The sequence below is a fragment of the Hypanus sabinus genome, chromosome 15 (assembly GCF_030144855.1).
Source record: "Hypanus sabinus isolate sHypSab1 chromosome 15, sHypSab1.hap1, whole genome shotgun sequence".
NCBI lineage: Eukaryota > Metazoa > Chordata > Chondrichthyes > Myliobatiformes > Dasyatidae > Hypanus > Hypanus sabinus.
Window position 1 is genome coordinate 51094051 of NC_082720.1, and position 570480 is coordinate 51664530.

Genomic DNA, 570480 nt, shown 5'->3' on the forward strand with positions numbered 1-570480 from the left:
ACCTACCCAGCTCCAAGAACACTAAGGCAGACATCCTGTAATAACAGATCAACCCAGCAGATATGGAGATTGACTCTCAGCCCAAAATTTCATCCTCTCAGATCCTCACTCCAATCATCTGGGACCCTGGAGAACCAGATCCACCAGGTCCTACAGCATGACCCTGCTCCAGCTGACATGCCTGACCACTGCATGTATGTGCTGACAGCCATGCACTCTGAGGCACTCCTGTGAGCCTTCTCTGGTCATCAAAATGTATAACAGATGCAGAATTTTCTGCAGCTCTGTTCCTGGTGGCCCATCATGATCACAGACGTACGCAGTTCATTGCTGCCTGCCCTCCATGTGCCCTTTCCAATTCTTCTGGGCTCCTGCAGCCCCTTCTGGTCCCTCAACACCCATGGTGCCACATTGCCATGGATTTCATCATGGGTTTGCCAGTTTCTGATGGTGCCACAGCAATCATGACAGTGGTGGGCAGGTTCTCCAAGGTGCTCCACTTCATTGCCCTCCCCAAACTTCAGTCAGCTGCAGGGATGGCGGCCCTGGTTCTCCACCAGGTAGCTCACCTCCATGGCTTCCCTCAAGATATTGTGTCAGACTGGGACCCACAATTTGAGTCCCGCCTCTAGTGAGCTTTCTGATCCTTTCTGCACACCACAGTGAGTTAGTCCTCTGGCTATTATTCGCAGTCTAAGCTGTCAGTCAGAAGGAGACTATTAGCAAGTTTCTGCAATGCTTCACTGCATATAGCCCTTCCACGTGGTTGACATATCTGCTCTGGGCCAAGCTGTCCCACAGCCTACACACCTCCTCTGCCACAAGAATGTCACCCTTTGAAGGGCTTCATGGCTATCCATGGAGGGACCAACAGTGTAGGTCCCATCCACCAGGGTCCTGGTTTGCCACTGTCAGAATGCTTGGAAGAAGTCTTGGAGGGCCATCTTAACTGTCAGTTGTGTCAACTGCCATCACGCCAACCACCAGTGCTGTCAAGCCAGACAGCTGCAGGCTGGGGACCGTGTCTGGATGTCCAGCTGAGATCTGCCCCTGCACAACAACTCCTGTAAGCTCTCGACCTGCTTTATTGGTCCCTTCATGAGTTCCCATCACATCAGTGCACCAGCTGCCACCAACCTTCAATATCACACCTCTCTTCCACATATCCTGCCTGAAGCCCGTGGTCACTTGAGCCTGAATTTCCAGAACCTAGGAAGATGGAAGGTGGTCCAGTGTATACAGTTCACCGGTTGATGGATTCACATCATCATGGAGGAGGTGTGCAGCACCTGGATGCCTGGGAAAGGTATGGCCTGGGGGGAAGGTCTTGGATGTTGTCCAGATTCATCTTGTATCCATCACTCATTGAGGAGTTCCACTGAATCCATCCAGTTCATCCTGGGCTGATGGGTGCTGGCCTTAGGAGGAGGATTGGTGCTGTCAGGCCTGCAAAGGCAGACACCTCACAGTCTCCACCCAGCTAACAGGAGTCACCTGCCATTCATTTCCAACTCATCACCTGCTGCCTATTTAAACCCAAGTCTCATCCACAGTCCTTGTTCACCCACTGAACCAGCCAGTTGCTCCTTGCATTCAATTAGCTTGTTGCTTTTTCTGTTCAGTATCTGCTCTCCCTTGTTTTATGCCCCCTCATGGCTTGTTATTTTGAAGTTTATTAGTTAAGTGTCATTAGTTAAGTGTTTTTGGGTCAGACCTCCTCTACATTTCCTGACATTTATCACTTATGGACGTCTACCTTCAGGACACCTTTATTTTTATATGTTTATATACACACACATTTTTTATTGTAATGAATTAACAAATTAACTCATCAGATTTGAAAGCAACTTCAATGTTTGTTGTTATTTACCAAAATCAAATCGGAAGTAATTTGATCTCATTGTTTGAGATATTTCATAATGTCATTGTATTGAAATATTAAAATTCACTCTTTCATTTTCCAAGATTCAAGATTGTTTAATGTCATTTCCTTTACAACTCCTTTACAAAAGTGTAAAGGAGAATGAAGTAATTGTTACTCCAGACCTGACATAGCACAAAAAATCACAATAAGATAAAAAATACAAAAATAAAATAAAAAACACAATAAATATAAATATATAACATAGCTTGTATATGTAGATTGATTATATGATCATAAAGTGAGGCTAGGCTGTACATAAGGTGACTGACAGGAAATAATAAAGTAGTGGTGGAGTTAGTGGATGCAGTCTTCGTGCTTGGGGAAGTAACTGTTTTTGAGTCTGATGGTCCAGGCGTGGTGCTACATCCTTCCTGATGAAAATGGGACAAAAAGTCCATGAGCAAGGTGGGTGGGATTCTTCATGATGTATTGTGAACTCAGAGAAGTATTTTTCACATTCTCTCAGTGCAATGCAAATTGGAACATTTTATAATAAGAGTTGAAACACTTTTTAATGTTAAATGTAGTTTGTATAGCTGCTCATCTGGACAGAAGTAAAATATGTTATCTGTTCAAGATGTCTGTGGTACAAAATACTGCTGCTAAGTTGCATTAATTTTCTGTATCAGATGTCATATGGAATCCACATTAAATCAATTCAAATGAAATTCAATTTTATTTAAATGTCGAATGTTGTTTAAATTCGAACATATATTTGAATAGCACCTTTAACACCCTATGGTACTTCATTTCCGACAACACCATCCACAAAACAATTACAAAAGCCATAAAATCAACTCAGTATGGAGAGCACTGCATTAATAGAGGTCACCAATCAATTCTTGAAATGTCAGAATAGAAGAGACTGCAGCAATTTCCAAAACTCTTTTGAAATAGCAATTGCGTCAGAGTAGGATGCCTGAATGTCATTCCTACATTCAAAGAAGAAAAGGTTCAATAAGTGTAGTTCTAAAGCAAAATATGCGGGTAATGGAAATACTCAAACCACATCTGTGGAGGGAAAAACAAGAGTTAATACTTCAATTTAATGACCTTTTATCTGAGCTGTTGTATTTCATCATAGGAACTGGCTTTTCAACGCCATATTTATCTGGGTCTGTGTTTCAATGTTTGTCCTATTCACATTCATTGTAAAATCATCCTCATTTCGACTGATGATTTAATTATCGACTATTTACTCTTTTCTATAGATGCTGCCTGGCCTGCTGAGTTCCTCCAGCACTTTGTTTGTGTTGCTTGTACTTCCAGTATCTGCTGATTTTCTCCTTTTGTGTGTGTTAATGATTTAAACATTTCTTTTCCATCAACTTGTTTTAAAACATTTCATCTGTAATTCTGATGCAGACTACTTTGAGGTCATTAGTGACCTGGAAGGTCCAGCTTCAGTGAAAGTTTCAGCACATTCACAATGCTGCCTGCCAAACTTTATGGTAAGTTCTACTCTGACCTTAGCTTTTCTTTGTTACCTGTCTTTCTCTGATTCCTTCCATTTCAAGAAAACTTTTTATGTTAAATTCTTTGTAAACAATTTAAAGATTTACTGTTCCCTTCACAAAATGGACAGAAAAATGAACACAAATGGACAAATGTTTTACAATTGAATCATAAACATTGGCTTAGCAAGGCCTTCTCATTCTGTATTTTTCCCAGATGTCTTTTCAGATCCTTTTCATGCACAATTTCACATATAACTGCTTGGCTAATTTTGTTCCTCCTTTTCTTAAAGGCCCTGAAGTCAGGACATTGACATCCCTTGATAAATGTTAACAGATTATCTTTTGTCTGCTCCTTATGCAACTTCTCAACTTTCTTTTTCTGTATGTATGTATCAATAGCAAGGCTGATCGTTGACGTAAAAGCAATGTTTTAGTCCTTATGTTTTTTCACAAATCTTTTTATTCCCAATGCATACTTCCACTTAAAATATTTCTGTCTTTCACAAATAGCGAACTGAAACTATGCCACTAAGATGCATGCTCTGCTCAAAGGGTTTAAATATGCAATAACTTTAAGCAACTGTCATATTGCCAGATTTTTTCTGAGATGAAGTTGCACACCGCATAGGCACAATGGTTTCTCATGCTCACATTGGACATGACTGGCAGCAGTGAGCCATAAACCTGAAAAAACTGTAACGTTCAGCAACTCCAGACACTTTCTAATCTCTCTACTTGTTTTCAGATGGAAATTGGAAATACAAACATAGGTCACAAATGTTTGTGAAATTTTATAATCTTCACTCTTTCTGTCAGTTTTTTCTCATCTGTCCGTGATCCTAATCCTTTACTGTCAGAATACCAGTTAGACAAAAACAAATCACATTACCTAAATATAATCTGGATTTTCAACTGACAGAAAATCTATCATCTTGTTTGAAAAAAGCACCAGAGCATGGCTTAGGTTTTCTCTTATAGTGACAGAGAGGAATGTGATCTCTCCTTAGGAAGCAATTGGTGGAAAACTGAAGGAATTTAGCATATCAACATTGTTGGAAGACTACTTCTCTTAATTACAAAAATAAATTTAAACTTACTTGCTGGGCAATTCTTCAGCTACAATTTAGAAATTACTTACCCGGGATTTTTCCGTAGCTTCTACTACATATGTCCATTTGAGATTTTTGGATGACATAAGCTCCAGGGTACACATTTCAAGTGTTTGTTTCTGGATACCCACTAAGAGGTGCTTGGGAAGACAAAAACAGCTGCACCCTCTGTTTTAGTGGGCCTGCAATTCATAAACACAAGCGTTTCTTCAGATGAGGAAATTCCAGAGTAATGCACACAAAATGCTGCAGAGGACCTGTCCTGGGCCCAGCACATGGGTGCAATTGCAGGGAAGGTGTGGCAGCATGTCTACTTCCATAGATGTATAGTGGAGAGTATATTGATTGACTGCATCATAGCCTGGTATGGAAACACCAATGCCCTTGAATGGAAAATCCCACAAAAAGTGGTGGATGTGGCCCAGTAAAGCCCTCCACACCATTGAGCAAATCAACATGAAACGTCGTCGCTTCCATTATCAAGGACCCCCACCACCCAGCTGCTATCAGGAAAAGAGTACAGGAGCCTTAGGGCTCACATAACCAGGTTCAGGAACAGCTATCATCCCTCAGCTATCAGCTACCATGAACCAATGGGGGTAACTTCACTCAACTTCACTTGCCCCATTGTTTAAATGTTCCCACAACATATTGGCTCACTTTCAAGGACTATAATTTATTTATTATTATTATTTCTTTCTTTTTATATTTACATAGTTTGTTCTCTTTTGCACACTGGTTGAATGACCAAGTTGGTGCAGTCTTTCATTGATTCTATTATGCTTATTATTCTTTTATGGATTTATTGAGTATGTCCACAAGAAAATGTATCTCGTATATGGTGATAATATGGTGTACACTTTGATAATAAATTTACTTTGAACTTTGAACTCAGCAGGTCAGGCAGCATCTATGGAGAGGAATAAACAATCGAAGTTTCAGGCCACGACCCTTCACCAGGACTTGTTGTTATTTAAAAGCCATACCTTTTCATGTCACAGGATGAGTGGCTTCAGAATCTCCACTATCTCCTGGTTATCAGTACATGTTTGTTTGGTTTGATGACATGAATTCGTTTTAAAAGCCTCAATAAGCTGACAGTACGATTCATCGCTTAATTATAACTGAGAAGAGGGAATAAAAGTCTCAGTTCTCTATTCTTGACATTTGATAAAGGTCAAAAAGATTTCTATTGGTGATATTCTAATATCCTGTAGATAGGCACCAACAATGCATAGTGATCAGCACAGGGTGCATCTGGTAGAGCTGTTCTCTCAGAGCTCCAGTTATCTGAATTCACGGTCTATTTGAGTGGTACTTGTATGTTCTACTGAGACAGCTTGGGTGTCCCTGAGGGTCTAGTTTCCTCCCATATCCCAAAGCCTTGAGAATTTTAAGGTTAATTGCCTGCTCTAAATTGCCAAAGTTAAGAGTGGAGGGCATGAAGTGGGGATTGTGTAGGATTAATGTAAGCAGCTTGATACAGGCTTGGTGAGTCAAAGGGCCTGATTCCATGTGGGATGACTCCATGATTCTAATGCCAATTGCCCTGATATATGCACTGAATTAAATAAACCTGAAAAAAAAACAATTATAAAATGAAAAAGTTCTACTGAAACACGAAATGCTATATTGAAATCTGCTGTGTCATTTAAAAAAAGGAAGGTTTGAGTCCAATTTCAATTTTAAGCATTGAACAGGCAGATGGCAGCTTGATTTTACCATAAACCAGACAATGCAAGTGAGAGATCAGAGTCCACCAGACCCTTGATTATAATCAGCTAGTTTCCGTGTTTAAAGAATGTTGACTGGCAGCTTGCAAACTGGGAGAGTCGACACTCAAGTCTAAAGTCCAGTCCACAAAGAAAGGAGCTCAAAATACTGAGGAGGTGTTCCTGGATTGAGTCATTTATATTAAGTGTGACATTACAGAGCAATATTGCTGGTAACAAGCAAAAGAATATATTTATGGCCGAGGCTATGAGGTTTCTTCAAAAATGGCAAAATAATTCAGTAATGGGCAACATGATGCTACAGTGGATGGCTTGCGGGTGCGAGAGCTAGTGCTAAAAAACACATGGGTTCAGTCCCCATTTTGTCTGTATGGAGCTGGCTTTCTACTCGGTTTCCACAAGTTGCTCAGTTTTCCTTCAAAGTGCTGATTGGTTAATTAATTGCCGTAAGTTATACCTTACTGCAGGTTTGTGGCAAAAACAATCAAAGCAGCATTGCAAGAATGTAAGAATATTTCAGTTGCAGAGCTACAGGGACACAAAGGTATAGAGAATGGGTTAAATGGATAGTTTCTTTGGGATCTGGCATATATCCAATGGGCTGAAGGGCCTCTTTTTATTTTGTAGTAAGTAGAAGGCATGAGAACATTCCCTGAAGGATTACTGTTGGGGTATATGAATTCATGTGAACAGCCGTTTTCCTGTAACCTAAACTATTGTTTTTCTCTGCAGTTGCTACCTGACCTCTTGAGTGTTTCCCTATTTTCCTTTCTGAGCTCCAGTACCTGCAATATTTTGTTCTTGTACCATTACTGATTTGGATCTGCTGCATTCAATATGAATATATCAGTCTGCAGCCCACACTCTGCCCATTGGAATCTGGAAAATATGTTGAGGCCCCACAAAAGATGCAAGACTTCCAAGTTAAATATTGTCATTATGATGAATAACTTCATTAATTTCCATCTATGCTCAAAAATTAGAAATCAAGTTGGGTGATTTTTATTATAATTCAGATAAAATAGGAACTTTAACAGATGTTTTTCAGGTATAGGTCTGTGTAGAGAATACATGAAATTAGAGCAGGGAGCCTTGATCCTTAAACTGGAAAATTTACCATAAGCTCACCTCAAGTATGTGTGCTTAGAAAGCGCACTATTCTCTCTATACTTATGAATGCACAGCTAAGTTCAGCTCAAAAGGCATCTATAATTTTGCAGCTAATACCACTGTTGTTGGCAGAATCTCAGATTTTGACGAGGAGTGAAATAGAGTGGCAGGTTGAGTAGAGCCATAAAAGCTACCTCGCACTCAACTTCTGCAAGGTGAAGGAATTGATTGTGGACTTCAGAAAGGGTAAACTGGAAGAACATGCATCAGTACTCATTGAAGGGTCAGCAGTGGAAAGGGTTAGTAGCTTTAACATTGTGGTGTCAACATCTCAGAGGATCTATCCTGGGCCTGAAACATTAATGCAATAATGAAGATTTGGTACGTCACCCACAGCTCTTCGCAAATTTCTACAGAAGTATGGTGAAGAGCATTCTGACTGGTTGTATCATTGCTTAGCATGGAGAGTACAATGAACAGGATGGGGGATGCAGAAGGTTGAAGACTCAGCCAACTCTGACCCCTCAGTTCTGGTCGCCTCACTACAGGAAGGATGTGGAAGCCATAGAAAGGGTGCAGAGGCGATTTACAAGGATGTTACCTGAATTGGGGAGCATGCCTTATGAGAATTGGTTGAGTGAACTCTGCCATTTTTCCTTGGAGTGAAGGAGGATGAGAGGTGACCTGATAGAGGTGTACAAGATGATGAGAGACATTGATTGTGTGGATAGTCAGAGGCTTTTTCCCAGGGCTGAGATGGTTGCCACAAGAGGACACAGGTTTAAGGTGCTGGGGAGTAGGTACAGAGGAGATGTCAAGTATAAGTTTTTTACTCAGAGAGTGGTGAGTGCATGGAATGGGCTGCTGGCAACGGTGGTGGAGGCAGATATGAAAGGGTCTTTTAAGAAACCTTTGGATAGGTACATGGAGCTTAGAAAAATAGAGGGCTATGTGTAAGCCTAGTAATTTCTAAGGTAGGGACATGTTCGGCACAACTTTGTGGGCTGAAGGGCCTGTATTGTGCTGTAGGCTTTCTATGTTTCTATATGTAACTCCATCACAGGCACAGTGTTCCCCATCATTGAGAACATCTTCAGGAGTTGGTGCACAAAAAGGCAGCATCCATCATTAAGGACCCTCAACATCTGGACCATACACTCTTCTCATTACTACCATCAGGGAAAAGGTACTGGAGCCTGAAGACCCATTCCCAGTGGTTCAGAAGCAGCTTCTTCCCCTCTGTCATCATATTTCAGAATGGCCCACAGACCTATGAACAGTACCCTATTCTTCCTTTTTTTGCGCTATTTGCGCTCAGTGGCCAGTTTATGAGCTATACACCTGCTCTTTAATGCAAATATCTAATTCAGTCAATCATGTGGCAGCAAATCAAAACGTAAAAGCACACAGACATAGTCATGAGGTTCAGTTGTTGTTTAGACCAAATATCAGAATGAGGAAGAAATGTGATCTAAGTGACTTTGACAATGGAATGATTGTTGGTGCCAGACGGGGTGGTTCAAGTATCTGAGAAACTGCTGATCTCCTGGGATTTTCAATCACAATGGTCTCTAGAGCTTGCAGAGAATGGTGTAATAAACAAAAAAATCCTGTGAATGGTTGTTCTGTGGTTGAAAACACCTTGTTAATGAGAGAGGCTAGAGGAAAATGGCCAGGCTGGCTGAAGCTGTCAAGAAAGCAATAATAACTGGAATGACCAGACGTTACAAAAGTGGCGTGCAGAAGTGCATATCTGAAGGTACAACACATCAATCCTTGAGGTGGTTGGGCTCGGTATTTCTGCACCTAATAAAGTGACCGCTGAGTATATTCATTTTGTAATTTAAAGTAATTTTATCTCTGCACTGTACCACTACAACAAAACAACAAATTTAATGTCATATATGACAGTGATAATAAACCTGGTTCTGAAACAATTTCATAAATGTTTTGTAGAAAATAACCTCCATTTGCAGCTAATCTAATATGGTGTAGTTGCCTATTGAAGTCTTGCTGCGTTTTCTGATATGAGAGCTGAAAGTTTGCATCTATGAAGAGGAAATAGTTTTCTAATACAGAAGTGGAAGGAAACCAGTTATGTATCGATAATTTTTTTATCAATTACATCCTAAACACATAGAAACTACTGTTATTGATGTTTCCAGAATTTATTAATAATAGTAACTTATTTCTCAAGCATTTTTCATTCAGACAAAGTGCTTTATAATGGGATAAAGTGCAAACATGAAAATAAAGGACAAAAAGATTTCATTTAAAATCAAGCTTAAATAAATCGATTTTGAGCTGGTGTCAACTGAGTCTGCATCCCTTATAGTTTTAGGTATTGAGTTCCACAGTTTAGGAGCACAGTTCAAAAAAGCTGACATGCCAATTATCTTTTGAGTGAAATTGTTTAAATTTAAGAGACCAGCAGAAGAAGACCAGAGAACTTGAGCAGGATTGTCAAACAAAAGCAATTCTGTGATATACTCTTACCTCAGAGCTTTAAAACAAATAAGATAACTTTAAAATCAATTCTACAAGATACAGGAAGCCAATGAAGAGAAGCTATGACAGGAGTGATTTGCTCTGTCTTCCTGGTTTTAGTTAAAAGTCTAGCAGGGACATACTGAGTGAGCTGAAGTTTGTTATTAGATCACTTTAGAAGGCCAGTAAAAAGTACATTGCAGTAATCTAGTCTATTTGAGATAAAGGCATGAATTAGTTTTTCAGCATCGTTACATAACAGAATTCTGCTCTCAATTTGTTTTACAGAGGGCAGATACAGTATATGGCTTCCTGAATCTTGACTATTTGGAGTAGCTTTTTAAATACCATCAATTTAAGTGAGACAGTGAAGTTAAATAATATGAAGATAAGTTTTCTTCAGTTTTATTATAATTAACAAAGGGTTAATAAGATGTACTTTTTCCAGAGGGGAAGATCTTACAGTTCTACATTATACAAAATCAAATAAATTGAACACTAGCATTGTTGTGAAATAATCAGTCAGTTAAATATTTTAGAAGTTAGAACATGGAATAGAAAAACAGTAAATGGAATTTCAGCCAACTTGTCTCTGCTAGCCATAATGCCAACTTAAATGGTACATCTACCACAAGTTGCCTATATCCCTCAATTTCTATCTGCTCATGTGTCCATCCAAATGACTCAAAATTGTTGCCATCATTTCCCTTTGGCTTCACATTCCAGGCCCCAACAACTTTCTGTGTAAAAAAAAATCTTGCCACATAAATCCCCTTTAAGCATTCCCTCTCTCACTTTAAAGCTAAGTCCTCTAGTATTTGACATTTCCGTCCTGGGAGAAGGACTCAGGTGGCTACCTGTCTCTGTTGCTCATAATTTTATATATTTCATTCAGATTGCCCCTAAGCTATCATTTCATGTAAATCCCAAAAGCGACAAATTTAAGGTAATCTCATTTTCAACATTATTTATTCTAAACCAACAATTTGATGGTTTGAAATAACAACTGCATTGGTTTTGATCTTTGATGTTTCAGTTTTTATTATTTAAAATAGGTTAAAGTTTGTGGGAGAGGGAACTTCATTTTGTTAAAAACTATAAATTCATGCTGAATTATTTAATGTAATTTTCCACCTATTTTATCAACAAGGTAAATGATTGCCAGATCAAGCAGTGAACTACCCGGTAGTAGCAAGTAACCCCTTATACTGAGAGATAAGGTACAGACTAAAAACAGAAAAAAAATCCTTGAAAGCCTGATTTCTATGGGCAAGAGAGTTTAAAACAGGCCTCTGCTGGTTTGTTCTGGTTGTGTGTTCACAAAGGGGAGAGGGCTCCAAAGTTCTGCCAGAACTCCTTGACACTGTCATTGTAAGAGTGAAAATCTTGTATTTGATGTTATTTTCATTTAGAGAGACAGCACAGAACATGACCTTCGGGCCCACCGAGCCATGCTGCCCGGTAACACACCAATATAACCCCTAGCCAAATCACAGGACAATTTACAATGAGCAATTAACCTTCTAACTGGTACATCTTTGGACTGTGGGAGGAAACTGAAGCACCCTGAGGAAACCCACACATACACATAAAGAACGTATAAACTTTCTTACGGAGGATGCCAGTATTGAACACTGGCCTTTGATGCCCTGAGCTATAATAGTGTTGCACTAACCACTACATTAATGAGGTGCTTGGAAGAAGTGAATTATGGAGGGTCACAATGGGAGAAACACAGGCAAAGAGTCAAGTGCTTCTCTAGGGATTGAAATGGCTAATTCCTCTTCTAAGCCTATTACAGGTTAATTTATAATACATTAGTGTGAATGGCATTGACTAGTAACAGCTGAACATGTTGCATGTACTTCCATCTAAGGAGAGATCAGCACTTTTGCTCATTTCTGCCATACAATTATGCCAAGAACTTTTTATTTTCATTTGCCATCCTGAGGGAGATCTGAGCTAACTGTCCAAGTGGCATCAATGGTGCTCAGTATTCCACACAACTCAGCCCCAATCCAGCAATTCAAACTTCTATGTTAAGCGACTAAGCATACATAGTAGCTTCTGTCTCGCAACCCTCCGTTGCACATACGCATTAACTTGCTCTGTGCTTCTGGATAGGCTGCCATGCTCTTCCAGCATTTATTCACTGTTCTGTATGATTGGATAATAATCTATTTCACTCAACCTGACAGTTTAAGCGGTATGGAAAACACTACTCTGTTCAAATTTCTGGACAGAAAGTGGAGGCAAAAATCTAACAATCACTGGAGAAAAGATATGTAGCAATGGTAGGGCATTGTGTTCTTTTGAGTGGTGAATTAAATTCGACCTCAAAGTTCTCCTTATGTGTGTCCATCCAATTCTGACATCTTGAGCAGTCCTGAGGACTGAACATGAATTACTTTTACTCCAGCCTTGTGGGTTTTGAAATGTCTCACGGGGAAACACGGGCTGAAGCTGCTGAAATCTGGAGCAACTCAGTAGGTTGGGCAGCGTCTGTGGACCAAACCCAGCATCTGTTTGGATGACCCAGGGAAGTAGGCCATGGAATGGCAGATGATATTTAACTTGGATAAGTGCAAAGTGATGCATTTCAGTAAATTAAACCAGGGCAGGATTACACAATAAATGGTAGGGCCCAGGAAAGTGTTGTAGAACAGAGAGGATCAGGGGTACAGGTACATAGTTCCCTGCAAGTATGGTGAAGAAGACATTTGAGATGACTGCTTTCAACTAAATTTCTGGTCACCCAGCTATAGTAAAGATGTCCTTAAGCTGGAAAGGGTTCAGAAAAGACTTAAGAGGATATTAATGGGACTGGAAGGTTTCGATTATAAGAAGAAGTTGGATAGGTTTGGACTTTTTTCCCTGACGCATAGGAAGCTGAGGAGTGACATAAAATCAGGACCGGCATTTGGCTCACACATGAAATGGTGGTCAGGAGGCAGGTACAGAGGGGAATAAACAGTCAATCTTTTGGACCAAGAACCTTCATCAGGAAGGGCCTTTTCCCAGGGTAGGAGTGTCCAGAAGACATGAGAGGGGAATAGATTTAAAGGAACCTGAGGGGTATCTTTCTCACACAGATTGTTGTGAGTTTATGGAACGACCTGCCAGAAGAAGCAATGGACAATTACAGTGTTGGAAAGACATTTGGACAGGTACATGGATATGTGTTGTTATATGGGCCAAACACAGACAATGGGACAAGCTCAGATAGACATCTTGGAGTACATTGACATACTGGGAAAAAGGACTTCTCCGTGCTCCATCCCTCGATGACCCTATTCAAGACAAGCCAAACACTAATGTTTTATTGACATTTAGTAAAAAGCCATAAACCCTAATATGTTTACATTAACAAATCAATATTGATTTAGGGTTCAGTTTACAATCATGATCATATGCAAATATTAAAGAATAAAATCAAGTGACCTTGATTCTGATTCTGTTTCCCATTTAATCTGTAGATTAGTTTTGCCCCCGCAGGAATCTTGTTGAAGTGAAGCATTCTAGCACAAGGAATACTGAGAAAGTGTTTGATACCATCTGCCATTGGATTGGTTGTCTTGGATCTAGCGATTAAGATGTGTGATGGCACGGAGTGCATACCATCATATGCACTATGGGACTGAGATGAACTTCTGAGAGCAGCCTACCTTTAAAGGATATTCCACAGACCCTTTCAGTAAACTGAGACAAAGGCTTTAGTGAGACCAGTAAAGGGCACTGGTTGATATTTGTCCCTGAGTTACTGCTGGAGCAGTTGCATGATTTGATGTCTCTGGGCCTGAATTTGATGGAATACATAAGGATGAGGGGGGGATCTCATTGAAACCTATTGGTACTGAGAGGTACACACTCAAGCTATTGAAGAGACACAGCAGATCGAGTAGAATCTAAGTGGGAGGAATCTAGACAATGGCATTTTATGTGAGACCCTTCATCAGGACTGGAGAAGAAGGGGGCAGAAGCCAGAATGAGAAGATGGAGCAAGGGGAGGAACACAAGTTGGCAGATGATAGGTGAAACCAGATAAGGTGGAAGGGGATGGGTCGGGTAGGGAGAATGATCTGGGAGAGGATAGGTAAAAGAGTAAAGGGCTGAAGAAGAAGGAACCTGATAGGAGAGGAGAGTAGACTATGGAATAAAAGGAAGGAGGTGGTGATCTGTTAGGAGGTGAGGGGCTGGTGATAAGGGTTATGGAGGATAAGAGTGAGAAGGCCACCAGAATGAGTGAAAACAAAAAAGAAGAGGGGAGTGTTTACCAGAAGACAACTCTTTACCTTCTTGTAAGCACTCCCCTCTGTTTCCCCCATCCTCATAGATGCTGTCTGATATGCTGAGTTCCTTCAGTATTTTGTATGTGTGTTGCTCATGATTTCCAGAATCTGCAAAATCTTTTGTGTCTTGGATTCTGAGAGGCTTTGACAGAGTAGATGCAGAGAGGATGTTTCATTGAGTAAGAGAATCTAAAATCTCACAGCACAGCTTCCTCTAAATTTGAAATGAGAAGGAATTTCTTCAGCCAAAGGGTGGTGAATCTTTGGAGTTTTTTTGGAAAAGATGGCTGTGGAGGCCAAGCCATTGGGTGTATGTAAGGCAGAGATTGCTTGGTTCTTGATTGGCATGGGAGTTAAGGATTACAGGACGAAAACGGATGAATTGTGTTGAAAAAAAATCTGCCATGATTGAACGGCGGAACAGATTTGGTGGCCAAATGGCCTAATTCAGCTCTTACAAGTTATGGTCTCATCAAGACCTGTTCTTCATTCCTTTAAATGGATAGAATTCACAGTGTAACCCTGAAAGCAAATACTTGGCAGCCAGAGAGAGACCGGTGATGACTTTTCGCAATTAGACTTGCTTCATTTCTTGCAGAAAGTCAGAATTATGGCTTATATTGCTCTTCATAGATGTGGGAGTAAATATATGTTTTATTACCCCTCTGCTTATTCACCCAATATGATAGATACTCTTTTTCAGGTTAAACCACTTCAGAAAGGACTGATAGCTACAATTTATAAATGGTTATTGAATTTACGAATAATATCTAACGATAAAATTAAAGGTGCTCGGGAATTGGAATTTCAAGAGTTACTTTCAGATAATCAATAGAGTAAAATTTTTCTTTTGGTAAATACTTAATCTATCTGTGCCTGTCATTCCTTGATACAGTTCAAGGTAGTACATTGAGTACATAAGTCAAAGGACAAATTAGCCCGTATTTTTTGCAATATCAATCCTATTTGCGATAGATGTAATATTGAGGTGGCCACTTTAACTCACATGTTTTTGTCTTGCATAAAAGTGGACAATTTTTGGAAAGATATCATTAAAACTTTATCAAAATCATGGATCTGGACACAACCAAATTTACTTACAGCTGGCAATTTTTGGGATTATTCCATCGGAAGCAGGGTATAAGCAGGTTGTTATCATGGGCGATTTTAATTTCCCTAATATTGATTGGTACTTGATTAGTTCCAAGGGTTTAGATGGGGCAGAGTTTGTTAAGTGTGTCCAGGATGGATTCCTGTCACAGTATGTTGACAGGCTGATTAGGGGGATTGCCATACTAGATCTAGTATTAGGTAACGAGCCAGGTCAGGTCACAGATCTGTCAGTGGGTGAGCATCTGGGGGACAGTGATCACTGCTCCCTGACCTTTAGCATTATCATGGAAAAGGATAGAATCAGAGAGGACAGAAAAATGTTTAATTGGGGAAGGGTAAATTATGAGGCTATGAGGCTAGAACTTGCGGGTGTGAATTGGGATAATGTTTTTGCAAGGAAATGTACTATGGACATGTGGTCGATGTTTAGGGATCTCTTGCAGGATGTTAGGGATAAATTTGTCCCGGTGAGGAAGATAAAGAATGGTAGGGTGACGGAACCATGGGTGACAAGTGAGGTGGAAAATCTAGTCAGGTGGAAGAAGGCAGCATACACGAGGTTCAGGAAGCAAGGATCAGATGGGTCTATTGAGGAATATAGGGTAGCAAGAGAGGAGCTTAAGAAGGGGCTGAGAAGAGCAAGAAGGGGGCATGAGAAGGCCTTGGTGAGTAGGGTAAAGGAAAACCCCAAGACATTCTTTAATTATGTGAAGAACAAAAGGATGACAGGAGTAAAAGTAGGACCGATTAGAGATAAAAGTGGGAAGATGTGCCTGGAGGCTGTGGAAGTGAGCAAGGTCCTTAATGAATACTTCTCTTTGGTATTCACCAATGAGAGGGAACTTGATGACGGTGAGGACAATATGAGTGAGGTTGATGTTCTGGAGCATGTTGATATTAAGGGAGAGGAGCTGTTGGAGTTGTTAAAATACATTAGGACGGTTAAGTCCCCGGGGCCTGACGGAATATTCCCCAGGCTGCTCCATGAGGCAAGGGAAGAGATTGCTGAACCTCTGGCTAGGATCTTTATGTCCTCGTTGTCCACGGGAATGGTACCGGAGGATTGGAGGGAGGCGAATGTTGTCCCCTTGTTCAAGAAAGGTAGTAGGGATAGTCCAGGTAATTATAGACCAGTGAGCCTTACGTCTGTGGTGGGAAAGCTGTTGGAAAAGATTCTTAGAGATAGGATCTATGGACATTTAGAGAATCATGGTCTGATCAGGGACAGTCAGCATGGCTTTGTGAAGGGCAGATCGTGCCTAACAAGCCTAATAGAGTTCTTTGAGGAGGTGATCAGGCATATAGATGAGGGTAGTACAGTGGATGTGATCTACATGGATTTTAGTAAGGCATTTGACAAGGTTCCACACGGTAGGCTTATTCAGAAAGTCAGAAGGCATGGGATCCAGGGAAGTTTGGCCAGGTGGATTCAGAATTGGCTTGCCTGCAGAAGGCAGAGGGTCGTGGTGGAGGGAGTACATTCAGATTGGAGGGTTGTGACTGGTGGTGTCCCACAAGGATCTGTTCTGGGACCTCTACTTTTTGTGATTTTTATTAACGACCTGGATGTGGGAGTAGAAGGATGGGTTGGCCAGTTTGCAGACGACACAAAGGTTGGTGGTGTTGTGGATAGTGTAGAGGATTGTCGAAGATTGCAGAGAGACATTGATAGGATGCAGAAGTGGGCTGAGAAGTGACAGATGGAGTTCAACCCAGAGAAGTGTGAGGTGGTACACTTTGGAAGGACAAACTCCAAGGCAGAGTATGAAGTAAATGGCAGGATACTTGGTAGTGTGGAGGAGCAGAGGCATCTGGGGTACATGTCCACAGATCCCTGAAAGTTGCCTCACAGGTCGTTAAGAAAGCTTATAAGTTAGCTTTCATAAGTCGAGGGATAGAGTTTAAGAGACGTGATGTAATGATGCAGCTCTATAAAACTCTAGTTAGGCCACACTTGGAGTACTGTGTCCAGTTCTGGTCGCCTCAGTATAGGAAGGATGTGGAAGAATTGGAAAGGGTACAGAGGAGATTTACCAGGATGCTGCCTGGTTTAGAGAGTATGGATTATGATCAGAGATTAAGGGAGCTAGGGCTTTACTCTTTAGAGAGAAGGAGGATGAGAGGAGACATGATAGAGGTGTACAAGATATTAAGAGGAATAGACAGAGTGGACAGCCAGCACCTCTTCCCCAGGGCACCACTGCTCAGTACAAGAGGACATGGCTTTAAGGTAAGGGGAGGGAAGTTCAAGGGGGATATTAGAGGAAGGTTTTTCACTCGGAGAGTGGTTGGTGCGTGGAATGCATTGCCTGAGTCAGTGGTGGAGGCAGATACACTAGTGAAGTTTAAGAGACTACTAGACAGGTATATGGAGGAATTTAAGGTGGGGGGGGGGTTATATGGGAGGCAGGGTTTGAGGGTCGGCACAACATTGTGGGCCGAAGGGCCTGTAATGTGCTGTACTATTCTATGTTCTATATTCCTGTTTCCGCTCAGTTGATGATAGCCTTTTCAACCTTATTAGCTTGGAGAGCCATTTAACTTACATGGAAGGATCTTAATCCACCTACTGGTTTTTATTGGCTTTCCTCCATCATGTCCTGTTTAAGTTTGGAGAAAATAAGACATTCGATACGTCCTTTAAATTTGAAGAAATCTGGCAACCTTTTATTCAATATTTTTCATATGATTTGATTTATTGATTTTTGTACTGACTCTCTTCCAGTTATTTTTCCCAAGTTTTGGAATTGATCAGAAAGTCTTTCTTTTCTTGGGTTTACTCTCAGGATGGACTTTACAGTCCTTTTTTTCCGTTTTGTTTTTGTTTGTAGAGAATAGCGTTTTTTTCATATAAAAATTTCAAAATGTCTTTTTTTATGAATTGATAAGAGGAGAATTAATGATCTTTTTCCTTACTATACCTTCTATATCAGATGAATATTATGTATGATTTTGATAATGGTTATTTCACCTTCTGTATGTATTGCTATTGATATATATATATATATATATATGTGAGATAATTCTCTTCTTGCTTGTATATATGCTTTTTTTGAATCAATAAAAAGATTGAAGAAAGTAACTTTGTGTTTTAAGTTTCTTCCCACTAACTGAGCAGGATACTGTCTATCTTTGAGTATTTGTTGTTTGTCAAGTGGTATCTGTCAACTCTACAGACTTAATATCACTGTGTTGTCAAAGCTGAGATTCCCTGACATTAAATCATTACACGGAATGAGTCAAGACAGTTGGGAAAGGGCCTATTCAAAGCACAAGGTCGTGTTTAAACTTTCTGAGAAGACAAATGCAAGACTGAATGCAAAAATGCACGAATAAATTATTATGGGTCTTGGCGCATCATTTCCTTTAATTATACACCTCCCCATAAAACGCCTGGAAACATCTTTGATAAACTGAAGGCGCTACAAAATGTGGTTGTTATTTTACATCAGCCGATTGGTGGAAGTGAGCCCCCTATCGGATATTCAAACAAATGCACTACTGTAACGTTTAAAGTTAAACAAGGATGCGATAACCATGGTAAAATAATCCCTTTTGATTTAATGTCCGCGATTTCGCAACTGACAGTCATTATGGTATCTACACAAATGTAACTTTATTTATACACATATCGTTTTATGTTACTGTTTATGTTGAAAAATTTGCCGCTTGTTTATTTACAACCTATGAGTTGGTATTAAAACTTCCAAAGAATGAAGTTTTATCTCTGCCGGCAGCTAGACCTTCGGCATTCCAGAGAACCTTGCTGGTCTTCGCCTTGGCACGGCAACATTTAATGTACTCATTTTATTTAAATGTTGAGGGTCACCGCTCCCGTGGATTGTAGTTTGAAAGCAACTTCTGATACAAAACTCTTCCGGAGACTCGACTCGCCGCTTAAAGGACCGGTCGCTACTGCAAACTCTACATTTGAGAACGTGAGGTTAAACCTTTCCAGTCTGAAGATGCCATGTGTGGGTTAAATGTGACAGACAACAACCCGAAACCAGTCTCTGCCTGGAGTTCACTGACACTCGGAACCTCCTCTCACCGACCAGTTCTGGGGGGCCCAGCCCTCAACAACGTTGGTAAGCAGTCTGCCGCTGCTTTAAGGGGGAATGTGTTACATTGGATATTAAACGCTGAAATTAGATAAAAAGAATTTTAAACCCAGAAGAAAGGAGACGGCGACATTGTCGCAACAATGTTTCCTGTTTGACGCGTTTCCCCCCCTCCGAGGACGATGGTAGCAGTCGAGCGGAAGTCCCTGAATCAGTCAGTTGCTGCGAGGAGCTACAGGAAGAAAGTTGGGCACATTATTGCTGAGTGAAAAGTCTTGTTCATTTTAGGCATTGGGAGATGAGGCGAAGGCAAAAGAGGCTTCTTCAGGCGGCTGGCTTAATCATTCTCACTGTGGTGTTCGTGCCAAACATCGGGCTATGGTCTCTTTATAAAGCAAATCAGCTAACGAGCCCGGCTGAATCGGTACAGGTAAAACAACATGCTCACTGCTACCTGCTCTTTGCTTTGTAGTCGTGTTGGGCTGACTTACCTTCATGAATGGAGGCAAGGCTGAGTGTTAACTTTTTTTTACAGCGTTTAACTGTTTTACTGTTAGTCTTAACAGGCTAGCAAATATATTTTGCAACAAGAAGCCACCCACCAAAGTTATGGCTTTGTCTTCAGTGTGTTTTTAAAACGGCATTTTAGCTTATCGGTAAACAAAATTGGGGAAGTACTTAAACATTTTTGAAGTTTTGATCTTGAATTCAAAGGAAGGTGCTGTCAGCTGGCTTGTTCCCCGATTGATCTGTTGTGTCGATGCACCTAGGAGAAAAAAAATGTACCTGTATGATTCATTTCCCAGATCCTGTTAAGTGTTTAAATGGTAGGGCAGTGGCTTTTGAATGTTTGTCTATGACACCCTTTGTACAAGGGTGCTAATGTTCTTTTAGACATTAAAATAAACTTGATGGGATTGAAACTGAAGTGGCGTACCCTTCCTGGTTCCATCCTCTTGTCTTGTTCTGGAGTGAAATTTGCTTCAGTCTCCTGAGAATTGTAACGCTGACGATATCCGAAAACATTTAGATTTCTTCTGCTTGACCCATGAACTCAGAATATTTACCATGTGTTCTTTCTTATGCCAACACATCTCCATCTTAAGATGAAACACTTCCTCTTGCTTGAATAATTTTATCTGAGAGGCAGGCAAGAGCTGAGGTTGATTGATTAAAAAAACAGCATAAAATCGTTTGGAAAGCTTGTTTTGTAAAGGAGGATCAATCTTGGTTTTATATAATAGCTTACCAAACCTTGCTGCTTTTAGTCAATTAAAAACATTTGAACTGTGAAATAGCTATAAGCTTAATTAAATTTTATTTAATAACTAAAGATATTATGTGTGTCTATTCTATATAGTATTTTAATGTAATAAATTGGTAGTTTTTAACAGAAGTGTTAAAAAATTAAACCAAGCGATATCAATTATAAGGAGATTATAGGGCAGGTGACCAGAACCTTTTCAAGGATGTAAAGTTTAAAGGAATGTCTTTAAACAAAGAAGTGAATAACATTCCAAAAGGGATTCAGTGGTATGAATCTGATTATCAAGAATGTTGTGAATTTTGTTGGAGTAATTTTGAAATAGGGCAATAGGGAAGTTGCAAGAATGCGCATATTTCAGTTGCAGGAGTTGAGGAAATATCAATTTGTGGAAAAGTAACACTGGAAAGAATTTAAAATGTTTCAAAATGAAGAACAAGGAGGTGATGTTGATCAAAGAACATAAAGCAGATAGATGAGTAGGATATAGTATGAATGAGCATATGGATAGAAGAGAGAGAACAAAGGTAACAGGGATAAGATGGTGACAATTACCAAAACAGTGGTATCATTAAGCTAATTATTATATACATTCTAATATTGTGTCTCTAATATTAACACCTTAATTCATTATTACTACTGGACCACATCGACTGGCAGTTTTTACCATTCTCCACTATCTCCCTTTTATTACAGGCCAAGGTTGAAGCATTGAATCTGTGGTTATACTGATGAGACTGAGTTTCAAGTTTAAGTAAACATTGTGTGAAATTTTACCAGTTATGGTACATTGAAAATTTAATGGAAAGCCTAAGCTTAGTAAGAGCTGTCAGAAAATTTCACAACATCCAATTTATTAATTCCCAATTCATGGGTACGGGATGGATTGCAGAATTAGGATATTGCAAACAAGATTAACAGACTTTTTATGTCAATGAAAAGTCAATTTGAATTCACCTGTGTAAGTTTTTGTATTTCTGTATGAAAGGCAGATAGGCATAGAAGTGAGCTTATGGTGAGAGATCATCAAGGTAAAACTGATGACCGTGGAATTTAAGATGGATCTAACTTTAGTCGGTACAAAATTTTTTTGGGTGCAAATTTCTATTAACTGTTTTCTATTATTGTGCTGTATTGAAATTAAATCACAATAGAGGAATGGACTGCTGTCATTATTACATTTTACCTTATTATTCAGTATTTTACATTTTATCTGTTGGGGCCAATTAATTTATTATTACAAGTTCTGAAAAAGTAACAATGTGAAGCCTTGACAACAGTGTAAGATTCTCAATCAGAGTACATGTGAAGTTTGCCATCTACTAAGGAGCACAGTCATAGCATAAAGTAATCCTTACTCCATGGGCATAAATATAGTCAATCATTATTCGCTCTTCTTTCCAATTCCATGTACCGTAAGTTGAATATAGAATACTAGTTTTGATGCCAATGTAGGTAAAAGAAATCACAAACTATTGTCAAAGTATCTGGTCTTAGGAGCCCGGAGAAGAGACATTCTTCCATTTGTTCTTATTGCATGTTGATGTTTCATGATTGACCCTGCCTTAATGTTTGGTTTGGGTTAATGATTTCTCATTTGTGTATTTAACTGAAATAAGAACGTTGCCTCACCATCCTTAGCTGCGTGAGTCTGTGGCATAGATCGCCTTTGCCATTGGAGCGTAAATACCTTAGAAATAGTTCAGAGGTGTGAAAGAAAGAAACTTGGGATTCTTCAGTCTTGGTGTTTAATAGAATTCCACGTTGTACTTGGATAGAAAAAAATAGTATAGATCCAAAGGCACAGGTTAAAAGTGTGAAAGGGCAAATGTATGAAAATATCAGCAAGTGTTTCATTTCGTAGAGGAACAGCAGTAATTTAAATAACTTAAAGGCAACTCACTTTCCTCTTTAAATCAGAATTGGCTAGTTCTGCTGTAAATGAAAATGAAAAACTCTAGATGCTGGAAAATACCGACAGGTCAGGCGGCATATGTGGAAAGAAAAACAGTTGGCATTTCGTATCTGGCACACTTTGGGTGGCATGGTAGCATAGTGGTGTGCACAATGCTTTACAGTTCCAGCAACCCGGGTTCAATTCCTGCAGCTGCCTGCAAGGAGTTTGTATGTTCTCCCCATGAAACATGTGGGTTTCCTCTGGGTGCTTCTGTTTCCTCCCTCAGTCCAAAGACATTTCGGTTGGTAGGTTAATTGATTATTGTAAATCGTCCTGTGATTAGGCTAGGATTAAACTGGGGGTTACCGGGCGGTGAGGCTCAAAGGGCTGGAAGGGCCTTTTGTATCTCAATAAATGAATAAACTAATAATAAAAGAATTAAGAAAGGGACAGACAATTTAGTTTAGATATTACTAGTTGCCAGCAAGAATATTTATGGTCAGAATTCACAACTAATTTAATAAATAGCTACTTTATGGTTGAGTTGGAAGGATGAGGTAAAAATAATTAAGTTGCCCTTAATCTGAACCCACTGGCGATTTCTTAATTATGTATTGATTTTATTTTGTAATTCTGGTGGAACTGCTTATATATAAACAGTTATTATCTGCTTATGGATAATTATAGCTAACTCGGTCAGATTGGTAGTGGAAGCTGAGCCAATAGAGTGCACTGGATACTGCAGCCCACCACTGAAAAAACCCAGTCCACAATTCTGTGTCTTCGGCTACATAAATCTGCAAAGTAATTGTTACAGTTTTCTTAGTATATGTAAGTCTTCCAGATACCGGGGAGATTTGCTGCAGTTCATTGCACAGCATTCTTTTGTTAGATTAAAAATCATTAGAAGCACTTTTTGTAGAATCGGGGACCCAGTCATCTGTTTTACAACCTATTTTGTGCATTAAAATAGAATTGTGGAATATTAGAACTTTGAGCAGCTCACAAAAACTGTTTACAGAACAGTAGGGGCCTCACTTCTGTCTCCCTTCATCCACAACTCAGTGAGTTCCACACTTGCCACAATGTCGAGCACTTCCGTCGCTTCCGTCTCTCAGCCCACTTGTTTGGCAAGGATTTCACGCCCCGTCAACTGTTTTCAGCGCTCCTCCTCCTCTTGGATGCCCCTCTCTGGATCTTTTCATCTCGACTTCAGCATTCCTCTCTCCTCCTCCAGTCTTACTCCCTGTGAATGCATTGCTCCCTACTCTCTCTGCACCATCCCGACTTTGCCACCGAACCTGCAGACAAGGGTGGTGCGCAGACCTCTATCTTACTGGGGCCAGGCACCACTTGGACAACTTCTCATTCTTGCCTCTCAAGGACACCGTTCCAGACCAGCAGAACACTGTCTTTGACAACATCATTGACCACATCCATTCTGGAGAACTCCCATCCACTGCCCCCAAACTCATAATTCTCTTAGTTTGCTAACAACTGCTCACTTCCATCTTCTACCCAAAATTCACAAACCGGACTGTCTGGGTAGTTCTATTGTGTCTGCCTGCTCCTGCCCACTGAACTCGTGTCCTTGTATTTCAGTTCCATTTTATCCCCCTTGGTTCAGTCCCTTCCCATCTTCATTCACAATGCTTCTCATGCCCTTGATCTCCATAATTTTAATTTCCCTGACCCTGACTGCCTCATTTTCACCATAGATGTTCAGTCCCTATCAAGAAGGTCTCAAAGCTCTCTGCTTCTTTCTCGACAAAAGAACCAATCAATTTCCCTCCATCACCACCCTCCTCTGTCTGACAGAGCTTATCCACACCCTGAACAAATTTTCCTTTGGCTTCTCCCCCTTTCTCTAAACTTGAGGGGTGGCCATGGATACTCGCATGGGCCCCAGGCATGCCTGCCTCTTCGTTAGCTACACAGAAGAGTCCATGTTCAAAGCCTTCTCCGGTTATACACCGCAGCTCTTCCCCCATTATATTCATGACCACCTTGGTGCTGCTCCTTGCACCTGCACTCAGCTTGCCAATTTTATCAACTTTGTCTCCAACTTCCACCCTGTGTTTAAATTCCCTGACACCTCCCTCCACTTACTGGATTTCTCCCTGTCTGTATCTCTGGAAACAAACTGTCAAACCACCATCTTTTATAAATCTATTGATTTGCATGGTTATTTTGAGTATACCTCTTCCCATCCTAACTCCTGTAAAAATGCTATTCCCTTTACTCAGTCTCTTTGCCTCTGTCACATCTGTTTTTCCAGAACACAGCTTTCCATTCCATGATGTCATCCTCCTTTAAAGAACAGGGTTGCTTTCCCTTACTATTGATGCTGCCCTCACCCACACCTCCTCCATTTTCTACACATCCCCACTCACCTCATCTTCCCATGGCCTTAATGGAGATAGAGTTCCTTTCATCTTTACCTATCACCCCATCAACCTCCTCATCCAACTCGTTATCTTCTACAGCTCCTGCCATCTCCAAAGGGATCTTACCACTGAAAATTTCTTTAGGTCCATCTCTCCCCCCTCCCCCCGCTTTGCAAAGGGATTGCTCCCTCTGCGATTTCCTCGTCCATTTGTCTCTTCCCACTAATCTCCCACCTGGCACTTGCCTCTGCAAGTGGCCTAAGTGCAACACCTGCCCATACACCTCCTCCCTCACCTCCGTTCAGGGTCCCAGGCAGTCCTTCCAGGTGAGGCAACAGTTCACCTGCAAATCTGCTGGGGTTGTCTTTTGTGTCCGGTGCTCCCAATGTACTGTATTTGTCAAGGTGGAAGTGGATAGCAAGTTTGTAAATTGGTGGGGGCAAAGTATGTTTGGAATGCTGAGGGTGGAGTGCCATGGGAGGGGTATGGGACACGTTGCAGGCAAGCAGTGCCAGAAGTGGGGCTGGCACGGTACAGACACAGCCAGCCCTGAGACACCAGGCAGGCTCATCTGATTCCAAACAATGATTTATTGATCATTACAGTATGTCTCTCTGGTGCTTCCCACTCCCCTCTTCCACCCTTTCCTTTTTCCCAACCATAATTTCCCTCTCCCTACCACTTTCACACTCTCAGTCCACAATACAGACCCCTGTCAGAATCAGGTTTATCATCACTCACACGTGTCATTGATTATTTTTGTGGCAGTAGTACAGTGCAATACATAAAATTGCTATATACACCCCCCCCCCAAGACTTTTGCATAGTACTCTGCTTGTGCTCCTAGCAACACTCACAAAGCTGAAGGAACTCAGGTTTTCCAGGCAGCATCTGTGGTGTGAAATGGACATTTGACATCTCCGGTCAAGTTCCTTCATCAGGACTGATGAACGATTTGACCCAAAACATTGACTACCCAGTTCCCTTCATAGATTCTGCCTGACCTGCTGGATTCTTCCAGATTTTTGTGTGTTGCTTCAGATTTCCAGCATCTGCAGTCTCATCTGTCACCACTTGTACTCCTGGTTTCCTGTTCCATGACACTTCTGAGGGCTTTACCGTTCACTCTATAAGTGCTACCCTAGTTAGATTTCCCATAGTGCAGCATTTGGCACTTATCTGGATTGCAGGAATTGCCAGTCCTCAAAACATCTGCATTGTTGATCAGGATCCCCTGTAATTTCCGATACCTTCTTCCCTGTCTACAGTACCACCTATTTCAGTCTCATCTGCAATCTTACTAAACAAGCTTTGCACATTCTCATCTGAATCATTTGTATAAACAAAGAGCAACAAAGCCTCCAGTCTGAGAAATAACGTTTCACCATTGTACCTTCCTCTTAAAATCTTGCAGTTATCATCCCTGGAACCATGCCTTAAAGGACATTTAACAATATAAGCAACTCTTCCAGTTATCGCAAGGGAGTGAATGGATGGTACCATGATGGGAAGAAGGATGGTGGGAGACTGCCTCCAGGGATCAGAGAGACCAGAACAAGCTGTTGAAGAACTGTGTGCATTAATGATATGTTTGTGTGCATGGGAACCTTGGAGACTCTTCAAGGATACAGCTGGCTTTTACAAAGAAACCCTCTGAGGATGCTACTTGCCAAAGCACTTTTATTTAATCTATTTTAGCAGCCATGTCATAGCAAAGTTCAAAGTAAAATTTATTGTCAGAGTACATACAAACCTGAGATTCTTTTTCTGCAGGCCTGCTTAGCAAATCTATAGAACAGTAACAGTAAACATCAGGAATATAAACTGTAAACAAACTGTGCAAATACAGATAAATAGATAACAAATAACGAGCATGAAATAACAATACAAAAGAGTCCTTAAATGAGTGCAGTTATCTCCTGTTGTTCAAGAGCCTGATGGTTGAGGGGAGTAACTGTTCCTGAATTTGGTGGTGCAAGAAACAAGGTACTTGTACCTTCTGCCTGATGGCAGCAGCAAGAAAAGAGCCTAGCCTGGCTGGTGAGGATCTTTGATGATGGATGCTGCTTTTCTACTGCAATGTTTCATGTAGATGTGCTCAATGGTTGGGAGGGTTTTACCTGTGATGTACTGGGGTGAATCTACTACCTTTTGTAGGATTATCTGCTCAAAGACACTGTTGAAAAAATTAAAAACCACTGTAATCCATTTCATAAAAAAAGGCCCTTGTATATAATTTTAATTTAATGATACATGTACCACATCCCTGTAACAGTTAATTGCTGATGAGGGGATTTCTTTTCCCTTTTCTCTTAAAAATTATAGTTCTGTTTTCGTTTTTTATAATCTACCACCTATGGAACAATTGGATCCACTTAGAGTATTTTGAATGAAATGGGAAAACTATTTTATGCATGAGATAGTTTATGATAGTTAGTTTTATAATTAAAACGTTTGGGTTAAACATCTGAACACATTCAACTTCCTGGTTTAATGCTGGTGCAACTTTTTTTTCAACCCGGCGATGTCTCCAATAGGCAGCTGTGTATCAGGGAACTTAGGGGCATGTCTATTACTTTTAATCCTCCTAGTGATGTTGTCTTGTAGTTATTATTCCCCCTGGTGGTAACTTTGAGCTTTGTGTAGTTCTTTTATTGCCTTCATACCAATTCTGATCTTTATTCAGTATTCATTGTTGTATTGTAATGATTATAAACTGAAGAAATTTTACATTAAAGTATGGACATATCATATCATTAAATTATTCATTAAAGCATTAATTCAAATATGGGTATGAAATGAATACATTCCCCCACTTTCAATGCCTCAAAAAGGTAGGATCCATTATTAATGGTCACCCAGGAAACACACTCTTCTCATTGCTAACATAAGAAGGGAAGTCCAGGAGCCTGAAGACACACACTCAACGTTTTAGGAACAGCTTCTTTCCCTCCACCATCGGATGTCTAAACGGACAATAAACCCTTTTTGTGTGACTTATTTAATTTTTAAAATATATGCAGTGCCTTACGAAAGTATTCAGCCTATAACCCTTTCTTCACATAAAATGAGTATTATAACCAGGGATTTTGATCAATTTAACTGAGTACTTTTATTTGTGAGTTACATGCTCCGCTTTTCACAGTAGAGCACACAAAAAATGGAAAATTGTAAAGAATGAGGAATTAAAAATTCAAGAACTGGAATATCAGCATTTCAAAGGTATTGATTTCCCCTTTGCTCAGTGCTTAGTTGAACCACCTCTTGCAGCTATTACAGTCTGTAGTCTTTGGATTATTCTATATTAGCTTTGCACAACATGATGGAGCAAGGATCCTTTTGCAAAATGCTCAAGTTGTACGAGGTTAGTTGGGGAGTGGCAGTGGACAGCAGACAGCAATCTTGAGGTCTTGCCTGAAATGTTTGATTGGATTAAGGTCAGGGTTCTGATTGGGGCACTCAAGGACATTGATTTTCTTTATTTGAAGCCACTCCATGGGTGCTCTGGCAGTGTGCTTCGGGTCGTTGTCCTTCTGAAAGACAGATTTTTTCCCCAGTTTAGGCTTCCTGGAAGAAGCTAACAGGTTTTTTATCCGGAATCTCCCTGTATTTAGTAGAATTAATTTTCCCATCGATCTTGACCAGATTTCCAATGCCTGCTGCTGAAAAGCATCCCCACAGCATGATACTTTACAGTAGTGTTGGTGTTACCTGGCTGATGTGATCTACGCTACACGTACTGCTTAGTTTTGAATCCAAAAAGTTCCACTTCAGTCTCATCTGACCACAAGACCTTCTTCCGCATTTTTACAGCATCTTCTAATTGACTCTTTATAAATACCTTATGGGCAAATATACTTTTTTTTAGTCAGGGCTCCTTCCATAAATATCCTTCTTGTGCAATGCCATGGAGACTGTGGAGCCATGAGCTTCATCTCCAGTTGCAGCCACTGACTTCTGCAGCTCATCAGAGTGACTGTTGGTGTCACAGTAGCTTCTCTTACAAGAGCCATTCTTCTCTGGCGACTAAGTTTAGAGGGTTGACCTGACGTAGCAGTGTGGCTGTGGTTCATATTTTTTCCTACTTTTTCATGATGGATTGCTCAGTGCCTTTGAGATGATCTTGTTCCCCTCCCCAGATTTGTACTTCTCTGTTATCATTTCCCTGACTTGTCTTGAATGCTCTTTTGTCTTAATTTGGGATTTTGGTCTGTTGAAAATCTGCCATTCTCTCGGACGTTACAGAGAGGGAGGTTATTGACTCTTATGAATTCATTGAAAACAAGTGATCCTCCAAATTTCTAAATCAAGAAATTGGTTGAGTTGGTAAGATAATACTGTATAGAGAATTGCATCTGAGGTAAGTTCGCTTAGCAATTACAAAGGGGATGTATGCTTTTTCAGCCTCACAATTTTTAATTAACTGTAGACTGGTTTTGAAATTTTTATTTTGATTTGACATGATGCACAATCTACAAATCTACAAATGTTTTGTAGTTTAGCTCAAAAAATCCTACTTCAATATATTTTAAATTTGGAAACTGAGACAATAAAATGTGAAAATAGTTGGGGGCTAAATACTTTTTCCAAGGCAAATGTATTGTAATTTGTAGTGTATTTTATGCATTGCATTGTATTGTTGCCACAAAGCAACATATTTCACTGCATATATCAATGATAATAAACCTAATTCTGATTAATATCTAGATTTTATCATTCACCAATCATCAAACTAAATAGGAAATCTATTAGATTTTAACACATGTTAAGCAATTTCAAAATTAGCAACTCCATTACTTTTAAGAGAAAATCTGCAGATGCTGGAAATCCAAGCAACACACACAAAATGCTGGAGGAGCTCAGCAGGCCAGGCAGCATCTATGGAAAGAGTACAGTCAGCATTCAGGGCCCTTTAGCAGGACTTTTAAAAATAATTTAGTTTGAGACGCAGACATCACAGGCATAACATACATCCCTAATTGCCCTTGTGAAGATGATGGTAAGCTGCATCCTTGAACTCCTGCAGTATTTTTCGTGAAAGCTCAATTGCTTTGGGCATGTAATATATTTCCAAGACAGCATTGTGTACAATTTGGAGGATAACTTGCATATTTTGTTCTTCTTGATGGTAGGCATCATGGGAGATGCTAACTGCCAAGCTAAGTGGGTCATGCATCATTTGCTGAAGCTGCATCCACCCCAGTGAGTGGAGTGTATTCCAGCATACTGCAGCTTCATGTCTTAGATCTGGGATATTGGGAAGTGAAGCACTTAATACAGGAGATCCAGCTCTTAATCTGTAACCAGTTTACTTGAGTTGAATTGTTAATCATTGTTGATTGTTGTTGACTCAGCAATAGTAATTCCATTTAATGTTAAGGGTGGGTGGTTAGACTTTCATGTTGGAGATGGTTGTTGCCTTGGGATATTGCTGGCAAAATTTCGGATACTGACGAGAGGGTGTACAGGAGCGAGAGATATCAGCCGGTTGAGTGGTGTTGCAGCAACAACCTTGCACTCAGTGACAGTAAGGACAAAGAACTGGTTATGAACTTCAGAAAGGGTAAGACGAAGAAACATGCACCAGTCCTCATAGAGGGATCGAAGTGGAAAGAGTGAGCAAGGGGAGCATTCTAACTGGCTGCATCACTGTCTGGTGTGGGGGCGGGGGGGCTACTGCAGATGATCAAAATAAGCTGAAGAGAGTTGTAAACTTAGCCAGTTCTGTCATGGGGACTAGCCTCCATAGCATCCAGGATATCTTCAAGGAGTGAGGCCTCAAAAAGGCAGCATCCAACATTAAGGAACACCAACACCCAGGACCTGTTCTATTCTCATTGCCAGTAATGATCAGTGTCAACAATTCAGTACTTTCTAAAAGCACCTTCAAGGATTTGCAAACATCCATATATTCCTTAGAACTGTCATTTTAATCGAATGCCTCTTCATCTTTCTGCAATATTTATCTTCTTCCTGCAATATTTATCATCTTCTTTCTATGTATCTTCTTTCTACAGTATAGTTCTGTGTTAAGTTTCATTTACCATTTATCAAGCAGCCCAACTATGTCTTCTCACAGTCTTTTAATATCCTGCTCACTAAAAAGCTTAATGTGATCTGTAAATTAGCAAATGTCAGAATAGCAGTGATCTCAAATTTGCCCTTAGAGAACATCTGACTTTCCTTCTTAAACCTGAAAAACAACTGATTCACCCATCTTCTCAGATTTCTGCCTTTTAAAGACAATCTTTTATTCATGTTGCTGGGAAATCCTTTAATTCCATAGATCTCAATTTTGCTAATTAGCCTTCTGTTTCAGAATTTATCCAACACCTTCTGAAAAGTTGACATTAATTGTATTTCCATTATCAATTTTCCTGATCACTGCATTTAAAAAAAAATTGGATTAGTCAAACATGTGTCACCTTGTGTGACCCGTGCTGGTTCAACTTCATCTGTTCAATTTTCTTCAAGTAGTTTTAATGTCTTTCTGGATTTATTGTTTCTATAAGCTCCCACACTACCAGACTTAAATTATAGGGCTTATGCTTAGTTGATGTATGCTCACATCCCTTTTTAAATATAGATACTATATTTAATATATTTCAGTCTTCGGCGTCTCCTCTACATCTAGGGAAAAAAGAAGAATACTGTATAACTATCTCCAACCCACCTCCTGTCACGTAATATTCTATTTGGATCAGGTGACTTGCTTTCATTGCTACTTTTTTATTTAAAAAAAAAGTTTCTTTATGAATCTCCCCCTTACTGCCCCAATCTCTTAAACTTTATATATTCCCTTTTATTGGATTCTGGCAGCATCCTCTTCCTTGGTAGAGGAATATTCATTATTACTCCAGCTCAGTTTTTGCTCATTGTATAGATCTACATCTTCCTATAGATCTTTATCCATAATCTGCCTCACTCTTCCCTTGCTTTCCACATGCTGTCTACACACCTGTGGTGCTTCATGCCAACAGGTAAGAAGAACTCACTGAGTAAAAAAATAAGGTGCTGGCAAACTCAGTTCTTCCCCTTCAAAACAACTTAACTGTGCAAGTTGAGGACAATGACTGAATATTGTAGTCATGGATAGTAGACAATCAGGAAATGTGTCCTCCTTCCTAAATTAGGGATTGGGAAATGTTTTCCCTGTTGAGAAGAAAGCGTCAACAGTTTGCTTTTTCTAAAGGAAATAAACACTGGTGTGTTGCTTTTAGTGTTTGCCTCATTTAAGAGAGAACTAGCAACAAGTATTATCTGAGTTCAACCTGAATCCATCTGGGGGTCGGGAAAAGGGAGACAGAATAAACCCAGAACTCACCTGTGAAGGAGCTTGCTTTCGTCTGCACACCTTTAATTAAATCTTTATGATTGCATTAATACTGCTGTCATTGACACATTATGCTTTTGGCCAATGCAGTCCCCCAAACCAGATCCAGCATGCCTCCTTCTCTGTTGGATTAAAAACTTATTGATCAAGAAGTTCTCCTTAAGAATGCTTTGAACATTCCTTCAACATTTGCCCTTCTACACCAACATTAAATCATTCAACATGCAAGTTATTGAATTAATGCAGTCACCACATTTGCAGTTCTATGTCCTTTCCTGTAGACTTTTTCCTCTATTTTTCTCTTACTATTCAGTGCTGTAAGAAGTTTTGGTTGAGTGACAGCTCCGTCTTTGATTTTTGAGGTCAAGCAAATGGATTCTATACTTTTCAAGGATACCCTGTACTTTCAGCACTGGAATATTTCTCTTAATATTAATGCCTTATCTCTTTTTCCATTTCCCTATCTTTTCCGAACACCTTGTGTATCATCAGATATTATGTAACTATGTTTCCTCTTTTCTGTTTTAGCAATGACAATTACAACACAATTCCAGATAGAAATTTGAATTTTCAGCTGCCTGACCTTATCCACCACACTTCGCATTTATGTACCTGCATTCTGAATTGTATTTGTATTGTTTTTAGCGGTCTGCTTCCATCTTTTAACAGTCCCTCTCCGTGCATGTTAGTCCTTATTCCTTTTACTGCTGGTGATCACCTTCAACTCCAACCTCGCCAACTCTCACCACTCCTGCAGCAGCCACTCCCCCAGCTCCTGGTATAGCAATATATCAGCAGCTGAGTTGGGGGAAACCATATGACATGAACTGCAAGCAGTGATGTGATCTACACTGACCAAGACTGCAACATGAAAGTATCCTGCAGCTTCCCATCCTCACATTTTCCAAACAAATTACTAATAACATTTCTCGTTGTCAGTCTTTCTGCATACAAGTTCTCGATCCATTTTGAGCTAAAATTGCTTGATTTCACGTTTTGAATCTTCATTATTTTATTCTCACTTTCAGTGCATCGGGGTTATTTTGCTTTGGCGTGAAGGGTAGATAAATAACGAAATCATCCAAGAAATAGATTACAATTCTACACATAAACTGATAGATCATAAATTTTCTAAAATGACTGTGAAGACAAATTATGTATTTTCCAGGCTAAGAACATGCCACATTCCATAGGTCTGGACTTTTGTTGAAAAGTCCCCAAGAGGTGCGAAAGGGTTGATTTGGATGATTCGTTTTACTAAGATTCTGGGGAAATGTGCAAGTTTTACAGGAAGAATGAGTGAAACAAATTAAGATGCATGGAAGGTCTAATGAGACAGGACATGATGTTATAGATAGACCGTTGGCTTGAGCTCTGAGACTACTTTTATTATGAAGAGAAGAGATGTATATCAAAAGTGTTGTGATGTAAATCTTCAAAGTCATAAGTAATGAACTGGTGGAGATCTTGCAGGTAATAATTGGAAGCCCTCTCCTTTGAGCCTCCTTTGTATTTTTCATCAGCATCATCATTGATATATCTCAACATCACATCTTACCCTTCATTTGATTGCTTCAAAGTCCACTGCCAGTCCAGGGATTTCTGCTGTGATGCAGGTAATGGAGACAGTATCCCAAATAATGATTTGGCATACAGGAAGTAGATAGAGAGCCTCATGACATGGTGCCATGACAACAACCTTTCCCTCAATGTCAGCAAAACAAAGGCACTGGTAATTTACTTTATGGTGGGGCAAGGTGCACATGCTCTTGTTTACATCAATGGCACTGAGGTTGAGAGCGCCGAGCGATTCAAGTACCTGGGAATAAACGTCGCCAGTAGCCTGTCCTGGTAGAAACACATTGATGCCATGACCAAGAAAGCTCACCAGCACTTCTAGATCCTCAGGAGGCTAAAGAAATTTGGCCAGTTCCTTTTGACACTCAATTTTTATTGGTCCACATAGAAAGCATCCTTTCCAGATGCATCACAGCTTGGGATGGCAACTGCTTTGCACGCAACGGTAAGAAATTGTGGATACAGCAGAGCACATCACAAAAACCAGCCACCCCTCAATGGACTCTGTCTATATTTCTTGCTGCCTTGGGTAAAAAAAACAGTATAATAAGACTTGAGCAGAATTAGGCCACGTGGCTCATTGATTCTCTCCACCATTTCATCATGGCTGATCCAATTTTCCTCTCAGCCCTAATATTCTGCCTTCTCCCCATATCCCTTCATGCCCTGACCAATCAAGAACTTATCCATCTTAAACACACCCAATGTCCTGGCTTCCACAGCTGCCTGTAGCAATGAATTCCACAGATTCATCATACTCTGGCTAAAGAAATTCCCCCAATCTCTATTCGGAGGCTGTGTCCTCCAGTCCTAGACTCCCCCACCATAGGAAATATCCTCTCAACATCCAATCTATCTAGGCCTTTCAACATTTGATATGTTTCAATGAGATCACTTCTCATTCTTCTAAATTCCAACTAGTAAAGGCCCAGAGCCATCAATCATTCCTCACTCGACTAACCTTTCATTCCTGAATTTATTCTCATGACCCTCCTCTGAACCCCCTCCAATACTGGCACATCGTTTCTTGGATCAGGGGCCCAAAACTGCTTATAATTCTGTGTGAGGCCTCACCAGTGCCTTGTAAAGCCTCAGCATTACATCCTTGCTTTTGTATTCTAGTACTCTCAAAATTACTGCTAACATTTGCATTTACCTTCCTCACCACTGACTCAACCTTTATGAAATCCCACTTGAGGACTCTCAAGTTCATTTGCATCTCAAGTTTTCTCCCTGTTTAGAAAATGGTCTGTGCTTTTCAAAGTGCGTAACCATACCCTTCCTGACACTGGTTTCCACTTGCTGCTTCTACACTCGTTCTTCTTATCTGTCTAGATCATCCTGCAGCCTCCCTGTTTCCTCAACACTATCTGAGCCTCCACCTATCTTTGCATTATCTGCAAACCTAACCACAAAGTCATCCATTCCATCATCCAAATCTTTAACATGCAACATAAAAAGAAGCTGTCTCAACAACAAGCGTTGCTAAACACCACTAGTCACAGATGGTCAACTAGGAAAGGCTCCCTTTATTCCCACTCTGCCTCCTGCCAACCAGCTACTGCTTTCTCCATGTTATTATCTTTCCTGTAATACCAAGGGCTCTTATCTTGTTAAGCAGCCTCATGTGTGGCACCTTGTCAAAGGCCATTTGAAAATCCAAGTACACAACATCCACAGATTCTCCTTTGTCTGTCCTGCTTGTTATTTCAAAGAATTCTAGCAGATTTTTCAGACAAGATTTCCCCTTAATTTTCCCCTATTTCATCATGGCCTCCAAGTACCCTGAAACCACATAAGACCATAAGACATGGGAGCAGAAATATGGTTCATCAAGTCTGCTGCGCCATTCAATCATGGCTGATTCTTTATTGTAAAATCTACTCCTCAATCCCAGTTCCCTGCCTTCTCCCCATAACCTTTGATGCCATGTCCAGTCAAGAAACTATCAATCTCTACCTTAAATACACCCAACGATCTGGCCTCCACAGCTGCATGTAGCAACAAATTCCACAGATTCATCACCCTTTGGGTAAAGAAATTTCTCTGCATCTCTGTTTTGAAAGGGCGCCTCTCTATCCTGAGGCTATGCCTCTTGTCCTAGATTCTCCCACCATGGGAAACATCCATTCCACATCTACTCTGTCTAGGCCTTTCAACTTTCAAAAGGTTTCAATGAGATCCCTTCTCATCCTCCTGAATTCCAGTGAGTACAGAGCCAGAGCCACCATATGATCATATGGTTCATCATATGATAACCCTTTCATTCCCAGAATCATCCTAGTCAACATTAGTAGTTGATTCCCAACATCTTCCTAACCACTACAGTCAGTCTAACTGGCTTATAATTTCCTTTCTTCTGTCTTCCACCATTCCTGAAGAGCAGAGTGACCATTTACATTCACCAGAGGCATTCACTCTCCCTCCCCCCTCCCCATAAGCAGCAGATACAAAGCCTGAATGCTCATATCACCAGGCTGGTGAACTATGCTGCTGTTATGAGACTCTTGAATGGTCCCCTCCCAGTCAATACGAATGGATTTTTTGACCTCACAATCTACCTTTGCACCTTTTGTCCACCCGCACTGCTCTACACTTTGTACTGTAACTCTTTGTTTTGCACTCTATCATTGTTTTACTATGTGCTACCTCAATTGTAATGAATTGATTTGTGACAATAATACACTAATAACAATAAGGTGCAGGAAGTGGCCATGAGGCCATTCAGCCCACAATGTCTGCTCGGCCATTCAATGTAATGTAATGCAGTATGAAACCACTTCTTAACCCTTTTCTGCGTGTCCGAGTTATATAATATTCAACTGTGCTTTTCTAATTTTATTTTTGATATAATTGCCACAAATTTAATATTTTCCTAACACAATGCAAATATGATGGCCAGTTCTTGTTGCTTGACCAACTAGTTGCAATTTGTTGACAATGTAAAAACAACAAATATTTACAATCTGGAAAGAAGGGAAAACTGCAGACATTGTGCATCACCAGGGTGTTCATCTTGCAGCAGCTCATTGAATTATGTGTTTCATGCCAGAATTAGCTAGATTCCTTATGGGTTTTGTCATATATATTGGGTATCTGTAAACTGCTAACTGAGCACATTTAAACCTACCAGCTGAATGCATCTATCAATATTATATTGCCCTGAACTAACCTTTTTCTTTTACATTTTAATAAGGGGTTACCAATCAAGCCAAGACAAAAAGCCATTTTCATTGGTGAAGAGGTAAGGAAGAAAGACTGGCATGACAATGAAGCAATCATCGCAGATGCAGCAAGAATAGGTATGTACCAAGAAAATTATTCAGTTACAGTGCAACATTTGTGTTTAATTAAATGCGTTCTCGCAGCTTTGTTCACAGCGATTGGAAAAGGTAGCTGGGAATTAAGGAAAGAGGAATTGTAAGGTTACAAAGGACTAATAGTTGAAAGCAGATAGAATTTGGAGTTAAGGAGCAAGGCAGGGATGAAAGGAAATGAAAGTAATGTGATGGGAGGAAAACGGTATAGATTTAAAATACGACCTGCTGTTGGAGATTGAAGATTGAATGGTGAGGGAGCGAGGAATTCAAACAGATGGTTTTATAGTGATTAAACTTTCAAGGTTTATTGACTGTTGATCTTGAAAATAGAAAGGGCGATAGCATAGTGGTCAGCACAGTGCTTTACAGTACCAGCAACCCAGGTTCAATTCCCTCCGCTGCCTGTAAGGAGTTTGTATGTTCTCCCTGTGTCCAGGTGGATTGCTTCCCATTTCCTCCCAGTGTCCAAAGACGTACCGGTTGGTAGATTAATTGGGCGTTGTAAATTGTCCTGCGATTAGGAACTCAGCAGGCCAGGCAGCATTTATGGAAAACAGTAAGCAGTCGATGTTTCGGAGCTTCTTCAGGACTGGAAGGGAAGGGGGAAGATGTCTGAATAAAAAGGTGGAGGGGACCTTAAGAGTTGCCTCAGCTTGGCATAAGAGGAGACCACTGATCGACATGTCAAAATGGGAATGAAAATGGTTGGTGACCAGGAAGTCACACTTGAGGCAGATGTTGCAGAGGTGCTTGATGAAGCGGTCCCCCAATTCATGACAGGTCTCTCTAATGTAGAGGAGGCCATGTCAGGAGCACCAAACACAATACTCACCAATGTGGTAGAGGCCTCATTGGATCTCTGCCCAAAATGTCGACCACTTACTGTTTTCCATAAATACTACCTGACCTGCTGAGTTCCTGCAGCATTTTTTATGTGTTGCTTTGACTTTCCAGCATCTGCAGACTTTCTTGTGTTTGTCCTGTGATTGGGCTAGGATTAAATCATGAGATTGCTGGGCGTCACAGCTTGAAAGGAAGCAAGCTAGAAAAAGTAGAAGCACAACAGGTATTGGAAAAGGAATTCTAAAAGATGTCCTAAACTAGGACTAAAATCAGGTTTGGGGATTTGGACTAACAGTTTAAAAATCTAAACATGGCTACATGATAAACATGAAAGACCACACTTGCATGAAGGGAATATTGAAGGATTCAGATGCAGTCAGTACAGTGAATTCCAGTTAATTGGGACACCTCAGGACCAGTACATTTTGGCCCAATTAAGGAGCTGACCCAATTAGCCAAAGTTTCATGGAAATAGTTCAAATATATATAAAAAAAAACAAGTTACCATTTACCTGAATAACAATTTATGTATTTAAAAATGCAGAACAGATTTAAAACACTATTAATACTACTACAGTGCTATAAAACTGTGTATTAGTTCCTAATAGTTATTGACAGAGGATTTCATCCAGTGTGTGTTGGCACAATCTTTTGATTGATGGTAAATGAACAAAATCTGCGCAGACAATGGACTGCTTTCGTACAATGCTATCGACAATTGTGTTCTCCAAATCCCCGTTTTCATTATAACATTCAAAATGATTGTCGATACTTTCAAATTATTCCTAGTTCCTAACTTGTTCAAGTAGCGAAAACATTTCATTTTCACTCCTGGCTTTTTCTGGCATCTCCAAGCCTGAATGTTCGAAACTGCAATGAGCAAAACGGTTCTGAATTTAATTCCTGCTTATTTCTTGCCAACAATCAGTGACAAATATCCCTGCTTTTTAAATACAAGTACACATAGCTGATGTTAATTAAAAAATTTTCGCTCTAAGCATGATGCCATGTCTAACAGCCACACAAGTGCACATCTGACGCTATTCAGAAACTGTTCGGCAACAATCTCCTGCCCCATTAAGCGGCATAGTCCCTTAAATAACTAAAAGGAATACCGGCTATTTTCTCACTTAGTTTTTGTTCTTTAAGATTTGTCTCTCATAAGCAGCTACCCCTATTAGATGATGGCCCAATTAAGTGGAATTCACTGTATATTAAAATTAGTCACAATAGGTTCAAGTAATATTTCCAAAATTTGCTCAACTACATAAAGTTTAAAAAAAAATCATAGTAACTAATCCTAATTATCTGCTAACCTATTCATTACTGAAAAGTGATATGGTTGATGGCTTAATTTATCAAATAATAACTCATTGTTCATGGTTAAATTGGAAAGCTCCATATAAACCTTGATTTTAAATATTTGTGTTGAAATGTCAAAATTTTAAGTTAGTCTGAATTCTTAAGATAAAATAGCACATGCAAGCTATTTTTAAACCTACTTAAAATACACTATGTTGTTGCCAGTAATTAATAAATAAATGTCTGGTTGTGAATTTTTTAAACTTATAGAAAAAATGGAAAAGAGGGCTAGACCCAGTAATATTAATAAATCTATTTGCTGGTGTAAAAATGAATTTGGTTCACTGTTGCCCCTGAGAGAAGAAATTATATCCTGCCTACATCTGCCTCCAGAATCACCAAAGCTGACTTTTAACTGGCTCCTCAGTTTAGAAGTAATTATGTGTTTTAAATCTGTACGTCCAAGGAAAAACTAAAATGTTACTGACAAGATGGTTAAATGTGCTTTCTAGTAGCAGCTACTGGCCATTGCTTTCAGGTTTAATAATACAAGCAGCAATTTCTGTAAAAATATTTGCTTTCATTGTAAATGGTTCATTTCAAATTAAACATTTGTTAAGCTTTAATAGCCTCTGTTATTAAAGTAACGTTATAGGAGGCTTGCCAACTCATCTCACTATTAACTTTTAAAAGTTATGTCCTGCCTTGCTTGTTCATACAGACATTGCAGGATGGTTCTTTGGTCCAAGTGCAAATATAGAACACTCTTAATGACCTCAATGATTTTGTTGCTTCCTGAAACTTCTCTTCAGATGGTAATAGAATATACAATACAATACAATAGAATATGATGGAGGGGTGAAGCTCTTCTGGTCCCCCCCCCACCCCAAAAAGGCAAACAAAGAATTAAAGTTTAGTCTGTGATTCTGTTAGTATGTCCACTACAGATCAATATTATAGCCATTTAGATGGTGGGATGGAAAAGCACAGAGATGTGCAGCATTTGATGAGATGCTGCATCAAAAGTCCACGCAGAAAACAAAAGCTTGTGACAGAAGTGGTAACTTTTTAGCATGGTTAGAAAATTCCCTGGCCAGCAGGAGACAACATAGACAAAAATGAGTCCACACACAAGAAGATGGAGGAACTCAGCGGGTCAGGCGGCATCTGTGGAGGGAAATAGACAGTTAACATTTTGGGTTGAAACTCTTCAGCAGGATTTTGGAGGGAAAATCGACGACTTGGCGAGAATAAAAAGGTGGTGTGGGAGAGGGATGGAGCTAGAACTGGCTAATGATTGATGGATCCAGGTGAGAAGGATGATAGGCAGATGACAGAGGGGGAGAGTAGGAGTGATGTAATAAGGATAAATGGGACATCTGTTGCAGGTAATGGTGCTGGGTCCACAAATATTAAACATATATTATTAATGATTTAGATGAAGGTTTTGAAGATTTTTAAGATATCTATTATCACAAAAATGGGATGCAAAGCAAGTTGGGAGGTAGCCATAAGGAGACTTAGCAGTGTTATATGTGGATTAATGAGTGTGCAGAGATCTGAGAAATTGAGTGTAAAGTGGGGAAGGAAGTGAGGGGCACTAAGACTGCCAAGCTGCAGAAGGACCTGGTTGTCTCTGTACATGATTCACAAAAGGCCAGAATGCAGGTTCAGTTGGCAAGTAATTAAGAAATCTAATAAATCTATTTATTGTAGGGGAGTGGCATACAAAAGCAAGGAATGCTTCTGTTATATAGGCCACAAATCCAGTTACAGAGCATTCACTCTCTTTGCCATATGTACTTCAGCCACCAGTGACCTGTCATTACTGGATGAAAATACTGGTGACCCCTGTGTGAGTGGCTGTCAGCAAGGACTGTGCCGTCTGTGGCTCTTTGGCATGTGAGGAAGTTGTCTCACTGCCAGAACTACTCTGGAGGAGCCCTTCAGTCCCCAGTAGAGTGCATTGTTTGGTTCATCATGGACTTTTACTTCTTTTACAATATTGCTGTTGTAAATCATTCCAAAAGTAAAGCCTTCCAGAAAGGTATGTATACAACTAGTTGAAGATCGGTAACGTTTATGTCACTCACAATTTGCCATGCTAATGATAAAAGATGTGGAATGTTGATGCAGGCTGCTGAAGAATTTAAATTTAATTAAACCCAGAATAAGAACCCTAAAATCGGTTATGGTGACCACAACCAACGCAAGACTAAATCTGCTCTCGTAGTGTTTGTGATTTGCAGCTTTCACCTAGTTTGGCACGTATGTGATTTGATACCCATCAATACGATTAACTTTTAACAGTTTGAAATAGTCAAGCATGGCGCTTGTTTCTAGAGGGAGTTAGTGACATATCAGAAAGAGAATTACATAAGAGGACGTTGAAATATAATGGTTTTGGCTTTGTTAGTGGGATCTCCCTCAGAAATGGCTTCTTTGTAACAGCCAGCATCATCTTCATGTGCATTGGAAGATGCGTGTGAGTTGGTTTGTGTATTCTGTTTGTCCTGGTAAACAGAGGAATGTGTGACTGAGTGTTGTCATGTGTTTGGGTGTCATGAGATTACAGCTGAACTGTTGCCAGATACAGAACTGAGACACACAACTGTGCTGCTTGTATAATGAGGATGTGAACCATTTATGCCAGATAAAATTCTATATTGATGAGGTTTAGCTTAGTTACTGAGTGATGGGCTTGTGGCTGAGGCTTGTGCTGGACACACAGAATGCACTTATAAATATTTCTGGACATTGACCACATGCATAGACTCTTTGCAGTTCAGTGAATTTCTGATTCCACCATTATTAAATCACTGAGGTTACTGATATTAACCAGTGTTGATTTTTTAAAAACTTTTTTGCCCTTTCAAATCCTCTGCTGCAGCTGAGAGAAGCTCCTATGGTCAGCTATTTTCTCTTGGGACTGTTCCATATCTTTATGGCATCTGTTCCTGCCTCAGTACAACTCCCCTTTCACAAGTTGCAAGTTAGCTTTAAGCAGTGCAGACTGTACTTGTGTTGGTCACCTGCTGATGTGTGTTGCTAATAAATGATCCAGCAAATGCTGGCTGCAGGCAGGAGCGGTAGGCATGCTCAGTGTGTTTGGTCATGAATTATGCATTAATGTACTGCACTTGTATCTTTTAATTTAATTCCCTCTATCTAAGTATATCATTATCCCCAGTTGCTTCATTGACATATTGAGTCAGAAAACAGTCGTCATTTGAATCAATAGTTAATTTAGCAAAATATCTAGAGGGTACAGGTAAACTGCTGTGTCAGGGGTTGCACCTTAAAACCTCAATGTTCTGTGTTCTATGTAGAATGACTCAATAATCTTTTATTATTGTTTAAAATAAGTCAATAATTCGACAGCAAAATTCACCAATAACAAAGGAGAGACATCTTAACAATATGAGAAAAATGCCCGTACATCTCCTGGACATTAGCAAAACATGTTCCACTTCGAAGTGCATGTGGTGATTATAGAGTGGTGTTGTAGAAAAGTCTGTATGTCTATCTCCAGTACAAAAGTCTGTGAGGACAAGGCATTTTTAATGAATTGCAAGAAATATAATGCTATGTCTAAAGTATGATTTCTAGATGTATGGAAAAAACTTTTCAAATTTTAAATTGACTATTCAACAAATAGTTCTTTGAGCAGCAGGAGCAGGTAAGGAAATAAGTATTCCTTAGCAAACACGAGGAAATCTGCAGATGCTGGAAATTCAAACAACACACCCAAAATGCTGGTGGAACACAGCAGGCCAGGCAGCATCTATAAGGAGAAGCACTGTCGACGTTTCGGGCCGAGACCCTTCGTCAGGACTAGTCCTAGTCCTAGTCTAGTCCTGACGAAGGTCTCGGCCCGAAACGTCAACAGTGCTCCTTATAGATGCTGCCTGGCCTGCTGTGTTCTACCAGCATTTTGTGTGTGTTGTAAGTATTTCTTAGTCCTGAGTGAGCAGCTTTGGGAGTTGGTGGTATGGATTTACTTGGCTTTGGCTGGCAGCTTAACTACAAATTGCATTGTGAAGCTCCTTGCAGGCCAGTGTTTTGCTGATATTTGTGCTGGCATCTTACAGAATAGAAGTACAGAATGTATTGGAGACAGGATGCAGAGACATCTGGGTTGCTGGACTCTACTCTATCCCTGAACTTGCTACCCAATGTCCTAAGCTTAGTGGCCTGAAGCACTTCATATCTAGCCCCTCGATCTTATGGTGACAATGGTTGGCATGTGTAATTCAGCTGCCTATGTGGATGAAGAATATAAGTTTGTGATTTGTTTTAAATTGAATTAAAATTAACATTTTATTCTACATCAGCTAAATGCCCTAAATCTTTTTCAGCTGTTTAATTATCTCTGTTTGTCAGATTTAAAAGGTTAATATGAAGGTCTGGAGGAGATCCTTAGATTCTTTTGCCTGAGGCTATTCACCCCCTGCTTAACCTTGCAGATCCACAGGATCTCAAATTATTAGTCAGATTGTAGGGATCACAAAGCATGAGTGGTGACCAACATTAGATGCGATCTGTTTCAATCCAATAAATGATTGGTATTTTTGACACTTGTTCCTCAGATTGATTTGGTGAGGGAAAGTAGATTTTGAGATATAGGAAACAGAATTGGGATTGAGTATTGTGACTTGGGGTATGACAAGAATGTTCCACATGCATTAATTTTTGACCTTTTAATGAACTGTATGAATACATAGAGAAATAGAGGTGTAATGGGATGTGTAAATAGTATTAAGAAATTCTAAATGCATATAAATCTAATATCTGTTTAATGCTCTATAATACAACGCATTAGGCATGCTAAGGAATCTCTTTTGTTCAATAACCTTGTCATGGCAATTTGCCCAACAGGAATTAATGATAGCAACTACAATGACTGGATGAATCAACATTTCCTTTGGGAGACTACTGGAGCAAAAGTAAATAACAGTGCTGACCACATCCTGTTGTAGAAAATTAAAATAAACCAAATGATTTAGATACTGAAATTATATATTAGAAAAAAATAATGAAATTCAATATTACTTTAATTGCACATTTCTAATCAGTGTGCAACCTTTAGTATATTTACATTTGCTGATATCAAAGGGAAGAATGAAACCTCAAAAGTAATTTGTAGCACAATACAGAGTTTTGAGAGAATAAATAGAAAGAAGTAATGATCTTTAGTGCTGAAGTCATTTAAAGAATTGAAAATATTAAGTACAAGGATTTATCTGAGCCTTAAACCACATCTGCAGGATAGGGAACTGGGTTTAAAAAAAAACAAGCTAAAAAGCTTACCAAAGAGAGCATGTTTTTCTTTAAAATGCATGGTGTGATTAGGAAAGTGCTTTCCAGCTGTTGTGGTGGTAGTAAAATGTTTCAGGAGAGTGAGATGCTTTTGGTTGTATCATTCATTTTTGTTAAACTCTAAACAAGTGACATTCTTTCCAGGATGAAATTCTCTTCAATAGAGCCATGTCCTTGAGGGAAATCTGAATTGCGTCATTTTTACCTGTATCATCTCTGGAACTTCCTGTATTTGTGGTTCATCCATTAAATTAAACATTTTTTTTAAATTCCAGCAGGTTTTTTTTTGAAGCAATACCTATATGTTAAAACTGTAAGACCTTGGCAAATGTTTATCCCATGTATCTTGTGCACTAAATCTAGAATATCTCTGTTGAAGGGTTCCCAGCCTGGGGTTCATGACCCCTTGGTTAATGGTAAGGGTCCATTGCATAAAATATGTTTCGGAAACATGGCTCTATGGTAATTCTAAAGAATTTTGATTCATCTGATGACTTAATGAGTCTAGTCTTGTGAAAAAAGTATTCTAAAAAGTGAAAGGGATAAGAGAACAATGTCAAAATTTCTTTGTGTAATTTTTCATGGAGAGATTTTAAAACTAAATTTTTGAAATGTTTATCATTTACCCTGTATCCTTTGTATTTTTGAAGTTCTTAACATAAACTGAAAATGGGAAGACAGTAGCAAAAAATGTATGATAATTCCACATTTATCCCCATTAAAACTTGTCTGAGGAAATTAGAGGGATAGGTTTTCCATTAGTTTGCTGAATTTCTTATTCTTAGTGGGAGACAATGTAAGTTTGGGAGGTGTTATTGAACTAGCCAAGGTAAGTAATGACAGTAAACATGGGGATGTGTTCTACTGTTACAGTTGATGAAAGGATGTAGGTCATTCCCTTGTCTATGGTCTGTCTATTGATATTGCTATATTGTGACCAAAAGAACCTTTTCAAAAGTAAAATAAATTGGCTGTATATGAGTTGATGATGAACAACTTTTGGAGTACGTTAGACCTCAGTTAAATCGTAGACTATGCTTATTAAGCGGAAGCTTTAGTCCAGGCAAATTTAAATACTGAGTCATGTCATTGTATAGCACAGAAATGGGACCTTCAGCCCACTTCATCCATGCTGACCTTTTTGCCCATCTATACAAATCCCATTTGTCCACATCAGCATTATCCTTCAATGCCTTCCTTGGTTAAATGTCTCTCTAAATGCCTCTTAAACATAGTCATTGTATCTCATTCCATCACCACTTCTGGCAGCACATTCCAGATATCAAGCACTCTGTGCGTGAAGAAATTTTACCCCTCAGAGTCTCTTTAAAATCCCTTTTTGTCTTAACCCAATGCCTTTTTTCCAATACCCTTGCCACGAAAATAAAAGATTTTGACTATCTGTCCTTCTCATTATATACTTCTCTTATGTCACAATTCAGTCACCTTTGCTTCAGGGAAAGCAAGCCCAGCCCATCCAATCTCTCCTCATAACTGAAGTTCTCCAATCCAAGTAACAGCCTAGTTATTATGCCCTCTCCAGCACTGTCAAATCTTTCCTATCGTGTAATGCCCAGAATTGCATACAGTGCTCCAAGTATGGCCTAGCCATACTTGTAACAAAATGTCCCAGCTCTTACATTTTACGTTTAAACCAATGAAGACTAGCATCCTATATATCCTCACCACCCTATCTAGTTGTTTACCCATACTCAGAGAGATATGGACTTGAGAACTTTGTTCATTAACTTTCTTTAGTGTCCCACCTTTCCATTTAAGATTGTTTAATGTCATTTACTGTACAGAAATGTAAGTACTTACTGCCCATTACACCATTGGTGTTTAGGGCAGCAGCAAAGGTCACCTGGAGGAATGGTGGACCACTCTTAGTCTGACCTCTGCCCTTTGACATTTTTGGCATGGGTGACCTTACTATGAGCCAAAGCATAAAGCCCTGACTCCAGCCAACAACGGTGTCTGGATCATTGAGGCACACTAGCCTGCAATCCCAATGACAAGGTAGTGGTCCTCTTGAAGGACGAGTGCAAGGAGAACAAAATAAGTGTTGTTCTGATACAGCACAAATGAACCAAAAAAAAACTCAATTGTAATACTGAGAAAACACATATAAAGCATAAGATAGCTTATATACATTGATTTTAAAAAATGACGTTACTTTTTAAAGTCAATTTTAAGCCTAACCCTCTGACTGCCTTATTTGGTATTGTTGCAGGACAAGATATTAAGCTGAAGGCATCTGATTTACATATTTTGGCCTTTAGCTCTCTTATAGCTAGGAGGACATTTCAGTTTAAATGGAAAGATGTTTTTCCTCCTACTCATGCTCAGTGGTTATGTGATATTATGTCATGTTTAGATTTAGAGAAGATTCGTTGTTCAATTTCTGAATCTCGTCAAGACTTTCAAACATTGTGGGGACCTTTTCTGAATTATTTTCAAAACCTTCAATTTGTTGTTTAAACTCAGATGTTGCCTATTATTAATTTTTATTATATAATAATGTATTTACCTTCTTTTCTCCTTAATGAACAGCTTTGGTCTTGGTAGGGGTTAGACTTTTTTCTTTTGTATTAAATTAGTATAGTTCAATATAACTATTGCTTAACTTATATGAATATGGGGTAATGTAATTGTTATTATGAACAGATAAAAGGTAGCTGGTAGTTTTTATCTTTTTTTGACCTTTAATATGCACTTCCTTTTACTCTGTATTCTTCTATGTAGAACCTAATAAAAATATTGGAAAGAAAAAGTGACGTAGAGTGATTGACGGGGAAACATTTAGTGGTGGAGTTAGTGGGTGGAGGTGTTGATCAGTCTTGCTGCTTGGAGAATGTAACTGCTTTTGAGTCTGGTGATCCTGGCATGGATGCTACGTAGCTTCCTCCCTGATGGAAGAGTAACAAACAGTCATTGCACAAGGCGTATGGATTCCTTCATGATGTTACTGGCACTTTTCTGGCACCATTCTGAACATATGTTATTGATGGTGGGTAGGCTGGTGCCCGTGAATGCCTAGCCCTCTTTGACTTCAAAAAATGCATCACCAGGCACTTGATATTTAGTATTTTTCCTTTGCTCTATCCTATTAGGGTTTGGAGAACAAGGGAAACCTGTTCCATTGTCCGATGAAGATCAAACTGATAAAGCATATAGTGAAAATGGTTTCAATATCTATGTGAGTAATAAGATCTCCCTGAATCGGAGTCTCCCTGACATTCGCCATCCAAAGTAAGTAACCCAACTAGGCTGAAATAGGCTGGTTAATTGGCTGTCAGTTGTTTGTAATTTCATAACCTCATCCTTTTGCTGAGACCTTTGTACCATTGTAGTCCTGTTGCAACCCTTACCTTACCTGGCATGGATAGTCACTGATATTCTAGAATGGAGATAACCACTTGGTACTTCCATAGGAATAATTTACAAAGTGGTCTTGAACCTCTTGGATAAATGCTTTTGATGCTCTGGCCACAAAATATGGTTTAAAGTTTATTTTTAACTTGACTTTCTGTTTCAAACTCACTTGGACATTACTGAACCAGGAAATGTAACTTTTATATGGCATTTAAATAAAAATAGGTATATTTTATGTATCAATATTAATATACCTATTAAAATGGATTAATCACAAAAATAAGCATGTTTAACCTGTGTCCCGTTCACCATTTGAGCAAACCAGTTTTTAAATAACCATCTTTTATAAGTTTTTTAGTTATTTGGTCGATACAGTTGCTGTATAGTGTTTTAGTAAATGAAAAAAAAAAGTAACATTCTCTATTAAATGTCCACCAGTTTTAAGAGCCAAAATTAAGATGCAATTCGCGGAAACTTGCCATGTTGATTGATTTCCTTTGAGTATGCGACTAGTTTAATGGAGTCTCACTGACTTCCACTGTTTTTTTTAAAAATTAGCACAAAGGTTTGCGGAAAATTAATTTGCACAGAATATAATTAGTACTTAAGATTCCTCAATCATTATGCTAATTTGGCTATATTTTTGGACAATTTAAGCTGGAAGAACATTACAGTGTAGCAGAGACTGCTGATCATTATTGCAAGCTGTTCAAAATTACTGAACCTGCACTTTGCTGATTCAAAGACATAAAGCCAAAGCAGTTTCCAAAAAACTTGTTAACACCTTGTTAATCACTTAATTGTACTTATGCTTTTAAAAGACTCTTGTAATTTCAGGCAAATTATGTCCTCTAGTCTCAATGAGCTATTTGCATCTCATTTAATAGCCGTTATCTTAATAATATTCTTTTTGCAGTTGCGGGCAGTTAAGTGAAGAATCTGAGAGTAAGTGAGAAAGTGATGTTTCAATTGTACAGAACTCTTCTGTTATGACATCCAGCTTCATCCAAATTACTGTTTTTTGACATCATATTAGTATCACAGACAGAACATTGATCTAAAGGCTGACAGAGTAGAGAATTCATATAATCATACATAATATTTAATTGGTACTTAAATATTTTAAAACATACCAAAGTTTTTCATAAGAGCAAATTTTTTAATCTCATGTTAACTTAATTTTTTTTCTGTCCAACTCTTTCTTTTCAATCCCTTTTCCTTTTTTTAAAAAAAGAATTTCCTTTTTTATACATGATTAATGTCTAATTTCTGTTTCCCATCTGGTGGAAGCAGGAACAGATTGAGTGTATTTCTTGGCAGATGGAATCTTCTCCAGGGATCATACAGCCTGAAAGCGTTTGACCAATGAGTACGAATGAAGATGAAAAAGAAAGCCATCACATGCCTTAGACTCCTCGTGTGTTTTATGAATTGTGACTATTTGATGATAGAGGAGGCTTGATGTTTCTTTTTCCACTTGTTGAATCTGCTGATGGTCAAGTACAAAATCAGAACAAGCCTCCAATGAAGGGCCTGAAAACACTTGGCAGGCATCTCTCAGCTTTTTGGTCATTCCTGTGCAGTTTGCCACGGATTGGTCATTAGGCTTTAAGGACCATCTTCAAGGAAGAGAGAAGAGTAGATAAACACAAAGTGCACTGCAGATGCTGTGGTCAAATCAAGACGTACAAACAAGCTGGATGAACTCAGCAGGTTGGGCAGCATCCGTTGAAAGGAGCGGTCAATGTTTCGGGTCGAGACCCTTCGTCAGGACTAACGGTTTCCTGTTGTGGTGGGTGGAGCATAGGTGCTCGACAAGGAAACAGTCCTTACAGGTGAGGCAACACTTCACTTGTGAATCTGTTGGGGTCATCTATTGCATCCGGTGCTCCCGGTACAGCCTCCTCTACATCTACGAGACCCGACGCAGATTGGGGGACCGCTTCGTCGAGCACCTCCGCTCCGTCTGCCACAACAGACAGGATCTCCCGGTTGCCACTCACTTCAACTCTCCTCCACATTCCCATTCGGATATGTCCATACATGGCCTCCTCTACTGCCATGATGAGGCCAAACTTCAGTTGGAGGACAACATCTCATATACCGTCTGGGTGGTCTCCAGCCCCTTGGTTGAATTCTCCAACTTCCAGTAATTCCCTCCCTCTCCCTTCTCCCATGCCACCTTCACTCTGTCTCCTCTTCTGGCTGCCTATCACCTCTCATGACTCTGCCTTCTTCTACTACCCATAGTGCTTTCCCCTTAGATTCCTTCTTCACCTCTCCTGCCTATCACCTCCCTGTTTCCCCTCCCCCACCCCTTGATCTTTCCTCTGATTGGTTTTCCACCCTCCCCCCCACCTTCTTTATAGGGCCCCTGCCCCCTTCTTTAGTCCTGACGAAGGGTCTCGACCCGAAACGTTGACTGCTCCTTTCAACGTATGCTGCCTGACCTGCTGAGTTCATCCAGCTTGTTTGTTCATGTAGAGAAGACTAGATGTCTGGATCTTGGGGTCCAGACAGCATGGAACAGCAATGATGAGCAGTTAAAATTTTGGAAAGCAGCAGCTGTCAGACTTTAAGGAGTAGAATGATCTTTGAATCAAAATCAGGTTTAATATCACGGACATATCGGTGATATTTCTTGTTCTCTGGCAGCAGTTACAGTGCAAGTCATAAAAAATACTGTAAGTTACAAAAATAGAGAAATAGTGCAAGGCAGTGTTCATGAGTTCAGAAACCTGACGGTGGAGGGGAAGAAGCTATTCCTAGTAAGTTGAGAGTGGGTCTTCAAGCTCTTGTACCTCCTCCCAAATGGTAGCAGTGTGAAGAGGGCATGAAATAATGAGAAGATGGTTAGGGTCCTGAATAACAGATGTTGCCGCCTTAAGTACTGCCTTTTAATGATGCCTCTGTGGTGGTGATGGTTGTTTCTTGTGATAGAGCTGCCTGAGTCTGTGTCACTTTGCACCTTCTTTCAATCCTGGGCAATGGAGCATCCCTACCAGGGAACGTACCTCCATATCTGTATCATCTTTGCTTCCATGCACCATTTGTCTTCACACATAATTTTATGTCACAGTAAAAGTGGGAATTAGTATTATTGTTTTTTTTAACTAGGTATCAAGGTTGATTGTGAATAGTTAAGAATAAAGTATCAAATTTCAATCACAATATAATTTATTATTAAGTCATTCTATTGAAGGCTACTTGCTTAAGCTAAAGAGCCAATTTAATGTGTTTGGAGATAAAAATAACAAACTGCTTGCATCTCAGTTAAAAACGGCCAGAGCTAAAAGGCAAATTTTGAAAATCCGTAGGAAAGATAGCACCCTGGCTTGGGAATATGAGGAAATTAATAATGAGAATAAAGTACTAATTATGGGCTACCTCACTAGTTACTGTCTGCCAACCCGAGGAACTGCTTCTTCCCATTTTTTTTCTAACTATTAACCAACTCTCAACCATGTAGGTATATCACTCCCATATGTTCAAAACTAACTTCGAAGCCTGTTATGTGGGACCTTACTGAAAGTCAACAGAAAATGCAATTTCACCCCATCCACTAATTGCTCCTCACATACTCCACAAGATATCCCTCAAAGCACTCCATTAAATTAATCATACATGATTTTGTTTTTCTTAACCTAAGTTGATTTTGTTCAAAGGTCATTATTTTCAAAGTACTGTAAGAACTTCAGTAATTCTTCTGGTTATGGGATCTTCTGAAGAGATGTTATGGTGACTTGTAGAGGCACAGTGCAAAAGCAAGAAAGTTACAATATTTTGTAATTCACTGATTGGGTCTCAGTTGTGGAACTATCATGGGCCTAACACAGACTTACTTGTAAGAAGAAGCAGATAGGGAGGCAGTTTCTGAAGAGGTGCAATAATAAAGGGGTTTTTGTGATGGATGATTTTAACTTTCTTAATATTGACTGGCATTTCCTTAGAGCAAAGGGTTTAGATGGGGTGGAGTTTATTAGGTGTGTTCAGGAAGGTTTCCTGACGGAATATGTAGATATACCAACTCGAGGAGAGGCTTCACTTGATCTGGTATTGTGAAATGAACCTGGTCAGGTGTCAGATCTCCCAGTGGGAGAAAAATTTGGAGGTAGTGATCACAACTCTTTTGCCTTTACCGTGGTGCTAGAGAGGGAAAGGAGCAGACAATTTAGGAAAACATTTAATCGGGGTAGGGGAAAATGTGCTATTAGGCAAGAACTTGGGAACATAAATTGGAAGCAGATGTTCTCGGGGAAATGCACAGCAGAAATGTGGCAAATGTTCAGGGAAAATCTGCATAGCTTTCTGCATAGGTATGTTCCATTGAGGGAAAGTACGGTGGGGTAAAATAACCATGGTGTACGAAGGATGTAGAAAATCTAGTTAAGAAGAAAAGTAAATGAAAGGTTCAAGAAACTAGGTACTTTTAGAGTTCTAGAAAATTACAAGGGTGCAGGAAGGAGATCAAGAATGTAAATAGGAGAACTAGAAGGGGCCATAGGGCCTTGGCGAGCAGGATTAAGGAAAACCCCAAGGTATTCTACACATATGTGGAGCAAAAGGATGAGCCATGTGAGAATAGGCCCAATCAGGTGCAGTAGTGGAAATGTGTGCATAGAGCCAGAGGACTGTGCTTCTTCCTATAGATGCTGCCTGGCCTGCTGAGTTCCACCAGCATTTCGTTTGTGTTGCTTGAATTTCCAGCATCTGCAGATTTTCTCGTGTTTGCGTACTTAATGAATACTTTGCTCCATTATTTACCAGTGAAAGCGACCTTGGTAATTGTGGGGATGGCTTGCAGTGAACTGAAACACTTGAGTGTACAGACATTAAGAAAGAGGATGTGCGGGAGGTTTTGAGAAGTATTAAGCTGGATAAATTGCTGGGACTGGAGGAGATCTATCCCAGGCGACTGTGGGAAGTGAGGGAGGAGATTGCTGATGATGATGATCTTGATGATCTGATGATGATCTTTGCATCATCAATAGGGACAGAAGAAGTACCCAGAGGATTGGAAAGTTGCAGGTGTTGTTCTCTTGTTTAAGAAAGGGAGTAGAGATAACTCGGGAAATTATAAACCAGTGAGTCTTACTTCAGTAGTGGGGAAGTTGTTCGAGAAATCCTGAGAGGCAGGACTTATGAGCATTTGGAGAGACATAATCTGATTAGGGATAGTCAGCATGGCTTTGTCAAGGGCAGGTCATGTCTTACGAGCCTGATTGAATTCTTTGAGGATGTAACAAAACACAATGAAGGTAGAGCAGTGGATGTAGTATATATGGATTTCAGTAAAGCATTTGATAAGGTTCCGCATGTAAGGCTCCTTCAGAAAGTAAGGAGGCATGGGATCCAAGGAGACCTTGCTTTGTGGACCTAGAACTGGCTTGCCCACAGAAAGCAAAGGGTAGTTGTAGATGGTTCATATTCTGCATGGAGAACAGTTCTCAGTTGTGTTCCACAGGGATCTCTTCTGGAACCCTTCCTCTTTGTGATTTTTTTAATATATAAATGTCCTGGATGAAGAGGTTGAAGGGTGGGTTAGTAAGTTTGCTGATGACACAAAAGTTAGGAGTGTTGTGGATTGTTTGCAGGGTTGTCAGAGGTTATAGCACGACTTCGATAGGATGCAGAACAGGGCTGAGAAGTGGCAGATGGAGTTCAATCCAGATAAGTGTGGTGGTTCATTTCGGTAGGTCAAGTTTGAAGACAGAATATAATATTAATGGTAAGACTCTTGGCAGTGTGGGGGCTCAGTGAGATCTTGGGGTCTGTGTCCGTGGGACACTCAAAGCTGCTACACAGGTTGACAGTGTTGTTAAGAAGGCGTATGGTGTGTTGGCATTCATCAACCATGGGTTGAGTTCAAGAGCCGTGAAATAATGTTACAGCTATATAAAACTTTGGTTAGACCCTACTTGGAGAACTGTGTTCAGTTCTGGTCACCTCACTACAGGAAAGATGTGGATGTTATAGAGAGAGCGCGGAGGAGACTTACAATGGCTAATACAAGGGGGCATAGTTTTAAAGTGTTTGGAAATAGGTACAAGGGGGGATATCAGAGGTAAGTTTTTCCACACAGAGAGTGGTGGGTGCATGGAATGCATTGCCAATGAAGGTGTTTCTGGAGTAGATTACATAGTTGACACAACTTTGTGGGCCGAAGGGCCTGTAAAATGCTGTAGACTACTATATTCTAAGTGAGGATGGTGTTACAGGTGTCTTTATTGCAGTGTGTTAAAATGATAGGCTTGCATTTGTATAGCACTTTGATAGCTTTTATCCATTAGTGTGGCACTTTACCACAAATTAAATACTTCTGAAGTATAAGACCATAAGTCATAGGATCATAATTAGGTCATTCAGCCCATCGAGTCTGTTCTACCATTCCAACATTACTGATTTATTATCCCTCTCAAACCCATTCTCCTGCTTTCTTCCCATAACCTCTGATGCCCTTGCTAAGCAAGAACCCATCAATCTCTGCTTTAAATATACCAAATGACTTGGCCTCCACAGCCATCTGTGGTAATGAATTCCATAGATTCACCAACCCTCTAGCTAAAGAGATTCCCTTTCTTAGATGAGGGGCCCAAAATTGCTCTCAGTACTCCCAGTGAGGTCTGACCAATGCTTTATAAAGCTTCAGCATTACAAAGCCTTGTTTTTTGTCACTTGTAATCAGCAACATGCTAATGACAATATGTAATTTCATAATGTTGATTGAAAGGTAATTATAACCAAGGCAGTGAGGTTCTTCATTCAAGTGTTCAGTGTGATCTTTCACTTCCACTGGAGATGCAAGATGGAGTCTGGTTTAACACTCAAGCTAAAAATTGCATCTTCAGCAGTGAAGTTTTGTCTTTACGTTATACTGAAATGTCAGCCTTGATTTTATCTCATGCTTCTAGTGTGGTATTTGAATGCTCTGATTCATATTCAACAATCCAACCTAACTGAGCTTCAGCTGACCTATAATGCATTTGTAGCATTAAATATATTTGTTATTTCTAGTGCATTGTACTAGTTAGCATACATAGCTGCCTGTAGTTTTCAACAGCATTATAAGATGGTTTCATGTAATAGAAGCATATAATGTGAAACTTTATCAGTCCTTGATTTAGTTTTGACAGTGCTACCAAATTTCTCTGCCACAGGGAACTGTGGAAACAGCGCCATCTACTGTTTTCCAGATTGAGGAGGACAGATTCTTGGTCTATAGCAGGGTCAATTATTATGGGGATTGTGCAGAGAAGTGAAGGTCAGACTAGAAATGAGCTTATTGGACAGCGGAGCAGGTTGGATGGGCAGCTGGCATACTGCTACTCCTGTTCCTTGTGTTCTTCATCACTGATTCAAGCAATCTTTGGTCTGGCCATCTGGTTGCTGTAGGATGATTACTGACAAGAGACCAAATATTATACTAATTATTAAGAATTTCTTTTCTCTAATTATGTATGAGATATTTTCAAATTGGGCCACTTCTAGGTGGCCCTCCAGCAGGACTCTGCTTCTACCATTATTTATGTGCCATGCATCAACAGGAACTCAAACATGACTATCCAATATTGAATCCAAGTGGTTATAACAGTAACCCAATATATTAGTCAGAATAGTTGAAATGTTTATTTATAAACATGTTGAGGAAGTTGATAAAACTTCAAATCAAAGTTATGAAGATGGGAAAAAATAAGTTTTTAAACTGGCCTGTATTTTCAAACAATAATTTTTGGGCTTTTTTTTTGCAAATATTTTATTCATGGGTTGTTGGTGTCATTTGTCTGATAAGATTATTTCCCTGATCATTCTGAACTGGACTGGACTTGAGAAAATTATGATGAGCCAACTTAAGTTGCTGTAATTTGTGTGGTAAAGTTACCCTCTCAGAAACATGAGGTAGGATCACCTGGACTGTACTCACTAATAATGATAGAATGGCATATTTTTCAAATTAGCATTGTGTGAATTTGAGGAGATCTTGGAGCTGGTGGTGTTTCCGTGAGTCTGTTGTCACTGAGCTCAGTGGCAAGGTTCTACAGTAATTATGTGCCTTTTTAAATTAACAGCTGCAGGAAGAAGTTGTATATGGAGAAACTTCCAAATACCAGTGTCATTATACCAGTTCACAATGAAGGCTGGTCCTCGCTTCTTCGAACTGTGCACAGTGTCCTTAATCGCTCCCCACCTGAGCTTATTGGAGAAATCATACTTGTAGATGACTTCAGTGATAGAGGTAAAGTGTTTTTATTTAAACAATTATGAAGGACAGATTGTAACTTTTTAATTGTGTTTTGTGAAATAAACTAAAGCTTCTCATTTTGAGTTCATAGCTTCCTCTCACCACCACCGTTTCTTCTCAGTCTCTGGAGTAGTATTTGAACACTTTGTAGTGAGCCAATAAATACATAACTAAAATTAGCTCAGCATAAATACAGCTGGTTCCTGTTTCATATTATAAATAATGAAAAAGTAATTGAATAATATGAAGAGCTGTTACAGATTAGCTGATGTTTGTTATAGGACCTGCTTTGCTCAGACTGTTCTGCTGGCAGTTTTCTGCAATCTTTCCTGAGTAATACAGTTATCAAAACTCTAAGCAACAGATGATAACTGAGACTAATATTTTGGCAAGTTAAATCTGTTGAGAATTTTTTATTACAATGAACTTTAACATAATAAATTCCAGTGTACATTTGAAAACTACAGTATAAAACAAAATTGTTCTTGTTACACTGTACACAGACTAACTCATTTCTCTTTGTCATTCATGATCCTGATGTGTTTCATTACAACTCTCTTTAGCTTCGTAAATGAAAATATTAATCCTGACCTTGTCATTGTTCTTCAAGAACAAGATATAACAATGATGAAATTTACTTTTGGGTGTGCTAATATAAAAGGTAGATGTATGAGTTTGAGGTAATTGTCCAGCTTTTTACTGATGGACTGAGTGTAGTATGCATGATGGATTGCATACACCAGAACATCTCCAAGACCAGTGATAACTGTGTAAGCACATGGGTGCCAAAATTGGTTAACGTGATGCTATTACAGCTCGGGCTGTCAGAGTTCAGAGTTAAATTCTAGCATCCTCTCAAATAAAGTTCTTCTTTTGTGTGTATGGGTTTCCTTTGAGTGCTCTGATTTCCTCCCACGGTCCAAAGACGTACTGTATCGGTTAGAAAGTTAATTGTAAATTATCCTGGTTAAATTAATGGGTTTGATGGGCTGGAAGGGCCTGCTTCATGTTGTATCTCTAAATTATATATAAAAACATAAAGTTGAAGCACTTGAAACTGCTCCGAACCAGATGTGATCTATCTCAGATTTTTTTTTCCTTGGGATTGCTACAAGTAAACAAATTAGTCATAAGCCAATTCTATTCCCTTGTTTTATCAAAAAATAGCTAGGACCAACCACTGTATGCTTCAGAGGCTATGAGATCAGACCTCTTCCCAGCTGTAATGTTGAAGATTTGGGCTCCATATCTATTGTAACTATACTGTAAGAATCTTGTTCAATTCTTTCAGTACAGTTACAACACTGGCATCCACTGACAGTGTGAAAATTGTCCATGCACATCTTCTCCACAAGAATCATGATCAATCTGATTAGGGCTAATTAGTGTCACATTATTTAATTCTCAAGCATCAGCAAAATGGCATTGAGCATCATTAACAGTTCGGTTAAAGAGAACCTAACAGCAACTTGCTCACAGATGCAAAAGTCATATTTAGTCAAGACCACACACTTGTTTTAAATGTGGGTAAGAGAGCTAAATTCTGGAGGACAATGGGATTCACTGTCCTTGGCAGAAAGGCAAAATTTAACCCATTGTGGAGTCAATAAGCCTTGGTGAAGCCAAAATTCAGGAGAAAATACAACATTGATTTTGAACATAACTCACGCAAGTGATGGTTGCTATTGTTAAGATCAATCATTTAAGCCACTGGGGCCTTATTATGGGAATTCCTTAGGGCAATGTGCCCTGAACAATCATCTTTTGTTGCTTCATTAAGGACATTATTTCCACTAGAAGATAAACAAGGTCCTTTGCAGATCATTTAATGTTGTGTTCCCTTAATAATTCCACAAAAAAATTGAAGCAATGTACAGCTATGAGAAAGTAATATTTGCACTACACAAATCTATCTTCAACAGTGGAATGTCTGGCCATCTACCTTTTGACATTTAATAACATTACCATCATTGAGTCCACTTCCATTGATATCCAAGAGTTCATCATTGGCTAGATATCTAACTAGGCTACTGGTGCAGATCAGAGACTGCATATGCTCCAGTGAATGTGACCATGTGGCACCTCAGAGCCTCTCCAACATCTACAAGGTGCAGTTACCCAGAACAAAGCAGCTCACATGATCCAGCCTCAGAAACATCTTTTCCACCTACCATCACTGCTCAGTGGTTGAAGTGTATGGCATCTACAAAGTGCACTTTGACTATTCACCTTGGAAAGGCTAACAGTCTCTACAACCCCATGGTGTTTATCCCAAGAGCTAGGAAACACTGCAACTTTTGAATTCTCCTCTAACAACTTGACTTGGCACTGTTATTGTTTCTTCTTCTTCACTGGATTTAAATCGTGAAGTTTCCACTGTTACAACATAATGTGAATGCAGTAATTGAAGAAAACCACTCTCTTTGAGCACTACTAAGGATGACCATTAAGTGCTGTTCAATACTGTGGCACTCGCAATGAATTAAAATAACGTGCACAGTTACAAGGTGCTCTCTCTCTTCCCCCCCCCCCCCCATAATCTCAACCATGTATAAAGGAAATGCAATCGTTTGCTTAGCAGCCACCTTGGATTTCATTAAAGAATAAGGTTTGAGGCTGTGTGTCTGAGCATGGGAGTGTACATGTTACCAGCTTGTATATTAGTATCCTGTTTCTTTTTGATTTTTTTTTACTTTTCCTTCTTTTGCTATAGAAATTAAAATGGAAGAGGAGATAAAGACTGATAATAAAGACCAGGCACATAATAGAAAGGTTAACAAAAATGATGAAGAATGGATGTAAATTAAAGATTAGCTTTACTCGTTACATATACATTGAAACATGCATAGAAAGGCATTGTTTGTGTCAACGACCAACACAGTTTGAGGATTGTGCTGGGGACTGTCTGCAAATGTCACTACATGTCTGATGCCAACATGACATGCCCTAACACTAACACTAACGGTAGTCTAAATAATTTGCAGCTGAAGGAAGTAAGGATGGGGGAAAGCAAAGGCTCAGCCTATAACTTTTCAGTGTCTTCTTGGAAATAGAGAATTGCTAATTCTGTGTCCCAGTTCCAAAAATGGTGAGGGGGTGGGGAGAGGTGGAGGGGGAAGGAATATACCCAGCAATCACAGACCAGCCTGATGTTGGTGTTTGGAACCTGTAGAAATAAGAATCTGGCACAAAATTAATTATCATTTGGCAAAAATATGACTACAAATATGGATTTGCTAAAATCACAGTTTCATCATCTCTCTGTTTAAATTCATGTGATTAAGGAAGAAAAGATGGTCACTGGTTATTTAGGTGATGACCTATCTAAGCACATCCAAAAGCTGTTCAACTAGTATGGCGTAATTGATCAGTTTTAATTTTTAAATCTGAACCCAAATTAAAAGGACAGTGTGGAAAGGGACATGGAACTGAACAAGGATCTCACAACAATGAGCATCAGTGAACAGCTGGGTGTCAAAGTCTATGGAAGGAGGTTAGGAGACTGTGGTTGAGAGGCAACAATAAATCAGTCATGATTGAATTGTAGAGCAGACCTGATGGGCTGAGTGGCCCAATTCTGCTCCTATGTCTTGTGGCCTGAAGTCCTAGACTTCCCTTCCTGGCAAAATGTATGTCTCCCCACACCTCAAGAACAGCAGTGGTTTGGGAAGGAATCACAACCTTCTCAAGGGTAATTAGGGATGGATAATTAAATGCCAGCTCAGCCTGTGAATCCAACATCTCTAAAATGAGTAAGTGTTGCTTGAGAATTGGTACTGAGGTTCCTTTTGGTATATCTGCACGTGACCATATAGGCCATCACTGCAGATATGAAAATTTAAGCAATGTGGAGAATGAAGACCAATCTCTGAGGGCTAAGTGGAGACCGAGGTAGATGAATGGCAAAGAAAACTTGACACAAAAGAAGGTGGTTGCGCATTTTGATAGACAAAATATGGGGAAAAATGCATTGCATGCGAATGCAGAAAAGTGATGTTGATCATTTGCAAATCTCAGTATAGGACTGAGCTGGATTATTAGATGCTAATCAGAGAACTACCTTTCAGCAATGACATTGGGTCTTGTGGGGAACACAGAGAAAAATTACTGACAAAATAGAGTCTCCAATTACTTGGAGCAACAAGATGTTTTTGAAATGGGTAGTGTTGGGGGAGAGATTATGGGTGTGTTGAAAATCAAGAGGCATTTTCATAAAATAAATTGGGGGGGGTCAGTAGTTTCTGAAAAAAGATTGGTAATCAGTAGAGTTAACGTGATTGGCAAAAGAAGTAAAGACGAGATGAGGAAAACTTCTTAATCAGAAAGTTGATGTAGAATATACTGGCTCAAATGGTGGTGGAAGGTTGTTCAATAATAACATTCAAAGCATTGTGGAATAACACGAACATATGCAAGACATTAGGGAAACAAATCTAACGGGATCGTTTGAAAGCAGGCAAAACAGCCATAATGGGCTGAATAAACCATATTGTATGATCCTTGGGATATTTTTATTAGTATATATTTATCCTGGAATAACGATTTTGTAGTTTGCTGTTTTATCAATTTTCTTTTTGAAGCTTTTATGGTGTTCATGTACTTTTAAATGCCCTTTGATTTTAACTCTAGTCATCATACAGTGCATTTCTGAAGACTATTTGTGCCAGCCATATTATGATCAATTCTCTTTTTGCTTTATCTTTCAAGCAGACAATCAGTAAGTAGGTAGTCATCCATGTAATCTACAATTTAGTGACAATTCAGCTTGAATATTTGGCCTATTTAGAGAAAGTTTTTATGTTTGGATATATCTAAAATAGTTATGCAGTTTTTCATTGTTTTCTAATACAATTTTTTTTTGTTTAAGATGCTGAAAATCTGAAATAAAAACAGATTTGAAAGGTCATTTCTACTTTTGTCTTTGCAGAGGCTTCCTGATCTGCTAAGTATTATATTAAACATGCTTTTAACTTGGAAAACCTGTCTGTTTCTCAGTCTTTCCAAATGATTTTATTTTTATATGTACAGTACTGTGCAAAAGTCTTGGGTGTATAATATATAGCTAGGGTGCCTGAGACCTCTGTGCAGTACTGTAGCAATTTAATGTATTGCACTGTACTGCTGCAAAAAAAAAACAAATTTCATGACATATGTGAGTTATGATAAACCTGATTCTGATAGGGTCTGTATTGTGGACCCAGTGTGGGAAGGGGGCATGGAGGGGAATTGTGTTTGGGAAAAGGGGAAGGGAGACGGGAGGGAGCAGGAAGCACCTGAGGGTATTCTGTAATGATCAATAAATCAATTGTTTGGAATCAAGTGACCTTGCCTGGTGTTCCAGGGCAGGGCAGGGCATGTCTGCACCTACACCAACCACCACACCCCCCCACTCCTGGCACTCCTTCTGTTCCACCTGTCTCACATACCTCCTGCTTCCCAGCATCCTTTGCACTTGCCAACTTTACAAACTCACTGTCTGCTCCACCCTGAAAAACCCAAGTTTATATGTGCCTAAGACTTTTATGCAGTACCGTACATTAACTTTTAGTTCCATGTTAACATTTAATTTTAGTCCGTAATGTTCTAAACTACAAAGATCAAATGTAAAAATTATGGAAACTGCAAAAATATTTACAGTTATGATGCAGGATAGATATAGAATGAACAGCATAAGATGAAGAACCATTTATAATACAATGTATGTATTTTAAGTTCTAAAATTTCTTATGTTATGCTGTCATCAGAATTTACTTCTTGCCTGAATGAGAGTCAAAAGATTTTTGAAGCTGGAATTCTGAAATGGAAGTAGAAATTGCTGGGAGTACTCAGCAGGCTAGGCATGTTAGTTTCAATTTGTGAGAAAGTGGAGGAGACAGCGGGAGTATCTCTGAGAGGATGAGGTCAGGTTTGTTGTACGTTTTGCTATTTATGAAGCCTTCTGGTTGTAGCTCAATAAGAGCCGTTAGAGAGAAAATGACAGCAAAACAGGTCTGTTTATTCTCTCTCTTTGTTTGTATCAGATCTGACCAGTTGGTTATCCACGTGTGATATTAACTCAGCTTTTTTTCTCTGTGAGGACACTATTTGATCTGTTAGGAATTTCTAGCATTTTCCTTTTAGTTCCTGTTCTCTACAATGACTCTGACCTGCATTTAGTAGCTATTATATGCCCCTTTGTTTTTTTCCTTCTCTAATTTCCCTCCGTATTCTGCCAACCAAATTACTTCATGCAGTGTATCACCATGACAACACGGTCCACACCCTATCAGAGTCATTCCTCTTGACCTCTTTTCAATTTTAAATTAACATATTTTCATATTTCCAGTTCGACCAGAAATATTACATTTGTTTCCCTTTTTATTCTGTCCTGCTGAATATTTCAAGCCAATTTCATTATTATTGACTATCCATGACTGACTGAGATAGCTACAGATCTCTGGAGATATTAATGGACTGGATGTTTCAACTCTTGGGTGAATCAGCGTCATTGTTCAAAAAATTTGGATTCCTCATTTTATGCAGAAATGAGACATTCCTCTGAGGATCTTGAGTCTTTGGAACTAGTGGTAAAGTATTTGAAAGGAAAGGCAGAGAGAGTCTGACTTCATAAACAAGGAATGAAAAGTTACATGGGGTAGGCAACAACGTGGTGAGATTACAATCACATGAACCATGGCCTGATTGAATGGCAAAGCAGGCTCAAGGAGCTAAGCAACCGATTTCTGATCTTAATAGATCTGTTTTAAAAATGTTCACTTAATACTCTGTAGACTGTCCTTGAGCATTGCTATATAGAAACTACAGCTTGTTCTATACGTACTTTGTTTAAATTTCAGATAAACTGAACCAGCCATGCTCTGAATCCTGGAGCAACACACACAGTGCTGGAAGAACTCAGCAGGCCAGGCAGCATTTGAGTCTAGTTGAAGGATCTAGAAACATGTACTGTCTATTTCCTTCCATCGATGCTGCCTGACCTGCTGAATTTTTACCTGTATTTTGTATGTTGCTCCAGACTTCAGCAGCTGCAGTCTCCTGTCACTCTATGCTCCAAGAACAGGAAAACATGAGTGCCAGGAATGAGCGTCTAACTTTTTTTTTACTTGAAGCGAGGCATGTGCGCATCCTGTGGTGGAGTCATGACATATGCAATTCACATTATTATTACATATACCCCATAATGAGTTATTTCAATGAACAATAATGCAAAATCAAACAATATATTTACAGTATTATTCAAATATTACTATAATATAAAATACACAATGCTCTGGATCCTATACCAACTGGCAAGCGGTGCCGTCAGCTAAAGTAATACATCGTGAGTGTAAGTATCATTCAGTGAGTAGAGGAGTTTGAGTCAAGAGAAACTGAGAAAGAAGGTAGATTTCTTGAGCTTGGAGGATTTGGTACTTCAGTCTGTCAGGTTTAAGTGTGGTGGGAAAGGAACTGGAAACTCACTGGTGGGGTGGAACACTATAGGGGAGGGTAGGATCCTGATTCTGATTGGTAGTTGTGGTTGGGCCAATGAACAGTGTTCGTGGTGTATGCATTTGTGAGGTGGGCTTACCCATGGGCTAGGGAACATTTGTAGGGTTCAAATAACAAAGCTCATCAAGGACTAATATATAGAATCTAAGATGGACATTCATATAGATAGGTCCAAGTGTTAGATTTCATGTCCTCTTGATATGAGAGCCAGGTCCTCCAAACTCCATTGGAGCAGGCCTCCTGTTCATTATAGTCACATCATTCCAACAAAACTGAATTTTGTGCAAGCTGTGTCTAAAAATGTGTTGTACACTGTATAATCACTGCACTTGTCCAGCTTCCTGTGCATGAGGACTTAGATGTAATTTATCATTACAGAAATACATGATAGGCACACAATCACTTTGAAATGATACATCTTACCTTAAAATCTGTGCTTAGCTTGGACAAACTTTGTACCACACATTAAAATACGGACAATGGCTTTAATACCTTTCCGCATCTCTTGGGGTAATAAGTAAATATTAGACAAATATTTTGAAACAATCGTCTGTTAGGTTCAAGTATCATCTTACAAAGAAATTTCCACAAAGAATGACAGATTCCGTTAAAGTTTTTTGAAAGATTATGTTGCTATTTAACTGTATGTCTAAGAAGCAATATGTTTTATTAAATCATTTACCGCTAGTGAAGGACAAAGAATGGATAAAAGAACATGTGTCCATTATTTAGGACTCCCAGCACCCAGGGCATGCCCTTTTCTCACTGTTACCATCAGGGAGGAGGTACAGAAGCCTGAAGGCACACACTCAGCGATTCAGGAACAGATTCTTCCCCTCTGCCATCCAATTTCTAAATGGACGTTGAATCTTTGGACATTACCTCACTTTTCTTTAATATACAATATTTCTGCTTTTGCATGTTTAAAAAAATCTATTTACATAATATAAAAATAAAATAATAAAAAATATACATAATTGATTTACTTGTTTACTTATTATTTTTTTTCTCTCTGCTAATTATGTATTGCATTGAACTGCTGCTGCTAAGTTAACAAATTTAATGTCACTTGCTGGTGATAATAGTTCTGATTCTGATTTCATCCCTTTTGTCTTCATCGTCCAAAGAAAACAATATCAGCCCATCTGATCAATCCTGGACACTTTAGCCCTGCAATCCAGGCAACATTCTTGTTCATCTTTCCTGGACCCTCTCTAGTTTAATTGCATCCTTCATATAACATGAATCGCAGCCAAATTTTTCAAGTGCAATCCAACCAACATTTTGTACAATTGTAACATGACATCCCACCTCTAACATTTTGGTTGAAGATGGGTCATCAGCTAGACTACTTTTTTTAAAACTTGGCTGAATTGATGAGCCATTAGGCATTTTGAAAAATAAAGAAAATAGAGTTTAGGAGATCACATCATTGAAAGGGCAGTGGAAGGAAGGGTAAGCAACTTTAAAGTTCCTGGTTTCAACGTCTTGGAGGATCAATCTTGGGCCCAGCCCACAGATGCATTCATGAGGAAGTCCCATTAGTGACTTTACTTAAGGAGTTTGGGATTTTACATGTCATCGAAGGCTATTGCAAATTTCTACACATGTACAGGAGAGAGCATTCTGCCTGCAGCACAGCCTGATATGGAGCCTCCAATGCACAGGATCACAAGTGGTTGTGAGGGCTTGTAGATTCTGCCATTCCTATCATGGGCTCAGCCTTCCCCACCATTGCAGTAATCTTCAAGAGATGTGCCTTAGGATAGTGGCATTCATCATTACGGATCCTCAACATCAGGGACATGCCCTCTTCTCGTTACTGCCACCGGGGAGGAGCCATCTTCCCCTCTGCCATCAGATTTCCGAATGGACCATAAGCACTGCCTTATTATTCCTCTTTTGCAGTACGTATTTAAGATAAAGTGATAATAAGCCTGATTCTGAATGTGAGCATCATGAACACTTAATAAGCCTGATCACCCCAGACACTTTTGAGTGAAGGAATGAGCCTTGTCCAGTTGTCTGTGTGGTTCTTTGAATCCAGCTTACTGTCTGTTCTGAGGCAGCACTCCTGCTGAACCAAGCTAAATACTGGGAGCTAGGATCCTAGTGCAAGACTTGAGCCACACTGAAATAAATTAAAATGTATCCAATTGGCCAATGATCTGTGAATAACTAAACGTATGCTATAATTTGCAAATTCAATTATAAAGTTTCAGTAAATGAGATCAATGAGACACTTTTTAATGCTTTGATGGGAAGTAGTCATTGGCAGTGCTGTACTGTTCATCTCTGACTTCTCATGAACTGAGGAAGCAGTTAAGAATCAGTGGAATCAGGGATTGGAATTCCAGGAAGGACAGACAGAGAAATATGACAGATTTCTTTCACCAGAACTGATGGATTTTTAATGATAGCTCAGGTTTTATGATTATCATTATTTATTTTTGACTTTTAAGATAATTCCACTTTTTAAAAACTTTCAGTGATATTCAGTCATTGGCAGGAATTGAAGATGTATCTCTGGATCAATGGTTCAGGTTCCCAGATGGTATATCTGTAACAACAAGGCTGCAGCACTGACAAAGTAACTATAAGACAACTAAAACTCAATAGGTCACATAACCCTTTTCAACAATTGATATACTTTCTTGAGTTGTAATTATTCCACTTGATGTCAACAGTTAAACCGAATCCAAGGAAAGAAGATATGAGCATTAATTTTGTTATTCTATAATACATGCTGAGGAAAATCAATCGTAAAATGTGGCTTTGAAAATCATTTTTATACTGACAATTTTGACAACAGTACTTTGGCATTAATATTGGATTTAATATCTGTCAATATAAGTTTGAGGTTCATCCTTTAAAACGAGGTGATGGAATTTCAGAGACAGCTTGATAACATTGGTCTTCCATGTGGCTCCTTACACCCATAAATTTCCAGTTTTGGTGTGCAGCACAGTACAGAGATTCGCATTGCTGTCTTAGACCATAAGACGTAGGAGCAGAATCGAGCCATTTGACCCATCTCTACCATTCTATCATGGCTGACTTATTATGTCTCTCAACCCCATTCTCTTGCCTTCTCCCTGTAAACTTTGATGTCCCGACTAAACAAGAACCTATCAATCTTTGCTTTGAATATATTCAATGAACTTGGCCTTCACAGCTGTCCGTGGCAATGAATTCCAAAGATTCACTACCTTCTGGCTAAAGAAATTCCTCCCCATCTTTGTTCTAAATGGATGTCCCACTATTCTGAGGCTGTGCTGGACTCACCTGTTATAGGAAACATTCACCCCATCTCGGCTTTTCAATATTCAAAGTGTTTCAGTGAGATTTCCCCCCCTCCCCCCCATTCTTCTAAGCTCCAGTGAGTACAAGCACAGAGCCATCAAAAGCTACATATATATTAACCGTTTCTTTCCTGGAACCATTCTCATGAACCTCCTCTGGAATTGCTTTTCTTAGATAAGGGGCCCAAAACAGCTCACAATATTCCAAGCGTGGTCTGACCAATGCCTTATAAAGCCTCACAATTACATCCTTGCTCTTATATTCTAGTCCTCTCAAATTGAATGCATTGCATCGCATTGTGCTGCATTTGCCTTCCTACCATCAATTCAACCTGCAAGATAACCTTCAGGGAATCCTGCACAAGAATTCACAAGTTCCTTTGCACCTCATTTAAAAAAAAATTTTCTCTCCATTTAGAAAACAGTCTATGCCCTTATTTTTTCTACCAAAGTGCATGACCATACACTTCCTTACCTGATATTCTAGTTGCCACTTCTTTTTCTGCTCTCCTAATCTGACCAAATCCTTCCCTACTTCTTCAACACTACCTGCAACTCCACCTATCTTCATATCATCCACAAATTTGGCCACAAAGCTGTCAATGCTGTCATCCAAATCATTGACATATAATGTGAAAAGAAGTGGTCCCAACACCAACTCTGCAGAACACAGCTAGTCACTGACAGCCAATCAGTAAAGGCCTCATTCCCACTCTTTGCCTCCTGCCAGTCAGCCAATTTTCTATCCATGCTAGTATCTTCCCTGGAATTTCATGGGCTCTTATTTATATTAAGTAGCCTCACGTGTGGCAGTTCGTCAAAATCCAAGTAAACATCATCCACTGTATCTCTTTTGTCTATCTTGTCTGTTATTTTCTCAAAGATTTTCAACAGATTTGTCAAGCAAGATTTTCCCTTAAGGAAACCATGCTGACTTTGGCTATTTTTATCATGTGCCTCCAAGTACCGTGAAATCTCATCCTTAATAATGAACTTCCAAAATCTTCCCAAACCATTGAAAGAAGACTAACTAGCCTATAATTTTCTTTCTTCTCCCCCTCTCCCTTCTTGAAGAATGGATTGACATTTGCAGTTCTCCAGTCCTCTGGAACCATTCCAGAATCTAGTGATTCTTGAAAGATCATTACTAATGACTCCACAATCTCTTCAGCTACCTCTTTCAGAATCCTGGGGTGTAGTCCATCTGGTCCATGTGAGTAATGTACCTTCAGATCTCATCGCTTCCTTCTCCTTAGTAATGGCAACTATACTCCTGTCCCCTGACACTCTCGAATTGCAGATTCTGACACCAGGTTCTTGGGAGCCTGGGTAGCCTGTGGAATTTGCTTGTTCCCTTGTGATTATCTCCCTGTTTCCTTCCACATGCCAAAGACTTGCTGGGTGGCAGGTGCAATGGCCATTCTAAATTGCTCCTAGTATTGGTGGATGGTAAGAAAATTGGGGCTGGGATGAGAGATAAAATGTGATTAGTCAAACTGGATAACTGATAGTCATTGTAGATACATTTGGTTGATTCTAAATCAAACCCTTGTCTTTGAGGATAACTAACTTGACATTTAAGCTTATATTGTAAATTTTAGCGATTGTGATGATTTAAAAAATTAATGGAATCATTCTATTCTTTGTGGAAATTTAATTAATTTTGATATAACCATTGAAAAATTAACTACATTTTCAGTTCAAAATGCTTTGCAATCTTTAATTTATATTAAGAAAGTGAAGCAGTTTATCATCATCCATAGTGCGATTCATTGGTGCTTGGACAATGATTTAAAGTTTGAAAGGCCAGATCAACCAAAGGATACTAGCATTTACAACGGTAACTACCAGCACTTATGGGCCTGCCTTATGAGTAGATGGGTAAATGGGTGAGGTTACCTGCTTGTTTTCCAGTCACCTTCTCATCATTCCAACAGGGAACTCTGTGGCAGCACTGAATTCCCATTAAACTTCTGTGTCACAGTGGATGTCAGCAGTGCTTTTTGTCAATAAAATGATCCTAATAGTGATTATGTGCTCTTGTAGGGTGGAAAGTAAATAGTTATTGGAGATTGGAGGTGAATTCAGAATTTGGATACATTCTGGATTTTACTATTGAATAGTATATGTAAAAGAAAGGAAGTGCATTACTACTGAATCTGCCCAGTTTGACTTTGCATCAGTATACTCCAGTTATTTCAAAAGAATGCATACAGTTTCCTCTGCACTTATTTGCATTTTATGTTTCAAACAGAACATTTGAAAAAGCGGCTAGAGGAATATGTGGCACAGTTTCCGAAAGTCAGAATTATGCGAACGAAAAAACGAGAGGGTTTAATTCGCACACGACTACTGGGGGCCTCAGTGGCAACTGGAGACGTACTAACTTTCTTGGATTCTCACTGTGAAGCCAATGTTAATTGGCTGCCCCCATTGCTTGGTAAGAAGTTTATACATTCTGAGCAGGTAATTAATAAAGATTGGGTTTTGATGGCGATCTCATATTCATTAGTTGTAGCTCTAAATAGAGTCTAGTTTGTGCATTTTTTGAAGAAAAAGCTATTGTATAGCATGTGTGTCACTACTTTGTATAGCATGTGTTAAAGTGGGATCAATGCATTAACATAATATGACTATCTTTTAAAAAAAGGAAGGTCAATAATCATGGAGAATGGATTAGGAAAAAGTTCTAAAGCATTGATTCAAATTGCTAGCAACTTTAGTTTGATGCATACCTTCCTTCTCCTTGATGTTCTGCTGGAGAACAGAAAAGTTAACTGTTGAAATCACATCACAATTGTTGACCTTAATTATGTGAGAATCATGTTTGAAAAGTGTGATGGATTTATTCATTATATGGCCAATCAACACTGTTCATTGACTTCCTTCGATTATACTTAGAATAAACTTGTTTTTTTCATTGAATACTCTTGTTTAATCAGTTATTTTCTTTGAGAAATAAGCTTAATTTGATATTTTATTCTCTTCAATTTTCAGATAGAATTGCTCAGAACCGCAAAACAATTGTGTGTCCCATGATTGACGTTATTCACCATGACCATTTTGGATATAGTACTCAGGCTGGTGATGCCATGCGAGGAGCATTTGACTGGGAAATGTATTATAAACGTATTCCCATTCCACCAGAATTACGCAAACCTGATTCAAGTGACCCCTTTGAGTAAGTTTGAGATAATTGATCATCCACAAGGATAGGGAAATTGTGTAGTTAAATGAATAATTTTTGAGATCCTTTTAACTTATTTTACTTTTAATTAAAATCTAGTGTTTTCATTCTTCCTGCACATTTCTTTGTTATGTAGACTGTGCTAAAATATTACTTTATTTTATAACAGTAATTGCAAATTCAAGTAACTATTGTTCTTATTCTATTAATTCTGCATTCCATATGCATCCCAATCAGAGTTCTTTGGGAGAGCATGGATGCTTCCTCTGTCTCAAACTCTCTTGTGCAGTGTCACACCAGGTTGCCTTTGCCTCTTGCCTTACTGCAACCCACCGGTGGCAACTATCTTTCACTCTGCAACACAGCCCTCCATTCTAACATTATGTATTCTTTGTAGATTAAGTTTCTAAGATGCTGTAATGCCAAATCAAGCACAATGATGCATTGTGCTAATTTTCATCTTCGTCCCCTTATCCATTCATGGCTTCCTACTCCTGCTTCACCAACTCCTGTGACTTTGGTTGCAGGGGAGTAATGGGAGAGGGAAAAACAGGAATGAGAGCCTCCTCACCGCAACAGGTACAAACGTAAGCTGTAGACAAGCCACATTTGCAGGAATGGAACAGTATTCTTGCTAATCAAGGAGTTTATGTTTGAAGGGATTTGGGTTTGAGGGTAGGACATGCCCTCTTCTCACTGCTGCCATCAGGAAGGAGGTACAGGTGCCTGAAGTCACTCACTCAATGATTCAGGAACAGCTTCTTCCCCTTTGCCATCCAATTTCTGAACGGATATTGAACCCATGAATTTACTCACTACTTCTATTTGCATTTTTTTTGCTCTACTTATTTAACGCCGCAAGGAGATGTACCGGGGCTGAGGGAGCGAAACCTTAGTGAGAGGTGGTCCCAGACTGATAACCCTGCAGCTGACGCAAGGGCATTATTGTAGGTGTGGCAGGCAGCAACACCGTGCAGGAAATAACATCTTCCTGTAAATTTCATTGAAGTATATATATATTTTTACTGTATTTCATTTTTTTATCATCTATTATCATGTATTGTGTTGTACTGCTGCCTCATAGTTAACAAGTTTCATGGCAAATGCCGTGATTTTAAACCTGATTCTGATCCATGGAAAGGGCATGGATTTATGAGGTAGATACATTTCAAAATAGCAAAGCAAGCAGATTTCTTGGTGCTTCAGTGGTCCCTCTCCTCCAGTTTGTTATGAAAGGGATCTCTTCCAGCCTGGTGATCTTTCTGTGCTTGCTGTGCACTCTGTAGCACAGCATTACAGTGTCATTTAGGCAGTGATTTAGTGAGAGTGAGTGTGATTCAGCAGCAGTATAAATGACTAGTACTTTATAATAAGTACAGTAGAACTCAACATATTCAAGATAAATCTTTCATTGTTGTGGATGTTCCTTTTGGAGCAGAGGACATGAGCCTCGATTCTCCTCTTAGTGCTTACCCAAATGAGCTTACTGCAGATCCACCTTATCCTGTCGACATTAATATTGCATTCTTTTTCTTCTTCAAGTATTGTATATGCCTGTTCAACAACAATCTGTTTTATTTTGAATCTCCTTTGCAATTTCTGTCCCTCTCCATCTCATGTTTTCAAACCCTTGTTTGATTTCTTAGTTTCTAAATCTTTCTCTCCCAGAGAGAAGTGAATTTCTGGAAGCCTGTACCCAAGAGGGCTACTATGGCTTAGTTACTAAATACATTTAACACAGACATAGATTAGACTTGCAGGTATTAAGCAAAGAGGGGATATTGAGTTAATGTGGGAAACAGACACTAAGGTAAGATGTCAGCCATGACCTTCTTGAATGGCAGACAGGAAAAAATAAGTGGCCTATTCCTCTTTTTCCGTTTCTCTTCTTTCCCCTTCATGATTTGCATTCTTGTCTGAAATTGTATTACGTCTATTTACATATCTCTATAGAAATGATCTAAATTAAATGCATTAAATCTATTTTTACTCTTTCCAGATCACCTGTCATGGCTGGTGGTTTGTTTGCTGTTGACAGAAAATGGTTCTGGGAATTGGGTGGATATGACACAGGTTTGGATATTTGGGGCGGAGAACAGTATGAAATATCATTCAAGGTAAGCTGTGTACCATGGTTTATGAATGTACTTGTAGTGATTATGATGCCGTTCTATTCACAAAAGGTCTTGTTTTTTAGCATGGCTAGATTTCAATCTTTAATCCAAAAAGGTTTAGAACGTATTCAAAAATCATTAATTTTCCCCCAAATAGCGATATTTGTGCATTAAGCTACAATGTTAGTTTTATCCCTGAAATCATCTGTTTATTTTCATTTAAATTACACGGCACTCAAATGGAATTTGTATTATTGAAATATACAACTGTATATGGCACCAAAACTTAGCAAATTCCAAACCACTTCATGCACAACTGTTGGAGCTCAATTAACAAAGTCTTCTGGCCACCATTCGATCCCCTCAGACCTCCTCGACTCGTAGCTCAGGACCACCTGAAGTGATCAACCAAGCACCTCAGGCACACTGTCTCCGTCTCCTCTCCTCACCGAAAATCCTGGCCTCAGACCCCCGTTCGGGGTCCGTTCCATCGCCCAGCTTACAACATTGCGTTCTCCCTTTCCCTCCCCCTCTCTCCCTCTCCCTCCCTCCCTCCCCCTCGCGCCGACTCCCCACATGCCCGCCAACCATAGCTTACAGACCCAGAAGAGCGAATAACATCTATCCCAATTGGTTAACAAATTAACACAATTCCTGTTATCAGTAAATTTTAACCCAAACAAGCTGCAAGAGAAAGCACTTATCATAGCAAAGAAGCATTCCTACTTTTAACAAAACAAAGAAGCCATTTTTATTAACACACGCAGTAACAAAGAAAAAGAAGAAACCCCCTTACGTAATGGTTCAGAGAAACTTACCAGGTTTTATATTCATTGCTTCTATTGGTAAACCCCAAAATTGTGTGTACATTTTTTTTAATCAATCTGTATTGGCACTTAGAGGCACTTAGAATAACTTGAGTGCCAAGTTGAGTTCAGATCCCTCTGCTCCTGTGCTTCACTATCCACTTTAAATGTAATCTGACACATGCCAGCCCACTTTATCAAATCATCCTATATCTTGCTGCAATTTTTGCCATTCTCTTTGCAGTTCACAGTACTGCCACTTCCTATGTCAGCTGCAAATTCAGCAACTGTGGCTCGCACCTCCAAATATAGATAATTAATAAAGATGGAGGAAACAATGTCCCTAACATTAATCTCATGGAAGCATCACCATTCATCTTTGTTCATTCCAGAGAAACAACTATTCAGTTTATAGCTTGTTGCTCAGTCAACTTGGTATCATGCTATCTGTTGTGTTTTGTAACTCCAAAACTTAAAACTAATTGAAAGGAAATAACTCACGCCAGGAATAACTCATCTGCATTCTTAGTTTTAACTTTAAGCAAGCTGCACACGTATAACATGGTGTCATTATGACGTATGCTACTTAAGTATTTCCACATATAACCTGTAATGAATTATTTAAACAAAGAATGCTTAATCAACAACCTACTTACAATATTACTGAAATACTAAATTCACTACACTCCTTGCTTAGCTGTCTTTCCTCTCGGACAAGGAGGGTCACTCTGCTCGGCAGGTGAGACTTGTGGCTGTGAAATAATCTCAGGTGCTTGGGCCTCCTCTGTGGAGGTTGCAGAAGGTGTCTCTGGAACTGCGGGAAGTGATTCTGACAGTTCTGGAGTTAATCTTCTGGACGTGTTGGCATCCCAAGCATTGCATGGCAAGCTTCGCTAGACGATGTGGAGTAGAGTGTTTGATGTTACCATTTCCTTTATCTTTTGGAGAGCCACCTCACACTGCTTTGTCCATTGCCATTTCTACCCAATCTGTAGAAATGAGTCCAAGGGGAGGAGCACAGTAGCCAGGTTCGGCAGGAACCAGTTATAGTAATTTACATCCTCAAAAGCTCCACAACTATGACGTGTCCTTTGGCCTTGGGGCATCCACCACTGCTTGAATTTTCTTAGCATTCTTGCGTAATCTTTGTCAATGTGTGACCACAGTAAGTAGTGCTTGGTTTAAAGATTTCACATTTGTTGCGTCATGCTCTGAGCTCCCATTATTCTAATCTTTTGGAAATGTTCCTTGTTATCCTTACCGGTAACAATGATATCATCCAGGTAACACTGCATGCCTGGGCAGCCTTGCAGCACCTAGTAAGGACTCGCCTTCCTTTTGATTCTGCTTATGAAACCAAAAGTATTCATTCTGCAATCAACAATACAGAATCATAGAAGTGCAGTCAACAGTTCTAAATGTTCCTGCATTGCTTTCACAATATCAGCAGAACTCGTTTTGGCTGGTTTGGTTGGCACAGTCAAACCTCTAAACAAACTGTATGCCTTTAAATGCAATGCATTCAGCAGATTTGACACTCACTTCTCATTGGCTATTTCATTTGCTTAAAAATATTGTTCAATTTGCTCTGTATACATATTCCAGTTATATTTTGTGCAATCAAATGCGTCAGTCTGTCCGTGGTAGCCAGCCATTTCTACTCTTTCTTTATTTATGATTATTATGAACCAGTACACACTGACTCGCTGTTCATGAACTTGTGAATTAATCAGTTTCCTGCTTTTTTTTACCTCAAATGTTTTGCTGCGCTTTTTTTAATTGACTGTTAACATCTTGCTACACTTCAACAGGTGGGTAGTTCTGGGGTTTGTTTAAAACTCCTCATCGCCGTTGTTATATTTTATAATTCTAAAACATAAAACTAATTGAACAGAAATGCCAGAGTTGGAAATAACTCGTGTATGCTTTTAGTTTTGATTTTAAGCGAGGTACATGTATGACATGGTGATATGATGATACGTGCCATTTATGTACTTTCACCTATAACCCATAAATGAATTATGTAAACAAACTAAGAATGATTAATCCACAGATATCTACAATATTATTCAAATATTATTGAAATATTAAATACACTACCTGTGTTCCTTTGATAAATTGAGTCATTTTTCTATACAATAGCTGGTGGAGTCTTTAAAATTATCTAAGGATTGATAAGATAGTTATGATGAGGATATTTCTACTCAAATTGAAGGATTGCCAAGAAATTGGGCAAGGAATTTACATGGAAATTTATCTTTGCAGAAAGTTATTAGAACGTGAACCTTGCCAACACATGGAGCAGTTGGTGTACATAAGGGAGAGGACCTGAGAGAGAAAGAAACATGTTAACTTCCTTGCTCCTGGATGTGGGCATCATTGGCACTTATTGCCCATTCCTAATCATCTCAGAACTGAATATTAAGTTAGAAATCAATTATATTGTACATACCGGGAATTATACATAGGCCAAAATAGGTAAGAATATCAGGTTTCCCTCCCATAAGAACTTTTAGTAAACCAGATAGATTTCTGCTGTAATACTATGGGTTCATAGAAATTATTGTTTACTCTGGCTTTTAATTTTATATTTATTATACCCTGGTCAGATTTGAAGTTGTATTAGGATTAATGGTCTAATTCTCTAGATTCAAAATCAGTAGTTTAGCTCTTTTGCTACTGACTCCCAATAATTAGAAAAAGGCATGACATATGTATATACGATAGATTGCAAGAACTATTGTGGGGTGTGTCCAAAACAAGATGGTGTAAGTTTACGATGAGTAGGAGGTTTAGAAGGGAGCAGTGGGAGAAGTTTTTATTTACACAGAGTGGTTGATATCTAGAACGTGCTGCTGGAGGCTGATATAAGCACTTAAATAGCCAAGGCATATAAGGCTACAGACTCAATGCAGGCAAATGGGATTAGTGTAGGTAAATACCCTGGCCAATATTGACAAGGGGGGAGCAAAAGATCCATTTCTATACTGTGTTACTCTACCTCTGTAACAGACATGGAACTTAGATCTACTAGATGGTGACCTGTTTTTGGCCTGTAACATATATGCAACTATGTGATAACTCATTGCAATACATAGTTATAAAAAAGCTTTTAAGAGATTTACAAGATTTGAAGTATCGGCCGTGCATTTGGATTATTGTTAACATTTCCAAATTCTCTACAGGTGTGCGTTAGTTACACTGCTGATATTCATTTTCTGGTGTTTCTTTTACAAGTGTTTTCTCTGTGAGTTAGTAGGTGAGCCAAATGATGAAGCTGTATAATGTACACGCCAATAGGATGTGTCATTCATTTTATTATAATTGCACGGAACTCATTGACTGAGTGAATCAAGGGCAACCTTAGAGGCACAACAGTTTCAGTTAACACATTTCATACTCTCCATAGTAATCTTCCCATTGGGTTCTGCACAGATGCAACAACTGCTTCTGTAATCTTCAAGGCTTTCAAACTACTGACTTATGTGTAACAAGATATTTACCAATGTCAAATGTTCAAAGATTCATTTATTACCAAAGCGTGTATCCCTTTACGACTCTGAGATTTGTCTTCTCCAGATAGCCACGAAAAAAAGAAAGAACGTGAAAGTCATTCAGAGAAAAACATCAACCTTCCTCCCCCCTCCCCCAACCCTGTATAAAAAAGAATGGCATCCTGATCACAAATACACAAAACCCGACACAAACTCCCCAACTTTGGGAAACGTCCGCTCCACATCGAATCTATCTGTGTCCTCTGGTCCTAGACTCCCCCACTATAGGAAACATCCTCTCCACATTAATTCTATCTGAACACTAACAGAACACCAATTCCCAAACGTCCTCCCCTTGCACAACAAAACGGAACAGGAACATCAATCCCTAAACAAAACAGAACACTAACAGAACACCAATTCCCAAACGCCCTCCCCTTCCACAACAAAACGGAAAAGGAACAGTCAATTAAAAAAGCACTGAATATAAAAACAGTAAGTCTGAAAAAAAGTCCACTGTCTATAAACGCAATAATCCAATCCATATACGCTGAACCACAATCCCACCCTTCAATGGTGTTGTGATCCTCCTCGGTCTTTCTGCAGCCCTTTTCCCTTCGCCAAACAACGTGTTCTCCGACCTATTGCCTTTTGACTTTTCCCTGGCAGTGCCAAGTCCATGCAAAGCATAATTTCAAGTTTTAATCATATGTTCCCTTGGAATTTTCCTGATGCTTTACATCATCTTGCACATATTTTATGAATTCTTCTCTACCTCCTCCGCTCATCTTTTTTAATAATCAATTGCTAAAATAACATCAGAATATATAACTTATGTTAATTCTGTGAGTGCAAATGCAGTTAACCCTCACTTTTAAGTACATCATCATCTAAAGACTATATTTTACATTAATCCACTGTATAAATCGTCCTGGATGATGGGAAAAAATTAAAATATCTTAAGTTCTTGAAGTAGAATTCATCAATGAGATTATATTTGAAGTGCTGAAGGTCTGCATTATGCATTTGGTTTCATCTTGGCTAATGTTTAATTTACACATTTTAATCTTTTTAATGTGAATGGGGTTTTAGGTGTGGATGTGTGGTGGACGGATGGAGGACATTCCTTGCTCCAGAGTAGGGCACATCTACAGAAAGTACGTTCCCTACTCCTTTCCAGGTGGAGGTGGCTTGCCTAGAGTAAGTGATTTCTCTTTACATTACATTATTTTTGATTTTTAACATTCTTTCCTAAAGACAGCCCATATGTGTGATGGATTAACGTCAAATTGATATTTTGATTATCAATTGATTAAATATATTGGTAAGCTTGCTTAATATTTTGGAAGAAGATAGAAATCCAGTACAAAATAAAAGGTAATTTCCCAGTGTCAGAAGGTTCAAATAATTAAAGATTGAAGATAATTAAAGATAATTAAAATAATTAAAGTACCTTTCATCAGGTTGAAGGATCTCAACCCAAAATGTCAACTGTTTCCTTCCACAGTTGCTGCCTGACCTGCTAAATTCTTCCAAGCTATCCTTTATTTTCAGTCCAGTATTGTTGAATATCAGCATGAAGTATAACTAGGTCTGGCATAGGGAAGAGTATATATCTGTAAGACAGAATGTGATGAAAGTTAGGTAAAGTTAGGGATGTCAGCAAGGGAATTTTAAATTTGAAATGTGTGGCTTCATTAACAAAATTTGAAAAGCATGGGTTTAAGAGAAAATTTAGCAAAAGTTCTTAAAAGGACAAAACACAAGAGATTCTGCAGATGCTCGAAATCCAGAGTAACACACAAAGTGCTGGAAAAATCTAGCAGTAAGGTAGGAGAGGAATAAACAGCCAACATTTTGGGCTGAGACGCTTCATCAGAACTCAATCTGTTGAAGGACTCAGTCATAGGACTGCTTAATTTTCTCCATAGACGTTGCCTGACTGAGTTCCTCCAGCATTTTGTGTGGTGCTCTTAAAATAATAAATTTTTATGCAAAAGGTGGTATGCATGTGGACATTTTTTTCCATAAACAATCTGTTTTTTGTTAAATAATACATAGATCCTAGTATGAGATTATAACATAGGAAGTACACCAGGAGTTGATTCACAGCCCTTGAGTCGATTTTGCTTTGACTGATCTGGTATCTAATATCCTGCCTCATTCCTCTGTTAGTCAAATTTGAATCTTAGCCTTGACTATACAACCTCGAAAATTTTCAGCTGTTTTAATGAAAATGTTTATGGAATTTAAATAGGAGAGTGAAGTCAACTTGTTAAAATGAGAGGAATATTTAATGGACTTCATCTCCACTTCAGTGCTGAAACAAAATGATCCCATAATGTGAGTATATCATGCCAGGAATGTGGGGAAAATAGGATCTGAGAAAAGAAAAGCTGTTGGCTTTACTCGCATCAAAAACATTTATTGTTGCTGTTACACATTTCACTATCAGTTTTATTACCTTGCCTAACTTTATTACTTTATCTTATAATTTATAGTGAATTTACAGGTTGGAACATATTATTAAAACAGTAAAATGCACAGTCTTGCTATTGAAACAAAAGATGGGCATAAATTGCAGCCTCCTATTATTTGTCCTGAAAGCAAACTACTAATAACAAATCATTCTACTTTCTGCCAATACATAAAAAAATAGCAACTATAGATATTTTTTGTTTATCTTATTTTCAACCAGATCAGTAAGAGCACGTTGAATCAGAAGGAAGCATCCTACTTGTCATCAGAATCTTGTGGTTTAACACCGTAGATCACTGCTTTGCATGAAGGAGGTGTGGTAGAATAAGCCATGCAAAGCCATTGACTTATCCCCAGCGAGTCATACATAAGTCTTCATGGTAGCATAGCGGTTAGCACAGCACTTTACAGGTCAGGTGACCAGGGTTCAATTCCTGCTGCTGCCTGTAAGAGTTTTGTGTGTTCTCTCCATAACTGTGTGTGTTTCCTCCGGATGCCCTGGTTCCCAGGTGTACCGGTTGGTAGGATAACTGGTCATTGTAAATTGTCCCATGATTAGACGAGGATAAAATAGGGGGATTTCTGGGCAGCATAGCTTGAAGGGCCTATTCCGCAGCATATCTCAATAAATAAATAAACAAATAAATAAATAGTCCACTTGTATAAGTTTGGGGTGCAGTGGAAATATGGTTAAATGGGTGGTGTAGGCATCCTGTAACTGGGTTATTGACTATGGAAAATTTGTCTGAATGACACAATGGCTCTTGACAAATTTAAATTCAGTTGATTAAGTAAATTTAAAGTAAATTATAAAACCATTAGTTTATCTCTAAAAGCCCTTCAGATTTACTAATGATCACCTGATAAGGAATTTTCCATTGTTACTTAATATGGCTCGTGTGTGATTTCTGATTGCAAGAGTCCAGTAATCCATTTAAAGGAACAGTTTGCAAAAGACAGAAATTGCTGAGCTTTCCAGTAATATTGACATGATGTGATTGATTTAAATATGAAGTTGTGTTCTTGATGTGAACTGCAAAATCCAATTTCCCTTATCATGCCACTAGAATTATAGATCCTGTGAAAATGTGAAGTATTGAGTACATGCTGTGTAATTGAGAGAATTAAACAATGAATTTAACAGTGTACAAGTCTTCCTCCAAGGCATTTACAGTATTAAATGTTATCCAGTATAGTTGTGTAAAATGTACCCAATAGGAAAAAGAGGGCAATTGGATGTCTGCGACTAGTGTTGATCTCTTTGGTGCTGGGACCTAGAGCTGGTTTGTAATATTTTGTAACAAATGATTCGGCTGTGGGTGTCCAGAGACGTGATCAATAAGCTTGCAGGTGATATAAATATTGGTGGATTTGTGCCAGTGGGGAGGGTAGTCTTGGGACACAGGATGTCATCATTGAGTTGGTGAAATAACAAATGTTTTGCCCTGATAAATGTAAGGTAATACATTTTGGGAGCATTGATATAACTTAAAAATTTGGTACTAAAGCCGAATTTGTTGATTAACTTTAAAAACTATAGTGAGCCAAATGGCCTACTTCTGATTCAAAAGTTCCTTGGATTTTCTAAGCTGCCAATAAAATCAGGCAAATTTGAGAGTTTTTGGGATAAATCTGCAATATTTAGAAATAATAGTCCTTGAACTCCGAACATTTCCCAATTCAAAGCAATAAAAATTCTGGAACTGAAAAAGGTGCTGGAAATCCTTTCTTTTCTTTTTAAATCTTTTTATTAATTTTTAAACAAACATAAATGAAACATCAATACAGAGAGTTTGAGAGTACATAGTTAATAGTTTAAATAAACATTCAATTAGATGATAATCAATATATAATAACCTCCCAAACTCATAGTAATTACGAACAAAAGAAGTAAAAAAAAAACCCTAAAAAAAGAGAAAGAAAAACTAACCAACATGGGCCATTGCATTATGTCAAATATATACAGTAGTATATAATTCCGTACCTCCATCCAAATAATTAAGGATAATAAAAGTGAGGTTTAGGAAAAGAGAATTTAACTCGTATGAAAATGTTGAATAAATGGTCTCCAAGTTTCTCCAAATTTAACTGAAGGATCAGAGACAACACTTCTAATTTTTTCTAAGCTCAAACAGGAGATAGTTTGAGAAAACCGCTGAAATATAGTTGGAGGATTAATTTCTTTCCAATTCAATAGAATAGATCTTCTAGCCATTAATGTAACAAATGCAATCATCCATCGAGCTGAGGGGGATAAATGACTATTAGCCGCCATTGGTAAACCAAAAATTGCAGTGATAGGATGCGGTTGGAAATTGATATTCAGAACTGTTGAAATAATACCGAAAATTTCTTTCCAGTAATTTTGCAAACAAGGGCAAGACATGTGGGTCAATGAAGCAACTTCAGAATGACATCTGTCACAGGTTGGATTAACATAAGAATAAAATCGAGCAAGTTTATCCTTAGACATATGAGCTCGATGTACAACCTTAAATTGTATTAGGGCATGTTTAGCACAAATAGAAGAAGAATTGACTAACTGTAAAATTTTCTCCCACTGCTCAGTGGGTATAAGACAATGAAGTTCTTTTTCCCATTCCTTCTTAATTTTTTCTGATACTTCTGGCTGTATTCTCATGATCATATTATAAATGGTGGCTACTAAACCCTTCTGACAAGGATTCAGAGCTAAAATTTTTTCCATAATGTCTGATGGACATAATTTCAGAAAAGACTGAACTCATTATTCAAAAAATTTCTAACTTGCAAATATCAAAAAAAAATGAGTTTTAGGTAAATTATATTTATTAGATAGCTGTTCAAAGGACATAAAACTATTGTCTAAAAATAGATCACAAAAACATGTTATACCTTTTGTTTTCCATAAAACAAAGGCTTGATCCATAAAAGAGGGCCGAAAAAGAAAGTTAGATATTATAGGGCTTGATAAGATAAACTTATTCAAGCCAAAAAATTTACGAAATTGAAACCATATTCGCAATGTAAGTTTAACTATAGGATTAGTTATTTGTTTATTCAATTTAGATAAAGAAAAAGGAAGTGAAAACCTTAAACTTGAAAACAATGAAAAGTCTTGTACAGATTTACATTCCAAATTTACCCATTGTGGGCAAGCTGCTATAGTCGATTCTTGTGTCCAAAATATTAAATATCGTATATTAACTGCCCAATAGTAAAATCTCAGGTTTGGCAAAGCCAAACCACCCTCCTTCTTAGGCTTCTGTAAATATTTTTTGCTTAGTCTAGGATTTTTATTCTGCCACGGATAGGAAGATATTTTGGAGTCAATAATATCAAAAAAAGATTTAGGAAAAAAATTGGTAATGCTTGAAATAAATATAAGAATACCATCATCTTAATAGCATTAACTTGACCAACCAATGACAAAGATAATGGAGGCCACCTGGTAGCAAGTTGCTTAATTTGGTCAATTTAGGGTAAAAAATTAACTTTAAATAAATCTTTGTTTTTTGGTCATTTTAATACCCAAATAAGTAAAATAATCTGTAACAACTTTAAATGGTAAATGTTTATTAATTGGAACTTGCACGTTTAATGGAAATAATTCGCTCTTATTAAAATTCAATTTGTAACCGGAAAAGTTACTAAACTGAGCAAGCAAGGACGAAATAGCAGGAATAGATCTCTCAGGGTCAGATATGTATAGTAACAAATCATCAGCATATAATGATAACTTATACGTCCCTTCCCCATGAGTAATACCCAAAATATTAGGTGATTCACGAATGGCTATAGCTAAAGGTCCCAAAACAATGTCAAATAATAAAAGACTTAAAGGACAGCCTTGCCTTGTACCACGGAATAACTGAAAAAAAGGAGATCTTTGATTATTGGTAAAGACTGAAGCCAAGGGTTTATAGTATATTAATTTAATTCATGATATAAATTTTGAACTAAATTTAAAATGCTGCAACGTATTAAATAAATATGGCCATTCAACTCTATCAAGCTGGAAATCCTAAGGTAACAAAGAAAATGACCAGCAGGTCAGACAGTATCTCTGAAAAGAGAAACTGCTGACAGCCTCAGGCATGAAACATTAAATGCTTCTTTCTTTACAGATGCTGCCTGATCTGCTGAGTGTTTTCGTTTCAGAAGCTATGCAAAAATTTTTTTTTTAGCAAATAGACTTTTTGTTAAACAAGCAAATATTTCAGAAGCTGTGTTTGGATTACAGAATTTGAAAAGAGTTGCTGAAGTTTGGATGGATGAATATGCTGAGCACCTCTATCAGCGAAGACCAGAATTCAGACATATCGCTGCTGGTGATGTGAGTCAACAGAAAGAACTGCGGAATTCCCTTAACTGCAAAAGCTTTAAGTGGTTCATGACTGAAGTGGCATGGGATTTGCCAAAGTACTATCCACCCGTAGAACCTCCAGCAGGTGCATGGGGTGAGGTGAGTTAGCTGACATTTGTATATAAAAACAGATATATCTACATTTATCTGAGTGTGTTGGTGAGTAGTTGAAGTATTTGAAATTCCACATCGCCACTTCATTGGTACCTAGTATGTATTCCAATAAATGAAAACGCGACAACAATGACTTCAGCTTACAGTTCTATCGTGGAAACTTTTAGCCTGAACAGATGATAAAGTCAGCAACAACACATCAATATAGCATACTCAGGAAAGAGCAGCTGAGCTGAACTGAACGTGTACAGCTGAAGGGAATTCAAACCTTGGCAAGGAAAGCCACTATAAAACATGCGGTAGGCTGTGAAGTCCATTAGGCAGCAATTGTTAATAGACAAAAGAGAAAATCTGCAGATGCTGGAAATCCAAACAACACACACACAATGTTGGAGGAATTCAGCAGGCATGCAGTGCCTATGGAGAAAAGTACAGTCGATGTTTCGGGCTTCGACCCTTCGGCAGGACTGAAGAAAAAAAATGAGGAGTAGATTTAAGAGGTGAGGGAGGGGAGAGAGAAACACAAGCTGATAGGTGACTGGGAAGTTGATTGGTGAAAGAGATACAGGGCAGGAGAAGGGGGAGTCTGATAGGAGAGAACAGAAGGCCATGGAAGAAAGAAGAGGGAGGAGGAGCAGCAGAGCGAGGCAATGGGCAGACAAGGATATGGTGAGAGAGGGGAAAGGGGATGGGGAATACTGTGGGTGGGGGGGCATTACCAGAAGTTTGAGAAAGAGTGATTTTTCTGGTGGTTCAACTAGTTGGCAGCATGGAATGAGTTAAAACTATTAAGAATTGAAAATAGTTAAAAATAAATTTCAACAATCTTAAAGAGGCAAAATAAAAATAGAAAGCAACAATTAAAAGGAGGTTGGTTACACTGTCACATACCTATGTCAGCATATGACAACCCCAGTCTTGTGAAAAACTCAGACACCAGCAAAAAATACAAAATACAATTTTAACAAATTCTGCTGAAAATTACATCCTGTTTTGAAATTATTACAAAGGCAAATTTTGTAATTTACGTGAAACGTTTTTCGTCAGATTCGCAATGTTGGTACTGGACTGTGTGTGGATAGTAAACATGGGTCATCTGGCACACAGCTGAAACTAGATGTATGTGTCAAAGATAGTAAAGACAGATCATGGTCTCATGAACAGGCGAGTATTTCAACTACTGCTGTTTATAATTCTATTTCTTATTTTCCAATTCCCTTTGCTTCTGCCTGGTAAACCTTTTAATCTTTTGTTTCCTGTAATCTATCTTTCTATTGAAGCTTCACTGTCATTCTGTAGATGGGATTGAACTGCAGGCTGATACTGAGTATAATAGGAGCTACTAAGATTTGCAGGCTGCATTTTTAAATGACATTTTAATGGAAAATATGCCCGTCTCTTGTCTACTTCTGATTACTTGTGCCCTGCCATTTCCACATGGTCCCTTCCCCTTACTCATTCACTTTCACAGGGAATGTAGGTGAAAGCTTTGTATTCACATCAGAAATAATCTGTCATTTTTGGGTGTGCAAGTTACTATGCATCATCACTTTGCAGGCCATGCCATTCAGGGACTTTTGCTAGTATTATAATATTACCTTGTGACTCTACCTGCCATCATAATCTTGTGTTGTGACTGTATGTACTGTGTTTTGTACCTTGGCCTCGGAGGAATGCTGTTTTGTTTAGCTGTATACACATGTATGGTTGAATGTCAATAAAACTTGAACTAATTTTGTAACTATTTCTGAATACTGTATCAGATATTCACATTGGGTTGGCGAGAAGATATTCGTCCTGGAGATACCTTGCACACTACAAAATATTGTTTTGATGCAATTTCACATAACAGCCAAGTAACACTTTTTGATTGTCATGGAATGAAAGGAAACCAATTGTGGAAGTATAAAAAGGTGAGAGAGACAATTTAATAGTAATAGAGAAGGGTTAAACATTAAAATAATATGTATGAGGAAAGAATGCTTTTCCAAATATATCTATCTTCTTCATTTAATTTGATAACTGACACTTAGAGTTACAGTTTATAATTCTTTTCTATTATGTTAAGAATAATTAAGTTTAATGTAAATAAAAGCAGCTGAAAATCAAAAATATAACTGAAGAATTTCAGATGGTTATCTCTAGCCAATATTATATCCATCAAACCTAAATTCAGTACTATAATTCATTACTAGTATAATTCCAAGCAAACTCAACTCCAGACTCTTAGATCTGGGACTCAACACCTCCCTTTGCAAGTGGATCCTTTCCTTCTTGATCAACAGACCACAATCACTAAGGATAGGCAGCAATGATTATCCTCAGCGTTGATGCCCCATAAGGCTGTGCCCACAGCTCCCCACACACTCTTGACTGCATGGCCAGATGTAGCTGGAACTCCATCTACAAGTTTACAGTTGATACCACCATAGTAGCCAAATCTCAAAAAAGATTGGTTGGAATAAAGGAAGAGATTAGAGGGCATTGTGGCATGCTGTCGTGACAACCAACTTTTCTTCAATGTCAGCAAAAAAAAGCCCAAAAGATCTGGTCATCGACTCCAGGGACCATGTTTTATGCTGAGACTGAGATGATTGAAAGTTTCAAGTTCTGAGGAGTGAAGATTACCAATAGCCTATCATGGTCCAACCACATAGCTAGCATAGACGAGAAAACACAACAGCGCTTCTTCGGAGATGTAAGAAATTTGGCACATCTCCTTTGATCCTCCCCAGTTTTTTTTAATCGATGCACCATAGAAAGCACCATGGATCACAGCTCAGAATGGCAGCTACTCTGACCAAAACTGCAAGAAACCAAAGAGAGTTGTTGACACAGCTCAGCGAGCATGCAAAATGCAAATCAGTCTTCCCTCTGTGGACTCTGTCTACACTTAGAACCATAGAATATTACGGCACAGAAACAGGCCTTTTGGACCTTCTTGGCTGTGCCGAACCATTTTTCTGCCTAGTCCCACTGACCTGCACCTGGCCCATATCCCTCCATACACCTCTCATCCATGTACCTGTCCAAGTTTTTCTGAAATGTTAAAAGTGAGCCCGCATTTACCACTTCATCTGGCAACTCATTCCACACTCCCACCACTCTCTGTGTGAGAAGCCCCCCCCAATGTTCCCTTTAAACTTTTTCCCTTCACCCTTAACCCATTGTCCTCTGGTTTTTTTCTCCCCTAGCCTCAGTGGAAAAAGCCTGCTTGCATTCACTCTGTCTATACCCATCATAATTTTATATACTTCTATCAAATCTCCCCTCATTCTTCTACACTCCAGGGAATAAAGTCCTAACATATTCAACCTTTCTCTATAACTCAGTTTCTCAAGTCCTGGCAACATCCTTGTAAACCTTCTCTGCACTCTTTCAACCTTATTAATATCCTTCCTGTAATTCAGTGACCAAGACTGTATACAATACTCCAAATTCGGCCTCACCAATGCATTATACAACTTCACCATAACATTCCAACTCTTATACTCAGTACTTTGATTTATAAAGGCCAGCGTACAAAAAGCTTTCTCTACTACCGTATCTATCTGTGATGCCACTTTTAGGGAATTTTGTATGTGTATTCCCAGATCCCTTTGTTCTACTGCACTCGTCAGTGCCCTACCATTTACAATAGACAATAGGGGCAGAAGTAGACCATTCAGCCCTTCGAGCCTGCACCGCCATTCTATCATGGCTGAGCATCTACTGTCAATACCCAGTTCCTGCCTTGTCCCCATATCCCTTGATTCCCCTATCCATAAGATACCTATCTAGCTCCTTCTTGAAAGCATCCAGAGAATTGGCCTCCACTGCCTTCCGAGGCAGTGCATTCCAGACCCCCACAACTCTCTGGGAGAAGAAGTTTTTCCTTAACTCTGTCCTAAATGACCTACCCCTTATTCTCAAACCATGTCCTCTGGCACTGGACTCTCCCAGCATCTGGAACATATTTCCTGCCTCCAGCTTGTCCAATCCCTTAATAATCTAATAAGTTGCAATCAGATACCCCTCTCAATCTCCTTAATTCCAGTGTGTACAAGCCCAGTCTCTCTAACCTCTCTGCATAAGACAGTCCGGACATCCCAGGAATTAACCTCGTGAATCTACGCTGCACTTCCTCTACAGCCAGGATGTCCTTCCTTAACCCTGGAGACCAAAACTGTACTCAGTACTCCAGGTGTGGTCTCACCAGGGCCCTGTACAAATACAAAAGGATTTCCTTGCTCTTGTACTCAATTCCCTTTGTAATAAAGGCCAACATTCCATTAGCCTTCTTCACTGCCTGCTGCACTTGCTCATTCACCTTCAGTGCTGATGAACAAGGACTCCGAGATCTCTTTGTATTTCTCCCTTACCTAACTCTACACCATTCAGATAATAATCTGCCTTCCTGTTCTTACTCCCAAAGTGGATAACCTCTCACTTATTCACATTAAACGTCATCTGCCAAGTATTTGCCCTTTGTACCTTGTACAAGGTATTTTTATTTAAATCAACCACAATTATACATTTTCCTACATTACACATTTATACAATTATACATTTAGCTTGTATGTTCTACCTTGCTTTTTCCTTCCAAAGTGTAATACTTCTCGCTGGCTCAGTAAAGGAAACAACATAATCAGAGACTCCACCCATACTTGATATTCTTTCTTCTCCCTCCCCCCTACAAATACAAAAGCTTGAAAACACATCGGCAGGCTCAGGACAGTGACTATTGAACATTCTCCTGGCACAATGAAATAGACTCTTGACTTCAGAATTGCCTTGCATCTTTTGGTCTACCTGAACTGCACTTTTCCTGTGCTACCTCAATGCACAGTTGTATTGAAATATCTGTATGGGTGGTATACAATACAAAGTTTTTTCACTGTCCCTTGGTACATATGAAATAATAAAATGTTTTATTAATTTACTAAAGGGACCTGTGCCTGATCAACTCAAAAATTATTTTAAAAGACAGCAGCTCACTCCAGAAAATGTGTAATATATTTGAAGGCAAGACAGGTCAGGACTGTAGAATATTTATATGTTATTTGATGTGACATTTGAAAATTTGTTACACTATAGGAAAGCTTAGAGGTCTTTGGATTATGGAGTGTAATAAATAGATTGCCGCCAGGATCAGTACTTGGTTCTCAGCTGTGTACAAACTGATCCAGTAACTTAAATTTGGGTACCATTAAAGTAACTAAGTTTGGAATTATCATTATGGGTCTTAATATTTTAAGTCTCAAGCATTACATTATGAAGTGGAAGTTGTGTGTTTATAATTACACACAGTGGAGAAGGAGTATTCAGGATGGCACTGAGAACCTCAAGGACAAGGACATGTAACAGGAATACAGGGAGACCCTGAACAGATAGTAGAAGGAACATCCAGCTTATAAACTACCCATCCACAGTCCTTGTCAGCAGTGACCTCTGATGTAATCTGAAATATTGGATCTATATGACTATCCAGTCTTGTTTGCAACAACCTATTAGGTAGGAAAATGTATAGTTGTGGTTGATTTAAATAAAAATAAATTTGGTAAGAAACACTTCTAAAATTCAATTCCATGTAAATAGAGGTCAGGATTATACTAATGCATTTCTCTTTTCAGAAACTGGGAAGCCAGTCTTGCTAGCCCAGGTTTCTTGTAACTGAGCAAAGCCCTGAACAACAGGATTGCTTCAAGTATCTTCATAGAATGATCTGAATGAACCACTACAAACCCAACCCCCAAAATTGCGTAATGTTCAAAAAATCTTTGTCAGCCAGCAAACGACTCCCACAGCATTGCTTATTATTTAACACTTGCTAAGTTCATAAATTTTAAAAATGTAAATGCTTAAAGATGGCAATTTAGTGTCCCTTGCCCACTGCCCTTCTTCCCATTCGCACAATTGCTATATTACACAGGATCTAAACACAATCTGGCTTCTTCCCCCTTTCCTTCCAGTTCTGATGAAGGGTCTTGGTCCAAAACGTTGAACTTTCCATATTCCTTTCCATAGATGCAGCCTGCCCTGCTGAGTCTCTCCAGCATTTTGTCTGTGTTAATCTAAAAGCAATTTGACCATTCAAAATGCCAGGGAATTTTAGCAACATCCTGCTCTGTGTTGGATTCCATGGAGAGTATTGGAATGGAAATGAGAAATGGCCTTTAAGTGCAAGACTTTCACAGAATCCACAGAAAAATCATAGCCTTTCTCCTTCAGTGTTCCATTATTTGAGTTCTATTGAGTCACCTAAAACTGTTGTAATGCCAAACACTGGTTTAAAGGACTTTCTACACTATGTTGAATAGCTGTGCATTAATTATATCTCCTACTGACTCTTGATGGTCCATTTCCATTCTCAATTGTGACACTTCAGTAAGGCAGACATTCTGCCATGAACTGTTGCAAAGACTTTATTTTTTTTAATAAGTAATTTTATAGATTTAACTCTAAGGTTTAACCAAATGGGAATGGCAAAGTTGACTTTAAGAATTGTCTTATTTATAAATAAATTATATCAGCATTTAAATCAGGAGCAAAATCAAGCCTCTTTTCACATGAGCACAGTCCATCACCTAATAGTTTATATCTTACCCTGACTGTAACCTTAATTCCACATTCCACTTTATCCCTTATTTATCATGTTTATATCTACCTTTCACTTAAAAACATTTAATGATTATTCTTCCACCACCCTTTGAAGAAAGTTTCAAGAACACTGGAGTGGAAAATGTCTCATCAAATAGGTAATTTGTTAACATGGACAAATCCTGTATCAAACAGTAGTTTAAGGGATTTCATTAAAGCCTTTTTCATGTTTTGCTTTTGCTTATTGGAAAATTGCAATGTTACATTTTAAGTACATTCAGAATTTCAGATATTGGAGCCAATGTTCATGCATTGAGCACGTTCCAACATTCAGAAAGATCTTGGTTGCAGAACTTCAGCTGTAGTTTCTCTGTCCCATGATACTATCTTAAACAGGATAGAATCGTGAGTCTTTGGAATTGTTTGCCACAGGCTGCTGTGGAGGCCAAGTCTTTATCTATATTAAAGGCAGAGGTTGAAAGATTCTTGCTTAGTCAGGGCATGAAGGGATACAGGGAGAAGCAGGAGATTGGGGCTGAGAGGAAAATTGGATCAGCCATGATGAAATGGCAGAGCAGACTCGATGGGCCAAATGGCCTAATTTTGCACCTATATTAATGTTCTTATGGTCTAAATAAACTGATTAACCAAGAATTCAGAGTACTTAGGAATAGAAAATCCCAAGGGTTTGTACATGGAATGAAATTTCTAATCTGTCCTAATTGACCGGTCCTGAGACTGTGCCCCTTAGTTTTACAGTCTCCAAATCCTCAGAAGGATTTTAAACAGTAAGATTGTCTCTCAACCCTCCAAACTGGAAAATAAAGGCTAGTTTATTTAAATTTCTCCTCATAGGACAGTGCACTAATTTCAGCAATGAGTCTCCTGAGGATAAGTTACATTCTTCCCAAGGCAAGAATGTGCTTCCTTGGCAAATCAAGTTAAAAAAAACCAGCAGAATACCCCAGTACAGTCTCTTTAGAATACTATATAACTGCATTATGGCCTCCTTACCATCTTATTCCAACCCTTTTGCAATTAAGGCTAATTTGGATCCTTAATTACTTGCTGTACACATATTAATTTGTTTTGTGATGAGTACTTAAAAAGTAGCAAATATCCATATATAGTCACAGGAATTTAAATTTGGGAGAATCAACACACACAAAGTGCTGGTGGAACTTCAGCCCGAAACGTCGACAGTGCTTCTTCCTATAGATACTGCCTGGCCTGCTGTGTTCTAGCATTTTGTGTGTGTTGCTTGAATTTCCAGTGTCTGCAGATTTCCTCGTGTTCAATTTGGGAGAATACTGTTTTTTGTTCATTATCCTACCAAAACAAATGATTTCATATTCCTTAGTTTGTAATGCTTTACCAAAATCACTTAAAAGTCTTGATTCCTTTGCAGCCTCATTCCACCCTCTTCACAGCTTGCTTTCCAATACTGCTTTGTATCATCAAACTCGATTCTTTTTCGGCAGATCCTCTGGATGGAAGTGACTCACTTCCAGCATGGTTTTGTGGGTTCTTGGATATTTAATGTGGATACCTGTGGCTAGTCGCTGGGTATCTACTTTTAGCAAAGATTCATTTTTTGTTTATGCATGCTAATTTAAAGTTAATCAGGAAATAATATCATAGTTCCAATCTGCAGCACCACATAACCTGTATGCATAGCTTTGTATTTTACAGAATTGGGGCTCATTCCTTCAGGTGTAGAAAACTGCCCGGTGATTTCACTTTTCACCCTATGCTTTTTCATAATACTGAGATACTGAGAATCCATAATAGGAAAATATTTGCTTGCAAGTCCACAATTTAACACTAAGTGGTGCAGTTTGCTGATGTTTCAATTTTGTCTGTGGTAGGCCACTATCCCTGAACTTGCTTATTCGTTAATACCTTTTTAAAAATGATTTGGATAGCTGACTCTTAATAAGTCTTTCATATTTCAACTTGAAGTATGACTGAACTTCTGTTTTCAGGGAAAAAAACTTCCCTGTTATCTTGTACTTCATCAAAGAGAAACATGCTTCTTTTTCGAATGAATTCTGCTTGATTAAGACAGTTGAAATTCATTTCCCACACACTGTAACTTACCACAGAGAGAAAGTTTAGATTATTTTCTGTTAATATTTAGAATAAGGTTTAGATTACAAAATGTCGAGAGAAATAGCAGGCACCTTAATGCAAGCCAATTTTCCAAAACAAAATTCAGTTCACACACCACAAGTTAAAAAAAAATGTAATAAATGTACAAGTAGATCAGAGATAGCTTATAACAGCAATGTTAACCTTAGAAAATATGTGAAATTACAACTATAGTCACTCTTTGACTTAACAATCGCATTTCTTGCCCTTTTCTCCCTTTAGTTTTAGTGGTCCAGGCTTTCTTGAGAAAGTTTGGTAGGCACACTTATCTTTCAGGAACTCTGGTATTCCAAGACAACTATTCTCAAATGTAGATGTTCTATGCTTCCTGCAAAATTCTCTAAAATGTCAGTTTAGCAGTAGGGCATCCAGTTTCCTGCTATTTTCTAACAGTTCTCTTGGGAAATCAACCTGCTAAATACTTCTGAATTAAAAGGAAATCACTATTATCCTCATCATTATCCTCAAATTTAACTAGGTGCTTTTTGTATGTTTTCAGTGATTTTAAGTAGAGTATTTAAAATAGCTTAAACCAATTTATTTTGAAATTTAGTGACTCCTTTGCTTACTGAAGATCAATGACTAGAATTTCTTGCCAACTCTGAGAAGATTCAAAGGGAGTTCTCAACCCTGTGTAACTACTGGGGAATCTCTGTAAATTGGAATTCTGCTACAGGTCTTCCTACAGAATCTAGCAATGGAGAGATTTGATATTCAAACTTCTGGTTCTGCCAGTATGTTTGAGACACCCATTTTGACAACATTTGATTGAAGTTCTGATTAGACAGAAAGGAAACAGCGAAAACCAGATCTTTTGTATTCTGTGACAGGCAAAGGAGTGAACAGAACATTCAGGGGAAAATACTTTTCAAAACAAATATTGAAATGTCTGTTTCACCCACAGCAAAAACTCTTTGGTTTTTCTATACCTGACTTTACATATATATCTTTTTCTGCCATACCACCACAATCTTCCTCCAGACAACCATTTAGTAGATTGTTTAACTGTTAAGACAATTTGTGCTCAAACATATCCATATGAAACTGTAGTTTTATGAAGTTGTGGATGCAACTAAGTACATCATAGGTATATAAAGTGCCCCTCTGTTGGTTCTGACTGTACTTCTTGCTGCCTTAGTAAATTTTTTGTATGTCTTACCCATGATCACTAGGCTCTGGATTTTATTCTTCCATAGCTTAGAGAAGCTAATTTAAGAAAAAAAAAGTGTAAAGCAGTTTGGCAAGAACAAATCTTATAGATGTGTAATTGCTTTAATGTTGCTGGTACAAAAATAATTTATTCTTATCTTTTGTTTTTTCATCTATTTCCTAGGGCAAGATTTTGTACCATCCAGTCAGTAACAGCTGTATGGACTGCAGTGCAAAAGACAAAATTATTTTTATGAACATCTGTAATCCTTTGTCTCCCACACAACAATGGCTATTTGAAAATATAAATGCAACAGTCTTGGAAAAAGTGAACATCAAAGATTTGTAGTGAATAGAAAACTACTCTATATATAAATTATTCATTTTTTATTACTGATGTTTTTAAGGGTTTTGTAGTGAAATCCAGGTTTTTTTTATAATAATGGCTTTTTGGAAGGTTTAATCTCAGGAAAGAACTGGTACAAGTAGGTATTTATTAATGGTGATATCACATACACACCTGCAGTGAACCAGTGCTTGAATGCTGAAATATTAAAACTTGAGCCAATTTCTAGTGCCTTGCAAGTGAAAAGCAGAGCCTGTGAATTTGACAGTGGTTCAGATCATATTCTGGTAATTAGCTTTCTCATTATTTAGTGATTTAATTTCTGAATTGAGTAAAAACATGTTATTTGGTAAATTCATGCAAGTAGTTACGTAGATTAATTGATATTATTTAAAAGCAAACTATGGGGTGAAAACTAAACTTGATGGCAAATGTTTTCTAAATAGATAAAAAGGCTATTTAATTTTATCAATACAGCATGGTATGCTGTGATTTCAAAAGTCATTTGATAATATACCATAATAGTTTATCCACTATTTAATTTATTTACCCTAACTCCTTGATACTTTTGAAAGAACACTATTGAAATGATATTAAATGTTTTATGGTGCCTACTTGAATATATACTGGGAGAGGACATTCAAATCAAATTCACAATATTGATATCTACATGTAATTATATAATATCAGGACTTCAAATTTATTTAATTCTTTTTACTTCGCACTTTAGCAATTTTTTAACGTTACCAACCTTGATGGTAGAAATGACAATAATTAGAGTGTGTAAGAATCTTTTAAATGCCAGTAACAAAATTTCATTAATCCCAGAGAGATATTGCATAGATGATCTGTTTTAGCCTTTAATGGTTAAGCATGATTTTGCATTTAGTTCAAGATGATACCAATCAGTAATGTAGATAAACATATTGCAGAATGTCAGGGGAAGTGCCATTGGAATAACATATTCAATGAATTAGGGTTAATTATTATCGATAGGATTATGTATATTTTTTTTATTAATTTTTTTAAAAAATATTCCAATTGAGAGCATAAATAATTAATTAAATTATGATTGAATTCAGAACTTCATATACAATTTTTTTTTGTTTCTCCAAGGAAGAAGTACTCTTTTCATAATAAGCAAAAAACAAAGAAAAAATACCATAGAATCTGGAAACCTGAAACAAAAATGGAAAATGCTGGAAATACCCAGAAGATCAGGGTTCATCTGCAGGAAGAGAAACAGCGTCAGGTCTTCAGGCCAGAGACTCTTTGTTAGAACTGATAAAGTTGTGACACGGAGTCTCTAATCTGAAACTTTCTCTTCCAACAGTTGCAGCCTGACCTGTTGAGTAAATCCAACATTTTATGCTACTTGTATAATGTTTTCCCAAATGAAAAGAGTTAACATCAGGTGGTAAAAGATAATTTAAACTTATTATTTCTACTCATACTTGAACGGATGAACCACCTCCTATCATACTTCTCATTCTCCTAACAACGTGGTCTTTTATTTCATTATTCGACACATTTGTAGTCAGAAACGTTGCAATGTTTTCCTACCCCTGATACACTATAAGTAGTTCTTTTTTTATGGTTTGTGCACTGGCTGTTGCTTTTATTGTCAAGAGTTGCACTTATTATTTGCCCCCCAAAGCAACTGAGAAGGTGATGAACCACAGCCATTAATTGTCATAGTATTTTGTGAAGTTTTCCCTACATCACAGTTAGTTAAGGATTTTTGACTCTTAAATTCTGTTTGCTCTTCTAAACTGTTTTTTTGTATGGCACCTGGTTTTGGGGCTCCTTACCAGCAGAATCTGCTTTTTGCAACAGCTGAATCTGGGATAATGGTATTTTAAAAGTTAAATGGTAAACAATTGTGTTCTAATCTTGGCTTGGATAAGTATTTTTGATTTGTATATTGTTCATAAAGATCATTTTTTGTAAGCAGCATGTGAATAAGCTTTTAGTACATTGTGAGGTGGTGGAATGCTTTTCTGAGGAATCAGTCATTTTATGTAATAACGACATGTAAAATTACTGTTTTGTACATATGAAGACCAACTATCTTGTACAGCTATTGAGAGAAAATGTAAATATGGAAAATGTATATTTGATATATTCTGTTTATAAGGGCACTCATAATACATTGTATGGCAAAAAGTTGAAATGTATGTGACTTGACCATTTGCAGCCCAGGGTGACACCTGCACATCCTTCTGTATCTTGGAAATACATCACCTCTTCTATGCTGCGCCTTGTTCAGAAACCACTTGTACTCCTTTGAGAAGACACTTCACATTCAGGACAATGGCGCCATTGAACAAATGGCTTTTACACTTCAAGCTCTAAAGGCTGGACATCCTATTATAGCTACGATGATGGCAAAGAATGTTGGTAAAATCTCATCCTGAAATTTGGTTACTTAAGTGACTTTTGTACATGCCTACTTTAGAAATAATGTGATTATTTAAACAACTAATCAGTTGCAAGTAAATAGTCTGGGTCACGTACTTGGAAGAAATTCACCTGAATATGGAAGAGAAAGCAATGAAAATCATATTAATGTACAGCAATAAAATAATTTGGCAGTTCTTAAAATAAAGTAGAATTTATACTGGTTTACACTCTGGCTGACCTTTGATAATTTGATTATCTTGGGATGAAGTGTGAAGTAAGACAATGTTGGACCATTTCTTTGTTTTAGTTTTTAAAAACATTCTATGTTAAAAATGAAATACCCCATTATGAAAATGAATTGTTGGAAGATTACTGAGGAAATTTTGGTTTAAATTTATTTCTAGGTAAATACTGTAGTTGACAGAAAGGCTGGTGCTTTGTGTTGATCTTAAAATCTTATTGGATATGGATGCTGTGATCTTGACTATGAACATGTTCACAAACTTAAACGTACATTTCCATCAGCTCCAGTGCCTTTTTTTACTATACGATGATACATACCCTATTATCATTGGGAATATATTACCTAAAGCAATGTGGGCGTCCTTTATCACTACAAAGTTCATAAAGATGGCTCATCACCTCACAAAGGCATGAACAACACACACAAGGAAAGGCAGCAATCTCCATATTCCACAGAATTGAAAGAAAATCTTTTACATTAAATTTTATTTTCCTTCTGAAGCAATCTGTTCAAAGTATTTCCATCAGCATAGTTCAAGTTGATTCAGTTATGATAATTTAGAGTAATCTCAATTTATGGAAATTAAGCTCTGTTTTGCAATCCCTTTTTTCTGCCGTTTCCATTAACCTTCCAACACTGATATCGCCTTAGTCCCTAAATAATATTGGAGATTAACCTGAGCCAAACCTGCGATGAGTAATGCCAGATTTAAAAAGTGAGCAAGGCCCATCAGGACTTACTGCTGAGCTTGGGATAATTTGTGTTATTAGGCATTTGGCAAGGGCCAATTAAAAGAAGTATAGTTTACATGGAGCGGCAATTGTATGAGTAGGACAAGATTAGAGTAGGGAACTGAGGCTTTGGCAAGAAAGGGTGCAGACTCTTGAGGTTTCTGTCAAGTTTCCCATTCCAGACCTACCATTGACAAGCCACAATGACCAGTGGTACAGAGTCTGTCTACGTGGCTCAGAAAGGAAGGAAGGGAGAAAAGAGGACAGCAGTACTGATGGGGGAATAGACAGGAGATTCTGTGGACACAAAAGAGAAACCTGGATGACATTTGCCTCGCTGGTGCCAGGGTCTGGGTCATCTCAGATAAGGTCCATGGCATTCTTAAGAGGGAGGGAGAGTAGCCTGAAGTTGTGGTGCACATTGGAACCAATGCCATAGGTAGGAAAAGGAAAGAGGTCCTGAAAAGTGACTATAGGGATCTAGGTAGAAAGCTAAAAAGAAGACCTCAAGGAAAGTAATTTCTGGATTACTACCAGCGAGAGTAAGGAAAGGATAATATGGCAGATGAATATGTGGCTAAAAAATTGGTGTAGGGGGCAGGGTTTCAGATTTGTGAATCTCTTCTGGGGAAGATAAGACTGACACAAAAGGGATGTGTTACACTTGAACTTGAGGGGAACTGATATCCTTGTGGGCTGGTTTGCTCCAGCTGTTGGTAAGGGTTTAAGCTAGAGTGCCGGGGGATGGAACCAGCGTGATAGGCCAGAGGATGAAACCCTGTCCTCTGCACCAGTTCTTCAGCCACATTAATCTGCCATATTATCCTTTCCTTATTCTCACTGGTAATCCAGATGAGGAGAGCAGTAATGATAGGGGATTCAAAAGGCAGATGCAATGTATTGAGGAAGGAGAGGCAGTGGATCTGGCATAAATGCAGTCAGTGGATGCGTTGGAATGTACATGAATATGAGAAGTTTCGGGAATAAGGTCCACTTAGAACATGGATCAGTACATGGAGCTATGACATCATTGTAGCCATTACAAAGACACCCCCCCCCCCCCGTAGCAGCAGAGACACCCAAGGAGCAGACAAAAGCAGGGTTATTCTTATATTCTACTGTAAGCCTACAGACTCTCACAGCTACCTGGACTATTCCTCTTCCCACCCTGGCTCTTGCAAAAAGGCTATCCCCTTCTCACAATTCCTCTGTCTCCGCTGCATTTGCTCTCAGGATGAGGGTTTTCATTCCAGGACGAAGAAGATGTCTTCCTTTTTTAAACAAAGGGGCTTCCCTTCGTCCACCATCAACTCTGCTCTCAAACGCATCTCTCCCATTTCCCGCATATCTGCCCTCACCCCATCCACCCGCCACCCCACTCTGGATAGGGTTCCCCTTGTCCTCACCTATCACCCTGCCAGCCTCCAGGTCCAACATATAATTCTCCGTAACTTCCGCCACCTCCAACGGGATCCCACTACCAAGTTCATCTTTCCCTCCTCTCCCTTTCTGCTTTTCGCAGGGATCGCTCCCTACACAACTCCCTTGTCCACTCGTTTACCCCCCCCCCCCCATCCCTTCCCACCGATCTCCCTCCTGGCACTTATCCTTGTAAACGGAACAAGTGCTACACCTGCCCTTACACTTCCTCCCTCACCACCATTCAGGGCCCCAGACAGTCCTTCCAGGTGAGGCGACACTTCACATGTGAGTCAGCTGGTGTGGTATACTGCGTCCAGTGCTCCCGGTGTGGCCTTTTATTGGTGAGACCTGACACAGACTGGGAGACCATTTCGCTGAACATCTACGCTTGGTCCACCAGAAAAAGCAGGATCTTCCAGTGGCCACACATTTTAATTCCACGTCCCATTCCCATTCTGATATGTCTATCCATGGCCTCCTCTTGTCAAAATGAATCCAAACTCAGGTTGGAGGAACAACACCTTATATACCGGCTGGGTAGCCTCCAACCTGATGGTATGAACATTGACTTCTCTAACTTCCGTTAATGCCCCTCCTCCCCTTCTTACCCCATCCCTGACATAATCAGTTGTTTGCCTGTTCTCCATCTCCCTCTGGTGCTCCCCCTCCCCTTTCTTTCTCCCTAGGCCTCCCATCCCATGATCCTTTCCCTTCTCCAGCTCTGTATCACTTTCGCCAATCAGCTTTCCAGCTCTTAGCTTCATCCCATCCCCTCTGGTCTTCTATCATTTCACATTTCCGCCTGCCTCCCCCCCCCCCCCCCCCCACTACTTTCAAATCTCTTACTATCCTTCCTTTCGGTTAGTCCTAACAAAGGGTCTTGGCCCGAAACGTCGACAGCGCTTCTCCCTATAGATGCTGCCTGGCCTGCTGTGTTCCACCAGCATTTTGTGTGTATTGTTATGGGTAGCTCAAGTTTCCCTATAACAATGATTAGCATCTCCTTTAGATGGTTTAGATGGGACATAATTTGTTAGGTGTGTCCAGGAAAGATTCCTGACACAATATGTGGACAGGTCGATTAGAGGAGAGGTCACGTGACAGATCTCTAGCTGTGTGAGCATTTCGGAGACAGTGACCACAACTCCCTGACCCTTAGCATAGCCTTGGACAGGGAAAGGAACAGATAGTATGGAGAAGTATTTAATTGGGGTATGGAGAACTATGCCATTAAGTAGGGCCTTTATGTAAATTGAGAACAAATGTACACAGTGGAAATGTGGAAGTTGCTCAGGGAGCACTTGCATTTTATTATGGATAGGTTTGTCCCACTGAAGCAGGAAAAAAATGGTAGGGTGAAGGAACCATGTTGACAAGGGATGTGGAACATCTAGTCAAGAGGAAGAAGAAAGCATACTTAAAGTTTAGGAAACAAGGGTCAGATGGGATTCTAGAGTGTTACAAGGTGACCAAGAAGGAGCTTAAGAAGGGACTTATGAGGGTACATGAGAAGGCCCTTGCAAGTACGATTAAAGAAAATCTAAGGCATTTAACACATATGAAGAACAGGAGGATGACTGGAGTGAGGGTAGGGATGATCAGTGATAGAACAGGAACCATGCCTGGAGTCAGAGGAAGTAGAGGAGATATTTAATGAACAACTTGCTTAAGTATTCACTATGTTAGAAGGACCTCGACGAACATGATGACAGTGCAGAACAGACTAATATGCTGGAACATGTCAGTGCTATGAAATAGTCAAGTCAAGTCAACTCACTTTTATTGTTGTTTTGACCATAACTGCTGGTACAGTACATAGTAAAAATGAGACAATGTTATTCAGGACCATGGTTTACATGACACAGTACAAAAACTAGACTGAACTACGTAATAAAAAAAAACAGAGAAAGCTACACTAGACTACAGACCTACACTGGACTGCATAAAGTGCACAAAAATAGAATGTTTTGCAAATTTTGAAAAACACTAGGATAGATAGATTGCCTTTGTTAATGATCTTTGCATTCTCATTGGCCACAGGAACAGTACCAAAAGATTGGAAGGTGACAAATGTTATTCCTTCATTCGAGAAAGATAACAGAAGTATATAGACTGGTGTGTCTTACACTAAAGGTTGGCAAGCTATTGGAGAGGATTCTCGGATGCAATATTTACAAGTATTTGGAGAAGTGTCTTCTGATCATAGTCTTGTGAGGGGCACATTATGTCTCATGAGCCTGACTGAATTCTTTGAAGAAGTAACAAAACAAATTGGCAAAGGCAGAGCAGTGAATATGATGTATATGGATTTTAGTAAGGTGTTTGATAAGGTTCCCTATGGTTGGCTCAATCAAAAAAGTTAGGAGGCATGGGATACAGGGAAACAAGGGCTGCATGGATTCAGAATTGGCTTGTCTGCAGAAGGCATAGCGTGGTTGTAGATGGAGTGGATTCTGCCTGGAGGTTGGTGACCAGTGGTATTCTGCAGGGATCTGATTTGGGATCCCTGCTTTTTTGTGATGTTTATAAATCTTGGATGGGGAAGTGGAAGGATGGGTTAGTAGCTTTGCAGATGACACAAGGGTGGGTGGTGGTGTGGATAGTATAGAAGGTCATCATATATTACAATGGGACACTGACAGAACACAGAGGTGGGCTGGATTAATGGCAAGGTTCTCAACAGTGAGAAGGAACAGAGGAACCATGGGATCCACATTCTTAAAAACTTCAAAGCTGCTGTGCTACTTGATAGGGTGGTTAGCAACGCATATGATATGTTGGCTTTCATCAGTCAGGGGACTGAATTCAAGAGTTGCGAGGTAATGTTGCAGTTTGGAAAGGGAGAATAAAACTGCCTGTGCTAATCCCAGCAGCGTCTGGTGACCCTGTGATCTCTGTCTCAGAGGCTGATATCAAGTTATCTTTCAAGAGGATGAACCCTTGCAAGGCATCAGGCCCTGATGATAAGCTGAGTAGGGTTCTGAAAACCTGTGGCAACCAACTGACGGGAGTGTTCAAGGACACCTTCAATCTCTCACTGCTACAGTCGGAAGGTCTGACATGCTTCAGAAGGGTGGCAATCATAAAAGAGCAGGGTGAGCTGCCTTGACGACCATCGCCGAGTGGCACTCATATCTACTGCGATGATGGACTTTGATAGATTGGTCATCGAGAGAATCAACTCCTGCCTAAACAAGGACCTTGACCTGATGCAGTTTCCCAAATGCCACAATAGGTCGACAATGCTTGCAATCTCATTGACTTTCCACCTGGCCCTGAACAACAGTATATCTATGTTAGGCTGCTATTTAGTGACTACAGCTCAGTGTTCAACACAATTATACCTTCAATTCTAGTTAATCAGCTCCAAAACTTGGGCCTCTGTACACCGCCCTGCAACTGGATCATTGACTTCCTCACTGGGAGGCCACAAACTGTGTAGATCGAAAATAACATGTTGCTAACTATCAACACTGGCGCATCTCAAGGCTGTGTGCTTAGTTCACTGCTCTATGCTTCCTACACCCACGACTGTGTGGCTAGGCAGAGCTCAAATGCCATCTATAAATTTGTCGATGTCACAACTATTGTTGGCTGAATTTCAGATGGTGATGAGGAGGTGTACAGGAGTGAGATAGGAGTGGTCGGGTGGTGTTGCACTAACAACCTTGCACCCAAAGTATGACCAAGGAATTGACTGTGGATTTTAGGGAGGGGAAGTCTAGGGAACACTCCCCAGTCCTTATCGAGGGATCAGCGGTGAAAAGCTTGAGTAGTTTCAAGTTACTCAGTCCCCACATCTCTGAAGATTTATCCTGGGCCCAACAAATTAAAGCAATTACAAAGAAGGTACAACATCAGGAGTTTGAGGTACGTCTCCAAAGACACTCGCAAGTTTCTACAGATGTACCATGGGGAGCATTCTGACTTGTTGCGTTACCATCTGTTATGGAGTGGCCACAGCACAGGATCAGAAAATGCTGTAGAAAGTTCTTAAACTCACCCAGCTCCATCATGGGCACTAGCCTTCCTAGCAACAAGGCCTCCTCAAGAAGGTGGTATCTATCATTAAGGACCACCAGTGGCCAGGCCATGTTTTCTTTCCATTGCTACCATCAAGAAGGAAGTACAGGAACTGAAAGAAACACACTCAACGTTTCAGGAACAGCTTCTTCCTCCCTGCTATCAGACAATGAATCCATGAACACTACTTCACATTTTGTACTTGCTATTTTTATATATAGTAATTTATAGTTTATTATTACATATTGCAAAGTACTGCTGCCACAAAGGAACAAATTTCACAGCATATGGTAGCGATATTAAACCTGATTCTGATGTCTATAAATTCTGGTTAGAACACACTTGGAGTACTATGCTCAGTTCTGTTATAAGGATGTGGAAGCTTTAGAGAGGGCGCAGAGGAGATGTACCAGGATGTTGCATGGGTTGTAGAGCATGTGTTATGGGGAGAAGTTGAACGAGCTGGAGCTTTTCTGTTTGAATGAAAGAGAACAAGAGGTGACTTGATGGAGGTATACTAAGATGATGAGGTATTGATAGAGTAGACAGCCAGTGCTTCAGTCCCGGGGTGGTAATGTCTAATACAAGGGGGGATAATTTTAAATGGTTGGAGGAAAGTACAGGTTAAATGTCAGGGTTAGTTTTGTTTTATATACAGAACATGGTGTCTAAGTGGAATGCACTGCCAGGAGTGATGGTAGAGGCATAAAGGACATTAGAGGCACTTAGATATGCACGTGGATGAAAGAAAAATAGGTTCTGCAGCAGGGATTGATCTTGGAGTGCATTAAAAGGATGACACAACACTGTGGGTTGAAGCGCCTGTAATATTCATGTTCTAAACTGTAACCTTGTAAGAAATTGCAGTGAAGAGGAATAATGGCATTTTTAATTGAGTTGATTGCCTGCAAGAATGCAATTTATACTTTAAATGCCATAAGATGGCCCATTAAAATAACCTTCCATTCACCATGAAGTTATTTCAAATTTTCCGATCTGCTGAGTATTCTTCACTTGCACACAATGAAGATGAATGTCATTTGTGTCTAAACAGAGTAACTGGTATGTAAGGTAAATGCTTAAAAAAAAATCATTAAGCATATAATTGCGATGTGCCTGAGTTTCCATCGCCTTTGATGTCTGATCATTGATGCTAATCTCTGAATGGTTGGAGTTATGCTAAATAATCAAATGTTCTTATTCATAATTCTGGCACATTGTCATATTAAATTAACCCCAAAATTAGGCACAATAGGAAACAATTTGTTTCTTGATTAATCCTTTTCTTGAATCTTTCTTTGCGACCTGAATTGTTTTGCTTATTTACTTATTTAATTCCAAAGTGTGTTGGCACGTGGCCTACTGGATAAGGCATCAGTCTAGTGATCTGAAGGTCACTGGTTCGAGCCTCAGCTGAGGCAGCGTGTTTGTGTCCTTGAGCAAGGCACTTAACAACACATTGTTCTGCAATGACACCGGTGCCAAGCTGCTTGGGTCTTAGTGCCCTTCCCTTGGACAACATCGGTGGCATGGAGAGGGGAAAGCTTGCAGCTTGGGCAACTGCCAGTCTCCCATACAACCCTGCCCAGGCCTGCACCTTGGAAGGTTTCCAAGGAGCAAATCCATGGTCTCACGAGACTAACGGATGCCTATATATAATTCCAAAGTATGAGTGACTAGAATTTGAAAACCAAACTGGAAACAGTTTCAGATGTAATTTTCCTTTTAGTTCCTCCATGGGAATTCCACTCCAAGATAGGAAAAGAGATGTTGTTACACTAAGATTTAGTTACCCATCCTGTAATTTCAATTACTGAGTTTAAGTTCCTGATTGAGCAGAAAATAGAATGTATTTCCTGTTAAGATATGAGAAATATTCCACCAAAACCTTTTTTTTCTCCAGTTGTATTTTCAGTCTTAACATTTCTGAGAAAACTTTGACCTTGGAACAGGAATTACTGCTTGGAGTTTCACTGTGATGAAGCTGGGTTTGGTACTTCCCTCTTTGCATGTAATGTGGCTTCCCTGTGGTTCATGCTGAAATTCATAGCAAGCACTCTCCAGTCCTGTAAAGAGAGAGGAACCAAGAAACAAAATACTACCAAAGTGATTATCCACACTTTAGTTCATCTGCTTTCTATGAGTCATGATGTTCTATGTAGCAAATTGGACTGATATGTTTCATTCTGCTGACCTTTTCACCGCTATAACTTCGCAAGGTTAATGGTGTCTATACAAATGACTACTACTGTAAATCTTTGTAGTTTTGCATATATTAATGCTATGTGATTTAATAATAATGCTACTTATAGGAATATCAGGTGACATATGAAAAATTAACCTAAAATTTTCCTCTTCCATGCTAGTTAAGAAAGGCCGGTGTTTGAATGCATTTTTAAAGTCTCTGCAGCTGAAGGCGCTTAGTAATATTTTATCATCACCACTCCTGACACCGCCACTATCTCCAAAGTGGCAGACTATTTCCAACAGGAAATGTACTTGAAGTTTTCCTTCCTCTAAATATTGGAAAGGAAAAAGTTTCCAGATTCTACCACACTCTGTCCCCCAGGTGCTGATTCAATTAAGGTCTCTGTTACACCCTGAAACACTACATTGCTGTTCACAATTTAGGCAACACTGAGATGAGCTATTCCTATATAACCACGTCATTCTTTACAAAACCTAACATCACCTCCAAAACATTACTTTACATTTCATATGAGGCTGTTGTTCCTTGTTTTATCTTCTGCAAACCCAAAGTTATACCTAAGTTCAGTCCAGTTCATCATCTTCATGTTTGCTGGAATATAGTGGTTCCTGATTAAGCAAAAACTGAACTTTAAAATTCACATGGATTTTTAAAATCGTTCCATTGCACTTCCCACTTTGCAACTCACTCCCCTATCAAGCTCTAAGGTCCCTACATTCCCTCTAGTTTCTTGATCATTCCCAAGTGAAATTCCGTTCCACAACTTGTGGCTAACAAAAAAGATGCTGGAAATCTCAGTAGAAGTTGATGCAGACCCAGGGAAAATCAGGAATAAATGACCCTCCCTGAAATTCTGTGAAAATCAATGAGAGAAAATTGTTTTTCCATCAATGATGTTGCCTGTAAAACATACCTTGAGCCACAGCCACAGCTACAGCTAGTGTCTGGATAAAGTTAAACCTGCGGTCAAACACACTGAAGATGACCTTAACCATAAACCTACCTCTTGTGTTTTCATTTTAATTCACTCATTTTTCAGGATTTTTGTAACAATGTATCCTCTCCTAAAGGAAATAGATGAAGCTGACAGGCTTTATGACAATCTAATAGTGTTATGTTCATTAATTTATTGTTTCCAAGATATTAATTGAATATGAATTCCACCATTGCCATGATGGTATTTGAGATAAATGCAAAACTGTGGAAATAGATAACAATGGCAGGGAAGGATCAGGGAGCTGGATGGCCTACTCCTACTCCTACTATTTCTGATATTCTTCAGATAGATGTAAAACTGCATAAAGCTTCATCTAAGTTATGATGCTATGATCATTATAGAGGCTGGACTATAATCAAACATGGTTGAGAGCTAAGTATTAGAGGCCTTAAGATCTAGAGAGGTTGGTTGGCATCTGTCTGTCTCGGAGGACAATGGGTGAAATATGGAGATCCTGAGATGCCCAGTCATTAAGATCCCCCTCTTGGCCTCACCAGTGTAGTCCAAAGGAAAGCTCATGAAGCAATACATTTGGCACCAGCTTGGCTGCAGGAAGGATATTCGATGACATCCAGCCGCTGTCTGGGTTTACTCCCGTAGCCTTTGTCTCTTCTAAGGCTGCCCACAAGGTAGTGGGGCTATTTACCCAGAGCTGGGGATTTGGTTTACAAGCACCAGGGCGTGTCTGCACATCAATAGGCCTGTGTGCTATGGGTGCAGGGGCCAGACCTCCTCCCTGTCCTCTGTAGTTCAGCCTGAGTCTGAAAGAAGTTCAATTTCCGTGTGCTGCCAGCGAGGAGGCTCTACGTGAGGCTTGCCTTTGCAGAGGCTATGTACTGGCACGGAGAGTCTTACACATTCAGTTCTCCTTTTTGCAAGACTGCTAGGCAGTGGTGGAAGCTGAAAGTGAGAGTGACAAGCACTACCCACTGCACTATCACACAAGGCACGTCACAACAACCATTTGACACCAGAGAAAGGACAGAGGCATTAGGAAGGGGATAAGAGGGGCAAAGGATAGTGTGATTTACCAAAGCTTCCTGAAGTTTTATCTTTCAATTAGAAGAGTGGGACTCTCTCAGCATCACTGATGAAGATGGCAGTTTGTCATCAAAATGTTGGTTACAATTAATACCTGTACCTGGCTGGAAGCCCAAGTAGAGTTTACCCGTCACATTTGCCGGGAAAGCACTAGATCCTTTTTCTCTCATCATTGGTTTCTGAAAGAGAAAGCAAGTAACCAGGCCAGTTTATCATCAGCTGTGAACAGCTTACTGAAATCAATCACTATTAATAAAAGAACTGAACAGTCAGCATAAATTTGTGAAATATATATGACTATCATGTTTATGTTCCATCTAGTTTTGTGCCAACATACACGTCAATAAAAACAGTGCACTGCTAGGAAAGTAAACAAAATGGCTAATTATTTTGGAGCTTTTATCTCATGTTGGAACAGAAAAAATGAGGAAATGATGCTTTCAGTTTTAGGCACCACACCTCAGAAACATTCAGTCTGAATGATAACGAAGTTCAAAGGATTTGTTTATTAGGACTGTTGCTTAAACCTTATATTATAACTCGATTAAAATAACAAATTACCTCTCTATTTGCTTCATTCAAGGCAGCATTAAATACTTGGCTGTGACCAATCTTTTGCTTACTCTTTGACATAAAATTTATTTTTGCTTGGTAACAACTAGATAAAATCCTTTGGACGGTTTTTCTTGATTAAACTTACACGAATGGAATTTAGTGTTTTAGTCGTGGATAAAATAATTTTATAGGATGATTACAGAGTAAGAATGCAGAGTTTTTAGAAGTTGCGTTGGACTTTTACAGAAAGAAACCGGGTCAACACGTTTTCAAGGGGTGGGGTCTGGAATTGAGTCCACCAAAAGCGTGTGGATGTCGAAAGAAACGAACGTAGCAAAACTGACAGAGTGATTTTTGTTGGGTGAGGGTACAAAGTTCTCAACTCAGTTGAGTTAAATAGTCTGAAAGACTTATCCTGGTCAGGTACTCAAACGAACGCATACCTAATTTGCTGAAACCGAGATTTGAATAAGTAATGCGTTGGAAATTCGAATGAAGAATTATGTCACCCATCCCTTTAAGGTTTGGATATTTGCCCAGGCGTCGTCCCCTCAAGTCCCGCCCAATGCGAATACAGTTCAACCTAACTTGATCCGTGTGACAGGACGTATGATTGGTCGGATTTCCCATTGGCTGGCCCATCCGTCAATCGTTACCATAGGAATCGGGTTTGGTAGTCAAGCCGACGGAAGCGCGAGCGGAACCTTCATGAAGTTTTTCATCGAAAATGTGAAGCAATCGGAAACCAGCGGCCGACTCGAGTCGATCCCACGGCAACCCGACCAGCTCCTGAGGGCGACACCAGTTCGGAGTACCGGCTTAAGACAACGCGAACCCTCGGGAGACGCACCAGGGCGAGGGAAAGGAAGGGGAGAAAAAGGCGCACACACACACAGATACACACCAGAGTGGGCAGTGATAGTGTCTCAGCCATCAAAGGGGAAGGAGAGGGACACACGCAGAGGACTGGGCAGGAGTAGTGTTTGAGCCATCAGAGAGAGACACACACTCACATTGGGCAGAGCGTCTTGTCCAATAGAAGATCCCCGGGTAAAGGACATACACATACACTAGGGTGTGGGGAGATAATATACTTCAACCATCAGAAGGAGACAAGCTGAGGGGGGGGGGCAGGGAAAGATAAAATTTCACTTATCAGAAGGAAACAGGCACTAGGGTGGGGAGAAATATTGTCCATATTGGAGGGCACGATGCAGTAAATAGCGAAAGTGGGAACCGATCTCTGTCAGAGTAGGGGACACATGCAGGAAGACTTAGAGAGAAGGAAATATATACAAACGGATTGATCAGACAAAACTGACTGAGCCCAGAGACAGTCAGAGGAAGAAAAGTGCAGGGAAAAGCTCATCCAGAAGCATCAGAGGGAGGGAGAGGAAACAAGTGCTCAGGGATCGAGACAGAGGGCGAAGAAGCACAGTGGGAATTGTGAACTATTGTAATCGTCTGCATTGCAGCAGTTCGGCTGCAAAGGTGTTTGGAACTGTGATCTTGAACTTTGGACCCCGTGCTCTTGAACTGCTAATTGTTAGCCTTTCTGTTGTTGCTAATCATGGGCCTACCAGCACTGGAATTCAGCGATTGTTACCTGGACAGTCCGCAGTTCCGGGATAAAATCAAGTTTCACGAGGCAGAGCTGGAAAAAACAAATAAGTTCATTAAAGCTCTGATTAAAGATGGAAAAGCATTGATTCAGGCAATGAAAAGTAAGTTTTTAAGCACAGTCGCTTATTTGATGTCATGACGTGAGTTTCTGAAGATTAGATTTGTTGAAATAATGAAAAATCTCAAGTTTCTATAACAAAACCTTTTTATCAAGTGTTCATTTGCAGTGGCAAATTTTTGAAAACTGAATGAAAAAGAGGTGCCTCTTGATTAAAAGAAGTTCATTATAAGCACTGATTATGCAAAACTTTGTATTCCTATTTCGTTGGGTTAATATACCAAATAGTTGCAGGCATATTTTATATCATTGGTGAGAGTTGACGAGCCTATAAAATAAGAGGGAGAAGAACACATTAATATATTACATCTAATTTAAAACTTTTTTTCAAGCATTTAATTATAGGAATTAGAAATGCTTATTTAGCTCTGTACAATATCTCCAAAATGTTAGAAAAAAATTGTATATGTATAAATAAATAGCTTATATAAGTTAAAATATTTCTACTTAAAAGCATTTTATTTGTATTTGATGTTCTGTATGTTCCTGTATGATCAACATTTTTTGATTTTTGACTAACATCGGTTTATTACAGAGAATCTATTATGCAAAAAAAAACTAAGTTGACAGCAAAACTGTGATGCAAAACCCTGAGGTGCAACTTGTCACTTGGCAGAAGCAACAAATATTGAACATCACAAATGCAAGTTAGGGTATATGGCCATGTGAAAAGTAATCTTTTAATGTCAATCTGCGCAATTTAAATTAAAATAAATGTGAATTATCGCAGCATATGTTCATTCATTGAATTTCAGTTGATTGCAATCTTGAATATAATTATATTGCAGTTTAAATATGAGGATTTTGTATTCATTGAATCACACCCATCCTTGTGGCTGTTAATAGTACTATTAAACATTACTTTAAGAAGCTACACTGGCTTTCTGTGATTCACAGAGATGGCAGTTTTGCTTTTTGTCTTCTCTTTCAACACAAACTAAGCTTGGGGGCATTGTATTTACTTACACTGCCATACTGTACTTTAGTTGAAGTTCAGGCTGTTGAATTGACTTAAAAAATGGACTTGTTTTGCTATTTAACATTTGAAAGCAAAGAATTAAACTTTCTTAAACCTCATCACTTTACAGTCTCCAAAGCTTTTATTTCTCAAAGTTGCCTTTGCAATTAATCAAGGTTTTTGAAACATGTGTGAACCTTAGACTCAGAAAGATAATTTTAAAATTAATTATGATGTTTTCCTTATTTTGTGTTGTTTACCTTGAATTATATGTTAATTTGACAGAATGGAGAATACATACTACAGGATAATATTTTTTTAAAAGTAAAAATTAACTTTGTATTTGTAGAAGACTGTACCATGATGGCACTTCTGATAAGTTTGGGACTGTCAAAGTATTTTTGTGATGCCACTCAAGTATCATAAAACTACACTGACCGTGTCTTGGATATGTCTTGAAAATAGAAACTGTCAGCCTGTGGCAAGTTTAGTAATAGTGAAATTACACTCAAGGCTCTCTTATTGACAAAAAGAGAAAGCTCTGAGAGCTTCGCAAGCAGGTTAGTTAGCCTGTATCTGGTTTTCTGTTTCTCTCGAAGGTCAGTGTTTGGTCAGTTTCATCTGCACTTTAGTGAAGAGAACAGTGATTCCATCAAAAATTTGAAATCACTTGAAGGGATGAACTCTGGCTGAATGACAGCTTCTCTATGCAAACTAGATTAAAGATTTAATTCTCTAGAGAAAACTGCAGACAAGTTTTACTGGATTTGCAGCATGTTTAAGTAAGTGTCATTAATCCAGTAACCCAATTTATAATTGGAGACATGTCAAAATTGTTGAAGTTTTGGGTCAAGTCATGCATCGGTCCTGTTGCAGGGTCTCATATTGAAACGTTGACAGTACCTCTCATCCTCTTCGGTTGTCCATCGGAATCCAATGATGACATCCACTCCTTTAACGGTGAGATCTTTGATGACTATATGGTCCTATCCTGGACCCACAAGTTCTGTTGCAGGTGGGACATGTATATGTGGTAGTGGTGGTAGTGATGGCAACCATGGCTGCATTTCTCCTGGCTCTCTTCTGCTGTCTCCTGGTTGTTCTTTCCATCTCCAGAATACAAACCCCATCTCTACACAGCTGTCGCCATGTGTTACGGTCAGCAGCAACATCCTCCAAGTCCTCAGGTCTGATCTTGCACTTCCTTAAAGCATTCTTCATCTGATCCTTATAGGGCATCTTCGGCCCTCCAGCTGAGCGTTGACCATAATGTAGCTGGCTGTATAACACTCTGCAGGGTAGCTGACATGGGGGCATCCTTATCACGTGCCTCAGCCACTGTAACTGACGCTGGGTGATCATGGCCTCAATACTTCTGCAGTTGGTCTTTACAAGTATTTCAGTGTGATGTGCCCGCTCACACCAAGTAATTCCCAGGATGCGCTGGAGGCAGCTTATGTGGAAGTGCTCCAAGGACTTGATGTGACAGCTGTAGGTTACCCAAGCTTTATAGCCATGAAGGAGGATGGTGACACAGACCGCATGGTATACGGCGACCTTTGTGGAGGGACGAAGGCCCCTGTTCTGAAAGACTCTACGCCAATGCCTGTTTAATGTGGCTCTGGATGTCGTCAATGCTGCTATCCTCAGAGAGAATGTTCCCCAGATATTTGAAAGATGACACTATTGACAACTTTTCATCACCAACCGTGAAGGCAGGTAGGGTGGGTGGGACACTGGTACTCCATCGGCAAACCAATTCTGTCTTGGTGGTATCTCACCGCCACAGCAACAACAGTCTGAAGATCCTCCGGAGTATGGGCCACAAGAGCACAGTCATCTGCATACTGCAGCTCCAGGACCCCTTCTCTACAGAGCTTAGTGGTTGTGTGGAGCCTCCTGATGTTAAAGAGGTTCTCATCTAATTTGATGTCCACCGCCACACCGCTGCTGTCCTCAATCTCGTTGTGGAGAAGCTTGGTAACACCCAGGAGGAAGATGTTAAAGAGCACTGGCGCCAGCATCCACACTCTCACAGATATAGATGATCTACTGTGTTCCTCCAGCAGTTACATTTTTGTTCCACATTTCAGCATCTGCATTCTTGTGTTTCTATAAAATTTGGAGGTTTGCCATTGGTAGAGGAAAAGACAGGTATGACTATATATTTGGAGGAACAGTTAAGTTTATCACTGTAAAAGCAAGATTTAAAAAATGCATAATAGTTCAAAGCAATTCACTTTCCAGACATGCATTACCATGTTGGTGAGCTAGATGTCAAAAGTAGTTTAGTTTTGTTGCTGAATTTTAATATAAAGAAGTTTACTTTTCATTTTGCAGATTTTATTGCATGTTACTAGCATGTACAGACATGAAAACAATTTTCTAATTCCATTGTAGGGCGTGTCTGCAGGTAATTAACATTGTGTAGTTCTGAAAAATAATTTTACAAAGCTGTAACTTTTCTTTTAGCACTGCTGATGGTTTGAGTGCTTAGGTTGAATAAAATAAGTTTGCTTCTAGGTGCATTTTAGTTGTTATGGTAATGTTGATTTCCTTATTTTTTTGCATAGAAGGAGGCCATTTCTGCCTATGGACTTTAGGCCATACAGATTAATCCTATTTCCCCAAAACCTCTCCCTGTAAACTCTCCTGTTTCTATTGACTCCCCCAGATTCTGCCATTCACTCACAGTATAAACCAGTAAAACAAACAGTGTATATCAATCTGCATGTCCTCAGGATGTGGTTGGAAAACCTTGCAGTTCATGGAGTGTGCAAAGTCTACACAGGTAGCATGCAAGGTCAGGATTGAATCCTGATCACTACATTTGAGAGGCATGTTTCTGTTTCTGGTAGTTTTGTCTTTGAATCTAATTTTTATGACAAGTTAACTTGTGTATTAGAGTAAATATGGTTTTTATGATGAGCAACAACTACTTTTATTTACTCTAATTTTGGAGTTGATAGAGAAGACTTGATTAAATATACTTTCTGATAGTGTGAATTCTGGAAATTTGTTTTTTTTATTATTATTGTCATGAGGTACAATGAAAAACATGTCCATACAGATCAAATTATTTAAGCAGTGCATTGAGGTAGTACAGAATAACAGAAGGCCAAATAAAGTGTTACAGCTCAGAGAAAATGCACTTAATGTAGACATAGTTGATAACTAATTGTCCTTTCGAGGATTATAGAGAGTGTCTTCTTGACCAGTTAGATCAATTTATCAAAGACACATGCCTTTTAACTTTCAGATGGGTAGATTTTTTAAATCATTTTTTTCAAATGATTCTTCAATAATGAACTGGGGGTAACCTAGACTTAAGCAGCATTGTTAAGTATTTTGAGGGGCTTCACAAGAGGTCTGAAAGACAAAGGGGAATCAAAGCAGATCCAGGGATTGCTACAAATAGCTTAGTCAAAGAGGTGGATTTTAAGAGGTATCGAAAGGCGGATTCATGGAATTATTTAAATTTATGTTGCAAGAGGAGATTATTGCAAAGGAATATTAAAAGACTGATATCAGTTAACCAATTCTAAACAAGCATTTCACCAGCCTGCCGCAGTGTTCTTTTGTGAAGTTCTGATCTCATCTGACTGTGAAAGCATGTTACTTAAAAAGATATAGGTAGGCAATCTGATCCAGCAAATGTTGAGAAGTCAGTCAGGCTTTAAACAGAAAGCTGCAATGCTGAGCTTTGAGCAGATTCAGACACTCGACATGTAGGAGGGCAGGTAGAAATTACTTTGCACAAATCACTGATGTTGGCAAGATTTGAATTCATTATCCTGTATTACTGGGTAGAACTGTGATAAAGCTGATTAAGATAATAGTTATAATTGTCATCCTAAATAATTTGCACACGAATTTCTCCATAGTCTGTTTGCAAATTAGTTAAATAAGCACTCAGGACTAATAGAAGTATCCATTTCAGAACACAAGATGTACCTTTGCCTACACACAGTCAGCAGCTGGATAATACAGGCATATCCATTTTACATGAAGATTCCAATAATTGTGGATCTTTTTCTAAATAGATCTTTGACTTCCTGACCAACAGACTGTAATCAAAAAGGACAGGCAGCAACACCTCAGCCATGATTGTTCTCAACACTGGCGCTCCACAAGGCTGCATCCTCTGCTCCCTAGTCTATTCCCTGTACGCTCACAACCATGTAGATTCTGCAGCAACTCCATCTGCAAGTTTCCATATAATACTATTGTCTAATACTATTCTCTGACTCAATAATGAGTCAGAGAACAGGAAGAAGATAGCTGTGATACTTGCCAAAGGGGCTGTTACTAAGTACTGACCATGCAGGGTGCCCAAACTTTTGCTTCGGGCCCTTTTCCTTTTTTGTTACTTTGAAATTGTAAAAGATGGAAAAAAAAAGTAATCTTGCTTAAAATATTAAAGAAATGTGTCATCTTTAACTTATTGCCTTTTGGAAATTAGGTCATCTTTTATTCGCTTAGCTATTCACAGTAACAGAAATTTTGACCGGGGTGCCCAAACTTTTGCATGCCATTGTAGAAACATAGGAATTAGGAGTTCCACTGCTCTGCCATTTAAAATCATGGCTGATTTTCATTAGTTCAACTCTACGTATATTCCCAGGTATCTGGTGTAAACTTTCATTCACTCGTTAAGAAAACATCTATCTGCCTTTGCTTTATAATATTCAAAATCCCTGCTTTCATTGCCCTTCAGAAAAGGGATTTCCAAAGCCCATGATATTCCGGCATGTTTCATTGTCTCATCTTTGTCTTATATTACTGACCTTTTATTTTAAAGCAGAGACTTCCAGTTGTATATCAACCACAGCCTCCTTTTGAGGATCCCTTTGAAGTCGGTTTCTACAAGGATCTCCAAATGGTGCCACAGCAGAAACCTCTGCCCTGAATTTTGTTATTCATATTGCAATGTATGGATCTATTTCTTTTAGAGGAATTCCCCCCCCCCCCCCCCCCCCCGGTGCTATGTATTAATCTGTTGTCTGCGCATGCACATTGCTCTCTTGCTGCAATGTGAATACACCAGTTAAAGCCATCGCCCGCGTGCGTGCTTTTATTTAATCGAAATATAGATGTGTACAGCCACAACAAATTGGTGCTGAGTACAAACCTGAATCTCAGAAAGTATCACAACCTGCACCGACAGTTACAGGATGAAACAGAGTTAAATAGCATGAGAAAGTCATGGATGCTAGCAAAGGAACTCCTGAGTAACAGTGAAAGATGCACTGAATTTAAATTGAATATAACATGGTGATGGCTTCATTCGGGAAAGTTGATGAATTCAATAGCAATAATAAAGGCTGGGAGTTATGTACTGAGAGGATTGAACTGTATTGTGATGAAAGTAACATGAAGGAGCAAAAGAAAGCCCCGACAGTTCTTCCTTAATGGGTCCAAGAATGTACAGTCTCTTACACAACTTAGTAACCTGAAAAGCCAGCAAGCAAGATACTCGACAGAGTTGTTAAAATTTTAAAAAATCACTTGAACCCTAAACCACTGGTAATAGCTGAGAGATTTAGATTTTACAAAAGGAACCAATCAAAGACAAAAGCCTTTCTGAATACATTGCAGAACTGTGCAAAGTTTCCCAGTACTGTGATCTTAGAGGTGGACTTTCTGATGCATTAAAGGACAGGCTTGTATGTTTCATGCATAGTCAAAGCACTTAAAAGAGTCTACTGCCCAAAGAGACCTAACCTTAGAACGGGCATTGACCATTGCAATATCATTAGAGACTGCAGCAAAGAATGCAGCAGAATTACAGAAAAGCACGTTAGAATGTGAAAGGCACAAAATGTCCCTGAATGGTGCAAAAACCCAAAGATATTATTAATGTGGCAAATGGAGCTGGATATTGGGTCAGCTTTGCACATAATTCCAGAGGCAGACTACAACAGACTGTTTTCTAAGGTACCATTAGAGAAGATGCTAAAGACTTGCACAGGTGACAAACTGAAAATGAATGTCTCAAAGACAAACTGAAAATAAATGTGACGTATGGAGGTTAAACACAACAGTTAGAGCTTTATGTATTGAAGAGTGGAGGGCTAGCACTTTTCAGACATGAATGGTTGTGAAAAATCCTACTAGACTGTCACTCAGTCAAAGCTCTTAGTGTGACATTAGCAGACAATGGCAGGCCTAATAGTAGCACAAATCAGAGACTGGCACTCATTAATGCTAATGAGAAGTTGTTTGACAAGGGGATTGGTAAACTCAAAGGCATGCAGATCAGAATTGAACTGGTTGAAACAGCAACATCAAGATTCTATAAAGTGCATCCAGTGCCTTACACCCCATGTTCTAAAGTGGATACTGAACTGCAGAGTCTGGAAGTGCCTGAAATTCTCTGTGAGGTTGAGTGGAGCGATTGGGCCATGCTCATTTTCCTAGTGATCAAGAAAGAGAAGGCTAGAGACGTTTGCATGGAACAGTGAATACCAGCCTGGCCAGCTATGCTGACATTCCAAATATTAATTAAAAATACATGATCTCTTTTGAAAAAGTAACTTGGTTTTCAATATTTTCTTTGCTAAAATAACCCAGGAAGTCAAAAACTATGTGTAGTCCTTCAAGAGAAACATTAGAGATACAGAGGAGCAGAACTACATCAGGGAACACACAAATGATTTGGTACCTGTCTTAGTATTCCAAAATCTTAACTTTGTATCGTACTTTTTATATTACTAATACTAACAAATAATTTGGGAAGGCTATGATTGCTTAGACCAAAGTGCAGAGGTTAAACTGGAAAGTGGCAAACTGAGCTGCTGGCTCACAACTCGTGCAAGTTCCCTGCATTAGAATTTTTAATGAGAAAGAAGAGGTAAAGGAAGGAATGGTTTTGGTGACTGAAATGCCTTTTAGTTTTGAAATTTGTATGCATATTTTTAAAATCACAGAACAAATTTATGTGCATTTGTATATGTACTTGTATTTCTGACCTAGCTCTTTTACAACTTGTATTTGAAGAAATGAGACACGGTGTATTAGAATAGAAAGTCCTGACCTATCTTTAGTTTCTGTTGTGATTTATACTTGTATGTATTTAAACTAAAAGAAGTCTATGATAACTGTAACACACTGCTGAACATCTTGAGTTGTTAACATTTGTTGTAATCAAAATTGGATGATCTATTCATTCTGTAGTCCAGTGAAAACAACAGAAGCTTTCCATTTTTTTGAAACATCAAATGTATGCAGTCTTTTTCCCAACATTAAATAAGCATTTATTAGAAATTTCTAACAAGCTTGAAAAAAAAATCAATAGATCGTATCCACCAATAATTGACGTTCATGTAGTTTTAAGTACATACAATTTTGATGCAACTCGATCTACAAGTTCATCTCCATATGAGCTAAACAGCTTTACTGATGATAGTACAGTGTCATCTTTCAGAATAAAAATACCTGTTTAAAATTAGAACTTAAGTAATAGGAGTGAAAGGGACATCTGATTCAGGTACAGAAATAACCTGCAAGCGCAGAGCTTTCATAACTGTCTCACATGTGGAGAGTTCTATACTCCTTTGACGATAATGACTAGGGAGGAATTCTGGCAAATTTATTAGTATTACACTGATGTATACTTTAAAGTTCGTAACATTACATGTTTGTAGAATAAAAGATGTTTTAGTGTTTTAATGGTTTTGATATATTAGAATCGTATGGTATTGTTTTGGTTTATTTGATAATCCAAATTATTTTCAGTTTATTTTTGTAGCTATTTCAAGTTGAGATTCAAAATCTGTAAGCTGTAATCATAGTGTTGATCAAAATAATTCATTTTTCTACTTTAGATAAGTTAATTTTCACTTGTGGTCTAGAGTTCTGTTAATCACTTCATAAAGGACCCCTTAAACATTCTGGTATAATTATTACATTACACTGAATTTTGAAGACATGCCAGAATTGTAGCACGGTGTTTTGGAAATTCTTGTTATTTTATTTTACAATTCATCTTGAAAGGAAAACTGACTGTGTCACATGTACCTGATTGTATAAAAATTAAGTTAGAATTGATTTGAAAGTCTTTTCAAATTGGTTTCACCCTTCGTGAATTACAGACATTAACTGGATCCAAGTCCATTTTTTTAGCAGGTTTTCTTTGTTGTACTCTGCTTTGTCCTTGTGGAGATGAGCATGAGTGTTTGATTAATGAATTGCTTTCTAATCACATTCTTCTTGGTATTTGTACCATTGTATGCAATAGTAATAGCTCCCTGTTCATCTCAAACTTTATAATACTTATAAATGTTAGTTTTATTTAAATAGGTTTTTGGTCAAATCGTGCATATTGAATGTGATCCAGTAATGATATCTTTTCTTAACCTTGAAGCAATGTCAGGCTAGGTGTTCAAATTGTAGTTAAAGCAAGCTAAGCCAGGAATTCAATTTTATGAATCTTGTTAAGTTACATTCTTGCAATTTTGAAGGTCTCAGAATGATTGACTTGTACTTTTTTCAGATACTGTTAATTTGTATTGAGAACTGTGTTTATTCAGGTACTTTCTGAAATTAAATAATATGTCCATACTAATTTACAAATTAGAAAATGTGAGAAATTAGTTAATTTTGCTGCTCAAGCATTTGTTGCCCAAATTTTTATAAATGAAATAATTCTCCTCCAAATCATCATCATTAATAGGCCATAAAAACAAAAAAAAAAGAACTGTAGCATCTGGGAGATTATCAGCAGGTCAAACGGTATCTTTAGAGAGCAATATAGCATGAAGTACAATAAATGTAAGAATGCAGGTTGTTCTTTCCCCCCCCCCCTCCCGATACATCATATAAATTTGAGGTTGGTAATAATGGGTGGGTTTCCTTATCTTGGTATTGTTAATAAAATCATTGGCATGAAATTAAGGAGTGTTTCTCTGCATTAATACTTGTACCAACTCCCCTTATTAATGAATGGTGTATATTACGTTAGTGAAAACTCTTGTCTAATTGAATATGCAAATAGTTCATTTTTTACTTCCACTGTTCTTCAATGTGCCAAAACTTTTCTGAGTTTATTTTTGAATTCCTTTACACTGTGCAAATCCATAAATTAGGCAATTTACAGTTTATTTCTGAAATAAAATAGTCTATTTTTAAAAGTGAGCTGTGGATGTATTACATAGAAACAGCATTTTAAAAAGAAGTAATTTTGAGTAGAATATGTGGTGTTCTAGAAGATTGTACTCCCAGCACAATTCAGTCTTTCAGTACTGCTTTATAGGTATGTAAAAAGGTTCAAACTAATAAACAAGTAGACATTTACTACATTGCTAATCTTTGCCCTGTAGTTCTAAACTTGAATATAGCTTTGTTATTTCTAAGGAATAGATAGTTTGTTTTGACCTTGCTTTAGTGACTTGTGAAATAAATTGTTGCAAATGCATTTCTGTTCTGAGCATTACTTTTCTTAAGTTCAGTGGCATTATGGGCTGTTAACTACTGTTCAACCCCAATTAAAATGACTTGCCTATGACTTAGGTGAGATCTAGAAACTCTACGCAGGCAAGTGGTTACAGTTGATAACTTTATATCAGTACATCTGATGCTATATCGTGCTTTGTCACCAGCATTTGGAAAAACTTCTGAGGATTTTTAATTCTCAAATGCTAGCTTCATTAAAAGCCCTAAACAAGGGTAATTGATTCTGAGAGAAATGCAAGAGGCACTATAAATCATTTGTAACAGAAAAACAGCTCGGATGTCTGTGTTGTGCTATTGCTCTAGTACAGATTAGGGATAGATTTAATATGTTTGAGTACTGTATTAAACTAATTGGGGGAAACTAGGCAACTGCAATTTATATTTGATGAAAATAGGAGCTGGGAACCTGTGTTAAATGGAATTAAATGCTATCTGTAAACATTTATTAAAAGTGAATTGTGTGACTACTTCATTAGTTTTCCAAGTAATTAGTTAGCAAAGATTTAATGTCTCAAAACAACTGGTAATGCAGGATCTCTGCCTAGCATACTAATGTGTTAGTTGTAATTGAAATGCATTTAATTTCATTGTCCTCCACAGTACACACCTTCATGGTAATATTGCTAATTACTGGTGTACTTTTGGTGCATTAAGTCTTGCATTGGCTGATAAAATGGGTTCTAGTTGAGACATTGCCTACTGTTTCTGAGACTTACATGGATGATTGATGCAGCTAACCTTTTGTTTAACAGTTTAAGTTCATTTGTCTTTTGTCTAGCTAGTATATGTACACATTAGTCAATGTTGACCATTCAGTTGTTCCTTGATTTATTAATAATATATTTGAGTTGGGTGTTATGTTGTTAGCCAGACTCTTTAAGCTCCTCACCAGCCTATCTTCCCTCTCACTTGGCTTCACCAATCACCTAAACGTATTCCTGTCTCTGCTACAGCTTCTTATTCTGGCTTTTCCCTCTTCTTTCCCAGTTGTGATGAAGGACCTCAGCCCAAAACATCAACTATTTATTACTCTCCATAGATGCTGACTGACCTGATGAGTTCCTTCAGCATATCAAGAGGTGATAGGCGGGTGAGAATAGTTAAGAAGCTAGAGTGGGAATTAGAAGAAGAGGAGAGGGGGAGGGAATTTTTTTTTACCAGAAGGAGAAATTGATATTCATGCCATCAGGTTGGAGGCTATCCAGACGGAATACAAGGTGTTGCTATTCCACCCTGAGGGTGGCCTCATAGTAGCACAAGATGAAGTCATGGACCAAGCATGTTGGAACGGGAAAGGGAATTGGAATTAAAACATTGGGCTGTTGGGAAGTTAGACATTTGGTTCATGAAGTGGAGGTGTTTGACGAGGCAGTTCCAAATTTACAATGGGTCTCACCAATATGAATGAGGATCAATACAATAGATGACCCCAGCAGATTTGTTGAAATGTTACTTCACCTGGAAGGACCGTTTGGGGCTCTGAATGGAGGTGAGGGAGGAGGTAAAAAAAAAAATACTGCTTGCATATGGATTTCTAAAGGAAATGGAGTACAACACATTTTGTGCATTGACAAATTAATGTAATGATTAACCTAGATGTACACATGAATGTGCTGAGTATGGAGGGATATAATTTGGTCAAAGAGCCTGTTCCTGTGATGTACTGTTCTAAGTTCTAATTTAAAAAGTGAAAAGAGCTAACTGGGATGAAGTTGAGGATCAGTCTATGTTGACTCAGCTGGATATTGCATATGTAGCAGCAAGCTAGTGTGTGATAATGCCCCCATTAAAGAACCCTGCCGATTTTGCCTTATCTGCATGTCTTGCTTCTCTGAGCAAAGATTTTGGTTTTATGTGATTCTATGGAATATTCACACTGATGCCGTATCAAAAGTGGATTGACACAGTTTTCATCTAGAGTCTTACTTTAGACCAATCTTTACTATGGATATTTCAACCTATGTTGAGTTAGTGCCATTTGAAGATTTGGTAAAATGTGACCTGCAATCTAACTTATTTCATGTTAAAAGCCATCAGTTCTGAATAAATACCCTGTAAATGAGATTGGTTATATTTTGTCAGCAATTGATGTAGTTCTTTTCAGCAAAAGTGTTTCTAAAAATTCAATTTAACTTTTGTTAAGTTCAACTTCAAGTTTATTGTCATTCAACCATATACATGTACGCTGCCATATGAAACAATGTTCCTCCAGACCAATGTGCACAACACTAGAATATTGTTAATAGCTTTACTTGCCATTCACTGTCACTTCACCTGTGATGTTAATTTGTGATTTTGCAAAAACAACATCCATAGCTATTGCATGCCAATGAAGATGGTTAGAAACTATATTTGCCAGAGATATTCTTTTGGGAAATTAGGGTAATAGGTTTTATGAAATTGTTACAAAATTGAATCATTCTAACTTGAAATTTGGAAAAAATGCATGTTTTATTTTTGTTTCTAAGATTTTTAAAATAACTTCTCGTACTAGTCCTAACATATTGATGTAGCTATAAAGAAGGCAAGACAGTGGCTATGTTTCATTGGGAGTTTGAAGAGATTTGGTTTGTCATCTAAAAGACTTGAAAGCTTCTACAGATGTACTGTGAGGAGCATTCTGACAGGCTGCATCACTGTCTAGTAAGTGGAGGTTACTGCACAGGATTGAAAGAAGCTACAGAAGGCTGTAAAATTAGTTGGCTCCATCTTGGGTACTAGCCTCCGTAGTATCCAAGACATCTTCAAGGAGTAGTGCCTCAGAAAGGCGGTGTTCATTATTAAGGATCCCCATCACCCAGGACCTGCCCTCTTCTTATTGTTACCATCAGGAAGGAGGTATAGAAGCCTGAAGGCACATACTCAGCAATTTAGGAACAGCTTCTTTCCTCTGCCATCCAGTTCCTAAATGGACATTGAACACATGAACACTATCTCACTTGTTTTTAAAATACCTTTTTTGCATTATTAGATTTAAGCATTTAATATATATATATTTTTACTGTAATTCATTTACTTTTTCTCTGTATTATCATGTATTGCATTGTACTGCTGCTGCTAAGTTAATGAATTTCATGACATACGCCGGTGATATTAAACCCCATTCTGATACTGGATATATTATATGAGTCTCAAAGTTGTACACCAACTCTTCAGTAGTTGTATAGTAATTCTTCAACCCACTGGTTCAATATCAACAATCATGTTTGTCGATATTAATGTTACTTGTCTGCATTAATTTCACAGCATGCTATGCCTTGCTCATTGGCATGCTTGGTACAGAAGCCTCTTAAATGTTGTTACTATTCCTGCCTCTACCACCTTCTCTACCAACCTGTACGAATATCAACTGCCCTTTCCTCCTCAAATCCCTTTACCTCTGCTCTCTCTCATCTTAAGTCTATTCCCTTTAGTTTTTTCCACCCTACCGTGGGAAACTGACACTGGTTTTCTACCCTAGCTATCCATCTTATAATTTTACGTAACTCTATCATGTCACCTCTCAGCCTTCTTTGCTCTAAGGCAGGGGCTCATGGACCCCTTGCTTAATGGTAATGGTCCATGGCATAAAAAGGGTTGGGAACACCCCGCTCTAGGGAAATTACATCTAACCTATCGAATCTCTCTTTATAATTTAAATCCCTCCAATCCAGGCAACATTTACTTTTCACCTTTACATGTTGAGTAATGGATCAGGCATGATGAAATAGCAGAGTAGACTTGATGGACTAAAAGGCCTAATTTCTTATATTTTATGGTGTTATGGTGTTAAATCAAGTCCTTCCAGGAGTATGTGATGTTTTGTTCAACAGTAACATGATGTCCCAACTCTGGCTTTAGATGTCTTGATCAGTGAGGGCAAGCATGTCATTTGCCTTCTTAACCACCCTTAGATTTGGCCCCTTATCTAAGAAAAGATGAACTGGGATTAGAGAAGGCCCAGATGAGATTCACAAGAATGATCCTAGGAATGAAAGGGTTAACATATGAGGAGTTTTTGATGGCTCTGTGACAGTACTAGCTGGCAGACTTGATGGGCTGAGTGGACTAATGCTGTTCCTATGTCATGTCTAATGAACTTGAGGATAAGCTAAGGCAGTGTTATCACTTGTTGGGCATACTTCATTCTAGCATTTTGTGTATTTCATATAGAATACCTCTCCTGACATGGAAAGACCATAACTATTTTCTTATCCTTCAGTACCAGTGCACTTATGAAGTATTTGTGGAATGTTTGATATTGGTTAGTATTGATTTGCATTGATTAATGTGACTGAGCTTGTACCAAAATCTATTGGGCATGAAAAGCTACCTGATGGTGTAATGTTTTAAATTGCTTTGTAAACACATTTAATCATGCAATGTCTTAGGCTTCTGTGGGTATAGGTACTCAGTCTGATGGATGTACTACACTGATGTGAGTAAGCATGAAACATGCTATTGATGACATTGTTGTAAATTTATATTCCTTGTAGTTGGACATCAGCTATTACATTATTCCAGCATTAGGTAAGTGGCCTTGCCTACCTACTGCTGAGGCAGTGATTTGTTTTTATCTGCAATACATTTTTATCACTATTGGTGAACCTTTAGCCAGACATACTTTATTGATCCCGAGGGAAATTGGGTTTCATTACAGTCGCACCAACCAAGAATAGTGTAGAGATATAGCAATATAAAACCATAAATAATTAAAAAAAAATAATAAGTAAATTATGACAAGTGGAAATAAGTCCAGGACCAGCCTATTGACTCTGGGTGTCTGACACTCCGAGGGAGGAGTTGTAAAGTTTGATGGCAACAGGCAGGAATGACTTCCTATGACACTCAGTGTTGCATCTCGGTGGAATGAGTCTCTGGCTGAATGTACTCATGTGCCTAACCAGTACAATATGGAGTGGATGGGAGACATTGTCCAAGATGGCTTACAGCTCGGACAGCATCCTCTTTTCCGACACCACCGTCAGAGAGTCCAGTTCCACCCCCACAACATCACTGGCCTTTTGAATGAGTTTGTTGATTCTGTTGGTGTCTGCTACCCTCAGCCTGCTGCCCCAGCACACAACAGCAAACATGGTAGCACTAGCCACCATTCAGATGTATGGAACAAATAGAAACTTAAATTGTACTTTGACCTTTTTTAAAAGAGGATCTGAAATATAGAAGAGAGGATGTCATGCTACAGCTGAATTTTGTGTGCAGTTTTGTTCTCTGCATCTGAATGTTTTTTGCCATGCAGGGAGTAAAACAGAAGTTAACTAAACTGATTCCTGGGATGAAGGGATTAACATGTGCCAAGATATTGAGTTCATCAGGCCTATATTCATTTGCAGTTAAAAGATTGCAAGAGGATCTCATAGAAATCTGCAGAATTTTAGCAGGACCAGATAAACCAGATGTAATGACCATTCTCCCTATGATTGGGAAGACCAGAGTTTAAGGTCATAGTGTCAGGAACATGCTGAAATCAGGAGAAATATTTTCATCCAGATGGAATTATGAAGCCTGCTCATAAAACAGTGGAGGCCAAGTCACCAAACAAATTCAGCAGAGAAGTAGAGAAAAATGAATATGAAGAAAAAGCAGTGGATGATTGGCCATGATTGTGTTGATTTGTCCCAAATAGCATACTCCTATTTTCTGTATCACCATATTAATACTACATACTTTCCCAGAACAACAGCTATGTTTTATTTACTAGGAAAATGCTAATCAAAGTAGCATGTCTTGAGATTGTGGTTCCCAGTACTAGTGCTTTAGACTATTACTTCATAGTAGCCCAGTCCAAAATTGGTATGCCTCCAGTGCAGTGTCATTGCAATGTTCTTTTTATACACAGACTTTTTTCTGCTTCACTGTGTTCTAATAAAGACAAAACAAAATTAATTTGTAACATAATAACTAAAATGAAAGGTTATTTGCTAAACAAATTTACTGCTTCACTAATCTGAAATCCTTAATTCACTGAAAAGTTTTGAAAGTATGTTGTTCTCATCAGGGTAAATCGTATGCAAATCCTTTGGGATGCGTTTTGAGTTCAAAAATTGTATGGGGGAGAGGAGGATGTTTGTATCTCCCTCGGGCATAATTTAGATATATTTATGAAAGATTGTTGGCAAGGAGGCTGCATGGCATTTTAAATATCTCCCGTTCAGAGCAATCTAGTTTAACCTTGACAAGTGAAGGGCACATTTCCTTCAAATATCATTAATAATAATGATTTTGTTCCTGATGTTGTACTAGTAAATACCTTATTCAATTCTTTTATGTTTGAATGTTGGAACAATTGTAAGGAGTGATTGCTGGGTCTGCAGATTTGCACTACTGACAATGAAAGCATATTTGCAAGGGCAGTTGATCTGTGTGGCCATTACCTCAAACTCTGTCTATTGCAGTTTTCTTGTCCATTAAGTTGAACCTTGCTTAAGTATTTATTTTACATAGCATAATGTTGGACCCAACTGTGATGTTGCCTCTTATTTTCCAACTCTTTCTAGATCACCATATTAATATTACATAATTTGCCAGAACAACAGCTATGTTTTATTAATTGAACTAGGAAAATATGGATCAAGATAGCCAGTCATGGATACTTTCTACTAGTTTTGCCTCAATTTAACTACATGCATGGAAAACAAATAAAACTGTAAAATTTTCAATGTGAAATAAAAATCAGAAAGGCTGGAAGAACTCAGCTGATCAAGCAGCATCTGTCAAAATGTTTCTGCCCAGTGACTCTATATTGGAACCCTTCCGAGGAACAATCACTGACCTGAAACATTGGAGACATTGGCATCTGCAGTAACTGGAATCTGCAACAAAAAACAGAGCTGCTGGAGGAGCTTAGTGGGTCAGGCAACATCTGTAAAGGGAAAATGGATCATCAGTGTTTTGGGTTGAGCCCTGCATTGGGACCTGAAACATTGACTGATTTATCTTTTCATAATTTCTACTACTAGTTCTTCTTCTACTAGTTCTTCCAATAGTTTTGGCATTGACTACAATTATATTGCTTATTAGATTCTGTTCTTGCATTTTATTGTTCTCTTGTATATTTGTATGTTTTTATATACTGTATTTCTGCTCTAGACAAATTTGCCTCTATCTTAATGTGTGCAGTTTGCTTCTCTGTGATAAATACTAATGATTACTTACTTGATCTTTAACTGTATCCAACTGGATCCTTTCATTCTATTGCCAAGAAATTTATGCCTTTATTAAAACTAATATTGCTATTACTTGTTTCCTTCACCCAATTGTATTATGTTTTCATACCTTTCCAGATCATTGAGGCTGCAGTTTCAAAATTCAAAGTACATTTATTATCAATGTATGCTGTATACAATCCTTAAATTCATCTTCTCCACAGTCACGAAACAAAGAACCATGAAACCAACCTGTTCAATGAAAAGTATCAAACCTCAAACTCCCCTCCCCCACTCACAATAAAAATCACACTAACAGCAACAAAAAGAATGAGCAAAAACAGTGTATAAAACATGACATGAAAAGGCATGTTTCAGTTCAGTTTGAACATAGCTAAATTATAGTTACAAATTATCCATTAAGAAGAAGGTAATTCTTTGTGGTCCCCTTGAAAAACCAATTTAACAGCTTCCATGATGCATAATAATGTATTATATTTTCAAAATCATGAATGTGTATTTGCTGAGAAGGGAGGGGAATAGGAGAGGAGGAAGCAAAGTGCTTGCTTGTGCCTGTGTGTTCATTGTTTACTCTTTTTTTGTTTTCGGTTTATGTCTTTGTATATCACTTTAGAATATTTCCCTTCATTTCTAAATCAACAATTAGGATTTAGAATGGTCTACTGTGTTGATGCACTGTGCGAATCAGAATGTGGTAATGACTTAAAAATTGTAGTGAAGTAATTCTTGTTTGTATTTATAAATAAGATTTCGAAAAGTGTTTTTTTTCAAAAAGTACCAACGAATTGTTACACTGAACTTGAGTTAACCTTTTTTTGAGCGTGCAATGGAATTAATTCCATACTCTGGCTCTTGTAACCCCATTTTTTTCTACTTCGAGTCATAGAAAACTACAGCCAGAAACAGGCCCTTTGGCCCATCTAGTCTGTGCCAAACCATTTAAACTGCTTAGTCCCATCAACCTGGATCATAGCTTTCCATATCCCTCCCATTTGTTTTCCTATCCAAACTTCTCTTAAAAGTTGCAGTCAAAATTACATCCACCACTTGCACTGGCAGCTCATTTCATAGTCTCACCACCTCAGAGTGAAGAAATTTCCCCTCATGTTTCTCTTAAACCCATGACCTCTCGTTGTAGTCTCACACAACCTCAGTGGAAGAAGCCTGCTTCCATTTACCCTATCAATACCCCTTATCATTTTGTATACCTCTATCAAATCTCCCCTCAATCTAGGGAATTCTATTCTACGGAATGAAGTTCTAATTTATTTAATCTTTCCTTATAACTTGGGTCTTCCAGGCCTGGCAACATCCTTGTAAACTTACTCTGTACACTTTCAATCTTATTTACTTCTTTCATGTAGGTAGATGACCAAAACAGCACACAATACCCCAGATTAGGCCTCACCAATGTCTTATACAACTTCAACATAACAGCCAACTCCTGTACTCAGTACTTTGATCAATGAAGCCTTGTGTGCTAACAGTTTTCTTCAAGACCCTATCTGTGATAACACTTGCAATGAATTATGGACCTGCATTCCCAGATCCCATTGTTCTACCACACTCCTCAGTGCCCTACTGTAAAAGACCTACCCTGGTTGGTTCTTCCAAAGTGCAGCACCTAACACTTGTCTGCATTTAATTCTATCTGCCATTTTTTCAGCAGGTCCAAATACTGCTGCAAGCTTTAATAGTCTTCCTCGCTATCCACTACACCCCCAATCTTTGTGTCATCCACAAATTTGATGATCCAGTTAACTACATTATCGTCCAGATTGTTGTTATAGATGACAATCAATAACAGACCCTGCACCAATCCTTGTGTCACTCTACTAGTCACAAGCTTCTGGTCAGAGAGGAAACCTTCTTCTATTACTCTGACTTAACCCTCAAACCCACTGTCTAATCCAGTTTACTTCCTCATCTTGAATGCCGAGTGACTGAACCTTTTTGACCAACCTCCTATGCAGGACCTTGTAAAATGCCTTGCTGATGTCCATGTAGACAACATGCACAGGCTTGCCTTCATCAACTACCCTTGTAACTTCCTCAAAAAACTGTACAAGATACTACCTCCTATGCTCAAAACCCTACTGACTATCCCTAATTAGTACCTGTCTATCGAAATACTCACATATTCAGTCCCTTACAACACCTTCTCACTACTGACGTCAGGCATGCTGGCCCATATTTTCCTGGTTTATGTTTAGAGTCTTTCTTAAACAGTAGAACAACATTCTCTATCCTCCAATTCTCTGGTACACACCTATCACTAAGGATGATTTAATTTTCTCTTCTAGGGCCCCTGTAATTTGTGTACTTGCCTCCCACAGGGTCCAGAGAAAACCTTGTTAGTCCACCTGAATTTGCCTAAGACAGCAAACACCTCTTGCTCTGTAATCTTTATAGGGTCCATGAGCTCTGTGCTTGTTTGCCTCACTTCTATAGATTTTGTGTCTGTATTCCGAGTAAATACAGGTGCAAAAATCCATTTATGATCTCCCCCATTTCTTTTGGCTTCATGCATAGATTAGCAGTCTGATCTTCCAGGGGACCAATTTTGTCCCTTGCAATCTTTTTGCTCTCAACATATCTGTACAAGTCCTTAGAATTCTCCTTCACCTGGTCTGCTAATGCAACCTCATGTCTTCTTTTAGCCCTCCTGATTTCTTTCTTAAGCATTCTCTTCCATTTCTTATACTCCTCAAGAACATCATTTGTTCTCACCTGCCTATACCTGCTATGGACCTCCCTTTTCTTTCTTAACCAGGGCCTCAATATCTCTTGAAAACATAGATTCCCAATGCCTGTCATCTTTATCTTTTATTCTGACAGGCACATACAAGCTTTGTCCTCTCAAATTTTCACTTTTGAAGGCTTCCCACTTACCAAGCACACCTTTGCCAGAAAATAGCCTGTCCCAATCTACACTTACCAGGTCATTTCTGATGCTTTCAAAATTGGCCTTTTTCCAATTTGGAATCTCAACCCAAAGACCAGACCTGTCCTTTTCCATAATAAACTTAGAATTAATGGCATTATATTCATAGATGCAGAGTGTTCCCTTACACAAACTTCTGTCATCTGCTCCATCTTATTCCCTAATAGGAGATCAAGTATTTCACGCTTTCTCATTGGGACGTTGTACTGATTAACAAAACTTGCCTGATCACACTTGACATACTCTATCCCATCTAGTCCTTCTACAGTAAGAAATTCCAAATCAATATGTGGAAAGATAATTTCACCTGCTATCACAACCTTATGTTTCGTGCAACAGTCTGCAATCTTACAACAAATTTGTTCCTCTAAATCCTGCAGACTGTTGAGTGGTCTATAATATAGCTGCATTAATGTGGTCATACCTTGCTCAGTTCCACCCATAAAGCCTCACTAGATGAGTTCTCCAGTCTGTGCTGACTGAGCACTGCCTTGACATTTTCCCTGACTAGTGATGCCACTACTCCTCCTTTAATCCCTCCTATCCCATCTAAAGCAATGGAACCCCTGAATATTGAGCAGTACTAGCAAGCCTTCTCACTAGGATATTAGTCTCGCTTCAGTTTAGGTGCAAACCATCTTTTTTGTACAGGTCCCTGGAAGAGAGTCCAATAATTAAAAAATCTGAAGACCTCCAATCTACACCAACTCCTTAGCCATGTGTTAAACTGAATGATCTTCCCATTTCTGGCCTCACTAGCACATAGCTCCGATAGAAGTCCTGAGATCCTGTCCTTTAACAGCACCTAACTCACTGAATTCACTTTGCAGAACCTCGTCCCTCTTCTTATCTGTGTCGTTGGGACCTATATGGACCACTTCTGACTGCTCATCCTCTGACTTAAGAATACTGAGGATTTGATTGGAAATGTCCCAGACCCTGGCTGTTGGGAGGCTACACATTCAGGAGTCTTGTTCTTGTCCACAGTATCTCCTTTCTGTTCCCCTAAATAATGAAACCCACATCATCAAAGCTTGCCTTTTCTCCCCCACTTTTTGGGCGACAGAGTCAAAAGACCTGACCGCTGTGACTTTCCTCTGCTAGGCCATCCCCCAACAATATCCAAAGTGGTATACCCGTTGTTGAGGAAGATGGCCACAGGGGTACTCTACACTGACTGTTTAACCCCCCCTCACCCTCCTGACAGTCAGTTTCCTGTGTCCTGCATCTTGGGTCTAACTACCTCTGCATATGTCCTATTTATCACCCACTCAGCCTCCTGAATGATCCAGAGTTCATCTAGTTCAGCTCCGTCTCTTTAACACAGAGTGTCAGAAGCTGCATTTGGATGCACTTCTTGCAGGTGAGGTTGTGGTTTCCCTGCCTTCCCACATCCTGCAAGAGGAGCATTTATATATCCTGCCTGGAGTCCCTACTGCTCTAACTGTGCAATTATTAAGAAGGAAACAATAAATAAACTGAAAAAAATCTACCTACAATTTTTTTACCTTCTTTCACTCAAGCCTCTCTTTTGTTGAAGCCTTGAAGAGCTAAGGCCTCAAATTCCTACTCTAACACTATCCACTTCAACGATGGCTGCTCTTCTTGCCCCTGCCTTATTTTTATTTGCCCTTGCTAATGAATCCCGATCTCTGATTAGCCACTATTCAAATGCTGAAAGTCCCACGAAGCACTGCTTTTAATGCACACTCGCCGATCTGTGTGTGTGTGATCTCTCATACCCAGTCTCTGGCCAGTCCTTCAATATGGAATGTTGATTCCTTTCCGACAGTCAGGATTGATTCTGTTTCCATTGTTTTCAGGTGGCATTCAGGCACTTGTTGAATACATAACAGAATAACTACTTCTATACAAACCTTTTAATTCTTTGATCCAAGAATGACCCCAGTTTCCATTATATTGTTGTCTTAGTTCTAGTTAAATTATCTTTTCATCACCTTCTGTGAGGTGACCATTTTCTACTAAACTGCAGTTCCCAACTACAACAACAACTTTAGAGTTTAACATTTGATAACTTATTATTCATTTTAGTGGTAACATATTAGGCAGTTGTGAATGATACAGAACTGATGAAATCTCTCTTAAGCCTAAATGTATGTTCTACTCACATAATTTGTGCATGATACAATGTCAGTAAACAAGGAGGCTTAGGAGTTATTTTCCATCTTTAAGTCTGTCACATGATGGCACACAAGCCATGGTTTTAAACTAGGATATGAAACAGACTGAGTCGCATTGAAGACTGGTGCCAAGCAAGTCTGTGTCGTTGTCCCAACGACTCACCCAAAGAAATGGAGCCACTCTAGGTGACAAATAGGAAATTCCTCAAGTTATGTGGCTTCCATGCCACAGCTATTGAGCTTCATCTAGCAGACCGCAATTACAATGTACACATTTGGAGATGAGCCTCCAAGTTGTCCAAACCTATGAGGGAATGTGTCATACAATTAATGTCTGTAAATAATAACTCCTCTACAAGCTCTTGTATCAGCTCCTGTAAAAAAAAACAGCAATTGGACAAAAACATTATGAATAATATGGACTATTTTCTAATTAGCCTTTGATAGTCTGAGGAAAAAAGTATTTGAAAATCAGAACCTCAGCCTGATAATTCCTGTGGTCTTCTAGGCAGCAGTGATCCTTTACACCCGCATGCCTCTGCATTTGCACTGGATGTCCTAAAGAACCAAAATTAAATACCATTCTGCATAAAAGAAAGACTGACTATTGATTCATTGTTATACTATATAACAGTTTGTTTGCATGAGTATATTGTACAGTATTAATATGGGGCTGGCACTACATAATTTACTGCACCATTGTCCCAGAGACAGGATTTTCAATTGCTCAGTGGAGAAGTGATAAATTATTACTTCTCAACACAGGAACCCTGCAGGGCTGTAAATCCCCTCCTTTACTCCCTGTATACCCATGACTGTGTTGCCACCCGCAGCTCTAATCTGCTAATTCAGTGAATTTGCCAACAACACTACATTGATTAGCCTAATCTCAAACAATAACGAGGTGGCCTACAGGGAAGAAGTCCTCTCTCTGACACAATGGTGTCAAGAAAACAACCTCTCCCTCAATGTTGCAAAAACAAAAGAGCTGGTTGTGGATTACAGGAGGAATGGAGATGGGCTAACTCCTATTGACATCAATGGATCTGGGGTTAGATACATAGAAAATAGGTGCAGGACTAGGCCATTCGGCCTTTCAAGCCTGCACCGCCATTCAGTATGATCATGGCTGATCATCCAACTCAGAACCCTGTACCTGCTTTCTCTCCATACCCCCTGATCCCTTTAGCCACAAGGGCCATATCTAACTTCCTCTTAAATATAGCCAATGAACCGGCCTCAACTGTTTCCTGTGGCAGAGAATTCCAGGGTTGAGAGGGTAAGCAGCTTTAAGTTCTCGGCTTCCACATTACCAAGGACCTCAGGTAGTCTCTGCACACCAGCTGTGTGGTGCATAAAGGCACAACAGCGTCTCTTTCACCTCAGATGGTTGAGGAAGTTTGGTATGGGCCCCCAAATCCTAAGAACTTTCTAGAGGAGCACAATTGAGAGCATCCTGACTGGCTGCATCACTGCCTGGTATGGGAATTGTACTCTTAATCACAGGACGCTGCAGAGAGTGGTGCGGACAAACCAGCATACCTGTGGTTGTGAACTTCCCATGATTCAGGACATTTGCAAAGACAGGTGTGTAAAAAAAAAAGCCCAGAGGATCACTGGGGACCCGAGTCCCTCCAATCACAATCTATTCCAGCTGCTACCATCTGGGAAACGATACCGCAGCATAAAAGCCAGGACCAGCAGGCTCCGGGGCAGCTTCTTCCACCTGGCCATCAGACTGATTAACTCACGTTTATTTGAGTGTATTTCTATGTTACATTGACTGTTCTGTTTATTATAAATTACTATGATTGCACATTCAGACGGAGACAAAGATTTTTACTGCTCATGTATGTGAACGATGTAAGAAAGAATGTCAATTCAATTCATTCTCAGTTCAAAGCATTTTGGAATGGTCAATAGTGCCAATGTTGTTGGCAATGTCCACATCCCATGAGCGAGTAATAATTTTCTTCTATAACAGCCATTAAACAATGCCTTAGTGCTAAATATGGTCTGAAGTTTTGTTGAGCTGTGATCATCCATTTTGAAGTTGTTGTGGTTATGATGCAAGTATTGCTAACTATTGGCAAATGCAGAGGTGATTTACCAGGATGTCTGACATTAGAGTACTTTGGATCAGCTGGTTTTGTTTTGACGAGGATGAGGGAGGCTGAGGGGTGAACTGAGAGGAGATGCATAGATTATTAGATGGGCAAAACATTTCTCAACAGGTTTTAGGTTTAAGGTTGGTGAAATATGTTGTAAAGGGGCTTTGAGGGGTAGGTTTTGTTTATATAGAGTGGTTGACATTTGGAGCACATTGCTAGAGCAAGAAGTGAAATCAGATACAATTACAAATTTGAAGACAGATTTAGACATACACTTAAATAGGTCTTAATGCAGGCAAATTAGTTTGGTGTAGATGGGCAAGATGGTTGACAAGGATGTGTTGGGCTGAAGGGCTTCTTCTTTGATGTGTGACTCTTCAACTCTTCATTTTTGTATTGAACCAAGATTATTTGCTCTGTTGAAAAGCGTGCACCAAGAATCATTCTAATCCTAACATAGTAAAAGCCATTAATGCTGACTTAATAACTCCAAAGAATAGAAATCTTTAGTGACAGAAAGCTCTTGTAGCTCTTGACTATGTAGTCAGGCTTGTACCTAGCAACCAGAACAAAAATACACAGTGCACTACTTTGGAGAGTCGGCAAACTGAAGAAATCTGTGACCTTCACTGCATTCCGAAACAGTACTCTGGCAGCACAAGCATGCTTTCATGATAGATTTTGTAGAAGATTTTTATAGCATGTTTACAAAATATTACAGTCGAAAAAGATTAATGTAGAAGGATTTTCTTCATGTCTCTCAGTCTTCAAATTCTGTTGATCCATTAAATATTTTCAGCACAAGACCAATAAGGCCACAGACTAAGAATTTTGATTAACAAACGAGCTTCTTTTATGAACAGCTTAGTTCTTTTAATTATTTAACAGAACTCCAGGATTCTTTTCCTTTTATATTTATAGTAATTTTGTTACTAACTGAAACCAGATTGACTCTTTTGTGAAGTGATGACTAGAACATTTCCAAAGCTTGGTTTCATCGGTAATTTGCAGCTAATTTCTGAAGGAGTGTTCAATAGTTTAATAGAGAGGCTTCGTTAATAGTTCAGTGTCAGCTAAAAACTTTGAAAGAAAAAGACAATGTTACAGAGGAGATTAAATTGTTTATTTGATCTTTTAGCATGAGATTGAGAAAGAATATCTAGATGGTAAATAGTTTAGTCAGTGTGGGATCAAATATATAGGAACCGGGCCTCATAAGTTTGGAAGGGGTATGTATGAAGATTTGAGGTGTGCATTTGGAGTGTTAGAGCAATCTTGGAAGAAGCTTGACTTAATGGGTAAAGGGTAATTTCTTTCCCAGAGACAAAGGACATGTGTTCCTTGCACATGGTTTTTGACATGCTGATTGGTGGTCAAGGTGATATTTGGTAGATGGGTTTACAAAACAATTGAAAGCAGAGAAGTTATTTTGGGCTTTTTCTGTATTTCTCCTTAAATCTCTTTGTGTTTCCATCTTGTTAATTCTTTTTCCATTAAGTTCTTACATAACATCAGCCTTCTGTTTGTCTTCCTATGATTCTGTGCCTCTTTATTTTCAAAAGCATTACACTATTGCAAGTTGATATGAAAAGTATTTATCAGGAATTTGCATTTATAATGGAAACAATAGTGTCAGTATTCCAGCTAATTATAATATGCAACAGGATTGGAATCTCCACCCATAATTAAATATGGAATGTGGAAATTCTGCCTCTCCACAGATTACAGTTACAGTTTGTGCAGTTCCAATCAACACAGAATCATCTTTACATGATATGTATTTTGCTATTAAAAGCTGAGACCTCAAGATATAGGAGCAGAATTTGGCCATTTCGCCCATCAAGTCTGCTCCACCATTTCATTATGGCTGATCCATTTCCCTCTCAGCCCTAGTTTCCAACCTTGTCCCCATAACATCTTTGTGCCCCGACAAATCAAGAATCTTAGCAACTTCCACCTTAAGTATACCCTATGACGTGACCTCCACAGCTTCCTGTGACAACAAATTCCACAGATTTACCACTGTTTGGTTAAAGAAATGCCTCCTCATCTCAATTCTAAATGGACATCCCTCTGTTGTGAGGCAGTGCCCTCAGGTCCTAGACTCCCCCACCATTGGAAACATCCTTTCCACCTCCATTCTATTGAGGCCTTTCAACCATTATAGGTTTCATTGAGATTCCCCTCCCCCATTTATATGAATTCCACTGAGTACAGGTGCAGAGCCATCAACTGGTCCTCATGTGGTAATCCTTTTATTCCCAGAATCATTCTCGTGAACCTCCTCTGAACCTTCTCCAATATCTTTGATAAGAGGCCCAAAACTGCTCACAAAACTCCGGGAGTCCTTACCAATTCCTTATAAAGCATCAACATTAATCTTTGCTTTTATATTTTAGTCCTCTCAAAATGAATGCTAACATTGCTTTTGCCTTCCTCACTATCAACACAAACTGCAAATTAACCTTTAGAATATACAGCACAAGAACAGGCCCTTCAGCCAGCAATGTTGTCCAGAACCAGCTAAAAAGCAAATCAAAACACCCAAACACTAAGCCCTCCTGCCTACACAATGTCCATACCCTTCCATCTTCCTTATATCCACGTGCTTATCTAAACGTCTCTTAAAAGCCTCCAGTGTACTTGCTTCCACCAACATACCAGGCAGCACATTCCAGGCATCCACCTCTCTCTTGAGTAAAAAAATTACCCCTCACATCCCCTTTGAACTTATCCTTTTTTCTGCCCCTTTCCATTCTTGAAATTTGGAGTGACATTTGCAATACAGTATTCCAGTCCTCCACAACCATGTCAGAAACTATTGATTCTTGAAAGATCATTGCCTCCACAATCTCTTCAGCCACCTCCTTCAGAACCCTGGGGTGTAGACCATTTGGTCCAGGTGACTTGTCTACCTTCAGACGTTTCAGTTTCCAAAATACCTTCTCCCTAGTCATGACAACTTCATTCACTTCTGCTCCCTGACACTCTTGAATTTCTAGCATGTTGCTGGTATCTTCCACAGTGAAGACTGATGCAAAATACTTATTCAGATTGTCTGCCATTACCTTTCGCCCATTGCTACCTGTCCAGCATCATTTTCTAGCAGTCCGATATCTACTCTCACCTCTCACTTACTCTTCATATATCTGAAGAAAATTCAGTATAGTCTTTGATATTTTTGGCTAGCCTACTTTTGTGTTCCATCTTTTCCATATTTATAACTTTTTTAGTTCCGTTCTGTTGGTTTTTAAAAGCTTCTCACTTCCTACTAATTTTTGCTGTATTATATGCCCTCTCTTTGGCCTTTATGTTGGCTTTGACTTCCCTTGTCAGCCATGGTTGCATCATCCTGCCTTTAGAATACTACTTCCTCTTTGGGATGCATCTTTTCTACGCCTTCTGAATTGCTCTCAGAAATCCCAACCATTGCTGCTCTGTTAGTGTCTCCTTCCAATCAGCTTTCATCAGCTTCTCTCTCATGCATCTGTAATTACCTTTGTTCCACTGTAATACTGATACATCTGACTTCAGCTTCTCCCTCTCAAATTGCAAGCTGAATTCTAACATATTATGATCACTGACCCCTAGGGTTCCTTTACCTTAAGCTGTCTTATCAATTCCAGTTTTTTGCACAATATCTGCTCCAGAATAGCTGATCTAATGAGCTCCCCACGAGCTGCTCTAAAAAGACATCTTGCAGGCTTTGTACAAATTCCACCTATTGGGATCATGCATCAATCTGATTTTCCTAAACTACATGCATATTGAAATCCCCTATGACTATAGTAGCATTGCCCTTTTGACATGCCTTTTCTATCTCCTTTTGTAATTTCTAGCCCACATGTTTTGCTACTGTTTGGAGGCTTGTATATAATTCCTATCAGGGTCTTTTTACCCTTCACGAGGAAATCTGCAGATGCTGGAAATTCAAGCAAACACACACAAAATGCTGGTGGAACACAGCAGGCCAGGCAGCATCTATAGGAAGAAGCACTGTCGACGTTTTGGGCCGAGACTCATCGTCAGGACTAACTGAAAGAAAGGATAGAGATTTGAGTCTCTTTTCAAATCTCTTACTATCTTTTCTTTCAGTTAGTCCTGACGAAGGGTCTCGGCCCGAAACGTCAACGGTGTTTCTTTTCACCCTGGCAGTTTTTTAGCTCTACCCATGAAGATTCTACACCTTCTGATCCTATGTTACCTCTTTCTGGGGAATTTGATTTCATTTTTTTACCAGCAGAGCCTTGCCATCTCTGCCTACCTGCCTGTCCTTTCGATACAATGTGAATACTTGGATGTTAAGCTCCCAGCTATAACTTTCTTTTGAGCCACGACTCAGTGATGCCCACAATGTCATAACTGCCAATCTCTAACTGTGCTACAAGTTAATTTACCTTATTCCGTACACTGCATGCGTTCAAGTATAATACTTCATGTCCAGTATTCATCCTCCTTTTTCATTTGGTCCTCCCTTTACATTGCAACGCATCCAGTTGACTGCAATTTTGTCCCATCATCAGCCTGTCCTGGCTAGCAGTCTCACTGCACAGTGCCTCTGTTTGTAAAGCAACTGACCCCATCCTCAGCCCTATCAATCTTGTTCTCATTTCCCTGCCAAATTTGTTTAACCCCTCCAAAAAGCTCTAACAAACCTGCCCCGAAAGCTATTAGTCTCTCTCATGTTCAGGTGTAACTTGTACTTTTTGTACAGTTCATACCTTCCCCGGAAGAGATCTCAATGATCCAGAAATCCGAATCCCTGCTCCCTGTACCAATTCCTCATCAATACATTTATCTACCAAATGCTCCTATTCTTACCCTCACTCGAGCCTGGCAACGGCATCAATCCAGAGATTGCTACAATTGCGGTCCTGCTTTTCAGCTTTCTACCCAGTTCCCTAAAATCTCTCTTCAGGAGAGAGACTTTCCTACCTGTGTCATTGGTGTCAATATGTACCAAGATATCTGGCTGCTCACCTTCCCCTTTTAGAATCCTACTCGTGACATCCTTGACCCTGGCACCTGGGAGGCCACATATCGTCCGGGTACGTCTATCACGGCCTCAGAATCTTGTCTCTGTTCCTCTGACTCTCCTATCACTACTGCAGTCCTCTTCACCTCTCTTCTGTTCTGAGCCACAGTGCGAGACTCATTGCCAGCGATCTGGTCGCTGTGGCTCTGCCACTCCACCCGGTAAGTCTTTCCCCCTCAACAGTATCCAAAATGGTGTACTTATTATTGAGAGGAATGGCGATAGGGTCCTCTGCATATTTCCCTTATTTCTCCTGACAGTCACTCAGTGACTTGCCTCCTGTAATCTAGGGGTGACTACCTCCTACCTCTTATCTGTCACTTCTCCAGTCTCACATATGAGTTGACTGTCATCGAGCAGCAGCTCCTCCAATTCCTAAGCATTATTCTCTGAGGAATTGCGGCTCAGTGCACCTGGTGCAGATGTGGTTATCTGGAAGGCTGCTGATCTCCCCGAATTCCTACATCTTACACAAAGAATGTAAAACTGCCCCTGGAGTCTTTCTCACTGATCTAACTCTGCCCTAACAGATGAGGAATGTAGAATAAAGAAGAAGCCTTATCTCGCCTAAGCCTGATGAGTCAAAGTCAAAGCCAAAGCCTCCCCAGTCTTAACACTGGCCCAATCTTACAACGGTTGCTTCGCTTGCCCTTGCATCATTTTCCTTCACCCTTGCTAATGAATCCCATTCACTAATTGGCCACAGTTCAAACTCTGAAAACTGCTGCAAAGAGCTGCCTTTTTAATGTGAAGTTGCTGCTTCTCACACCCTCAAAGTGTATTGAAAATGCTAATATTTTCAAAGATGATATAACTGCCTCAAATCAGAAAGAAGAAATCCATGTTACAGTTGCAGTTAATTTTTTTGTGAACAACTTTCTTTTGAGGTCATTGAACATTATTCCCTTTGCTGCTGACCACAAAATTCCAGATCATTATTTGCAATCAACAACTTTTGTCAACAGCTAAAATTTGTGGGGTACAAAGGATAGTATTCAAAAGACCTGGATTTGAAATCATTGATAAATTTACTATAAATTTAAACTTCCATAGAAGTATCATTTTGACATTGCAACCAATGTCTTGAATATCCTTTACTGTGTAGTTTTATTGCCAACTTAATTTTCTAATAGGCCATCTAATATATGAGCATGTTATCTCTCTGAGAATCTAACAAACAGGGTGAATAAAGGAAAAAGAGTAGATATAGAGCATGTGAATTTCGAGAATTCTAATAATATAGTACTTCCTCTTCGATCTTTTTTTAAACCATTGAACGAAGCTTCTATACTTTTCTTGCCCTGCTATTCACTGAGTCATTGAATCGGAGAAGTGATGAAATTTGGCATGTTCTCAGCCTCTAGATTTCTTTGTGCAAATGTTGGGAGACTGCAGGAATATGGCAGTTCACCACAGATCTCTATGATAGTTTAATGATAGAAAATGTAATAATAAGTGGAGTGACAGTGTTTTAAATATATTTTTGGATATTCTTCCATGTTTGAATGTCAACCATTCGCAAACGTTCCACCTTTGACATTTTTGAACAGTTGGACTGGAGATATGATTTAACAGGGTCTGAAGATATTTTTGAGCATTGGTTTGCACTGTGTCTTGCCAATCAGGAGACGGTCTGGCAATTTGCCTCCAACTTTATGTGGGTAGTGGTGCTGTTGCTTCACAACTCAATTAAGCAGGCTAGATAGAATGTATGATGCATGTTGTGCACTATAACTTTATTAATATGATTGAAATTTTAAACTATGTCTACAAACAGTTTCTATTTCTGTCCTAATGATTTTGTATTCACTTTGTTTATTGCTGATTCAGTAAAGATGTGTTAATAGGGATTTCACAATCTGGAATGCTCTAATAGCTGGCAGTTTAGGTGGCAGCTGAGGCGATAGAGAAACAGCATCATGAGAGGATTGGAGCAATCCATTGGCAGCAGCACAAAATGGAGCTATTTGGCCTGCATCTTTTACCAACATTTTACCACCGTCTCACAAAAAATTAATATGCCCTAATTATGTAATCCTGATTTTTCTGTAGCCCCTTCTTAAAAATTGCTTCTATCTAGTTTGTCTACTGTAAGTGCGGTGAGCTGATGTGGATAGGAAGAGATTTGGTTTTATAAGTAATGTGATAACCAGATGTCCTTTGATAGTGCAGGAAGAAACTGCATTGCAGAATGCCTGCATCACGTATAACCTTGGTACTGTTGCACAGCACTAAGTGGACAGAAGTCATTATCAATATCGATGCATCTTCCTTCACCTTCATACTATAAATACATTACAACTGATGAGGTAAGCATTTAAAAATCTATCAAGTGACACTGCAGTGTTCACAAATGAAACCAGTCACAGGCAGGTTTTTACTGAAAAGGACAGGTCTTGTGGTTTTGCAATAATAGATGTTGATTAGTATCATCTTAAATATAACTGCACATGCATAGCTTTTAATGAATTTATTTTCAGTGCAAATTAGTGCAGTGCACTGCATGCATTTTGAGTTATATCTTATTGTTGTAATCTTTTGATTTATGTACGATATTGTGGGTGTACCATGGTCCAGAAGAATATGGTTTCATTTGGTTTTACATATATATGTACAGTCAGATGTCAATAAACTTGAACTTATTTATCAACTTTAAAATCTACCAGATAAGAAGATACAACAAAAACTCTTACATAGATTTGATGAAAAGTTCTGAATAATCCAGTGTTATAAATTGCAGCAAATTAATAGAATATGGTATTGTTTTCTTTTTATGGGATAGGATCAGAACGTTTTATTTTACACTATGCTCTTCAGTTGTTTTTTACTTTGATGGTTAAAGGCATTCCTGAATCAACTGTTCCCAGGTGACCTGAAAGTAATTTGCTTGGGGTTTGTTTTTATGTATAGCCTTTGTTTTTGTTACTCTCTAAAATAAATCTTGGTCTCTGCTTGCAACACAATTAAAACATGATGAAATTCTTGCAAGAATAAGCTCTTAACAATTTTCCAATATTTATTGTTATAGAAAACTCAAACTTTTATCATCTAGTTTGCTGCCCTTTTAACTGGTTTATTTTACTACCGGATGTAGCTTTAAAAAAAGTCAGTTGCATCAAGTATGCTCCAACTTCATCTAATCCTCCAGTCTGTGCTCTGTTGCCTTTTGCTTTCTGCTTATCTAGTTTCTTCTCCCCTTTATGAATATAAGAGTAGGGAGTTTAAGGCATGTTTGTGGGATATTGATTGGGCCAGAGCTGGAACGTTGTGTGTTCTTCTGGTTACCATTTTACACCAGAGATGGTACAGAGGAATGCACCAGATGTTGCCTGGGTGGGATCAGTTCAACTTTGGGAACAGATTAGATAAACTCTCTTTGCTTTACTTTGGAGTAGGGAAGGGTGAAGGGTGAACCTGCATGAGCTGTATTATGAGAGGCACAGACAGAGTACAAAGTGAGTTTTTTCCCCCTTTTGCAGATTTCTCTATAACCACAAGCCATAGGTTGAATATATACCTAAGGAGTAGGTACTCTGAGAACTAATTAGATGTGCACTTTGAACTGCCATGGTATGGAAGGCTATGGGCCTGGTGCTGTAAAATAGGATTTCTGTAGATAGATACCTGATGGCTGGCATGGACATACAGTACTATACCAAACAGCCCATTTGCTTGCTGTATGATTCTATGACTCTTTATCAATGGTATCCTCATTTCATCCTCAAATATTATTTGTGGTGAAACAATCTTATTAATGTAGAGATAATGTCAGACACAGTTTCCATCCTTGATCACTACCACACATTTGGGTGGGCATGCGAGATTAGCCAGCCGTTTTGTAGGACATACCCTGCGCATGAGGAGAGGAGCAATGGACCATGGAGTGGCATAGTGGTACAGCTACATTGAAGCTGCTCCAGTGGCTTGGGTTCAATCCTGGTGCTGTTAGTGTGTGAATGTGTGGATTTCCTCTGTGTGCTCCTTCCTGTGCAAGTAAAAATAATACTGAGAATGTGATGTCTTATAGATTGTCTTATGAATATGTTTACATACACATTCTGTTTTTATCGTTTTACAAATTTTGGAATTGCTCTCTTAATTCCTCCATCTGAATTACTAATGCAAGTTGTGTGGCATTGTAGAAAGTTGATCTGAATAATTACCTTCCACCTTCAACCTTTATTACTGTAAAGCAAAATAGTACACTTGCTAGACATCTAAAAAAAGAAGTGATGCAAATACTCAGACATCTGTGGAAAGTGAAATAGAGATGAAGGTCCAGCATTATCTATTTTTATTTCTAATAATTCTTTCTGTTCCATAACTAGTTGTTATCCTACTCCTTGTTCTGTCCAGAATCTGCTGGATTTGAGGGCCATGTGTCTGGTATGTTTGCCTACAAATTTCTCAGCCTCTGCAAAGGCACTTCATTCATGAGTTTATTTGAGCCACTAAGGTAAGGGCACTTATAAATTGATGTTAAATGACACTGTAGTTTCAGCCTCAAATAATACTTGTAGTGAGCAATAAAATTTCCATTCAAATGAACATGTCCAGAACAGTCAAAGTAGATTTGCTAGCTCAGTATGTTACCACTCTAGAAGTTAACTCCAAGAAGAGTCTAGAGGTGGAGCAGAGATTGGAATTTGCTGGTGGAGTGTGACCGGTAAGTTTGGGACTCCCAAAAGCTGCCTACACATACCCTGAAATATCTAGTAGTTCTTCATGGCACTTCATTGAGTTGCAGGCAAACTGCACTTTAATCTGAACTATCACCTACAGAGAGGATGTGTAAGTATGCTTCAAGTATATATTAAGAAAATGCACTTGCATGATGGCTGCATTTATAGCCATTTATAGCCAGTGTTTTATAGCCAACTAGATTATAATTGAAGTGATTTATAATCAATCAGGATGCTTTCATATTATGGGAAACAACATATTCCTGCTGTGCAAGCAAGATGCTATTGGTGCCCTTTTATTGGTGCTACAGTACTGTGTAAAAGTCTTATTCACATATATATGGCTAGGATGCCTAAGACTTTTGCACAGTGCCATAGTAATTTTATGTATTGCACTATAGTGCCGTCTGAAAAAAAAAGTACGGAATTTCATGACATATATGAATGAGGATAAACCTGATTCTGATATGGGGTTCTAATGGGGACTGAGAGGGGGAAGGGGGCAGGGTGAGTTGAATTGTGGTTGGGGAATGGAAAATACTAGAAGCTGGAGAAGCGTGTCAGGCTGCATCTATGGAGGGGAATAAACAGTTGATGTTTTGGACTGAGACCATTCATCAGAACATTCCTCTCCATTTATTCCCATTCATAGATGGTGCCTGACTTAAAGGGTTCCTAGAGCATTTTGTGCACATTGCTTAAGATGCAGCCTGACATGTTTCTCCAGCCTCTAGTGTTTCCATTCCCTTCCCCTTTACCCAACCACAATTCCACTCACCCTGCCCCTCCCCCCCTCAGTCCTCAATAGAGCCCCATATCAGAATCAGAAAAATGTCAGCGATGCAGAATATAGTGTTACATTTACAGAAAAAATACAGTGCAGGCAGTCAAAGTAAAAGGCCACGATGAGAAAGGTTGTGAGGTCAAGAGTTTATCTTTTAGCATATGAGCGGTATATTCAAGAGTCTGGTAACAGCAGGTTAGCTGTTGTCCTCAAGTCTAGTGGTATGCTCTCAAGCCATTATATCTTCTGCCTGACAAGGAGAAGAGAAGAAAGAATGGCTGTAGTGGGAAGGGTCCTTTATTATGTTGGCTGCTTTCTGAGAAGTGTAAATAGTGAGGAGGCTAGTTTGAGTGGAGAAAAAATGAGGTACGAACGCAAGCTAGCCAGGAATATAAAGGAAGATAGCAAAAGCTTTTTTAGGTATGTGAAGAGAAAGAAGATAGTTAAGAACAATGTTGGGCCCTTGAAGAATGGATTGGGTGAAATTGTTATGGGAAACAGAGAAATGGGAGAAGAATTTAATGAGTACTTTAGATCTGTTTTCACTAAGGAAGATACAAGCAATCTCCCGGATGTATGGATGGGCCAAGGACATAGGGTAACAGAGGAAATGAAACAGATTGACATTAGGAAGGAAACGGTGGTGAGTAGACTGATGGGACAGAAGGCTAACAAATCCCCAGGTCCAGATGCTCTGCACCCTAGGGTACTAACGGAGGTGGCCCTGGAAATTGCGGATGCATTGGTAATCATTTTCCAATGTTCCTTAGATTCAGGATCAGTTCCTGAGGATTGGAGAATGGCTAATGTTATCCGACTTTTTAAGAAAGGAGGGAGGGAGAAAACAGAACTATTGACCTGTCAGCCTGTCATTGGTGGTGGGAAAGATGCTAGAGTCCATTATTAAGGATAAAATAGTGGCATATCTAGATAGCAGTGATAGGATTGGGCCGAGCCAGCATGGATTTACCAAGGGTAAATCATGCTTGACTAATCTGTTGGAGTTTTTCGAGGATGTAACCAGGAAGTTAGACGGGGGAGATCCAGTGGATGTAGTGTACCTCAATTTTCAGAAGGCATTTGATAAGGTCCCACATAGAAGATTGGTGGGTAAAATCAAAGCTCAGGGCATCGGGGGGAAGGCATTGACATGGATAGAAAACTGGTTGGCAGATAGAAAGCAAAGGGTAGCAGTGAATGGGTGTTTCTTGGAATGGCAGGTGGTGACTAGTGGGGTGCCACAGGGCTCGGTATTGGGACCACAGCTGTTTACCATTTACGTTAACGATTTGGATGAAGGCATAGAAAATAACATCAGCAAATTTGCTGATGATACTAAGCTGGGTGGCAGTGTGACATGTGATGAGGATGTTAGGAGAATTCAGGGTGACTTGGATAGGCTGGATGAGTGGGCAGTTACTTGGCAGATGACATTTAATGTGAATAATTGTGAGGTTATCCACTTTGGGAGTAAGAACAGGAAGGCAGATTATTATCTGAACGGTGTAGAGTTAGGTAAGGGAGAAATACAAAGAGATCTAGGAGTCCTTGTTCATCAGTCACTGAAGGTGAATGAGCAAGTGCAGCAGTCAGTGAAGAAGGCTAATGGAATGTTGGCCTTTATTAAAAAGGGAATTGAGTACAAGAGCAAGGAAATCCTCTTGCATTTATACAGAGCCCTGGTGAGACCACACCTGGAGTATTGTGTACAGTTTTGGTCTCCAGGGTTAAGGAAGGACATCCTGGCTGTAGAGGAAGTGCAGCGTAGATTCACAAGGTTAATTCCTGGGATGTCTGGACTGTCTTACGCAGAGAGGTTAGAGAGACTGGGCTTGTACACACTGGAATTAAGGAGATTGAGAGGGGATCTGATTGCAACATACAAGATTATTAAGGGATTGGACAAGATAGAGGCAGGAAATATGTTCCAGATGCTGGGAGAGTCCAGTACCAGAGGACATGGTTTGAGAATAAGGGGTTGGTCATTTAGGACAGAGTTAAGGAAAAACTTCTTCTCCCAGAGAGTTGTGGGTGTCTGGAATGCACTGCCTCGGAAGGTAGTAGAGGCCAATTCTCTGGCTGCTTTCAAGAAGGAGCTAGATAGGTATCTTATGGATAGGGGAATCAAGGGATATGGGGACAAGGCAGGAACCGGGTATTGATAGGAATTGATCAGCCATGATCTCAGAATGGCGGTGCAGGCTTGAAGGGCCGAATGGTCTACTTCAGCACCTATTGTCTGTTGTCTGTTGAGTGATGGACTGGGCTGTGTTCACAACTTTCTGCAATTTCTTGCAGTCTTGGGGAGAGCATTTGCCATATCAAACTATAATGCATCTGGTTAGGATACTGGTGCATCTATAAATAAATGATATGAATCATTGGGGAAGTGCTGTATTTCCTTAGCATTCTGAAGAAGTGGAGGCATTTGTGAGCTTTCTTAGCCAAAGTGTCCATGTGATTGGAACAGGACAAATTGTTGGTGATATTTACATGAAGGGATTTGAAACTCTTAACCATCTCCATCTCAGTACAGTTAAATCGGATAAGACCATATACTCTGCTGCTTTGTTTTGTTGACATTGAGGGAAAGTTGTTGTCTTGCAACAGGCCACAATACTCTTCAGCTCCTTTCTGTACTCCATCTCATCATTGTTTGAGATCCTGCCCTCTATAGAATTTGGCCACACAGTTTTATATATAGGGAATATAGTAAGGGACTGAGGATGCAGCCTTGCAGGACACCGGTGTTGAGAATAATCATGGAGGAGGTGTTGTTACCTGTCTGTATTGGTTGTAATCTGTTGGTCAGGCAATCAAAGATCCATTTGCAGAGGTGGATGCAGATCCCTGGTTCTTGGAGTTTGGAGAGGAGTTTGTGTGAAATAATGGCGTTGAAGGTGGAGCTAGAGTCAAAGAAAATGATAGGAGTTTGACCAAGTATTATCCAGAAGTCCCAAAATAAGTGCAGGGCCGGAGAGATGACTTCTGCCATGGATCGCTTTTGGTGATCAGAGAATTGCAGTAGGATGAGGTTATGTGGGAGGCTGGAGTTGATATGTGCCATGACCAAACTCTCAACACAATATGATAATGGATGTCAGAGCAACTTGATAGTCATTAAGGCAGTTTATTTTTCTTTGGCACATATTGGAGTAAGGAAAAGCATGCTATGTTGGTACCAGAAGTGTGGCAACACTTGTAAGCTGCCCTAGAACCATCATCGGACTGTGTTGGTCACTGATGCAAAATGATGCATTTCACTGTATGTTTCAATGTTTGGATGTACATGTGACAAATAAAGCTAATCTCTAAAGAAAAGATATCTGCAAATACTCCTGCCATCTGTTTTGCATGGAGTCAGAAGACCCACTGGTGACTCCATCTGGGACAGCTGCTTTGCACTCTTTTCATTCTCAGGAATGCTAATTTGACACCTGTAATGATGACCATGGGTACAAATGCATCAGAGGTTGTTGGCACAGATGCTTTTATTTCACTGACCTTCTGTTTGAATTGATGATAGAATGCACTGAATTCATCGGGGAATATGTGTTGTTGCCATGACACTGGCCTACTGCTTTGTATCCTTTGAATAGTATGCCAGCCTTGCTTAAACTGATGACTAGTGTAGGAACGCTAGCTTAGCCTATAATCATCTCTTGCCATTCCTGAGCTGCCAGTGATAGCAATGGAGCAGGACACCAACAATTCTTAAGAGATATCAGGACAGGAGTTTGAACGAACAGTGCATAGAGAGATATGGAATTTTTGCTGGCAGGTGGAATGAGTATAGATAGATATGATAGGCATGGTGGGGTTAAGTGCCTGTTTCTTTGCAGAATGCCTGTCACTCTGTGTGAGCCTAAATTGTTGTGCACATGTTTATGGAGTGAGAATAGAACACACAATCTTTTGACTCATGAAGAGTACTTGAAACCGAGCCATCTCTGAAGTACCTGGAGCTGCCAAGCCCCTGGTACTTCAGCCATTTATACCTTGAATACTTTTATTAGCAGGATTGTTTGGGCTTGAAGTCTTTATTTACATTTCTTTTGGTTTGGTCAGATTTTTAAGTCATGATCCAAAATTTGTAGAAATGGAGTCTCATATGGTTTGTCCACAACTCTTCAGAATCAGAATTAAGTTTATTATCACCGGCATGTGACGTGAAATTCATTAACTTAGCAGCAGCAGTTCAATGCAATACATAATATAGAAGAAGCAGAAAAATTAATAATAGTATAATAAATCAATTACAGTAGATAAAAATTGAATAGATAAAAAATGTGCAAAAAACAGAAGTAGTGTATATTTAAAAAAGTGAGGTAGAGTCCAAGGGTTCTATGTCCATTTAGGAATCGGATGGCAGAGGGGAAGAAGATGTTCCTGAATTGCTGAGTGTGTGCCTTCAGGCTTCTGTACCTCCTACTTGATGGTAACAGTGAGAAAAGGGCATGCCCTGGGTGCTGGAGATCCTTAATAATGGATGCTGCCTTTCTGAGACACTGCTCTCTGAAGATGCCCTGGGTACTTTGTAGGCTAGTATCCAAGATGGAGTTGACTAGATTTACAACCCTCTGTATCTTCTTTCGGTCCTTCGCAGTAGCACCCCCTGCCATACCAGGCAGTGATGCAGCCTGTCAGAATGGTCTCCATGGTACATCTATAGAAGTTTTTGAGTGCATTTGTTGACATACCAAATCTCTTCAAAGTCCTAATGAAGTATAGCCGCTGTCTTGTCTTTTTTATAACTGCGTTGATATGTTGGGACCAGGTTAGATCCTCAGAGGTTGTGACACTCAGAAACTTTAAACTTCTCACTCTCTCCAGTTGTGATTCCTCTGTGAGGATTGGTACGTGTTCCTTTGTTTTACCCTTCTTGAAGTCTGCAATTAGCTCTTTCATCTTACTGACATTGAATGCCAGGTTGTTGCTGCAGCACCACTCCACTAGTTGGCATATCTCACTCCTGTATGCCCTCTTGTCAGCACCTGAGATTCTACCAACAATGGTTGTATCGTCAGCAAATTTGTAGATGGTATTTGAGCTATGCTTAGCCACACAGTCATGTGTATATAGATAGTAGAGCAGTGGGCTAAGCACACACCCCTGAGGTTCACTGGTGTTGATCCCTTTTTCAGCTCTAATAAATCCTGAAAGCATAAACTGAAGTTGCTGTCAGAGATCAATGGACTAACAATCTGTAAGCACAGGAAGGAAAGAACTATTTTTGGATTAATTAGTTTAGGTGCTGAAGAGTTTTACAGAACTGTACATATTCGAGAGTGCATGAGGGATTGAAGGAAAAAAGGATTAGCTGGAACGTTTTTAAAGAATCTATAACGACAAGTTTCTGCTAACTTGAAGGCAACATGTTTTGAGGCTGAAGACAGAGTGATAGTTTTGCGCTGATTTTTAAAAGAGTCCTTGTCCTTTTGTGGTTAATTATCATCCAAGTCATTCAGAGTCAGTAAGATTTTCTTTGTGGTATATGGGATTAGAATACAGTTGTATAGTCTTTTGTTTAATTGCTTGTAAGCTCAGGAGTTGATTCAAGAGGAGCTGAGACATAATGTCTTCTGAACCGATTCAGCAAATCATTCACATAAAAGTACATCTTGAGGTTGTCAATAAATAGAGTTTGGCAACTGTTCCCTGAAATCCTTAGTGTTGAAGCCAAATTCTGGAGTCCACATGGGAGCTATTTTGCAGAATTTTATGAAAATACTTAAAACTTCATCTCCACTAGATTAACTCTGTTTCTTATTTGGGAGCTAATTACAGTACTTAGTGAACATCATATACCTTCTATTCTGGTAATTTGCATTTATTGCTGCCAAGAAGAGTGAATGAATTTGATGTTATGTAAGAGAGACTAGCACAGATGTGCACTGATGGTATTGCATATTCTTGCCAGCATTTCTGACCCCCAGGCATCCTCTGGCCAGTTAAGTAGTTTGAAATGGATTCTTTCTTGCATTGTAGGAAACGTGGCAGTCATGCTCACAGCAAAGAATAGCTAGCAGAACTGTAATGATCAGAGTATGTGTTTTTTCATAAATATTTATAAAGGGGTAACTCTGTACTTTTCAGAATATTGTTTCGGAAATATTCTCCTCAGAGAACACTACCTGCCCCTCTTCCTATTTTTGTATTGTCAGCATACTTCTGGTGTCATTGTGATGCAAAATCAATTCATCTATCGTTTCTTTGTTCTCCATTACTACCTCTCCAATGTCACTTTCCAGTGGTCCAATGAGCACTCTTACCTTTCTTTTACTGTTTATATATCTGAAAAATCTTTCAGATTTAATATTATTGGTTAGCTTCTCTTCATATTTCATCTTTTCTCAGCAATTACTTTTAAGTTGTCTTTGACTTCCCTTGTCAGCCATGGTTGCCTTATCCTCCTTTTAGAATTCTTTTTTGGGATGAACCTCTTTGCATGTTCTTCATACATCAGTGTTATCACCACGTGGACATCTCATCCCCAACTGGATCTTACCCCCCCCACTCCAAATTCCTCTGCAGGTCTGATGAGATGTTCCAATCCCAGACACCAAACAGACAACACAGCCTTTGGGACTCTCAATCCTTGTGACAGAGATTATATTGTAGCTTTACTCAAATTGACAACAGTAGAGCTGACGGTGGGAAAGCCAGCAATAGAAAGTTGTAGGTGTGAACAACTGACACGTGCAAATTTCTGGCAAATCTGTTCCTAGAAAGATTGAGGGTTGGAATGGGTGTCAAATCAAGCAATCAGAAGGTGATGGCTCTGGATTGTAAACTGAACTATTTATCAAGGTAGCAGATATACTGGATGGACCAGAGGTGCAGTCCGGCTTCTCCAGATTAACATGTAGTTGTGTAAATAAAAAAAAACCGGCGAGATCCAAATCTTTGACTGTTAGGTGTATCAAACCCTGGACACTCGAAATCACTGCCAATGGAGTGTTATTTGAATATAATTACAGATTTGACTCACTGAATGGTTATTTGCATGCCCATCATGATTAACTAGAAATAAATGAAACAACAGTCCATTGAGGGTGGGTTATAAATTTGCCTATTTTTAATCACTCTTTTAAAATTACCTTGTAGTGTTGCAAAGGATCTTGAATGGAGATGAAAAAAAACTCTTCCCAAATGAAGGAAATAATAAGTGACAACACACACAAAATGCTGGTGGAACACAGCAGACCAGGCAGATTCTATAAGGAGAAGCACTGTCGACGTTGACAGTGCTTCTCCTTATGGATGCTGCCCGGCCTGCTGTGTTCCACCAGCATTTTGTGTGTGTTGTTTGAATTTCCAGCATCTGCAGATTTCCTCGTGTTTGCGAAATAATAAGTGAATCCACTTCAACCTAGATTTCATTCCAGATGTCTGTATTAATGAGAATTAAGTACAAATTTTAAAAAAATAATTTCATTCATATGACACCAAAGCACAATAAATATCTAAGCATTTCACATTGACAATAATTAGGATGACTAATCACTTTGCTCTGTGGGTCATGATAATTCAAAGAGAAAAATTAATTAACTCAAATTCTTCTTTGGATTTTTTAAAATATTGTGTTCTATTTTCTGAACTTAGATCTGTCTGTCGCAAAGAGGAAGTTTGCAGAATCGTTAAATGAATTTAAGTTTCAGTGCATTGGAGATGCAGAGACGGATGATGAGATCTGTATAGGTGAGTTTTACTTGTACTGTACCTGCTTAATGGAAAACTTCACGAAGTACCAAAGGGATAATTTGGTGCAGGGTCATCATATAAAGTGAACTCATGGCAAATTGGTGGTGCATTTTAAACTGGCCTTAATTTCCAATACCTTCAGTGTTTGCAATAGTTGACTAACTGGGGCCAATTGGTGCATAAATGGTGCATGATATAAGATGGATATAGCCTATTATGGTAAGATTTGAAGGATATTTGCTGAGGGAAGGTGAACTGCAGAATCATGATGAATTTGAATTGTACAAGATGCTTATGACTTGGAGTGACAACTTATGATTCCAGATAGGAACCAATATTGTTTAAACATGTCATTTTTAGATGGATTTTGAAGAAAATTATTTATGTCTCTGAGTTACATGTCCCTAGTCTCCATCTTACTTTGACCTAAAAACGAAATGAGTTATCAGTCTATTTCTCCTAGAGTAATTTTAGGAAGCAATTAAAATCTAAAGGACATTGGGGAAAATTTGCAGGCTCAAAAAACTGTATAGTTCTCCTTCATTGCTATAGTGAAGGCAGTATACTAAATTTTGTAGTCCTCTTTGTCCTTTTGAAGTTGCCTTTAATTGAAGAGATTTTCGGTAGGACATAATAAAAAATGGTTTTATTTTGGTTAGTTTACAATTGCTTCGCTGATTCTGGATAAATGTTTGGTAGTCACTGTTTCATCCCTGAAGTTTGTTTGCTTGTTTATTTATTTATTTAAAGATGTGGCGCAGAACAGGCCCTTCTGGTGCAATGAGCCACACTACTAAGCAACCAACCTGATTAGCAATATGTACAACAAGCTGGTGGAACTCAGCAAATGAGCAGTCATCTGTGGAAATGTTAGGATCTCAGCCTGAAACGTTGACCTCGTATCCACGGATGCTGCCCGACCTGCTGAGTTCCTCCATCTTGTTGCACGTGTTGCTTTGACCCTAGCATCTGCACTGTACTTTGTGTTTACCACCTGATTAGCGCTTGCCTAATAATAAGTTAATCTACAATGACCAATTAATGTACTGCTTGGTGAAATGCTAGATTTGATTGTTTTTTTTAGTCCAAGCTAGAGTTTTCTTCTGTTTGCCTAATTGAGACATATAGCACTGCAGCTCAAGCCAGGGATTAGCCAGGGTTGAGCTGCAGGTTCTACGCATGAGGCTTGACCGTATGTACATCTTGCTTGCTGTATATGTTGTGCACAGTTTCAAAACTTAAATATTGATTTATAAAGCATCTTCCATGTGGACCTCCGGTCACTAAATTTGTCACCTTTCCTTTACTTGGCGCATCCTCCACTAGGATGTATTGTTCACAAAGTTCTCCATACAGTTTGCTCTTGTATAACATTTTATTTCATTGCCTGTTAAAATTCCTCCTTATTTTGCACCATTACTCCCATTCTTCCTTTGAAATTTTGTTACCCCAAAGCACAATTCCCCAACAAAAACCAAAATACGATGTAGGTTTAGTTTCAATCTGGTTATAACTCTTCCTAAACAGAAGGACAGTCATAGTTTTAAGTTAATTTGCTGAACGATTGTTGCTCTCTTGATTTCTATGTTTCAGGACCTTAATTTTTTTTTTGAAATAGTTCAGAATTCAGTATTTCTCCACAAAATAGACATGATTGAGAAACTTTGGTTAATTAGCATGCAGGAATTCACGGAGTGTGAATGCCATGGTTAAACTTACAAGTTTCATTATGCTGAAGCATTTTGTATGACTTCCTCTTTGATCTAAATTGAGCTGCTTTCAAATGTCAAATTTTCCTTTGTTCTCATTATCTGTGATGTTTCTGGGTATTTTGAGTTATGACTTAAGTTGCTTGACCACCATATGCTGAACATTTTACTAAACCATCAAAATTATGGTTCTGCCGTGCTGGTGGTTAGTAGGGGTGTCTGAGATTTTGTTCTCAGAATTGTTTAAATTGTGTTCAGAATTGAGTGCAAATATCTGAAACAAAGTGAATTGGGCAATTTCAACATAGTTTCTAATTGACATTAACCTGGCTATAAAACTTGCTAATTTGCCAGTAATTGCCACAATATCATCAATTTTAGTCAGATCTGAAAAACAGGTGCAAGTTGTATGTGTGTATTTGTTGGAGGTGGTTGATTGCTTGGTGATAATAAAATTCTCAAACAAAAGGAAAGAAGATATGGAATAGAGTGGGGTGCAGAAATTATGGTTGAGAATTGGATTTATAGAGTAATACACCATGGAAACAGACCCTTCATCCCAATCGTACATGCTGACCAAGCTGATCAATTTGCACATGTTGATATATACCAGTTGTACTCACTTGTGTTGGACTATGTCCTTCTAATCCTTTCCTATCCATTATCTGCCCAAGTATCTTTAAAATATTGTAATTATACCTATCTATACCACCTCCTTGGCAGATTGTTCCCATACACCTATCACCCTTGCCCCTCAAGATCTCTTTAAGCCTCACTCCCTCATTTTAAACATATACCTTAGTTTTAGACTCCACTTCTCTGTGAAAAAGACCGTGACCACCTACCTTATCTATGTCTTGCATAGTTTTATAAAACAATGTAGTATCACCCTTTGGTCTTGTTTGATGCAGATAAAACAGTCCCAACCTTCTCATAACTCAATCCTGGGACAACATTCCTGTGAATCCATTCTCTATCTTAATTATATCCTTCCTCTGGTATGGTGACCAGAACTGCATGTATTATGGTCTAACCACTGATCTGTACACTGCAATATGAAGTCCCTGCTCTATCTTTAGTGCAACAGCTGATGAATGCAAACAAAACCATATGCCTTGACTTACCATCACCTATGTTGCTTTGTTAAATGAACTGTCCTCTTTTTGTTCAATAACACCTGAGGATTATGCCATTTAATATATACTGTATATCCTGAGCTACTTTAACTTCACAAAATGTATCACTGTACTTATCAAAGTTAAATTCCATCAACTATTCTCTTACCTACTTTGCTAGTTGTTTACTTCCTTTTGTAACCTTAGACAATTTTCTTCATTGTCCACTATATCATCCTTTTTGGTGCCATCTGCACACTTACTAATCATTACCACTAACATTCTCTTCCAATTCATTAATGTACATGATGAACAATAAAGGACTCAGCACTCATCAGACTATTCATTGCAGGTCTTCGACCTGAAAAAACAACTCTTTACAACTATTCTCTAACTCCTATCACCAAGCCAGTTTTGTATCCAATTTACTATCTCACCTTGAAAATGATGTACTCTAACCTTCTGGATCAGCCTCCCTTTTGTGGGAACTTGCTGAAGTCCATGTAGACAATGTCTCTTATACTGAACACAAAGTACACTGCAGATGCTGTGGTCAAATCTACACGTACAACCAAGCTGGAGGAACTCGGCAGGTTGGGCAGCATCTGTTGAAACGAGCAGTCAGCGTTTCAGGCTGAGACTCTTTGTCTATTATACTGCTCTTGTCAATCCTTTTGGTCATTTCTTCAAAATAAAGCTCAATGTTTCTCTTACATTATTTCCCATGAACAAAGATATACTGGCTATAAGACCATAAGACATAGAAGCATAATTAGGCCATTCAGCACATTGAGTCTGCTTGGCCATTTGATCATGGCTGATTTATTTTCCCTCTCAAACCCATTCTCTTGTCTTTCCCCCAAAATCTTTGGAACCTTTACTAATCAACAAATTATCCATCTGTGCTTTAAATATGCTCAATGATCTGGTCTCCACAGCCATCTGTGGCAATGAATTCCACAGATTTGCCACCCTCTGGCTAAAGAAGTTCTTCTTCCCTGTTTTAAAGGGATGCCCTTCTATTCTGAGGCTGTGCTCTCTGCTCCTAGACTCTTCCACTACTGAAAACATCCTCTCCATTTCCATACTATCCAGATCTTTCAATGTTTGCTAGGGTTCAATGAGATCCACTCTCATTGTTCTAAACTTCAGCAAGTACATTCTCAGAGCCATCAAACACTCTTCGTTCATAACCCTATTCAATGCCAAGAATACAGTTGTTTCAATTTATTTGTAGGATTATCAATCAAACCCTTTGTTGGTTTCGGGGGGAATCTTAGTCAGTTTTATTGACTAAATTACACTTTTTTTTAAAGCAAAATCACTTCAAGAATTTGCAGGAGTTCTAAAAAATCTAGAAGATGAGAGAGGACGTTTGGTGAGTGCCATTTCGATTATATTTTAGTACTGAGCCATTTTAGAAAAGATGTTTACTGAGAAAGCTAAAATGGGGTCTTGCAATACTGAAAGGCCAACATATAATGTACATTTTAATGTTAGGAGTAACAGGGAAATGGATATAATTGTGGAAATAAAGCATGCAGTTGAGTTGCAGGTGCAATTATGCCCTCTTCTGGATTACACTGAAAATGTATACTTGACTTTAGTGTTTGAATCATTAAAAATATAAAATTTAAGATCTCTACTGAACTTTTTGGTGTAAGATCAATTATGTGATTGAGTGAGTGCAGATGGTGCAAGGTTGCTGCAAGAATTATTATAAGGCTTTACAGAGCAATATTCTTATGTAACACAAAATGTTAGAGAAACTCTGCGAGTCAGGCAGCATCTCTGGAGGGGAATAAACAGTTGACATTTTGGGCCATGACCCTTTTTAAGGACTGGGAAGGAAGCTGCTAGAAGTCAGAATGAGAAAATGGGGGGAGGGGAAGGAGTGCAAGCTGGCAGGTGATAGGTGAGGCCAGGTGAGGAGAAAGGTTCAGGAGGGGGATGAAATAAGAAGCTGGGAGGTGATAGATGGAAGAGGTAAAAGGGTGAAGAAGAAGAATCTAATAGGAGGGGACAGTGGATCATGGAAGAAAAGGAAGGAGGAGGGGAAGTAAAGGGAGGTGATTGGCAAGTGAGGAGAAGAGAAGGTTTGAGGGGAGTAACCAGAGCGGGGAATGAAAGCAGAAAGGAAGAGTGATGGGGTAGAAATTATTGGAAATTAGAGACATCAATATTCATGCCTTCAGGTTGGAGGCTACGTAGATGGAATAAGAATGTTCTTCTCCAACCTGTTTTTGGACTCATCATTGCAGTAGAGGAGGCCGTGGGCAGACATATCAGAATGGGAATAGAAAATCATATTGAAATGGGTAGCAACTGGGAGATCCTGCCTTTTGCAGTGAACAGAACAAAAACGCTAAACAAAGTGGTCCCCCAACCTACATCAGCTTTCACTGATGCAGAGCAGGTTGCACTGGCTACATTCGATACAATTGTTGACAAACTCACAGGTAAAGTATTGCCTGGAATGACTGTTTGAGGTTCTGAATGGTGTGAGGGAGGTCGTGTAAGGGCAGGTGTATCACTTGTCACGCTTGCAGAACAGTGGGATGGGATGAATAGGCATTAGAGTCACATAGGGAGTAATCACCATGGAAAGGGGGGGAGTTGGAGGTGGAGGGAAATATGTGTTTTGAGGTAGGATCCTCTTGTAGATGGTGGAGGTTACAGAGAATGATGTGCTAAATGCAGAGATTCGTGATAATTGGTAAGGACAGGGGACCCCCTAGACTTTTTATGATGGCGGGAGGATGGTGTGAGGGCTAATGTGCAGGAAATTGAGAACCTGCAGGTAAGGGCAACATTGAAGGGAAACCCGATTCTTTGAAACATGCAGAAGGTGGGTGCTAATGGTTTTATCCCCAGAGTAGATGTTATGATACATGGTGGGAGTGGGGGGGCGTTGAACGAAGAAAAGATGGCTGGTGTCGTTCCCCCCCTACTCTCCCCCCAACTCTTCCCCCCAACTCTTCCCCCCAACTCTTCCCCCCAACTCTTCCCCCCAACTCTTCCCCCCAACTCTTCCCCCCCACTCTTCCCCCACATCCTCCCCCACTCTTTCCCCCTTGCCCCTCTTACCCCTCTCCCCTCTTATTGAGAACAATCCGCCCTGTTACAAAACAAACAGAAGTATCTGTCTTAAGGTCTTTGTACAAATAATCCTTATTACTGAAGAAGTGGAATATTCCAAAGTGTATGACAGGAAAAGCATTTTAAAGTCTTTAAGACCCATTATTAGAATATAGCGGGGGGGGGGGGGTGGGAAGACATTGAAGTGCTCACACTCAGTGCAAAGACAGAGACATGTGTATAAGAGAAAATGCACATATGTCCAAAGTGCGTTTACGAAAGGGGGAAGATTTTAAAGAGACTTGAGGGGCAACTTTTCCACATGGAGGGTTGTGAGTCTATGGAATGAGCTGCCAGAGGAAATGGTTGAGGCAGATACAGCAGTACCATTTAAAAAGTACTTGGATGGAGGGGTGGTGCCAAACACAGGAAATTGGGTCTAACTGAGTGGGCTTTGTGGTCAGCACGGACTATTGTTTCGAAGGGCCTGTATTAATACTGTATTGCTGTATGACTCCATATAACTTATCCCAATGCTAATGCAAGTAGAGCCCATGGTTTTATTCTTGAGAATCTTAGTTCTTCAGGAGAAGGCCGATAACTTCTGAGACAACCAAGGATGGGTGAGAATTCCAGACTGCAAGACTTAAATAAATTACTTACTCTTAATTCTGCTCCTTAAAGCTTTCAATAGAGATTTAACTAGAGATTTGTAACATGTGAAAGAGAAAGATTTCGACCTTGTGAAAATAAATTGAGAAGTACGCTACTATAGCAAACTTTGAAATAGCTTTGAGCCTTCAGAAAGCTGGAAAAGTTTTACTTTAATTTTTTGCTTTTAATCTCAGCTTAGTGCAAGGAACAATTGCTGTGAAATTACTTGCACCAGATTTATAAGAAAAAGAAAATCTTTTCAAATCTTCAAGTTAAGTTTCTTTTGAGTTCTCTTTATTTCCATTTCTCAATTTGGTTTGTTTTCATTATCAGATTGAGAATGCCGGAGATGTCCTCATCAGTCCATTGGAACGATTCCGGAAGGAACAAATTGGAGTTGCAAAAGTAATTTGCTCAATATTGTTGACTTTGTTTATTCCTTTTCTCCTATTTTGTTTTGTATTCCTTGTTCTTTCTCCTGATGACCTCTTCTGCAAACAAAATTTGAGACTGGCTGGTAAAGCATACTCTTATATTGTATTAACAACTTCTATTTAAGCAAATTGTTCACATTCTTGTCCAATTGGCATACACCATGTGTAGCTCAGCCTTTTAGAGCTCAAAGAGACTCTGATTTATATCAATAATTTGTCCTGAATCAAAATATTATGGTCCTGTATCTATTTAGGTAAGATAAATGTAATTTTATGATTGATTTCAGAAGCTACACTTAATATTTGCCTCAGTCAGTGCAATTTAAATAAATAAAATTGATTCCATGAGAAATAAATAGCTTTTGTATGGCTCAGGTTTTTACTGGAATAAAACTTCTTTGCTTGCCAGCCTTTCTTTCTACATGAGTACAGCATAGCATGCAATCTGTGGCAGCCATGGTGCCAAATTAAACTAAATCTATCAGTGTGCACTTGTTCCATATCCCTCCATTTCCTGCGAGTTCATATGCCTGTTTGAATGCTTCTTAAAAGGCGTTTATCATGGCTCCTTCCACACTATCCCAAGTAGTTTGTTCCAGGCTCCTATCTCTCTCTATGTTCAAAAATCTTGCCCCACATATCTCCTTTTCCTTTAAACTTCCCCTGTTGCACCTTAAGCTATGTCAGGTAGTATTTGTCCTTTCTACTCCGGCAAAAACTGAACTCTGGTCTATCGATCTATCTCATAGACCGGCTATCCTAATCATGCCTTTCATCATTCAATAAACCACCATCAGGTGTGTGTTCAGCATCCTCAGCTCCAGAGAAAACAACCAAACTTTGTCCAACTTCCTTTTCAGCTAATATTTCCTAATCCAAGAAGTATTCTAGTGAACCATTTCTGCGCTCTCTTCAAAGCGTCCACTTTCTTCTCATTATGGTGGCAACCAGAAATTAATACAATTTCTTTCAAATGTTATAGCTAGAAAGGAAGAATAGAAAATGAAAATCCAATATAATAAAGCCATCTGATTCATTAGAAATATGTTTATTAGAAAGATATTTTTTCATTTAATTTGTGAAATTACGCACGCCATTTGACAAAAATTTTAGGTTCCACCTAAACTTTCCACACTACCAATTGATCCCTTGCAAAAGTCATAATGAATCTTAAGAAATCCTCCTTCTAGAAACTTTCCCAAGTCAGTTAAAGCAGCACATTTTAACTAATGTTTGTGCTCAGGTTCCCTATTTACCATCATACCTCTGTGATTCTTTTGCCCAGCTGAACTTTCATACACCTCGTTTCTGGACTTCCTCTCGAAATGGCATCAATCATTGCTCCCTGAAATTAAAAGAGTGTAGACATAGTTAATGTATTCAAGCATTGAAATGGTTTCTGCTTCAGCAATGAATATTTTCTAAAATTTCTGGAATTACTGTGTAAATAAAATTATATAATTTAATGTGCTCTCTGTCTTGAATTTTACAGTAACATCCCCTGTTGTAATATTTATAATCACTGGGAGTAATCAATTTCTGAGTACAGTGGCCAATCCATTCAGAAGATTTTAAACTACTGTATCAATTCACCTAATAATCCCTTTCTATGATAAAAGGCATGATTGAACTATGCCTGAATATCTGAAAGAGCCATCTGGTAAATTGAAATGTTTTGGTTTTGCCCATCTTTCCTTTGTGTAGGAGGCAAAGAAGAAATATGATAAGGAAACAGAAAAGTACTGCAATATGCTGGAAAAGCATTTAAATCTGTCATCAAAAAAAAAGGATTCTCATCTTCAAGAGGTAATTACTTCCTCCTGCCGTCATGTACCTTTCACTAGGTCTTATAACAAAGAACCAATAAAAAAACAAAGTGTATCCATTCAAAGACATGTTTATTGCTAGCATGAGAAATACCTCCGGTCCTCATGGGTAAAGGCTGCTTCTGACTTGCATCCTACAAAGTTAGTTTTTTTTTAATACAAATTTTCAGGCTATGCTTTGACTGTTATCTGTTCTGTAGGTCAGCTCCTCTGCTTCAGTACAGCTGCAATTCTCAAGGCCAGCAACCTCTCCTTAGTTACACAATGGACAATGTTCAGGATATGCTTCTGCACACATGCACACTACGCTTATAGCAAAGCACTATGGAATTATACAGGTTCTATTTCTTGTCACATTACAAAATTAAATACATAAAAAACCTCAAAGTTTCAAATATATTTCCACATTGCATCTGCAGTGGATTTGGAAAGCTGATTTTTAAATCTATTATTTGTTCAATGTTGTGTTTTTCTTGGAGACTCAAGAGACTGCAGACGCTGGAATCTTGAGTGACAAACAATCTACTGGAGAAATTTAGCAGGAGGTTGAGCAGCACTTGTGGGATGGAGGGGAGGAAATGTCAAAATTTTGCATCAGGACTAAAAGAGGGAAGATAGTATAAAGAAGAAATGAGGATCGGCGAGACAGGCTAGTCAGTAATTGGTGGCCCAAGTAGGGGTGAGGAATGAAGGGCTGATAGAGTCAGGCAGGGGAGGAGGAGGAGTGATGAGAGATAGAGCCAGCTGGATGATAGATGGAGGCATCCAAAATAAGACTGATGGAACTGGATGATGGGAGGGCAGGCTGAATTTGCAATGGTGAAAAACAGGAACATTAAGGGTACTGGTGCAGGAGTCAAGGACATTTTAATCACTCACTGCTGTAGTTGGAGGTCCCCACCTGCTTCAGAAGGACAACAATCATACCAGTGCCCAAGAAGAGCATAGTGAGCTACCTCATCGACTATTGCCCAGTTGCAGTTATAATGTGCTTTGAGAGATTTGTCATGGCCAAAATAAACAAGGACGTGCACCCGCTGCAGTTTGCCTATCACCATAATAGGTCTACAGTGGTGGAATCTCACTGGCTCTCTGCTCGGCTTTGCATGACCTGGACAATAGCAATACCTATGTCAGGCTGCTGTTTATTGATCTCTGCTCAGCATTCAGCAGCATCATACCGTCAGTTCTAACTGACAGGCACAAAACCTGAGCCTCTGCATCTCCTTGTGCCAATGGATCTTTGACTTCCTCATTGGGAAACCAAAGTCTGTGCGGATCGGAAATAACATCTCCTCCTCACTAACATTCAATACAGGTGCACCTCAAGGATCATTCTTAGCTTACTGCTCGAGACCGATGACTGTGTGCCTAAGCATAGCTCAAACATCATCTATAAATTTACCAATAACACAAGTATTGTTGGCAGAATTTCAGGTGGTGATGAGGTGGCTTACAGAAGTAAGATAGATCAGCTGGTTGAGTGGTGTTGCAACAAGAACCTTGCATTGAATGTTAATAAGACCAAAGAATTGATTACAGAATTCAGGAAGGGGAAGCCAAGGGGATACACACCCGTCCTTATCGGGAGATCACAAATGGAAAGGGTTAGCACTTTCAAGTTCCTAGATATCAACAACTCTGAAGGTCTATCCCGGGCCCAACAAATTGATGCAATTACAAAGAAAACATAACAGTGGCTATATTTCATTAGGAGTACAAGGAGACTTGGTACAATACCAAAGACACTTGCAAATTTCTACCGATGTACTGTGGAGAGCATTCTAGCTGGTTGCATTACTGTTTGGTCCTATGTGCACTACCTCACTATATATTTTTTTGCTTATTTAATTTTTTATCTTTCTTATTATTAATTTATATTTTAAAATTATATTTTGTATTACAATGTACAGCTGCCACAAATCAGCAAATATCATGACATGTACTGGTGATACTAAGCCTGATTTTGATGTTATTGGATTCATTAGAATAAAGTAGGCAGATGGTGGAGGGTGGGTATAATGTCCTGCTGGATTGTACAGCATGATTGGCCTCACTCACATTAATTCTTTATCATCAGCTGATGCTTGTATCTGTGTTCATTCTGCTTCTGTTGGTTTGCAAAGGTTTTAAGTTGAGAAAGAGCTTAGTTTTTCTCTTCCTTTATTAACTGATGGATTGACCTATTTGGAAATTATTTTGTTTAGATTTTCCACTTTTTTGGAGCCATATATGTCTGTTTTTGATCCATGTCGATTGCTATTTTGGTTTCTGTAAAGTGTTTTTCTTATAGGCAGACAGCCAAGTAGATGTCGTTCGTCAACGTTTCTATGAAGTCTCACTGGAATATGTATTGAAAGTGCACGAGGTCCAAGAGCGAAAGATGTTTGAGTTTGTGGAACCAGTAGGTGAACATTTCAATCAAACTGCATCACAACGATTTTGTATATCTTAAATGTCTGTGCCACAAGCTGCTAACTCTCAAATTATTAGTCTATAATGAATGCTACACATTTGAATGCTAGCTAATGCCAGTATATAAGCTGTCATTAATTTGTACTTTGTTTATCCACATTTTTCGCATTTAAGTGTGTTGCTTGGGCAATGCAATTACTTAATTTTATTGTTTTGAGATCCTTAATTAGAATTTGTGCAAAAATTGAAGTTAACCTTTGAGAATCAAATTGAGAATCTAATGCTTTGTTCAATCTCAATTATTAAATGTAAGATTTTTCCAATTAAGCTTGCAGTCATGTATGGCCTAGTTTAATGTGTCAGCAAATTGGCAGCACACATTTATATGTTGCTAAATGGTTACTTTGACTGCCAGAGAAGAAATTGTAGATGATAAAGTAATGGTATTTTATGACTTTTTTTTGTCTTTTTTAATAGTTGCTTGCATTCTTACAAGGACTGTTTACATTTTATCACCATGGTTATGAACTGGCAAAAGACTTTGGACATTTTAAAACCCAGCTTCAGATCAGCATTCAGAATGTAAGTAAAGCAGATTTACATTTTCCCAAACCTAAGAAGTACTAGACAAAGTTGTTACATTTCTGCTTTTATATGTGGTTGTTTTAACTTTATAATAGTTATTTTTCCTCATTCATTTGACCCTTCAAATGATTAAGGAGCTTTGACAACAAGTAATGTCCCTTCTTAAACATCTGCATGTCTTTTGAGGTTGCTTAGTAAATAAACCGAGAAAAAAGTCAATAATTTTTCATACGTTCCAAACTTTTTTTCTGTGTACGTTTCAGAAAATATCAGGCTATTTCTTAAAATGCTCTTGAATGCCAGTTATAGGCAAAACAGTATGACTTCACCAAGTGGAAGGCAATTCTCAAGAAATTGAAAAACTCAGTAGCTAGCATTTCTTTTTATGCGTTACAACAAAGCAACCTACTATTACTGGAAAGTTGACAGTAGGATAAAGTTATTCCTTAAAACTTTTCAACACAGTTTAGCTATCTTATTCTTGTGAATGCTGCTTATAGGGTGCTATATGCCTGTGATGCTGTTGCAGGTGGGTTTTTATTACATTTGTGCAAATAATGAAAAATTTGATTTTGACTTCAGCTTTGATCTTAACACCATTAGTGACCATTTTCCCTTTCTGTTTATGTGAGATATTTTGTTTCATCAGTAATTTACTTATTAAAAAAATCTGTTACTGTAATTCTGCCCTTTCACCCTTGATTTTGTTGATCTGTTTAATATGGTTTTGTTGACAAACAAACAGTTTGATCTTAATTTAAATAATTGATGGAAATTTGAAATAGCATGGTTCCAATGCTACTATTCAGGATTGCAATTGCACTATCCTGCCATAACTTCTAATAAGCATCTTGTTCTCTTCCATAAATTCAATTGTAAGCCATATGATTTTGGATTCAAGGTCAGCAGAGACATCATAGACATGAAGAGCTTGTTCCTGTGCTGTATGTTTGAGCTTGGCAAACGCACTTCCAATTTAGAATTGGTTAAATGGCTTTTATAAGTTTAAATGTGCATTGCATTTCAGGACTTGTCCACATTCTCTATCGTTTTTTGGCCAAATGAAGCAAGGTACAAAGGCATGATGTTCTTTTCCAAAAGCTGTATTTACTCCTACCTTACCCATGGGTGAAACTGTTTAATTTCAAACCCTGCAATATCAGTTACATGGCCCAGATTTTAAAACCCACATGAGAATGCAGTAAGAGTATATTATGAATATCCTAACCTACCGTAAATTCCAGACTATAAGCCGCTACTTTTTTCCCATGCTTTGAACACTGCGGCCTATACTACGGTGCGGCTAATGCATGTTTTTTTCTCATGCCGCCAAAAACATTTTGCCTCATAACAGTAGACCAATAAAATTGATGAGTAGTTCACAGAGGTCCAATGAAATTGTACGATAAATCAAGCGCACTTTCACAATTAAATTATTGTAAATCAGTCATTTGTACTCACCCTCATCAACATGGAAAACACTCGAAGGAAAGCATATGATGCAGCTTTTAAGTTAAAGGCGATTAATCTGGCGGTTGAAGAAGGAAATCGAGCTGCTGCACATAATCTTGGCATAAATGAATCGATGGTGAGACGGTGGAGACGCCAGCGTGAAGAACTGAGTCAATGCAAAAAGACGACAAAAGCTTTCAGAGGTAATCATAGCAGATGGCCCGAACTTGAAAACTTTCTTGAAGACTGGGTTAACACACAGAGAGCAGGTGGCCGCGGTGTTTCCACCGTGCAGATCAGATTGAAGGCTAAAGCAATCGCCAGCAAAATGAAAATCGAAGATCTTAGAGGTGGGCCATCGTGGTGTTTTAGATTTATGAGACGAAAAGGCCTGTCCATCAGGGTACTCACGACTCTGTGTCAGCAGCTCCCTCCCGACCACGAGGAAAAGCTTGCTAACTTCTGCACATTCACTCAAACAAAGATAGCGGAGAATTCCATCGGGCCAGATGATATCATAAATATGGATGAAGTACCTTTGACGTTTGATCTGCCTCTCACTTGGACTGTTAATAAGAAAGGTGACTCGTCCATCACACTGAAAACAAGTGGCCATGAGAGAACGCATTTTACTTGTGTTCTGAGCTGCACAGCTTCTGGACTAAAGCTTCCACCGATGGTGATTTTTTAAGCGGCTGACAATGAAAGTTCAGTGAAAGATGCCATCAAGAGTACAAACTCAATTCCAGCTGTGATTCCTGGGGGCACCATGAAGTATTTGCAGCCACTGGACATCAGCGTGAACCTGGCATTTAAAGTGGCGCTGTGCGTTGAGTGGGAGGCTTGGATGACGAGCGGCGAGAAATCCTTTACCAAAACAGGATGCATGCGAAGAGCATCTTTAACTCAAGTCTGCCAGTGGATCCTAAATGCGTGGAGCCGTGTCACAACATCCACCATCACCAGCGGGTTTCGAAAGGCTGGACTGCTGCGTGATGAAGAGGACCGCGTGCGCTCAAGTGAGAGCGACAACGAAGAGACTGAAGTGAGTGACAAGATCCTGAGGTTTTATTCAATTTGGACACTGAAGAAGAGGACTTTGATGGTTTTAGTGCGCAGGAGGAAGATGAAGAAGGCGATTAATAACTTTTCCTGGTAGGCTGCAGTATATATATTTTTTTTTTACCAGTCGTTAGGAGATATTGGAATGTTGTTCGTGCACTGTTCAGTAAAAAAGTATACGCAACGTAATTTGTGTGTTACCGATACGTATGTATATTTAAAAGTAGTTGTGTTACAGGCACTGTTCGAAAAAAAGCATTTGCAATATATATTTGTTTATGTTACCATACGGATTTAATTAAAAGTTAAAAAATCCTCACGTGTAATATCTTTCTGTGTAAATATCTCATATTACAACGTGGGACACCTGCGGCTTAAAATCCGGTGCGGCCTGTACAAGTACAAAATTGATTTTCTTTCTAAAATTAGAGCGTGCGGCTTTTAATCAGGTGCGCTCTGTAGTCTGGAATCTACGGTAACTTTGTTTTCTTGGAAGATGCATTCATAGTCACAGTGAGTACATTAACCACAGTAAGGTTACCATAATAAACTATAAGCAAGAGTTAGAATGCAGGGTGGACAGATTAAAATGTTGCTAAATTTTCTAGGTTTTAGTCAAGCTATTTTACACAGCAGTTACATATCTTGATCCATATCTTCCATGTTTTGTAATTTCTATGGATACACTATTTTCCTATTATTCTAAATAATTTGAAGTTAGTGGCATAATTAAATATATGTTAATTTTAAAAAAATCAAACACCCCCCAGATGTAAATCAAATGTAATTGAAGAAAATATGTAGCATAACAGTGGTTTGAGTATCCTTATGGTTCAGTGGCATTACAGTACAAGAATTTTGTATGTCAGTCATTAAACAGTAAAATCTTATTGACATCACTGCTACATCTGTTTACAGACACGAGACCGGTTTGAGGGTACACGATCTGAAGTTGAATCATTAATGAAAAAAATGAAGGAGAACCCTCAAGAGCATCAGAGTATCAGCCGTTACACAATGGAAGGCTACCTTTTCATACAGAAAAAAAGTATGGGCAAAGTTATTTTAAATTTATTTAACTATTGCTTTTAAAATCCATAAGAAATAGTTTATCTGAAATAGCTTTACTTTTTCACAAATCTTGCAATTTTAATAATTGTCTTTCTAGGTCCTTTTGGATCCAGTTGGGTAAAGCACTACTGTACGTATCAAAAAGAATCAAAACAAGTTACCATGGTGCCATTTGACCAGAAAACTGGAGGAAAGATAGTAAGTTTTGTTTTCATCAGATTGCATGGTTTTGACAGTGAAAGGAATATTCTTATTTTATGCCAAATAATGCACTCATATTTAACCATCACAGCACGGAAACAGGCCATCTTGGCCCTCCTAGTCCGTGCCGAACTCTTAATCTCACCTAGTCCCACCTACCGGCACTCAGCCCATAACCCTCCACTCCTTTCTTGTCCATATACCTATCCAATTTTACCTTAAATGACACAACTGAACTAGCCTCTACTACTTCTACAGGAAGCTCATTCCTCACAGCTATCACTCACGGAGTAAAGAAATACCCCCTCGTGTTTCCCTTAAACTTCTGCCCCCTAACTCTCAAATCATGTCCTCTCATTTGAATCTCCCCTACTGTCAATGGAAACAGCCTATTCACGTCAACTCTATCTATCCCTCTCAAAATTTTAAATACCTCGATCAAATCCGCCCTTAACCTTCTACGCTCCAATGAATAGAGACCTAACTTGTTCAACCTTTCTCTGTAACTTAAGTGCTGAAACCCAGGTAACATCCTAGTAAATCGTCTCTGCACTCTCTCTAATTTATTGATATTTTTCCTATAATTCGGTGACCAGAACTGTACATAATATTCCAAATTTGGCCTTACCAACGCCTTGTACAATTTTAACATTACATCCCAACTTCTGTACTCAATGCTTTGATTTATAAAGGCCAGCGTTCCAAAAGCCTTCTTCACCACCCTATCTACATGAGACTCCACCTTCAGGGAACTATGCACTGTTACTCCTAGATCTGTCTGTTCCTCTGCATTCCTCAATGCCCTACCATTTACCCTGTATGTTCTATTTAGATTATTCCTGCCAAAATGTAGAACCTCACATTTCTCAGCATTAAACTCCATCTGCCAACGTTCAGCCCATTCTTCTAACCGGCATAAATCTCCCTGCAAGCTTTGAAAACCCACCTCATTATCCACAACACCTCCTACCTTAGTATCATCGGCATACTTACTAATCCAATTTACCACCCCATCATCCAGATCATTTATGCATATTAAAAACAACATTGGGCCCAAAACAGATCCCTGAGGCACCCCGCTAGTCACCGGCCTCCATCCCGATAAACAATTATCCACCACTACTCTCTGGCATCTCCCATCTAGCCACTGTTGAATCCATTTTATTACTCCAGCATTAATACCTAACGACTGAACCTTCTTAACTAACCTTCCATGTGGAACTTTGTCAAAGGCTTTGCTGAAGTCCATATAGACTACATCCACTGCCTTACCCTCATCAACATTCCTCGTAACTTCTTCAAAAAATTCAATAAGGTTTGTCAGACATGACCTTCCACGCACAAATCCATGCTGGCTACTCCTAATCAGATCCTGTCTATCCAGATAATTATTAATACTATCTCTAAGAATACTTTCCATTAATTTACCCACAACTGATGTCAAACTGACAGGTCTATAATTGCTAGGCTTACTTCTAGAACCCTTTTTAAACAATGGAACCACATGAGCAATACACCAATCCTCCGGCACAATCCCCGTTTCTAATGACATCTTAAAGATCTCCATCAGAGCTCCTGCTATTTCTGCACAAACTTCCCTCAAGGACCTGGGGAATATCCTGTCAGGACCCGGAGATTTATCCACTTTTATATTTCTTAAAAGCGCCAGTACTTCCATTGTCATAGGTTCCATAACTTCCTTACTTGTTTCCCACACCTTACACAATTCAATATCCTTCTCCTTAGTGAATACCGAAGAGAAGAAATCATTCAAAATCTCTCCCATCTCCCTCGGCTCCACACATAGCTGACCACTCTGATTCTCTAAGGGGACAATTTTATCCCTCACTATCCTCTTGCTTTTAATATAACTGTAGAAACCTTTCGGATTTACTTTCACCTTATTTGCCAAACCAACCTCGTATCTTCTTTTAGCTTTTCTAATTTCTTTCTTAAGATTCCTTTTACATTCTTTATATTCTTCGAGCAATTCCTTTACTTCATGCTGCCTATATCTATTGTAGACATCCCTCTTTTTCCAAACCAAATTTCTAATATCCCTTGAAAACCATGGTGCTTTCAAACCTTTAACCTTTCCTTTCAACCTAACAGGAACATAAAGATTCTGTACCCTCATAATTTCACCCTTAAATGACCTCCATTTCTCTATTACATCCTTCCCATAAAATAACTTGACCCAATCCACTCTCTCTAAATCCCTTCGCATCTCCTCAAAGTTAGCCTTTCTCCAATCAAAAATCTCAACTCTAGGTCCTGTCCTGTCCTTCTCCATAATTATATTGAAGCTAATGCTATTGTGATCACTGGACTCAAAGTGCTCCCCAACACATACATCTGTCAGCTGACCTAATGCATTCCCTAACAGGAGATCCAACACTGCCCCATCTCTAGTCGGTACTTCTATGTATTGTTGCATAAAACTATCCTGCACACATTTCACAAACTCTAAACCATCGAGCCCTTTTACAGAATGAGCTTCCCAGTCTACGTGTGGAAAATTAAAATCTCCCACAATCACCACCTTGTGTTTACTACAAATATCTGCTATCTCCTTACACATTTGCTCTTCCAACTCACGCTCCCCATTAGGTGGCTTATAATACACTCCTATCAGTGTTACTACACCAGGGGTCAGCAACCTTTACCACTGAAAGAACCACTTGGACCCGTTTCCCACAGAAAAGAAAACACTGGGAGCCGCAAAACCCGTTTGACATTTAAAATGAAATAACACTGCATACAACGTTTTTTTTGCCTTTATGCTATGTATAAACAAACTATAATGTGTTGCATTTATGAAATTGATGAACTCCTGCAGAGAAAACGAAATTACATTTCTGCATGCAACAAAAACATTTTGAACTCCGAAAAAAAGACGTTGGGTTGAAAGTTACTTTTAAGTAAAATATTCAATGTCTATTTGAGTCCTTCTTGTATTTATGAAAAACGCCGAACTTAAATTTTCCGCCAGCAGCAAACCAAAAATAACGTCAGCCAGCTGTCATCCTGAAAAATGAAAGGACTATTTCACTGAACAATGAAAAAATATGAATATAAGTAAAATAATAGGCAATTAAAATATTTATCATACTTGGTTAATGGGATTTCTGCTCCTGGACCTCAGCGCACAGCGTCTGCACATCAGGGCTGTATGATGTCACCTTCATCTTTACACAGGATCGCAAGCTGTCATCTGTGAGGTTTTCAATATCACTCCATTTGTGTTTCTGAGCAAGAACGGCCTTCTGACGGGCAACATCTTCAAGGTCTGCTGTCAAGCGTCTAAACTTGGACACCCATATGTCTTTGTCGGCTATGTCGGCCAGTTCCATCTCAAGATCAGGTTGACTCACACCTGCCAATGCAGTCGTATTCAGTAGGGAAGGATCGATGCTTAAGGGAGTGACCGGGAAGGATAATGTGTTTTTTTCCTCTCTGAACTCACAGAAGCGTTTCCCAAACGATGTTTGCATTGCGATGATTGCAGAATGTAAATACTCCGAAATTATCATGTCGTGACCTTGTTTGAACTCTCTCAAATTGGGGAAGTGAGACAAAGTGCCTTTCTGTAAATCTCTGGCAAGCACTGTCAACTTGCGCTCGAATGCCAAAACATCCTCCAACATGTGCAGGGCTGTACGTCCTTTCCCCTGAAGAGCTGTGTTCAGCGTGTTCAGGTGCGCTGTCATGTCTACCATGAAGTGTAGCTTTTCCAGCCACTCTGGCTGTTCCAGCTCAGAAAAGGTGAGCCCTTTGCTGCCCAGGAAAGTTTTCACTTCTTCCAGACACGCGACAAAGCGTTTCAGCACCTTCCGTCTGGACAGCCAGCGATAAAAACACGTTGTAGCGGTGTCAGTAAACTGCAGTCAAAGATAGCTTTATTCGAACTAAACAGCCTTGCTTTTAAGCCTCCCTCAACCCAGCCCCCATGGACGCAGATGCTGCAAAAGACGCGTACTCACAAACCCCCGTAGGCTATCTCCCTTAGCCGGAATGCTGGCTAATTGTGAGCCGTTTTGGATGTGGCAGGAAATGTGTCGCTACACTTAGGTTGTACAAGATCACCATAATTACATTTCAAAAGCTAACAAACTAACATAAAATACATTTTAATTAAATACTGACCAATTATTTCCCAAAGCCACAGGGAGCCGCAGCACAGAGGTGAAAGAGCCACAAATGGCTCGGGAGCCGCAGGTTGTCGACCCCCGTACTACACCTTTCCCATTCCTCAATTCCACCCAAATAACCTCCCTAGAGGAGCTCTCTAATCTATCCTTCCAAAGCACCGCCATAAGATTTTCTCAGACAAGCAATGCAACACCTCCTCCTCTGGCCCCTCCTACTCTATCACACCTGAAGCAACTAAATCCAGGAATATTTAGTTGCCAATCACACCCTTCCTGCAACCATGTTTCACTAATAGCTACAACATCATAATTCCAGGTATCAATCCACACTTTAAGCTCATCCACCTTTCTGACAATGCTCCGAGCATTAAAATAGATACATTTAAGATACTCTCCACCTCCTCCTCTCTTTTCATCCCTAACAATGCATTCAAATTTATTATCCTTTTCTTTCTTCTCCCCTACATCTTCGGGCTGAGCGCATCCCTTCTCAATCACCTATCTTTCCTCCCTCACACACTGTCTACTTACTTGCTCTACTGGTGAACTAACCTCCTCTCCCATAGTTTCCTCAAATTGATTCCCGCCCCCCCATCTTACTAGTTTACAGTCTGCCCTGTAGCCCTAGCAAACCTCCCCGCTAGGATGTTGGTCCCCCCAGGATTCAAGTGTAACCCATCCTTCTTGAACAGGTCACGCCTGCCCCAGAAGAGGTCCCAATGATCCAGAAACTTGAATCCCTGCCCCCTGCTCCAATCCCACAGCCATGCATTCATCCTCCACCTAATTCCATTCCTACTCTCACTGTCGCGTGGCACAGGCAGTAATCCCGAGATTACTACCTTTGCGGTCCTTCTTAACTGCCTTCCTAACTCCCTATACTCTTGTTTCAGGACCTCTTCCCCTTTCCTACCTATGTCATTGGTACCTACATGTACCATGACCTCTGGCTCCTCACCCTCCCACTTCAGGATATCTTGGACGCGATCAGAAATGTCCCGAACCCTGGCACCAGGGAGGCAAATTACCATCCGAGACTCCCGATCACCTCCACAGAACCGCCTGTCTGAACCCCTGACTATTGAGTCCTCTATTACTATTATTTCAAGAATTATTATTGAATAATTATTTCAATAATTAATATTGGCAGCAGCCATCATGCAGGCCCTTTTGTAATCAAATCTTATAAATTAAACTTGTTTTGTCAAGTTCTTTAACTACAACAATATCTTTCAAGCGCATTTCCTGCAATTTGGATGGAATTTTGAAAACGATTAGGTTGTAGGGGCATTGAATAATAGATAAATATTGTCTAAAATCAAGGTTAATTGTACTGCTCTTTTGCAAAATAGGTATTACCTCATAATAGATTGAACTCAAAATAGAAGAGTTTCAGAGTTGTATGTATTGAATCTTTGAACCTTCATTTTACATCTCAGCTGTAAGACAATACTTCAATACTGTAATTAAATGTATTTCTGATTACAAGTGTCTGGTGTATTTTAAACCTATAACCCTCTGACTTAGAAGCAGATGCTACCAGCTGAGCCACATCTGACAATTTAATATAGCCTGGAAAGTTTAAAATCCTGTTATAACTCTGTGTTGTAGTGAAAACTGTCCCTGGGTTTTTTGTCTTTCACTCTTGTATCCTTCTCATAACCTATTACTCTGCCTTGACTAGTTCCAATTCCTAAAATGGGGTATCCAATATTTCATGCAATACCTAATTAATTTGGTGCAGGTCCCCAACAAAGGAGGTGTAAAGCACTCCTTTACTCCACAAACCTGCAGGTCACCCTTTGGCAAGGTTTAGTACCTGCTTAGCCCCCAGATCAAGTTTACATGAAGCTATGGAAGCAGATGGTAGATGGTTGTATAAGCAGCTTGTGCATGTCACAAGCCCTGGTTATGCGACCCTGATATCGGGTAGACAATCGCTGAAGAGTATTGATAATGCCTGGGTCTCCTGTCTTGTAAAGACACAGCCCAGAAGAAGGCAATGGCAAACCACTTCTGCAGAAAAATTTGCCAAGTAGCATCATGGTCATATACCAAAACTGTTCACATCATACAACACAACACATAATGATGGTGATGATTTAATTAATGCAATCTGTAAATTCTAAATTAAATAGCTTCTAGCTCCACAAAGACCATTGCACAGTGACAGTCGTAAAATAAACAGAATCTAAACAATTGTACTCAAGGCAGGAAATTGTTATCAAGATGTTTAAAAATTTCCCAGTTAGATTCAGCATGAGTACCATTTCTGATCTGGTTGGAAGATGCTCAGAAAAAGTTCATTCACTGGAGTCATTGTAAAGAAATATGATCAGGTTGATCTTCAGTGTTAGAAGACTGAGTTGTGAGGGCAAATGAGAGAAATTGAATTTTCGCTTGAAAGGATATATCGATTTTTTGAAAGAGGCGAAGTAGATAATTTAAAGCTTGATATTTTAGCAGAGAATAAGTAACTCTTTGTTACTTCAATTTGTGACAATAAATACCATATGAGCAACATTTAAATATTGTCAATGTAGGAAATTTGAAATGGAAGCAGAAAATAGTGGAAGAACATGATAGATTGGGAAGATTCTGAAAGTTTACATTTTTGGGATGGGGACCTGAAACATCAATTCATTTCCTCTCGGAACTGATCCCAGGGCTGAAATGGTTGCCACAAGAGGGCACCAGTTTAAGATGCAGGGGAGTAGGTACAGAAGATATGTCAGGGTTAAGTTTTTTTACTCAGAGAGTGGTGAGTGTGTGGAATGGGCTGCCGGCAACGGTGGTGGAGGCGGATAAGATAGGGACTTTTAAGAGGCTTTTAGATAGGTACATGGGGCTTAGTAAAATAGAGGGCTATAGGTAAGCCTAGTAAGTTCTGAGGTAGGGACATGTTCGGCACAACTTGGTGGGCCGAAGGGCCTATATTGTGCTGTAGGTTTTCTATGATGCTAGCAGACATGTTGTATATTTCCAGCATTTCCTGTTTTTGTATCAGCAGGAACCATAATTTATTTTTATGATAAATGTGCTTCTCTCATTTTTTTCACCTTTGTTCCTTTCCATAAGTCTATTTGCTGATCCATGTTTTTAATGTTGTTATACCTCTTTACTCATTGTTTTCCAATACAGAATGGTATTGCCCGTAAAATAAAACTAAGTGGCTCCAGGAATAATTTTGCTCATTTCTACTGATGATTCAAACAGATATGGTCATGGAAAGATCACTAAAAGATTGGAATGAACGGGGAGGCAGAAAGTGCTGATTTCTTGTTGCTTTTTTCCGACCATATGCCGTAGGAGCAGGATTAGGCCATTCAGTCATCGAATCTGCTCTGCTATTCCATCATGGCTTATTTATTATCCCTCTCAACCCCTTTCTCCTGTGTTGTCCCCATAACCTTTGATGCCCTGATTGATCAATAACCCATCATCCTCTGCCTTAAGTATGCGGAATGACTTAGCACGCACAGCGGTGTTTGACAATGTTAAACACCATTTGGCTAAGGAAATATTTCCTCATCTTTGTTCTAAATGGATGTCCTTAAATTCTGAGGCTGTGCCTTCTAGTCTTAGACTCCCGCACTATAGGAAACATTCTCTCCACATCCACACTATCTAGGCTTTTCAATATTCAATAGGTTTCAATGAGATCCTCCCTCAAATGCTCTTGATATGTTTTATTCTCGGAATCTTTCACATAACCCTCCTCTGGACCCTAATTTGGCATGTGCCTCCAAATACCCCAAAACCCCATCCTTCATAATGGACTCCAGCATCTTCCAACCACTGAAGTCAGGCCAACTAGGCTATAATTTCCTTTCTTCGGTCCACCTCCTTTCTTAAAGAGTGGAGTGACATTTGCAATTTGCAGACTTCTGGAACCATTCCAGAATCTAGTGATTGTTGAAAGATCATTACAAATGCCTCCACAATCTCTTCAGCTACCATTTACAGAACCTTGCGGTGTAGTCCATCTGGTCCAGGTGAATTGCCTACCTTCAGACCTTTCAGCTTCCGAAGAAGCTTTTCTTTAGTAATATCAACTGCACTCAGTAATGCCTCCTGTCATTCTCTAATTTTTGGTATACTGTTAGTGTCTTCCACGGTGAAGACTGACACAAATTACTTCTTAAGTTTGTCCGCCATTTCTTTATGCTATTTCTTAAAGAAGATAACTACACTCATTTAAGGACTATTATATTGTTATTTCATGCTTGTTATTTATTGCTATTTACTTATATCTGCATTGGCACAGTTTGTTTATAGTTTATAGTTCCTGATTTTTACAGTTAATGTCCTATAGATTTGCTAAGTATCCCTGTAGAAAAAGAATCTCAAGGTTGTATATGTATGCATGATCATAAATTTTACTTTGAACGTGATGATATAATAACTAGCTCTATGAAAATGTGTGTGTGTGTGTGTGTGTGTGTGTGTGTGTGTGTGTGTGTGTGTGTGTGTGTGTGTGTGTGTGTGTGTGTGTGTGTGTGTGTGTGTGTGTGTGTGTATATATATATATATTCTAGGTTTGGACACAACAGTAATAGTAATATTCTTACTGAAGGCTCTCAGCCCAAAACGTCAACTGTTCTCTTTTCCATAGATACTGCCTGGCCTGCTGAGTTCCTCCATCCTTTTGTGTATGTGTTGCTTGGATTTCCAGCATCTGCAGATTTTCTCTTGTTAGTAATAGTTTAATGGAACTTTCCAGTTGTCTTACTCCCACTGACCCTTTTTCATATCTACTCTCTTCCAAATATTTCATCACAAACTGAAAGATTGTTTTACAATGATGATTGAGACCAGTGGTATGACATTTATTGCAGTCTTGTGCTGTTCTAGTTTATTTGTTGAAAGAAATTAATATGTTTTTCATTGACTGACAGGTACTTTTGCTTTTAACAGGGGGATGAAGAAGTATTTATCCTAAAATCATGCATTAGAAGAAAAACTGACTCCATTGAGAAGAGGTTTTGTTTTGATGTAGAAGGAGCAGACAGGTGAATTTATTGAAGAACATTGCGCCTTATTTATTTTTTTTATTTGGAGATGCATTGTAACCTGGCCCTTCGAGCTGCACTGCCCAGCCACCCCAACTTAACCCGAGCTTAATCATGGGACAATCTATAATGACCAATTAAGCTACTAGCTGGTAATTCTTTGGACTGTGGGAGGTAACTGGAGCATCTGGAGAAAACCCACTCATTTCACAGAGAAAGTGTACAGACTCCTTACAGATAATGTTGGAATTGAACTCTGAACTCTGACACCCCAAGCTGTCATAGTGTTGCACTAACTGCTACGCTTCCTTGACATCATATAATTTCATATGAAATTTCAACTGATCTAATACCAATGGAGATATAGATCTATTTTGTAACTATTTAGATCAAAAACTCTTTATTTGATTTCAAGTGTAAATATTTCTTGAAAATTATTGTTTTGAAGAGTATTGCATTTTATGTTCTGTATCTTTTGAAATAATCAGATTGTTCCCAGTTAGATTATGAGTGAGTAACAGTCTTAATTTTAATTACCTCATTATTCATAGTGTCAAAGAACATAGAAACAGGCCCTTCAGCCCAACATATCCATGCCAACCATAAATTACCAATATTAGTCTCACTTAACTCATTCAGCTGTTTATTCGGGGCACGACTGCGCAAGCGCGTGGACATCAGCCAGTGAGAACAGCAAGAAGAGTTTTGAGAGAGGGGGACAGAGTAGAGTGAGAGGAGAAAGGCTTTGGCTCAACAAGGCTTAGGCGATAATGGGTAGAGGCGAGGTAGGTTGCCTGTGTAAAATTAGAGATAGGAAGCGTGTGTGCTGGGTGTTGGATATTAGAAGTCCTGTTAACTCCCAGGCTCCCGGATGGCCACATCTATGCCAGGTGCATCGAGCTGCAGCTCCTTAGGGACTGAGTTAGGAAACTGGAGATGCAGCCCGATGACAGCCTACCTGGTGGAAGCAACAGTGGCCATACCTCCGGCACAGAGTCTGGCCCTGTGGCTCAGAAGGCTAGGGAAAGGAAGAGGATGGCAGCAGTGATAGGGAACTCTATAGTTAGGGGGTCAGACAGGCAATTCTGTGGACACAGGAAAGAAACATGAATGGTTGGTTTCCTCCCAGGTGCCAGGGTCTGGGACGTTTCCGATGGTGTCCACAATATCCCGAAGAGGGAAGAAAAGTCAGAGGTCGTGGTACATATTGGTACCAACGACATAGGGAGGAGGTCCTGAAAACAGATTACAGGGAGTTAGGAAGGAAGTTGAGAAGCAGGACCTCAAAGGTAGTCATCTCCAGATTATTGCCTGTGCCACGTGACAGTGAGTATAGGAATAGAATGAGGTGGAGGATAAATGTGTGGCTGAGGGATTGGAGCAGGACACAAGGATTCAGATTTCTGGATCATTGGGACCTCTTTTGGGGCAGGTGTGACCTGTACAAAAAGGGCGGGTTGCACTTGAATCCCAGGGGGACTAATATCCTGGCTGGGAGGTTTGCTAACACTATTGGGGAGAGTTTAAACTAGAATGGCTGGGGGGTGGGAACCAAAATGAAGAGATGGAAGAAGAGCCGGTTGGCTCACAAATAGAGAAAGCTTGTAGACAGTGTGAGAAGGAGGATAGGCAGGTGATAGAGAGGGGAAGCGATGATTTGAGATGTGTCTATTTATATGCAAGGAGTGCTGTGCACAATGCAGATGAGCTTAGAACGTGGATCAGTACTTGGAGAGATGATGTGGTGGCCATTACAGAAACTTGGATGGCTCAGGGACAAGGATGGTTACTTCAAGTGCCGGGTTTAAGATGTTTCAAAAAGGTTAGGAAAGGAGGCAAAAGAGCTGGGGGTGTGGCATTGTTGATCAACAGTAGGTGCAGGAGTAGGCCATTCAGCCCTTCTAGCCAGCACCACCATTCACTGTGATCATGGCTGATGATATACAATCAGTACCTCGTTCTTGCCCTCTCCCCATATCCCTTGACCCCGCTATCTATAAGAGCTCTATCTGACTCTCTCTTGAATGCATCCAGAGACTTAGCCTCCACTGCCTTCTGGGGCAGAGCATTCTACATATCCACCACTCTCTGGTTGAAAAAGCTTTTCCGCATCTCTGTTCTAAATGGCCTACCCCTTATTCTTAAACTGTGTCCTCTAGTTCTGTACTCACCCATCAGTGGAAACATGCTTCCTGCCTCCAGCATGTCCAATCCCTTAATAATCTTATCAATCAGATCCCCTCTCATCCTTCTAAATTCCAGTGTATACAAGCTCAGTCGCTCCAATCTTTCAACATATGACAGTCCCACCTTTCCGGGAATTAACCTTGTGAACCTACGCTGCACTCCCTCAATAGCAAGAATGTCCTTCCTCAAATTTGGAGACCAAAACTGCACACACTACTCCAGGTGGGGTCTCACCAGGGCCCTGTACAGCTGCAGAAGGACCTCTTTACTCCTATACTCAATTCCTCTTGTTATAAAGGCCAGTATGCCATTAGCTTTCTTCACTGCCTGCTGTACCTGCATGCTTGCTTTCATTGACTGATGTACAAGAACACCTAGATCTCATTGTACTTCCCCTTTTCCTAATGACTCCATTAGAAAATAGGTGCAGGAGTAGGCCATTCAGCCCTTTGAGCCTGCACCGCCATTCAGTATGATCATGGCTGATCCTCCAAATCAGAACCCTGTACCTGCTTTCTCTCCATTCTCCCTGATCCCTTTAGCCACAAGGGCCATATCTAACTTCCTCTTAAATATAGCCAATGAACCGGCCTCAACTGTTTCCTGTGGCAGAGAATTCCACAGATTCACCACGCTCTGTGTGAAGAAGTTTTTCCTCAACTTGGTCCTAAATGGCTTCCCCTTTATCCTTAAACTGTGACCCCCTCGTTCTGGACTTCCCCAACATCGGAAACAATCTTCGTGCACCTAGCCTGTCCAATCCCTTTAGAATTTTATACGTTTCAATAAGATCCCCCCTCAATCATCTAAATTCCAGTGAGTATCAGCCTAGTCGATCCAGTCTTTCTTCATATGAAAGTCCTGCCATCCCAGGAATCAATCTGGTGAACCTTCTCTGTACTCCCTCTATGGCAAGAATGTCTTTCCTCAGATTAGGGGACCAAAACAGCACACAATATTCTAGGTGCGGTCTCACCAAGGCCTTGTACAACTGCAGTAGAACCTCCCTGCTCCTGTACTCAAATCCTTTTGCTATGAATGCCAACATACCATTTGCCTTTTTCACCGCCTGCTGTACCTACCTGCATGCCCACCTTCAATGACTGATGTACAATGACACCCAGGTCTCGTTGCATCTCCCCTTTTCCTAATCGGCCACTGTTCAGATAATAATCTGTTTTCCTGTTCTTGGAACCAAAGTGGATAACCTCACATTTATCCACATTAAACTGCATCTGCCATGCATTTTCCCACTCACCCAACCTGTCCAAGTCACCCTGCATTCTCATAACATCCTCGTGACATTTCAAACTGCCACCCAGCTTTGTGTCATCAGTAAATTTGCTAATGTTACTTTTAATCCCTTCATCTATATCATTAATGTATATTGTAAACAGCTGCGGTCCCAGCACCGAACCTTGTGGTACCCCACTGGTCACAGCCTGCTATTCCGAAAGTTAATCGCTACTCTTTGTTTCCTGTCAGCCAGCCAATTTTCAATCCATGTCAGTACTCTGCCCCCAATACCATGTGCCCTAATTTTGCCCACTAATCTCCTATGTGGGACTTTATCAAAAGCTTTCTGGAAGTCCAGGTATACTACATCCACTGGCTCTCCCTTGTCCATTTTCATAGTTACATCAGAGCTAGCGTCACGGCTGCAGAAAAGGAGGAAGTCATGGAGGGATTGTCTGTGGAGTCTCTGTGGGTGAAGTTAGGACCAGGAAGGGGTCAATAACTCTACTGGGTGTTTTTTATAGACCACCCAATTGTAACAGGGACATCAAAGAACAGATGGGGAGACAGATTCTGGAAAGGTATAATAATAACAGGTTTGTTGTGATGGAAGATTTTAATTTCCCAAATATTGATTGTCATCTCCCTTGAGCAAAGGTTTATATGGCGTGGAGTTTGTTAGTTGTGTTCAGGAAGGATTCTTGGTACAATATTTAGATAAGCCTACAAGAGGAGAGACTGTACTTGATCTGGTAATTGGAAATGAACCTGGTCAGGTGTCACATCTCTCAGTGGGAGAGCATTTTGGAGATAGTGATCACAATTCTATCTCCTTTACCCATAGCATTGGAGAGGGATAGGAACAGACAAGTTAGGAAAGCATTTATTTGGAGTAAGGGGACATATGAGGCTATTAGGCAGGAACTTGGAAGCATAAATTAGGAACAGATGTTCTTGGGGAAATGTACAGAAGAACTGTGGCAAATGTTCCAGGGAGACTTGCATGGAGTTCTGCATAGGTACATTACAATGAGACAGGGAAAAGATGGTAGGGCACAGGAACCACGGTGTTGTAAATCTAGTCAAGAAGAAAAGAAAAGCTTACCAGCAGTTCAAAAACATTAGGTAATGATAAGAGATCTAGAAGATTATAAGGGGCCATGAGAAGCACTTGGCAGACAGGATTAAGGAGAACCCCAAGGCATTCTACAAGTATGTGAAGAGCCAGAGGATAAGACAAGAGAGAATAGGACTAATCAATTATGACAGTGGAAAAGTGTGTATGGAACCTGAGGAGATAGCAGAGGTACTTAATGAATACTTTGCTTTAGTATTCACTACAGAGAAGGATCTTAGTGATTGTAGGGATGACCTGCAGTGGGCTGAAAAGCTTGAGCATATAGATATTAAGGAAGAGGATGTACTGGAACTTTTGGAAAGCATCAAGTTGGATAAGTCACCGGGACCGAGTGAGATGTACCCCAGGCTACTGTGGGAAGCAAGGGTGGAGATTGCTGAGCTTCTGGTGATGATCTTTGCATCATCAATGGGGATGGGAGAGGTTCTGGAAGATTAGAGGGTTGTGGATGTTGTTCTCTTATTCAGGAAAGGGAGTAGAGATAGCCCAGGAAATTATAGACCATTGAATCTTACTTCAGTGGTTAGCAATTTGATGGAAAAGATCCCGAGAGGCAGGATTTATGAACATTTGGAGACGTATAATATGATTAGGAAAAGTCAGCATAGCTTTGTCAAAGGCAGGTCGTGCCTTATGAACCTGATTGTATTTTTTGAGGATGTGACTAAACATGTTGATGAAGGTGGGGCAGTAGATGTAGTGTATATGGATTTCAGCAAGACATTTAGTAAGGTACCTCATGCAAGGCTTATTGGAAAGTAAGGAGGCATGAGATCCAAGGGGACATTGCTTTGTGGATCTATAATTGGCTTGCCTACAGAAGGCAAAGAGAGGTTGTAGATGGGTTATGTTCTACATGGAGGCTGGTGACCAGTGATGTGCCTCAGGGATCTGTTCTGTGACCCCTACTTTTCATGATTTTTTATAAATGACCTGGATGAGGAAGTGGAGGGTTGGGTTAGTAAATTTACTGGGTTGGAGGTGTTGTGGATAGTGTGGGGGGCTGCCAGAGGTTATAGTGGGACTTTGATAGGATGCAAAACTGTGCTGAAAAATGTCAGACGGAGTCCAGATAAGTGTGAGTTGCTTCATTTTGGTAGGTCAAATAGGATGGCAGAATATCGTATTAATGGTAAGACTCTTGGCAGTGTGGAGAATCAGAGGGATCTTGGGGGTCTGCTGCGCAGGTTGACTCTGTAGTTAAGAAGGCATACAGTGCATTAGCCTTCATCAATCGTGATACTGAGTTTAGTGGCCGAGAGGTAATGTTGCAGCTACAGTATATAAGACGCTGGTTAGACCCCACTTGGAGAACTGTGCTCAGTTTTGATCGCCTCACTACAAGAAGGATGTGGAAACCATAGAAAGGGTGCAGAGGAAATTTACAAGGTTGTTACCTGGTTTAGAGGCATGCCTTATGAGAATAGGTTGAATGAACTCAGCCTTTTCTCCTTGGAGCAATAGAGGATGAGAGGTGACCTGATAGAGGTGTATAAGATGATGAGAGGCATTGATCGTATGGATACTCAGAGGCTTTTTCCCAGGGCTGAAATGTCTAACATGACGGCACAGTTTTAAGGTGCTTTGACGCAGGTATAAAGAAAATGTCACAGGTAAGTTTTTTACTTAGTGGTGTATACGTGGAATGGACTGCTGGCAACGGTGGTGGAGGCGGATACGATAGGGTTGTATATACCTATGGATAGGTATATGGAGCTTAGAAAAATAGCTATAGGTAACCCTAGGTCAGGGGTCGGCAACGTTTACCACTGAAAGAGCCAATATGGACCCATTTCCCACAGAAAAGAAAACACTGGGAGCCACAAAATGAAATAACACTGCATACAATGGGTTTTTTTTTGCCTTTATGCTATGTATAAACAAACTATAATGTGTTGCATTTATGAAATTGATGAACTCCTGCAGAGAAAACGAAATTACATTTCTGCATGCAACAAAAACATATTGAACTCCGAAAAAAAGACGTTGGGTTGAAGGTTACTCCATAGTTAGCCTACCTTGGATCGAAGAATTAAAAGAATGCGCGCACTGGCGGGTGTCAGGCATTGGCAGTTGTGATGTATATTAATAGCGATAAAAAAACACGTTGTAGCGGTGTGGCGCTACACGCAGTGCTAAAATAAAGATTGCAGTCAAAGGTAACTTTATTCGAACTAAACAGCCTTGCTTTAAAGCCTCCCTCAACCCGTCCCCGTGGGCGCGGATGCTCCAAAAGACATGTACTCACAAACCCCCGTAGGCTATCTCCCTTAGCCGGAACGGTGGCTAATTGTGAGCCGGTTCGGATGTGCCAGGAAACAGTGTCTCCACAAAGTTTTCAGATTGTACAAGATCACCATAATCTTCAAATTTCGAATTACATTTCAAAAACTAACAAACCACGGGGAGCCGCATCACAGAGATCAAAGAGCCGCATGTGGCTCCGGAGCCGCAGGTTGCCGACCTCTGCCCTAGGTAAAGTATAAGGTAGGGACATGTGCGGCACAGCTTTGTGGTCCAAAGGGCCTGTATTGTGTTCACTAATTCTAGGACTGTAGTCATATATGTGTTATCAGATTCCAATCTCCTGTCACTTATGTTTCAATCAAACAAAGCAAATCAAGTTTAATTCTCATTTAATCGTACATAGATATAGTCGAATGAAACAGCATTCCTTTGGAGCCAAGGTACAAAATATTTACGGCACATTCAAGATAGCAAGCAACTAAAACTGATGTGGCAGACCTAATGTATCCGAAGTACTTGGAGTCCAGTATAGTTTTGCAATAATAAAAAATACATTTAACAAAGAAAAAACACCTTTGCTTGGCCCCCAAGAGGCTACTGAGTCCAAATGTACTGCCACCTTACTGGAAGTGCAACTGAAGGTTTTCTTTTAAGAATCCCGAATAATCTGATTCTGGTAGCCTATAAATTGATGCCACCCACTCTCCCCCCCCCCCCCACTTAAAAGTCATTTCAAGATTGTTGCTTGGCACATCAATGATTATATAAATTGTGGGTCACTTCAGTGGTGCTAAATGAAAATACTGCGTATGGGGTTGAGACTGGATTCCTGTGGTGCTGGAGCTAGTGTTTTAGAGATTGGTCATTGATATGTGAAGGTGAGAAATTAATTAAGGAATCCCTCTTTATAAGGGTCTGGGGCATCAGCAGAAAAGCTAGAAATTTGACAATTGGACATTGGGACCAGGGTCAATTAGGATTTTGAGTCTTGAACATTTTCAGGGTGGGATCTGTCAGTATTGGTCACAGCCCTGATAAATTGTTGAGTGTGTGAGCAGTTTGAAGGTAAGTTATGGTGCCTACTTATAACCATATAACAATCACAGCATGGAAACAGGCCATCTCGGCCCTCCTAGTCCGTGCCAAACTCTTAATCTCACCTAGTCCCACCTACCCGCACAGCCCATAACCCTCCACTCCTTTCCTGTCCATATACCTATCCAATTTTACCTTAAATGACACAATTGAACTGGCCTCTACTACTTCTACAGGAAGCTCATTCCACACAGCTATCACTCTCTGAGTAAAGAAATACCCCCTCGTGTTTCCCTTAAACTTCTGCCCCCTAACTTTCAAATCATGTCCTCTCATTTGAATCTCCCCTACTCTCAATGGAAACAGCCTATTCACGTCAACTCTATCTATCCCTCTCAAAATTTTAAATACCTCGATCAAATCCCCCCTCAACCTTCTACGCTCCAATGAATTTATGACTTAAGTCGGACAGCCTGGATTAATATTAATAAGCCACTGTTAGAGTCTAATAATGGGTGCTCTTGGAATAACATTGACAAGTTCCCTCAATTTAAATATCACATAATTTTACTTATTGTCTAGAGAACTAGAGGCTTGTTGTAGATTCCTGTTTAAAGTCAGAATGAGAATAAGGTTTAATACCACTGACATATGTCATGAAATCTGCTATTTTGTGACAATAGTACAGTGCAATACATAAAATAGTATAAATTACAAAAGAAATATATATAATTAAAAAAGCAGTGCTAAAAGAGAGCAAGTATAGTGAAGTATTATTCATAGATTCATTGTCCCATGATGACGGAGGGGAGGCAGCTGTTCCTATAATGTATGTGTATCTTTAGGCTCCTGTATCTCCTTTCTGATGGTGGTAGTAATAAGAGAGCATGTCCTGGGTAATTAGTGTCCTTAATGATAGACATAATCTTTTTCAGGAATCAGTTTTTGAAGATTTTTTTAAGATTGAAAATTTTTTACACCTTTGAATGATTTGAACAAGGTTGAAGATTTGTAGAATGATAAAACTACTTTTTAACATGTTCTGCATTGTTTTAACAGGGTTTTCATTTTAGAATGTAGTATTCTCAATTGGTTAGATTTCCAGTAATATTTTCAGTAAAGTAATATTTCATTGACACATCCAATCTGAAAAAGCTTAACTGAAAAAGATTGTTCTATAATATTCTGAAATACAGTTATTAAAATAGATATCTAACTTGTATATAAAATTGTTACATTAGTTGCCTTTAATCTAAGATTCCTATCACAAAATATTATTGAGCCATAAGTTTTCTGTGCATTAAAATACTGTATATCCTGTGCCTAAGCAATGTTTTGATAATGTAGCACACATGGATTCCAGATAAGTGGAAATTAAGTTTGTTTAAATAAATATGTTGAATGGGTTATTAATGATTAGAATTTCTGATTCCATTGTGTTCTCTGAAGGGCAACCGTGATCACCATGCAAGCACTCTCTGAGGAAGACAGAAGGCTGTGGATGGAGGCCATGGATGGTAGAGAACCAGTAAGAATGTCCATCATTATCGTTGTTGAATGAGGTTTAGTATCCTAATCAGTTAATTTTCAAACATATTGGTCCAAATTAAATGACTGCTAGCCATTAGTTGGTAAAAGAGTGACATTTGGAACCAAATCTATGTACTCAAATTTTCAGGGTTTGTTGATCCAGTTTCAAACACTGGATTTCAGGCCTCTTTATGTCCACTTAACAATTTATTTTCCTATTTAGTGTTGTAAGAAAATTTAGCAATTATATCTCTTGGTCAGTTCATCCATGTAAGTTATAAAACTTAAACCCCCATCACCGATCTTTGTAGTGCACCACTTCTGAAATCTTGCCAGCAAGAGAAACACACATTTGTACCTTCTTTTTGATTTTTTTGTTACCTGCACCATGATCTTTCATTGCTTACAATAATTAAGGTGTCTTATCAGTTTCCTTCTGGGAGTCAGTAGGTATAATACATCTAATAGTTCACAATTTTTTTTAGAAGAAGCAAGTTTCTGCTAGATGAGTTATTGACTTGAAGGAAAAGTAAGGCCTTGCAAAGAACTATGGGATCTAATTGTATCTAGTTTGGAGGGGTATGTGGAGTCAGTAGCGCTTCCCTAAGGTTAGGTGTGTGTTTTAAGAAAGAAGGAATTTGGACAGGAGTGAGCACAGAAACCAGCATTAAAATTGGAGGTGGTCAAAACTCAGGTTGATAGTAAGTATTGTTGGTATAGAGAGAGAGAGAGTGTGACAGGAATAAACAGACGATAGATGATGTAAAGTGCTATTCCAAAAAACTGAGAACAAATTATAATAGACCCCTGTTATATTTTATCACTATTGGGTAGATTAATATTTGAGGAGAATGCTTTCAGTGAAATGCAGTCTGCAGTTCAAATACTGTCCTCCAAGTGACAGCAATGCTCCAGTATGTAATCTTATTCCAGTCTTATACAAAGTGATCACACTTATTTGTTAAGCATAGAGAGAGCAGTGGAAGATTTGCACATGCTAAATGGGAAGTAGTTCATCGTTTTAATACACATGTGAATTTTCATTATCATAGTAAAAATTCAAAAATTGCAGAGAATAGTCATCAAAAATAAAATCAAATGATCAAATGACTTGAATTCATTAGTAAGACCAGAAACGACAATTGATTACTGATAGTTTGGCTGCTTTAATAGGGTCTAAATGCCTGTGAAAGGCTCAGCAAAATTGCAGATGAAATGAGTGACTTTGTATGTTCATTTACAGAAAGGCTACTGCACATCAGAATTAAAAGCACAAATTGCATTGGGCTCTTCATTATAATCATGACATTCATGAATATTATTTGCAATTTTGTGCAGTTTATGCAATGCAAACTTAATTAGCTTAACTTGTTCTGTATAAATATTAAAAAGAGAAGCAATAAACATTGTGTCTAGAAATCATGCAGCTTAATAGTTTCATGTGTATTTAAGACCAAAAAATATTAGTTCATCAAATGCACGTGTCTGAAACAGGCTCTAAAAGCTTCACATTTGTATTTGGTATGTTTTCTTGTTTGAAGCCCTTGCAAGAAAATTTACTTTGACCTGGGGCAATAGACCTGGTTGGTTTTGAAGACTTGGTCATTATTTCCCAACCCCTTCCATCTGTATAAATGAGGGCTGCTGCAACATAAGCAACACTTTGATCTGATGGTGCTTCTTTGGATAGAACCTGTTACTCTGCATTTTACAAACTTAATGGGTTAAAGATGTCTCATGCCTTAGCATTCAGGTGCAGCCTTGTGTTTTCTCTGCAGCCTAATTTCTATTCCTCTGCCTCTGTTTGCTTTTGCATCAAAGCGTTATATTGATTTTACTAGATTATTTAATCCAAACTTTTTTTTTTCATTTTCCTCTACTTTAAAACTAGTCTTTCATTCAACAATAACCATTTTCAAAAAGAAATGAAAAGGTGATCAAGTCTCAGTGACTCATGCTGCCTTGTGACATTTAATTTGGTACATAATGTTCTCTACCAGCATACTGCCAATGAAACTAAGTGGATGTACTAATGAAAGAAAGAACCAGATATGTTTCTTAAGTGTCAATCTAGAGATTTCAGGTAATGCTGAATTCGATGGTTTTCTTGAACATCTCTTTTTGCATGTTTGGTGGGAATGAGAAGTATTCCATGAAGGCAGTCTGCAAATTTACCAGTATCTATGAAACAAATGCTGTAAAATATGTATTATAATCATCCAACCAGATTAAATTATTTCAAAGATTTTGAGGTGCTTATTTAATTATTGTGGGTTTGTTTGTAACAGTTTAAGGCTCTTGAACCAATGTTTGATTTAAATAAGGTTTTCTTTAACCTTTATGAGAAAAGTACTATATTTTCAGCAAGAGTAAAAATAAAAAAGAACAGAAGATGACTGTTTCCTCCATGTTATAAAATTTCATTTTCCATATTTTTTCTGTTAGGTTTTGTGCAGTATTTTTTATTTGAGTTTGTTTACTCAATACAAAAAATACTATTGTTTTGTTGAATTGATTTTTATAATAACATTATGACATTCTAATATAAAACCACAAATATTAAAGGCAGCATGTAATTGTTAAAGATATTCAAATATGGACAGGTAGCTATCTCAGTAAGGTTGAAGGAACTTAAATGCAAGTATAATCCAATTATAGCAATTGAGTTCATTTGTCTGACAACTGAAAACTCATCTTTTTTGTTGGACTTTAAGTCTCAGTGCACCAAGGAATTGATTCTATGTACAAAAATGTTTGCAATTATAGCTTACTTCATTGAGTAAATCAATTCAACTGTTTCAATCAATGCCAGTTTCTTGGACTATGAAAGTAAATAATTGTTATAAAGCTATTGTGCTTTGTTAGCATTTATTTCCAGTGGAATTAACATTTTCTTTATTTCTCTGTTTTTTCTCTGTTCTCTGTTTTTTTGCTGTGAGTAAGGGAGAGGGAATATAAAAGATCAATAGCGTGTGTGTGAAAAGGCAGGGAGATTAATTTTCAGCTACCTGTTAGAAGGTTGAAGGAGCCAGTTTAATAATTATGGTCAAAACAGATGACAATGGGAGATTTAAAATACAAGGAAAATTAAATATGAATTGCCAAACAACTGAGTAGATTGAAAATAATAAAAGCATTTTTAAGTTAATTGCATCAAGTTATCTTGTGCATTTTCAAGTATTTGGAGTCTCATATTGAGTGTTCTGGACTTCACAGTATTTTTTGGTTCTCAATTACCATAAGTTTCTTTCTGTTCATGAACAGTTTATGTTTGAATATTTTACCCAATAAATTAATGTTTTTTTTTATAGGTATACAATTTGAATAAGGACAATCCAATAAGTGAAGGTGGTAAGTATTTACTGTTGATTATTTCCAGTTCAAACATACAGTCTTTCAAAGTTCTTTTCTAATGCTTATTTACATAAATAGAATGGATTGTGTTAAACTTGATTTGAAAATTTATCAGGTGTTGACCAGTGAAAGCTAATTTTTTCCCCGTGGAATTTCTTGTGTCTACCCAATTTGCTTATTTATTTTGTATATCTATATCTGAAATAACCTCACACTTCACATTAAATCCTTGGAATTCAGTGTGCCTCCCTAATTGAATCTTCCATGTGGTTACTCATGAATATGCAAATTAGGAGTAGGAATAGGCCAGTCAGCCAGTTAAACCTCTTCTATCCTTTAATAAGTTCATGGCCAATCTCACATTCCTTTCTACTCATGGTAACCTTTTGTGACATTAATTTTCAACCATCTAATTTTGTAAATAAAAAGGTCTGCATCCTTTGTCCTTTGTGAAAGACTCATAACCAGCCAAGAGGGAGAAAAGTTCAAGACCCCGTGAATGTTATATGTTTAAATCAAGTTGCCTCTTGATCTAAACGTCTAAAATCTAATAGATAGAAACCAAAGCTGTCCAAGCTTTCCTCATAAGACAGGTTTTAGTCTACTAAGCTTTCTCTGACTGCTTCCAGAATTAAGGACACCTATACTGTACAAACGTTTGTACATGGTCCTTCATATGTAATCTTTCCTTTGCTGTGTAGAACTGAAACATAACCTTATTCTCTTATGTTTCATTTCTCTAATAATAAACAACAATATCTTGTTAGCTTAATACCTGTTTACTAGCCTTTTGTAAATCATGCAACGGGACAGAGATCCTTCTACACTTTCTAGCTCTGCAATCTCTTGTCATTTTGATAATTCACTTCATTTCTATGTCTTTTTCCTGCCAAAATGCACAGTGTCACATTTTCTCACTCCATTCTCCATTCCCAGATCTTTGGGCATACAGTTCAGGTATCTACATCCTTTGTGGCCCCCTTATGTCTTTTTCAAAACTTACTTTCCTTCCCATCTTCATGTCATCAGCAAATTTGGGAAAGAATGTTTAATACCTTTATCTGAATCATTAATATAAGTTATAAAGTAGAAGCTCAATCTCTGATCCCTGTAATAAACTACTTGTTTTATCTTACTGGTTAAAACAGAGACTCATTTATGTCTGTTAACAGCCATCTTCTTTCCATGCCAACATGTTACCTTCTAAGCAATGAGGTTTTACTTTGTGAAATGCAGCAACATATCAAATACCTTCTGAAAATCTAAATTTAATACATGCTCTGCTTCTCCATAACCCACACTGGATATTCTGTCTTTAAAAAAAAATAAATAATAAGCAATACACACAAAATGCTGATGGAATGCAGCAGGCGTTCAAATCTCTTACTATCTTTTCTTTTAGTTAGCCCTGACGAAAGGTCTCAGCCTGAAACGTCGACTGTGCTTCTTACTATAGATGCTGCCTGGCCTGCTGCATTCCACCAGCATTTTGTGTGTGTTGCTTGAATTTCCAGCATCTGCAGATTTCCTCGTGTTTGCCCAATAAATAATAATATGATTTCCTTTTTGCAAAACAATATTGGCTTTACCTGATTATCTTGAAAGATTTTCTTAGTGGCCTTATGGTAATAGTTTTAGTAATAGCTTCTAACATTTTCCCATGACAAATGTTCATTTTACTCACATGTAATTTTCTTTTTTAAGACTTGCACGTGCTACTTCCCAGCCTGATCAAAACTCTTAATAGTGTTTTGAAAAATTTAGACCAATGGATCAGCTTTCTTTCTAACTACATTCTTTCAAGATCATTGGATGAAGATGTAATCAAACAGCATTTCTAATTTATTCACTACCATTTCTCTAGTAATTGTGATTTACCTGAGTTCCTCTCTCCTTTCTAATTTCTATTTGCAACTACTTCTAGGATCTTTCTTTATCTTCTATAGAGAGCACAGTTGCAAAATTTAATTCATTTGCTATTTTTTGCTTTCCATTACATATTCCTTACTTTGTTCATAGCTCACTTTGTTAATAACTTTTCAAAAATAACTTGAGAAACTGTGTTTTCATATTTCTGACCAGCCTTCTTCTCTAGCTCTGTTTCTTTTTTTTAACCTTTTAGATGGTCTTCATTTGGCTTTGTATTCTGTCCAGTCTTTTGACTTGACATCTCCGTGCAATTACATGATTTTCTATTAAGTTTAATATAATTTAACTTTTTTTAAGTTAAATTCTGATGGCAGATGCTCACCATTGAATTTTTCTTTCTTTTCTGAATACTAACTACTCCATGTATTCTGCAAGATCCCCTTAAAGGCCATAGTATCTTTGAGAATTAATTCTCTTAATTTACCTGTTCACTTTGCTAGCACTCAGTTAAGTAAATGTACATTAAAATCCTCCATCATCACCACATCTTTCTGATAAAATCCCATTATTTCTTTCATATTACTATCCAGTTATCTAGTTTCTATTAAGCGACCTGGATAGTACCCTCAGCAAATAACTTGTTGCTTTCATTATTTCTTTCTTCTTTGACCAGTTTTTTTGTTCTTTGTTCATCTTTTCCTTTGCTCCAAAACTGCCCCTAATTAACATAACTATTCTTCATCTTTTCTAATCTTCTTGTCCCTCTAAAATATCATACATCCTTCAATGCTCAGGTCCCAGTTTGTGTTATTCCATAGCCATGTATCTCTGAAGGCTGTCAGATCATTTTTATTTGTTTTTGTTTTCAATCTGATCACCTGCTTTGCTGCAATTTCAAATGTTACACACATTCAGATATAGAGCTTGTAGTTTGTACTTCTATTATTTTTTCTAATCTCTAACCTTATAGACTCACTCTTGTCACTGGTCCCAGCACAATACAAGTGTGGTAAGTCTTGATACTGGTGCATCTTCCTCATGCACTGGAACACAATTAGCATGTCAGCTTCTTGACCATCCATTCATTTCATTTTCAACCTGTGCCAATGGGTCATGAAATAAGTTCCAACATTTCACTGAGGCATTTTCAATACTAGGGAAAGGTAAAAGGGTACAATTAATGTATTCAGTCTTTCTTGTGTATTGTAGCAATCGTGATTATAAGAATTTTATAATTCTGATCCTTATTCTGCATAGCCATATAGCAGACAAAACATGTCGTTTAGTCCACTGAGTCTGCACCAGCCATTAAGCATCCATTATTACTATCCGATTTTATTCTCCCCATATACATCATATTCTCAGAATCTACTACTTGCGGCAGTGGACAGTGACCAATTAACTTTCTACTCCACTCATCATTGGGATATTGAAGGAAACATCAAAATCTATGGATTTGAAGTGTTCAGGAGGGCCGTGATCACTGTTTCCTGGTAAACAATATGCTTGATGCCAAGTTTTGATTTTGACCTTCAAGTGCTTTTTGGTTTCCTCAGACATCCAAAGATTGTTCTGGTGATCTGGTGGTAGTAGTGAACTTAATCATTGCTGAGATGTAGCTTCTGAAATCCTTATTGTGTATCCTTATTTTTGGGGTTTTGCAGAAGACTTTTGTCTTCTAAATATTTATGTAAGGCTGATACTTTTTCAATTTCATTTGAACAGTTTCCTACTTATTCTTTCAAAGTTCAAAGTACATTTATTATCAAAGTTTGTATATTGTGTCCAACTTTCCAATTTGTCTTTTTGCAGTTGGGCACAAAACAAAGAAACACTATAGAATCCATTTAAAAAATAATACAATAAATATCATCAAACACTCAATGAATGAAAAATAAATCAAATCATGCAAACAATGAAAAAGTAAACAATGATCAAACAGAACATAAATCACGTAGACCCCAAAAGTGAGTCCACAGCCGCAGAGCAAATTCAGCACTAAAGCAAGTGCTGAAGGTTGTAGGCCACAAATAGTATCTTCTACATGGTGGTGTGCTGGGGCAATGGTATCAGTAAACTGATTACAAAAGCTAGCTCTGTTATCTCTCATCCATGCCAGGTATTTACCATTCCCTCCGACCTTCAGCTCTCTTAGGCAGAGCGCTCTGTCCTCAGTAAGGGCCTCAGCTTTGTCTCCCTTCGCCCACACCTCAGTGAGTTCCACGTAAGTCATGGCGCGGAACTCTTCTTCCGCCGGCTCCGTCTCCGAGCTTACTTCTTTGACAAGGACTCTCCTACCCCTACCGATGACCCCTTCTCCTGTCTTCAACCCTCCTCCTCTTTATGGACATCCTGCTCTGGTCTTCTGCCTGCACTGGATCTCTTTATTGCTAATTGCCGATGGGACATCAACCGTCTTGACTTCACCGCACCCTGTTCCAATTCCAACCTAACTCCTTCCGAATGCTCTGCTCTCCGCTCCCTTCACACCAATCCCAACCTCACTATAAAACCTGCTGATAAGGGGGGAACTGTTGGTGTCTGGCGTACTGACCTCTACCTGGCCGAGGCACAGCGACAACTCTCTGATGCCTCCTCTTATTTACCCCTTGATCATGACCCCACTAAGGAGCACCAGGCCATTGTCTCCTATACCATCACCAACCTTATCAGCTCTGGGGATCTCCCATCCACTGCCACCAACCTCATAGTTCCCACACCCCGCACTTCCCGTTTCTACCTCCTACGCAAGATCCACAAACCTGCCTGTCCAGGTAGACCTATTGTCTCAGCTTGCTCCTGCCCCACTGAACTCATTTCTGCATACCTTGACACTGTCTTATCCCCTCTTGTTCAATCTCTTCCCACCTATGTTCGTGACACTTCTCACGCTTTGAATTTTTTCAATGATTTTAAGTTCCCTGGCCCCCATCGCGTTATTTTCACCATGGATGTCCAGTCCCTATATACCTCCATCCCCCACCCAGACGGTCTCGAAGCTCTTCGCTTCTTTTTGGATTCCAGACCTAACCAATTCCCCTCTATCACCACTCTCCTCTGTCTAGCGGAATTAGTTCTTACTCTTAATAATTTCTCCTTTGGCTCCTCCCACTTCCTCCAAAGCAAGGGTGTAGCTATGGGCACCTGTATGGGTCCCAGTTATGCCTGCCTTTTTGTTGGCTTTGTGGAACAGTCCATGTTCCAAGTCTAAACCGGTATCCATCCCCCTCTTTTCCTTCGCTACATTGACGACAGCATTGGCGCTGCCTCCTGCATGCATGCTGAGCTCGTCGACTTCATTAACTTTGCCTCCAACTTTCATCCTGCCCTCAAATTTACCTTATCCATTTCCGACACCTCCCTCCCCTTTCTTGATCTTTCTGTCTCCATCTCTGGAGATGGCTTATCTACTGATATCTACTATAAGCCTACAGACTCTGACAGCTACCTGAACTATTCCTCTTCCCACCCTGTCTCTTGCAAAAATGCTATTCCCTTCTCACAATTCCTCCGTCTCCGCCGCATCTGCTCTCAGGATGAGGCTTTTCATTCCAGGACGAAGGAGATGTCTTCCTTTTTTTAAACAAAGGGGCTTCCCTTCTTCCACCATCAACTCTGCTCTCAAACGCATTTCTCCCATTTCCCGCACATCTGCCCTCACCCCATCCACCTGCCACCCCACTCAAGATAGAGTTCCCCTTGTCCTCACCTACCACCCCACCAGCCTCCGGGTCCAACGTATGATTCTCCATAATTTCCACCACCTCCAATGGGATCCCACTACCAAGCACATCTTTCCCTCTCCACCCCCCCCGCTTTCCGCAGAGATCGCTCCCTATGCAACTCCCTTGTCCATTCATCCCCCCCATCCCTTCCCATTGATCTCCCTCCTGGCACTTATTCTTGTAAGCGAAACAAGTGCTACACCTGCTCTTACACTTCCTCCCTCACCACCATTCAGGGCCCCAGGCAGTCCTTCCAGGTGAGGCGACACTTCACCTGTGAGTCGGCTGGTGTGGTATACTGCGTCCGGTGCTCCCATGTGGCCTTTTATATATTGGTGAGACCCGACGCAGACTGGGAGACCATTTCACTGAACACCTACGCTCGGTCCGCCAGAGAAAGCAGGATCTCCCAGTGGCCACACATTTTAATTTCACGTCCCATTCCCATTCTGATATGTCTATCCATGGCCTCTTCTACTGTCAAGATGAATCCAAACTCAGTTTGGTGGAACAACACCTTATATACTGGCTGGGTAGCCTCCAACCAGATGGCATGAACATTGACTTCTCTAACTTCCGTTAATGCCCCTCCTCCCCTTCTCACCCCATCCCTGACATATTTAGTTGTTTGCCTGTTCTTCATCTCCCTCTGGTGCTTTTACCCTCCCCCACTTCTTTCTCCCGAGGCCTCCCATCCCATGATCTTTTCCCTTCTCCAGCTCTGTATCACTTTCGCGAATCACCTTTCCAGCTCTTGGCTTCATCCCACCTCCTCCGGTCTTCTCCTATTATTTCGCATTTCCCCCTCCCTCCCCCCCCATTACTTTCAAATCTCTTATCATCTCTCCTTTCAGTTAGTCCTAACGAAGGGTCTCGGCCTGAAACGTTGACAGTGCTTCTCCTTATAGATGCTGCCTGGCCTGCTGTGTTCCACCAGCATTTTGTGTGTGTTGTTTGAATTTCCAGCATCTGCAGGTTTCCTCGTGTTTGCTCTGTTATAGGAGTCAAACTGCACATACTGGAGGCTGTGGTAAAGCAAAGGACCTTCAGGAAAGCCCTGGCAATTCTGGGCAATGTTTCTCACCCCCTGCATGGCACTATGGCTGAACAGAGGAGCAGTTTCCATTATAGACTACTTCAAAGAGTGCTATGTGAGGTTATTCTTACCCTTGGCCTTCAGGCTCTGTAGTGAGTCAACCTATTGCTGGAGATGTGATATTGTAACCTTTGACTTGTCTGCCTGTTTATTTCTTCCACCAAAGTGCACGACTATTCACTTTCCAACATTGTATTTCATTTGTAACCACTTTGCCCATTCCCCTAAACTGTATAAGTCTCTGCAGGCTCTTTGTTTCCTCAACACTATCCGCTCCTCCATCTATCTTTGTATCTTCGGCAAATTTAGCCACAGGTCCTGAAATCCCATAGTCCAAATTATTGACATACATTGTGAAAAGCAGCATTCCCAACACCGACCCACTGGTAACCGGCAGCCAGCCAGAATAAGATCCCTTTATTCCCACTCTGTTTTCTGCTGATTAGCCAATGCTGCACCCACGTTAGTAAGTACCCTGTAATTCCATAGGCTCTTACCTTGCTAAACAGCTTCATGTGCAGCACTTTGTCAAGGGCCTTCTGAAAATCCAAGTACACCACATCTACTTTGTCTACCCTGCTTGTAATTTCCTCAAAAAATTGCAGTAGGTTAGTCAGGCAGGATTTTCCTTTCAGGAAACCATGCTGGCTTTAGCCTATCTTGTCATATGCCTCCAGGTATTCCGTAATCTTATCCCTAACAATCGATTCCAACAACTTCTCAACCACTGATATCAGGCTAATAGATCTATAGTTTCCTTTAGACAATAGACAGTAGGTGCAGGAGTAGGCCATTTGGCCCTTCTAGCCAGCACCGCCATTCACTGTAATCATGGCTGATCATACGCATCCAGAGACTTGGCCTCCACTGCCTTCTGGGGCAGGGCATTCCACATATCCACCACTCTCTGGCTGAAAAGATTTTTCCGCATCTCTGTTCTAAATGGCCTACCTTTATTCTTAAACTGTGGCCTCTAGTTCTGCACTCACCCATCAACGGGAACATGCTTCCTGCCTCCAGCATGTCCAATCCCTTAATAATCTTATTTATTTCAATCAGATCCTCTCTCATCCTTCTAAATTTCAGTGTATACAGGCCCAGTAGCTCCAATCTTTCAACATATGACAGTCCCGCCATTCCGGGAATTAACCTTGTGAACCTACGCTGCACTCCCTCAATAGCAAGAATGTCCTTCCTCAAATTTGGAGACCAAAACTACATACAATACTCCAGGTGGGGTCTCACCAGGGCCCTGTACAGCTGCAGAAGGACCTCTTTACTCCTATACTCAATTCCTCTTGTTATAAAGGCCAGCATGCCATTAGCTTTCTTCACTGCCTGCTGTACCTGCCTGCTTGCTTTCATTGACAGATGTACAAGAACACCTAGATCTGGTTGTACTTCCCCTTTTCCTAACTTGACTTCATTTAGATAGTAATCTGCCTTCCTGTTCTTACCACCAAAGTGGATAACCTCATATTTATCCACATTAAACTGCATCTGCCATACATTTGCCCACTCACCTAGCCTGTCCAAGTCACCCTGCATTCTCATAACATCTTCCTGACATTTCTCACTGCCACCTAGCTTTGAGTCATCGGCAAATTTGCTAATGTTACTTTTAATCCCTTCATCTAAATCATTAATGTATATTGTAAACAGCTGCGGTCCCAGCACTGAACCTTGCGGTACCCCACTGGTCACTGCCTGCCATTCCAAAAAGGACCTGTTAATCGCTACTCTTTGTTTCCTGTCAGCTAACCAATTTTCAATCCATGTCAGTACTCTGCCCCCAATGCCATGTACTCTAATTTTGCCCACTAATCTCCTATGTGGGACCTTATCAAAAGCTTTCTGAAAGTTCAGGTGCATTACATCCACTGGCTCTCCCTTGTCCATTTTCATAGTTACGTCCTCAAAAAACTCCAGAAGATTAGTCAAGCATGATTTCCCCTTCGTAAATGCATGCTGACTCAGACTGATCCTTCTACTGCGATCCAAATGTGTCGTAATTTCCTCTTTTATAATTGACTCCAGCATCTTTCCCACCACTGACGTCAGGCTGCTTTCTGCTGCATCCCGCCCTTCTTAAATAGCGTAGTAACATTTGTAATTTTTCAGTCATCCAGTACAGTGCCAGAATCTATTGATTCTTGAAAGATCATTTTTAATGCCTTCACAATCTCTCCAGCTACTTCCTTCAGAATCTGAGGGTGCATTCCATCAGGTCCAGGAGATCCACCCTCAGACCATTAAGCTTCTTGTGCACCTTCTCAGTCTTAATTTTCAGTGCACATACATCACTTCCCTGATACTCTTGAATGTCCGGTACACTACAGATGTCTTCCACTGTGAAAACTGATGCAAAAATATGCATTGAGTTCCTCTGCCATATCCGCGTCTCTCATTACAATATCTCCAGCATCATTTTCTATTGGTCCTATATTTACTCACAACTCCCTTTTTGCCTTTATATACAGTACTTAAAAAAAGCTTTTTTTTATATTAGTTACCAGCTTCCTTTCATAATTCATCTTTTCCTTCCTAATGACCTTCTTAGTTTCCCTATGCAAGTTTTTAAAAACTTCCCAATCCTCTATCTTGCTACTACCTTTGGCTTCCTTGTATGCCCTCTCTTTTGCTTTTACTTTGGCTTTGACTTCACTTGTCAGCCACGGTTGCGTCCTTCCATTTGAAAATTTCTTCTTTGGAATATATCTGTCTTGCACTTCCCTCATTTTTTTTTTTAACAGGAACTGCAGCCATTGCTGTTCTGCTGTCCTTCCTGCTGGTGTCCCTTTCCAGTCAACTTTGGCCAGTTCCCCTCTCATGCCATTGTAATTTTCTTTATTCTCCTGAAATACCAACACATTGGAATTTCGAAGTGAACTCGATCATATTGCGATCACTGTTCCCAAAGGATTCCTTAACCTGAAGCTCTCTTATCACCTTCGGATCATTGCACAACACCTAATCCAGCACAGTTGATCCCCTAGTGGGCTCAACAACAAACTGTTCTAAAAAGCCATTCCTCTCTCTCTTGAGGTCCAATACTGGCTTGGTTTTCCCAATCCACTTTCATGTTAAAATCCCCAGTGATTATCATGACATTGCTCTTTTGACACACCTTTTCTATCTCCTACTGTAATTTGTAATCCACATCCTGGCTGCTGTTTGGAGGCCTGTATACAACTGTCATTAGGGTCCTTTTACCCTTGGCATTTCTTAACTCAACCCATAGAGACTCTATACCTTCCAATCCTATGTCATCCCTTTCTAATGATTTAATATTATTTCTTATACACAGGGCCACACCACCCCTTCTGCCTACTAACTTATCTTTCTGAATATCCTTGGACATTCAACTCCCAATGGCAGCCATCCTTTAGCCAATTTTCTGAGTTGGCCACAACATCAAACTTGCCAATCTCTAGCTGAATTTCAAGGTCATCCATTTTATTTGTTATGCTGCGAGCATTCAAGTACAACACTTTCAGTCCAGTATTTGTTGCTTTCTGTTTTCATTGTGCCATGCCTCTGTTGCCCTGTAACTCATCCCACTGACTGTGCTTTCTATCATCTCTGTTGTATGCTATCTTTGATTTATTTCTATTTTCCCCTTCCTCAGCCCTATCACTCTGGTTCCCATCCTCCTGTCAAATTAGTTTAAACCCTTCCTCACAGCTCTAGTAAACCTGCCTGCTAGGATATTGAACCTCATTGGGTTCAGGTGTAACCCATCCTTTTTGTACAGGTTGTACCTCCCCAGAAGAGCGCCCCAATGATCCAGGAATCCGAAGCCCTGCCCCAAACACCAGTCTCTTAGCCATGCATTAATATGCCTAATCATGTTATTCTTGTATTCGTTAGCACATGGCACAGGGAGCAATCCCAAGATTACTAACTTTTCAGCTTCCTACCCAACTCCCTGAATTCTCTCTTCAGGACCTCCTCCCTTTTTCTACCTATGTGATTGGTACCAACATGTACCAAGACTTCTGGCTGTTCACCCTCTCCCTTGAGAATGCTCTGCACCTGATCCAAGACATCCCATACCTTGGCACCTGGGAGGCAATACACTATGTGGGTATCTCTATCAGGCTGACAGAACCTCCTGTCTGTTCCCCTCACTATGAAATCCCCTATGACTACTGCATTCCTCATCATCTTCTCTCCCTTCTGCACCATGGAATGAGGGCCAATGCCAGATACCGGATTGTTGTGGTCATCCTCTGTCAGGTCACCACCCCGCCCAACAGCATCCAAAACAAGATAACGATTACTGAAGGAGATGGCCATAGGTGTTCTCTCTACTATCTATCCCTTCCTTGACAGTCACCCAATTATCTAATTCCTACAGCCTCGGGGTGACTAACTCCTTGTAGCTCCTATGTATCTCCTGCTCACTTTCCCTGATAAGCTGTAGCTCATCAAGCCACAGCTCCAGATCCCTAATACTGTCTCTTAGGAGCTGCATCTTGGTGCACCTGGCACAGATGTGGCCATCTGGGAGACTGGAAGATCCCCAAGATATCCACATCTGACACCCAGAGCAAAGTACTAACCCTACAAACATGCTCTTTATTCCTCTAAATGAAAGAAAAAAACATGAGTCCACTCACTTATTTAGGTTGCCGCAGCCTGAATGAGACAAAGCCCTACCACTCTGCTTCAGATCACTCCATCGATGACTGCTCCGCTAGGTAGTGTCTCCTTTTATGCCTGAACCTTCCTGCTATCTAACTCACGACTGGTGCTCTAGTTATAGCTACTGATAAGTCATGTACTGTACAATGGACAAACACTCTTGAAGCTCCCTTTTTAAATAACTGCCACCGACCCTCTTGGTAAGGCTCTGTTGATGCCGCTGATAGGCCATGTATTATCAATAAGACAGAAGAGCTGATTGTGGAGTTCAGGAAGGGTAAGACAAAGGAACATATACCAATCCTCATAGAGGGGTCAGAAGTGGAGAGAGTGAGCAGTTTCATGTTCCTGGGTGTCAAGATCTCTAAGGATCTAACCTGCTCCCAACATATCGATGCAGTTATAAAGAAGGCAAGACAGCAACTATACTTCATTAGGAGTTTGAAGAGATTTGGTATGTCAACAAATACACTCAAAAACTTATATAGTTGTACCATGGAGAGCATTCTGACAGGCTATATCACTGTCTGATAGTGGAGGTGGGGGGCTACTGCACAGGACCGAAAGAAGCTGCAGAGGGTTGTAAATATAGTCAGCTCCATCTTGGGTACTAACCTAGAAAGTACCCAGGACATCTTTAGGGAGCGTTGTCTCAGAAAGACAGTGTCCATTATTGAAGACTTCCAGCACCCAGGGCATGCCCTATTCACTCTGTTACCATTAGGTAGGAGGTACAGAAGCCTGAAGGCACATTCAGCAATTCAAGAATAGCTTCTTCCCCTCTGCCATCCGATTCCTAAATGGACATTGAACCTTTGAATATTACCTCACTTTTTTAATATATATATTATTTCTGTTTTTGCACAGTTTTTAATCTATTCAATATATATATACTGTAATTAATTCATCATTTTATATTTTTTCTTCTTTATTATATATTGCATTGAAATGCTGCTGCTAAGTTAACAAATTTCTTGACACATGCCAATGTGTCAATTATTTGGATTTGGGGTTAATGGATTCGTGGTTAAATTTGCCAATTATACAAAGATATGTACTGGAGCGGGTAGTGTTGAGGAAACAGAGAGCCTGTAGAAACTTAGATAGTTTAAGGGAATGAGCAAAGGAGTGGCAAATAAAATACAATGTTGGGATGTGTATAGTCATGCACTTTGGTGGAAGAAATAAACAGGCAGACTGTTATATAGATGGGGAGAGATTTTAAAATGCAGAGAAGCAAGGAGACTTGGGAGTCCTTGTGCAGGATACACTGAAGGTTTACCTCCAGCTTGAATTGGTGGTGAAGAACGCAAATGCACTGTTGGCATTCATTTCTAGAGGTATAGAGTATAAGAGCAGGAATCTGATGTTAAGGCTCTATAAGACACTCATGAGACCACACTTGGAGTATTGTATGCAGTTTTGGGCTCCTTATTTTAGAAAGGATATACTGACATTGGAGAGGGTTCAGAAAAGATTCACTATAATGATTCCAGGAATTTCATTCCAGGAATGAAAGGGATACTGTAAAAAGAACGTTTGGCAACTCTTGAGCTGATTTCCCTGGAGTTCAGGAGAATAAGGGGGGATCTCATAGAAACATTCTGAATGTTAAAAGGCCTGAACAGATTAGATATGGCAAAGTTATTTCCCATGGTAGGGGAGTCCAGGAGAAAAGGGCATGACATCAGGATTGAAGGACGTCCATTTGGAACGGATTTGCAGAGAAATTATTTTAGTCAGAGGGTGGTACATCTGTGGAATTTGTTGCCACGAGCGGCTGTGGAGGCCAAGTCACTGGTTGCATTTAAGACTGAGAAAGATAGTTTCTTGATTAGCCAAGGTATCAAGGGGTATGGGGAAAAGGAGTTGGGATGACTGAAAGAATTGGATCAACCCTTGATTGAATGGCGGAGCAGACTTGATGGGCCGAATGGCCTACTTCTGCTCCTATACTTTTATGGTCTTATGCCGGTGATAATAAATCTGATTCAGATTCTGAATTTCTTTGGCCAAACAGTAGTGAATCTGTGGAATTCTTTTCCACGGGCAGCTGTGGAGACCAAGTCCCTCTGTATAGTTAAGGCAGAGGTTTCTTATTGATTGATTCTTATTGGCCGGAGCATGAAGGATTATGGGGGAAGGCAAAAGATTGGGGCCGAGTGGAAAATTGGATCAGCCATGATGAAATGGCAGAGCAGATTTGATGGGCTAAATAGCCTGATTTTGCTTCTATATCTTATGGTTTGATGGTCTTGTATAGTAGTTGATGATTGGAGGAACTGCACCACATATTCTGTCTGCGTAGCCTCCAAGCTGAAGGAAAGAACATCAATTTCTTGAACATATGTTAATTACTCACCCCTTACCCTTTTACTCTTTTTGTATTCCTCATTCTGGTTCTTCTCTTACCACTTCTCTTTTCCTCATCTGCCCATCATCTCCTTCTCAATCCTCCTCAATCCCTTTCTCTCATGGTCCACTTTCCTAACAAATTCTTTCTTTTTCAGCCCTTTAACACTTCTTCCTATCACCTGCTAGCTTCTCTCTTCATCACCCTATCCCACCATCCACCTTCCCCCTCACCTGATTCTATCTACCACCTGCCAATTTATACTTCTTCCGCGCCCTCCACCACCTTATTCTGGCTTTTTCATCCATTCTTTCCAGTCCTGATGAAGGGCCTTGCCCTGAGACATCAACTGTCATTCCTTTCTATAGATGCTGCCTAATCTGCTGAGTTCCTCCAGCATTTTGTGTGTGTTGTTCTAGATGTCTAGTATCTACAGAATTTCTTGTATTCATGGATTTGTTTCTGTCTTTCAGCTGCTCAACTGGACAAGATTGGATTTGATTTAGTGAAGAAATGCATACATGCAGTTGAAGAAAGAGGTAACATTTTTATTTGTGTGTCTCTTATTGAAAAATGCTGATCCGTAATACACTGACTCGTAAAATACTGACTCCTGTCCATAAAGTTGTGGTATTAAACCTCGCATCACCAGTTTCAATTTGTTAAAATGAAACATATTTTGTAACTATAATGCTTGCTGAATGATATCTGCAATACCTGTAACTCCACAAATAAAATTTTTAAAACAACTGTGTCCAATTATATTTGGAGCCAGTAAAATCCAATCCAAGTTCTGGTTTTCATTACTTTGCATCTTAAAAAACATACATGTTTTAAATAATATTAGTAAACTTATAGAATTTTATTTTTGCTTTCTGAGAATTTCGGTTCTTTTTAACAATCACTTAACACATTGCAGTAAACATTTGAAATAATTTGCAGTACAGCTGTGGTTATGAACAATACGTGCAGACATTCACTTGCTATTTTCACCTAGGTACATTGGCACACAGTGTAGATTGATTTTTCCTAGAATGCTTTTAATGCATTAGTAGAAAGACATGCACGTACTCCACCATTTCACACAGAATTAAGAATATATAAATCTGTGATGAAAGGTTATCTTAATTTAACATGTCTATAGTGTACGTGCTTTGAAATGTTATTTAATATATTGTACCATAATAATAGAAAATATTACAATTCTTTTTAATAATTATAGGTTTCATAAACAAGAATCATAATTTAGTTTGACAATAACATTTTTTTTCTCCTTTAAAACAGGAATTAACGAACAGGGCCTGTACCGAATAGTTGGTGTTAATTCTCGAGTACAAAAATTGTTAGGTTTATTAATGGGTAAGTAGTGTTCTTTTCATTTGGTGGAAAGTTCAGACATCATTATATCAATATGGTCATATGGACTCAATATGCTTTTAATCCCCAATTTCTAATCCTGCTGGAGCACTTTTGGTAATTCTATTGAGTACAGTAATACTTATTTTAAGATGCAGCTGTTAATCCAGATGCAAGTTTGCATTTGTTCTTCTCGAGTGTGGTATTATGTTTCCATTCAACTTCATATGAATACCAGCAACCCCCATGTTATTTGGGTCAGGAAACTGCATTCCTAGAGAACCCTCGATATCATGACTTTTCAATAACGTAAGCCTTATTTTCCATCGAATTCCATGTTATCATTGGAGACGTGTTCTCCTAGGATGTTATTACTCTCAACAGTAATAATGGGATTACAGTTGTGGGTGCATGACAAAGATGGCTGTGGAGGTGGGTCGATGTATTCAAGAGAATGTCTTTTCGGTTTCTGAAGCAGTCTTTTAAGTGGCCAGCAGCTGCATTTAGAGAGATGAACAATTGTAGACGCTGCTGCAAGCCCCACAGTTTTAGCAACTGCACCAAGATTTGTTTCTCTCCAGCATCAGACCTTTGTAATATATTAAGTTTTACATTTGATGAAATTCCATTTGTAGTTGTTTAGGTTTACAGCTTAAACTTACTGGCTCTGTTTCAAACATCTTACAGGTAAATAATGTGAAAAATGTTTGGGATAAAAATTGCTAGACAACAAAATTTAACCTATCACACCAAAAGAAGCCACATTATCTGTGTACATGTCAAGAAATGAAAAGAATGAAAAAAATAGAGAATTTAATGTTCTTTTGCATCTTGTATTTAGTTTTTTACTTTTTTATTAATTAATCTTTTCCCCACATAGCTCAGATTTTTGGTAGTGACTTGTGAATTACATGAAGGATCAATTGCATAATCCATAGCTGTAATATAGGGGTTGTCTATAACCAAAAAAAAATTAAACAGAGTATCTATTCATAACCTGGGGCTGGCAATGAATTGAGGGTAGGGCATATTCATGGGCTTTGGGCAAACGAGTCAGTTTACTCAGAAAACAGACTGAATTATGACAACAAATTTTCTTGATAACAGGTGACTGTTTTTTCCAGAATGAGGTAGTTAGTTGAGGATAGTTGTATATGCAGGCATGAAATCAAATGCAGCAACTTAGAACAAAATTGGTCAATGGGGATTGTCATTGTATGCACTCCATTTAAAGTCTTTCTTAAAACAGCAAAATTTAATGATGATTTGGAGCATAATTTGTATTTGTTCTTTGCACTTAAATATATGTCTGGATATATTTAAGCAAAATGATGTAAATTTATTAATACATTTGGAAATTTGTTTATTAGAATAAATATAGATTATTAATGATTTTTATTGGAGTTAGAAATTCTGAACTACATGAAGTTGATCAGATTGGCAATTCGCAGGGGCCCCTCAGCAATATTCTGTTGTATGTGAGGCTCAAGATGCCTCGCACAAAAGATTCAGTCTTACAGCTGCACATGCTGTTTGTCTTCTGTCTCCACCATTCAAAGCTCAAACTATATTATAGTATGCCTACTTTATAACCTTGACATTCGTCTTCCTGCATGCAGCCACAAAACAAAGAAACATGATAAAACCCATTATAAATATCCATACAACAAACTCCCAGTGTATGAAAAAAAGAACAAATCGTTAAAACAATAATAAGGTAAACAAATAACACACGGAACATGAATGCAGAGTATCCAAAAGTGAGTCCACAGCCATGGAGCCAGTTCAGCACTGAGGTGTGTGCCAAGGGTTGTAGATCACAGCTGCAGAGCCCATTCAAATGAAGCCCACCCAGGAGCCCAATGACTGATTGCAGGGCAACAACTGCTCCCAAACCTGGTGGCATGGGGTCTGAGACTTCTGCACATTCCACCTGACAGTAGTAGCGAGAGGAGAGGGAGACTGCTCAAAAGTAGACAGATGGCACAGAACACCTGTTTGTTTTCCACTCTCGTCCTAGACGATTTAAATCTTGCTCAACACTGTAATCGGTGCGGAGTAATAGAGCTGACCATAGGTTCTTCGGCCATTAAGCCTCAATGCAGTGTCCACCTCCAGTGATGGCTGCCCCATTGTGTTTGCACTCTCGAGTCTAGTTCACTGAATCCCCCAGGAGATTGTCAAAGCGCTAGATCCTTCAGTCAGTTCAAAAGAATATCCTTAAAATTGAAATTACAGGCTACAGACTGTAGTGATCACAGTTCAGAAGAAGTGAATTTACTAGAGTAATAGTTTTGTGTGCTGTCTGCAAAAGGTCACTATTGGTCACTAACGCCATCTTGTATATATTTACAATTACACAGTGCAATTCATTGCTGAACCAATGAGAGAAATACTCTGACTAGTACAGTGTAATTTAGGTTCATAGCAAACAGATATAGTAAATATTTCAAATCTATTGGAAGCAACAAGCTTAATGGAAATAATAACCTTTTGCTTTTCTAACAATGTTGTTTCTTGTAAAGGAACAGCCGATATAGACCTTGAAAGCTCATCTGAATGGGAGATAAAAACAATTACCAGCACACTTAAACATTATCTGAGGTAAGAGCTTAAGTGGAGAAAGGAGTTCTAATGTTCTGCTTACAGAATAGCAAATGTACAATTGGACTTTTTTGAGATGTAGATTCTAGAAGAGGTTTTTACTATTCTATTTTCTTTATTAAGAATATAACAATTGTTACAATGGAGGCTTGAAATTAGACTTATGTAAGCATGTACAAATGTAGTACAAGGTAGGTAGCCAATGGTGTGTCTTGACCTGAATAGCAGGAGCTTGTCATATATTATACTAATAACAGTCCGCTGAATTAAATTGTAATACTTTTTTCTTCTGTCTAGATTTTAGCAGTTTTTAGCAGAAATTATTCTTGTTTTTTTTTCCTCTGGAATACACATTAAAATAGTCTGGAAAATTAGAGAAGTTTTGAATACTGCTCACGTAACCAAATTAAATATTGTTAGTTATTTCTGTACCTGGCTGGTTTAATAGCCGGTTGAACATGGACAAGAAAAGCTAAATTCCCAAACTTGGTCCAATATACAAATGGTTACTGGATGGATTTTGATTTGTGAGAAATTGCAATAAAATAATTTAAACAGAGACTTTATAAAGTACATGTTTTATAAACTGTATATTTTGCATGTATGTCTGTAAAAATTGAAAATATAGACTGTCTGCTGGATTGATGTTGTAAAAGGAACTTGCTCCTTTAACCTTTCTCCCTATTCGCCGTGTGGAATATGCTTTTGGAACTATGAATTATTTAAAATAATTTAAAAATTGCAATTCTTTCGTAGGATTTAAGCTACATTATAATAATCAGAGGATAAGTGTGCTTGATTGGATAAAAACAAACAACTAATATATTTGCTAGATTTTATGCTTTGATTATTAGTTTTCTGTCTAAGAACATTTAGCTATCTTACATGTTGGTTGATTTAATGGATTAACTTTCAGGTGTAGGAGATACACTATTTAAAAATGATTAGAAGTGCCAGAAACATTCATTAGGTCAAGCAACGTGTGGAAAACGAAGCAGAGGGTGGCAGGTTGTTACTGTCTCTCTTTCCACATTCTGTATACTGCCTGACCGGCAGAATAGTTTTTTCCCATTTTTTGAGTTTTATTTCATATTTCCACCATCTTCATTTAAAAAAAAATTATTGTAAAATCATGCAGTTTTGCAGTGCTATTTTACAGACTAATGGTCTCCAGTGTAATGAAATTTCATAGGTTCCAAAATCAGTGATTCACACTGAAATTTGAATTTTATACTGTGGCGACCCACTTTCTGAGCAGGCGAACCGACTCACAAATAGCTAGCGCGCGGGGGTGACTTTGGTGATGCACCTCTGATGTCATTTCCACCCAGATAGGGCGGGTGCTAGGGATTAAATGCCAGCGCCACGAAGTTTGAATAAACTAGTCTCGAAACGACTTACCGACTGCGTGTCGTTATTTCAGCGCTGTGTGCAGCACATCGCTACAATACTAATATCACAGGCTGAAGGGTATGTACTGTGCTGTACTGTTCTGTGTTCTTTGAGATACGAAAGACCATTCTCAAATTAAGTTTAACAGGGTTTGGTCAGCATCATTAAAACTTTCAACAAATTTGTGATGAGCGTGTTATTTCTAGGAAATAAAGGGAGATTTTCTGTTTGTGAGAATTTTATGCACTTTAGTTAGAAGGTTGCAATTGATTATCTCTATTTTAATGGCCTTGTTCCATATCACTAAGTATAGTCTTTTTAAAGAAGAGTGAAAATGTTAGAAATACTCGGCACGTGAGGAGAGATTTAATGTTTTAGATCAATGATTTTTTGAAAATATCATTTGTAAAGTTCATTTGGCTTAATATCAAAAGCTGTTAGTTGGAGATTAGAGTCGTTCAGCACCCTTTATATAAAGAAATGCTTCCTAGATGTGTCAGCTCTGATTTGAAGATTGTGCCCATTGTTAGGGATCATCTCACCAGTGAAAACAGCTTCTCTGCTTACAACATCAAAGTGTCATTTACCAGCTGAAATAGATCACCACTTCGTTTTCAACCATCAAGGTAATGCAAGACTAGTCTATGCCACACAACTTGTAATTTAATCTTTGCAATTTGGGGCTATGATGTTACTCATACCATTTAGCACAGATTATTAATTAATGGAATGAAAAATCCTCAGATTTCATAACCTATAGTTGAACATTTTCATCATATTCAAATGTCTCCCTGGGTTGTCCTCCTTTATTTGATTTTGACTCTCTTCATTACCATCTTGCCCCATTTTAAAATGAGTCAATTATATTGGCTTCTAGTTATTGAATCACTGCAGGAGGAGAAAAGTAACTCTATGACCCAAGTCCAGTTTGTTTTGCACTGCCACATCCACTGGGTGTTTGCTTCCAAACCAGAATGGTTTGAGGGTAAATTACAGGGGATAAGTTCATGTTATTTTAGTTAGGGATCCAGCAACACACATACAAAATGCTGAAGGAATTCAGCAGGTCTGGCATCATCTATGAAGGGGAATAACAGTACTGATGAGTCCTGATACAGGGTCTCAACCCAAAATGACTATTTATTCCCCTCCATAAATGTTACCTGAATTCCTCCAGCATTTTATGTGTGTTGCTCATGATTTCCAGCATCTTTCTGCGGAATCTCTTGTGTCCCACTTGTGCTTTAGACCAACATGAATTAGTTTCCACTGGTCCCTGAAGAACTGCACTAAAAAGATGCACTTTCCCTTTAAAGTATTGCTCATACTCTAATTCCCCTCCTGCGCACGTTCTCACCTGATCTTGATTTGCATGTACTCCCTTGCATCCCTCTTGACCACATTTTCCCCTAAACTCTCTCTTCATCTATCCACTTCCTCCAAACCCGACTCTTCTCCATGTCATTAAACCTCTCTTCATCCTGAGTTCCTTGTTTTTCACCAATTAGAAGATGGTCTGGTTCATCGTTTTTGGATCCAAAATGAATGATCTCATATTCTAACTCTACTCGATGCCATTTGTTTTATTATTGCATGCAAATCTAATTTATAACAGCTTGATTGCAACTTTTTGTCTTGGCACATCACCATTGTACTGAAAACCAGAGCCCCCAGTGCAAATCCCTGGGCATACTTCCAGTTACATTTTACTTGCAGAACATTTTCATTGTTCTGTTCCCAGTCCTCCTGCCACTAGCCAATTCCCAACCAATTCCCAATTCCAGTTGCATTCAACATATCTACACTTTACCATATGAGGAACATTTATTTGATTGCTCTGGGCCTGTACTCACTGGAATTTAGAAGAATGAAAGGGAGATCTCATTGAAACACATCAAATGTTGAAAATCTAGATAAAGTGGATGTGGAGAGGATGTTTCCAATATTGGGGGATTCCAGGACCAGAGGGCACAGCCTCAGAATGGGGGGGGGGGGGGGACACATCTGTTTAGAATGGAGACGAGGAAGAATTTCTTTAGCCAGAGGGTGGTGAATCTATGGATTCATTGCTACAGGCAGCAGTGAAAGCCAGGTCATTGGATGTATTCAAGGTTGATAGATACTTGCTTACTCAGGGCATGAAAGGTTAAGGCAGGAGAATGGAGTTGAGAGGGAAAATGGATCAGTCATGATGAATTGGCAGAGCAGGCTCAATGGACCAAATGGCCTAATTCTACTCCTATCTTTTATGGTCTTATGGTTTTGAATTTTGACATTTTTTTTGTTATGGGGCACACTGAGCAATATTCAATGATCTGATAGACTATGACAGAAAACGAAGCAGAAAAATATTACAACTTTTCTTATACGCTATGAACTAAATGCAGTGGGTTCCGGTTAACTGGGACACATCAGGATCAGTATGTTTTAGCCCAATAAAGCAGCTGCCTCAATTTACTGAATTTTCATGGGAATAGTAAAATATGTTTTACAATGCAAACTACAAACTACCATTTAACTGAATAACAAATTATGTACTTAACTGAAATACAGAACAAATTAGAACACTACTAATGTCACTATAGTACTATAAAACTGTGTATTAGTTATTGATGGAGGAATTAATCCTCTGTATGGAGTGCCCATGAGTTGGTAACATTTCTGGTGAAGAAGCTTGACACGTTCATTCTGGGGCAGCTCACTCACCTTTGGTCCCCACCGGACACTTAAGTCTTACCTGTGGCTCTAAGTAGTTGTTTGTATGCAACAATGGTCATAGTCCAGTACACCCCACTCGACATGTGGGCTGGACAAGGTAAGGGTAGCTGGTAGGCCTCATTTCCTATGAAATAGGGACATGAAGTCAGCTCTCGCTGACTGAGCAGATGAGAACAGTGAGATACAACTGCTAAAAGGCAGTTCTGCAAAGTTTCAAGGAGAGCGAAGGCATGATAAGGCACAGAAAAAGTTATAATTATCCTCTGTAACCAAGGAAGACCCCAGTTTGTGATGACTACTCATACCACTGGACCCTGAAGTCCGAGGTGGAGACAGTAGAATTGACCCAGTGAAACAGGTTTTTCACTTTTAAAAACTCTCCACAGATTTCACTGTCATCTTCGGATATGATAGAGAATCAATTGCAGACACCTAGTGCAGATAATGGATTGCATTCATAAAATTCTTTCATCGATTGCATCCTCCAAATCTTCATTTTCATTGTAACATTTAAGATGATTTCCTAACTTGTTGGAGTAATGCAATTGTTTCATTTCCACTCCTGGCTGTTTCTGGCACCTTCAAGCCTGAATGTTTGAAACCACAGTGAACAAAACAATTCTAAGTGGTCTTGCTGCTTATTTCTTGCCAACTATCAATGACAGAAATCATTGCTTTTTCAACACAAACACACATAAATGATGCTACTTAAAAGCTGTTCGCTCTAAGTATGGTGTAGTGTCTAACAGCCATGCGTTCATGTAACTAATGCTAGTGAGATACTGTTTGGCAGCAGTCTCCTGTTCCAATTAAAGCAGTATTGTATCCCAAATAAATGAAGGGGTTCACGGCTATTTTCTTGAGTTGTTTTTTTACAGTTGTCTCAAATAAATGGCTACCCAATTAATTGATGGTCCAATTAACGAATTCACTTTAGTATTTTTAATGCATTCTTAATTAAAAGCTCTGTTTAACTTCTTCTTTGTCCTGGTAACAACTGCAATTTGACATCTTCATTAATGCAAAACAGAAAAATAAACAATGATTATCACAAAATCATTGTATTCATAGTTAGCAACTTGGTTTGTATCAATACTATTTATCCTTTGCCAATAGGATGTGTGTTAATCTTCTGGTCCTGAGCATGTATTCAAAATTGACACAAGTCAATCAGATGCAGATATTTTTCTTTAACCAAGTTGCTACTTGTCCTTGCGGGTATAATGAATACCATAAAACAGTTTGTAAAAAGGTAAGGAAATTTTTCAGTTCTCACTTAACAGATGACAACAAAGGAGATAATTAAAAATGATGATCTGGATCCAGGATAAGAACACTTCACTTACAGACATCCATTTGACAAAGTACCACACATGAGGCTGATAAACATGATAAGAGCCCATGGTATAACAGGAAATATACCAGTGTGGATAGAAGGTCGGTTGACTGGCAGGAGGCAAAGCCTGGGAATAGATGGGGCCTTGCAACACACACAAAATACTGGAGGAACTCAGCAGGTCAGCAGCATCTATGGAAATGAGTACTCAGACAACATTTTGATCTGAGACTCTTCATCAGGACTGGAGAAAAAAAGATGATGAGTCAGAGTAAGGAGACGGGGGAGGGGAGGGAGGGGAGGAAGATACACAAGGTGATAGGTGAAACCAGGGGGGTGGCGGGAGGGGTGAAGTAAAGAGCTGGGGAGTTGATTAGTGAAAGAGATACAGGCCTGGAGAAGGGGGAATCTGATTGAAGAGCACTGAAGGCCATGGAAGAAAAAAAAGGAGGAGGAACACAGGAGGGAGTTCAATTCTGTTCAATTGTTTTCAGTTCTGGTCACCTCATTACAGGAAGGTTGTGGAAGCTATTCAGAGGATGCAGAAGAGACTTGCCAGGATGTTGCCTGGTTTGGAGAACAAGTCATATGAAGCAAGTTTAGCAGAGCTGGGACTTTTCTCTTTGGATTGTAGAAGAATGAGAGGGGACTTGATAGAGGTCTACAAGATTATGAGAGGCATAGATAGGGTAGATAGGGTGGATAGTTGGTACCTGTTTCCCAGGGCACAAGTAGCAAACACCAGAGAGCATATGTACAAAATTAAGGGAGGGAAGTTTAGGGGAAACATCAGGGGTAAGTTCTTTACACAGGGGGTTGTGAGTGCCTGGAAAGACTTGCCAGAGATGGTGGTGGAGGCTAAAACATTAGGGGTATTTAAGAGCCTGTTGGACAGGCACATGGATGAAAGAAAAATAGAGGGTTATGGGGTAGTATAGGTTTAGTACTTTTTCAAAGGATTATATGGGTCGGCACAACATGGAGTGCTGTAGGGCCTGTACTGTGCTGTAATGTTCTATGGTTCTATGGAGGTGGTGGGCTGGTAAGGAGATAAGGGGAGATAGGAGAAATGAGAATGGGGAATGGTGAAGGAGGAGGGGGGCATTACCAAAAGTTCAAGAAATTGATTTTCATGCCATCAGATTTAAGGCTACCCAGATGGTGGCCTCAGTGCGACAGTAGAGGAGGCTATGGACTGACATGTTGGAATCATAGAACCATAGAACATTACAGCACAGAAACAGGCCTTTTGGCCCTTCTTGGCTGTGCCAAAACCATTTTTCTGCCTAGTCCCACTGACCTGCACCTGGGCCATATCCCTCCAAACCCCTCTCATCCATATACCTATCCAAGTTTTTCTTAAATATCAAAAGTGAGCCTGCATTCACCACTTCATCTGGCAGCTCATTCCACACTCCTACCACTCTCTGCGTGAATAAGCCTCCCCGCTAATGTTCTGTTTAAACTTTTCCCCTTCACCCTTAACAAATGACCTCTAGTTTTTTTCTCCCCTAGCCTCAGTGGAAAAAGCCTGCTTGCATTCACTCTATCTATACCCATCATGATTTTATATACCTCTATCAAATCTCCCTTCATTCTCCTACGCTCCAGGGAATAAAGTCCTAACTTATTCAACCTTTCTCTGTAAGTTTCTCATGTCCGGGCAACATCCTTGTAAACCTTCTCTACACTCTTTCAACCTTATTAATATCCTTCCTGTAATTATGTGACCAGAACTGCACACAATACTCCAAATTTGGTCTCACCAATGTCTTACACAACCTCACCATTACATTCCAACTCTTATACTCAATACTTTGATTTATAAAGGTCAATGTACCAAAAGCTCTCTTTACGGCCCTATCCACCTGTGATGCTACTTTTAGGGAATTATGTATCTGAACCCCCGGATCCCTCTGCTGTACTGCACTCCTCAGTGTCCTACCATTTACCTTGTATGTTCTACCTTGGTTTGACCTTCCGAAATGCAATACCTCACACTTGCCCACATTAAACTCCATCTGCCATTTTTCAGCCCATTCCTCCAACTGGTCCAAATCCCTCTGCAAGCTTTGAAAACCTTCCTCACTGTCCACTACACCTCCAATCTTTGTATCATCAGCAAATTTGCTGATTCAATTTGCCACATTATCATCCAGATCATTGATATAGATGACAAATAACAATGGACCCAGCACTGATCCCCATGGCACACCACTTGTCACAGGCCTCCACTCAGAGAAGCAATCTTCCAGTACCACTCTCTGGCTTCTTCCATTCAGCCAATGTCTAAACCAGTTTACTATCTCTCCATGTATACCTAGTGACTGAATCTTCCTAACTAACGTCCCATGCGGGACCTTGTCAAAGGCCTTACTGAAGTCCATGTATACAACATCCACTTTCCTTCATCCACCTTCCTGGTAACTTGCTCGAAAAACTCTAAAAGATTGGTTAAACGTGACCTACCACGCACAAAGCCATGCTGACTTTTTCTAATAAGTCCCTGTCTATCCAAATACTTGTAGATCCTATCTCTTAGTATTCCTTCCAATAATTTACCTACTACCGATGTCAAACTTACTGACCTATAATTTCCTGGCTTACTTTTTGAGCCTTTTTTAAACAATGGAACTACATGAGCTATCCTCCAATCCTCCGGCATCTGACCCGTGGATATCAACATTTTACATATTTCTGCCAGGGCCCCTGCAATTTCAACACTAGTCTCCTTCAAGGTCCGAGGGAATACCCTGTCAGGTCCTGGGGATTCATCTACTCTGATTTGCCTCAAGACAGCAAGCACCTCCTCCTCTTTAATCTGTATAAGTTCCATGACCTCCCTACTTGTTAGCCTTGTTTCCCTAGACTCCATTCCAGTTTCATTAGTAAATACAGATGCAAAAAACCCATTTAATATCCCTCCCATTTCTTTTGGTTCCATACATAGCCGACCACTCTGATCTTCAAGAGGACCAATTTTATCTCTTACTATCCTTTTGCTTTTAACATACCTGTAGAAGCTCTTAGGATTATCCTTCACCCTGACTGCCAAAGCAAACTCATGTCTTCTTTTAGCCCTACTGATTTCTTTCTTAAGTATGTTCTTACTCTTTTTATACTGCTCAAGCATCTTATTTCCTCCCTGTTGCCTATACATGTTATACATCTCTCTCTTCTTCTTTATCAGAATTCCAATATCCCTCGAGAACCAAGGTTCCTTACTCTCATTCATTTTGCCTTTAACACTGACAGGAACATGCAAACTCTGCACTCTCAGAATTTCTCCTTTGAAGACCTCCCACTTACCAATCACATCCTTGCCAGAGAACAACCTGTCCCAATCTACGCTTTTTAGATCCTTTCTCATTTCTTCAAATTTGGCCTTTTTCCAGTTTAGAACTTAAACCCGAAGACCAGATCTATCTTTATCCATGATCAAGTTGAAACTAATGGCGTTATGATCACTGGAACCGAAGTGTTCCCCTACACACACTTCTGCACCTGCCCTAACAGGAATGGGAAGTGGAATTAAAATGGGTGGCCACTGGGAGATCCTGCTTTTTCTGGCTAACAGGGCTAACAGTTGAAAGGACTGTTTGGGGCCCTGAATGGTAGTGAGGGAGGAGGTGTAGGGCCAGGTACTTGTTTCACTTACAGGACAATCCTGATGAAGGGTCTCAGCCCTACTGTACTCTTTTCCATAGATGCTGCCTGGTATGCCGAGTTCCTCCAGCATTTTGTGTGTTTTGTTTGGATTTTCAGTCATTTTAGGAACAGCTTCTTCCCCTCTACCATCAGATTTCTGAATGGACAATTAACCCATATATACTACCTCAATTTTTTTTCTAGTTTTTGCTCTCATTTTGCACTACTCACTTAATTTTTAAAAAATGTATTTATTGTCATATATCATTTTTAATGTATTAAAAATGCTGCCACAAGGCAATAAATTTCACAACATGTCAGTGATATTAAACTTGATTCTGATTCTGCATTTTTAAAAACTCTTCAAACACCTCATTCATTCCTTGCCTTTTATTCTAAGAGGAGCATACAAATTCTGTACTTTAAACATTTCACTTTTGCCAAACATCTCTTTGCCAGAAGCCAGTCTATCCAACTCCACACTTAACATATCCTTTCAGATGCAATCAAAATTGGCCTTTCTCCAATTTAGAATATCAACCCGAGGACCAATCCTATCTTTCAAAGTCCGACTTAATCCCTTTGCCGTACAATAAATCTTTCTTCTAGTTATGTCTACTTTTGAATGGCAGCAGGTTTCCTGTAATCCATCCTTTTTCAGACATTGAAATACCCCATTCTATCTACATATGTGTTCCTTTATCTCCTGTTAACTTTTGGCAGGTTTCAAATACCCATGTCACGCATCCCCATCAATCAAAATGGGACATTCTTTTTGTACCTAATCCCTCTCCATGTAGTTCCAGGTAGTAAGGAAAGATAAACAGGAAAGCAAAGGAGGTGGGGTGGCACTCTTGTTTAGGGATGAAATCAGGGCAATTGCGAGAGATGATATAAGATCTACAGGAGCAGAATGTTGAGTCCATCTGGGTAGAGATTAAGAATAGTAAAGGGAAAAAATCACTGTTGAGTGTTGTCTAATAAAAAATATTGCAGTGGCAGAGGCGATTAACCAAGAAATAACTGAGGCTTGTCAGAACGGAACAGCAGTTGTCATGGGGGATTTTAACTTCCACATAGATTGGGTGAATCAGGTTGGTTAAGGAAGTCTTGAGGAAGTCTTCATAGAATGCATCTTGAGCAGCATGTTAGTGGACCTACAAGGGAAAATACGATCTTAGGTCTAGTCCTGTGCAATGAGACAGGTAAGATTAATGATCTTGTAGTCCGGGATCCTCATAGAAAGAGCGATCATTTCCCCAATCTTATTTCTTTCTTTCTGTATAGCAAAACCTTTTGAACTGGGCTGTTATTGATATTTTTCTCTGGGAAACAATTCCTGCCCCCAATCCCCATGTATCCCATCAGTAAACGCAATATGCTTGTTTGAGAGTGGAGTACACACACCTGCTTGCCTTTACTGCACTTCTGAGTGGTTACCTCTCTTTTCTTTGTGTATCTCACAGGTGACCAACTTGCAAAACTTACTGTCTGCCGTATTTTCCACATTCTGAATATTTCATAGTGAATGCACAGGTGTAGCCACCAGGAGCATTGGATATGTCCCTGATCTCCCACATTTCACAGGAGGTGTATACCACTGCCCTTCTTTCCCAGTAAGAAGGAAGAGAGAAAAATGGTCACTACTCAGTTGGTTCTCACTAAATCTTGTTGCTTAGCAAAGCCAATACTTCTTCCCAACAGCAGTACTATGACCTCATAGCCCTTCTCACTTTATGGATGCTCTTTTTCTAATGATCTAGTAAATACTGTCAACCCACTGCTACTTCTGGATTTACTTATCTGGTTGGCCGGAGAAGCAGGTGAAGGCCAGCTTCTTGTATTGATGAAGGCAGGTTGATGATGCTAGCACAGGTTCAACAGGATGAATAGATTCCTTTTGGGCTGCTTTGTTCAATGAACTAATTTCCTTTCTAGGGCCATTGAAAATGAACCACATTAGTCAAGATGGACAAATAACTCAGATATGAATAGTAGATTTCCTACCCAAAAAGTCACTGGTGATGTGATTAAATTCGTATTTTGGATAGGGTGGTGAAGAAAGCTTTTGGTATACTGGCCTTTATAAATCAGAGCATTGAGTATAGGAGTTGGGATATAATGTTAAAATTGTACAAGGCATTAGTAAGGCCAAATTTGGAGTATTGTGTACAGTTCTGGTCACCGAATTATTGGAAAGATGTCAACAAAATAGAGAGAGTACAGAGGAGATTTACTAGAATGTTACCTGGGTTTCAGCACCTAAGTTACAGAGAAAGGTTGAACAAATTAGGTCTTTATTCTTTGGAGAGTAGAAGGTTGAAGGGGGACTTGATAGAGGTATTTAAAATTATGAGGGGGATAGGTAGAGTTGATGTGGATAGGCTTTTTCCATTGCGAGTAGGGGCGATTTAAACAAGAGGACATGAGTTGAGACTTAGGGGGCAAAAGTTTAGGGGTAACACAAGGGGGAATTTCTTTACTCAGAGAGTGGTAGTTGTGTGGAACGAGCTTCCAGTAGAAGTGGTAGAGGCAGGTTCGATATTGTCATTTAAAGTAAAATTGGCTAGGTATATGGACAGGAAAGGAATGGAGGGTTATGGGCTGAGTGCAGGTCGGTGGGATTAGGTGAGAGTAAGCGTTCGGCACAGATTAGAAGGGCTGAGATGGCCTGTTTCCATGCTGTAATTATATGGTAAAGAAAAACAGAAAATGCTGGCCATACTTATTTTCAGCAGGGTTATCAACCATGAGTCTTTATTTTGACTTATGAACTATTTTTTATTTTTATTATATTTTTAAAACAAATTTAATTTCTAAAACTATCAAAGGTTTCTAAAGTACATTTAATGTAAGAGAAATATGTACGATATACATCCTGAAATGCTTTTTCTTTGCAAGTCCACGAAAACAGAGGAGAGCCCCAAAGAATGAATGACAGTTAGATGTTAGAACCACAAAGTCCCCCCCTCAGCTACCCCCTCCTGCATGTAAGCAGCAGCAAAATAACAAACCCCCTCCCACACCAGCAAAAAATGCATTGGCACCCACCACCGAGCACTCAAGCATGCAGCAAAGCAACAGCAAAGACACAGACTTGCAGTTACCCCAAAGGCTACTCATTCACCCAGTGTTTGACATACCACAGGCTCTCTCTCCCCCTAATAAGGGGGAAAGAGATTTCTCCATTTCACAGAGAAAGGAGAGACCTAACAACCACTCACTGGTTTACATCGCTTTTTCCAAGCTCTGTGCCCAAAGATCTCGGGTCTCTGGGCACACAGCCAGAGATCTTCCAACTCCCATGACGCACCGATCTCTTGGTGGCACACCGACCTTTGATCCACCCGTCTCCAGAGCCATGAGATCTTATACCTCCAAAGTCGAGCTTATCTCTTAGGCTCCATCCTTGGCATGTTGAATAACGGCTAGTCATGAAATCCTGAGAGCAGGTCCCATTCCTGCAAAGAGCTGAAGTCAGTGTGTAACTTCAGGTCAGGGTCTTCAAAAACACCCTGAAAGAGAAAATAGAGATATTGAAGATTGAAATGGAGCTGTTTCCGAAGATGCAAGCAAAGGAGTCGCTGTTTAACACCATCATAACTAAGCTCTGGCCTTTTATTTTATTTACTGGTTTGGGTAACTGAATGACAAATATTATAATGTAATATACTACATAATTTAGTATAATATACAGTGCCTGTACTTGCCAAATATGGTGATTTGGCATGCCATCAAAAACCTTGGCAAATTTCAATAGATGTGTGGTGTAAAGTGTACTGACTGGCTGATTCACAGCCTGGTATGGGAACAACAATGCCTTTAAGTGGAAAATCCAACAAAAAGTAATGGATTTGACCCAGTACATCACAGATAAAACTCTCCCAACCATGGAGCACATTTACATGAAACATTGCCATCCATCATCAAAGATCCTCACCATCCAGGTAGTGCTCTTTTCTCACTGCTGCCATCAAGTAGAAGGTACAAGTGCTTCAGGACTCACACCACCATGTTCAAGAACAGTTACTACCCCTCAACCATCAGGCTCTTGAACAAATCAGGATAACTACACTCATTCTACTTCTGGTGTTCCCACAACCAGTGGTCTCACTTTAAGGACTCTTTATCTTGTTGTTTATTGCTATTTATTTATATTTGCTTTTGTGCAGTTTGCTGTCCATTGATCCTATTTACAGTTGCTGTTCTATAAATTTGCTACGTATGCCCACAGAAAAAGAATCTCAGGGTTGGATATGGTGGCATGTATGTACTCTGAAAATAAATTTACTTTGACTGTGACTTTGACTTTGATAACTTATGATGTGGCACCTATTTAGGCTTCATTGATAGTAATTTTGATTATTTAATTTCCTTTCAGAGTGCTTCCAGCTCCATTGATGACATTCCAATTGCAACATAGCTTTATCAAAGCAGCGAGTAAGTGAAGAAATTTTATTTTCTTGTCTGCAAGAAATTATCATGAAGAAATGCAGCATTCTTTAGAACCATTAAACCTGCTGCTTCCAAAAGGCATATGTAGTTTGTAATGTTTTTCCTGGTAATTCAGTGTCATAATACTTTTTCTCAGCATTATGCAATTGGTACTATCAGAATACGGTTTTAATATGAATCCATACCTTTCAACACCATTAACACCTGTCCACCTCCCCAGGTCACCAACAAGTCCCAATTATCCTGACCCATGCCCCTGCTGCAACTGAATTAGATTTGGTGGGACCAAAACAGTTGTCTCATCACATGTACACCTTACTGGAATTTTAAGGCAAGAGTCTACATTCTCTTATTATTCAGAACACTTTTCCTAATTCACATACTGAAAGGTGAAGAAGGAGATGCTACGCAATTATTCCGATTAGGGAATTTCACATTACTAATATAGGATCATTCTAGAAAGTTGAGCTTCCTCAATTTTAAAGTTTCCAAAGTTCAAGTACATTTATTATCAAGGAATGTATAAATCATACAACCTTGAGATTTGCTTGTTTACAGGCAGCTACAAAGCAAGAAACCTGAAAGAACCCAATTAAAAAAAAACACCAACACCTGATGTGCAGAGAAGAGGGAAACAAGCACAAATCATGCAAACAGTAGAAGCGAGCAAGAACATTCCGAACCAAAATGAGTCCTTGGATCCAAACCCTGGAGCACCCTGGAGTAGGCCCAAAGCCTCGGTAACAGTTCATCATACTATTGTCTTCAGAGGCTCAGTGCCTTGGAGACAGTGATAGAGTTATTGAGGAGTACAACATAGAAGCAGACCTTTCGGACAATCTAGTCCTTGCTGAAACATTTTAGACTGCCTACTCTTATTGACCTGCACCGTGACAATAGTCCTCCACATCCCTACCATCCATGTACCTATCCAAACTTCTCTTAAAAGTTGAAATTGAGCTTGCATGGACCACTTATGCTGGTAGTTCATTCCACACTCTCATGACCCTTTGAATGAAGAAGTTTCCCCTGTGTTCCCTTTAATCTTTTTACCTTTCACCCTTAATGCATGACCTCTAGTAGTCTCACCAAACCTCAGTGGAAAAAGCCTGTTTGCATTTACCCTATCTATACCTCTCATAATTCTGTGTACCTCAATCAAATCTCTTCTCAGTCTTTTACATTCTCAAGAATACAGTCCTAACTTATTCAATCTTTCTATGTAACTCAGATCCTCCAGTCCTGGCAACATACTTGTAAATTTTCTCTGCACTCTTACAACCTTGTTTGTATTCTTCCTATGGGTACGTGACCAAAACTGTACAGAATATTCCAAATTAGGCCCCACCAACGCCTGATGCAGCTTCAGCAGAACATCTTCTGTATTTAATACATTGATTTATGGTGGCCAGTGTGCCAAAAGCTTTCTTTATGACCCTATCTACCTGTGATGCCACTTCCAACAATTTATGTACTTGTATTACCAGATCCCTTTGTTCTGCCACAGTCCTCGGTGTCCTACCATTCACTGAGTAAGGCTTGCCTTGGTTGGTCTTATCAAAGTGCAAAACCTCACACTTGTCTACTTTAAATTCAGACTGCCATTTTTCTGCCCATTTTTCCAGCTGATGCAGATCCCTTGCAAGACGTGATAGCCTTCCACACTGTCTCCTTCACCCCCAATAGTGGTGTCATCCACAAATTTGCTGATCCAATTAACTACATTATTGTCCAGATAATTGATATGCAGTCGATGACAAACAACAAAGGACGCAGCACTGATCCCTGCGGCACACCACTAGTCTCAGACTTCCTTTCAGAGAGGCAACTCTCTGGGATCACTTTCTAGCTTCTGCCATAAAGCTAATGTCTAATACAATTTACTGCTCATCCTGAAAGCCGAGTGACTGAACCTTCTTGACCAGCTTTCCATGGGATCTTGTCAAATGCCTTACTAAAGTTCATGTAGACAACATCCACTGTCTTGCCTTCATCCACTTTCTTGGTAACTTCCTAAAAAAACTCTTAAGATTGGTTAGGTATGACCTGCCATACTGACTATCCTTAACCAGTCCATGTCTATCCAAATACTTATATATCTAGTCCCTTAAAATACCTTCCAATGACTTTCCCACAACTAATGTCAGACTCATCAGCCTATAATTTCTGGTTTATATTTAGGGCCTTTTTTAAACAGCAGAACACCATTGGCCATTCTCAAATCTTATAGTATCTCTCCTGTTACTAAGGATGTTTTAAATCTCTCTATTAGGGCCTTGGCAATTTCTGTACTTACCTCCTGTACGGTCCAGGGAAACACCATGTCAGGCCCTAGGGATTTATCCACCTTTATTTGCCTCAGGGTAGCAAACACCTCCTCCTCGTAATCTGTACAGGGTCCATGAAGTTGATACTGCTTTGCCTCATCTCTGAAATGAACATTGCGGGACAGCGCGAGGAATTGGCTCTCATCTCTGATCTCATCTGTTTTGGCTAGCATTTAAATTGTCCAAACAACATATTGTACCTCACACTAAGACCCGGGAACAGTAACAGGCCTTCCTAGCCCCACAACCCTATGCCGCCCAGTTACACGCATATGACAAATTAAGCTAGTAACCTGTATGTCTTTGGAGTGTGGGAGGAAACCAGAACACCAGAGCAAAACCACACAGTCCACAGGGAGAATATACAAACTCCTTACAGACAGTGATGGGATTGAACCAGGGTCATGAACTCTTTAATAGCATTTTACCAACCACTATACTTGAAGATGGTCACAATCATAGCATCATTTATCGTTTATCAAGACACTGCACGGTAAAGGCCCTTCCGGACCCTGGAGCTGTGCCACCCAGCAAAGCCCCCAATTTAATCCTAGCCTAATCACGGGACAATGCCATTTAACCTATAAGACAATGTATCTTTGGACTGTGGGAGGAAACTGGTGCACCCAGAGGAACTCCATGCAGTCACGGGGAGAATGTACAAACTCCTTACAGGCAGCGATGGGACTTGAACCCGGATTGCTGGTACTGTAAAGCATTGTACTAGTCACAATGCTACCATTCATCTTTGAGGATCCCTGGTAAGTCTTCCAGTTCCCAGGTGTAGAAAATTAATTTACAAGTTTATGAATTAACTTTCTCTCTGGAAAGTTTTTGATCTGCCGGCTCCTGTACCCTTGCTTTATTTTTCAGTTGTCATGTAATTCATTATCTGTTGTTGGTCTAGTGTGGTGGTGAGGCTAAACCAGATGGTTTGCTATAAATGGGGGGTGAAAAACACGTGTCAAGGACATGGTCATGGTTGAGGGGTTCTTTGAAGTGCTTCTTACATCATTCATTGTCTGCCTCACTTTTACCTTGACAAATCCACTGCTGTTCTTGGCTTTCTATAGGATAGGTCTTGACAACACTGAAGAATCATCACTCAGTGACCATTTTATTAGGTATAGCTGTCCATCTGCTCTTTAATGGAAGTACCTAATTAGTCAATCATGTAGTGGCAACTGAATGCATAAATGCATGCAGACATGGTCAAGAGGTTTACTTGAAGCAGAATCAAGTTTAATATCACCAGCATATGTTGTGAAATTTTTGCAATACATAATAAAAATGCATTGTTAAAAATATAAATTTCAATAAGAAATACATCTGCAAAATTAAATTAAGTAGTGCAATAAGAGAACAGAAATATCTAGTGACGTACTGCTCATGGTTTCATTTCCCATTCTGAAATCTGATGGAAGAGGTGAAGAAGCTGTTCCTGAAACATTGAGTGACTGTCTTCAGCCTCCTGTACCACCTCCTTGATTGTTGAAATGATAAGAGGGCATGTCCTGGGTGATGGGGGTCCTTAATGAAGGCTGAAAACTTTTGAGGCATTGCCTTTTGAAAATGTCTTTGAAGTTGGAGTGGCTAGCTCCCCTGGTGGGGCTGATATGTTTACAACTTCCTGCAGCTTTTTCTAATACTGTGTAGTGGCCCCTCCAAACCAGATGGTGTTGCAACCATTTAGAATGCTCTCCATTATGTTGTTCAGACAAAGCATCAGAATGAGGAAGACATGAGAACTAAATGATTTTAACCATTGAATCAATGTTGGTGCCAGACCATATCTCAAAAAGAAATGATCTCCTAGGATTTTCACCTACAACAATCTCTAGAGTTTACAGAGAAATTGTGCAAGACAAAAAAAAAACAACAACCAGTGAGCAGCAGTTCTGTGGCGAAAATGCCTTGTTAATGAGGGAGGCTGAGGAGAATGGCCAAACTGGTTCAAGCGGACAGGGAGGCAGCAGTAACTCAAATAACCATGCAGTACAGCACGTCGACTCTTGAAGTGAATTGGCTACAGCAATTTGCTACAGCACAAGCATGCCTCAGTGGCCACTTTATTAAGCACAAGAGGTACTTAAAAAAGTGGCCACTGAATGTATGAATGTCATCAGCAAGTTAATGGACCACTTGTGATCTTTCCATCCACAATCTCTTCTTTAGAACTTTATTTTGAATCGTGGATGGCAGATTTAGCTATCCCCTGTAAAGATGGTGGAGCCACCGATCCAAGAACACCTTGCATTTACAGCTAGTTAGTATCTGGATTTCCTGGGTCATTTTTAACCATTCCTGGTGCTTTTAGAGAAGTTAAATGTTTTTGCAAGTGCAAATCTGGTTAAGAATTCGGGGGAATCCATGTATAGTGGACTATCTGCAGCCACTTTTTTTATTGCAGTCTACAGATAGTTTTAAAGCACAGTTTTGAAGAGCTACCTTCTAATCTCTTGCCTTGATGAAGCTTGGAGTTGTACATTTTGGGAGTATAGTTGTTTTATTCTACCATGACCCTGGGCCACTCACTGGAATCAGCTAAGTGTAAACAAGACCTCATTGATGAGGAGAGGACACTGATATTAGTTCACTTACCCTGTCAGTGCACTTCGAGGGCTTTATAGAGACAATATAGTTCTACTTATGGAAAATGGTTCAAGATATAGCAGTGTAGAGAAGTTCAGGGATTACTGATAGAATTCTGGTCCTTGACCTTGATGGTTGTGGCAGTGAGATAACTGGGAGAGCAATTTAAAAAGTTTCAAGGAAATTAAAGAGCTTTTTTCTAGACTGTTTGAGAGGAAAGAAAACATTAGAATATTTGTGCGGGCTTTCCAAAGAGTCTGTTCCTTATCATTTAAAACCTAATCTATCATAGGCTCAAACCTACCGAAATCTTATCTTGGGAGAGAGTTATCCATAAATAAATACTCTTCTAAATATAATTAAGACAAACTACTGTGCACTTGCTCCACTGACATCACCACTATATTGGCCTGGTGCTTGTAACAAATTTTAAGTCTTTGGGTTCCCTTGAATGTAGTGTAGTGCACAGAAGATTTGGATCAGTGGAATTGTGGCATTCAGTATTGATCCCTAGCAGATATTCTGCTTGAATATAAAATTAAAACTCCACCACAGCTAACCTGACCTTAGTGTGAATACATACTTAGTTTTTTTCAATGTATGAACCCCACCCCCCAACCCATCACATCCAACACAGAAGTATTTGCAGTAACATGGAATAATATAATTTTCCTGAGCCAAGCTATTCATTAAGAACAGAGAAGACCTGGATAAAGTACAATCATGACCTGAAAGCCTAAATTCAAATGTTTTAAAAATCCAAACCAACTTGAGTCTGACATGCTCAAGTTGGATAAAATGGCTTAGTTCTGTTGGAATATTGTTTTTATAAAGTAGTTTTATGGAATCAAGTTACTTGTAATTTGACAGTAAGTTCAGAAGTCATGGTATTTTATATTAACATAAAGTATATTTTCTTTTTGTGATGTCATGATTTAAACTACAAAACTAGATTTATTAAACAAATGCCTATTAATAGACCACTCGGTCATTGTGATCACCAAACTTACTAGAGGTAAATCATAAATATTGTATTTGTTTTTGATTCCCAATAGAGTTGGACAATCCAGAATCAAGACTGTCTGAGATACATAAATATGTTCATCGGCTACCGGAGAAAAACAAGGCAATGTTGGAAATAACTATAAAACATCTGGCAAAGTAAGACAATGCTTATTGCTTTAGTTTGTTTGAATAGTTACTGTTTCTTTGAAACTGTAACAAAATTTTATTTACTAAATATATATGTTAATTGTCATGTAATAAATGCTGAATACGATAATGTGACAGCAATTGGAAAGGTATTCACCAAATATTACTATGGAGTCTTAAGCAGCAGCTTACTTCTTCAGGCCTCAGGGTTTGTAATTTTTGTAGGCTAGTTGAAGGCAGCATCGCTAATGGTAGGAAATACAGCTGGATGTAAATTAACATGAACAATATGAGATTGTCTTCTGCTGTAGATCATATTATGGATAGCTACAAAATGTTTTGTAAGCATTAAGTCTTTGTTTCACTCATTCATGGGTGAAGCATTTTATCAAAATTCAATGTCTTCAGTACAGCTGAGTTGAAGCCTCCGTTGGTCAGGGTCAATTATGGATGTTGCATCCTAGCTGTCTAGAATGCAAGCCAGTGCATTAAAATATGGAGAGCAATCTGTTGCCCATGTATTAAGCTCCCCCTTTCCATGCATCTGATGAACCCCAAAGGAACAGCAGAGACCAATACAGTTTGGCACCAGCAGCATCACAGGAGTTGCCTGGACTGCTGGACTGCTTTAGGGACTTCAACTCCAGATTTTTCCCTGGGGGGGTTATTCCCATAGCCTTCCCCACGAGTGGGTATAGCCACAAGGCAGTTGAGGTTTGAGATTGGAGTTTTTCTTTTCCTAGATGAGCTGCCAACAACAGATGACAAGCCTGATCTGCCTGAAGTGATTGGTTTATAAGGGACCAGTAACCCGCCTTTGCCCCTTCTCTAGTACAATGGTCTGTAATATGTATGTCTTTGACATCATCATTATGAAAGGTCAAATCAAAACAAAAAATGTAGCTGAAACTCTTGAATATGAAAAAGTGTCTTTTTGTTGAAAAAATTAGATGATTTTAGCTACAGTGAAGGCACTAGGTTTAATCTTCATTTTACTGAATCAGCCCTATTTTAACCTTAAATAGCTAAATCTGATGTGTTTTAGACATGCATTTTGGAAATATATCTATTGTAAATTATCACTCAATCAAACATTTAAATATTTTTAATTTTAATATCCTTTCCTGGTCTTTGAGATTTTTTTCATAATCTTGCATCGATCATGATATTCCGTATTAAGGTAATATCATGACCAATGTCAGTCGATCATATTATGGCAATACAAGATATCATTGACATGTTATTCAATGTCAGTTGATGAATCTCATTTATTTTAAATTAGACAAATCTAACAGTTTACAGCAGAATTGTAATCAATAGTGATGTGCTATCTAGCTAGTTCATAGTAGTTCAATTATTTATTGAGTGGCTCAGTGAATACGTTTTGCTTTTTCTTGTAATATCTTTTGTGTAAGTGTTGGCTTATCTTAAGGTGTTTGTAATTGTACAGCTGTGCAGTATAGTAACCTACCATGTGATGTTGATACTAATGATGTGGTCATTCCCCTAGAATTAAATAAAAACACTTACCTTATTGAAGCCCTTGATCATGGCAGATGAGCTGATAGTTATTTCTTGGTTTGGACTAAAAGCAATATTCTGTAATAATTTTGTTAGTTGCCTTTTAATTGGTGAGCTATTTCTTGTCACTTAGGGTGTCCAGTAACCACAAACAAAATCTGATGACAGTGGCAAACCTAGGTGTGGTTTTTGGACCGACACTGTTCAGACCTCAGGAGGAGACTGTAGCAGCGATCATGGATATCAAGTTCCAGAATATAGTTGTTGAGATCTTAATAGAAAATTATGAAAAGGTAAGCATTTATAAAAGCTTGCTCAGGTGTTTTCTGGTGTCTGGGCATTTAATGAATCTTAAGATAATAATGTGGAACAAGGTTGTTCAGTTCACTGAATCTTGAGGAACAATCCATTAGGTCCCATTCATGTCTCTGCTATTTTTTTCTCCAAGTATGTATCCAGCTGTCTTGTGAAAATGGTTATTGATTCTTTTTAACACCCATCTGGTAATGTATTATAAATCTTGATTCAGATTCAGTTTATTGTCATTTAAAAACCACAAATGCAGTCCAGTTTAAAAAATGAGACATTCCTCCAGAATGATATCACAAAAGCACATGACAAAACAGACTACGCCAGAAAATCCAAATAACATTTGGAAATCCCCAATCCAGAGTCTGGAGAGGCTGCTGCGTATTAATATCGCGCTACCATCTTAGCGCGTTCCCCGGAAAAGAGCTCCAAATCCACTAGACTAAACAAGACCAAAAACTAAAGCTACAAGACCCGCACAAAGCCACATAGTTACAACAGTGCAAACAGTGCCATAATTGATTTTAAAAAAAAGACCATGGGCACGGTAAAAATAGTCCAAAGATGTTAAAAGACTGTAATTTCGAAAGAAACCACCACCCAGTTTCCACCAGTCCTCAGGGTCCCGATAGATTCGTCATCCCACACAGGCGGCAGAAGGGAATACCTACCCCCACTATGGACTTCCATGGTGCCGCTCGACTCAGCCTCGCAGACGCAGCACACAATGAAAGCTCCGTCGAACCTAGCCTCACAGACACAGCACACACTGAAAGTGACATGACCGCAGCGGACTCCGAATCCGTCGAACCTCTGAGCCTCCGACCATCCCCTCCAGTGCAGCTTTTCTGAGCACCATCCTCTGACGAGCGTATTAAGACGCCCCGGACAACGGCCACCGGCAATGCGACCCTGAGGACTGGGGGCCTGTTCTTCTCAGCAGAGACCCGGACCTCACGGCAGCAGCAGCAACAAAGAGGGCCTTCCTGAAGATTTCCAGATGGTGCTCCGTGCTCCCACATCCATTTTTCATCAGATTAGGATTGCGCACGGCACCCCCGCTTAACAAATAACATATCAGCTTCGGAGTGGCCGCTGCATGCTGTGTCGCACCGCCATCTTGGTCATGATCTTCATTCATGGCTTGATTTCAAGCATCGTCATGTTACTTATTAAGACTATTATTTTTAAAATTTGCCCACCCAGCTTTGAAGTCTTCATAATTTTGAATATCTATATCAAATAGTACTTTTAAAATTTTCCGTGGGAAACTACCAACACTACCCTTATTTATACCCACAACTGCAGTCCCTCTCTTCCTGTAACTATTTTAGAAAGTTTATTCTGTACCTTCCTAACATGTTCACAGAAGTGTATGCAGTTTGTCCACTATTCTTTCAAGAAAATTGAAGTCTTCAGATTGTTTATTAACAACTTTATTATCGTCTTCCGATTTAAGATGTTGCTATTGAAGATGTGCAACAACTTAATTGTAGTTCCAAAGCAAAGGAATATTATTAATAACACCTTTTTGGAAGTAAATTGTTGTAAACTATCGTCACAAACAATGAAGATGTGCCCTGCTGGTGCGGTGCAAAATTAAAGCACTTGGAGTTGGAGCCATACTGGTTGAAATGAATGATTCAAAGGGGAGAAAAAGGACAGAAGAGTTCTGATGCCCATCCAATTAACCTGGCTGCGAGGGTGGATTGATCCAAGCACTGGGCCCAGTTTGGAGAAGTTGAGAATGACTTCTTCAGCAGCAAAATCCAAGTCCGAAGCGAATTGCTGGGTGGTGCATTCTAGGTCCTGAACAAAACCAGGGTCCTAATGTGAGGTACAATAGGCAGTTTGGACAATCTAAATGCTGGCCCAAATAGACTGGAAAGGGAGTGTATCAAGAATTGGATGTCGAGAAGTGGATCGCTCTAAACATCGAGCTGATTTGGAGATGTTGAGAATGGCTTCTCGAACAGCGAAATCTAGGCCCGAATCGATTCATCATGGCAGGACCTGGGTCCTAGTATGAGGTTCAGACAACTTAAATGCCAGCCCAGATAATCTGGGGGATCCTCTTTCCACGATGCTAAGGCTGTGAGACTGCCCCTGGCTTCATGTCGGTGAACTTTGCAGCAAATTGCCCTGCTAATATAATGAACTGAATACACTGAAGAAGTCATTCTCAACTTCTCCAAATGGGCTCAGTGCTTTGGGCCTACTCCGAGCTGCTCCAGGGACTTGGATCAAAGGACTCAGTTTGGTTCAGAATGCTGCTACTGTTTGCTTCTGTTGTTTGCATGTTTTGATTTTTTTCCTCTCTCTGTGCATTGGGGTTTTGTATTTTTTTTAATTGACTTCTTTTGGGTTCCTTGATTTGTGACTGCCTGTTAACCAAACAAATCTCAAAACTGCATAATTTATACATTCTTTGATAATAAACACACTTTGAATCTGTGAATCCTATCTCCTTCAGGAATGGATACAGAAATAGTCCAAGTGTCTTTGCATTGTCTGTTGTTCTTAATCTATAAATCATTTCTTTATTTCAGTACTATGTTAAAGTTGATTTTACCTGGAATAACTTGTATTTCCAATAATTTCCTAGTCAAATTACAACATGAATTAAATTTGACTCTGCATTTCCTCTTAAGAGTCACCCTTTACATTCTTGAAGTAATTGATGTTGATCAAGATGGGTATAATGATATTGATCCCACGCAGTCTTCCCTCCTTCCCCAATCGCAGCCATGCGATCCCAACCACCTTTACTGTTGTTTTTCCACACCCCTTTCTCCCTCATTTCCACTTAGGTAACTTAGACATGCTGCTCAGATTATGCCAACCCACCTCCTCAATTAATCAGTACTCTTCAATTGCCCCTTCCCAAAACACCTGGATGATCTCTCTCTGACCCCTCTCCCCTTTCTCAAATGCTAGTTTGATTTGCTTCATACTATCCAAATGCCAGGCCATTTATCTTTATCTCCTCACTCTTTCTTGTCCTCAAACTTTTCATCACATTTACTCAATCCATTCCCATTTCTTATGCCTCCCTCCTTAGAACATATAGACTGTACTGCAGTACTGCCAATATTGGACCAAAAGTCTTGACTGACAGCCTGCCTTGAGTGAAGATAAGGTATTACATACTCTTCAAAGTGAAAGTATGTAATTCTTGCTCCTCATCATGGTTGAAACTTGAGTTTGATATGAAATACAGCATAATTCAGCTAAAGGTGATAGCATGATAGAGTGACGGTTAGCAGAATGCTTTTATGTTACAAGGAACCTGGGTTCACCTCACTTGCACCATCTTGGTGTTCTGTTTAGAGTGCACTGGAAACTTAAGGTAGTGTTGTGCTAATGAGACACTAGAGTCTGGAGCAAAAAGCAATCTGCTGAGGAACCTGCAAGTCAGCCAGCATCTGTGGGAAGGGATGTCATATCTTCCATAGCTTGGTGAAATGCAAAGAATTTGGCTTAAAAATTACTCACTTCCCCAAATTTAATTTGCAAATGTAATGTATCTACATAGTATCATGAATATTAAAATTTTTGCAAACTATGTTTGTTTCCTTGATATTATTGGGAAATATGGGATATACAATGACTACACATATTACATGTATTGGACATTTAGACAGACACTTGAATAGGCATGTCTTAGAAGGAAGCAACCTAATTAGTATGGCCAGACAAAAAGGATGGCATGAACATAAGCTGAAAAGTCTGTTTCCATGACTCTGGTCTGTAACTTAATATTGTTTGCACTTCTGTTAATATGTTCAGGTAATGTTTTTGTTTGGATATTATATACATGAATATGTTTCAGTTGTGTTAACAAAACTATGGAAGCTAGAATGCAAATTACTTTTTAAAAACACAACGTATAGTAAGTAGAAAGTTGAAATAGCCATAACCTTTGGGCATATATCCAGTATCTATACACAAGCATCCTATCTGTGCAGCTCCAGAGGAGTGTTTGGTGACCTTCAACTTCGGTTGTAAGAACCTGAATCCAATTGGATATGCACATTGTACTCTGGTGAAATTGTATAATGGTTGTAAGGACTTGACAGAGAGGTGCTGTGGTTTTGAATACATTGTTTTTGTTTGTTAATACCATAAAGCTCATCTTGGAAGGATAATATGCCTATATTTCATTAGCCGGTATATTTCATTAGGAGTTTGAGGAAGCCTTGAATACCACCAAAGATGCTAGCAAATTTTTATAGATGTACTGTGGAGAGTATTCTAAGAGGTTGCATCAGCATCTGGTGTGGAGGGGCCACTGCACAGGATCAGAACACCCAGCACAAAACCACAAACCCAGCCATCTCCATCATGGGCAGCAGCCTCCCCAGCATCGAGGACATCTTTAAAATGCAATGCCTCAAAAAAGGCTACATCCGTCCCACTGAATGGTTTCAGCCCGAAACAGCAACTGTACTCTTTCCTAGATGCTGCCTGGTCTGCAGAGTTCCTCCAGCATTTTGTGTGTTTTGCTTGGATTTCCAGCATCTGCAGATTTTCTCTTGTTTGTGATCGATCATTAAGGACCCCAATTGCCCAGGACATGCCCGCTTCTTGTTCCTACCATCAAGGAGGAGGTACAGGAGTATGAAGATGCACACTCAATGTTTCAGGAACAGCTTCTTCCCCTCTGCCAACTGATTTCTGAATTGAAAATGAACCAATTAACTCTTCCTCAGTATTTTTCTCTTTCTTTGATCTCTTTTTGCATTGCATATTTAATTTATTTTTTCTTTCTTATATATACAGTATCTTATAGTAATTTATATTTTTATTATTATGTACTACCATCGCAAAACAACAGATATCACAACATATGCCTGTGATATAACCTGATTCTGATTCTGATAGCCTTGCTATCAGTAGCCATGCTTCATAGCCATGCTTCAGTAGGGGAAGGTAAATCTTTAAATCTTTAAAGGTGCCAGCTCTAGAAGGTAGCTATTTGAGTATTATTTACATTGAAGTTATTATTACTCATAAGATTTCTTTCATTCATAGATTTTCAAAATGATTCCAGAAACTGCAACAGTTCAACCAAATCTATCATTAAATTCTGTGCAGAAGAAAAGTTCTGAGCCTAAAACTGCCTTGTGCAGCCAAAGACCTTTAATGTTGTTTCAGACAACATCAAATGAAAATGGTAAGTAGCAGGAAGCTGCAGTAAGTACTGTGATAATCTTAACCATAATGTATGTATTCATTCTAAACAATATATCCACTCATTATAGATGTATATTTTCACATAGATAAAATCAATATCTTTTTTTGCTGTAGATTTTGCGCCTTAGTTTTCTCAGTTTACAGCCAGTATTTTGGAAGAGCTGATACTTGTGATGACATTGTGATTTGTGATACTTGAATCACATTATAGAGTTTTTTCCAAATTCAATTACACAGCTGTTTTTTCTCTGCCTATATTTAACAAACAAGAATGACTTGCAGGAAAGTGTTTGAAGGTTGCATAGGACGCACACCACAAATATTTGAATATCACTCTATAAATTTTGGTGTTTGGCTTCTTTCCAGTTCTGCTTGTGCCATTTTCTTTCACAATTTTGGGGTTGAAAATCTGTACAAAAAGGATGGGTTGCACTTGAATCCCAGGGGGACCAATATCTTGTTGGGGAGGTTTGCTAAGGCTACAGGGGAGAGTTTAAACTAGAACTGTTGCGGGTGGGAACTGAACTGAAGAGACTGGGGAAGAGGAGGTTAGCTCACAAATAGAGAAAGCTTGTAGAGGGTGCAAGAGGGAGGATAGGCAGATGATAGAGAAGGGACAAGCTCAGACTGAAGGCTTGAGATGTGTCTGTTTTAATGCAAGGAGTGTTGTGAATAAAGCGGATGAGCTTAGAGCATGGATCAGTACTTGGAGATGTGATGTGGTGGTGTGGTAAACTATGTATGCCTGTCTGGACACGCCCCTCTGCTGACTGCACCTGTGGCTCCTCCCACAGACCCCTGTATAAAAGTGATTGGAGCACTGCTCCTCCCTCAGTCTCCGAGATGTCGTGCTCCCTTTTTGCTGCTAATAAAAGCCTATTGTTCACTTCCTGTCTCCGAGAGTTATTGATGGTGCATCAGGTGGCCATTACAGAGACTTGGATGGTTCAGGGACAGGATTGGTTACTTTAGGTGCCGGGTTTTAGATGCTTCAGAAAGGACAGGGAGGGAGGCAAAAGAGGTGGGGGCATGCCCAATAGTAACAGGGATATCGAGGAGCAGATAGGGAAACAGATCCTGGAAAGGTGTAATAATAACAGAGTTGTCGTGATGGGAGATTTTAATTTCCCAAATATTGATCCATAGCGAATATGGGAAATCAGTATTCACTATGGAAAAGATCTTGGTGATTGTAGTGATGACTTGCAGCAGACTGAAAAGCTTGAGCATGTAAATATTAAGAAAGAGGATGTGCTGGAGCTTTTGGAAAGCATCAAGTTGGATAAGTCGCTGGGACCAGACAAAATGGACTCCAGGCTACTGTGGGAGGCGAGGGAAGAGATTGCTGAGCCTCTGGCGATGATCTTTGCATCATCAGTGGGGACGGGAGAGGTTCTGGAGGATTGGAGGGTTGAGAATGTTGTACCTTTATTCAAGAAAGGGAGTAGAGATAGCCCAGGAAATTATAGACCTCAGTGGATGGTAAGTTGATGGAGAAGATCCTGAGAGGCAGGATTTATGAATATTTGGAGAGATATAATATGATTAGGAGTAGTCAGCATGGCTTTGTCAAGGGCAGGTCATGCCTTACAAGCCTGATTGAATTTTTTGAGGATGTGACTACACACATTGATGAAGGAAGAGCAGTAGATGTAGTGTATATGGATTTCAGCAAGGCATTTGATAAGGTACCCCATATAAGGCTGACTGAGAAAGTAAGGAGGCATGGGATCCAAGAGGACATTGCTTTGTGGATTAAAGAATGGCTGTAGACGGGTCATATTCTGTATGGAGGTCTGTCACCAGTGGAGTGCCTCATGGATCTGTTCTGGGACCCTTACTCTTCATGATTTTTATAAATTACCTGGATGAAGTGGAGAGATGGGTTAGTAAGTTTGCTGATGACACAAAGGTTGGAGGTGTTGTGGGTAGTGTGGAGGGCTGTCAGAGGTTACAGCGGGACATTGATAGGATGCAAAACTGGGTTGAGAAGTGGCAGATGGAGTTCAACCCAGATAAGTGTGGGGTGCTTCATTTTGGTAGGTCAAATATGGTGGCAGAATATAGTATTAATGGTAAGACTCTTGGCAGTGTGGAGGATCAGACGGATCATGGGGTCCAAGTCCATAGGACACTCAAAGCAGCTGCGCAGGTTGAATCTGTGGTTAAGAAGGTGTACGGTGTATTGGCCTTCATCAATCGTGGAATTGAATTTAGGTGCCGAGAGGTAATGTTGCAGCTATATAGGACCCTGGTCAGACCCCACTTGGAGTACTGTGCTCAGTTCTGGTAGCCTCACTACAGGAAGGATGTGGAAGCCATAGAAATGGTGCAGAGGAGATTTACAAGGATGTTGCCTGGATTGGGGAGCATGCCTTATGAGAATAGGTTGAGTGAACTCGGTCTTTTCTCCTTGGAGCGAAGGAGGATGAGAGGTGACCTGATAGAGGTGTATAAGATGATGAGAGGCATTGATCATGTGGATAGTCAAAGGCTTTTTCCCAGGACTGAAATGGTTGCCACAAGAGGACACAGGTTTCAGGTGCTGGGGAGTAGGTACAGAGGAGATTCAGGGGTAAGTTTTTTACTCAGAGGGTGGTGAGTGCATGGAATGGGCTGCTGGCAAAGTTGGTGGAGGCAGATTCGATAGGTCTTTTAAGAGGCTTTTAGATAGGTACATGGAGCTTAGAAAAATAGAGGGCTGTAGGTAAGCCTAGTAATTTCTGAGGTGGGGACATGTTCGGCACAACTTTGTGGGCTAAAGGGCCTGTATTGTGCTGTAGGTTTTCTATGTTTCTATATGGAAAAAGTCAGCCATGATTGAATGATGGAGCAGACTTGATGGGCTAAATGGCCTAAATCTGTTCCAGTATCTTATGTTCTGATATTAATACCTCAATGCATTTTTAATTCATTTTTAAAAATAGTACCTGGTATTCTTATAAATTTCCCAGTGAGTCAGTTGTTTAAAGTGAGTGCAATAACTCGGGTCCCAGAGAGTTGATAAGGAGCAGGGTACTGGGCCTTGGTGAGTCATGAGGGAGCATGACAGATGTTAACTAGTGATCCAGATGCCAAGCTATTGGGATTTCTCAATGAATGAATGGCAGACTGTTGGAGTTTTAAATGATTTGGTTTTGATTAGTTAGACTTTGTAGTTGAGAATTGTATTTAAACTGCAGTAGTCACCAAACAAATTCAATTCTGCTGAACAAATTTGATTCTGGTGAAGTTCTTCCATAATGCTTTTTGCTTTTTCATTACTTACCCAGGAAGGGTTTGAGGATTTTGCTTTATCAGAGCTCTACCTGTAAAGTTATTGTAGCATCATTTTTCATAAAATAAATCTTCAGGGTACATACTTAAATGTTGATGATATCACTTCCCTAATCTTTGGCATAGAAGAGTTTTATTCAGTAGTCTCAAAGCTGTCCTCTTTTTATCCTGTTCTACCTCATTGCTCTGCAGAGAAATGGTAAAACTTAGACAGAAGTGTATCTTTAATAAAGTACTTTTACAATATTTCACAGTGTCATTTCAATTTATTTCAATTTGAGCTTATAAATATCTCTGTACTTTTTGTCTGTCTCAAAAGGATTTCCTGTGTAGCTTGATTTTATCCTTTCTGCTGAATAAGAAGGCTCACTTTTGCAGTTAGAGTTAAACCATGCTGATAGCTACTTGAAGTAATATTATTATCTAGTAGATTACAAATTTCTCTTGGAATGAAGGCTGATCTGAGAAGCAAAAAATCTGCTAGAACTGAAGAACTGACTTAACTTGCAAGCTGAGTCTGTGGTAAGGAAGGCAAATGCAATGTTAACGTTTATTTCCAGCGGACTAGGATATAAAAGCAAGCATGTAATGCTGAGGCTTTATAAGGCATTGTTCAGACCACACTTGGAATACTTGAGCAGTTTTGGGCTCCTTATCTAAGAAAGGATGTGCTAGCATTTGGAGATGAGGAGGAATTTCTTTACCAGAGGATAATGAATCTATGGAATTCCTTGCCACAGGTGGCAGTGGAGGCCAGGTCATTAAGTGTGGTCAAGGTGGATGTTGATAGGTTCTTGATTAGCCAGGGAGTGAAAGGTTACGGGGAGAAGGCAGGAGAATGGGGTTGAGAGCGAAAATGAATCAGCCATGATGAAATGGCAGAGCAGCCTCGATGGGTGAAAGGCCTAATTCTACTCCTATCTCTCTTCTGGGTCCAGAGGTTCATAAGAATGATTGCGGCATTGACGGGGTTAACATTTGGGTTGTGTTTCATGGCTCTGGGCCTGTGCTTGCTAGAGTTTAGAAGAATGAAAGGTAAATTTCATTGAAACCTATTGAATATTGAAAGGCCTAGAGTAGACTCAATGGGCCAAATGGCCTAATTCTGCTCCTTTGTCTTATGGTTTTATGGTCTAACCGGAATCTTGCTAATTGTTAGTTCCGACACGAGGAAATCTACAGATATTGGAAATTCAAACAACACACACAAAAGGCTGGTGGAACACTGCAGGCCAGGCAGCATCTATAAGGAGAAGCACTGTCGATGTTTTGGGCCGAGACCCTTCGTCAGTTAGTCCTGACGAAGGGTCTCAGCCCGAAACGTTGACAGTGCTTCTCCTTATAGATGCTGCCTGGCCTGCTATGTTCCAGCAGCATTTTGTGTGTAATTGTTAGTTCCTGCTGTTTTATGAACATTTGAGCTGACACTGCTGCTGTTTAACTATCTTTTGAAACTGAAATAATTTGTTTATTATAGAATACAGGATTATCTATAAATTAGCTTTAAACGTACTTTAAGATAGCATTTGAAAGAGTGCAGAATAGATCAACTAGATTGTTGCCTGGAAATGGAAGGCTTTAGTTATAAGGAGAGATTAGATAGGCTGGGTTTCTTTACCCTGGAGTATAAGCGGCTGAGGGTGACATTATAGATGTTTATAACATTGAGGAGCACAGGTAGGGTTGGCAAAGTCTTTTTCCCCAGCGTAGGCAATATAAACCAGACAGCATGAGCTTAAGGTGAGAGGGGATAAAACTAAAGGAGATTTGAAATGCATGTTTTTCATACACTTGGTGATGGTTGTATGCAATGAGCTGCCAGAGACAGATGCAATTACATTTAAAAGGAGGTTTATTAGGTACTTGGATAGGAAAGGGGTAGATGGATACCTGCCTGTTGCAGCAAACAGGATTAACAAAGGTTCAGCATCATGATTAACATGAATGAGTTGAATCAAAGGGCTAGTTGCTATACTCTACAACTCTGACTCTATAATTGTGTTTTTAATAAATCATGAAGCACGAGTGTTTATGACTATTTATTGTATCAGAATTTCAGTAAGTTCTCTATTTACAATTTACATATTGGCCATGAAACATGAATTAGGAACACTTGCCTTGTTTCTTAAGAAAAATGTTGGTTTGGCTAGAATTTAGTTTTATTTTTGCACCAGAGAGGGATTGGTTTGCTAATTAAAGAATACTTGATTATCACTGTGCAGTTGGACTTCTGCTCACTCTCATAGAGTCATAGAACACTGCGGCAGAGAAACAGGCCCTTTGGCCCATGTAGTCCGTGCTGAACCATTAATCTGCCTTGTTCCATTGACCTGCATCAAGGCCATTGCCCTCCATACCCCTCCCATCCATATGCCTATCCAAATTTATCTGAAATGTTAAAATCTGCATCCACCACTTACATTGGCAGCCCATTCCATACACTTCACCACCCTCTGAGTAAAGAAGCTCCTCCTCATTTTCCCCCTAAGCATTTCACCTGTCACCTCTAACCCATTACTTTTAGTTTTAGTCTAACCCAATCTCTGTAGAAAAAGCCTGCTTGTATATACCGCTCATAATTTTATATACCTCTTAAATTTCCCCTGAATCTTCAACATTTTAGAGAATAAAGTCCTGACCTATTCAACCTTTCCCTATAATTCAGGTCTTCATGTCCTGGCAACAAGTTTACAAGTCCTTGTAAATTTTCTCTGTACTATTTCAATCTTATTTACATCTTTCCTGTAGGTGGGTGACCAAAACTGCATAGAATACTCCAAATCAGGCCTCACAAACATCTTGTACAACTTAACATCCCAACTTCTGTACTAAATACATTGGTTTACGGTCACTGTGCCAGAAGCTTTCTTTACGGCTCTACCTGTGTGATGGCACTTTCAAGGAATTATGGATCTTTATTCTGAGAGCCCTCTGTTGAACTGCACTGTTCTGTGCCTGAACACTCATAGTGTAGAACATACCCTGGTTGGCCCTCCTAAAGTGCAACAACTTGCCCTTGTCTGTATTAAGTTTCATCTGCCATTTTTCAGCCCATTTTTCTAGCTGGTTCAGATCCTCCTGCAAGCTTTAATAGCCATCTTCTCTGTTTTTGTGTTATCTGAAAATTTGCTGATCTACAAACGTAGTAAACCACATTATCATCCAGATTGTTGATATAGATGCCAGACAACAGACACTGCACCGATCCCTGCAGCACAACACAAGTGACAGGCCTCCAGTCAGAGAGGCACCCATCTATTACCACTGATTAGCTTCTCCTGCAAAGTCAGTGTCTAATCCAGTTCTAGCTGGTATCATCTTTAGTGACAAGCAACTGAACCTTCTTGACCACCCTTCCATGTGGGACCTTGTCAATGCAGACAATGTCTATGTAGACATCATCCATTGCCTTGCCTTCATCAGCTTTCTAGATAGTGTCCTCGAAAAACTCTTTAAATTGTTTAGACAAGACCTACCACGTACAAAGACATGTTGGTTAACCCTAATCAGTCCTTGTCTATCCAAATAATTATAATTCCAGTAGAATACCTTCCAGTAACTTTCCTAGTACTGACGTCAGGCTCACCATCCTATAATTTTTTGACTTATTTTTAGAGCCTTCTTAAACAATGAAACAATGTTAGCTATCTTCCAATCCTCTGGCACCATCCCCATGGTTAAAGATGTTTTAAATATCTCCACTATGGCTCCTGCAATTTCTGTATTTGCCTCCCACTGGGTCCATGGGAACACCTTTTCAGGCCCTGGGGATTTATCCACCCTAATTAGTCCCAAGACAGTAAACACCTACTCCTCTATAATCCTTATATGGTCCTTGACCTTGCTGCTGCTTTAACTCACTTCTATAAACTCTGTGTCTGTCTCCTGAGTAAAAATCCACTTGAGCTCCCCCAATCCTTTTGGCTCCACATCTAGATTACTACTCTGATACTTGGTATCCTTTTGCTCTTCATATATCTGTAGAAGCCTTTAGGATTCTCCTTCATCTTGTCTGCTCATGCCTTATTTTAGTTCTCATGATTTCCTTCTCTTGTATTTCTTATACTGAGGGACCTCATTTGTTCCTGCTTGCCTATACCTACTGTGCACCTCCTTTTTCTTAACGAGGACCTCAATATCTCTTGAAATCCAAGAGTCCCTAAACCTGCTCTCCTTGCCTTTTATTCTGACAGGAACATACAAACTCTGTACTTTCAAAATGTTACTTTTGAAGGCCTCCCGCTTACTAAGTGCGCCTTTGCTAGAAAACAACCTGTCCCAATACATGTTTGTCATATCCTTTCTGATACCATCAAAATTGGCGTTCCTCCATTTTGGAATCTCAGCCCAAGGACCAGACCTATCCTTTTTGATAATTACCTTGAAAGTGATAGCATTTGGATAACTAGATGCGAAGTGTTCTGCTACACAAACTTCTACCACCTGCCCCGTCTCATTCCCTAATAGGAGATCAAGTTTCATTCATGCTCTCATTGGGACTTCTACATACTGATTAAAGAAATTTTCTTGAATACATTTGACAAACTCCTTCCCAACCAGCCCTTTTACAGTATAGGAGTTCCAGTCAATATGTGAGAAGTTAAAGTCACTTGTTATCACAACCTATGTTTCCTACAAACAGACTGTGACTTCTGTACAAATTATCTTTGGAATTAAATCCATAACATATATAGATTTAAAAGTCATAAACATTCATCTGGTCCATTAATGTCCTGACCTGCTAATGTGCCCCAGAACTTGCTTGATATTTAATTGCTCCTTGGCTCATGCCCTTCCTTGTACATGTCTCATTCTCTAAGAAAAATCCATTTGTTATATCTATTCCTTCATGTAGCTTTTTTTTCTTAATCATGGTTCTCCCTCTACCACACTTAACATGGCAGTCAAGTGTATTTCTTCTACTTTCTACATTTCACTCACATGCTTTCCCTCCTCCCCTTCCACTCACTAGCCGCCATATTCCTAAAATCATTCACTGTATCTTTTGCCACCAGATATTCCTCTTCTCTTTCACTTCCATTTGTTTCTTTCTCTATTTGTTGTCACTAAAAGTTTCTCTCATCTACATAATCTTGATCTCCACATCATAGCCGTCCCCTTTTGTTTTCTACTTTTTAAAATGCAAGTATTCATACTTTTCTCATTCTGAAGAAAGGATCATTGACCTGATATATTAAATTTGTTTCTCCAGGGATGGTATCTGATGTGCTGAGTATTTCTAACATGGCTTGGTTGGGTATTTTGCACTTTGTAATGCTCTGCTCCTACCGAAGTGCAACTTTCTTGACTTTAGCATTCCACTGCAGTGCTAGTAATTAGATCTTGCACTTTTCTGTTATGCTCAGGAACTTACTAACTCTGCAAGTTCTCTGTGAGATAACGTGTAGATAAGGAGCTTACCAGTGTTGGTGAACCTATATTATATGCCAGCTTTCTCTCTCTAGTCAAGCCAAAACCTTAGTGACAAGTGCAGGAAATAATGCAGAGATCAGTTTCTCACTGCAAGTTTTACTTTGTTTACTTTGTTACATTTCACATGTTCCTTTGGGTAGAACGGCAGCATGTCATCAGTTTCTTCAGGCATCTGCCAATAATGCTTCTTATACGATGCCATGAAGGTGACAATTACATGGACATGTTTTCTTTTCCCTTTCCAGCCACACCTGATTTTCCTTTTCTCGGTACTATTTTCCTCCAGAGTGATAATTTATCTGGAGAATATGTAAAATCTTGTCTAAGTCACTGGCTTTTTGGTGAAGTATCTTTTTGAATTTTATTTTAATCTACTATTATGGATAACAATGTTAACTTCAGGGATATAGATATATCAGAATGAGTAAAAGGTTAACGTATGGTCAGTCATAGAGTTATACAACATAGAAACTGGCCCATCAATCCAACTTGTCCATCACAACCATGTTGCCCACTAGTCCATTTTGCTGGGCCAGACCCCTCTTATTGCTTTATATCCATGTACTTATTATTTCAATGTCTTTCCAATATTGTTATTGTGTTGGGATCATGACAATAATTTATTAAATCTGTTTAGCTTGTATAAACACAATTGTGCTGGTGAGTGATGATACCAATTTTTGAAAGCTTTTGAATATTCAACAAGTAAAACGGGTCATTCTGGTGCACTGCCTATATACTGAATGCATTGAGTAGTGCAAGAATATGACATGAAGATTTAAATGCTTAACACTGAATTCAAAATCAAAATAGTTTGGTTAAGTTTTGCAGAAAAAATGTTCATAATTTGTAATGAAGTGCTGTGTAATTGAATGGTAGTTGGATAATATGTCACATTTAAACAAAATTTATATTTAATTGACAGAGAAGCAGAACCCCATTGCAGTCTCCAGTAATGTATCTGTGTTTGTTCCAACTGTGAATGCCTCATCCAGTTCTAAAACCAATCGACAAAGCGTGCATAGTCTGGGATCTAGTGACACTGAGGTTGTTGCAATGAAACTGGACCGACCAAATTCTTTGTAAGTAAAGTAGATGTCGTATTTCCCCTCATCTTTTGATCAACGGTGTCTTTTTGTAAAGTGTAAGCATTATGACCTTTATTGCACTTTTTCACATTTACTGGACATCCAATTTACTTTTAATATAACTGTTATACCCGGCGTTGCAGGGCTATTATGCTGGCAATCATGATGTTTGCATTTATATTTGTGCTGTTAGGTTTTGTAAGATTCCTTGTAAATAGAAAAAATTTAACTTATATTACTTGTGGATAGTTACATATTTATTTACAGGTTTAGAACAATGTAGTTTAAGGTAAGTTACCAATGAAAATATACACGTATACAGAATTACATTAATGTAGAGTGACACTTGGGGAAACCACTTCTATCAAATCATGAAGTGATGTATCAGGTCAGCCCAAAGTTTTCATTCCTCCTGTCTTAATTGTTAATTTCCTCTTTTCCTAATTTGAATAAATCTGAAGCAAATTCACACACAGGTGGATTACCTGTCAAACAGGCTTGCATAACAGTTTTCAAGTATAATTATTTAACATTTTCCCAAATATTTGATGCTTTAATACAGGCTCTTAATTCACCTGATTTAGTACCTCATGAAATTATTAGTAGTGTTTGACAAAATCCTCTGGCTAGAACTAAAGGAACTGCTCCTGTTAAATTATTATTATTGAAAATCTTGCAGTGTTTGACTTGATGTTTAATGGCTGCTTTGTGAGTCATTGTCCATTCCTTCCAAACAATGTTTACAATCTTTTAGATTTTTTTTCCTTTTCAGTTCCTTGATCAGGTTTACATGTTGGACTCTCAACATTTGTCAAGCTTAAAAGGAATTTAAAAGGTGAATGTGAAGTTCTTCTGCACACCATTATCAAAAGTGTTGAAGCAATGCTTGATGATGCCTCAGCTGGGGCAATCAGGTTTTGTCTTTGACATTAATCAATATTAGATGAAGAAAATTCTTTCTATAAGGGCATCCAGAAAAACATTCCTAAGTCATTGTAAATGAACTCCGGAATAGTATTCAAGGTTTTCTTTGGAATCGCACTAAATTTGATTCTTTGTCTTGGATTATTCATTTGACTGGTCTAAATCATAATTATTCTCAACGGAAACTCAGGCACACATTTTCAGTTTCTTTTGGTTGGTCAGTTATACCAAAAGTACTTGGTTCAGGTCCACCCAAATATTTAGTATCTTAAAAACAGATCTGAAAAACAAATCTCATCAATTTTCAATGGGAAAATTAGGACCATGAGAACGTAAGATATGGATGCTGAATTAAGCTATTGGGCTTATCTGCTCCGCCACTTAATCATGGCTGATTTATTTTCCCACCGAACCCCATTCTTTTGCCTTCTCTTCATACCCCTTGAAGCCCTTACTAGTAAAGAACCTATCAACCTCCATGTAACGGTTACTTGAAAATGAACCAAAACTGCTCAGGGGCTAGGCACAGGGTTGACACTGTTTGGCACTCTACAAATAAGGAAGTTCCAAAGTTCAAAAGAGTATGTTCGATCCTTTATTAAGAAACCAGAAAAGACTAACAATCTTGTAATGATAAAAAAAAACTAATGAAACTAAAACTAGTGATATAATGAAATAAGCAGTATAATTATGATATAATAGGGTGGCACAGTAACATGGTGGTTAGCAGGCTTTTAGTATTAGCGACCCTGGTTCAGTTCCTGCCATTGCTTATAAGGAGTTTGTACATTCACCCCAGAATTCCTCCAGGTGCTCCGGTGTTCTCCTACATTCCAAAGCCGTACCAGTTGGTAGGTTAATTGGTCATGGTCAATTGTCCTGTGATTTGTTGAGGATTAAGTTGAGGAATTGCTGGGTGGCATGGCTTGAAGGGCCCACTCCATGCTGTATGTCAATAGATAAATAAATAATGGCGATCTAGCAAGAAATTAACAATGTCAACAAAAAAAATCACTCCAGTGGCTCATCCCTGATTCTAACTGGACTAAACTGAACTAAAGACAAAGCGTAGTACATAACTATACTCATTCGTCTTTACCACATCCCAACCCACATGACAGATTACTCATAATAAATGCACAACACAAAAAACAATACAGACAGACAGAAAATAGATACAGTGCATGGCTCCTACATTCATGCCCCTCCTAATTACAGTATAATAATTACATCTACATACTATTAAAATAGTAGCCATGAAATTGTCATTGATAAACATTCATACAGATATTCTTTCTTCTTTCAGACAAATCATGCATCATTTATCTAGGCCAGAGGTTAATAGCATGTAGCCCAATACAGAGTGATCTTTACCACCATTCTTTGTCAAGTTGGTAAGTCAAGTCAAAATCATGAAGCTTCCAGAGATGCAGCTCCTCAAACCACTGTCTTCTGTAGAAGACATATCTTGGTTATACCTGTCCAGCTAGCTGGTCTTGTTCTTGATGCACTCCTGTCACACAAATCCTCTTCTGTTTGGAAAAACTTGAATGATTCTTCCCATGATCTACGAGTTTCAAGGCACTGTGTTATCAACTATAAACACAATGTCTTCTTTGAGGAAATTGCTTTTTATACCTGACCAATTCCGACGTCCCTGCAGCTATGGTACACGCTCCTTGACTCACTGTTCCAAAACAAATTTGACATGTATTGGACCTGCTTCTATCTGTGACAAGTATAAACGTCTTTTGGAACTCTCCTGGTGGTAAGGATGGTATGGGCTTTAGAAGCAACAGATGGTTAGGTGTTAATGCTTCCCAATCATTAGGATCAGAGGATGCCTTAGCAATTGGACAACTATTGATAATAGCCTCTACTTCACAAAGGACAGTGTGGAAACCATCTTTGTCAAGATTTTGTACCTTTATGGTGGAATTGAGGACCTTTTGCAAAAATCTGATCAATCTCTTCCATGTTCCACTTAATTCCTTTCTAATGAAGGACATCCGTAAATGATTTCTCAATGGCTTCTCGCAACTCAGCCTCAGCTCCAACAAAGTTTGTTGCATTATCAGAGCACAGTTAATGAACATGTCCTTGTCTTGCTGTAAAGCAATGAAGTGCATTATAATCTGTGTCTGAAGAAGATGCCACTTCAATGTGAACAGCTCGTATAGCTAGACAGGTAAATATGACCCCATACCTCTTTATTGTACTGCTTTTCACCTCAAAAGTCCACTCCTACACATCATCTGGAAATAGCTCTTTGGCAAAACCCAATGTTCTCCAGTTCAGCCTTTCCAAGCTCCTCCACTGAGGGACAATCTTGACTGATATGACTTAGAGCCTTCTCAATCCCTCTCTTCAATGGATTCTTCATTCTTCATCCAAATCAGTCTGAGTAAGAGTAATGTTGACTTCCTCTTCTGACTAATAAACAAGAGCAGGTTTTTAAATCAGAATCAGGTTTAATATCACCAGCATATGTCAAGAAATATGTCAACTTCACAGCAGTAGTACAATGCATTGCATTGCATCGCATCTGTTGCACCGCTCCTTGAAGGCTAGTGCCCATGATGGAGCTGGCTAATCTTACGATTCTTTGCAACTTAATTTGATCCTATACAGTAGCCCCCCCCCCCACCCCCAGATGGTGATGCAGCCAGTCAGAATGCTTTCCACATCCTTAGACATTTGCAAGTGATTTTGGTTACTTACCAAATCTCCTCAAACTCCTAATGAAGTATAACCGCTGTCTTGTCTTCTTTATAGCTACATCGATATGCTGAGTCCAGGCTACGTCCTTGGAGACAGACACTTAGGCACTTGAAATTGCTCATTCTCTCCACTTCTGATCCCTCTTTGAGGATCTAAGAATCCAGGTTACTGTCTTCCTCCAACTGGTCCAAGATGAGAAGTGATGGATTGATTATATGTGTCATCACATCCACCGCCTCTTCAAAGTGCATGGCATTCATTGTAACACTCCTCTTTACTTCCAGATCATCTAGCAGAAATTTTCCAGAACAATCAGGATTCAGAGACCATTCATTTTCATGCTGAAGAAGATACTGAGGTCCTGCCACCTATGTCTCATTCTTCAGGAATGCTTTCACCTTCAGGCCTCTAGAAGCCACATCTGCTGCGTTGCTTGAAGTGTTTACATACCTTCATTGAGGTGCCTGTGGGATCTTAAGAATATCTGAAACTGTTTGCAATGAAATTTCAAAACCTGAAAGTTTCATTCTTTTTGTACTTCAGCACAGAAGTACTATCAGTCCAAAAATCGGAGTCCTGAAGCTGCATGTGCAACCCTTTACTCCAAAGTGTCTTGCCATCATAGCAGCAGTGAGTTCCATATGAGGAAAAGAAAGCAGCTTCAATGGAGCTATTGTAGATTTTCCCATGATAAAAACACTGTGCATCTGAGAGAATGTGTTGTGCAACAGTTTGCAACATTGTCCCAAAATCCAAGTTTTCAGACGTCTAACAACCTTGAAGTCTTCCAACTGGCAGAGTTTTTCCAACCAGCTTGGCTACTCATGAGCAACTGATGTAGGTATAGTGTCATCCCAGCCAAGCTCTTTCTTACATAGATCTGTAGGATCTTGTTAGCGGATAACACCAGCAGATTCAAGATTCCTAAAGGATCATAGATGGAGCTAATTGTGGAGAGGATCCCCCTTTTGGTGAGTGATCTTAAACTTGAAATTATCTGACGGAATACATTTTGCATGTCCAGTACTCTCTCCACCGAAGGTATATTTGCTCCAAATCCAAATCCTTCATGTCTTTTGCTCTTTGTTCTTCAGGTATCACAGATAGCACACTATACTCATTGCTTATCCACTTTGTGAGTTGAAAACTGCAGAAGTTGCTCCAAGAAGGTGTACTACCATTCTACAGTCTGCCATATCTTGGCTGAAGTTAGCATCAGACCACTAGAGAAAACTCAGCAGATCTGTATCTTCCACTTCTTACTTTAACCTGATGAAACTTTGATTCAATATCTGCCATGATCACCATTGATTCTTTTCTGAATCCAGTTATGACTCTAGTCAGTGAACTAGTAAGATCTGGTCCCTGTAAAAGCTGAGCATTAAGTGATTTTTCCTGGTAAGTTGCTCCACAGTCAAACACAACACAACGTTTCTCTTTTCTGGGGTGGTAGGCACCATGATGTGGAATACACCAACCTTCTCCAACACTGTGTTCCAGATCCTCTGCTGGCAATCTTTTGACGGAACTTTGGAGATGACATCCTTCATGAAACCTGTGTAGTCAGTGTGAAATGACAAAACCATAAACCTCTTCCTTAGATTTAGAGCATGCTGTTCAGCAGTCTTTCTATTATTTGGCACATTAACCTTTTTTTCTCAAAATCTGGTAGTGGCCATCCACCAGTCTTGCAGAATTTGCAATAAACTCCATGAAGTTGTGATCTTCTATTGACAAAACAGGTTGTTCACTGTGACTGCATTCAGGCAAGTCTGCATTGAACTATTGCTGGCAAAGCTCATCCAAGTTTAAAACTGAGATCCTGTGAACTGTTAGCTCAGGCTCAGCACAGTTTCTTCCATCACCAGTATCTCCATTCAGTGGTCCATTCACAGTCCAACCCAACATTGTTCTGATTGCAAAGGGTCCACTATTAACACTATGCATCATTTACAATGGCTCCAATGCTTTAGGCACATTCATCCTATCAGCAGCTCAACTTTTGTATCAATCTCTGGCAAATGGACCATCCCTGGAGATCTCTGCCATGGAACATTCCATTGTGGACAGGCATACTTTCCTATGTATAGGTGTTAGGTGGTTCACAAAAGTTTTTACGATCTAAGCCAGCCACTTCCAACCGTGAAACAATGTAACTGATTTTTTGACCCTTGGTGCGTAAGAGAATTTGTTTCCTTTTTCCTGTGAGGTCAAGTTTGATCATGAGGCCCACTGTGCAGAACAATGCTGTAATTCCTTGATCAAGGAAAGCATAAGTAACCATTGTCTTGTTACCCTTCCTAGACTTCACTTGTACTGGAACCGTGGAAGGTTTATAATCACGATTGCCAACCCCTGTAAGGCCAGTAAATACTAGAACACTACTCACTGCTTGTTTTGATTTTGCACCCTTTTTTGTTAGAGTGAATATATAAAGTTTGATGGGATGCTTACCACTGCATACCTTGCATGAAAGACTCTTCCTACAATTCTTGCTGGTGTGTCCTGTACATAAACAACCAAAAGTAGACACCATTTTTCTTTAGGAAAGCAATCTTCTCATTATGTTCCATTTTCTGCAGCTGAGGGCACAGATCAATTGTGTGCTTACCCTCGCAGAACAAGACAAACCATTTCCCTTCCATTAATTGCAGGTTCAAATTTAGCTTATTACAGTGGTCACAATAGTGACAAAGCTGCTTCCTTTAGCCTTAGAACAATATTGTGACTTAGTTTTGTTTACATCTTTACTTATTGCAGGTGATGTAGCATCCTGTATATTTCTGAACATTGGGTGTGGTGTGTAACAATCTTTATTTGCCTTTCAATAAAATCAACAATGTCAGTGAAAGTAGTCATACTGTTGTGCCTTTCTTGCAGTTCACAGCCCACCGTTTTCCACTTATTCCCAAGCATATAGGGCAATTTCTTCACGACAGTCGACATATTAGCAGGCCTGTCGAAATCTCGCCATGTATTGCATTTTTTCCATGACATTACAACAGCCTCTGAGAAGAAGACTGTAGGCTTGATGAACTTTCATGTCTTTAAATTTGATAGCTGCCCAAGAAAGAGCCTTTTGTATGTAGGCAGATGCTGTTTTCTGTTCATTACCTAAATGCTCCTGTAGTAAAGCATTAGCGTTAGGTATTCTTTCTCAGAGTCAAGTTCTCTATGGCGATCTCTAGCGTACTGGTCAAGGATATAGAGGCGGTCACCATAGCGGTCAATCTTGCTTTCAGCACTATTTTATGAATGCATGATACTGCAATGGTCAGCCATAACAGACTTGAATCTCTCTTTTAGGCAAAGATGTAATGTGTTGTAGTACCTATAAGGTTGCTATTTCATTTTGCTTCCTCGTTATATCAATAATACTATATTGATCTCTATCATCTAAAACAAGAGTTTTCCCATGCTGTTAATTAATGTCCCTATGAACCCTTCCAGCTGTTGGAGATGACATAGGTTCAGAGTGACTCCTTTGCGCAAGCTGAGAGTAAACTACCTCTTGAGGGTCTAACTCATGTTTCACAGACACTTGAAGAATAAATGAATCAACATTGACATTGAATGTGTTGGGTTTTCTCTGTGCCTTATCAATATAGGAACTCACACATAGGACTGTCCTGCTGGAGCACTTTTAGCACTTGCCACATTTGAAGCCCTTAGCATGTTAACATTGGCCCTTGAGTGGCAATTTATTCTTGCAACTTAAACGGTTCCTTCCTTCACTATAGCTGTTCCAAGAGCACCAGCTCTTGCTCTTCCAGTGCATGTGTATTCTTTAATAATTTTTGACATGTGATAAAAGCAGCTAAATCGGCTAAATCAGCCACTGTCTTAATGTGTGCAGAGGAGGTAATAAATTCAAAAGATGATTTGCTTGCAGAAGAACTTGAAGCATTGACAGTTGACGCATTTTTGCTCACTTTCACGTCAACCTGTGGGTCCTCTGCTACTTGCATAGTCAAAACATGACTCGGAATTTGAGAAACCTTTTCACTTGTTGCAGCAACATGACCTTCAGTAGAACATGTTTGAGTCAGCCATTGTTGAACATGCCCTTTGAATGCATTACTAAAGCTTCCAATGTTTGAAAATTACTGGATCTGTTTTTCCTGCTCGACCTTGGGAAGTAGTGACAATGTGTGATGTTGCTTAGCAGAGACCGGTCAAGTCCTTGAGACAAGATTGCACTTGAAATGCATTTTCTTTATTTCCCAGAAGATCCTTAATTGATGGAATTAAACCTTTAATTTTGTTCATATTTGTCTTGCATTCCTCTTGAAGACTGATTCTACTTTATAAAGCTTTTGAAGTAAGTTTAATTACTCTTTTACCAGCCTCAATACGAGAGTCAGTTCCATGCTTCAGTTTACTCATATTACATTCTCCTTATTGCGCCACTCACAATTAACTCTTTGTTTGCCTACAGCACCAGTGATATTTGGTTTATTAAACTCAGTCAACAAATGTCCACACTTAAACCAGATCAAGAAAACAGCGTTCAGTTTAAATGTTGACAATCTGGACAATATTTTAGCACCTGAGTAAAACAAAGGGTTGAGCCCTCAGGCAAACAGCTCATAATCGAGAAATGGTCCCGAATGGATAACAGCGCTGACCATTCAAAACTGTGTTCAAACCACAAACACAGCACAAATCAACAAAAGGTTGTTACTTGCTGCCAGCTGCTCTGGTTACTGAGTGTTGTGATTCCAATGCTGCCAACAGATCTGAGGCAATCTGTAGCCATAGACTGGTGTTTGGCGTAACTTTTTTTTTGTTGACAAAATGAAGCATCTACTTGAAAGTGGACCAAAACCACTCAGAGACAAAGCATGAGGTTGACACTGTATGACGTACTTCAAATAATGAAGTTCAGGAGTTCAAAAAACTACTTTTGATCCTTTAAGAAACCAGCAAAGACGAACAATCTTGTAGCAATTTTTGGAGCAAATTTTAAAAAAACTAATGAAACTCTTAACTGGCAATCTAACAAGATAAGCAGTGTGATAACAATACAAATAACAATCTAGTCAGAATTAAATAATCTTAATGTTCTAGGAGCATTCAACAATAAAAATTCCATGGTTCACCCCTTGCTCAAACTAGGCTAAAGACAAAGCATGAGTATATAACTATACTCATTTGCTTCTGCCATGTCCTAACTCACGTGATAGATTCCCCATAATAAGCAAGCGACACAAAATACAATACAAACAGATAGAAAATAGATACATGGCTTCTGCACCCATTGTCTTGGCCTCCCCAGCCATCTGTGGCAATAAATTCTAGATTCAGTATCCCCTGGCTAAAGAAATTCCTCCTCATCTCTGTTCTACAGGGCCATCCTTTGAGTCCGAGGTTGTGCTTTCTGGTCCTGGATTCTCACACTGTTGAAAACATCTTCTCCATGTCCATTCTGTCTAGGCCTTTGAATATTTGGTAGTTTTCAATGCGATCCCTCCCTTCCACCCCTATTCTCCTGCGAGTACAGGCACAGAACCATCAAGTGCTCCTCATATGTTAACCCTTAGATTTCTGGGACTTTTCTGAAACATCATCTAGATATTCTTCAATGCCAGCACACCCTTTCTTAGATATGGGGCCCAAACCTGTTCACAATACTCCAAATGTGTTAATACACCTTTTGTGCAATGGAGAGTTTTAGAAAACTAACAGTCTAGTGAACAGTCTTATGGAAAACCTAACCTATATTTAAAATATCTGACTTCCAGATTGTTTCGTTACTGAGCTATGAGCGGGACACACAGACATACCATTTTATTATATATTTTAAAATTATAAATATGATTCTGATCCATTTGAGATAAAAACATGTTTTAAAATACTTCAATAAAAGTAGTATATAAAGCAATAATGAGAAAATGTTTTGCTGAATTGATGGAGCAGATGTTTAGCATGGTTGCTTATGCAAATTTGTTTGATATTGCTTTGAACCGGTATTTAAATCTGTTTAAAGACAAAGAACTTAATATCAGACAGTGCATCCAACAGTCTGACTGTCTGCTTATTATTGCCATGTGGTATGGTGAAAAACTGTTTTGCATGACATCTAAATAGATCATTTTATTACATCAGTACATGGAAGTATCATAAGGGAAATGCAGTAACAATAGTACCCAAGACAAACTTGTACCCCAGTTGCATAATTTATGTCTGTTTCCATTTCAAATGTTCATATATGTATTGGCTAATAAAACATTCCAAAAGATCATGACGAAGATTTTATTTTACAGTTTATCACTTTCATCTATATTCACAGCTTAATGACATTTTAAAATGTTAGAAAAGTAACAAATTCTATCACCTAAAAGATTTAATTGTTTTGTGATTCAAGATGGCATAAACTGGCAGTAGTCCTCTGGAGTGCATTGGAAATCTCTCAGTAAAAAGAAATCATATGGTATTATTTACATGATCTGAAGTGAACACATTTGCATTGATTCCTATTAGTTGGTGAATCAGTATTTGTTCTTCTCAGGGCCATGTGGTCAGGTTATGCAACTTTGGCAGCAAGATTCAGAAAAAGGTGAAAAGAGAATGATGCATGGTGCAGGTTCCTTGCATAGTGTTGCATATACAAGACACTTTAAAAATGTGACTGCTATCCCTTTGGTGAGGGGGAGAATGAAAGCTGCTTGTTAATTTATAGCTGTTTCTTAAATAGCACTAATTTTGTGCAACCTGCTTGTGTTGGCAAAAGGGGAGAAGAACAATTGCACTGTGTTTTGCAATTCTTTGAATCATTGCTGTATCTAAATAATCTGGTCTGTATTAAACAGTTGAAACATAAATATATGATTTGCTTAATAGATTTATACCTCTATTATTACTAGTTTTTAATATTACTTTTCCAAGAAAGTCAGATTACTAACCATGCAAAACAAAAATGCACAAAGGCACCTTGGCATGGTCAAGATGAAATGCACAAGATACAATTGGCTTATGAAATCTTTGCAAGTAGACAAGTAATTAATCATTACTAACATTGATTATTCTACTATGACAAGTAATAAATGTATGTTTCTGTTACTAGAACTAATTACTATGTGAAAATCTGATATAATGGCCAAAAGTATTCTGTTCAGTGTTGAGTTGCCATTGTCACTAACTTCCATAGACATCATTTAGAAATTGCAGAGATCTAGAATGTTATATTTTAGTCTTGATCTTGCCATGAGTTCCACCTTGTACGACTGTGAGGTGGTAATATACATCTGCATGTTGCGATGAATAGTTTCTTCTGCATACCACCCGTATCCCTAAGTATTTGTACCTGCTGAGATTTTTTTTTGTTTTTATGTTGGCTGAGGCTATCTTAGAAAGGTGTATATTTTAATTCTGAATTAAATTGGAATTACTAGAATAAATCGTGAGATTAGAGACTTTAGTTAAGTGAACAGAATGGAGAATAAAATCAGAGTTGTATTAAAATCACAGTAGAGATAATAGAGAAAAGCTTCTCCCATTCATAGAAGTATCAATCAGAGGATGTAGAATGAAAATTTGTGGCAGAGGAGTTGAAATGACATGACAAAATTCTTTATTACACAGCAGGTGGTTAGGATCTGGACTTCACAGCTGAGGAATAGTGTGTCTTGTTGAACTATGGCATTGAGTAGAATACTGATTAAGTACTTGAAAGTGGGAAAATTGTATGATTATGAAGAAAGGCTGAAGGAGTGAGATTAGCTAGATTTTTATTTTCTAAGTGTTCTGTTGTCTTGCTTTTTTAAAAAGATGTTTCCATTTCCTACATGATTTTTCAGCAGTCAAGCACAATCTTGAGAGTGGGAATGAGTTGCTGTTATGGGTTGATAACCTTACTTCTGAGGTAAAAGCCTTCAAATCTACTCGTCTTCAACGTTAAATGGAAATAAGGCCTAGCCTATTGAATGATTTATCTGACCCAGCTTCATTGCTGGATCCTGCTATGAAAAGTCTGGCCATGCCTTTTGTCAAAATGGGATGTCGGTTTTCCATTGTTAAACTAGCTCACACTCTATACTTAGCTTTTCTTTCTGTCAAAGTCTGTTAAGTGCAGAACTTCGACTCGTCAAAGACTGTAATTGTTTTTTTATCAGTTTTAAACATTGCTACTACCATTTATGTAAATAATAAAAAGTGAATTAAAAAGCAGGTTGGAACAGAGCTATTCTGTGATGAGGCCTCTGGAGATGCAGTTACTGTAAAACCTTGGTGATCAATTCCTAGGAGCAGAGGGCCAGTTTGGCCTTTTTGTCTAGTCCAGATGGGTGCTCAGGGTGGTGGGGCACTTCCTCGAAATTGCCTGGTTGACTGAGCACTTTCTTCTTTTAATTCAGATTTCCACTATGTGCACTAATATGCTCTTGCAGTTCTAAATAATGTTATAGGCAAACCTTTTATAACCTTTCAACTGCCTTTTCAACTACTGACTTTTTATTTCAGAACTCTAATTGCCAAGTTACTCTGAACATTAAAAGGCATAGTAGAAAATTCATATTGTCTGTTATCTGGAATGTTTTTCCTGCTTGCAGGAGATTAATGTTTGTCAGCCAGTAATCACATACTCTGCTGGATAGTCTGTTTCAAATAACTCCATACTTAACAAATATTAAGTACATTACTTTCAGCAGAACACATTATAGATACATATTTATAACATATGCATGACATTTGTATTGATATTCTTTTCAATTTGCAAAAGCTAAATTCAACCCCGTAAGTGCTATGATTGGTATATGTACTGTATAAGAATTTAACAGGCAATCCTTTGTTACAATTAGAAATTAGGTAGTCATTCACATCAGAGAAAAGGTGGAGATGTGTGTTTCATAGTAAATTCTCAGTGATGCTCCAGTGTGGCAGTTTTGTTGAACTTCTGTTCCCCTGACTTTGAACACCTTACAGTCAAATGCCGTTCATTCTATTTACCTAGGGAGTTCTCATCCATGATACTCACTGGAGTTTACATACCACATGCTGCCAACTATGATCAAACGCTTGAGATATTCCATGATACCATCACCAAACAAGAAATAGTCCATCCTAACACATTTCAAATCATAGTTAGGGACTTTAACCAGTTTTGTTTGAAGAAACACCTGCCCAGTCTTGTTTGAAGAACTCTGTAGCACAGAAGTCCCAACACACTAGACCACTGTTATATAGTACGATGATAAGGAATGCCTACTGTCCCATGCTCAGTCCGCATTTTGGGAAATCTTGTCACTTGGCTGTACTTCTGTCTGCCTACAGCCAGAGGCTAAAGAGCAAGGCTCTAGAGATTAGGACAACAAAGAGGTGGTTGTGAGATGCAGAGGAGTGGCTAGGGGATTGTTTCATTTCGGTGGACTGGGCTGTGTTCAAGGACTCAACTGTGGATCTGGATGAAAACACCAGTTGTCACAGACTTTATTAAAACAGTTGTAGGCGAGTGTGTCCCCACAAAATCAATCAGTCTCCCCCAACCAGAAGTCCTAGATGAACCATGAGGTCCACTATCTGCTGAGGGTCATATCAGAGGCATTCAAGTCTGGTAACCAAGAAAGTTACAAGAGGTCCAGGTATGAAAGCCATCTCATGGGTGAAGTGGCAGTTCCAGACCAAACTTGAATCAATGAAGGATGCTTGACACTTGTGGTAGGGTTTGAATGCTGTCTCCTCTTAGAAAGTAAAATCAAGCAACATAGGAGACAAGGCTTTGCTTCCAAATGAGCTCAATGCCTTTTATGCTCAGTTTGACTGTCAAAATATGGATGGTCTCCTATTGTCTCCTATGTTGCTTGATTTTACTTTCTAAGAGGAACCATCGTGAACTCCCACAGCCCCTGATGATCCTGTGATTTCAGTCTCTGAGGTCAATGTGCGATCATCCTTCAGGAGGGTGAACCCACAGAAAGTGCCTGGCCCAGACAGGATGACCTGGTCAGGTGCTAAAGACCTGTGATGACCCACCGGCTGGAGTGTTCACTGAGATCTTTAACCTCTCGCTTTGGCAGTCTGAGATTCCCACCTGCTTCAAGCAAGCTTAAATTATACTGATGCCTGCAAAGAACATGGTAACCTGCTTCAATGACTGTCATCCAGTAGCACCTACATCCACAGTGAGGAAGTGTTTTAAGAGGTTGTTGATGAAACATAACAACTCCTAACTGAGAAGCAACTTGGAGCCACTTCATTTTGCCTACTGGTACAACAGGCCCACTGCAGATGACCTCTCATTGGTTCTTCACTCAACCCTGGAACATCTGGACAGCAAAGATGCATACATCAGGATGTTCTTTATTGACTACAGCTTGGCATTCAATACTGTCATCTCCTCAAAACTAATTTACAAACTTCAAGACCTTGGCCTCAATTCCTTCTTGTGCAATTGGGTTCTTGATTTCCTCACTTGTAGACCCAGTCAGTTCAATTTGGTAACAACATCTGTTCCACAATCTCCATCAGCACAGATGCACCATAAGGTTGTGTGCTTAGCCCCTGATCTACTTAATTTACACTTATGAATGAGGCTAAGCACTGCTCAAAAGCCATATTTAAGTTTGCTGACAATGCCACTGTTCCAGGCTGAATCAAAAGTGGTGAAGAATCAGCATATATGAGGGAGATTTAAAAATCTGACTGAGTGGTGCCTTAACAACAACCTCTTGCTCAATGTCAGAAAGACAAAAGGAGCTGATTATTGACTTCAGAAGGTGGAAAACTGAAGTCCATGAGTCTGTCTTCATTGGGTGAGAGGGTCAGCAACTTTAAATTCTTGTTATTATCATTTCAGAGGACTTGTCCTGAGCCCAGCATGCAAGTGAAATTATGATGTTTGTATAGCAGTGACCCTACTTCCTTATTGGTGTTTGTTGAGTACTGTTGAATTGTCATCAACTCATGGCGACCTATGGATAGTGTAGTTGTCTATAGGGTTTTCATGGCAAGATATGGAAGTAGATTGCCAGGCCCTTCTTCCATGCAGATGCCCAGGTTGGGACCCGTTGAATTCAAACTCAGGAGCACCCACCTCTAGGTCTAGTGCTGATGCAACTATACCATCAGCCAGCCCTATTTCTTTAGGGGTTTGCAAAGATTTGGCATGACATTTAAAACTTTGACAAACTTTTGTAGATATGGAGAGTATACTAACTGGTTGTGTTATGGACTGGTATGGAAGCGCCAATGTCCTTGAATGGAAAGTACTACAAAAAGTAGTGGATACAGCCCAGTCCATCATAGGTAAAGCCTTCTCCACCACTGAGCCCATCTACATGGAGTGCTGTCGCAGGAAAGTAGCATCCATCATCAGGGACCCCCACCACCCCCAGGTAATGCTCTCTTCTCGCTGTTGCCATCATGAAGAAGATACAGGAGCCTCAGGACTCAACCCACCAAAATCATGAACAGTTATTACCCCTCAACCATCAGGCTCTTGAACCAGAAAGGATAATTTCACTCAACTTCATTTACCCTATGATTGAAATAAATGTTCCCACAACCTATGGACTCACTTTCAAGGACTATTCATCTCATGTTCTCGATATTTATTGCTTATTCATTTATTAATAATATTTATTTTTCCATTTACACTATTTGTTATCTTTTGCCCACTGGTTGAATGCCATTGGTTGATGTGGTCTTTCATTGATTCTGCTATGGTTGTTATTCTGTTATTAAGTTATTGACTATGACCCCTAGAAAATGAATCTCAGGGTTGTATATGGCGTACTTTGATAATAAATTTACTTTGAACTTTCAAGTAATTACATATGTACTGTATGTTTTAAATCCTTGTATGGTCAAAAAGAAAATAAATCACTTTTTCTTGCATTGCATACTGTAATATTGCAATTTCTTAATAACATAATGAATTATTGTGACAAAATCAATTAAAGGAACTGGCAAGGATTAACACAGCATTTCTAACAGTCTCATTGTAGTTTTTGTTGTTTTGTGTAATGTGGTTTTTGTCTAGCTTAGTTCAAGCCCTCTGTAGCTACTTGATTTTGATCAATGCCAACACTTGGATTCAAAGTATGATTTGCTTTTGATGTCTGCTCACAACATTTGGCATTTGAAGGTCTTAGCCTGTTGCAAGCTCGAGAAGCACTAATAAGTAGCACCAGATGATATTGATAGAAGAAATGGTGACATTTTATACACAGTAAATTATTTGATGCTCAGAATTCTTTTTCTCTTGTTACATATGACAGAGTCTACTTTTTGTCTAGTATGTTACTGCATTAATGTTAGGTAACAAAAAGGTTTCAAGATACCAAAACAGAAATGGTGTAAATATTAGGATGTGCGGTGTCTTTAGAGCAGTAAAGAATGCTATAGTTTCACATTAAAGATTTGCAACATAATTAACTTTGGAGGATTTATGTGTGTCTTACCTGGAATCTGACTTTGTTTCTGCTCAATGCTTTTAGAAGTGTAGACTAGTAAATTAAAACAGTGGATTTCTGAGATGAGACTAAGAGTTGAGTTGTTATTTCTGATACTAGTAATAGAACTATAACAACAACTATTCAACATGATAATTAAAGTTTAAAAAAAGAAGCATCTACCATTTATTCGATAGATATTATGAAAATATGCTTGCCTATTTAAGATAGCTTGCCTACCAGTAGCTGCATTACAATGAATTTTCTATGCTTTGAGCTAACAGAGTGTGAATTTTGTTGGTGACATTTGAAAAATGGCTTGCCCAAGTGTTGTTTGTAATTGTTGCTTACTGTATGAATATGAAGAACCAAAATGTAAATCTAAACTTCATTTACCAAAACAAAACAGTGCTGTTGACTTACTATTTCTTTACATTGCAGATTAAATCCCAAACGAAAACCCAGTCTCACTAGGTACGTGCATTGTAATTCATTATGAATGTGATCTGTGATAGCATAAATACAGTAGCAAAGCATAACAGCCTAGGTGATATGTCATACTACGAAATTTGTTTCCTTTTCTGCAGCATATATCTCCAAATATGCAAGAAGGTTTTCCAATTAGAAGTCTGCTTGCATATTATAGCGCATTGTTGAGTCCAGTCACAGCGTCCTTTGTACCTCCTAGTGACTGAATGTAGAGCATGTTTTAAAAGATCTTGGTTCAAATTAATTTGTGCTGTAAGTTGGCTTCAGACAATGACAGGGACAAGAAGAATTATTAAATAAAAGTATTCTGATTTGATTAAATTAATTTAAGTTTATTCTTGTTGAGAATATAAATTTTCAGAGATGCCAATGCTTTAGATTCTGGTTCCAGAGATATTTTTCAAATCTCCTTAAACTCATTTAAATACTCATTATGATACTGTGAAACATCATTTAAAAAATGAAATAACTGTATTCAGTATCAGTCAAAAAATACATCCAATGGCCAGCAAAATCTGCCACGGTTGCAATAAAGTCCTGAGCATGCCAGATTGTCAGAGTTCGAATGAAAAGCCTCTTATCAATAATTACACATGGCGATATTGACTCTGACGGATGGAACCCATTTTGTCCTCCAGGCGTTATTGACCCTGAAAATCAAATACTGTTGAGTTTTATTAATACAGTTATCAGCAAAACTTTGTACTTGCAATGCTCATGATATCTTATGCAATAGAACTGTTAGGTAATGTACTACATATTCTGTTTCATTTCTTCTGCTGGCCAACCAGTCAGCTAAATGACCCCTCCCCCCCCACCCCCAGCATTTTCTGCTTTCTGCAGGGATCACTTCCTATGTGACTCCATTGTGCATTCTTCCCTCCCCACTGATCTCCCTGCTGGCACTTATCCTTGTGAGCAGAACAAGTGCTACACCTGCCCCTACACCTTCTCCCTCACCACCATTCAGGGCCCCAGACAGTGCTTCCAGATGAGGCAACACTTCATCTGTGAGTCTGTTAGGGTCATATACTGTGTCCGGTGCTCTCATTGTGGCCTCCTATATATCAGTGAGACCCAACGTAGATTGGGAAACCACTTCACCAAACACTTACAATCCATCCGCCAGAAAAAGCAGGATCTCCTAGTGACAACCCATTTTAATTCCACCTGCCATTCCCATTCCAATATGTCTATCCATGTTCTCATCTACTGTTGCAATGGGGTCACACTCAGGTTGGAGGAACAGCACCTTGTATTCTGTCTGGGTAGCCTCCTACCTGATGGTATGACCATTGATTTCTCAAACTTCTGGTAATGCCCCCCTCCACCCCCCCTTCACCATTCCTCATTCACTTTTCCCTCTCTCACCATATCTCCTTGCTTTCCCATTGCCTCGCTGGTACTCCTCCCTCCTTTTCTTTCTTTCTTCCTTGGCCTTCTGTTCTATTAGATTTCCACTTCTTCAGCCCTTTATCTCTTTCACCAATCAACTTTCCAGCTCTTTATGTCACCCCTGTCCTTCTGGTTTCACCTTTCACCTATCACCTTGTATTTCTCCCTCCCATACCCCCACCTTTTAACTCTACTCCTCACCTTTTTTTCTCCAGTCCTGCTAAAGGGTCTTGGCATGAAAGGTTGACTGTACTCTTTTCCAAAGATGATGCTAGGCCTGCTGAGTTCCTGCAGCAATTTGTGTGTGTTGCTTGGATTTCCAGCATCTGCAGATTTTCTCTTGTTTGTGAGCTAAATGACCCATTGTTTTTCCTGTGACATCCTGTGCTATTTCTTATTGCCCTGCCATTCCCATTCTCAAATAGTCTTTCAACATTTTCCCCTTTTATAAGTTGTCCATGTGTCCACATTAACCACTAAACTTACCTGTACAACTTTGGGACGCGAAAGGAAACAGGTGTCTGGCAGAATCCCACACAATCCTGGGAAGTAGGTGCAAACTATACATCAGTGGTACCCAAAATCAAGATCAAACCTGGGTCCTTGGAGCATTGAGGCAACAGCTGTAACTGCAGCACACTGATACTGTATCCATCTGATGGTGTCAGTGTATTGGTGATGTCCTCCCAGTTGACAGGAACATCCTTGTACAATGAGAATCAGAATCAGGTTTATTATCACTGGCATGTGACGTGAAATTTGTTAACAGCAGCAACAAACAGTTCAATGCAATACATATTCTGGAAGAGAAAAAAATAATAAACAGGTAAATCAATTACAGTATACATATATTGAATATATTTTTTAAAATCGTGCAAAAAACAGAAATACTGTATATTAAAAAAGTGAGGTAGTGTCCAAGGGTTCAATGTCCATTTAGGAATCGGATGACAGAGGGGAAAAAGCTATTTCTGAATCACTGAGTGTGTGCCTTCAGGCTTCTGTATCTCCTTCCTGATGGTAACAGTGAGAAAAGGGCATGCCCTGGGTGCTGGAGGTCCTTAATAATGGACGCTGCCTTTCTGAGACACAGCTCCCTGAAGACATTTTGGATACTTTGTAGGCTAGTACTCAAGATGAAGCTGACTCGATTTACAACCCTCTGCAGCTTCTTCCAGTTCTGTGCAGTAACCCCCCCCCCCCCCCATACCAGACAGTGATGCAGCCTGTCAGAATGCTCTCCACAGTACAACTATAGAAGCTTTTGAGTGTTTTTGTTGACATGCCAAATCTCTTCAAACTCCTAATAAAGTATAGCCACTGTCTGGCCTTCTTTATAACTACATCGATATGTTGGGACCAGGTTAGATCCTTAGTGATCTTGACACCCAGGAACTTGAAACTGCTCTCTCTCTCCACTTCTGATCCCTCTATGAGGGTTGGTATGTTTTCCTTTGTCTTACCCTTCCTGAAATCCACAATCAGCTCTTTCGTCTTACTGATGTTGAGTGTCAGGCTGTTGCTGTGGCACCACTCCATTAGTTGGCATATCTCACTCCTGTATACCCTCTCGTCACCACTCGAGAAACTGCCAATAATGATAGTATCAGCAAATTTATAGATGGTATTTGAGCTATGCCTAGCTACACAGTCATGTGTATATAGAGAGTAGCGCAGTGGGCTAATCACACACCCGAGGTACACCAGTATTGATTGTCAGCGAGGAGGAGATGTTATCACCAATCTGCACAGATTGTGGTCTTCCGGTTAGGAAGTTGAGGATCCAATTGCAGAGTGAGGTACAGAGGCCCAGGTTCTGCAACTTCTCAATCAGGATAGTGGGACTGATGGTATGAAATGCTGAGCTATAGTCGATGAACAGCATCCTGACATAGGTGTTTGTGTTGTCCAGGTGGTCGAAGGCTGTATGGAGAACCACTGAGATTGTGTTTGCCATTGGCTTATTGTGGCGATAGGCAAATTGCAATGGGTCCAGCTCATTGCTGAGGCAGGAGTTCAGTCTATTCATAACCAACCTCTCAAAGCATTTCATCACTGTCGATGTGAGTGCCACCGGCTAATAGTCATTAAGGCAGCCCACATTATTATTCTTAGGCACTGGTATAATTGTTGCCTTTTTGAAGCAAGTGGGAATTTCCACCCATAGCAGTGAGAGGTTGAAAAAGTCCTTTCTTTCTTTCTTTCTTTCTTTCTTTCTTTCTTTCTTTCTTTCTTTCTTTCTTTCTTTCTTTCTTTCTTTCTTTCTTTCTTTCTTTCTTTCTTTCTTTCTTTCTTTCTTTCTTTCTTTCTTTCTTTCTTTCTTTCTTTCTTTCTTTCTTTCTTTCTTTCTTTCTTTCTTTCTTTCTTTCTTTCTTTCTTTCTTTCTTTCTTTCTTTCTTTCTTTCTTTCTTTCTTTCTTTCTTTCTTTCTTTCTTTCTTTCTTTCTTTCTTTCTTTCTTTCTTTCTTTCTTTCTTTCTTTCTTTCTTTCTTTCTTTCTTTCTTTCTTTCTTTCTTTCTTTCTTTCTTTCTTTCTTTCTCTTTTTATTAATTAAAAAAGTACATATATAAACAAGAGGAGAATTATCTCAAATATCTATATCGATAGTTCATATAAAAGGTAAAATAAACATTATCAAGATAATACATAGTATTAATCTGATAGTATATAATAAAAAATAAGATAATCAATTCTCCTCTTATCATTCCATGAAAAGAAGAAAAAAGATAAAGAAACTTTTATAATTTTTATATGCATTAAAAAAAACTCCACTAGACAAAAAAAAAGAAAAAGAGATAAAAGGGACCGGGCAACCCATACTGAGAGTAAAAGCAAGAATAAAAAGAGAAACTGTCTGATCAAATTCAAAGTTTCAAGAAAGTAACTGGAAGAGCAATAAATCAAACCATATGAAAATATTGAATAAAAGGTCGCCAGCTTTCTTCAAATTTAAAGGACGTATTAAATGTCCGGCTTCTTATTTTCTCTAAACTTAGACAGGATATAATGGAGGTAAGCCAATAAAAATCAGTAGGTGAATTAGAGTCCTTCCAATTAAGCAAAATGGCTCTCCTAGCCAATAAAGTTGTAAAAGCTATCATCTGTTGAGCGGAACCAGGAACATATCCTGCTACTGGTGCAGTGATCCCAAAAATTGCTGTAAATAAATTTGGTTGTAGGTCCAAATTCAAGACTTTTGATTAAGTTTTAAAGACATCTTTCCAAAAGTTATCTATCTTGATACAAGACCGAAACATATGAGTTAAAGTAGCCACCTCAATTTTACATCTGTTACAAATAGGATTAATATTGGGAAAGGTACGGGCTAATTTAACCTTTGACATATGTACCCAATGTACTACCTTGAACTGTATCAAGGAACGATGGGGGACAAATAGATGAAGTATTTACCAAATGAAAAATTTTATCCCATTGATTAACTGAAAGTGACTCTCGAAATTCCAATTCCCATGCACCTTTAATTTTATCGTTAGATACCTTTCACAAATTCAATAACCATTCATAAATTATAACTATAGGTCCTTTTTGAAATGGTTTAACCTGAAAAAGAGTATCTATCATATTGGGTGAATAAGCAGAGGGAAAATTTGGAAGTAAACTATGTAAAAAAAAATTCCTGATTTGTAAATATCTAAAAATACGTGCATTAGATAAGTCATATTTGTTCTGTAACTGAAAATGTCCTTGAATACTCCCGCTAGTCGGTTGGCACAGGTTTTCAGAGCCTTACCAGGTACTCCATTGGGACCTTCTGCCTTGCAAGGGTTCACTTCCTTTAAAGACAGCCTAACATCAGCCTTTGCGATGGGGATCACAGGATTATCAGGTGCAGCAGGGATCTTCATAGCTGTACTTATATTCTCCCTATCAAAGTAGGCATAGAAGTCACTGAGTTCATCTGGTAGTGAAGCATTGCTGCCATTCATGCTATTGGGTTTCACTTTGTAGGAAGTAATGTCTTGCAGACCTTGCTAAAGCTGCTGTTCATCTGATATTGCCTCCAACCTTTCGAAATTGTCTCTTCCCCCTTGAAATAGCTGTCCGCAAATCATATCTGGTTTTCTGGTGCAGGCCTGGAAAGAGCTGCTAATAATTCAGATACAACATAAAACCCAAAAATGTTGACAGCAGAGTTTTTTTTTGTCTATGGTCTCTTTCTCTGTATTGGTGTTTTACCACAATATTAGCTTGTGTTTTCTCCATATACTTCACAAAACTTTATGCTTGTGTTTCAGGATTCTAGCATCTCAGATCTGTCCATGTTATTTCATTCATTGCTATTTCTCTTCTAGGAATGTATTGCCTTGAAATCCTGCTCGTTATTTTGTCATGGTCTCTGTTAGTCTATGTGCCTTCCGTGCCTTTCATTTTATGTGCTTTCTATTACGGCCATTCACAATCATCTCTACTCTTTCTAGCTGACTCATTTTGAACTAAATTCCCTTCGTACATCCTTTCTGTGTGTTTTCAGAACCTCCTTTCTACTTAGCTCTATCAGTCTCATAATTCTTATTTAATATTTTCTACAAGATAATGTTTGATATTTTGAGGCTTATTGGCATATGAAAAGCATTATATCCCTTTAAAAAAAATTCTGATTCACTCAGTGAAGACTTAAAATTTAGCATATTTACACATAAGTTCTCTCAGTAATAGCATCCTTTATTTCTTTCAATCATGTATAGATCACAGCAAAGCTGTCATTGAGCGGCAAGTTCCATCTCTGTTCATTCAGCATTCAGCTTCTGGGTTGCTATGACAAAAACAAAGAATATAAACATCCTTCACAAATTTCATCAGGATTACCGAGTCCTTATCTCCCTCTTAATGATATGAATCACTGATTCAGTATGTTACCGAAATGCATTATTCATAATTTGTCATAAAATTAGAGAATTCCAAGTACACCTTTGGTGTGGCCAGAGCTTTTCACTTTGGTTACCATTTACTAGAACTGCTGAAAAGTCAGCTCTGATGGCTATCTTTACATATGTACTACACCTGCTGAGTATTTCTAATATACTCTGAACTTACTCCAGATCTCCAGTTTCTGAACATATTAAAACAAAGTTCTGTGCTGCATCCCTGACACGATTCTTTCCTCATGTTCAATCATTCCAAATGATCTTTTTTGTTCCCTCATTCATGTTCTGTATTTGTCATTGAGTCATACAGCAAGGAAACAGGCTCTTCAGTCTAGTTCATCCATGGTGACTTTGTTGCCCTATGAGCAAGTTCCATCTGCCCTTGTTTGGCGCTTAGCCCTTCAAACCTCTCCTATCCATGCACTAAAACTTTCCTTTTAAACGTTCCTAATGTGCCTGTTCCAACCACTGTTTCTGGCAGCTCATCTATGAAAAAGCTGTCCTGATTTTCCCTTTTAAATTGCTCACCTGTGCTCTTGTATCTACCCCCTCTCTGGAAAAAGACTATGTGTTTTCTACACTGTGTGGCTCCTCATTATCTTGTCAGGTTACCCACCCTCAAATTAATGATAAATCTTTTCTGTGCTCTATGTGTTTACTAACATCTTTCCTTTAACAGCTTGATCAAAACTGTATGCAATACTCCAAGTATGGCCTCACTACTTCCTTAAGTAACTACAATGTTACCTCCCAATTCTTATACTTAATGTCCTGATTGATGAAGGCCAGTGTTCAAATGCTACCTTTACCCCCTCCCCCCGCCCCCCGGTCGCATGTCTATCTGTGACATCACTTTCAGTTAACATAACCTGGTTTGATATCCCAAAATGCATTACTTCACATTTATCTGAATTGAAGGTCATTTGCCAATCCACAGGCCACATACCTAACTTATCAAGATCCCCCTGTGATGTTTTATAACCTTCTACACTGTCTGCAACATCAGTTCTTTTGGGATCATTTGCAAACTTACCTAATATATCTATGTCCAAATCATTTATATAAATTACAAACAACAAAGGTCCCAGCACCAGCCTCTGTAGCCTACCATGAGACATAGGCTTCCAGTCCATGAAACAACCTCAACCATCAGTCTGTACCTCCTAGCATGAAGAAATCTGAATCCATTTGGCTATCTGTTCTAGGTCCCATGCAGTTTAAGCTCCCAGACTAGCTTGTCATGAGGAGCTGTGTCAAAGGCCTTGCAGAGTCAATTTAGACAAAATTCACTGCTTTACCTGCATCTATTCTCTTGGTTATCTCCTCGAAAAACTCTCAAGAGATTTGGCAGACAAAACTTCCCACCCACAAAGCTATGCTGACTGATTTGAATCAAACTTCCCTCTCCAATTGTTGGTATTCTGTCACACAGAACCCACTCCAGCAACTTACCCACCTCCGGTGTCAGTTTAGTTTAATGGCTTGTTTTTGCTATGCTTTTTTGAACAATGGTACCTCATTGGACTCTCTCTAGTCCTCCAGAACCTCACCTATAGCTATAAATAATGCAAAAAACTCTGTAAGGACCTCCACAATTTCTTCCAAAAATGCAACAGGGCAGGTCCTAGGGATTTAAGGCCTCAAATATCTCCTTCCTGCTAATTCTAATTTATATGTGGTCAAATACAACACTCATTTCCCCCAGTTCCTTAGTTCACGTAATTTTCTCCGAAGTAAAAACTGAAGAAAAATATTTATTAAAAATCTCTCCAATTGCTTTTGCTTCAATACACAGATGGCCATGTTGTGTTTGGAACCTAATGGGGGGTGCCTAGTCTGGTGCTACTCCATTATTTTCAAAGCCACTATCTATTGTAGGTCACAGTACTACATCAGATCCATATATATTTTTGCTTGTCATTGATTATTTGCCCCACTTGAAGACTGGCCATATTCTTTTGAAATTGTCCAAACTTCATTTCAATTTTGCTTTCACAAATCCTACACAGAAGCATCATAGTAAATGCCATTCCCAGCAGCAAAAAGACAGTTTGGAACTCATTAATCATTTCCAAGGCTTTCATATAAGGATTGAGTTTAATGTTTTCAAAATATTTTCTGTTGGGGAAAAGCTGAAAACCATGCAGCCTGTGGCAGAGGGGTGAATTATTGAATGTATATTTAAAATTCTTGTATTCACCGTGCAAGTGAAAAGCTGTCAATTTCACATTGTAGTCATGGTAAAAATTGTGAAGCCATAAGCTATAATTAGTGATTTGCAATTACTCTGATCCTAAATAAATTAATTTTAAGTGGAATTTAGCATATTTTTTGTTGCTGGTCTAAACACTGGAATTCCTTCCTTAACAGCACTGTGGGAGTACCTTCCCCTGAAGGTTCACTACCATTTTCTTGAACGATTATCAATGAATGTTAGCCTCGTTACAGACACCCAATTCTTTAAAAATAAATAAATAACCAAAGAAAATGTCAGTGGTTTCTTAGCCAATGCCACTACAAAGTCTGAAGCCATTTTGGTTGCGCCATGTTATTTATATCGCTGCTATGAGTGGGAGGCGCCCTCTCACTAGTTCTTTGTTCCTCTGTTTTGCCATTCACTAGCTCTGATACATACTTAAGTTCATATAGTATTTCGTTTTGGAAGACACCTGACTTTGAGGTGTCTTATTGTACTCTTGTGAAGAATCAGTATTCTAAGGCAATAATTGCTAAGGAGATGTATTGTTATGTGTACATTTCACAAGCCCATGGTGAATGTAATTGTAAAATTGAAGATTCCAAATCAGATTTTCCCCATGCATTCCACTTTGATATGTTAACTGTGAGAGCTGTGAATATTATATGTAATAGCAATAACTCTTTCTGGTATTGTTTGGATCAGGCATTCTAACCAATGAGCAGTTAAAATATCATTAATATACTGTAATTAAGTAGTTTTTAAACTAATTATCTTTGGAGCTCAGTGTCTTACAGTGAAAACTCTTATTCAAATGGGATGTAATAGACTTACTAACCTGAGACTTTTGCCTTGCCCCTAAAATTATATCCTGTGCTTTATGCCGTTATTTTAATTTGTTGATTTTTGTTTATTTTTTGTTTTTTTTAATACTCTTGCTTATTTTCTAGTCCTCATCCTCCCAGTCCCAGCTCACCACTCTCACCCACATGGCCCATGGTTTCTGCACCTTCAAGTCCAGTTCCTGTTTCCTCCAGTGACTCTTCCCCTCTCAGGTTTGGTACCAGTTTGCCTTCTTTTTATTTTAGTTAATTTTAGTGCTTTGGCGAAACTCAGCCTTCAAGTAGAAGTTTGTTTTTACAGTTTGCTTGGATTTTGTGCATATTTTAGCATTGATATTTTCTTTCCCAGTAAGTTACGCCTGTCACTTTACACCATATAGGGAAATATCTAAGCCATAGTGTAGTAAAATCTAGCTAATTTGTATATTCAAGATTGAGATCTTCTTTGAGCAAAAATATTTCAAAGTAAGCTGCCTAATTTTATGATGTATTTTTGTTATGGCTAAATATTCAGTCTAATATAAAAAGCTATAGAAGTAACTTAGAGTTAAATTCAAAATTGCTTTATTTGTTTATACATTATTACATGTTAGATGTATGAAAGCATCATCCTTTTTATTTGTTTCCCATACAGCAACATTTTTACTCTTGATACCTTTACACAGATGAGTGAATTAGGAATTCAGCTATGCAAGCATTATTTTAAGTGTAGTTGGCACTGTCCTGTGATGGTTAGTGTCAAATTTTTGAAAAGAAAGAGTTAACTCATTTAATTTAAAAATGAGATGGTAATGAATGGTGGACACAGAGTCTTTGAAAATGCTTTAATGCAGATATGAATAGATAAATATTTGATAAGCAAAGCAGGTGAAAGGTTACAATGGATAGATTGCAATGTAGATTTGAGGGTATATTCAATCTATAATTAACTCATTAAATGACAAAAAAGGTGAAGAAACCATATGACCTACTCTTGCTCCTAATTTGTAGTTGATAAGTACATTTGTTTCATATTTTGACCTATGTAACTTCAACTCAACAGCTTAGTCATTGAATGGAGATTCTTTTTGGACCATGGTATTCAAATTGCAGAATCCAGGAAATCCATGATTTAATAAATATAAACAGTGTCCTCCCTCCCCCACTTACTTCAGCAATAAAGGCATCAGCACTCTCCACTCACCATGCAATAGCAAAGCCCCCAAGAAAGACCATGATCTACAGTACAACAAAAACTAGTTGTTTACCCTGACAATCTGACATACCGTATGAAGCATGAAAAGCTAAAAATTCCGAACCAAATGTCAGCTGGTCAAATGTATTCATTCCACCCCCCCCCCCCCCCCCCGGGCTAGTTGAACCACCTCTTGCAATTATAGTCACTAGTCTTTTTGGATAAATCTGTATTACCTTTGCACAGCATGGTGCAGCAAAATTTGCCTATCCTTCCTTGCAAAATTGCTTAAGCTGTTCCAAATCAGTTGGGGACCAGTGGTGAACAACAATAGTGAGGTCTTGCCAGCAATGTTCATTTGGGTTAAGGTCAAGATTCTGACTGGGCTACTCAAGGACATCAGTTTTCTTAATTTGAAGCCACTCTGTGGTTGCTGTGGAAGTGTGCTTTGGTTCATTATCCTGCTGAAAGATGAATTTCCTCTCCAGTTTAAGCTTTCTGAAGAGGCTAGTAGGTTTTTATCCAAGGTCTCTCTGTATTTAGCAGCATTCATCTTCCCATCAGTCTTGACCATATTTTCAATCCCATATCATGGTGCTACCTCCACCATCTTTTACAATAGGTGTTACCTAGTTGATGTGCAGTATTAGATTTACATCACACTTACCGCTAAGTCTTGAGGGAAAAAATTTCCACTTTAGTCCTATCCGACCACAAGGCCTTCTTCCAGATCTTTACAGTATCTTCTAAGTTATGCCGTACAAAGTCTTCTCAGGTAAGGATTTTTTTTTTTTTTGCTAGGCCTTCTTATTTGTCACTCTTCCATAAAAATGCTTTTTGTGCTAGACCCTAGAGATTGTGGAGCCATGAACTTCACTCCAGTTGCAGCCACTGACTTCTTCAGCTCACTCAGAGTGACTATTGGTGTCACAGTACTTATACAAGTATCACTCCAGCAACTAAGTTTATAGGAGAGTCCTGGCCTAGGCAGTGTGGCTGCAGTTTTATATTTTTCTCCACTTTTTGTCAATGGATTGCACTGAGCTCCAGAGTATGTTCGGTGCCTTTGAGATGGCCTTGTACCCTTCCCCAGATTTGTGTTTCTCTATTATCATTCCCCTGACTTGCCTTGAATGCTTTTTTGTCTTCATTTTGGTTTGGTTTATTGAAAACCAACCATATTGTTGGATTTTACAGAGACAAGGTTATTATTCTTATGAATTCATTGAAAACAGGTGACCCTCCAATTTTCTGCATCAACAAATTGGGTAAATTGGTAAGGTAATGCTACTAAGGGAAGTTAGCATAGGGGATAAATACTTACAAAGGGGTTAAATACTTTTTCAGCCTCACAATTTTGGTTTTCAATTGTTAATTGTTGACAGGTTTTGGAATTTTTCTTTTGATTTGACATGATGCGCAATTTTTGTAGAATAGCTCAAAACTCCTACTTCATATTTTAAAATTAGAAAATGATAGAGTTTAAATATGAAAACAGCTGTGGGGGCTGAATACTTTTGAAAGCACTATATTGAGGAAATGTAGAACACAATAGCAGATTTCTGCATCTTCTCCACCTGAACAAAAGATAGAACCCTGGATTAATTTTCCATTGAAATCTGAAATCTGCAGCTGTATAGTATTCCTTTAGTATTGTAGTAAAGTATCAGGTCAATTTTAACTCTGACTTGAACTCTAGCCTTCCTCTTTGGGAGCTGGGAATGATTTAAAAAAAGTATCGTATTGATATCCATCAAAAGCAAGCACAATATTTATGTCTTGGCCTAGTTGACTTGCTTGCCTGGTGAAATGCCCATGTTCTCACATGGCAGTATTTAGCAGTAATAAGGACATTACTGCTGCTAAATGCCCCAACATAAAATTATGCTTACCAGAGCAAGGTATTTGGTGAATGACATACAAGTACCTATAAAAAGCATTCTCCACCACCCACGTGAAGTTTTCACGTTTTATTGTGTTACAACATTGAATCACAGTGGATTTAATTTGGCTTTTTTTGACATTGGTCAACATAAAAAGACTCTTTAGTGTCAAAGAGAAAACAGATTTCTATAAAGTGATCTAGGTTAATTGCAAATATAAAACACAAAATAACTAATTGCATAATTACTCACCCCCTTCAAATTAGTATGTAGTAGATGCACCTTTGGCAGCAATTACAGCCTTGAGTCTGTGTGGGTAGGCCTGTATCAGCTTTGTGCATCTTCACACTTCAATTCTCCCCCATTTTTCTTTACAAAACTGCTCAAGCTCTGTCAGATTGCATGGGGATCGTGAGTGAACAGCCCTTTAAAAGTCCAGTCACAAATTTTCAGTTGGATTGAGGTCTGGACTCTGACTTGGCCACTCCAGCACATAAACTTTATTGTTTTTAAGTCATTCCTATGTAGCTTTGGCTTTACGCTGGGGTCATTGTCTTGCTGGAAAACAAATCTTCTCCCAAATCTCAGTTCTCTTGCAGTCTTCATTAGGTTTTATTTGGCTTATGCCAAAGATAGCGTTTAATCTGATGGCCATAAAGCTCAATTTTGTTTTCATCAGACCATAGAACCTTCTTCCAGCTGACTTCAGAGTTTCCCACATGCCTTCTGGCAAACTCTAGCTGAGATTTCATGTGAGTTTTTTTCAACAGTGGCTTTCTCTTTGTCACTCTCCCATAAAGCTGCAACTGCTGAAGCCCCCAGGCAACAGTTGTTGTATGCACAGTCTCTCCCGACTCAGCCACTGAAGCTGGTAACTCCTCCAGAGTTGTCCTGGGTTTCTTGTGGCCTCCCTCACTAGACGCCTTCTTGTACAGTCACTTAGTTTTTGAGGATGGCCTACTTTAGGCAGATTTACAGCTGTGCCATATTCTTTCCATTTCTTGTCAATTGACTTAACTGTACTCCAAAGGATATTGAGTGACTTGGAAATTTTCTTGTATGCATCTCCTGACTTGAGCTTTTCAATAACCTTTTTGCAGAGTTGCTTGGAGTGTGCTTTTGTCTTTGTGGCGTAGTTTTTGCCAGGATGTTGACTCAGCAGCAGATGGACCTTCCAGATACAGGTGTACTTAAGCTACAATCAATTGAAACACCTTGACTGGACACAGGTCTCCAAAAACAGTTTCCATGAAACTAATTATGTGACTTCTAAAACCAGTTGGCTGCACCAGTGATGATTTGGTGCGTCATATTAAAGGGGGATGAATACTAATACAATCAATTATTTTGTGTTTTGTATTTGTAATTAATTTAGATCACTGTAGAGATCTGTTTTCACTTTAACATGAAAGAGTCTTTTTCGTTGATCAGTGTCAAAAAAGCCAAATTAAGTCTACCGTGATTCAATGTTGTAAAACAATAATGCATGAAAACTTCCGGGGGTGGGGGGGGGGTGAATACTTTTTATAGGCCCTGTAACTTTCAACTCTCAAAACATAACATCTATATAGCAAAAGTAGTACATTCAAACTAACTCCAGTATGAATAGATGATGATGGTGCCCATGTCACATGATTCCTATTTTAATCTTTCTGTCTTGAAACAGTTGGTTTAGCATCTAATTGATGAGAGAAATTGTATACATTATACAAGATATAAATACCTAAATCCTTCAGAAAACTGGATTAGCATAAGGCTACTTTTGTTCATGATCAATAATCAGAAATTAAAATAGGATACCAGATCTTATTAGAGAGATGAATGAATTAATTAAAAATGAACTGAACGCCAAAATAATGGTAATGCCGACTCCTGTTGATGAGATGGTATGCCTTTTGTTGATAGTGTTTCGTTTCTGAGCATTTGATAAAAGTTTTGCGAGTAATGCTGCAGAATCTGGCCACTCTGATTGAATTTTTTTTACCAGGTAACTGGGTGTCATTGAGGGCATTGCATTAGAGGTGATGTACATGGACCTCATTTATGTCTTTGATGAAATCCTTTGAGAGATTGAGCAATACCACATAGGCCATCAGGTCCAATTAAATTTGGCAAACTGGATCCATAACTGGCTTGGACAGAGGTCGTTTTAGTGATTGGATGCCTGCTACCATTGGTGTTCTTCATGAATCAGTGCAGGAACCTTTGCTGTTTATCAAACATATAAATAACTTGGATGTGGATGTAGGAGGCATGACCTTTTAAGTTCACAGATGACATGGAGATTGGCAGAGTCATGTATAGTGTATTGGACTGTGTATGCTATATGTTGGCAAAATAGGCAGATAGAGAACATTCCAGATGAATCTGAGATGTTGCATTTCGGGAGCACTGATGAAGCGAGGAGATACACCATCAGTGGTAGGTTTGAGAGGGCAACAATGGTAGAGGGACCTTGGCATAAGTCCACAGTTCCAGTTTCAGTACAAATACTGTGGATAACTTAGATAGGAAAGCATATGGGATACTGACCTTAATTATTTAGGGTTCTGCAGCTAAAATTGGAGGGGTAATGCTTCAACTTTTTAAAACTTTGAATCATGAACACAGGATGTTCAGGACTGTCCAGCTCAACAACACAACATAACACATTTATGGTAATCACCAATCATTGCTGGTTCTGCTGATAATTGAATATAGATCAGTGTGAAAATATTAGTCTACCATTAAAATGGAAATTTACCATCTCTATTATTTATTTAATAGTTCCCAAAATCGCAAAGCTCGAGCCCTGTATGCATGTAAAGCAGAACACGACTCAGAATTATCCTTCAGCGCTGGAACCATCTTTGAGAATGGTAAGTGAAGTAATCAAACTTTGACATAAACTTGGTTGTTTTAACAGCAATTAGACTTCACTGTAAAAAAAATGTGCACTACACTTTAGCTGAATATTTCTTTGTAATTGTGTTTCTGCTTATTTCTAGTACAGCACCATAATCCAGATAGAATCAGTCAAACTGACACAAAAGATTGGAAAAAAGATGGCTCCAAGTTTCCTCCGCTTACACTGCTTCTAGATTTTGTGTGAATAGGTCAGGACCTGCTCACAAAATTGTGGTATTCCACTAATTGGCCCCTCAAATTGAGTTCAACTTCAAATCAAAACATAAGCTAGTTAACATTAACTTATTAACATAAGTTAATAAATCCAGGTCACTAACCCTAAATCTATTAAAACATCTTTTAAAAAGAAAAATGGGTCAATTTAGATTACTGGAGCAGAAAACTACACAGATTGGAAATTCTAAAACCAATACAGAAAATCTGGAAACACTCAAGCAGCATCAATGGGATGAAAAAGAGCACTGATTTTATGGGTCTCGGAGGATCATCTGCACTGGAAAAGAGAGAAAAAAGTGTGTTAGGTTGTAGATGGGAGGAACTCAAGTGAACAGGGAATAGCTATAGCCATGTGCAGACTACAGTTATCAACAATTATCTTAAAATGTACAGAAATGTTGAACTATCTTTGGAGAGGCAGAAAGTGAAACGAAACAAAGTTCCTTGTTGCCAAGGACTTCAGCATTCCCTAACAAAAGATGAGGTATTGTTCTTAGAATTTACATTGGGCTTTGCTTGGGGAGCAGTGTTGGAACTGAAGGCAGAGAGAGAGGGCAGATTGGGTAGGAAAATTAAGGTTGTGGTAAGAGGAAACTTGGTCCACCTCTGTGGACTAAAGAGAGGTATTTGACAAAGCAGTCACTGATCTGTACTTGCTATAAAATAAACTGGAAGAAGTAAGTCTATGTGAATTGCTGCTTTCCTGCAAAAAGCTGTTGGGTCATTTGAGAAGGGCTGGTGTGTTGCGGTTTCTGCTGTTGTATATTAAAGTGTAGCAAGAGGAGAGAGTTTAGTGGAAGATGGAAGAGTTGACTCTAAGGGAAGGAAAAGATGTGTCTCATGTTGGAAGCCAATTGGAAGCAATAGACAGTAATCTGCAGAATGTGCAGGACAGTGGGTGAGGATAACGAGAAAGGTATTTATGTTGCGAGCAAGGACGGAGAGCATATGGATAGATTCATTTGAATTTTATCTGCTATAGTAGAAGTGTAGTGATAGTTAATGAAAAAGGAAACCATCTTACTCTGGTAGAAAGTTGCATTGGCAGGGCAGATATGACAAAGGTGGGAAAGCAGGAAGAATGGAATCAGGGTAGGAGGTGTAATCAAGATTTTTGTTGGATTTTCTGGGTTTACTATGGATTTTGGTTGTTAATCCATTCACTGAAATGTGAAAAGAGATGTCAAGAAAGGGAAGTTAAGAGTCAGATATGAACCATATGACAATGATAGCAGAAATGAATGAAACCACATTGTAAAGATAGTTTGGAATTCTGTAATCTTGCAGGAAGCATTACCAATACAGAAATATACTCAACTGGAAATGAGCCAAGGGAGTCTGAATAGGGCTAAATCCAAGACTGTTCCTCACATGCAATAGAGAGAGAGAGAGAGAGAGAGAGAGCACTGCTTTATTGCAAGTTACCACTGATACACTTTTGATTGGAAAAATTAAATGGAATTGAAGAATTTGTTCAATATAAGAATATGTTCAAAAAGATGAAAAAGAGGTGGTGAAAGGGCAGTTCTTGTGTCTTTGTTCAGAACAATGTTCAAGGAGGAAGTGAAGGACCATCCTAATGTTGAGATGAAGATGAGTAAGAAGGAAACTGTCAGTATGGCATAGGGATCAGAGGTTCCACGTACGTAAATGGGAAGGTCCTGGATAAGGGAAGAAAGAACAGTCATAGTAGGTGGAATTAAATTCTGTGGGGCAAGAGCAGTCTGAAATAATGGCCCTACCAGGATGGTCATGCTTGGTAGTGAGGTAGAAGCTATGAGGTGTGGGGGACTATATCCTAAGGAAATAGAGTCATTGACTGACTGGGAAACAATGGCCTTATGTTCAGTGGGGTGGGTTACAGGCTAGTGAGAGATATGAAGTGTTGAAGAGCTGATGTATAGTGTTTAGCATTCATTGTTCATACTACATTCTCTAATACCGAGAGGAACTCAATACATATGATGTTGTTGTTTTGCTGAATACCTTAATGGAAAGGATAACCCTGTGCTCTCAGTTGTAATTCCCCACCCTATTCCCATTCTGACATCCCTACCTTCAGCATCAGTGGTGAACAATGTAAGCATGAGGATCATCTACATTTATATGTTGAATTAACATTTAAGCAACCTTTCCTTTTTCTTTCATTTTTCTGTCTTATTCCACAAATATGGCACAATTCCCATTTAATTTTTTTCTGTTACATCCCCAACTGCTGGTTTATTAAAATTAGTTCATATTGTCTGACCATAGACATTCATTCTGTTCCCTCTATCTCTTTCCCTCTTTGTATCTTAAATGTGCTGTTTCCTTATTTTTGCAGTTCTTGACTAGAATTGTCTTGCGAATCTCTCCTAATTGATGTTGTTTGGCCTGCTTAGCGCTTTCATGATTTTTTGTTTCCACTTTTCATAATTACACTTGTTCATGGCCGATTTTACATTTATGGACAGTTTCAAACCCAACATAACTGGTATAATTTTGGGTTCAGTTTCCCAATCCTGAAAAAGGAAGAATTCTACTCTTATGTGAATACTTTTAAAAAAACAATGCTTTGATACTACAGATAGTTCTATGAAAAATTTATTAAAATATTTGATTTTAAATAACTTATATTTGCATTTACCTCCCAATTCTTAATTCAGGCATCCAACACAGAGGCTAAAGTTAGTCTAAAGCAAATTTATAGATACACTTTTGGGTGGGTAGATATGAAATAAATATGAAAATAGTAAAATTTTAAATGTACCGAGAAATTCAACAAGAACGTCATAATTCTGATCACTTATTATTGTACTTGCATATATTTTGCGACAGATTAAGTGGCTTTTTTAAAATCCAGTTACTTCCAACCTGGAGAATGTTTTCTGAGAATGGAAAAGCTTCAAATAGATTTCCTACCTTACACCTTCTATTCCTTGACTGTCAGAATAGGTTATTTTAGCATTATAATATAGAACAAAAAGTTTGTTGTTCTTGTTAAGTCATAATATACAGTGAAAATTACTGTGGATATAAAATCATCAGTAAATCAGTAATCATCTCATAGAATGTTTCATGGTAAGCTGAAACAAAGTACAAAAGAAGATTAAGTTTGATACAGAAAATAAAAGCATTAAACACTTTGGCCTAAATAATTCTGAGAAATGCCTGAGAAAAAGGTGGAAAAGAAGCAGGGAGTTTTTGAGTAGGACTTGGACAGATTAGGAGTCTGGGTAAAGTAGTGACAGATGGAATACTGTGTAGGGAAGTTGATGGTCATACATTTTGTTAGAAGGAAAGAAGGTGTAGGCTATTTTCTGAACAGAGAGCAAATTCAGAAATCGTAAGTGCAAAGGAAATTGGAAGTCTTATTGCAGGATACCCTAAAGGTTAACTTGCGTGTTCGGTTGGTATTAGGAAGGCAAATGCAATGTTAGCATTCATTTCAAGGAAACTAGTTGAGTATGGTGCAGCTAGTGTCTTTAGCTGCCTGTATTTCAATGCAAGAAGTATTGTAGGAAAGGAGGGTAATAGAGCTGTGTGTCAGACATGACTATAGGCAGCACTTGGGCCCCAAAGGGGACTGTATTGACTCCCTTCCCATTTACCCTGTACACCTCAGACTATAGATACAACACTGAGTCATATCATCAGCAGAAGTTCTCTGAAGACTCAGCAATAGTTGGGTGTGTAAAGGGAGGCTGAGAGGATGAACATAGGGCCCTGGTGGAGGACTTTGTCAAATGGTGCTAGTTGTATCATCTGCAACTCAACATCAGTAAGACAAAGGAGATGGTGATGGACTTTAGGAAGAGTTAGCCTGCTTTGCTCCCTATTACTATTGATGGTGAGGACGTGGATGTGGTGATGATGATCTACAACTATGTGGGGGTGGACCTGGATGACAGACTTGAGTGGAGTACCAACACAGAGGCTGTGTACAAGAAGGGCCAGCGTTGCCTCTACTTCCCGAAGAGATTGAGGACCTTTGGAGTATGCAGGGCTCTCCTTCATATGTTCTACCAGTTTGTTGTGAGCAGTACAATCTTCTATGTGGTGGTGTGCTGGGGCAATGGCATTGACATGGATGATACCAACAGGCTCAATAAACTGTTTAGAAAGGCTGGTTTTTTTAAAGAAGGTCAAACAGGACACACTGGAGGCTGTGGTTGAACAAAGGACCCTACAGAAAATCCTGGTAATTCTGGACAATGTTTCTCACCCTCTGCATGCACCTTGACTGAACAAAGGAGCACTTTTAGTCATAGACTAAGACAACTGTGCCACTTCAAAGAGCACTATATGAAGTTATTCTTACCATTGGCCATTAGGCTCTATAATGAGTCAACCTATAGCCAGGGAAGTAATGACCCCTCCTGTTAGACTGTTTGAGGTAATTTATTTTTTATTCTTTCTTTCTTCTCTTTTAATATTTGTATATGTGTGCTCTTGTAATGCTACTGTGACACTGTAATTTCCTTTCAGATCAATAAAGTATCTATTTATCTAATAGTGTTGAAGATGAGGTAGCTGGTTTACAAATAGGCAATGTATAGTCAGGAGAGTCTGTTGAGAGGGCAAAATTGCAGTTGACAAGATGAGTTGCAACATAAACGGCAGACAAAATTGAAAAGGGTGAATACAGGGCAGAAGGTGTTGTATCTGAATACACACAGTATATGGAATAAGGTAGATAAACTTGCAGTACAGTTACAGATTGGCAGGTATGATGTAGGTGTCACTGAATCATGGCTGAAAGATTATAGCTAGGAGCTGACTGTCCAAGGATACACATTATATCAAAAGGGTAGGTATGAAGGCAGAGGGGGTGGCATTGCTTTGTTGTTAAAAAAAATGAAATCAAATCATTAGAAAAAGGTGAAATAGGGTCAGAAGGTGTTGTACCATTACAGATAGAGCTGAGGAACTGCAAGGGTAAAAAGTCTGATGGGAGTTGTATACAGACCCCCAAACAGTAGTAAGACTGTGGCCTACAAATTACAATGGGAGATAGAAAATGCATGCTAAAAGGGCAATGTTACAATAGTTATGAGGAACTTCGATATGCAGGTAGATTGGGAAAATCAGGTTGATGCTTGATTACTGGAGGGGATTTCTAGAGTGTCTTACAAGATAGCTTTTCAGAGCAGCCCACTGGAGGATCAGCTATTCAGGATTAGGTGTTGTGGAATGAACCAGAATTGATGAGAGAACTTAAGTAAAAGAACCCTTAGAGGAAAGTGATCATAATATGATCGAATTCACCCTGAAATTTGAGAAGAAGATAAAGTCAGACATATCAGTATTAGAGTGGAATAAAGGAAGTTACAGAGGCATGACAGAGGATTTGGCCAGAATTGATTGGAAAAGAACACTGGCAGGGATGACGGCAGAGCAGCAATGGCTGGAATTTCTGGAAGCAATTCGGAAGACACGGGATTTATACATCCCAAAGAGGAAGAAGTATTCTAAAGGAAAGATGACACAACAGTGGCTAACAAGACAAGTCAAAGCCAACATGAAAGCAAAAGAGAGGGCATATGATAGAGCAAAAATTGGTGGGAAGTTAGATGATTTGAAGTTTTTAAAAACCAAAAGAAGACAGCTAATAAAGTCATTAAGAAGGTAAAGGTGGAATATAAGAATATGCTAGCTGATTATATTAAAGAGAATATTAAAAGTTTATATAGATACATAAAGTATAAAAGAGTGGATATCAGACTGCTAGAAAACGATGCTGGAAAGGTAGTAATGGGGGACAACAAAAGAGCGGATGAATTGAATAACTGTTTTGCATCAATCTTCACTGTGGAAGACTCTATCAGCATGGTGGAAGTTTTAGGTGTCAGGGGAGATGAAGTGTGTGAAGTTATCATAACTAGAGAGAGAGGTTCTTGGGAAACTGCAAGGTCTGAAGGTTTATAAATCACCTGGACCAGATGGTGTAAACCACAGAATTCTGAAGGAGGTGGCTGAAGAGATCATGAAGGCATTAATAATGATCTTTCAGGAATCACTAGATTCTGGAATGGTTCCAGAAGAATGGAAAAATGATATTCCATTCTTAAAGAAGGGAGAGAGGCAGAAGAAAGGAAACTATAAGCCAGTTAGTCTGACCTCAGTAGTTGGGAAGGTGTTGGAGTCGATTATTAAGGATGAGGTGTCAGAGTATTTGGAGGCACATGATAAAATAGGCCGTAGCAAGCATGGTTTCCTCAAGGGAAAATTTTGTCTGACAAAGCTGTTGGAATTCTTTGAAGATGTAACAAGCAAGATAGACAAAGGAGAATTGGTTGATGTTGTGTACTTGAATTTTCAGAGGCCTTTCACAAGGTGCCGCACAGGAGACTGCTTAACAGACTATGACCTAGCATGGATAAGGCAGTGGCTGATTAACAGGAGGCAAAGATTGGGAATAAAGGGAGACTGTTCTGAATGGCTGCCAGTGAATAGTAGTGTTCCACAAGGAACTGTGTTAGGACCAATTCTTTTTACGTTAAATGTCAATGATTTGGATGATGAAATTGATGGCTTTATTACAAAGTTTGTAGACGATATGATGATAGGTGGAGGGGCAGGTAGTTTTGAGGAATTAGGGAGGCTACAGAAAGACACAGATTAGGAGAATGGGCAAAGAAATGGTAGGTGGAATACAGTGTTGGGAAGTGTATGGTCATGCACTTTTGTAGAAGAAATGAAAGGGTTGACTATTTTCTAAATGGAGAGCTGCAAAGAATCTTGGGAGTCATTGTGCAGGATTCCCTAAATATTAATTAGTAGGTTGAGTCTGTAGTGAGGAAGGCAAATGCAATGTTGCTATTCATTTCAAGAAGGCTAGAATATAAAAACAAGGATGTAATGTTGAAACTTTATAAAGCACTGGTGAGGACTCACTTGGAGTATTTTTGAGCAGATTTGGGCCCCTTATTTGGATGTGGAAAGGGCTCAAAAAAGGTTCACAAAAATGATTCCAGGAATGAATGGCTTGTTGTATGAAGAACATTTGATAGCTCTGGGTCTGTATTTTCTAGACTTCAGAAGAGTGAGGGGTGACCTCATTGAAACCTATCAAATGGTGAAAAGCCTTGACAGACTGGATGTGGAGAGGATGTTTCCTATTGCGGCGTGTCTGAGACCAGAGGACACTGCCTCAGAATGGAGGGATGTCTTTTTAGAACAGAGATGAATAGGAAATTCTTTAGCCAGAGAGTGCTGAATCTGTGCAATTCTTTTCCACAGTCAGTTGTAGAGGCCAACCCTTTATGTACACGTAAGGCAGAGGTTAGTAGATTATTGATTGGTCGGGACATGAAAGAATACAGGGAGAAGACAGGAGATTGGGGCTGACAGGAAAATTGGATCAGCCATGATGAAATGGTGGAGCAGAATCGACAGGCCATATGGCCTAATTCTGCTCCTATATCTTATGATCTTATAAAAGTGAACATGTGATGCTGAGGTTTTATAAGGCATCGACCAGCCCACATTGGTAGTATTCTGAGCAGTTTTGTGACCCATATTGAAGAAAGGATGTGCTGGCATTGGAGAGGGTGCAGAGGAGGTTTGCAAAAATGATCCTGGGTTTGAAAGGGGTTGTAATCCAATTGTTCTGACCCAGTCAGCATTTACACCTGGAAGACTCTGAGCTGATTAGACCCCCACCACTGTGTACTGAAACTGCTTGATGACAAAAAAACATGCGCATATAAATTATCAGTGATGTTACCGATGGAAAAAGTGTTTTATCTTTGAAGGAAATGCTAAATATAATCTAATAATGCAAATGAAAGATCAAATTATTCTCACTATAACCAGTGGAAGAGATACTAGGATTCCAGCATGCCCTTTAAGGATATACTGGCAGGGGGAAGTGAGGGTTCAATAGTGGGACAGCAACTCATCTGGTAGTGGGCTCTCTGCAGAAAATTTCATTTACCCACACCCAAAAAGCACAGGCACAGGCATTAAAGCAGTTCATAATTTTCAAAGCCTTTTTTTGTTGAGTTCTAAATATTCTGCCTATTTATTCTTCGAGAGTTTGGCTGGGCATTTTCTTTGTTGAGTCTGTGCTATGGCCAGTGGTGGTAGTGTGGTTGAGCAGAGGTGGAATGTGTTAAAAAGGTGTGGGAATGTTGTGCAGGTGTATGTGGGAGGTGCGGGGTAGAGGTGGAGATCAGTACTGACACAATAGCGGTGCTTGAAAAGAGGGATAAGAAATTGGATAGTTTAGTTTGTGAGAGGAAGGGATTATAGCGAGCAGGTGCCAGTTGGTTTAGGGAGTCAGGGATCACAAATACAGAGGGAAAATAGTGGGGATGGGAAATTTGCGGACTTAGGGAATGGTTGGAGACCAGGGATAAGGAAAACAGTGAGTGGGATGAGTGGAGATTTGTAATTTTTTTTGCATTGGATGATTTCCAAGGATTTGGGCAAATAATTTATTTACCTCACTTAACAAGTCCAGCTTGGGCTTCTAATGAAGCTATGTTATCACAAGTGTGCCCAACTATACTTGGCCTCCAGGCCAATGTGCCAAGTTTTATTTAACTGTAAAAGGAATGTTACATAAGGAATGATATCACTTCATGCTTTCCATACTCAAAAGATTCAGAGATGTCTCAGTGCGGGGGACAGTGATGTTCAGTTTTAAGTTGCCAGATAAAAAATGTCACATGATTGAATTACTCACCAATGCTGTCAAAAGACATCACTGAAGGAGACAGTATATGCTTAGGTCCAGGTTAGGATATTTGTTAGAGTTCACAGCTTAATACAAGTGTAGTATCTTTTCACTCTATGAAGCTCAGATTCATTAAAAATAAGCTTGTTTGGTTGTTTTGTGAGCCTAACAGAACACTTCTGATCTATAAATAATTGATGTGTATTTTTCAGTTCATTCGTCTCGAGAACCTGGTTGGCTTGAAGGAATATTGGATGGGAAGACTGGACTAATTCCAGAAAATTATGTTGAGTTTCTATAGCCAAAGATGTGCAACATTATAGCTGAAATTTACATGGTATCCATGGCAATCAACGAAGATATGAACATTATTTCAGTTTTGGCATTTTATTCTATTGCAGAAATGCAGTGAGGATATTGAGTGAACTGGAGATTATTTTCAATTCAAGCATATAATGTCCTGTATGGATATGATACACCATTAATTTATCAAACCAGAGCCTGTAATTATTTCATAAGTATTTTGTTTTTACTTCAAATACTTACGTTTGTGAAAGTAGGATTTATTTTATCTGAATTAGATAGTAGAATGTATATAATGTATATATTCATTCTACTTAAATGTTGCAAATATCTATATGATGTATGTCGTATGAAATGGGGGTTTTAATTTGGAAAGTGGGTTTACCATTTCTTCAAGCTGAAGTATTGGATTCACATATTTTGATGATACAATCGAAATACGGCATTACAGAAATGCAAATGGCTAGGCAATGGTCACATTAATGGCCAAATAGGTATCATGAGGTGAAGGTGAATTATTTTCCATTTCATTATTTTTAAAGCATAATCATTTATATGGCAAACATTACTTAACTATTTTTCAAATTACACATTAATTTCATATTTTTTAAAAATATGTTTAACATAAAATTTAATACTTTCCATGTTGTAAAAGAAGAAATGAATTTTAAGGATGGAAATGTTAAAGTATAGATATGTTTAAATATAAGTGTTTTTAACATTTTAAAAAAAGACAATCAGCCAGCAAGTGGAAGACATTTCTATTGACTTTGGCATTCCACTTATGAATAAACTGCTTTGAGATGGTAACAGAAAAAAATTCTCTTAAGTTTACTATACTTGCTTGGCAGCTAATATTTTAATTGCTTAAGGTAACAACTGCACAGAACTGATCAAGTTTCGGATAAATTTAATGATTTCAACAAATCACCTTTGAATCCTGGAATTTCAAATCAAACACAGATTTGCATTTATAGAATATAATCTATTCCAGTATCAGATACATTGTACCAAAGGTTTTCCATCAGATTTTATAAAATAGAACCTCCTGCCTTGATTTGACAGTATGTATGAACTTGCATAAGGAACTATGAGGTGTGTGTGTGTGTGTGTGTATACACATGTCTGAGTGCGCCTTAAAACAAGCCTGATCTACTCATCTTGCAGATCTAACTTTTTCAGAGAATAGATTTTCAACTGCTAGTTAGAAGCAAGTTGAAAAGAAATAGGTAATGAAAATCTGAGGGAACAAACATCAGCCTTCATGGTCTTTATCTATTTTGTTTGTGGAAATTATTTGCTTGGAAACAAACAACCACTTCTTTCTGCTCTAAACAAAGTTTGACTTTTTAAAGATTTAAATCTATAGTAGTTTTCTTTGTTTTAGGAACTGTATCTACTTTTAAAGTCATTACTTCTAACTTAATCGTGCTAATACTGCTGAAGCCTGTGTTTTGTGATAATTAATGAATTTTGTTGCAACGGTTGAAATGGTTCTACGTTATTTCCACCCTAGTAGTTCTTCACTCAACTATCAGTTGCTAATAAAAACTTTTTTTATGTGATAATCACAGTTTGATTTATACAATAGAAGAGGATTGTATTTTCCTAATTAAGGCAGTAGCACAGACTTGCACTCTACTGTACTTTTACTTAGCCCCTTAAGTGACTTATACCATTGTTTAAACTTTGAATTCTCACTCATTTTTACACAATTGTTTACTATATATATATAGTTTTTGTTTAATCCCAATAACACCCCTGTAAAACAAAGGGAATTTTATAATAGGGTGATGTCTGTTAAATGCATTTTTAAAAGGAGAAAACGAGTGACAGAAGATTCAGGAGGGTACTTCAGAGTCCATATGATTAAAATCAAGTAGGCAATTTTGGGAGTCTATATAATTTGGACAATGTAGGTTCAGGCAGGTGTAACTCTTAGAAAAGAAGAGGAGATAGGCAAAGGCATGGTCAGACTATCATGTCATAAAACATTCTGTCAATAAATCAGTGCAATCAAAGGAAATCAAACTGATATTAATTTCAGATTTTTGTAAAATAGTACAGCTGAAAATACCCATAGAGTGATAGAAAACTACAACACAGAAACAGACCCTTCAGTCCATTTAGTCCATGCCAAACAATTTAACTGCCTAGTCCCATCAACCTGCACCTGGACCATAGCCTCTCCCATTTATGAACCTATCCAAACTTTTCTTACACATTGAAAATTAAATTGTATCCTCCTCTTGCGCTATAGCTGATTCCACATTCTCATCACCCTCTGAGTGAAGATGTTTCCCTTAAACATTTCACCTTTCACTCTTAACCCTTGACCTCTAGTTGCAGACTTACCAAACCTGAGGGTAAATGCAAGTTATCTGTACTCTCGTAATTTTGTATCCCTCTATCAAATCTCCTCTCAATCTTCTACATTGTAGGGATCCAATCTTTCCTTATAACTTAGGTCCTCCAGTCCCAGCAACATTCTTTATGATTTCCTCTGTACTTTTTCAATCCTGTTACATCTATCCTGTAGGTAGGTGTCCAAAACTGCACACAGTACCCCAAATTAGGCCTCACCAACATCTTATATAACTTCAACATGATATCCCAACTCTTGTACTCAATACTTTGATTATGAAGGCCAACCTCCCATGCTGGACTTGTAAATTGTCTTGCTGAGATCAAAAGAGGCAACATCCACTGCCTTGCCTTCATCAACTCTCCTGGTAACTTCCTCAAAAAACTGTAGGACTAGTTAGACACAACCTACCACACACCAAGCCATGCTAACTATCCCTAATCAGTCTCTGTCTATCCAAATACTCTTACCTGGTTCCTTAGAATACCTTAATGTAACTTTCCTACTGCTGATGTCAGGCTCACTGGCCTATAATCTCCTGGTTTAATTTTAGAGCATTTCTTAAACAGTGGAACAACATTAACCATACTCCAATCCTCTGGCACCTCATCTGTCACTAAGTATGAATTAAATATCTCTGCTAGGGCCCCTGCAATTTCTGGACTTCCCTCCCACAGGGTCTGAGGGAACACCTTGTCAGGCCCTAATTTGCCTCAAGACAACAAACACCTCTTCCTCTGTCATCTGTGCAGGGTCCTTGACCCTATAAAAGTGAGGGTGCTTTGCCTCACTTCTATAGACTGTGTTTATCTCCCAAGTAAATACAGATGCAAAAAATCTATTGAAGACCCCCCTCCCACCATCTCTTTTAGCTCCATGCATGGATTACCATTCTGATCTTCCAGAGGACCAAGTTTGTACCTTCCAATCCTTTTGCTCCAAAAAGTTCTGTAGAAACCCTTAAGGTTCTCTTTCACCATGGTTATTAGGGCAACCTCCTTTTTAGACCTCTTGATTTCCTCCTTAAGTGTTCTCTTGGATTTCTTATATTCTTTAAGTATCTCATTTGTTCCTACCTGCTTATAGCTGTTATGTATCTCTTTTTCCCTCAAAATCCAATGTTCCCTAAACCTATTAACCTTACCTTTTATTCATACAAGCACATACAAGCTACTGTATCTACTCTCAAAATTTCACTTTTGAAGGCTTCCCATTTACCAAGTATACCTTTGCCCAACAATAGCCTGTCCTAATCCACACTTGCCAGATCATTTCTGATACCATCAAAATTGACCTTTCTCCAATTCAGAATCTTAACCTGAGGACCAAACCTATCCTATTAAGTAATAACTTTGAAACTAATGGAAATGATGACTAGTTGCAAAATGATCTCCTACATGAACTTCTATCATCTGTCCTGTCTCATTCCCTCATAGGAGATTAAGTATTGCACACTGTCTCACTGGGACTTCTACATACTGATTAAGAAAACTTTCCTGAACACATTTGACAAACTCTTTCCCATCTAGCCCTATTACAGTATGGGAGTCCCAGTCAATATGTGGAAAGTTAAAATCACATGCTATCACAACCTTATGTTTCTTGCAACAGTCTGTGATCGCACTACAAATTTGTTCCTTTAAATCCTGAGAACTGTTGGATGGTGTGTAATAGAGCCCCATTAAAGTGGTCATACCTTTCCTATTCCTTAGTTCCAGCCATAAATCCACAGAAGATGAGTTTTCCAGTCTGTCCTGACTGAGCCAAGCTGTGACATTTTTCCTGACTAGTAATGCCACCCTGCCCCTTTTTAATCCCTCTGTTCTATCACATCAAAAACAACGGAACCCTGGAATATGGAGCTGACAGTCCTGCCTCTCCTGGAACCAAGTCTTACTGATTGCTACAATATCATAATATGTGTTGAGCTCATCTGCCTTTCCTACAAATACTTGCATTGAAATATATGTAACTAAGAACATTAATCCTACCAAGCTCAACCTTTTGATTCCTGACTTTGTCTGAGGTCTTAACAACATCTGTCACCACAACCACTCCACCATCTGTTCTGGCACTCTGGTTTCCAACCCCTTGCAACTTTGGTTTAAACTCCTCTGTGCAGTCATCACAGAACCTCACTTCTGTACCCCTAAATAATGATTCCCCTTTCACCATAGCTCACCTCTTCTCCCCTTTTCCTTCTGAACCAGAGTCAGTGCTAGAGAACTGACCACTGTGACTTTAGGTTATTTCTGCCCTGTAACAGTAGTATGTAGGCCTCCGTTAGTCTCAATAGACCATGGATTTGCAGGGTGCAAGCTAGGGCAAGGTTTTTTTTTAATGGAAGACCAGCAGTTGCCCAAGCTGCAAGTCTCCCCTCTCCATGCCACCGAAGTTGTCCAAGGGAAGGGCATTAGGACCCATACAGCTTGGCACCAGTGTCATCGCAGAGCAATGTGTGGTTAAGTGCCTTGCTCAAGGATGCACATGCAGCCCCAGCCAAGGCTTGAACTAGCGACCTTCAGATAACTAGACAAATGCCTTAACCACTTGGCCACATGCCAACCCCACAACAGTATCCAAATTTGGTATACCTGTTTTTGAGGGGGATCCCTTAACAATTCTTAAAGCCATAACCATAATGAGTGGTACAGCAGGCACTTATGGACATATGGCCCGCTTTTATGCTTTTAATTTTATAAGGTATGTTTATTTTTATTTCATAACTTAAGGAAATAATGGACATTAAATTTGTAACTTGCAATCTGCATAATGGTTAAAACAAAGTAAAAATTATGTAAGTGGTCTGATCAATTTGGACTACACCTGATGATCCAATTCCAGTCATACATTGTACATGTGAAGCAGATGAATTCCTTCAGAACTGCTGGCTAATTTGGGTGTGTGTGTGTGATTGGTTACATTGTTGAATGCCAGTGATCTCAGTGGGCTAATGCTCAATAGCAGGCATTGGAAGAAAATGTTATAGAGATTTCTCTGATATAGAGATGAGCTCAATGCCTTTTATGCTCACTTTGACAACAGAACACGAAGGCAGTTTTATGAACCCCCACAGAAACCGAAGACCTTGTGCTTTCAGTCTCTGAGGCCAATGTGAGAATATTCTTCTTGGCGTATCCACAGAAAGCATCTGGCCCAGATGATGTACTTGGTCAACTATTGAAGTCCAGTGCCAATCAACTAGCAGAAGTGCTTCTGGACATCTTTAACCTCTGGCCTTGACATTCTGAAGTACCCAGCTCAGACAGGTAGGCTTCAGCCATTCTAATAACCTTAGAAGAACATGGTAACCTGCCTGAATCACTGTTATTCAGTCGCACTTGCATCTACTGTGATGAAATGCTTTGAGAGATTGGTGATGAAACATACCAACTCCTTTCTGAGGAGTTACCTGGATCCACTCCAATTTGTTTACCATTACAACAGCAGATATCATTTTATTGACTCTTCACTTAGTTCTGGAATATCTGAACAATGAAGATGCATACATATATTCCTCGAAACTAATCAGTAAGCTCTAAGACATAGGTTATGGTACCTCCCTGTACAACTGGATACAGTGATTTCCTAACTTGCAGACCACCAGTCAGTATGGATTGGCAACAACATCATAATTACCATCAGCACAGGTGCACCACAAGGCTATGTGCTTAGCCCCTGCTCTACTCACTTTATATATTTGAATACGTGGTTAAATACAGCTCCAAATCAATATTTAAGGTTGCTGATTACATCATTTTTGTTGGCCATATCAAAAATGACAACGGATCGGCATTCAAGATGGAGAATGAAAATCTGGTTGAAAGGTGCCATGACAACAACCTCTTACTCAAAGTCAGCAAAATGAAAGGGCTTATTACAAACTAAAGGAGGAAGAAGTCACAGTCCATGAGCCATAAGTTGATAGGAGGTGGAGGAGGGCAGTAGGTTTCATATGTATTTATTTAGAGGTTCAGCACTGATCAGGCCCTTCCAGCACTTTGAACTGTGGCACCCCAGCAACCCCTGATTCAATTCTAGACTAATCATGGGACAATTCACAAAGACCAATCAACCGACCAAACATGATGTCTTCGGGCTGTGAGAGGAAATTGGAGCACCCGGAGAAAACACACACACTCCACTGGAAGGATGTACTGAGTCTTTATGGATGACAGGTGACTGATGTGACTGAGCTGTGGTAGTGTCATGCTAACCACTATGCTACTGTGATGCCCCATCAGAGAACCAGCACATAGTGCCTCTACTTTCTTAAAAGTCTGCATACATTTGGCAGGTCATAAGACTTCAACGTACTTCTATAGATACACAGTAGAGAGCACCCTTCCTGTTTGCACCATGGCCTGGTGTGCAATCAAGAATGGAAAAGCCTAAGAGTGATGGGTACAGTTCAGTCCATCCCAAGCCAAAGGCATTCCCACCACTGGGCACTTCTATAAGGAGCGCGGCCACAAGAAAGCAGCACCCATTATCAAGGACACCACCCCCCCCCCCCCCCCATCATCCAGGCCATGCTCTCTTCTCACTGCAGCCACCCAGAAGATGGTACAGGAGCATTAGATCCCACACCACCAGGTTCAAGAAATTATTACCCTAAATCGTCAGGCTCCTGAACCGATGTAGATAACCTCACTTATCACAACTCTGAACTGATTCCACAATCTATGGACTTATTTTCAAGGACTCAACAACTTGTGGTCTCAGTTTTATTAATTTATTGATTTATTTTTTATTTGCACAACTTTTGCACATTTGTTGTTTAGCAGTCTTCGTATATGTTTAGATTTTATAAATTATATTTTCCAGTAAATGCTTACAAGAAAGGCAGTATATGGTGACATCTATGTATGTTGAAAATAAAGTTAATCTGACTTTGATAAGGAGCTTTTGAGTTAAGGCTGAGTGCTGTTCTGGCAATAATAAAATCTGACCTAGAATTTGTGACCTTGACCTCCAGATAATTGTTGCTGCCCATATCCCCTAACACTAAAAGAAAATTAAACAATAACATGGAATTATCAGTACCATGTCATGCATTCTTAACTTTGGAGCTACAAAATCAAAGTGCTGCTATTTCAACACCTGCCTAAAGTAAGTAGCAACAATATTATTAGCTTTATTAAAGCAAAATCTACCTTTTCTGAAACATGATGAATTCTACAGCAGCTATACATGATACTAAAAGTAAATCTAATTTAAGAAAACTATTATACATAACAGGAGTAAAGCTCTGCAAGTTGCTGAAGGTGCAGATAGAAAATAAATGCAGAATAAAGTGACAAGGAACATTTCTTAGTCTTCTTGTGAGTGACATGGATAAATCTAAAATTACCTTGAGATACAGCTGTGTTTATTTTGATGTTTACTTCTAAAATCACCAATGAATCTCTGCAAGAATTGTTTGCCCAAAGCAGTATTTGGCCACAGTTCATGAGTGGATTTACAATTCCATGGGATTAGTGTTTCACTCAGAAATTTAAAAGGCCTGAGCTGAGAAAAATAGACAAAGAATCCATAGCTTGCACCTTCAAGAATGCAATGATTTCACTAGTAATGGGAGCAATTGGCCAAAGGGTCAGAAAATGATGAGTGAGTGTGTGTTTTTTAGTAATGCTCTCAAACAGGACCACAGATATTTTGGTGGAGCAAGTTGGGATCAGGAAGATTCCCTACCTCAAAAAGATCCAATGAACCCTTTGAGAAATTGTGGAATGGTATTTTTGTAGCTCACTAACCATGCTAGAACCAGTAGTTGTGGACTTGACCACATTATAGAAATTATCTGGAAAACCTTTTGGTTATGCCAGTTTATAGAATCTCCTAACACTTTTCAATCTTTAACATTGTTAGCTATGAAAAACGATCCAGTGCTTCCTCTGCATTTATGATGAAAAAATTGTTCTCTGTTTTCCAACTGGGTACAGGTAATGGATGTTTCGATGAGTTTGTCATCAAAATGTCGGTTAAAATCGATACCTGTACCCGTCTGGAAGCAAAGAAGTGTTTATTCATTGTTAGCTATGTTAATTGGAGAAGGGGTAATCTCACTTGCCTCAGTTGCTTCTCCTGCCCAAGTTATTTTCCATGATAAAACACACTCCCATCAGCAGGCTGAGACATAAAGGCAGAAACCCTCTTTGCTAATAGTTGTCCATTAAACAACATGGAAAGATCAACTTGCCTTTCAGTCATTCCTTTATTTATGTTTCCCTCTCCTTCCAATGCTCGTTGATCCTTACCAGAATGCAGGTCAGAACACAATAAGAACGGAAATCCTCTTTATAAAAGTCTTGGGTTTAAAAATGGATGTCAACAAGGGAGTCACTGAATAAGGATGGAAAACGGACAGGGCCTTAACACTCCAAATTTCCCTGAGGAATCTTGAAATATTGAGTGCTTATCACTGAAATTGGTCTATTTTGTCATTGCATCTGCACTTCACTCCTGTCTGATCTGGAAAATAGTGCTTCATACGCCAAGATGCTGTTCATTGACTTAAGCCTGGTGTCAATACAATCATCCTTCAGAACCTGGTGAGTTAACTGTCCTTGTCATATCCCAAGTCCTATTTCTGTAACAGGGTGTTGGACTGCTAGATAGAAAGACCAACATCTCTAGCTCTATCACAAACAGGAGAAAATCTGCAGATGCTGGAAATCCAAATAACACACACAAAATGCAGGAGGAACTCAGCAGGCCAGACAGCATCTATAGAAAAGAGTAGAGTCGATGTTTCAAGCCACGATCCTGCCAAAAGAGTCCAGGCCCGAAATGTCAACTGTAATCTTTCCATGCATGCTGCCTGGCCTGCTGAGTTCCTCCAGCATTTTGTGTGTACCTCTAGCTCCAGCACCCCCCCCCACCCCCCGGGCTGTATGTTCAACCCGTGCTGATGCACAAGTGTACTACTACATCCAGTTCAAATCCAATTATTTAATTCGCTGATGACATGAGAGTGGTTGACCACATCAACAATGCTAGCAAAATGGCATTCAGAGAGGAGGTAGAGTAGCAGTCTCCCCAGAGAGTGTTTGGAGAGTTAGAGCTAGTTTCTATGGAGTGCACATAATGGATTATCTCACCTGGTCCCTCAACACCATGTCTTTCGCTAAGAAAGCACAGCAGCGTCTCCACATCCTGAGGAGATTGAGGTGAGCAAGGGTCCCCCACCTTCTAGCCAATTTTTACAGGATCACCATTGAGACTGACCTGACCAGCTGCATCACTGTCTGGTATGGGAATTACAAGGCTTTTGACTGCAAGGCACTACGAAGGATTGAGAAGACTGTTGAGAGCATTATCAGGAGCGTTGTTTATGCAGAGGTCCAACAATCTCTTTGACCCTTTACTATCATTAGGATAAGGACTGTCAGGATGGGAAGCAGCTTCACCACCAGGCTGTGGGACCGCTGAACTCCCTGCCACCATCTAGGTCTCATCACGTATACTGCTTGCTTTTAACTTTTGTCTTATTATTTGTTAATTTGTTTATGATAATAGTACCTTATATATTGTGTGTGAGATATAGATATACTTTGTTGTACAGTACATCTTGGTCTAGGGTTTCGTTTGGCATATCAATATAATTGAATGACAATAAACTGAACTTGAAAATGGTTCCACCATCCCTAAACAGATAGGCAATTTCTCCGAAGTTTTTCCTCTTGCCCAATTCCTCCTCACACAAAACAGATGATTGTCTTATCACTAAGTGAATCACTTTGTCATCCAATCTACATTCTAATCCCCATGTTTTCTTCTTCAAATTATTACTGGAGCCTAAATAACAAGTTAATTCCTGACCAAGATTCACTTTTTCAACCCCTTCCAGCTGCCTTTTGCTTGGTCATGACTTTTTGCCAGAGGCAGGACTTAACTCCCCAAGCTGGCTTCCCATGTATTCCAGGCGGCCGGCTGGGAAACAAGATGTTTTTTTATTTTGCAATCAATAGTGACATCTCGGCTGTTGCAACTTCCCTGTGTTAATGCTGTAGGCAGAAGGCATGAGATGGGAAAATAGTGACCTTGGGAAACTAGTTTGCTTGAGAATAAAGTAGTCCCTTTCATTTAGGACACTTGGCTGAAAGCATACAGTAGGGATAGAAATAATTTATTGATAATCTAATCCAAACAATTTAAATTTGGATTATTTAAATGTGTGCATTGTTTCCTCCTCAATGCTACACTAGAGTGCTTAAAGCAAAAGGTGGAACAATGAACAAAGTCTCCTGATTCAGAGACAATAGTACAACAGAACAAGAGCTAAATGGATCCCTGGGAAATCCCACATTCCATTCTGAGACCAACATTCATGGTACATGTATAATTTTTATCAACATCCTTTAGTTAACATTTTTAATTATTTTAAACAAATCTATAAAATGAATTTAAAATAATTTTAAAAACAAAACCAGTCGAGTATCATATTGAAATGAGTGGACTTACGCAAAACACAAGCATGAGAAAACTGCTTCAAATTCCAAACAAAAGTGGATATGCTGTATTTTCAAGAGGGTAACTTATATGCATACATATTATGCATTACACACTGGGAAATTATGATTTATATCCCTGTACATAATGAAATGGTCCAGATTCTTCTGGTGTGAGGTGAGTGGGTGGTGTTTACTGTTGCGTACATTACTCCTCCACATCCAGGAGCCTGGTTTCACAGGCTCAGAGGTCCAAGAGCTATGAGCATCAGGTAGGTTTTCAATGTTAACAAAATTTTGTTTCAACAAAACATTCTTAAAGCCCACAACAGTCTGCAAAAAAACTACTTTCAACCATGCCATTAGTCAATATATAGAAATTAAAACAATCAAATGGGTTTACACAAGAAATGGCAGTAGAACTCTACCCGAGCTCTCAAGCTTCTCAATATAATTGTACAGCCACTCTGGTTTCTAATGTGCCATTCCTCTAAAACCCTCAATTGTTCATTCTTTCAAATATTTATCTATCTCTACCTTAAAGATATGTAGTAATCTAATCTCATCACCCGCAGGGACATAATTCCACAGATTTACTACTCTTTTAAAGAACAAGTTTTTACACGTCAGTTTTAAATGACTGTCCCCTTATTTATAGCTATGCTCACTTGTTCATGACTTTCCCAGTGGAGCAATCATCTCAGTCTGTTAAACCTCCTTTGGATTTCATGCTTAAATATGGACATCACTGATTCTTCTAAACTCCAAGAAATGCAGGTCTGAACTACTGAGTTTCCAATGGCAGTATAAACATCCACCCCATCCCTTGAATAATTTAAACATTTTCTTACAGTACTCCATTACAAAATGTAACATACAACAGTACAGCACTGGACAGATCATTTGGCTCACTATATTGTGCTTTTTGATGCCAATTTACACTAAATGCCTTCGTCCAGTGAATCGTTCATATCTCTCCAGCCCCTTCTTATTCATATGTTTTTCTAAGTCTCTTAAAATAAATTGCCTTACTCCAGGAAACCCATTCCAGGCACTAATCACTGTAAAAATATTGTTCATCACTTCACCTATAACTACTCCCCCCTTTAACCTTAAAAATATACTCCTTTGTGTTTGACATTTCCACCCTGGGGAACAAATTCTGACTCCACCTTATCTATGCTTCTCATCATTTAAAAAAAAAACATTAGGTCATTAGGCCTTCAACATTCTAGGAAGAATGACTGTTTGTTTAATCTATTTTTATACTGCATACCCTTCTGCACCTTCTTCACTACCTCCTAGACCTGCACATAACACTCTAAGTGTGATCCGACCCTTATACTCAACACCCCTACTATGGAGGGGTCAAATGCCTTGTCCATGATGATAATGTCCACTGCCTTATCTTCATTAAGCACCTTAATCACCTGCTGAAAAAATCCTATCAAGTTTGCAAGACAATGCTGACTATCCCTAAACAGGCTATGCCTTTTCAAATGTTCATAAATCCTATCTCTCATTGTTTGCTCAGATAGATCCCTTATAATTGCCAGGAGGCTCACTTGGCTACAATCCCTATTTACCTTTTTTGAACCAAGTGTCAACTTTGCTACTCTCCATTTCTCTTGAACCTCAACTGTTGCTATTGAGGGCACAAAGATTCTTGTCAAAGTAACAACAATCTACTCGCTTCTTTCAGTACTCTGAGATAGTTTATTGTGCTAATAATACATCTGAAGCTTTGTGTTAGTTTCACAAAAAGAATTTGTTCTAAGCAACAACGGGAGACAGTTAGTGGAAAAGCGAATTTATTATCCAATTTCTGTCCATTATCTGCATTATTGAGAGCTATTCACAATTATTGGACTTAAACACCTGCACAATTAAGCAAATTTCATCTGCAACACTATTAGTAAATGAGACACAACTGCACAAAGATCAGTTCAAAGCATAAAGAGAAGCAGGACCCTGGAAAAACAGTCTACAAAACACACGCCTGTTGGATTTACATAGTAAGTCAAATAAACTAATATTTTTAAGAAAGGTACACAGATGTTATCCTATTAATGGATCATCTTACATCAAGAAGATGAGAGACCATGGAGATTAGCAAGCTCTCCATATTACACTTATGAAACCGCTAACGTTTGTTCATTCTTTCCCCTATATTTCAAAATGGCACATTATGAATAAACTATTACACAATCCTGTATATAATCTACAAGAGCATTTTTCTTTTGAGGTAATAGAGCCACATTTGATTGTCTGGTCTTTACATTATCTCAGTGCACGGACATTAAAATATACAATCATTATTAGACAGTTCTGAAAAATATTTAAGAGATTATATCTCTACATTGAGGACACATGCTCATCTGTCCTTCTGTAAAAGGCACACCGTTAATTTTGAAATGTCAGTGTCCTTGTTTTATATTATGTTTAAGCAGTTTTTAGTCTTGCCAAAATTGGCACCATTTGTAAACCTGATTATGTGATTAGGCAAATTATAGAAAGGTTAATAAACTACACTGTCACCTTAACAACTTCTATTAATAATTTTCTTAAGATTCTTAATCTGAATTCATAAGCTCTATGAAATTTAAACACTGAGATGAATAAATCAGTTTAAGGTTTGATTAAAACATTTAATTCTTCATGATGCATGCAATCTGATTCTCATAATAATTTGGGCACTCATACTAGGTGTGTGTGAATACTGTATTCATAAACTCACTAGTCATTTTAAACCCTTTAGCTTCATCTATTTCCTATTGACAGAGATTAATGTACTGTGTTCTTGAAACACAATTTGTAGGACACCTAGTAGTAGGCCTTGTGCTGTTTTAAAAAAAAATCAGTAATTTGTAAGTACTTTCAGTATCGTGGCAAATAACTTTTCAACTCTTATCAGAAGTAAACAAAGTTTAACTAGCAATTTATACACCAAATTTAATCTTGCTGAGGCAAGTTATATTCAATACCATCTCCTCCCTCCATATATCCATCAGAAAAGCTTATAAAATTACTCCATATCTTTCTGTGGTCTTTCTTAATCACAAATCAATCTGATTTTAGTATATTTTTATAAACTGCTATATAATTTTTCATCTCATAAGCACATAATTTTTTCCAAATGTTGTTCCTCCCTGCCTGCTAGATAGAAACATTTATCACTCACTTTGCATTAAAGTTAAATCATTTAAAATCAGTCAGCTATTGCAAAACTGAAATACTCTGTTACCGAAGGTTTTTAAAGTATATCCTATGTATTGAAATAGTATCATAAGATTTTAGTTCCTCTGAGCAGCCAGAGGTACATTCAATTTTCTTTCATAATAACTGATGTAGGAGATCACAACTATCCTTGTTAAAAAGTGTGACGAACAAAGATATAGTTTCTAAACTGACAAAGGAACCAAAACCATCCTGTAATAATTCACCAGAAACAATATATTTAAAGAATCTGCTTAAAATTTGAAAAATATATATCTATGCATGTTACTTGGTTACCTATATATTATGCATAGCTAATTACAAAGGCAGAGATTTGGTTGTATTCATGAGATAACATCCAAAAAGAACTCTATTTGCAGCATTTATTCATCTCCTTATAATGGAGGGATGTAGTGGTGTGGTCCAGAATTGGCTGGTGTTAGAATTTATTTTTGCTTTTGCTGAACGATGGTTAAAATTGAGAAACCTGTTTGGTGCAGTACACATGGTTCCCTTGTTTTTCCTAAGGTGTGGAGGGCAGAAATCAAGAAAAATAAACTGTCCTCTCCTCAACGGGTCCAGCCCACACAATAGATTTTTTAAAAAATAAAGCACCTTTTGCAAAACAAAACTCTTGATAAAACCAACTGGGCTTTAAGTATTTTTCCCTGTTTATTCTGCATCCTGACTTGGATGCAGAGTACGTGTCAAATCTTTCAAGAAGAAAAATATGAACTATCAACAACTTATATACTATCACAGAAAAACTTAAAATCAGGCCTTGGCCTAGAGCATTGGTATAAATAGTCATTAGTCATAAACTATATTGAAGGAAAATTGTAGCCATATATTGAAGACATTTTCTTCTCACCCGGATAAGTAATTAGAATAGACAATTGAAGTAAATTCCATTTTTTGGCATAATTATTGAACCTGCTATCCATGTGGGATGCAATTTATCCATCTATCCAAAAAATAAAAAATCCTTAGAAAAAGACTGGCTAAGTAATAGCCATTAAAGTAATAGCTATTAAAGAATATTAAAGAATACTTCTCTCAAGGCAAACACGAGGAAAACTGCAGATGCTGGAAATTCAAGTAACACATAAGCAAAATGCTGGTGGAACACAGCAGGCCAGGCAGCATCTATAGGGAGAAGTGCTGTCAACATTTCGGGCCGAGACCCTTCATCGACACATCAGCAGTGCTTTCCCTATAGATGCTGCCTGGCCTGCTGCGTTCCACCAGTAATTTGTGTGTGATACTTCTCTCAATATGGGCTATAAATAATCTATACATTTTTACTGGGCTCAATGTTTAATTTCAAGTCACAGAAAAAAAGGTTATATGTGGGTCATTAGAAAAGAAACCAAAACAAACTTGCCTCTTTCCACTTGTTCAATAGCTATGGCTATTTACAACATGGGCCATCCACAGTACCAGTACTCATTGTTACACACAGAACAATTAGTGCAGCACTAATTTGGCTAATTAGGGATCAGAAACTGTAAAAGACCAATGATTCTGGAAAACAAAACATCTCAATTTTGATTAAAAGCTTAAATCTCTTAAGAATTCAGTGAAATACAAACTTTACTTTTAATTTACCTTTTGCTAAATATGCAGTTCTAATATGTAGGATTGCTTTATATTCTGACTCCCTCCCCCCTCCCAAATATACCACTTTGTTACACCACCAAAGAGAAATTTATATATAGGGCATATATGGATATACTGTGCAAAATAAATTGCAGCTGAATTAAGTGATGTGGTGAAATGATAAAGTTCCACTGCAGTTGTTGAAATACTGCCCAACTCCACACCTCAACACCCCCATTTCTCACATTCAATGTCACCATTCTTTTCATGCTCATTTTCAATCTGATCACCAGATAGCTGATATTACAAAAATCAAACAGCATTAAGAGTTGCTTTCATGGCTTGCTTTGATGCAATTATTTGATAACAAGAGATCCAAAGGGATTGAAACACATTATTTCAACATTCTGTCCCTGTTGAGTACAGTTTGAGTTCTTGGTGAAATCAAGCATTAGGACCAGTATACCAGTTTGTGATGGGAAATAGCAATAAACTTGATTAAATAATTTTGTCTAAACTACATATAATTTTAAACACCATTGCTCTTTGATGTCATAAGTTCAATGACACAGAATGGAGAAGGAAAAAATATTCAAACTATTTCAGTTTTTTCATTCCCTGATTTCTTTGAGGACAATTCTTCTTCCTTTCCCCAAGTATATTTCCAGTCTTACCTGCAATAATCATCTTAGCTTGAGTTACCATCCCATCTGTGCAACTATGATCATGAATGAAGTTCGTATTTCTCTACATTTCGATGGTATTGCCCTCCAATATATTCCAGACTGCATACCATCCAGAAGCATGAATATGGCTGACTGATCAACTAGAAATTTACTGATCACAATGTAATTGCAACTGACCTAACACCGGTTCCTTAAGGTTGTTATAGCTGGGGGTGGGAATGGGGATAAGCTTCCACTACCTATCAAATGCTCCTAATGGCGTGCACCTCAAATAGCCTCTGACAACCAAGTCCAGCTCCTGACCTTCATGTGTGGCTTAGCTACTAAGACCAGCAGAACCGTTTCTACTGACAGGAGTAAGGGCAAAGGCAAGTTACTGGCACCTTAAAACCACTCACTTCAGGCAGATGGGGCTCGTTAGTCATGGTTGGCAGCTCATCTACCAGAAGGAAATCTCTGACTCAAACCTCCATTGCCTTGTGGCTACACCCACTCATGGGGAAGGCTTCAGGAGTAAATCCTGAGGGAAATCCAGAGCTGGAGTCCCTAAAGCAGTCCTACATTGTGTTCAATGTTGACTGGCAACTCCTGTTACACTGCTGGTACAAAAATGTATTGGTCTCTGCCATTCCTTTGGGTTTATCAGATGTGTAGAGTGGGGGAGTTTGCTACACGGGCAACAGCTTGCTCTCTGTATTGTACTTCCCAGGCTTGTGTATCTAGACAGCAAGGACGCAATATCCATGGTCAACTCTGACCGACGGAGGCCCTCACAACATTTAAAAATAAGAACTTAAAATCACTAGCATCAGTCCTACTGTATACTGGACTACTGTCTCTTTAAATGCTATAAGATGCTTACATTAAGGAATGCATTATCCCCAGTGAAATCAGAGGAAAATTTTCCTAATTAATATTGTGGAGTCAATCACAGAAGCTGTGTGTGCTCCATTATGGAGCATGAGCATAAATCTACCAGCATTGGTGAACCAACAAACACTGGAACTGAATAAAATAAAGTTATAAAATTTCACATTACCAAAGGTAATTAATAAACACATCATCATATATGGCCACTGTCAATTCCTATGTAACCAAGGATGCATTTTTATACAGGATGGCATACATAATACACACTTGAAAATAAATGTAATTTCCAGAAATACGTTTGCCCCTCTCAAATCACACATTAAATGTTTTAAGGTAGTTCAAATACCAGTTTGTTGATCAGTATGTTACAAAATGATCAGTTTTTACACATTTACATTAAAGCAATAGGCAAGTTTACTTATACAACATAGAATTCCATGACTGTTATAAAGGAAAACTTTTATCAGGCTCAAATTCCACTTATATAAAAAAACATACATGTAAAGAAAATACTGAGTAAATTACCAGTTTTCCTACATTAACAATAGAGGAAACTGTCCAAATTGGCTACATTAGACTTAAAAAGCTTAAAAAAGGCACAATTTTCCCTTTTCCGATATACACTGTAAACTTCTCATTAGAATGCATGCATAAAATCAAACTGGTATCGCAGTACACAGAAATAAATTTCACAACAAACTACATGCAGATTTCTGTCTCTTATATTTTTTCAATGTACAGTCTCTAGGCTGTAAAACTGTTTCCTTTTTACCTCAGCCCAGGCCTAACCCTCTGTAAACCCTATGTAGTGCATATGACATAATTGCAAGCATTTGCAGGACAAACATTTCCAAAATCCGATCACTTTGCGAAAAGCAACGGGAGATAACTTTAAGGCATTTTTTCCTTTTTAAGGCAGTCACTTATGGTGGAACCGAAGCTGTTTAGCCATTCCCGCCATGACCTTTGGTAACTGGTTGCTAATAACTTCCACCAACATTTCCGGGAATTCCACTCTGAGAGTCTTTGATTCCACGAAGGTATAAAAACAAAACTGCAATAACCCTTCAACCAACTACAAGAAAAAAAATAACAAGTATATTAGCAAAACAATTGTTAAGTAATGCTACATTACTTTACAAGTACTAAATTTGTGAACGTGCAATATTTCAGAACATGCTAATAGAGGAGATATTTAATCACCGAATTCTAGAAACAACTCCTTAGATGACCAATTACTATTCTGATCTTACTTGCGATCATGGTTTTATTGTGTAGAAAAAGAATGACGAGCTTTCATGCCTGATTTTCAAGTTTTCTCTTTTCCCATGATTTGATGCCAAAATTAATCATCACAAGGCTGATAACTCTAGTAATATCCGTATCTATAGTTAGACAATTGCTTGTCTAATCCTTTTAAGCCAAGTGAACATTTAAATTCTTAAAGAATGATTTGAAGAGGAGAATGGCAATTTTCACCAGAAGAATTACCAGTCATTTTCCTCATGTGTTCTTAAAATTTTGTTGTCTGCACAGCATTCACTAAACTTGAAAACACTACACTGGATACTTTAATAATAGGATAAGAAATTAAGTGAATACATTATTTACAGTACAGCTCTGTAGCAATCAGTAAAATCTCTCCCCTATTTTCTGAATTATAGGTGACACGGCAGATGGAACACCTATAAATACATTTTCTGTCCATAATTCTTCAGTAATTTATGTTTGCCAGTTACAGAATGAGCAAACCACAGGATGTTTAAAAGACATGCAGAATGATGAGGACAGAGATCAGGAATGGCTCTTCCCAAAGAGTGGTGAATCTGTGAAATTCTCTGCCCAATGATGCAGTGGAGGCTACCTCGGTAAATACAAACCCCATTTCCAGAAAAGTTGGGAATAAAAACAAAAATCTGTGATATTTTAATTCACGTGAACCCTTATTTAACTGACAAAATAACAAAGAAAAGATTTTCAATAGTTTTACTGACCAACTTAATTGTATTTTGTAAATATACACAAATTTAGAATTCGATGGCTGCAACACACTCAACAAAAGTTGGAACAGAGTTAAAATAAGATTGAAAAGTGCACAGAATATTCAAGTAACATCTGTTTGGAAGACTCCACATTAAGCAGGCTAATTGGTAGCAGGTAGGGTATCATGACTGGGTATAAAAGTAGCGTCCATCAAAGGCTCAGTCTTTGCAGGTAAGGATTGGTCATGGCTCACCTCTTTGTGTCAAAATTCCTGAGAGAATTGTTAGTCAGTTCAAAAGGAACATTTTCCAACGCAAGATTGCAGAGAACTTAGGTCTTTCAACATCTACAGTACATAATATTGTGAAAAAATTCAGAGAATTCAGGAACATCTCAATGCGTAAAGGGCAAGGTCGGAAACCACTGTTGAATGCGTGTGATCTTCGAGCCCTCAGGCAGCACTACCTAAGAAACCGTCATGCTACTGTGACAATTATAGCCACCTGGGCTCGGGAGTACTTCGGAAAACCATTGTCACTTAACACAGTCCGTCACTGCATCCAGAAATGCAACTTGAAACTGTATTACGCAAGGAGGAAGCCATACGTCAACTCTATGCAGAAACGTGAGCAAGTTCTCTGGGCCTGAGCTCATCTCAGATGGACCAAGACTGTGGAACCGTGTGCTGTGGTCAGATCAAGTCCACATTTCAGCTAGTTTTCGGAAAAAACGGGTGTCGAGTTCTCTGTGCCAAAGATGAAAACGACCATCCTGATTGTTATCAGCGAAAGGTGCAAAAGCCAGCATCTGTGATGGTATGGGGGTGCATCAGTGCCCACGGCATGGGTGAGTTGCATGTATGTGAAGGTTCCATTGACTCTGAGGCATATATTAGGATTTTAGAGAGACATATGTTGCCATCAAGGCAACATCTCTTCCCAGGACGTCCATGCTTATTTCAGCAGGACAATGCCAGACCACATTCTGCTCGGGTTACAACAATGTGGCTTTGTAGACACAGAGTGCATGTGCTTGACTGGCCTGCTGCCAGTCCAGATCTATCTCCTATTGAAAATGTATGGCGCATCATGACGAGGAGAATCAGGCAAAGGAGACCATGGACTGTTGAGCAGCTGAAGTCTAATATCAAGCAAGAATGGACAAAATTTCCAATTACAAATCTACTACAATTAGTATCCTCAGTTCCAAAACGATTAAAAAGCGTTATTAAAAGGAAAGGTGATGTAACACAATGGTAAACATGCCTCTGTCCCAACTTTTGTTGAGTGTGTTGCAGCCATCAAATTCTAAATTTGTGTATATTTACAAAACACAATTAAGTTGGTCAGTAAAACTATTGGAAATCTTTTCTTTGTACTTTTGTCAGTTAAATAAGGGTTCACATGAATTAACATATCACAGATTTTTGTTTTGGAAAATATCCCAACTTTTCTGGAAATGGGGTTTTGTACATTTATGACAAGGTTGGATAGATTTTTGCATTGTAGGGGAATTAAGGGATATGGGGAAAAGGCAGGTAGGTGGAGATGAGTCCATGGCCAGATGGCCTACTCCTGCTCCTATTTCTTATGTTCTCATGATAAGGGTGGAATCATTTCACAGCAATAATACTTTGCCAAAGGTAAAAATATGACAAAGCTGTTGAAAGATTATAATCACTACCAGAAAACAGGAGGGTAAAGTAAGGCTGAAGAAGTGAAGGCACGCTAGGGGTGATGGCAAGACTGAGGCAGGTGTGAAGGATTGGCAATTACAGTCGGCCCTCCTTATCCCCGAGGGATTGGTTCCGGGACCCCTCGCGGATACCAAAATTCGCAGATGCTCGAGTCCCTTACTCAACCTGTCTCAATCCGGAGGACCTTAGGACCCAGCAGAACCCCAGACATTATTTAACCTGTCTCAGAGCGATGGACATTAGGACCCAGCACCAGAGCTCTGAATGCGCAATGTTTCTGTTCAGGGAAATAATCATGATCACGATTGAAAATAAAGTGGAAATAATAAAGCGATCGGAAACAGGTGAAACGCCATCAGTCATTGGAAAAACGTTAGGCTAGGTTGGTCAATGACTGGAACAATTTTAAAGGATAAAGTGAGAAAGGCTATGCCCCGATGAAAGCTACAATTATTACTAAGCAATGCAGCAGTTTAATTTTTAGGTTTTGGGGTTATGAGTTTTTGATCCTTCACATCAACCCAGCACAGTGGAGAGCGCACTAGGGAGCGATCTGTCCTGAGTCCCCAGAACTTCGGTTACCAAGCCTGGCGCTGAAACATATGTTCTTAAGTGTTTTATATGCATAAAAAGGTAAAATATATTCTATATACTAAGACAAACGTCTGACTAACTGACGCTAAATAATACCAGATGTACCTGTTCTGACTTATTAGTAAGAGAACTTCCGATTTTTTTTTCAATTCCGATGCACCATAACCCACTCACATCCTCCCATATACTTTAAATCATTTCTAGATTACTTATAATACCTAAAACAATGTAAATGATATGTGAAATGTTGTTATACTGCATTGTTCAGGGAATAATGATAAGAAAAAAATTTGTACATGCTCAACAGCAAGTGCTGGAAGAACACTTCCGGGTTTTCGCGATTCACGGTTGGTTGAATTCGCGCATGCGGAATCTGTGGATAAGGAGGGCCGACCGTACCTAGGTATGTTCAGGTTCAAAATCTCTGAAGAGATTCATCACCAATAAGGATAAAAGTATCCTGATTAATTGGTACCCGACTCCCTTCACCATCAGCTCACAGTGGTTGACCTATGATATGCATGCAGTTCCTAATCTGGGCTACTCTAGACACCATCTCTACCAGGACAAGGGAAGTACGTGTCTGGGAATACAACCACCTGCTACCTCCCCTCCAAGTTGCACACCATCCCAATGACAATCTCAAGGGCAATTAAAGCAATAATTGTTGGCCTTGCCTACAATAACCAGACCCCAAAATAAGAACAATTACATCTGTCATTTCTGTTTGGGGCTAAAAACCTTAAGTTCCAGCTATTTTTAAGCCTGCTGCTAGTTCAATAACTGAATAATAAGGACATCATTACTAGAAGATAGAGTTAAATTAACTATTTAGAAATATTTTTTGATATATGTAACCCATGCAGCAACTGGAACAGTTCATACTTTGGACAAACTTTTAAATATTTGTATTGTCTTTGTAAGGAATGTATACCAATAACTTGGGTTACTGGGATGCCTGCTAGTACCCTTAAAGTATCGGCTTTTACTGCAGGAATGAAGTTCCCAAGAATTTTACTCACATCGTGCATTGAATCCAGAAGTTTTGTCAGCTGATAAAAACGGTGCCAGTTTTGGCTTGAGCTTCCCTCTTTCTTTACGATAGCTCTTCCCAGCTCTTTTATGTATGAGGTTCGAATCTCATCAAATCCCACCTGGCTCTTCAAGCCATCTGTTGGTACTATAATAAACAGGGGACAAAGAAAAAGTTTTATGATTATATAAAACAGTTGATATAAAACTGTGACATTCTATGGAAAATGTATCTCCACTCCTACATTAGTTTCTTCTCAGGATATGATACCAAAGAGCTTCAATCTTTTCAAGAATCCACTTTTTAAGCAAGATAATTATTCATCTAAAATAATTAACTTCGATTTACTGTGTCATAGACCAGTACAGAAACATTGTTCAAGTCGTGTTTTCAAATGGACAAAAATATACATGAATCAAGATTTGTATCTGCTTTTGATATTAGTTAACAGATTTATATCACTCAATACATCAAAAAGACAGTGTCAAAGATAAGTAAAAATGCATGTTTCACCTGCAGACTTTCAGTCAGTTGGCACCATGGGGAGAAGCATTGTATTAATACCACATCCAAAAGGACAACGCAGGATTCTCTCAATAATGTTTTGATTTATTAATATTGCATTGGAACATGTCAATATTTCTTGAGAGGTGGTGTTTTCAGTCTTAAGGCATACTATATTAAATAAATTCCTAGGGCCCAACCAAGTGTATCCTAGGACATTGTGGAAAGCTGGGGAAGAAATTGCAGGGGTCCTGGCAGAGATATTAGAACTTTAGCCATGGGTGAGGTACCAGAAGATGGGAGGATGGGAAGGGTGCAACGACAAGCCAGTGAGTCTAACCAGTAGTGGTTAAAGATAATGGAGGGCATTCTGAGGGGTAGAATCCATCAGCATTTAGAAGTACCTGGATTCATAAAGGAAAGGCAGCATGGCTTTTTTTTGTGTAGGGAATAGTGCCTCACAAATTTGTTTTTTAAAAAAGAGATACCAAAGAGGGCTGATGAAAGTTGGACAGTAGGTAAGACCATAAGATGTAGGAAAAGAATTAGGCCATTCAACACCTTGAGTCTGTTCTGCTATACCAGCATGGCTGATTTATTATCTTTCTGAATCCCATTCTCCTGCCTTCTTCCCTGTGACCTTTGATGTTCCAACTAATCAAGAACCTATCAATCTCTGCTTTAAATATTCCCACAGTTGTTTATGACAATGAATTCTACAGATTCGCCACCTTCTGGCTAAAAAAAATTCCTCATCTCTGATCTAAATGGATGTACTTTTATCTGTGCCCTCTAGTCCTGGACTCCTCCTCTGCAGGAAACATCCTGGCCACAAAAACTCTATCTAGGCCTTTCAATATTTGATAGGATTCAATGAGATCACCCAACATTCTTCTAAGTTCCAGAAAGTACAGGCTCAGAGCCATCAAACAAGCCTCGTAAATTAACCCTTTCATTCCCAGAATGCTGTCTATATAGACTTCAGCAGGGCTTTTGACAAAGTCCACATAGAACCATAGAACATTACAGCACAGAAACAGGCCTTTTGGCCCTTCCTGGCTGTGCCGAACCATTTTTCTGCATAGTCCCACTGACCTGCACCCAGCCCATATCCCTCTATACCCCTCTCATCCATGTACCTGTCCAAGTTTTTCTTAAATGTGAAAAGTGAGCCCGCATTTACCACTTCATCTGGCAGCTCATTCCACATTCCCACCACTCTCTGTGTGAAGAAGACCCCCCAATATTCCCTTTAAACTTTTCCCCCTTCACCCTTAACTCATGTCCTCTCTTTTTTTTCTCCCCTAACCTCAGTGGAAAAAGCCTGCTTGCATTCACTCCATCTATACCCACCATAATTTTATATACCTCTATCAAATCTCCCTTCATTCTTCTATGCTCCAGGGAATAAAGTCCTAACCTATTCAACCTTTCTCTGTAACTCAGTTTCTCAAGTCCCAGCAACATCCTTGTAAACCTTCTCTGCATTCCTTCAACCTTATTAATATCCTTCCTGCAATTTGGTGACCAAAAACTACACACACAATATTCCAAATTCAGCCTCACCAATGCCTTATACAACCTCACCATAACATTCCAACTCTTATACACAGCACTTTGATTTATAAAGGCCAATGTACCAAAAGCTCTCCTTACTACCCTACCTACCTGTGATGCCACTTTTAGGGAATTTTGTGTCTGTATTCCCAGATCCCTCTGTTCTACTGCACTCCTCAGTGCCCTACCATTTACCTTGTATGTTCTACCTTGGTTTTTCCTTCCAAAGTGCAACACCTCACACTTGTCTGTATTAAACTCCATCTGCCATTTTTCAGCCCATTTTTCCAGCTGGTCTAAATCCCTCTGCTAGCTTTGAAAACCTTCCTCTCTGTCCACTACACTTCCAATCTTTGTATCATCAGCAAATTTGCTGATCCAATTTACCACATTATCATCCAGATCATTGATATAGATGACAAATAATAATGGACCCAGCAATGATCACTGTGGCACATGGAAGGCTAATCTGGTAGGTTAAATCACAGAATCCAGGGCAAGCTATCCAAATGGCTTGGTGGAAAGAGACAAAGGGTGGTAGTGGAGGGCTGTTATTCAGATTGAAGGCTTGTGACCAGTGGTGAAACACAGGCACTGGTGCCAGGTCCACTGTTGTTTGGTTTCTATGTTAGCGATTTAGATGGAAACATTGTCAGAAAAACTAGCAAGTTTGCAGATCATACCTGAAGTTGTGGTGTAGTGGACAGAATACAAAATCATTTAAGATTACTAAAAGGTCTAGATAAACTGGGGAAGTGGGCTAGCAATGGCAGGTGCAAATTAAATTGGAGAAGTGTGAAATGTTGGTTAGTTAAACAAGTATAGAACTTACAAAATAAATGGTAGGATCTTGGAGTCTTGCAGAAACCTAGGCTACCAATACATAGTTTCCTGAAAGTGTTGACTCCGAGTCATGAATACAGCATGTCTTCATTGGTCAGGACACTGAGTTCAATCATGTTACAATTACACAAGACCTTCCTGAGACCTTGAGGATACTCCTTGACACTCGTGGAATATTGTGCACAGTTCTGTGGCAAGGATGCTATTAAAATGGAATGGGTGCAGAAAAGGTTCACAGCGATGTTATTGGGTCTGGAGGGTTTGAGTTACAAGCTGAGGGTGGATAGACTGGGATTTTCTTCCTTGGAGCAGAAGAAGCTGAAGTGTAATTCTATAGAGGTGTAAAATATCATGAGGGGCAAAGAAAGGATGCATGGTCACAGTCTTTTGCTTAGGGTAGGAGAGTCTAAACTAGAGGACATAAATTTAAGGTGAGGAGTAAGATTTAAAAGGGACCTGAGGAGCAAAATTTTCCACAGACAATGGCGGGTAAATTTAATGATCTGCCAGAGAAACGTGTAGTAGCAGGTACAATTACAATTTTTAAATGACACTTAGGTACATGGATAGAAAATGTTTTGAGAGAATATCAGCCACATACAGGCAAATAGGACTCGCTTGGATGAACACCTTAATAGCATTGGATGAAATGTGTGGAAAGGGCCTTGTTTTATGACTCTTTAAGAAAGCACAGCAATCAATTCCATCAGCCCCTCCAAAGAAATCAATAAATTTCAAGACCTTGGCCCCAATTTCTCCTTGTGCAACTGGATCCTTCATTTCCTCACTTGCAGACATCAGTCAGTTCAGGTTGGCAACATCTCCCCCACAATCTCCCTCAACATAGGTGCACCACAAGGCTGTGTGGTTAGCTCCCTGCTCTACTCACTTTATATTTATGACTCTGAGTCAAAGCACAGCTCCAATGTCAAATTTAAGTGTTATAGGCAGAATCAAAGATGGTAACAAATCATCATATGGGAGGGAGATTGACAATCTGGCTGAGTGGTGCCACAACAATCTCACTAAATATCAGCAGGACAAAGGAGATGATGATTGACAGCAGGACAAGAAAACAGGAGGTCCATGAGTTAGTTCTCATCCAGGGATCAGAGGTGGAGAAGGTCAGCAACTTTAAATTCCTTAGTGTTATCATTTCAGAGGATCTATCCTACGTTCAGCATGTAAATGCCACAATGAAGAAAACACGGGACCACTTCTACTTTCTTAGAAGTTTGAGTTGATACAGCATGTCATTTAAAACTTTGACAAATTTCTGTAGATGTGTGGTAGAGATTATATAGATAGATATCTGATGAATAGGGGAATGCTAGATAGATATCTGATGGAATATGAAGGGATATGGGGACAAGGCAGGGACTGGGTATTGATAGTGAATGATCAGCCATGATCTCAGAATGGCGGTGCAGACTCGAGGGGCACCTATTGTCTATTATATTGACTGGTTGCATTATGGCATAGCTATGCTCTTGAACAGAAAATCCTATGAAAAATAAAGGATACAACATCCATCATGGTAAAGCCCTCCCCACATCTATATGCAGCGCTATTATAGGAAAGCAGCTTCCGTCGTCAAGGACCCCCACCATCCACGCCATACTCTTCTCGTTGCTGCCATCAGGAAGAAGGTACGGATGTCTCAAGTCCTGCACCACCAAGTTCAGGAACAGTTATTACTCAACCATCAAGCTCACGACACTTCAATGTCTCTTCATCTCATGGTCTCGATATTTATTGCTTATTTATTTATTATTTTCTTTTTTTTGCACTTGCAGAGTTTGTTTTTTTCTCGTATATTGGTTGTTTGTCCATCCTGTTGGGTCCAGTCTTTGATTGATTCTATTGTGCTTCTGGGATTTACTGCGACTGCCCGCAAGAAAATTCATTTCAACCGGTTGTAAATGGTGACATTTATACTTCAATTGACCAGATTAAATGGTAGGGTAGGGTGGACGGGCCAAGTGAACTACTCCAGCTATTTTGTTCTTGTGTTTTCTTTGGGATTCTTCTAGAATAGCATAAGATTAGAGATAAATCATATAAAAATTCAGATAATCATGTTGGTTCTTGTCATTTACTGCCCTGTGACCAACATAAAAATGAACAGAAAAAATTATACAATGCATCAAGTTTTTTCCTATTCCCAAGCAAAATACCTACTTGTACCAAGAAGCAATAATGCCTTCATGCATAGGTATTCTTCATAGACAACCTTAAGATTTTTGAAATCCAATGCGACGTTGCTCATTCCTTTACACAAGCTGTACATCGTTGACTGCTGCATCCGTTGCCTACGAAAAAGGAAATGTCAAACATGTTTATCATTCCTGTTGCATTCCTTTGCATTTGCTATTGAAAGGATTGTAAATTAAGTTTTTTTTCCAAAAGTGGAAATCTCTGAGAACTGCTTGTATTCAATATTCAGGTGAGTTATGCTCCGTGTAGTACTTTAATACAATGAAAATAGTCTGTTTGTTTTTCAAAACCATCATGGTATGAACACGTCTTATTCCAATGTCATTTGCCTGGTCATCCAGCTGGCTGAGCAGCTAAATTGATTAAAGGCAGTAAATCAGGAATTACAACTTTTAACTTCTGTTTTAATCATTTTACTGAGTGTGAAATGAACTCCAAAACATACACATTAAGGTCAAGTTCAAATCTGAAATATCATACGTCTTCATAAAAATTGCAAAACTCATACTAATCTGAAGTCTTATTCATAAACATTGTTGTTTTTAAGGTGTCAGATTTTGCTATATTGTTCTTTCAGCTTTATATTTTGCTAAAAACTCGTCTTGAAAACATATAACGTATGGCTGAGAGGGAACTGGATCAGCCATGATGAAATGGCAGAGTAGAGCTGATGGGCCGAATGGCCTAATTCTGTTCCCATATCCTGTTCTATCTGTTCGGAAGAATAGTTCGCAAGCACATTAAATTAATAATTAAATTGGAGAGGACCGTAAAATAGTAAGCACACTTTGTGTGTCAGATCAAGAAATAACAAATAACACACAAAATGCTGGAGGTACTCAGCAGGTCATGTAGTATCTATGGAAATGAATAAACTGTCAACGTTTCAGGTCAAGACCTGTCTACGTTTCAGGTCAAGACCTGTCTTTATGAAGAGTCTCGGCATAAATTGTCGACTTTCATTTCTAACCTGCTGATTTCCTCCAGTATTTTGCATGAGTTGCTCTGGATTTCCAGTATCTGCAGAATTTCTTATGTTTATAACAATCTGTAACTTTGATTTTCACATCTCATCAATAGCCTATCCTAGTCCAACCATGGCTAAGAGAGCTCAGTAACACCTGCACTTCTTCAGGAGGCTAAAGAAATTTGGGATGATCGCATTAATGTTTGCAATTTTTATCAATGTACCATCAAAAGCATCCTATCCAGATGCATAACAATTTTGCATAGTGATTGCTCTGCAAGAGACCGCAAGAAACTGCAGAAATGTGTACACAGCTCTGAACATCACGGAAACTAGCTTCCCCTCCATGGACTACCTATACTTCTCACTGACTCAGGAAAGCACCCAGCATAATCAAAGATCTCACCCACCCCAGACAATCTCTCTTCTGTTCTTTCAGAAAATACAAAACCCTGAAAGCAAGTACCACCGGGCTCTTCTGCCCTTCTGTTATAAAACTATCGAATGGTTCCCTAGTATAATAAAATGGACTTCTCACCTCACAATCTACAAACCCCATTTCCAGAAAAGTTGGGATATTTTCCAAAATGCAATAAAAACAAAAATCTGTGATATGTTAATTCACGTGAACCTTTATTTAACTGACAAAAGTACAAAGAAAAGATTTTCAATAGTTTTACTGACCAACTTAATTATATTTTGTAAATATACACAAATTTAGAATTTGATGGCTGCAACACACTCAACAAAATTTGGGACAGAGGCATGTTTACCATTGTGTTACATCACCTTTCCTTTTAATAACATTTTTTAATCATTTTGGAACTGAGGATACTAATTGTAGTAGATTTGCAACTGGAAATTTTGTCCATTCTTGCTTGATATAAGACTTCAGCTGCTCAAAAGTCCATGGTCTCCATTGTCTTGATTCTCCTCGTCATGATGTGCCATACATTTTCAATAGGAGATAGATCTGGACTGGCAGCAGGCCAGTCAAGCACACACACTCTCTGTCTACAAAGCCACATTGTTGTAGCCTGTGCAGAACGCGGTCTGGCATTGTCCTGCTGAAATAAGCATGGACGTCCCGGAAAGAGACGTCGCCTTGATGGCAACATATTTCTCTCTAAAATCCTAATATATGCCTCAGAGTCAATGGTACCTTCACATACATGCAACTCACCCATGCCGTGGGCACTGATGCACCCCCATACCATCACAGATGCTGGCTTTTGCACCTTTCGCTGATAACAATCAGGATGGTCGTTTTCATCTTTGGCACAGAGAACTCGACACCCGTTTTTTTTGAAAACTAGCTGAAATGTGGACTCATCTGACCACAGCACATGGTTCCACAGTCTTTCGGTCTATCTGAGATGAGCTTGGGCCCAGAGAGCTCACCGGCGTTTCTGCATAGAGTTGACGTATGGCTTCCTCCTTGCTTAATACAGTTTCAAGTTGCATTTCTGGATGCAGTGACGGACTGTGTTAAGTGACAATGGTTTTCCGAAGTACTCCCGAGCCCAGGTGGCTATAATTGTCACAGTAGCATGACAGTTTCTTAGGCAGTGCCGCCTGAGGGCTCGAAGATCACGCGCATTCAACAGTAGTTTCCGACCTTGCCCTTTACGCACTGAGATGTCTCTGAATTCTCTGAATATTTTCATAATATTATGTACTGTAGATGTTTAAAGACCTAAATTCTCTGCAATCTTGCGTTGGGAAATGTTCCTTTTGAACTGACTAACAATTCTCTCACGAACTTTGGCACAAAGGGGTGAGCCACGACCCATCCTTGCTTGCAAAGACTGAGCCTTTGATGGATGCTACTTTTTCTTTCTTTCTTTTTCAATCTTTTTATTGAATTTCATATATAAAAAAAAACATATCATAATATTGAATAGGTTATAAGTGCACTAGACTTGAAGTTGAATTAGTAATAAGATAACAATATCTTATTAAAATATCAGCAAAAAATAGTACATTAATCAATCAAACCTATATTAATTATACATGAAAAAGAGTAAGAATAATCATCAAAAGAAAAAAAAAATTAAAAATACAAGAAAAAAATATATATTGAAAAAAAATTAAACCTAAACTAAACTAACATGGGCAGTAATAACAGTTTATATGTATATGATAGTGTCAAAAACTCCGGAACTCCATACCAGAACAAGAATAAAAAGAGAAAAGGTCTGGAAGAGGCCAAATTAATTCATATGAAAGTGTCGAATGAACGGTCCCCAAGTTTCTTCAAATTTAATTGATGAGTCAAAAATAGTGCTTCTAATTTTTTCTAAGCTCAAATAAGAAATAGTTTGAGAGAACCACTGAAACGTGGTAGGAGGATTTACTTCTTTCCAATTTTGTAATATAGACCTTCTGGCCATTAATGTTACAAAGGCGATCATTCGTCTAATTGAAGGGGAAAACCGATTACCATCCTCATTTGGTATACCAAAAATTGCAGTAATAAAATGAGGTTGTAAATCAATATTCCAAATTGAGGAAATGGTAGCAAATATGTCCTTCCAATAGTTATGTAAAGTGGCACATGACCAAAACATGTGGGTCAATGAGGCCACATCTAAATGACATCTGTCACATTGAGGGTTAATATGAGAATAGAATCGAGCAAGCTTATCTTTAGACATATGGGCTCTATGTACAACCTTAAATTGTATTAAAGTGTTTAGCACATATAGAAGAAAAATTAACCATTTGTAAAATTTTTTCCCATTTATCTGTTGATATATTATATCGAAGTTCTTTTTCCCATTCTTGTTTAATTCTACCTGAAATTTCTGGTTGTATCTTCATAATCATATTATAAATAAGAGCCACTAATCCCTTCTGACAAGGATTCAAGGTAAAAATCATATCTGAAAAATCTATCAAAGTTGAATTGGGGAAGGATGGTAGAACTTTATGTAAAAAATTTCTGATTTGTAAATATCTAAAAAAATTAGATTTAGGTAACTTAAATTTGTTGGAAAGTTGGTCGAAAGACATCAAACTACCTTAAAAAAAAAGATCACGAAAACATATTATACCTTTCCTTTTCCATATGCTAAAAGCTTGATCTGTCAAAGAAGGTTTAAAAAAAGAAGTTATATCAAGAACAAAGTTTTTCAGAGTAAAAAACTTACAAAATTGAAACCAAATTTGTAATGTGTGTTTGACAATAGGGTTGGATATCTGTTTATTGAATTTAACTAAATCAGCAGGAAGAGAAGAACCAAGAACGGAGAATAAAGAATATCCCTGTGCATCATTGCATTCTAAATTAACCCACTGTGGGCACAATGGTGAATCCAAATCTAATTTCCAATATATTAAGTTTCGAATATTATTCGCCCAATAGTAAAATCTAAAGTTAGGTAAAGCTAAGCCACCATCTTTTTTAGATTTTTGTAACTGCCTTTTACTTAACCTGGGGTTTTTATTTTGCCACACAAATGAAGAAATTTTTGAATCAATGTTATCAAAAAAAGATTTAGGAATAAAAATTGGTAAGGCTTGAAATAAATATAAAAATTTCGGTAAAATCATCATTTTAATAGCATTAATCCGACCAACTAATGATAAGGATAAAGGAGACTATCTTGTAGTAAGTTGTTGAATTTGATGAAGCATAGGTAAAAAATTCAATCTGAATAAATCTTTATATTTCTTGGTAATTTTTATACCTAAATAGATAAAGTTATCAGTAACAACTTTAAATGGTATCCTGTCATTCAATAAAGTTTGCGCATTTAAAGGGAATAATTCACTCTTATCCAAGTTTAGTTTATAACCAGAAAAACTACCAAATTGAACCAACAAGGATAAAATAGCCGGAATAGACCTGTCAGGATCAGAAATATATAACAAGTCATCAGCATAAAGTGATAACTTGTATAACTTCTCATTACGGGTAATACCAAAAATATTAGGGGATTCACGAATAGCAATGGCTAGAGGTTCTAATGCGATATTAAATAATAAAGGACTTAAGGGACAACCTTGTCTTGAAAAAAGAGGATCTGTAATTATTTGTAAGAACAGAAGCAACAGGTTTATAATATATTAATTTAATCCATGATATAAAATTAGGACTAAAATTAAAATTTCTCAAGGCATTAAATAAGTATGTCCATTCAACTCTATCAAAAGCTTTTTCAGCATCTAATGAAATAACACATTCTGAGGTTGTGGGTGAAGAAGTATAAATTATATTAATCAATTTTCTAACATTAAAAAAGGAATACCGGTTACTAATAAAACCAGTTTGGTCTTCTGAAATAATCTCTGATAGTAACTTTTCTAATCTAATAGCTAAAATTTTTGTAAGAATCTTAGAGTCTACATTTAATAACGATATAGGGCGATAAGATGCACATAAAGAAGGATCCTTATCTTTTTTAAGAATTAGAGAGATAGTAGCTTCATAAAAAGACTGGGGTAATCTCTTCTTAGTAAATGCATCATTAAAGATTTCACATAACCAAGGGGAAAGCAAAGAAGAAAAAGTTTTTAAAAATTCTATAATATAACCATCAGGACCAGGAGCTTTCCCTGAATTCATTGATGAGATAGTCTCTCCTATTTCGGCCATAGAAATAGGAGCATCGAACAAACTCCGATCTTCATCTGTCAGTTTAGGAATATTCAAATTGTTAAAAAAAAATTATCCATCATGGACAGATCGCCATCAAATTCTGATTGATATAAAGATTTATAAAAATCTTGGAAAGTATTATTAATTTCTTTATGATCAGTAGTCAGATTACTGTCTTGTTTACGAATTTTAATAATTTGTCGCTTAGTCGAAATAGCTTTTAATTGGTTAGCTAACAATTTACCAGTTCGATCACTATGAATATAAAATTGAGCCCTGGTTTTAATTAATTGATTCTCAATTAAAGAAGATAATAATAAGCTATGTTCCATTTGAAGCTCAACTCTCTTCTTATAGAGTTCTTTGGTAGGAGTAACGGAATAAATTTTATCAATTTCTTTAATTTTATCCACTAATAAAGCAATATCTAAATATCTTTGTTTTCTTTTACCGACAGAATATGAAATAATTTGTCCACAGATAAAAGCCTTAAAAGAGTCCCAAAGTATTCCTCTGTCAATCTCTTCGGTATAGCTTGTTGAAAAAAGACAAGTCAATTTGCTGTTTTATGAAGGTGATAAATTCTGGATCTTGAAGCAAAGTAGCGTTAAGTCTCCAAGATCTAGTATTATTGAAAGAGTCCGAAATCTTCATAGATAACTTCAAAGGTGCATGATCCGAAATGGCAATATTTACAATATTAACAATATTTACAATCAGTAACATCTGCTAATAAACGATGATCAATAAGGAAATAATCAATTCTAGAATAACTGTGATATACATGTGAAAAAACAAAAATTCTTTATCTTTAGGGTTCAAAAACCGCCATATTTCAGTAATTCCCGAATCAACCATAAAGCAATTAATAAGTAAGGCTGATCTATTCGGAAGAATTCAAATAGGTTTAGATCTATCCATCAAAGGATTCAGACAACAATTGAAATCTCCACCCATTATCAACATATATTCATTTAGATTAGGGAGGGAAGTAAATAAACGTTTAAAAAATTCAGTGCAGTCAAAGTTTGGAGCATAAATATTAACTAGAGCCACTTTTCGATTAAAAAGTGAACCAGTTATCAACAAAAATCTGCCCTGTGGATCAGAAATAATTTCATGATGTGTAAACGAAATTGAGGGGTCTATAAAAATAGACACACCCCTAATTTTGGCGGTACAATCCAAGTGAAATTGTTGACCCTTCCAGAACCTAAAAAAGTGTTGATTATCCTCCCTCCTAATATGGGTCTCCTGTGCAAAGATAATATTAGCATTTAGTCTATGGAATACTTCAAATATTTTTTTACATTTAATCGGATGATTTAAACCATTAGTATTCCAAGAGATAAAGTTAATAGACTTATCCATCATGCCAATATTAATTGTATATATCATAAAAGGTTAAAAAGACACATAACCTATAATTCAGGAAGAAGGAGAAATGATTCAGGAGCAACCGGAGAACATGACACTTCAACAATATTAATAATTTAAAGTCGGCCCATAAACTAAAAGCAAAAAAATAAAAAGCAAAAGCGTGAAAAAAGATCCCTACCCACTCCCCTAACCCCACGAAAAAAAGCCAAGCGGCAGGCGCACAAACTAATACTAATATTACCCCCAGTTCAAGATGGCAACTCCATGAAAAGAAAAAAAAAGACTATATAACACCCAGATATAAATACAGGGTTGTAAAAAGAAAGAATATATATCAATCAAAATGAAAAAATAATATAATAAAGCAAAAGATCATTAATAAAAAAGGATAAACATTAAAGTTTAAAATAGTGTAATATGCCTTTAAAAAAAAGATTCCATATTCAAATACAAGAAAATGACGTTTCAGAAACAGAGACTTATGGGAAGAAGAAACGACATTTTGAAAAAACCATATTACAGAATATAAATGTAAATTCACCAATCTATTAAAATTTTTTTTTAAAAAAAAGGTAATCAAAATAGGATTAAAAAAGGATTCAATAATCACTACAATATATAAAAAAAAGGTCCAAAAATCCAAAACATTCGTCCCATTTTCAAGTACAAGCAAATAAATGCTTACGGAAAGCAAAGTCTAATGGGAAGAAGAAACGACATCTTAAAAAATAAATCATTATTACAAAGTATTAACGTGTATATCCAATTCAGAGGAAAAAAATTAAGAAAAAAGACATTATAGTAAAATTAGAAGAGCATCTATAAACCATGATAATAAAAAAAAACAGGTCTACAGACCAAAGTAAAAAGCTATACCGCAGCTTCATAAGTTAAAGCCCAAAACGAAATGGCATCTTCTCTCCAAAAATTCTTCAACACATAGTTCAACTTGTACTAGAAGACCGATATTCTTCGACGAATTTCTTCGCTTCTTCCGGAGTATTAAAGAAGCGCTGACTGTCGTCACTCAACGTAATTCTAAGATTCGCTGGGTATCTTAAAGCTTGTTTAAGTCCAATCGAATGAATCTCTGCCATCACTGGTTTAAAAGCGATTCTCGCCTTCATCACTTCAAATGAATAATCTTCAACAATACGAAACTTGTTGTTTCTGTGAGAAATCATACCTTTCTGACGAGCTAATCGGATTAAAAGCTCTTTCTCCCGAGGATAATGGAGGCGAACAATCACAGCTCGTGGCTTGTCTCTCGAGATCGAAAATCTCGAAACTCTGTAGGCACGATCAATAGTAGGTTTAGCCCGCAAAGCGTCCTCGCCAAAAATTTCCCACAATAAGTTAGAGAAATATTCAGTTAAGTCACCAGACTCAACATTTTCAGGAAATCCGATAATTCGCAAGTTCTGTCTGTGAGATCGGTGATTTTAAACTTATTCTGCTCCACTATTTTAGCTGTCGACAGTACCTTCTTCTCCAAAGTTTCAATAGTACGTATTTTTTCACAAATTAACTTGTCAAGAGCCGCAAACTTTTCTTCATGCCGTTCAATATCTGCTGCCTGCGATTGAAGCTTGGTATCAAACGATCTAACAACTTCTTCAAGCTCAGACATTTTCGCAGTAAGCTTATTTTCCAGACTTGCAAGTTTAGTATCCAGTTTAGTATCCAGAAGACTGGAAATTGTCTCAAGAGATGGAGGGTCTTTAGAGGATTTCTTAGATACAGACATTTTAAGTTTGAAAAGATTAAATCAAGTATTATTTTAGAAAAGAAGTAAATCGTAAATATCAACCCATGTAATTAAGTACGAAAAGATTTGATTAAAGGGTGATTATAGTTTAAAAAATGAAGAGCGCCTAAAAGGCAGATGTCTACGTCGCCATCTTGAAACTCCGCCCCCGGATGCTACTTTTATACCCAGTCATGATACCTCACCTGCTACCAATTAGCCTGCTTAATGTGGAGTCTTCCAAACAGGTGTTACTTGAATATTCTATGCACTTTTCAATCTTATTTTAACTCTGTCCCAACTTTTGCTGAGTGTGTTGCAGCCATCAAATTCTAAAATTTGTGTATATTTACAAAATACAATTAAGTTGGTCAGTAAAACTATTGAAAATCTTTTCTTTGTACTTTTGTCAGTTAAATAAAGGTTCACGTGAATTAACATATCACAGATTTTTGTTCTTATTGCATTTTGGAAAATATCCCAACTTTTCTGGAAATGGGGTTTGTACATTGTGATGATCTTGCACCCTGTTTACCTGTGCTGCACTTTCTCTGTAGTTGTTACTTTATTCTGCTATTGTTTTACCTTGCTCTACCTCAATGCACTGTAAGGATTCGATTTGTATGAACAGGTTGCAAGATAAGCTTTTCACTTGTATCTCAGTACACGCTGCAATAATAAACTGATTAAAACCAATAGTAATCATGTTATCACAACAGTGAATGCTAATAGTTTTGCTGTTGTTACAACTGAAAAATCTGGGCCAAAACATTGCTTTATTTTAAAATTGTTGTAATTAACTGTTTTGATGCACAATGTATAATAATGTCTCTAAAATAATGTTTTTAATCAAACACAAACTTATGACTCAAAATATTAGCATTTTGAACCATTAATTCAGATCACTTTAATTTACTGATTATGAACTGTAAATGTAGAAAGTGCTCTCCTTACCAATTCCTTTTAATTCATTACCAGTGAACAGAACTATTAACAAACATTCCCATGTCCGGAACTAAGCTGGCAATCATTGCAGACAAACATCAAGTTTAACAGCATTTGCACAATTAATGACAAGGACAAATCCAAGAGATCTGTGTTGTTATCAATCTCTCTACTGTTTTGGAGAAAGACTGAAGAGCACACAAAATTTGGGTGCAACTGATGACACAAATCCATTATTATGGAGAATTGAACATCTACTAATTTTTTGCAAATTTTACAACTATTGCAATGTAGTTTGCCACAATTTTTTCACAAAGTGCATTAATTATTTCATCATTATGCCTTAAATAGGCAAAACCTGTAAGAAAGTACTTTTGCTAGTAATCTGCAGCTTTTTGCTTATTATATCCAATGTTAGGCTCTGGGCTTACACATCTTTTGCCACCATTATTGAACAAGGTCAAAATGTAATGTTCTTCAAATCTTAGAAATCAATAGAAAATCACTGGTATACCTGATCCATAAATTAATGAACTTTCAGAAGATTTTACTCATTTTATCTCAATCTAAATGAACACTACAACCCCCATTAAACTATTTTGTTTTTGCTACATGCTTATTTATTTTGTGTACTTTGCCATTCCTGTTATACCAGAGCACAGTGCACAACTCCCCTTTTAGATTTAAATAATTTTCTATTTAAAAAAAAATCTATTCATAGAGCTTCCTGACTCTGCTTATCTCATTGTATCCTCTGTTTTTATTAAAGTAATTCTATGCTTTGTCACAAATCTTTGTCCTACATTCCACTATTCGCTTTAATCTTTTCTGTTAGAATAAAATGATTTGCTGGGTATTGAGCATTTTCTGTTTTTGTTTCAGATTTCCAACATTGTTTCTCCAGTCACAGAAATTCTACAAGCGTTTGTATCTTTTATACCCTCTGCACAGCAGGCTCCCCCACTTTCAAGATAAGAGTTAGCAAACCTTCCAACAAAGGATAATTTCTACATTTCCAAATGTTTCACCTTGCCTGCGCTCATTCATCACATAAATACTGTTCTGATCATCCTCCATTATACATGGACCCAGGATCAGATGGAATTGGGGTAAAAGAATGACACAGAATGCTTTATTTTCAAGTTTGGCAAGCTGTTACTGATGGAGAACCATAGACATTATGAATAGTTTAGGCTCAAGCACATATCCATATTAGCAATTTGCTGAGGGATCCAGTAATATTTTCAAGTTTGCTGGCAATGTTGAACTAGGTGAGATTGTGAATAGAGGATGACGATGCTTCCAGGAATAGAACTTAGCATAGAAACAAAGAAAATCTACAGCACATTACAGGCCCTTCGGCCCTCAAAGTTGTGCCAACCATGTAACTTACTCAAGAAGCTATCTAGAATTTCCCTACTGCATAACCCTCTATTTTTCCAAGCTCCATGTACTTAAGGGTCTCTTAAATTACTTTATTATATCCGCCTCTACCACCTTCGCTGGCAGTACATTCCATGCATCCACCACTCTCTGTGTGAAAAGATTACTCTGACAAAGATGGGCTAAATTCTCTAGTTTAACAGACAGCTAGATTTTGTTGAAACTTGAGGTATAGTTGGTTCTGCTGGCTAAGGAGTCTAGGACCAGGGATCACAGTTTCAGAATAAGGTGTTGGCCAATCAGAAGTGAAATAAAGAGAAATTCCTTTTCTCAGATTTACATTACTTTCTATCCAATTCCCTTTTAAACAAAAAGCAACCCATTGGTGAGAATAAAAATACCTCCAGAACATAGGAATGTACAGTTAAACTAAGCACAGTTGGATCAAACCTCAGTTCAGGGACTTGGCAATATTGTTTCATACCTCTACTTAATAATAATAGTTACAATGTTATCATTTTGCTCTTTAAAGACAACTTTTGAAATTGCAATACAGTACTTACTCATCAAAGACAAGATCTGGTGCAAAGAACAGCATGCGACTGTTGGTATGTTTATAAGATCTCCAAGCAAGACTGAACACCATGAGAGACATCCAAGAATACTGCAGCAGTGTCATTTGGTCATCCAGGTGTAAGGATCTGAATCCTGCAGAAAGAAACCAGTTTTCAACATGATCCCACCTGAACAATTAAATCATGAAAGGGCATTATCATACCATCTACCCCTAGCACAATCTTCTAACAGAAAGTTTAAATATTCCACCAAAATTAAAAATCTGTGGAAATGGCTCTTAGAAATCTATACTTTTTACTAAAGGAAGGGGACACCAGCATGGATGAAAACAGGACAACAACGGCTGGAGCTTCTAGCGGGAATTTGGAAGGCACAGGATCACAAAGATGAAGTATATCACAAAGATGAAGTAGTAGTATTCTAAAGGGAGGATGACACAACCATGGCTGACAAGGGAAGTCAATTACAGCATAAAATGAAAAGAGGGGGTATATAATACAGCAAAAAATTAGTGGGGTTATAGGATTGGGCATCTTTTAACCACCAACAGAAGGCAACTAACAAAGTCATAAGGAGAGAAAATATGAAATAAAAAGGTAACTAACCAATAATATAAAAGAGAATACAAAAAGTTTTTTCAGATATACTGTATAAACTAAGGAGAGCCAAGAGTGGATAACGGACCACTGGAAATTGCTGCTGGAGAGAAGCAATGGGGGTACAAAGAAACAGTGGACAAACTTAAGTGGACAACATTAACAGCATACCAGAAATTTGAAAATGTCGGGCAGAAGTGAGTGTACTTGCCATTATTAAGGAGAAGGTGCTTGGGAAGCTGAAGGTCTGAAGGTAGATAAGCCACCTGGACCAGATGGATTACACCTCAGGATTCTGAAGGAGGTAGCTGAACAGACTGTGGCGGCATTAGTAATGATCTTTCAAGAATCACTAGACTCTGGAATGGTTCTGGTGGACTGAAGAATTGCAAGTGTCACTTAGCTCTTTAAGAAGGGAGGGAGGCAGAAGAAAGAAAATTATAGAGCAGTTAACCTGACTTCAGTGGATGGGAAGATGTTGGGGTCCCATAATTAAGGGTGAGGTTTAGGGTACTCGAAGCACTTGATAAACTAAGCCAAAGTTGGCATTGTTTCTTTAAGGGAAAATCTTGCTGGACAAATATGTTAGAATTCCTTGAGAAAACAACAGGTAGGATAGTCAACGGATGGAGAGTCAGTGGATGTTGTTTACTTGAATTTTCAGAAGGCCTTTGACAAGGTGCCGCACATGAGCATGCTTAACAGAATAAGAGTCCACTGTATTACAGGAAAGATACTAGCATGGACAAAAGATTGGCTGACTGGCAGGTGGACAGAGTGGGAATAAAGGGGGTCTTTTCAGGTTATCTGCGGTGACCAGTGGTGTTCCGCAGGGGTGGGTAATGGGACTGTTACTTTTCACATTTTATGTCAATGATTTCGATGATGGAATTGATAGCTTTGTGGCCAAATCTGCTGATGAGACGAAAATAGGTGGAGGGGTAGTAGGTAGCGTTAAAGTAGCAGAGAAGGACTTGGTCAGAGAAGGAGAACGGGCAAAGAAGCGGCAGGTGCAAAATAGTGTAGGGAAGTGTATGGCCATACACTTTGGTAAAAGTAATAAAGGTGTAGAGTCTTTCCTAAATGGGGAGAAATTTCAGAAATCAGAAGTGAAAAGGCACTTGGAAGCTTTTGTGCAGGATTCCTTAAAGATTAACTTGCAGGATGAGTTGATGGTAAGGAATGCAAAGACAATGTTGGTATTCATTTTCCAAAGACTAGGATACAAGAGCAGGGATACAATGCTCAGGCTTTATAAGGCATTGGTCAGACTGCAGTTGGAGTATTGTGAACAGATTTTGGCCCCTTATCTAAGAAAGAATGTGCTGGCATTGGAGAGGGTTCCAGAGGAGGTTTATGAGAATGACTCTGGGAATGAAAGATTTTATGCGTGAGGAGCGCTTAATGGCTCTGGGCCTGTACGTGCTGGAGTTTAGAAGAATAAGAGGGTATTTCATTGAAACCTATCGAATATTGAAAGGCCTAGAGTGAATATGGAGAGGACTGTGTTATAGTAGAAGAGTCTAGGACCAAGGGGCACAGCCCCAGAACAGAGGGACGTCTATTTAGAACAGAGATGAGGAGGACTTTTTTTTTGCCAGAGGGTGGTGAATCTGTGGAAATCACTGCTATAAACGACTGTGGAGACATTGAGTATATTTAAAGCAGAGTTTGATAGATTCTTGATTACTCAGAACATCAAAGGTTACAGGGAGGAAGCAGCAGAGTAGGGCTAAAAGGGAGAATAAATCAGCTATGATGGCATAGCAGAGGAGATTCAATGGGTCAAATATTCTTATTCTACTCTTAATGTCTTATGGTCTTATGAAGGTTAACATGTTGGAAGTTTCTCTGAGTAGGTTCACTACAGTAATACATAGGGTGCCTTAACAAGAGATGATTGGACAGTCTAGGCTTGTCTCTGCTGAAGTTCAGGAGATTTGAATGAATCATCCCAAGGGATCTTGACAGGGTGGATATTGAGGTCACCTTCTCCTTTGGGAGAACCTACAATCAGGGAATAGTGTAAAAATAAGGTTTTCTATTAAGAAGGCAATGAGAAAACAACTTTTCTTTCAGAGGGTCATGAGCCTTTGGATCTACTTCTCAAAGGGCAATCTTTGGATTTATTTTAAAAGGAAAGGTGGGTAGACAATAGGCAAAGGAGAGAAAAAAAGGTTGATAGGCATGCTGATATGACCTTACAATCAGATCAGGAACGTGCTTGAAAAGCAAAGTGGCCATGCTTAACTCATATGCTTGATTCAGCTGAAATTACCAAGAATACATGTACCACAGAAGTACCAAGGAATGATCTTCAACAAGAAAGAATCAATGACATTATCACTGTGGAGACCCCATCAATGTCAAAAATCTGAACAGGACATGGCAAATAACTTGGCTATAAAAGCAACTCAGAGGCTGTCTTATTTGTAACAAATGATACCCCAAAGCTTTTCTATCACTTACAAGTAATAAGTTAGAAGCATAATGGAATGATCTCTTCCTACTTGATTCAGCATAGCAACAACAGTATTCAAGAAGCTCAATGCCATCCAGAACAAAAACAACCAACTGGCTGAGCACTACACTGACCGGCCAAAACGTGAATTCCCTATACCACTGATGCACCATTGCTGCAGGGAACACTACAAAAAATCTACTGCAAGTATTCAACTAGGCTTTTCCAACAGCATTTCACAATTATCCAATTTCCACTATGAATGAGGAAAAGCTCAGCAGGCACAAGGGAGCATCACCACCTGCAGGTCTCCTTTCAGATCTGACTATCTGACTCAAAATACATCAACATTCCTTCATTCACACTTGGTCTAAATCCTGTACCTCCATACCCAACAGCAATGGGTGGGGGGGGGGGGTATGACTCATTCACCATAAAAACTACACTGTGGTTCACCCAACTTCACAGAGGCAGTTAGAACATACGTTACAGCACAAATACATGCCCTTCATCCCACAATGTTGTGTCAACTTTAAGCAAAGAATATTCCTTTCCTCCTACATAGTTCTTCATTTTTCTATTATCCATGCACCTATGTAAAGTGTCTTAAATGTCCCTAATGTATCTGCCTCTACCACCAACCTGGCACCATATTCCACATACTTACCACTGTGTACAAAAATTACCTGTGACAAGCCCTCCCCCCATACTTTCTTTCAAACACCTTAAAATTATGCCCCCTTATATTAGCAGTTTCTGTCCTAGGAAATGGTCTCTGACTGTCCACATGATCTATGCCACTTACCATGTCACCTCTCTCCTCCTTCACTTCAAGGAGGAAAGTCCTAGAGATGCGAAAATGCTGGCCTTGGCAGTTATAATTACATTTGAGAAATGAATAATAAAAGAAACAGTAACAAAGACAAACTCCTTTTTCTTTAACAAGCTCTTTTAAAACGTTGTACACTAGATGCATTTCAAAGCAGAACTGTCACCTTAACTGCGATCAGTTATTGAACTTTTCATCTGCCACTTTCATCAGTAATTTTTTGTATTATTAAAATGTGTTTGTTTTACAGTTTTGAAAGACACACGCACTGATTTGGTGATTCTGTCAAATGACAATCTTGACCTTGTTTTGTTGCCAGTAGTTAATGTAGTTTATATTGGAATGAATCTGGCTGGTGAAGCTCAGCAGAACTCCTTCATTATAGAAATTCTTTAAAACTTGCTGAGGAGAAATTATCTCTTCGATCATACAGATTCTGTGACTTTAGGGTCTAAGGAAAATTGTGGGAATGAAGGTAATTTGTTTGCAAAATTATTTTGGTTTAATGTTTTCTTTTTTTTGTGATTTTAGTCAATTTTATTTCTTTTAATTCTTATATTTTTATTTTTACACATTTTAAATGGTTCTAACTGCCAGAGTTGATCGATTGAACTAACATTTCTCAGAGCTCTGTCAGCTAGGGAACGGATTTTGCAAGCTGCCAGTGGGCCACTGCCAGCAAGATCTGCTCAAGAGTCAGAATCAGGTATATTATCACTGACATATGTCATGGAACACACAGAACATGCTGGAGGAACTCAACAGGTCAGGCAGTATCTATGGAGAAGAATTAAGAATTAACATTTTGAGCTGACACTCTTCATCAGATCTTGGCCCAAAATGCTGACTCTTTATTCCTTTCCACAGATGCTGCCTGACCTGCTGAGTTCTTCCAGCATTTTGTGTCTGCAGCTGTGGATTTTCAGTATCTCAGAATCTCATGCAAATACTGCACTGTGAAATTTGTTTTTTTGTGGTCAGAAATCAGAAGGTGGAGGCAAAGAAGTTGTTCCTAAAATGTAAGGTACAAGTCTTCAGTAGGGATAGTGTTACCTGGTTGATGTGTGGTATTAAATTTACACCACAATGAGGCCAATAGATTCCACTTTAGACTCATCCAATCAGAAGACGTACTTACACTATCCTCTAAGTGACACTGCAAAATCTTGATGGACAAGGATATGCTACTGCTTGCTTTTTTTTAAGACAGGTCTTATTCCTTGTCACTCTTCTATGAATACCATTTTCATACAAGGCCCTAAGAGATTGTGTAGCCATAAACTTCATTTCCAGTTGCAGCCTCTGACTTCTGCAGTGACTGATAGCATCACAGCAGCCTCTCTCAAAAGTGCCATTCTTCTCCAGCAACTAAGTTTAGAAAGGCAACCTGACCTAGGCAGTGTGACTGTCTGTGATTTCGTATTTTTCCACTTTTTCTACAATGAACTACACTGAGCTCCAAGGTATGTTCAGTGCTTTTGAGATGGCCTTGTTCCCCTCCCCAGATTTGTGCTTCTCTATTATCATTTCCCTAACTTGTTTTGAACGTTCTTTTGTTACATTTTGATTTGGTCTGTTGAAAATCCACCATACTTTTGGACCTTACGGGGGGGGGGGGGGGGGTTGTATTTATCCTTATCAATTAAAGACAGGTGATCCTCTAATTTTCATGATCAAAAACTGGGTGAATCAGTAAGGTAATATACGGTGTTGTACCTGACAAAAAATAAGCATATAATTACAAAAGGATAAATATATTTTCAGCCTCTCAATTTTATTTTTTGATTTTTAGTCATTTGTGGTTAAGTTTTGGAATTTTTCTTTGGATTTGACACGATACACAATGTTTTGTAGATTAGTTTAAACACTCCATTTTAAATTTAGAAAATGAGTCAGTAAAATGTAAAACTAGCTGTAGGGACTGAATACTTTTTTAAAGCACTGTATATCACTAGACTGAACAATCTGAGGCACAGTATTGTTTCAATTTTATGTTATTCTTTTCCACCTACATGGAGCCAGTGTTCCCAACCTTAAAAAAAGTCATTTGTGTGCCAGTTCCATAATTCAATAATTCAAATATAATCCTTGTAATTAAATATTTCATCATTCCCTAACTGCCATAATCTTTTGATGGTGACATATTTATTCTTCTTAAATATAAATGTCTTTTTAAAGAATTATTTACCAACTTTCAAAACACAGTGGATGATCACTTACCTGGTAGAGATTTTGCCCATTTCACAACTGAGATCATCTGTTGCCCACCCAAGTTATTCAATCCTGACAGAAGCCGGTGAGGTGTATCAGGGAGACAGCTGTCATATCCTGCATACAAGAGTTCTGGCTCAATTACCTCAAGGATCGTTAATACAGCTGGATTCAAAACAGGGCGAACTAAAGAAACATCTTGTAAAACTGCTTTTGAAGTAGTTTCGGAGCTGTTGGTATGTGGTGCTTTCACCTTTTTCTTCATCTTCCGAGCTATAAACAAAAATTTGGATTTAGATTTACTGTGGATATCAAATCTGAGAGCTAAACTTATCGGAAAGACCAGTGTTATGATTGACAACATGGCATTTACAAATCATGATTTAATTAATAGATGTATTGCTAACTCTTAACCAACTCCTCTTTTCAACAACAATGTTGGGATAGTCAGTAAGTGCCAGCAACATCACAACTTCTGAACACAAAATTTCAAAAATATATTTAAAATGCTATGTAGACTATGCAGAGAGTGTTTATTCCAGTGAACCACAATGCAGTAAATTACTTAAAAATACCTGGAAATGGGAAATACAATTCTGGTTAATTGGGACAGGTACACTTTGGCCCAATTAAAGCATTTGCCGAAGTTTTATGCAAATAAAAATAAAGCATAAAAAAGACAAGCTGAGTAACGTGTTTACTCCCAGTCATTTATGGCATTTCCAAGCATAAATGTTTGAAACCTTGGTGAGGAAAATAGTTCTGAATTATCATATTGTTTATTAGTTTCTAACTACCAGTGACAAAAATCACTGCTTTTTGAACACAAACATGCAAGTGATGCTACTTAAAAACTGTTTGCTCCAAGCATGGTGTAGTGTCTAGCAGCCACATGACTGATACTGGTTAAAAAATGTTCAACAGTTGCCTGCCCAAATGAAACAACATAAAGTCCCAAATAAACAGCTGCCGCGATTAACCAATGGCCCTATTATCTAGAGTCCACTTATTGTATTTTATCAGGAAACAAGAATATAATTCAGGTCCTCAGTCACATCTGTTTAATTTTCCACATATCTACTGACAGAGAAAGAATAGGAAATGGCCTTATTCTCATTTCCACTTCACCAGTCTCCACATTCACAACTCATCTTCCTGAATTTCTGCCCTCTGGAATGAGATTCCACTGCCAGGCACATCTTCCCTACTTACCACTTTTAGACCATTCCTTCAGTGGCTCCCAGTTTTTCTCTATCTCTACTGTATGCACTGTGTTTTGCATATTGGCCTCAGAGGAAAAATGTTTCCTTTAGCTGTATACATGTGTATGGCTGAATGTCAATATACTTGAACTTGAACATTCAATTCCCACCCCACAACACCTTCACATTATAACTGCAGGGGATGCAACATTTGCCTTTTACCTCTTCCTGTCATGGAAGGATTAAAATAATCTATCCAAGTGAAACAGTAATTCCCTTGCTCATCATGAATTTCAAGGCATATTCCGGTGATATTAAACATGATTCTCAATGTCCTGATTTATGAAGGCTAACGTGCTAAAGCATCTCTTTATGTCCCCATCTACTTGTGATGCTACTTTCAAGGAATATTGGATGCTTTGACCTACCTCATATCTCAGTGCATTTTCTGGTTTCTCCCACTAAGATAATATTGAATCTAATTGACTACTTTTTCTTGAATACATAATGACTTTCCCTTCTTGACCAGTCTCCCATGCAGAACATTGTCAAAGGCTTTGCTAAAATTCATGTAGTCTAAGTTCACTGCATTTCCTTCATTAATCTTCTTGGTAACTTCCTCAAAAAATTCTCAAAGTTTTGTTGGACCTGACTTGCTACACCCAAAACCATGTTGATTTTCCAATACTCATCTATCCCGTCCCTTATAATAGCTTCCAATAATTGACTCAGAATTGACACCTGGCTTCAGCTTTTCTTGAACAGAGCAACGTTAGCTATCCTCTAGTTCTCTGGCCCCTCACCCTTTGCCTAAGAACATTTTAAATATCTCTGCCTGAGTCTCTAAATTTCTGCTCTAGCTTCTTACAAGGTCCAAAGAGACACCTGGTTAAGGCCTGGGTTATCTACCCTAATTTGCCTCAAAACACCAAACACTTCTTCTACAATCTGGATATGGCCAGTGAACTTATTACTCTGTTTCCTTATTTCTACAGACTGTCTGTCTTCTGAGTAAATACAGATGCAAAAATTTATTTTAGATTTCCCCTGTCTCTTTTGGCTCCTTGTATAGATGAACACACTGATCTTCAAGATTGTTTCTTGATATCCTTTTGCTCTTAACATAGCGATGGAAGCCATTGGGATTCTCCTTCACTTTGCCTGCCAGGGCATCCACAAGTCCTCCTTTTGCCCTCCTGACTTTTAAGACCATAAGATACAGGAGCAAAACTAAGCCATTTAGCCCACTGAGTCTGCTCCACCATTTCATCACGGTTGATCCAATTTTCCTCTCAGCAACAATCTCCTGCCTTCTCTCCGTATCCCTTCATGCCCTGACCAATCAAGAATCTATCAATCTCTGCCTTAAATATACTTAAAGACAGCCTCCACAGCTGTCTGTGGCAAAGCATTCCACAGATTCACCATTCACTGGCTAAAAAAAATCAACTCTGTTCTAGAAGGACGGCCCTCTATTCTGAGCCTGTGTCCTCTGCTCTTAGACTTTCCCACTATAAGAAATATCCTCTCTATCAAGGCCTTTCACCATTCGATAGCTTTCAATGAGGTCATCCCTCATTCTTTTGTATTCTATACTCTTCATTCAACAAGCCATTTAATCCTCGAGTCATTTTCATGAACCTCCTTTGAACCTTCTCCAGTTTCAGCACATCCTTTCTAAGATAAAGGGCCCAGAATTGCTCAAAATACTCCAAATGAGGCCTCGTCAGTGCTTTTTAAATACTTAATATTACATCCTTGCTTTTATATTCTAGTCCTCTTGATATGAATGCTAACATTGCATTTGCCTTCCTCGCCACACTCAACCTGCAAGTTAACCTTTGGGGAATTCTGCACAAGGATTCCATTTTCTGGTAAGTCTTCTCCTGCATTTCTTATACTTTTTCAGCACTCCAGTTGCTCCTAATTGCCTATAGCTGATCTGTCTCCTTTTTTAATCCCCCAGGGCTTCAATATCCTTCGATAATCAACAGTCAAGGTCTCCTAAATCTGTCAGCTTTACTTTTTTATTATCTTTGGAATGTACAGAAGAAAAAGAATTTCAGGATGTATATTGTATACGTTTCTCCAACATTAAATACCTATTGAAACCTATTGAGATTCTGTACTCTTAATATTTCACTTTTGAAGGTCTCACTTTGCCAAAACCCAGCCTATCCCAACCTATGCTTGCCAAATCACTTCCAATGTCATCAAAAGTGGCCTATCTCTAATTCAGAATCTTAATCTGTGGGCCAGTTATATCCTTCGCCAATATTTTGAAACTAATAAAGTTTTGATAGTCAACTGTAAAATACACAAAACATAGGATTAAAATTTATTTGAAGCCTGCAGAAATTGGGCAACAATGGGTTGGCAAAAAGAGAAAGCTAATACTTGTTTGACACAAGCATAAATAATTGTAGGGTAGAGGTGGCAAAGTGAAAAGAACAGGGCTGATCTGGATTTATACGGGCATTCCTTGAGATTTGGTGTAAAAGTAGTAGACAAACTCGAGCAGAACACAAGATAGATGAAGTACAAATAAGTAAATACAGAATCAGTTGCGCTATAGAAGCTGAAGAAACTACATCAGAAGCTTCACTCTTATCACTACGTTACGCAGAGGTTAATGCCATGTCAGGAGGTTTTGCTAGGAGGATTAAATACAAGAAAAGCAACAAAGGATCAAAGGTTGTTTATTTGATCTTCAGGTCTGTTCTACCATTCAATTACCTTATCAACCTAAACTACATCTTTCTGGACTATACAAATATTTGTACATAGCCTTGGAACCTACAAAACTGGCAGGTTCAGCAACAAATATACTTAATGACTTGTGTAATGACTATTCACAAGTATCTGCATTAGAGTTGAAAGGATCACAAGTCAAATGAACACATTTCTTAATATCAGCAGTCCTAAATGGTCATCTTTGTATTTCCAATCACCGATCTTCTAATTATATATTTGCTGGTCAGGGTAATAGTCTCCCAACATCTGTCTATTATTGACAGATTCTCATTCTTCTAAAATTTTAGAAATAGACTAATCCTTCAATTTCTTCTCACAAGCAATTATTTCAGTCCTGAATTCTATTGAATAAACTTATATAGCACAAAACTAACTATATTGTTCCTTGGAAAAGGAGCTAAAATTATGTACTTGGTGTATGCCATACAATTCCAAGTATGCTCCAAAATATCTTCAGGAAAACAGCTTTGTCGTTGTGCTCCAAACTATTCATTATAAAAATTACAAATGATCAGTTTTGCTAATCCCACAGCACATATTATATCTCTGATTTAGATGCAACGGTATTCAGATATTTCTGATTACCAACGTTCCCGTTACCTGAGCATTTAACCATTTGATCTTAATGGCTTGACTTTTACAAATTAACATTATTTCTTATACATTGGTGAACCACATTTACCATCAAGGTTCATCCCAGCCTGGAGGCACTTTCTAAAACGGCAAGCTGGGCAGTTCTTTCGACGGATCTTGTCAATGATGCAATCGTTCCTTCCAGCACAGAGGTAGTTATGCTGCCCTACAAGAAAAACAGTAAAATTAAATGCAGATATCACTACCAGTACTAACATTAGAACTTCCCATTGGTTCAGAGGCAATAAAGTGCAAAATGCAGGAAATTCTACAGATGCTGGAAACCTGGACAAGTACACAAATTACTGAAGGAACTCAGCAGGTCAGTCAACATCTATGAAAAGAAATGAAACATCAACTGTTTATTTCCCTCCATAGATGCTGCCTGTCCTGCTGTGCATTTGTTGCTCCAAAGGCACATACAACTAATTTGGGAATATTAAAGAGTGAACAATCTAAGCAGTCGGACCTTTGGAAGACCAGGAGATTGTGAAGGAAGCAGGAATGGCAACACAGTATTGCTGAATGAAGTAATTACATTTATAAGACAAAGGACTTTCCAATGTTTGATCATACAAAGTGGAAACAACATAAAGACCATGGAACACCTTAAGATAAAGAGTCATCCATAGCCTTAATTTTGAGGCAAATTGGGGCGGATAAATCCTCAGACCCTGACAAGGTATTCTCTCGCACCCTGTAGGAGGCAAGCGCAGTAATTGCAGGGGTCCTACCAGAGCAATTTTAATCATTCTTAACAACAGGTGAGGTACCGGCTGATTAATTTTTTTACTTATTGAGATACAGGCAGAATAGACCCTTCCGGCCTTTCAGCTGTGCTGTCAAGCAATCCCCCGATCTAAGCCTAGCCTAATCACAGGACAATTTACAATGACCAATTAATCTATGAACTGGTATGTTTAGACCTTGGGAGGAAACTGGAGCATCCATACGAAACCCACGCTGTCAAGGAGAGAACATACAAACTTCATACAGGCAGCAGTGAGCATTGAACATGGGTCTCCTGTACTGTAAAGTGTTGTGCTAATCACTATTTTACTGTGCCATGGATGAAGGCAAGGATGATGTTGTCTATTTGGACTTTAGCGAGGAATTTGGGGAGGGAATCCAGAATTGGATCAAACTGCTCCACACAGACATCTGTAGCGCAGTCCAAGTCAATGGGTGGGAAACAGACAGCTTCCCCATCAGGTCTGGAGTCAGGCAGGGCTAACCTCTCTCCATCTTATTCGTGTGCTGCAAAGAACCCTTTGCCAAAACCATCAGGAGGGATGAGGGCATAAGAGGGGAGAAGCTGCCAGGCAGTGGAGGGACCCAAGTCAAAACCTCCCTGTGCATGGACAATGTCACCATCTTCTGCTCTGATCTGAGGTCAGTTCGCAGGCTGATCAGCATCTGTGAACAGTTCGAGCAGGCGTTGGGGGCCAGGGTCAACCACACAAAGAACGAAGCCATGCTCTTTGGCAACTGGCCTGACCAATCCAGCATCCCCTTCACCATCAGGTCTGATCACGTGAAGGTGTTGGAGATCTGGTTCGGAGGGGCCGAGGCATGCGACAAGAACTGGCAGGAGCGGACTGCCAATGTCAAAAGAAACTGGGACTGTGGGGAGGGCGCTCCCTATCGATAGCGGGCAAGAACCTGGTCATCAGGTGTGAGGTGCTCTCAGGGCTGCTGTAATTGGCGCAGGTGTGGCCAGTCCCCAGCTCCTTCAGCTCAGAAATCACCCGGGCCGTCTTCAGATTCGTCTGGAGATCCAAGGTGAAGCGGGTCAGACGGACCACCATGAACAAGTCCCTGGACAATGGGGGCAAAAACATTCCCAATGTTGCACTCGCCCTGATGGCCAGCTTCGTGTGTGGCTGTGTCAGGTTGTGTTTGGATCCCAGGTACGTGGGCACCAAGTACCACTATGTGCCCAGGTTCTACCTGTTGCCCTGGCTACGAAGGATGGGTTTGGCCCCTTTACCATGCAACATCTCTGTCTGCTGGTCGTTGCTGCCATACCTGTCCTTTGTAGAGAAGTTCTTTCAGGTTAACGCCTTTGACCACAGGGCCATCAGGCAGTGGTCAGCATGTAAGGTCCTGCAGGCACTAAAGGAGAAGGACATGATGGACACAGTGGGGTGGTTCCCTGAGCACACCATACAGTTCATCCGGCAAAATGCCTCATCACCAGACCTCACCAACAGGCACCAAGACCTCGCCTGGCTGGCGGTGAGAGGGGCCCTCCCAGTCCGATCCCTCCTGTACGCCCGGAATGTTGTCTCCACACCCCTCTGCCCACGGGAGGACTGCAGTGAGGAGGAGTCGGTGACCCATCTCTTTGCACACTGTGGGTTCGCCGAGGTGTGGAGGAGGCTAGAAGGGACAGTGTCAAGGTTCATCCCCAGCAGCTGCGTAACAGAGGACTCTCTGATCTACGGGCTGTTCCAGGGGACGCACATGGAGACCAACATCCGGTGCTGCTGGCAGATCATCAAATCGGTGAAAGATGCTCCTTGGTCAGCCCAAAACTTGATGGTCTACCAGCACATGGAGATGTCCGTGGGGAATGCTGCCGACTGACACATTCTCGGCTGCAGGAGTACGTGCTGAGGGACACACTCAGACTTAGTTCAGCCACCGCAAGGGCCCGGTGGGGAAAGACCACAGTCTAGGGTTCTTCTCCCGCAGGAGTCGAGGGTTAAGGGAGCGGGGTGTATACCCCTCAACAAGTGTATGTAAATATGAAGTAACAGAGTGCCATGTGGGTGGCTGAAGTGTGGGAATGTAAAGACTGTAATGGAAACATTTGTAAAGGACTGAGAGTCACTGAATGGTTTACTGTACATAATTTTATTTTTGAATAAAGTTTATTTTGATTTTTAAAAATTTGACAAGGTCTCGCATGGGAGGTTGGTCAGGATATTTCAGTTGCTTTGCATTCAAGATAAGGTAGTAACCTAAATTAGATATTGGCTTTGTGGGAGAAGTCAGAGAGTGGTAGTAGATGGTTATCTCTCTGACTGAAGGCCTGTGACTAGTGGAGTGCTGCAGGGATTGGTGTTGGTTCCAGTGTTGTCTGTCATCTATATGATAGACCTGGATGATAATGTGGTTAAATGGATCAGCGCATTTGCAGATGGCGTCAACACTGCCAGTGTAGTGGACTGCGAGGAAGACTATCAGAGCTTGCAGTGAGATCTGGACCAGCTGGAAAATGGGCTGAAAATTGCCAGATGAAATTTAATGCAGACAAAAGTGAGGTGTTGTGCTTTGGTAGGACCTACTAGGTTAGGTCTTACACAGTGAATGATAGGGCATTGAGGTGTGTGGTAGAACAAGGGGTATTGGAATACAGGTCCATAATTCATTGAAAGAGGCGGCACAGGTAGTTTAGAAAGCTTTTGGCGCATTGGCCTTCATAAATTGAACTATTGAGTACAGGAGCTAGAATGTTATGTTGAGGTTGTACAAGATGTTGGTGAAGCCTAATTTAAAGTATTGGGTGCAGTTTTGGTCACACACGAACAGGAAAGATGTAAATAAGGTTGAAAAAGTACAGAAAATTTACAATGATGTTGCTTGTACTAGAGGACTTGGGCTAGAAGGAAATATTGAATAGATCTGCACTTCATTCCTTTGAATGTAGAAGACTGAGGAGAGATTTGATAGAGGTATACAGAATTATGAGGGATACAGATAGGGTAATTGCAAGCTGATTTTCCACTGAGGCTGGGTGGGACTATAACTGGATGTCGTGGGTTAAGGTTGAAAGGTAAAATGTTTAAGGGGAACATGAGGAAAAACTTCTTCAATCAGAGTGTTCAGAGAGTGTGGAAGTTGCTGCAAGTGCAATGGTGCATGCGAGTTCAATTTTAATGCTTAAGAGAAGTTTGGATAGGTACATGGACAGTACAGGATTGCTAAGGTCCAGTTGCAGATTGATGGGTGTATGCGGTTTAAATTGGTTGGCATTGAGTAGATGGGCCAAAGGGCCTGCTTCAATGCTGTAATATTCTATGACTCAATGTCTTTAAGTGATGTAATGATACTCATAAATATATGGAACTCGGAGAAACAGGTAGCAACAAGTAAGTTTTTCAAGAGAAACATTGATTTCAGTATAGGACTGGAAAAAAAATCAAACTATCTCTATTCTTGAAGGCAACAAAATATCAGAATGCAAAGAAAACTGCTAGAGAAACTCAGTAGGTTGACCAGTATCAGGGAAGGAAAAGAGATAGTTGATATTTTGTATCATGACCCAGCATTAGAACTTTTGCTGCTTGACCTGCTGTGTTCCTCAGGCAGTCTATGTTTTTAATGCTCCAGGTTACAGCACTTGCAGTCTGGTATCTTCAAAATGCCAGCATGCACTTCGAACAGATTTCAGAGTTGATATGTGATAACTGATAACACAGTAAACGGCATTGGATTTAGGTTTGAATAACAAATAACAATTAATCAGTAAAAAATACGATGACAGAATATCTTGTGGAATATTACATTAGAATAAAAAAGTAAAGATTCAAACCAGGGCATTAAATTTAACTACAGCAGACAAAGATGAACACTAAATGGGTAACTACACAGATGGACTTAACATAATAATTTAATCTTCCCATAAAATCAGTGTACACCAGAAAGGTAAAATGTCTACTTCTATATTTAAGCTATCAAAGGAACAAATGATCTGAATGACCAATATTTAACCAAAAGCAAACTCCTAAATATGAGGGGTGATTGATAAGTTTGTGGCCTAAGGTAGAAGGAGTCAATAGTCCACTCCTACATTTACACACTTAGTCCAGCTGTCGTGGAGCATACGGATCCTTTCTTTGCAGAAGTGGACCACAGCAGGGCTGATTGTTAAGTTTGTGGCCTAAGGTAGAAGGAGATGAGTTATATAGCTCTCATTACATGCACGTGCAGTTCAACTCTTTGAGTGAAAATGCATTAATGTTGAAGTTAATAACTCATCTCTTTCTACCTTAGGCCACAAACTTATCAGTCAACCCCCTTAAATGCAAAACACAAATCCACCAGTCAAGGAAAGCTACACAATAAAAAGAACTGCTAAGAAGGTACAAAAAGGGCAAAATGAAAAACAAAGATAAAAATTAGGAGTGCATAGTTTGTTGAAAGCAGTGTCACAGAAGAAAAAGGCTTTTACTATACTGGTCTTTGCAGTAAACAAAGGGGTTGGGACATGATGCTGCAAATGCTTTAAGATGACAAGCCCGTAGTGGAAATACTATTTATGGTTTTGGTCAGTCATCCTGTTACAGGAAAGATGTGGTTAAACTGGAAAGAATACAGAGGGTGTTGCCAGGACTAAAGGGCCCGAGTTATAGGGAGAGATTGGCTGACTAGATCGTTATTAACTAGAACATATGGAGTGGCAATTGAGGTGTGAACTAAACAAAATCTTTTAAATCTTAAAAAAGGACATGATAGTGTACATAAAGAGAAAAGAATCTGCTTGTAGGAAAGATTGCAAATAGAAGATATCCATACAAGGGAGCCACCAAGAAATCCAATAAGAAATTGAGAAGAATGGCCAGGCTATGGAACTTGCTGCCAAGGATGTAACAGCAGCAACTGCCTATACTTAATTACAAGAAGGCTGGCTGAGCATTTGGGAAAGGGGAATCAAAAGTTACAATGATAAGTTAACATGACAGAAGATTGGAGACTATTCAAGTGGAGCGTAAATGCTGGCTGGTATGGAATGGTAGTCCATTTTCATAATGCATGTTTTGCATAATCTTATTTAAGAACAAGCAAATTTCACCACATGGCTTCTTTTTCTTTTGTAGTATTTTGCTTTAATATTTTGGCCACATCAGCACTCATGGATTTATGGTAAGAATTTGATTTTGTTCATCTTATCTATGGCATATGGATAAATTATGATCCACTCCTTACCTTCTACTGCTCTTTTGAAAAACACTTTGCAACTGCCACAAGTAAGAACACCATAATGACATCCAGATGCTTCATCTGAGCAAACTAGACAAACTTTGGCAGGTGGCCCCGAGGAGACATTAGAGGTGGTGGCGGTTGATGAGCTTCTGTCAGATTTCAGAGCAGAGCTGGAGGAAAACAGATATAATTTACATTAAACAAACAATATAACAAAGTTTGGCACATATTCCATGGGTATTCACATTTCAACAGTTTCTTGTTAGATTTGTATTGCTTGTCAAAGCATTTCTCTGACACTGATGTAATCCAGCTCTCTGGAAGGACAAGCTCAAACAATAATGGATTGGGATAATGTCTCGACCCAATGAACTAAAAAAAGGGGTGTAATACAATTATAATCTTTAATTATAATTTGTAATATTAATTGCTAACTGAATCCATTAACTGCAGTGATCCAATCAAGACTTTCTTTAGAATGTGTCATTGTGTAACTTCCCTGCTTTTAGTATGTTAAATAAATGCTCACTCCAGGTTAAGTGGCTCAACCCAAATTTTTGACTATCCACTTCCCAGGATGCTGCCTGACCTAAACAATACTGCTCAAAGGCACACACCAAGATCATACCATGTAACAATCATGTGAAATTAAAAAATGAGCAATAATATTTCTATCTCATTGTAACGACAGCGACTATGTTTCCTAATGACTTATCACTTGGCAAGGTTAGCTCAGTTAAAAGTAATTTCTCCATCCTACCTACCAACCTGATATTGCTCTTTAATACAGAAGCCACTATATTACTTTATTTGTCCTTCAATATAGCTTGTGTTTTCTTAACATTTTCCACCTATAGCACTCGGCCCACTTTTTACCATTATGTTTCAAGCAGAAGCTTCATCTCCCAGTAAAGTCATGCAGGCCCAAGTGTGTACATACTAAACCATACAAATGTTGTTTGCTCAAGTACAATGACAGAGATCTGAGCAATTCTGGTACATAACTGGGATTTGATCCCAGGAATGTCATGCAGCCCAAATGTGGGATACTTAACATTATAATTGAAGTTTTCTCAAGTTCAATGACCTAGCACCAACCATTTCTGGTGCAGAAGAGAATTAGTCACATTTAGCATTTGCCAGTATCCTAGGATTATTCCAAAAAGCAAACTCATTTTCTCTACTACCAATCACATCCTCTGCCATTTCCAACAAAGAAGTCCAAAGAACTTCATTGTGACTAGTTTGAAATCATGTGCTCAATTGATTCTGCTGCATATCTAGTCTTCCCAGTCCACTCCACTGAACTTATGTCTGCTTCTCAGTACTCTGTCCATTCTCCTCACATTTGCTACAACATGTTCATACAATATTATGCTTATGGACGTCTTGCCCACTTGGCACGCTTCTTGGTTTGTTGACAACAAACTGCTGACTTCACAACTTCCTTTTTTAAAAGGTTACGTAATACCTTAAATAATTCTTTCATGTCTTCCTTCTTATAAAAACATGGAATTGTGAATCGCAATTGCAGCTTTCAGCCACACAGAACCATACAGAAAATGAACTAGAGTAGCCAATACCAAAAGTACAGGTCAGAGGCCATGAACCTTGCAGCATGCAACTCACCAGTTAACTCCCCTTAGCTTTGCTGAAGTGACAGAATATTCTGTTTGGATGACCACTGCTTTAGCAAAATGGTGCATGTGAAGCACAGTGGCATGTTGTGAGCTGCTTACAAAATTCCTAAATGTACCCCTTCTAAATTCCACTCACTGCAATCTGCAGCCTGTAATTTCCCTTTAAGCAACATACTTTTGAACTGCCTTAATGAACTAGATATTTCACAATCTTCTGAAGGAGACGGCAAGCTTAACTGTCCAACGTGCAGGTACAGTACACTTAAGCAGATGAAAAGGCATTGCCACGGTTGGAAGAGAGGGAAGAGGGAAGGATTCTAAGCCAGGTTGAGATGCAGAGGAATGAAACTCCCTTAACCCAGCATCTTGTTAGCAAACATACTGTTGTTGGAGAACAAGACTGAGGATCTACGGGCAAGATTGTTCTATCAGAGGAAAATAAAGAACTGCTGTGTTCTGTGTTTCAGAAATATGGCTCACTCTGAACATGCTAGATACGTCAGTAAGAGGCAAAAGCTTGTTGATACGGGACCTTTTCAGAATAGCAGGCAGTGACTAGTGGGTACCGCAAGGCTCAGTGCTGGGACCCCAGTTGTTTACAATTTATATTAATGATTTAGACAAGGGAATTAAATGCAGCATCTCCAAGTTTGCGGATGACACAAAGCTGGGCGGCGGTGTTAGTTGTGAGGAGGATGCTAAGTGGATGCAGGGTGACTTGGATAGGTTAGGCGAGTGGGCAAATTCACGGCAGATGCAATTTAATGTGGATAAATGTGAGGTAATCCACTTTGGTTGCAAGAACAGGAAACAGATTATTATCTGAATGGTGGCCCATTAGGAAAAGGGGAGATGCAACCGAGACCTGGGTGTCATTGTACACCAGTCATTGAAGGTGGGCATGCAGGTACAGCAGGCGGCGAAAAAGGCAAATGGTATGTTCGCATTCATAGCAAAAGGATTTGAGTACAAGAGCAGGGAGGTTCTACTGCAGTTGTACAAGGCCTTGGTGAGACCGCACCTAGAATATTATGTGCAGTTTTTGTCCCCTAATCTGAAGAAAGACTTTCTTGCCATAGAGGGAGTACAGAGAAGGTTCACCAGATTGATTCCTGGGATGGCAGGACTTTCATATGAAGAAAGACTGGATTGACTAGGCTGATACTCACTGGAATTTAGAAGATTGAGGGGGGATCTTATTGAAACGTATAAAATTCTAAAGGGATTGGACAGGCTAGGTGCACGAAGATTGTTTCCGATGTTGGGGAAGTCCAGAACGAGGGGTCACAGTTTAGGGATAAAGGGGAAGCCTTTTAGGACCGAGATGAGGAAAAACTTCTTCACACGGAGAGTGGTGAATCTGTGGAATTCTCTGCCACAGGAAACAGTTGAGGTCGGTTCATTGGCTATACTTAAGAGGAAGTCAGATATGGCCCTTGTGGCTAAAGGGATCGGGGGTATGGAGAGAAAGCAGGTACAGGGTTCTGAGTTGGATGATCAGCCATGATCATACTGAATGGCGGTGCAGGCTTGAAGGGCCGAATGGCCTACTCCTGCACCTATTTTCTATGTTTCTATGACACATAGAATGGACCAAACCGTTGATTAGGAGGCAAAAGGTAGGGGTATATGTTTCATGATAAGCTCTTTGTGGTGCTTGGACATTGAGGATTTTTATTCCTCTTGTTTCCCTGACTCGGAATATCTAATGATTAAATGCCAGCAAGACCAAAGAGCTGATTATTGACTTGAAGAGGAAACCGTTGGCCCATGAGCTAGTCCTCATCAGGAGATTAGAAGTGGAGAGTTTGTGCCACCTGCAGGATACATAATAGTAACTTAAAACACCCTTTATACATTATCTTTGAAACTCATAACCTTCATCAGCTGAAAAGATAAGTGCAGCAAAAGCATTGGAACACTAACACCTGGAAGTTGCCCTCCAAACCACACACCATCTTGACTTAGAAATGCAGTGGATTCTGCTGAAATGCGACACATCTGGACCAGTATATTTTGGCCCAATTAAGTGGCAGTCCCAATTGGACAAAGTTTCATGGAATAAAAGAAAAGACACTTTGTTTAACTGAGGAACAAACTATGCATTTAAAAATAAATACATAACAAATTAGAACACTACGAATGCCACTACAGTACTATAAATCTCCAACAGTACTATAAATTTCCAATTCGTTATCGACAGAGGACTTCATTCAGTGTTTGCTGCCATGTATGGTGTGTCCAGGAATGGACAGCACCTCTAGTGAAAAGGCTTGTGGTGTCCATTTGGTCCCCACTCAGCTCTCACCTGTGGCTCCAAGTAACTGCTTGCATATAACAGTATCCATACCATGGTAAATGACTTTGCCAGGCAAGCTAAACCAGGTGAGGGTGGCTGCCAGGCTTCATATCCCAGTCCTAGCTTGTGTAGTCAGCTCTGGCAGACTAGATGAATCAGATCAACAATGAAATCCATCAGCCAAGAAGGCAGTACTGCAACACTTTGAGGAGAGCAAAGGCATGATAAGGCACAGTATTAGCAATGGTTATCCATTGTAACCAAGAAGACCCCAGTTTGTGACAACTACTCATACCACTGGACCCAGAATTCTAAGGTCAAGAGTGGAACTGTCGCAGTACAACAGTTTTTCCACTTTAAAAACTCTCCCACACAGATTTCACTACCAGATATGATGGACAACTATCACACTGCTGTGCTCTTTTGATTGACTGTAAATGGAACATTAGTGTGCAAACACCGAGTGCAGATCATGGATTACCTTCATACAATATTCTTGACAAATGTATCCTTCAAATCCCCAGTTTCATTGTAATATTCAAGATGTTTACTGATACCCTAAAGTTCTTTGTACTTCCTTGCCTGAAAAAGTGAAGTAGTTTCATTTCACTAGTATCTTCAAGCCTGACTTTGAAGCCACAGTGAGCAAAGCAATTCTAAATAGTCCTACTGCTTATTGCCCGTAAACTATCATTGACAAAAATCACTGCTTTTTGAATGCAAGCACATGCAAATGACATTATTTAAAAACTGTCCAATGGCCACACAAGTTCATGTAGCTGATGCTAGTTAGAAACTGTTCGCCAACACTCTCCTGTCCCAATTAAACTGTATAGTGACCCAAATAAACATTTGGGTCTGTACTCACTGAAATATAGAATAATATCTGGAGATCTCATTGAAATCTACCAAATATTGAAAGGACTAGATAGGATGGATGTTTCCTATGATTGGGGGTATCCAGAACTAGAGGGCAGAGCCTCAAAACTAAGGAGCAACCTTTTAGAACAGAAGGAAGATTTTTTTTTTAGCCAGTGAGCAGCGAATCTGTGGAATACTCTGCCCCAGACTGTGGCAGAGGTCAAGACCGTGTGTATATTTAAGATGGAAGTTGATTGTTTCCTGATCGGTCATAGCATCAAACGATATGTCAAGAAGGCAGGTGTATGGGGTTGAGTGAAATCCAGGGTCAGCCATGATGCAATGACAGAGCAGATTCGATGGGATGGATGGCCTAATTCTGCCCTTATGTCTTATGGAATCCCGCTTATTTTCTTGAATAGTTTGTTGTTCTTTAAGAATTGTCCCCCAATAAGCAACTGCCCCAATTAACCAATGCACCAATTAATCAGAATCCACTGTATAACACCATTCCTTTATCATCAATGGGTCAAAATTATGGAACTCCCTCTCTAACAAGTGTGGGTATATTCCCAACTCAAAGTTCATGGAAGCTCATTAGCATCTTCTGAATGGCAATTATGCTAGCTCAGCCTGAGAAGCGCTCAACAACTGAATGAATAAAAAAGTAAGTGTATATTTCTAAGTACAATAATAATGAATCATGATGATTATTATCTCACCAATGTTCTGGAAGTTTTCTAGATATCTGTTCACTTTTCATTTTCAGGGAATAGTGCCAGATAATAGAGGATTTTTTTAAAGTGTACTCTATGCCTGTACAAATGATAAAGTGGGAGATGGTAGGAGCTATAATGCTGATATAAAGTATTCACCCCCTCCCCCTTGAAGTTTTCATGTTTTATTGTTTTACAGCATTGAATTACAGTGGATTTAATTTGGCTTTTTGACAATGATCAATAGAAAAGACCTTTGTGTTAAAGTGAAAACAAATTTCAATAAGTTGGTCTAAATTTATTAGAATTATTAAACACAACATAATTGACCGCATAACTGCTCACCCCCTTCAAGTTAGTATTTAATGGATGCATCTTTGGCAGCAATTATAGCCTTGAGTCTATATGGATAGGTCCATATCAGCATTACACATCTGGACATTGCAGTTTTTCCCATTCTTCTTTACAAAACTGCTCAAGCTTTGACACATTATATGGGGATTGTGAGTGAACAGCCCTTTTCAAATTCAGCTACAAATTCTCAATTGGATTGAAGTCTGGACTCTGACTTGGCCACTCCGGCACATTGACTTTTTGTTACTTTTAAACCATTCCTGTGTAGCTTTGGCTTTATGCTTGAGGTCAATGTCTTGCTGGAAAACAAATTTTCTCCCAAGTTGCAGTTCTCTTTCAGAATGCATCAGGTTTTCCTCCAGGATTTCCCTATATTTTGCTGATTTCATTTTACCCTCTATCTTTACAAGCCTTCCAGGGTCTGCTGCATTGAAGCATTCCCACAGCATGATGCACCCACCAGCATGCTTCATGGTAGGGATGGTGTGTTTTTGATTTGGAACAAGAAGGCAGCGGGAGAGCACCTAAGGATTTCCAGCTGGAAGACATTTTGAGTTCTCGGGGGAAGAGAGAGGCCAGACTGTGCAAGTGCATGATGTCAGCCAGTGGAGCGCCAACAGTTTAAAACAGCCATATCCAGCGGGCAGCGGAGTGAGAGGCAGCAGAGTGAACGGGCTTTGGCTCCACCGGCTTCAGCAGTAACGGGAAGAGGTGAGGAAGTTGTTGATTGCAAAAGGAAGTAGTATGTGTGTGAGGCCAGTTTTCTGTGGTCGGTGTCAGATATGGGAGGTCCTGGAGTCTCCCAGCGTCCCGGACGGCCACATCTGCACCCTGTTCATCGAGATGCAACTCCTAAGGGACCGTGTTAGGGAACTGGAGCTGCAACTCGATGACCTTCATCTGGTCAGGGAGAGTAAGGTGGTGATAAGAGAGGAGTTACAGACAGGTGGTCACTCTGGGGCCACAGCGGACAGAGAAATGGGTCACAGTCCGGAGAGGGAAGGGGAAGAGTCAGGTACTAGAGAGTACCCCTTGACAATGTACTCCCCTACTCCCCTGTTTGAGTACTGCTACTGCTGGGGGGGGGGGGGGGGTGGAAGAGACAGGCTACCTGGGAGAAGCAACAGTAGCTGTGCCTCTGGCACAGAGTCTGGCCCTGTGGCTCAGGAAGGCAGTAGTGATAGGGGTTCAGACAGATGATTCTGTGGACGCAGGAAAGAAACTCAGATGGTAGTTTGCCTCCCAGGTGTCAGGGTCCGGGATGTTTCTGATCACGTCCAAGATATCCTGCGGTGGGAGGGAGAACAGCCAGAGGTTGTGGTATATACTGGTACCAATAACATAGGGAGGAAAAGGGAAGAGGTCCTGAAAGAAGACTACAGGGAGTTAGGAAGGAAGTTGAAAAGCAAGACCTCAAAGGTAGCAATCTTGGGATTCCTGCCTGTGCCACACGCCAGTGAGAATAGGAATAGAATGAGGTGGAGGATAAATGTGTGGCTGAGGGATTGGAGCAGGGGGCAGGGATTCAGATTTCTGGATCATTGGAACCTGTGTGACCTGTACAAAAAGGACGGGTTGCACTTGAATCCCAGGGGGACCAATATTCTAGCAGGCAGGTTTGATTGAGCTGTTGGGGAGGGTTTAAACTAGTTTGGCAGGGGGGTGGGTGAATGTGAGTGCAGGGATTAAGGTAGAAGGACAAGGGCATGATGCTAAGACTTCTGAGTTGATGAGGAAGGACAGGCAGGGGACAGAACATAATTGTAGCCAGTTAAAGGGGTTGAAACGTGTCTATTTCAATGCTAGGAGTATTAGGAACAAGGAGGATGAACTTAGAGCATGGATTAGTACGTGGAACTACGATGTTGTGGCCGTTACTGAAACTTGGTTGGAGGAAGGGCAGGATTGGATCATGCAGGTCCCAGGATTCAGGTGTTTTATAAGGAATAGGATGGGAGTTAGAAAAGGCGAGTGGGGCAGTGGCATTGCTGGTCAGGGACAGTATCACGGCTATAGAAAGGGAGGACGCTGCAAAAGGAGTGTCCACAGAGTCAGTCTGGGTGGAAGTCAGAAATAGGAAGAGATCAATCACTGTGCTGGGAGTAGTCTATAGGCCCCCAAATAGCCCTTGGGACACCGAGGAGCAGATAAGCAGGCAGATTTTAGAATGGAGCAGGAAATACAAGGTAGTAGTTATGGGTGATTTCAACTTCTTTCATATTGACTGGCACTTCCCGAATGCAAGGGGGATATATGGGGCCGAATTTGTCAGGTGTGATCAAGAAAGATTCCTGACACAGTATGTGGACCGGCTGACAAGAGGAGAGGCTATACTGGATCTAGTTCTGGGTAATGAACCTGGCCAGGTGACAGACCTCTTGGTGGGGGAGCGTTTTGGTGAGAGTGACCATAACTCCCTTAACTTCAGCATAGTTATGGAAAGGGATAAAATCAGATGAAATGGTAAAGTGCTTAACTGGGGAAGAGCTAACATTGAAGGGATGAGACAGGAACTAGTCAGAGTAAATTGGAAACAGATGTTCAAAGGGGAAAGCACAGAAGTAATGTAGGAGAAGTTTAGGGACCACCTGAGCTGGGTTCAGGATAGGTTTGTCCCACTGAGGCAAGGAAAAAATGGTAGGAAAAGGGAACAGTGGCTGTCGAAACATGTGAGGCAACTCGTCAAGAGGAAAAAGGAAGCATATGTTAGATATAAGAAGCAGGAAGTAGGAGGGGCTTATGAGAAATATAGGGTAGCCAGGAAGGAGCTAAAGAAATTACTTAGGAGAGCTCGAAGGGGGCATGAGAAGGTTTTGGCATGTAGGATTAAGGAGAACCCCAAGGCGTTCTATGTGTATGTGAAGAATAGGAGGATGTCGAGAATGAAGGTGGGACCACTAAAGGATAAAGAAGGCAACATGTACCTGGAGGTGGAGGAGGTTAGGGAGGTCCTAAATGAATACTTTGTTTCAGTATTCACAAGTGAAAAGGATCTTGATCAAGATGAAGTCGAGGTAGAGCAGGCCTGTATGCTGGACAGTGTGGAGATTAAGGAAGATGTAGTGCTGGATCTTCTTAAAACATTAAGATTGATAAATCCCCAGGGCCGGATATGTTACACCCCCGGTTGTTGTGGGAATTGAGAGAAGAGATCGCAGGAGCATTGGCCATGATCTTTGTATCCCCTTTGGCTGCAGGGGAGGTGCCGGAGGACTGGAGAATGGCAAAATGTAGTTCTCTTGTTTAAAAAAGGTAATAGGGAGAAACCTGGGAACTATAGACCGGTGAGTCTTACGTCAATGGTATGCAAACTACTGGAAAGGATTTTTAAGGATAGGATCTATGAGCATTTGGAAAAGTACAGTCTACTCATGGATAGTTAACATGGCTTTGTGAAGGGAAGATCATGCCTCACGAGCCTGATTGAGTTTTTTGAAGAGGTAACAAAAGAAATTGAGCAAACACGAGGTAATCTGAAGATGCTGGAAATTCAAACAACTACACACACAAAATGCTGGTAGAACACAGCAGGCTAGGCAACATCTATAGGGAGAAGTGATGTTGAGGTTTTGAGCCAAGAACCTTTATCAGGACTCGCTTTGATGAAGGGTCTCGGCCCGAAACGTCGACATCGCTTCTCCCTACAGATGCTGCCTAGACTGCTGTGTTCTACCAGCATTTTGTGTGTGTTGTTAAAATAAATTGATGAGGGTAGGGCAGTGGATGTGGTTTACATGGACTTTAGCAAAGCATTTGACAAGGTTTCTGATGAGAGACTCATCCAGAAAGTCATGAGACATGGGATAAGTGGAACCTTGGCTGTTTGGATAAAAAATTGGCTTGAAGGAAAAAAGCAGAGGGTAGTTGTGGGAAAAAAGTGTTCTGCCTGGAGGTCAGTGACTAGAGGAGTGCCGCAGGGATCTGTCCTGGGACCCTTGCTATTTGTGATCTTTATAAACGACCTGGATGTAGAGGCGGAAGGATGGGCGAGTAAGTTTGCAGATGACACGAAGATTGGAGGAGTTGTGGATGGAGCTGTAGGTGGTCAAAGGTTACAAGAGGATACAGACAGGCTGCAGAGTTGGGCAGAAAAATGGCAGATGGAGTTCAATCCAGACAAGTGTGAGGTGATGCATCTTGGAAGGACAAACCAGAAGATTGAGTACAGGATTAACAAAGGGACCTTGGGGTTCAAATCCATACATCTCTCAATGTCGCTGCACAGGTTGATAGGGTAGTTAAGAAGGCCTATGGGATGCTAGGCTTCATTAACAGGGGGATTGAGTTCAAGAGTAGAGAGCATGTTGCAACTCTACAAATCACTGGTGAGACTGCACTTAAAAGAGTATTGTGTTCAATTCTGGTTACTTTATTTTAGGAAGGATGTGGAAGCTATGGAGATGGTGCAGAGGAGATTTACCAAGATGTTGCCTGGATTGGAGAACAAGTCATATGAAACAAGGTTAGCAGAGCTGGGACTTTTCTCTTTGGATCATAGAAGAATGAGAGGGGACTTGATAGAGATCTATAAGATTATGAGAGGCACAGATAGGGTGGATAGTCAGTACCTGTTTCCCAGGGCACCAATAGCAAACACCAGAGAGTATATGTACAAAATTAAGGGAGGGAAGTTTAGGGGAGACATCAGGGGTAAGTTTTTTTTTACACAGAGGGTTGTGAGTGCCTGGAATGACTTGCCAGGGATGGTGGTGGAGGCTAAAACATTAGGGGTATTTAAGAGCCTCTTGGACAGGCACATTGATGAAAGAAAAATTGAATGTTATGGGGTAGTGTGGGTTTAGTACCTTTTTAAAGGATTATATGGGTCGGCACAACATGGAGGGCTGAAGGGCCTGTAATGTGCTGTAGTGTTCTATGGTTCTATGATGTGCAGTGTTTGGCTTACAACAAAACATAGCCCTTAGTCTGATGGCCAAAAAGCTCAATTTTGGTTTCATCAGACTATAGTACCTACTTCGAGCTGACTTCAGTGTCTCCCACAGGCCTTCTGGCAAACTCTAGCTGAGTTTTCATGTGAAATTTTTTCAACAGTGGCTTTCTCTTTGCCACTCTCCCATAAAGCTGAAATTAGTGAAGCACTTGGGCAGCAGTTGTTGTATGCGCAGACTCTCCTATCTCAGCCACTGGAGCTTATAAGTCCTCCAGAGTTGTCATAGGTCTCTCAGGGGCGTTCCTCACTACTCCCCTTCTTGCAGGGTCACTTAGTTTTTGAGGATGGCCTGCTTTGAGCAGATTTACAGCTGTCACATATTCTTTCCATTTCTTGATGATTGTCTTAATTGTATTCCAAGGGATATTCAGTAATTTGGAAATTTTATTGTATGCTTCTCCTGACTTGTACTTCTCAATAAAATTTTTGCAGAGTTGCTTGGAGTGTTCTTTTGTCTTCATGCTGTAGTTTTTGCCAGGATACTGACTCACCAGCAGTCTGACCTTCCAGGTACAAGTGTATTTTTACTACAATCAATTGAAACATCTTGACTGCACAGGTGATTTGTTTTTAACTAATTATGTAACTTCTGAAACCAACTGGCTGTACCAGTGATGATTTTGTATATCATATTAAAGGGGGTGAATACTTATGCAATCAGTTATTTTGTGTTTTATATTTGTAATTAATTTAGATCACCTTGTAAAGATCTGTTTCCACCTTGACAGGAAAGTGTTTTTTTTTCTGATGAGTGTCAAAGAAAGCCAAATTCAATCCTGTTATTCAATGCTGTAAAACAATAAAACATGAAAACTTTGGGGGGGGAGGGGGTAGATGAACATTTTTATAGGCACATTAAGTAGTGCTAAAATAAAAATCCAATTGCTTGAATGGTAGAGATGTTAATTTTGTATGTGCAATATGATTTTAATATGCTTTTAATCAGAACAGAAGATTTAGCCATTAATTAGATATAGAAGGTTTTGCTGTTTTCACCGAGTTTATTTTTGGAAAATCTGAGCACAACTGACACATAAATGACCATCTGAAATGTTGGAAAATTATCATTTAATCTGAAATTGTGAAGAAAAATATCTGAATCAACATTAAAATTCTAAACATAAAAACAATCAAACCACTAACAAGACCCTTCAGGCAAGAGAAAGGTATCTTCCACCTAACTGAAAAATATTAAAACCTAGCAAAAGAAAGTAAAAGCCCAGTAACAAAATGAATTCCTTGCATAAAATGGTAGCTGCCACCATTTGGAGAAATCTGTGCATTTTTCTCACATACAAGCAGCTGAGCACAGTTCAGACTTGGAATTTTTCCAGTCTGAATAGCTTCAAGGACACAGGCAGTAGAGTTAAGAATACAGTAGAGCAAAATCTGTTCTATTACACAGATTCCCATATATATAACAAACTTTTGCATGCAAATGAAACACTGCTAGTATCTCAATGTTTAAATTGGCATTATTTAGAATGAAAGGACAACTCTCTTTCCTCTTTTACAACTTTGAACTTCAATAATGCATTGATAAAATGAAACCAATGAACTAATACAATCACAAAGCATTCTTCCACCATTATTGACAAAACCAGATATTTTCTCCAGACCTAGATAACCTCAGAATGTCTTTTTCTATTGATATCCATTAGTCACCCAGTGCTAAACAATTTTGAAATGAAGCGTTGCATTTCAAAAGCAGTATCACTATTCTTGCAGCTATCTGCCTTGAGCTGTCCTTCACAAAACTTCCCACATTTCAAAATGTCATCAAAATTATGCAATAAGTATATTCTATGGCATCAGAGCAGAAAAATCTCTGGTTTGTAGCTTCCACGAGACTATGTTGGAATGTGGCCAAATGAGCATAAATTTTTCAGAGGAAATCCAGTACTTTGCATGAGGAACGCAGCACTGAGTTCATTGATTGAATTGATCTTATTAAATTTTATCAATCCATCTTCATCTTAGTTTTAATATAATCCCCATTTCCTTTTTATGTGCCTTTTCCTCCTAACTGAACTGTGCTTGGTTTGAATTTAAACTCTCTCTCTCTTGGAATTTTGCTTCCAAAAAAAATGCTAGGTTCCTACTTAAGTTGAGTTGTAAGGGAAAAGGCAGACAAAATTGAAAAGGGTGAATAAGGAACTGAAGGTGTTATATTTGAATGTACACAGTTTATGGAATAAAGTAGATGAACGTAATAGTTACAGATTGACATGTATGATGTAGTCATCACTGAATCATGGCTGAAAGAAGATTATAGCTGGAAGCTTAACATCCAAGGACATACATTGCATTGAAAGGACACAGAGTGGTGGATGTGTGGAATGCAGTGCTAGTAAAGGTGGTAGAAGCGGCTACAATAAGGTTTTTTTAAGCAACTCTTAGACAGGTACATGGAGCTTGGAAAAATAGCAGGCAATGTGGTAGGGAAATTCTAGGCAGTTTCTAGAATGGGTTGTAAGGTCAGCACAGCATAGTGGGTTTAACGTGCTGCAGATTTCTACGTTTCTATGACAGGCAGGTAGGCAGAGGGGAAGGCATGGCTCTGTTGGTAAAAAATCAAATCATATCATTAGAAAGAGATGGCAGAGTCAGAAGATGTTGAATTGTTGCAGGTAATGCTAAGGAATTGCAAGGGCAGAAAAATCCTAATGAGAGTTATATATAAACCCCCAAACAATAGTAAGGATGTGGGCTACAAATTACAACAAGAGATAGAAAGTACTTGCATGCAGTAGTGATGGGAATTTCAATATGCAGAAAGTTGTATAATCATGTTGGTGCTAGATCTCAAGTGGGGGAATTTCTTGAAAGCCTATGAGATGGCTTTTTAGAGCAGCTCGTGGTTGAGCCACTAGGGCAGGGGTCGGCAACCCGTGGCTCTTTCATCTCTGTGCTGCGGCTCCCCGTGGTTTGTTAGTTTTTGAAATGTAATTCGAAATTTGAAGATTATGGTGATCTTGTACAATCTAAATAAAACGTTGTGGAGACCCCATTTCCTGGCACATCTGAACTGGCTCACAATTAGCCACCGTTCCAGCTAAGGGAGATAGCCTACGGGGGTTTGTGAGTACGTGTCTTTTGGAGCATCCGCACCCACGGGGACGGGTTAAGGGAGGCTTTAAATCAAGGCTGTTTAGTTCGAATAAAGTTACCTTTGACTGCAGTGTCTTTATTTTAGCGCTGCGTGTAGCGCTACACCGCTACAACGTGTTTTTTTTTATCGCTATTAATATACATCACCACTGCCAATGCCTGACACCTGCCAGTACGCGCTTTCTTTTAACTCTTCGATCCAAGGTAGGCTACCTATGGAGTAACCTTCAACCCAATGTCTTTTTTTCGGAGTTCAAAATGTTTTTGTTGCATGCAGAAATGTAATTTCATTTTCTCTGCAGGAGTTCATCAATTTCATAAATGCAACTCATTATAGTTTGTTTATACATAGCACAAAGGCAAAAAAAACCCGTTGTATGCAGTGTTATTTCATTTTAAATGTGAAACGGGTTTTGTGGCTCCCAGTGTTTTCTTTTCTGTGGGAAATGGGTCCATATTGGCTCTTTCAGTGGTAAACGTTGCCGACCCCTGCACTAGGGGATCAGCTATTCTGGATTGGGTATTGTGCAACGAACCGGAATTGATAAGAGACTTAAAAGGAAACCTTCGGGACCAGTGATCATAATATGATAGAATTCACCCTGAATTTGCAAAGGAGAAGCTAAAGTCAGATGTATCAATATTATAGTGGAGTGGGGGGACGTCACGTGATGACGTAGGATCGAGACGCTGGAACCCAGCCCTCCCGTAAAAAAGTTAATAAATTAATGTTTAAGTGAAGAAAAGTTAATTAATACTTTTTTAAGGTTACTTATAAACTACTCCAGATTGTTTTAAGCTATGCCTCATAAACAGAGGACGAAGAAAACTGCTACCGCGAAGACCGCTCAAGTTGGAACAGAATCAAGGCCTACTTCTACCGAAGAACCGCGGACTCAGGTACAACACACCACCGGTGAAACAGAAAAGGAGACTGCGGCAGCATCGGCCATTTCTAAAGGGAAAGATCAACGAGAACTGCGCAAGCGTAAAGGAACGAGCATGCGCAAAAGAGAACAACCAGAACTACAAATCCCAGCAACGACTGAAACCGACAGTGAAAGTGAGTCTGAGAGAGAGGCGGACTCTCTGGAAAAATCAGACGAAGATCGAGAAGATGAAAGTTCCTCTGAAAATACAAAAAAGACTTTGAGGCAAATAATGCTTAGATTTCTAAAATTAGAAAAAGTAATTAAAAGTAACCAAAAAGTAATTACAGAAAAAATAACAAATATGGAGGCTATGTTTGATAAAATGACAAAGAAACAAGAAAAAATGGAAAAGAAAATTATAGATTTGGACGTCAGAATGGAAGAAATGGAGGGAAGAATGAAGAGGATGGAAGATGATAATGATGCCTGGACATCAGAAAGAAAACAACTCGTGGGAAAAATTGATAAACTTGAAAATTTTAGTAGACGCAACAATATTAAAATTGTTGGACTTAAAGAAGGTACCGAAGGAGAAGACCCAATAAATTTTTTTCAAAAATGGATTCCTGAAAAATTGGAAATGGGAGAAGAAGCTTTAATTGAGATTGAAAGGGTGCACAGAGCTTTAAGACCAAGATCTCAAGATGATCAAAATCCGCGATCAATTTTGATAAGATGTTTAAGATACCAGGATAAAGAAAAGATTTTGAGGGCGGCTGCCCAGGGTGCTAAAAGAAGAAAAGGTCCGTTGATGATAGCTGAGAAACCAGTTCTTTTTTATCCTGATATAAGTTATAACCTTTTGAAGAGAAAGAAAGAATTTAACCCAGTTAAAAAGGTTTTGTGGGAAAAAGGTTATAAGTTTTCAATGCGTCACCCAGCAACACTGATAATTTTTTTGGAGGAAGGAAAAAGATTTTTTTCTGATTATCAAGATGCGGAGGTGTTTGCACAAAGACTTCCATCTCTTCGTTGAATAAAAGCAGAGATTTCTAAATGTAATGGTTAAAGACGAAGACAGAGAAAGTAAATGGAACTGATGGACATTTAAGGATGATATAAGGGAGAAAAGTAATATTTTAGAAATATTAATTGAGAATAGTATGTTTTTTTTTATATATATATTTTTCATGTTGCGGGGGGGCTGGGGAGCTTTGAATCGGTTGCTACGGGATTCACGTGTGTAATCATGGCGATTGCCATGACCCGTACAATAGAGGGGGGTAATGTTGTGTTTCTTTTCTTTCACAACATTAGTAGGGGGGTATTTTGTTTTTTTCTTTATTTTCTATTTTTCTTCTATTCTTTTGCCTGGATGATTGGTGGGGACACACATAGCAACATGGAGACTTCTAAAAAGATTTCCCAGGACATAATGAAAGTTGAAAGATTAGGTATTATTATAGATTGGAGTAACATAAATAAAAATAATGACTAATTTATTGAATTTTTTGAGTTTTAATGTTAATGGGCTTAATGGACCAATAAAAAGAAAAAGAATTTTAACATACATTAAAAAAATGAAAATAGATATAGCTTTCTTACAAGAAACTCATTTAACGGATATAGAACATCAGAAATTAAAAAGAGACTGGGTTGGAAATGTTATTGCAGCTTCATTTAACTCAAAGGCAAGAGGAGTTGCAATTTTGGTTAATAAAAATTTACCAATTAAAATACAAAATGTATTAATTGATTCGGCAGGAAGATATTTAATTATACATTGTCAAATTTTTTCAGAACTATGGACTCTTATGAATATTTATGCACCAAATGAAAATGATGTAAAATTTATACAGGAGGTCTTTTTGAATTTGGCTAATGCACATGATAAAATATTAATAGGTGGAGATTTTAATTTTTGTTTAGATCCAGTTTTAGATAGATCAACAAAGGCTATTACAAAATCAAAAGTAGCAAAATTAACTCTATCATTGATGAAAGATCTAAATTTGATTGATATATGGAGAAGAATCAATCCAAAAGAAAGGGATTATTCATTTTATTCAAATAGACATAAAACATATTCAAGGATAGATTTTTTCCTGTTATCAACAAATATTCAAGATAGAGTGAAAAACATGGAATATAAAGCAAGAATATTGTCTGATCACTCTCCTTTAATAATGACAATGATAATGACAGATAAAGAGGAATCAATTTATAGATGGAGATTTAATTCAATTTTACTAAAACGTCAAGATTTTTGTGATTTTATGAAAAAACAGATTCAGTTCTTTTTAGATACAAATTTACATTCAGTTGATGATAAATTTATATTGTGGGAAGCAATGAAAGCATATTTGAGAGGTCAGATAATAAGTTATACTTCTAAAATTAAGAAGGAATATATGATAGAAATAGATCAATTGGAAAAAGAGATTATAAAATTAGAAAAAGAATCTCAAAGAAATATGACAGAAGAAAAACGAAGACAACTTATTAATAAGAAGTTAAAATATAATACACTCCAGACATATCGAACAGAAAAAGCAATTATGAGAACTAAACAGAGATATTATGAATTAGGTGAAAGATCACATAAAGTTCTTGCATGGCAGTTAAAAACAGATCAGATTTCTAAAACAATAAATGCAATTCGAACAAAAGTGAATGAAATTACTTATAAACCTCTAGAAATTAATGAGGCTTTTAAGAATTTTTATTCTGAGTTGTATAAATCAGAATCAAAGAATGATGATGTTAAGATAGAAGAATTTTTATCACAAATAACTCTTCCAAAATTAAATACAGAAGAACAGAAGGGATTAGGTATGTCTTTTACATTGAAAGAAGTTGAAGAAGCTTTGGGATCACTTCAAAGTAATAAATCTCCAGGAGAAGATGGTTTTCCACCTGAATTTTATAAAAAGTTTAAAGATTTATTAATTCCTCCTTTTATGGAGTTAATATATCAGGCGGAAAGAACGCATAAACTTCCAGAATCTTTTTCAACAGCTATTTTAATAGTATTGCCAAAAAAAGACAGAGACCTTTTAAAACCAGCATCATATAGACCTATTTCTTTATTAAACACTGATTATAAAATAATAGCAAAAATCTTATCTAATAGATTATCTAAATGCTTACCAAAATTAGTGCATATGGATCAAACAGGATTTATCAAAAATAGACAATCGGCAGATAATGTAACTCGGTTATTTAGTATAATTCATTTAGCACAAAAGAGGGAGGAAATGAGTGTGGCGGTTGCTTTAGATGCAGAGAAAGCATTTGATAGATTGGAATGGGATTTTTTATTTAAGGTATTGGAAAAATATGGATTAGGAACATCATTTATAAAATGGATTAAAACCTTAAATACTAATCCCAAAGCTAAAGTAGTGACAAATGGTCAAATTTCAACATCATTTCAGTTAACAAGATCAACTCGGCAAGGTTGCCCACTATCACCTGCTTTGTTTGTGTTGGCAATAGAACCACTAGCTGAATTAATCAGAATGGACCCAGATATTAAGGGTTTCAGAGTTAATCAGGAAGAATACAAGATTAACTTATTTGCTGATGATGTTCTAATTTATTTAACAGATCCATTACATTCACTACGCAAATTATCTTATAGACTAGAAGAATATGGGAAAATATCGGGTTATAAAATAAATTGGGATAAAAGTGAAATTTTACCTCTTACTAAAGGAGATTATAATCAATGTCGATTAATAACTCAATTTAGATGGCCAGCAAATGGTATAAAATATTTAGGTATAAGAGTTGATAATGATATAAAAAACTTATACAAATTAAATTACTTACCACATTTGAAAAAAATTCAGGAAGATCTTGAAAAATGGATGGCATTACCAATAAAATTAGTAGGTAGAGTAAATACTATAAAAATGAATATATTCCCTAGATTACAATATTTATTTCAATCATTACCAATACAATTACCCCAGAAGTTTTTTCAAGAGTTAAACAAATATCTGAGGAAATTCCTCTGGAAAGGTAAGATGTCCAGAATATCGTTGGAAAAATTGACATGGAAATTTGATCTAGGAGGATTACAACTTCCAAATTTTAAAAATTATTATAAAGCAAATCAACTTAGATTTATTGCATCTTTTTTCGAGAAAGATAAACCGGCATGGATTAGAATAGAATTAGATAAAATAGGAGAATATGTACCAGAAGATTTTATATACAAATGGGAATCTAAATGGATACGGGAAAAGAAAGAATCTCCTATATTAAAACATTTGATTGATTTATGGAATAAGATAAATGTTGATGATGAGATAAAAAAATCTTTATTAGCAAAGAGATCTTTAATTCAAAATAGACTTATTCCTTTCACAATGGACAACCAACTTTTATATAATTGGATTCAAAATGGGATTAGATATATAGGGAATTGTTTTGAAGGAGGTATATTAATGTCATTTGAACAATTAAAGAATAAATATAAAATATCAAACAACACTTTATTTTGTTACTTTCAATTAAGGGCTTATTTAAGAGAAAAATTAGGTCAAACAATGTTATTGCCGAAATCTAATGAAATAGAAATTTTAATTCAAAAAGGAAATATCAAAAAATTTATATCTTGCATGTATAATTTGATTCAAAGACAGGTAATTAAGCAAGGAGTCCATAAGTCAAGACAAAAATGGGAAAGTGATTTGAATATTAAAATTGAAGAAACAAATTGGTCAAGACTATGTCTTGACAGTATGACAAATACAATAAATGTTCGGTTAAGATTAGTGCAGTATAATTTTCTACATCAATTATATATTACACCACAAAAAATAAAAAAATTTAATCCAAATTTATCGGATCAGTGTTTCCGATGTAACCAGGAAACTGGTACTTTTTTACATTCGACATGGTCTTGCTCTAAAATTCAACCTTTTTGGACAAATTTAAGACTTTTACTGGAACAAATTACAGGAACACAATTTCCTCATAATCCAATATTATTTTTACTAGGTGATATTGAAGGGATAAAACCGAAACTCAAACTAAATAAGTATCAGAAAGAATTTATAAAAATTGCACTGGCAGTAGCCAAAAAAGCTATTGCAGTTACTTGGAAATCGGATACACATTTAAGTATAGATTCTTGGAAGAAAGAAATCTATGGTTGTATTCCATTAGAAAAAATTACTTATAATTTAAGAGATAAATATGAAACATTTTTGAAAATTTGGAGCCCTTATTTACAAAAGACAGGATTAAATATATAGATGCTTTGAAGATGAAACAATTGGTTATTAGGGGAAAGAAATAAATATACATATTAAAATTATTACGAATTCCATGGAGCATGTGGAGATCTTCCAACCACCAGGCATTCTTTCTTTCTTTCTTTCTTTCTTTTTTTTTCTATAGGGCAGTTAGGGGGGAGGGGTTAAGGGGAGGGGGTATGGGTTATATACATTGTTTTTTCATACTTTGTAATCATTTAAAAATGCAATAAAAAATAAAAGAAAAAAAATATTATAGTGGAGTAAAGGGAATTCTAGAGGGATGAGAGAGGAGCTAGCTAAAATTAATTGGAACTAACACTGGCAGGGATGGTGGCAGAGCAGCAATGACTGGAATATCTGGAAGCAATTCGGAAGGCACAGGCTATATACATCCCAAAGAGGAAGAAGCATCTTTAAGGTATGATAACATAATTGTGGCTAGTATGAGAACTCAAAGCCAACATAAAAGCCAAAGAGAGGGCATACTATAAGAGCAAAAATTAGTGGGAAGTTAGAGGATTGGGAAGCTTTTAAAAACTTAACAGAAGGCAACTAAAAAGTCATTCAGAAGGAAAAGATGGAATATGAAGATAAGCTAGCCAATAATATTAGAGGATACCAAAAATTTCCTCAGATACATAAAGTGTAAAAGAAAGGTTAATGAGGATATTGGACCTCCAAACAATTATGCTGGAGAGATAGTTATGGAGGACAAGGAAATGGCAGACAAACACAGTCTTTTTGATTCAGTCTTCACTGTGGAAGACACTAGCAATACACAAGTTTGAGAGTGTCAGAAATGTGTGAAGTTGATATTACTAGGGAGAAGGTTCTTGGGAAACTGGAAGGTCTGAAGGTAAATAAGTCACCTGGGCCAGATGGTGTACATTCCAGGGTTCTGAAAGAGGTGGCTGAAGAGACTGTGAAGGCATCAGTAATGATCTTTCAAGAATCGACATTAGAACATGGTTCCGGAGGAATGGAAAATTGCAAATATCACTTCACTCTTCAAGAAGGGAGAGCGGTAGGAGAAAGGAAATCAGAATCAGATTTAATAACACTGGAATATGCTGTGAAATTTGTTAGCTTTGCAGCAGCAGTATAATACATGATAAATAGAGGAAAACTGAAATACAGTAAGTACATATATGTATATTAAATAGTTAAATTAAATAGGTAGTGAAAAAAACAGAAATATAAAGCAGTGAGGTAGTGCTCATGGGTTCACTGTCCATTTAGAAATTAGATGGCAGAGGGGAAGAAGCTGTTCCTGAATCACTGACTGTGTGCCTTCAGACTTCTGTATTTCCTTTTTAACTGTTACAATGAGAAGAGGGCAACTCCTGTGCAGTGGGGCCCTTAGATGATGGACACTGCTCCTTGAAGATGTATTGGATACTACAGAGACTAGTACCCATGAAGCTGATTTTACATCTTTCTGCAACTTACTTTGATTTGTGCAGTTGCTCCTGCCACAACCCAGATGGTGATGCAGCCATTCAGAATGTTCTCCACTGTACATTTGTAGAATGTTTCTGAGTGTTTTAGGTGACAATTCAAATCTCCTCAAACTCCTAATGAATTATAGCTGCCATCTTGCCTTCTTTATAGCTGCACCAATATATCATGACCAGATTAGGTCCTCAGGAATATTGATACCTGGGTACTTGAAATTGCACACTCTTTCCACTTCTGATCCCTCGATGAGGACTGGGTTCTGATCCTCGTCTGAACTTTTCTGAAATTATAGGCCAGTTAGTCTGACCTTAGTGATTGGGAAGATGATGGAGGCGATTGTCAAGGATATGGTTTCAGAGTACTTGTAGGCACTGGAGTCCACATGGTTTCCTCACGGAACATCTGTTGAAATTCTTTGAAGGAATAACAAGTAGGATAGGTGCATGTTGCATATTTAAATTTTAGGAATGCCTTTGACAAGATGCCACACACGGCTGCTTAACAAGTTACGAGTCCATGGTATTACAGGAAAGATACGAGCACGGACAAAGCAATAGCTGACTGGCAGGAGGCTAAGAATAGGAATAAAGGGAGCCTTTTCTGGTTGACTGTGGTGACTAGTGGTGTTCCACAGGGGTCTGTGTTGGAACTGCTTCTTTTTACTTATCTATCAATGACTTGAATAATGGAATTGATAGCGTTCTGGCCAAGTTTGTAGATAATATGAACATAAGTGGAGGGGCAGATAATTTTGAAGTAGAGAGGTTACAGAAGGATTTGGATTAGGAGAATGGGCAAAAAAGTGGGAGATGAAATACAATGCCGGGAAGTATATGGTCATGCACTTTGATAGAAGAAATGAAAGGGCTGCCTATTCTCTGAATCCAGAGAAAATTCAAAAATATGAGGTGAAAAGGGACTTGGGAGTCCTTGTGCAGGATCCTCTAAAGGTTAATTTGCAGGTTGAGTCAGTGGTACGGCAAATGCAATGTTAACATTCATTTCACAAGGCCTCATTTGAGAGTATTGAGAGCAGTGAGCATAGTTTTGTGCCTATTATCAAAGAAAGAATGTGCTGTAATTGAAGAGAGTTCAAAGGGGTTCACAAAAATGATTCCAGGGTTGAAAGATTTGTCATATGAAAAGCATTTACTGACTCTGGGCCACTACTTACTCAGAAGAATGAGCAGAGACCTCATTGAAACCTTTCAAATGTTGAAATGCCTTAATAAGGTGGATGTGGACAGAATGTTTTCTATGAGGGGGAGGACTAAGAATAATGGGCACAGCCTCAGAATAGAGGTGTCCTTTTAGAACAGATGAGGAATTTCTTTAGCCACGGAGCAGCAAATCTGTGAAATTTCTTACCACAAATAGCTGTAGAGGCTAAGTCTTTAAGTATACTTGAGGAGGTTGATAGATTGTTGATTAGTCAGAGGATGAAGTGATACAAGGAATAGGCAGGAGACAGGGGCTAAGAGGGAAACTGGATCAGCCATGACAAAATTGCAGAGCAGACTTGATGGACCAAATGGCCTAATTTTGCTCCAATACCTTATAGCCTTCTGGTCTTAAGTCATTGAAATAGTCACTTTTTCCACAAGGTTCTTTCATCTTTTACTTTGTCCCTCTCTATTACAAGTTTAAATATAACTACTGTATGTTATCATTTACGAATTATTCTTCCATACTTACCTCTTTTTCATTTTTCAATATTGCTTCGTTCTCTAATGAATTATTAACACCAAAACAGAAAGATCATTTTCTGATGGATCTATATTAAAGTATGTAAAAAATGATTCAAAATTTGAATATGCCGCTTTATTCATTTTGGGGAACATTCAGTTCCACAAAGCCTTAATAATACCCTTGATCAATATGACTACCTACTACTGCTTTTTTTGCCACTTTGTCTTCCTCAATACATTGAAACACAAAGGGTTGATATCATTTCCTTCTATCTTTCGCTCTATGTTGAAGCCACTTTATCATAACGCTTCTGAAAATTTTCCTACAAGACTCAGCTGGTGGTGTAGTGGAATTAGCACTGGACTTGAAGGCAGATGGTCCTGAGTAAGAATCCTGCCAAGTCCCAACCTGGGCAGCAGCAGTATCTGCGCAGAAGAAAGGCCTGGCAATCTACTTCCGTATCTTGCCATGAAAACCTAATGGTCCATGAGGTCACAAAGAGTCAGACTTGACTTTAATGACAGAACAACAACAAATGGTCTTCACTTTTCAAAATATTATTTACTAGTTATTCTTGAAGTGCTGGTGGAATATCTTGTTGAACAGCTGCCAACCTTTTGTTGAGCTCTTTATTGAAGCAAGACATTACTTATATGTCAGGATGTTACATTGCAAGGAGATATATTGACAGTTGGCAGTATTCCCAAATGACAATGATGTCCATATCCTGTAAACTAGTTGAAGTTCTATGCAAGGAGTCTGAACAGAAGGGTTAACCTTGACCTGCTCTCCACTCATGTTGCTTCATCACTGAGCATTTCCAAATATTTCGGTTGCATTATTATTGAGAAGTATTTCATAAGCACAAGAGTTCAAATTAAAGTTTAATTGTCACTCAATAATACACAAGTATGCAACTAATTAAACAATGTTCCTCCAGGGCCAAGGTGCAAAATACAGTTCATACAGTCACACACACACACACAACACATACAGTCATGAAATATTAGCAGCAAGTCTCTGTGTGGCATGGTCTAAAGATTGATGGTGCATGGGAAGTTAGCCTGGAGACATATTTCTGCAAGAACAAGCACACAGCAGTTCCTCATCTCATGCCGAGTCAGCCACTAATGAAAGCAGTTCAGTTTGTCTCGTGCTGGGTCAACTGCAGATGAAAGTAATCCAGCTTGTTTTCCAAGGAATTAACACTAGAGAGCAGCACCGACAGGGGAAACGGTCTGCAAAGACCAACTCACAACCCAGAATGGACAGCAATGCACCCGCCTCACTTCTGTTCTCTCTCATACAACCTCCTGTACCTCTTCCCTGGGTGGCTGTAACAGGCGACACTGCAGCATGAGGGCCTAGTTTGTGCAATAACTGAGGCCATACAGCTCCCTTGCCACTGGTCTTGCCAATGAAACAGACTTCGTGTTTTATATTATCAATGTCAATCAGGGTCTTACAATCACCAAAAAAATGTTTAAGACACACAATTGCATCATTTGCTGTACCCTGAGAGACTGCAGCGATCAAGCATGCTACATCTTACTGGAGATTCTGCAGATACTGGAACTTTTGAGTAATGCACATGTAACACTTAACCAACAGGCTGGTATATGTCTAGGGGAAAAGGAGATCCAGCCACACACCAATCCCACCTCCCGTACACGCAGGTGCTGTGCGAATCAAGTTTATGCCTCGCGCCCGCACACAGTATCAAATTCACACCAGATACTGTTATGAAATATACTTTAAAGAGTTTACTAAAACTAAAAGAGTACTAGGCAATACAATATATATGAAAGAAAAGAAAAAGCAAAAGGCGCCAACTTATCAAAGTTCAGTCAGTTTAGTGCACATCATTGGAGCTCAACCATCAAACCATTTGACACCTCGTCGCTTGCCTCCGACCTCCACGTCTTTGCACCCGGAACCACCCCTGGTGGTCAACCAAGCAGTGCAGTGCATGTCCACCTTCCTCGGCATCTTCCTCCCGACTCTCCTGAAAACCCACGAACCCCCCCCCCCCCCAAGTTCCCAGCCTCACAAGACAAAATAACATTCCCCATTGGTTAACAAATGAATACAATCCCCATATCAGCAAGTCTAAAGCTAAACAACTGCGAAAGAAACACTTATCAGACAAAGAAGCATTCCTACTCTTAACAAACCAAAGAAGCCATTTTGAGTCACATACACAAGACATTGTACATTCTCCCCCCCACCAGCAAATGTCATGCCCTCATGGCATTACCAGAGTTCCCCAAAGCTTCTTGCAACACACAACAGGTGCAGAAAGCAGTGACATAACTACCCAGAGCAGTAGAAATCACACTCGGTTCTCCTGGTACCGCATATGTCAACCGCTCCGGGGGGCGCCTACTTCTCTGAGATCTCCGTACCCCTTCTGCTGACCCTTCTGCCTCACTGGGCTCCCTCTTCACCTGCGGACTCACTGTCTCGGACACGCCAGGTCTACCTGACAGACCCTCACCCCCTCCCTCACGGGGTTCCCCCCTCACCTGAGAACCCACCGGCTCACGCTCGGGTTCTACCCTCTCTCCCCCCGCTGGCTGCCTCTCCATCTGACCCTCACTACCTTACCTCCTCTCACCCAACTCAGTATGGGAAGGGGCAGGAGCCTCCTCTTCTGGTACTGGAGCACCAGTGAATGGGAACGGACCACCCATCTGATTCGTCATCTTCCGAATCGGTATCCATTCCCGGGTTGAGGACCCTTCCCTGCTCTTCAGCAGCGGCCTCTTACCTCGCTCCGCGCCCTCACAGAATCCTTGCACTAGGCGCAACCTCCCACTCTGGCTCCTTGTCCACCTTGACCCGGGGCAGCAGGTGATTCCGATGGAGCACCTTGATAGGCCCATTCCCATCCTCAGGTTTCACCCGGTAAACTGGTAGATTCGGCATCTGGCTCTCTATTACATAGGGGCTGGCCGCCCATCGATCTGCCAACTTGTGCTTACCAGGGAGTCCCAAATTCTGAAAAAGGACCCAATCGCCTGGCAATAATTGGACAAACTTCACCTTTCGGTCATACCGCATCTTATTCCTCTGATTTTGTTTGGCAGCCGCCACCTCGGCCAACTCGTACGCCCGCTGTAACTCCCTCTTCATGTTGGACACATACTTTAGATAGGGTTTCCCGGGTAATTCACCACTTCAACCCCAAAACACAAGTCAGTGGGCAACCTCGCTTCCCGCCTGAACATCAGATAATAGGGCGAGTACCCTGTAGCATCATTGTGAGAACAATTGTAACAGTGAACCAATTGTCCAATATGACGACTCCACTTACTTTTCTGCCCAATCTCCAGTGTCCCTAGCATGTCCAATAGGGTCCTGTTGAACCTCTCTGGCTGAGGATCTCCCTGTGGGTGATAAGGGGTAGTCCTGGATTTCTCAACCCCAAGCATAGTCAGTAATTCATGGATAAAGTGGCTCTCAAAGTCCCGCCCCTGATCACTATGGAGTCGCTTGGGAAGGCCGTAATGAACAAAATACTTCTCCCATAACACCTTCGCCACTGTCGTCACCTTCTGATCCTTAGTGGAAAATGCCTGAGCGTAGCGAATGTAATGATCGGTGATGACTAAGACATTCGTGGTGTTGCTGGTGTCAGGCTCAATCGGCAGGAAATCCATACATACCAGGTCCAGAGGTCCCGCACTCTGCAAGTGCGACAGTGGAGCCGCCGACGCTGGCAGGGTCTTCCTCCAGATGCAACGACTGCATTTCCTACAGTATTCTTCGACTAAGTTTCATCCAGGGCCAATAGAACCAATCTTTGAGTAATCCATAGGTCTTTTCCACCCCCAAATGTCCGGAATCATCATGTAAGGCCTGGAGTACAGTCTGCTCAGGCAGGCCAACGTGTCCTCGACCCTCGGGACGGTATATTGATCAGGGGCAGTTTGCCGATTCAAAGTCCTGTAGTCAACACACATGCACACCCTCTCATTCTTCTTCCGTGCCACCACTATTGGGGACGCATAAGGACATTGAGACTCAGCTATGATTCTGGCCTCCTTCAACTGGCACAAGTGCTGCCGCACGTCTTCAACATCTGCCGGGGCCAGCCACCAGAATCTCTCTCTGAACGGGGTGTCTTCCGGCACCCGGATGGTGTGGCGAGTGCTTTTGGAGCAGCCAACATCAAACTGGCCCCGAGAAAAAACAGCTTCCATCTCCAGCATCTTCTCCACTAGCCTGTGTTTCCACTCCGGCGACACAGGGGAATCCCCGAAGTTAAAGGCTTCAGCAGTCTGCTCCCTTCGATACTCCAATCCCTCCCCGTTAGGGGTCCTCACTGGTGTGCTAGACATTACCGTCACCGGGAAGATGTGCCAGCGGCATTCCCCTCTTAAAGGTGATTTCTCTTGCCGTAGTGTTCCTGACACTTATAGCTATACGCCTCGCATGTACCACCCCTGATCTCTGCACTTTGGGCCTCACCAGCGCCCCTGCCGGAAATCGTGTCTCCCCTTCAAGATCGTCCGGGGCTTCTACTAACAGGGCTTCGCCTGTCGGCACTCCTGGGAATCTGGGGGTCCCCATCACGAATGCTACCTCCTCTGGTCGGATCACCTTGGGCCTTGCCTGCGTACACCACATCGTCCCTCATTTACACTCCGGGTCCAGCCTTGGGAGGCAACCCCTTCTTCGAACACCGCTCAAAACACTGGATGCACCGAGAGGGTCTCCAGAAAGTGTTCCCCCCCTTTCTCCTTACAAGCTCCCAGGAGCCATCGCACCACAGGGGAGTTAGTCCCCACCAGGAGGGCAGCACCACCGGTTTCCACAGGGTCAGGACACACCAACACCACCAACGTCTCAATAGCTTCAGATACTCCCACATTGCCCTCCGAGAACTCCAATCTCACCGATTGGTACCCATCGTACGGGTAATCACCCTCGCTCACACCCCAAATCTGCAGGGCGTTAAATGGGGTTACGGGCAAATGCTTTAGATATTGGTTGTAGAGAGACTGGTACAATAAGGTCACCTGCGATCCCGTATCAAGAACGGCTTTTGCGTAAACTCCCTCTATCCATAGACACACACTGGCACGGGGTCCTACCAGCCCATCTGGAATAGAGGCGTGGGCACCCGGTGGTACCCTGGCTGATCTCTGGGAACGTGTTCCTCCAGAGGCTCCAGTCCGTTCCCTCAATGAGCCTCTCCTAAGTTTCCCGACACCTCTCCCTTCTTAGTTGCGGGGGGCTTGCCCTCCGTGGGACTCGTCTCTCACATTCCCACCTAAAGTGTCCCTCTTCTCCACAGCTACAGCACACCCTTGGCTGCCCACAGTCCCACCTGAAATGCCCCACTTTCCCACAGTTAAAGCACACGCTGCCTGCCGCCCCTCCTCTCCCAGGACGGCTCCCGCTCCCAACCCACTGCACTGGTCGCCCCCGGGAGTGGGTACCTCCCCTGTCCTTCCCCTCCGGAGGTGGGTCCCTACTCCCCTGGGGGCTTGTCAGTCCTCCACCCAGCCACCACCTCCTGTATCGCTGAGGATCGCTCCCGTAGGCCCGCGCCCCTTTTCAGCCCCAATGCTCTCTCTTCCTCCCGCACCTCTCTAATCAGTTGCCCGAACGACGGAGGGGGGCCGTTCCTATAAGCCTGCCGGATAGTCCACGCCACCTTATCCTCCTCCAGAGAGCCACTGAATATCTGACTCATCCTCACGCTAGCCACGTCAGGCGTCTTCACAACCCCGTAAGCATCCCGTCAGTCCGAAATATGTACTCGGAGAGTTTTTCCCCTCTCCGTTGTTCCAGGCGTTGAAACACTGCTAAAAGCAGCCAGGGTTCCCCTGACAACCCAAACGCTCCCTCCAAAACTTCTATGCACTCCTCCACTGAAGCCCCAGGCTTTTCAGCTTTCAACTCCCTGACTATTTTGGCTGCCGAACCCCTCAAACTTCCCACCAATTGCTGCCTCTTCTCCTCCTCCGAGCCTGGCCACTCCTCTAACATCAAAGACGTATGCTCGATCCAGGTCTCATAGTCCACCTCCCCGTCCGGTGTAGGCTTGGCTCCGGAGAACAACCCAAGCTTCAGCCGTGGCCTCTCGGCCACTCCCACCAGGGAGTTAAGTGCGGCTGCCAGCTCCGAGGCTTCCCCCCTACCTGGGGGGCAGGGCCTAGTCACGCCTCCCTCCTCCAACCTCCCTTTACTAGTGCCAGGCACCTCTCTGGGGCCAACCTCTAGCTCCTCCAGTGTCTCCTCATCCTCATCCCCGGAGAGAGTGTGGAGCCCCCACGGAACACTGACCGTCGCTGGCAGTTCCAACATCATGACGTCAGCACTCGTACGAACCAACACCCAGCTAAACTCCACCTCTTTACCACACCGTCTAGCTACCAATTCTACCTGTCCAATACCTTTTACCAAACTTAAGCCCCACACTAACGTGTCCCCCGAAACGCGAAAATCCACCCCGCTCACTACACAGGCATACTGCACCAGTACATCTTCCAACTCGCACCAGCTAACAGTCTTATCTCTGTCCATCTCCACACTGCTGCCTGCGTGATTCCACAGCACCTGAGAATCCAATCCCGGTCGAGCCCCCACAAATGTAACACTTAACCAACAGGCTGGTATATGTCTAGGGGAAAAGGAGATCCAGCCACACACCAATCCCACCTCCCGTACATGCAGGTACTGTGAGAATCAAGTTTATGCCTCGCGCCCACACACAGTATCAAATTCACACCAGATACCGTTATGAAATACACTTTAAAGAGTTTACTAAAACTAAAAGAGTACTCGGCAATACAATATATATGAAAGAAAAGAAAAAGCAAAAGGCGCCAACTTATCAAAGTTCAGTCAGTTTAGTGCACATCGTTGGAGCTCAACCATCGAACCATTCGACCCCTTTTCGCTTGCCTCCGACCTCCACGGCTTCGCACCCGGGACCACCCCAGGTGGTCAACCAAGCAGTGCAGCGCACGCCCACCTTCCTCGGCGTCTTCCTCCCGACTCTCCCGAAAACCTGCGAAACCACCCCTCCCCCCAAGTTCCCAGCCTCACAAGACAAAATAACATTCCCCATTGGTTAACAAATGAATTCAATCCCCATATCGGCAAGTCTAAAGCTAAACAACTGCGAGAGAAACACTTATCAGCCAAAGAAGCATTCCTACTCTTAACAAACCAAAGAAGCCATTTTGAGTCACATACACAAGACATTGTACTGTTACGTACTCGTGACACATGACAGTGGTGCCCTTGTCATGTGACTGGGGTTGAAGCTGTACTGGTCTTGAGGTGATGGTCTTGTGATGGTGGAATGATGTCATTTTCCCGCCAGCAGAGATCATGTGACGGGTTTTTTTTTTACAGGTTATAAAAGGCAGACCCCACCCCGTGAGGAGGGGCAGTTTGTGGCTGGATTTGCCAGGTTGACTTCATGCCACTGCGTGTTTTAAGTGATGACGCAGTTTAGTTGAAGGATGAAGTTTTTATTTAATGCCTAAAGTTTAAAAGGTCATTGCCAGCAGGTTCTTTACGATCCTGTTAGTTCGAGACAGTGGAGAGTGAAGATTGGAAGTTGGAAGTTAAAGATCGAGGAGAATCGCTTTCTACGGTGAAACGGGGGCGACCTTTGTTTGATCCTTATTTGGAAGGATTTCGTTGACTATCTTCGTGTTAATCCCTAGGTTTAACTAGAAAGGATTGAAGGTAGTGGAGAAGGAAAGGTCAGTGCCTTTAAGCCGTTCTGTTTCGTAAATTCTTCGTGGGAAGTTCGACGTCGGGGATCGAAGCAAGCGACGTGAAAGAGAACCTAAATCGTCCTATAAAGTCTCTCCTTTTAAATGGACAGTGAGCATATCGAACTTTTGGCAATACCACTTTTAAGAACTGTTTTTGCAATATCACTTTAAAGAACTGTTTTTGCAATATCACTTTAAGAACTGCTTGGGCTACCGCTCAGCAGCTGTTTCCGGTTACGGTAGTGTTTGTTTACTTCTGGGGGGTTTGTTTTCGGTGTTTAATAAACGTGTTGTTTGTTATAAGAAACCCTTGCCGAACTCATATATTTATTGTTGCCTGAATACGTAACAGTACACACACAAAAAGCTGGAGAAACTCAGCAGGTTAGGCAGCATCTATGGAGGAATGATCAGTCAACACCCGGTGTATCCAGAGATACCGGCCACGTGAGGACACACCACACGCCAGTCAGCATTTGGTCCCTCCCAACTAATCAATGCACACCTAAATTATTGGTCACCTTAATTGGATTATCTTGCCCAGCTCCATGCTATAAAAGGTGAGACGTGCCTGGCTCATTCTGTCTTACAGACCACCTCATTGAAGGTAAGTGGATTGATTTATGTTTGGGAAGGTTTATCGTTGGTCCTGGTAAGGGAGCCGCAGCTATCCAAGGTCAAGGGGGATAGCTGTCGTAGTGCTTTTCCCTTGTTCTTTGTATGTGTAACTGTACCCTGTCCCCAAACCGCTCTCTGTGTATTGTATAGCTGACCCGACCTTCCCCACACATGTTAACCCCAAATGTTTTTTTGTTAGAATATTGTAGTTGCTTGTGTTGGCCTGACTTCTCCTTGTAAATAAATTCTTTATTATTAAAACAGTTGTGTCCAGGCCTCTACTGTTGAGACTCAAAGAACCAGTTATTTTCCATCACAACACCGGGCTGAAACCTTCAGGACTAGAAAAGGGGGCAGAAAACAGAATTGTATGATCGGCGGTGGGGAAGAGGAGGAGGAAAGCTGGCCCACATCAGTACCCTACCATTCACTGTGCAAGTCCTACCCTGGTTTGTCTTGCCAAAATGCAACAACCTCACATGAGACTGCATTAAATTCCATCTGACACTTTCCCAGCTGGTCCAGATCAATCTAATTTTCTTGGCCTGAAATGTCTACTGTTTATTTCTCTACATAGATGTTGCCTGATCTGCCGAGCTCCTTCAGCATTTTGTGTGTTGCTCAAGATTTTCAACATCTGCAGAATCTCTTGTGTGTCTGTGAATCTAATTTAATCATCCCTTCCTCTCAATTATTTGTGCAGTTGCTAATGTACTCATGAACGGAATCACTTTAATTTATAGCAATGAAGCTTGGACCAAAGCAACGAATAGACATTAAACCCAAACATGTAATTCACTGATGATTTACACTTATTACAGCAGACCTCTCAATGCACTCTAGGGTATCTACACTTATAATGTACAGCATTTGTGATGTCATTAGTAAATGCTAAAGCTGAGTCACAGGATTTGAGTAAAAGTTACTCTTAAAATCAGTCAACAGAAAAGCAATTTTCAAGACTGTTTCCTTTATATACCTTAACCTGCAAAACTTGACTCACTAATTTACCCATAAAGTTGTGAATTCTGAGCAATACACTTTGAAAACTGAAACTAATTTTCCATGTAATGCACAACCATGAAAGCCATACTTTTTAATTTAACTCATATTTCTAATTGTAAAACAGAGAAGACTGAATACATATAGTCCCCGAGTTACGAACGTCTGACTTACGAACCAAGGAAGGAGAACGTCGTCCGCCATTTTAAGTCGGATTGCGACGCTGTCCGCCATTTTAAGTCGTTGTCGTTAACACTGTGTTGAGTATGTAACTTTGTATTTGGCTTAAGTTTTTCTTAGCAAGATTCACCCTGACCACCCCCCCCCCCCCACCCATTCCAGTTGGCTGGTGGCGCAGTGAGATCAGTGCTGGGCTTGAGATTCGAGAACAGAGGTTCCCGAGTTCAATCCAGTGACAGACTGCTCCTGTGCTAGGCTGATGTCGATCCAGTGACTCCCGTACCATCCGTATCGGGTTGATGTCGAGCTTGCAACTCGACCTTGTAAAAGAAAACACTGCTACCTCCAGTTTAAACTCCCACGTGGAATATTGTGGAGCATCAAATATCCAAACCCAGCACAGTCCCCATTTGTCCCATTTAACCTATAAAGTGAGAATAATGGAGCATGTGAAAGGCCTGCCCTGATGAAAGCTACAATTATTATTAAGCAATGCAGTGGTTTAATTATTGGAATACATACGTTTCTTAAGTGTTTTATATGCATAGAAAGGTAAAATATATACTATATATTAATACAAACATTTGACTAACTGACGCTAAATAATACTGGATGTACTTGTTCCGACTTACGTACAAATCTGACTTAAAGACGGACTCAGAACAGAACTCGTTCATAACCCAGGGACTGCCTGTACTTTAAAGACCATTGTCAACTCTTATTTGTCATCTTTAGAAAATGTGATAAATTGAACCAGTGTCCTTCAAACATTTCCAACAAAAAAGAGACATTTCAGTTTCTGCAATTGCCATTATATGATTTTTAATAAAAAAAATAGCAAACTACAAACTTCAAATGTGAAAAAAGTAACAAATAAAGCAAAGCAGAAATTTAAATAAATAACTGGAAACTGATGAAATGTATTTCAAATGAATTCAAAAGATAGAACAAAAAGCAAACAGATTCATGGTAAATTAAATAACAGAAACTGCTGTAAACATTCAGCAAGTCTGACAATCTGAGGGAAGAAAAGCAGATAAAATTTGAGCTGTGCAAGATTGACAGCAAGATAGAAAGAACAAAGTTTCCCTTATATTACCATCAATATTGTCCTCAACTACAGAATTGAAGAGGGATTTGATTAAGAAATTCATTTATTTTTGCAGTGAATTGGCATAGCACAGTGATAACAGAAATAAGTAGTACCTACAGTGGGGCAATACAAGGTTAGCTGAGAGTTTAACAATTTATATAAAGTGGAGAGTTGAATACCAAAAGGAAACTGAAGGAGGTTGAATTACAGAATGGGAGCCAATGTAGAATTGACATACAAAGACTACACATGCCTGAACATACTCACAGGTAACAGATATGGAATGTGGTTTTAAAAAAACATACCAAATTGGCATGTCTACAGATGACTTACTGCCATGGCAGTGTAAATGAAGTGAATTTTTAAAACGCTACATCATGTTAAGATGCTTTTCAGAGTCTACCATAGATTTTTTTCATATTAAACAGAAGTTTATCCAATTCTATAATTCGATTGTGGTGAGAAGGATTTAAGAAAAGCAAATGTAGCATTTGACAAGATGTTAATGCTATATACATTTTGTTGGTTTTGGTTTTACCAAATAAATCTCAGATGACATTCCAGTTGTGTGGTACTACAATGTTGAAGATGTTTTTTCGCTGAGAGGTTGAACCATATACAACTGCTGCTGTCTAGAACCTGTAACCTCGTTCCTCACTTTGAAAACTCATTAAAACAATTTCTTCTCCAAATCTACTACCACAAATTATGCCTATTTTCCCTGCAATTTAAAGTATGAAATCTCTCCAATCAAGAATAATGGCTTTAGATTCATAAATGACACATATTCTCTCCTTATCTGTTCTACAACTAAGCTGTTTATAATGTAACTTACTGGCCAGATGATGGTCAGCCTGCATCTTCTTTTCCTGACAGTATCTTTGATCATAACCTGGTAACCTTGTAAAAACTTTAAAAACACAAGACGGAATTGAGATTAAACACCTAAATGTTTGGCTTAAATCTTGTGCTTGAAATTCAGCAAGGAAAAAAAATCAATAACTTTCAACTTAGATCAAGCATTTGAAACAAGCAAAGATATACAGACCAATCATTTATACATACTAACAAACTGAAAGGAGACTTCAGTATAATCCTATGGTGGCTACTAAGTGAACTCCTGTGGATAAAGAATGTGATATGCACCATCAGAAAGGAGAGGGAAAAGGACAGGAAACTACAACATTACTACTAATAGCTAAGAAAAAAAGCAATGGCATGCTAAGCATAAAAATGCAGTTACTGGAGAGCCTGACTATCACCCCTCAAATATTACTGTGGCATTTTTTGCAGACTAGACTGCTCCCACTTACAGGCCCTACAGATAAACTTAGGAAATCAGTTCTTTTAAGTGAATTTTGTACTCAAAACAAAATCATCAATGCTCCCAATATTTTCAATACTGAATAATTTGCCAATGTTGAACAATAAAAGCTTGTTAAATTTACTCAATGTAAATTCACAGGTCATAAAATGTATTAGAATAATGTTAAGCACTGACATCATTCCTCAAACCCAGCCACTTTCTCATTACTTCAAAAATATGGCATTTCCATTACATATGCCAATACTATGGCTTCCAGCTGAAATCGCCTCACACCCTAAAATATATCCAATGATACATTAAAATGCATAAAGACTTTATTGAAACTCTTAAGTTTCTGGTTATACAGTTGTATATTTGAGAGCAGTTTCTGCCAGTCAATAAGAAATACAAATTCACGAACTGCACTGATCTCTATCAAATGGATTTCCACATGGAATCAAGAATAAAATTCTTAAGTCAATGTTTTCTACATTGCAGCTTCCATAACACATCCCTGATGGTGTATATCATTAGCTATATTATGAAAAAAATCTACAGTGCAGTAATTACAATACAATGCACCAAAACTAAGGTTTACGGCAATACTTTTCTATACTCAAATTAAAACAAAAGATGCTGGAAAACCTTAGCATATTATGCAGTATTTTAGCAACCAGAAACAGTTAATATTTCAGGCCATTCAAAACTTGAAACATTAACTGTTTATCTTTTTTTGAATGATGAGCTGAGCTTTTAGAGTATTTTTTCTGTTTTTATTTCCAATATCTCTAGTTTTCTTAGTAAAAATTCACTTTTCTATACTTAGTTACTTAGAATTTTATCTCTTTGTTGTAGCTAGTTAAAATCTGGCAACCACATATGATGTTATTAAGCATGTAATTTGAAGATAAAAGCTTCAAGCATCATATACTGTAACTAAAATGGTAAACACAAAATATGTAATATTAAAATACCTTCATTCAAAACATTAAGATCACAAACATATAGTTAAAAGATGTTTTATTTCTGCAGTATTGTCCAATCTTTAAGCTTCTGCTGTCTCACATGAAATGCAATCCAGCTGAAGTACCTACCTTACCTATGCAAATTTTCTCATGACTATACATTATCTATACTCAACCACAGAGATAATTCTCCTTTTCATAAGCATTGTCAGAGAGAAACAGCTTGTAATCGTAAGTATATACTTATGCCATGGACTTTTGCAGCCCAGTAGACTGAAACAGCATGAAAGGACATAGCCAAAAATGCAATGAGGATCACTGAATCTGGAACAACTTAAAGCGAACATGCAGTAAATCAGCTTCAGATTTTTTTTTAAGTTTCTTTTTTTGCTTGTTTGGAGTAACCACAATAATATCAGCTTTCTATAAGTGTAAAACTACCACATTTTAATGCAGTAAATTTCCACATTAGCATGTAATTTCCTTTCCTCTGGATTTATCCACAAGCAAACAAGCTTCATCAGTGGCCAAGCAAAGTTATCAATACAAACTTAAACAGCAAAATTCAATCACATTTAGTTTTTTAAAAAAAAATCCCTTTTAACAAATGAAGTGTTACATAAAGGTAAACCCAGTGTTATTCCTGTTAAACTAACAAGACTTTGCCCTCTTGGATTTCACAAGTCACTGACTAAAATTTTGTGATACAGAAAAGAAACTTAATTTATGTAAAAAAAACATGCCATTTTTGTGAATGTACGGATGACACAGCTTCAAGTTATGGAAAATGATAGACATTTTCTAGGGATGTAACTACCCGCCACCACCAACCATAAAAGAGATACCACTCGCATTTGACTTGCTTAAACTTGTATGTTAAATGTAACTTGTCTACTACCTTCCTTCAGTGTTAAACTACACATCAATTTAAACCACACCTAAATTCAGATTCATTCTAAGTATCACCAAATTTTAAGCTGACTTACAAGAGTATGGTGAAGGTAGATTAAAATGCCAGACTAATAAAATGAAGACTCGTAATAACTCAATTCATATTTGTTTATCAGCTGCATAATTTGAAACCATAACCATAGATTACACATAACCATGTAACAATAACAGCACAGAAACAGGCCATCTCGGCCCTTCTAGTCTGTGCCGAACGCTTACTCTCACCTAGTCCCACTGACCTGCACTCAGCCCATAAACCTCCATTCCTTTCCTGTCCATATACCTATCCAATTTTTTTTTAAATGACAATATCGAACCTGCTTCTACCACTTCTACTGGAAGCTTGTTCCACACAGCTACCACTCTCTAAGTAAAGAAGTTCCCCCTCATGTTACCCCTAAACTTTTGCCCCTTAACTCTCAACTTATGTCCTCTTGTTTGAATCTCCCCTACTCTCAATGGAAAAATAACAGATATTAATAATATTGAGCAGCAAAGCCAAGTTATACAATAGACAATAGGTGCAGAAGTAGACCATTCGGCCCCTCGAGTCTGCACCGCCATTCTGAGATCATGGCTGATCATTCACTATCAATACCCAGTCCCTGCCTTGTCCCCATATCCCTTGATTCCCCTATCCATCAGATATCTATCTAGCTCCTTCTTGAAAGCATCCAGAGAATTGGCCTCCACCGTCTTCCGAGGCAGTGCATTCCACACCTCCACAACTCTATGGGAGAAGATAGTTGTTGCTGTTAAGTGAACAAAATGAATAGGAGTGCAATGAAATTCCAAGAAAGAGAAATTCACTCAGGCTTCTTCACCTGTTTTGAACTCTTCATTTTATTGTATGCTTTAAATTGTAAGTCTTAGTAATTGAGGAGATATGGAGGTTCCCTCAGAAGTTTTTGCATCAGTCTTCACCATAGAAGACATTAGCAGTGTGCCAGATGTTGTAGTGCGTAAAGGAAGAGAAGTGAAGTGCAGTTACTATTACAACAGATAGGTGCACAAAAAGCTGAAAGACCTAAAAGTACATAAGTCACCCTGACCAGATGATCTGCACCCTAAGGTTCTGAATGAGGAAGCATTAGAGATTACGGCAACATTAGCAATGATCTTTCAAAAATCACTGGACTCTGTCATCGTACCAGAAGACTGGAAAATTATCAATGTCACTCCACTCTTTAAGAAAGGAAATTAAACACTAGTTAGCCTGACTTCAGTGGCTGTGAAGATGTTACGAGTCAATCGTTAAGGATGAGGTGTGGAGTACTTGGTGACACAGGACAAGACAGGACAAAGTCAGCATGGTTTCCTTCGGGGAAAATCCTGCCTGATGACAGATTAGGAGAATGGGCAAGAAACTGACAAATGAAATACAATGTTGGAAAGTGTTGGAAATGATTATGCACTTTGGTAGTAGAAATAAATGTGCAGACTATTTTCTAAACAGGGAGAAAATCCAAAAATCTGAGTTGCAAAGGGACTTTGAAGTCATTCTGCAGAATACCCTGAATGTTAACTTGCAGGTTCAGTCGATGGTGAAGAAGGCATATATAATATTAGAATTCATTTCAAGGGGTCTAGAACACAAGAGCAGGGATGTCGGGAGGGAACGGGGGACGTCACGTGATGATGTAGGATCGAGACATGGAAATCCAGCTCTCCCGTAAAATAACAGTAAAATAATGTTTAAGTGAAGAAAAGTTAGTAAATATATTTTTAAATTACTTATAAACTACTCAGGATTGTCTTAAGATATGTCTCCTAAACAGAAGCAGAAGAAAACTACTCTGAAGACAACACAAGTTGGAAAAGAATCAAGGCCAGCTGCTATCAAAGAGCCTCGGGCTCAAGTGTATTTTACCACCGGCGATACAGAGCAGGAAACTGCAGCAACATCAACTGTCTCCCAAAAAAAAGAGCAACAGGAATTGCGCATGCATGAAGGAAGGGGCATGCGCAAACACGAGCAACCCAAACTACAAATCCCAGCTATGATCGGAACTGGAAGTGAAAGTGAATATGAGCTGGAATCAGATTCTCTGGATAAATTAGACGAAGATGAAAAGACAAATAAAGAAGGGCAACAGGAAAAGGTTGGAGGTGATATTGGAGACACAAAAAAATCTTTGGTGCAAATAATGCATGAATTAAAAGCATTAAAAGTAATTAAAAAATTAAAAATTTGAAGATTATGTTTGACAAAATGATGAAAAGACAGGACAAAATAGACAAGAAAATTAAAAACTTGGAAGAAACAATGGGAGATACCATTGATAGAATGAATAAAACGGAAGATAATATTTCTGCCTGGACATCAGAAAGAAAATGGTTGTTGGAAAAAGTGGGTGTACTTGAAAATTTTAGCAGATGAAATAATATTAAGATTGTTGGACTTAAAGAAGGTATAGAGGGAGAGGATCCAATAAATTTTTTTCAAAAATGGATTCCGGAAATTTTGGAAATGGAAGAAGGAACCCAGTTAATTGAAATTGAAAGGGCTCACGGAGCCTTGAGATCAAGACCGCAAGTTGATCAAAACCCACGATCAATCTTGATAAAATGCTTAAGATATCAAGATAAAGAAAAGATCCTGAAGGTGGCTGCTCAACGTGCCAGAAAGAGAATAGAAGGGAAAACAGTTCTTTTCTATCCTGATATAAGTTATGACCTTTTGAAGAGAAGGAAGGAATTTAACCCAGCGAAAAAAGTTTTATGGGAAAAGGGTTATAAATTCATATTGCGCCACCCGGCAACCCTGATAATTTTTTTGGATGACGGAAAAAGAAGATTTTTTTACTGATTATGGGGATGCGGAAGAATTTGCACAAGAACTCCCAAATATTCGCTAATCACAGCCAAAGATTTAAAAGTGAAATGGATTAAAGATGAAGACAGGGACAGTGAATGGAGTTGATGGATGTTTAAGGACAGAAGAATATTTAAATATATTCTTAATTATATGACACGGGGAGAAAGGTAAAAATCTGAGAAATATTAATCAAGAGTAGTGATATTTTTTTCTTCTCTTATATATACTTCTTTATGTTACGGGGGAGCTGCGGGAACTTCGGATTCACGTGTGTAATCCATACAACGGGGGGGGGGTAATGTGTTTTTTTAATTCACAACATTAGTAGGGGGGTATTTTGTTATTTTTTTCTTTATAATCTATTTTTCTTTAATCTTTCTTTCTTTGCCTGGACAATGGGGGGGGGGGGGGGAAGAGACACATAACAACACAGAGAATTTTAAAAAGATTCCCCAAGGTACTACGAAAGTTGAAAAGTTAGGTATTACTATAGACTGGAGTAACCCTGTTAAAAATAATGACTAATTTACTTAATTTTTTAAGTTTTAATGTTAATTGACTTAATGGACCGGTGAAAAGAAAAATACTTTTAACATACATTAAGAAGATGAAAATAGATATAGTTCTTTTTACAAGAAACACACTTAACAGAGATAGAACATCAGAAGTTAAGGAGAGATTGGGTTGGAAATGTTATTGCAGTTTCATTTAATTCAAGGGTGAGGGAAGTTGCAATTTTGGTTAATAAAACTTTACCAATTAAAATATAAAATGTATTAATTGATTCTGTGGGGAGATATATAATTATACATTGTCAAATTTTTTCAGAACTATAGACTCTTATGAATATTTATGCATCAAATGAAAATGATGTAAAATTTATACAAGAGGCCTTCTTGACGCACATGACAAAATATTAATAGGTAGAAATTTTAATTTTTGTCTAGACCCAGTTTTAGATAGATCAACAAAGGTTGTTACAAAATCAAAAGTAGCAAAATTAACTATCATTGATGAAAGATTTAAATTTGATTGATATATGAAGAATTAATCCAAAAGAAAGAGATTACTCATTTTATTCAAATAGACATAAAACTTATTCAAGGATAGATATTTTCCTATTATCAATGAATATTCAAGACAGAATGAAAAATATGGAATATAAAGCAAGAATAATGTCAGATTATTCCCCTTGACAATGACAATGATAATAATGGATAAAGAGGAATCGATTTACAGTTGGAGATTTAATTCAATATTATTAAAACGTCAAGATTTTTGTGATTTCATGAAAAAGCAGATTGTTTCTTTTGGATACAAATTTACATTCAGTTGATGATAAATTTATAGTATGGGAAGCAATGAAGGCATATTTGAGAGGCCAGATAATAAGTTATACTTTTAAAATTAACAAGGAATATATGGTAGAAATAGAACAATTGGAAAAAGAGATTACAAAATTAGAAAAAGAATCTCAAAGATATATGACAGAAGAAAAATGAAGACAACTTGTTAACAAGAAGTTACAATATAATACACTTCAGACATGCAGAACAGAAAAAGCAATTATGAGAACTAAACAGAGATTATTACGAACTAGGTGAAAGATCACACAAGATTCTTGCTTGGCAGTTAAAAACAGACCAGATTTCCAAAACGATAAATGCAATTAGAACAAGTGTAAATGAAATTACTTATAAACCTTTAGAAATTAATGAAACTTAAGAATTTTTATTCTGAATTGTATCAATCAGAATCACAAAATGATAATGTCGAGATAGAAAGGTTTTTATCACAAATAACTCTTCCAAAATTGAATTCTGAAGAACAGAAGGGTTTTAATGCCTTTTACATTAAAAGAGGTCGAAGAAGCTTTAGGATCACTTCAGAGTAATAAATCTCCAGGAGAGGATGGTTTTCTGCCCGAATTTTATAAAAAGTTTAAAGATTTACTAATTCCTCCTTTTATGGAGTTAATATACCAAGCGGAAAGAACGCATAAACTTCCAGAATCTTTTTCGACAGCTATTTTAATAGTATTGCCAAAAAAATATAGAGATCTTTTAAAGCCAACATCATATAGACCTATTTCTTTGTTGAATACCAACTATAAAATAATACCAAGAATTTTAACTAATAGATTATCTAAATACTTACCAAAATTAATACATATGGATCAAAGAGGATTTACCAAAAATAGACAATTGGCAGATAATGTAACTCAGTTACTTAGCATAATTCATTTGGCACAAAAGAGGGAGGAAATGAGTGTGGCAGTTGCCTTAGATGCAGACAAAGCATTTGACAGATGGGAATGGGATTTTTTATTTAAGGTATTGGAAAAATATGGATTAAGACTATCTTTTATAAAATGGATTAAAACCGTAAATACTAATCCCAAAGCTAAAGTAGTGACAAATGGTCAAATTTCAACATCATTTCAGTTAACAAGGTCAACTAGACAAGGTTGTCCATTATCACCTGCTTTATTTGTGTTGGCAACAGAACCATTAGCTGAATTAATTAGAACGGACCCAGATATTATGGGTTTCAGAGTTAACCAGGAGGAATATAAGATTAATTTATTTGCTGATGATGTTTTGCTTTATTTAACAAACCCATTGTATTCGCTGTGTAAATTATCTTCTAGACTGGAAGAATATGGGAAAATATCAGGCTGCAAAATAAATTGGGATAAAAGTGAAATTCTACCCCTTACTAAAGGAGATTATAGTCAATGTCGACTAATAACTCAATTTAGATGGCCGACAAATGGTATAAAATATTTATGTATAAGAGTTGATAATGATATAAAGAATTTATATAAATTATTTACCATTATTGAAAAAAATTCAAGAAGATCTTGATAAATGGATTACATTACCAATAACATTAGTAGGCAGAGTAAATGCTGTAAAAATGAATTTATTCCCTAGATTACAATATTTATTCCAAACACTACCAGTACAATTACCGCAGAAGGTTTTTCAAGAGTTAAATAAATGTGTGAGGAAGTTCCTTTGGAAAGGCAAGATGTCAAGAATATCGTTGGAAAAATTGACATGGAAATTTGACCTAGGAGGGTTACAACTTCCAAACTTTAAGAATTATTATAAAGCAAATCAACTTAGATTTATTGCATCTTTTTTTGATGAAGATAAACTGGCATGGATTAGAATAGAATTAGATAAAATAGAAGAAAATATACCAGAAGATTTTATATACAAGTGGAAATCTAAATGGATACGGGAAAAGAAAGAACCTCCTATATTAAAATATTTGATTGATTTATGGGATAAGATAAATGCTGATGATGAGATAAAGAAATCTTTATTAGCAAAGAGACCTTTAATTCAAAATAAATTTATTCCTTTTACAATGGATAACCAACTTTTATACAATTGGTCTCAAAAAGGGATTAGATATATAGGAGATTGTTTTGAAGGAGGTATATTAATGTCATTTTATGGCGACCCATTTCCTGGCACATCCGAACCGGCTCACAATTAGATAGCCTACGGGGGTTTGCGAGCACAGAGCTTTGGAGTCTCTGAGCCACGGGGGGCAGGTTGACGGAGGCTTAAAAGTGAGGCTGAGGATTTTGAATAAAGTTTTTTCCTTCGACTGCAGTTACCGACTCCGTGTCGTAATTTTAGCGCTGCGTGTAGCACACCGCTACAATTGGTGACCCCGACAGTCCAAACGATTTTTGGACCAGAAATGACCGACGCCGCCTCTGTTCATGCGGTTTCGTTGAAACTGCCGGGTTTCTGGACACAGCGACCGAACCTATGGTTCCAGCAAGCCAAAGCCCAATTCCACGTTCGCCAGATCACCTCAGAAGACACCCACTACTGCTACGTGGTGAGCTCCCTCGACCAGGACACAGCGGCCCAGGTCGCGGAGTTCGTACAGTCGCCCCCGGCAGACGGCAAGTACACGGAATTCAAAGCCCTGCTCCTCAGGACTTTCGGACTCTCACGGCGCGAGCGGGCTGCCCATTTACTGCACCTGGATGGCTTGAGCGACAGACCTCCATTGGCTTTAATGAATGAGAAGTTGTCTCTAGCCGACGGACACAAACCCTGCCTCATGTTTGAGCAGGCATTCCTGGAGCAGCTGCCTGAGGACATACGCCTGCTGCTGTCCGACGCGGATTTCAGTGACCCCCGGAAGGTGGCAGCCCGGGCGGACTTGCTCTGGAACGCCAAAAAGGTGAGCGGGGCGTCCACTGCACAGATCTCCCAGCCACGCTCCCAGCAGCAAACCAGTCCAGGCCCGGCAGCAGAGCCCGCCAACCCCTGGCCCAAAGAACACTGGTGCTTCTACCACCAATGGTGGGGCGCAGAAGCCCGCCGTTGTCGCCCGCCCTGCAAGTTCCCGGGAAACGCCAAGGCCAGCCGCCGCTGATGGCTACGGCGGCTGGCCATCGGGATAGCCTCCTGTATGTGTGGGATAGAAGGTCGGGATGCCAGTTTTTGGTCGATACTGGTGCCGAGATCAGCGTTTTACCTCCGACGAGTTACGACACCCGCAGCAGGGCACCGGGTCCCCCCCTGAGGGCCGTGAACAGCAGCACAGTAAGGACCTGTGGCACCCGTCAGGTGCAGCTACAGTTCAGCTCCAGCCAGTTCACGTGGGACTTTACACTGGCCGCCGTAGCCCAACCGCTTCTGGGTGCGGATTTTTTGCGGGCTTACAGCCTACAGGTCGACCTGCCCAGGAAGAGACTGGTACACGCCGAGACCTTTCAGACGTTCTCCCTGGGTGCAGCCCAGTTGCCAGCCCCTCACCTTGGCTCCATCACGCTGTCTGACAACGACTTCACCAGGGTCCTGGCGGATTTCCCATCGGTTCTGGCACCGCAGTTCACAGCGGTCGTGCCCCGACACGGCGTACAGCACCACATCCCGACCCAGGGACCACCCCTCCACGCCCGCGCTCGGCGGCTTGCCCCATACAAGCTCCGACTGGCGAAGGAGGAGTTCCAGAGGATGGAGGAATTGGGGATCATCCGGCGGTCCAACAGCCCATGGGCCTCCCCCCTGCACATGGTGCCCAAAGCGACGGGAGGCTGGAGACCGTGCGGCAACTACCGCAGGCTGAACGAGGCTACCACACCGAACCGCTACCCTGTGCCGCACATTCAGGACTTTGCAGCAAACCTGCACGGCGCACGGATCTTCTCCAAGGTAGACCTTGTCCGAGGGTACCATCAAATCCCGATGCATCCTGACGACGTCCCCAAAACGGCTCTCATCACCCCGTTTGGCCTTTTCGAGTTCCTCCGCATGCCGTTCGGCCTGAAGAATGCCGCACAGACGTTCCAGCGGTTAATGGACGCGGTGGGACGGGACCTGGACTTCGCGTTCATCTATTTGGATGACATCCTCATAGCCAGCAGCAGTCGTCAGGAGCATCTGTCTCACCTCCGTCAACTCTGCGCCCGACTGAGTGAGTACGGTCTTACAATCAACCCCGCCAAATGCCAGTTCGGACTCGATACCATTGACTTCCTGGGCCACAGGATTACTAAAGACGGGGCAACCCCTCTGCCCGCTAAGGTAGATGCGGTCCGCCACTTCCCCCGACCCACCACGATCAAAGGCCTTCAGGAATTCGTAGGTATGGTCAATTTCTACCGCCGCTTCCTCCCTTCAGCTGCCCGGATCATGCGCCCCCTGTTCGCCCTGATGTCGGGTCCGAGCAAGGACATTACCTGGGACGAGGAGTCCACCGCCGCTTTCATTCAAACGAAGGAAGCCTTGGCGAATGCCGCGATGCTAGTGCACCCCAGAATGGACGCCCCTACCGCCCTCACAGTGGACGCATCTAACACGGCAGTCGGTGGGGTGCTGGAGCAACTCATCGCAGGTCGCTGGCAACCCCTGGCGTTTTTCAGCAAACACCAGCGGCCACCTGAGCTCAAGTACAGTGCTTTCGACCGGGAACTGTTGGCGTTCTACCTGGCAATCCGGCATTTCAGGTACTTCCTAGAAGCTCGGCCCTTCACCGCGTTCATGGACCACAAACCGCTTACCTTTGCATTTATGAAAGCGTCCGACCCCTGGTCGTCCGCCAGCAACGCCACCTGTCCTACATTTCTGAATACACGACGGATGTCCGGCACGTCTCGGGTAAGGACAATGTCGTGGCGGATGCGTTCTCTCACCCTACCGTTCATGCCCTTTCCCAAGGGGTAGACTTTGAGGCACTGGCAGAGGCGCAGCAGGCAGATGAGGAGATTCCGAGTTACAGAACCGCAGTCTCCAGTTTGCAGCTCCAGGACCTCCCCGTAGGCCCGGGTGAGAGGACCCTACTCTGTGACGTCGCCACTGGCCAGCCCCGTCCTGTCGTCCCGACAGCCTGGCGGCGCCGTATTTTCGACTCCATTCATAACTTGGCGCATCCCTCCATCCGGACAACTGTCCGGATGGTTTCCAGCAGGTTCGTTTGGCACGGACTCCGCAAACAGGTCAGTGAATGGGCCAAAACGTGCATGCACTGCCAGACGGCCAAAGTACAGCGGCACACCAAAGCCCCACTGCAGCAGTTCCATCCCGCCCACTGGCGTTTCGACCACATTCATGTGGATATCGTGGGCCCCCTGCCAGTTTCGCGCGGAGCGCGTTACCTCCTGACTATCGTGGACCGGTTCACAAGATGGCCAGAGGCAGTCCCGCTCACCGACACCACCTCTGAATCTTGCGCCCGAGCCCTGATCACCACCTGGATATCTCGCTTTGGTGTACCAGCCCACATTACCTCCGACAGAGGCGCCCAGTTCACCTCCAGCCTGTGGTCAGCTATGGCCAGCCTTTTGGGGACTCAGCAGCACCACACAACTGCCTACCACCCACAGTCGAACGACCTAGTGGAGCGTTCCCACCGTCACCTGAAGTCGGCCCTCATGGCCCGCCTGCGAGGAGCCAACTGGGCGGCCGAGCTTCCCTGGGTCCTACTCGGCATCCGCACAGCGTCCAAGGACGACCTGCACGCCTCGTCGGCCAAGTTGGTATACGGCGCGCCCCTGGTCGTCCCCGGGTAGTTCCTACCAGCCCCACGGGGGCAAGAGGAAGATCCCGCAGCAGTCCTGGGCAGACTACGCGAGAAGCTCGGTAACCTGGCCCCCATACCCACTTCACAGCACGGGCGGAACCCGACCTGCGTACCCAAAGACCTGCAGAGCTGTAAGTTTGTGCTTGTACGAAGGGGCAGGCATCGGCCGCCGCTGCAGCGGCCATACGAGGGGCCGTTTATGGTGCTCCGGAACAACGGGTCCACATTCGTGCTGGACGTTGGGGGGAAAGAGGAGGTTTTCACGGTGGACCGCCTCAAACCGGTCCATGTGGACCTGGCACAACCGGCCGAGTTTCCGGCACCTCGGCGCAGAGGCCGACCTCCCAAGCAGGTTCTGGCCCAGACTGTGGACATTGGAGGGTGTATCGCCGGTTCTGGAGGGGGGGGGGGGTTATGTGGCGACCCATTTCCTGGCACATCCGAACCGGCTCACAATTAGATAGCCTACGGGGGTTTGCGAGCACAGAGCTTTGCAGCCTCTGCGCCACGGGGGGCAGTTTGAGGGAGGCTTAAAAGTGAGGCTGAGGATTTCGAATAAAGTTTTTTTCCTTCGACTGCAGTTATCGACTCTGTGTCGTAATTTTAGCGCTGCGTGTAGCACACCGCTACAATTTGATCAATTAAAGAATAAATACAAAATATCAAACAACACTCTTTTTTGTTATTTCCAATTAAGGGCTTATTTAAGAGATAAATTGGGTCAAACAATGTTATTGCCGAAACCTAATGAAATAGAAACTTTAATTCAAAAAGGAAAAATTAAAAGATTTATTTCTTGTATGCATCGTTTGATTCAAAAACAGGCAATTAAACAAGGAATTCATAAATCAAGACAAAAATGCGAAAGTGATTTGAATATTAAAATTGAAGAAACAAGTTGGTCAAGACTATGGCTTGACAGTATGACAAATATAACAAATGTCCGGTTAAGATTAGTGCAATATAATTTTTTACATCAATTATATATTACACCACAAAAAATAAATAAATTAAACCCAAATTTATCTGATCAATGTTTCCGATGTAATCAAGAAATTAGTACTTTTTTATACTCGGTCTTGTTTTAAAATTCAACCTTTTTGGACAAATTTAAGTTTTATTGGAACAAATTATTGGAACACAACTTCCACATAATCCAACATTATTTTTACTAGGTGATATTGAAGGGATAAAACTGAAATCCAAACTGAATAAATATCAGAAAGAATTCATAAAAATTGTATTGGCAGTAGCCAAAAAGGCTATTGCAGTTACTTGGAAATCGGATTCATACTTAAGTATAGATCGTTGGAAGAATGACATTTTCAGCTGCATTCCACTTGAAAAAAATTACTTGTAATTTAAGAGATAAATATGAAATATTTCTGAAAATTTGGCACCCTTATTTACAAAAGATAGGATTAAGTATATAGGTGCTCCAAAGATAAAATTATTGGTCATTTGGGGAAATAAATAAATATATATACTGAAGCTATTATGAACTTCATGGAGCAAGTGGGGATCTTCCGATATCCTGGCACTCTTTCTTTCTTTCTTCTTCTCCCTTTTTTTCTCTCTTTCTACAGGGATATGTTAGGGGGAAGGAGGGAAGGGTTGATTTTTTTTCCTTCTGCAACTATTTGAAAATTCAATTAAAAAAATTATTTAAAAAAGAGTAGGGATGTGATGCTGAGGTTTTATAAGGCACTGGTGTGGCCTCACCTTGAGTACTGTGAACAGTTTTGGGCTCCTCATCTCAGAAGATATGTGCTGGCATTGGAGAGAATCCAGAGGAGGTTCACAAGGATGATTACAGGAATGAAAGGGTTATCGTATGAGGAACATTTGATGGCTCTGGGTCTGTACTTACTGGAATTCAGAAGGATGACGGGAAGGATCTCATTTAAACCTTTTGAATGTTGAAAGGCCTAGACAGAGTAGACATGGAAAGGATATTTCCCATGGCGGGGGAGTCTAGAACAAGAGAGCAAAGCCTCTAGATAGAGGGGCGTCCATTCAAAACAGTCGTGGAGATATTTCTTTAGCCAGAGGGTGATGGAACTTGTTGCCATATGGAGCTTTGGAGGCCAGGTCATTGAGTGTATTTAGGGCAGAGATGGATAGATTCTTGATTGGACATGGCATCAAAATTATGAGAAGGCTGGGAAAGGGGTTGAGGAGGAGAGAAAAAGGATCAGCCATGATTGAATGGCAGAACAGACTCGATGGGCCAAATGGCCTAATTCTGCTCCTATGTCTTATGGTCTTTAAAACAAGAAACAGGAACCAAAAAGCAAAGTTTGTTTTTGAACTATAAACTGCTGAGCTGCCTCATGATTTTCAGTTTAGTTGTTCATTGTCATTTCCTTTCCTTTCATGCCTTGATCAATGATAATTACATCTGGATTGAAAATAAATAATCATTGAACATTGTGACAATAACATTATCTCAAAAATAGTCTTACTTACCTGTACTGTACTTTCTATCAACCTCTAGATATTATCACGTCATTTACTCCAAGAATTTCAAAATTTAAGCTACAACTAAAAATTAAATAATCTTTTGTTATTTATTCCATGCATCTAACATGTTCTTGGTTGCTAAGTATTTTGCTTCCATGCCCTATTTCAAAGGCAATGTGTTTCTTTTGTTTCAAATCAATAGATTGGAATATTAATTATATTAAGAAGCCAATAAATAGATCCACAAGTTAAACTGGATTATAATAAAATGCTTTGGCACAATGTAAAATGCCAGCTGACTGAGGGCTCAAATCTCACACCAAAGATCTCAGCACATCATTTATTCTGAATATTCAGTACAGTGACAAGAGTAAGTTGGCATGGTGGAGGTGCTCCCTTTCAGATACCTTAGCCAGTTGCAAAAGATTCTATTGTATTGGACTGCATACTTGCTAATTTCCTCGTCGTTTAACTTTTTAATGCTTGTTTGTATATTATTTAATTACCTACAGGCACATAATATGTAATTGTTCAGTGTGTCTTTTTTGTTAGTAGTTGAAGTTCCCTTTGTACCTTTCTGCAAACATCTTGTTTTTGTGGTAGGTATCACATCATTTGAATAGGGGCTATCTTATTGTTTTATTTAAACAATGGAATTTGAATGGAATGTTTGCTACCAGTACTCTGGTATAAGAGGACCAGACCATGTTGACACACCCTACACTTCCCCCTTGCTACTGGGCTTTGTTCAATACCTTCCTCATCCATTTCTTTGTTCTTGCAGTACTTAATAAACAGTCATAGCTCTATTAGTCATAGAACAATTTTGACAAGAGATAGGACTGATTTAGAACTAAAGTCCAAAACTGGGGTACAGCTAATTTTGATTGCATTAGGAACTAACCTGCAGAAGTTAATTAGGTGAGATGGTCAGCCAGCATATGTATGGCTGACAAGAGGGAGACTTTTTCAACTCAACGTGACTTGAGAAACTGAGTTACAGAGAAAGGTTGAATAGGTTAGGACTTTATTCCTTGGAGCGTAGAAAAATGAGGGGAGACTTGATAAGAGGTGTATAAAATTATGATGGGTATAGATAGAGTGAATGCAAACAGGCTGTTTCCACTGAGGCTAGGGGAGAAAAAAAAAACAGAGGACATGGGTTACGGGTGAAGGGGGAAAAGTTTAAAGGGAACATAAGGAGGGACTTCTTCACACAGAGAGTGGTGGGAGTGTGGAATGAGCTGCCAGATGAAGTGGTAAATGTGGACTCACTTTTAACATTTAAGAAAAACTTGGACAGGTACATGGATGAGAGGGTATGGAGGGATATGGGCCGGGTGCAGGTCAGTGGGACTAAGCAGAAAAATGGTTCGGCAGAGCCAAGAAGGGCCAAAAGGCCTGTTTCTGTGCTGTAATGTTCTTTGGTTCTATGGTTCTAACATACAAGCAACCTAAGGGCCTGAACAAAGTAGATGTCAGAATGTTTTCACTAGTGGGAGAGTCTCAAATAAGGTCCCCACAACTACAAAATAAGGGACTAGTGATTTAAATACAAGGTACCTGAAATTAATTTGTTTTTACACAGCCGATGCTGAATTGTTGGAATTCCCTGCCCTGATGGGTTGTGGATACTCGATCATTAAAGATATCTAGAGTGGAAGTGGATAAATACTTCACCGATCAAGATATACAGAGATAAGGAGAAATGGCCATAGAAGGTTGGAGTGGAATATAATGGGGCAGTCTTGAAGGGCTTAATGGCCTATACCAGCTCCTATTTCCTCATATTCTGATGAATCTCAGTATTTTACAGGAAACCAGGATCCCAACAAGTTAAAAGATGCAAAGTAAACAGGGCCTCTTGATTCAGCTGTTGAACCATCAGGATCTGAGCAGTTGGATAGCAGAAATTAACATTTACTATAAATGGCATTATTCTGAAATAGTTTTAAAAATGTAATTTTCTTTCATGAGATAACAATTCTCAATGTTTACATCATTAATCAGATGTTGCAACTTTGTTCGTCAGTATCCTTACTCAATGGAAAAACAAAAATCTTGTGGTTTCATAATGTTTTGGAGAAATTATTTGAAAATTCTCTCACAGGTTACTCATACTGTTCTTTGACAACTTCAGCTGCGATGTTGAAATTAATTCTGTGGGAATTCTGTTCTTCCCCCCCCCCCCACCCCCACACACATATTAAAACTGCATTTCAGTAAGAATTTGAACAAACCACTTAAAAAAGATATATTACTCAAGTAATACATTTATTTTCTTTTAGCACTTTCTTTCCAATTCTATGAACATGACATCCAGCCATGGATTTATCTACTCTAGTTATTCTTCTTGATAGTTTCCAAGATGGAAGGAAAGCAAAATATTACTACAAACCATCCTCGGTTTTTTTTCTGAAACCCTGTGATCTTGCAGCAGTCACATAATGAATTTGCTTGCTTGGTTGAAAATTTAATCTTAACACTATTATAAAGATATCCATCAAGTAGAAATTGAGGGTAAAGAGGGAGATTTCAGGACTGCTGTATTTAGCATAGATGAAGCCATTCCCCACTCCTCCAATTTGGTAATTCACTTGTTAGTAAAGATGGAGCAAGTCCGACAGGTGATGACACAAAGATCCCTAGAGAATAGGGGCAAAAATGTACCTAATGCTTCCCTCATTCTGTTGGCTACATCAGGCAGAGTATAGAACAAAAACACAAAATAATGGGCACCAAGTGACACTATGTGCTTAGGTTCTATGCGTCCTTGGTGTTGTAAATGATAGATATGACCACACTGCCATGCAATCTCAGTCAGCTGGACACAGATGCACTATCTCCCCTTTGTGGAAGAGTTTGTCCAAGCAAACACTTCTGATTACAAGTCCAACAGGCAGTGGTCAGCCTGGAACACCATGCACACACTACCCAACTACTGTGGGGTAGTTCCAAATCAAGCAGTCCCATCATCTGGCAGAATGCATCAGCATCAGAACTCACCAACAAGCTCCAAAACCTTGTAGACTGTCCATGAGAGAGGCCCTCCGTCAAAATCGTCCTGTACAGAAGACATATCACTGCCAACTCAAACCGCCCTCAGGATGGCTGCAGAGGGAAGAAATGGTCACCCACTTCTTTGCAGATTATGGATTTGCTAAGATGGTTTGGTTTGGAGATGCATGTCCCAGTTCATCCCCAGCAGAGCTTAACAGACTTTTTGGAGCAAATACTGAGATGGTCATGAAGTGCTACTGAAAGGTTATCAATTCAGTGAAAGATGCCGTGATCTGCTAGAAAGTCATTGGTCTTCCAGTCTATAAGGAAATGCTACCAACTGGAACATTCCATGCTACAGGAGTACATGCTTACAGAAGCTTAGTGCAACCAATGCAGATGCTCAATGGGGAGGGACCAGGGTCTAGGCTCTTAAACGATGAAATGATGTATTAGCAGGGGAGGGGAGGGCATAAGTGGTAGTAGTGTGATGGTTTAAAAAAGTTCAAACTACTGAATCCAATGACAATAAATGTATAAGCTTTGCATTATTTCTTTTGAAGATAGTTTTTACTACAGGCAGTCCCTGGGTTACGAACGAGATCCGTTCCTAAGTCTGCCTTTAAGTTGAATTTGTAGGTAAATCGGAACAGGTACACACAGTTCTTATTTAGCATCAGTTAGTCAAATGTTTGTCTTAGTATATAGTATACATTTACCTTTCTATGCAGAACTTTTCATTTTCTTGTCATAAATTGCCTTGTAGCAGCTGAGACCCTCAGTAACTGTACGGTAAACTTTGGTGAACCTCTCTGTATTAGGATCTCGTTCCTTTTACTTTGCCATCCCTGCTTCAATGAGATGAAAGGCTAACTCTCTCATCAAAAACTTTTTTGGTTCAGGAGTTTTTAGGCCCCATTCTTCTTCCTCGAATGCAATCATCACTTTATCCTTTAAAATTGTTCTGATCGTTGACCGACTGCAGCCTAACATTTTTCCAATGACTGATGGTGTTTCACCTCTTTCCAATTGCTTTATTATTTCCACTTTATTTTCAATCGTGATTGTTTTCCTTTTCTTTGATGCATCACCAGCACTTGCATCCGATTTACGCTTTGGAGGTATGGTTACAAGGGTAAATAAGAGAAAAATTTAAGCCAAATACAAAGTTACACACTCAACACAGTGTGAACGGCAACGTGATCTGACTTAAAATGGTGGACCGCGTTCTCCTTCCTCGAGCCGACGAACCGCTGAAGCCGCACAATGTTTTCATGAGCGTCACAAAGTACTGCGTGCGTTTGTTATTATAAACCATTGTGTTTAACTCAAATTTTTAATATAACAGGCTTTATGGCAGTCAGTTCATAAGCACCAGTTATCCGTAAGTCGTATGTTTGTAACCCGGAGACTGCCTGTATTAATAGAACTTCCGAAATATATTAAAAAAGGTTTTAGTTGTAGAGCCTTGGATCCTGTACTCTTTCAAAGTTCTTAGCCTCGTATGCCATCTTGAAATATTTCTGTATATAATACTGAGAACATTATTCTGGCACTTCTTCAAATTTTACCATTTAAAATGGTTCCATTTATTATCAGAGAATGTATACAGTATACAATTTGAAACACTTGTTTTTATAGACATCTACAAAACAAAGAACTCCAGAAGTATGAATGACAAAAACCAAAACCCACCTCTTACCCCCTAGCCACAAAGGCAGTAGCATCAAGGCGTCAACCTCCCCTCTCCACCCCCTGCCCATTTCAGCAAGCATCAGTGCCCACCAGCAACCAAGCAACAGCAAAGCACTCCAAAGAGAGACTATCATCTGCAGTCAAAAAATCTAGTTTACTTGACTGTTCAACATGCCAGTGTCTCTATGTATGTATGTGTGTATGTATCTATATAACACACACATACAGAAGAAAGGATTGAGAGATATCACCCACTTTCACAACAAAGGGGGAGACTATACAGTTGTTACGGTATTACAGTCTGCTATGTGGCTTTTTATTCCGAGACTCTCCAAATCAAGAATTGGCAGCAAACTCTCCCACCATTGAGAGAAATAGAGAGTATGATCGATATTGCCTTCTTTTACTCCTCCTCCTAAATTAATCAATTTATTCTTTGTATAAAATTTCATCTGTCATGCATCTGCAAACAAGAGAAAATCTGCAGATGCTGAAAATCTGAGCAACACACACAAAATACTGGAGGAACTCAGCAAGCCAGGCAGCATCTGTGGAAAAGAGTACAGTTATTGTTTTGGGCTGAGACCCTTCATCAGGAATGGAGAAAAATATTGATGAATCAGCATTAGAAATAGAGGGAAAGGAGAAAAAAACACAAGGTGATAGGTGAGACTGGGAAAGGAGGGGAGGGGTGAAGTAAAGGGCTGGGAAGTTGATTGGCTGGAGAAGGGGAAATCTGATAGGAGAGGACAGACAGCCATGGAAGAAAAGGAGGAGGAGCACCAGAGGGAGGTGATGGGGAGGTAAGGAGATAAGGTGACAGAGAGAAAAGGGAATGGGGAATGTTGAAAGTTGGGGGGGGGGGGGGCGGGGGAGCACATTACTGTAAGTTCGAGAAATCGACTTTCATGCCATCAGGTTGCAGGCTACCCAGATGGAATACAAGGTGTTGCTCCTCCAACCTGAACGTCGCCTCGTTGCAACAGTAGGGGCAGCTCTTGATTAGCAAGTCGGAATGAGAATAGGAAGTAGAATTAAAATGGGTGGCTACTGGGAGATCCTGCTTTTTCTGGCAGATGGAGCGTAGGTGCTCAGTGACGCTTTCTCTCAACCCAAGTCATGTCTCGCCAATATACAGAAGGCTACACTGGGAGCACTGCATACAGTTGATGACCCCAAAAAACTCACTGGTGAAGTGTCACCTCAGTTGGAAGTACTGTTTTGGGGCCCTGAATGGAAGGGGTATAGGGGCAGGGGTAGCACCTGTTTTGCTTACAAGGATAACTATCAGGAGGGAGATCAGGGGGAGGTACTAATGGACAAGGGAGACGTGAAGGGAGCAATCCCTGTGGAAAGCAGAAAGTGTGGGGAGGGAAAGATGTGCTGGTGGTGGAATTCAGTTGGAGATGGAAGTTATGGAGAATTATGTGTTGGACGCGGAGGCTGGTGGAGTGGTTGGTGAAGACAAGAAGAACCCTGTCCCTGGTGGAGTGGTGGGTAGCTGACGAGGGTGGACGTGTGCGAAATGGAAGAGATGCAGTTGACAGCAGTGTTGATGGTGGAGGAAGGGAAGCCCCTTTCTTTGAAGGAGGACAACGTCGCCTTCATTCTGGAATGAAAAGCCTTGTCCTGAGAGCAGATGCAGAGGAATTGAGAGAAGGGGATGGTGTTTTTATGAGTAACAGGGAGGGATGAGGTATAGTCCAGGTAGCTGTGAGAGTCAGTGAGTTTATAATAAACACCAATAGATAAGCTTTCTCCGGAGACAGAGACAGAGAGATTGAAAGGAGAGGGAGGTGTCAGAAATAGACCAGGGTGGGGTGGAAATTGGAAGTAAAGTTGAAGAAGTCGATGAGCTCCACGTGGGTGCAGAAGGAACATCAACGTAATCGTTGGGTAGCGCAGGAAAAGTTGGGGAGTGATACCAGTGTCAGGTTGCAACATAGACTACTCCATGTAGCCGACAAACAGGTGGGCATAGCTGGGACCTGTGTGAATGCCCATGGCTACATCTTTTGTTTGAAGGCAGTGAGAAGAGCCAAAGTAGTAATTATTGAGTGAGGACAAGTTCTGCCAAACAAGAAGAGCACGTGGTGGAGGGAAACTGCTGGATTTGGTGACCAGAAAGAAATGAAGAGCTTTAAGGCCTTCCTGCTGGGGCATAGAAGTGCATAGCGAATAGACATCCATGGTGAAAATAAGATGCTTGGGGCCAAGGAACTTGAAATAATTGATAAAATCAAGAGCATGTGAAGTGTCACAGATGTAGATAGGATGGGATTGAACTATGGGGGATAGAACAGAGTCGAGGTATTAGCTACAAGTTCAGTGAGGCATGAACAAGCAGAATCAGTGGGTCTACCTGGACAGGCAGGTTTGTGGATCTTGGGAAGGAGCTAGAAATGGGAGGTGCAGGGTAAGGGAACTATGAGGTTGCTGGCAGTGGACGGGAGATCCCCTAAACTAATAAGATCAGTGTTGATGTGAGAGACAGTGGTCTGGTGCTCCTTAGTGGGATCCTGCTCGAGGGGCAAATTAGAAGAGGTGTCTGACAGTTATCGCTTGGCCTCAGCAAGATAGAAGTCAGTCTGCCAGACTACTACAGCACACCCCCCACAAAATTTTTCATGGGTTTGATGGTGAGGTTAGAATTATTTTACGTGCATCTGACCATTTTATCGGCCACACTGTTATTTCACTTAAAATGTTCAGTCACAATAACGTTTGCTTTTGTACACAGGGAAGAAAATCCATCACCTTAATCCAGTTGGGTCTGTGTGCCTTTGGATAAACAGCAACACAGCAAATCATTTAAGGTTTGTACAAGCTTGCTTTTTATTATCTTTTCAAGGACAATTAAGGATCAGCTTCATATACAAATGTGGGCATTGTTGATAAGGCTATCCTGATAACCTTGCCAGCAATACACACAATTGTAGATTATCAAAACCTTTTGAAGTAATGCAGGTAGAGCTGATAACCTTTCCAGTAAACTGGCTCTGGGACCTTTTCTTCTACAAACTGTTTTGTGTAGGTGTAATCTCTGGCATCCAGTGCTCATACTTCAAACTTGCAGAATGAAATCCCAAATATGGGTGACCTGCAGAGGCCATGGTCATCCCCAGAGATGCAGGTGTATTTTTTAAAACTAGTTAATGGAGCCACACAGTCAAAGCCACAGAATCCCTAGATTAAAAGGTTTTCCTTTCGCAATCCTTCATTAGTTAGTACTTCATGTCTAAATGAATACCAGCTACTTTTCTAATTTATTTCTAGTTACAGACTGATCAGAACTGCAAAAAACTAGAATAAAATTTTGGGCATCTGAAATGTTTGCACTAATTTTCCATTATTCACCTCTGCTGCACACAGGTATACATTCCCTCAGCAAAAAAAAAACCTAGTCATTGGGGTAAAATGGTTGAAAATAGCTAGACTTTAGATAAATCCCTTGAGCATTTATACTTATACCAAGTATGCTGTGGTACAAGTCATTTTTTGCAGAGAATGCTTAAAGTCTTTTTAAAGATTTCTTTTCAGTGCTCCCTGTCCTCCCCTGCTCTCTTCTCTAAAGCTAGGCTTAGTAAAACATTCCAGTTCATGTAACTGTTTAGTTGTTACTTTGAACTTCGGAACTTCCCCACTAGTAATGTTCCTGGTGGTTACAGGTTTTGGCAGGTTGTCAGTTGCCAAGTTTGTTGGTTCTGGCAGAATGTCAGTAGCATTCATTTCTAACTTCCAGTGATTTAAATATGGCTGAGAAATGCAACAACACAAATTTAGAAGGTATCAGAATTGTGACTGGAGATGATAAAATTAGTTGCAAGAAACACATCACAAAATAAACTTTTAATGATAGATTCAACAATGTCATAGAGTCACAGTCATAGAACACTTACAGCACAGAAACAGGTTCTTTGGCCCATCTAGTCCATTCCAAACTGTTATTCTATCTAGTCCCATCGACCTGCACATGGACCACAGCTATCCATTCCTCTTCCATCTGTGTAATTATCTAAAACTTCTCTTAAATGCTGAAATTGAACCTTCATCCACCACTTCTACTGGTATTCATTCTCTCACCAGCTCTGAACGAATAAGCTCCCCTTCATGTTCCCTTTAAACATTTCACTGTTCACCCTTAACTCATGATGTTTAGCTCTAGTCCTATCCAACCTCAGTGGCAAAAGTCTGTTTGCATTTACCCTATTTATACCCCTCATAATCTTGTATACCTCTATCAAATCTCCCCTCAATCTCCTACACTCTAGGAAATCAAGTCCTAACCTATTCAATCTTTCCCTATACCTCAGGTCCTTTAGTCCCCGTAACATCCTTGTAAATTTTCTTTCCACTTTTAATCTTATTTAACCTAGAACATAGAAATTTACAGCACATTACAGGCCCTTTGGCCCACAATGTTGTGCCAACCATGTAACCTACTCTAGAGACTGCGTAGAATTTCCCTAGAGCATAGCCCTCTATTTTTCAAAGCTCCGCATATCTAAGAGGCCCTTAAAAGATCCTATTCCACTTCCACTGCCACTGCTGGCAGTGCATTCCCACACACCCACCACTGTGTGGAAAAACTTAACCCTGACATCCCCTCAGAAAGTATTTCCAAGCACCTTAAAACTATGCCCCTTCATGTTAGCCCTGGGGAAAAAGCCTCTGGCTATCCACACGATTAATGCCGTCATCATCTTTACACTTCTATCATGTCACCTCTCGTCCTTTGTCGCCCCAAGGAGAAAAGGCCAAATACGCTCAACCTATTCTCATAAGGCGTGCTCCCCAATCCAGGCAACATCCTTGTAAATCTCCTCTGTACTCTCTCTATAGTATCCACATCGTTCCTGTAGTGAGGTGACCAAAACTGAACACAGTTCTCCAAGTGGGATCTGACCAAGGTCTTATATAGTCATAACACTATCTCACAGCTCTTGAACCCTCCAGACTATCCACAACACCCCAACTTTTGTGTCATCAGCAAACTTAATAACCCACCATTCTTCTTCTACATCCAGATCATTTATATATTAAAATAAAAATCACAAAGAGGAGGGGGTCCCAGAACAAATCACTGCAGAACACCACTGGTCACTGACCTCCACGCAGAATACAAACCATCTACAACCACTCTTTGCCTTCTGTGGGAAAGCAAATGTTGGATCCACAAAGCAAGGTCTCCTTGGATCCCATACCTCCTTACTTTCTGAAGGAACTTTGCATGCGGAACCTTATCAAATGCCTTACTGAAAACCATATTCACTACATCCACTGCTCTACCTTCATCAATGTTTTGTTACATCCTCAAAGAATTTAATCAGGCTCAGAAGGCACGACCTGCCCTTGACAAAGCCATGCTGACTATCCCTAATCAGATTATCTTTCCAAATGCTCATAAATCCTGCCTCTCAGGATCTTCTCCAACAACTCGCTCATCATCATTGAAGTCAGACTCATTGGTTTATAATTTCCTGGGTTATCTCTACTCCCTTTCTTGAACAAGGAAACACCATGTGCAACCCTCTTTGCTCTATCATCTCATCCAGCTATCCTTAATCAAACTCCATACAAGCTACCTCCACTTGTGCTCCAATCTCTAACTTCTGCCCCTTCACTTCGATTCCCAGCCCCCTGCAAGTCTAATTTAAACCCTCTTCAATAGCATTAGCAAACTTCCCCACCAGGATATTGGCCCCCTTGGAAACAAGTGCAACCCATCCTTTTTGTACACATCATATCTGCCACAGAAGAGGTCGCAAAGATCCAAATATCTTAATCCCAGCCCCTTGCTCCAATCCTTCAGCTATGCATTTATCCTCCACCTCATTCTATTTCTATACTCACTGTTGCGTGGCACAGGCAGCAATCCCGAGATTACTTCCTTTGAGATCCTGCTTCTCAGCTTCCTTCCTAACTCCCTGTATTGTTTTCAGGACCTCTACCCTTTTTCTACCCATGTCGCTGGTACCAATATGTACCATGATTTCTGGCTGCTCACCCTCCCACTCAGGATATTGTGGACCTGCTCAGAAAAATCACAAACCCTGGCACCTCGGAAGCAAACTACTATCCTTATTTCTTTTTCATGTCCACAGATTCACCTGTCACCCCTAACTATAACCCCTATTATTGTTACCCTCCTCTTCCATTCCCTACCCTTCTGATCCACAGGGCCAAAGTCAATGTCAGAGGCACAGCCACTGTTACTTCCCCCAGGTAGGCCATTCCCTGCAACAGCACTCAAAATGGAGTACTTATCATTAATGGGGACAGCCACAGTAGTGCTCTCCACTACCTGACACCCTCCCTCAATTTTACAAGTTGCTGCAACTTATTTCAATCTTGTGCAATAGCTACCCCATACCAGACAGTGATGCAGCCAGTCAGAATGCATGCCACAGTACATTTGTAGAAAGTAGTGTTTTAGTTGACAAAGCAAATCCCAAGCTCCTACTGAAATATAGCTGCTGTCCTGCCTTTTTTATAGCTGCATTAGTATGTTGTGTCCAGGTTAGGTGCTCAGAGATACTGACACCCAGGAACTTGAAATTGCTCACTCTTTCCAATTCCGATCTCTCATCTTACCCTTTCTGAAGTTCACAGTCAGCTCTTTGGTCTTGTTGGCATTGAGTGCAAGGTTGCTGCATCAACACCATTCAACTAACTGCTAGATCTCGCTCATCACCATCTTTCATACACCCTTTCATCACCATCTAAAATTCTGCTAACAATGGTTGTATCATATCCAAATTTATAGATGCTGTTTGAGCTATGCCTAACCATATAGATAAGGGCGTAGAGAGAGTAGAGAAGTGGGCTAAGCACACATCCCTGTGGAGCACCAGTGTAACTGTCAACAAGATGTTATTTCCAATCTGCACAGCTTTTGGTCACCTAGTTAGAAAGTCGAGGATCCAATTGTGGAGGGAGGTAGAGGCCTAGATTCTGTAGCTTTTCGAACAGGACTGTAGGAATGGTGGTGTTAAATGCTGAGCTATCATCAATAATCAGCACCCTTACATAAGTACTTCCATTGTCCAGGTGACTGAAGGCTGTGGAGAGTCAGTGAGGTCACATCTACTGTAGATCCACTGTGGAGATTGGCAAATTGCAGTGGATCCAAGTCCTTCCTGAGACAAGTCTTGATTCTAGACATGACCAACCTCTCAAAGCATTTCATCACCATAGATGTACATGCTTCTGCACAATAGTCATTGAGGCAGCTCACACTGCTCTTGGACACTGGTATAATTCTTGCCCTTTTGAAGCACATGGAAACTTCTGACTGAGTGAAAAATTCTTTAAATACTCCAACTAGTTGGTTGGCACAGGTTTTCAGAGTCTTACCAGGTACTGCTGACTTGCGAGGGTTCCCCTCTTGAAGGACGCCCTGATGTCAGCCTCTGAGACAGAGACCACAGGGTCATTGAAAGCTGTAGGGATCCTCATAGCCAAGGTTTTATTCTCCTTTCAAAGCAAGAATAAAAGGTGTTGAGCTCATCTTGTAGTGAAGCATCAGTGCCATTCATGATGTTGGGTTTCACTTTGTAGGAAGCAATGGCCTGCAGAACCTGCCGGAGTTGACAAGTGTCTGATGTCACCTCTTACCTCTCCTGGAAATATTTCTTGGCTCTTGAAATAGCTTTCCTCAAATCATACCTGGTTTCCTTATACAAACCTTGATCGCCAGACTTAAATGCCATAGATTTAGTCCTCAGCAAACAATGAACCTCTTTTGGTTTGGAAATGTACAATAAGTTTTCACTGGCACACATTCACCCACACAGGTTTTAATGAAGTCAGAAACAACTGTGGCATACACTTCCAGGCTCAAAGTTGACCCCCTGAATACAGTCCAATCCACTGATTCAAAGCAGTCGTGTAAGTGCTCCTGTGCCTTCCTTGTCCATACTTTCTTGGTCCTCACTACCAGTGCTGCAGTCTTCAGTCTCTATCTATACTCAGGGAGTCAAGGTCCAGCCAGGTGAACAGACGTACCAAAGTGTGGACGTGGAATAACACAGTAGGCGGTCTTGAATTTAGTGTAACAGTGGTCCAAGTGTGTTATTTCCTCTGACTACAGGTAATTTGTTGATAATTATTTAGTGACTTTATCAAGCTGGTCTGGTTAAAATCCACCAAAATGATGGGGGAAAACATATTCAAAAGAAAACTAAGTAATTCAATAGCAGAATGGTAGTACTGGTTTGCCCCTCCAAGTATTTATGCCATGTTACTCTATACATTCATGTAATGTAAGCTTTTCACATTATTTCTTCTTAACTTGAAAAAACAAATAGACTGAAATTATAGATTTATTTTTCCTAAATACAGATGCATCTAAAGAAATTATATTGATATAGTGGATTCCAGTTGATTGGGACACATCAATTCAAGTACATTTTAGCTGATGTTTCATGGAAAATAGCTAAAAAGGTATACAGAATAAATTAGAACACTACAGCACTATAAAACTATTATTTCCTAATAATTATAGACAGAGGAATTCATTGAGTATACACTGGAGCATTCCTTTGATTGTAAACAAACATAATCTGTGCAGACACCTAGTGCAGATAATGGACTGCCCTCATACAATGGCTTCAATGATGGTATTTTCCAAATCTTCATTTTCATTGTAACATTCAATGATTGTTGATAGCTTCAAATTCTTCATAGTTTTAACTTGAAGTAGTAAAATTCTGATATCTCCAAGCTCGAATGCTTGAAATTGCAGTGAGCACAACGGTTCTGAATTGTCTTACTGCTTACTTCTCAACAATCTTGGTGACAAAAATCAAAGTTTCTTTGAGCAAAAACACACAACTGACACTATTTAAAAACTATTCACTTTAAGCATGGTACAGTGTCTAACAGCTACACAAGTGCACATGACTGACTGTGGTCAGACTGCTAGAATCTCTTGTCCCAATTAAGTAGCATAGTGTCCCAAATAAGCAAAGTGAATCCTGACTACCTTCTTGAGTTGTTTTTATTTAGAGTTATCCCAAATAAGTAGTTGCCTCCAATTAACTGATGGTGCAATTAACCAAAATCCACTGTATATAAAGACATCCTTCATGTATAAAAACACAAGTTTCTTTTTTTTGTTTGAAGTAGCAGCAAATGCTCAAAAAACCCCAGAATATTTGATTTGGTCATCAGAGAAAGGAACCCAGATTTATGTGATTGTGTATAAAACCACAGCCTAGTATGTCAATGTTGAGCAGCTTCCTAGCAATTGAAAAGCGGAAAAGATCTACATAAACACAACAATGATGCTTCTCTCTTCTCACTTGCGCCAGGGGCTGGTGGCATATTGAACTGTGTCTTTATCTGAACTTGAATTTGAACTTGGCAATTTTTTTTGTAATTTATTTTTTATTAAAGTTTATCATCAAACATTTCCATAAGATACATTTCAGATATTGTACACATATAACATAGTCATATATGCCACAAATCTCCACATAATTATCTGAGGTATACACTTATAGAAAAGAGAAGAAGGAACAAGTGAAAGGAGAAAACTATGTACAAGTAGGGAGTAATCTTTTTACAACAAATTCATTGATTTGAGAGGATAAAATCAGGCCTATGAGGTGTTATGTAGTTAAACAATTTTTCCCAGTATAAATCAAATTGTTCCAGCTTATGATTAACAGATGCTTTTATCTTCTCCATTTTGTAAATGTCCATTGTAATTTCCATCCGTGCATTTAAGGTTGGGCTCTTCTGTCATAAAAATTTCCTAGTAAGAATCTTTTTACCAGCAACCAGCAGTATATTCATTAAATATTTATCTCTTTTCAACCATTCTTGAGGTATATACCCAAAATATATGGTCTTACTTTCTAAGGGTATTTCACATTCAAAGATGTCTTGTAGGGCACTGTGTATCCCCCTCCAATCGTCTTTGATAATGGGGCATTCCCAGAAAATATGATAATGGTTTGCATTTTGACTTCCACAATTTCTCCAGCAAACAGGGAGGTTACTATCATAATGGGGTCTCTGAGAGGGTGTAATAAAATATCTTATCAAGATTTTCCATCCGAATTCCCTCCATTTCTGTGAACTGGTACACTTCCATTGATACCTCCTTATTATTGTCCATTCTTCCTCAGATATAATTATCCCTCCTTCCTTCTCCCATTTTGTTTTAATGTATGAAGTTGAATGTGTTTTAAGATTTGACAAACACTTATACACGCTTGAAATGATTCTACTACCGTTATCTGAATTATATGCTTTTCTAAATAGCTCTATCAAACATGTTCTTGCCTTGGTTACATTTTTAACTGTCGCAACTGTAAATACTGCTAAGTCTTGTTTTTCTAATAAGTGTTTCTCTTTAAGCATTTCAAAATTGAAGTGTTCCTTCTTTCATTAAGTTGCAAAGAATTGTTATTCCTTTAGCTGTCCAGTTCTTAAATCTAGCATCCAGTTTATTCGGCATGAAATCCAAGTCATATGCACACCATTTAAACATTGCAATATCTCGCTCTAGTTTATATTCTTCTATAATAGTTGTCTATATTTTAAGAGTCCATTTCACCCATAGGTTATCAAGAGTATTTATGTAACTTTGTCGGTCATTATCAGCCAAAATTGCCTGTATGGGGATGGGAAGCATCTCCTCCTCAATGTTTTTCCATTGAGTGTCATATGATGGGTTGCACCAACATATCACAGCTCTCAACTGTGCTGCAAGATAATAATCTCTAAGAGAAGGTAGGCCCCATCATCCCCTTTTCCTTGGCTAATTGCAAAGTTTTGAGATGAATTCTAAGCCTTTTACCTTGCCAAATATATCTTGATAACATTTTGTTCCATTCATTGAATTGATTTTGGTAGGATCTGAAAAAGGTCTAATAGTCTGGGCAGCATATTTATTTTAATAGATTCAATCCTTGATCTGAGACAAAAAAATGAACTAGGTTCCATCTTGTTATGTCTTCCTTATTTTTTTTATATATATAGGCTGATAATTGCATTCTGATAATTTTGCCAAATCTTTTGGCATAATGATGCCCAAATATTTGAAAGATTCTGTTTACCATGCCCAGGGCTATCTACTTTCAATTTCTCTTGGTGGGCTATAGCTATATGAAAGTAATTGGATTTTATCTATGTTGATCCTGTACCCTGTTAATTGACCATATTGTTCAAAGGATTGCATCAATTTAGGTAAACAGTATGTTGGTTGCCCTAGATAGATCAAAATGTCATCTGCATAACAAACCAATTTACGCTCTGTTCCTTTAATAGTAATGCCCTCATTTTGTCTGATGTATTGAGTTAATGGTTCTAGACAAAATGCGAAGAGTAGCGATGACCATGCACAACCCTGCTCGTGCCCCTTTCTAGGGTAAGAAAACCTGTCTGTTCGTTATGTATCAGTATAAACTCTTCTAATCGTTTGGCCACGATGGTGGTAAATGATCTATAATCTACATTAAGAACGGATATTGGTCTAAATGACCCACATTCCATTTTATCCTTACAGTGTGGGGAGTAAGATAGGAATTAACTCATTTTTAAATTCTTTGTATCACTGTGCTGTATATCCATCTGATCCTGGTGACTTGCTTAATTTAAGCCTACTAATTTCAGCTTTTAGTTCAACTTCAATTATGTCAGCAGTCATCGTTCTATCTTGTTCTTCACTTAAAGTGGGTAGCTCCAGAGAATTCAGGAAGGTGTCAAATTAGGTTATGCTTCCCCCTGGAACTTTGGAATATAGAGTTTTGTAAAACACTTCAAAAGCTGCTTGAATTTCACTTAGCTTATTTTTTTTTAATCATTTTTGTTCTTGGATCCCTAATTCTACAAATAGTATTTTCTGCTTTCTTTCAGTTTCCAAGCCAGTATTTTCATAGACTTGGATCCACTTTCATAATGTCTGTTTCAGAAACATTAAATTTTTGAACTCGGCAGTTCTTATACCTATTTTAAGGATAACCTGGTTTCGCTGTATGCTGCTGCGTCAGTGGATCTGCAAGCAGCACCGAGCCCTGAGCAGGATCTGGAATTTGTTTTTCATCCATGGCTTCTGATTACGGAATACATGCAAGTTTTTATTGCTGGTGTCATTAACTACACAGTATTTGATATAGTGCAAATACTGTGACAGTAGAGGTGTATTCCTCCAAGTCAGTTCTCAAACCGTGCATTGCTTGGCATACAAACAGGTTCCAGCCTGTGAACTTAAAACAGTCCTGAAGCTAGCTGTGAGACAGCTCCCTCAGGCCACACTGTCACTGACTCCATAATTGGTTTTGCCTTCCTATCACTGGTCTATAGGCTGGAATTAGAAATAAAGACAGGTGGTTGGACAGCCCCAGATGAGGGCATTGATAAGCCCTCAATATTGGTGTAAATCTAGACCACTGTATTATTGCCCTTTGTGGGGCATTTCACATTCTGGCAAAATTTAGAGACTACTGTCTTAAGGGTAGGCTGATTGATATCACTGGCTGTGATGAAGGCTGGGCAGACAGTTGCTTATTAATAACATCATACAGTTGTGCTATTGGTAACTTAGTGTTGGCTTGTGGTGGAATGTAGACTGTCGTGATGTAAACAACTGTGAATTCTCTCGGCAGGTGGGAAGAGCATAAGATATAGGAGCAGAATTAGACTATTTGGCTCATTGAGTCTGCTCTGCCATTTTGCCATGGCTAATTAAACTTTCCTCAGTCCCAACCTCCTGCCTTCTCCCCATATCCCTTCATTCCCTGACCAATCAAGACTCTGTCAACCTCTGCAACTGCCTGTGGCAAAGAATTCCACAGAATCACCACTCTCTGGCTGAAGAAATTCCTCCTCATCTCCATTCTAAAAGGACGTCCCTCTATTCTGAGGCTGTATCCTCTGGTCTCAGACTCTCCACTGTATGAATTTTCCTCTCCATATCCATTTTATCATGGCCTTTTACCATTCAATAGGTTTCAATGAAGTTTTTCCTCATTCTTCTGAATTCTGGTGAATGCAGGAGCAGAGCCATCAAATGCTCTTCATGACAAGACATTCAATCTTGGAATCATTTTTGTGAACCTCCTTTGAACCTGCTCCAGTTTCAGCATGTCCTTTCTAAGATAAGGAGCCCAAATTTGCTCACAATACTCAAAGTGAGGCCTCACCAGGGCTGTATAAAGTTACTTTGCTTTTATATTCTAGTCTCCTTGAAATAAATGCTAACATTGCATTTGCCTTTCCCACCACAGACTCAACCTGCAAAATAACATTTAGAGAATCCTGCACAAGGATTCCCAAATCCCCATGCATCTCAGTTTTTTTTTGTATTTTCTCTCTTTTTAGAAAATACTCAATCCTTTCATTACTTCTACTGAGGTGCATATCCATGCACTTCCCAACACTGTATTCCATCTGCCATTTCTTTGCCCATTCTCCTAATCTGTCCAAGTCCTTCTGTTGCCTCTCTACTTTCTCGAAACTACCTGCCCGTCCACGTATCTTCATATCATCTGCAAACTTTGCAACAAAGCCATCAATTCTAACATATAGATAAGGCCTGAACTTTAGGACAAGATTTTCCTGGTTGGGACCGCAGTGACAATCATAGATGACAGTTCATGCACCAGGTATTGTTAACATGAATGCATAAGCCACTGCCTGATTTCTCACCAGAATCTTGCTTTCTGTCTACTTGGTAGGCCTCGCGGCCTTTGGGTACATTATGATCCAACCAGGTTTCAGTGAAGAGCATTATGCAGCAGTCCATTGCGTGACAAGTCTCAGTCTGATTCATCCATTTTATTTAATTGAGTATTTGCAAGGGAGACACTCAGAAGTGGGGGCTTGAAAGGTATAGCTTTTAGCCTACGGTGGATCTCAGCTCGCTTACCATGGCTCTGGTTTCTCTTGTTGCGCAACCTGCAGTGTCTCTCAGTTTATAGTTATGTCTGGCCATTCAGGATGTGAAGCATTACCTTACCATCAACAACATTAAATAGACAAAGAAACTTAACCTAATTTTAAATGCAATTCAACTGCCACAGAAAGTCTCTTCAATCATTTGGTCTCATAATTGCCTCAATGAAACTAATCAAAAAGCTTCAAAACCTTGGTCACAATTCCTCCTTGTGCAACTGGATCCTTGCTTTCAGACCCCAGTCAGTTCAGATTGGCAGCATCATCTCCTCCACAATTTCCATTGCACAGGTGAACCACAAGGCTGTGTGCTTCGCCCTTGGCTCTAGTCACTTTACACTTATGACCACATGGCTAACCTCAGCCCCAATACCATATTTAAGTTTGCTGATGACCCACAGTCATTGGCCGAATCAAAGGTGGTGACGAATCAGCATAGAAAATCTGGTTGAATGGTACCACAATAGCTCTCACTCAATGTCAGAACGATAAAGGAGCTGATTATTGACTTCAGGAGGAGGAAACCAAAGGCCCATGAGCCAGTTCTCAGGGGTGGAGAAGGTCAGCAACTTTTAAATTATTCGGTGTTATCATTTCAGGGGACCTGACCTGGGTCTAGCATGTAAGTGCAATTAGAAATAATGCACAGTACTGCCTCTCCTCCTTCAGAAGTTTGTGAAGATTCGGCATGCCACCTAAAATTCTGACAAATTTTTATAGATGTATGATTGACAGTATATTGACTGGCTGCATCACAGCCTGGTATGGAAACACCAATGCCCTTGAACTGAATATCCTACAAGAGGTGGTGGATACAGCCCACTCCATCATGGGTGCAGCCCTCCCCACCATTATCTACACAACGTTGTCGAAGAAAAGCATGATCCATCATCAGGGACCTCAAACACCGAGGTCATGCTCCCTTCTCACTGCTGCCATCAGGAAGATGGTGCAGCACCCACAAGACTCACAGCACAAGGTTCAGGAACAGTTATTACCCCTCAACTATCAGGCTCTTGAACCAGACGACATAACTTCACTGAGCTTCACGTGCCTCATCACTGAACTGCTTCCACAACCCATGTACCAATTTTCAAGGACTCATCTCATGTTCTTAATTTTTTTTTGCTTATTTGTTTACTTAAATTATTTCTTTTTCTTTTGTATTTGCACAACTTGTTGTCCACTGTGTTAGGTGCTGTCTTCCATCGATTTTATTGTGGTTACTAGATTCACTGAATATGCCAGCAAGAAAACAAATCTCAGGCTTGTATATTGTGACATGTACTTTGAGCTTTGAATATTAACAATCAGGTTTTACCACTGAATGGAGTAGCAGAAAAAAATAGCAAGCATCGCATATGTTGCTTTCCTGATCACACACTTAATGAAATGAACCACCACTTCAAAACTCCAGCCCACGTCCAATTTTACTAGCCTATCCAAAATCTATTACTTTGTTCTTATATTCAATCAAATTCAAATCCTCGGTTCACTCACAACAATCATACTCTTCGGCCTCTGACTCGATCTCCCCAAGTCAATCTCCCAAAAACTTTTCCTTCATTATTCAGCTTAGTTGGATTTTACTGGCTTCACACTACTGAATCAGACCGGAAAATGTTACAGAAAAAGGATCAGCAGCTCCTCAGCACTCTATGCATCTCCGGAATTTCCCCCACCTTTGTTACCCAAATATGATAGGCACTAACTAAAGACATTGAATAAACATTCAAGAGTATTCAGGACTGTTCAATGTCACTTACAGTACATAAGTGTACAATGAAATAATTGTTGCTCCAGATTCAATACCTCTCCAGATCTGATGCAGCACAAAAAATACTAAATCTGATTTAAGATCGCTTTGGTGATGCCCAGTGATTACTTATTGGTGGCAAAATACAAAACAAAGAAACCTATTTAATACCCTACTTCTAAACACTTCATTAATAACAATTACTGCTAACAATGAAGAGAAATAAAGAATCATGCTTTGTTATACAAATATCTTATTTTCTCCTTTGAGATTTTTAACATTAAAAAAGCAAGTTTTAATACTTTATTTTGGAAAAATCAAACTTGTAAACCCGAGATCAAACACTATTTTAGAATTAATGAAAATAAATCCTATATTCTGACTCAACTTCAAAATCCATTTTAACATAACAAAGAACAGTAATAAGATTAATACAGCACACTTAAATTTTGATTCACTTCAAGATATATTGTTTGTGTGAAACTACCACCCCAAATCGTCAGTTCTCACAAACAATATGTTTTGAAGTGAATCAAAATTTGTATACAGTGGATCTTGCACATCAGCTTCGTAGAAGCAGAATAATGTGTCATGGTCATTTCAGTCCTTTTTGGTTGATTTTTTAATTCATAATTTTAGCAATGTTCTGGCAAAACTATGTGACTCAAAACTAGCTTTGATGAAATCAGTATATAATAATTTAAACCACTGCCCTTATTTTTCAAGTCCACTAAGCTGCCTCTGCTTTCACACACATGTACATACACCAAGTCACCTTGTCCTGTGTTACACATAGAGAATGGAACGATAAATGCAGTTACAGATCAAGGGGGTGCTGACATAGTTCTATTCCAACTTTATAGTCAAGCATTCTGTAATTGATACATAGAATATGGGAAGGGGAAAAAGTTACTATAGTGTAGTTAATGCCCTTCATACAAAACTGAGGCACTGTAGATTGTTAATTCATAAGTGCCACACAAGGAACATCTACATTTATCATTCCCATTGAAATGTCGATATAAAACTTTAAAAAAAATTAGTATGTTTTATGAGATTACAATGTTCATGAGAATTTTAGACCCATTTCAGCCATGTTTTGTCATGATAGCCCATTCTATCAGCACAAAATCACATCTATCTCAGTGCAACAATATTGATGCTCACCTGTTGCGATTGGATGGTAAAGCTCCTCTCACAGAAGAGAGATCCCCCATCTTGCTACCAGTAAAAATTGGACTGGGATGATGGCTCACATCCCAGGACTGAGTTACAGCTGAGAAAGTTGGAATGAGGTCGAAGAAGGGACTGTTATCGCCAGAAGTTTGAATTGGTTCTGTACTGTATATATAAATGGGATCCTTAACTGAATTTTGCGCTAACGATGACCCATTTGCAGCACTGCAGTAACTCCTGCTGGCTTGCTCCTGTTTAATGACTCCTGGAGTGACTAACTCAATGTAGCTCTCTTTTTCCAGCTTCACGTCCTTTGAAGTAGAGCTAGTAGCTGGCAACTGCAATGAAGCCCAAATATTTTCTTTGCTCTCAGTATCCTTATTTTCTGAAGTTGGCCAAGAAACAATACAGTCCTCAGTTGGCTGTAGTTCCATCAAATTGCTCCCAAGCAAGGCAGGCTCAGAAGACAGAGGTGACAGAAGGCCAGAATCGTCATCTCCGCAGAAATCAGTCAGGCTCCAAGGGCTACCTTGCTGTTTCTCCCCTTTTGGAGATGGGAAGAACTCAAGATCTGGCAAAAAATCTACTGCGCCACCATCTTCAAAGACGCCAGTTAGATCATCATCACAAGTACCTGGGTACAAGCCTATTTCCCTTTCAGATTTTGCTCTGTTTGCAGCATCCTGTAATTCATTTAAAGCAGCAAGACTTTGTTCCAGCTCTGACAGGTCACTGGCTGCCTGAGCAAGGTGCTCCTGTTGCCCGCTAGCTCCATTTGTGAACTCAACTTCATCGAACTGCTGTTTGCTACTACTGCTGCCACTGGTCGGCAGGAACTGCATCACGGATGCAGATGTGACTGACAGTGTCTCCCCACTTTCTGTACCTCCCTCATAGTCTTTCAAATTCCTTCCACTTATTCCATCAGCAGCAACATTCCAGGTTTGTTTTCTGGGTTTCATGTTCACATTTTCCACTAAATTTGTCATCACTTGGCTGGATATTTATAGCAAAACCTGAAATAAATTTAAGGACATTTCAGTTGGAATGGCGATCATAAAACAAATGTAGAAAAAAAGCACAAAAATACTTCAAAATCTCTCAAGGTACTTCAAATCTGCTCCAATTTGATTTTCATTGGTTACACCCATCATTTTCCAACTTCCCCACTATTCCCATATTAATTCTTAATACAATTTTTCCACACTGAAATTTCTGATATACGAGATAAAGAATGGTGGTGTATTCAAAATCTAATAAGTGGAGACTTCTGCACCTCAATCTTGGTCACCAGTTATATCACCTATTATTTACCCCTTTCCTTAAGCCCATATCAGCCCTACTCCCACAATTCCCCATGCCAATTCAGGGTCCAAAAGCTTGTTTGCCTTGCACCCATCTCTCGGCACCTCCTCTCTGAGCTAACCTTACCCATCAGAATGGGTTCAAACCTAATGCATCAGCCTTAAATCTATTCATCACAAAGTGCTAAACACTCAACTTTCACTTCCCGCTCCCAATGCTCACTGGCATTAAAATGGTTTCTGCTTCTCCCATCCTGTTCCACTTCATTTCAAAACCACTTTCACCACCACACCTACTCTTCAAAAACAAAACCCAACCTCAATTCCCCAATCCCTGCAACTACTGTCCATCACCAAAGCACTTGAAGACATTCTCATCTCCCAGTTTCATGCCTTTAAGTAGTAATATCTTCTGTGGTGGTGATTCTAACAGATTTTCCATTCTTGACCTCTTAACAACATCCCAATTTGTCAATGATCCATACTTGGTAACCTTCTTTTCCCCAATTTACATGCTGGCTATCAATGTCAGCCCAAGCATTATCTTCATATAAGTGAATTACTTAATTTAGAATGTAATTATTTCTTCTGAGATCTAAAATCCAAGTATTAATGCACAAATATTTGAATATCTTTATCCAAGATCCTACAATGACTTGCATGGCTCATACAAGTGCTCAAACCATTCATGCAACATGCCGAACACTATTCGTTTTCGCACAAATTTACCTAATAGTCAGAAATTATTGTCTATTTGAATAAATGTTCATTTAACATGGTTATAACTATTACCAAATTCAATAGTAGTTTTTGTTAGAACATTGATTTTAAATTATTAAATAAACAATCAGGATAAAGTACATATTGCTGGGTAATTACTCATACTTATCACTGAATTTACACTTCAATGTGCCAATCATTTAAATTGGGAAATACAACCCAGTTCTCACTTCAATAAGAAAACTGACCTACAAACATCTGTTCTTCGCAGGAAGAATGGGCTATGTGAGTATGTTAATTTAACGACTTCTCTATCCTCTGACATACTCAAAGCCTCATTTATAAAGCGTACATTCAACAATCCTACAATTACATATCTGGCATAGTCCATAACTACAGGCATCCTTAAGTAAACTCTTCACTATTCATACAGATATTGAAGATGATTTCCTTTACATGTTTGTATCTTCCAAATGGTTATGACCATTCCCCTGTTACTAATTAATCTTTATAATACATTTTGTCTGATCTGGCTTTTGATTTGCTATATTTATACTTCGTCCTATCTCTGTACATTACCTTTTTGTCTAGCTCCATAAATTAAGATTTATGATTTCCAGGAAATAACGTTCTCAACAAATGTTGATTAAAATTGTCCTCTTGTCTAATTAGTTTCAAAGTAATCATTAATCAATTGAGAGCAAATGTCAACAAAGAGCAGACCAGCAGTGTTAATCAGCAGAACTTTAATATAGCCAGTATATAAGAACAACAACATAATCAAATGCTAAATTATATCAGGACTAAAAGTATTCATAATTTGTCAGATTGAGCCTGTGCAATAAGATGCAATGGTAGCATAGCATTAATGTGACCCTATCGCAGTATGGGGCTTCAGAGTTTGACTCTGCTGCTGTCTATAAGGAGTCTGTTCATTCTCCCTGTGACTGCGTGGGTTTCCTCTGGGTGCTCCAGTTTCCTCTCATACTCCAAAGACTTACCAGTTAGTAGGTTAATCAGTCATTGTAAGTTGTCTTGTGATTAGGCTAATGTTAAAGAGGTGGGTTGCTGGGTAGTGCACTCCATTGGTCTGGAAAGGCCTGTTAGGAACTGTATCTCGAAAAAAACCACAAAGTAGAGAGACACATTTAGAGTTTTATTTTATACTACCTTCCATCCCTTGTATCACGTATTGTAATCTTAGTGGCAAGCTTCTTTTTAATCCAGCATAAAACTTTAATGAAACGGGGATATATATCACAAAGTGCTGAGTGATTAGCGTCAATTTAATGCTGGACTTTGTCTATCCTTAATCAAAAGTAGTCAAAGCCCGAGTAGTGCAGTCAAGTTCAATAGTCCGGGAGAAGTCTAGTGCTAGAATTCAGGAGGCAGTACTATTTTTGGGAACTGCTGCAGAAACAGAATCAGCACACCAATCGATAGAGAGAAAAATGACATCTGCCGCCAAAATAAAGCGCAGTGTGCCTTCCGAAAATATGACTGTACAGACTTTTAGACGATCCATCAAGACCCAGCGCAGTTTCGTCACAATCGGTGGAAACCGGAGATGACTGTGACGTCGCTCATTTTATGTAAAACGTTCCTATTATTCTGTAGTTAGTTCCTCAAGAATCCCGGCCGACTTGGTTCCACTCCAGTTTTGTGGCTACTGAGGTAAGTGTCCGATGAGAACACGGTGGGAACCGCGCACTCGCCCACAGAAGGGGCGGGAGGACGTCGGCGGGCCTTGCGGCTGAATTTTATGTCGTACACTCCGCCACTTACCCACACGAATTTGAAGTTATACCTGTACCCACTGTGTTGGTCGCTGTCAAAGCTTTCAATCCGGTCTTGAACAAACCGTCAGTTTAGTGAGAGCTCTTGAAGGCGCGGGCGATGAATTGCGTTCGGGTTTCTGGTGCGATTTCAATCAATTCAGGTACGACTTTAAGGTGCATCAAAGTGTGTGTGTGTACACACTACATTATCAACCCAACTTAGCGTGCTTTAACTACGTTATAAACCAACACAAATCGACAAGAGGTTAAACGGTCAAGTTGACACTGGTGTAGCAGAAATACAGGCAACGGCCCCCGGGGCCGAACAGAGCGTCCGAAGTTCCCGTGACAGCTGGGCCCAAGCCACGGGCCCGAGCCGCTCCCCCTCGAACGCAACTTCCGAGCCCCGTAAACTGGAGTCCGCCGCCGATCAGCTGCTCACCTCATGGCGCCGCCCGGCCCGGGCCTGCTGTGGCTGTGGAAGAAGGAGCGCCCCACTCTCTCACCTCCGTGAAACGTCCCCGCCAGCCCACGGCCACTCGCCGCCAGATCGCCGAGCTGCAGCAGCGGCGCGGCCACGCAACCCAGCTGCTGCGCGCGCCCGCGGCGCCCCGCCGCCCAATCAGCGGACTGCTTTCGCCACGCAAGCGCGACACACCGTCAAATGCAAGGTCGCCTCCACTTCGATGCTGCGCCAGAAATAAAGCGCCGCCGCCACCCCCCCCAAAACAAAAATACAACACGAAGGAAGTTAAGAAAACGCGCTAACATTTTTAAAATCCTAATGAAAAAAATACGCTAGAACTGCTCAATGCAGAACTGCTCAAATATTAGAAGCAATTCTAAATTTAAGTTGTGCAACTTTTAAATTAATGACATGTCAAACTATTGGTGTGAGGAAGCACCGCTTTAAGAAACAGTGAAGGTTTCATAAAAGATATTCAGAATGTCTTAATTCCCCTGGATCTGTATACATGTATACCAGCAACGATCTAATATTGTAGTTCGGTGTTAGTTGTTGCAAGTTTTTGTTTGGTTGATCGGTTTGGGTGGGGGGCGTTTCCGAAACGTACACACGCAAGAGACATTTGTTTTAAAACCTCAAGACCGAACTCCGTCAACAAGAGGTGGCGGAAAAGGAAACAACAAACGGAGTAAAAACTTCCCGCTAAACATAATGTCTAATCCTGCCAGTAATTCAATCCGAGTTGAGGCCTCAACCCCAAGCACGCAAAATGTTCAGGAGGAAATGCCAACAAAAAATAAAGATTTATTACGAAATGTGACACAAATGGGTGTCAACAGTTTAGTCTCGGCTCGGCTATCACCACAAACTCGGTGGTGTGTTAGTTTTGATTTGCGTAGTTTTGCGCAATGCTAATTGAAACTTACGTTCGCGAACATTCGGTCCTACCGCAAAATAAAATCCTCAGCGTGAAAAGGAGGAGCAGACTGCTGAGAATTGATACCTTCCAGAGGCGGAAAAAACGTCTACAGAAGCAGCAGGCAGGCACTGACTGAAGTTGTGCGGAGCTCCCTGCACTCACCCACTATTGGCGTGGCCTGTAGATGGAGCAGTGAGAAAGGTTTGTTATCGAGCATTTGCTAGTCTTAAACCCCGATTAAATATGTCGTTTTCTAATTCTTGAAATATAATACCAACGTGCCCATCATTTTAATTTAAACACTTCACTTTTTCATTGCTAAAACAGATAATTATACAAATTGTAATCCGCCGACTCATAGAAGTCAGGGTGCGTCAAACAACCTGGTTATTTTCTACTTATTTCAGCTTTCTCCTTATCAATCTTACGTGCTAAAATCGAACGATGATTAAAGTACTCACTAGGTCAGGGACACTCTTATCATCGCATCAGGTTTCTCATCTCATTACCTTTATCCTTCTTGCTTTCAAATATGTTAAAATAAAATTAGAATGGAAAAAAATGACTTTTTGACACCTGTTATCCAATTTTCCATTCTGCCCGTTAGAATTGCTCGTAAATACAGAGAATAGATATTTGCTATGTAGACCAATAAATCAGCGTTACTTGCCAAATTCGTGTAGATAGTTATTTAACCCCCCCCCCGGCAATCACTCATTCAACTGCAGACAGTAACACGGGTATGCATTGCACAATCTAACAGTCCACTGCGAAAACAGAACTTTCCACCTGCCTTTTCGCTATTAAATTGATCAGATATTGGAAGCAAACATAGCCTCTTCTCCGTCTCTGTCACTTACTCGAAGTCACGATTTGCTGCTGATTGTTTTAGCAGCAAACAGCTCCAGGTTCGTTGTTTGCCTGTCTTTATATTTGTACTTACTTCCATCAGGTTTTTTTTATAAAAAAGCATTGAACTTCTCTAGTTTCATCCATAACTCACCATTGCTCAATTCTGAATCAAGAATGTATTGCTTTATAATTTATTCTGGAGACCTAAAGCTTAAATGGCATATTCCAGTGTAGATATTGTTGTTCTACAGTCTGCTTTGGCTTTCCAATGCAGTATTTTCTATGGTTCCTCCCCCTCCAATTATTTGGAAAGCTAGAGTTTCCATTACCCTGTTACCGCTACAAAAGTGAAAAGTATGGCTAACAAATATAAATATTTTGCACTGCAACTGAGGAATCTGGGACTATTTCTACAAAAAATTCTTAAAATTATCCAATGAGTCCCAGTGATTGACACAGTTGAACAGTCACCATGGAGAAATAGCAATGGGTTTGGCCTCAATTTTTTAGTCAGCCTGAAGAATTCCAATATTTCATGGAAATATGATTTCATCAGAATAACAACATTAATAAAAATAATACTATAGCTCAAAGTAAACTTATCAAACTAAATATACGTCATCATATATACTACCTTGTAGTTCATTTCCTTGTTGCCATTCACAGTAAATAAAATCATAATAAAAATCTATGAAAAACTGCCACAATAAAGATGGACAAACAACCAATGTGCAAACGAAATAAATTTCACAAATATAAAAAGAGAGAATGAGTTGAGTTCAGTGTTGGAGTGAATGAAGTAATTCCCTCTAGCCTGGTGGTTGAGAGGTAATAACTGTCCCTGAACCTGCTAGTGTGGGACCTGAGGCTCCTGTACATCTTTCCCAATGGCAACACTGAGAAGAGGGCATGGCCTCGATGATGGATGCTGCTTTCCTGCAACAGCGCTCCCCATAGAGGTCTTTACCTGCGATGGACTGGGCTGTATCCACTACTTTTCCATTCCAGGCCATTTCTACATCAGGCCTGATGTAACCAGTCAGTATACTTTCCATCCGTCCATATATAGAAAATTGTCGAAGCTTTAGATGACATGCTATGACAGAGCAGGTGTGCTACAAGTAATTTCTCCCTCCCCTCCCATAACTCTCATTATCACTGTTGGGTAGTGCTGATGCTCTGCTTATCACATATGCACATTAGGCTACGGGCGGCTTTGTTTGCACTTGCACATACCAGGACAGTGGTATTGACCCCGACATGCCCTATTCATTCTCAAGGAGAGGACCTAACCGGGTGGGGTGTCTGCTTAGGGCGGCACATGCTCTGAGCAGGCTCAGTGGAAGAGTTCATTTCTGGGGATGGCAAAGAGTGAAGGCTGCTGGAAAATGGCTGGTTGCTGATTGATTATGTTACGCAATGTAAGTATGCTGTTATTGTGAAGAATGTATTTGTGGACATCTGTGATTGTGAAGAAGGATGTGACTTCCTGTGAATTGTTTTTTGTGCAATTGTTCATGCTAAAACTCCCTCTGCATTCCAAGGAATGGACTAACCCTTTTCTCCTTGAGTAAGGAGATACCTACCTAAAGGCTCATTTTGATGTAAGTGGGGACCGGACTGGATTGGACCCCCTTTTCTTACCTGCATATAGGTCGAGGCTAAAGAGCAACGTACCAGACGTAAAGACAATAAAGAGGTGATTGTAGCAGGCAAAGGAACAGCCATGGGATTTGCCTCAAGATTGTGAATTAGGTAATGTTCAAGGACTCAATAGAGAATCTGATGAATACACCACAGTTGCCATTGACTTTTTAAAGTAAGTTGTAGATGAGTTTGTCCCCTCAAAATCATTCAGAGTCTTCCCTAACCAGAAATTCTGGATGAATCAAAAGATCCATGGCCTGTTGAGAGCCAGATCAGTGGTGTTCAGTTCTGGTGACCAAGTAAAACACATGAAGACCAGGTACACAACCTCCAAAAAGCCACCTTGCATGCAAAATGGCAAATCCACAGCAAACTTGAATCCCAGAAGGATACTTGACAGCTGTGGCAAAGCTTAAATGCTATCTCCCACAAAGTAAAATAGTACAAGAGCCTTGGAAAAAATTCAGAGGTGCAGGGTGAAAGCTTCATATTTCCCCCCCTAAACAGCTTACATTCAGTGCCATTTTAAACATTATGTTAAATTACATTCAATGTTTGAAGGGCAACTCTACCCAGCAGTTTATATTCCGAGACACAAGAGATCCTGCAGATGCTGGATGAACTCTGCAGGTGAAGCAGCATCCATAGAGAGGAATAAAGAGTCAACATTTTGGGCCAAGCCTGGAAAGGAAAAGAGCAAAAGCCGTAATAAGGGAATGGAGGGTGGGGGGGGGGGAGCAGCTGACATTCAGGCCTTTCAGGTATTTAGCTTCCAATACAGAATACTCGCCCTAGATTTGACCCTGAGAATGAGAAGGAATGGCTCTACTTTAGAAAAGCACAATGCTCAGAAGAATGAATCATTTTGGGCCCCCCAATTTCAGGAAAGTGCTAAATGCTTGCGGTGCAAGCAAAGTAGTCCTGGAGTCCTATAATCTGAATGAGCTCATGCAGCAGTCTATGATGTACAAGTTAAATAACCATATTTCATAAAACTTGGATGTGTTTAACTGAGTTTTTTTGATGAGCCTAGGTGCCAATGCTTTTATTTATAAATTGTAGTTTTATGTGTATCCAATGGTGATGCTTGGTGAATACTGGCAGTGGCACTGCTTCATTGATGGGCTTGCCAGAATTATGCCAAGCAAACAAAACAATTAGTTTCATTATCTTAATAGCGCTACCAAGTCGTGCTGTTACTTTAGTGCGTATGTTCCTAGATTTTGTAAGTTGTGTGTACAGCTTTCACAATTGCTATTACTCACTGCTAATTAGGGCAGACTGCTCCCTTCTGCACACAGCTTTCATTACAGCCATCTCATGCAAGACCAACACCATTTAATCAGCAACCAAAATAGATGTTTGAGTCCACAGCTGCTGCTTCACTGAAGCGGCCATGCTGATAAACCGTACCGGATTTCAAGATGTTGAACAAATTACTTTATATAGTTTAAAGAGGAAATAAATTTTACTTGTATACTCACCAGGCAAGAAATCCAACAGCTCCACTTTTTGTGCATTTGGTTGTCTCCCTAATTCTGTTTTATCGCGATGCAATCTTCAGTGGGTCCTCAATGGTGCATGCTAACCAGCACTCTTCCAGCCACTGCAGATTGCTGATTAGTTTGGCATGGGTTCACGAATCATTTCTGAGTGATAGCATGTAGCATGCTTCCTTGTTCAATCAGAGGGCTGCAGAGATACTGGTGGAGCATACCACACCGAGAAGGAATGTACTGTATATAAAGGAGGCCCTCGTGAAAGCTTAAAAGCTACCTGGATACTGGCATGAGTTTGCTAATGAGATCTCTGTCAGTAGAAACACCTCATCGTTGAACTGATTCCACAATTGATGGACCCACTTTCAAGTACTCTACTATTCATGCTTGATGTATTATTTATGTGTTTGTTTCTTTTTTCATTTATTATTAGATTTATGGTATTTGCAGTTTGTCTTGTTTTGCGCGTTGGTTGTTTGTCAGTCTTTGTGCATAGTTTTCCCATTTCTATTGTATTTCTTTGATCTACCGTGAATGTGTGCAAGAAAATGAATCTTAGAATCAGGTTTAATGTCACTGGCTTACGTCATGCAACTTGTTGTTTTGTGGCAGCAGTACATAATCGTAAAAACTATAAATTACAGTAAGGTGAGTGCGAGTGTGTGTAATATATATATTAACAAAACCATGCAACATCAGAGGAAAAAAAAACAGTTACAGTTCGTTCAGAAATCTCCTGGTGGGGAGGAAGGAGTTGTACCTGAAACATTGAGTGTTTGTCTCCAGGCTCCTGTACCTCCTCCTTGATGGTAACAATGAGAATTGGGCATGTCCTGGGTGATAGGGATCTTTAATGATGGGTGCTGCCTTTTTGAGGCTTCGCCTTTTGAAGGCATCCCGGATGCTGGGGAGGCAAGTGCCAATGATGGAGCTGATTGACTTCACAAATTTCTGCAGCTCTTTTGGATCCTGTGCAGTGGCCCTTTGATACCAGACAGTGATGCAACCAGTTAGAATGCTCTCCATGGTTCATTTGTAGAAATTTGCAAGTGCCTTTGATGACATAATAATTCTCCTCAAACTCCTAATGAAATATCACCATTGCTATGCCTTCTTTGTAATTGCATTAACACATTGAGTCCAGGATAGATCTTAAGAGATGTTGATATGCAGGAACCTGAAACTGCACACTCTTTCCACATCTGAACCCTCGATTAAGATTGATGGGTGTTTCCTCAACTTCTCCTTCTGCTTGCTGAAGTCTACTATCATGGTCTTACTGATGATGCGTGCAATGTTGTTGCTGTGCCACCACTCAACCAGCTGACCTACCTTGCTGCTGTATGCCGCCTTGTCACCATATGAAATTCTGTCAGCAATAGTGGTGTGATCAGCAAATTTATAGATGGTGTTTGAGCTGTGTCTAGCCACACAATCATGGGTATGACAAGAGTAGAGCGATGTGCTTAGCCACGGTGTTGATCATCAGAAAGGAGATGATTTCGGATCCACACAGACTGTGGTCTTCTAGTGAGGAAGTCCAGGATCCAGTTGCAGACGAAGGTACAAGGGCCCAGGTTTTGGAGTTTGTTGATTAGAACTGAGAATAAGATTGTGTTAAACGCTGAGCAGCAGCCTTTTTGTAGGTAATACTATTATCCAGGTGATCCAAGGCTATTGCATCTGCTGTAGACCTATTGTGGTGATAGGCAACTTGCAGCTGGTCTCACCTTGCTTAGGTAGGAATTGATTCTAGCCACGACCAACTTCTCAATGCACTTTATCACGGTAGATGTTAGTGCTACTGGCCACGGTAATTGAGGCAGGTCACCTCATTCTTCATGGGCACTAGTATTATTGTCATCCTTTTGAAGCAGGTGAGATACCTTTGAACTCGCCCACCAGTTGGTTGGCAAAGATATTCAGAGTCATACCAGTTACACCATCAGGTCTTGATGCCTTGTGAGGGTTCACAAAATGTTCCGATGTCGGCCTCCAAGACAGAGGTCGCAGGGTCACTGGGTACTGCAGAGTTTTACACAGGTGTAGTTTTATTCTCCCTTTTAAAGCGTGCACAAAAGGCATTGAGGTCATTGGGCCTGAGGCATTACAGCTATTCATGATGTTAGATTTCACTTTGTAGGAAGTAATGGCATGCAAACTCTACCAGAGATGATGTGCAGATGATTTATGCCCTTAAAATAGTCTATGGTAGGTCGTACTTGGACGTCTTATGTTCTCAAAAGCCCATGCTTGTTCACACTCTTCTTGATGATGTCAGTGGCACCTGTGGTGTATTCATTCAGACTCGAATCTCGGAATATTGTCTACTCAAAACAGTCCTCTGTGGGTGCTCCTGCACCTCCCTTGATCAGCACCACTGCTTCTGTGGTCTTTAGTCTCTTCCTACATGCTGGGAACAGAAGTGCAGCCAGGTGATTGGACTTTCCAAAGGGTACATGTGAATGGAATGGTAAGTGTTCTTGATGGTGGTGTATCAGTGGACAAGTGTGTTGGCTCCTCTGGTTCCACAGGTCATATGTTGGAGGAGTTGTTCGGAGACCTCTTCAAGCTGGCCTGGTTGAAATCTCCCTCAATGATAATGAGGGCATCGTTATGCACAGTTTCATGCCTGCTGATTATGTGGCTCGGCTCCTCTGATGCCTGCCTGACGTTGCCCAGATGTGTAATGTTCACCGCTACCAGGATGACGGTGGCAAACTTCCTCAGCAGATAAAATTGATATTATTTGACTGCAAGATGTTCCGGGTCAGGTGTGCAGGACTCAGAAAGAACCGTCAACTTTTTGCACCACGGTGAGTTAATCATAAGGCAAATTCCACCTCCTTTGCCTTTAAAAGACTGAGCTGTCCTGTTTTTGTGGCGAATGGTAAAGTCGTCGGATTACAGCATTGCTTCTGAAATAGATGGTATAAGCCATATTTCCATAAAGCAGAGTACACAGCAGTCCCTGATGTCACTCTAATACTGCAATCTTGCTTTGAGGTCTTTAATTTTATTTTCCAGAGACTGTAAGTTCATCAGTAGGATACTGGTCTCTGTAGGATAAGGCCTCTGTGTTTCAATCGTACCTGTAGGCAGTATGGCATCCCTACTTCTATTTTCTTATAGGAAAACTGCACTCATAACCTGAATCTGTCATCTGGAGTTCATAAATTTTGAGTATCAATAGATTTTTAAAAATGTCTCAAAACGATGCTGCTTACTGAAGTACCCATGGCTGTGACTGGATTTCAGCTCTTGTAGTCCTAAACTGGAATATTTGATGATTCCCATTGGAGCTACATACAAGAAGTCACTTAATGGTGCAATTTTACCAGAGGTTTGTGGACGATATACTCAGAGTAGTATATGTTGACATATACTGTAGAAATTTTGAAAATAAATTTAGTTTGAACTTGAATTTTGAATACCATCAGTGTTGACGAGCATCATAAAAATCTAATTAAAATCTTCATAAAAACACTGCTTCTGTTTCTCTTCTCTCTATTTATCTTTCCATGACAATGCTACTCTCTCTCTATCTCTACCGATTCTACTTTTCATTTTTATTTCCTTTTTTCATTTCCCTTTCTCTCCCAGTTGCCGTGTGCCTCTGTTGCTCTCCCCGTCTCTCCCTCAGGTATCTCTTGTTGTGTTATGAAACACTTTCTTAATATTTCTTGAAACTATTTCTCATATCACATTCATTATTATATCTTTATATCTTTACTGTTACAAGCCTCAAGCAGCCTTTCAGCAGATAACCATGTTAACCTACAATGATATTGTAGCAGATGATAAACAGCCCACAGTATAATAGATTTATAAGAGATTAATAGAAACAGAATTGTTTTGGAGACTGGCAAAACTGCTTTAAAATGTGTTTTAATAAAAAAAGATAAATTTTTTTGTTGTTTTTGTTTAGAAGTTATTATTCCAAAGAGACATTTAAGGAGTAAAAAAAAATACAAAATATCAAATATAAATCAAGGAAGCTATAGCAGCCATCCTCTCTAAATTGTCTGCAAGCAGCAGATTTACTTTGAAAAGCAAATAGCACTTTCTTTCATATTTTGGTGCATTATTCTCAATGGTAATTTTTGGCTCAGTGGACAATGACTGGGTATTGTGGTTAAAATGATGTAATTTGCACAAAACACAACAGGGAAGATTGATTACATAATTGGACCAATGTGTAGAGAGCAGAGTATGAGGAATTCCTGAAGAAGCTTCATTATGTAAGTGCAGCTTATTTCTGGAGGGGAAAATCTGATGACAAAAGCTCCCTGCTTGCTGGAGCACATAGGAAATTTGGAGTTGTCACTCTCTAAGTACACTTGTGTTGTAAACTAACATAATGGTGAACACTGAGAATGTACTTTTCATTATAGACACAGAGAGGATTAGAATAACAGGCTGAACATATCAGGAAACTGATCTGAAACAGGGACAGAATTTGCTAAAATTATTATGCGAAATGTCTACATCAAAGAAAATAATGGTGAAGAGGAATAACAAATCTCTTGGACAAATTATTTCCATCCCAAAATTACAAGAGATGTTCTGCAGCTTCAAAATTTTTGAGCTGTACCTGAGAATGGAAGGATATGGAGAACTTCCTAGTATTTGGGAAACGATCTTATTTGCATCTTATTATTTGTTAATTTATTTGTGGTAATATTGCCTTTGTGTTGTGTGTGAGTTATATATACTGTGTTAGCATCCTTGCTCTGAAGGACCATTATTTCATTTGGTAGCATGTCTGCACTTGATTGAATGACAATAAACTTAACCTTGAGATGGAGAGACCTATTTTGCTCTGGAAGCTTCGTATGAAGACCTGGTTAGCTTCATTAAACTGTAAGCATCCTACTAAATATAACCTTTCTTAACCAATATGGATTACTGTCCTTTCTATTTATAGGCAAAGTGCCTTGTTTGAAACACCTGGTTTCAGGTTCATATGTTCAATAACAATGACTATCCATTGAAGATCTGACTTGTGATGCTCTATTGGAGTACTGGCAGTGATACCCAGGAAAGTTATCACCATGCACAAATACACACACTTGTGGCTGCAGAAAAGGTGAACAAGTTGATGAAAAATACTGCTTGCACAGCGTGGATGAGGCTGGATGGAATATCTATCTTCAGAGCAATAGCTATCTTCAGTGGAAGTATGCATGGTAATAGCCTGCTGCGTCCTGCACAACTTTTCAGCCAAGAGGATCCAAGCATTGACCGGCAATAAGAGATCAGCATTTAACTTGTGAACTTTAATGATTCACTTGTCATTCATTAGCTTAGTTGAAGTGCAATCCACTTTCAACCCAGCACAATGGCTGAACTCTCTCCTGACAGCTCCGAGGCCCTTTTCTTGACTCAACCAAGCACTTGATGTCTCTACCTGTGACCTTGCATAACTTGAAACTTCACCTGAAACCAATGCAAGAAAAAAGTTATTGGAGTATTTTAATAATTGTTTACATTGAACGTAGATTAATACAGCAGAGGAGCTGGCCTTTTGGCCCACCATGTCTGTTCTGGGCCACTTAAGCTACATCTACACATGGCCTATATCCCTCTATTTCCTACCTGTTTGTCACTCAAAATGTTGCCTTGTATCCGCTTCTATTACATCCGGAACCTACCATTCTCTGTGTAAAAACAATTGCCTTGTAAATCTCATTCAAGCTTTGCCCCTCACATGAAAGTTATACTCTGTAAAATTTGACATGTTCATTCTGGGATGAAGACCCGAAGTATACTTCCCATAATTTTATATACTTCTGTCAGATCATCCCTCAGCCTTCGTGCTGCAGAGAAAACAATCAAATTTTGTCCAATCTCAGCTTATAGTAATGAATATCCTGGTGAATCTCTACTTCACCCACTCCAAAGACCCCACACCCTTCCTGTAATGTGGCGCCTGGAATTGCACCCAATGTCCCAAATGCAACAAAACTTTCCAACTTTTGTACTCAGTTCCCTAACCAATTGAGTCAAGTATGCCCCATGCCTTCTTTACCAGCCTACCTACTTGCATTGCCACTTTCAGGGCAAATCAACACCCCTTTGTAGATTTGCTGCATGTGTACATTTATTACCTGCAAAAATACATTCCTTTATGGCTGCCAAGAAGATAAAATAGGTGCAAACGTACCTCTTGTACTGTTTGGATTAGCCTGGAATATGCACTTGCAATGTTTTTGCAGCAGGATGTACATAAGGTGAATGGGCAAAAGTTTGGCAAGTGGAGATTACTATGGGGAAGTATGAGGTCATGCATGTAGATAAGAGAAATCAAAAGGTAGATTATTGACTGAACAGAGAAAGGTTGCTAGTAAGTGCCTTACAGAAGGATTCAGATATTCCAATCTATAAATCACTAAAATCTAGCAGGCAGGTTGAACAAGTAGTTAAGAAAGCTAATTATCGTATTTAATAGCAGGGTAAATTGGTAAATTTTTTTACTATTGTTCCACGTGCCAAGGTATAGTAAAATCTTGGCTTGTATAGTGTTCAAACTGATAACTCTTTAGAACAGTGTATTGAGGTAGTACAAGGTTAAGTACAAAGTGAAGATTAAAGTGTTACACTTACAGAGAAAGTGAAGAGCAATTACACATTGATGGCCTTAATTCCTTGGACTTGCAAGTCGACAGGATGCTATAGTAAGTTTATTGCATGCTTGCCTTAATTGCTTGAGGTGTTGAGTAAAAGAGGAAGGAAGTTATGTTGCAGCTATATAAATCTTTAGTTAGTCCATACTTTGAGTATTGTGTGCAGTCCTGGTCACTCATTACAAGAAGGGTATGAAGGCTTTAGAAAAAGTTCAAATGTCCTTACCAGATGAGAGTATATGAGCCTTAAGGAGAGGCTGAAGAAATGTGGGGTGCTTTTTCTTTGGAGTGCGGGAAGCTGAGGGGGGACCTGATAGAAGTTTATAAAATTGAGAGGCACATTTATGATAGATAGTCAAGTCATTTCTCCAAAAATGTCCATCTGAGATGTGACCTCTTCTCATTACTTCAGGAATGGACAGGAATAGTTATTTCAAGTGCCGGGTTTTTAGATGTTTCAGAAAGGACAGGGAGGGAGGCAAAAGAGTTGGGGGCGTGGCACTGTTGATCAGAGATAGTGTCACGGCTGCAGAAAAGGTGGACGCCATGGAGGGAATGTTTATGGAGTCTCTGTGGGTGGAGGTTAGGAACAGGAAGGGGTCAATAACTTTACTGGGTGTTTTTTAAAGGCCGCCCAATAGTAAGAGAGATATTGAGGAGCAGACAGGGAAGCAGATCCTGGAAAGGTGTAAACAGAGTTGTCGTGATGGGAGATTTTAATTTCCCAAATATCGATTGGCATCTCCCTGGAGCAAGGGGTGTAGTTGGGGTGGAGTTTGTTAGGTGTGTTCAGGAAAGTTTCTTGACACAGTATGTAGATAAGCCTACAAGAGGAGGGGCTGTACTTGATTTGGTATTGGGAAATGAATCTGGTCAGGTGTCAGATCTCAGTGGGAAAGCATTTTGGAGATAGTGATCATAATTTTATCTCCTTTACAATAGCATTGGAGAGAGAAAGGGACAAGTGAGAAAAGCATTTAATTGGAGTAAGGGGTATTATGAGGCTATCAGGCAGGAATCTGGAGACTTAAATTGGAAACAGATGTTCTCAGGGAAAAGTACGGAAGAAATATAGCAAGTATTCAGGGGATATTTATGTAGAGTTCTATATAGGTACCTTCCAATTAGACATAAATTATGGTAGGGTACAGGAACAGTGATGTACAAAGGCTGTAATAAATCTAGTCAAGAGGAAAAAAGCCTACAAAAGGTTCAGAGAGCTAAGTAATGTTAGAGATCTAGAAGATTATAAGGCTATTAGGAAGGCGCTTAAGAAGGAAATTAGGGGAGCCAGAAGGGGACATAAGAAGGCCTTAGCAGGCAGAATTAAGGAAAATCCCAAGGCACTCTACAAGTATGTGAAGAGCAAGAGGATAAGACGTGAAAGAATAGGACCTATCAAATGTGACAGTGGGAAAGTGTGTGTGGAACCGGAGGAAATAGCAGAGGTACTTAAAGAATACCTTACCTCAGTATTCACTATGGAAAAGGACCTTGGTGATTGCAGTGATGACGTGCAGTGGACTGAAAAGCTTGAGCATTTAGATATTAAAGAAAAGGTTGTGCTGGAGCTTTTGGAAAGCATCAAGTTGGATAAGTCACTGGGACTGGATGAGATGTATCCCAGGCTACTGTGGGAGGTGAGAGAGGAGATTGATGAGCCTCTGGTGATGATCTTTGCATCATCAATGGGGACAGGAGAAGTACCGGAGGATTGGAGGGTTGTGGATGTTATTCCTTTATTCAAAAAAGTGTGTAGAGATAGCCCAGGAAATTATAGACCAGTGAGTCTTACCTCAGTGGTTGGTAAGTTGATGGAGAAGATCCTAAGAGGCAGGATTTATGTGCATTTGGAGAAGTATAATATGATTAGGAGTAGTCAGCATGGCTTTGTCAAGGGCAGGTCATGCCATGCAAGCCTGATTGAATTTTTTGAGGATGTGACTAAACACATTGATGAAGGAAGAGCAGTAGATGTAGTGTATATGGATTTCAGCAAGGCATTTGATAAGATACCCCATGCAAGGCTTATTGAGAATGTAAGGAGGCATGGGATCCAAGGGGACATTGCTTTGTGGATCCAGAACTGGTTGTAGATGGGTCATATTCTGCATGAAGGTCGGTCACCAGTGGAGTGCCTCAGGGATCTGTTCTGGGAACCCTACTCTTTGTGATTTTTATAAGTGACCTGGATGAGGAAGTGGAAGGATGGGTTAGTAAGTTTGCTATGACATAAAGGTTGGAGGTGTTGTGGGCAGTGTGGAGGGCTGTAAGAGGTTACAGCGGGACATTGATAGGATGCAAAACTGGGCTGAGATGTGACAGATGGAGTTTAATCCAGATAAGTATGAAGTGGTTCATTTTGGTAGGTCAAATATGATGGCAAAATATAGTATTAATGATAAGACTCTTGGCAGTGTGGAAGATCAGAGGGATCTTGGGGTCTGAGTCCATAGGCCACTCAAAGCACTGCGCAGGTTGACTCTGTGGTTAAGAAGGCATATGGTGTATTGACCTTCATCAATCATGGAATTGAATTTAGGAGCCGAGAGGTAATGTTGCAGCTATATAGGACCCTGGTCAGACCCCACTTGGAGTACTGTGCTCAATTCTGGTCGCCTCACTACAGGAAGGATGTGGAAGCCATAGAAAGGGTGCAGAGGAGATTTACAAGAATGGTGCCTGGATTAGGGAGCTTGCCTTATGAGAATAGGTTGAGTGAACGCAGCCTTTTCTCCTTGGAATGAAGGAGGATGAGAGGTGACCTGATAGAGGTGTACAAGATGATGAGAGGCATTGATCATGTGGATAGTCAGAGGCTTTTTCCCAGGGCTGGAATGGTTGCCACAAGAGGACACAGGTTTAAGGTGCTGGGGAGTAAGTACACAGGAGATGTCAGGGGTAAGTTTTTTTTTTACTCAGAGTGGTGAGTGTGTGGAATGGGCTGCCAACAACAGTGGTGGAGGTGGATACGATAGGGTCTTTTAAGAGGCTTTTAGATAGATACATGGAGCTTAGTAAAATAGAACGCTATAGATAAGCCTAGTAATTTCTAAGGTAGGGACATGTTCGGCACAACTTTGTGGGCTGAAGGGCCTGTATTGTGCTGTAGGTTTTCTATGTTTCTATTTTTGTCAGGGACGAAATACAGGAGCCTTAAGACCCACACTCAATGATCCTAGAGCAGTTTTTGCTCCTATCATCAAATTTCTAAACAGTCCATGAACCCATAAACCCTACCTGATTATTTTTGCACTATTTTATAATTTATAATAATCTTTGCACTAAACTGCTACCACAAAACAGCAAATTTCACCTAATATAAGACAATGATAATAAATCTGATACAGAATCAGATTCAGTAAAACTGGTTAACTCTCATCTTCAGTGTAAATCTTTTGATAAAAGTATGACATTTAATTACAAGATATTTTCCCCCCTGTGACTGTGTGGTTTCCTCCCAAAGTCTAAAGACTTGCCAGTTGATAGGTCATTTGAAATGAACTATGTTGCCCTCATTTTATTCACACATGTTTCCACTAACTGAGCCACTTGTGTTCTGCACACCCCCTCAATGGATGTGGTTTGTCTGGTTAAACCTGTGGAAGTGTGTTTATTTTTTATAATAAAATGACTTTAAAATATAATGCAACACTTTTGTGAATCATAAGTCATGAATCTAGCTATGAGTGAGTTGACCAGGTGAAATAAGTAGGTGAATCTTGCTAGAAAGAATGGGAACTTTGAATGTACTAATCTCAGGAAGGAATTCCTGTGAGATTTCAGGCTCATCATGGATTCAATATTATTGACTTGCTGTCACTTCTGTATTTTAATTTGATTTATCCTAAGATTTTCTGTTCTTAATTTTCCTTAGGGAAGGGTGGGTGGTGAGGGAACTGGGAATAGTTTCAAAAACAGTGCTAGGAATGGGCAGTTGTCAAACTAAAGCTCACCCTCTTTATTCTGAGCATGATCAATTTTTGCAAAACAGGTTATTTAAGTAATGGCGTACATTCAGGGGGCATGTTTGGTGAGCTGTTTTTAAGATAAAGAGTTTGCTACAGGCTGGATTGTGCTGATTGTAGTCTATAGCTCTAGAAATAAACACTGGCTGGTTGTAAAGTGAATTCTGAATTCCTGTACCATCCTGGACACCTGGATTCCTAAATGCTACAAGTATGAAATGTTCTGGAGATCTGATAGGTGCACCTTCACTTATATAAAACAATTAAAAACTCACAAATAAATTAATAAAATTAAGCCAATTATGAACGTGTTAAATGCTAAAAAGTTATTCTGTCCCTTGCAGTCCTTCTCCTCCAATTGAATTAATGTGAATAAAATACTCTTGTGCCAGGTCTAAATAGATATATATTGTTCAGGTTGATCTCCCAGAGGACATGCTGTGTAATTGCCCCGTAATTCCTTCCTGCTAACAGACTCGAGGTTAGTTCTGAGAAAACGCTAAAGAGCTGAGAGCAATTTTAAAACTTACGTGCATGTTCCGAAGTTGCTCTCATGTGGGTAATGTCAGCTAGTAGAGGTGAAGCTCTGTGCAAAACCAGGGCCTTTGCAATTCTATGTTAGGATGCTTTATTTAATACTTGGAGGTTGAAGTAAATGTTGAACTGATCTACATGTCCTCAGACCTGTTTCATTAAGGGTGGAAAATTGTTAAAAATTGGTGGATGTGTAAGATGACTGAGGATGGATAATAGATGGCAGGAAACATTTTGGTTCTACCGTTGTGAGACTACATAGACATGCTGCTCATCTTGATTGTAATCTATTATGTTCATGTCTATTCTGTCCTTTGAGAGGTTATCCTAGATATATACAGCTGTTATTCTGCAACTGTGACAGATATCCCAGATTTTGAATAAATTATTACAGGTTTGGATTGGCTAGTCTAAATCTGCCTCTGTTGTGTCTAAATCCAATGTTAAATGGTCCTTCTGGCTTAATTCTTATTAGTTTAATGTAGGTAATTGGTACAGCCAAGTCTCTACCTTTGACGTTTCAGAGAGTAGATATGTGCCAACCACACTGCTGTGAGCCTGGAGTCGTACACAACCTGGACCCGATAAGGCAGACAGATTTCATCGCCTAATGGAAATTATTGAATCAGATGGGGTTTTTCCAACCACGTGGTATTTTTGTAGTCACCGTTACTGCTATTAGGTTATTACTCCAGATATTTTAACTAACTAAACTGAAATAATGCAACTGATGGCACTTGGCCAAGTTATTGGGTATATTTAAAGCAGAGTTGATAGGGCATTAATTAGTAAAGGCTGTTTGTGGTACTTGGAAGCCGGGTCGATGTGAATAACAAACGAGAGACAGAGAGGTGAGGAACAAATATGTAACTGCTTATTTTGCTCATTGGCCATCTACCCAGAATGCCCTCTCACATTACGTTCAGTACGTAACACACAACCCTCAAGGGTCAAAATATACATGAATACATAACATGTCCCTCCCCACCCCACCTTTTTTAAAGGTTTTTCCCCCTTCCCATATGCAGACCAGTTGCTGAACCATTAACATTCAAATTCAACCAACAACAATAATGCTTTTTGCTTCTAAACTAAGGAAAGAGAAAAGACTACTTCTGTTCTGAGAGATAACTTGTGGGATTGTTATGCCCCAGGTGTCACTAAACCACAGATTCAACCTTCCTGGAGGCCGCCTGTTCCTGTGAGGGTACCAACATCCTGGGGTACTGCATTGTCTGTAGGGGCATCCCAGAAAGGACAGGTGACTTGGCAGTGTCATTTGATCTTAACGGAGGTTTTGCAGTCATTATCTCAGACTCCTGCCCCATTTCTACAGCCAAATCTGGATTGGTGAGTTTGTGTTGTTTTCAGTAGACTCAGAAGTGGATAACAGCTGATCAAATGCCTTCTCCAGATGTCGTGGTTACTGGTTTCCACTGTGTACAACACAGGACCAGTTTGTGCCACCACCTTTACTGCTGTCCACTTTGTTCCAGAACTGTAGTCCCAGACAAGTACTCACTCCCCTGCTGTAAAAGCTCAGTACTTTGCTTTGGCACGCCTCTCTGCTTGGGTTGGGTTTTCTGTTCACTTAGCACAATCTGTTTTGTGTTTTGGGGTTTTAAGCAGGTCAAGCTGGCTTTGAAGCTCTCTTTTCGTCAGTGCAGTGGCTGGAGCCATTTTGGTGGTGGCATGAGGTGTACTGTGGTATGTCAGCAAGAAAGTGCAAAGGCAGTGGTTGAGGGATCAATTTCCCTCTGAAGTCTTGAGGGCTTGTTTCATCGTTTGTACAAGTCGTTCAGCAAGGCCATTAAAGGCTGAATGATATGGTGCTGATTTGATGTGCTAAATATGGTTTGCTTTCATAAATGCCTCGAACTCTGGAGACAGGATTCAATGGCCTTTATCACTGACAATCTGTTTAGGGAGTCCAGAATGGCTAAAGATGGATTGTAGCTTCTCAAGCATTTTTCAGATGTAGTGCTCTTCATGATGGCAGCCTCGGGCCACTTGCTATGTGCATCCTATATGGCCAAGAACATATGGTCTTCTACAGGTCCTGCAAAATTCATTAGAACCCTCTGCTATGGTTTTTCTGGCCATTTCCATGGATGTAAAGGAGCAAACTGAGGAACATTTCTCACTTGCTGACAACGTTGGCATGCTTTGGCCTTGTCTTCAATGGTTACACCAGTCCTGACAACCAGAAGTAGCTGCATGTGATTTATTTCATGCATCCTACACTACAGAGTCCTGCATTTAGCTTGTCAAGCCCTTGCTTTCTTAGTGGTGGAGGAATGACAACACAGTTGTCCCGTAGTAAACACCCTGCTTGAGCTGTGGGCTCCTTCCGTCAAGCCTGGTAAGGTTTCAATTCTATATTTGGCTCTCCTTTCCATTCGTGAGTTACCACGTCCACTGCTGTAGGCAAAACAGGGTGTGTACATGTGTACTTCCAGACTTGAAACTCAGTTATCGGAGCTGTAAGTACTTCCTGAAAGTAGAAGTTCCTTTCAGGGATGGCTGTGGAGCTGTAAAAGCTAAGGGAAGCCTGGATAGTCCGTCAGCATTCAGATGGTTCTTGAACCTCCTATACTTTATATTGTACAAATGTGCAGATAGTAACAGGCCCGAACATTGCATTTGACTAGCAGCCAGGGAAGGAATACATGTGGACCAGAAATTGGCATCAAAGAGCAATGATCTATCAGCAGTGTTAATTGTTGACCAAAAAGGAATTGATGGAATTTCTTAACTCCACAGACATTTGTGTGTGCTTCCTGCTCAATCTGAGCATAGAGGCTTTCTCCCTTGCTTAGTGTCTTTGATGCAAAAGTGATTGGATGCTCTTCAGCCAATGGCATGATGTGTGTGAGATACAGTACCTATAAAAAGTATTCAAACCCTCCCCCCCCCCCAAAGTTTTCATGTTTCATTGTTTTACAACATCGAATCATAGTGGATTTAATTTGGCTTTTTCTGACACTGATCAACAGAAAAAGACTCTTTCCTGTCAAAGTGAAAACAGATCTCTTAACTACAAATATAAAACATGAAAACATGATTGCATAAGTACTCACCCCTTCCAAGTCAGCATTTAGTAGATGCATCTTTAGCAGCAATTACAGCCTTGAGTCTGTGTGGATAGGTCTTGATCAGCTTTGCACATCTCAACACAGCAATTTTTTCCCATCCTTCTTTACAAAACTGCTCAAGCTTTGTCAGATTGCATGGGGATTGTGAGTGAACAGCCCTTTTCAAGTCCAGCCACAAATTCTCAATTGGATTGAAGTCTGGACTCTGACCTGGCCATTCCAGGACATTAACTTCGTTGCTTTTAAGCCATTCCTGTGCAGCTTTGGCTTTATGCTTGGGGTCATTGCCTTACCGGAAAACAAATCTTCTCCCAAGTCGCAGTTCTCATGCAGACTACATCAGGGTTTCCTCCAGGATTTCCCTGTATTTTGCTGCATTCATTTTACCCTCTACCTTCACATGCCTTCTAGGGCCCATTACAGTGAAGCATCCCCACAGCATGATGCAGTCACCACCGTGCTTCATGGTAGGGACGGTGTGTTTTTATGGTGTACAGTGTTTGGTTTACATCAAACATAATGTTAGTCTGATGGCCTAAAAGCTCAATCAATTTTGTTTTCGTCAGGCCATAGAACCTCCTTACAGCTGACTTCTGAATCTCCCACGTGCCTTCTGGCAAACTCTAGCTGAGATTTCATGTGAGTCTTTTTTTCGACACTGGCTTTCCCTTTGCCACTTTCCCATAAAGCTGTGATTGGTGAAGCACCCGGGCAACAGTTGTATGCGGAGTCTCTCCCATCTCAGCCACTGAAGTTGTCGTAGGCCTCTTAGTGGCCTCTCTCACCAGTCCCCTTCTTGCACGGTCACTCAGTTTGTGCAGGCAGCCTGCTCTTGGCAGATTTATAGCTGTGCCATATGCTTTCTATTTCTTGATGATTGACAACTGTACTCCAAGGGATATTTAGCGACTTGGAAATTTTCTTGTATGCATCTCCTGACTTGTGCTTTACAATAACATTTTTCCAGATTTGCTTGGAGTGTTCTTTTGTTTTTAAGGTGTAGTTTTTGCCAGGATACTGACTCACCAGCAGTTTGACCTTCCAGATACAGGTGTATTTTTACTACAATCAATTGAAACACCTTGACCGCACATAGATGATCTCCATTTAACTAGTTGTGTGACTTCTAAAACCAATTGGCTACACCAATGATGATTTGGTGTGTCATATTAAAGAGGGTGAATACTTATGCAATCAATTATTTTGTACTTTATATTTGTAATTAATTTAGATAACTTTGGAGAGGTCTATTTTCATTATGACAGGAAAGAGCCTTTTTCTGTTGATTAGTGTCAAAAAAGTCAAATTAAATATACTGTGATTCAATGCTGTAAAACAATAAAACATGGAAACTTCCCTGAGGTGAATATTTTTTATAGTCACTGTACTGCTCCTACCCTATAGGGTGATGCATGGCAGGACAACTTTATGATCAATTGACAGGTTGAAGTGTGTAAGTGCTTCAGATTGTGACAAAATCTGTGGCCTTTTTAAAAGCCTGTTTACAGTGAACAGTCCACTACCAGTGTGTTGATTTATTTAAAAGCTCATGAAGTAATTTCAGCATTCTAGCTGGGTTTTTGGTACCTTGGAGGCAATCTCTCTCTCTCTCCCTCTCCCTCTCCCTCTTCCCCTCTCTCACTTTCTCTCTCTCATTCCTCTCACTCACCCTTCCTCTCAAACACTCACTCTGCCTCTATCCCTCTCTCTCCCCTTCTCTCTCTCTCACTTTCACTCCCCCTCTCACTCTCAGTCTTACTCCCCCCCTCTCAATCTCACTCCCCTCTCTCTTAATCACTCTCACTCCCCTCACTCTATCACTCCCCCTCTATCCCTCCCTCTCCCTCTCTTATTTGTTTTATTTAACTGTCCTGTTCTTGTTCTCTCCACTTGGATTCTTCTCTCACTATGCTTGCGGCAGGCTTCTTCGCGTGGGATGTGGTGTCTTCTTTTTGCTCACCCTCATTACACAGCGGTACACCGCCAGCATTGCACACAGACTTTTCTCACTGAAGGGAACAAGATAAATATCGCACGAGCACTTGCCACTTTGTCGCCAGTTGTTATGTTGGTACTGGGAAGCTGGGTGATCAGGAATCACATAAACGAGAGATGGAGAGACGAGGAAACAACGTGTGGCTGTTTATTTTGCTTGTAACCCATCTACCCAGAATGCCCTTTCACATTATGTGAAGTGTATAACACACAAGGGAGCTAGACAACAGCCCGTAAGGACCATGAATACATAACAAGGGCGCCAAAGGTGATGGGGAGAAGGCAGGAGAGTGGGGTTGAGAGGGATCATAAATCAGCCATAATGGAATGGCATAGCACACTTGATGGGCTGAATGTTCTCACTTGCTCCAATGCCTGATGGTCTTATGGAATTTATGTATCTGGATTGTAACTTCAATGATATATGTGACATTCCACAAAGACACCTAAGAAAATTAACTGTCCTCTGAGTTTTGTTCATTTGCAAATACGAGAATGACTCAAAAAAGCAGTAAGAAAATTAAATGTCTGTCCATCTGTCTCTCTTCACAATGAGCATGGCAGCTGTCAGGGAAACAGCACGGCATCCCAATCGTTTGCTTGATAATAAGATCAGGAGGCTTGATGGTAATCTATTTAACATGATAAATAGAAATGAATACTGGCAAACTTTATTTGATTTCCCACAGGGAGATGGCATGTTAACTGTATTAAATCCAGCACAACAATATATTGATCAATTCTATATCCAAAAGGCACTTGCAGAATCATTTTCTTGTTCAAGTCATAAAGTCTTTGCAGCTGTTGGCAGTTTAACACTGCTGTTTCAGAATTTCGCTGGTCGCTGTTGATTTTAGCGGTACAGACTGTTTCCTTACAGATATTTCCCACAGCTGTACTGAGGTCAATCGCTTAGTAAGATTTATGAATTGTGAAGTAATGTCAAGATGTGCACACAGAGAAGCAAAAGATATTTCAGTGACAGGCCTGAATTTTCCTATAATATAACAATTTCCTGGTTGGTGTTTAAGTGACCTGGTGAGGCAAATGGATTCACCACCTCTTGCATTAAACTTATAACAACACAAAAGCAAGACATTCAGCCCAAAGAGAGGCAATGGTCCTCCTGTTTCCCTCTTTCCTTGCAACTTATTCTTTATTACATATGCCCTTCAACTTCCTATCGATTTACTTTTTCTATTAATTTATATTAAGGGGTAATTTACCATAGCGAACTAGCCTACCAGCTTATCTTTCAGATTTAGGAGGAAACCAGAACACCCAGAGGAAACCAGCGGGGGAAAGTCCCTGCTCAGACAATAGCCAGAGGTCGGCTTTGTGTTGGGTCACTGTACATGTGAGGCAGCTGCACTAGATGCACATCAACTTGAAGATGATTGTAGAGGCTTCCTCTAGGAACTCTGCAATGATCCAAACTGAACTGCTACATGCATTAGATTCTTTAAGTAAAGCTGGAGACCAAGATGTTCCTGGTTTTCCTGACCTTGTATCTATTAATAGAAGTGAATCCCCCACCCCCCAAAAGAGCTTCTAAACATTAAAGCTTGTGTTGTGAAAATTTGAGAAACCCTTTGCCAGTGCTTAAAGTGTGCTTCGTGACAGTGCTGGACCTACATGGAAGGTTCCACATGGAAGGTTAGTTAAGAAGGTTCAGTCGTTAGGTATTAATGCTGGAGTAATAAAATGGATTCAACAGTGGCTAGATGGGAGATGCCAGAGAGTAGTGGTGGATAATTGTTTATCGGGATGGAGGCCGGTGACTAGCGGGGTGCCTCAGGGATCTGTTTTGGGCCCAATGTTGTTTATAATATACATAAATGTTCTGGATGATGGGGTGGTAAATTGGATTAGTAAGTATGCCGATGATACTAAGGTAGGAGGTGTTGTGGATAATGAGGTGGGTTTTTGAAGCTTGCAGGGAGATTTATGCTGGTTAGAAGAATGGGCTGAACGTTGGCAGATGGAGTTTAATGCTGAGAAGCGTGAGGTTCTACATTTTGGCAGGAATAATCCAAATAGAACATACAGGGTAAATGGTAGGGCATTGAGGAATGCAGTGGAACAGAGAGATCTAGGAATAACAGTGCATAGTTCCCTGAAGGTGGAGTCTCATGTAGATAGAGTGGTGAAGAAGGCTTTTGGAACGCTGGCCTTTATAAATCAGAGCATTGAGTACAGAATATGTTAAAATTGTACAAGGCATTGGTAAGGCCAAATTTGGAATGTTGTGTACAGTTCTGGTAACCGAATTATAGGAAAGATATCAATAAATTAGAAAAAGTGCAGAGACGATTTACTAGGATGTTACCTGGGTTTCAGCACTTAAGTTACAGAGAAAGGTTGAACAAGTTAGGTCTCTATTCATTGGAGCGTAGAAGGTTGAGGGGGGATTTGATCGAGGTATTTAAAATTTTGAGAGGGATAGATAGAGTTGACGTGAATAGGCTGTTTCCATTGAGAGTAGGGGAGATTCAAACGAGAGGACAGGATTTGAGAGTTAGGGGGCAAAAATTTAAGGGAAACACGAGGGGGTTATTTCTTTACTCAGAGAGTGATAGCTGTGTGGAATGAGCTTCCTGTAGAAGTAGTAGAGGCCAGTTCAGTTGTGTCATTTAAGGTAAAATTGGATAGGTATATGAACAGGAAAGGAGTGGAGGGTTATGGGCTGAGTGCGGGTAGGTGGGACTAGGTGAGATTAAGAGTTAGGCACGGACTAGGAGGGCCGAGATGTCCTGTTTCCGTGCTGTGATTGTTATATGGTTACCTAGGTCTGTGCTAATATTCAGAGTGAAAATTGCAGCAAATTCTGGTATTTATGCAGGCCTTTAACTTTCACTCATTGTCAAAAGCAATGAAAGATATTTATCGCATTAAACATAATGCTGTCCATAATTATTTTACGCCTCAGCTGGTCTCCATGCATCTGTGGCTGATAGATGATCATGCGACACACACAAAATGCTGGTGGAACACAGCAAGCCAGGCAGCATCTATAAGGAGAAGCATTGTCGACGTTTCGGGCCGAGACCCTTCGTCAGGATCATGCTTGTGATTTGATAACTGTGTGATTTATGTCCTTATTTTACTTCTTCATCATGCATGGTTGAGGTTGACTATTCTGAAGAGAAGCATATTATCGTGAGAATCGTTGCCCTTATTGTTTTAATTTGTAGAAGTGCAGGTTTCACTTTGTTTGACAACAGAATCACTGGGTATAGGATTACTTCCTGTAAGTTTATTTTTGTACCTTAAAAATTCATACTAGTGGTGTGTCAAAGATGATTTGAGATCCAGGCCTGCTGCTTTAAAATTCTTACAGCCTGCAGCTCAGAGGCTTGCATATTACTGAATGAGCTTTGCATTTTCTAAAGAGCAAAATCACACCTTTTGAGTCAGAAGTCAGTGTGGTTTTAGGTGACCTGATCTTTGGAGGTGGAAGTGTAAATGTTCCTGAGACACAGAGACCTTCACTTGGTATGTCTGGGAGTACAATGGTCGAATTAAATAAATAACACAAAAATGTTATGCTTGTTCATTTATTTATTGAGAAAAATGATCCAATATTACATGTATATCAACTGGTAACATTCTAAAGTCATTACACAATAGCATTAAACAATTAGGTCAACACAGCACTATTTGTGTAAATGTTCAGAAAGCCACAATATTCAACACTTCTAGAATAGTCTTAAAGTTACCAGCAAGAATGTGCTTGCCTCTGCCCGTACCTCAAGCTTTAACATCTTGAGCTGAGAGAAAATACAAATACTACAACAATAATAATAAATAACTAAGCAACAAATATCACCGACTGGCCTTGAGAGTGTGCCAGAGGTTGTGGGAACATTTCAGTAATGGGGCAAGTGAAGTTGAGGGAAGTTATCCCCTCTGGCTCGGGAACCAGATGATCAAGAGGTAAGAACTGTTATTGAACCTGGTGGCATGAGTCTTGAATCTCCTGTGCCTTCCTCCTGATGGCAGCAGTGAGAAGAGACTGTGACCTGGGTGGTGGGGGTCTCTGAAGATGGATGCTGCTTTCCTGAGGCAATGCTAGGTGTAAATGTGCTCAAAGGTATGGAAGCTTTACCTGTGATGGACTAGTTACACTCTTTTACATAGTGGCACATGTATTATATTAAAGGAACAGATAGCTATCAGTTCAGGAAGACTGTCAAAGTGGCTTTCTAGATGGCAGGTGTGTCCTTGAGAAATGAGAGCACCACATCTTGGCACTGGGCCAAGGAGATTGTCGAGCAGTTAGGACGTGATCCAGGCAGACAATCCCACTGGAATACTGTGTTGAAATAAAATACACTGATGTACATTAACTATTCCCGGGTTTTTTTATGTGGTGAATGTAAAATTGGTTGTGTGTCCCTTTAAGAATTGTAACTTGACAATTTGAGTACCGTGTGTGGAATTGAGCTGAAATGTTCTCCCTTTATCTGTAAATCTCTTTTTGTTCCATAAATTTTTTTGTTAATTTGAACTGATTACAATTTTTCTGGATCATAGGAGCAGACACTGATTCAATTTCAGTGCAACTACTGCTGAATTATGTACAATTATGTACTTTTATGCACGTAATAGTAATTTTCTTAATCATTATTGTTGTCATGTTAATAAAACTAAAATAATCTTTGTGTATGTTGGTTGTTTCATCATTATCATAAGATTTGGGTCTCAGTTGTGTGGTAAACCATGTATATCTGAGTGGACATGCCCCTCTGCTGACTGCTCCTGTGGCTCTTCCCACAGACCCCTGGATAAAGGTGATTGTGTCACTGCTCCTCCCACAGTCATCCAGCATTAGTTTTACTGCTAATAAAAGCTTTTCAGCATTTACTCTACTTCCAGTCTTTTGGAGTTATTGATAGTGCATCAAATTGTAAGTGACAGTTGACAGGCATAGTGATTGAGGTGCATGAAATATGACATCAATGGGTACACTTGTAGCATGGGGTCACAGTACTGTAGACTAGGCAGAATATTGCTGTGAACAGATGCTGTGACATTGCAAAAAACTCAAGTGAATGACAAATCGTTTCTGTTAAGTAGTATGTGGAAATTCAAGGAACTTGAGGAAAGCACCATTTATTGTTAAATTCATGAGTGTAAAATGGTAGAAAAAGTGGAGGAAATGCTTAAAAGAAAATTGAATGCCAAAAGGATCATGAAAGTTCAGTGGCAGACTGAGTTAAGGTAAATTGGAAGGCATACTTTAAGTTTATTTAGGGCAAAAGAATAATTAGGAGAAAACTAGAGCCCATTAGAGTCAAAATGGGCAATCTGTATATGGAACTAGAAGGTAAAGATGAGATTATAAATAGATTCTTTCATTTATATTCACAAAGGAAACATAAATTCTAGTTGGAGAACTCAGTGAAAGGGTAGGTGAATGGTTAGTACAGTTCTCCATTAAAAACAGGAAGTAGTAAATACCTTGCATACTTAAGTGGATAAATCCCTAGGATTGGATGGGATGCACTGAAGGCAAGGGCAGAGATTGCTGAGAATTTTAGAACTTTGCTGGATGTATGTCAGGTACCCAATGGCTGGAAGACAGTAAATGTGATTTCTCTATTCAAAAAAGGCAGCAACTTAAAGCATTAAAATGTTCTTGTAATTATAGACCTTAGAGCCGAACATCACTGATAGGAAGAATAATGGAAAAAAGTTCTGAATGAAAGGATTGATGATCACTTGGAAAGTTAAGGACCGGCAGCCAACATGGCTTTGTCGAGGGCACATCCTGCCTAATCATTTGGATTGTGTTTTTTGAAGAGGTAACTAAATGTATTGATGGCACAGCAGTGACGTGATTTACATGGACTTCATTAAAGCATTTGACAAGGCCCAATTTTGCAGATGAGTTCAAAAAGTTAGGGCCCATGATATCCTGAACACCATGGCAAACTGCTTGGCAATAAGCGATAGGCAGTAATGATAGGAGGGTTTTTATGATTATATACTGGTGTGACTTGTGACTCGTGGTGTCCCATAAGAACAGGTACAGTACTTGTTTGTAATATGTGATTGACATGGATGTGGGAAGTAGGGTCAATAAGTCGACAGATGACATAAAAATTGGCAGAATTGTTGATAATGAGAGTAGATAATTCTGGGAATTACAGATCAGTGAGTCTTACATCAGTGGAGGGCAAACTATTGGCAAGGATTCTTAGAGACAGAATTTACAAACATTTGGAGAAGCATATGCTGATTAGAGTTAGTCGGCAATGCTTTCTGAGGGGCAGGTGGATTGAATTCTTCAAGGAAGTGACAAAACACTTGGATGAAGGTAGAACAGTGGATGTGGTGTACATGGATTGTCATAGGCATTGGATAAATACCCCTTGGTAGCTCATACAGAAAGTCAGAAGGCACGGGATCTAGGGAAACTTGCCTGTGTGGATTCAAAATTGGTTTGCCTACAGAAAGTAGTAGATGTAGTGTATTCTGCCTGGAGGTCAGTGACCAGTGGTATTCCGCAGACTCCTGCACTTTGTGATTTTCATTAATAATGTGGATGTGGAAGTGGAAGGGTGAGCTAGTAGTTTTGCAGATGACACAGGTTTGGTATAGTGGATCATATTGTATGTTACAACGGGGCATCGATAGAATACAGAACTGGGCTGAGAAGTGGCAGATGGAGTTCAGTCTTGAAAAAGTGTTATATACTTTGGAAGGTTGGCCTTGAAGGCAGAATATAGGGTTAACAGCATGGCTCTAACAGTGTGGAGGAACAGAGGAATCTTAGGCTCCACATCCATTGATCCCGCAAATGTTACTCAGCAAGTTCAAAAGTTCAAAATAAATTTTATTATCAGAGTATATACATGTCTCCACATACAATCCCTGAGATTCTTTTTCTATGAGCATACTTAGCAAATCTGTAGAACAGTAACTGTAAACAGGATCTGTAAACTGTAAGCAAACTTTGCAAATGCAGATATAAATAAATAGCAATAAATAATGAGCATGAAATAACACAATAAAAGCATCCTTAAGTGAGTGTGGTTTTCCCCCTTTTTTCAAGGGCCTGATGGTTGAGCGGTAGTAACTCTTTTTGAACCTGCTGGTGTGAGCCCTGATTCACTTGTGCCTTCTACCTGATAGCAGCAACAAGAAAAGAGCATGGCCTGGGTGATGAGGATCTTTGATGATGGATGCTGCTTTTCTACGGCAGTGTTTCATGTAGAAATGTTCAATGGTTGGGAGGGTTTTACCTATGATGTAATGGGGTGAGTCCACTATTTTTTTATGGATTTTCCATTAAAGGCATTAGTTCAGGCCATAATGCAGTCTGTCAGCACACTTCCCATCACACTCCTATAGAAGCTTGCCAAGGTTTTTGATGACATGCCAAATATCCACAGACTCTGAGAAGTAGAGCTGCTGTTGTGCTTTCTTGGCAATTATATTTACAGCCAGTCTTCCATACAACCTTGCCCAGGCCTACGCCCTGGCGAAGACTTTCCAGACACAGGTCCGTGGTCTCACGAGTCCAGGACAGATCCTCTGAGATAGTGACACTCAGGAGTTTATAATTACTGACCTTTTCCACCTCTGATCCTCCGATGATTACAGGCTCATGAACCTCTGGTTTCCCTCTCCTAAAGCCAATAATCAATTCTATAGTCTTTTTGACATTGAGTGAGAGTTTGGTGTTATTATACCAAACCAAACTTTTAATCTCCCTCCTGTATGCTGATTTATCACCACCTTTGATACAGCCCACAACAGTTATCAGTAAACTTGTATATGGTGTTGGAGCTGTACTTAGCCACGCAGTCATAGGTGTAAAGTGAGTAGAGCAGGGGGCTAAGCACACAGCCCCGTGGTGCTCCTGTGCTGATGGAGATTGTGGAGGAGATGTGTTTGCCAATCTAAACTGACTGGTGCCTACAACTGAAGAAATCGAGGATCCAATTGCACAAGGGGGTATTGAGACCCAGGCTTTGGAGTTTACTGATTAGTTTTGGGTTGATGATGATGTTGAGCTGTAATCAATAAAGTGCTTCCTGATGTATGTATCTTTGTGGTCCAGATGTTCTGGGGTTGTGTGAAGAGTCAACGAGAGCATCTGCTGTGGACCTAGTGTTTCGGTAGGCGAATTGGATAGGGTGGTTAGGGTGTTAAGTTGATAGGGTGGTTAAGAAGGCTTATAGTGTGTTGGTCTTTGTTAGTTGGGGAACTGTGTTCAAGAGCCATGAGGTAATTTGCATAACTATATAAAACTCAGGTTAGACCACATTTGGTACATTATGTTCAGGCTGGTCAGCTCATAATAGGAAGGATATGGAAGCTTTAAATAGGGTTCAGAGGAGATTTACAGTACCTGGATGCTGACTAGATTAGAGAGTATGCCTTATGAGGAAAGGTTGCACGGGCCAGGTAGGGCTTTTCTCTTTGGTATGAATGAAGATGTGAGGTAACTTGATAGAGGTGTATAAGCTGATAAGAGGCACTGACAAGAGTGGATAGCCAGGATCTTTTCCCCGGGGTAGAAATGACTAAAATGAGAAGGCATAATTTTAGGGTGACGGGAAGAGATGTCAGAGGTATATATTTTACACACACAGCTTGGTAGGTTTATGTAACATACTGCCAGGAAGGATGGTGGAGACAGATTGTGGTGAACTACATATACCTGTCTGGACACGCCCCCCCCCCCCCCCCCACGCTGACTGCCCCTGTGGCTCCTCCCACAGACCCCGGTATAAAGGCGATTGAGGCCTGAGCCCTGCCCTCAGTCTCCAGGATGTAGCATGGTGGTCAATTGCTGCTTGTTCTTTCTTCCAGTCAATAAAAGCCGATATCTCACCTCACTTCTCAGAGAGTTATTGATGGTGCATCACAGATACATTAGAGATATTTCAGAAACTTTTAGGCAGGCATATGGATGATAGAGAAGTGGAGGGATATGTGAGAGAGAAACATTTGATTTTTCATGGATTAGGTTAAAAGTTTGGCACAATATCACTGTACAAAGGCCTGTACTATGCAATACTGTTCTATGTTTAGCACTTATCCAGACCTCCAAGGGAAGCATAGTCATGTGTTGGCAGGGTTACTGTGTTAAGTGGAAATCCCATAGCTTTGTTTTGTCGATTCACATGTATTTTAGAAGTTTTTTAAACTAGTTTGTTTTGTGGTTTTCCCCTTGATCCTTGGTTCATGCCTTTAACTCAACCATTTCGCTGTTTATCATTGCTGGCACTAAACAGGTTTTGACAACAGAGATTGCTCAAGGGTTTTGGCTTGTGTCGTTGACTGTTTACACCCCTCCTTGGATGATGTCTGATGAAGTTCTTCCAGCATTTTGTGTGTGTGTCCTAAGTACTGACCATCTGCAGTATCTCTTGTGTTTAAGTGTGTATGTCCATCAACATCTGTTGAAGCAAGATGTCAGATTATGACAATGCCTTGGGTATGCACCCTTCAAGACAGCCGAAACCTGAAAGATACACAACTATTTTCTGTTCATGAAAGAAGAAGAGTGCCAATGGATTCATTTTGTTTTACATATTCTCTCATGGGATGCGGATATCGTTGGCAATGCTAGTACTTATTGACCAAAGTTCAAAGTAAAATTTATGCGGCAGAGAGTCAAGGATCCTGTGGTGAACTACGTATACCTATCTGGACACGCCCCCTCCCCCCCCCCCCCCCGCTGACTGCTCCTGTGGCTCCTCCCATGGACCCCGGTATAAAGGCAATTGGAGACACAGCCCCGGCCTCAGTCTCCAGGATGTAGTGTGGTGGGCAATTGCTGCTTGTTCTTTCTTCCAGCCAATAAAAGCCTATATCTCGCCTCATGTCTCAGAGAGTTATTGATGGTGCATCAGATCCACACCAGCATCATCTTGAATCAAATTGCTTATTGCCTCAAAATGAAGAGTAAATTAAGAGTTAATCATCTCATATGTCTAATAACATATGGGCCAGGCAAAGATGGCTAATTTCCTTCCCAGATAGGTTTTAGTGAATCTGATGGGGTTTATGACCATCTGGTAGATTTATGATTAATACTCCTGAAAATGACTAGCTTTCTACAACTTACAAGTTTCTTTGATGACTTGAATTTCAACTCTTCACAGCTGCTGCTGGGATCAGAGCCTATTCTGAGGTCTGGATATCAGGGAGTTAAATGATCAATTTCACTGAATATTGGGACATGCAAAAGATTGTCCATGTGATGGTTTAGCTACACTCCAAAGAAAAAATGCACAATTAGAGTTAGTGAGAAAAGATCAGATGCAGTTTCTACTCATTCTTTTCACTTAATCTCAGTTCTACGTCTTTAATAATTACAAATAATATTCAGTTATATTTTCTTACAGGTCTGGTGATACTATATTGTCCACCTGCACCACACTTCCCCTGCAGCTAACTTTCTACTTGGCACTCTGTTACTGTTTACCTGGCACTATCTAAATGCACTGTAGTAATGAACTGCCCTATTTGAACAGGATTAGCTTTTTACCGCCCCTCAGTACATGTGACCATAATGAACTAATTTACCACATGGCAAATTGTCTTGAAGCCAACCACAGTTTGGCAATATCTCTGTGAAATTCATGAATCGCAAGAAGAATCATCATGCCCACACTGTGGTCTAATAAAGGCCATCAGTATGTAAACCCATTTCCTCTCAGTGTGCAGGCAGCCTGATATGAATTAGAAAAAATGAGTAATTATTAAAATGAAAAATTTTGAGTGTTTCAATCATTCCATTCATGATATGAAAAATAAAATTTCACATAAATACGCATAAAATTTTGGACCTGTGCAGAAAATTACTCTGTTTGTGAAAGGCAATTTGATTGAAAAATGCCTTCAATGAAGGACCACCACCTAATGGAGAACCTGATGTACAAGCTGCAGCAGAGGACCTTGACTTCAGGACAGGTCCACCCAAGAAAGAAGAGATTGCTCCCACAATTAAATCACTAAAGAACAGCAAAGCTCCAGGACATGACAATTTGAACTCCGAACTATTCAAAGCTGAACCAAAAGTTGCAGCAGCCATCCTGCAACCACTGTTTGCTATAGTCTGGAAATGGGGACAAGTACCCAAGAACTGGACAAAGGGAGTTATTGTTAGGATCCCCAAGAAAGGAGTACTAAGTGATTGCAGCAACTGGTGGGGCATTACACTTTTGTCAGTGCCCAGCAAGATTCTCGCCAAGGTCAATGCCAATGAATTACATATGTGTGCTTGAGGAAAGAGCAAGCTGGCTTCAGGAGAAGCAGAGGCTGTATCACCAAGATCTTCATGCTGTGTAACATCATAGAATAGACACAAAATGGCAGAGATAACCGTAAGTGCATTTCTTGGACCTTAAAAAAAGGTTTTGATAGCATTGACAGGGAGCACCTCTGGTGAATTCTCAGATCATATGGGATCCCTTCCAAAATTGTCCAGCTTATCCAGAGTTGCTCTGCTAACTTCACCTGCACAGTTGGAGATGGCAATTTGAGCTTTAAACTCAAGACAGGAGTCAGGCAAGGGTTTGGGATGTCAACAATATTGTTTAACCTGGTGATTAACTAGATATGAGATGAACAATGAAAGATAAGCAGAAAGGCATAAGATGGACTCTATTTCTGTTTTAGAAGACCTTGATTTTGAGGATGACCTCGTGTTATTATCACATTGGTACAAGTACATGCAAGAGAAAACTCAGTTCCTGTGTACCTTTAGTGGACAGATTGGTCTTAGAGTCAGCCAGCAAAAGATTGAGAGCATGACACTCAATGTAGAGTCTCACCTACCTGGGCAGTATCATTTGGCAGGATGGTGGTACCAAGGACGACATCCAATGCAGACTCAGCAAAGCCAGAAACATCTTCAGATCAATGAGCAACATATGGGGACCAACCAAGTACAGCACCCACAGCAGGTTGATGCAGAACCAGAGCTGTGATCCGTCCACACTCTTGAACAGATCAGAATGCTTTTGTATGGCAGAGAACGACATTGCCAAACTATCTTCGTTCCACACCATGAGCCTTTGGAATACCCTCCATATTTTCTGGCCAAGAAAGATCTCCAACCATGTCCTTCAGTGCCACCAAGGCTACAATCATCATAAGGAAACGGTGGAGATGTGATGAGAAGAGAGGCCAACTCCATCGTCAAGACAGCACTTCATTAGACCCCTGAAAGGTGGAGGAAACTTGGGTGACCAAAGACAGCAGCTTCATACTGTAGAGGGAGAAATGATGATCCTGAACCTGAAGCGTGCTTGGAGCACAATAGGGAAGATGGCCAAGGACAGAGAGAGAAGGAGGATATTAGCTGCTGCACCGAACACCAGCAGTCTACAGGCAGATAAGATAAGAACAATCATCATTGAGACTTATTGTTTACTCTGTGTTATCATAAATGTGTTTTAGAATTAAGCAATTGTTTGCACGCATATGTACAGTGTATGAGATGGGGTACACTTTATTACCCAAAACACAAATTATTATCATGTTAAATGCAGAAGAATTATGTGTTGCCTTATAGTTGAGTCATGGAGTGATAGAAAAGTAGAGCACAGAAACAGGCCCTTTGGCCCATCTAGCCCATGCTGAAACCACTTAAGCTGCCTATTCCCATCAATCCGCACTGCAACCATAGCCCTCCATATCCCTATTGTCCATGTACCTATCCAAACTTCGCTTAAATGTTGAAATCGAGCTCACATGCATCACTTGTACCTGCAGCTCATTCCACACTCTCACCATCCTCTTAGTGTTGAAGCTTCCCCTCATGTTCCCCTTAAACTACTTCTCACATTTCACCCTTTACCCATGACCTCTCATAGTTGTCCCACCCAACCTCAGTGGAAAAAAGCCTGCTTGCATTTACCTTATCTATACCGCTCATAACTTTGTATGCTGTCAAATCTTCTTTCAGTCTTCTAAGTTCCAATGAATAAAGTCCTAACCTATTCAATCTTTCCTAATAGCAAGGTCCTCTAGACCCGGCAGCATCCTTATAAATTTTCTCTGTACTCTTTCAACCTTATTTACATCTGTAGGTAGGTGACCAAAACTGCACACAATACTTAAAACTAGGCTTCACCAACATCTTAAACAACTTCAGCGTAACATTCCATCTCCTGTACTCTAGATTTTGATTTATGAAGGCCAACGTGCCAAAAGCTTTCTTTGCAACCTTAACTATTTGTGATGCAATTTTCAAGGAATTATGGACCTGTTTTCTCAGATCCCTTTGTTCAAGTACACTCCACAGTGCCCTACCATTCACTGTGTATTGAAGAGCAGGATTCTCCATTATGGAGGAATGATGCCTACAGAGTATTCTCTGTGGTTGATAATCCCTAAGAAATATCCCAGATACTTAATAGCTCTCAACCAAAAATTACTGTATGTTGGTTCCTGTCTGAATGAGGCCTCATTTGTCTTGTTTTGTTCAGTTCCTTTCAAACACAAAAGTTATTTACTGTTTCATCGCTCATCTTCACTCAAATGTAAGCAAGCAAGTAGCCCATTACCACTTTGAAGATCTGTATATTTTCTTGTTTGTGTGTGTGTGTGTGTGTGCTCTAGTACCCATATTTTCTTTTCTTAGAGTGTATTAGAGTGTATTTAAATGTGAAGTTATCCACTTTGGAAGCTGGAACAAGAGGGCAGAGTATTGTCTGAACGGTGTCGAGTTAGGTAAGGGAGAAATGCAAAGAGACCTAGGAGTCCTAGTTCACCAGTCAATGAAGGTGAATGAACAAGTGCAACAGGCAGTGAAGAGGGCAAATGGAATGTTGGCCTTTTTTACAAGGGAAATTGAGTACAAGAGCAAGGATGTTCTTTTGCATTTGTACAGGGCCCTGGTGAGACCACACCTGGAATATTGTGTACAGTTTTGGTCTCCAGGTTTAAGGAAGGACATTCTGGCAATTGAGGAAGTGCAGCGTAGATTCACTAGGTTGATTCCTGGGATGGCAGGGCTGTCTTATGCAGAGAGATTGGAGAGATTGGGCTTGTACACGCTGGAATTGAGGAGATTGAGAGGGGATCTGATTGAAACGTTTAAGATAATTAAAGGATTTGATAGGATTGAGGCAGGAAATATGTTCCAGATGTTGGGAGAGTCCAGTACCAGAGGGCATGGATTGAGAATAAGAGGTCAGTTATTTAAAACAGAGTTGAGGAAGAGCTTCTTCTCCCAGAGAGTTGTGGAGGTGTGGAATGCACTGCCTCGGAAGACGGTGGAGGCCAATTCTCTGGATGCTTTCAAGAAGGAGCTGGATAGATATCTGATGGATAGGGGAATCAAGGGATATGGGGACAAGGCAGGGACTGGGTATTGATAGTGAATGATCAGCCATGATCTCAGAATGGCGGTGCAGACTCGAGGGGCCGAATGGTCTACTTCTGCACCTATTGTCTATTGTCTATTGTCTATTGTCTATTATTTGATGTTTGCCAATTACCACATTAAATGAGTGGCAGGGTAAGCTGGCATTATACAGACATCTGCAAAAATGTGAACAACTCTGCTGAATATAGATAAACATGCATTCCCAATGTGCAATGGCACCCTGAGTTTAGAGAGAACTAACATGCAGTAGAAGTCTGCAGAGTTCAGAACTTCGAGCATGTCCTCACTTAACATCATAAGGCGGTTCAACTGCTAAACAAGAAGAAGAAGCCTTGCATTCCAGTGTTAGTTCAAGTTCAAGTTTAATTATCATTTAACCATACATGAGTACCCATGAATACAGCCAAACAAAACAGCGTTACTCCACGGCCAAGTTGCAAAACACAGTATCACAGTAAAACAGTCACAACAGCACAAGACATGTTGCATAGCACATATAGTGCATATATTTGAAATCTAATGAATTAATTAAAGGCTACTTGATGCTTGATTTCTATTTGTTGCTCGTTCTATAATTGTTTTGGTGCTTTTGGATCGTTTTATATTACAGTAACATACAGGGAGTGGTGTCTCAGGTGTTGAAGAAAACTCTGCTGTCTTCAAAGGAACTGCATAGAACAATGCAGCCAGACATGAATTATATAAATAGACATTCCTCCTGACAAACAACATGACTAGCAATTTAAGTAGAGGGAATTTAGGGTCAGTAAAGGAAGGAGAAAGATAGAAGATGGGGGCTCATTATGATGTCCAGGAACAATTTTTATATCAGCGATTCTTTGAGGACTAATATGCAAAATTGACTGGAATCTGCTGCTGTTACAAATTAAGAAGAGCAAGTGGGGCAGATTAGCTGATTAGGAGGAGACAGCATGACTTTGCGATGAGAAGTCATGCTTGACAGATCTGATAGCTTTTTGAAGAGGTAACCAAACAGGTAAATGAGGGTAGAGCAGTAGATGTTGCCTATTTTAGCTTTAGCAAAGCTATCAACAAGTCTGACAAGGTAGGCTGGTCCAGAAGGATAAGGGCCCATTGAATCCAGGGAGATAGACAGATAGATGGATACATTATTGATCCCAAAGGAAATTACAGTGTCACAGTAGCATTACAAGTGCACAGATATATAAATATACAAATATTAGAACAGAGATAAGAAATAATAAAAAATAAATTATCTCAAACAGTCTAATGGAGCGGGGCGAGTCATCACTTCCCCAGCTATAGTTTGATTCAGTATAGAACCTAATGGCCGAGGGTAAGAATGACCTCATATAGCGCTCTTTGGAGTACGCAGCTGTCTTAGTCTATTACTAAGAATGCTCCTCTGTTCAGTTAAGTTGGCACCCAGAGGGTGAGAAACGTTGTCTAGAATTGCCAGGAGGGACCTTTGTTCTACCACAGCCTCCAGTGTGTCTGGTTTGACTCCTATAACAGAGCCAGCCTTTCTAAGTGGTTTATTGAGCCTGTAAGCATCACCCGTGTTGATGTCATTGCCCCAGTGCACCACCACATAGAAGATTGTACTGGCGACAACAGACTGATAGAGCATGTGAAGAAGAGGGCTGCACCTCCAAAGGACCTCAATCTCCCCAGGAGGTGGAGGCGACTCTGACCCTTCTTGCACACATGCCTCTGTGTTGGTGCTCCATTCAAGTCTGTCATCCAGGTCCACCCCCAGGTACCTGTAGGTCCTCACCACATCCTTGTCCTCACCATTAATAGTGACAGGGAGCAGTGCAGGCTTAGTCTTCCTAAAGTCCATCACCATCTCCTTGTCTTACTGATATGGATCTGCAGATGATTCAGCTTGCAGCATTGACAAAGTCATCCACTAGGGCCCTGTATTCTTTGTCCCATCCTCCCTTTATATACCCAACTATTGCTGAGTCACCAGAGAATTTCTGTAAATAACTTGACTCAGTGTTGTATCTAAACTTCGAGGTAAACATGGTAAACAGGAAGAGAGTCAATACAGACCCCTGTGGGGCTCCAGTGCTGCTTATAGACATGTCTGACACACAGCTCTGAAGACGCCCAAACTGTAGTCTGCCAGTCAAGTTCCCCATTATCCAGGATACAGTGGAAGTGACAACCTGTGTTGACTGAGCTTCTCCCCCAATAATGAGGGCTGTATGGTATTAAAGGCACTTGAGAAATTAAAAAAACATGATCCTCACAGTGTTGCCCAGCTTATCCAAATGGGAGTAGGCCATGGTCAGTAGGTAGATGCCTGCATAATCAACTCCAATGTGCTCCTGGTAGACAAACTGGAGGGGGTGGAAGGCTGATCTGACCAGGGGTCGGAGGTGAGCCAGGACCAGAGTCTCTAGGGTCTTCTTGATGTGTGAGGTCAGGCCCACTGGATAGTAGTCATTCAAGATTAGTCAGTGAATTCAAAATTTGGAGGTAGGAAACAGTGTCATTAAAGGATGATTCTCATAATTAAGGTCAATGATTAAGAGTGTGCCACAGGTGTCAGTGTCAGAAACTTGTTATCCATGTACTGTCACTGATTTGGATAACTAAGTTTACAAATGACATGAAATTAGGAGGGGTTAAACTAAGTGGTCTAAAAATCTGCCTGTCTGAACTTCACGGGAGGGAGAGTGGGTTAAAAATTCATATTTTTATTTGAGTTTGCATTAAAAGTTCCAAGTAAATTTTATTATCAAGGTAGATACATGCCTGAGATTCATTTTCTTGTGGGCATATCAATAACTCTATAGAATGATCAGCATAACAGAATCAATTTAAGACTGCCCAACTAGGGCATTCAACCAAAGTGCAAAAGACAATAAACTGTGCAAATACAGAATGAAGAAATAATAATAATAAATAGCTAAGCTATAAATATTAAGAACATGGCCTTGAAACTGAATTCATTGGTTGCGGGAACATTTCAGTGATGGGACAAGTGAAGTTGAGTGGTTACCTTTTTTGTTTCAAGAGCCTAATGGCTTGAGAGGCAGTAACTGTTCCTGAGCTGAATTAGTGGTGTGAATCCTGAGACTCTTGTACCTTCTTCCTGATGGCAGCAGAGAGATGAGAACACATCCTAGGTGACTGGGGTTCCATTAGGAGTTTAAAGAGATTTGGTATATCAACAAATATATTCAAAAACTTCTCTCGATGTATCGTGGAGAGCATTCTGACAGGCTGTATCACTGTCTGGTATGGGAGGGGGTCTACTGCACAGTACTGAAAGAAGCTGCAAAGTGTTGTAAATCTAGTCAGCTCCATCTTGGGTACTAGCCTACAAAGTACCCAGGACATCTTCAGGGAGTGGTGTCTCAGAAAGGCAGCATCCATTATTAAGGACTTCCAGCATCCAGGGCATGCCCTTTTCTCACTGTTACCATCAGATAGGAGGGTACAGAAGCCTGAAGACACACTCAGTGATTCAGGAACAGCTTCTTCCCCTCTGCCATCTGATTCCTAAATGGACATTGACATTGGACATTGAACCCTTGGACACAGACTCACTTTTTAAAATATATATTGTTTCTGTTTTATTGCACGATTTTTAATCTATTCAATATACATTTACTGTAATTTATTTATTTATTCTTTTACATTATGTATTGTATTAAACTGCTGCTGCTAAATTAACAAATTTCACAACACATGCCAGTAATAATAAACCTGATTCTGATTCCGATGATAGATGCTGCTTTCCTGCAACAGTGTCTCATGTAGATGTGCTCAGTTGTGGGGAGGGCTTTACCTGTGATGGGCTGAGCTATATCCATTATTGTTTGCAGGATTTTCCATTCAAGGGCATTGGTGTTTCCATACCAGACTGTGAAGCAGTCAGTCAATATACTCTCCACTACTCATCTAGAGAAGTTCGTCAAGGTTTTGGATGTCATGCTGAACTTCTGCAAGCTCCTAAGGAAGTAGAGGTGCTGCCTTGCTTTCTTCATAATTGTACCTATGCGCTGGTCCCAGGACAGGTCCTGTAAAACAGTATCTCCAAGGAATTTAAAGTTGCTAACCCTCTCCATCTCTTATCATCTGGTGAACGCTGGCTCATGGATCTCTAGTTTCCCTCTCCTGAAGTCTATAATCAGCTCTTCAGTCTTGCTGATATTGAGTAAAAGGTTATTGTTATGACACCACTTAACCAGATTTTCAGTCTCCCTCCTATGTGCAGATTCATCATTACCTTTGATTCAGCCTGCATCACTGGTGTCGTCATCAAAGTTGAATATGGTATTGGAGCTGTAAGTGAACGGAGCTGAGGACTAAGCACACAGCCTTGTGGTGCACCTGTGCTGATGGAGATTGTGGAGGAGATGTTGTTGCCAATTCCAACTGACTGGGGTCTGCATGTGAGGAAATCCAGGATTCGATTGCACAAGGAGGTATTGAGGCCAAGGTCTTAGAGCTTATTGATTAGTTTTGAAGGGATGATGGTATTGAATGCTGAGCTGTAGTGAATAGAGAGTATTCTGATGTATGCATCTTTGCCATCCAGATGTCCCAGGATTGAGGGAAGAGCCAATGAGATGGCACCAGCTGTGGATCTGTCGTTCCAGTAGGCAAATTGGAGTGGATCTAAGTTGTTTTTCAGCCAGGAGTTGCATTTTCTTTCTCCTTTATAATGAAGTTCATTTGTCTTGCAGTGGTTAAGCAAGGGCAGAATATCCTTGGAAGGTCCGAGGTTTATGTATTTGCTGAGAGGATCGTTGATTTTTACAGCACAGAAAGGAAGCATTATAATGTTATCTAAAAATTATCCTGTTGTTTTTTCCTTTTGCAAAGAGATCAGTCCTTCAATTGGTTCAAACACTTTTTCTTTTGCTTAAGACTATTCCCAAAGGCAAAAAGTAGACCATAGTTTCCCCAAAAAGTGATCTAGTAGCATCTGAAAAATAACCTGGAGTCTAACAATGTTTGTTTCATTATGCTGTTCAGGATATGAATAATGAATTGGGATTGAGTTTCATGTGCTATCTTGAATGGGGAGCCATAAAGGGCTGGAAAATTCTATATATTCAAAACATGTTAACATACATGAGGACATCATCTGCAGAGAGAAACATTTTATTGTCTCTTCCACAGAGCTGGAACTTCAGACCAAGGCTACAAGTAGTAGTTAAGGCAGATACTTTTAATTTTCTTCTCATTTCATTTCCATAGGCTATTTGAGGTGAAAACTTAAGGATAACAAGAATACAAACATAAAATTCTAGCATGTTTTCCAAGAAGTTTTTCAAATATGCTTGGATCAAAGTATGATTTGTTAGTATCTTCACAGAGCGCCTGAGGGGGCTTGTTTGTTTTAAAACTGCAATGCGAATGCAAACTTTTGTAATTATTATTACAAAATTTGACATACTTTACACTCTTAAAGTAGAAATTAATATGGACAGTGGTTGATTATGTTTAAAATCATTATTACGTTGTTGCTTACTCAGACTTGCCAACCTAAATTCTGTATTAATATTAACGTTTAGATCTGAAGGTCTAAAGCGCACCAAGGTTGTATAGTGATTAGTGTGACACTAATTACAGCTCGGGTGTCGCAGTTCGGTGTTCAACTCTCCACATCCTCTCCGTGAAATGTGCAGGTTTTCCCAAGTGTTCCAGTTTCCTCCCATCTTACTGGAAGGTTAATTGGTCATTGTAAATTGTCCCATGATTAGGTTAGGGTTAACTGGGATTATCGGGGGGTTGCTGGGGCCACATGGTTCTAAGGGCCAGAAGAATCCACCGTATCGCTAAATAAGTAAAAAGCTAGTGAGGGTTCAGATTTTTTAAAGCTGTAGCACAATCCATACATTATTGTAAGTCATTGAGTCCATATTGTGACTTTTCACCTGCTGGTCAACAGTAATGGCAGGCAGCGTATTGTTGTTGGTTCACAGCATGTGAGTCAGACACTTTAATTTTCTCATAACATGATGGTGAATAAATGGTATTTACACCTTTTCTTTGTCTCATTATTATAATAGTCCACCAAACCCCTATTTCCAATTATTGACTATTAATGACCATAACTACTTTTATTTAATTTATCTCTTTCATAGTATGCTTAGCATAAATTTACTTAGCACTTTAACTCTGGATTCCGGTACTTCCAGCCTTTTCTTTGAAGATTCCTCTCCTAGAAGTTGTTTTTAATGGACTACATTAGAGCGACAAAGACCTTGCACATGTCATATTCTTTCGCTCCTGCCCATCTAGAGAGCTCCAAATGTCTAAATATAAACCTCTTCTACTTTTACTCATCACACTCTCCCTCAATGTCCAAATGAATGTTCCCACATTTCTGGAGTAGTTTCTTTTAAACAAAGGATTGAAACGTGTTTTCACTATAACTGGTAATTTGTAGCAAAATGGAGATAATGGATAGTGTTGGGACATGTAATTTTGAAGTACAACATTTTCTTTGAAGGCTGTTAGCTGTGGGAAAAATAAGTCAGCTAACTGTTTTCCAGTAAAAGATGCAGCCCACTCCATGTTCTCTAAGCTTTATAAATCTTCAAATTGTTTCTTCACTGTTCCATCATTCTCAAAATGCAATGTACAAAGTAGGAGGGTAATAATTTGCTGAGATTCTACTATCCACCATAACTTTATAAAGTACAAAGGTTCAAAAGTTCATTTTATTATAAAAGAATTGTATGCAGAATACAACTCTGAGATATGCCTTCTCTTGATAGCCATAGAATAAAACCATGCAAATAGTTGAAAGACATCAATCCTCCCTCACTTTCTAGTTTTAATCTGCCGTGCATGCAAGGAAAAAGAAACAAAAACTTGCAAACCCCAACCCCCCCCCCAACCCCTCGCTCACAAGAAAACTAACAGATCAGAACATCAAATCCCCAGCCAACCAATTATAACAAGAAAGAATGGGTGAGGACACAAAAAAAAAGACACAGAACTGAAAGAGGCCAATATGAGCTACAGTCCAATCCATGAATCTCAGAATTTCAATAACATCTTTGAGAGCATCGGGACCCAGCAGCCTCTCTGAGGGAAGCATCATAAGTCAGTGGCCTCTCCAAAGGAACTGAGACAAACCAGCATTCATCACATGGTCAATGCTAACCGCTGTGTTTGTCTCAGTTACCCACATTCGGCCCATAACCTCCAAGTCATCATGCAACTATCCAGTTGCCTCTAATATATTGCAATTGTAACTTGCACTTAGTCAGAATATCTACAGAAAACTTTGAAAAATAGTAGAGGTTCAATCACTGAGAGCCTAGGAGCTAATTCTATTTAACTCAATGTTATTTTTAATTTGTTATGATCAATCTGGGATACTACCGTTTATCCCCTGTAACAGTCCATCCAGATTAGTCAGCAAATGAGTTCGCAGAGACAAATCAAAAAATCTATTTCCAAAAATTGAACTTATCTATTTTTTGTGAGCTAAGTATATGTTGTACATTAAGTTAAATCTGATCCTCAGCAAAAGTCTGAAATTGGCCGAAAATTCAGTAAACGCAGGCACAGTAGTTTGCACACCAAATAACATGTTATAATGGGACCCTGCATCTTTCCCATTGGATGTTGCTTTGCAGGTCTGCTACTGCTCTATTATTGCTTTGCTGATGACTAGGAAGTGCATTAGTCTTTAAAAGACCTCTCCCATGGCAACCACAGAACTATTGCACAAAAGGCTGCCATGGAGATGACAGAAAATGTGGGGGAGGTGAAGTCCAGTAACTTCCTGTGTGAGCGAGTGTCCCCATTAAGAAAGACAAAGAAAGAGCATAATTAAATAATAGCTGTCAATATAAATGGGAAGCCATGACATAAAGATAGTAAAATGGTAGTAGGATCTATTAGGGACTAAAGTGGAATCTTCTACGAGAATAGAGATGGCAGTTTTAAGGTACTACGTGAGTACCTGCACCATTTTTTAAAAACAGGAAAAAACAAGAGTGCTTCCAAAATAATAGTTCAGAAGGAAACATAAAACATAGAAAACCTGCAGCACATTACAGGCCCTTCGGCCGACAAAGTTGTACCGAACATGTCCCTACCTTAGAAATTACAAGAATTACCCATAGCCTTCTATTTTCCTATGCTCCATGTACCTATCCAAAAGTCTCTTAAAAGATCCTATCGTATCTGCCTCCACCACCATTGCTGGCAGCCCATTCCACGCACTCACCACTCCGAGTAAATATCTTACCCCTGACACCTCCTCTGTACTTACTCTCAAGCACCTTAAACCTCAAAAGGAGATAGTTGAGACACTGGATACGTAAATAATTGATAGCATGGAGTTAATTGGTTGAATGTAAAATAAAAATACACAAAAAGCAGGTTGGGTTTTGGATGGAGTGTGGAACAAAATTAAGGGGACACATATAACTCTTTGAATATATGAAGTTTGTACGTTCCCCCCATGACCACATGGCTTTCCTCATGGTTCTTCAGATGCCTCCCACATTCCAAAGACATACCAATTGGTAGGTTAATTGGTCATTTTAAATTGTCCCGTATTTAGGCTATTGTTAAATTGGGGGTTGCTGGGTTGAAGGGCTGGAAAGGCCTGTATCTCAATAAAATAAAATGCCATTGTTCAAAAAAAGGGAGTGACGATAATCCCAATTACAACCCTGTAAAATTTAACCTCTATAGTGGGAAAGCTTTTAGAAACGTTGACCTATTAAGTATTTATAATTATCTGAGGGAAAGACCAATTAATCCTTGATACGTTGTTATAGGAAGGAGTGAAGAAAGTAGGAAGAGCTCAGAAAGATTTAAAGAGTGGATACTCGGAAGAGGGACAAGACTTAGGTAAACTTAAGAACTGACAGTTTTTAAAAGAAGACTGAAAGGAGGATATAAAATACGGAGTGGATACAGGGACGTTCTTCCCAGTGGTAGAGTTTTTGAAGACAAAAGGTAATCAGTATAAAGAAGAAAGGATTAACAACGGCAGAGGAAAAAATGTGTGTTGTATTATTAGAATCTGTAATGCAATGCCTGCAGATCTGGTTGAGAATAGTTCCAATATGCTCAGCAAGTAGGAATAGGATAAATAAATGGTGAGGGAGAGTGTGTAAGCCTGTGTAGAGGAGGCTAATGGGGAGGGGGGTACCAACGTGTAAAACCAGCATACACGTGATGGCCAAATGGCATCTCTCTGTTCTGTAATCATTCTTTGATTTCATGAGAAATTCATAAAATACTTTTTACCTTGAACTGACTGATAAGCTTTATACTCCTGTGAAAGCAAAGTGTTAAGAAAACAGATTTTCATGGGTGTTCTGCTGGAAACTATGAAGGAATTTTGTAACCATTGCTGACTTTACGCTGAGGTTTGCTTGGCTCCTCTGCAGAGCGTATAGTGGACAAATGGGAGGGATTTACATTTTGTAGATAATTTGTTTTCTGTGTGTCTGTTTTCCCTCTATCTCCCGCAAAGGCTTGCTGTGTGGCAGATGCTTTTATTTATAAAATGGCCTATAATTTCCTAAAACATCAAGTCATGCCAAAATCTACATTGAGATTTTTTTGATGTTTTTCTTTGACCGGGTTGGTCCCATGGTTCTTTGTTTTGTGGCTGACTGTGGGGAAGACAAATTTCAGGGTTGTATGCTGCAAACATACTTTGATAATAAATGTACTTTGAATCTTTTGATTTACATAGATCTTGCCTTTTGCAAGTTATGTCGAGACTTCCTGAAAGCTATACGCAGATGTCTGAGTTTTAAAATAAACCGAACACAACACAAATGATCAGAATTTATGGTATATGCAGAACTTATGTCATATTCATTCAGTTAAGCTTTCTGCAAGAAAATTCAAGTATCAACCTGTCATACCATTATTTGTGAACATATGTGCTTCACTGTTGGATCGAGGCTATGATAAGGTCTGGAATTGTCCTGATTGAATTCAGATTGGATATCAGTGAACAGGTTCTTGGAGAGTAAACATCTTGAACTAACCTTTCATTACATTAATGATTAGTAAGAATGAATGTAGGAAGTTTGGCTATCCCAGACTCCTCTACAAAGGCTGAATCTGGTGGTATTTGTAGTCTGTGCAGCAGGATGCAATGATCTGGAGGAAATGGTCTATATCACTCAATATGAAGGAATCAGATCATGCAACAGAATGTCCTCCTGCCACTTTGTCCAACTATTGGAAGAAATGTAGGCTCTAGTTTACCTGTGTTTTTCCTAATTATCACACATGGAAATTTAGTTCCAGCTTTATGTTTTAATATTGCTGTACAAGTGAAACAAATGTTACATTACTGAAAGAGTAAAACAAAGGTTTGGTTGGCATTTAAGTACATAAATACCATGGTACATGTCAAAATGGGGCAGGTGACATTAAGTGCAGTGTAGAAAGGGACCTGGGGAATCGGATGCAAATAGTTCCAATCTACATTTGTAGCTGCTGACCCTGCTTAGAAACACTGGAGGTTTGCAGTATGGAAGCTGGAGGCCTGTTTCTATGTCCATCTTTATTCTGCAAAAAATAAGCAAGATTGGGCATTGGTGGAAATGGAAATTCTCGTTCAGATGTTAATGCCTCAGGTGTAATGGAACTCTACCCGGTGTGTCGGAAGGTTAACACTCTCATAGTCGGCTAACCATTCCCTCAGTTGCAGTCAAGTGAATGGAGCTGTGTAATTGTGTTAGTTTAAGCAAGGTGGTACTTATCCAAATTGGGGTCAGTCCCTTTTGATGTATTTCCTTTTCCCAAAGTGCTATTATTTATCCCCACTGTGCCTTTGTACAGTAACATCTTGCAGTCTTCCCATCTCTGTCACAAATTCTCCTTTAACTGTACACTTAAAAGATAGTTCCCTCACTGGGTATTTTGATCCACAGCCAAGTATGTTACATTTCCAACAGATTCGCAAAGTTGGCTTGGCTGAATCCAGCAGCATGAATGCTTCATGTTGCTTGACCTTTATAGTATTAAAAGAACTAATTCATTTCCAGCTGCTTTCAGAAATTCAGGTTCCCCAGGTAAGTTCTTCCACTGTCTCTGGCCCACTGAATTTGGCAAAGTATTTCCATTATATAAATGAAAAAAGGCCTTCCCGCTAATAGCCAGCTTTTGCACTGAATGGTTTTAGTCCCATTTACCCTGTTTGTGAGTAGGTCTGAGTACATTCCTGTAGGTCTCATAATGTTTGTAATGAATTTGCTGTCTCCTAATATCTAACTCTTTCAGAGTAACATTGCATTTAACCACAGATCTACACGTTGTAGAGCTCACTGCACCAGAATTACTGTCTGAATCGGTGGCCTTTATAATCAAAAAATTCTTACATGCTTTTATATATTCCACAAGTTCAGAAGTACATTTGCATCCCTTCTTTAATTCTGAAGGATTTGTCAGGTGAATTTATCAAATATTGAATCAATTGCACCACTGAGAAAAACTTGGCAAACATTTATGATCAAGTTTTTCTTCCAGTAAACTCATTTTTGACATTTAAAGATGAGGATGGTAAGGTAAAGTTAAGTGTAAATCAATATATTTCACTGTAAAGTTAAACTTAAGAGAAACATTTACAGTAAGAGAAGAATCTCGGCCTGAAATGTTGACCGTACTGAGTTCTTACAGCATTTTGTGTGCGTTACAGTAAGAAGACCTTCAATGCCTTTGCAAATCTTTACTAGTATTGCTTACAAAACTTCATACTCGTGACTCTTTCTGATAGCAGAATTTGTATAGGGTCATGTGAATAATTTTCCAAGTTTAATCAGTGTTTCATTGTTGTCAACACGGTATATTGACCATGAGCCAGATTATGTAGCACCATATTTTAGTACTTCACACAAATTAATATTGTGGATTTGCTGTGAATTATACGAGGTGCAGAACTTTCCTTCCAGACTTCTTGTGGAAACTGCTAGAGTGCACTTAAAGTCTATCTGATAGTCTGAGAAGAGTGCTATCGAGTTGCATGTAATGTATCCTTCACATGCAACTCCTGGCATGTGTGACCATGAATAAGACATATATGTGGAAGTAAGCCTTCACGATGTTTGTCCAAACCGCTTCAATGCCATTGCAAGGGGAACTATCTGAGCAGGTACTGGCCTGTTCAGGTCTGTCTAAAATGATATATTATAGCGGGCTACATTTACATACCGCATACCGAGTTCCACGCCATTTATAATTTCTGCCAAACCTGAGAGATGCCAATTGCCAAACAAATCCGCATGATTACCAATCTGCTGCTCCCCTCCCAACCAGAAATCTCACTTCAACTTCTATTCCAAGCTGGCTGACAAGCCATTCATTTGATCCTGGCTCAGCAGGAAGTCTTCCTATCCCGCTAACCTTTAATCCAGTCTTTACAAATCTGTTACCTGACCACTTTGAGTTGAATATGTCCTTGCTGCTGGACTAGCTATACCTCAAAGAATTCTAATAAATCTATCCAACATTATTTCATTTTCACAATGGCCATTGACTCTGCTTGATTAACCCACCCTGTGTTTTTCCTGTCTTCTCTCTCTTCCTCCTCCCTCCTCTCTAGGTTATGCACTTTAACATTTGTCATTTGTTTTCCTGCTGTGACATTTTCAGATTCAAGAGAATAAATTTCTCAGTTTTGAATTGTGGATGTAACTCTACCATGTTAAGATATCTTCTCTAGAGAATCATATGCTATAAGTTCATGAACTTTCTGGACCCAATGTAGCATGTACAGTAGTTTATTCTGCAATATGTATTTTAAGAAATTGTCTCAGGTATGTTACATGTACTCAATTTCAAGGGTACTTTTTTTTACCAATGTGATTTGTCCAATCTATATGTATCACTTCATTTAAAAGTCACAATGATTTTATGACTTTTACTCTTTGTTGTATTGTAGACCATGTTAGAGGCTTATAGACTAATCCCATCAGTGACTTCTTCAGGGGGCAGGGTTACAGATTTGTTGATCGTTGGGATCTCTTCTGGGAAAGGTATGACCTGTACAAAAGAGACGGGTTACACCTGAACTTGAGTGGGTCCGATTTCCTTGTAAGCAGGTTTACTAGTGCTGTTGGGGAGGGATTAATCTATTTTGGCAAGGGGATAGCAGTAGTAGGTCAGAGGATGGAGCTGTTGGTGTAAAGGTAGATGCAACATGTAAAGAGTCTGTGAGGAAGGATAGGCAGTGATCAGGCATAACTGCGGTCAGTTAATGCAAGAAGTATCAAGAACAAGGGTGTTTTTTGTATCTATTCTTGAAAAATATCATAAACCTGAAATGTTCAGTTCTAGCCTCAGTCACATTACAATTTTTAAAAGCTTTATTCTATTTATGTTTATTTTAAAAATAAACCATACATTGTCACCATGTGTAAGAGACTGCAAACAGGAACTGACAAAAAAACACTTAAGATTTTGTAAACATTTATTTTTTTACTGGAGATGTTATTTTGAATCAGTGTACATATTTACGAATGTGTATTGAATTTATATAGTAAAAAAAACCATCAATGTTGTTTTGCTACTGTTGAATACACAGGAATGTAAGAAGCTGTAGAGAATGATGGACTCTGTCCAATACATCATGAGCACGTCCTTCCCCACCACTGGTAGCCAGAAGGCAACAACACGTATCTCCACCGGCCAAAACACCCTCTCTTTTCACAGCTGCCATTCAGCAGGAGGTACAGAAGCCTGAAGTCCCACACTTTCAGGTTTACCCTTCACCCGTACAGTTCTTGAACCAACCAGCAAAACACTAATCACTACGGCTTAGCAAGGCTGTGAACATTATGACCACGTTGCATTAAAGTAGACTTTGTTATTTTTAGTCAAACTTACTTATAATGTACGTTGATGGTTTTCTTGTGAATGTTCCTTATATAATGCTGCTACAAGTAAGTTTTACATTGTACCAGTGCATATGTGTACTTTGCATATGACTTTGACTTTAAGCATAGTTACCTGAAAGATTGAAAAGCAGATGGTTTCTTAATTCATATTTATACCCAGTTCATTAAAACCCAGCTTCATCACACCCACGTCTGTATCTTCTATGTAAAATCATGTGTTCTCTGAACAAAAGTAACCTATACTTAAACAGCATACTCAAAATGTAATATCTGAATCTGGAAATTAGAATATACCTATTGTAACAAGCTGCCAGTGAAGTGATGGAAGACACAGAGTTGGGTGCAGGAGGGTGTGTAGTCCTTACAATCCTCTGAGTCGTTCATTGTCTCTGTGTGACACAGACTTTTTATTCAGACAGATACTGCAGCGTCTCTGTGTTGTCTACAATCACTGTGATATCCAGCAATTATATTCCAAGCATGCACAGCACTGAAAACTCAGGGAAGTACTGTACATGGAGACATCTGGGCAGCAACACCTCCAACACGATTATTCTCAACACTGTTCCCTCACAAGGCGGGGTCCTCAGCCCACTACACTACTCCCTGTGCACTCATAAGTGAGTGGCCAGATGCCACTCTAGGTCTATCTACAAGTCTGAGGTTGAAACCGCTATCATGGGCCGCATCTTAAATAACGATGAGTCAGAGTGCAGGAGGGAGATAGAAAGATAAATAACATGGTGTCATGATAGCAACCTTTCCCTCATCATCAGCAAAATAAAAGCTCTGATCATTGCCTTCAGGAAGGGGGTGCTATGCACATGCTGCTATCTCCATCAACGGTGCTGAGGTTGAAAGGTACAAGTTCTTATGTGTGAACATTACCAATAGCCCGTCCTGGTCCAACTGTGTGGATGCAATGGCCAAGAAAGATCACCAATACGTCTGCTTCCTCAAGAGACTAACAAAATCTGGCATGCCTTTGCTCACCAGTTTTCTTTGATGCACCAGAGACAGTGTCCTATGTGGATGTAACATTGCCTGGTCTGGAAACTGCCCATCACCATAAGGAACTGCAGAGCTCAGCACATCATGGAAACTAGCATCCATTACATGGACTGTCTATATTTCTCACTGCCTCAGCAAAGCAGCCAGCAGGATCTAGATTCCACCTACCCCAGACATTCTCTCTTCTCCCCTCTCCAATCGGGCTGAAGGTACAAAAGCCTGAAAGCATACGTCAGGCTTGAGAACAGCTTCTACCTAGCCGTTATATGACTATCGACTGCTTTTCTCGAATGATAAGATGGAACTCTTAATTTCATCATCTGCTTCGGTATGACCCTGCAGCTTGTTGTCTATCTACACTGCACATTTTTCTCTAGCTGTTGCATTTTATTCTGCATTCTGTTATTGCTTTTCCTTGTGCTGCCTTAGTGTGCTGTTTACTGAATTGATCTGCAGCACAATATGAAAGATAAACTTTTCACTCTTCCTCAGTACGTGTAACCATAGTAAACCTACTCTGATTCTGCGCAACGATATCCCAATGGAGACCCTTGAATTCACATTTATATGCTGAGTTGCTATGGGATTTTTTCCTTGTTTTACTGGGAGTTAAAATGAATAAGGGCAGGTCACACGTTATCGCTTGATTATCCGTCATTCATCTAGGGAAAAATGTCACACATACTTTTTATCACCGGTGGGATTGTACTGCTATGGAGAGGGGAGTCTGTCTTTTGATTACTGGTGGGATCGATCTCCTATGGAGAGGGGAGACTGTATTTTGACTTCTGGTGGGATCGCTCTGCTACTGGAGAGGGGAGACTGCATTCTGATTGCAGGTGAAATCGCTCACTGCTGGAGAGGGAAAGGCCTACCGCTGTGCCTGGAGAATGTTACCCCGGTTTTCTCTGTTTTAGATATTGACTTGGACTTTTAACATTTTTTCCCATCTTATAGTTTCTATATTCTGTGTTGTTCACCTGATCTTTCTTATTTTTTTGTGTGCAGGATGAAGGATTTGGGGGTCAATGTGCCTGTTCATTTTTGTTTTTTTTTCTGTGGGGAGGAGGGATTTGTGGGTTGATGATCATGCTGCTGTCCTTTTCACTCTTGGTTTCATGGCTGTCGGCAGAAGAAGAAGATCAGAGTTTTATACTTTGATAATAAATGAACCTTTGATGTCATGTAACTCCAAATGGTAATGGAAGGCTGCAAACTGTGCTAAGGCGAATGGAGCTTACAAGTACCCAGTGTAATTTCCTGATAGGTGGGACTTCAACAGGAAATAATACCATGCTATTAAAACTGTTTCTTTAAAAATTAGTAACAAGTAGTAGTCAGGATACTGTAGTTAATTCTCTTGCTCTTCAAAACTGTGTTATCATATTTTTTATGCTTAATGAAAAGAGTATTCTGGTCCTGGATTTAACATCTCATCTGAATGATCAAATCTCCCAAAGCTGAGTACATCCTCAGCAACACATTAGAATGACATCCAGAACTTTGTATATTTGAGTCTCTGGAACCTACAATCTTCTGACTCAGTGACAATTGAGCCACTGTTGATAGGCTTAGCAAAATGTTGCTGGCTCTGTGCTGTCCAATAATGAGTGAAACAACAGATATTAACTGTTACAATGACCTATTCAAAGGTCACTTTTAATTTAATGTCAGAGAAATGTATACAATATACACCCTGAAATACTTTTTCTTCATAACCATCCATGAAAACAGAGGAGTGCCCCAAAGGATGAATGACAGTTAAATGTTAGGACCCCAAGCCCCCCACAGCTACACTCCCTTGCATAAGCAGCAGCAAAGTGACGATCCCCCCCTCCCCAACCAGTAAAAAAAGCATCAGCGCCCCCCCCGCCCAAACTGAGCAAATAAAGACACAGACTTGCAGTACCCCAAAGACTACTTGTTCATCCGGTAATTCGATATACCACAGGCTCTCTCTCTCTCTCTCTCCCTAATAAGGGAGAAAGAAGATGTCTCCATTTCACAGCAAGAGGGGAGACATAAACAATTCAACGATGTTGGAAGTCCATTGCATCACTTTTCCTGAGCTCTGTGCCCAAAGAACTTGGGTCTTTGGTCACGCAGCCAGCTTGCTGCTTTCAATCTTCAGTTTCCCACGACACACTGATTTCCTGCAGAGGCACCGACCTCGACTCCGCCCACCTCCAGAGCCAGGAAATCCCAAAACTCTGAAGGTGAGCTAACCTCCTAGGCCATGTCCTTGGTATATCGAATAACGGCCAGTCGTGGGACCCCGAGAGCAGGTCCCTTTCCTGCAAAGTCCGCATGTAACTCCAGGTCAGGGTCTTCAAAAGAACCCTGAAAGGGAAAAATAGAGATATTAAAGATGGAAATAGAGCTGTTTCTGAAGATGCAAGCAAAGGAGTTGCCATTAGGCTCCATTGTCTCTTAAGCTCCACCCATATTGTAGCTATTTTCAGAATCGTCACTTGGTCTGGCGACATTACAACTATGTATAACTTTTCTGCCGTTTTTAATATGACATTTAAGAGCCTGAAATGTAAAATGTTGGTGGCTAGCTGATGAATGATAAGAATATGTTGATAGTCATAAATTAATTACATCAGTACCAGGACACAAAGTCAATTTTTGAGAACACTTATTAGTCTAAACTTCTGGAACATTATAGTCCAGGTTGTCAGTGGAGAGTCCTCAATATTGATGGTAAATGGCAGCTTGTAATTTTATTCAGCTTCATATACATTATTGTCTCTGTGATTTCCCCTTGTGAAGGAACAGACAGTAAATTAGCTTGGTTCAGAATTGCCATGAGAACTGTCAGAAATAACACCTTAGCAAGAGTCTTACTAAACTATTATTTCTCCATTACTCCATCTGTGTGTTTGGACATTTCATGAAAGATTTTCTGTCATTTGCAAAGGATGGAAAGACATAAGTCATGATGTAATAATTTCAACTTTTCCCAATTCCATCTTTCAGGAGAATAACGCAGCTGGTGACTGGAATACGTAGACTGCTGAGCTCCACCCAATCTATAAATATCTCACTAAATTCAAGTAGAGTTGTAGTTCATAGTTTATCCAACCTTGCAAATATTTGGCTTCTGATAAACTGCTGCTGAGTATTCATCAGTACTAAGTAAGTTAAACAGTGATTAAAGGTGAATACCCTATATAATCATATGAACCAAGGAATTGTATTTTATTGACAGAATAAAAATGTTCTGTAAAGTATCAGCAACATAATTAGCAACTGGTAAAACTTCATGGTTAAACAGGCTGTTGGAAAATATTGGGCACTTGGTGAAATTCCATTGGCAGCTGCCTCAGTGGTTCAGTACTTTATAAATAGATATTTCCACAGCCAGTCAATGAAAATCTCCATTAGTTTGAAATGCCTGAATAATCATGACTATTTTTCTTTGCAGGTTGCTCAATCTATGAGATGGAAAGTATGTTGCACATTCTGTTTCCTCCTACAATCTGATGGTGCAGGCCCAGGGCTCTCTGTATCTGTTTAACCAATTAATTTGGAAGATTGTGAAATAAACAACATAACAACTAAACAATAGTAAATTCTATTTAGTGAATTGAATGTCACATCACACAGGCAGCCCCTCAGAGTCAAGGATGATTTGCTTCCAACCTAATCTAGGGAGTGGATATTTCCACATGAATTATTTTGACATGGGTGGAATTTGCACACCAGCTCATAATTGTTTGTAATATCAAGAGACAACACTGTTCATTGTAGATATATGATTAATTTGGATTTAATCGAAATCATAGTACAGCTAAGGTAATCTTCAGCATCACAGTAACCATTGACTTGAAGAACATTGCCCTAAAGTTCCAGGAATTTTCACAATGTGCATGTTATCTTCCCAAATGTCATGAGCAATGGAGGATGTCATCATGTCATCAACCAAACTGAACAGCCAATCACAAGGGAAGAATTTTAACAGGCAGGAAGTAAAAATAGTCATGATTGTAATTAACTTTTAAAATATTTTAGAAAAGTTTGTAACACATTAAGTTAGAAGCTGATTTTTTAAAATTATTTTTATACAAGTATAGAATTTTGAAATACTTATCTGAAAGGTTTAATACTAGAGAGATTGATAAGCAATAATTTTGGTTTAGTATGCCATTATAAACTTACCTGCATTTCTGATTTCTGCATTTAACTCTTTGTGTGTGTCCGTGTGTGTCTGTGTGTCTCTGTAAGTGTTTGTGTGTCTCTGTATGTGAGTGTCAGTGTGTGTGTGTGTCTCTCTCTCTCTCTGAATGTGTGTGAGAGTGTATTTGTGTCTGTATGTGAGACTAGGTGTGTCTGTGAGAGAGTTGTGTGTGTGTGTCTTTCTCTCTCTAGATGTGTGGCTGTGAGTGTGCGTGTGTGGGTGTGTGTTAGAGTGTCTTTGTGTCTCAGTGAGTGTGTGTGTGTATAAGAGTGTCTGTGAGTGTGTGTTCGTGTGTGTGTCTCTGAGTGTGTGTGTGTGTGTGAGAGAGAGAGAGAGAGAGAGACTGTGCATGCCTCTGTGTGTGTGTGTGTGTGTGTGTGTGTGTGTGTGTGTTTACTTCAGAATTTGCTCCCTGGATTCCTCATCATTATTCCTACCTACAGATTTTGGTTCTTGTGATTAAACTTACTGTGTATTGGAAGTAATTAATTGGCTTTGCACTAGAAAAAACGTATATAATACTTGTTTTATTTAATGTGTACATTTCCCCTGAAATTTGTTTTATTGAATGTGGATATTTGCTTAAATTTTTTAACATTTCAGCAAAATTGCATAAATAATGTGAGGATTTAACTATATGCATATGGAGTTAACTACTCACTGCACCAAGTGACAATGTGGAGAAGTGGTGCTGGAGTTTCTGAGTGGTGTGAGGGCTAACATGTGAAAGAAAACTAAAAACAAATTGCCATAAGGAAATTGCAAGCATAGATTTGTTTTGTGATTGAAAAAAATGATCTTGCTTTTTTAAATGTTTTCCTTCAACTGATTTACTACATTTCAGGTTCTGAAGTTTCAGTATTTACCACCTCTTTGAAAACTAATGTTGGCATTCTCTCCAAAGGTAATATTGATTGAATTATTCTGAAGGTTCTGCTAAAGATGAGGTTTAGTACTCTGAGAATTGATCCTAACATATGTCTGCTGGTGGCCTCCATTGCAGGAGACTATAAAGTCATCAAGTGAGCAGCTAAATTGCATGAGGAAGTTAGATATAAGTGCAGATGTGAGTGTCTCTCCGCTGTGAAATGGTTGGTAAATCTGGTGCCAATCTATAGTCAGAATAATGAAAAATCAAGTCCACTCTTAATTATTGCCTTTTGTGCTTTTTGCCTGTAAGGAACTGATTTAATGTCTATAAATTACGTCTTTAAATGGTAATTACAGCACATATTGGATTACCTGGATTCAAGCCATTTTCATCAATGTAATGATGCTGGCTAATCTCCTATTGTTGCTAGCAAATTCACTAATACATCCTAGCACTGCAGTTGGACAGACAGACATAAAATGAACAATACTAATATTTCTATAGCACCTTTAGTGAAGTGAATGGCCATCTATAGTTCAAGACAAAATATCGGGATATCTTTTACATGCAAGTCTGTAACCTTGACTACTGAAAACTATAATCTCATTATCGGAAAATTACTTTAATGCCCATCATCGTAGTGATAATTATTGCATGCTTTATTATTACCTCAACATCCATATTGTTAACAGGTGAACTGTAGTCTACAAAATATGAACATCAATAAATTTTGAAGGAATTATGACAGCAATTCTACTATTTTAGGATCAAGAGGTTCTGTTAGAAAAAAAATTACAAAAAGATGTAGGAGCAGAATTAGGCTATTCAGCCTATCAAGTCTTCTCCACCATTCGATTGAGACTGATTTATTTTACCTCTCAGCCCAGTTCTCCTGCCTTCTCCCCATAACATTTGATGCCCATACAAATCAAGAACCTATCAACCTTTGCTTTAAGTATACCCAACTGTCTGCAGCAATGAATTCCACAGATTCATCATTCTCTGTCTAAACAAATTCTTCCTCATCTCTTTTCTAAAGGAACATCTGAGGCTGTGCCCTCTGGCCCTAGACACATGCACAATCGGAAACATCCTCTCCACATCCAGTCTAGGCCTTTCAGTATCTGGGAAGTTTCAATTACCTGCCCCCCATTCGTCTAAACTTCAGTGGCTATAGACTCCAGAGCCATCAAACACTCTTTAAACATTAACCCTTTCATTCCCAGGATCATTCTTGTAAACTCCTCTGGACCCTCTCCAATGTCAACACATCCTTTCTTAGACACAGGCACAAAACTCCTCACACTACTCCAAATGCAATCTGAGCAATACCTTATCTGATAAAGCCTCAATGTTACATTCTTCCTTTTATATTCCAGTCCTCTCAAAATGAATGCTAACATTGTATTTGCCTTCCTTCCTTTACTATTCCTGCAGATGTGCCTTGCAAAAATTCCAAATTACTCCAAATGTGTTAAGGAAATTTTGCCTTCCATGAAGACTACTGCATGTGAGTCCAGTTTCTCATCTGTTTTTGCCAACGGGTACTGCCAATGAAAAGGCAGGTTTTATCAGGTACAGTTACCAGCTCCACACTCCTGGGATGGTCAGATCCAGGGTCACTTTTTGATTTCTTGTGTCAGGGGAGTTTGCTTTAGTGTGAGTGTTTGTGGGGATTGTTAGTGATTACTCTGGAGTTGTGACATTAAGGATGGTAGATCATTCTGCAATATATTAAAGTTAAGTAGGTGATTATAGTTTTCAAAACAGTAGTTAACTGTTTATTGTTCCCTTTGTGTTCATAAAGTGTAAAACACTGTAAGGAGAGCTAAATCCTCTCCAGAGCATCTGTTGTGTGGATAGCAGTCCTTTATATCTCCACGTTACAGCTTCCATGTGTCTCAGTTTAGTCAGTCACAACAGGGACTCACTTTGTTCTAAACCTAAATCTGGAACTGAGGCTCACGGTTTCAAAGCAGCTACCATGAGGATTTAATGTATTCAACTTCACGGTGTTTCTTGAAGTACCAGTGTTACTGGGGTCCTGCTGATTAAACTGGGGTAGCATATGTGCCTTAGAAATGTGAAGATTGACTTTTATTAGCACCAATTCCTAAAAGAGAATCTCACTTTCAGTGACGACTGCTGCTTGCATGTGGATTTGCAACCTGCTGGGAGGTGACAAATGCTTTTATATCTCATCAGCTCAGTGATTCAGCTATAATTTACCATGGGACAAAAGGCAGGAGAGTTGGTAGCTGGCAATGAATACCTGCCGTTCACATGGCTCTGTAACTATGAATCATTTCAACTGCCTGTCTCCCAAAAGTAATTCCGTGGGCCTCCAAGGTAAGGTTAGAATAAATGGTGAACCGAGAGTTGGGCGGCACTGTTTTCAGAAAGGAAACTGCAGTGTTTTTCATTTATCAGTCTCACGGCAGTATTCAGCTGTTTACATTATCTGCTTGAATAGGGCAATGAGATTTGTTGAATATGTAATGGTGCAGGTGGCTAGTGAAGAGATTGCAAAATACATTGAAAGATTAAATGAAGGATGATGTATGCAAACAATTCAGAATCAGAATCTGTTTCTGTTTCAGGCATGTGTCCTGAAATTTGTTAACTTTACAGCAGCAGTACAATGCAATACAAGATAAATATAGAAAAAAACCTGAATTACAGTGAGTATATAAATGTATATTAAATAGTTAAGTTAAAATAAGTCATACAAAACAGAAATAAATAAAAAAAAAGTAGTGAGGTAATGTTCATGGATTCAATGTCCATTCAGAAATCAGATGGCAGAGGGGAAGAAGCTGTTCCTGAATCATTGAATGTGTGACTTCAGGCTTCTGTATCTCCTTCCTGATGGTAACAATGAGAAGAGAGCACGTCCAGGGAGGTGGGCATCCCTAATGATGGACACCGCTTTCCTGACACACCTCCTTGAAGGTGTCTTGATTACTACGGAGGCTAGTACCCATGATGGAGCTGACTAATTTTACAACTTTCTGCAATTTACGTCAAGTCTGTGCAGTAGCTATACTGCCCCCCCCCCCACCCCTTACCAGATGGTAATATCGCCAGTCAAAATGCTCTGTATGGTAATCTGTTGAGGTTTTTGAGATTTTTAGATTATAAGCTACATCTCCTCAAAATCCTAATGCAAGATAGCTGGAGGCAAAAAGAAAATTGCTATCATCACCAACTCGAACTGACTGTCTAGATTGGAAGCCATCTAAAACAGTTGCTTTAATTTCTGGCCAATTAAGTGTTAGATATTGTCATGTCGTGCTCCGGAATCCTAATATTTGTTGCCATGGTACAATGTCTTCTTCAGCAAGAATTCTGGGTTAGCTACTATTAGCTCAGAAGCAATCAGGGTTGTTGTTGTAACCGCTGATAATGGTAGTCTGAAGGAACAAGAATTTAGCGAGGAGTTAAATGTCTGATCTGAGTGCTGAGTAGTGGAGGCTTGACTCAAAAACAGAGCAGCAGAGACAATTCAGTGGTGAGCAACAACTTCAATAATAAACTGCAAAATTATATAAGAGCATAACACCATAAGGTATAGGAGCAGAATAAGGCCATTTGGCTCATCAAGTTTGCTTCACCGTTTCATTACATTCTTCTGAATTCTAGTGAATACAGGCCCGGAGCCATCAAATGCTCTTCATATGACGAGCTATTCAATCCTGGAATCTTTTTCATTAACCCCCCTGAACCCTCTCCAGTTTCAGCACACTTCACAGCACTCCAAGTGAGGCCTCACCAGTACTTTATAAAGACTTAATATTACATCCTGTGGCGACCCACTTCCTAGCGCACTCGAACCAGCTCACAAATAGCCAGCGCGCCGGCATAAAGGCCAGTCCCAAAAAGGCGCCAAGTCTGCTTCACCAGCAAGGGAAAAGCCCGCGCGGGACTGTGAATACATGCCCCCTGCAGCATCCGCGTGCAGGACAGGACTGTGAATACGTGCCCCCTACAGCATCCGTGCCCGGGGAGGGCGGGATCAGGAAGGCTTTAAAGCGAGGCTATGAAGTTCGAATAAAATCTTTTTGTAACTGCAGTTTACCGACTCCGTGTCGTTATTTCAGTGCTGCGTGTAGCACACCGCTACAGTCCTTGCTTTTATTTCTGGTCCTCTTGAAATGAATGCTAACATTGTATTGCCTTCCTCACCACAGACTCAACCTGCAAAATAACCTTTAGGAAATTCTGCACAGAGACACACAAGTCTCTTTGCCTCAGTATTCTTTTGTATTTCTCTCCATTTAGAAAACAATCAACTCTTTTATTTCTTCGACCGAAGTGCATGACTATACATTCCCAACACTGTATTCCATCTGCCACTTCTTTGCCCATTCTCCTAGTCTGTCTAAGTCTTCCTGTAGCCTCTCTACTTTCTCAAAACTACCGGCCCCCCACCTATCTTCATGTCATCTGCAAACTTTGCAACAAAACCATCAATTCCATCATCTAAATCATTGACATATTACATAAAAAGATTCGGTCCCAACATAGACTACTGCGGAACACCACTAGTCACCAACAGCCAACCAGAAGAGGCTCCCTTTATTACCATTCATTGCCTCCAGCCAATCAGCCACTGCCTTAATCTTTCCCATAATACTGTGGACTCATAGCAGCTTCATGTGGGCTCCTTGTCAGAGGCATTTTGAAAATCCAAGCACGCACCATTCACTGATTTTTCTTTGTCTATCCTACTTGTTATTTCTTCAAAGAATTCCAATAAATTTGCCAGGCAAGATTTTCCCTTGAGTAAATCATGCTGACAGCAACCTAATTTATCATGTGCCTTTAAGTTTCTGAGACCTCATCCTTAATCAACTCCAACATCTTCCCAATCACTGAGGTCAGACTAACTGGCCTATAGTTTCCTTTCTTCTGCCTCTCTCCCTTCTTGAAGAGTGGAGCAACGTTTGCAATTTCCCAGTCTTCCATAAACCATTCCAGAACCTAGTTATTCTTGAAAGGCCATTACTATTGCTCCATGATCTCTTCAGCTACCTGTTTCAGAACACTGGGGTGTACACCATCTGGTACAGGTGACTTATCTACTGTCAGACCTTTCAGTTTCTAAAGAATCTTCTCTCTAGTAATAGTAACTTCATACACTTCATCCCCTTTGACAGCTGGAACTTTCACATATGGGTAGCATCTTCCACACTGAAGACATGCAAAATACTTATTCAGTTTGTCTGACTTTTCGTTGTCCCCCATTACTACCTCTCCAGCATTGATTTCCAGCAGTTAGATATCCACAATTGCTTCCCTTTTACACTTAATGTATCTGAAGAAACGTGTTGTTTCCTCTTTAGCATTATTGTTTGCCTTACTTTCGTATTCCATCTTTACCTTCTTAATGACTTTTTCAGTTGCCTTCTGTTGGTTTTTAAAGGATTCCCAATCCTTTAACTTCCCACTTAGTTTTACTCTATTGTATGTCCTCCCTTTGGCTTTTGTGTTGGCTTTACATCTCTTGTTAGCCATGGTTGTGTCATCTGCTTCCTCTTTGGGAATATATATATATCCTTTGCCTTCTGAATTGCTTCCAGAAATTATGGCCATTGCTGCTCTGCCATCATCACTGCTAGTGTTCTATTCTCAACAATTCTGGCCAACTCCACACTCATGCCTCTGTAATTCCCTTTACTCCACTGTAACACTGAAAACCAAGGTGGCATTCCTGAATGACTATCGACCTGTGGCTCTGACATCAACTGCTATGAAGTGCTTTGAGCGATTGGTTATGGCACAAATCAACCATAACCGACCAGTCAACCTCGATGCTTTGCAATTTGCCTAACGGAGCAACAGGTCAACAGCAGATGCCATCTCTCTGGCACTACATTCCTCCTTAGAATACCTGGAGAATAAAGATGCATATGTAAGGCTCCTTTTCATTGACTACAGCTCTGCCTTTAATACCATCATTCCAAATAAACTGATTCCTAAGCTCCGGAACCTGGGCCTTAGCACTCAGGTCTGCAGCTGGACCTTAACTTCCTCACAGACAGGACCCAGGCTGTAAAGATAGGGGACAAGCTCTCCTCTACAATCACTGTGAGCACCGGTGCCCCACAAGTTTGTGTTCTCAGCCCCCTGTTGTACTCACTGTATACCTATGATTGTGTAGCCAAGTTTCCATTGAACTCAATATATAATTTTGCAGATGACACCACGGTGAGTCTGAATACAGAGAGGAAATTAAGAACCTGGTGGCATGGTGCGAAGACAGTAACCTATCCCTCAACGTCAGCAAGATGAAGGAATTGGCTGTTGACTTCAGAAGGAGTAGCGGACCGCACAACCCCATCTGCATCAGTGGTACGCAGGTGGAACAGGTCAAAAGCTTTAAGTTTCTCGGGGTGAATATCACAAGTGACCTGCCTTGGTCTAACCAAGAAGAGTCCACTGCCAAGGAGGCCCATCAGTGCCTTTAATTTCTGAGAAAGCTGAAGAAATTTGGCCTGTCCCCTAAAACCCTCACTAATTTTTATAGGTGCACCGTAGAAAGCATTCTTCTAGCGTGCATCACAACCTGGTATGGAAGTTGTCCTGTCCAAGACTGGAAGAAGCTGCAGAAGATTGTGAGCACGGCCCAGCACATCGCACGAACCAATCTTCCATCCTTTGACTCACTTTACACTGCACGCTGTCGGAGCAGTGCTGCCAGGATAATCAAGGACACGACCCACCCAGCCAACACACTTTTTGTCCCTCTTCCCTCCGGGAGAAGGTTCAGGAGCTTGAAGATTCGTACAGCCAGGTTTGGGAACAGCTTCTTTCCAACTGTGATAAGACTGCTGAACAGATCCTGACCCGGATCTGGGCCGTACCTTCCAAATCTCCGGACCTGACTTGTACTACCTTACTTTCCCTTTTCTATTTTCTAATTATGATTTGCAATTTAAATTTTTATTATATTTACTTTGATTTGCACTTCAGGGAGTACAAAGCACAGAATCAAATATTGCTGTGATGATTGTATGCTCTAGTATCAATTGTTTGGTGACAGCAAAGTAAAGTAAATACTGATGCCTCTGACTTTAGCTTCTCCTTCTCAAATTTCAGGGTGAATTCGATCATATTATGATCACTTTCCCCTAAGGATTCTTTTACCTTAAACTCTCTGATCACTTCTGGTTCATTGCACAACACTCAATCCAGAAAAGCTGATCTCCTAGTGGGCTCTACCATGAGCTGCTCTAAAATGGCATCTCATAGGCATTCTAGAAATCCCCCCTCTTGGAATCCAGCACCAATCTGATTTTCCCAATCTACCTGAACTTTTGAAATCCCCCATGCCCTTTTGGCATGCATTTTGTATCTCACACTGTAACGTGTAGGTCACATCCTTACTACTGTTTGAGAATCTGTATACAACTCCCATCAGGGTCTTTTTACCCTTGCAGTTCTTTAGCTCTATCGACAATGATTCAACACTTTCCAACCCAATGTCTCCTCTTTCTAATGATTTGATTTCATTTTTTTTATGAACAGAGCAATGCTGCCCACTCTGCCTTCCTATCTGTAGATACAATGTGTACCCTTGGACATTAAGCTCCCAGCTATAATCTTTCAGCCATGATTCAGTGATGCCAATGACATCATACATGCCAATCTGTAACTGTGCTACACATCAATCTACCTTATTGAAATATAACACCTTCAGTTCTGTATTCACCCTTTTCAATTTTGTCTGTATTTTATGTTGCAACTCATTCTGCTGACTGCAGTTTTGCCCTGTCAACAGCCTCTCCTCATTACACATTGCCTCTGTTTGTAAACCAGCTAGCTCACTTTATGGTCAAACACGAGGAAATCTGCAGACCATTTCGCTTAACACCTATGCTCGGTTTGCCAGAGAAAGCAAGATCTCCCAGTGGCCACACATTTTAATTCCATGTCCCATTCCCATTCTGATATGTCTATCCATGGCCTCCTCTACTGTCAAGATGAAGCCACACTCAGGTTGCAGGGACAACACCTTATATACCGGCTGGGTAGCCTCCAACCTGATGGCATGAACATTGACTTCTCTAACTTCCGTTAATGCCCCTCCTCCCCTTCTTACCCCATCCCTGACATATTTAGTTTTTTTTTTCTCTCTCTGCCCATCACTCTGCCTGTTCTCTATCTCCCTCTGGTGCTTCCCCCCCCCTCCTTTCTCCCGAGGCCTCCCGTCCCAAGATCCTTTCCCTTTTCCAACTCGGTATCACTTTCGCCAATCACTTTTTCAGCTCTTAGCTTCATTCCCCCCCCCCCCCACCCCCCGGGTCTTCTCCTATAATTTCACATTTCCCCCTCCCCCCACTACTTTCAAATCTCTTACTATCTTTCCTGTCAGTTAGTCCTGACGAAGGGTCTTGGCCCGAAACACCGACAGTGCTTCTCCTTATAGATGCTGCCTGGCCTGCTGTGTTCCACCAGCATTTTGTGTGTGTCACCTTATGGTCCTAGAGTTTAATCATAATGTTATATATGTCATCCTGCAAAATCCTCTTCAAATGATACCTTTTTGATGCTTTGACCTTTTATTCCATTCTAAGATGAGCAAGGACTTACTTGCTGATTAAATTGCAATATGAAGCAAGAGAAGCAGGTCCTCACCAGATTACAGATGCCTATCTCATGTACAACCTGTGCATACGAGTGAGTGTTTGGGTGTGATGGATTCAACCATTTGCTGCAGGGCTGCAGACATCCCTTCCAGGTGGGAACTTGTCTCTCGGCAATGGTTAAGTTAAAAGTGCTGGTTTCACTGCACATTGATCTTGGTTGCCAGGTAACTATGTTTTTGACTTGTGAAATGTTCGGGTTACAAACAGTTCTCAGGAACAGAACCCACTGGCAACCTGGGGAGGTCTGGTAAAAGATATAAAGATCTTACATAAATACAAATAAGGACGTTTCATCACCTTTGAAATGAGTACCAGAAATAGTCTTTATTTTCTCCAGAGCAGGATATGAAATATGACCCATTGTTATGAGGAAGCATCAGCTATCAAAAGAATTCTTGACCTCTTCCAAACTGTTTTAACCCAAGTATAAATCCTATTTAGCAATAAAAAGAATAATGCATTGCATTGGCCAAGCTCAATCTTACTTTGAATCAGAGGTTGGAAGGTCAAGCTCCATTAACAGATTGAAGCCTATAAACAAAGTAATGTTGTCAAAGATAGCATTTTTACCATAAAAAGTTAAACCGAGGTACCACTTGACTGTTCAATACATGTAAAAACTTGTTGCGTCTAACTTGTATAGAAGAACTTCAAATGTGAAAGGCTGGGCTTTCAACACTTTAGTTCCAACAGTGATTTGGAAACAAGATTTAAGATGTGATAATAACTATATAATCAAAGAGGAGTTTATTAATTGATATTTGCTAAAGACATTTCATCAGTTATTACTCAATTTCAAAATTATAACGAAATGCAGAAAACATCATTAACGTCGTTAGCATTATAACATTATAAATAGGGCTGTTGAGTAATTTAAAAAAATAATTGTGATAGAACGCACAATTATAAGTAAACAAATCATGAGTTAATCACAAGGAAATCTGCAGATGCTGGAAATTCAAGCAACACACACAAAATGCTGGTGGAACGTAGCAGGCCAGGCAGCATCTATAGGGAGAAGCGCTGTCGACATGAGTTAATTGTGTTTTTCATTACATGGTACAACAATGACAAGATACCGATATTCTGTATTTGTAAGACATGAAAAAAATAAGGAGAGAGAGTTTCAGGTTGGAATGCATTGTAGGATTTAAAAAGAGGGAGGGCAGGGTGAAAAGGGGAAGTTGTGTAGAGAGGCAGAAGGGATCAGAGAGTGGAAATGTTGTGAACTGTTGGGGTGGGAGTGGTGGAGGCAAATGGGAGAAATGTACAGGTAGATTTCATACCTGTATATTCTCACGTTCTCAATTATCTCTTTCCTTCCCATCTCTTTTTCTCTCACTCTCTGCTCACTTTCTTTCACTCCAACTCTACTTCTCTCTCCCTTTCCCTTCACCAACTGTATACCCCAGTCTTTCTTTTACCACTTTCCATCTGTTCTTTTTTCATTCTCTCCTTCCATCTCCATCTTTCTACCTCCTTCCCTTATGTTCCCTTCCCCTTCCCATTCCTTCCATTTTTCTCTGTCTCTCCCCATCTTATCTCTCTCCCACTTATCCCTCTGCATTTCTCTCCTCTGCTTCCACTCTCCCTCCCTGCCTCCTTCTTCTTTCCACCTTCACACTTCACGCCCATTTGCCGGGTCCCTTCGCAATAGCAGGAAATGGAAGTAAGATTTATGACCTTTACCTCCTTGACTCAGTTCAATGTGTAATGTCCAGAAGGCAGGCAGAAGAGGAGTGAGAGGGATTGTTTGTGGCTAAAGTGAGGTTCCAGCTCTAAGATGTGAGGCATTCCTGACAGTGAGCCTGCCATCAGGGGCTGCAATGGGAATCGATCTGAATCAGCGTGATTCCCAGAAAGATTTTTAAGTCATAAATCTGACGTGCTTAGGTAACACAGCAAACATAAAGCTTGACAAGTTTGTTGTTCAGATGTATGTAAAACAATCCCATTGGAACCGCCCAGCAGTCTCAATTTATAACATCAAAGGGAATTTGAATGATCATTTAACTCTCTTTTCTGTTTATGTATAATCCTGCACCTGAATTGTATCTATTACAGGAACGATGTACTTCAAACAGTAGAGCATTGCTCATAAAGGACTTAGAAGACTCTGATGTAATGAGAAAAGAATGATTCAAGACTGACAATGATTTCCGGCACATGATTTTCTTTTTTTTATAACCCTTTAATGATGAGTGGCAGGGCTTGAATACTACCAGCTCCTACAAAATGGAACAGTGACATTGGAGACAGCAAAGTTTCATTCCCAGATAAGCCCAATGCTTTTTATGTTTGATTTGGCCATCAAAGCATGGAGGCACTTTCATGATCTCCCAACAGCCCCCAGTGATCCTATGATTTTGGTCTCTGTGGCGGACGTGAGAGCATCCTTCACAAAGGTGAACCGATAGAAAGCCCAGATGGTGTACCTGGCTGTGTACTGAAGACCTGTACTGATCAATTGGCTGCAGTGTTCACTGAGATCTTTAACCTCTCACTTCGACAGTCTGAGGTCCCCACTTGAATCAAGTAGGCTCCAATTATACTGGTGCCTAGGAAGAAGGCGGTAACCTGCCTCAATGACTATTGTCCAGTAGCACTTATATCCACCATGATTAAGAACCTCGAAAGGCTGGTGATGGAACACATCAACTGAGAAATGACTTGCTTCCGCTCCGGTTGCCCACCATCACAACAGGTCAACAGCAGATGCCATATCATTGGCTCTTCACTCAACTCTGGGACATCTGGACAGTGAAGATGCATACATCAGGATGCTCTTCATCGACTACAGTTCTGCAATCAATGCTATCATCTCCTCAAAACTAATCAGTAAGCTCCAAGACCTAGGCCTCAATAGCTTCTTGTGCAACTGGATCCTCAATTTCCTAACTGTTGATACCATTCATTTTGGATTGGCATCAACATCTCCTCCACAATCTTCATCAGCACAGGTGCACTACAAAGCTGTATGGTTAGCCCCCCTGTTCTACTTACTTTGTACTCATGACTATGAGATTAAGCACAGCAACAATGCCATTTTTCAGTTTGCTGATGAAACTGTCATTCAATGAATCAGCATATAGGAAGGAGGTTGAAAATCTGGCGGATTGGGCCAAAGGAACATCCTCTCAGTCAATGTCAGTAAGACCAAGGAGCTGATTGACTACAGGAGAAGGAACTGGAGGTCCATGAGCTAGTCCTCATTGTGTATCAGAAGTGGAGAGGGTTAGCAATTTTAAAATCCTTGGTGTTATCATCTCAGAGGATTTTTCCTGGTTCAAGCAAATAAAGTGAAAGACAGAGAAAGCATGGCAGCGCCTCTAATTTCTTGAAGTTTGTGAAGATTCGGCGTGTCATCTGTAACTTTGACAAACTTCTACAGAAGTGGAGAGTATATTGACTAGTTGCATCTCAGCCTAGTATGGAAGCACCAGTGCCCTTGAATAGTAAATCCCACAGAAAGTAGTGGACACAGCCCAGTCCATCACAAGTAAAGCCCTCCTCACCATTATGCACACCTACATGGAGCGCTGTCACAGGAAAGCAGCATCCATCTTTGAGGAACCCCCCCCCCCCCCCCCAGCACCAGGCCATACTCTCTTCTCACTGCTGCCATCAGGAAGTAGGTAGAAGAGCCACCATGTTCAGGAATACCTGTTATCCCTCAATCATCAGGCTCTTCAACTAGAGGGGCTAACTTCTCTCATTCAAACGCTCAATTGTTCCCACAACCTATTGACTCACTTTCTAGGATTCTTCATCTCATGTCCTCGATATTAGTAATTAATTAATTAATTTATTTATTCCTTGTATTTTGTCTTTTTTGTGTTTGCAGTTTGTTGTTTTTTTTGCACATTGTTTGTTCATCTTGTTGTATGTGGTCTTTCATTGATTCTATTGTGTTTCTTTGTACTTACTGTGAATGCCCACAAGGAAATGAATCTCAGGGTTGTAGATGGCGACATTTATGTACTTTTACAATAAATTTACTTGTAACTTTGAGTCCCATCTGGAGCCACAGGACCTTGGTACGTGTTGGAAGTCAGATCTAGACCACGATTACTATAAAGCAATTATGCAGTGTTCCCATTTTTTTCCTGGGTTTTCTGTGATTAGAGCAACTGAAATGTGCCAATCTGATGCATTTAATTGCAGATAACTCCTTATTTTAAATAGTTTTTTTTTACCAAGTTGATGACCTTCCAACAGCAGTTGTTGTTTATCTCAGTATGTGTCCCTGGGAGCAGCCCGTAGAGCACAGAGTCTGTGTCCGGCAGTTGCTTTGAAAAACTATGACAAAGGCCATCGCATCCCTTGCCAGATCTTTTTGGTAAATTCACAGTCTACAAAGTATTGGATGGATATCTTGTTTGCAATGCGAACACCCCAACACAGGGACTGAGACTCTGGCTCTGCATTGGAAAAAATCCTTGCCTGAGAGTTCTGGTGAAGAGTTATTCTGCCAGATAACTTTGTCAGTCTGCTGAGGGAACCATATGACAAGATTGACTGTCTTCTGCAGAGCACTAAGCGCATTTCATGTGAACTGCTGTTTGATTTGGCTTATGCTCCAAGATGTTTCCCTGCAATAACTTTTCTGTCAGCAACAAGTGGTGTGGCACAGTCCATCATCATATCACCAGGGATAGTGCAGGAGTCCACTCAGCCTGTCAGGCTTTACACTGTGGTGAACTATGTGCCTGTCGGGACATGCCCCTGCTGACTGCTCCTGTGGCTCCTCTCACAGGCCCCTGTATAAAGGAGACCTGCGGCCTGACGCTCGGCCTCAGTCTCCAAGACCTTGTATGATAGATACTCACTCCTGGTTCCTTCTTCCAGTCAATAAAAGCCGATATCTCGCCTACGTCTCAGTGTGAGTTATTGATGGTGCATCAATTTTATTGACAGGAAGAAGGAACCAGGAGTGAGTGTCTATCATACAAGGTCTTGGAGACTGAGGCCGAGCGTCAGGCCGCAGGTCTCCTTTATACAGGGGCCTGTGGGAGGAGCCACAGGAGCAGTCAGCAGGGGCGTGTCCCGACAGGCACATAGTTCACCACATTCACCCCCCCTTCGTTTGAAAAAGTCCTCATGTGGCGAAGGTTCTTACAAGTCAAGCCTATCAGGTGGTCGAATCTGTCGCTGCGATCTACTTTGCACCGGCTGTGACCGCATAGATGCCGGCAACATTGGTGATTGCACAGGGGACGGGGGTTGCGCGTGTTCTTGCCCACTAGGCGCCGGTGATCCCTCATGCATGTGCGAGGCGCCTGGTATAAATGTGTACGAAACGCCCGGTATACAAGTGTCGTGAGGAGTCTGTGTAGGGCCTGGTGAGCACGGTGTCAACTCTGGTGCAGGGTTCACAGTCACCGGAGAGCCTTCAGGGTAGTGGTCTGCTGCACCTGCGGGTGCCAGGTCGCGGATGGAGACCGTGTCCTCCCGCCCATCAGGTAAGACCACGTAAGCATACTGGGGGTTCGCATGTAGAAGGTGAACCCTCTCCACCAGCGGGGAGTATTTATTGCTCCTCACATGTTTCCGGAGCAGCACTGGCCCCGGGGACATCAGCCAAACTGGTAGGGTGGTCCCAGTGACAGACTTCCTGGGAAAAGAGAATAGGCGTTCGTGAGGGGTGGCATTGGTGGACGTACATAACAGAGAGCGGATAGAGTGCAGTGCCTCAGGGAGGACCTCCTGCCATCGAGAGACCGGCAACCCTTTTGACTTAAGGGCTAAAAGTGTGGCCTTCCACACTGTGGCCTTCTCCCGCTCCACCTGGCCATTACCCCGGGGATTATAACTCGTGGTCCGACTGGTAGCAATGCCCCTAGCTAGCAAGTACTGGCGCAGCTCCTCACTCATAAAGGAGGACCCTCTATCACTGTGGATATAGCAGGGATACCCAAACAGAGTGAAGAGCTGGCGCAGGGCATTTATGACGGACGTGGCAGTGGTGTCGGGGCAGGGGATGGCAAAGGGGAAACGAGGTAGACTTGACCAGGGGGCGAGCCTTGTCTGCGTAATGGGGGACCCATTGGGCGTAATAGGAAAAAAAACCCAGGCACCGTCTGAGGGCCTTGAGAGTGGTGGGAAGAGGGAGCTCTAACAGGGGGCGCATACGTTCGGGATCAGGCCCAATAACCCCGTTTTCCACGACATACCCAAGTATAGCAAGGCGGGTGGTACCAAAAACACACTTGTCCCTGTTATAAGTAAGGTTCAGAGCTGCGGCCACTTGGAGAAATCGTTGGAGGTTGGCGTTGTGATCTGGCCTGTCGTGACCACAGATGGTGATGTTATCCAGATGGGGAAATGTGGCCTGCAGTTGGTACTGGTCCACCATCCAGTCCATTTCCCTCTGGAAGACAGAGACACCATTCGTGACACCGAAAGGGACGCGCAGGAAGTGATAGAGCCTGCCGCCCGCCTCGAAGGCGGTGTAGGGGCGGTCCTCTGGGCAGATGGGGAGCTGGTGATAAGCGGATTTCAGATCTATTGTCGAGTACACCTTATACTGAGCAATCTGGTTGACCATATCCGCGATGCGGGGTAGGGGGTAGGCGTCAAGCTGTGTAAACCTATTGATGGTTTGACTATAGTCCACCACCATCCTTTTTCAAACGAAGGGGGGGTGAATGTGGTGAACTATGTGCCTGTCGGGACACGCCCCTGCTGACTGCTCCTGTGGCTCCTCCCACAGGCCCCTGTATAAAGGAGACCTGCGGCCTGACGCTCGGCCTCAGTCTCCAAGACCTTGTATGATAGACACTCACTCCTGGTTCCTTCTTCCAGTCAATAAAAGCCGATATCTCGCCTACGTCTCAGTGTGAGTTATTGATGGTGCATCATACACATAACTCGATGCAGGCATGGATAAAGATAGCATCAGATCATGGCTATCTTGGCTCCACCCTTACCCTTTTTCTCTGGAGTTCTACACAGCATATCTCCACTGATGGGACCTCTAGATGAAATGGAACATGGATTGAGTGACTGCTGTGACACAGGAGAAGAGTTTGCACTATACCTGCACCCATATACCAAGAACACCCTGGATCTCATGACTAGATCCTTTGCTTCATTTGAGGGGGAACACGCTATTTATCTTATGCTTTTTGTCCAGCCAATTCATGTCATTGCTGCAGTTCCTGAGCTTTCTTGGATCTGAGCAGAAGACAGCAATGTTGCCCATGGCTTTGACTTGTGTCTCAGCAACCTGGGATTATCATCTTCCTTATGCCCCAGTCTTTGCTGATGGAATTTGGTAGGAGGAGTTAAGGGGTAGAATATTTTCTAATGGCGAGCTCAGAAATCTTAGGTGCAAAGTGGTTTGGGCGTCCAAGTGCAGGTTTCTCTAAAGATGAACTTGAATGTTGAGTCTTTGGTAAGCAAGGCAAATGCAATGGTAGGATTCATTCGAGAGGACTGACAGTACCATCATTTGAACTCTGTCTTTTTGTGTGTTTTCCCCAGCTGTCAATCTGTGGTTTTGTATTACCATGTGCTCCTGTCCCCACTCCTGCTCTAATCTGGCCCCTGTATAACTCAATATTCCATCTCATCTATTTCTCATTATTACCTGTATTGCTGCCACCCTTATCTCATTGTGTTCCTCCTATCATCTGCCTCTCTGTTTATTGCTCAGTGTATTTCAGTCCTGTGTTTTCACCTGTTTGTTGCCAGATTGTGCCAGTGAGTTTTCCTGAGCCGTTCCAGCATTTGTATCTGAACTCTGTCTGAATATTGATTCTGCCCGATTCTGATTTTTTGATTTCCCTGGATGTTTTGATGTCTGCCTGAACTTTTACACCAAATTTGTTTGTAGCTTGGGGTTTGTTATTCAATTAATATCACTGTGTGCACAGTGCTGGGTCTGCGATTGGATCCCTGCTCCAGTGTCCTGACAAATATAAAAGCAAGGATGTAGTGCTGAAGCTTTATAAGGCATCTACATATGGAGTATTGTGAGCAGTTTTGGGCCCAGTGCAGACATCCCACCCAGCACAAACTCATTTCAGGGAGATAGCCATGTGATGTCATATCATATCATGTCATGTCAGCTATGCTAATGAATGAATGATACCTGTTTAACTCACCTCAACATGTCTTTTACATTTTAACCCACCACAGGCAATAGAAAAGTCACTGTTGCAAACAGTGCAGTGAGCAACACTGTCATTATTTTTGAGGTCGACTGTAAAGCCTGCTGACATTGGAGAGGGTCTGGAGGAGGCGAATGAGAATGATCCAGGGAATCAAAAGTTTAACATGCGCCTGTACTTACTAGAATTTAAAGGAATGGAGGGGTTCATATTGTAACCTACCAAATATTGATAGGCCTGGATAGAGTGGATGTGGAGACGATGTTTTTATTTGTGGGAGAGCACAGGATGGGTGGCATGATCTTAGAACAGAAGGACATCTCTTTAGAACAGAGATGAGGAGGTATTTCTTTAACCAGAGTTGCTGAATTTGTGAAATTCATTGCACAGATGGCTGTAGAGCCAAGTCATTGAGTATATTTAAAATAGAGGTTGATAGGTAAATAAGGACTTACCTTGATTAGTAAGGGTATCAAGGGTTAGGGGGAGAAGGCAGGAGAATGGGGTTGAGAGGGAAAATAAATCAGCCATGATTGAATGGCAGAGCAGACTTGAAAGGCTGAATGGCATAATTCTGCTCTAATGCCACTGCTTTGTGGTCTTCTAGATTCAGTAAAAGGCTAAAAAAGTTTACAAATGGAACAGAGTAGAAGTTTTGTATTTACTTCTTGCTAGTTGGATTATGGTACCAATGTCTATTTAGAACTGTCGTAACCAGTGATTACAAATGCCAATTCTCACAACTTACAAATGCCTGAGCCTTGCCATTTTTGGACTGTACATCCATCAAGTGACGATATTCTGTCAAGAACTCCTTCTACTTCAAGCTGGTGGAACAAGTGATCACCCTACTGTTGCACACAATGGCAGTCATATCTCTGAGGACCACACCTTGTTTGCGATCTCCCTTCTGACTATGGGGCAGGTGTGGACCACTGACTTGGATCCATCTGCTCCACGGGGCTGCCCTGCCTTGATTAGTGATGGCCTTAGAATCTCATAATCTACATTTAATAGTCAGACAGGTCACTAATTTCTGTTATCCTTCCTCTTCCCCTTCTGCTTGTCGATGAGGAATTTGATGCGCTTGCTGATGCATTCTAACACACTGTCAGCTGGAGGCAGAGTGTCTGATAGCAAGTCCAGACCTATCCACTCCCACAGAGGTAAATACAGGTTCTCTTGTAAGCCATTACTTCGAAGTCTTATTCATTTACAAGAAATGGATAGAGTTAGTCAGTAATGGATGGTCCTGATTTCCTGCAGTCTTTGTGGTCAGAATGAAATTCAAGTTTTTATCACTGTTGTATGTCATGAAATTTGATGTTTTGAGGCAACAATACAATGCAAGGCATAAAAATAACTAGAGGTTACAAAAATAAATAAACAGTGCCAAGATAAATAATAAGCTTAATAGGTTCATAGACCTTTCAGAAATATGATTAGGGAAGACAGAAATTGTTCCTAAATCATTGATTATGGGTTTTCAGGTTCTTGTATCTCCTCCCTGATTGCAGCAACGTGAAAAGGGCATGTCCCAGATGGTGTGGGTCTTTATTGATGGATTCTGCCACCTTGAGTCATCGCTTCTTGACGATGTTCTTGATAGCAAGGATAGAAGGACCTATTATGAAACTCTAAGTCCACAACCTGTTGCTCTTCCTTATGATCCTGTGCATTAGAAACTCCATAGCAGGCTGTGATACAACCAGTCAAAATAATCTCCACAGTATGTCTGTAGAAATTTGTTTGAGTCTTTTGTGACATAACAATTCTCTTCAAATTACTAATAAAGTAAAGCCACTAGACCATAAGATCATAAGACATAAGAGCAGAATCAGGCTATTTGGCCCATAAAGTCTACTCTGCCATTCCATCATGGCTGATTTATTATCCCTCTCAACCTCATTCTCCTGCCTTATCCCAGTAACTTTTGACACCCTAGCTAATCAAGAACCTATTGGCCTCTGTTTTAGACATATTCACTGACTTGGCCTCCACAGCCATCTGTGGCAATGAATTCCACAGATTCACAACCTCTGGCTGAAGAAATTCTTCCTCACCTCTATTCTAAATGGATGTCCCTCTATATTTTTGTAGGAAATATCCTCTCCATATCCACACTTTCAAGGCTTTTCAATATTTGATAGGTTTCAATGAGATACTCTCAATCTTCTAAACTCCAGCAAGCACTGGCCCAAAGCAATCAAAATCTTCTCGTATGTTAACCCTTTTCTTCCTGGAATCATTCTTGTGAACCTTTTCTGGATCCTCTCCAATACCAGCACATCTTTTCTTGGATGAGGGGCCCAAAGCAGCTCACAATACTCCAAGTGTGGTCTGACTAATCCCTTAGAAAGCCTCAGAATTACATCCTTGTTTTTATACTCTAGTCCTCTTGCAATGAACGCTAATATTGAATTTGTCTAGCTTTCCACTGACTCAACCTACCATGTTATCCATTAGTAAGTTCTGCATGAGGACTCCAAATTCCTTTTTCACTTCTGATTTTTGAATTTTCTTTCCATTTAGAAAATAGTCCACGTCCTTATGTTGTCTACCAAAATGCATGACCGTACATTTGCGGACACTACATTCCATCTGTTACTTCTTTCTCATTCTCTGAAACTGTCTGTTCTTTCCTGCTTCCTCAACACTATTTGCCCCTCCATCTACGTTCGTATTACCTTCAAATCTTGCCTCATAGCTATCAGTGTCGTTATCTAAATGACTGACATATAATGTGAAAAGATGTGGTCCTAACACTGACCCCAGCAGAACACCACTTGTCAACAGTCTAGTGGTGCCTAGTGTGGCTCCTTCATGATGACATCAATGTGCTCTGCCAGGATAGATCCTCTGGGATGTTGAGATCCAGGATCTTGAAGCAGTTGACTCTTCAGAGAGCACTGGTGTATATTCTCCCGACTGGCCTCCCTGAGAACCTGGGCCTCTGTACCTCCCTCTGCAATTGGGTCCACGACTTCCTAACCAGAAGACCATAATCTGTGCGGATTGGTAATAACATCTCCTCCTTGCTGACGATCAACATACTACTCTCTATATACCCATGACTGTGTGGCTAGGCATAGCTCAAATACCATCTATAAATTTGCTGACAATGCAACAATTGTTGGTAGAATCTCAGATGGTGATCAGAGGATGTACAGGAGTGAGATATGCCAGCTAGTGGAATGGTGCCTCAGCAACAACCTGGCACTCAATGTCTGTAAGACAAAAGAGCTGATTGTGAACTCCCAGAAGGGTAAGACGAAGGAACACATACCAATCCTCATTGGATCAGGAGTGGAGAGAGTGAGCAGTTTCAAGTTCCTGGGTGTCAAGATCTCTGAGGATCTACCCTGGTCACAACTCATCGATGCAGTTATAAAGAAGGCAAGATAGCAGCTATACTTTATTAGAAGTTTGAAGAGATTTGGTATGTTAACAAATACACTCAAAAACATTCTCTTGATGTACCATGGAGAACATTCTGACAGGCTGCATCACTGTATGGAGGGTGGTGCTACTGCACAGGACTGAAGGAAGCTACAGAGGGTTGTAAATCTAGTCAGCTCCATCTTGGGTACTAGCCTACAAAGCACCCAGGACATCTTCAAGAAATGATTTCTCAGTAAGGCAGAGTCCACATTCCAGCACCCAGAGCATGACCTTTTCTCACTGTTACCATCAGATAGGAGGTACAGAAGGCTGAAGACACACACTCAGCAATTCAGGAACAGCTTCTTCTCCTCAGCCTTCTGATTCCTAAATGGACATTGATATTGGACATTGAACCGTTGGACAGTACCTCACTTTTAAAATATATAGTATTTCAGTTTTTTGCAAGATTTTTAATCTATTCAATATATTTATTATTATGATTATTATTTTCTTCTATATATGTATTGCTGCTAAGCTAACAAATTTCATGTAACATGCGAGTGATAATAAATCTGATTCTGATATCAGTTCCTTGGTCTTGCTGACATTGAATGCACTTCAGCATCCATGTTAGATGATATTTGAGCTATGTCTAGCCATACAGTCATAAGTTTAGAGAGAGCAGAGCATTGGACTCAGCGCACTTCCTTGAAGCATGCCTGTGTTAATTCTTAACAAGCAGGAAATATCATTACCAATCCACACTGACTGTGGTCTCCCAATAAGAAAGACAAGGATCCAGTTGCTGAGGGAGGTAGAAAGGCTCTTGTTTTGAAGCTTGTTGATTAGCTTGCAGGGTTAATAGCGTGGACCACCTTTAAACAGCAACCAGTACACCCAGGGACCACTTTCTAAGGTACCTCCCAGATCCAGACTCTTCCACTATTGTAAACACCCTCTCCATGCCTGTTGTATCTAGGCCTTTCAACAACCCACAGGATTCTGTTCTATTATTAGACTCTATACGAGCTGGCAAGCATTGGGTGGACTCAGATAAAGAAGAGTTGAGGGCAGAAGGGAAAGGGAAGAGTGGAATTAGTGACAGGGAAGGAGAGGTGATAGATGAATGTAACAAAAGACTGCAGATCATGTAATTTGATAGGAGCATGGAACCAAGTGGTGTGGGCAGATGGAACAGTTGTGGGAGGCATGTGTGCACGATGGGCAGATGAAATGAGTGAAATGGAAAAAATAGGGTGATTGGAGGCTGGAGATGGGATGGGTATATGAGGAACTGGTTCGAGCACAATTCAGCATCCTCTCACTGATGGTCTGTGAATGCCTTTACCGTGTAATAACTTCTCATTTCTTTCACTAATGCAATATTAATGATGTGCTGACATAATGTAAGTAAGTGAAACTAATGATATGCTTAGCATAATGAATGTAAAGCCATGTCCAATATGATTTTAATGTATAGCTGTATATTTTATGAATAAAGTATAAAATCTGTGGTTAGGGCATGATGGCTTTCTCTTAAAGCTGGCCATTTCTTCCCCAACAAACCCTCACCTGAAGTTTATTCACTTCAGGGGTGCTACCTTCCATGCTTTGCATTTGTGCTTCATCATTCATCCTCCTTGTTTAAAGTTCAAAGTACATTTATTATCAAAATACTCATTCATTATGCAACCTTGAGATTTGTCTCCTTACAGGCTGTCAGAAAAGAAAAAAAACCCCAAAAAAACAAATAAAAAAAGGAAACCGTTGAACACCCCCATGTGCAGAGAGACAAAGCAAATCACGCAAGCAAACAGCATTCTGAACAGTTCACAGACCCTTGGTCCAGGGCATAGCTGAGTAAACCTCGCTGAGCAACGTGCTGAACTCGCCCGCCCCTCGTCACCCTGATCTCTTCAATCTGGCCCGGCGCCTAAACCTTCGTGCACACATCGGGTTTATGTTGAGGAACTTCTAAAGAAAGTGGTGGTGCTGGTATTTCATGTTCGGCTCTGATCTTACAGGAAGGAGAAGAGATGCAATAAGCAGTGCCTTGGAAACTCAGAGGCTGGCACGCTAATGCGTAGCACCGTACAGCATGGAAACAGGCTATATGGTCCACCAAATCCACATGGGCACCCATTCAATCTTCCTGAACCCGGTCCATAATTTTCTATGCCTTGGCAATCTGACTCTTAATTTTATATATTGTCAGTGATTCAGGAAATGTATTCCAGGTAATCACCCCTCTCTGGGAATTTAGCACCCCTCCTCAAATCCCCTCTAAATCTCTTACCTCTTACCCTTAACTTATGTCCTTTAATTTACTACCTCTGCTATGGGGAAAACTTTCCTGTAGTCTACACTATCTTTAGCTGTCATGGTGTTACACCCTTTACACCCATGACTGTGCTGCCACAAACAGCTCCAATCTGTTGATCAAATTCGCAGATGAGACAACTTTGATCGGCAGTGATGAGATAGCCTACAGAGGAGAGGTTGACACCCTGACACAGTGATGCCAAGATAACAACTTCTTCCTCAATGTCCAAAAACCAAAAGAGTTCATTGTGGATAACAGGAGGAACAGAGACAGGCTCACCCAATCAACATCATTGAGTCTGCAGTTGGGAGGGTGATTAATTTCAAGTTCCTCAGTATACACATCACTGATGATCTCACCTAGACTGTACACACTGGCTTTGTGGCAAAAAAAAGCACAACAGTGTCTCTTCCACCTTGGGCGACTAACGAAGTTCAGCATGGGCCCCCAAATCCTCAAGATCTTCAGGGGCACCATTGAGAGTGTACTGACTGGCTGTATCACCTCCTGGTATGGGAACTGCACCAACCTTGATCGCTGGGCACTGCAGAGAGTGGTATGGACAGCCCAGCGCATCTGTGGATGTGAACTTCCCTCCATAGAGGATGTTTATAGCTGAAAGAAGGCCTCGAAGATCATTGGGGACACCAGTTACACCCACCATAAACTGTTCCAGCTGCTTCTGTCTGGCAAATGATACTACAGCATTAAAGCCAGGACCAACAGGCTATAGGACAGCTTCCTTCTACAAGCATAAGACTTTTAAATTCACGTCTGTACATTGTGATGGAGTCATAATGCAAAGATTTTTACTCTCTCATGTCGTGGAATGGATGTAAGATTTAAATAAATTCCAAACCTCAATCATGTCACTTTATAACCTCTTCCGTTCCAGATGTAGCCTTCCAGTCTCTCCTCAGAACTGAATGTGATAATATTGCGTAGGCCCATTCTAGTATCCTACATTTAAGTCAGGACTTTGTCTAATCAGTTATGTGTCTACAAGTACCCTCATTTTAAGAAGATCATATTGTATCAATCAATATTACAAAGACTAATTTGCCTAACAAATGTAGTCTCTTTTCTGAAGGGGTTTTTCAAAAAGCTGCAGGTGATTGTATCTGACAGGAAAGGAAGGAGAAGCCTGGAACCAAATAGGTTTGGTGGTGTGAGGGAGATAGAAACAATTGTGGAAGATGTGTGGGAATAACTCGGTATATAATGTTTTTTTCACCAACCATTTAGAAAGCCCTTATCTACAAGTGATGTTTTGTAACCTCACTGATCTGGTTAATTAGATGGGACATCCTGATTAGGTAAACACAAATGTGCCAAGTGGATACCTTGGGCAATTTCTTCTGCTTTTCTAACAACTGAGGCTAGTAGTAAGCATCCCGTGCCTGGACAGTGAATATCCATCACATGACATTCTCCATCCTAGGCAACTTCCTAGTGAAACTTCCCTGCACCCTCTCTAACATTATAACATCCTTCCCATGTTATGTACCCCCAGAGTTCATATTTTCTGTGGACTATCATTTTAAAATGACCGGAGAATGAGACTGATTTTTGGACACTGTTTGAACTGTTACAAAGAGGTGTCCAATGCAGTGAGAAAGAGAGAGAGACAGAAACTGCTTGAAAGATTGATGTTATGGTTTCCCTACAAGTTGTTTACCTTTCCACAAGGATACTTGCCTGCTTGTAAAACTCTTACAGAGAGAGGAGGACAGGGCAGGTTGATGGACAGCTGGTGTTCAGCATGCTGAAATAAATACCAAGTCAGTTGCTGGACCTGGAGACACACGGTTTTGGACACTGGACGAGCTTTGTTGTACCCACAGGAAAGTGGGGTTTTGGAGGATTGATTTGGGGAAATCGATCAGTGGCTCTCGCAGTGCAGGAAAGGTGTGACTGGTGTGGTGTTATTTGTGTGTCCAACCCTGGCCTGGATTGATAATTCTACCACAGAAGAACAGTCACCTTGGTTATGGTCACAGTCGGTGACTTTAAAGGAAGAGAAGAGGAGAGAGGAAGGTTTGAAACAGAAGAAATCTAGTGACAAAGAGGTCACTGTTTGGACTCTCTCCTCTGTAGCCCGTAAGGGTGAGTTTGAGTTCCATTCGAATACAAAGGTGTGACTATCACGTAGTTAATCCACAGGAGTGGGTACTCTGGTGAAAGGGAAACCTTTGTGATTATCACGTGTGTTACCCTTGTCTGGGTGTGGTAGTTCACTGAAGAAAGGCACCCTGTGGCAAATCACTGTAGGAGTTATTTCATATGTCGCGGAACTGGATAAGTGGCTATCACAGTTGTGTGTTTGAGGTAACCTTGTGGAATCTACCTGTGTCTGATCATCCTGGTCTGGGTTGGTAGTTTTACCACTTGAAGATGGTACCTCAGTGATAAGCTACTGTTGGTGATAATCCATATGTAGATTCTGTTTGAGTATCCTGTGGCCACCACTTTGGGATGTCCCGTAGCTGAATTCAGGTGTGGTACCACTTGTGTTGAAAGGATATTCGTTGAAGATCACAGTTGGTGATACTTCATGTGTGGAGTGGAACAATTTCGGAGATAAAACCTACTGTTATTGTTGTTTTGGAATATCGACATAATTGCCTTCTCACAACGTACGCCTTTGGATTACAAATCTCTCTCTCTCTTTCTCCAGCATTACTCAACCAACTACCTCAAACTGAACTGAACTCTCTTCATCATTGTAAGACTGTATCCATCCACCCGTAGGTTTGAAAGAGCCTAGTTTTGTTCCTATTTCCACACTTGTGTGTGTGTGTATATATATATATATATATATATACACATATCATTGCTAACCTGATATATCTGGTATATCTGCATTTATAGTACTGTATTGTGTAGTTACTAATAAACACTATTAGTTATTAGCAGTACCAGACTCCAATGTGTTTTCCATTTCTGCTGGTCCTTTAACCCGTCACGGGGTGTGTGACACCCATAATAAGTAGTAGTTAAGCTGAGGTCCTTAGGTTCTGTTTGTTGAACTTCCAGTGACATTCTACAAAAGACGAGGCTGGCATATTGGGTTTTGTGCTGAATTTCAGAATCTATGTTGTCTGGTAGAGGTGAATACCAAAGAAGGTAAAGAGTTCAATCTTTTCTCAGTGTCAAATACTAATCTATTTGCTGGTGCTGATAGCTGGGCAGTAACAGGCTGTACTATATAAATGGAAAATAACTATTCACTGGAATTCCTATCAATCAGCCGGAGTATGTACGATTAAACACCAATAAAAACAATGTCAGAAATCTGTTAAATTCTCAGAATGCACCAACGGCCATTTTATTAGATACCTCCTATACCTAATAAAGTGGCCACTGTGTGTCTGTTCCTGGACTTCTGCTGCTGTAGCCCATCCGCTTCAAGGTTCGACGTGTTGTGCATTGAGAGGTGCTCTCCTGCCCACAGCTGTAGTTAATTGAGTTACTGTCACCTTCCTGTCAGCTTGATCCAGTCTGGCCATTCTTCTCTAACCTCTCTCATTAACAAGGCGCTTTTTCTCAATAAAACTGTCACTCACCGAATGTCTTTGTTTATCACGGCATTCTCTGACTGTTGTGCATGAAGATACCAGTTTCTGAGATAATCAAACCACCATGTCTGGCACCAACATGGTCAAAGTCATTTAGACCACATTTCGTCTCCATTTTGATGTTTGGTCTGAACAACTGAACCTCTTGACCATGTCTACATGCTTTTATGCATTGAGTTGCTGCCGCATGATTGGCTGATGAGATAATTGCATTAACAAGCAGGTGTACCTAATGAAGTGGCCACTGAGTGTATTTTCCTGTTTTACGCAGTATTGTCAAGCCTGTGAAAATCCTTTTAATAGAATAATAGGATAACAGTTCCCAGTAATTTGGAATTTTACTCCATGGTTGTGAACAGAGCAGAGTGGAAACCAATCAATCTGGTCTCCAACAAAAGTAGAGATAAATTATCTGGTTTCATTGGACAAAGTTAATACAGGATCAGAAGCAACACAAACCAGAGAACAAAATCATAACGTCTGTTTAACCACTGATATCTTAGATGATAGATCAAGAAATTGATGAATTATTAATTTAATAGATGACATTTCAAAACTATTACAAGATGGTAGAATAGTGACATTCTTGTGCTTCTAGGTGAATTGTTTCTGGATGAGTATTGATTGTTGAATGAGAAGGTTAACATTTAGAAAATCAAATTATTAAATATCCAGTTTAAAAATATTGACAGTATGTCAAATAATGTGTGATTTAATAAGTGAGTAAAATCATCTTTTGTACAGCATATTATTTATACCACAGTGACTGTGAATTAATTATGGATTATTTTATTACTTCCATTCAGTCTTTTTATGTTCTTTGTAATAGAACTTTAGTTTAGTTAATTCAGAATGATATAGAGAGGAAGTTTGCAGCCACAACACCAGGTTTACCTTTCAATTCTCTTTGAAAAAACGATTAGTTTTCCAGACACTATGATTATTGCTCCATCAGAGCTTCACCTGCACCGTGACAGAAAAGCTGCTTATACTTAGAAGCAGGAATTCTACTGCATGATTGGCAAATTTACAGCATCAGGGCAGGTCATTGAAAGTTCACACATTTGAAGGTGGATCCGAACTCATTTAAACTGCAAAGCTTTAGATTAGATTGCAACCTGCAAGTCCCATGAATCTCTGAAGAGGAAGGTGATTTCTAGCATATGATGTATTTAGACCAGGCTCTGTTAACCCTTGAAGAGCAAGGCAGCTATACATAATATTTTGATACTAAGGCCAGTCAATACTTAAATCAGCTTTTCCGGAGTCCTAATGAAGGGTCTCAGCCTGAAAAGTTGACTGTTTATTCCTCTCCTTGGATGCTGCCTGACCTGCTGAGTTCTTCCAGTATTTTGTGTTTGTTCATCCAGCTATTTATTTTCAAATTACTTGTGGGATGCTGCTCAGTGCTAATTCATTAAGGCCTTTCTTAGAGCTTACAGTTCTAAAAAAAATCGAATTGGCCATTTTACATAATAGAATACCTGAATCTCATGAACCAGATATGACAATTCAAGTCTTTCTTTCTTCACTCCTTCTATATCGATAGCTTTTAGATAACACATAAATTCTCTAGTAACAACAAATATATTATAAAATGCATGTTGCCATTTAAATGCAGCACATGATAAAATATGCCAGAGAATACTTTGCCAAATGGATATACTTCTTTATTAATAACTATTAGATCAAAGAGTTCAAAGACTTACAGTGTCATTTCAAACAAGACTCATCAACTGCTCAGTTTCATAACTACTAAAATCTTCTACATATATTTAGGTATTACCGGCTCCAGGTCACCCTGGCGGGGTTCATCTTGGTCCATTTTTCTCTGAATCCCTAATTTAGGGTCTTCTTTATAGTTATTGGTTTCTGGAGTTGCTGCAGCTGTCACCTTGCAAAGCAACGTTTATACATTTCTTCAGAAATGTATAACTTGCTTAATTCTTTATAGCCAACCATGTGGATGTAATACCAACTCTTATCCATACAACCCATATCCTCTTAAATTCCTACAAGCACCATCCTGCAATTACCTCAACTTTAATTAACTGTGCGTCAGCTTATGCTTTTGCAGTTAATTCCTTAATTAGCAGTGTGTGCCTATTTATGATTTTGCAATCATTCAAACAGTTTCTTTCACAAGATGTCAGTTTCCAAAATGTAGATATCTACCTGTTCTGTACGCAGGTTCAGCCCTGTGTTAACACAACTTTATTTTCTCTCTTGCATTGATATGGACCATCTGTTGATCACATGACTTTCATTCTGAGTGATCTGTCTTCTGGGGTTCCCAGCATCTCCCTTTCTATCTACCTCTGCCCCCACCCTCTTTCTCTGTCAAGCCAGCTGTGTCTTCCGTGAGCCTGCTGGGATGCTTGACATCTCTCTGGCTGCTTCTGTGCACCATCATAGAACAAGATCATGAGCCAGTTCCTGCTCAAACTGATCTGACTTTTGTATTCACCCCACGGATGTCTGGAATTGGATTTCACTTACGTGACTACAGGGCTGATGTTTTCAGAGCCATTTGATGTTGGCTGTAACTACTATGATAATCAAGTATATTTTGAAAGTGATGAAATATGTTTAAAATATGATTACTTTTAGAAAAATAATTTTATAACCATTCATTAAAAATGTAAATAAATTAATAAAAATCTTCACTTTGCCTTTTCAAAGAAAGTTGATGATCCTAGATAATGACCTAGGACTTAAGGTATATTTTTCTCCGAAAGTAGCATCACAGGTAGATCATGGTAAAGAAATCTTACAGCATGTTGGCCTTCATCAGTCAGGGCATTGGATAATATAGTTGGGAGATTATTGTTCATTTTTGCTCACTCTGCAATAGAAAAGATGACATTAAGCAGGGAAGAATACAGGACAGATTACAAGGATGTTGCCAAGAATCAGGGGACTGGGAGGAGGCTGGGCAGACAAGGACCTTTCCTCGGAGCAAAGGAGATTGCATGGTGATGTTATGGAGGTGTGTAAAATCACGAGGAGCATAGATAGGGAGAATGTACACCATTTGTTTTCTCCTTGGTGTTGGAGAATCAAAGACAAGATGCAATATGCCTAATGCAAGAGGATAGAGATTTAATTCAATTCTCAGGGGTAATTGTTTTCACCCTGCGGTTGGTACATGTATGGGAGAACTGCCAGAGGAAGTGGCAGAAGCAGGTACAATACCAAAATTCAGAAGACGTCCATGGATAGGAAGGGATTACAGGAATATGGATCAAATGCATTAAATGGGACTTGATTAGATGGACATCTTGGTAAACAGGGAAGAGTTGGACCAAAGGACCTTTTCCTGTGCTATATGGTTAGCATAAATCTGGGGGACAAAACCAAAAGTGTAGCTGGCACTTCGGCTCAATGGCTGACACATCTGTCCAAGATTTCATCATCAAGTCCATGGGCACATTGAGAGTTTAGATATGACTGCTCCTGATCTGAATTACTTTCTGCACTTTTGCATTCCAGTGCATGGAAGTAAGGAAAGCACTGGCTTGTGCACTGGAGCAAATCATCACTCTTGTACATAGCTCAAGTTCAGGTTTATTTTCATAGGAGTACATACACAGGGTATAAATGTCATGAAAATTAGCTTTTTGCAGCAGCAGCTCCCTGCCCAAAACTTCACACATTAAGTTCAAGTTTATTGTCATCTGACTGTACATATATACAAACAAACAAAACAAAATGATTTTGTTGTTATTTTTGAGTACAGTAAGATACGTCATGGCCAAGATTCAAATGGAATTCTCTCATCCTTCTGTAAAACCTAAATTAATAAAAACTCTGAATTCCCGCTATAGTAATGAAAGTTCATTGATCTGAAATGCAAGCCAGAGATGCCACCAGAAATGCAGATTATTTTCAACATTCTCTTTTGTTATTTCAGAAATAAAAGCGGGTTTCCCAAGGATTTGTTTTCCACATTGATATCTAAGAAAGAAGGTACTGGTAATCATTTCAGATCCAAATCTGGATGCCCAGAACACAGTAGTAGGAGGACCCTATAAAACTCCCTACTGATTGTAGAGATTGTGCGGGGAACTTTACTCTGTCTCGTCATCGTTAGTCTAATAGAATGGTTTAAAGTGAAAGTAATGTCATTAAAATAGTCAAACTAATTAAAAGTGAAGAAAAAAAATAAAAGAACTTGCCTGTCTTTTGTATCTGGATGCTGAAATAAAATTTCTCCTGTATAAAATGTAAATATCTAATAATGCAGTACACCTATGAAAATGTTTTGAAAATTGATATTGTAAAATATTGTGAAGAGAATCCTTATTTTGAGATAAACTTTGGAGATTTGTAACCTTAATGAAGTTTAGTTAAACGTTTGTGACACTTGGAAATCCAAATCTAATTAATTAAGCAGGTGGAAGCCAATTGGTCAGGGAAAAAAATCTACCATTCAAAGCAATTAATTTGGAGTAAGAAGTGTGGAGGTTTCATCAAATTTTCCATCATGCTACAGATGCTGCAAAAGACAAAATCAGATATGAAGCATCAGTTGTATATTTTGTTAGTTTAGGGGATTTTTATGAAACAAAATCTATTTGATTCAGCTATTTGAAAAAATGTGGTGCTATTCTAAGTGGAAAATGTGGTTCAATTGGCAGCATTCTTATCTCTGAGTCAGAAAATATGATTTCACGTCTCGCTTCAGAAGAATGAGCACAGAAATTTAGGTTGTCTCTGCAGAATATGCTGAACTTGTGCTGGTCTGAAAGTACTGAGTAACTTATTGTTGGGATTTTAAAGAAATGTAGATAACAGATCCCATGGCAAGTCGGTGAGGAGCAAGGTAGCTATTCCTGAAGCCGTGACCAATATTTCAAATTCAGGTCAAAGTCAAGGTATATTTATTATTGAACTACGCTTATGTCAACATATATTAGTTAAGGATTCATTTTCTTGCAGGCATTTACAGGAAAATAAGGAAATACAATAGTATTTATAAAAACAAAATATAGCAAAAGAAGAAAAATGGTGCAAATAATTTAAACAAAGTAAAAAAATGTGACACTGAAAACATGAGTTATGGAGTCCTTGGAAGTATGTCTATAGATTATGGAGTATGAAGTTATCTACACTGGTTCAGGAGCTAGGAAGTTGCAGGGTAAAAACTGTGGAACATATTACATGATTAAAACAGATATTTCTACAATTAAAATAGATAATAGTTATTTGTGTTTGTTGGACTTTGCTGCACGGAAATTATTTGTCATACTTGGGTGTTGATGGAACTATATTCAAGTAAGCAAGTGGAGAATCTTTCACAGATCTGGTACTTTGTAGCTGATGGAAAGACCTTAGCATGTCAGGATGCCATTACTTGTTGCAAGATAACTGTCTTTGACCTGCTCTTGTTACGGTTGTATTTGTATGACTGGAGACTCCGAGATCTTTAAGGTAAGGGGCTTGGTGAAGGTAATGTCATTAAATATTGAAGAAATTGATTTAACATACTTGGTTGTATAGTAATGTGGGGCAAAAATAAAACTGTGTGAGATTTGAAGTATTAGCTCTACCATTTTACCATAATGAAACTGCAGCATTAATACCCTATAAACTGATGTACCTTTGCCTTAACTATACAGAGTGTTTCTGATTTCAGTTGTGCCATATACAGTAATACACTGCACAGAGGCCATGGACCCCCTTGTTCCTACTGTTGTATGTTTTATAACAGGCAATTCTATCAATAGGATGCAAGGATGGAATATTACAGGCAGCCAAAATAAAAGAAATCTGCTTCACAATCTTTTAGGTGACTCTATAAAAACAGGAATGAAAGGAACATTTCAATTTTAAACCATAGATGCCAAGATGAGATCATAGGCATTCAAGCAAGAAGTGTGGAAAAACTGAGACAGACTGCAATGCCATCATGCGAATTAAATAGTCTGTTTTAAACTACTATAATGCATTAACAAGAGTAGAACTGTGGTTATGTTTTGAAGTGAAAGATTACAGATGTCAAAATGAGTTAAGTGGTGTAACTTTTGGTGGTAATAGCATTCTGTGTGAAAATGAAATAAATATTAATTATGTTAATACAGTAATAATATGCAATTTTTAATGCAAATAAAGTAATCAGTGAGGATTTTGATAAATTACCAATAACAAGAGTCTAAATTAAGAGTTCCCAACTATTTTTAGTCCATAGATCCCTACCATTAACCGAGTGGTCTGTGGGTCCCAAGTCAGGAACTCCTGGTCTAGATGGCCTAATATGTATAAAACTTTCACTTAAGTGATTAGTACAAAAATGTTGTACATTGTTCCACAAAATCAATGGCCATCATATTTATAATGAGTAGTTGTTCCTAATCTGACCATAATAATGGAAGGAGCATAAAATGTCACAAAAATGGAATTTACATGGATGGCTTGACTACATCATCAAACTATAGTGGAAGCAGGAAGGCAACAAAGGTACTAGGCACAAGTGTAGGAGTAATAAATCAAAGTTGAGTATTCTGATTGGCAGAAAGAGGGAATAGCTGATTATTTGGTTTCTAAACTGCAGATAATACTGCAAATTCCTCGCTAGGACAGTTTTTCTTCATGTCATTCCACTAAACATTTACAATCAGTTAGCTCTGTTGCATCCCTACTGTGACCTGGAGTTAAAATTCAAGTAGATGTAGTTGATGAATATCTTAGCTAATTGTAACTGGTAGATGAGTACATCCTGGAAGTGTTCAACAAGCAAAGTCAAATTGACTGGAAATTGATTGCTATCAGCTAACAAATGAAAGCCAGCTGAGATTTGATGATTTTATCCTTTGATTAAACAATAAAAAGAAGCTGATGATATAATGTGAACAACCAGAAGTACCACATTGTAGCAATATTAAAGCATATGAATTAAAGGGAAAATGGTAGAATGGATGAAAGCTTTGGGTGAAGAATAAAAACCAGAGAGTAGTAGAGAATAGCTAATCCACAGTCCAGAGAAGATCTCTTGATATAAAAGACTACACCTCTTTGTGATATAAAATAATGTTCTGGAGCAGGGTACACAGAAGACCTCTTCAAATTCTGAACTTAAGACAAAACCTGGAAATATACTTTTCTTTTTGGACATTCCCTCTGGATTGAAGATGTTGTAAGTTCTTAAGAGGCTTTTGATACCAGTGTGGGACCCATAATCTCTTCTACAGATGAAGCAAGTGATTTATGATGCGGCCTGTTCCTATGACTGTGTACGCAGGGCTCTTGTCTGCATGGCTTTGAGGTTCTAAATACCATTATGAATATTCCTAAGTCAAATAGAGATGTACTTACCAATATCAAGGACTTCAATAACAAACCACTTCTGTAATTAATGCCATACCTTAGGGCAGCAGCACCTAGTACCAATGAACCAATGACATTTAATGCCATGTTATTTATAATGACACCACAATTAAATAATTGTGATCAGTTTGGAGACTATTCCTTCAATTTTATATGCAAATCATTTTTGTTACAGACTCAGCAAATTTAGTATCTGTAGAAAAGGTTTTCCCCTCAAAGTGTTTAAGAAGCACCTGCCTCAATGACTATTGCCCAGTAGCATTTAAATCCACAGTGTTTTGAGATATTGGTGATAAAACTCCTGCCTAAGAATGACTTGGATCACTCCCATTTGCCTTCTGGTGCATCACATCCACAGCAGATGCCATCTCATTGGCTCTTCACTCAACCCTGGAACATCTGGACAGCAAAGATGCATACATCAGGATGCTCATTATCGACTACAGCTCGACATTCAATACTACCATCCCCTCAAAACTGATCAATAAGCTTCAGGACCTTGGCCTCAATACCTCCTTGTGCAATTGCATCCTGGATTCCCTCACTTGCAGACCTCAGTCAGTTTGGATTGGCAACAACATCCCCTCCACAATCTCCATCAGCACAGGTGCACCACAAGGCTGTGTGCTTAGTCCTCTGCGCTACTCACTTCACACTTATGACTGTGTAGCTAAACACAGCTCCAATGCCATATTCAAGTTTTCTTCTGACACCACTGTCGTAAGCCAAATCAAGGTGGCGATGAATCAGCATAAAGGAGGGAGATTGAAAATCGGGTTGAGTGGTACTACAACAATAACCCTTAGCGATCATCAGCTGATTATTGACTTCAGGAGGATAAAACCAGAGGTCCATGAGCCAGTCCTCATCAGAGGATCAGTGGTGGAGAGTATCCGGAGCCCAACATGTAAGTGCAATTATGAAGAAAGCACAGCAGCCCTGTATTTCCTTATGATTTTGTGAAGACTCGGCATGACATCTAAAACTCTCACAAAGTTCTATCGATGTGGGTTGGAGACTATATTGACTGGCTTCATGACGGCATGGTATGGAAACACCAATGCCCTTGAACAAGAAGCAGTGGATACGGCCCAGTCTATCACGGGTAAAGTCCTCACAATCATTGAGCTCATCTACACAGAGCATTGTCACATAGAGGCAACAAATATCTTCAGGGACCCCCTTCGCCCAGGTCTTGCTATCTTCTCTCTGCTGCCATCAAGAGCCTCTGAACTCACAACACCAGGTTCAGGAAACATTATTACCCCTCAACCATCAGCCTCTTGAACCAGAGGGGATAACTTCACTTTCCCCATCACTAAACTGTTTCCACAACCTATGGACTGACTTACAAGGACTCTTCATCTCTTCCTCGATATTGATTGCTTATTTTTTTGTATATTTGTGCAGTTTGTTGTCTTTTGCAAACTGGTTGAATGCCTTTGTTGGTGTTGTCTTTCATTGATTCTATTATGTTTATTCTATTATGGATTTATTGAGTAAGCCTGCAAGAAAATGAATCTCAGGGTTGTATATGGTGACATAGATGTAATTTGATAATAAACTTACTTTGATTTAGCATAACCCTTTTCCATCCAACCATTAATCAGGTACTATTCATCTTGAACCATTGTGTGAAGATTACAAAGGTATCTATACACCCCAGGGAGGAGGTTCTCGGCTTTCAAATTATATTTTTATATAAAGTTAAAATGCTTTAACTAGGTCTTAAAACCATAAATAAACATCACCAGCATTTGGAAATGTGTGACAGTGCCTACTTTTATAACTCTTCCTTCTGTATAAAGAACAGTAAATGTGAAATGGCCTGCAACTCATGGTAAGAAGAGCAAAAAACCCTCAGATGCTAGAAATCAGCAGCAGATAGGGGTGCCTTCGATGTTGACAGCGAATCAATATTGATTTCCTCAATGCTTTTTACTCTAATTCAACTCATCTGAACCTGTAGAACGCTGCTCAGGAAGGAGCCAGCCTGGCGTTATCATCACAGCTGCTGATGTGTTCGCATGCTTTTGTGGCCAGCTAAATTGGGCTGTACTTCACAGAGGCCAAGTCTTAGCTCTCAGACATTCTGATAGCTTCCACTGAACCACAAGCCCACCACTGAAAATGCCTTTCTGTCAGAGCATTATTTTCTCAGTAAATCTACTTTTCTTAGTCTTTACTTGCAGACTTTTTCCTACCTCACACAGTCTACTTCTGTCTTTTTCTCAAGATCCAGAATCACTGTCTTGTCCAGTCCTCCTCATCTCTACCATGCATGACTAATCTCTGCATCTCCATCCTCCAACAGGATGGTCTGAGGATCCTGCGCTTCCTTGAACTGTTGCACAACCAGTCCTCTCATTTGCCTGGGTGAACTTATTTTTCACTTAATAATCTCTCTTTAAAATAGTAAGAAAACAACAGGACCTAGGCCAATTGGGCTATTGGGTCGAGGAATGGTAGATGCAGTTCAATTCACATGAATATGAGGTTTTGCTTCCTTGTAAGGCAAAACAGGGCATTACTTACCCAGTAAATGGTTGGGAGCTGGGGAGTGTTGTCTAACAGAGAGGCATAGGAATAGGAAACATAATTCCCTGAAAGTGGCGACATAGGTAGGCAGGGTGGTAAAGAAGACATTTAGTATATTATTCCTCATCAGTCAGGGTATTGAGTACAAGAGCTGGGATGTTATGTTGCAGCTGTACAAGACATTGGTAAGGCCACATTTGGAGTACTGTATATAATTCTGGTCAGTACATTGTGTTAACCTGGTTAAGATTTCTGCTGCTATGCTGTGTATTTTATTTTAGCAGTTTTTTGTAAAAGCAGTGTCTTGCTGGTAAGAGTGTTTTGGCTTCAGCTAAAGATAAGAGGCCATGTTGACAATTTAGGAATGTGTGGCAGCCAATCAGAATTGTGGGATAGGAGAGAAAGTTCTAGAGAGCTGTGGGGAAGAGTTTTCTGAAGGACAGTAGTTTGGGATCTTTTGTTAGGAGCTGCGGAGTGGGGCACAAGGGAAGAATGCCATTGAAAGGAGAGTCCCCATTGCAAGAAGGGTTTTGTATAGATGAATGGCTCCAAAGAGGAAGGGCCAGGTCTCCTGAAAGAGAGCCAGTTCATTTGAGATGGTCTTCGAGGGAAGTTCAGAATGTGGCAGGTGCTTTATTGCAGACAGGAGGTCCGGCGTGTGAGTAAAGAGATGCACCCCTGACTACTCCAGAATGAACTCCAATGTTTACGTGCACATTGGACTGGTTTAACTGTAATGGACCCTTTTATTTTTCTTTTATTTTTCTGTAACTGTTTGTTAAAGTTGAAAATTTGGTAAGTATACTTTATAATTTTATACTGGTGCATGATCCGTCATTTCTGGGCTACTGATAACAGTGTATGGGCAGTGTTTAGACAGCATTCACTATGATCTATGTTCCTTAATTGGAACATCCTAACTTTCCTGTTTGGTTGAACCCAAATCATACCAACCCTAGATGTATATTGTTTATGAAAGCCGGCCATCTCGCCGCTGAGTTATGTGGCTGTTAGCAGAGTGAGCTAATGAGCCAAGTTGGTGTACGAGCTCTGGTGAGAGGGTTGTGTTTAGAGAGGGTGCAAAAAGATATATGAAGATGTCACTGGTACTGAAGGGTTTGAGCTGTAAGAAGTGGCTGGGGAGTAGGAGCCTTATTGAAGTTAATAAAATCAAAAGGGATGTAGATAATGTAAAAAGCCATTGACTTTCCCAGAGATAGGGGAGTCCAAAGCAAGACGTTAAAATGAAAGGGTAAATACTTGCAAGGGATCTGAGGGGCAACTTTGTCACACAGAGGGTGGTCCATATATGGAAAAGAGTTGCCAGAGAAATGGTAGAGATTTGAGTACAATTATGACATTTAAAGACACTTGGACAGGATACATAGATAGCAAAGGGATATGAGCCAAATTCAGACAATTGGAACCAGCTCAGTTTGTCAACTTTGTTAGTATGAACAAATTGGATTAAAGGGCCTTTTTTCTGTGCTGTGTGATTTTGTGCTCCATGATCCTGAAAGTTCAAATTAAGGGTTCAATATGAAACATTAAATCAGATGATATATGATTATTAAGTGTATGGCAGTTTCACTGTGCCCGTGAGAATAGGCACTAATAAAAAGGAAACTTTGTGCAGTCCATTATCACACTAGTATTCTCACCCTCACATTGGCATACCACCCTTTTGTTGAAGATCTTCAGCACTGGCAATATTTGCTGCACTTTCATTGCTGCATCGGTGATTCCCGTGACAATGATCTCACACCCACACAGAAACCCCTTGCAACAATTTAAGATTCAAGACTGTTTAATGTCATTTCCAGTTTACAAGTGTAAAGGAGAACAAAATAATTATTCCTCCAGATCTGATGTAGTACAAAAAAACTAAAATTAAGAGCACATTAAAAAAACCACAATCAATACAAATACATATGATATCTTCTATACATAAATTGATTGTATCCACTGTACATAAAGTGATGGTAGGTGTTTCTGCACATATGATAACTGTGGCAGGAAATGATAAAATAGTGGGGGAGGGGTTGTGGTGTGGGGGGATAAGTGGGTGGAGGTGATAATAAGTTTTACTGCTTGGCAGAAGTAACTGTTTTTGAGTCTGTTGGTCCTGGTGTGGATGTACATAGCCTCCTCCCTAATGGGAGTGGGACTAACAATCTATGAGCAGTGTGGATGGGATCCTTTATGATACTGCTGCCCTTTTCCAGTATCTTTCTCTATATATGTCGTTGATGGTGGGTAGGCTGGTGCTGGTGATGCATCGGGCAGTTTTGACTCACTGTTGTGTTAGCCATCGGATTTCTGAATGGTCCATCACCGATGAACGCTACCTCATTATTTGTTTTTGTACTATTTATTTAGTAACTTTTAGTAATTTATATGTCTTGTACTGAATGCTGCCACAAAGCAACAAATTTTACAACGTGTCAGTGATAATAAACCTGATTCTGATTGTGATTGTTTCTTCGTGTGTTTCCCCAATTATTCTTCCAGTAAGCTTTCAAGTGTGTTATTTTTTTCTGCTTGTTGCATCAGTTTTAAGAATAATGTTTATTTATAAGCTACTTTAATCTCGTCAACCCATTGCCTTGTTATAATTCCTTGGATTCTGTTCTCTGGCTGAAGGTGTTCTGATCTGACTACTTGTACTTTGTTATAATTATGCATGTAAAAAGCTAAATAATTGACACTTAATTGGATCCCCCTGTGGATGTAGACATGCTGCGGTTGCAATCGAATCAACAATTTTACTTGTCAGAGACAAACAGATTGTTACATTAAAAAGTGGGGAATTAATCAAAAGGATTAATAGAAATTAGCCATTACAGCAAGGTGGTGATTTGAATTCTCAGAACACTTTTTTTTGGCAATGTTTTTCCATAGTCCCCATTTTCTGGGACATATAAAAAATGAGTTACAGTTTAAATTAAAATGAAAGTGCAATGTATTGGCTTGGAAAACTAGGTTAACTCCCTTTTTAAAATTTCACATGGCCCTGCTACAACTCTTGTTGCTTCATAAGATGATGGCATACGACACATGCCCCAAGTCTGCTGCTAAAAGTTTTAAATCTTGATTTGACACTAAAGGTATATTAATGGGGTATCTCATTGAAAATTATCAAGTATTGAAAGGCCTAGGTGGAGTGGACATGGAAAGGATGTGGGAGAGTCTTGGACTGGAGGGCACAACATCCGAATACAAGGATGTCCCTTTAGAACAGAGATGAGCAGGAAGTTGGGCAGTCTGTGGAAGTAATTGCCACAGACAGCTGTGGAAGTCAGGTCAGTAGATATATTTAAAGCAAAGATTGATAGGTTCTTGATTATTAAGGGTATAAGAGGTCATGACGAGAGGCAGGAGAATGGGGACGAAAGTGATAATAAATCAGTCGTGATTGAATGGCAGAGTGGACTTGGTAGGCTAAAAAAGCTTAATTTTGTTCTTATGTCCTATGGTCTAATGCTTGGAAACAAAGCTTAATATATTTCCTTTATCCTGTAGTGTGATCAGGCAATGCAGCAAATTCTGACTGTTGCAAACACACCCTTAATCTGGGTTTTGTAGTAACAAACTAAATCTGATATTGTACAAATATATTGTCAGATTATTGAACTCAATATAAGTGCTATCTAGTTAGATTTCAATGATAACTTCTTCATAATTAACCTTACAGTCTTCTATCCTCTCTGTTGCAGCTAAGGTGCAGAGAAAGATTGTTGAAGGTTCTGTAATCAGTTTTGGAACTATCAATATAAGCAAGAACCAACAATTTATTGAATGTTTATTTTGTATCTGGGAAGCTCAAATATTTTTTGTTATCTATGATTGTTAATTGGCATTGAAGTCACAGTCCAAACTTCTTTTCTATTAGACAGACACTATGATGTCACGCAGCAATCATCCACTTGACTTAAGGATCTTGGAAACTAACCACAGTATTCATAAAGACAATATATGTGGATATATTTCAATATTGCAAGAGAGCACCATGATGACTATGAGGCAGGCTGACGTGTCTTCATAGAGACTGCAGATGCTGTAATCTGGAGCAAGAATCAAGCTGCCCGAGGAACCGCAGGTCAGGCAGTATCTTGGCGGCAGAGAGATAGTTGATGTTCTGCGTCATCACAGATGCTGCTTGTCCCGCTGAGTTCCTTCAGCAATTTGTTTTTTGATGCCTTACCTGTAATCAAGTTCTGAAGGTCAGAAGGGAATGGCCTGACTAGTTCAAGCTGACAGGAAGACAACAGTAAATCAAATAACCCACATGGCTCATTCGATATTTACATTAATGAGCAGGTGTACTAAATAAAGCAACCAGGATAATTCATGCTGCTGGGATGCATGTTGTGGTATCCAAATCCTCCCATTTTACACACAATGTTTCTACATTCATCATATGATGTCGTTTCTTAAGTTAATGGTGACCCTGCTGATCTATAAGAAACAGTTTAATATGATACATAGCATACAAAAAAATTAGAAATCAGTACTTCCCATTATCTTGCAAAAGGAATTAGCAATCCTTGTAAAGATTGTTAAAGGTATTCACAATCAAAATGCATGAACTGTACATGAGTAACTTAACCCATATTAATCATAATCTGGTATGTCAAGTTACATTAAAGAGCTTTATTTGTTTATGCCTGTCTGTATAATTATGACTTTGTAACTTTATGAAATTCTTTCTGGGAAACTTTTTGCCCCTTATTTCTTCTTTACTTTAGGTTGCCTGCTGGTCTTCTGCTACTCCTCCAGGATAGTCCTGCAGCAGACATATCTGATTATCAACGGTTTCATACTTGTTGACATCCTGGCAGACATATTTAGTCCTTTGAACCATTTTGGAGAAACTTGTCAATTGAATGGATTTGTTGCCCCCTTTCAGGATTGTGGAATTCACATCATCACTTTTACATTGGATGTTCCTATTCCAGTACTATTTTTCTTCAATGCTTTCCATCTGTAGCTTTGCATTTGTTTTATTTACTTATCTCTATTCTGTTTAGAGACAATTCCATTGGCCATTCTTTTTGCCAGAGTGCATTAAAGTCAGTCTTAAGTTTAATCTGAGACATTAACTCTGTTTTTCCATCCATAGATGCTCCTAACCCACTGAGTACTTCCACCATTTTCCGTTTTTAAACTTCTGATGTGCATGAATGAATGAGCACAGACCAGAAATTGACAGTGAAATTACATAGGAGCTAGAACAGTACAGCATGGTATAGGCCCTCTGGCCCATGATGTTGTTCTGACCCTTTAATCTTCGCCAAGGTCAATCTAACCCTTCCCTCTCACATAGCCATCCATTACAGTCACCATCTTTCAATCTAGTCTATGTATCATTTTCAAAAATTCTAGATACAAATAAATATGCAAAGGAATAGATGGAAACCATGGCACGAGGACATGGAGATACATGTGGAGATACCAGCCTGGCTTGGGAAGCCTGAAACCAGAGATCAGTTATTGCTGCCAACAGAATTCCTCTACTGTTGGGCTCCCTTACAACATGATGATTGACATTAGCAGGCAGATGATTTGAAGGCTTATCTTGGTGAATCCAGTTGAGGTGAGATTTTCTCAGATATTCTACAGGTGTATTGAACAATGCCATGCTGGGCTTGTTGCCCTTGGTGTGGCCAAGGGGTTGAGATGACTTTGAAAATACAGATAGACTCAATTTTGCAAAGCATTGCAGTGACATACATCGAAAGGGCAGAGGAAGATAGATACACTTGAACGATGCTGGCTTTATTTCACAGAGCTTTAATGGGAGTACTTGCCAAGATACAATCTCAGGCCTGCAGATGATTAGACAGATCAGATGTTTAACTAGCATTTCAAATGAAACTATGGTGCTACTGAGTGTATTCTTTGATCGAGTGAAATGATAACTTTTTGCAGTTGCAATATTCCAATGAATCAGGGAGGAAGGTTATTTTGGGCCTTTCTTATTAGAATGAGTAATTCTGCTATTTTGTATTTTTCTGATCTTAAGTATATACTAGTGCAGCAGACAGCAAGTTCTCCTTTGTGGGCTTTGTTAACTGTGAATACTAATGCAAAATGGGTGGCATTGTGGTACATCTGCAAAGCTGCCCCTATAACCTGGTTTGATTCTGAACTCTGGGATCTCTGCATAGCGGTCCTGTGGTCACACGAGTTTCTCTTTGGTCCCCTGGTTGCTCTCACAAAGAAATACTGCTAGTGTCTTTGATACAAGTTTAGATAATTGACTGGTTTAGGTGGTGGGTGGAGATTTGATGTGAAGGGGCATTGATGGCCATGAGAGATTATAAGTTACGGGAAAAAATGGGGCAGTGGCACTGATGGTAATGCCATGAGTCTGCATGAATGATAATCAATATGGCAATACAGTCAATTTTCAAAGTTCAATGTAAATTTTATTATGATAGTGTGTATCGCCACTGCTCTACATACCATCCTTACACATTTAGAGAAGAAGGATGCTTATGTGAGAATGCTGTAATTGGATTACAGTTCAGCATTCAACACCATAGTTCCATCTAGGCTCGACAAGAAGCTCAGAGACCTCGGCCTTTACCCTGCCTTGTGCAGCTGGATCCTGGATTTCCTGTCAGATCGTCTGCAGGTTGTAAGAGTGGACTCCCTCACCTCCACCCCTCTGAGTGTCAATACAGGGGTCCCTCAGGGCTGCGTACTGAGCCCCCTCCTTTACACTCTGTATACCCATGGCTATATCGTCACCCACTGCTCCAATCTACTAAATAAATTTGCCATGATTCAGGACATTTACAAGGACAGGTATGTAAAAAGGGCCCGTAGGATCATTAAGGACCCAAGCCATCCCAACCCCAATCTATTCCAGCTGCTACCATCAGGGAAGCGGTACCGCAGCATAAAAGCCAGGAGCAACAAGTTCCGGGATAGCTTCTTCCACCAGGCCATGAGACTGATGAAGTCACGCTGATTTAAGTGTACCCTATATTACATTGACTGTTCTATTTGTAAAGGGGGTTTCTTCTTTTTTCTTTGTTACTGTGTATGTAATCAAAATGGCTTCTTTTGTTAAAAGTAGAAATGCTTCTTTGTTGCGAGAGAGTGCTGGAAGCTTGTTGGGGTTAAAATTTACTGATAACGAGAATTGTATTCCTTTGTAAACCAATTGGGATTAATGTTGTTCTTTTTTCTGAGTCTGTAAGCTATTGTTGGCGGGCTTTTGGGGAGTTCGGCGCGAGGGGTCGAGAGCGAGAGGACGCAATGCTGTAAGTTGGGCGAGGAACGGACCCCAAGCGGGGGTCCGAGGCCAGGAGGTAATCCGAGGAGAGGAGATGAAGCTAGATGTGCTTGGTTGACCACTTCGGATGGTCCTGAGCTGCGAGTCGAGGAGTTCAGAGGGGATCGAATGGTGGCCAGAAGACTTCAGTAATTGAGCTCCAACGGTTGTGCATGAAGTGGTTTGGACTTTGATAAGTTTGGCGCCTTTTCTTTATTTTTTTCTTTATATATACTGTATCGTTATTAATCACTTAGTTATAGTAACCTTTATAAATTGTACTCATTTAATCGCATATGGTGTACTGTCTGTTTTTGGGTGAGGCGGGGACATCACACAGCATCCACACCAGCTGATTACCCAGTTTGGCAGGGCCAACGGCTGCTCCCCCTAGACGGGAACGAGCTGAGCGAGCCTGAGGCGACCCAGGGGGTTACATATTTATTATAAATTACTATGATTGCACATTGGACATTTAGATGGAGATGTGACGTAAAGGTTTTTAATCTTCATGTATGTGAAGGATGTAAGAAATAACGTCAATTCAATTCAAAATATATGTCAACGCATTACACACAGATATTTATGTTCTTGCAAGCATTCATGGTAGAACAAAGAAATACAATAGAATAAATGAAAAACCTTTACGCATATCTACACAGAGCGTTGTTGCAGGAAAGCAGCATCCATCATCAGGAACCCTCACCCGCAGAACATGCTCACTTCTTGCTGCACCATCAGGAAGAAAGGACAAGAGACTCAAGACTCACAACATCAGGTTCATGAACAGTTATTACTCCTCAATCATCAGGATCTTGAATCAGAGAGGATAACTTCACTCTACATCACTTGCCCTGTCACTGAACTCTACATAGTGCTAACCTATGGACTTACCTTCAAAGACTCTTCATCACATATTCTTGATATTTATTGTTTGCTTGCTTATTTATTTATCTAGCTATCTATCTTTCAATCTACTATGTCTCTCTATTTATCTATCTATTTATTTATTATTATTAATTTAAATCTGCACCGTTTGTTGTCTTTTGCACACTGGTTGTCCACCCTGTTGATATGGTCTTTCATTGACTCTGCTATGATTATTGGATTTCTTGTGTATGCTCACAAGAAAATGAATCTCAGGGTTGTATATAGTGACATATATATACTTTGATAATAAATTTATTTGGAGCTTTGAGAAACTACACATAAGTAATGACAAATAATGAAAAATACAAAAAAGGTAAATAAACAGACAGATAGATAGATAATTAAACAGCCCTGGGGAAAGTTGCAGAGTTCTTGAGAATTTGTCCAAAGGCAATGTTCAATAATCAGTTCAGTGTTGTGATGGGTAATGATGCCCACACTGGTTCAGGAACCTGACGGGTGAAGGGGTAATTGTAGTGTACGGATCTATTTCTTTCAGTGCAATGACTCCCTTTTGCACTAATTATTGACTGATAACTTACCCTTGTGCATTGATTTGTTGCTCTCTCTGCAAAGTGAATATACATATTAATTTCACCTCCAAATGTGTACCTTTATTTATTTGATAAGTAGTTGTACAGACATTATAAATTGGCAACCAGTACGAATCTGAATGACAGCGATTATCACCAGTTGTACTAGTAGTAACGAGATGACAGAACTCAGAGGAAGGGAGAGAGACAGTGAGAGGAAAGAGTGAACCAGTACAGAGAAGGCAATCCCAGATGCTAGCACAGGGATGCGTGAGCGACTGTGCACAGTACACAGTGAGAAACACAAAACTAGCAAAACAAAAGTGAAAATAATGTGATGATGGCCTTAATCAGGGAAGTTGATGAATTTGATAGTGCTAATGAGGACTAGAAATCGTATATCAAGAGGGTTGAATGGTAATACAATGCTAACAACGTGGATGAGGGAAAAAAAGTCTCCGCATTTTGCTTAATGTGTGCTAAAATTTAGTCTCTTACGCAACTTAGTAACTTTTTAACTGTATGGGTCTTTAGCATCATCTTTAGCTTAGAATACAGTTTGTTGTAATCAGCCTCTGAAATTACTGACCCTGTATCCACCTCCATTTTCAGTTTTACATCAGACACATCTGTTGTGATCTATATGATTTTGTGGTCTGCATCAGCAATACTATGGAGTTCAAGCTATGAAAGCTCACTTTTTTCAGACACTGTTGTGTGATTCAGTTTCACATTCAGTCACTTTATGCACTTCTTTAGTTTTGTGTTGAAACTTTTCACTCGGTGTGGTTTTCTCTTTGGTTGTGCTTTTTGTTTCTATGTTGCCTTGTCTGTGATACTTTCAGCAAGCTTTTTCTTTGAACCAGCAGTCATTTGCATCGTGAGAGGATTTACTACATCAATAAAATTTTATGGTTTTTTGCACCTTTAAGAGACATTTTGTGCATCTCACGTTCTAAACTCTTTTTCTGTAGTTCTGATGCATCCTTTGCTGCTGTCTCCATTGATATCCATTTTAAAGTTAGGTCTCTTTCTGACTGTGGCCTCTTTTGAATGAATTAACCATGCATGCCACATACAAGTCTGTCCTTTAATACATCAGAACATCCAAATCCAAAGTCAGAGTGTTGGGAATGTTTGGGCTGTTCTGCAATGTATTCAGAAATGCTTTCATCCTTCGACAGGTCCCTTTTGTGAAACTTAAATCTCAGCTATTACTAGTGGTTTTGGGCTGAAGTGAATTCATCCAATTTCAACAATTTCATTATATCTATGAAGCTGCTGGCAGCAGAGTGTTTGTCATTGCTGTGTTGCCAATCTGTGAGTGAACAGCCATCTGAGTAGAAAACAGTCCTTAAACTCCAAATGCATTCTTTGAGAGTTGTGTGGTCAGAGGCAGCTATGATTGACATGCATGAGTCATGGAAGCTGCAAGGTTATCTGGAATTGATATTCACAACAGTCCTTCGATCAACCATCCAACTACTTATTCCTATTAAGGAATATATACGTGTTGTAAATGGGAGCTGTTGTGATGTCATAAATTTAGCCCCTGAATGGTCACCCAATGAGGAAGTTTTCAATGCAGTAGATTTCTGCTTTGCCTACTTCTATCAGCTGAGGGTGAAGATGCTGGTTTCGTATTTTGTAGCACAGGGAGTCAATGATAGCAACAAACTTCATAAATGACATTTATCAGTAGGCGTGGGATGCAAAACCCTTGAGCCTGGGGTTTCGAGGGTGAGGATGACCTTGACTTACACTATAAAAACAGTGGAAGTGCATGGGTGAGAATGTGCTTCAGGTTTTTGAGGATTACTTTGTGGAGTCATAGCCTTCTAGACCTTGTATCTTGGTGAAGTGTAGGACATTCTGTGAAATCGGAATGTAAAGAATTGTTGTGAGTCTTGAAATGTGGTCCCATAGATGGGTTCACGTAATCATGAACAGGAGTGTTTGGTCTTGACAAATGGACATCATAAATTGGATTTGCAGTTGGCACAGGTTTTCTGAATGCTCAGTGGAACTAACTGTTTGGTCTGAGTGAGTAGATGCATTAAATTTATATATTTCTAAGCCATCGGCATTTGTGAAAACTGGTTGTTCTGTGAGCAACTGGCCTTTCTCAGTCTAACATGGTAGAAATGGCGTCATCTAGGTGTGTATGCTGATAGAGAAACAGTGCAAACTAATCTTCGCCAAAATAAGAATTGACTGTTAGCAGACTTGAAGTTAAAGTTCTAACCCACTAACTTGTAATTACCCTCCCCTGTCAGTCTGAGAAATGGAAAGGTATGAATAACATAAAGAGAGTGATTTCCCAGCTGACACTAATTAGAACCACAGGAATTAAACCTGAATAGTGATTTTGGGTAGGTTCAGTACTGTGTACAAACCTCATTAAACCTGAGAAAACTGTTGTGGCAAAGAATGGTTATCTGGAGAGACCTTCCAAGTATCAGGCTGATAAATGCAGATTACAGCTTCTCACAGTGTCTAACAACCATTGCTACAAGCCATTTGTGCAAATAAAGATTTATAACTTAGCACTCTCATTTCCTCTAGGGTTTACTGTGATCACAATTGGCTTATTTCAGCTCCATACTTCATCATCAGGCAATCACGTTTGCTTGCTTTGCATTTGAGCATAAATCCTTCATTGTGTAAATGTTGTTTCAAATGTAGGATGTTTACATAAGGGCAATGACACAGAATACTAGGAAATTGATTTGACCTATTTTATTATCTGGTAATTTACCCACAATTAGTCTTTTGTTGCTGAATTCTGGAAATCTCCAGTCACATTTTTTCATCTCAGTAGATCAAAATGAATCATTTTATTCTCTTCTACACATGAAATGGTGAAACTGTAGGAGTGCAGCATTGTCAATGATCTAAATTCCTATCATCAGTCACAGAGTGCAATTTATCTGGAGAAAATGATGATATGTCATAAATCTTTAGATATTAAAAAACCCCAGCAAAGCAGCTAGAAGAACCTAGTGAAGTATTATTAATACTTAAGCAATAAACAAAACTAATATTAAGAAAGTGTCCTTAAACAAAATGCTCTGGAGCTTTGATTTAGAAACATAGAAACATAGAAAACCTACAGCACAATACAGGCCCTTTGGCCCACAAAGTTATGCTGAACATGTTCCTACCTTAGAAATTACTAGGCTTACCTATAGCCCTCTATTTTTCTAAGCTCCATATACTTATCCAAAAGTCTCTTAAAAAAACCCTATCATATCCGCCGCTACCACTGTTGCCAGCAGCCCATTCCATGCACTCACCACTCTCTGAGTAAAAAACTTACCCCTGACATCTCCTCTGTACCTACTCCCCAGCATCTTAAACCTGTGTCCTCTTGTGGCAACCATTTCAGCCCTGGGAAAAAGCCTCTGACTATCCACACGACCAAAGCCTCTCATCATCTTATACACTTCTATCAGGTCACCTCTCATCCACTGTCGCTGCAAGGCCGAGTTCACTCAACCTGTTTTCATAAGGCATGCTCCCCAATCCAGGCAACATCCTTGTAAGTTTCCTCTGCACCCTTTCTATGGCTTCCACATCCTTTCTGTAGTGAGGCGACCAGAACTGAGCACAGTACTCCAAGAGGGGTCTGACCAGGGTCCTATATAGCTGCAACATTACCTCTCGGCTCCTAAATTCAATTCCATGATTGATGAAGGCCAATACATCGTACACCTTCTTAACCACAGTTGCAGTTGTTTACTAAGCCCAATTCTGGATCTTCTGATTCCTTATCTGCTTAATGTTATATGGTTTTGCTTTTAATTATTTTTTCCAGTTCTATTCAGTTCATCCAGATAAAACGGTTGCTATGGGAACTCAGATGAGTGGCAGTTCTTTCAGGAGCACCCAATCTCCTTCTTGATATCATTTTCCATTCCATTGCTGATGCAATTATATTAAGTTATTGCTCAAGCCCAGTTAATTTTTATAAGTTTTTCTATCACTGACATTTACTTTCCATGGCCAATTTTCCATGCACACATGGTCAAGAGGTTCATTTGTTGTTCAGACTAAACATCAGAATTGGGAAGAAATGTGATCTCCGATGATTTTGACCATGGAATGAATGTTGGTGCCTGATGGGGTGGTTTGAGTATTTCAGAAACTGCTAATCTCCTGAGATTTTCACACACAACAGTCTCTAGAATTTACAGAGAATGGAGAGAAAAACAAAAAAAAAACACATCCAATGAAAGGTAGCTCTATGGCCAAAAGTGCCTTGTTAATGAAAGAGGTCAGTTGAGAATGGCTAGACTGGTTCAAGCTGACAGGAATGGAACAGTAACTCAAATAACCATGTTTTATAATAGTGGTGTGCAAAAGAGCATCTCTGAATGCACAACCTTGAAAAGGATGGGCTACAGCAGCAAAAGACCACAAACATACACTCAATGGCCTCTTTATTAGGCACAGGAGGGACCTACTAAAGTGGCCATTCAATGTATATCGTCCACTATTGAGTCAGCTCCACCTACCTTTAATTAACCATTGATTGGAATGAACATTGACCAAGCCTTCTGATCTGTTTCAAGACCTTCTTGACAAAGACACATTCAAAAGAGATGGCGCATGTTTTCACCTTTTAAATTCACAGTTAGTAATTCACTCTGTGCACAAAGTGCACCAGAGACCAAGGAACCTGTGAAGATTGCACTTATTGTTCAAAGCCATTTTCTTTCAGACATCAGTTCAACAGAAACATGGCATTTAGCATCACATTGAATCTCCTCAAGATAGCATGCGAGGATGTAAAAATCACAATTTTAAATAACATTTTGATAATGTAAACAAAGATCAGAACCTGTACATTTGATTGATATATGATGACATATGAAAGAATATTTGCAAATCAGATCATTAAGTTATTTTAGTGTCAAATCAATTTCTAAGCAGTCATTTTGAGTTACTGCTGCATTTAATACTTGTTGTTGTTATACATGCAGTGCTAACCCAAAAATACTCCTTAGAACTAGGCCATTTAGACTACTTCAGTTCTTTACAACTATCTATCCTAACTATGCCTCACATATTTTATATACTGACAATATCTCCTTTCCCATTCTTCTCCATTCCTGGGAAATCAAACCCAGCCTATTCAGTTTCTCTTCATTGCTGGAAATCTCCATACCTGACCACATCCTGGTAAATGTCCTCTGTACCTTTTCCAAAATTATTACAACCTTTCTACAGTGTGATGACCAGAAGGTCTTGATTTTTGTTTGTTTAAAGTTCCATTAATGAGACAGTCTGCCATAATTACTAGGAATTCTGGTCAAATTTATTTGGACCTTGTTTGCACGTGTAAAGTGCCTTCTATTGAGTGTCAGCTTACCACCTTTACACCCTGACAGGCACAGGCCTCTGCTTGGTCAGATTACAACTTTAGATCCTGTGTATGCAGTACACTCTTATACAGTATGTTAAATGTGTTAAGCTGTCAATGAAAATCTTACTTCACCCCACCTAGCAATCCATTATTTTCGTGAATGTTCCTTCTGTTTTATTCACCACTATTTTATTTGTTTTAGTGTCTTTCTGAGACAATCCTTTCCTGTGTTGTCATGTATCAATTTTTAAATCTTATTTAATATCAGTGTTAAGATAGATAGTCCATATTATTCTATTTTGGCCTTTGACTTTGTTTTGTCCTTTATTACAAGGGAGTTATTGTTATAATCATGCAAGATGTTGGTGAGGCCATATCTAAAGTACTGCAAATTCACATCTAATGTGATGAAGTACTTTGAGTGGTTGGTCATGGACAAAATCAACTCCTGCATAAGCAAGACCTTGTCAACTGCCACAATATGCCTACAGCAGATACAATTACACTGGCTCGCCACTCAGCCTTAGACCACCTGGACAACAACGATACTTATGTCAGGCTGCTGTTAATTGATTACACCTCAGCATTCAACACCATCATACCCTCAGTACTAATCACCAAGCTTCAAAACCTGGGCCTCTATACCTCACTCTGCAACTGGATCCATGATTTCCTCATTGGGAGACCACAGTCAGTGTGGATTGCAAATAACATCTTCTTGCTGACAATCAACATGGGCACACCTCAAGGATACATGCTTAGACCACTATCCTTACACCCATAATTGTGTGTCTAGGCACAGTTCAGATGTTTATAAATTTGCTGACGCCACAACTATTGTTGGGAGAATCTCAAATGGTGCCGAAAAGGTATTCAAGTGTGAGATAGATCACAACAAGAACCCTGAGTGGTGTTGCAATAAGAATCTTGCACTCAACGTCAGTAAAACCAAGGAACTGATTGTGGACTTCAGGAAGGGGAAGTTGAGGGAGTGTATACCAGTTCTCATCAAGAGAGCAGCTGTGGAAACATGAGTAGTTTAAAGTTTCTGCATATCAAAATCTCTGAGAATCTACCTTGGACCCGATATATTGATGCAATACAAAGAAGACACAACAGTAGCTATATCTCATTAGCAGTTTGAGAAGATTTGGCATGTCACCAAAGGCTCTATCAAATTTCTACAGATGAACCGTGGAGAGCATTCTATCTGGTTGCATCCCTGTGTGGTATGGAAGGGCACTGCACAGGATGAGAAAAAGCTACAGAGGCCAGCTCCTTCACGGGCACTAGCCTCCCCAGCATCAAGATCAAGATCTTCAAAAAATGAGCATCTAACACTATGAACCCTCATTGTCCTTGCTACAACAGGGAGGAAAAACTGGAGCTTGATGACACACACTCAATGTCCTAGAAACAGCTTAATTCCCCACTGCCATCAGATTTTTGAACAGATAATGAACCCATGTACACTACCTCACTATTTTTCTCTCTCTATTTGCACTACTCATTTAAGTTAATATAGATATTGCTCTTTTTATTATATATTGCACTGTACTGCTGGCACAAAACAACAAATTTCACAATATATCCCAATGATATTAAATCAATTCTGATTCTGCGTATGTTTAGACCCCTTATTTAAGAAAAGATATACTAGCATTGGATGCAATACACAGCGCATTCACCAATTCATTTCCTAGAGAGACTTGTCTATTTATAAGTGGCTAAGGAAATTATGTGTGTATTGTTGATGCTTGAAGGAAGGAGGGGTAGTATTATTGAAACATGCAATATCCTAAGGAGGTATAAAAGATCACAAAAAGGGTAAATGTTGAGAGGTTTCCACTAGTGGGAGAGTCATGAATAAAGAAACATAGTTACATGATTAAGGACTGATAACTTAAATCTTAAGTTCATAGGAACTTCTTCTTGCAGAAGTTGTTAAATTGCTATAATTCATTACCATGGAGAGTTGTGAAAGTTGGATCATTGGAGGTAGCAAAAGACTAGTCAGACAAGTTTTGAAAGTTCAGGGAATTGAGTGTCATGGGGAATATACACAGAAGGCAGTTGGGGCATGGGACAGATCAGCCATGATCACATTGAAAGGCAGGGCAGGCTTTGAGGACCAGTAGTCTATTCCTGGCTCCTGTTTTCTTGTGTTCTTCTGTTCTACTTTTACTACTTTGCAGTTTTTCCAAAAACTCTTTCAAATCTTACAAACTGTCCCTTGGCATTCTAGTGTCTACATTGTGTATTTTTTAATCTTTTTCTATTTCCATCCTTTTATTCTGTTCCTTACAAGATTTTCTTATAGTCGTATTTCCCATTCAGGTGAGGGAACCAACATCTAAAATATGAGATCCAAATTTAATCCTAGTTGAATGCACAAACTGCCCCAGCCAGAGGAACAGGAAGCTATGAAGTGAACACCGTTTGCTTTCAGGCATCGGTTCAACAGAAACATGGCATATAGCATCTGAGATGCTATCAAATTGATGGCATTCCAGATGCTAAACAGATACAGATCACATTTATTCCATTTATTCACACAGCACTTCTGTCCAAGTTGTTTAGTCCTGACATTGATTTGGCTCTGCTCACTCATTTTTGTCCTTTTCTGAACTGAATACCAGTTCAGACCTTGTTCCTCTGCTTCTCTCACTGTTACTGAGCGTAGCACCATACTTCTCCCTTTGTCTAAATTACTATCTGATTCATATCTGTTTCACTCCCTTGTCCAAGTCTCTTCTCCAGTTTCTTTCCTTTTACTGTTGCTGACTTCCATTGACAGCTCATAAGGCCAATTAATACTAAGTTCAAAATTCAAAGTTCAAAGTAAAATTTATTATCAGAGTACATACATGTCACCACATACAATCTTGAGATTGTTTTGCCTATGGGCATGCTTAGCAAATCTATAAAACAGTAACCCTAAACAGGCTCAATGAACAACAAACTGTGAAAATGCAAATATAAATCAATAGCAATAAATAACGATAATGAAATAACAAGATAAACAGTCCTTGAAGTGAGACCATCTGTTGTGGGAATACCAGAAAAAGAATGACCCTTTTGTTCAGATTGGCAAAAACATCTTTGCAATCTCTATCAGCACAGAAGCACCACAGGGATGTGTACTAAGGCCCCTGTTTTACTCGCTTTATAGCTATGACTGTATGGCTAAGTACAGCTCCAACACCATATATAAGATTGCTGATGACAGCACGGTTGTGGGCGGTATCAAAGGGGGTGATGAATCAGCATACAGGAGGGAGATTGAAAATTCGGCAGAGTGGTGTAATAGTAACAGTATCTCATTCAATGTCAATTAGACCAAAGAACTGATTGCAGACTTCAGCAGAGGGAAACCAGAGGCCCATGAATCAGTAATCATTGGAGGATCAGAGATGGAGAGGGTCAGTAAATTTAAATTCCACTATCTCATTATCTCACAGGATCTGTCCTGGACCCATCATATAAATATAATTGCAAAGAAAACATTACAGCACCTCTACTTCCTCAGGCATCTGCAGAGACTTGGTGTCTCATCAAAAACTTTGATGACTGCAGCAATCTTGAATTTGTGTTTTCTTAACTCATGTTTGTATGATGCCCAAGTATATCATATAAAGATGAGGCTATGCGTTCCTTCACTTTATAAATAGTTCTTGAATTGATTAATTTGTACGTGTATTGTTATGAACATTGCTTCTCTAAGTTATTTCCTAGGTAGTGTGTGACAATGGCCAGTAATGTATGGCCAGGCTCTTCATTTCATTTTGCTGCTTCTTCACAACAGCACTACCGTGATTCAGAATTTAATACTGAAAGAAATTAAACTAAACTCCACATTTCTATGTCATAATGCACACAAATGTCATTATACTAGCTGGAAAAGGCCATTGATGCTAAGTGCTATTTCCTTCAGTTATTTGGTATTGGATAGGCTCTCATTCTAACAAGACTTTAATCATCGGAGCTTTCTGTTAATTCAGCTGCTTGAAATGGAAAAAAAGTGATTTTGAGTCTTTGAGGAAATTCTAATACTGTGAATCCAAATACATGACTGTAATGTAACATTATACCTTAAAAATCTGTAAATTCAGTGGAAGCATATACTAATCATGTTTGTTCCCAATTAAAATATGGCCTCCCGAACCTGCTTTTCTTTTGAATAAGATTACACTTGAACTTTTGCCTCAGCCGCACTTTCCCCCCATTAAATCCATTCGTCTTGATTTCCTTAATTCCAAAAAGCTGTCAGTCTCCATTTTGAACATCAATATTTAAAGCTCTCAGACATCCAGTGATTCATAATACTCAACATTTTACTTTTTATATCACAGTAGGTAAATGACTGTTATACATTTGTTCTATATACAAAATCTACATCTATTCACTTTGTAAATTCTTTCACCAGGATATCTTCTTGTCCTCATTTACCACACTATGAGCCTCTGCATCCAGCACATCATTCTCCACAACTTCCATCATCTTCATGGGACCCTCCCACCAAACACATCTTTACCTATCCCCTACTCTCTACTTTCTGCTCCCTCCATGATAATTTTTGTCCTTTCCCTTAATGCATCAGAAAGTCCATCTCTAACATTATAGTACTGGAAATGTTTGGGCTGTTCTGCAATGTATTCAGAAATGCTTTCATTCTTTGACTGGTTCCTTTTGTAAAATCTAAAACTCAGGTATTAGCAGTGATATAGGGCTCAGAGTAACTTTGTAAAATTGTAACAATTTCATCGAACATCTTGCTTGCTGGCTTTCCAGAGTTACTAATTTGCATGAAAGTTTGAATGTTTTAGTACCCGTTAAGCTACGAAGCATGCATAATTTCTTTTCCTCATCTACGCCATTTGCATTTCAATACAGTTCAACCCTCTCAATATATAACTCCTAGTCCTCATTAGCACTCTCAAATTTGTCAACTTTCCCGGCCAAGGCCATCATCACATTATCTTCACTTTAACTTTGCAAGTTGTTCGTCTTTCACTGTGTACCTGGTGCTATTACTCATGCATCCCTTTGTTAGCATCCATGATGGCCTCTTCCATGTTGATTAACTTCTCTTTTGAATGCTTTGCATATTGTCAGAAAGAGGGGGCATTGACCATTGCAGTATCATTAGAGACTGCAGCAATGAATGCAGCAGAACTACAGAAAAAGAGTTTGGAATGGGATATGCACAAAATGTCCCTGAATGGGGCAAAAAGCCAAAAATATTATTGATGTGGTAAATTCTCTAATGATGTGAATGACTGTTGATTCAAAGAAAAAGTTGGCAGAAAGTATCACAAACAAGGTTACAGAGAGAGAGCGCAAATTAGACTAAAAACACAACTAAAGAGTAAAACCGCACCGTGAAAAGTTTTAAATACAAAACTAAACAAATGCATAAAGTGACTCAATGTGCAACAGAATCAGACAACACAGAGTCTGACAAAGGTGAGCAGTCATGCCTAGAACTACATAGCAGTACTGAAACAGATCACAAAGTCATATGGATCACAACAGATGTGTCCGGTGTAAAACTAAAAATGGAGCTGGATTCAAGGTCAGCTTTGTTTATAATTTCAGAGGCTAACTACAACAGACTGTTTCTAAGCTACCATTAGAAAAGACTTCGGTGATGCTAAAAACCTATACAGGCAAAAATGTGTCTCCCAAAGGCAAACTGAAAGGGAATGTGACATATGCAGGCCAAGCACAGCAGTTAGAGTTTTATGTGCTGAAAAGTAGAAGACCAGCACTTTTCAGATGTGAATGACTACGAGAAATCCAACTAGGCTGGCACACAATCGAAACACTCAATGTGTCAATCACAGGCAACTGCAGCCCAAATGGTAGCACTTGCCAGAGATTGTCACAGCTGCTTAATGCTAATGAGAAGGTGTTTGAGAAGGGTATTAGTAAACTCAAAGGCATGAAGGTTAGAATTGAACTGGATGAAGCAGAAACACCAAGATTCCATAAAGTGCATCCAGTGCCTTAAGCCTACATTCTAAAGAAGATACTAAGGCTATGTCCACACTAGACCAGATATTATTGAAAACTCGGGTTTCATGTAAAAATGATAGGCGTCCACACTAGGTGTTTTTAAAAATATCTCTGTTCACATTAAAATGGATATTTGGGCGAATCTCCTCCTCCTGGGCATGCACAGACACATCTACAGAAAGCAATGGAAGAGGAAGCGGTTTACTATTTCCATTTCTGCTGCAGCGTTGTTCTATTGCGTTCATGAAAACAATGAAATTCCGCGCTGCCGCCACCATCTGTTCTGGCACATCATGACAGCGTTTTTAGATTTCTCCGGTTACCCCATTCACACTGCTTTGCCCAAGCAGCGTTTTCAAAATTACACACTCTGGAGATTAAGGAGTCAAGCAGGAAGTTACTCACAATGAACACTTGCAAGGAACTGTTCCAGTATAATCATCTCATCTTTGGTGTCGCATCAGCTCCAGCAATTATTCAAAAAGCCATCGTCCAAGTGCTCCAACATACCCTAGGAACACAAAGTCACCTTGATGACATCACTGACTGGCAAGAATGATGAGGCGCACCTCCAGAACTTTGGTAAAGTGCTGACCAGGATGAGTGAGTATGGTCTGCGCGCAGGAGAGAGAAATCCAAGTTTTTCAAGAATGAAATCTCATATTGTGGCAATGTCATTGACAAGCAAGGCTTACATAAGTCACAAGAGAAGACTGAGGCATTGCTACAGGCACCCAAATTGGAAAATGTGTCACAACTCAGGTCATACTTGGGCCTTGTAAACTATTACCACTGGATTCTCCCAAATTTTGCTACAGTGTTGCACCCATTTAATGCATTGTTGCAGACAGGAGCAAAGTGGGAATGGTCAGAAAGATGTGAAAGAGCATTCAAGGAAACAAAGGGACTAATATTATCAGATGAACTGCTCACCTGGAGCTACTTGTGGTAGTCGGGAATAGACAGATTGAAGACTTGACCAAAAACTGTTCAGGATGGAACAGCATCCAAAATGCAATCCCACGTGTACCGTTACACCCTGGGAGTGTCTATCTTTATCATGGCAAAGAGTGAATATTGACTTTGCAGGGGTCAATCATGGACTCCATGTTTCTGATTGCTGTGGATGCTCATTCGGAGTGGCTGGAGGTCATAGCAATGAAGTCAACCACCTCAGAAAAGACTGTCTCCACTAAGGATTTTCTTTGCTGGAAAGGGCTTACGTAAAAAAAATTGTGAGTGACAACAGACCACAATACATATCAGGGGAATTCAGACTGTTCATGAAGAAAAACATCTCCAGTCTGCTCCTCACCACCCAGATGGGTTAGCTGAAAGGTTTGTCCAAACTTTTAAGAAGCTATGGACAAGGAGGACGTTTCTCTTCAGCGTAAGGTAGACAACTTCCTTTTTGTGTATTGAACTTTGTTGAGTGATGACAAATCAAATACCTGCAATGCTGTTCGTGACCAGGAATCCAAAATCTCACATAGACCTCCTGAAACCAGATCTACGGAGGGAAGTACAGAATAAACAGTTCAGCTAGTTGCCAAGTAAATCAGCAAGGAGCTTCGAGGTTGGACAGGAAGTCCTGGTGCATGATTACTGAGAAGACAAGTGGACACCTGATAGGATTGGTACAATAAGTGACCACTCAGTGAATGTTGGGAACACCAGTACCTTTGAATGTGTGCTGACTGGCTGCATTATGACCTGGTATGGGAACACCAGTACCTTTGACTAGAAAATCCCACAAAAAGTAGTGGATTTGGCCCTGTAAATCACAGCTAAAACCCTCCCAACCATTGAGTTCATTGACTAGAAATGTTGCTGTAGAAAAGCAGCATCCATCATGAAAAATCCTCACTGTTGTGTGTTTGCATCACAGCTTAGTACTTAATTATATCGGCTTGATGCTCATGCTCTGAATGCGTCTTTACTTCTCTTTCTCACTTCCATGCTCCCTCACATCACATGTTGCTCTGTCCCTGACTGATGACATCATCACCATGCTTGACAAGTGTCAAACTACATTAATTGACCCTATCATTTCAATACATGACACTCACCTCCCAGGCCATGCTCTTCTCTCACTGCTCCCATCAGGGAGAAGGTATGGGATCCTCAGGACTTGCACCACCAGGTTCAAGAACAGTTACTACCCTTCAACCTCTTGAGCAAAATGGGATAGCTACAGTCATTTAAGGACTCTTATATTGTTATCTCATGCTTGTTATTTATTGCTGTTTATTTACATCTGCATTTGCACAGTTTGTTTACGGTCCGTGATATTTACAGTTTACAGTTATTGTTGTATAGATTTGCTAAGTATGCCCACAGAAAAAGAATCTGACGTATATGCACTCTGATAATAAATTTTACTTAGAACTTTGATCATTGTATAAGTTTTAAGCCAAGCAGCTTTCCCATGGTTATTGTGGGGACCACACCATCTCTGAGGCTTGTGCAAAATAGTGTAGTACTGCAATTACCACTGGATAAGACACGTTGATCACGGGTGCATAATGACTTTGGGTAGCCTCTGGTTCTGATGAAATGTTGCAGCTTTATGATTCAGTGGGGATTATGTACATGTTAAAGAACCAGATTATGAAAAAAATACTACACCTGAGTGGAAGGTGATAGGGACAATATACCTAAGTCCACCTTATTGATTGAGAAAACAATGGCAGCTATGGGTATGGTAGTCTGCTGTAGACCAGAATGTTTTGCAGAAACACTTCAACTACATGAGCAGGAGGGACTCTCCAAGTGATGGGAAAGGTGAACTGTTGGGTTGTCACTGGGGTCAGATGGTTAACAACTTTGAAGACACTGAGATGAAGGGTCTCAGCCCAAAACGTCTGTTTTTCTCTTTTCCATAGTTGCTGTCTGGCCTGTTGAGTTCCTCCAGCATTTTGAGTATGTCACCTGAATTAACATAATTAGTAGTTTTGCTGATGAGACCAGAATTAGTGAAGAGGTTAAGTATACAAGGGGGGGTTAGGCCAGTTTGGGAAGTGGGCCGGAGAACAGCAAATGGAATTTAACTTGGGCAAGTGCAACATGTTGCACTTCAGTACATTAACCCAGAGCAAGACTTGCACAGTAATTAGTAGGGCCTTGGAAAATGTCATAGTGCAGAGGGGTCTAGGGGTACAGGAACTTAGTTCCTTGAAAGTGGAATCACAGGCAGACGGGGTAGTAACAGAGCATTTGGCACTCTTGCCTTCATCAATGAGGGCATTAAGTACAAGAGTTGGGACGTCAGGTTACAGCTGTACAAGATGTCGCCCTTGGAACACAAAGTGTAAATCTGGGTGTAGGAAAGACATCATTACTCTGGAAAGGGTGCAGCAATTATTCACAAGGATGTTACTGGGACGGGAGGGTTTGAACTACTGGAGAAAGTTGAACTTTTCTGTCCTTGAATCTGAGGGAGGACCTTATAGACATTTATAAGTTCATGAGGGACATATGTATGTGGATAAAATGAATAGTCACAGTCTGTTTCCCAGGATAGAGGAGACTAAAACTAGAGGGCATATATTAAAGGTGAGAGGGGGAAGACTTACTTACAAGGGTTCTGCGAGACAACTTTTTCACACAAAGTGTGGTGAATAAATGAGTGCTAGAGGAAATGTTTGAGGCAGGTACAATTACAACTTTCAGAAGACATTTGGATAAGTGAATAAATAGGAAAAGTTTAGAAGGATATGGGCCAAGCCCAGGGAAATGGGACTAGCTCAAGTGGATGACTTGTTTGGTATGCTTGAGTTAGGCTAAAAGACCTGTTTCCATGCTGTTTAACTCTAAGGCAGCAAATACATCCTCTGCACACCTCATGCTTCATAATGCAATGAGTACCTCCTTCACTTTCTATGTAGGCTTAATTATTCTATTAAATTTCTAATAAGTAACTACAAAGATAATAAAACGTAAAGCGCCCACATTATTTTTCACAGGATTACCCACATGAATGGAGTTGTTGATTATACACCGACCTTTCCTTGGAGTAAGGCTATGGGACAGATGTGATGCATGTCTGCATTCCCTCTTCAGTGAGTCTCAACTCTGCAGCTGGCCTCAATACATCATTCAGTGTTGGAGTAGAGTGTTGGGTTTCCCAGCATTTCTGCCTTTACTGCTCCTGTACCCAGCTCCAAAATGGGCTGAGGTGTGAAGAATAGATAGCTATGGAATTGCAAAATAAATTTTAAAATTGCCAGAGTCAAAGGAAGACGACAATGGGAAAGATCGGAAGTTTCTCTCGTGAGCCTAAATGGATAGTTCTATTTAACTTGCTCAAAACATTTACTCAAACTTTCCACAGGCATAAAGATTGAAAATGAACATTTTCTCAAGCAATAATTCAAATGGATGGTAATGTTTTGACAATCTGACCTACTTCAGACCTCCTCATAACTCTTGTGATTTAATATGAACAAAAATTCATCTCCCTTATTTATACGCTGCATACAAGATCAGTGACTTCTTTGTCAATGTTTCCTCTCTCCTGCTCTGACTTCAGAATCAGAATCATAGTCTGGTTTATTATGACTGACATATATTGTGAAATTTGTTATTTTGTGGCAGCAGTGTAAAACGGAAAAAATTGCCATAAATTACAATAAGAAATATATAAAAAATAACTAAGTAGTGCAAAAAGAGATCAAAATAGTGAGCTCAGAAATCAGAAATCTGATTGCAGAGGAGAAAAGGCTGTTCATAAAACACTGATGTGTATCTTCAGGCTCCTGTACCTCCTCTCTGATGGTAGTAATGAGAAGAGAGCATGTTTTGGGTGATGGGGGCCAAAGTTGATTGCTGTGTTTCTGAGGCATCGCCTTTTGAAGATGTCCAAGATGGTGGGGGGCTAGTGCCCATGATGGAGCTGGCTGGGTTTACAAACCTGACAGCATTTTCCAGTCCTGTCCATTGAATAGTCAGAATTCTCTTCATGGTACAGAAACTTTCCCTCTCTATTTTCATTGTCCTCCTGCTGAAGCCAATAATGTATGGGCTGTAACATATGCAGCCAAATATATATTATCACAGAGAAGAAAAGACCCGAATCAAAAGGCACATTGTCTGGCAGATGGAGTAGGTCAAACCTCTTATTTCTTCCAAATAACTCACAATGGCTTGAGATCAGTCCAAAGCATTTGCCAGTGAGCGGACTGTAGGTGGCTGGGGTGCTGGGCAGGTTCGTCTAATTAGAGTTGTTTATCCTCCTGGTTAAAACATGTTTCTGAAGGTATAAATCAGTGACAGTGCAGTGCAGGAAATGCACAGTCAACACTTTGCAGCAACAAAGTGTGAGATTTATGCAACCCTTCAGTCCAGTTTTAGATATCCCAGGAAACACAAACCAAATCCATCAGCAGCAAACATTCAGTGCTTTCACCATACTGCATGCTTTAAGATATGGTTTATGAAGATAGAAAATACAAAATGGCATTAAAGCTACATTAGGAGTAGCATGGTACTGATATTACAAGTTGCCTAAAGATGATCCTCATGCAACATTGCAGGCACCTTTATAAAGCAAGTGTTGCCACATGTGGCAATTAATGTGCCCAACGAAAGAAGAACACAAATCAATTTCACACAATCAGATAAACAACTCTGAGCTCAAGGTTTTAGGCCCTTGAGGGACCTACACAACTCTCATCACTCTGTGACTTGCATCAAAGTTCTGCTGTGCAGAAATACCATGCAACTTGGCTGAAAGGGCTGAGACTCACTGAGAGAAACCTAGAGATACCAGGAGGAATGGCTTGTGGCTCTTGGGAAAGTGGATGGGTGTAGGAGGCAGCCAAGAAATGTTCCAGAGAAGTAGTTTGGTGCACTTGACAGGAAAGACAGAAGATCTCACTCCCATTAGTGACACCCTATACAACTTGGATCAATTGAGGAAGATGTAACATACTTACTATGTAAGTGGAGGGGATTTCTCCTTTTCTTATGCAGCACAGAAACAAGCCCTTCAGCTCTAATCTGCACAGAACATTAGCTACCCATTTATACTGATCCTACATTCATTCCAATTTTATTCACCCACACTCCCATTAAATACCCCTGCAAGTTGCTACCATTTCCCTATTAATATAGTAGCAATTTAACCTACCAACCTACTTGTCCTTGGGATGTGAGAAAAAACTGGAGTACATTTAATTCTGTGGTCCAATACTCGCAACTATACGGGCACTGGCTTTCTCTCTCTCATACATTGATAGCCATTCTCTCTCTCTCTCTCTCTCATTCGCTTTGAGGAAACTGTGTCATGTCCTGCACTTGGCTGAGATGATACAAAACCTCTGTGGACGAAGACTTTTTTGCTTATTATGTGCATATGTCAGCTTGCTGTGTGCAGCATGACCTTGTTGTAAGCAGATCCAGACTTCTCATTTAAGTATGTCTTTTGGTCTTATTTCAAGTTTTGAGATTAGTCTTAGTGCCCTCCAGTGACAGGCACAACAACCTACTATTGTGTTGGGGTTGTGGAAGATTAAATATACTGTCAAAAAGAACAAAATTTTTTCATTGCTGGTGCTCAACTATGATTGCTAACACCAAATAACAGAAAAGCTTCATTCTAAAAACTTCTGATAATTAGAGCAATAATAATTCAATCTGTGAATTTTGAAGCGGCCTCCAAAATCATTACTTTGAAACCACAAGAAGTTTAGCTTGGTGGGTCATTCATAAGGAGTGTGACATCCTTGCTATTATGATTTGCAGCTAATTGACATCTTATCTTTGGTTTTAAATGCTTGTGGAGAGTAAACCCTCAAGCTCTACCACAGAGACTTCCTTGAAAAAATCTGATCTGGCATTCAGTTGTCAATGTCATCAACATTTCCATGGTTGGAGGTCCACCGAGATATCACCCTTTAACACAAAGCTGTTTTGTGTTAAACAAAACCTTATTTCCTTTATCTGCCTTGAAGCACTTTCTTTATATAGCTTGCTCTCAGATGCAAACTTGCAACCATCGATTTGATAAATGGAAGCAAAGATTTCAATTAGAATCTTATTTTGAAGTTTAAATGTTGATTGACATTTTTGGAACCATTATATGGAGGAAAAACTGGTCTTTAGATTATTAACAAATTAAGGACATCTGAAGAGCATTGTGTAGTCATTCCAAATCTTGTTAGGCAACAACATTTCATGATCTATATTCCGACCATACCGAAATCATCGTTATGATAGCCACTACCGCGGAGTTTTGTGTATTGGTTGAATGTTAGACCATAAGATATAGGAACAGAATTCAGCCCATTCAGTCTGCTCTGCCATTCCATCATGGCTGAATTACTATCCCTCTCAACACTATTCTTCTCCCTTAGCCCTGTAAACTTTGACACCCTGCCTAACAAGAACCCATCAAACTTTGCTTTAAATACACTCATTGACTTTGCCTCCACAGCTATCCATGATAATGAATTCCACAGATACACCACCCTCTGGCTAAAGAAGTTCCTTCTCATCTCTGTTCTATCCTGAGGCTCTGATGGCTCCAATGATTGTTGGTGATGTTCTGTGGGCTACAGCTATAATGTAATTTTAAATATACCTCTTTAGAATTACTCTCACTGCAATCTGCAGCACGTAACTTCCCTCTGAAGACTGAACTGTTGATTCGGGAAAGGCAAAAGGAGGAGGTGTGTGTTTCATGATAAACTCTTGATTGTGTTCCAATGTGGCGATTTTTCTGAACTCATGTTCCCCCAGCTTGGAACTCCTAAAGATCAAATTCAGTCCATTCTATTTACCTAAGGAGATCTCATCCATGATCCTGACCGCAGTTTACATGCCACCAGTGGCTGACTATAATCAAGCACTCACAATACTGCATGATGCTGTCTCCAAACAAGAAACAGTCCACCCCAAAGCACCTCAAATCATAGTTGGGGACTCCAAACAATCTTGTTTGAAAGACACCCTGCCCAATTACCATCAGCATAAAACCTGTAGCAACAGAGGTCCCGACACACTAGACCACTGTTATATTAAGATAATGGATGCCTACCGTTCCATGCCCAGAGAGCACTTCAGGAAATCTGATTACTTGGCTGTCTGTCTCTTCCCTGCATAGAGGTCGAGGCAAAAGAACAAAACTCCAGAAATTAGGACAAAAAAGAGGTGGTCATGGAAAGCAGTGGAGTGGCTACGGGTTTGCTTCAAGTCAGTGGACTTGGCTGTGTTCAAGGACTCATCTAGGGATCTGAATAAATACACCATGGCTATAATGGTCTTCATTAAAACAGCTGTAGATGAATACGTCCCCACAAAATCATTCAGTCTTCCCCATCCAGAAGACCTGAATGAACCATAAGATCCAAAAGCTGCTGAGAGCCAGAACAGAGTCATTTAGGTCAAGAAAGTTACAAGAGTTCCAGGTATGATATCTGGAAAGCAATCCCATGGGTGAAGAGATAATTCAGACTAAACTTGAATCAACAAAGTATGCTCGACAATTGTGGCAGGGCTTGAATACTGTCACCTTTTAGAAGGTAAAATCAAACGCCAAAGGAGATGGCATCGCTTCACTTCAAGATGAGCTCAATGCCTCTTATGCCAGCTTTGACCATAAAAACATGGAGGATCCATCAGAAACTCCCACAGCCCCTAATGATCCTGTGATTTCAGTCTCTGAGGCTGACTTGTGAGCAGTCTTCAGGAGGCTGAGCATCTGGCCCAGATGGGCTACCTGGCCATGTAACGAAGACCTGTGTTGATTAAGTGGCTAGTGCATTTACTGAGATCTTTAACCTCTTGCTTCAGCAGTGTTTTGATTAATAGGTGGGGAGATCTGCTTAACCTTGCCAACCCTCACTGAGTACAACCATATTCCCAACAACAGGGATGAAATCTCAACTCCTGAAGTTACACGTGGTCATTCACATCTTAAAGCCGTGGCGGAGAAGATCCCCCCACTTGACTCTTCTGCTGAGATTCTCCAGTTACTTGGTAGAGACACCGTCCTGTGCACATAAGGTACGTAAACAGTGCAATGGTCAGCCCAATGCACCTTCTGCCCAAAGACTGGACCTAGGTTGGGTCACAATGGGTGAAATCTGCCTCAATGGTGCTCATCAGCCTACTACCAGCACTTTTAAGATTATTGCCCTGGAAAATGTGCACCCAAGTCATTTCAGACCCTGTGCGAGTAGAATCTGTATGAAAGAAAATATTGTAGGTAAACAAACCAAGCACCCTAATCCACTTATCTCTGCTCAACCAGAGGTTATCTTCTGTAACTCAGAAGACGATTATAAGCTGGCATCTCCCATCGAAAATGAGCTCTTTTTTCAGATGATGAACTAAGTTTAGCAAAGACGAGACAAACAGTTGGGTAGTTTCCCTTCCCTTACGCTCTCCACAACTACTCCTCCCAAACTACAGAGAGGAGGCTCTTTGTTGACTCATGAACCTCAGTCACACATTGAGAAGGAAACCAGAAATGAAAGATCATTATGTGGAGTTCATGGAGAAACTCTTCAGGATCAATCATGCTAAGTTAGTGCCTCCACCAGATCCAAGCAAACATTTGCCCATCTTTGGTGTTTATCACCCCTGAAACCTGCATGAATATGAATGATCCAATTGTACAGTTCAAAGGCATATCACTACCTTACAGGGTCCAGAGGGTCCTCATACTCTTCAGAACTGAGTCTGTTGCAGTGATGGCAGACATCGAACAAATGTGAGAGAGGGAGGGAGGGAGAGAGAGAGAGAAAACACAACACAAGAACTTTGCTTGGTATATTGGAAAACAGATTTCTATTCAGCCCCTTTTACTTAACATTTGACTTAACAGAGCTTAAACTGGATAGGTCCTGAGAAAGAGCACAGTTTATGATGCACAATTAAACAACAGCCATTTCTTCAGAGGAAAGCAGCTTGTGCAACTATCTACATAACACAAGGTGCAGTTTTCTGATTGTCCCAATAATGATTAAGACTCATCTGCAATGCATAAAACCAGTCTGAATTTGTGTATGGAAAGCGTACTATTTAACAATCAACCATAGTTGTGTTTTAGCCACAGATCTGTCACTTTAAACTGAAATTCTGTAACTTCAGCATAAATCAGAGGAAGTTCTGTGCTGAAAAGGAAACAAGTTGTGAACAGATGGAATAGATGTGAATATAACATTATCAATGACATCATGCCATCGCTGCTCAAGGGCCCTGTGGCAGCCTCACCATTCATGGGGAGCACTCTGTTCATGAGATAATGGACATGTCCTGTCCTTTAGCAATATGTGCTGTCATTGGACCAGTTCTGCATCACCTCTACAAGAATGAGGGTGACCAGTGACTTAACTAAATGGATCTGTCTGTTCCTCATAGTCTGTAATCTTTTATTATCAAGCCTTGATTAGATCATTAAGAACTTCTAGTTCTGCTTCCCATTTTGTGAAAAGGATATAATGCCACTGAATAGAGGTACATGTGATACTGGGGATGTGATGTATACTTATCAAGAAATGTTGAACAGACCTGGGACTCTGTTCTTCATGAAGTGTGTGTCATTAATTGGTAGATTTGAAGTTGTGAAATATTTTGATTGGTGGTATGCAGAGAAAATATTTCCTTTCAAAGAAAAGAGTGGAACTGAAGATCGTCAATATCATTTAGTCAACAAGAAATCCAATAGGGAATTTAGAGGAAACTTCTTGATCCACAGACTGATGAAAATATGGATCTTGCTACCATAGGGAAATCGATAGAAAAACTGAATGTCAGGGGAGGCTAGGATATCAGATGAAGGTGGAAAGAATGAAGAGAAGATTGCAGGAGGCAATACTCATGTTTCCTTGTGGGTAGCTATTAGCGCGAGACGTCATCCGTAGATGATGCAGCGTTTGTTCATTATGTGCCATGTCATATGTGGTGGGCAATCACGGTCTTTCCATGACAATGACTATTCTTGGCAATTTTTTTTTTCAGAAGTGGTTTACATTGCTGCATTTACAAAATGGGTGACCCCATTATCAATATTTGCCAGGGAATGGCATCAGTGGTCCCATATCCAGGACTGGTGAATTCACCAGCTACTCATGAGACCATCCACCACCTGCTCCCAAAGCTTCACCTGCCCTGATTGAGAGGGGAGGGCTAAACGGGTGCCACACAGTCAACAGCGTACCATTGATGTCTCCTCGATGAAACGTTTGCAAGTAAATTGCCAAGGTCAGGGATCAGTGCAACCCAACCAGATGCTACACCTTGCTCAAGGGTGACCTGCAGGCAAGCAGAGGGAAGGAGGCCTTACAACCTCTTCGGTAGAGACATATCTGCATCCCGCCACCCCAGATGATGCAGCACAAAGTTTTAAAAGAAGTGCGCTTTTCAGCTTTTTTCTTGGTGGGTGGCAATCAGAACGAGAGGTCATTCATTGGTAAAGCAGTGAGAGGTTTAAAAAGGGCTTCGGTGCTTTTTACCTTTTGTTTTGGTGGGTGGCAATAAAATAAAGGTGGAGTGGCCATTGTTGCAGTGGGGCACTGTTAGAGAATTCTGGCTTTGGCTCAAAAGGCTTAGACAAGAACAGGTTTGGCCAAGCAGAGGTGACGGTTCTAAGTAAGTTTCTAGTAAGTTTTTTTTGTTAGAGAATGGATTCAGACATAGTGGTTTGTTCCTTGTGGGAAATTTGAGAGATATCCAGTTCCCCTGATAACAGCATCTGCACCAAGTTCATCAAGCTACAGCTCCTTGGAGACCATATTAAGGAACTGGAGCTGTAGCTCAAAGACCTTCAGCCCATACAGAAGACTGAAGAGATGATAGGTAGGGGCTACAGGAAGGAAGTCACTCCTAAAATGCAAGAGGCAGCAATCTGTGTGACCGTTGGGAAAAAAAAAAACAGAATAAGCAGCCAGTGCAGAATACCTCTGTGCCTGCTCTCCTCTGTAATAAATATCCTGTTTTGGGTACTGTCGGGTGGACAACCTACCAGGGAGAAGACACAGCAACTAGGTCTCTGGCACTGAATCTGGCTCTTTGGTTCGGAAAGGAAGGGGGAAAAGAAGAGTGCAGTAGTGATAGGAGATTCCATAATTAGAGGAGCAGAAATCAGATTCTGTGAACGTGAACGAGAGACCTGGATGGAATGTTGCCTCCCAGATGCCAGGGTCAGGAAGTTCACAGCATTCTAAAAGGGGAGGGTGAACAGCTGGAAGATGTGGCACATGTAGTTACCAATGACATGGGTAGGAAAAGGGAAGAGGTCCTGAAAAAAGAATGTAGGGAAATGGCCAGAAAGCTGAAAAGCAGGACCTCAAGGGTAGTAACCTTTGGATTGCTGCCTGTGCCACTTGCCAGTGAGGGTAAGAACTGAATGACTTGACAGATAAATGTGGGGCCGAAGAATTGGTGTGGGGGCAAGGTTTCAGATTTCTGGGCCATTGGGATCTCTTCTGGGGAAGGTATGACCTGTACTAAAAGGATGCGTTACACCTGAACCTGAGGGGGACCAATATCCTTGCGGGCAGGTTTACTGGAGTTGTTGGTGAAGGTTTAAAATGTCGGGGGAAGGCAACCAGAGTGAAAGGGCTGAGGACGGGGCAGTAGTATACAAGTAGACGCTGTGTGTAGTGGGACTATGGGGAAGGCCAGACAGATGATGTGGCAAAATTGCAGTCAGTGGGTTGTTAAAGTGTCGTGGGAGGGAAAAATCAAAAAGGATAATGTATAGAGGATTGAAGGTACATGCAGTATACAGAATAAGGTAGATTATCTTATAATAAAGTTAGAGATTGGCAGGTATGCAGTTGTCTGTATCCCGGAGTCATGATTGAAAGGTCATAGTTTGGAGCTCAATATCCAACAATACACATTGTATCAAAAGGCCAGGCAGGTAGTCAGCAGGGGTGGTGTGGTTTTGTTGGTAAAAAATCAAATCAAATCTTTAGAAAGAGGTAACATACGAATGGAAGATGTAGAATCCTTGTTGGTGGAGTTAAGAAACTATAAGAAGATAAAGACTCTGATGGGAGTTATATACATGCCTTTGAAAAGTAGTCAGGACTTGGGCTACAAATTACAACGGGTGATAGAAAAGGCATGTGAAAAGGGCAGTGTTCTGATAATCTTGGGAGATTTCAATATGCAGGTAGATTGAGAAAATTTGGTTCGTGCTGGATCCCAAGAGAGCGAATTTGTAGAATGCCTACGAGATAACTTTGTTGAGCAGATAATGTTTGGGCCCACTACGTGAATAGCAATTCAATGACTATTGCTATGTCATTACATCTGGGTGTTATGTAATGACCCAGATTTGATTAGGGAGCTTTAAGTAAAGGAACCCTTAGAAGGTGATGAACATAATATGATAGCATTCACTTCGCAGTTTGAGAAGTAGAAGCCAAAATTGATGTATCAATATTACAGTGGAGTAAGGGAATTACAGAGTCATAAGAGAGGAGCTAGCAAAGCTGATTGGAAGGGGACGCTAGCAAGGATGATAGCAGAACAGCAATGGCTGGTGTTTCTGGGGGAAATTCAGAAAGCACAGAAATCATACATCCTAAAAATGAGGAAGTATTCTAAAAGGCAGGTGAGGCAACTGTGACTGACAATGGAAGTCAAATACAGCATAAAAGCAAAAGAGAGGACATGTAATAGAGCAAAAATTAGTGGGAAGGTCAAGGATTGGGAAGCTTTTGAGAAACAACAGAAAGCAACTAAAAATCCATAAAGAGAGAAAAGATGAAAAGTTGTATGTCAATGATTTCGATGAGGGAACTACTGGGGCTAAGTTTGTGGATGATATGGAGACAGATGAAAGGCAGGTAGTCCAGAGGAAGTAGAATTTCTGTCAAAGGATTTAGATTAAGGAAATAGGCAAAGGATGGCAAATACTTGGTCAAACGCTTTGGCAGAAGGAATAAAGGCATTTTGTAAATGGGGAGAAAATTCAGAGGTGCAGAGGGACTTGGAAGTCCCTGTTCAGGATTACCTAAAGGTGAACTTGCAGTTTGAGTCGATTGTAAGAACGACAAATGGAATGTTTGCATTCACTTCAAGAGGAATGGAATACAGAAGCAAGGATGTAATGCTGAGGCTTTATAAGGCACTGGTTAGACCACACTTGGAGTACAGTGAGCAGATTTGGGCCCCTTATCTAACAAAAGATGTGCTGCCATCGGAGAGAGTCCAGAGGGGGTTCATGAGGTGGATTCCAGGAATGAAAGGGTTAACATATCAGGAGCACATGATGTCAATTGACCAGTACTCGCTAGAGTTCAGAAGAATAAGAGGGGATCTCAGTGAAAAGTGAAAAGGATCTCAGTAAGAGGAATAGATAGAGTGGACAGCCAGTGCCTCTTCTCCAGGGCACCACTGCTCAATACAAGAGGACATGGCTTTAAGGTAAGGGGAAGGAAGTTCAAGGGGGATATTAGAGGAAGGTTTTTTACTCAGAGAGTGGTTGGTGCGTGAAATGCACAGCCTCAGTCAGTGGTGGAGGCAGATACACTAGTGAAATTTAAGAGACTACTAGACAGGTATATGGAGGAATTTAAGGTGGGGGGGTTATATGGGAGGCAGGGTTTAAGGGTCAGCACAACATTGTGGGCCGAAGGGCCAGTACTGTGCTGTATTGTTCTATGAAACCTATTGAATATTGAAAGGTCTGGATAGAGTGGATGTGGAGAGGATGTTTCCTATAGTATTGGAGTCTAGGGCCAGAGGGCACATCCTCAGAATTGAGGAACATCTATTTGGAAGAGCGATGAGTAAAAATTTGTTTAGTCAGAGGTATGTGGAATTCTTTGCCGCAGACAGATCTGCAGGCCAAGTCAATGGGTATATTTGAGGCAGAGGTTAATAGGTTTTTGATTAATCAGGGTGTCAAAGGTAATGGAAGAAGGCAGGAGAATGTGGTTGAGAGGAATAATAAATCAGCCATGATGGAATGGTGGAGTACACTCGATGGACTGAATGGACTAACTCTCCTCCTAGATATTTACGTTGACCTGCTGGGGAAGTAGTCCGTGTCTATTCATGAATCTTGTGTATGAAACAAAAATTCTATCCATCTTAGTTTTAATATTAATCATTGTCCTAGTATCAAGTGCTGTTGCAGAAAAGATGTCCACTTAGTGCTTTATGCATAATTTGCTTATTTGTCTTTACTTTTTAATCCTTGCATCTGGCATCTTTCCGGTAAATCAATGCAACATTCTTAGTGAATGCAGAGGTGCAGTCTCTCTACTAAAAACCTGGGACTCTGCATTCAAGTCAGGTGATAGACCAGCTCTCAGAGCAAGGGGGAGAAACCTCATCTGAGTCATCATGAGGGCCAAGACCAGGCATGCACAGAAAGTTCAGGAACACCTCCTGATAATGAACCTCAGCATATGTGGGCTGGGCATCAAGGGCTTTTCTGACTGTACAAGGAAAAGCAGTGTCGACTGTACCAGTGACACCTTCCTCCCTGAAGCTCTAAGCAACTTTTGTGCACACTTTGAGGCACGAAACAACGCTGGCCACAAGAGTTACCCCCACCCCTCACTGGTGAGCAGCCATTGTCTGTCACCGCAACAGACATGAGAAAAGCTCTGCAGAGTGTCAATCTCCGTATGGTGAGACAGATAATATCCTCAATCCAGGTGCCCAGGACTGTGTGCTGACCCCACTACTGTGTAGCCAAACATGGCTGCGCAGTAAACACCTGAGAAATCACATCGTCAAGTTGGCCAATGACACATCATGGGTGGTGCTGATGACCAACAGCAATGAGATTCTCTACAGAGAGGAGGTAGAAGAGCTTGAGGTCTGGTGCCAGGCAAATAACCTTTTCTTCAATGTAAAGGAGGTGGTTATCAATTTCAGGAGAACTGACATCACTCACTCATACTCCCTTTTACATTGGTGGCACAGCAGTGGCAACTGCAAGAAGTTTCAATCTCCTGGGAGTGCGCATCACACAAAGTTCTCATGTTCGCTGACCACATCCTACACAGTCAAGAAAGTTCGCCAAAGCCTTTACTTTCTGAAAGGGTGAAGAGAGCTGGAATTTGCACATTTATACTCAGGTCATTCTACAAATGCGAGCAGAGAGGATCTTAATAAGCTGCATCATTGCTTGGTGTGGAAACTACACTGGCACAGAGAGGAAGGCTCTACAATGGGTAGTCAAAACTGCCCGACACATCACTGGTACCAGCCTTCCCACCATCAAGGACATAAATACAGAAAGGTGCTGGAAAAGGGCCAGGAAGTTCATGATGAATCCCAACCATTCTACTTATGGACTGTTTGTCCCATTTCCATCAAGGAGCAGGCTTCATAGCATCAGAAACAGGTACTTTCACCAAGCAATAAGGCTGATCAATACCTCCACCTATTAACCCATCCCCCACTATTTTATCATTTCTTTTGAGAGTCACAGAGTCAGAGAGAACTACAATATAGAAACAGGTCCTTTGCCCATCTAGTCCATGCTGAAAGCTATTTGAGTGGCTTACTCCCAAAGGCCTGTGGTGCGGGACCATATCCCTACTATCCATGTACCTATCCAAACTTTTTTTAAACTTTGAAATTGAGCTAGCACGAATGTGGCAACTCATTCCACATTCTCACCTCTCTCTGAGTGAAGAATTTTCCCCTCAAGTTCCCCTTAAACTGCTCACCTTTCACCCTTAACCCATAACCTCTGGTAGTAGTCCTACCCAACCTCAGTGGAAAAAGCCCGCTTGCATTTTCCCTATCAGTACCTCTCATAAATCACCTTATGTACAGACACTGGACATTCCTCTACCTAGTGTCACATTATGTGGACACAATGAATCTTTATAGACACAATGAATTAAGCTATCATATGTATTTATATTTATTATGTGTATTTTTAATTATTATTGTTTTGTTTATGTTTTGTGTCTTTTTTTGTGCTTCTTTGGATCCAGAGTAACGTTTTTTCATCCTCCTTACACTTCTGCAATCTTGAATTTTGAATCTTGAATATTTTCTGCACCAACTATATATCACTCAATTGTTTAATATATATAAATCTAACGTGGATAATAAATGGACTTTGAACTTTGTGGAGCCGTAGATGAAGGAACTCAAGAAGTGGAAAGAGCAATAATGGAGCAGCCAGTGGGTGATGCATAAGGATACTGAGAAGTCGCAAGATTCTGCCATCTCCCTCCACCTCATGAAAGACATGCAAAAACAAATGATGCAATAGTGAACTTCTACTGAGACAGGATAAAACCTCATATACATAATGCATGTATAGAAAATAGACAATAGACAGTAGGTGTGGGAGTAGGCCATTTGGCCCTTCTAGCCAGCACCACCATTCACTGTGATCATGGCTGATCATACACGATCAGTACCCTGTTCCTGCCCTCTCCCCATATCCCTTGACCCCACTATCTATAAGAGCTCTATCTAATTCTCTCTTGAATGCATCCAAAGACTTGGCCTCCACTGCCTTCTGGGGCAGAGCATTCCACATATCCACCACTCTCTGGGTGAAAAAGTTTTTCCACATCTCTGTTCTAAATGGCCTACCCCTTATTCTTAAACTGTGGCCTCTAGTTCTGGACTCACCCATCAGCGGGAACATGCTTCCTGCCTCCAGTGTGTCCAATCCCTTAATAATCTTATATGTTTCAATCAGATCCCCTCTCATCCTTCTAAATTCCAGTGTATACAAACCCAGTAGCTCCAATCTTTCAACATATGACAGTCCTGCCATTCCGGAAATTAACCTTGTGAACCTACGCTGCACTCCCTCAATAGCAAGAATGTCCTTCCTCAAATTTGGAGACCAAAACTGCACACTCTACTCCAGGTGTGGTCTCACCAGGGCCCTGTACAGCTGTAGAAGGACCTCTTTACTCCTATACTCAATTCCTCTTGTTATAAAAGCCAGCATGCCATTAGCTTTCTTCACTGCCTGCTGTACCTGCATGCTTGCTTTCATTGACTGATGTACAAGAACACCTAGATCTCATTGTACTTCCCCTTTTCCTAACTTGACTCCATTTAGATAGTAATCTACCTTCCTGTTCTTGCCACCAAAGTGGATAACGTCACAGTTATCCACATTAAACTGCAACTGTCATATATTTGCCCACTCACCCAACCTGTCCAAGTCACCCTGCATTCTCATAACATCCTCCTGACATTTCACACTGCCACCCAGCTTTGTGTCATCGGCAAATTTGCTAATGTTACTTTTAATCCCTTCATCTAAATCATTAATGTATATTGTAAACAGCTGCGGTCCCAGCACCGAACCTTGCGGTACCCCACTGGTCACAGCCTGCCATTCCGAAAAGGACCCGTTAATCACTACTCTTTGTTTCCTGTCAGCCAGTTTGCACTAATTAAGTGTGCTTGAACAGGATGAACTAGATAGAAGCTAATTTGCGCACTTGTAATGTTTACTTTTCTGCTAATAAAGGATTCTAAACAGCTGAAAACCCGTTGGTCACTCATTTAACATTAGCAGCAACAGAATATGTAAAAATAATTATGAAATATCAGTGAACAATATTAAAATTTCATTAATAGTAGAAAAATCAAGTTGTACTCCAGAACACTGAAGTCAATGCTCGTGATCAGATATGTGACTGCAGTTTCTTGACCTTGCTTGCATTGTCAAGGTCAGTGATTGTATCTTCAAACATTATCAGCTGGCACCTGCTTACTGCTCAATTCATTACCTATCACTCACCTTCTAAAATGTCTATCAATCAGTGGTCATATGTAATATTGGTATGCTCCAGCTGTTCTTTTCAAACTCTGCAGTCTTTAAAAGCACTATATCCCACAGCTTTTAAACTCTCTGAGCTTTTTAACCACAATAGCAACACAACCCAAATACTTGAGTGATGTTCAGTGATGCATGGATCTGTCCTCAAATGGAGGCAGCAAGAGTCAGCTGAAGGGGGATAATAGCGCCTGTCTTAATAATATTGAAGGAGACGATGATGGGCATTACAGGGATCTACACTTATGAGATCATTATGGACTGAAGTCATTGAAGAGGGCAATGGATATACCATAATCATTTCCCCCTCTTATATTCCAGTTCAATTTCAGCCCATTCCATTCTGATTTACAAGCTGCAGATGAAGCAGTCTTTCATCACTAAATTAAACATTTTTTGTTACATCACATCCTTTCCCATATTCATACTTTCAGTACAGATAAGCAAAGAAAACAACTTGAAAATATAGAGTAGGAAGACGGAAATAATGAACGTGACTTTAAATAATTTCACAATCTAATTACCATCTTGGATGATGGCACTGCTTAACCAGGACAAAACAGAAGCAGGACATCTACATGGTGAGGCCTACAGTCAGGGAAAGGGGCAAGGATATGATGTGTTAGGACACCAGAACTCTGTAACATAGACGTCAGATGAAGTCTTCCATGAGGTAAGCTACAGGAAAAGGAAAACTAAGCATAGTGAAGAAGTCTGTCTCAAACTTGGCATAACTGAAGCACTGATATCCGAGTTGGCAGCAGTGATGGCAGATTACATCACTAGTCTCCATTACAGGGGGCATTCACTTCATGCACAGGTATCCTTGCCAAAATACGTAATTCATCCGCAAGTGTATGGACAAACTGTCTATGCTGTATTGGAGATCTAAGGGCACACAACAGCCAAAAATCATTAACTAAAGATCTGAATTCCTTGTTTGAAAACTCTTACAGTACAGAAACATGGCATTTGGCCTATTGTAACTTTCAAAGCTCTGAAAAATAGCTATTCAATTAGTAATATCTTTCCCATGTATTCTGCAAATATTTCTCCACTTTGTTCAGCTAATGAGAATCATACAGCATGGATTCTGGCTCTTTGTCCACGCTGAGCATGGTACCCACCCAGTTACTTTGGCCCATATCCCTCTCGGGACCATTCCCTTCATGTAACCCTCCAAGTGCTTCTTAAATTATACTATTGTACCTGCCACAGCCACTCCTTTTGGTAGCTCTTTCCATATATTCAGCACCCTCTGTGTGGAAAAATGATCTCTCAGCTCCCTTTTAAATCTTTCTTTTCTCACCCCAAATCTATGCCCCCTAGTTATGGAGTCTCCTACTGTAGGGAAAGGACCATAGCTGGCCTCTTAATCTATGCCTTTCATAATTTTAAACAATTCTATAAGATTTTACATTTCAAGGAATGAAGACCTATTCTGGCCAAGCTCTCCCCATAATTCATGCTCTTAAGTACTGTTGTCCTCCTTGTAAATCTTTTCTGCATTATTTACAATTTAACCACATCTTTCCTCTAGCAGGATAAGCAAAAGTGGACACAGTACTTCATGTCACAATGCTCAGATGCTGGAAGTCTGAGTATGTGTTGCCTCACCGATGGTTTATACCAGTACTACATAATCTCCCAAATCCTAGACTCAGTGCCCTAACTGCCAGCATGCTAAATGACTTTTTCACTGCCCTTTCTAACCACGATGCGGCTTTCAATGAACTATGCACTTGTATTCCTGTTACACACCCTAGTGGCCTACCATTCATAGCATAAGTCCTACACAGGTTTGACTTTCCAAAATGGATTACCTCACAATTATCTATATTGAATCCACTTGCCACTCCTCAGCTCACTTCCCTAACTGGTCAAGATCCCTTTGTAATCTATGTAACCTTGTTCACTATCAACAAACCCTTCTAATTTTGTGTCATCTACAAACTTACTGATCAAGCCTTGTGCATCCACATTCAAGTCTTGTATATAATTAACAAATAACAAGGCACACCACTGGTCACCAGCTTGCATTCCAAGAAACAACCTTCAACCACCACCATCTGCTTCTTCCCTCCAATCAATTTTAGGTCCACCTGAGTAGCTCTCCTTGGATTCCACAGGGCCCAAACTTTCCAGACCAGCTCAACTTGCATGAGCTTGTTGAAGGTCTTACTAAAGTCCAGGGAGACAACAACCACTGTCCCACACTCATTAACCTTTCTAGTTACTTCTACAAAAAACTTTGAAAGGTTCGTCAAGCATGACTTCCCGTGTACAAAGCCATGCTGATTCCTCCTAATTAGACTCTATCAAAATGCTGATGGGTCCTGTCCCTCAGGATTCCCTCTGATAACCTCCCCACTGCTGATTTCAGGCTGACTGGTTTGTAGTTTCTTGACTTCTTCTTGCTGAAACAATGGAACCCTTTAAATCTCTTCATTCTAACAGTAGATCTACTGTTTGCCTCTGAGTTTTGACTCCCCTACCCTGCAATAAAGGTTAGACTTCATCTGTATCCCTCGTGATTTTACAAAGAACTATACTTCTCAGCCTTGCTTGATTTCTATATTTACCTCAACTTTCTCGTTTGCCACACTATTACTTTGGGTCCTATATCGTGTAGGCTAGTTTAAACCTTCCCAAGTAACTTTAGCAAATCTCCCATTAGGAATTTGGTCTCTCTTCTATTTGGCCGCAAGCTATTTCTCTTGTACAGGTTAGGCCTGGCATGGTACTGAAAATTTGTGTCAACCAACTGGAGGAATGCTCAAGGTGGTTTTTATCCTCTCACCTTTCCAGTGAGCTGTTTATGCAGTGTTGTACTAACAGACTTGGACTCATCATCAGCAAGACCAAGGAAATGATTGTGGATTTCAGGAAGGGGAAGCTGAAACAACACGCATTGAGGGGTGAGCTGCTTCAGGTTTTCTTAGTATCAACATCTCAGAGGATCTATTCTGGGCCCAACACATTGATACAATCATGAAGAGGGCACCCAGTGGCTCTACTTCATTGGTAGTTTGAAGAGATTCAGTATGTCATCAAAGACACTTGCAAATTTCTGTAGGTGTACAGTGTAGAGCATTCTGGCTGGTTGCATCGCTGACTAGTATGGAGGCTCCAATGCATAGGATCACAAGAGGCTGCAGAGGGTTTAAGACTGACCAGTTCTATCACAGGCACTGCCCTCCCCACCAGTGAGGACTCCTTCAAAAAGTGATGCCTTATGGCATCCATCCTTAAGGACCCTCTGCACCCGGTACATGCCATCTTCCCGTTATTACCATTGGGGAGGAGGTACAGGAGTCTAAAGACTCACACTCATTGTTTTAGGAACAACTTCTTCCTCCCTCCCCCACCATCAGATGACTGAATGGTCCATTAACCCATGAACATTACTTTATTATTCCTTGTGTATTATTTCTTTATTTTTGTATCACAGTGATTTTTTTATGTCTTCCACTGTACTGCTGCGACAAAACAATAAATTTTGTGACATATGTCAGTGATAATTAACCTGACATTTATTCCTTTTTCCCAAAACAGATTGTAATGGCCCAAAAACCTGAATTCCAACCTTCTGCACCAGTAGTTCTCAGCAGGCCAGGCAGCATCGATAGGGAGAAGCGCTGTCGACATTTTGGGCCGAGACCCTTCGTCAGGACTAACCAAAAGGAAAGATAGTAAAAGATTTGAAAGTAGTGGGGGGAGGGGGAAATGCAAAATGATAGGAGAAGACCAGAGGGGGTGGGATGAAGCTAAGAGCTGGAAAGGTGATTGGCGAAAGTGATACAGAACTGGAGAAGGGAAAGGATTGTGGGACAGGAGGGCTCAGGAGAAAGAAAGGGGGGGAGCACCAAAGGGAGATGGAGAACAGGCAAACAACTGAATATGTCAGGGATGGGGTAAGAAGGGGAGGAGGGGCATTAATGGAAGTTAGAGAAGTCAATGTTCATGCCATCAGGTTGGAGGCTACCCGGCCGGTATATAAGGTGTTGTTCCTCCAACTTGAGTTTGGATTCATCTCGACAGTAGAGGAGGCCATGGATAAACATATCAGAATGGGAATGGGACATGGAATTAAAATGTGTGGCCACTGGGAGATCCTGCTTTTTCTGCCGGACCGAGCATAGGTGTTCAGCGAAACGGTCTCCCAGTCTGCGTAGGGTCTCACCAATATATAAAAGGCCACACCGGGAGCACTGGACACAGTATACCACACCAGCCAACTCACAGGTGAAGTGTTGCCTCACCTGGAAGGACTGTCTGGGGCCCTGAATGGTGGTGAGGGAGGAAGTGTAAGGGCAGGTGTGGCACTTGTTCCATTTACAAGGATAAGTGCCAGGAGGGAGATCGGTGGGAAGGGATGGAGGGGACGAGTGGACAAGGGAGTCACGTAGGGAGCGATCCCTGCAAAAAGCAGAAGGGGGGGGGAGGGAAAAATGTGTTTGGTAGTGGGATCCCGTTGGAGGTGGCAGAAGTTACAGAGAATTATACGTTGGACCTGGAGGCTGGTGGGGTGGTAGGTGAGGACAAACCTTATCCCGAGTGGGGTGGCGGGCGGATGGGGTGAGGGCAGATGTGCGGGAAATGGGAGAGATGCGTTTGAGAGCAGAGTTGATGGTGGACGAAGGGAAGCCCCTTTGTTTAAAAAAGGAAGACATCTCCTTTGTCCTGGAATGAAAAGCCTCATCCTGAGAGCAGATGCGGCGGAGTTGGAGGAATTGTGAGAAGGGGATGGCATTTTTGCAAGAGACAGGGTGGGAAGAGGAATAGTCCAGGTAGCTGTGAGAGTCTGTAGGCTTATAGTAGATATCAGTAGATAGGCTGTCTCCAGAGATGGAGACAGAAAGATCAAGAAAGGGGAGGGAGGTGTCGGAAATGGACCAGGTAAATTTGAGGGCAGGGTGAAAGTTGGAGGCAAAGTTAATGAAGTCGACGAGCTCAGCACACGTGCAAGAGGCAACGCCAATGCAGTCGTCAATGTAGCGAAGGAAAAGAGGGGGATGGATACTAGTAAAGCCTTGGAACATGGACTGTTCCACAAAGTCAACAAAAAGGAAGGCATAACTGGGACTCATACGGGTGCCGATGGCTACACCCTTGGTTTGGAGGAAGTGGGAGGAGCCAAAGGAGAAATTATTGAGAGTAAGAACTAATTCCGCTAGACGGAGGAGAGTGGTGGTAGAGGGGAATTGGTTAGGTCTGGAATCCAAAAAAAACCGAAGAGCTTCGAGACCATCTCGGTGGGGGATGGAGGTATATAGGGACTGGACATCCATGGTGAAAATAAGACGGTGGGGGCCAGAGAACTTAAAATCATTGAAAAAATTCAAAGCATGAGAAGTGTCACGAACATAGATGGGAAGAGATTGAACAAGAGGGGATAAGACAGTGTCAAGGTATGCAGAAATGAGTTCAGTGGGTCAGGAGCAAGCTGAGACAATAGGTCTACCTGGACAGGCAGGTTTGTGGATCTTGCGTAGGAGGTAGAAACGGGAAGTGCGGGGTGTGGGAACTATGAGGTTGGTGGCAGTGGATGGGAGATCCCCAGAGCTGATAAGGTTGGTGATGGTATAGGAGACAGTGGCCTGGTGCTCCTTAGTGGGGTCATGATCAAGGGTTCTACCAGCATTTTGTGTGTGTTGTTGTTTGAATTTCCAGCATCTGCAGGTTTCCTTGTGTTTGCACCAGTAGTTCTACCAGTTTCACTCCAATACAAAGTCCAGAAGTTTGAACTAAAGTGAAACAATTAAATTTTATTGACTAATGAATAATTTATACCAATCAATATAAGAACACTATTTAATATATATTATTATGTCACATTAACTGGCTACACCCTCTCAGAAATTAGTGACCCTTTGGACATGGCTTCAATATCGAATTAATAGAGTGAATGTACTTTTATATCAGATGTATTACTGATCATGAAAACCATAGCACCACCGATCTCTCAAACTCTTATTACCATGATTTGCAAATCTGAGAGGCTGATTCCCAGGTGATTTCAGATGAGATATTCAACTGAGACCCTATCACGTGGTCTATACAGTAAGTGATCTTAATACACAGGCTGAAGAAGGAGACATTCCTAGTTTTCGACCCATTGCTTATTTCTCTGCCTGTTCAACTCATTATCCTGCCGTTACCATGTTGATACAACACCTTACCTTTAAAATACTTTCCCCAGTTGCCTACATTCCAAAGTTCATAAAGTAATTGACATGGTAAATGTTGAGATGATGTTTCTCCTGACCAGGATGTCTAGAACCAGAAGTGACAGACTCTGCCCATTCAGAACTAAATGAGAAAAACTTTTTGTTGCCTGGAATGGATTTTGAACCTATAGAATACTCTAACTGAGGAGATTTGTTTGGTGAGTATATTGGATACAGAGATTGATACATATTGATTACTAGGAGAATCGTATTTCCTTACAGCATAGAAGGAGGCTTTTTTTTTATCAAGTCCATGCTGGGTCTCACTTCATTCCCATTGCCCTACTTATTTTCTTGTAACTTGTGTTTAGCATGAATGTTATTTCCATCGTTGCACTGATTCTCCTGTCACTGCTCTATACTGGAGTAATTTACAGGAGCTAATTTACTTACTAACTAGTACATTTTGGGATGTGGAAGCATCTAATGCAAATCCATGTGGTCACAGGGAGAACATGCAAAGTCCATTAAGACACTCTGAAGATCAGATTCACCTAACGGAAACCCATGTGGTCACAGGGAGAACATGCAAAGACCATAAAGATCAGGTTCAAACCCAGGTTGCAAGTGATATGTAGTTCATACAAGAGAATGCTGCTAGAGAATCGTAGATAAAAATTGTCTATGATTTATTAAAAAATGGAGTAAGTTTCTTGAGGCTGATTGGCTTCTTCTTGCTTCTATTTCTTATCACACAACATGGAGTACATTTCATTGATAGTGAACCAAATCAGCACATTTTCAGATCATGAAAAATATTATGTTCAGCTTTCTTCCCTCCTCCTTCTTGTAAAAAAATGATTTAAGAGATGTTGACACGAGGAAATCTACAGATGCTGGAAATTCAAACAACACACACAAAATGCTGATGGAACACAGCAGGTCAGGCAGCATCTATAAGGAGATTCCAGTCCTAACGAAGGATCTTGGCCCGAAACGTTGACAGTGCTTCTCCTTATAGATGCTGCCTGGCCTGCTGTGTTCCACCAGCATTTTGTGTGTGTTGTTAAGAGATGTTGTCTTATTCTGTGTTACAAATCCAAACATTGGCTTTATTAACTTTTTTGTCATATGTACATCAAAACAACAAAATGTGCAGTGAAATACATCATTGACATCAATGAGCAATGCAGTGCGAGGATTTATAGTTAAAAACAAAATGCTGGACGCACTCAGCGGGTTGAGCAACATCAGTGGAGGCAAAGAGATGGTTGATATTTTGTGCGAAGACCCTGCATCAAAACTGAGAGCTCAGAGGGAAGAGAGCTGGTACATGAGGGTGTGAGACAGGGGATGCCAGTGATAAGTGGACCCTTATACTGCAGGGAAAATGAACAGATAAAACCAGCCGGGAGAGGGGAATAATGGAGTTGAGAGAAAGAAGATTTTGGGTAATGGATGGTTAAAAAAAAAGGAAATAAAGAAAAGAGAGGAGGTTAGTCAATGGAGCAAGGGAGAGGAAAAGAAGGGCAGAGGTAGAGAAAGTGGCTGGAAAGTGATAGAGAGAACCAAGTAAGAGAGGAATGATGGGCAGTTCTTTGGCACTTCTGAATATTTGAAATAAGGCTAATTTTAGCCAGAGGTGCAGTAGGAACAAGTGGAGATTTTCAAGGTAATCTATAGCCCAGACTGCTCAAAGCAAGTTTCAAACATCAAACATGGAACGTCTATAAACCATGCAGCGCACAGGAGCAGCCCACTACATCCATACTATCTCAATCTGTCTACATACTTGATCTGTGTCCCTTCATTCCTGCCTGTCCCTGTGTCTGGCTGCATAGAAAGCAGAATATAGAACATTACAGCACAGGAACAGGGCTGTCAGTCCCTGGTGGTGTGGCTAACCATTTATGTCTGCACTTGGTCCAAGTCCCTCAATTCTCTTCATATTCATTGAAGAGCCTCTTTATGCCTTTGTTGTATCTGCCTCCATGACCTCTCTGGGCAGTGCTCACTGGTCTGTGTAAAAATCTTGCCATGCACATCCCTTCTTATTTTAAATCCATGTCCTCTGGTACTAGACATTTCAAGAAAGATAATGCTTGCCTCTCATAATCGTTTGAACTTCTCTCAGGTCCCCCTCAGCCTCTGCACCTCCAGAGCAAGCAATCTTAGTTTGTCTAATCTCTTTAGCACAGGCCTGGGATGATCAGATACTTATGCAAGACTTAGGGGAGGAGTTTAGGAAGATTAGTGGTGCCTAACAGCTCGCATTTTTGGAAACAGCTCTATTTCCATCTTTAATATCCCTATTTTTCCTTTCAGGGTTCTTTCAAAGACCCTGACCTGGAGTTACATGCAGACTACAGTTTTTTGCAGGACTGGGACCCACTCTTGGGTTTTCATGAATGACTGTTACTCAGCACACCAAGGGCTTGGCCTACAAGCTTCGCTTGCCTTCATAGGACCGAGATCTTGTGGTTCTGGAGATGGGGGGATCGGAGGTTGGTGTCTGGGCAGGTGATCTTGTGTCGTGGGAGAAAAAAGATCTCTGGCTGTGGGACCAGAGACCTGAGATCTTTGGGCACAGAGCTCGGAAAAAGCGATGCAATAACTTTTAACATAGTAAACCAGCAAGTTGTTTGTTATGTCCCCCCTCTGGCTGTGAAATGGAGACATCCCTTTCTCCCTTATTAGGGAGAGAGAGAGCCTGTAATATGTGGAATACTGGGTGAACAAGTTGTCTTTGGGGTAACTGCAAGTCTTGTCTTTGCTGTTGCTTTGCTCACGCTTGAGTGCTCGGTGGCGGGTGCTAATGCTTTTTTTTGCCAATGTGGGGGAGGGGGGATTGTTGCTTACTGCCACTTCACACGGGAGAGAGGGGGATTGGGGGGGCTTTGGGGTTCTAACATTTAACTGTCATTCATTCTTTGGGGCACTCCTCTGCTTTTCGTGGATGGTTGCGAAGAAAAAGCATTTCAGGATGTATATTGTATACATTTCTCTGACATTAAATGTACTTTTGAGACCTTTGAAGTTGTGACCTAATGAGAGTTTTATAAAAGCTGCAGCATAACTTCCTGAGTCTTGAACTCAGTGCTTTGACTAATAAAGGCAAGCATGCCATGTGTCTTCTTCACTACTCTATTGATTTTTGTGGCCAATTTAAGGGAATCTAAATGCCTCAAACCTTGTTTTTATACATGCTTCTACCTCCTCCCTTGGCGGCCTGTTCCAGGTACCCACCACTTTCTGTGTCAAAAATCTGCCTTGTACCTTCTGCCTTTCTTTCAGACCAGTGTTTCAACAATTAGCGTTGTTTGTAACATGTATCTTGAAGCGTACGTTGAAATGCATCGTTTGCATCATCATTTTCTTTTCTGCAATCTGCCAGGGCAGCTCGGAAGTGTCACCGACATAGCATGCCCACGACACCTTAACACTAATCGTACATCTTCTGAAGAAGGGAGGAGACCAGTGTACCACTGTCACAGGGAGAATGTAACAGCTCCTTACGGCCAGCAGTGGGGATCAAACTCTGATTTCTGATCACTGGTGCCATAACACAGCTGTGCTAATCACACTACCATTCCACCTTAAGCATTTATCTTTTCTTCATACAGCATCGCTCTGCCCCACCACATTTCCTACCCACATTGCCTGCCGTGTCTGCAATGAGCTTAGTAAACCACTGATCTGCTTATACTTCAAAATGAGATAGTCTGATCTTCTCATTCTCTGAAGTTGATTTTATTATTGGGGTCTGAAGCACCTAATGATTTTCACATTGAGCTTGGAAGCCAATCTCCAGGTGTTAGCTGCACTTCCCTTTCACATATCACCACAATAAGAATACATGGGACTCACAGTCAACATATTGCTGATATAGTCACCCAATATCTGCATCACATTCGTATTGCAAATACTTTGATGCTGTTGTAATTGCAGTGACTTTTATTTGCACAATTGTATGCAGCGGTGGGAGCTTTGTGTTTGCAATCAGCTCCAACCCTAGAGTGTAAAAATATTGGCTTTTCTTTGCTTCTTTTTTTGTTCTTCTCCCAGAACAACCTTCAGAATAAATATTAATTCAACTTCAAGCAATTAAATGTGGAAATGAAATATTCAGTGAAGTAAAGAACATTTTAATGTGTGATGTGTGAATTAAACAGTTGATTATTCAAAACAGTTGGGGCTGATTCAATTAGAATGGTAATATAGTAATTACACCCTGATGTCTTGTTTTGTTATCCGCTGGAAATTGAGACAGCTCCGAGATTAGCCGTTCGTTATATTAGCAACACATTAAAAGGTCAGCAAAAAGCAAATGAAATGGGTTAATGTACTTGTTCATTGATGCATTCCTTGTTCTTGCAGTCAGCATAAGGAAGCTGTAATCTATGTTGTCCTCATTCACACTACAACCTATCTCCAAAATGTCACTTAACTTTGTTGGTATTGGTTGGAAGAGAAGCAGTAAATCCTTGCAATTATTAACAGAGGGAGGGGCCAGTTAGGTGATGGTAGAGAAACAGATGAGCATCGGGGAGTTTTGAACAGTAGCAAATGATCTGAGCTGTTTCTGAAACCTGAACTCACCAGTTCTGAATATCCATGAGTCACAAGCAAAAAACAATCTCATCATCTGATGGATCAGTGAAAATGAAGCCTCTGATTGATACTCAATTGTGAGTTGACTTTATATTTTTGACGTTGGATGAAGGGAGTTAGTTTAATTGTAGACAATCATTCTCAGCATTGCTTGCCATAGGGATCCATATGAAAGCAAAGTGCAGCTAACTTATAATGACTGGCTTTTGTGCCCACTTTCCGAATGTTCAAAGAACCCATGTACATTAGCTCACTATTTTTTTCCTCTCATTTTTGACTAATTTAATTTAAGTGTAGGTGGGTAGATATTTTTCTTATTGTTATTTATAGTTTTTGTCACATTTTGTGCGCCACTGTCCCGAAGAGACATCAGACTTCTTGGAGGGAGAGAGAGTTTAAAAGAAATGAGTGGGGGCAGTAGGCACATTTTGTGCACCACATTCCCAAGGAAACATTGGATTGCACATAATTAGACCCTTGTCAAGGAATAAGAAAAAGAAGTTGGGTTTAAGCAGAGGGGCCATTCTGTGACTGGGCCAGCTCTGGAGTGGGGAGTTGAGGCTTTGGCTCATCAGGCTTCAGTGAGAAAAAGTGGAAGCTGTAGATAGATTTTTTTTCTTCCTGTATTTGTTTATGCTTTCTTTCTTCTTTTTTGCACCTTTAGAGCAGTGGGGATGCAACCAGGATAGTGGAATGCTCCCCTTGCAGGATGTGGGAAGGCAGGGAGACCTCCAGATTCCTGCCGTCTACACCTGCAAGAAGTGCAACCAGCTGCAGCTTCTAACAGACCATGTTAAGGAGCTGGAACTGGAAATGAATGAACTCCGGATCATTCAGCAGGCTGAAGAATTGATAGACAGGATATACAGAAGGGTAGTTCCACCTGAGACACAGGACACACTAATCAGGTGACCATCAGTTGGAGGAAAGGAAGGGGATAGGCAGCCAGTGGAGAGTACCCCTGTGGCTGTCCTCTTCAACAACAGGTATTCCAATTTGGATAATGTTGTTAGAAGAGGAAAGCCATGCAGCTCAGGTCTTTGGCACTGAGCCTGGCTCTGTGACTCAGAAGGGAAGGGGGCAGAAGAAGCGAGCTATAGTGATAGGAGATTTATTGGTTAGGGGAATAGAAAGAAGCTTCTGTGGAAGAGAGTGAAATTCCTGGATGGTTTGTTGCTTCTTGGGTGCCAGGGTTAGGGAAATTTTGGACAGAGTTCTCAGCATTCTTACGTTGGAGGGTGATCAGCCAAAGGTCTTGATCCTCGTTGGTACCAGGTAGGAGGGGTGATGAGGTCCTGCAAAGTGAGTTCAGGGAATTAGGTGTTAAGTTAAAGGACAGGACCTGCAAGGTTGTTGTCTCAGGATTGCTACCTGAGCCACATGCTACTTAAGGCCAGAAACAGGAAGACCATACACTTTAACACATGATTATGGAGTTGATGTGAGGAGGGTTGTGGTGGGGGGAAACAGCTTCAGATATTTAGATCATTGGGCTATCTTCCAGAGAAGATGGGACCTATACGGAAGGGATGCTTTGCACCTGAAGTGGAGGGAGACTAACATTGCAGTGGGAAAGTTTGCTGGTGCTGCACTGGAAGGTTTAAGCTAGAGTTACAGGGAGATGGGAACCAGAGCACCAGAACAAATTGTGCAGTTTTTGTGGAGAAGGATGTTGTAAAGGCAACATACAAAGTCAGGAATCAAAAGGTCGAGCATGGTGGGACTAATATTCTGAGCTGTGTATATTGCAATGCAAGGAATATTATCGGAAAGGTGGAGGAGCTTAGGTCATGGATCAGCTCATGAAGTTATGTCATTGTAGCCTTTACTGAGACTTGGTTGTTTGAAGGGCAGGACTGGCAGCTCAATGTTCTGGAGTTCTGTTATTTAAGATGTGATGAGCGATTAAAGGATTAAAGGAGGAGGGTGAGACAGCTTGTGTTCTGGCAAAGGTGTACTTCGTAAGTGGGGAGCCTGCAAAAGTGAAATTTTGAGAGTACAGAGTTTGTATGTTTCTGTCGGAATAAAAGGCAAGGAACCTTGGTTTTTTGAGGAACATCGAGGGCCTGGTTAAGAAGAAGAATGAAGTGTATGGAAGGCAGAGGCAGGCAGGAACAAATAAGCTACATGAGGTGTATAAGAAATGCATGAGAGCAGTTAAGAAGGAAATCGGGAGGGCTAAAAGAAGATTTGGGGTTGCTCTAACAGACAAGGTGAAGGAGAATCCTAGGCGTCCCTTCCACAGATACATTAAGAGCAAAAGGACTGCAAGGGGCAATATTGGTCCTCTGGAAAATCATGGTGATCATCTATGTGTGGCCTGAAAGAGATGGGGGAGATCTTAAATAGAGTTTTTTGCATCTGTATTTACTTGGGAGATGAACACTGAGTCTATAGATGTGAGGCGATGCAACAGCGAAATCATGGACTCTATACAGATTACAGAGGAGGAGTTTGCTGTCTTGAGCCAAATTAATAATGATAAATCCCCAGGGCCTGACAATGTATTCCTTCAGCCCCTATGTAAAGCTAGTGTAGAACTTGCAGTGGCTCTTGCAGAGATACTTAAAACATCCTTTGCCACAGGTGAGGTGCTGGAGGATTCGAGGATAGCTAATGTTACTCCATTGTTTAAGAAAGGCTCTAAGAATAAGCTAGGAAACTATAGGCCAGTGAGCCAGTCATACTGTAAGTAGTGGGAAAGTTATTGCAAGGTATTCTAAGGGACAGGATATATGAGTATTTGTACAGACATGTACTGATTAGGAATAGTCAGCATGGCTTTTTGCATGGTATTTGTGTCTAACCAATTTAATAAAGTTTTTTGAAGAAGTGACCAGAAAAGATGATGAAGGCAAGGCAGTATTATCTACATGGACTTTAACAATGCCTTTGACAAGGTCCCACATGGGAAGTTGGACAAGAAGGTTCAGTCACTTGATATTCAAAATGAGGTAGTAAACTGGATTAGAGATTGGTTTTGTAGAAGAAGCCAGAGTGATTGTAGATGGTTGCCTCTTTGATTGGAGGCCTATGACAAATGGTGTGCCATAGGGATCAGTGGTGGGTCCATTATTGTTAGTCATTTATATCAACGATCTGGATGATAATATGGTGAACTGGATCAGGAAATTTGCAGATGACACTAAGAATAGGGGTGTAGTGGATAGTGAGGAAGACTATCAAAGCTTGCAATTGGATTTGGACCAGCAGTGAAATGGGCTGAAGAATAGCAGATGGAATTTAATGTAGATGAATGTGAGGTGTTGCACTCTGAGAGGACCAACCAGGGCATAATAGATCTTACACAGTGAGTTTTAGGGCACTGAGGAATGTGGTAGAACAGGGATCTCAGAACAGAGATCCATAATTCCTTGAAAGTGGCACCACAGATAGATAGAGCCATAAAGAGAGCTGTTGACACATTGGCCTTCATAAATCAAAGTGTTGAGTACAGGAGTTGGGATGCTATTTTGCAATTGTATAAGATGTTGATGAGGCCTAATTTGGAGTAATGTATCCAGATTTGGTCATCTGCCTATAGGAAAGATATAAATAAGATTGAAAAAGTGTAGAAAAAATTTAGAAAGATGTCGCCAGATTTGAGGACCTGAGTTATAGGAGAAGGTTAGAATAGGTTAGAATTTTATTCCCTAGAACATAGAAGAATGAGGGGAGATTTTAAAGATGTATACAAAATTGGGACCGGTATAGATAAGGTAAATGTAAGCAGGCTTTTCCCACTGAGTTTGGGTGAGATTAGAACTAGAGGTCATGGGTTAAAGGTGAAAGGTGAAATGTTTAATGGGAACATGAGGGGGATCTTCTTCGCTCAGAGGGTGGTGAGAGTGCGGATGAGCTGCCAGTGCAAATGGTGAATGCGGGGTTGATTTCAATATTTAAGAGAAATTTGGATAGGTAGATGGATGACTGGGCTATGATCCAGGTGGAGGTTGATGGGCTAGGCAGTTGAATGGTTTGGCATGTACTAGATAGACCGCTGGGCCGGTTTCTGTGATGCAGTGTTCTATGACCTTACTACATATTGCACTACACTGCTGCAGTAAAACAACAAATTTCACAACAAATATGCCAGTGAAATTAATCCCGATTCTGAATCTGATTCTGATTATAAGCATGAACTGGTAAATAGCCACAAGGATAAAAACAGCTTCATAGACTGTGCATTGAATTACATCATTCAGTCCATTTTTCTCCACACTTCTCTGGAACAGTTCAAACATTGATACTGTTTCTATGTTCTGCTGCTGCATCCTGTTTCTAAATTTGCTGCTGTTAAAGTTAAGATTCATTTTTAAGAAGGATTTTTAAAATTTCTTTCCATTCCTATATTTTCCCTGCCATATGGCCAATTCACAGTGAAGATGACAAAATAATTGTATAAATTAGGTACTCGGTAGACAGGATCAGTTATTTCTTATGCAAAAACAATAAGATACTCAGTGGTTGAAGCTCCTGAATGAATGGATGGTCGTTGGAGGAAAGATTAAGGAGAGTGGGATAACATTTCACCAGTTCAAAAATTCAGAGATTCTCTCATCAAAGTATGGAATGAGACACAAGAAGCTGCAGATGCTAAAATTTAGAGCAACACACACACACACACACAAAGCAAAGGAACGCAGTGTGTCAGGCATCATTTATGGAGGGAAATGTTTGGCTGAGACCCTTCAACTGGATTGAAAAATAAAAGAGAGATAACCAGTATAAAACATTGAAACAATAGCTCATATTCCAAATGGGTAGTTTACAACATGGAAATTGAATTCTCCAGCTTCTGGTAAACTTCCCCCTTTATCTTTTTCTCTCTCCTCTTTGTCTACTCAGCTTTTTCTGCACAAAACCCACCTCAACATCTTTCTCCTCCTCCACCCACTCCATCTGGCCATCAGCCATGGACCCCTCCCTCTGGTTCCCCGACCCCAAAACTCCCATTTGCTTCTTTAGATCCCCTGCTCCACCTTCCTCTCCAATTTCATCAGCTTTGGCCCTTTGTCAATTCCACCTATCACCTTGAAACTTCTGGAGCCGTTCTCACTCTCCCTTACCCCAACCCCAGCTCACATCTTCTTCACCTAAATTCACCTTCTAGCCCTTGCTTCACCGTTTCTCCTCAGTTTTTATACTCACTATCTCTCCTGACTATTTCAGGCCAAGTGAAGGGTCTGGAGCTAAAATGGCAACCATCTATTTCCCTGCAAAGAAGCTGCCGGACCAGCCAAGAGTTGACTATAAGTCGGACCGTGAGGCAGCAGGAGAATTTAAAGGGAGCAGTTAGACAGAGCGAGTGACGTTGTAGTGGGCGACCGAGTAGAGGGAGACAGAGTAGGAAGGCTTTGTCTTCAGAGGCTTCGACAAGCAGAGGCTGAGGACGAGCTTCACTCCAAGTGAGGTAAGGCTGGGTAAGTTCCTTTAAAAGGAGAATGTTTCAAAAGTTGAGGCAACGTATTGGGTAGGTCATGTCAGCTAAGATTGGCCCCGTGGTTTGTTCATTGTGTCCTGTGTCCCTGACAACTATGTGTGCAGGAAGTGTGTCCAACTGCAGCTTCTGGCAGACCGCATTGAGCATCTGGAGCTGCGATTGGATTCATACTGGAGCATCCACGATGCTGAGAAAGTCGTGAATAGCATGTTCAGTGAGTTGGCCACACCACAGGTAAAGGCTACACAGGCAGAAAGGGAAGGGGTTGCCACTAGACACAGCGTAGCAGTAAGCAGGTAGTGCAGGAGTCCCCTGAGGTCATCTCCCTCCTAAACAGATGGAGAGTGACATAGTTAATTCAGAAACAAAGGTTCTGAACTTAAAGAAGGGTAACTTTGAAGGTATGAGATATGAATTAGCTAAGATAGACTGGCAAATTATACTTAAAGGGTTGACGGTGGATATGCAATGGCAAGCATTTAAGGATCGCATGGATGAACTACAACAAGTGTTCATTCCAGTTTGGCAAAAGAATAAACCAGGGAAGGTAGTGCACCGTAGCTGGCAAGGGAAGTTAGGGATTGTATCAATTGCAAGGAAGAAACATATAAATTAGCCAGAAAAAGCGGCACACCTGAGGACAGGGAGAAATTCAGAGTCCAGCAGAGGAGGACAAAGGGAAGGGAAGGGAAAAAAGATTATGAGAGAAAGCTGGCAGGGAACATAAAAACTGACTGTAAAAGCTTTTATAGATATGTGAAAAGAAAAAAGATTGGTTAAGACAAATGTAGGTCCCTTACCATCAGAAACAGGTGAATTGATCATGGGGTACAAGGACATGGCAGACCAATTGAATAACAACTTTGGTTCTGTCTTCACTAAGGAGGACATAAGTAATCTTCCGGAAATAGTAGGGGACCAAGGGTACATGTTAGTAGGGAAGTGGTGTTAGGTAAATTGAAGGGATTAAAGGCAGATAAATCCCTAGGGTCAAATGGTCTGCATCCCAGCGTGCTGAAGGAAGTAGCCCAAGAAATAGTGATAATTTTTCAAAACTCCTTAGATTCTGGATTAGTTCCTGAGGATTGGAGGGTGGCTAATGTAACCCCACTTTTTAAAAAAAGGAGGGAGAGAGAAACCGGGGAATTATAGATCGGTGGTGGGGAAAATGCTAGAGACGGTTATCAAAGATGAGATAACAGCACATTTGGAAAGAGGTGAAATCATTGGACAAAGTCAGCATGGATTTGTGAAAGGAAAATCATTTCTGACGAATCTTATAGAATTTTTTGAGGGTGTAACTAGTAAAGTGGATAGGGGAGCACCAGTGGATGTGATATATTTGGATTTTCAAAAGGCTTTTGACAAAGTCCCACACAGGAGATTAGTGTGCAAACTTAAAGCACATGGTATTGGGGGTACGGTATTGATGTGGATAGAGAATTGGTTGGCAGACAGGAAGCAAAGAGTGGGAGTAAACAGGACCTTTTCAGAATGGCAGGCAGTGGCTAGTGGGGTACCGCAAGGCTCAGTGCTGGGACCCCAGTTGTTTACAATATATGTTAATGATTTAGATGAGGGAATTAAATGCAGCATCTCCAAGTTTGTGGATGACAGGAAGCTGGGTGGCGGTGTTAGCTGTGAGGAGGATGCTAAGAGGATGCAGGGTGACTTGAATAGGTTAGGTGAGTGGGCGATTTCATGGCAGATGCAATTTAATGTGGACAAATGTGAGGTTATCCACTTTGGTTGCAAGAACAGGAAAACAGATTATTATCTGAACGGTGGCCAATTAGGAAAAGGGGAGGTGCAACGAGACCTGGGTGTCATTGTACACCACTCTTTGAAAGTGGGTATGCAGGTACAGCAGGCGGTGAAAAAGGCAAATGGTATGTTGGCATTCATAGCAAGAGGATTTGAGTACAGGAGCAGGGAGGTTCTACTGCAGTTGTACAAGGCCTTGATGAGACCACAGCTGGAGTACTATGTGCAGTTTTGGTCCCCTAATCTGAGGAAAGACATTCTTGCCATAGAGGGGGTACAAACAAGGTTCACCAGATTGATTCCTGGGATGGCAGGACTTTCATATGAAGAAAAACTGGATTGACTAGGCTTATACTCACTGGAATTTAGAAGATTGAGGGGGGGATCTTATTGAAGTGTATAAAATTCTAAAGGGATTGGACAGGCTAGATGCAGGAAGATTGTTTCTAATGTTGGGGGAGTCCAGAATGAGGGGTCACAATTTAAGGATAAAGGGGAAGCCTTTTAGGACCGAGATGAGGAAAAACTTCTTCACACAGAGAGTGGTGAATGTGTGGAATTCTCTGCCACAGGAAACAGTTGAGGCCAGTTCATTGGCTATATTTAAGAGGGAGTTAGATATGGCCCTTGTGGCTAAAGGGATCAGGGGGTATGGAGAGAAAGCAGGTACAGGGTTCTGAGTTGGATGATCAGCCATGATCATACTGAATGGCGGTGCAGGCTTGATGGGCCGAATGGCCTACTCCTGCACCTATTTTCTATGTTTCTATGTTGACTGAGGACACTATGAGGATGATTCTTTTGGCACAGAAGGCAGCTTTGCAGCTATCTATTAACCAGGTTCTTTGACCATGATGAATTTCCAAACATTCTTTTCTCAGATTTATAAGTACTTAGAATTCTCTACTCCAGAGAGCTGTGGATACTCAGTACAAGGTCAAGATCAAAATTGTTTGGACTTCTGGAGAATCGAAGGATGCAGAATGGAACATAAGTGTTGAATTAAGGCCAAAGATCAAATTTGCCACTATCTTATTGAATGGTGTGAATATAACTAAACCAGGTCCTTGATACCTTTATCTTCTGTGGAGTTTCTAAAGTTTATGCATATGTTCTTCCTTATCCCAAAAGCTAATTAACTTTAATCTGCTAAAGAGTAGTAAGAATGCCTGATGTTTTCCGATAGTCTTGCTGCCTCCCTTGCAGCCACCATTGTTAGAAGGTTAAAATATGCAAGGGAGGCTAGAGTTTAAAAAAATGAAGCTTGCATATGAGAGTCAATGGCATCACATAGTGAAGGAAAACACACGTGGCTGAGGAGTGGTGAGTGCTGGAGAGCGTAGTTACTAAATCGCTTGTTGAAAGACTAAGGGAGCATATGCAGAACTCAAAAGAAACTTACTCATCAAATTTAACCCTTCTCACTAGCTTTCAGCTCCTGGATTTTCAGAAGCCTTATGTTTAACTAAGTCCGTTATATGTGGTCACACTGCCTGGTTACAGTACTTAACAGGCCAGCCCACGTTCTGTCAGCAGATTGGACACCCATCCTTCATCACACTTATTGGTAGATTCAATTCCCATTGCTGAATGTTTCCATTATAACCTCTGCCATGACTGCATCACATCTGTTTTTGGGAGTTAACATTCAGACTCTTGATGTGTTTTTCTCTTCACTGTGTTTTATCTGCTGAATGTTTACATCATTTTTGTTGTTATTTTTAATTTTACTGAGAATTTTTAATATTTGATTGCTTAGAAATGGTTTTGCTGATTGCAGTGAAAAAATCTCCATTAAGCAGATATACCACTTACCTAATGGGGATAAAAACTGTGGACTGCAAAGTGTTGGCGTGTTGTGCCTCAAGGTCAAGATGTGCACAAGTTCAAACTGACCTGAAATGTTGCATGTCTAATGTAAACAGGACTTACAATAGAAATTAAATACTTTTCCAGGAATATCCAGTGACTCATGTAGATTACTGTCTCCTAAACTATATTAGTTACTGATGAAGAACAATAAATTGATGAAAAATTCCATTTTAGGACAATGTGTGCATTGCTATTGCCCATCGAAGTAGTTCCACTTTCTCTAGCTCCTCATTTATTTAATTAACATTAACCTTACCAAGCACATCTAAAAAAGTACATTAAAGGTTTGGTCAAAATACTGCTCTAATAATTGCACGTTAATTTTATAGGCTGTCGTGCACTGGCAGTTGTTTAAGCCTGGATGCAATGGGGAAAATGTCCTTACTCATACAGCTGCCGATATTTTCTGATGGAACAATCAACAACATTGGGATTTCCCACAAACTATAGACCCTTGAAGTTATGGTAGGTTTTTGAGGAAAACAAACTATGAAATATACCAGATCCAAAATTTCATGCCCTCATGTTGAGCTTGTGTGTGCATGAATGGCACATCATGCAGGTCAGTGGATGATATCCTGAACATGGTTATGATGCCTCGAATCTGTACTTGAACGATAAAGGCAAACAAATACTGACTGTAAAGTGACGAGTGGAATCCAGTGACAATGTGGCTCTTGACTCAATGTACCTACGGCAACATAGAATCAAATGGGCTACTTCATAAAATGTGATAAATCAAAATGTGAGCATGTTGAGATAACAAGAGTGCTGCTGAACCACTTTGTAGGAATAATACTTGTTGGAGCAGATTGCAAGATTTGTATTCTTTTGCTCAGTGTTACACAACATCGCCATCAAGAGGACTTAGCAATTGTTTCTGGTCCATAGTAACCATTTCCTGGCCAGGCAGTTCAGGACCAACTCAGCCGGCTATTTTGTAATGAAAAAAAAGTACCAGCTATACCAACAGTTCCTCATCTTACCATCCTTCATCAAATTACTAATTACCACTTTGTCTGCTTAGGTTACACGAATAAAACAAACATTGTAAATCAATTTATGCAAAAATGCACAAAGCTCATCACTTATTCAGTCCAGTATATTTTCTGGTCTTCTGTAAATCATTACCACTCCCTTCTGCTTGATACAATGTTACATCAAAGTTTACCACAGGAGACAGGAACACATGGTTTGAGAGAGAATATTTTAATATGAACTGAAGACTGGCTAAAAAAAACAATGTCACTTTTATGTTGGCAAGCTGTAACTATTGAGGTGCCACATGGAGCAGTCTGAGGGTTTCAACAATTTTAAATTTCTGATATTAACTGAGCATACTGTATTTTAAATTGGTGAAGCTACAAAGCGGGAGAGCAAGTTATGAGGAGGGCAGAAGGAACTTGCAAAAGGAGCCATCAGGACAAGATATTGGCAGATCAGATGGAACATAGTGTGGGAAAATGTGAGGTTATCTATTTTGGGGGAAGATTTAAAAAATGCAAAATATTCTTTAAATTGAAGAGAGCCCATGGAATTGTGCAGGAAAGAGGGATTCTGGTGCCCTTGAACATGAAACAGGAACAGTTTGCATGCATGTAAAACAAGTGATGGGGAAAGCATTTAAAGTGGGCTTTGTTGCCAGAGTTGGTCTACCAAAGTTGGAAAGACATACTGTAACTACTGGCGATGCCGCATACAGCATACAGTTTTGCTCTTCCTTGAAATGCATATACATACTTACATTAGAGGCAGCTCAGATAAAGTTTGTGAGTTTGAGTCCAGGAATGGAAGGGTTATTTTCTGAGGAAGAATTGAGCAGGTTGGGACTGTTCTCACTAGTGTTTGGAGACTGAGATATGTTCTTATTGACACACATGAGAGTCTGGGGGCACTTTACAGCAGAAGTGCTGAGATGATATTTCTCTGCATGAGAGACATAGCTACTCAGAAGCTCAGTGTCAGATTAAATGATCACATATTTGAGAGAGAGAGAGAGAGGGATGGATGAGAGTTCATATCTACTCTCAGGCAGTTGAGAATGTTTGGAACTCTTTATTTTCAAGGTGGAGAAAAAGAGAGTTTTGAAGCAGAGATCGGGTCAAAAGCTATGGGAAGTAGGCATACAGACTGAATTGTCAGAAAGGCCTGATCTTATTGAATGACAGAGTTGGCTGGAAGAGCAGTACGGATTCTTCTTGCTCCTGTTTCCTTTGACTTTGATCTTGAGCTAGAAAATGAAAGTTTGAAGTCTCCTGAGTTTCACTTGAGATCAAATACCTTTCCTTTCTAGACACCTAAGCACCATTGCACATGCACAATGGTTTTAATTTGCACTTGATAACTTCAAGAAGCAAAATTATGTGTGAAGGGGGTTTCTTCTTTTTTCTTTGGTACTGTTTATGTAATCAAAATGGCTTCTTTGTTTTGTTAAAAACAGGAATGCTTCTTTGTTGCGAGAGAGTGCTGGAAGCTTGTTTGGGTTAAAATTTACTGATAACGAGAATTGTATTCCTGTGTAAACCAATTGGGATTAATGTTGTTCTTTCTTCTGAGTCTGTAAGCTATTGTTGGTGGGCTTTTGGGGAGTTCGGCGCGAGGGGTCGAGAGCAAGAGGACGCGATGCTGTAAGCTGGGCAAGGAATGGACCCCAAGTGGGGGTCCGAGGCCAGGAGGTACTCCGAGGAGAGGAGATGAAGCTAGATGTGCTTGGTTGACCACTTCGGATGGTCCTAAGCTGCGAGTCCAGGAGTTCGGAGGGTATCGAATGGTGGCCAGAAGACTTCAGTAATTGAGCTCCAAAGGTTGTGCATGAAGTGGTTTGGACTTTGATAAGTTTGGCGCCTTTTCTTTATTTTTTTCTTCATATGTACTGTATCATTATTAATCACTTAGTTATAGTAACCTTTATAAATTGCACTCATTTAATATGGTGTACTGTCTGTTTTTGGGCGAGGCGGGGACATCACACAGCATCCACACCAGCTGATTACCCAGTTTGGTGGGGCCAAAAGCTGCTTCCCCTAGACGAGAATGAGCTGAGCGAGCCTGAGGCGACCCAGTGGGTTACATTGTGGGGGTTCATCCGGGATTGATTTCTGTGGAAGCTGTGTGATCGCCCTCTTTAAATTATGTCTGCGGCGAAGAGCTGGTGTGCCTTTGTGGGGGTGCGATTGCTGGTTATCACTGCGTGTGTGTTGGTTGGGGTGGCTGCTGTTGGTAGCCCGGAGGTCGTTGTTCGAGTTCCGACTAGTGCTGACGAAATGGTGGTGGGACCATGGGTTGTCCATACTGTTTGGAGAGTGAAGAGTGACAGGTTGGGATGTTTCTGCGTGGTAGGCTCCACCCGGTTGTTGGAATAATGTCCGGCCCTAAAGGGACGGAGGCGTGGGCGGAGTGGACCTCTCAGTTGTTGGGTGAGTGGCAGAGCTTGGCTGAGGGAAAGCGACAGGGACTGGTTGAAAGTTTGAGTAGGTGGGCTGGTGATGTTGTTAGAACTGTCGGGCGCAATTACCTCGAAGTGACAGCTGCCAGTTCTGGGAAAGTGTGGGAAAATGCGTGTGGTTTGACTGGAAGTCAAATGCTGCAGCTGGGGGGCTTATCATATCCGTGGCAGGAGATTGGTGGAAAGTTTTTAGGGTATCCCTTTTGGCTAGGGGGGCAGATAAATTGTTTGCGGTGCCAAGGGAATCTGTCAAGGGGATCAGTTGTTCTGTTGATCCGAGAGGTGTCGGGAAACTTAGAGGAGGCCCAGTGGGGAAACGGCTTGGGGTCTCTGGGGGAGCACGTTCCCAGCAATGTACCAAGGAACTCCCGAAAGGAGCAGACCCTATTCCTGAAGGCTTAGAGGGACCAAGCGCACAGGTGTTGTTACGGATGGATGGAAGTCAAGTTAAAGCCATCCTCAGCACCGGGGCGCTGGTTAAGTTGCTGTTCAGTTTGTTTTATAACCGTTATTGGAAGCATTTACCCTTGATGACATTGAGGACACTGGAGATTTGGGGTACCAGTGCCGGTGATTATCCAGACTACAGTTGTTGGTCAGTGAAAATGGAGTTCTTAGAGGTAAATGTGGAAGTGACTGAGGTTCGTGAATCGTTAATGCTGATGTGTCCGGACATTGTTGAGACGGGCAGTGTTTCAGTTCTGCAGAGAACCAATATCCTGCTGGTGCGCTTGGGGGCCTGCCTGGAGGAGGCGGGTGAGCGTTGTTTGGAGGCATTGTCGATGCACCCAGAGTTTCGAGCTGCTTGTGCGGACGTGTGTAGCAGCATCGGGCCGATACCAAATTCAAACAAGAGCTGGTGGTGGTACGGCCTGGGGGAAGTATCTGAGGGTGAGACCCTCTTTGTGGACGCTGCGAAATACCACAAGGAAGGGGAGTTGACTGCTGAAGACACCTCGGAGAGAGAGAGGTTGCAGCGACTGGCCCCTACAGCCATGGAAGACGTAGGCAGTGTGTGTGTGGATTATATTGTGCTGAAGAGGCTCACTGTCAGTGACCAGAATATGGCCCTGAGGGCCGAAGAGGTGATGGCCTGTCTGAGTGGTGTGAAGTGGTTTAAGGTGCTGGATCTGAGGAGTGGATGTTGCCAGATCCTGATGAGTGAGGTCGACAAGGAGAAGACGGCTGTTATAAGTTCCCTAGGAGTCTTCCAGTCCGAAAAGATGCCACAGGGCATATCCGGAGCCCTTGCAACCTTCCCGCGGGGCATGTGGAAGATCATGGGGGATGTGGAGGCATTTGGAGTTTTGGCATATGT

The 570480-nt window shown here is 39.8% G+C and overlaps 3 protein-coding genes and 1 long non-coding RNA gene across 9 annotated transcripts; 3 read left to right on the forward strand and 1 right to left on the reverse strand.

Annotated features, from left to right (window-relative positions):
- Positions 1-19389: 19389 nt before the first annotated feature.
- On the forward strand, positions 19390-96369 carry LOC132405520 (polypeptide N-acetylgalactosaminyltransferase 10-like). The gene is made up of 12 exons (XM_059990395.1): positions 19390-19713; positions 36939-37044; positions 47640-47778; positions 55968-56134; positions 69188-69373; positions 69931-70114; positions 72120-72237; positions 77627-77734; positions 83235-83456; positions 84519-84635; positions 85235-85384; positions 93535-96369. Exons 1-12 carry the CDS (start codon positions 19582-19584, stop codon positions 93697-93699), a joined length of 1794 nt encoding a protein of 597 aa, XP_059846378.1. The 5' UTR covers positions 19390-19581; the 3' UTR covers positions 93700-96369.
- Positions 96370-108881: 12512 nt separating this feature from the next.
- LOC132405519 (rho GTPase-activating protein 26-like) lies at positions 108882-286202 on the forward strand. Its single transcript, XM_059990394.1, has 24 exons — positions 108882-109045; positions 151942-152037; positions 156181-156242; positions 158930-159001; positions 160735-160836; positions 163150-163260; positions 163749-163853; positions 167289-167418; positions 167539-167639; positions 176711-176805; positions 186098-186176; positions 189490-189529; positions 203696-203761; positions 204507-204581; positions 207104-207182; positions 220658-220716; positions 226706-226811; positions 228457-228616; positions 233667-233808; positions 243463-243619; positions 260101-260133; positions 269576-269680; positions 275291-275382; positions 284522-286202. Exons 1-24 carry the CDS (start codon positions 108892-108894, stop codon positions 284608-284610), a joined length of 2310 nt encoding a protein of 769 aa, XP_059846377.1. The 5' UTR covers positions 108882-108891; the 3' UTR covers positions 284611-286202.
- Positions 286203-297224: 11022 nt separating this feature from the next.
- Positions 297225-416709, reverse strand: LOC132405521 (glucocorticoid receptor-like). 5 transcript variants are annotated; one of them, XM_059990399.1, is made up of 9 exons: positions 416594-416709; positions 411391-412415; positions 340450-340616; positions 334565-334681; positions 329936-330199; positions 323817-323961; positions 312193-312323; positions 307097-307254; positions 297225-302876 (listed from the first exon to the last, which is right to left on the reverse strand). In XM_059990399.1, the coding sequence occupies exons 2-9, from the start codon at positions 412386-412388 to the stop codon at positions 302721-302723; spliced, it is 2136 nt and encodes a 711-aa protein (XP_059846382.1). In that variant the 5' UTR covers positions 412389-412415; positions 416594-416709; the 3' UTR covers positions 297225-302720. The 5 variants fall into 5 exon arrangements, with proteins under 5 accessions (XP_059846382.1, XP_059846384.1, XP_059846381.1 ...); XM_059990401.1 differs by having other exon boundaries at positions 416671-416690; XM_059990398.1 differs by lacking the exon at positions 416594-416709 and adding an exon at positions 415708-415815.
- Positions 416710-455515: 38806 nt separating this feature from the next.
- On the forward strand, positions 455516-514555 carry LOC132405522 (uncharacterized). 2 transcript variants are annotated; one of them, XR_009515905.1, is made up of 5 exons: positions 455516-455588; positions 468996-469154; positions 471041-471100; positions 472505-472642; positions 511730-514555. It is a non-coding gene; the product is annotated as an uncharacterized LOC132405522 (long non-coding RNA). The 2 variants fall into 2 exon arrangements; XR_009515904.1 differs by lacking the exon at positions 511730-514555 and having other exon boundaries at positions 472505-475258.
- The last annotated feature ends 55925 nt before the right edge of the window (positions 514556-570480 follow it).

What these genes read in the sequence shown, in the direction of transcription:
- LOC132405519 (XM_059990394.1), top strand. Translation starts at nt 108,892, where the DNA reads ATGGGCCTACCAGCACTGGAATTCAGCGATTGTTACCTGGACAGTCCG. An exon ending in TTCAGATCAGCATTCAGAAT is followed by an intron (nt 163,854 to 167,288) that starts GTAAGTAAAGCA and finishes ATCTGTTTACAG; the next exon opens with ACACGAGACCGGTTTGAGGG. An exon ending in TGGAACCATCTTTGAGAATG is followed by an intron (nt 275,383 to 284,521) that starts GTAAGTGAAGTA and finishes TGTATTTTTCAG; the next exon opens with TTCATTCGTCTCGAGAACCT.
- LOC132405520 (XM_059990395.1), top strand. Translation starts at nt 19,582, where the DNA reads ATGAGGCGAAGGCAAAAGAGGCTTCTTCAGGCGGCTGGCTTAATCATT. An exon ending in TTGGCTGCCCCCATTGCTTG is followed by an intron (nt 69,374 to 69,930) that starts GTAAGAAGTTTA and finishes TTCAATTTTCAG; the next exon opens with ATAGAATTGCTCAGAACCGC. An exon ending in GATTCAAGTGACCCCTTTGA is followed by an intron (nt 70,115 to 72,119) that starts GTAAGTTTGAGA and finishes TACTCTTTCCAG; the next exon opens with ATCACCTGTCATGGCTGGTG.
- LOC132405521 (XM_059990399.1), bottom strand. Translation starts at nt 412,388, where the DNA reads ATGACAAATTTAGTGGAAAATGTGAACATGAAACCCAGAAAACAAACC. An exon ending in ATTATTGCTTCTTGGTACAA is followed by an intron (nt 307,255 to 312,192) that starts GTAGGTATTTTG and finishes TGTTTATTATAG; the next exon opens with TACCAACAGATGGCTTGAAG. An exon ending in TTCTGGATTCAATGCACGAT is followed by an intron (nt 302,877 to 307,096) that starts GTGAGTAAAATT and finishes TTTTTCTTGTAG; the next exon opens with TTGGTTGAAGGGTTATTGCA.